The following is a 508,867-nucleotide window of genomic DNA, read 5'->3' on the forward strand; positions in this document are numbered from 1 at the left end:
ATATTTCATCTCTACTGGGGACAAAACATGCAGTACAAAGTAAGAGCAAAACAGGAGGGAAGAGAACTGTTTTCAATAGAACTAAGCTTGGAAAATAAAGAAAACATAAGAGGCTCCTATCTCAAGTAAAATTCAGTGCCTAATCCCGTGATGGTGAACCTATGGCACGCGTGCCAGAGGTGACATGCAAAGCCCTCTTTGTGGGCACGTGCGACATCGCCAGCTCATCTTCCAAGTTGTTGCGTGCAGGCACACCAACTGGCTGCTCTCTTCTGAGTTCTGGCATGCGCATAGACCAGCTGTCTGGCACGCATGCATGCAACGGAACCCAGAAGAGCAGTTGGCTGCTGCGTGCATGCGACATCACCAGCCAACTACTCTCTTCTGTGTTCTGATGTGCATGTGCATACACACGCGTTCCAGTTTCGGCACTTAGTTCCGAAAAGATTATCCATCACTGGCCTTATACAATCTATGCACTTTTTCTTGAACTTCTGGAAACCCCCCTGAAATTAACACATTGTTTACCACTTCCAAAGAAAAACATGAACATTATAGTGCAGCCTCAAGTTTGCAATGGTTAGATGAAAGAAGAGTCCTAAACTTCTACCTCCAACCTGGGAGGGAAGAGGGGGGAGAAAACTTTAGTTTGCTAGCCTATGTGATGTAGCCCTACTTACTTTTCAACACTTTTCACCCACTGCACCCTTAATCCCCCAATGTTCCACGTAGCTCCCACAATTGTCACCCGTACCCTGAGTCTATACACCACCAATGAGCCCAAAATATGTGTTGCTACTACTATGTTCATGTGGGAAGTGCCTAGCAAGGCTCTTTCGGGTTGAAAGGAGTAGCTGGTGACATCACCATTGTTCAGGGGATGCTCAAGAAAGCTTCTTTCATGTCCTCAGTATTTTCCCACCAAAGTGGTACCTATTTATCTACCTGTATTTGCATGCTTTCGAACTGCTAGGTGGGCCCAACAAATTGACGGGAGCTCATTCCATCACATGGCTAGCTCCCGGGTTTTGAACTGCTGAGCCTCCACTCTCAATGGTCTTCTGACTCTGTTCTAACAACATGGACCACTTCTGCACCTCTTTTTGTTGCTAGTGAGTTTTCTCTCATTTTATGACTTCTCTTGCCACAGTTGTTAAATTAACCTCTGCAGGTATTAAGTTAATAATATCGTGAAACTGATTTCCCAATGGATTTTGCTTGTCAGAAAGTTGCAAAAACTGGTCACGTGTCCCGAGGACAGGTCATCAGTCATAAATGCAGGCCAGCACCCAAATTTTAATCATGTGACCATGCTGCAACAACCGTGTGAAAAAAAATGGTCACGGGTCACTTTTTTTCAGTGCTGTTGTAATTCTGAATGGTCACTAAACAAATGATTGTCACTTCTACAGTTTCTAAGGAGGCACAGTAACGCCAGTCCATGAATGACGCAGCCTTAAGTTGTCCTATTGTGTGAATGTGTGTTTTGGGGTCAGTGTTAACTCCTGCAATTGCTGGTTCATTTCATTTCCTTGGCAAGGAAATCCCTTTTCAGAAGGGATTTGCCAGTGCCCCTTTCCTAAGACTGAGAGAGAAGGTCTGGCTCAAGATTATCCAGCTGGCTTTGTGCCCAAGCAGGACTAGAACTCACGGTCTCTGTTTTTTTGGCTTGGTGCGTTCACCACCACACCAAACAGACTAACTCAGTGGTTTCCAACATGGGGCAATTTGATTTTTAATGGGGGCAATTTGAACCTTATTTAAACCAAGTTAATGGCCTTTTAGGCTTCCTCCATGTGAGTAAAGTTCACTTTTTGACTAAAGTAAGAATTATACGTCATGGGGGGGGGGGGGGCATCAGGATTTTAAAGATGCTTGGTGGAGCATGGCCAAAAAAAGGTTGGAAACCACTAGACTAACTGCATCTTAGGAATTAAAAATGCTGCTGCAAGATACTTCCTTAGCAAGAGAGAGCCTTACCTTTTTGACCCCACCAAGGGTAAGATCTCGGGAGCGGATGGAGGGTAGGCGGCCTGCCGAGATTGGCGCGGGAGTCCTTCTCCCTATTAGCCCTCGAGCAGCAGGAAGTGAGGGCCGGGCACTCTCGGGATCGCCACTTGAAGTTCCTTCGGACATCTTGCAGGACCTGCCAAAGAGAAGAAGAGTTAGCTGGGGGGGAAAAAACCCTTCAAACAGGACAAACCTTCTCTGTTGCCCCCCACAGATGAGTAGGATGATGGGTCTCCATTCTCTGAAGCACCTTTCTGAGATGTGGGACCATTGCAGCCATCACTGGTACCCTGTGTGGACTGGGGATGATGGGGTTTGTAGTGGGGATGATGGGGTTTGTATTGGGGATGACAGGGTTTGTAGTGGGGATGGTGGGGCTTGTAGTCTTGGAACAGGTGGCCCCCCAACTGGACTGGCACCATTCTCAGGTGTGCAGCCAAGGCCCCACACATTTCCTTCAGACGCCCTGCCCTGCGCTCTTTCCCAGGGACTAAAGATCCCATCGTCCCAAACCTCCCCAGGGTAGCAATGGTCCCATTCCCACCCGCGTTAAGGGCGCTGCGGAGAATGGGACACATCGTTCCACGCATCCGGTTTGCGCCGAGGAAGTCCAGGTTCCTTTCCTGAGCTAAAGGAAGGACTGGAGGCCACCTGGAGAAGCACCAGGGATGCCACATACCCCCCCCCCCAATCATTGCGGGCTATCCGCAAGAGCTTCGGCAGTGTCTCCCTCCCCCCCCAAAAAAAAACCCCTCTTCCCGTTCACGCCGTTCTTACGGAAAGCGCCCCCTCGCCTCGTCTCCTCTCCCGGTCGACCCAAGACGGCTTCAGCCTCCCTTCAGGTTTCTCCGGCGGCCCTGAAAACTCGCTTCGTCTCTTCTCAGGGCGCATGCGCGCGCCGTTCAGCCGCCATCTTAGCCTACGCTCCACGTCTTACGCCTTACATGATTGTCCGCCATGTTTGTCGCGGGCATGGCTTCTTCTCCGCCCCGCCCCTCCCTTCTGGCAGCAGCAGGGCAATCAGCCATCTTGGTCGCGGGCGGATGGTGCGCTACGTTGCATTGAATGATCGAGAGTGTGATAGGAGGAAGGATGCGAAAGTACGAGCAAAGTCACATCATTAAAAAAAGCCATTGACTTTACGATTCACAGCACGCGTTTAGTACAGTCCTCTGCTACACCCAACCTGCTATGCGGATCTAATATTTGTGTTTATTTACTTATTTATTTAGAGAATTTAAATAAACTCAGTGACCCTAGGCGGCTTACTTTTTTTTTAAAAAAAAAAACCAATATACAAAGAGTTAACTCAATAACTCCCCACCCTCCTAATATTATTTTTGCATTTTATGTCCTATTTAATATAATAGGATGTACCTCCAAAGAAGCAATATGTTTTGTGTGATTAGGGGTTTGAATAAAGTCAGGTAAAGATAAAGGTAAAGGTTCCCCTTGCACATATGCGCTAGTTGTTCCCGACTCTAGGGGGCAGTGCTCATCTCCACTCCAAAGCCAAAGAGCCAGTGCTGTTGGAAGATGTCTGCGTGGTCATGTGGCCAGCATGACTAAACGCCAAAGGTGCAAGGAATGCTGTTGCCTTCCCACCAAAGGTGGTTCCTATTTTCCTACTTGCATTTTTTACATGCTTTCCAACAACTAGGTTGGCAGAAGATGGGACAAGTAACCGGAACTCACTCCGTTATGACACTAGGGATTCGAACCGCCGAACTGCTGACCTTTTTTTTTTCTTTTCTCTCTTTTTTAATGTAGCCAAGGAAACTGCCTTTATTCTGCAAGATTTAAACAAGAAGTGACTCGAAATTTTGGCAACACGTCCAGGAGTGCAGTTTGGCCTCTTCGGCCTCTTGTTTGTAAATGCAATTATATTCAACATATGAGAAATATTTTTGATGGTTCCTGAGGGTCTGGGCAGGGGAGGGGGATGGAAGTGAATATGGCACTTCTACAGCTTCTCTAAACAGTAACAAAGTCACAGACATGCATAGACTATGGAGGGCATGTTTCCATTAGAATAATAATAATAATAATAATAATAATAATAATAATAATAATAATAACAACAACAACAACAACAACAACAACAACAACAACAACAACTCCGCCATTGCCAGTCCCAAGCCCGGATGAGAAAGGAGGAAGGTTGGGGTCAGGTTGGCATCTGGTCCCGTAAAAAAAAAACCGCCAACCCATACAATATGGTGAAAAAAACAAATAAGAATTCCATACCGCATCGGTCGTCGCACGGGTTAACAAGGGCCGTGGCGGATGTTGGGGTCCCTGGACATCCGTCGACAGGTGGGCTACAAGTGGACCAGCCAACAAAACGACAAAAATATAGTGCAGATGAAAACCGTGCCATAATGGCCTGTTACTACAACTCAGAGCCAGAAAAAAGAGGCTATTTAAAGCGAATGTATGAATTATGGAAACAACAATATCCAGATTCAAATGTTAGTGAACAACGACTAGCAGATCAAAGGCGATTTATTATACGGAATAAAGTGTTTAGTGAAGTTGAACATGAGGAAATTCAGGCAAATTGCAAAACCCAAAAAACAATATCACAAGCGGAAATAACTGATATTCAAGACACAACTAAAGACATTATAGTAGAACTCCCAGAAGAAGCTCTCGGTGAGGAAATAACACCACCACCACTAGAACCAGTTATCACTGAACCAACTGATGAACTAACTCAAAAACAAAAAGAATTGAAGGATAAGATCATGGAGCATTTTCTGCTTAATGAGGAAAGGCAACGTTTACCATCACTAAAAACTGTGCCTAAGAAAATTTTGGCCCCTATCATGAAAATGGTTAATGCAGTGTTTTCAACAATTGAACCGGGATCCATCTTGGAAACAAACCAGTTAATGTACAGCGCAGCTGTAATAGTCACTAATGAACTAGGCATTAAAATTAAAGTACCTAGTCACACAACAGAAAAAGCATCAAAGCCAAAGTGGAAAATCCGTTTAGAACAAAAAATCAAAAAATTAAGGGCAGATGCTAGTAACTTAAAGAACATGCATGAGCAACGGCTTAAAAACAACAAAATCATAGATCGGCTAATCAGGAGATATAGATTGGATACAAGAAACATCAATGAAGCTGTAGAGATTGTAAAACAGCAGATAACAGCAACAGCTAGAAAAATTGAAAGATATGAGGCACGAATCATCCAATATAAACAAAATCAGCAATTTCGATCAGACCAACGGCGTTTTTATCAAAGTCTTAATGTAAATGGTGACACCAAAAGTGAAAAACCAGAAAAACAGGCCACAGTTGAATTCTGGAAAGAATTGTGGGAAAATGCAAAGGACTACAACAAGGAAGCAAAGTGGATACATGACTTTGAGAAAAGCATTGGCAACAAACAAATGCAAGTATTAGAAATAACAACTGAGATGGTCAAAAATCGAGTTAAAAAGGTAAAGAATTGGACATCACCTGGAAAGGACCAATTACATGGTTTCTGGCTCAAATATCTGACCAGTTTACATGCAATATTGGCCAGGCAACTGAATGAAATTTTACAAAAGGGCCAAATTGATGAATGGTTGACAACTGGAAATACTTGATTCAGAAAGATGCAACTAAAGGAACAACACCTGAAAACTACAGACCAATAACATGCTTGCCAACAACCTTCAAATTACTCACAGGCATTATTGCAGATAACATGATGGATTATTTGGAAACAAACAACATCTTGCCAGTAGAGCAAAAAGGCAACAAAAGAAGGAGCAGGGGCACAAAAGATCAGCTTCTAATTGATAAAATGATATTAGAAAATTGTAAGAACAGAAAAACGAACTTGAATATGGTCTGGATTGATTACAAAAAGGCATTTGACTCACTGCCACATAGTTGGATCATAAAATGCTTAGAAACAACTGGCATTAGCAAAAATATTACATCCTTTACTGAAAAGGCTATGAAACAATGGAGAACTGAGTTGGCAGTAGGGAATGAGATCTACGGAATGGTTAATATCAAGCGAGGAATTTTCCAGGGTGATTCACTTTCACCTCTTCTCTTCATCATCGCAATGATCCCACTATCAGTAATCTTTAAAAAAATGAAATTAGGCTACCAAACAGCCAAAGAAGCTGAAAAAATTTCACATTTACTATATATGGATGATTTGAAACTCTATGGAAAGTCAGAAATAGAAATCCAATCATTGACAAACACAGTCCGAGTATTCAGCACCGATATTTCAATGCAGTTTGGCATGGAAAAATGCGCCACTGTTTCCATAAAAAGAGGCAAAATCACTGCATGTGAGGGAATTGAAATGCCCAATGGCCAATTAATTAAATGCAAAGAAAATGAAGCCTACAAATACTTAGGCATTCTGCAGTTGGATAACATCAAGCATGGAGAAGTAAAAACTATTGTCAGGCGAGAGTACACTAACAGAGTTAGGAAAATTTTAAAATCTAAATTGAATGGTGGAAATACAATCAAGGCCATAAATACCTGGGCAATACCAGTTATAAGATACACAGCTGGTATAGTTAACTGGACACAAGCTGATTTGGACCTTTTGGACCGAAAAACCAGGAAACTAATGACAATGCACTACAGTTTACATCCACGTGGTGATACTGATAGACTATATCTGCCCCGAAAATCAGGTGGCAGAGGATTATTACAAGTGAAGCAAACAGTTGAAGAAGAAGAACATGCACTGGCTGATTATTTAAAAGAAAGTCAAGAACATCTATTAATCGAAGTAAAGAACAAAAATCTACTGAAGGCCCAACAGACGAAACAAGAATACAGAAAAGATGTGATAAAATCAAGAATGGAGAGTTGGCAGAACAAAGCACTGCATGGCCAATTTCTGGAAAAAATAAAAGATAAAGTGGACAGTGAACAAACTTGGTTATGGTTAACAACAGGTACATTAAAGAAAGAAACAGAGTCACTAATCCTGGCTGCGCAAGAACAAGCTATCCGCACAAATGCCATTAAGGCCAAAATCGAAAAATCCTCTGATGATGCCAAATGCAGACTTTGTAAAGAAGCTGATGAAACTGTTGATCACATACTCAGCTGCTGTAAAAAAATCGCGCAGACTGATTATAAATTGCGGCACAATTCAGTAGCACAAATGATCCATTGGAATTTGTGCAAAAATTATAATATTAAAACAGCAACAAACTGGTGGGAACATCAGCCTGAAAAAGTCACCGAAAATCAGATGGTCAAGATCTTGTGGGATTTCCGTATACAAACCGACAAAATACTGGCGCATAATACACCAGACATCACACTGGTTGAGAAAAATAAGGTCACAATCATAGACATCGCAATACCAGGTGATAGCAGGGTCGCCGAGAAGGAACATGAAAAAATCGCAAGATACCAGGACTTAAAAATCGAAATTCAACGACTATGGCACAAACCAGCAGTGATAATTCCAGTGGTAATTGGCACACTGGGTGCTATTCCAAAAGCACTGGAATTACATTTAAAACAGTTAAAAATTGACAAAATCACCATCAGTCAAATGCAAAAAGCCGCACTGCTTGGATCTGCACGCATATTACGAAAATACGTTACGACGTCCTAGGCCCCTGGGTGGGGCCCGACTAGTAACCAATGCCAAATCCGGCGAAACAACTGGCCGCTGTGATACAATTGTATAATAATAATAATAATAATAATAATAATAATAATAATAATAATAATAATAATAATAATAATAATAATAATATCTAATCCAGGCATTCTCTGATAAACAGACTCAATGCATGTGGGAAGGTTGAAATCAGGATGTGACATGTGATGTGCTATAAAAAATATTTGGGCGTTTTTTACTTGGAAATCAGCCTTTAATTCTCGGTAGGTGACTTGAGGATGTTTGCTTTGAAAAGAATGTAATAATTGAAGAATGTGAAGAATGCCATACAAGTTCACTCACAATGCACGTGTTCATTTAGTCACCTGCAGTATTATACAACCTTTTATTAATGAATGGTTGCATGAAGCTGCCAATTCCAGACCGTGTTCTCCACCTCACAATCAGAGGTTGAAGGAAGGCTAAAACCTCAGGCAAAAATCATCTCTTTCCTGTCAAAACGTGGCTTTCCAGCTGTTAGGAAATACTAGGGCTTCCTTGGCATTTTCCTTGGGCTGTCTGACAGCTAGGTTAATGCTTGAGGACAATTCTATATATATATAAAAGGCAAATACCACTCACTCATCATGAAATCTCCAGAACCATAAAGCTTACAAACTTCAAATTTGCCGCATATGTTCCTCTCGGCTTCTAGGTGCTTGCTAAGAAAGGATTTTTTGAAATGACCATCAAATCATTAGTAATTCTTATACAATAATTAACACACTCTGATGCTAAGGAGTTAGACATTCTACTCCCCCTTCCCTCCTGAAAAGAACTCTGTTTCAACTGCCAGTTGCCTCACATTCCGTTACCTCAGTTCAAACTGGCAGATGTTCCACTCCTTCACTCAGGAGCGGCCTGGGGCTCCTTACAGTACTAAACATTGGAACCTCACCAAAATGTCTACACCTTCCACCTATAAAACTGCTTCCGGACTCAAGGCGACGAGAGCAACATTCCCTTATGTGTTTCAATCACTGATCACCACTGAGCCAACAGATTCTGAACTGATTTCCTCCTGCATATCCCGATCACATAGTTTTGTCGCGAAGCACTGGCATCCAGCTATTAGTATACTATGAAGCAACTATTCTGTGGGACTAGGAAAAATGGTGGAAGATAAAGTTGCTTGTGACATAAAACCTTCCCTGGGCCACATCAGAAGTGGTATTCAGCCAGTTCTGACAGGTTCTGGAGAACCGGTAGCGAAAATTTTGAGGTGGGGGGGAATGAAAATTTTGCAGTATCCTTCCCCTGCCGTGTCCACAAAGCCATGGCCACAGAACCGGTAGTAAAAAAAAATTGAATCCCACCACTGGGCCACATACCTTGTCCTATAAGTCCTGTGAAGAATTTATCCCATCACCAGGATTGCTGTCAGCCACCATTCTAGATGTTGTATTTGGTGGCAACACCATTTTACCATGCAGCTTTTATAGCTGAAAATTTCAAGATATCTGTTCAAAAAGTGAATTAAAGTTTTAAAGTTGTTTTAAAGTTGTTTTAAAGTAGTTTTAAAATAGCTTTAAAGTCATTTTAAAGTCGCTTTAAAGTTTTAAAAGGTTAAGTAAAAAAGAAATAAAATAAAAATATACTTTCATGTTAGTCTAGAATTAAGAAATTGTTAAGGGCTGCCTGTTCAGGTAGTCCTTGATTTATGACCCACAACAGAGCACAACATTTCTGTTTATGAACAAGACAGTTGCTAAGTCAGTTTTGCCACATTTTACAACCTTTCTTGCCACAGTTGTTATGTGATTGCGCCTTCATAAGTACATGTCAGTTGCCAAATGTCCGAATTTTGAACATGTGACCATGGAGATGCTACAATGGTAGTTAAATGTGAAAAATGGTCCTGTCACTCTTTTCAGAGCTCTTATAACTTTGAACAGTCACTAAAGGAATTGTTGTAATTCAAGAGCTACCTGTTTTCCAAATACTACAACATAACTTGAAGATATAATTAAATGGATACCATATCATTTTAGGCGGAAAGTCTTGTGTGGAAGGCAAAAATATTGTCTGCAATCACACACTCTAAATTAAGGTTAAAGTTCACTTTGGCTAGTTTTTTTCATGGCTAACATCTTGTGTATACATAGCCAATATGAGTAATCTAGAAGAGTCATGTTAATCTATTAACAGTTCCAAATTGGGAGTCTGGTGCACCTTTCTTACTAATCCGTTTGATTAAAAGGCATAAACTTTTGTGAGTTGCAATTGGCTAGCCAATAAACAGTAGTTATCTTATAGTTCACAATGTTATCCAAATAGTGATGATTGGGTTAAAGCCACATTAAGATGAATTATTCATAGAATATTTAACGAATGCGTCCAGTGGTTGGTTGGTTTTTCATTTATTTTTAATTCTTCCAGGTAATTGACAAATTGCTCAAGCATTTTAAAAAATTGGTTTGTGCTACCACTAAGGTAAAGGTTCCCCTCGCACATATGTGCTAGTCGTTCCCGACTCCAGGGGGGTGGTGCTCATCTCCGTTTCAAAGTGAAGAGCCAGCGCTGTCTGAAGACGTGGTCATGTGGCCGGCATGACTAAACGCCAAAGGCGCACGGAACACTGTTCCCTTCCCACCAAAGGTGGGTCCTATTTTTCTACTTGCATTTTTTACATGCTTTTGAACTGCTAGGTTGGCAGAAGCTGGGATAAGAAACGGGGGCTCACTCCGTTATGCAGCACTAGGGATTCGAACTGCGGAACTGCCAACCTTCTGATTGACAAGCTTAACATCTTAGCCACTGAGCCGCTGCATCCCTGTGCTACCACTAGGTGATGCTAAATAAGTCCACACATTTTTTACTAGCTGCGTATGGAGAGAGAGGGGGGTGGAGGGAGGGAGGGAGGGAGGGAGGGAGAGAGAGAGAGAGAGAGAAGGAAATTGACTCTTTTCAGCTAATGGAACCCCCCCCCCCAAAATCAGGGCAAACAATTTTAACTTTCAAAAACTTTCAATCAGGCAAGATGTTGAGAAGATAAAGCCAGTAAATGTGGGAATTTTGAACCGCCAGAGTGTCTCCAGGCATGTAAATTAAGCCTTATCAAGGCAGAGCCAAGATTTGTTCTGGGCTCTCCCACAATTGCAAAGAAGAAACAAATAAAAAAGCTTTTTTTTGGTTCCTCATTTTTGGAAACACGTTCTACCTTTTTCTCGTCATCGCTATTTTCAGGCATTTCCTGACGATTAGCATTTTCCTGCTGCACAAGGAAATGTCAAGCAATTCTCTCCAGATTGCTCTTTGGAGGAATTCCAGAGATTGACTTGGGGACTCATGGGTTCTGGAGTATGTTGCTCTAGATCCTGATTTTTAACCTCGGGACTCAGATACGAATCATGCACGGGCCGAGGAATTCGAGAAAAATTTGGGTGAAATGTTTCCAGATATTTGTTCTTTTTCATCCAAGAAGCTCCAGCCAATTCTTGCTTGTTTCAGTGAAGGAGGGCTGCATGCAACATCCATATTCAGAACAATACCTGTGAAAAGATTATTCCTGGAAGAAAGCCAGAGGGGTGGGGTGGGGTATTCAGCCGGTTCACACTGGTTCCAGCAAAGCGGTAGTGGAGATCATCTGACCACCTGCCCCGACTCTATGCCGTCCTATTTAGCCACGTATTAAGGCCGGGTGCATGCGCCGAAGATGCCCGTGAGAGCAAAGTGCATGCATGGAAGGTTGGGTGCATGTGCGGACGGTGCAAGCAGGGTGAACCGGTGGTAGAAATGAGTGAACCCCACCGCTGAAATAGCCATGGCTTTCCCCTCTTACTTGTGGGCTTTCTCAAGGATTTTACTTGGGGATAAGAGTTACAGAAGAATGGGACAAACTATGGGAAAGAAATTATAAATTTACGACGGCAGTAGCTTGCAAAGAAAATCTCTATAAAATGTTTTATAGATGGCATTTGCCTTCAGCGAGATTGGCTAAAATGTACCCAAATTTATCCCCCAAATGTAGGAGATGCAGCCACAAGCCTAGAACATTCTTTTTTTAAAAAAAAAAACAATCCAATTTTTATTTGTTTTTGAACAAGGACAAACAAACATAAAAATAAAAAAACCATCTTCCATTACAAATTGTAGAAAGTGCGTCGGTTGGTTACAGTATTTCCATGCATCTCTTCCATAGTCACCACCTGATTTTCATATCATACCTAGATTTTTATGTCACCGTTATTACTTTATATGTAACTGTGAGGTGAGTTGGGAAGAGAGATGGAGGGAGGGAGGGAGAGGGGGAGGGAGGGGGAGAGGGAGGGGGAGAGAGAGGGGGAGAGAAAGAAAAAGCGGGAGGAGGGAGAGAGGGAAGGAGAGAGGGAGAGTTAGGAGAGAGGGAGGGAGTGGGAAGGAGGGAGAGAGAGGGAGAGAGAGAGGGAGAGCGGGAGAGAGGGGGAGAGAAAGAAAAAGCGGGAGGAGGGAGAGAGGGAAGGAGAGAGAGAGGGTTAGGAGAGAGGGAGGGAGTGGGAAGGAGGGAGAGGGAAGGAGAGAGAGGGAGAAGGGGGCGGGAAGGAGGGAGGGATTGAGGGAGAGAAACTCAAAGTCACCTAATCAGCTTTCAGGTCTAAGACAGGATTAGAACTCAGAGTCTTCTGGTTTCTAGCCTGATGCCTTAACCACTAGACCAAACTGGCTATTTTTATTCTTAATATTTTAATTATTTTATTTAACATTGTTAGATATTTGTGTTGTTGTTAGTTGCGAAGTTGTGTCTGGCCCATCTTGACCCCATGGACAACATTCCTCCAGGCCTTCCTGTCCTCGACTATCCTCTGGAGTCCATTTAAGCTCACAGCAACTGCTTCAGTGCCTCCATCCAGCCACCTCATTCTCTGCTGTCCCTTCTTCTTTTGCCCTCCATCGTTCCCAGCATGAGGCTCTTCTCCAGGGAGTCCTTCCTTCTAATTAGTTGGCCAAAGTCTTTGAGTTCCATCTTCAAGATCTGGTCTTCTAAAGAGCAGTCAAGGTTGATCTCCTCTAGGACTAACCGGTTGGATCGCCTTGCAGTCCAAGGGACTCGCAGGAGTCTTCTCCAGCACCAGAGTTCAGGGGCCTCCATGCTTTGGCGCTCAGCCTTCCTTATGGTCCAACCTTCATTGCAACTGGGAAAACCCTAGCCATAGATATTTGTAATACCTTTATTAAAGCACATCTTAGTTAAAACAAACCACAGTTTTGTGTGAGTTGTGAATCTAACTTGATCCAGAAAGGTTTTTTTTTTAAATCTCTATCAGTATCAACTCATGGCAATCCTGTCTGTCCGAAAAGTTTTGTGTGTGTGTGTTTGTGTGTGTGTGTGAGAGAGAGAGAGAAAGAGAGAGAGAGAGAGAGAGAGAGAGAGAGAGGGAGGGAGGGAGGGAGAGAGAGAGAGAGAGTGTTTCTTCAATTCCTAAGGGAGTGACAGAGAATCAATTCCAACAAGATCAGATAAGGCTTTGCAAATTCTTTGTCTGGCCTTCTGCCTTTCAATTCTGCAATGGCTGGCTAGGAAATATTGGGTCAAGTTCATAGACCTGGAGAGCTTCCCAGCTAGTGGAAGATGGCCTTAATCCCTTGCGTTGTGCATCACTCTGGGCAGTTCTGGTACAGGCATTAGGCTGATTTTCAGCATCCCGGAAAGGTAACAAACTTATTATCTCTTTTATGTGTCATTATCATATTATTACTATGGGGAGAAGGAAGAAACATGTGGAATTTTCTGCTTCAGGGGTCCAAATAACCTACTGGGCTTGGATTAGGGGTGAAATCCAGCAGGTTCTGACAGGTTCTGGAGAACTGGTAGTGGAAATTTTGAGTAGTTTGGAGAACCAGCAAATGCCACCTCTGGCTGGCCCCAGGATAGTGTGAGAATGGAGATTTTGCAGTATCCTTCTCCTGCCACACCTACACAGCTACGCCCACCAAGCCATACCGCACCCACCAAGCCATGGCCACAGAACCAATAGTAAAAAAAAATGAATTTTACCAATGCCTTGAATAGCCATTCATTCATTTACAGAAGAGTGAGAATAGTTGCCATTGTTGCTTTCTCTCTCTCCCGGTGCAGCGTTGTAGGTTAATTCTGTTCTGGTGGGAAGAAGATACTTCTTCAGCTGTCAAGAGCATCCTGGAAAAGTATCAGATACTGCAAAATCTGCCAAATTCAGTTTTCTCCTAATTATCAGTTTTGCAAAACTATGTTGGGGGTAAGGTCACATAAGATGACCTAGAAGTATAGAATGACAATCTTGCCATGTTCAAATTATGAATCAGCTCCCTAGAAATAATGTGACTATGGAAACCATCAGATCTGAGGCAGGCAGTGAATGTCCTAAGTGCATGTACATAGAACATAGAATCACAGGGCTGGAAGGGCCCTTGGGAGGTCTTCTAGTCCAACCCCCTGCCTTATACCATCCTGGACAAATAGTTATCCAATCGCTTCTTGAAAACCTTTGTCTTAAAACTCTTTCTTGCTCTATTGTGATGTTCAGCTTCTTTGCAGCATTTTTTCCCTTTGAAAACACTTTGAGAAGGGAAATGTTTGCAAGGAAAAACAAACGAACAAGAAAGTCCAGTTGCCTTTTGGAAATGCACTTTTGGGGCAATCATGACCTGGATGATGGAGAATCTCCACAGATGTCTTCCCTTTCCCACTTTCCCCTCCTTTTCTTTTCACTGCTTGTCTTGCTACAGGTGGCCTGAGAAATGGGAGAGAGAAGGTAAATGATTCCTTTGGTGCCGATCTTTAACCTTAGGGAATTCTTATTTCTTACTCCTTTCTTTCTCAAGAGTGTAGAGCCCTTATTTTTGTTGCTAAAGCAGAAGATGGGGAAGAAACGGAGGTAGTGACATATTTTATTTTCCTGGGCTCCAAGATCACCACAGATGGGGACTGCAGCCAAGAAATTAAAAGACGCTTGCTCCTGGGGAGGAAAGCCAGAGAGCATACTAAAAAACAGAGTCATTACCCTACCAACAAAAGTGTGCATAGTCAAGGCTATGGTTTTCCAGTTGCAATGTATGGCAGTGAAAGTTGGACCATAAGGAAGGCTGAGCACCAAAGAATTGAGGCCTTTGAACTGTGGTGCTGGAGAAGACTCCTGCAAGTCCCTTGGATTGCAAAACCATCCAACCAGTCAGTCAGTCCTGGAGAAGATCAACCCTATTCTTTAGAAGACCAGATCCTGAAGATGAAACTCAAGTACTTTGGCCACCTAATGAGAAGGAAGGACTCCCTGGAGAAGAGCCCAATGCTGGGAAATACTGAGGGCAAAAGAAGAAGGGGAAGACAGAGAAGGAGGTGGCTGGATGGAGTCACCAAAGCAGCCGGCGTGAGTTTAAATGGACTCCAGAGGATGATAGAGGACAGGAAGGCCTGGAGAAACATTGTCCATGGGGTCACAATGGGTCGGACACGACTTCGCAACTAACAACAACAAAGCAGAAGTGGGGTTTGGAAGCCTAGCCATAGCATATTTTCTCCTCCAGTGGGAGTTTCTATTTTCTGGCTGCCTAAGGAAGCAAGAAAAGCTACGCCACGAAAGGAGGGGATGTTTGTGTTGAGATATGTTTTGAAGTCGTGTGCTGAGTAGCAACTGAAGGCAGGAGAGGCAATCCTCGAGTTATGACCATAATAGAGCCTAACATTTATGTTGCTAAGGGAAGCATTGATTAAGCGCTCTGTTGTGCGACTTTCCTTGCAGCAGTTGTTCAGTGAATCATTGTAGTTAAATTAGTCACCCAGTTGTTAAGTGGACCTGGCTTCCCCATTGACTGGTCAGAAGGTTGCAAAAAATGATCCCGTGACCCCAATTGCACGACATTGCAATGGTCATAAATATGAGTCAGTGGCCAAGTGTGTGAATTTTGATCACTTGACCATGGAGATGCTGAAATAGCCAGGAGTCATTTTTTTCAGTGCCACTGTAACTTTGAACGATCAAGAACTATCTGTATGACGGTCAAGCATCATCACAAGACATGGTCCCTTCCCTCAGAAGGGAAGATTCCAAAGAGAGGACCACTGCCAAGACTAAATGTTTATTTCAAGGAACAGGAGCTAAACGGTTGCAGGAACTGGGCCTGACTAGTCTAGTGAAGAGAAGGACCAGGGGAGACAGGATAGCAGCCTTCCAATATTTGAGGGGCTGCCACAGAGAGGAGGGGGTCAAGCTATTTTACAAAGTCTTAAAACCTTAGTAAGACCATACCAGGGGTGGGTTCCTTCTGGCATTACATTTTGTGTGCACGTGCACATTTGCATCTAAAAAGGTCTGCGCATGGGCACAACATTAAAAAGGAAAACAATTTCATTTTTTCAATGAAGATTGTTTTGCGCATGTGCAGAACAGAAAATCAAGATGGTGGTCCCGAGGATGTCCGGCCGAGTTACTACCCACTTGGCTGAACTGGTCCAAACTGATAGGAACCCACTTCTGGATCAAACCTAGAGCACTGCATTCAGTTTTGGTCACCACACTATAAAAAAGATGTTGAGACTGTAGAAAGAGTGCAGAGAAGAGCAACCAGGAGGATTATGGGACTAGAGATTAATCTAGTGAAGAGAAGGACTAGGGGAGACATAATAGCAGTCTTCCAATATTTGAGGGGCTGCCACAGAGAGGGGATCCAGCTATTCTCCAAAGCACCCAAAGGCCAGACAAGGAATAATGGATGGAAACTGAGCACGGAGAGATTCAACTTGGAAATAAGGAGGAATTTTCTGACAGTGAGAACAACCAACCAATGGAATAGAAGTCACCTTCAGAAGTTGTGGGAGCTTCATCCCTGGAAGCTTTCAAGAAGAAACTGGACTGCCATCTATCAGAAATGGTGTAGGGTCTCCTGCTTGGGGGGAGGGGGGGTTGGACAAGATGATTGACAAGGTCCCTTCCAACTGTGTTAATCTGTATCTGACCCTGGGAAATTGCATTATTTGAGAGTAAGGATTGCATTTTGCAGAGATTTTGGAATCTTCATTGCATTAGTTAATGTCATTGGTTAATTTTAAGGTATCTTTTGAGAAATGTTGAAATTTTGGTAAAGTTGTGAGATTGCTTTTTCAGGGCTTCCTTTGCTGTTGCATTGAATGAGTTTCAGCGGGATGGGTGGGTGCAGTGTATATGTACGCCCGTGTGCAATAGATTGTGAAATGAGGAGGGAGGTCAGTCTAAATGATCTCTCTTGTATGTCTCCAATCCTGCATGTCTGGGGTTGTGAAAAAGAGATTGCAGGAATGGGCTAAACTGGTTATCCAAGTTTAACTTGCCACCCTCTAGATGTGGGCCTGGGAAGGCCACACCCCTTTAAGGAATGTTCTTGTAGACGAGGGGTAAGGAGCAATACAGGTGAGGAGCTACGGAACAGAGGTGAATCATCCTCCAATCCAGCTGCTGATAGGAAAGAGTGAGCTTAGAATTTGGAACTGAGGCAGGATTAGAAAAGTGCTGATCTTGGAAATCTATGAGCCTCCCTGATGGGGTACAGAGATGAAACTGCTGGGCTTTCAAACTCACATTTTATGTTCAGCCTGTAAAAAAATAAAGGCAAAGGTTTCCCTTGCACATATGTGCTAGTCGTTCCCGACTCTAGGGGGCAGTGCTCATCTCTGTTTCAAAGCTGAAGAGCCAGTGCTATCTGAAGATGTCTACGTGGTCATGTGGCTGGCATGACTAAATGCCAAAGGTGCACGGAATGCTGTTACCTTCCCACCAAAGGTGGTTCCTATTTTTCTACTTGCATTTTTAGGTGCTTTCAAACTGCTAGGTTGGCAGAAGCTGGGACAAGTAACGGGAACTCATTCAGTTACGCTGCACTAAGGATTAGAACTGCCAAACTGCTGACCTTTCTGATCGACAAGCTCAGCTTCTTAGCCATTGAGCCACTGCGTCCCTTATATTCAGTCTGTACAAGTAATCAATCCATCAATAATAGAGCTAGAAGGGACCTTGGAGGTTGTCTAGTCCAACTGTCAACCCTGAAGCTGACTTTGACTGAAGACATTTTGAGGCTTCAGGGCTGCCACAACTGGAGCTAAGAGGTAGGTGGGGGGGAGTAGAGATAGCTGGGTTTTTTAGCCAAAACAAAATACATTCTCTTGGGAACCAAGGACATTCCAGCAGGTGCTTGGAAGGAGGGGACTGAGGTCCCCTAGCAACTGGACTGTATCCTGATTGGACCATGTGACTGGTTGTTTTGGGAAAGTGAAAAACTTCTACTTTTCATTAGGTGAAAGCCGCAGGAACATTTAGAGTTGCTTTTCACCAGCCTGTGCCAATATGGCATGTCCAATAAAACTATTCTTTGAGGAATCTATTGGCCTCAGAGTTTTGTTTGTGGGGATATGTTATTTGGAACCCTGACACCAAACCTTTGCTCAAGCAGGAGAACTTTACCATCTCAGACAAGTGACTGTCCAGTCTCTTCTTAAAAACCCAACCTTTCGGACCACTAAATTTATAATTTTAAATCCCACAAACCCTTAATGTGATCTGCCTAATGACCAGCTGGGTGGGCGTGGCAAGGTGGTCATGTGACTGGGTGGGCATGGCCAACTCAATGTCACTCACATCAAGAGACGCCTTGGCGGCCTCTACTCACCCCTCCGCTCCCAACCTTGCCTACACACCCGGGCTCCTTAGGGTCCCAACAGGAAGCAGTTGTTGGAGCTAAGCAGCCACCATGAGAAAGAGTTGGCAAAAGAGCTCAGTTCAAATTGGATATGACCAAGAAGGAGGCTCAGCAGAAGCACCTCACTGAGGACTACGAGCATAGGCTTTCCAAGCAGAGGGAAGACCTGCGGGAGTGCAAGGCCAAGTACCGGCACCTAGAGGCTCAGCGGGCTGAGATGGTCAGCCAGTTCCAGGCCATGATGCAGTCCCACTGGAACAAGGCCCTCCGGCTCTTCGCCACCAGGGGCATTTCCCTCCAGCCTTCACCCAAAGACCCACACCAGGACGCCGAAGCAGCCCCAAGTCAGAATTTCTGCCTCCCTCTGACCCTCCTAAAGGGGAGACTTCTGCAGCAACACAAGTGTTCATTGCACATATCCGTCGCAGGAGCCATAGTTTCAGCACCCCTGATTTAGTGCAATATAAAAAATGCAAATAATTTTTCTGCGACAACCAAAATTTTCTCACGGACCACCAGTTGATGACTGCTGGACTAGAAGACCTCAAAGGTCCCTCCCAGCCCTGTTATTCTGTATTCTATTCTATTTGGGCATCAAACAGGAAAGACTCACATATTTGAGGAAGCCAATTTGAATATTGCTGCAAAAATTCAAACCCAGGAGTTCCACGCTGGTCTCTTGTTGGAAAGAAGCAAGGTAGCATTTTGGAAGACTAACCAGTTTTCCTTCCAGTTTTTCAATGTCAAGAATGTTGCCCATTTATCCTCTTGAATTGGCTACGGCTGTGCTTCTCCATTAATTGTGCTGACTGGCTCTGCTGCGATCTTTAATTGAAGCATCATTTTAACGAGGCACCCAAACTGGATTGCCTTCCTTCCTTTCTTCCACCGAACCCAGACGAGTGTGAAAACATAATGGGCCACTTCACACATGTAAATGCACCTTATATATTGGCACATGTCATTTGTGAACATGAATAATGAAGCGTGGAAATAGAGAGCAAATATTACATGAAGCTTGACTAGCCTAAGGGATGTGTTCTGACCGAGGCTTCCCAAGAGCATGAAGCAAAAACCCCTTTTATTCATTGACTGTGAATTCCGCTCATTCACATCCAGCAAAGTCTTTCAAAGGAGGATTTACAGTCACAGACCTTATCTGGCTTGGAGAGCTGCCATGCCGATATCTGCAAAACTTGGCAAGGAGTCTCGGAGAGTCACGAACCAATTAAACTAACTGTCTCCTGCAAACTCCACTCCCCCTTTGCTCCTCTTTTATTTCCTCTGGGAGGGGCCATTCACTGTGGCCTTACTCCCAAGTCGAACCCTGTTCTTTAGCTGTTCCCTTCGTCTAGCCACTCTCCGCAAGCGCACACTGGGAACAGGCTCCAGCTATTCATCTGCCTCACTGTTGTCTGACTCTGAAGGCAGTTGATAGCTGGCATACGGCTCTGGCCCCCTCTCTGTCTCCAACACAGAGCCCTTATCAGAGCCTTCCCCAGACTCCAGAACTGGCCCATGTTCCTCCCCAACCTCCTCACTGTTACGTTCAGTGGTTATGAAATGTTGGGTAACGTTTCAAGGGGGGAAACTAGAATCAATGTGTGCATGGTATTAATCAGAGGTGGTATTTTGCTGGTTCAGAGCGGTTCGGCTGAACCATTAGCGGAAATCGTGGGTGGCCCTACCCACCAGCCCCGGCTCTATGCTGTCCCATTTAGGCACATTTTAGCCAAAGCATATGCACATTTTTATACTTGCATTTTTAAGTGCTTTCCAACTGCAAGGTTGGCAGAAGCCGGGACAAGTAACTGGAGCTCACTCTGTTACGCGGCACCAGGGATTTGAACCATCGACCTGCCGACATTTCTGAGTGACAAGCTCAATGTCTTAGCCTCTGAGCCACCATGTCCCTTTCACCTCCATGTACTGAAGCTGAAAACCAAGTGAATTGCATGCATCTATTGATTTTAATTGAGTTATTGATCAGGAGGCTGTGAGTTCGATCCTAGGTAGATATTTCTCTCTTTGGGCACAAAGAGAATATATCTGCTGGAAAAAAAACCTCTGCATTGGTGACAGGAAGGGCATCTGGCCAGTAAACACTCAGGTCCAATCAGTTGCCCTGAGTCTATCCCCAAGGGATTACAGGAGTCATTAAAAGAATCTAAGATTGCCTTGATGAACCACTGGTGAGCCCTCCACATGCTTAACTCGGTCCTGGACTGTATCAGGAATTTTACATTTTAGATTCTTAATTTGGAGCTCTCCATATGTGCTCTACTTCCCAACCCTATTTGGTGAACATCAGCTTCAACCAGGAAGGTCCAAAGAAGAGCTCAAATTGTTTTTGTCTGATTTAAATGACAAGATGGTCTCTCCACCCTACGTCCATGCACTAATCATCCTCTTTTAACGGCCCCATAATCCCCTGCAGGCTGAAGTCTGGGCAACTGAATGGAACTGTGTTTACTGGCCAGATGCCTTTCCTGTCGCCAATACAGAGTTTTGTTCAGCAGATATTTTCTCATGATGCCCAGAGAGAGAAATATCTGCCTCTATCCAGGATCGAACTCACAGCCTCCTGACTGTGAGGCAAGAGCTCTACCTCTAGGCCACGGCATCAGTCCCAAACATAACAGTTGCATCTAAATGTCTGTTCTTGGTGGAACTCAATTCATGACTTCAATTCAGCAGCTGGTTTTTGCAGACATGTTGGAAGCATGCTGGCTTCGATCACCAGTGGGTCCCGCTCTTGTCCCTCTGCATCCCACATGATGCACTAAGCTTGTGATTCATTGTGATTCATTTGAGTAACCTGTCAGTAGCTACAATTGCACAATGGGAAGCCCTGGTGGCACAGCGGTTAAAGCACAGCATTGCCCACAGCCTGGAGTTTTGATCCCGACAGGGCTCAGAGTTGACTCAGGCTTCCCTGTCTGTAAAATGGGGGCATTATGCAAATAATGCTCATATTGCAAACCGACCAGAGTGCACTCCAACCTCGGCAATTTTAAGACTTGTGGACTTCTATATTCTGGAATATAGAAGAAGAAGAAGAAAAGGGAGAAAATTTGGCAGAAGTAATGATAGAAATTCTGGCGGAAGCATTGGTGATAATCAAAGGGAAGATGATGGAAGGAACAGATGAGGGGTTTTGAGTCTGTACAAGATATGCAGTGAAAAACAAGTTATATATATAAAGACTTGTGGACTTCAACTCCCAGAATTCCTCAGCCAGCTGGCTGAGGAATTCTGGGGGTTGAAGTCCACAAGTCTTAAAGTTGCCAAGGTTGGAGAGCCCTGCTGTAAAGCATTGTGGCACATCTACAAACGTTATTGCTATTGCAATCGACATCCCCAACATGTTAAGCTGCCAGGGTGGACTGACAAAAGCCCTAAGCCTGTGATGGCAAAGCTATGGCACGTGTGCCACAGATGGCATGTGGGCATGCCAGCCTTTGTCCCAGCCCAGATCTACCACGCATGTGCCTCCTGCTGGCCAGTTGGTTTTCATGTCTCTGCCATGCATGTGTGTGAGGTGGGGCGCATGCAGGGGACACTCACGCAGTTGTGGGGGGGGGAGCAGAGCTGGGGGCACTTGCATTGTATTTTGGGGGATTCCTGCACCAACTTGGAAGTCAAAATGGGGCGCGGGGGCACACTGTTTTGAGCCTGGAAATCCTTTTGCACCAATCTGGAAGCCAAAAATGGCTGAGGCGGGGCACATACTTGCACTGCATCTTAGGGTTCTGCGCATGTGCGCACTTTGGGCAATTGCGCATTTGTGTGGGCATGCACACAAGTGCTTTGGGCACTCGGCACCAAAAAGATTAGCCATCACTGCCCTATGCTAAAACCAACCCAACCCACCGCATCTATGCTTAGCCCAAATCAGGCCTCTGGATGAGTCCCCGAAAACCCATTTGGTGCAATCACAACGTCCTTTTCTGTCCGGCGCCCATCAGCTTCACATCCACCTGGATGAAGAATTCTGGCGGTCCAGAAAGGTGGCCTTCCCATATTAGTTGCCCTCTTTTTTTTTTTTTTTTTGTTCCTTGTCTTTAGGATACATGCTACCATAGCCAAATAGCTACCTTTTCCCCGCATCGGAGAGAGCAATTGGGTCTCCAAAGAGGAGGGGGTCAAGCTATTTTCCAAAGCACCCAAAGGCCAGGAAAAGAATAATGGATGGAAACTGATCAAGGAGAGATTCAACCTGAAAATAAGGAGGAATTTTCTGACAGGGAGAACAATCAACCAGTGGAACAGAAGTTGCCTTCGGAAGTTGTGGCAGCTTCATCACTGGAGGCATTCAAGAAGAGACTGGACTGCCATCAGTCAGAAATGGTGTAGAGTTTCCTGCGTGGGCAGAGGGGGGTTGGACTAGATGACCTCCAAGATCCCTTTGCACACTAATTGCCTTCTTTTGTCCCCTTTAGGATCCATGCTACCATAGCCAAGTAGCATGTCGGGGCTTAGGGGAAGGGGACCTTCCCAAATTACTCACCCTCTTTTTTTCCTCTTTACGATACGTGCTACTGTAGCCTGGTGGAATGATAATCGTGGAATGGAATCGCTATGTGGAGGTGGGCGATCTGCCGATGTGCGGCGCCACTCGGGGTTAGGGTTGGTTCCATTCCAGCAGCCGCCTGCCCTCGCGCATCCCCATGGGGCAGCTCTCTCCAGAAGTTGTGGGAGCTTCATCCCTGGAAGCTTTCAAGAAAAGACTGGACTATCATCTGTCAGAAATGGTGTAGGGACTCCTGCTCAGGTGGGAGGTTGGACTGAATGACCTACAAGGTCCTTTCCAATGGATGGGAACTGACCAAGGAGAGATTCAACCTAGAAATAAGGTGGAACTTTCTGACAGTGAGAGCAATCAACCCATGGAACAGATGTTGTCTTCAGAAGTTGTGGGAGCTTCATCCCTGGAAGCTTTCAAGAAGAAATTGGACTGCCATCTGTCAGAAATGGTGTAAGGGCTGCTGCTTGGGTGGGTGGGGGTTGGACTAGATAACCTACGAAGCCCCTTCCAATGAATGGAAACTGAACAAGGAGAGATTCAACCTAGAAATAAGGAGGAATTTTTTGACAGTGAGATCAATCAACCCATGGAACAGAAAAGTTGCATTCCGAAGTTGTGGGAGCTTCCACCCTGGAAGCTTTCAAGAAGAAATGTCAGAAATGGTCTAGGGTCTCCTACTTGGGGGGTTGGAGGTTGGACTAGATGATCTCCAAGGCCCCTTCCAACTCTGTTTAACCTGTTTAATCTGTATTCCTCCGAGCTGCGCGATCCCGGCCACCGGGAGCAGCAGAAGCGCAGCGACCGCAGCCTGGCGCACCAGAAGTGGTGTTGGTGTGGGCTTGAGAGAGAGAGAGAGAAGTGCGTTTGTATGTGTGTCTGTGTGCGTGTGTTAGGGTGTCAAACCTTGGCTCCGCCCCGATGCTGGGCAGGCCGGCCGGCGATTGGTCGAGGGGAAGTCGGGATCCTCTGCTTGCCCGCCCCGCCCTCCTCCTCCTCTCCGCATGCTGCGCGACGCCTGGCTTGCTTTTTGCAAGGTTTGCCGGCAAGGTTGCGCGGCTTTCCGAACCGGGATCCTGAGCGGCGCGGCGGCGCAGCGTGCGTCCCTAGCGGAGTCGAGCTAAAGCCGGGGGGCTTCTTCATCCTCCCCTGCGGGCTTCTGGCATGGGAAGCAGCAGCGGCAGCAGCTGCGACCGTCGCAAGGGCTCGCCGGGGTCGTGACTGCTTGCTTGCGCGCCTCTGGGGCGAGCGCTGCTCTTCGTCTCCCCGGGATCCGCCTGCCCGTCTCTGGCTCCCCCGCGCCGCCGCCGCCACGTTCACATCATCGCAGTGATCCGGCGCCTCCTGCGGAACCAGGTAAGGCGGCGTTGCGAAGCCCGAGCGAGCCCGGGACTCCTGCGCCAGAGGGAGGGGAGGGATCGCGATCGCGGCGAGACGAGGCGCGGTGCGCATTTCGAGCAACTCTCCTCCCTTCGGTGCCTTGGCCTGATACCCAAGCCCATCATCCCCAGCCAGGTCTCGAATTGCCCGCTTTAGAGGAGGGGGCATTGGATCGGCCCAATCCTCGGGTGACCTTGGGGAGGGTCGCCTCCAACCCCGAGACGGAGGATCTGCTTCATCCCCTGGGTGGTGGATGATGGGGTTGTCGGGGGGTGTGTGGAATCAGGGATTGGAGGAATTATTAGAGCGACCTTCCTCCCTTTCCTGACACCCAAGTCCATCATCCCCAGCAGGGTCTCAAACTGCCCAAGAGAACCCGCTTTAGAGGAGGGGCATTGGATCACCCCAATCCTCGTAGATGGACCTTGGGAAGGTCTTCAACACCAAGACAGGGGGACCTGCTTCATCCCCTGGGTGATGGATGATGGTGTTGGGGGGGGGGGAGCATCAGGGATTGGAGGAATTATTAGAGCGACCTTCCTCCCTTTCCTGACACTCAAGTCCATCATCCCCAGCCGGGTCTCAAACTGCCCACTTAGAGGAGGGGCACTGGATTGCCTCAAATCCTCAGGTGACCTTGGGTGGGTCGCCTTCAAACCCGAGATGGGGAACCTGCTTTGTCCCCTGGGTGGACGATGATGGTGCTGGGGGTCAGGGATTGGAGGAAGACCCTTGGGCTCCTGGCGTGTGGGTCAATCCACCTCACAGGATTGTTGTTGTTGTGGGCAAAGGCAATGAGGCAAAAGGGGTAAAGGAAATAAGATGGTTGGTTCTTTGAATGGTGTGTGTGTGAGAGAGAGAGAGAGAGGGAGGGAGGGAGGGAGGGAGAGAGGGAGGGAGGGAGGGAGAGAGAGAGAGAGAGAGAGAGAGAGAGAGAGGGAGGGAGGGAGGGAGGGAGGGAGGGAGAAACCAGCCTGGATGCGGGATAGAATAAATAGAAATAAGACCGGAGGCAAACGAGTTGAAATGTGCCATGAACAGACGAGGAAAAATGGGACAGCCAAAGGCGAGGATGGAAGCCTTCTCCCTATCCCAGCCCTTCCGCACAACCCCCCCCCCCCAACTTCTTTTCTTTGGGATCCGCTTCAAGAAATTTTGCAGTGGAGTTCTTTTTTTTTCCCCTTATCAGAAGGTGGAGCCACGTTTTCTCCTCCGGGATGGGTAGCATAAATGGTGCCACTGTGGAGAGGGCCAAAGGGAGGGAAGCGATTTGCTGCAGCGTAGATGGTCTTCTTCTCTGCCCATCCGACAGGAGGGATTGGGTGTCCGTCAGATTTTAAACCCAACTCCAGGAGGAGGGGTGTCCTATTTGGCCAGGTGCCTTTCCATCTTGACCACTTGGGAAATGGGTGGACTTCCAACTCCCAGAATTCTGGGAATTGAAATATGCCCGTCTTCAAGTTGCCAAGTTTGAATAACAAACAAACAAACAAACAAACACACACACACACACACAGACATGCACACACACTGAACTGACTGATTCCCTCTGTGCTTTACCAGCTGCTTAATGACAGCTATTATACCTGTCAGGTTGAATTGCTCATGACTCCAGGAAAGAGTCATCCTTCTGCCTTCCTGCACAAACACCGAGAGCTGCACCGGGAGGGCTTTGCCAAATTTGGACAGGAGTCCTGAAATCGTGGTGGCTCAGGGGCTAAGACACTGAGCTTATCGATCAGAAAGATCGACAGTTCAGCAGTTCAAATCCCTAGCGCTGCATAACTGAGTGAGCTCCCGTTACTTGTCCCAGCTTCTGCCAACCTAGCAGTTCGAAAGCATGTAAAAAATGCAAGTAGGAAAATAGGAACCATCTTTGGTGCGAAGTAACAGCGTTCCGTGCGCCTTTGGCATTTAGTCCTGCTGTCCACATGACCACGGAGAGGTCTTCGGACAGCGCTGGCCCTTCGGCTTTGCAACAGAGATGAGCACCGCCCCCTAGAGTTGGGAACAAGTACCACAAATGTGTGAGGGGAACCTACCTTTACTTACCTGAAATCAGGCCCTAAACAGTTATGTATGTGTCCTTTTTATAAACATGGAAGCGCAGATGTTTGCATGGACAGAATTTTGGCATGTGCAAAAGATGGGCACGTGAGCACATGTCTGTGGCCTAGGATGAGAGATCGGCAAGTAGCTCTGTGCATCTTTGTACCCGCATGTAAAGCATGTGTCATCACAAGTAGGGGAAAGAAAATTCTTCGCAGCACAGTCAGATTGCCACTGCGTGCCACATCGCTGTAGCTGTTTTATAACTGCGTGTTTTATGTGTGCGGTGGATTTAGAAGTCAAGACATTGTGGTTAGCGTTCAGAAGAGCTCGTGTCACGTCCTGAGTCGGCCAAGAAGCGTTCTGAGTGATTTTTGTTTTTCCTCAATGCTTATATCACAGTACGTTGTAAGGAAGGTTGCTTTGATTATTGGGGCCCAGCCTGTTGTGCGAAATGCTTTTATTGTAGTTTATCCAGCAAATCGTGGTCTGAAACACGTGGGTTTACATGTGCCTCTTTTCAGCTGAGCTAAGCCCGCTGGGGTGTTGAGCAAGGGAGCGAGTGAAGAGCAAACTTGTTTTGCTACTCTTAGCAACTTGTGAAAAAAAAAAAAGAATAATGTAATGCAGGTAATTGACTTGTTAGATGTAAGGTTTTCACAGATAGCTTGCCTGCAATTAATGATTGCATTTCCCTGCAGTTCAGCTATCTACGGGAGAATCTGGGTTCTATTGCTGTGGAAGCAGAGATGATGAGCAGGAAGACTGCAGATTAGATTAACAGAATTGAAAGGGACCTTGTAGGTCATCTAGTCCAAACTCCCACCCAAGCAGGAGACCCTACACCACTTCCGACAAATGGCAGTCCAGTCTCTTCTTGAAAGCCCCCAGGGATGAAGCTCCCACATCTTCTGAAGGCAACTTCTGTTCCATGGGTTGATTGCTCTCACTGTCAGAAAGTTCCTCTTTATTTCCAGGTTGAATTTTTCCTTGTTCAATTTCCATCCATTGTTCCTTGTCTGGCCTTTGGTTGCAATGGACAATAGGTTGACCCCCTCCTCTTGGGGAAGCCCCCCAAATATTTGAAAACTGTTTTCTTGTCTCCCCTGGTCCTTCTCTTCACTAGACTAGCCATGCCCAGTTCCTGCAACCGTTCATTGTATGTTTTAGCTTTCCAGTCCCCTAATCCTCCTTGCTTTTCTCTGCACTCTTTCTAGAGCCTCAACATCTTTTTTATAGTGTGGTGACCAAAATTGGATGCAGTACTCTAGGTGTGTCCTTACTAAGGTTTTATAGAGTGGTATTAGTACCTTCCTTGATCTTGATTGTATCCCTCTGTTGCGGGTTAGGTTCCTATCGGCATTACTGCCGATTCGGCGCACAAAAAAATTCTGATTGACAAGCTCAGCGTCTTAACCACTGAGGCACCATGTCCCCTTCAAAGCTTCACAGAGAGCCACAAAAGCAAATGTTCAAAAGACAAATAGAGAGAATTAAACATAAGTAAACCGAAATAGTTGCAGAAGAAATAACTCAACAAACCAAAAGGGTCGAAAAACAAAACTTTCTTTGAGAATGCAAAGTATTCATTTACTTATTTACCTGCTTCTGAGACTTAGAAGCTGTCCAACTTCCGAATGTCTCTGGGTGGCTGACATCAAGTAAAACAGGAAAGAAAACAATGGAAAACAGCAAGAAAATCCTGTGTGGCTGGACCAACTCACTTTCTTTAATAACAAACCCATCACCTATAGGGCTCTACAAACACCCCACCCCAGGGCCTGCAGAACTGATGAGTCTTTAAGATCTTCCATACCATCAGGATGAGGGCGACACAATTCCAGAAGGCAGATCCTGAGACCTAGAAGATAGTTGGTATGGTTTTTTTAACTGAAGGGATATGCTATGAAATGACTCTACCCAAGTCTTTCTGGTTAGGCTGAAACCATCAGAAATAGGCTAACAGAGTAGAATTCAGGAGGCATGGACTACCGAGGGTATAAAAGTTCAACTAAGAGTAAGATAAAGGTTCTCCTCGCACATGTGCTAGTCGTTCCCGACTCTAGGGGGCGGTGCTCATCTCCGTTTCTAAGCTGAAGAGCCAGCGCTGTCCGAAGACGTCTCCGTGGTCATGTGACCAGCATGACTCAATGCCGAAGGCGCACAGAACGCTGTTACCTTCCCACCAAAGGTGGTCCCTATTTTTATACTTGCATTTTTATGTGCTTTCGAATGGCTAGGTGGGCAGAAGCTGGGACAAGTAACAGGAGCTCACTCCATTACGCGGCGCTAGGGATTCGAACCCCCGAACTGCCGACCTTTCTGATCAAAAAGCTCAACGTCTTATTTTTATTGGCAACGGAGTGGAAGTGCTTGACTATTCCCTTCGTCTAGAACAGGGGTCGGTAAACTTAAACATTCAAAGAGCCATTTGGAACCGTTTCCCACAGGAAAGAAAACACCCAGAGCAACAAAGGTCCTAACCGGAAGCCCCCTGTTCAATTCCGTCTCCTGCCACAGCTACTACCGCTTCGCCTGATCCGGGCTGAACCGGGAGCAACGCACTTCTGGTTTGACTCTTTAGGGCCAATCTATAGAACAGGTTCACTCTCTAGATGGCTCGGTGCTGCCATCTAGATAGACACTGATGAATTGCAGGTTCAATATTTAAGATCTTATAATAAGTTAAAGGCAGCAAAAAGACATCCAAAGAACGTCAATTAGTGAAAAACTATATTATACGAGCCAGCAATGTGCAGTAGCAGCCAAAAAAGCTAATATAATTCAGGATTGTATAAACAGAGGCATAGAATCAAGATCACGTGAAGTATTAGTACCACTTTATAAAAGCCTAGTAAGACCCCACCTGGAATCCTGCCACCAATTTTGGACACTGTACTGCAAAAAAGATGTTGACACTTTGGAAAAAGTTCAGAGAAGAGCAACTAAGATGATCAAAGGCCTGGAGACTAAAACATATGAAGAACAGCTGCAGGTTTTGGGTCTGGCTAGTTTAGAGAAAAGAAGAATTAGGAGTGACATGATAGCAGCATTTCAGGATTTGAGGGGCTGCCACAAAAAAGAGCAGGTCAATTTATTTTCCAAAGCACCAGAGGGCAAGACAAGAAGAAAAGATTGGAAGCTGATCAAAGAGAGAAGCAACCTGGAATTAAGGAGAAACTTCCTAACAGGGAGGACTTCATGGGCACTGCATCACTGGAGGTTTTTAAGACGAGACTAGACCAGTGATGGCGAACCTATGGCATGCATGCCAGAGGAGGCATGCAGAGCCAATTCTGCTGGCACGCGCGCCATCGCCCCATATCAGATCTCCGTGGCATTTCTTTCATGAGCTTCTGTTTCCCTGCAAACGACAAAACAGAAGCTCACGAAGGAAAAAGATCTTATCTTTTGCTGCGCTGCAGGTGTTGGGATGCCCCACGTCCCACCGGCCAGTTGGTCTTCGGGTCCCTGCTGCACATGGGTGCATGTCCGTTCATGTATAGATGCATGTCCGCACATGTGCCCATTTCATGCATGTCCGTGTGCATGACTGCACATGCACACGGTCATGCATGTGCATGCTCCTTTCAGTTTGGACATGTGTACACATGCAGTTTGGGCACACGGTGCCTAAAAGGTTCGCCATGACTGGATTAGACAATCCATTATCTGAAGTAGTATAGGTTCTCCTGCTTGAGCAGGGGGCTGGACTAGAAGACCTCCAAGGTGTTGCTCTGCTCTACTCTGCTCTACACTCTCTACTCTTATTCCTCTTTGCTATTTGGAATGATGGACAAAGGCCAGCTCCTTTTCTTGCCAATCTGCCACTCAGAATAGTCACTTTTTCACCGTTTAATCGAGTTGCCTGCTGTACTAACAATCAGACGCGCAAGAATACAGTAAGTGGAACACCCAGATTGGCTCTGATGTTTGATCTCAGGCAAAGAACATACGAAGGAATATAGGTGCATGTGGCAAAAAATAGAAGGGCATTGGAGAGGATGAGACGGTTAGATAGTGTCATCGACACAACAAACATGGATTTGGACAAACTCCCAAAAACAGTGGAGGTTGGGGTGGGGGGCTGGCATGACCCTCATGGGGACATGAGGAGTCAGGCATGACTTTGTAACTGAATAACAACAGTGTGTGTGTGTGTGTGTGTGTGTGTGTGTGTGTGTGTGTGTGTGTAGTGCTCTGATCTAGGCTTTCCCAAAAAGCACAAAGCAGATTACTGGTCCCGACAAAACCCCTTTTATGAAACAAATGGGAATTCTACTCCTTCACATTCAGCAAAGGCCTGGTAAACAATCTTTCAAAGGAATATTTATGACCACAGACCTTATCTATCTTGGAAAGATGCCATGTAAATATTTCCCAAATGAGGTGCTGTGCAAGGAAAGACTTGGCACAAAGTCTCTGAGATTCATGGACAGATCTTCACACTCCTGAAACAAACAAAATAATGAATTGTTTCCTGCAAAAGCCCACTCCCCTTTCATTCCTCTTTTACTCCCTAAGGGAGGGGCCATTCACTGTTCACTTGTGGCTTTACTCCCTAGTTGAACCTTGTTCCTTAGCTGTTCTTTTCTTCTGGCAGCTGTGCGCATTCGCACACTGGGAACAGGCTCCGGCTGTTCCTCTGCCTCACTGCTGTCTAGCTCCAAAGGCAGCTGAGAACAATCCCCATCTCTGTCCCCATCTCTGTCCCCAATGCAGAGCCCTCTTCCATGCCTTCCCCAGCCTCCAGGACTGGCCCATGTTCCTCCCCAACCTCCTTACTGTCTAACACTGCTATCAGCTCCACTGGCCGCTGGCAGGTCACAACAATTGGTGAACTGGTAGGTGTCAAACATCTCCTTGTGTAAGCGTGAGCTTGGTAACCAAGGTGGGTTTCTTGACATGGAAGAAAACTATTCAGCAATGTGTGAATGCTGACAGGAACAATGAGCTGTCTCCTTTTCCCCAAAAACACATTGTGGGGGAAGTATAGGAGAACAGCAGGCAGAGGTGATGGCAGAGTTAAGTGTGTCATCAGCTTAGAGTCCTTAAGTTGACACAAATGGTCCAACTCCTCTTCCTTAGCTGTTCTTTTCTTCTGGCAGCTGTGCGCATGTGCACACTGGGAACAGGCTCCAACTGTTCCTCTGCCTCACTGCTGTCTAGCTCAGAAGGCAGCTGAGAACTGTCGGATGACCCTGGCCCCATCTCTGCCTTCAATGCAGAGCCCTCGCCCGATCCTTGCCCAGCCTCCAGGACTGGCCCAAGTTCCTCCCCAACCTCCTCATTGTCCGAATCTGCTGCCAGCTCTGCTGGATGCTGGCGGGCCACAATACTTAGGTTCAACGGTGGTTAAATGTTCACTTTTGAATACATTTCAGATTTCTTTTGGGTGTATTCCAAGAGCATCTGTCAGGCTGGCTTTTGTACTTTTGAATGTATATTTTATAGCATTGAGAAGACTTTGCCAGAAGAGATCCTGATGAGGATAATTTAGGGCAGCCAATTGTGTACAGTTTTGCTCCAGGGCTTATAATCCACAATTTGTTTCAGGAGAAAGAAGAGCGAGAAAGTGACAGGACCAACCTATTCTACAGTCCTTTGCATCTGGAACAGAAATACCTCCAGCTTCTCCCCCCCGCCCGCCCACGGGCATTCTTACTTTCACTTTAAACCAGTGGTCCCCAAACTTTCCACCCTTTTGTGTGGGTGGGTGTTATTGGCAGGCACACGCAGCTCCATTGGTGTAAGTGGTGGGCGTACACGCCCTCCTCTCTTGCGAGTGGAGCTTCGTGTGTGAGCAGAGAGTGCTTGTGCTTGCATGGAAAGCTCCACTCGCACCAGCAGAGAGTGCTCCTGCATGAAGTTCCTATGTCCTGAATGGAGTTTTGTGTGTGAGTGTCCTCTGTTCACGCAAGTGGAGCTTCACACGCTAGTGCAAGGGCGCACTGCTCACACGAGTAGAGCTTTGCTCAGGCTCGCTTTCTCATTGCTCACCAGGCCCAGTTTCAAACAGGCCCAGTAGTGGGTTGCACCCACGGGGCTCGGGACCCCTGCTTTAAACCATCGTGATTATTTAGTTGTGAAGTCATGTCCGACCCATCCTGACCCCATGGAAAACATTCCTGCAGGCCTTCTTGTCCTCTACCATCCTCTGGAGTCCATTGAAATTCACGCCTACTGCTTCAGTGACTCCACCCAGCCACCTCATTCTCTGCCGTCCCCTTCTTCTTTTGCCCTCCATCATTCCCAGCATTAGATTCTTCTCCAGTGAGTCCTTCCTTCTCATGAGGTGGCCAAAATATTTGAGCTTCCTCTTCAGGATCTGGCCTTCTAAAGAGCAGTCAGGGTGCATCTCCTCTAGGACTGACCGGTTTGATGATAATAATCATGATTATCACCTTTTTCTATTTTTTCTTTCTTGTTCTTCTACAATACATCATTGCCCTTCTATCTCTTTTGTCCTCTCACACATACGCCACTAACAAATAAATACACACTCCGTCCAACCATTGCAGTACACAAGCAGATATTATGGCTCATTATCAAAACATTTGATGGGTCTGCCCAAAACTGACACATGTCTGGGCAGAGAGGAATCTCACTGCAAGTCCTCCCAGCTCCATAGAATTCCTGGAATGTTTCTGCAATAGGGATCAGCAGCCCAGATTTAAAGCTTATCAAGAAAGATCCAATGTAGAACTAAGGAGCAATTTCCTGTCAGTCAAAACAATTAATCAGTGGAATGGTTTGCCTTCAGAAATTGTGGGTGCTCCATCACTGGAGGTTTTTAAGAAGAGATTGGATTGCCATTAGTCCAGAAGGGTGTAAGGTCTTTTGCTTGGGCAGGGGGTTGGACTAGAAGGCCTCCAGGGTCCCTCCCAATTCTGTTATTCTGTAATTCTGTAAATCTTTACACCAGCCTTCTCCAACTTGCCAACTTGGAGATGTGTTGGACTTAATTCATACAAATTATTGCCATTCTGTGTGGGACTCCTAGAAAGTGAAATTAGGGAATCCCTATGAACAGGTGATCTGCTTCTTTAAAAAAGGGGGGGTTTCTTAAACTGTCGCTTCTGAGAATGAGATCAGAACATTCAAATTGCATATGTAGGTGGACATGAAAAAGCGATCATTACACGAACCATGTTCTCTCCAGAAGGAAGAGAGAAATCTCTTTGATATTTCATATTTTGTATTTTTATCCCTTGTGTGTTTACGGAAATGTGATGTGAATGTGCCATATGAGAGAGAGGGAGGGATGGATGGATCAATAGATTGATAGATTGATAGTGAGCGAGAGAGGATGATAAATAGATTATAGATAGATGATAAGAAAGGAAGGAAGGAAGGAATGGAAAGGGGGATAGATAGATAGATAAGAGAGAAAGAAAGAAAGAAAGGTAAAGAAAGGGGATAGATAAATGATTAGAAAGAAAGAAAGAAAGAAAAAGGAAGGAAGGAAGGAAGAGAAAGGGGGATAGATAGATGATTAGAAAAAAAGAAAAGGAAAGGGGTATATATAGATGATAAGAAAGAAAGAAATATAGGGGAAAGGGGGGATAGATAGATAGATAGATAGATAGATAGATAGATAGATAGATAGATAGAGGATAGATATATAGATGATAAGAAAGAAAGAAAATGTAGGGAAAGGGGGATAGATAGATAGAAGATAAGAAAGAAAGAGAGAGAGAGAGAGAAAAAGAAAAATGTAGGGAAAGGGGGATAGATAGGTAGATATATAGATAGACAATAAGAAAGAAAGAAAGAAAAAGAAAGAAAGAAAGAAAAAGAAAAGAGAAAGAGAAAGAAAGAAAGAGAAAGAGAAAAAGAGAAAGAAAGAAAGAGAAAGAAAGAAAAATGAATGTAGGGAAAGGGGGATAGATAGGTGATATATAGATAGACGATAAGAAAGAAAGAGAAAGAAAGAAAGAAAGAAAGAGAAAGAAAGAAAGAGAAAGAAAGAAAAAGAAAGAAAAAGAAAGAAAAAGAAAGAAAAAGAAAGAAAAAGAAAGAAAAAGAAAGAAAAAGAAAGAAATCAATGTAGGGAAAGGGGGAATAGACAGATAGATAGATAGATAGATAGATAGATAGATAGATAGATAGATAGATAGATAGATAGATAGATAGATAGATAGATAGATAGATAGATAACAGATGGACGGACAAATTGATCCTCAACTGGGAGGCTCTGGGAAGAATGTGAGATTCTTGGAGGGGGGCAGAAGTGTGCCGATGTCCTGGTGTTGCACTCTGGTCTCACAAACAGCATTTGCAAAAGAGACTTTCTTGAAAGCTACCAAGTGTGTGTGGGAGGGAGGGAGTGGGGGAGAAACCCCCCAGGAGAGCCATTGGGCGATCCAGATGTTTCTGCTTGCGACTTGGGAGAAATCCCTTGAGGCCATCCGGACGAGCGCGCGCACACGTGTACGTGTGTGCGTGGGCATGCCTGCCTGGATTTTGATATCTAAAGGGAGGCCTGCCTGCCTGCCTTGGGGAGGTGGGGGCATTGTGCCACTCCACGTGTCAGGCAGGAATGTCGGTCTTTAAGGCCCACGTGAGCGAGTGGCAAGCAGGCGGCTGCGTGGGCTCGCTGGTGGGCTGCCTCCTGCCGAGGATCTGAATCAGTCTGTCTTTTTGGCAGCGTCTCTTGGCAGGGACATCTCAACCTGCTTTTCCTGACCGTCCAGGGAGGGGGGGGTATGGAATACAACAGCTTGCTGTGGCAGAAGCTTGCTTCTTTTGCTTCTGCCCCCCTCCCCCCCCACTTTGTACCTTTCTGGTTTGGCTCAGCACCCTGGCAAGGGAGCGGCTTCACTGCTGTGCAAACATGTTGGAGGGGAAGGGCAGGAATGTCATTCGGGAGGGGCCCTGGGCAGGACTCCAGTGACATGAGCAATATCCCACCCCCCCCCAAACAAAATAAAACAAAGGAGTTAAAAGGTCCGTCCATCAACCAGAGCTCCCTTTGCGTCCACATTCTTATTTTCTCACCTTGAGTTCCCTCTACAATAGCTCTCCGTGAATATTTCTTTTTTTAATATTTCCTCTTCAAACAGCCTTCCCCGCGTCTTCTGCTGATCCTCATGTTTGGCCTGTTAATTTGGGTCATCAATTTAGAATCCGATTGATGTTCTGGGAACGCAGGGGATGTCTCCGAGCTTGTTTGTCAAGCCACCAAAGAGGCCCAGGAAGCCCCAGAGATTGAATTACTTTGTTGTTGTTAGTTGTAAAGTCGTGTCTGACCCATCACGACTGCATGGACAACGTTCCTAAAGGCCTTCCTGTCCTCTACCATCCTCTGGAGTCCATTGAAACTCACACGACTGCTTCAGTGACTCCATCCAGCCACCTCATTCTCTGTTGTCTCCTATTTCTTTTGCCCTCTATCGTTCCCAGCATGAGGCTCTTCTCCAGGGAGTCCTTCCTTCTCCTTTGGTGGCCAAAGTATTTGAGTTCACTCTTCATCTCCTCTAGGACTGACCGGTTGGATGGCCTTGCAGTCCAAGGGACTCGCAGGAGTCTTTTCTAGCACCAGAGTTCAGAGGCCTCCATGCTTTGGCGCTCAGCCTTCCTTATGGTCCAACTTTCACAGCATACATTGCAACTGGGAAAACCAGTTAAATTGCTTTGCAGAACATCAATTCTGACCCAAGGTTTTCCTTCCAATATGTAGAACCAGAAAGTCTCAACATTCCCAGGCAGCATGGTTTTGGGGGCTAGGAGAGATGGATTTCAAAATCTGTGGAAGATATCCCACTGGGAAGGTTTTCCTGGGTGGAAAAGAGATGATGGACACACAATAGGTTTCAGAACATCTGAAAGATATCCAACTGGGACAATTTTCTGGGTGGAAATGAGGTGATGAAGAGGGACAGATACTAGAGGTTCCAGAACATCTGGAAGATATCCAATTTGGGAAGGTTTTCTGGATGGAAAAGAGGTCATGAAGTGGGGCACATGATAAGAGGTTTCAAAACATCTGGAAGATATCCAACTGGGACAGTTTTCTGAGTGGAAAAGAGATGACGAAGAGGGATATGTGATAGAGATGTCAAGAAAATATACACAGTAGAGAGGATCAAAAGTATGAGCTTTCCTCTCTGATAAAAATGAGTTTTGAAATTAAGAGGTTTGGGACACTGGATGATAACATGGCAAATCTATAGGCTTCCAAGTCTTCTCATCTTGCACTACTTTGAGTTGTTCTATGCTCGGGCTGATGTCAGCTTTGATGATATGGGACACCAAAAGGATCACACAAATATTTGGTAGCATTTGTTGCCATGGGTTTTGTGCATCCAAAGGAAAAAGATACAAAATTGTAATTTAAATCGATTCTGACTAACCATTAGGGAGAATTTTTCAAGGGTACACATCAGCTATTTGATTAGGGTGGGCTGATAAAGATGTGGCAGAAGTCAAAACATTCACAGTATCAGAAACCAAGAAGTATTGGAGCTGTAGAATGAGGTCAACTGAGGCTTTTGTGTTGTGGCCTGCCAGTGGCCAGCAGATCAGGCAGCAGACTCAGACAGTGAGGAGGTTGGAGAGGAACATGGGCCAGTCTTGGGAGTCTGGGGAAGGCTCTGATGAGTGCTCTGCATCAGAGGCAGAGAGGGGGCCAGGCCCGTCTGACTGTTATCAGCTGCCTTCGGAGTCAGACGTTAGTGGAGCAGAACAGCTGGAGCCTGTTCCCGATGCATGCATGCGCAGAGCTGCCAGGATAAGGGAACAGCTAAGGAACAAGGGCCGATTCTGGAGTAAAGTAACAGGTGGACGGTGAATGGCCCCTCCCATAGGTAATAAAGAGGAGCAAAAGGGGAGTGGAGTTTGCAGGAAACAATTAGTTCAATTCATTAGGGTGAAGATCTGTTCCTGACTTCTTGCCAAGTAATTGCTGCTACAGCATGGTGTTTGGAAGATAATGGCCTGGCTGCTCTCCAAGCCTGATGAAGGTCTGTAATTGTGAAACCTCATGAAAGATTGTTTTCTGGAGAGGAATTCCCTTTCAACTAAATAAAAGGGGTTTTATCGGGATGAGGAGTCGGCTTCGTGCTTTTGGGAAGCCCAGGTCAGAACAGTTTATCCCAGAAACTCTGGAGGTCCTACTCAAGTTCAGCTGATGTCCCTCAGGCAGGGTTACGCTGCTGCCCATTGGGAAGCACGAGTCTATTCTGCAGACCACTCTTGTTGAAGGTACTTCACCAAGCAACATAGAAGTCTCCACGCCTCCGCCTTCTGACGCTCAGTTCAGAGATGACTGTACTTTTATGGCCCATGGCAGTCACAGATCTAATTCCAAAGGTGCTTGGTCAGGGAAAGACAACTCCGCCAAAATCTCAGGGCTGGTTTCTGGGTGCCTCAGGATTGGCTTGGCTAGGTTTTTAAGTTCTCATTTAGCTTAATTAATTGCTTCTGAGGAACTTGTCTTTCAAAGGTGAGTCGTTGAGGGGGGCTTGTAAGCTAAAAACTGTAGCTCTGACACATTGGTGGGTTCTGGATCCTGTTGCAACCGGTATGGGATTAGGAAGTAAGTAGCTGAAAAAATCCCTCACCAATGCATGATCTTCTGTGCATAGATCCTTTCACCTAAGGATGGGTTTTATAAGCATTTAATCAATCAATCGATCAGAATAGAGTTGTGAAGGGGAATATTAATAAGGTTACAAACTTGTTGGTTTTAGTGGAAACATTTGTTTTCTGTAACACACATATATTATGCCTTGTATTTGTAACATATTAGGTTCTGTAAAGCAGTGTTTCTCAACCTTGGCAACTTGAAGATGTCTGGACTTCAACTCCCAGAATTCCCCAGCCAGCATTCGCTGGCTGGGGAATTCTGGGAGTTGAAGTCCGGACATCTTCAAGTTGCCAAGGTTGAGAAACACTGCTGTAAAGTATCTAGCAAATTTCAAAACGTGTGATCCTTGCCATTTGAACTCTTATCAATTTGCAATCGGTGGGCATAGAACTTATGGAATGGAGCTGTAAAACTCCTTTGATGTCCCATGAGAAGGGGATAATTAAGATACTCTATCCTGTCCAGAGGATAGAGGATAAACAAATCAAAGAAGCCAGGATTTTATTTTATGATGTTTCTAACTGTATAAAAAGGAGCTACACCATCTCTGAGGTGTAGTTCTTCTCCGCATATCCTTGGGGTATGTTGGGAACAACAGACCATCATGTCTTGAAACTTTGATCAAAGATTAAACGATGATTTCTTATTCAAGCCTCCTTTTAAGCCTCATGTTTGGCTCATTGTGAGTTGGATGTGTTCTCAAACTTCTATGGATCTCAACATATTCTCAAACCTTACAGTTGGAAGGGACCTTCGAGGTCTTCTAGTCCAACTCCCTGCTCAAGCAGGAGATTCCATGCCATTTCAGACAAGTGGTTGTCCAGTCTCCTCTTAAAAACCTCCAGTGATGAAGCACCCACAACGTCTGATGACAAGCTGTTTCACTGGTTGACTGTTCTCACTATTAGGAAGTTTCTCTTTAATTCCAAGTTTCTTCTCTCCTTGATTAGTTTCCATCCATCCGTTTAGTAACTTACCCAATACCCATGGTCATCATCCTAGCTGAATTGTCAGCTGCATATCCTCCAACCCTGCTTGTTAATTGGTTGTCGGGACGATTTAGCCGCTGCTGGTGGAATAGAAAAGCTTATCCTCATTTTCAGAATCTTCTCCATGCCATTGAATGAATGCCAGAACATATAACAATATCCGTCTGGAGTCAAATGTCAGGACATTGCATGCTGTTCTGTGGCATAGTCCACAGGAATGATGGAAGATCTCAAGCCAGCCTGAGGTGGCATATAAATGCTGCCGTGTTTTTGACGTCAAGGAAAAACATGATACCGCAAAGGTATCCCCCGTTCTTGTCTGCCTAGAATTCCCTCGGGGGCTGAGAAGCAATTGAGTCAGGAAGCCCATTTCTGGATCCTGCACCATGAGAAATATTACAAGACAGCTGTCAGCTTGACATTGAGTTGGATTCCCAGGATCTGAAAGTGCAATCTGGGAATAGTTCTATTTTTCCTTCAGCCAAATCTTGGGCTCAGAGATCAGAGCACATTGGATTTCTAACAGAACTGTTCTGACTCAGGCTTCCTTAAAAAGCAAGAAGCAAAGTCTTGGTTCCGGCAAAACCTCTTTTATTTACATGACTGTGAATTCCTTTCATTCACAGTCAGCAAGGCTTGACAAACAGTGTTTCAGAGGAATATTTATCAACATGGACCTTATCTTGCTTGGAGAGCTGCCAGATAACTAGTTCCCAGATGCAGGGAAGGCAAAACTTGGCACAGAGTGCCTTATACTCACAAACAGAACTTTCCACTCTTGAAACGACTGAAGGAACAAATTGTTTCCTGCAAAAGCCCACTCCACATTCGCTCCTCTTTTGTTTCCTATGGGAGGGGCCAATCACCTCCAAGGTGTGGCTTTACTTCCAAGTTGATCCTGCTTTCTTAGTTGTTCTTGTCTTCTGGTAGCTGTGTGCATGCACACACTGGGAACAGGCTCCAGCTATTCCTCTGTCTCACTGCTGTCTAGCTCCCTCCCTGCCTCGACACAGAGCCCTTGTCTAAGCTTTCCTCAGCCCCCGGGACTGGCCCATGTTCCTCCCCAACCTCCTCACTCTCCAACTCTGCTGCCAGCTCCATTGGCCACCAGCAGGCCACAAGAATTCTCTTCCTGGCTTTATTGAGTTTAGATTATAGAACTTTTTGTCAGGCTTAAATAACTATAACCATTTTTCAAATTGCAGCATAGAAGAGTTATTCAAACCTGGGTACAAGAATCTGGTCAATTAAGATTCAACACTAAATTGACACCAGATAAGGATCAACAGAATTCAGAAGGAGTTGGACCATTTGTGTCAACTTATTGACTCTAAGCTGATGACACACGTAACTCTGCCACCACCTCTGCCTGCTGTTCTCCTACATTTCCCCACAATGTGTTTTGGGGGGAAAGGAGACAGCTCATTGTTCTTGTCAGCATTCATACATTGCTGAACAGTTTTCTTCCATGTCAAGAAACCCACCTTGGTTACCAAGCTCACCTTTACACAAGGACATATTTGACACCTACCAGTTCACCAACTGTTGTGGCCTGCCAGCGGCCAGTGGAGCTGATAGCAGTGTCGGACAGTAAGAAGGTTGGGGAGGAACATGGGCCAGTCCTGGAGGCTGGGAAAGGCACAGAAGAGGGCTCTGCATCGGGGGCAGAGACGGGGACAAGGCTGTCTGATAGTTCTCAGCAGCCTTCGGAGCTAGATAACAGTGAGGCAGAGGAACAGCTGGAGCCTGTTCCCAGTGTGCGAATTCGCACAGCTGCCAGAAGAAAAGAACAGCTAAGGAACAAGGGTTAACTAAGGAGTAAAGCCACAAGTGAATGGTGAATGGCCCCTCCCTTAGGGAGTAAAAGAGGAGTGAAAGGGGAATGGGCTTTTGCAGGAAACAATTCCTTATTTTATTTGTTTCAGGAGTGTGAAGATCTGTCTGTGAATCTCAGGGACTCTGTGCCAAGTCTTTCCTTGCACAGCATTGCATTTGGAAAAAATTTACATGGCATCTTTCCAAGATAGATAAGGTCTGTGGTCATAAAATATTCCTTCCTCCACTGTTTCCGGGAGTTTGTCCAAATGCATGTTTGTTGTGTCGATGACACTATCTAACTGTCTCATCCTCTCCAATCCCAATCTATTTTTTGCCACATTCACCTATATTCCTTCGTATGTTCTTTGCCTGAGATCAAACATCAGAGCCAATCTGGGTGTTCCACTTACTGTATTCTTGCACGTCTGATTGTTAGTACAGCATGCAACATGATTAAACGGTGAAAAAGTGACTATTCTGAATGGCGGATTGGTCAGAACACCAACCATGCACTTGCTGTGCTCCTCTGAGTCAGACTGGAATCTGAAACATCTGTTGTACATGTGTATCAGCCCATCCACCTGCAACTGTCATTCTTGAAATGGGGAGTGTTTTAGGGCAGGGACTTGGTCAGGGTGGAATTTGGGGAGGGAGGCCACCAAAATTCTTCATCTGGTCATCTGGCCATTGCATCAGAAAACACTTCCTTTCTTATCTCATTGAGTGCGATTGCAGCTCCTAGCAGCTTGTTGGTTTTCACTTGTGAACATGAAATATTTATGCAGCCTGTGATAGTTTACCTAGATGTGCTGATTTAACACATTTTTGAAATGTGTTTTGTAGCATCATATTTTTTTCAGGAGTAATACCGTTATGCATTTTAGTTCAAAAAGAGATTCCTAGGAAACTTAGAGGTTATAGATTTAAAACCAGCTGCTATCCGACTTACGACCACATTTGGGACCTGAATTTTTGTCATATGTCATTGTGGTCACCAGTGGAGTCGGACCTAATTTTACATCAATATTTTTGGTGGTTGTTTGGTGAATAAGGTGGTTGTTAAACTAACCCAGCTTCCCTACCAAACGTTTCTTCCCAGAAGTGGGAGAAAAGGGATTAAGAGTTGTTAACCTAATTTTGCGAAGCTTCTTCTCCAGTAACATTGTACTGCAAACTAGGGCATACAAAACCTTTGCCAGACCAATTCTCGAATACAGCTCGTCTGCCTGGAATTCACACTGCATATCAGACATTAATACAATCGAGCAAGTCCAGAGGTATTTCACAAGAGTCCTCCACTCCTCTGCTCAACAATAGAATCCCTTATGGCACCAGGCTTGAAATTTTGGGCTTGGACAACCTGGAACTACGCCGCCTACGGTCTGACCTAAGCATAGTTCACAAAATTGTCTGATACGTCCTACCTGTCAATGACTACTTCAGCTTCAAACTCAATAATACAAGGGCAAACAATCGATACAAACCTAAGATAAACTGCCCCAAACTTGAGTGCAGAAAGTACTTCAGCAACAGAGTGGTCAATGCCTGGAATGCTCTACCCAACTCCGTTGTTACATCCTCAAACACCTACAGTTTCAACCTTCAACTGTCTACCATGGACCTCACCCCATTCCTAAGAGGTCCATAAAGGGGGCGTGCATAAGCGCACCAGTGTGTCTACCGTCCCTGTCCTACTGTCCCCATTTATTCGTACCCATTTCTTTTGTTCATATCCATGTTTATATTTATACCTGCTATCTTGTACATGTTTGACAAACAGATAAAATAAAATAAATAAATGAAAGATTGTAGATTTTGATCACTCAACCTCAAGGTTCTGCAACTAATCATAAATGTGATCTGGTTGCCAAGCACCCAGAGTGCAATCACGTCAAACACAGGGAAATACGCAAAAGAGAAGTTTTGGTTCTGAACATCTTTTTGTCTCACCTTCCAAAGATCCATGGATAGAAAGCTTGGTAGATCCAGATAAGAGACGAAAATCCTTAAATCCCAATCTGTTTACAGCTTCTAGGGCAGAAGCAACATGCCTTCCAATTACCCACTGGGCCTATGACAGGGGAATAACAAGGTGAACAAACATGCTTCTTGTTCCTACTCTTAGATGTAATGCTAAGAGCGGAGAATCCTTTTAGAATAGAATAGAATAACAAAGTTAGAAGGGACCTTGGAGATCTTCTAGTCCAACCCCCTGCTTAGGCAGGAAACCCTACACCACTTCAGACAAATGATTATCCAACATCTTCTTAAGAATTTCCAGTATTGGAGCATTCACAACTTCTGGAGGCAAGTTGTTCCACTGATTAATTGTTCTAGTTGTCAGGAAATGTCTCCTTAGTTGCCTTTCTCCTTGATTAGTTTCTACCCATTGCTTATTGTCCTGCCCTCAGCTGCTTTGGAGAATAGCTTCTTCTTTTTGGAAGCCCCTGAGATATTGGAACACTGCTATCATGTCACCGCTAGTCCTTCTTTTCATTAAACTAGATATAACCAGTTCCAGCAACCGTTCTTTATATATTTCAGCCTCCAGTCCCCTAATCATCTTTGTTGCTCTTCTCTGCACCCTTTCTAGAGTCTCCACCTCTTTTTTACATTGTGGTGACCAAAACTGGATGCAGGATTCCAAGTGTGGCCTTACCAAGGCCTTATAAAGTGGAATTAACACTCCCTGCAGTGTGGATTCTATCCCTCTGTTTATGCAGCCTAGAACTTTTTTAATAGTAGCCATTCAATTTTAGAATAGCCATTTGGAATTATCAAAAGCTTTTTTTTTCCACGCTGTCTTTCTGCGTAGCTGTGACAGCATGGTGCATATAAGTTCATTTAACCCAGTGCTGCGATTCAATTTTTTTTACTACCGGTTCTGTGGGCGTGGCTTTGTGGGCACGGCAGGAGGATACTGCAAAATCCCTATTTGTTTGTTTGTTTGTTTGTTTATTATATTTATATGCCGCCCTTTCCCCCCGAAGGGGACTCAGGGCGGCTCACAACTCAAACCAGGGAAAGGGGATACAGACAAAAAATTAAAAAAACGACACATAACAATGTATAATTTAAAACACACAACAGTCATACCATTCGAGACGTGGGCAACAGCTCTTTAGCCCCAGGCCTGTTGGAACAGCCAGGTTTTAAGGGCTTTGCGGAAGGCCTGGAGGGTGGTGAGGGTTCGAATCTCCACGGGGAGTTCGTTCCAGAGGGTCGGAGCAGCCACAGAGAAGGCTCTCCTCCAGGTAGTCGCCAGTCGACACTGGCCGGCTGATGGAATTCGGAGGAGGCCTAATCTGTGGGATCTAATCGGTCTAGTGGAGGTAGTTGGCAGCAGGCGGTCTCTCAAGTACCCAGGTCCAATACCATGAAGGGTATTCCCTCCCCACTCTCAAACTTTCCACTACTGATTCTCCAGAATTTGTCAAAACTGGCTGAATACCACCTCTGATTTAACCTCTGTGATATTTTTACAAATTCTTTAAATTGGTTGCTTTATTGTGCAGCATTTTATTTGAGTTGGAGGGATTTTAGAGTTGTTGTTTTTTTTTAAAATTCTCCACACAGTCAGGAACTATGCCTTGTCCGACAAAGTTTAGGAGTAATAAATAAATTTTTGGAAGCCCTATTGAAACACTGCTATTATGTTGCTTATGGACAAGCAACAATAGAAAGTCTAAGAAATATGAGATGGCAAGTATTTTTCGACAAGACATTGCAAGCAGCATGCTTGTGTTGGCATTCTGCTAGGCAGCCACAACCCTTTTCAAGTTATTCTGCTCCTCTTGTTTTTCTGCTTCCCCCTCAACAGATACTCAGGATTTAGTGTCCAGGAACACTATGTTCTCATTGAATATAATGTTTTTTCTTCTCTCTTACAATGATTATTTTTTTCCAGAAAGGTATGAGATTTGTTTTTGTTGTGTTTTGGGGGCAGGTACTTTTGTGCACTTGGGATAACCTGCAAACTTTCCAAAACTCTTTGGAATGACCTAATTCAAACCTTTACTAAAAATGCTCTTGGTTAAAGAGAGGGGGGGAGAGGGAGGGGGGAGAGAGGGCACCAAAAGGAAGGAAAGAGAAATATTGGTGGGCTCATGGCTTCATGAGATTTCTGGAGAGGAGGAGGAGGAAGAGGAAGATGACTGTTGGGATCCTTGGTGCTCCCTGATCTTGCTTGTTTTCTTGCAGATGTTTCATGACACAACTAGGTAACATCATCAGTGCTAGAAGGAGTGTGGTTTGTGGAGGAGGAAGGGGAAGATGACTGTTGGGATCCTTGGTGCTCGCTGATCTTGCTTGTTTTCTTTCAGACGTTTCACTACTCAAACTAGTTATATCATCAATGCTAGTAATGATAACGATGTTACCTAGTTTGGGTAATTAAACATCTGCAAGAAAACAACCAAGCCCAGGGAACACCAACGACCCTTCATTTCAACCCTGAGCTACAAAATTTTCTCTTTTAATGGAACCGGCTTGTATTTTAAACAGTTGGAGCATCCCAAATTCATGTGATTGCCATTTGCGACTCTCCCAGCTGGTTTCTGACTTGTATATCAATGGGGGAAGCCAGCATAATGAACCCAGTGTGATTCATTTAACATCTGCAGTGCTTTGCTTAACAACATGGCCAAAAAAGCAACAGAAATTCTAGCCCGCTTGTGATTGGAAGTCGAAGGTTGCCTGCATGGACGTTTGCTTTCTCCAGCTGCTATTTCCTTCTCTCCTTCCATTTGGCTCAAACAGTGAAATGGGGGGGGGGGGGGAGTTTCTCCTGCTAAGCTGCCCTCTTCATACCATACTATCAGCCAGCTAAGACAGAAGAGATGCCGACTCTAAGCTTTTGCTGAACCTGTGTTGGTTTCTTAGGCTGGTGCCTTGGACAACTTGTCAACAAACATTATGTAACACATTTTCGGGTGGAAAATACATAACTGGGCACTGAAGCATGTACTGAACAAAGCTTAGGGAATTCAAGCTTATTCTTACTTAAAAAAAATATTTCCAATGATTTACATGGTATTGTGCAGAGGTGATATTCAGCCAGTACTGACAGGTTCCGGAGAACCAGTAGCAGAAATTTTGAATAGTTCAGAGAACCGGCAAATACCACCTTTGGCTGGCCCCACCCCCATCTATTCACTGCCTCCCAAGTCCCAGCTGATCGGCAGGGTCTTCTTCTGTTGCCCTGCACAGGAGAACAGAGCTGGAAAGCAGCTTAGTGGGGTGGGGAGGGAAGGGGGATTTTGCAGTATCCTTCCCCTGCCACGCTCCCAAGCCACTTGATTGTGAGAACAATCAACCCATGGAACAGAGGTTGCCTTCAGAAGTTGTGGGAGCTTCATCACTGGAAGCTTTCAAGAAGATGCTGGATGGCCATGTGTCGAAGATGGTATAGTGATGGTGAACCTTTTTCTTATAGAGTACCAAAATTGTCTGCATGCAGGTTATCGCATGTGCCCACACCAATTCAATCCTCCCCGCCCACCTGCACATGAGCACATGACACCCCCCCATGCATGTGCGCACAATCCCTCCTCAGACTCCAGGAGCTTTCCTGAAGCCTGGGGTGGGTGAAAATGGCCTCCCCTTAGTTCCCCGGAGACCCTCCGGAAATGACTCGTTTACAAACTTCGGTTTGGCCCGTTGGGGCTGTTTTTTGCCCTCTATAGCCTCCAGAGGCTTTCCTAAAGCCTGGGGAGAGCAAAAATGGCCTCCCTGGCTCTCTGGAGGGTCGAAAATCAGCTGGCCAGCACAGCTAGGTTTTCTGTAGCTTGTGAATTATGTGAGCTAGAGGTTTGTTTGATTGTTGGATTTCACTTCTGCTTCCTTTGAGACAGAAGCAGGGAATTAGCATGGACTGGATATGAACTGGATGAATGTAGGTTTCAAATGCATTGATGAAGAAGCCCCTGAGCAGATGTTGCTATATGATCCTGCCTCCATGGGGTCTCCAGATGTGTTGAAGTCCCTCTCATAAATCCTACAAGCCCCTCAAAGCAATCTTTTTGCATTGCATTCTTCTTCTTCTAAAGTGACTTCCTCCTGGCTTTAGAGCAGGGGTGTCTAACCTTGGCAACTTTAAGACTTGTGGACTGCAACATTCTGGGAGTTGAAGCTCACAAGTCTTAAAAGTTTTGAAGATTGGACACTCCTGTTCTAGAGGATGGTCATAGGTAAGTCATCCAATCCAGAATTGCTTGGCTTCAGCAAGGTCTTAAAACCACATGGCTTCTTTTTAAATGTATTTTGAGATAAACAACAGGCACTTTCCATTTCCTTGTATATCCCTGATTTTTTTTTTATGATATGGATTTTCAACCTCTCCGTGTGGGACACAGTGGTGGCTCAGTGTCTAAGATGCTGAGATTGTCGATCAGAAAGGTCGGCAGTTCGAATCCCTAGTGCCGCATAATGGAATGAGCTCCCGTTACTTGTCCCAGCTTCTGCTAACCTAGTAGTTCGAAAGTAGAAAAAACAGGAGCCACCTTTGTTGGGAAGGTAACAGCGTTCCGTGCACCTTCGGCGTTGAGTCATGTCGGCCACATGACCACGGAGACATCTTTGGACAGCGCTGGCTCTTCGGCTTTGAAACGGAGATGAGCACCGCCCCCTAGAGTCGGGAACACCTAGCACATATGTGCGAGGGGAACCTTTTCCTTTAACCTCTCCGTGTTTCAACAGCTGTAGGGTTTGCTGCAGCTGGGAGGCTATGATTATGGAAGTTGCTGACAGATTATTATTGCTCTTTTGCTCCTCAAGCAATCCGTTTCTTGCTGATTATCTGATCCATCAAATTGTTCCATCCTTTTCTTTAGACACCCGGAGCTTTGGAATGTTTTTGTTTAAAGATGGGCCTGGAAGAGCCCAGATAAGACTTGGTTTGGCTCTCTGCTCAAGGCTGATGGTTTTCCTCTTTGCAGCTTAGCTGCTATCACAAAGGGAGAAATCCTCTGATGGATTTATTAGACTAGCGGAGGGTTAAGTTCCAATCAGCTGAATTCTCTCAGAAAAAATAAGCACGAGGCTGCCAGCAAGATAGCTATTAAATACAGGGTTTTTCTTTTCCATGAGCACAATAGGAGCCCTCAAAAGGAGAAAGCATTTGACAGGAAAGAGTTGTAATTCTCCTGCAAAAGCCGCTATTCATGAGAGAAGAAGAAAGGAGAGGAGAAAGTTGAAAGAGGAAAATGGAAACTTTATGGAAACAATGGGCGATGTTTTGACTCAGGAATATGAAAGACAAACACAATGAAGTTACAGAATCGTGGATGCAACTAGAGCCAAGATAGCAGTGGAACAATAGCTGAGGTGATGGTGGACCACGTCACTTTTGGGATCAGTCTTTTCAATGACTGTTTTCATTACCGCGTGAGGAGGGTAAAATTTAGGGTTCAAGCAAAGTGTGCTCTGGATTGGTGGAGGTTCTTTGGTGGATGGGTGATAATGGTCAGGAACTCTGGAGGAACATGGAGATGAACTTGAAAGAGGAGTTCTTAGGTAAATATCAACTTGGCTTTGAAAGGGAGGGTTAGAAAGAAACTCAAGACTGCCCTACCTTGATTCTCTTTGGTATAAAACACGGAGAGTAGGCCATGCATTAATAAAGAAGAGTTCCAGGAGTCTTTTTACTGACTTAGGTTATTTCAAAGTATTTTCCAGGAACAGAAGTAATGGTGTTGGCAGTGCCAATGACGATAGGACGCCGTCCTAATTTCCTTGTGAGTGTTCAGGGTGGGGAACAGAATAAAATTGTGGTCTATCAGTTACAGAATTCCAGAATAGCTGTGTTCACACAAAGAACTAGATCACAAACTAGCCAATGTTTTTCTAGGATATTGTAGAAGCTCGGCTCATGTGATTATTTTGTGGCTCAGTGTTTTGCACAAATCCAGGTAACTCAATTGATTGAAAAATCATACCTGAGCAAACCAAATTGCGTGAACAAAGCCAGTACATGTAGTCCTTGCCTTACAGCCATTTGTTTGGTGACCTTTCGAAGCTATAACAGCACTGAAAAAAGTGACTTATGACCTTAAGTGAGACTTAAATAAGTTTTGCCCTATTGTACGACCTTTCTTGCCATAGTTGCTAAGTGAATCACTACAGGTGTTAAGTGAACCTGGCTTCCCCACTAGCTTTGGTTGTCAGAAGGTTACAAAAAAGGATCATATGACCCCGGGACACTGCAACCGTCATAAATATGAGTCAGTTGCCAAGCATCTGAATTTCAATCTTGTAATCATGGGTATGCTGCAATGGTTAGAAATGTGAAAAATGGCCATAAGTCACTTTCTGATGCCATTGTAACTTTGAGCGGTCACTAAACAAACCATTGTAAGTCTGGGACCCCCTGTAATTGAGTGAGCAGGCTATGGCTCTTTCAGCAATAATAACCAACATCACAATCCAGTTATAATTTCTAGGATTCGTTTAGTGATAACAGACCTGAAATATTTGTGGGACTAGGGCATGTGGCTCTTTCCTCCCTCTGCTGCGGCTCTGTCACTGGTTGGCGCCACAATTTTGACAGGAGCTTCTGGTGGGCGAGGCGGGGAGGAGAGAAGCACAGTGCGCCAGGAGAAGACTCTATGGCAAGGGGAGGGTTTTCCAATTGTCTCCACAATTGGTTATAGTTATGATAGGTAGAGGAAAAAGTAGGCCGTGCTAGGAGGAGATTCTATGGTGGGGGAACTGAACTTCCGGTCAGTTCCAGAATTGAACAGGGGGCTTCTGGTTAGGACCTTTGTGGCTCCCGATGTTTTCTTTTCTGTGGGAAATGGGTCCAAATGGCTCTTTGAGTGTTTAATAGCAATAGCAATAGCAATAGCAATAGCAGTTCGACTTATATACCACTTCATAGGGCTTTCAGCCCTCTCTAAGCGGTTTACAGAGTCAGCATATTGCCCCCACAGTCTGGGTCCTCATTTTACCCACCTCGGAAGGATGGAAGGCTGAGTCAACCTTGAGCCGGTGAGATTTGAACCGCCGAACTGCAGTTAGCAGTCAGCTGAAGTGGCCTGCAGTAATGCACTCTAACCACTGCGCCACCTCGGCTCATAGGTGTCGACCCCTAGACTAGGGAAAAGACAATCCAGTTAGTGGGCTTTGGGTGTCTGACTGTAATTTTCCTTTCCTGTTCGCATCAAGTAAATTGTTTAGGACTGGATGCCAGGCATGTGGCCCAAGCTGCACTGCATCTACAACTACATAATTAAGCTAGAAAAGCAAAGAAAAGGAACAGGAACGTCATCCTGTGAAATTACTCACCGAAAGCCTCTCCCCTTAAAGGCAAGGGGGTGGACAGGCTTGTCTTCTTCAAAGGGGGGGCCACGCCCCATCAGAGCAGTCCCTCTGCTTGAAATAATGTTGTCTTTAAAGCCAGAGTAATCAAACAACCATCTTCCTGTTGGGATAGATGGTGACTGAGTGCTCCTTTCATTCAGGGGTGGGATTCCCATTGCATTTGAAACCAGCACTAAATCTTGCCTTTTCCTGCAGCTCCGGTGAGTAAAAAAGCTGAGATGCGACAATCAGCTCCGCCGCGCCTATCAGCTGGCCTTCACACAAAGGACATATAGGATGGAATAGAGCAGTGGTGGGTGGACGGGGCTAACTGATCACAGGAACTACCAATTTGTCTGAACCGGCTGAATCCCAGCCCTGCCTTCCCTGCTATAATTTTAATTTCGAAGTCACTTCGCTGAACTAGATGTGTCTCTTCCTTTCCTCTAACCCATAGCCTGGGCGCATGGCTTTAGTCACATTCAGCTGGAATGGAAAAGGCCTGCTCTGCCTTCATTTTTGTCAAAAAACAGGGGTACAATATTGAGTTTAAGTTTCCATTTCTTTAAAATCTCTGATCAGCACCAGAAGCTGCTCTGGGTCCATAAGACCATTATTTATTCCAGCACTAGCCGATAACCCAGCCTTGCCCATGTATTTATTTATAGGGGGGAAATGTCCAGACCAAACGTAATTTCTAATGTTGGATTTTCCTCCTTACCAGAGGGAGCCCCTTGTGGAGTACTGTGAAGCTGTTACCATGGCAGTACAGTAGAAGCCATTTTAAGGCACCACAGGCTGTATCTTAACAGAACACCCCCCGAGGGGTGTTAGGGGTGTCTTACCCCCACAGTATTTGTTTCCAGGGAGTAAATCATCTGTGTACCAAGTTTGATTGAAATTTCTCAAGGTGTTCCAGAGTTATGCTGGAAAACACACACACACACACATTCACACACACACACACACACACACAGAGTCAGTTCTGATTAGCAGTTGTCCAGGTTCTGTGATAGCCATAGAATCCAGCCTCATTCATCTGATATGAGCCATGGTGGCACAGTGGTTAGAGTGCAGTACTACTGACTGCTGGCTGCCAGCAGTTTGGCAGTTCAAATCTCACCAGGCTCAAGGTTGACTCAGCCTCCAATCCTTCCGAGGTGGGTAAAATGATGACCCAGATTGTTGATGGCAATATGCTGACTCTGTAAACCGCTTAGAGAGGGCTGTAAAAGCACTGTGAAGCGGTATATAAGTCTGAGTGCTGTTGCTGTCTAGCATGGTTTTCCTTGTTATGCAATATTTCTTCCAATACCTGAACTTCATATGAACATCCTACAAGTTCAGCCTGATCTTTAATTGACTGATCTGGTCCAGCCTCATACATTGGGCAACTAGATGTTTTAAGGAAGTCCATGTGACGACGTGACTTTGACGCCCCTGCTCTACTGGTTTTAAGCTCCAGGATGTCTCCCTCTTCCTTAAAAAAAAAAAGAAAATGAAATCTTCCCCTGCTCCTATGTTTGAAATAAATTCAGTCTAAATTAATGGAATAACAGAGTTTGGAGGGACTTTGGGGGTCCAGCTGCTTACTCAAGCAGGAGACCCTGTGCCATTTCAGACAAGTGGCTGTCCAGTCTCTTCTTGTAAACCTCCAGTGATGGAGCACCCAGAATTTCAGGAATGAAGCCATTCCACGGATTAATTGTTCTCACTGTCTCACCTTATTTTTGGGTTGGTTCTCTACTTGAGTAATTTCCACCTGTTGCTTCTTGTTCTGCCTTTAGTAGAATTCCACTCTCGTATCAGTAACGGCAGTGGTTTCAATAGGACAGGAGTCTTCACACTTGGCCACTTTAAGACTTATGGACTTCAAGTCCCAGAATTCCCTAGCCAGCATTGACATGATCTAGCAGGATTTTCCTTATTATGCAATATTTGTCCCAACACTTGAACTTCATATGAACATCCTACAAGTTCAGACTGATCTTTGATTGACTGATCATGTCCAGCATCAAACATTGGGCAACTAGATGATTAAGGAAGTCCATCAAGGCTAAGAGTTCTTCTCAGAATAGACTAGAACTAGGATGGCAAACCTATGGCACACATGCCACAAGTGGCACGCGGAGCTATTTGTCAGGGTTCTACGAGCAAACCAGAAGGCTCTGGAGGACTAAAAATGGCCCTACGGACAAACCGGAAGTGACTTCTGGCTTGCTCGTACAGTCGTTTTTTTCAGGGAAGCCTCCGAAAGGCCCCTGAAGGCTCCAGAGGGCTAAAACCGGCAGTACGAGCAAACCGGAAGTCAGTTCCTGAACTTCCGGTTTTCCTGTAGGGCTGTTTTCTGTGCTCCTGTGGATTCAGGGAAGCTCCTGAAGCCTCCAGAGGGCCTATGGGGGGGCAAGGAGGCTGTTTTTGCCCTCCTCAGGCCCCTATAAAGCCTCTGGAGCCTGGGGGGGGGCAAAAAAGCATGTAAAATGGGGAGGGGGTTGTGCTGGTCATGCGTGCATGTGCGCGGTGGTCGCAAGCCAAAAAAGGTTTGCCATCACTGGACGAGAATGAGCTGAAAGGGACCTTGAAGATTTTCTAGCCCAGCCCCCTGCTCAAGCAGGAGAACTATTTCAGATAAGTGACTAGAACCCTGATGGTGAATCTGTGGCATGCTAAGCACTCTCTATGGGCAGGCACACCATCACCAACTGGTCTTCTGATTTCCAGCTGGTCTTTGTGGGTGCTGGAGTGCTGGAAAATGGCCTGAAAATGCCCCCCAAAACAGGCATGCGTGAGCTGGCCAGCTGGTCTTTGGGTTTCCAGTGTTCCAGTGCCCACGAAGATCAGCTGGCCGATGCACATGTACATACTGGAAACCCAAAGACCAGCTGGCTGGTGCACATATGCACACTGGCCAGCTGGCCTTTGGGTTTTCTGATGCAAATATGCACACGCATGTACGCACTAAGAGCCGAGGTGGCGCAGTGGTTAAATGCAGCACTGCAGGCTACTTCAGCTGACTGCAGTTCTGCAGTTTGGCTGTTCAAATCTCACCGGCTCAGGGTTGACTCAGCCTTCCATCCTTCCGAGGTGGGTAAAATGAGGACCCGGATTGTTGTTGGGGGCAATATGTTGACTCTGTAAACCGCTTAGAGAGGGCTGAAAGCCCTATGAAGCGGTATATAAGTCTAACTGCTATTGCTATTGCTACTTTCCGGTTTGGGCACTCGGTGCCGAAAAGGTTCTCAATCACTGATCTAGACTCTTCTTAAAAACATCCAGTGATGGAGCGCCCATGATTTCTGAAGGCAAGCTGTTCCACTGGTTAATTGTCCTCACTTTTCGGAAGTGTCTCCTTAATTCCAGATTGCTTCTCTCTTTGATTAATAATGGTTGCAAACTAATCAAATAGAGGAGCAACCTGGAATTAAGGAGAAACTTCCTAACAGTCAGGACAATTAACCAGTGGAACAACCTCTTTAGCAGGGATTGTAATTGGGGTAAACTATGCATGAGTGTAAAGATTCTAATTATTATGACAGATCAGAATTGTCCTCTTAAGGCTTGCAAGACTCTGTTAATGTAGCTTTACAATAAATATAATTAGCTTATCTGGTTATGTTTCCTGTCTGGTCTACCCCGAAGGCTGAAATCAGTCTTGCAAGTTTGATTTCTATTACATTTTTCCCGCCATCTCCTATACAGGCCAAGGAACTAGGGAGGGTCCCTTTGGATTTCTTGCCCCACCCACTATCCTGCTGCAGGCTATGCTGTCTCTTATCTGTCAGTTCCCTAGGGAGCATCTCTTCACCCCATCTCCCAAGATCTTTCCCACATATAATTACAGCACAAAGAGGAAGAGTAGGAAAACAGTGGTTTCCACCCATCGCACTGGCTCATTGGGAAGATGTGCCGGGCAAGAACAAACAAGGTGTCAAACTGGGTCAGCGGAGGGTGTTCATACAAAGGCCCTCCCACCAGTGGTGGGATTCACTTACCTTCCCTACCGGTTCACAAATGTGAGCACATGCACGGAAGGTTGTGCATTATGTCGGGGAGGCTGGGCGGAGCCTCCTGCCGCCGCTGCTACCACTTCACCCGAACCGGAAAGAACCGCCTGAATACCACCTCTGCCTCCCACCAAAATTAACATGAAAGGCTCGTGGGAAGGGATGGGGAAGCAAGGAATTTACCAGTCGGCGATCACAGTCTGGAACCAACACCTGGTCCAACATTGTTGCCAAAGCTGAAGAATGGGTTGAAATCCAGACAGGGATTTTTTTGAGACGTTTCCTTCCAGTCAATTTCAACACAGGAGACTGGCTGTTTAAGGTGCTTTGTGAAAGAGCCCTTAATGCATAGATCCTCAAACTATGGCCCGCGGGCCGGATACGGCCCACCAATGCAAAGTATCTGCCCCGGAGAGTGGTGGGATTCAGCCTCATCTCCTTTGTCTCGCCCCTCACTGTGGGCCTTATCTTCCAGCCAGCATCCAATCCAGCTGAGCTTCTGGTGAGTTATTTCACCAGTTGTGCTGTACTTCTCATCCCTCCGCTGCTGCCGAAGATAAGGCCGAAGGGTGCGTGGGAGGGGAGATCTCGCCAGTGTAGACACCTGATCCAGGGCCGGAGGGAGGGGCTGCTGCTGGCTTGTCAAGTAGTGCTTTAAAAGTCTTTAAAAACGCTTTAAAAACAGCCTTTCAGGATGTTTTTCACAGCCATAGGATCCAGGGCCGGTGGGTGAGTAGGGGAGGGGCAAGTACAGCAAGGGCAAAGGCAAAATGGACTGCTAAATTGGCCATGCCCACCCAGTCACATGACCAGCTAGCCACGCCCACCCACCCAGTCTGCCCCCAACAGTCTGACGGACCGTGAATTGGCCCCGTTTAAAAAGTTTGAGGACCTCTGCCTTAATCAGTGTGCTGAATGACATCTTCACAAGTAACACGCCGGGGTGGGATCCTACGGGTTTAACAACCAGTTCATTGAGCGGGTGCAAGGTTGGAGACCCCTGCTTTAAAACACTGCTTCATTCTACTAAGGGCTCCTGAGCTCTTTGTTTCTAGAGAGCAAATAGGAGGTTTCTGTTGTTTACCTCGCTTTGGTAGCTTTTCACCTTTTAAGCCTGGCCTCCGGACTAATGAGATTACTTTGTTTATCATCTGTAGAGTATTCTGCGAGGAGGATTAACAGCTGTTGGCATGAAGGGTGCCTGGCCAGCCCAACAGGATTCCTGCGCCATTAGCAGCACTGCAACAGGCAGAAATTAGTTAGCGAAGCCAGCTAATCCGGCCATGAAAATTCAGTGGGTGAGAAATGCTGCCGTTAAAGGACTGTTAGGTTCCAAACTCCTCAGTTTGGTAGAACATAAAGATAAGGTTTCCCCGCACACGTATGTGTTAATTGTTCCTGACTCTAGGGGGTGGTGCTCATCTCTGTTTCAAAGCTGAAGAGCCAGCACTGCCCGAAGACGTCTCCGTGGTCATGTGGCTGGCATGATTAGACTCCAATGGTGCACGGAATGCTGTTACCTTCCCACCAAAGGTGGTTCCTATTTTTCTACTTGCATTTTTACGTGCTTTCGAACTGCTGGATTGGCAGAAGCTGGGACAAGTAACGGGAGCTCACTCCATTACAAGGCACTAAAGATTCGAACCTTTGAACTGCTGATCTTTGTGATCAATAAGCTCAGCACTGAGTGTCCCTTTTCCCAGAACATAGAAGTGGCTTTATAAAATTATTATTATTTGCAAAACCTGGAGGGGTATGGCTTGATTAGTCACATTATATAGCTCAACATACAGGCAGTCCCTCAACTTACAACAGTTCATTTGAAGTTATAATGGCACCAGGCATGGGTTCCAGCTGCTGCTTGTGCCAGTTCACTCAGGGATGTGCTATCTGCACTATGCAGCATGTGCAGTACTAAAAAAAACAAAAAAAACAAAAACCAGATGGTGGCACCGATGGCACGGCCAAGAGAACCGGTTCATGGGCGTGGCAGGCCGAATTACTACCTACTCGTCTGAACCAGTAGGAACACACCTCTGAATGGCGCTGAAAAAGTGACTTATGACAGTTTTTCACACTTATGACCGTTGAAGCATGCTCACATAATCAAAATTCAGGCATTTGGCAACTGGCTCATGTTTATGATGTTTGTGATATCCCAGGATCATGTGATCTCCCTTTGCGACTTTCTGACCAGCAAAGTGAATGGGAGAAGGCAGAATCACTTAACAACCATGTTACTAACTTAACAACTGCAGTGTTTCACTTAACAACTGTGGCCAGAAAAGCTGTAAAATGGGTCAAAACTCACTTAACAAGTGTCTTGCTTAGCAACAGAAATGTTGGGCTTGATTTTTGTCGTAAGTCAAGGACTGCATGGGTTGCATCTGAAAGATATTTTTGCCCATGGCTGCTTTGTGAACTTATCTGAATCCCAAGAGACAATATATATGCATGGAAAAAAACAACAATCTTCCACCATTCACAAATGCTGTGTTACATCCCCCTTAACTGGCTCTGCTGTACCCACCCATTTGGCAGGAATACCTCCTAAAATTTGCTGATTTGTCATGTTGCAATACAGAAATTTGGTTCGGTTCTGACCTAGGCTTCCCAAAAGCACGAAGCCGACTCCTCGTCCCGATAAAACCCCTTTTATTTAGGTTAAAGGGAATGCCTCTCCAGCAAAGTCCCAGGCAACAGTCTTTCAAAAGATTTCACCACTATAGGCCTTTATCAGGCTTGGAGAGCTGCCAGGCCGATATCTTCCAAACACCACGCTGTAGCAGCAATTACTTGACAAGCAGTCAGGAACAGATCTTCACCCTAATGGATTGAACTCATTGTCTCCTGCAAACTCCCCTCCCCTTTCACTCCTCTTTATTCCCTCTGGGAGGGGCCATTCACCGTCCACCTGTGCCTTTACTCCCGAGTCGACCCTTGTTCCTTAGCTGCTCCCTTCTCCTGGCAGCTCCTGGGAACAGGGTCCAGCTGTTCATCTGCCTCACTGATGTCTGACTCTGAAGGCAGCTGATAACTGCCAGATGGCCCTGGCCCCCTCTCTGCCTCTGACACAGGCCCTCATCAGAGCCTTCCCCAGACTCCAGGACTGGCCCCTGTTCCTCCCCAACTTCCTCACTGTCCGAATCTGCTGCCAGCTCCATTGGCCACTGGCAGGCCATAACAGGTTTATAGCAAACTGCTTATCAAAACGTTATCCAAGAATAGAACTCAAACTTACCCTTAAGGACAAAACTTGGATAGGATCCTATGATGAGTAGTCCTTGATTTATAACCATTCATTTAATGGCTGCTCAAAGTTACGGCAGCACTGAGAAAAAGTGGCTTACATCCAGTCCTCGCACTTAGGACATTGCAGAATCCCCATGGTCATGGGATCGAAATTCGGGTGCTTTGCAACCAAGCATGATTGGCAGGATCCCAAGGTCACGTGATCACCATTTTGTGACCTTCCTAACTGGCCTTTGACAAGGGAAGTTCCACAGTAAGATTCAAATTCTACATCTCTTCATCTTCTTGCTGATATTAGATATGTGTTAATTCGTGTTTGGATAATCGTCCGTGTCTGATTTTGGTCTTTTTGCTTCTGTGGCCTTAACTGTTGATTTGGGAGACTTTGCTTTTCCAGTCCTGTTACTCCTTTAAGATTGGCCAGACTTGGAAACCAAAGTTGTGGATACTAAAATTAATTTTATTTTGTTGGAAGAAATGTCCATCTGGGTTCAAGCCCAAGTGGGAAGAAAGACACTGGAAACCATGGAGACTGCTTGGAAAGATGGTTTTAACGATGGACAGGACCACATAGCTTGAGGGCTTTGAACTTGAGCTTTTATTCTGATTGGTTGTCAGACTCCCATGGGGCCATCTGTAGGCTGTCCTGACTCATAGGCTTGGTTGACACTTGCTGGGTGATGATATAATGAAAGTGCTTTGGGTTTCCTATTATGGCTCTGCCTGAAGGAGGTAGATCTTTGTTATGTAGAATAGTCTGACCCAGGCCTTAATGGCCCACTGAGAAATGTGGGGGGGGGGCAGTGGTGGGATTCAACATTTTTTACTACCAGTTCTGTGGGTGTGGCTTGGTGGGTATGGCAAGGGAAAGATACTGTAAAATCTTCATTCCCTCCCCACTCCAGGGGAAAGTTACTGCAAAATCCCCATTTCCTCCCAATCAGCTGAGAATCGGGAAGCAGAGAATAGATAGGGGGGTGGCCAGCCAGAGGTAGTATTTACCAGTTCTCCAAACTACTCAAAATTTCCACTACTGGTTTTCCAGAACTGATCAGAAACTGCTGAATACCAGCTCTGGTTGAGGTGGGGGGTGAGTTTCTGCCTCCCTTTTAGGGGAAATATTCTGCCCTTTTAATATTTCCTAAAATATTTCATTCTTCTAGGAGAGGGGTGGGTGCTAACTTCCTAGATAGTAAGGAAAAGAATTTTGCAAGTTTGAAAGCGCCTCCCCTCTACCTTCCTTTATCTACAGGAGAACTGGAGAGGGTTAAGTCTGCAACGCTTTCCCAAATTACATTTCTGCTCTTGGGATTAGATTTCCCTTATCTGACCATGGCCTTGCTTGTAGCTCTTCCCCCTGTTGCTCAAGATCAGGGGTCGGCCATCCTGCAGCTCTGGAGTTGCATGTGGCTCTTTCATCCCTCTGCTGTGGCTCCCTGTCGCTCAGAATATGTGTCACAACCACCAATGTGCGACACTCGTCAGCATGCGATTTATTGAGCTTTTCAAACCCCAGTAGGCCAACCATGGATAAATTCAATAAAAGAAAAGTTGCAAAAGAAAACAGAACGTTTAATTTAACTACATATGCTGGTTTGTGGCCACTCAGGAAATAAGTCAAGGAAGGGTTTTGTGGCTCCCGGTGTTTTCTTTTCTGTGGGAAACGGGTCCAAATGGCTCTTTGAGTGTTTAAGGTTGCCGACCCCTGCTCAAGATTATTCTTACAGGAATCTCTTACAAGAGTCACACATCTCTTTTAATAATTCTTAAAAGATTATTCTCCTGGGAATTCTCTGCCTCTATTCCATCTCCGCCATTTTTAAAAAAAATAGCAATAGCAATAGCAGTTAGATTTATATACCGCTTCATAGGGCTTTCAGCCCTCTCTAAGCGGTTTACAGAGTCAGCATATTGCCCCCAACAACAATCCGGGTCCTCATTTTACCCACCTCGGAAAGATGGAAGGCTGAGTCAACCCTGAGCCGGTGAGATTTGAACAGCCGAACTGCAGAACTGCAGTCAGCTGAAGTAGCCTGCAGTGCTGCATTTAACCACTGCGCCACCTCGGCTAAAGAAGAACAACCAACCGAACAAATCCCAAGTATGTCTGTGGGAAAGAGTTGCAAATGACATTATTTAAGAAGCAATACTGTCTGCATTTTCCTGCTTGCTTGGCAGTTGTGGCAGTCAATGTGTGACAGCATCAACTCTCCAAAGGTTAAAAGCTAGCTCTTTTTTGCTCCTTTTCCCCACCCCGAAAACAGCCTTACTAAGACTCCATTTCATTTGGCAAGGCTGGAAATGTGGGTGGACACGCAAACACAGCTCCATCCATACATGTTGCTAATCAAGTTCCACCCTTGGCAAGTGATTAAAATAAATCATAAAGCAATCCATTTGTAAGCACATAGAAGACAATTGGATAATTACAAGCAGCCAACAGAGATTACTTCAGGCAAATCACGCTCAACTCGATTTCCTTCTTTGAGAAGGCAGCTGGTTTGGTTGGTAATTAAACTGCAGGAGTTGCCTCTCTCTCTTTTTTGTTATAAAATCGTCAAAAGGCAGGGATTAAAAATAGAATATAAGCAATCAGGCTGTGTGGAATTACAGGTGTTTAGAACCATAAGGCCCTGTACAAGAAGCAAGGTAACAACAAAACTTTGAGAGGCTACGTAAAAACACAGATTCTACCAAAGACCTGGAAGTAGACTTCATCTTGAGAGCAAAAAATTAGAGGTCAAACTGTAAGTGTGCAGAGAGGAAATAATTCCAGAATTTAAATGCCTCTATGAAGAATAAACGTTAAAGATTTCCACTGTCTAGTTGTCTCTGATTCTAGGGCACCGGGCACTTCTCAGTTTCTTAGCCAAGGGAGCCAGCATTGTCCAAAGATATTTCTGTGATCATGTGGCCAACATCAGAGGTGGTATTCAGCAGGTTCTGACCAGTTCTGGAGAACTGGTAGTGGAAATTTTGAGTAGTTCGGAGAACCGATAAATACCACCTCTGCCTGGCCTCACCTCCATCTATTCTCTGTCTCCCAAGTCCCAACTGATCAGAAGGGAATGGGCATTTTACAGTTTCCTTCCCCTGGAGTGGGGAGGGAATGGAGATTTTGCAGAACCTTCCCCTGGACTGGGGAGGGAATGGAGATTTTGCAGTATCCTTCCCCTGCCACAACCATCAAGCCATGCTGACTAAACCACGCCCACTCACCAAGCCACACCCACAGAACCAGTAGTAAAAAAATTGAATCCCACCACTGGCCAACCTGACTATATGCCGAAGCATGGAACGCTAATATCTTCCCACTGAAGTGGTACCTATTTATCTACTTGCATTTGCATGCTTTAAAACTCCTAGGTGGGCAGGAGCTGGGTCAAGTAGTGGGAGCTCACCCTGTTGCACGGAGCTCGGGACTCAAACATAGGTCATCAGCTCTCCAACTGACCAGGTTTGTGTCTTTAATCACTGAACCATTGCACCCCTGTATGAAGAATACCCCTCCTTTAAATTGCTACTTTCTCAAACCCATTCTTGCCTGGGGAAAAGAGATAGGGGCTAGAACAGTTAGCTTTAAAATTAGACAGTGGGAAATGATACAGAGGGGAGAAAAAGTTAGATTGCATAGTCAGAATATAGACCTAGAAGTAGATGGAGTAAAAGATTTAAGAGAAGAATATGGGAGGCAAAAAAAAAAAAGATTAAAAGTTCTGATACGGGCAAGAGATGTTGGATAAAGTGGGGGGTGGGGAGAGAGAGTAAAAGATCTTCCATGAATATATCTCAATAAAACATGTGTATTAATATAGAATTATATAGGCTGGATAAATTATTTCGTATGTAGTGTGATAGACATTAGGATAATGGTATCAAACCCATCCTTGCCAAAAAGACCTCCTTACCAAGTTCTTGCCAAAAACAATAAAGATTAACATATAATAGCTTGTCTTGCACAAATGGTTACTAAATATTTAATCTGACTAACAGGTATAAATCATTGCAACAACCAAGTATGCAATGAGGTGAAGAGCAGAATGAACAACAGCAACAACAAAAAAGACTTCTATGCATGAAATAATCATTTGGCTAGTCCTTTTTTCATTTTGTTTTTGACTGAAAACACTGTTTAAGTCAACCCAAACTTAGATATTTCACCCTCAAGCCTTCAAATATCAAAACAAACATATTGATGTAGGCATGGCACTCTGGCAGCCTATGTGCGCCCTATAGTATGTTCTTGGCAGGCATTAATCATATGACTAAATCATTAATAATGCAATAAATACATTTTGCTCTGATGGCAACTTCCAAGTTGGCTTGAACAGTTCTGGTATTCACAATAACATCAAATGATCCCTGTCCAACCTCAGCTAGAGCAGTTTTCTAAGCCAAGTTGAAGACCATTCTTGGCTTCAGAGGCCCCATGTATCTGTGATGGATCTAGAAACATTTCCTTCTCCCACCATCTATCTATCCAACTACTTCTAGAAACTTTTGAGAACTAATAACCTTCCTGCTTGTTTAGAATAGCATAGCGTAGGGTAGGGTAGGGTAGGGTAGGGTAGGATAGGATAGAATAGAATAGAATAGAATTCTTTATTGGCCAAGTGTGATAGGACACACAAGGAATTTGCCTTTGATGCTCTCAGTGTACATAAGGAGAATAAAATACATTCATCAAGAATAAAAAGATACAACACTTAGTGACAGTCAAGGTTACTAATAAGCTATCAAATCATACTAGTAAACAATAAAAACAATATAAATTGAAAGATACAAGCAACATGATTATAGTCATAAATGGGGAGAGATAGATACCAGGAAGGAAGAGAAGAACAATAGTAATATATTCTTAGTAAATTATTGACAGTGTTGTAGGAATTAGTTGTTAAGCAGAGTGATGGCATTCAAGAAAAAACTGTCCTTGTGTCTAGTTGTTCTGGTGTGGAGTACGCAATAGCTTCATTTTGAGGGTAGAAGTTGAAACAATTGATGTCCAGGATGCGAGGGGTCAGTAGATATCTTTACAGCCCTCTTTTTGACTCGTGCAGTGTACAGGTCCTCAATGGAAGGCAGGTTGGTAGCCATTGTTTTTTCTGCAGTTCTAATTATCATCTGAAGTCCGTGTCTGTCTTGTTGGGTTGCAGAGCCAAACCAGACAGTTATGGAGGTGCAGATGACAGACTCAATCATTCCTCTGTAGAACAGAATCAATAGCTCTTTGGGCAGTTTGAGTTTTCTGAGTTGGCGCAGAAAGAACATTCTTTGTTGTGCTTTTTTTGATGTCATTTTTGATGTTAGGTGTCCATTTTAAGTCTTGAGATATGATAGAACCTAGAAACTTGAAGGTCTCTGCTGTTGATATTGTATTGTCTAGTATTGTAAGAGGGTTCTTCTAAAATCCACCACCATTTCTACAGTTTTGAGGATATTTAGTATCCTAGCAACAGCCTGGAGTAGCAACCACCACAGGGGTTCCTATCAATAGTGTTTTCATTTTATATTTTGTCCATATTATCTTGAGATTCAGAGCTAGGGTCTGACGGAGTAGCTCCTTTGAATACAGATAGTAGAGACACATGGAGTGAAAAGATGATTGGCTGAAGGTGAATTCTGGGGGGCCACAGGTCTTAGAGTTGCCAAGGTTGGACACCCCTGCTGTAGCACATAAAGAAGAGGAGGAACTTTGACAAATCATTGTTACCATCCTGATTTAACAGATTAACAGAGTTGGAAGGGATCTTGTGGGTCATCTAGTCCAATATCCCACTCAAGCAGGAGACCCTACACCATTTCTGAAAGATGACAATCCAGTCTCTTCTTGAAAGCTTGCAAGTGATGAAACTCCTACAACTTCTGAAGAGAACTTCTGTTCCATTGTTTGATTGTTATGTCAGAAAATTTCTCCTTATTTCTAGGTTGAATTTCTCCTTGATCAGTTTCCATTCATTATTCCTTGTCTGGTCTTCAGGTGCTTTGGAAAATAGCTTGACCCCTTCTTCTCTGTGGCAGCCCCTCGAATATTGGAAGACTGCTATCATGTCTCTCCTGATCCTTCTCTTCACTAGACTAGCTATGCCCAGTTCCTATAACCATTCTTCATATGTTTTAATCTCCAGTCCTCTCATCATCTAGGTTGCTCTTCTCTGCACATTTTCTAGAGTCTCAACATCTTTATAGAGTGGAATTAGTACCTCACTTTCTTCACCCTTAGATGCCTGTCATCTAAGTTTAGCAAATTCAAACTATCGACAGTTACTGTATGTTTTAGTATGGTTAGTTACTGCCAACCAGTTTTTCAGTGTTAATTATCTTCTTGCCATCAGTATCTTTTTGCCATCAGTATTGTAAGTCAAATTATTATAAGATGATGTCTTATATCATGCAAAGCTTTGGTGGGTATTAGATCTTCATGTTGGATCTGGACACATAGAAGGTACAAACACATCACTTTCACTCACTTCCATATATCTTTGCGGCAGGCATTACCATCTTCCAAATTAACGCCTTGCTTCTATTGTTTCACTCCCGTGCAATATGCATCAGTGAGATTTATTCCACCCAATCGTATAAATGTTATCTGCATGCCGACTGCAGTTTTGATAGGTACAACATTGTGGTTAGTTGTGAAGTCGTGTCCGACCCATTTGAACCCATGGACAATGTTCCTCCAGGCCTTCCTGTCCTCTACCATCCCCCGATGTCCATTTAAGCTCACACCGACTGCTTCAGTGACTCCATCCAGCCACCTCATTCTCTGTCATCCCCTTCTTCTTTTGCCCTCCATCGTTCCCAGCATTAGGCTCTTCTTCAGTGTATCCTTTCTTCTCATTAGGTGTTCAAAGTATTTGAGTTTCCTCTTCAGGATCTGGCCTTCTAAAGAGCAGTCAGGGTTGATCTCCTCTACGACTGACCGGTTTGATCGCCTTACATTCCAAGGGACTCACAGGAGTCTTCTCCAGCACCAGAGTTCAAAGACCTTAATTCTTTGGTGCTCAGCCTTTCATATGGTCCAACTTCCACAGCCATCCATTGCAACTGGGAAAACCATAGCCTTGACTAGACACACTTTTGTTGGCAGGGTAATGTCTCTGCTTTTTAGTCTGCTGTCTAGATTTAACCAAAGTTGTGGCCTCTGGCAAAATGATATTATTGTTGGTGTTTTTGCACAACGATAGCCGTCAAATTGCTATCTACGTGATAGAAATAGAGTTCCCATGTTTCATTCCTAAGAATGTTACACAAACCGGCTAATTCAGCCTTCACAGAAAACTAGATAGGATTCTGTAGCTTACTTCGCATGTTTTACATCCTTTGCTGCAAACCATCGCTTGATTATTTTGCCTAGACTTCCAACTGAAAATATTCCTCTTCCTGTAAAGCCTCTGTTTGCTGTCCATTGTTCTCAAAACATCTGCTCTGTTTGTGTGTGTGTGTGGGGGGGGCACCTGTTCTTCAGGTGGCTCTCAGAATGCATTGATTCAGCCCAGGAACAAACAAATAGCAGTTATGGACTGATATCATTGCAAAGCTGCCTTGGTGGATTACATTTGAATGTCTTCAGAAGCATTCTCCCAGAGAAACATAAGAAAGAGGATACTTATTTTATTATATATGTAACTAGAGAATTGCACTTGCTCAAAATTGGAAATTAAATAAGTTACCAACAGATGAAGAGGTAATAAAATGACCGTTGTCTTACCTGAACGGTCCTTCTATGGGTGCTGCGAAGGGAATCCAATCATGGGTTAACTTAGCCTTCTAGCCTTGAGACTGAGTATGCAAATATCAAAGTTACGCCTCCTCTGACTGGACTTCCGTTTCCTCCCCAGTTCTTATTACGAAGTCCACCGAAGAAGCATTATGTCAATCCTCAAACAAGCCGCAAGTCATCCGGCACTACGGAGTCAAGTCCAGTCAGTAACAAGTCAGAGAGTCACAGTCAAATGGAGCCCTGACCAGCCGAAGCTGCGGGCGGGTTTGGATTCCCTTCGCAGCACCCATAGAAGGACCGTTCAGGTAAGACAACGGTCATTCTCCTGTGTGCTGCTCCGGGAATCCAATCATGGGATATATCAAAGCAATGAACTCCCAGGGCGGGAGCTAGGCTGGTCAGGCTCCTCCGCAGACGGAAGGACCCTTTGCAACACTCTCCGCCCAAAGGACGCCTCGGCCGAGGCGAAGACATCAATCTTGTAGTGGCGAATAAAAGGCGAGGGGGATGCCCAAGTGGCCGCCCTGCAAATCTCTTCCACAGACGCTTGCGTCGCCCAGGCCGCTGTGGTGGCCGCACTCCTGGTGGAATGAGGAGTGATTCGCCTTGGAACCGGTCTGGAGTGGGTGTCATACGCCAACGCAATGCAAGCTTTCAACCATCGGCCGATGGTGTGGGAGGACACCTTCTGTCCCATTGAAGATGGCTGGAAGGAGACGAACAGGGCCTCCGATCTTCGGAACGACGCCGTGCGCTTCACATAGCGACGAAGAGCCCTGCGCACATCCAGATGGTGCCACTGACGTTCCCGCGGATGAGACGGGTGAGGACAAAAGTCCGGCAGGACAAGTTCTTGAGTTCTGTGAAACAACGAGTTTATCTTTGGAAGAAAGGTCGGATCCAAACGAAGCACTACCTTGTTCGGGTGGAAGATGCAAAGATCTGCACGAACCGAAAGGGCTGCTAGCTCCGACACCCTCCTGGCCGATGTTATGGCCACCAGGAAAGCCGTCTTGAGTGTCAGCAAGCGGAGGCTGATGGAATGTAGAGGCTCAAAGGGGGCAGCTGTAAGGGCCCTGAGAACCAAGGTCAAATCCCACGTGGGATAACGATGTACCGTCGGCGGTCGTAAGTTGGAAGCACCCTTAAGGAAGGTTCGAACTCGCAAGTGCTGGGATAAGGAGCGGCCTTGGCCACCCCCGACCACCGTTGACAAGGCTGTGACCTGCCGGCGAAGTGTGTTTGGTGCCAACCCCTTGTTGAGGCCGGACTGCAAGAAATCCAGAACCTGGGGCACCGAGGCCTTGATGGGATCGACCCCGGTGCGTCGGCACCAGCGGCAGAAGGCCTGCCAGGTAGCTTCGTAAATACGGGTAGTCGACGGGCGACGGGCCGCTTGAATTGTAGAGATGACTTCGTCTGAATAGTGGAGGGCCGCTAGCATCTCCCGCTCACGTGCCACACGGCTAACTGCAACAGCTGAGGGTCCGGGTGCCGGAGAGCCCCTTGGTGGAGCTGAATCTTGTCGTCCGGGATCCTCCAAGGACGCGAAACGGACAGATGGACGAGGTCTGCGTACCAGGGACGTCTGGGCCACATTGGAGCGACCAGCAGCACTTCCGCCTGTTCTGTCAAGATCTTCTGAATGACCGACGGAAGGATCGGGAGAGGAGGAAAGGCATAGAGAAGGCCGGCCGGCCAACGGCTGCGTAGAGCGTCTACCCCCTCCGCCCCCGGAGCCTGGTATCGGGAGTAAAACCGGGGAAGTTGTGCGTTGTGCGGGTGAGCGAACAGATCCACCTCGGGCAGGCCGAAGCGGCGAGAGAGCTCCTGGAAGAGAATGGGGTGGAGCTGCCACTCCCCCTGATCCACAGTCGCTCTGCTCAGCCAGTCCGCCTGAGTGTTGGCTTCGCCCGAGATGTGCTCCGCCCGAATCGATGAGAGCCTGGGCTCCGCCCAATGGAACAACCTTTCCGCTTCCAGCATCAGAGCTCTGGACTGCGTTCCCCCTTGGCGGTTGATGTGAGCCTTGGAGGCCACATTGTCGGTCAGGATTAACACATGGTGATGAGATACAATGTCCCGAAATTCCAGGAGAGCCAGACGGATGGCCCGCAACTCCAGCCAGTTTATGCTGTTCGCCAGCTCCTGATCCGACCATCGACCTTGGGCCACCTTGTCCAGGGCATGGGCCCCCCATCCGAATAAGCTGGCGTCCGTTGTAACTTGAACTCGGTCCGGCTCCTTGAATGGACATCCCCTGAGGAGCCTGGACGACATCCACCAATGCAGGGACCGCCTGGCCTTGCCCGGGAGCTGCACCTTGATGTGGGAATGACTGGTATGCGCTCTTTGGAAGGGCAGCAGGAACCACTGGAGAGGACGCGCATGGAACCTGGCCCAGGGCACCACGCTGATGCAGGAGATCATCTTCCCTAGCAGTTTGGAAAGCGACAGCAGCGGTACTCGCCGATGGGATAGCGCATGATGCGCTAGGCGGTATATGCTCTGCCTCCTTTCCGGGGACAGGAAAACCTCGCACGACATCGAGTTGATGGTGGTTCCCAGATGAAGGAGGGACGTGGTTGGGCGCAGGTGGCTCTTGGGCAGATTGAGGACAAAGCCATGGTCCCGCAATGCGTCCATCGTGACCTGTAGGTCTCGGAGGGCCTGATCTCGAGAGGACGACAGCACCAACACGTCGTCCAAATAACAATTGATGCGTATTGGAATTGAGCGAAGGGAGGCTGCCAATACTGCCAGAAGCTTGGTGAACGTGCGCGGGGCCGAGGAAAGGCCGAATGGCAAGGCCCGGTATTGATAATGACGGCCGTTGAAGTGAAACCGCAGGAACTTCCGATGTGCCGGATGAATGGGCACATGGAGGTACGCTTCTTTGATGTCTATGGAAGTCATCATGTCGCCTTGGCGGATGGAAGCCAATATGCTCTTCAGAGAGTGCATTTTGAATTTTTGGTATTTGATATACTGATTGAGCTGTTTCAAATCTAGGATTGCCCTCCATCCCCCGGAGTTCTTTGGTACTAGGAACAAGATGGAATAAAACCCTAGGCCTCCCTGCCCTTTGGGAACTTGTTCTATGGCCCTGATGGTGAGAAGATGAGATATCTCGGTGTCCATAAGGCGCCGCTTTGACGGGCACCTGGGCACAGGGCACCTGATGAACCTCCTCGGGGGGATGGATAGAAATTCTAGCGTGAGACCCAAACTCACTACTTGAAGGGCCCAGGCGTCTGACGTGAGCTCCGCCCACCGGTGGGCGAAGGCCAAGAGACGTCCTCCTATGGGCCCTACCTCCTGCGAGTCAGCGGTATCTGCGAAAGGATCGGTTGCCCGCTCCTCGGAATGACCGTCTACTCTGCGCCTGACTCTGCTGGCGCCCCCTGTCTCTGGCCCCGGCTCGGTCCTGGCCACGGTCCTGTGCCTGGGAGAACCCCCTGGTATAGTTGGGGACATAGGGGGCAGAGGTAAACCCCGAGTCCCCAGACCGAAAGGGCTGCCGTCTACCATAAGGCTGTGGCCTTCTGGCCACACGGGCACTTGTGGAGGGAAGCACCCTACGTCTGTCCCGAGTCTCAATGAGAATTGGATCCAGCACTGAACCAAACAAGGCCCCGCCCTTAAAGGGCGTGGATGCTAGACGCCACTTGGATTTGATATCAGCTTGCCAGTGGCGGAGCCAGAGCAAACGGCGAGAAGCCACATTGGAAGCCACGGCTCGGGAAGCAAACTTTGCCGCGCTAAGGGTGGCATCAGCAGAAAACTCTAGGGCCGCTATCAGTTTGGTGACATCCTGATGGAGGCGCAGTTCCTCCGGATCCAGCCTTTCCTGTAGCTGTCTCAGCCAAACTAAAGAAGTCCTATTAAAGAAGGAAGCTGCAGTGGCTGATCGCAAGGCCCACGCTGCTGCCTGATGAGTCTTGCGAAGGACCGATTCGGCCTTGCGGTCCTCGGCCTTCAATCCTTCCGAAATTTCAGAAGGAATTAACGCCGGTGAAGCAAGAGCAGCTATGGGAGCATCCACTGTGGGAAACTGCAGGAGGGCCTCCAACTCTGGGGAAGATGTGAAAAGCTTCCTATCACCAGACCCAGGGGGCTTAACCGCGGTCGGCTCATCCCACTGCTTTTGGATCAAATCAAGAAAAAGCTTGGGAGATGGGATAAAATCCTGCAGAGCCACCTGCTCAGCAAAGAGCCGCTCGGTGGCATCCAGGCCCACAGCAGCACTTTCTGCAGAAATTGCCTCCCCCATGTGGGTGGTAGTCTTGGCCTTATATAGCAGGGATTTGAAAAGAGTGTGCCTGAAAAGCCCAGGGGGCGGAGGCTGGTCCACAGGAAGGCCCTCGTCACCAGAGAGTTCCCTATCCTGGATTTCACCTTCCTCCACTAAAGGAGACTGTGCGCTAAACACAGAGTGTAAAGGGGAAGGAGGATCAGTTTGCAGAATGGAAGAATCCCCTTGTACTGCTTGGGGAGCCAGGCCTGAGTAGGCCAGAGTAGGCCTGGAGACCTGGGATCTACGTGCTAATTCCGCATCCACCCCTCTGGAAATAGCCTCTGAGATCATGCTGTAGAATTCAGCAGAAAGGCCCAAATCCTGGCCCTCCAGAGGCCTGAGGCCTGCAGCTGTGGGGGTGAACGTGGCAGAGGGCCCAGCGCGTGGAGGTGAACGAAGAGAAGCCCCACTAGCCTCCGAAATAATTGGGGGAGAACGAGGCCCGAAAGCCCCTACCTCAGGAATAGGGCCCTGGGGAAGCTGAATATCAGGAGACCAACCCTGCTCAACAACCCTCACCGGAGACACAGGCTGCTGAACCAAAACCGGAGGGGAAAAAATGGGAGCCCCAGATGCCTTGGGGGGAACTTTGGCCTTGTCCTTGCGCTTGTGCGACTTATCCCGAACAGTAGATGAGGCTCGAGGCCTACTAGTAGAGGCCCTGGTCGCGGCCCTGTTGGGCCCAGGGCTGGCCCCTCCCTCGCCAGGGGAGCGGGGCTCAGAAACTGGCCGGACAGTACCTTGCAATTGATCAGCCATGATATGAATTTGAAAGAGCTCAATCAGCGAGACAAAGGAATGCAATTGAAAGCACTTCGCCAAGAACGCCACGTGGAAGCAGAGACCAAGAGAAGCGACCTCCTCCCTGAGTCAGCAAACTCGAGTGAGGGAAAAGGGAGGGGCGGAAGCAGTGCGCAGACTCAAGCGCGCGAACAAAATCTGCCTTCTCATCCCAGGCGTTAGAGCGCATGCGTGAAAAGCGCTTCCAAATAAGGTCACCGGCTTCAAAGGCGCGAAATTCAAAGGAACCGCAGGGGAAATTCCCAAACAGCCGATCCGTGTAATCCTCCGGCAGCCGCTCCAGCGAGGGCACAAAGGAGGGAGGCGGGGAGGGGGGGAGACCCGCTCCGACAAGCCAAAGCCTTGGATCTGACCGCGCCCGCGGGCGGGTGCTATCCGGCAGGGGTGGCAGCGCTGGGAGACTCAGCTTCCTTGCGCGCTGATGATAAGGGAGGGCAGGCGGAGAACGCCCCACTCCAGCTGCAGCGATCCGATATCGCTTTAAGGGAAATAGCGAGGGAGGAATCTGCTGACAGCAATCTGCCGCTTTACCTCCAATCCAGTAAGAAATCCACAGTGAAAAACCAAGTAATTTCATCCTTAACCCTGAAATATTAGCAATTAATCAAGAGAGCGTTGAAAATAAGTCTCGTAGGCTTGACTGAGTAATAAGGACTGGGGAGGAAACGGAAGTCCAGTCAGAGGAGGCGTAACTTTGATATTTGCATACTCAGTCTCAAGGCTAGAAGGCTAAGTTAACCCATGATTGGATTCCCGGAGCAGCACACAGGAGAAAAAACTAGATTGTGCAGAGATGAATAGATTGACACTGAAAATAAAAGATAAAGAGGAATAGGTGTACTTCAAGTCATGGGGACAATTTTATAATTGGCGAGAGAAAGGAAGCTAGAAAAGAAAGTATGGAGAAGATACAGAATCCAGACGATGCAAATGAGAAAGGGAGGGGGGAAGAGGGGGAAAACAGAAAAGAAAATACTAAATATAGAAGTATATATTCAAAAGCAAGATATAAAGGGGGAAAATAACATAGGATAGATTAGCGAAGGTAAGGGAATAAGAAATGATACTAAACTATACTTGGGTTTGTGGACATACCATCCCAAGAAAACATAAACTGAGATTTGAAAGAGTCACCTATAACAACAGAAAAAGAAAGGGAGAGAGGAGGGGAGAATGAGAGGAAGAGGAGGGAAGGAAGAAAGAGGTAAGGAGAGGAGGATGGAAGGGAGAGGAAGAGAAAGAGAGTGTAGGAAGGGGAAGCGTAGAAGTAGGGGAGTGGTAAGGGAAGAAGGAAGGCGAAGGAGAGGAGGAAGGAAGGAAGTGGAGAAGGGAGGGAGGGAGAAAAGAAAGGGAAAATAAGGTGGGGTTATAACAGGCGGAAGGGATTGTAAATAAAGCAACCCAAACTGTATATTATAACCTATTAAATGGAACAACAAATGTGTAAGAATGACAAATGTAAAGAATAATAATAATTATGTGAATGTATGTAATAGAATAAGAAATAAAAAAAAACTTTGAGGGGAAAAAAGAAGAAGCAGTGGTTAAACTCCATGGATGCAGGATTACAGGCAGTTGTCTTTTCATATGTCTCCTACCTCCCCATTACTTAAACTTACAAGAACTGAATGCGCTGAGTTACTGTCTTTTTGAATTTAACTTCTTAACTGAATTGGGATTATCTTTCACATTCAACCCAAGAAAGTCTGCAGGTTCACCAGCCCCTATGAATTTTCCAGAAGAGAAAAACACTAATGTTGGAGAAAGGGTGCCCCATATGGTTATTCACCTCTGCACTATTCCCAAGATGCAGTGCAAATATGCATTGGGAATTATTATTTTTTATACAGTTTCCCATTTTCCTCTAGCCATTAACTCTTCTATGCAATAACTTTCAATGGAAAGCATTTAACCCCAAAAGAAAACAGATTGGGAAGGAGGAAGGAGAGAAGTATAAGAAGGAATAAGTTCCTTTCTTTATTTTAGTGGAGACATGAGTCAAGACCACCGCATGCAGACTTCCCCCCTCCCCATCCTTTTGATTTCAGAGTCTCCCCAAGAATGAGAAAAAGAAAAAAAAATGGTGCCAGGAATACTGTTTTCTTCACATAAATATGTGTGAACTTTCAGCATCCACTTGTCAAAAAGGATGTGTCAACTCTGCACCAAACCTGGCTGAAGCCAACTTCATAGTTGTGCCACACACTATGGGGAGAGGATGAGGGGGGAAAAGCTAGAACGTCTTGTAGACAAAATAAAGAGCTCTTCCATGGGAACCAAGGTTAACCTAACAGGTGACAGTTGGAGGAGCAGCAGAAGTGATCGAGGGAGCCCACCACCTGCTTTGATTGGACAATGTGACCTATCTGACACCTGGGGAGGGAAACCTTTGCTCTTTTAATTACATGGTAACTGCAGGAAATTTTTAGGTTTTCACTAGCTGTACCAATACAATGCATCCAATAAACATGTTCTTTGAGGAACGTTCTTTGCCCTGGGAGTTCTAATTTCTTTGAATACGTTACTCGGAATGCTGACAGGATGGTTTAGGCCTCGCATGTATTAATCCTCCAAAATCAACTTGATCCAGCATTGGTTGTTTTTTTCTGATCGCTTCCCCGCCTTGTCCTGGTTGTGTGATAAACTGCGCCTACCAAGGAGAGGAGATCAGATGGACCACAGTGAGGCAGGCATTTTCCCAGGACAGAAGGTGCACATTCCAGAGAGGGTGTGATAGATAAAAGGCGGAAGAGGTGTGATGGACTACAGTGAACTGGCCATTTTCCATTGCGTGGATAGGACAAGAGGTAGCACAACCTAGAGTTGGATTAGAGACAGAGGAAGAACAACTAAGATAATTAGAGGGCTGGAGGCTAAAGCAGATGATGAACGGTTACAGGAACTGGGCATGGCTAGTCTAGTGAAGAGAAGGACCAGGGGAGACATGATATCAGTGTTCTAATATTTGGGGGGCTGCCACAGAGAGGAGGTGATTTTCCAAAGCACCTGAAGGCTAGACAAGGAATCATGGATGGAAACTGACCAAGGAGAGATTCAACCTGGAAATAAGGAGGAATTTTCTGACAGGGAGAACAATCAACCCATGGAACAGAAGTTGCCTTTGAAAGTTGTGGGAGTTCATCCCTGGAGGCTTTCAAGAAGAGACTGGACTGTCATCTGTCAGAAATGGTGTACGGTCTCCTGCTTGGGTGGGGGTTTACGCTAGATGACGTACAAGGTCCCTCCCAACTCTTTTGCTCTGTTAAATACAATCTCCTGGTTTATAGGCCAGCATCTTCACCCTTATATCTATTATAGAGATTTAAGATAGCCAGTCCCTAAAATCTCTGGAGGTAGATCCATCAGGGATACAGTAGTATAGGTTTAATCTGGCAAGATCCTGTCTGTATGGTATGAACAAAGAAAGAACTGAACTTTGGCTCAATTGTTCTAGGCCAAACTTTGTGACCAAATTTCGTGACGGTTTCCCCCTACACGCAGCTGGAGTGGGCATGGCCTGCACATGATGCATCCAGCCTGCTGGTGGCCAATTTGATACCCCTGTAATCTAAGTCGTTCTTTGGCCTGGGACTGACAGGTTGATGCAAATCTTAACTGGATAACCCTTTCTTCACTGTGTCAACTGCAGGAGCCAAATTGGTTGGATCATGGAGCTGTTGTCCACCCCACACAGCATCGAGATCAACAATATCACCTGTGACTCCTTTCGAATTTCTTGGTCCATGGATGTTGGAGACCTGGATAGGGTTACCCACTACTTCATTGATTTGAACAAGAAGGAAAATAAAAGCTCCAACAAGTTCAAACACCGGGTGAGTCTCTAGAGTGGCATAAATGTTGGTGTGCGGAGTAGGGCAGAAATCATTATAACATCTTGTCTCTCCTTGAGCGTTCTTTTGCTTCATGATTATAATTTTTTTTTAAATTCCTGTTGGATCCTTCTTAGAAGCAATCCCCACCAGTTAGGATCCTTCCAACTTGGTCTCTGTTGGACTGCAACTCTGGTGGACGAAGCTGTCCCCATTTCCCTAAAATTGTCATTGTTGCATTTTCAGCACTACATGCATGCAACCTTCTCCTCCACAGCCCCATACAAAGGATAGCTGCCTTCATAATCTGACCAACATAGCCACAAGTTTATTTATTATTGTGATGTTCTGAAAAGGCTTTAAACTGTACACCCAAACATCTGAATAGCATTTGGATAAAGGGTAAGCAATGTAACCTACCTGTATTTTTCAGATTATAAGATGCACCTAAATTTACAGGAGGAAAACAAAAAAAATAGTTTTTGGCCTTCGCGCGTTTCATTTTTGCCCCCCCCCCCGGCCCCCAGATGCACTCTGCTGTGCTCCGCATGGCCTGTTTTCACCCAAAACACCTATTTTTGGACTGCAGTGTGCTTCTGGGTGCCTAGGTGGGCAAGAATGCAATGTGCAGAGGGCTTGGGAGCCCAAAACCGGGACCATTTTTGGCTAGAATGGGCCTTGAGGATCACTGCAGAGTGCTTCTGGAGGCAGGGGAGGGCGAAAATGTGACGTGTGGAGTGTTTGGGAGGCCAAAAACGCCCATATTCAGTCTATAAGACACACCTAAATTTTCACCCACTTTTAGGGGGAGAAAAGGTGCATAAGATGAACCTATGCTGCGAAAAATATGGTAATTCCTCTTTGGAAGCCCCTATGAGCATGTCTATACTATGTCCTTAAGGTGGTTATTATTAGCGATTCCTCCAGCCCAGGGAACCATGGGAATTGTAGTTTCTAAACCAAGCTAGAGTTTGATGAGATCGAATTCTCTCATTATTCGGGCTGATGGCAATTAGAATTCCACACCTGTATTGCGCAGCTTGCCTGAAAATAAATCTGGTAAAAAAAATCCTTTATAGTCCACAATGTTCTCTGGAAATTTGCCAGCAACTCTTAAAAAGCAGGGGGAGAGAAAAACAAGATCTGTTAAACTTTGATTTATTGGAAACTTGGGCTTGAAATCAGGCTGATTTCCAGAATTGTTCATTCAGTTCGGGAATGATAAGATCCAATCCGTCACCTGAACGACGTTTCCCAGAGTGTAGGGTGCTAGGAATTACAGTTGTACACTGTTTCGGAATTCCTAGATCTCTTACCCCGATTGGTCTCAGGCATAGCAGATCTCTTCCCCTGACTGAAGTTGGCTGATCCCGGAGGCTAACTTTGGTTACAGTACCTGCTGGAAAAGGAAACTTTCTCTGATCCTGAACAAAGATGTAGTCTTCAGATACAGGTAGTCCTTGACTTAATTCCTGTTCTGACCCAGCCTTAGCAAAAACAAGAAACAGGCTCCTTGTCATAAAAACCCCTCTTTATTTACCTCTTGTGAATTAATTGCATTCACCCACCGAAAGTCCAGGCAAAAGTCCTGCAAGGAGTTAACTGCAGCGACCTTATTAGTTCCTTGTGATAATTGCAAAACTGTGAGCTCCCAACAAAAGGCTGCAAATTAAGTTCTGGCAAGCAGTCTTTGTTGCACGAAACACAATGGGCAAAATCTCCAGAAACACGAACTGTTGTCTCCTACGACAACCACTCCCCTTTCCTTCTATTTATTCCACAGACAAGGAGGGGCCGTTCAGCATACATGTTTGCTGTGCTTCCTGAGTCGACTCCTTGTCCTCCGTTGTTCTCCTCTCCTAACTGCTCTGGGACCAGCTGTTCTTCCTCCTCACTCATCTCAGCCTCCAAAGGCAGGTGCCTCTCCGGTGGCTGAGAAATGTTGGATGGCCTTGGCTCTATCTCTGTGTCTGACGCTGAGCAGCCATCAGAGCATTCCCCAGGCTCCAGAACTGCCCCAAGTTCCTCCCCAAGTTCCTCATCATCCAAGTCTGCCATCAGCTCCTCTGGCAGCTGGCGGGCCACAACACCACCTTTCATTTAATAACTCTTTGAACTTATAAAGACACTCATAAAAGTGACCATAATTTGGGCACTTGGCAACCGGGATGTATTGATGATAGTTGAAACATTCTGGGATCAGGTGGCCACCATTTTTGACTTGAGCAAAGTCAAGGGGGGGGGGGAATCCAGCTTTGCTTAACGACTCTGTGTTTCACTTAACAATTGCAGCCATTTATTTTCCAACCATGACAAAACAGTCATAACTTTGGTTGCTTTACTGCCACCTTGTTCAGCGATGGAAATTCTCATCCCAATAATGGTCGTTAAGTCGAGGATGTCCTGTAAAAACAATTTCAAAACATAGCCAAAGGGCCAGTCAAATAGCTGGAAGATGGTAATATTCGGACCCATTAGAAATGTTGCTCACATTTTCTCCCTTCGAAATGGAGCCACTAATTTGGATGCTTCTGAGTATGGCTAGTTGCTATGGAAATGCAGTTTCGCATTTAACTATTTCCCCCCTCCCCTCCTGCAGTTAGATGGTTTCCTCTGGTTTTTCTTTCTGGGCTCCTTCTGTGTATGCTGTTGCCACAGAAACAATGCTGCAGAGGAATATTAAAACCCGTTGTTCTCTCTTAAAAGCAGTGTTCCCTCAAGTGTTCCTTCTCGTGTTTGATCTGCCCGCCCACTTCAGAAAAGTTCATTTTTTAAAAACAAATCATAGTAGAGCACGGGTGTCAAACTCAAGGCTTGTGGGCCAAATTCAGCCCACAGGGTGCTTAAATCTGGCCTGCAGTGCCTGGAAAATGCAAAGGACCGGCCCATGGTGCCTCTGACCACCAAAATGGGGCATGGAGGAAGGGGGGCTGCATGAGTCTTTCCCCATGCCCCATTTTAGGCCTGGATGGCTAAACCAGGGCACGGGCGTCAGGGTTCCGATGGATGCCCTAATGAAATCATGAGCCTCGAGCCAAGCTTCAAAAGAAATCCAGTTATTTATTAGCAGCTTCATGTTGGCACATTCCCAAGTAAAGCCAGCTCTGACCTCATGTAATTTAGGGCCCCAATCATGACCCTATTTCCCCCCCCTCCCCCCAGGATGTGTCACCAATTGCATTCACCAATGGGGCAATTTCTCAGTTGTAGAGATCACTCCCCTCCGGCCGCTTCAAGTAACCCTGGGATACAGCCTTGAGAGGGATAAGTATGGAATGTGCACCTGTCTTTTGCTGCCATGCAGTTTCATTGGTTTCCCATCACTCCTTTCCTAGGGCAACTCGAGAGCAAGACAGGAATGCTTTGCGAGTTGACAATGGCGGGGGGGGGGGCTTTGTGGGGATCTCCCCTGCCCCATTTTGGCATATACACACACATATATATATATATATATATATATATATATATATATGTATGTATGTATGTATGTATGTATGTATGTATGTATGTATGTATGTATGTATGTATGACAGGGGTGGGTTTCTTGCCCCGTTCCAACCAGTTCGGTTGGAACGGGGCCGGCGGTGTCCTCGTGCACGTGTGCGGCGCACACATGCGTACTAGCGTCTGTGCGATGCTCCAGCTGCTCCTGGAGGATCTCGCAGGCGCTGTATGCGTCCTGCGCATTCGTGGAAGCGCAGAACTCGTTAAAACCGGGTAAGGAGCACGGGCGGGTGGGTGGGCCCTTCGCCGTTCCCGGAAGTTACTTACTTCCGGGTTCGCCGACCAACCGGTTTGCAGGGACCGCCGTGAACCGGTTGAAACCAACCCCTGATATATGACTTCTAAGTGGAACCTTTCCCTTTGCTACTCTAGTTAACTGTTCGTAGGAATTTTCTTTTATTTTCTTTCGTATGGATGTGATTTAAACTTTGGCGGTAGAGATTTAGCTCTTCAGCAGAATTTATGGGATTTAGGTTAGATCCTGGGAACTGGCGAGGATGAAATAATGCATCAGTAAGAATTGGGGGATGGGCATTTGGAAGTTAATGATTTGAACAAATCACTGAATACAGCACTCATATGATAGCAATAGCAATAGCAATAGCAGTAGACTTATATACCGCTTCATAGGCCTTTCAGGCCTCTCTAAGCAGTTTACAGAGAGTCAGCATATTGCCCCCAACAATCTGGGTCCTCATTTTACCCACCTCGGAAGGATGGAAGGCTGAGTCAACCCTGAGCCGGTGAGATTTGAACCGCTGACCTGCTGATCTAGCAGTAGCCTGCAGTGCTGCATTTAACCACTGCGCCACCTTGGCTCCTATGTCAAATGTTCATGTTATCTTCTAATAGGGCACAATAAAAGGTGAACTTATCACTCATTTTTTAACCTTATCCAACCTGGTGGTAAGTGGGGCATAGAAAATATAATGCCATAAAAATATTTTATGGGAACATGTTATCTTATTCATGAAAAATAATTGATGGCAATAAATATTGCTCTGCTCGGCAGTCACAAATTTCACTTAGTAATATGGTAATCCTCCAATTCTTTTAATTTCTCCACTGCTTTCAGTCTGTGAGTAAGTCAAACAAAGGTCCCTGCTACCAATTCTCAAACAAAAACAATAATGTTCTACAGGTAGTACTCCACTTACAACAGTTCATTTAGTGACCATTCAAATTACAACGGCATTGAAAAAAGGGACTTATAACCATTTTTCCACACTTAACAACCGTTGCAACATCACGTGATTTATATTCAGATGCTTGACAACTGACTCACATTTATGATGATTTGCAATGTCCCGGGGTCACGTGATCCCCCTTTGCGACCTTCAGAGAAGCAAAGTCAGTGGGGAAGCCAGATTCACTTAATGACTGCGTTACTAATTTAACAACTTGCAGTGATTCACTTAACAAACATGGTGAGAAAAGTCGTAAAATGGGGCAAAACTCACTTAACAAATGTCTCACTTAGCAACATTGATTTTGGGCTCAGTTGTAGTCGTAAATTGAGGTCTACTTGTATTTACATCATGTGAGAGAGGCAGCTTCATCAGTGCAGTGAAGAAGGGACCAGTGTAGAGGATCAAGGAGCAACTCCAAAAAAATGTGAAAACCCTTTTTAAATTAAACTAGCTGATACCCCAACACTGCGCGGGTATTTATTTATCCCAGTCCTCCTTCCATGAATGAATGTCTAATTTCTAATGTTGGATTTTCCCTCTTACCAGAGGGAGCCCCCTTGTGGAGTACTGTGAAGCCATTACCATGGCAACTCCACAGCACTGTACAGTAGAAGCCATTTTAAGGCAGTACGGTAGAAGCCATTTTAAGGCACAACAGGCTGTATCTTAACCGAACAAATACCCTGAGGGGTGTTAGAGGTGTCCTACCCCCACAGTATTTGTTTCCAGAGAGTAAGTCATGTGTGTACCAAGTTTGATTGAAATTGCTCGTAGCGTTCCAGAGTTTTGCTGGAACATACACACACACACACACACACGCACACACACTGTGATAGATAGATAGATAGATAGATAGATAGATAGATAGATAGATAGATAGATAGATAGATAGATAGATAGATAGACAGACAGACAGACAGACAGACAGATAGATATAGATAGATAGAGATAGAGATAGAGAGATAGAGATAGAGATAGAGATAGAGATAGAGATAGAGATAGAGATAGAGATAGAGATAGAGATAGAGATAGAAATAGATATTTGCACCACCGAATACCTATACATATTTTTGGTTAATTTAGGACAGCAATTTCTAATTAATCTAGTTCTCTTAAATGTGTATCTTACTGACAATTATAGTAGCAGTAGATGCCAGATTAGAGACAATGAGTGAAGACACTTAACCAGTCAAAATAATCTACTAAAAGGATGCAAAACTGTTATAGTGTTTTCAGAAGGACTGACCCAAACAGGATGTTTTTCTTTCTGCCTCATCCAAAAAGAGGAAGATTTCAGGACAGTGCTTATTAAGTCCCACATCCATATAACCTTAAAAGCAAACTTTGCTTTTAGAGAAATTTAAGAGATGCTTAGATTGAACTGAAGGTAATGGAACTTGGCTTATGAGTCAGCTTCCTACTAAAAGGAATCTACTTTCAACCAACTAATTTTTAAGCATCCTTTGTATGACTAACCTTTTGCAACAACCCCCAATTGATGGATACTTCAAATGGAAGGTGTTTTTTTTTTAATGGAACAATTTGTCCAGGAGCAAAAAATAATAATGGAAAGGTATGGCATGGCATGTTGGTAAAAGCTGCATAAATATTTACAAAGGTATACATAATATAGGTGTTAGTCACAAAACAGAATGGGAGAACTTACTTTCTCCAGTATCTGGACACTCATTTTGTGGGGAGAGGACATTTCACTGAAATGTAAAAATGAGGTAAAATAAGATAGGAAACCTGGTTGGGTCCCTAAAACTATGTTTATGCATTGGGTATACATCAGGAACTCTAATTCTACAGTATAAAATGTGATTGGACACTGGATCCTTTTTTTGATAGGATTTTTTTAAAGTAGTAACCAAGAGTTCCTAACTAGATTCTTTCTAAACTAGACTCTTCAAAGCCATGATCTGTAGTAATTCAAATGATGATTTGCACTCATGCATGGAAGTCATCCGGACCCATAGAATGCAATGCCAACTGGTTCTAGAGTCCGACTTTTGCATTTAATTGTATCCAGCTGTGGGTTTCACATTTTGTTACCACTGTTTTGCCCTGTGCGTGCCCGCTTTACGGGTGCATGAACCCCTTCTGTCCATGTGCCCGGCCTTCTGCGCATGCGCTTTGCTCATGCTTGCACCTTCTGCACATGCACCCAGCCTCAAAAACATGCCTAAATGAGATAGCATAGAGCTGGGGTGAATGAGTGGGCCTACCCACAATTTCCGCTACTGTTTCAGGCGAACCGGTCCGAACTGGTTGAATACCACCTCTGATTGTATCCATTGCTCTTGGAGCCACCAAGTTCATTGCCATTTAGCTGAACGTTCCTCAAAATGACATCTGAATTAAGAAGAAGAGATTCTTTTTTGGACATTCTCTTCAACCAGTTTCCAAGTGCTCTTTAATCAATTGCAATTGCATGAACATATGCAAGCACCCAAGATTTATAACGGAGGATGAGTTTCTTTTTGTGTAAGGTAACACATTATTCATTCTAATGCACAACCCCTAAGGACAAGGGATGGAATGTGTGAGTGTAGTTTTGCTCAATCTATCAATTCTGTCACCTCTGAAGCTGGCCTGACTGAGGCCATCTTGGAGGCTTCAGTCTTGCCATAATGGTGCTGAGGGATGGGGAGGGGGGGATAGAGATAGCTGGAGTTTTGTAGCCAAAACAAAATAGTTTCCCCCTGAGAACCAAGGTCATTCCCACAGGAAGCTGGAAGGAGAAGACTATGGGTGTATTACTTGGAACCCTGACACCTGCATCTTCAGTTGTCTAGGGGAGGGGGGCACAAGGTAAGTGATAAACCTTTATATCTATAGATTTTATAGTAAATTGTAATCATCACAGAATGCCTATTAAATAAACAGGTATCCTTGGAAAAAGTGATTTTTTTTTGTTTCTATCATGGGATCCAGGTCACTCAACAAAGAGGGGATGCAAACCACAAGAGGTTGAAAATTGCTATTTTAGGTGACACTGTCAAGTTCGGGTGGCAAGTTTTCTCAATCTTCACATCTTTTAAGATGTGTGGCTGGTCAATTCTAGGAGTTGAAATCCACACATCATAAAGTTGCCAAGGTTGATAAACATTGCCCTGGAGTCTGTGGAGATTATCCGTGATTGGGGTCATAGTTTCAAAGGTGCTTTTTTCTTCAAAAGGTGGTGAGTGTTTTTTCAAAATTTATGGACTTAAAAATCCATCTCTGTTCGAATTGAATACCCCTCCCTCAACAGAGGGGCAGGAATAGGACACCCCTATCTCCATTCTATAACACAGTCCTTTCAGAGCCGTGGTGGCGCAATGGTTAGAGTGCAGTACTGCAGGCTACTTCTGCTGAGTGCCGACTGCCTGCAATTTGGCAGTTCAAATCTCACCAGGCTCAAGGTTGACTCAGCCTTTCGTCCTTCCGAGGTGGGTAAAATGAGGACCCAGATTGTTGGGGGCAGGAGGTCAACTCTGTAAGCCGCTTAGAGAGGGCTGTAAAACAATGTGAAGCGTTATATAAGTCTAAGTGCTATTGCTATTCAGCAGTACCAAGGAGGTTCCACAACCAATTGCATCCTGATTCAGGTGACTCCAAGGGCACAATAAAACCCCCATAGTGGCCTCAAGAGCTCTCATATAGTGAGACCACATGACTGCAAAGAAATACAATCTTTTCATTACCCCCCCTCCTCATTATATCAGAACCCATTTTTCCACCCACCCCCCATCCAATCCTCAACTGTCAGTCTTATCCTTCCATCCTCCTGCCATCAGAATGGATGAAGCTTCTTGGAAGGGAAGCGAAACGTTTTCTTCCTCCTCCTCAAATAAAACAACAACAGTTGGGTTGCCTTTTGAAGAAAAAAAACACCTTTGAGATACTGGCCTATAGGATGCTGAGGAGACCCACCAGGTATAACCACAGGTCTGCATTAACTAAGACTGCTCCAAGTAACATGGTTTGGAATGCTCTGAAATCTGGCCAACTGCATTGTCTAGAGTTTCCTTGAGAGAGAAGCAGATGGGGAAACGATCAAATCTTAAGAAATGGAATGATTTCTACAACGGTCATGTTGCTTTTTTCAGCGTGATGATAACTTCAAATGAACTGTTGTAAGTTGAGAGCTACCTGTATGTTGATCTATATAAAGTGAATAATCAAGCCATACCCCTCCAGATTTTGCAAATAATAATAATTTTACAAAGCCACTTCTATGTTCTAGGAAAAGGGACGCAGTGGCTCAGTGGCTAAGTCACTGAGCTTATCGATCAGAAATAGCGGCAGTTTGGTGGTTTGAATCCCTAGTGCCGCATAACGGAGTGAGGTCCAGTTACTTGTCCCAGCTTCTTCCAACCTAGCAGTTCAAAATCACTAAAAATGCAAGTAGAAAATTAGAAATCACATTTGGTGGGAAGGTAACAGCATTCTGTGCACCTTCGGTATTTAGTCATGCCGGCTACATAACCACGGAGACGTCTTCGGACAGCGCTGGCTCTTCAGCTTTGAAATAGAGATGAGCACTGCCCCCTAGAGTCAGGAATGACTAGCACATATGTGCGAGGGGAACCTTTATGTTTACCTTAGTGCAAGCTTCCTTTGGTTTCATGGTCCTAAAGGTTCAGCACAGCCTTTTTAATGTTTGCGACATTAATGTCACCCTCCTTCCAGTTTCATCCATTTCAATATCCTTCTAATATACTCTAGTTTCAAGGACATCTGCTTGGAGTAAAGTGCAAAGAGAAGGAGTAGCAGAACCTGGGGGTGGAGTTAAAAGAGGGATCAGCCTAGAATCCCTATGTGGTCACAAGTGGACTAAGTCCAATCACCATTAAATTATATTGACCCTTATCTAACTCCAAGCAGGTGTCAACTATGAACTGAGAACATCCCCTTGTATAGGCAAGAGTAGCAATAAATCAGTTAAATTGGACCTTCATGTATGGACCTGATCTTTCACCCCTGACAAAGAGGGAGCAAGTGAATGTCAGATTGTACAATCGTATATGATGCGAGTTATTTCATTCTGGTCACAAAGTGATGGTATCATGACATTTGCGATGTCATTGTGGTGTGTCACCGATATCTATGTCTGGTTTCTCTAGAACAGGGCAGGGGTGAGTTCCGGCAGTCACTACTGCTGGTTCGCTCATGGGCATGCCAGGCGCGCATGCACAGAGCACTACAAATTGCTCTGTGCATGCGCAGAAGCAAAAAACAAGATGGCAACAGGTTCAGGGGTGCGCCAGGCCTGGGTTGCTGCTGGTTCCAGCGACCCAGGTTGCCAAACTACTACTGTTCAGACAAACCAGGCCAAACCGGTAGGAACCCAGCACTGGAGCAGGGGTGTCAAACTCAAGGCCTGGGGCCTGGATCCAGCCTTTAGGGTTCTTAGATCTGGCTGGCGCAGCCGCCCCACAAACAGCAAAGGACCAGCCTGCGTGCAGCCCTTTTAAGCTCTGTTTTTGCTGGCAGAGGGTTGCAGGAGGCCATCGCAGCTGAAAACAAAGCTTGGGAACCGTTTTCGCTGGCAGAACACTCGGGCCACCACAGGCGACCCCAACATGAGTGACATTAAGCTGGCCACGCCCAACCTGGCCATGCCCACCCCAGCCCCAAGTCAAACACAACCCTGATACGGCCCTCAATGAAATCGAGTTTGACACCTCTCTAGAACCTCTTCTCCTTCTCTGTCAATGATCTGATGATGTTTTAACAGTCGTGGCCCAGCAATGTCCATGGCCCAAATGTAGTTGGCTTCACTGACACGGCTTGCCTCTTTTCTTTCTGCAGGATGTCCCTACCAAGCTGGTAGCTAAGGCAGTGGCCTTACCTATGACAGTGAGGGGCCACTGGTTTCTGAGTCCCAGGACAGAGTACAGCGTGGCAGTGCAGACTGCAGTGAAGCAAAGTGATGGAGAGTACCTTGTCTCTGGATGGAGTGAGACGGTCGAATTCTGCACAGGAGGTGAGTGGGCAAGAGAAAGGGTCAATGCAAAATGAGATTTCCATGCCTACCTGGTAGACATTCTGCATCACGTTCGGTGGCAGAATCATTCTACCCCACCAAGACCATCAATCCACTGTAAGGTGTTCTGATGAAACCATTGGCAGTTCCATACTATGGGAGATGACCAGGCTGAGCCCAAGGGAGAAGTCAAACGCATCATAAGTTGCGAGTCCCTCCACCCCACAAGAGATCTAAATCCAGCTCAGGTTTCAGGTTTCAGGTTTATTGGGATTTATATGCCGCCCTTTTCCCTGAGGGGACTCAGGGCGGCTTACAACCACAGGGGAGGGGAAGTGCAAGGTCAAAACAAACACTTTGTGAACAAAAGAAAAATAATAAAACACAACTTTCATTCAGCAATCAAACACTCGGGCGGGTAATTGGAAGCCTATCCCCAGGCCTGCTGGGAGAGCCAGATCTTGAGGGCTGCGCGGAAGGTCTGGATCGTGGTGAGGGTGCGGATCTCCATGGGGAGCTCGTTCCATAGGGTCGGGGCAGCAACAGAAAAGGCTCTCCTCCGTGTGGTCGCCAGTCGACATTGACTGGCAGATGGAATTCGGAGGAGGCCCAGTCTGTGCGATCTGATTGGTCGATTTAGGGAGGTAATCGGCAGAAGGCGGTCTCTCAAGTACCCAGATCCACTACCATGGAGTGCTTTAAAGATGGTCATCATTATCCTGAAGCTCACCTTGAATTCCTTTCTATTCTTATCTCCCGCTCATTTCCCTTAACCACCAGTGGGTCAGATTCTTGTAGAGAACTTAAGCTTGCAGTAAATCTTTATATTCATTTGAACTGCCTGAATCTCCTGATTTCCCGGGCGTTTGACACATACAGCCATCACCATCTGATAAGTTCCATGATGCATCCTAAATTGTTGAGGGTCTTTTTCTACTTATTTTTAAAAAGGAATTTCTACCTTTTGCTGGAGAAGTTTTAACCAGGCACACATGATGCTGTTTCCTACCAAAATCAGTTTGTTCCATCTTCTGGTCTTAATGCCAGTGAAGGCAACAGCTATGGAATTATTGGTGCACCACCAACACTTAATTCTGTATTTTAAAATAATTCATGTTTAATTTAGTGGATTAACATTACACATACATGCATTACATCTTGAGGGTTTTTCATTGCTTCCTCATTGACTTAGCTCCCTCCACCACTTTCCCTCTGGCTTCAGTCTCTTAATGGAGCCACAGAGAACTTGGTTTGGTTTTTCAGTAGCTTCCTGGCAGAGAAAGGGCTGCAGGATTGAATTTCTCTGCCCCACCCATCAATCCTATTTCCCTATTAACCATCTTGGCAAAAAATAAAGGCTATCATTCGTGCATCCTTTTGTGCAATTTCCAGTTTAAAGCCCTTACTGTTCTCTCTTTTTTAAAATTAATTTTTATCAAATCCTTTTTAAAAAGAAAGATAAAAATTAATGCACACTAGTATAAAGTGTACATAGCATAGGCTATGGTTTTCCCAGTTGCAATGTATGGCTGTGAAAGTTGGACCATAAGAAAGGCTGAGCACCAAAGAATTGAGGCCTTTGAACTATGGTGCTGGAGAAGATTCATGTGAGTCCCATGGACTGCAAGGCGATCCAACCGGTCAGTCCTAGCGGAGATCAACCCTGACTGCTCTTTAGAAGGCCAGATCCTGAAGAGGAAACTCACAGACTTTGGCCACCTAATGAGAAGGAAGGACTCCCTGGAGAAGAGCCTAATGCTGGGAACGATGGAGGGCAAAAGAAGAAGGGGACAGCAGAGAATGAGGTGGCTGGATGGAGTCACTGAAGCAGTAGGCATTGTCCATGGGGTTGTGATGGGTTGCAACTAACAACAATATAAAGTGAGACAAAGAAAAAAGAAACAAATCAAAGAGAAAGCTTAAAGTGCAAGGAAGGGAGAAAAAGTTCTTTGAACTGGCTGGGGAGACAAGGCCCAAGCGGATGGGAATTGGAACAGGCTGAGGGGTGCTGAAAAGTGGTAAATCCAGATTTTGCCATTCAGCAAGCCCTGCTGTGTAGGAGGAGAAGGGTGTGCCACCTAGGAGGGAGAAGTGATAGAGTGGCAGGAGAAAACCCCTCAAGGCAAAAAGAAGTAACGCGAAGGCAACATGTGGAACGGGAGCGGGGGGGAGAGGTTTGTCACAGAGAGGTGTCGCACAACAAACCTGCTTTAAAATATCTGAACCTCTGAACGTTTGTTCCTTGTAGACTATGCGAAAGAACATCTGGCCCAGCTGCAAGAGAAAGCTGAGCTCATCTCAGGGAGGATGCTGCGGTTCATGGTTTTCTATCGGAATCACACTAAAGAGTATTTCCAGTACGTCAGGTAAGCATTTGCAAACCGCCCCACCCCCCCACCCCAAAATCCATGTAGGCATATGAGAACCCAGATGTGGATGGGGGGGGGGAGTCAGCAACAATGACATCCAACAGCCATGTTTGCCAATCTCTTGTCTTCTTCATCCAAATTCTTTCCCTCCCGATCAGGAGTCTTCAACCTTGGCAACTTTTAAGAGTTGTGTGCTTCAATTCCCGGGATTCGCCAGCTAGCCAACCATGCTGAGTGAGTCAATTTCTGGGAGTTGAAATCCACAAGTCTTAAAAGTTGCCAAGTTTGGAGAGCACTGAGTTAGGGCATGGAAGGAAAGAGTGGTGTTTCTTAAAAGTTCAGCAGTTTTAAGATATCTGGACTTCAACTCCTCAAATTCTCCTGCCATCACAACTGGGAGTTAGAAGTCCAGATGTCTTAATGTTGCTGAAAGTGAGTGACACTGCTTTAGAGCAGGGATCCCCAACCTTGGCAACTTTAAGACTTGTGGACTTCAACTCCCAGAATTCCTCCCAGAGGTTGGCAACTTTGCTGACTGAGGAACTCTGGGAGTTGAAGTCCACAAGCCTTAAAGTTGCCAAGGTTGGAGACTCCTGCTGCTGATAGTTATGCTTAAAACATGGCTGGGAGGTAGAGATGAAGAGAAGTGACTTCATTAAATCAGCTAGATTTGGCCAAGGTGCTTTCAGTTGCCATTTCTGTAATCTACAATCTAGTGCTTGGTATCTTTCATCTTTCAAACGTGTGGATTTCAACTCTCAGAATTCCGCAGCCATGGGGAAAATGGGAGTTGAACTTCAAACATCTGAAAGATGCCAAGGTTGAGAATACCAGCTCAGATTATCACCTTCTGATGTCATGGCTTGGAGCAGGAAGAAGGAAACCTCTTTGAGAAAATGCTAATCATAGCCTCCATATTTTTATATTCCTCCATCGTCCTGTTTTTAAAAATGTACTAAAAGTCTCTTATCTTTTACAGTTAAAGCTTGTTTTAAATTCTCCCTGAGAAATGAACATGTAGTCATGCTGACATTCCTCATTGTTCCCATACTGATTCACAGATATTAGATGTTAGTTTGTCCTTCCAATGAATTAAGACACCCCATCTTCCGTCTTCCCCCTTCCCATGCTTCTTTCGTTTCACAACAACATCCTGCAGGTGTTCTTTTGAACGTCAGAGATTGAATTCATCCTTTCCTGATCCAGAAGTAGCAAATAACATGACCTCTCATAATTACTACACCAGAGGTTGGCAACCTTAAGCACTCAAAAAGCCACAACGGTCCTAACTGGAAGCCCCCCATTCAATTCTGGAGCAGACTGGAAGTCTGGTTCCCATATCATAGAGTCTCCTCCTAGCACGGCCTCCTTTTTCCTCCTCTACCTGTCCTAACTGAAAGCCCTATCAATTGTGGAGCCGACTGGCGACAGGGAGCCGCAGCAGAGGGATAAAAGAGCCACATGCAGCTCCAGAGACACAGATTGCTAACCCCTGCACTACACAATGTGATCGTAGTTTATCCTTCCTCCAAGACTTAAGTCATGGCAACTCTTGCCCCCTTGGGTCATCGTTTCAGGGATATTTCCTTACAAAAACCCTCCATGCTTTTAATGGTAGCAGAGTTTCTAATGGACTTGGAAAGTTCTTAACATTTCAGGGAGATATTCAGAGACTTATCTGAATGAGTTTGACACCCCTGTTCCAGTGGTGGGTTCCTATTGGTTCAGACTGGTTTGGTCGAACCAATACTGGTTTGGTGGCCTGGATTGCTGGAACCGACAGCAGCCCAGGCCTGCCACACCCCCAAACTTGTTCTCCCGGCACCACCATAGGTGCCAACATCTTGTTTTTTGCTTCTGCGCATGTGCAGAACAATTTTTATTGCACTGCCCATGCGCACATCAAGTGCGCATGCACAACATGCCCACGAGCGAACCGGCAGTAATGCCTGCCGGAACCCACCCCTGGTATCTGCTTTGAAAGTAGCCCGCATTCAACTCTATAGCACAGTCAAACATCAGCAGCCGTCACAGGCAATGATTTGTGACATTTTGTATTGTGTTGTACATTGTTGATGCTTTTATGTTATCAAAATGTTTTATTAAATTTGCCGAATTTCAATTCCAAGGAGTCATGGGACCTGGATTTTGGATGCATTCTGAAATTTAGTGTATTTGAGGTTCCTTGGTTGAAATCCTTTTGCTTTACATTGCACCAGTTTGTCCAATTAAAGGTTCCAGGTAGAGAGGAGAGTTTTAGTAGTGTTTGGCTAGATTCAAAAATGTTTTCTGTTTATCCTTGCAGCAAAGGTAAACTATGACATCGCTCCTGGCTGAGAGTCACCTAGCAAACTACGTGGCTGAGTTAGTGTTTAGATGCAGGTCTTCTAAATTTAAATTAATTCTTTAATTACCATGCTAACTCTGATTTCTCCTCTCCCAGCTAGGAAAATGGAGGATATCTGAGGCCATAAGCCACCTAACCTGCTCTTAGCCACTGTTTAATGAACAGTCTCTAGTGTTCATTTCCTGAAAATGGAAGGTCTCGGTGGATGCATAGCTATGAAGCCCTATCAACCTATCATAATGCCTACCTGGGTTTCCTCCCAAATGTAAGCTTGAGCTGAGTCCTAACTTCATCCCCTTTCCTAACTATCTGTGTCTCCCTTCTGGCCAGAACACACTGTGGAGACGTCATGAAGCCGTACTTGAAGGACAACAGTGGCAGCCACGGTTCGCCCACCAGTGGCATGCTCCATGGCATCTTTTTCAGCTGCAATACCGAGTTCAACAACGGCCAACCTCCCCAGGACTCCCCTTACGGCCGCTACCGTTTCCAGGTGCCCGCGCAGCGCCTTTTTGGTCCCAACACCAACCTCTACTTCGCGGATTTCTACTGTATGTACACTGCCTACCATTACGTCATTCTGGTGCTGGCACCCAAAGGTTCTGTCGGAGACATCTTTTGCCGGGAGCGACTGCCCCAGTTGGACATTTCCTGCAACAAGTTCCTGACCTGCAGCGTGGAGGACGGCGAGCTCATCTACCGCCACGCCCAGGATGTCATCCTGGAGATCATTTATACTGAGCCAGTTGACCTCAGTCTAGGAGTTCTGGGAGAGATCAGCGGCCATCAGCTCATGAGCCTCTCGACGGCCGATGCCAAAAAGGATCCGAGCTGCAAGACATGTAACATCAGCGTGGGGCGCTAGAGAGAGGGAAGGGGTGGGGGAAGGAGATGAATCAAACACCAATACGAGAGATCTTGGTGAACCCCACGGCCCTTCAATGTACGTGTGACGATCTGAGAACGGGGTCTACCTTGGTTGAAGGGGATGCTGGAGAAGGCCCCTTTTTGCTGTCCTCGCCTCCTTTCTCTCCCCCTCTCTCCTTGCATGTTTCCTTGCCATTGTAAATAAGATTTTGGACTTGGGAAATGAGAATGAGAGAGAGCATGCAAGCAGGTCAACGTTGAAGGATCTGCATTTCTAGGTTCACTTAGGATGGCACCCTCAATTTTTTGAGGTCTCTTCTCCAGAAAACTATCCCATTCTCTTCCGTTTCTCAACCCAAGCTCCAAACGGACATTTCACTTTTTCCCCACACAGCAGGGAGTCTGGCCAGTCTGATGAACACGTAGTTTCCTAAACCAACAATACTACCTAGAAGTGCTTCTCCATCTTGCAATCTGCTCCTTTTGGCCCATTTCTCCACACAATGTACAGTATTTCCACCTCCCACCCATGGATTCTCTTCATCCGTAGCATGATTTACTTTTTTTGAAGAAGTATGTTGAAGGTTGGAAGAAGATGTCTCCCCACCACCTTCATGAAAGGGTTCTGGGTTAAAAGATCAGCTGGCACAAAGACCTCCTCAACTAGGCTTAGTGGGTAGAACAAGCTTAAAGAAACCTGGGAGTCTTACCAAGAGATTCTTTCTTTCTTTTGCTCATTTCCACGGGGTGTGACACCTTATTATTTATGTCCTTTATTTATTTTGACTGAAGAAGGAGAAGAAGAAGGGAAGAGGGAGACAACAGGTTCAAACAGGTGTGCTAGAAACTGGAATGCTGATGGGGCGATGTTGCTATGCAAACATACCCAACTCGGCTTCCCTGTTTTCCATGATAACCGGTTACACATCTGGGCTGGCAAAGCTCCCACCCGCATCTTGATCTGGGTTGCAGGTTCTGAAGACGGGGAAGAAAGAAAATGGAGCTCCCTCCATGGTGCAGGCAGGAGAGTAAGGTGGAAAGACAAATCACTCGCGGTTGGATGCTTTTTTTGCCCCCCCTCTCCTGCTGTTGCGATTGCTTTTTCTTTCCAACAATGCAGAAGGACTCATAAGCTGATAGTTCCAGCTTTCGGACCTTAAGTTTGTAGCTCCCATTAAACTGGAATGTGATTTGGGATTCCATGGGTTGTATGAACCTAGCTGTTGTGGTTTGCAACCAGGGGTGAAATGCTACCGGTTCGGACCGGTTCACCAATAGTAAAAAAATGCTTCCGGTTCAGGCGAATTGGAATTTTTGATGATCAGATGTGACGCCCAATTTATATTAGCTAGAAAAACAGGATTTCCTGCTTTCTAGCAAATCTAAATCGTGTGGCACAACGTATTCCCCCCCCCCGCGCTCACTGTTCTACTTAACTTTGCAGGCACGCTCAGTAGCAGGCTCCGCCCACCTGCCTGGACGTCATCACATCCATTTTTGATGCTCTGAGCATGTGTGGAAGGTCCTGCGCATGCGTGGAGGTGGTGCGTGTGAGCGGAGCGTGCACGCGCGTACTCACATTTGCAAACAGGTAGTGAAGGTAAGTGGATTTCACCCCTGTTTGCAAACCATGGTTGATGTACCTAGAAATGATGACTCATCCCCAATAATGGCTTAGGAAAGAAAATCGTCTTAGCATCACACCTGAAATAAGTCACCAGCGTAATACAGGTGGTCTTTGACTTACAATCATTTGTTCAGCAACCCAGGGTCTCCCCTGCTCTGTGTAATGACTGCAATGGGGAGAACCAGGATTTCATGGGTGCCTTGCTTAAAAAACAACAGCAACAACTTAACGACCACAATTCTGGGCTCACTCATGGTCATAAATCGAGGAATACCTGTCTACCTACCTTACATAGCCTTGCCTCCTTCCCTTCAGTTTCCTTCTTTTTCCCACGCTAAAGAGACCACAGACTGAAAGCTCCTCCCATCCGCCCCGAGTCTTCCGAGAGTGGGCGGCATACAAGTTAATTAAATAAATTAAATAAATAAATCTTTGCTGCTACTACAGCCTGTTTTCCCCAAAATAAGACAGGGTCTTATTTTCTTTTGACCCCCCCTCCCAAAATAAGCACTTGGCCTTGTATTCAGGGAGGTCCTATTATTTTTGAGGTGCAGGAAGCAACAAACGTGGCCACCTCTTGGTTGCTGCTGTGGTGCAATATTTCCAGGGAGGGCTTATTTTTGGGGGAGGGCTTATTTTCAGAGAAATGGGGGGTAACTTCAGATTTTGATCTCAGCAGCCAGTAATTGCTGTAAACATTGGGACTCCCAAGGACAGTGATAGCTGCACAATTTAAACTTCTTAGAGTTTAAGAATAGAGACCTAATGTGCTGCTTCAGTGAGCCGAGCTTAAGGCTTGAAGCTCGTAACCCTGGCAAGCAGGTTGGGGCATCCTCCAGAAGGAAGGATCTCTTGGCCTGTAAGGAGAAAGATTCATTTGCTGCCACTCCCCACATCTCTGTGCAGTCTCAACGTGCCCTTGCCTTCAGCCCATCACCGGGAACCGGCTTCCTGGGACAGGCTAGACCTGCTCTTGACAGCTGCTCCTCACATCTGCCAGCCACCCTTCTTTGCGCTGAAGGCTTGGCCTCAGTTTTTGTTCCTATGGGTTTTTCTTGAGTTGCGTGAGTGATTGTTTTGCTTTATCAGGGCAAAGCTGCAGATAGCATCCTTCCTTTCTGCAGAGAACTTTGAGAAGGTTGTCCAACCTGAACGTCAAGAAATTCCGAGTCTTCCTTCTTTACTGGTCGGTTAAGATGTGGCTTGAGATCTTAAAGAGAATTCATTCTGTAGCAGCAAGTTAGAAGCCTGAGGCCTGGAAGGAAGCCAGCCTCACATTTAGAAGGCCTTTTCCATTCCAGAGGTGACTTGAAGGGAAAACACACACATAGAGCCAACTTTAACAGATTAACAGATTTGGAAGGGACCTTGTTGGTCATCTAGTCCAACACACCCACACCCATTTCTGACAGAGAGCAGTCCAATCTCTTCTTGAAAGTCTCAAGTGATGAAGCTCCCATAACTTCCGAAGGCAACCTCTGTTTCATGGGTTGATTGTTCCCACTGTCAGAAAAATTCTCCTTATTTCCAGGTTGAATCTCTCCTTGGTCAGTTTCCATCCATTATTCCTTGTCTGGCCTTCAGGTGCTTTGGAAATTAGCTTGACCCCCTCCTCTCTGTGGCATTCCCTCAAATATTGGAAAACTGCCATCATGTCTCCCCTGGTCCTTCTCTTCACTAGACTAGCCATGCCCAGTTCCTGCAACCATTCATTGTATGTTTTCACCTCCAGCCCTCTAATCTTCCTGGTTGCTCTTCTCTGCACTCTTTCTAGAGCCTCAACATCTTTTTCATAGTGTGGTGACCAAAACTGGGTGCTCAAAAGCTTCTGAGATCTAAGTGATTCCAAAGCAAAACGTGCAGTTGTGTTTGTGTGGGAAAATCAAACGCAGAAAGGGATTTTGATGGAAGAAGGTTGAACCTGTCACAGAAGGAATTCCACTGACAAGCTCGATAACAGAGCTTATGATTGTTTGATGAGGCTGGCTCCCTTCACCCCGTGTTAAATTACTGGCACATTCCCAGAATCCTAGCCTACCAAATTTGAAGTATATACCGTTGTTTCCCTGAAAATAAGACAGGGTCTTATTTTCTTTTCATCCCTCCCAAAATAAGTGCAAAATTGTTTTGGGGGAGGTCTTATTATTTTTGAGGTGCGGGAGGCGGCGAGCTTGGTCACCTCATGGCTGCTGCTGTGTTGCAATATTTTTGGGGAGGGCTTATTTTGGGGGGGAGGACTTATTTTAGCGCATGTGCTCAAAAGCCTGATAGGGCTTATTATCCAGGGAGGTCTTATTTTCAGGGAAACTTGGTAAGAACAATTAAGTCAGGTCTTCAGGTGAAGAAGCATTTCCATGGAGGTGGTGAGGAAACTTCAGGAGCCTGGGTGGTTTATTATTAATATTATTATTGGCACAACCTTTTGAACTTTCCAAGTGCCCAGCTGTGAGGCCAACTGTGTAGTATTTGCTGTGTGCTGTAGCAGTACTGTGCCACAAATGCTGCTAGCATTAATAATAAGGAGCTGGCTTTTTTCTCTGCTAGCTGTTTATTTTCCCCTTCTCCGTGTCTGCCCTGCCTATTGCAATTTTTGGCCAATTGTTAAGCGTCACTTGCTCCAGGAAATGCTGTCGGTATTTAGAGGCTGTTCTTAACTCTTCCCAGCTTTGTATGTGTACGCTTAGAAACCCTAACAATGCCATTTGAGGCTGGATTTGATTTCACACGCTTTCTCCAGCTGTGAGAACACGGCAGCAGGAGGAGTGGTGAGATTGTCATCAATTTATTTCAATCAGGAAAACATTTCTCCATTTCGTACCCAAAAGTGACAAGAGAAAAGTTCTGCTTCCTAAAAACAAAGAGGGTATGTGACAAGCTGGTAAAAGCTGCTACAACTTTCGCTGCAGTACTGCTACAAAAAGGTTACTGCTACAACTACAATAATAAAGGTGCAAAAATCCTGGAGAAAAATTACTTTTTTTCTGAACAGAGGCTGTGAAGTGTACCCCAATCAAGTGGCTCATAACATATTGAATGATTTGATTGTGCTATAAGCAGTGGTGGGTTCTAAAATGTTACGTTCTCTGCCCAGTTGCTGGGTGGGCGTGGCCAGGGTGGGCGTGGCCTACTCGGCCTCCTGCACCACATTGGGTAGGGAGTGTTTTCACCCTCTCCAGGCTCTGGAGGCTTCCACAAGTCTCCAGGAGGGCAAAAACGGCCTCCCCCAGGCTCCAGAGCCCTCCAGAAGCGGGAAACAGGTTCATTTTCAAGACTTCTGGAGGACCCAATTTTTGCCCTCCCAGATCCTCTACAGCACTTACTTGGCATCCAAAACGGGCTGTGTGGAGACTCCTGGGAGGGGCGGGTTGTTGTGGGCAGGGCCAGCAGGTCCTTCCAACTACTGGTTCGCCCGAAATGGTGCGAACTGGCTGAATCCCACCACTGGCTATAAATATTGGATGATGGGAATTCTCCACCAGTCAGTCCTCAACCCCATTCAGGAAGTCTATTCCTAGTGCAATTTTGTAATATTTATTCCAAACTAAAGCTTAGTTCCAGGGTGCTTATACTCAAATCAAAGGAATCTGGTCTGTGTCCCAACTTAAGGGAAAGGGACTGTTCACGATTAACTACCTAAAAAGAATCTATTTAATTTTATACAGCAAAGCTAGAGAGAAGCAGAGAATTTTGTTTTTAATCTTCTTTTTATTTTTCAGTATTGGAAATATAATACAAAAGGTCTTGTGTAATTGGGTCAAGGCGTTTTATTTGATGAGGCTAATCAGGTGATGGGTGAACATGGGCCAACTTTCATGAAAAAAAGGGAGGGGGAAAACATTTCAGGGAAGTTTTTTTTAACCATCTGGAGGAATGTGCTAACAGATGGACATGTTATGTCACCTCCTTGGCTGGCAGCTGTTCTCCAGCATTGTCAACAGCCATCTCCTCAATTTTTCTCCTAATTACATACAAATCAGGCGCTACCCTACAAATCTGAGAGTTCATTTTATTCATACTGATCCTTCGCCCATTCTCAAAAAGGAGCAGAACAACTTTGTTATGTGCCAAAACGCTTCTAAACCTCAACGTAACTCAACCGTTGTGATGGAGATACATAGTCTTTCTTTCAAAGGCATAAAACGGGAAAAGCTGCCCCAGTAAAGATCCTTAATACATGTGTATCACTGGAATTATTATTGCTGTGATGCGCATCTGGGACAACCAAACAGGGAATTTCTTTAGAATATATTAAACTGGGGTGGAGAACAGAAGCCCGGCATCCCCGGAGCCTACAAAGGTTTCCAAATATCAGCATATTGTAATTTTTTTGATATGAAGGTATAGGAAACCAGTTAAGTCCTTGATGGGAGAGTAAGCCCATTCATTATATTAAACTATACATTTAGATGGAGTTATATTAAGTGCAGGTTTTGGCACATCCTTGCTCCTGGTACAGGTAATCCTCAATTTAGAACCACAACTGAGTCCAATTATTTGTTGCTAAGCAAGACAGTTGTGAGCTTTGCGCCATTTGAGTGAGTTTTGCGCCTTGCCACAGTTGTTAGGTGAATCACTGCAGTTGTGCAGTGGGTTACACTGTTGTTAAGTGAATCTGGCTTCCCCTTTGGACTTTGCTTGTCCCAAAAGGTGATCGCATGAGCTCGGGATACTGCAGCCAGTTGCCTAGCGTCTAAGTTTTGATCATGCGACCTGTAACAGTTGTGTGAAAAAAGGGTCATAAGTCACTTTTTTCAATGCCGTTGTAACTTCGAAAGGTCACTAAATGAACTGTTGTACGCTGAGGACTACCTGTATATCCTTCTTGAGTTTTGACTCAAGAAAACAGTCAACTCTTCATATTGCGTTTTAGCCCCAGGACAGGTGAAAGGCCAATCCCTCTTAGAATAGGCTAGGACTGTGCAATACTTGGGAGCACATGGGGGTGGGGTTTGAGGTGGAGAAGGCAACTGTAGCACCCAAATGCCACTCCCCAAAACTGCTACCCCTTCCCCTAAGTTTGCTATGACAGCTGTTTGCAGCTGCAGCAAGTCTTGGAAAACTCATTTAAGAAGCTACTGACAGATTTCTTATTTGCCTTGCCAAGCACTTTTTTAAAACCATGGAATACAGAGTGGTGAACAACGCTGAAAAAAATGCCTGCCACGTGTGAAGCATTTTAAGACAATTTACTCTTTCTATTCAGAAGCAGGGGTGAAATCTAGCAGGTTCTGACAGGTTCTGGAGAACCGGTAGCGGAAATTTTGAGTGGGTCGGAGAACCAGTAACAGAAATTTTGAGTAGTTTGGAGAGCCAGAAAATGCTATCTCTGGCTGGCCCCAGAATGGGTGGTGGTGGTGGAGATTTTGCAGTATCCTTCCCCTGCCACACCCAGGTAGCCACGCCCATAGAACTGGAAGTAAAAAAAAATAGAATTTCACAACTGTTCAGAAGTATCCTCAATATTAAGTAAGGCGTGCAGACGTGGGAAAGTGGGTAGAAATACTCTTTTCAAAAACCTAGGGATAAAATAAAAATACTTTCCCTCCCACTGTTTTTTTTTAATTACGCCTTTTAATTTTACATCCCTTTCCCTCCAAATCTTCATAATGTGAATCTAAGATACATTACGCTCAATGACCCTCAAAGCACCCATTTAAAAGGGAAGACGACCTTGGTTTGTTGCAGAAGATCTTGGTTTGATTTTTGGCAACCTAGGAAGCAGCTGTCACAACTGCCTGTTTTCATGCTGGAGAATGACTGCTGAGCAAGGAAGGTTCTAAATCGGGGGCGGGGGGATCAAAACTTGATTTTACTGAGGGCCACTTCATGGTTGTGTTTGACCTCGAGGACCCAGGGTGGGCGTGGCCAGCTTGACATCTCTCGGAGGGGTGCCTGTGGTGGCCCGTACGCAGCCCTCCCAAGCTCCATTTTCACTAGCAGAGGCACTGCAGGCTCCTCCTTTGCTGTTTCTGGGCGAAGGACCGGAACATATGTTCTAAGCACCATGTGGGTGGAATCTGGCCAGCGGGCTTTGAGTTTGACATCTCTATGGTAGATGTCTTCTCTTGATGAATAGTGGTCTGATCCAAAACCAAGTTTGCTTATGTGGCTAACCCATATAGCAAAACTATGGAATGGCCTTCACCGAAGTGTGAGCTATTAAATAGGGGACCTCGAAACGACATCACTGATGTATCTCTTTCATAGTTTTCAAACTGTATGATCAGGGAGCTCTCAATAAGATCAATCTTTTCTGGTGGGCGTCTGCCCTAGTCCCATCATTTTTCCTACCGAATGCAAAGAAATGGGGAGAATGATCCCATATGAAATATAAGTAGGCCTTAAAACAAGGTCTCCAAACTTAGCAATTTTAAGACTTGTGGACTTCAACTCCCAGAATTCCTCAGCTAACCATCTGGGGAATTCTGGGAGTTGAAGTCCATAAATCTTAAAGTTGCCAAGTTTGGAGATCCCTGCTTTAAAACCTCTCAGGTTTTTGAGGCATATTTTGACTTCAGATGGCATCATCTGAAAACACATAGCTTCATATATGAGCTACATGTATGTCATGAAACATGCTCCAGATGGTTTGCCAACATGTTGAAGGTTTTTGGGTCTCATAGGCTCTGACTGTTCTGTGTAGGAACTTTACCCAAAGGCAGAAGACTTAGGAGTATCATGTTTTCTTCTGGTGTTAATAAATTATTTCCTTCTTTCTAAGGCAATTTGGGAAAATAGAAGTTTAATTAAGATTGCAAAACAGCAAAAAGAGCTAATTCCATCTCAAATATCAAAAGGCTAGTTTAGTGTCCTTTGAACTAAAAGTCTCTTGCTGTTGGCTATGTTGGCTGAGGACGATGGGAGTGGGTGTCCCAACCATCTGCAAGGAATGGAGCACCTGCTCCAGTCCTAATGACTTCAGAAATGTATTTGGGCATTTCAGGAATTGTCTGAGTCCTCAGCAGTTCCTGTTTTGTGTGGGACCCATCTAAGGCTCAAGATCTTTGGTGGCGTTCCAGGCAGAAAGCATCAAGTCTTAGGAGGAAATCTTTACCTTGACTTCCTGGTTGCGAAGCAGCCTCACAGGTTGGCCATTTGATGATCAATAGCCTCTTCCTCATCACCCTCCAAATCCTTGCATGTGGCTGAGAAAATTTCAGCATGGCAGTCACGCAGCAGCCCAAACTGGATTCAAAATGATGCTTTTCCAGACTGTATGTATGATGCACGCTGTAAAACTATACCTGAAGCAAAAAAACGTGCCGTGCTTACAGTGTGTACTAATAAACAAGAACCTGTGTTGAAACACCTCTTCTGTGGGCTTTATTTCTTTTTACTTGCCTTTCTTATCTATATTTTAAAAAGTCGTGTGTGTTAGGCTCTTCTCCAGTGACTCTGTCACAAGGCTATAAAACCCATGATGAAAAAATACCTACTTTAGAAGTTCCAGCCCAGGTTGGACAACTCTTCTTTCAACTCATAACCATTATGGATCCCACAAAACTTTGGGCACCTTTTAAAGTTCTCTCTTGCCTCACCTGGCTTGCTCACCTGACACTCTTAATTTGGGTGAAGGTATTCTGTTTAAAACATAGCATTCCATTTAAACACTTCCATTTAAGGTAAAGGTTCCCCTCACACATATATGCTAGTCATGCGTGACTCTACGGGGCAGTGCCCATCTCCATTTCAAAGCCGAAGAGCCAGTGCTGTACGAAGACATCTCCGAGGTCATGTGGCCAGCATGACTAAACGCCAAAGGTGCACGGAACGCTGTTACCTTCCCACCAAATGTGGTTCCTATTTTTCCACTTGCATTTTTACATGCTTTCAAACTGCTAGTTTGGCAGAAGCTGGGACAAGTAACAGGAGCTCATTCTGTTACGCATCACTAGGGATTCGAGCCGCTGAACTGCCGACCTTTCTGAGCGACAAGCTCAGCGTCTTAGTCCCTGAGCCACTGCATCCCAACACACACATTAGCTTATGCAATTTATACAAATATCTTCTTTTGTCCTTGGTTCCTAATGTGGAAAATGAAATGAAAGGAATGAAACCCAACTCCCAAACTCATGTATTTCTTGGTTTGGGCAGAAGGGTTATGAGGTGGATCAGTTGCTTTTGTGGTGTGGAGACAATAACTTGGTTCCTAACACCCATAAGACCAAGGAGCTTATAGTGGACTATAGAAGGAATAGATCAGACATCCAGCCCTTGCTTAACAATGGAGACCGAGTACAGCAAGTGGCCAGTTATACGTTTCTGGGTGTTATCATAAAAGAGGATCTGATTTGGGGTGCTCACATTGCAGCACTGGTCAAAAGGGCCCAGCAGAGATTATACTACCTGACGCTTCTCAGGAAACAACTGAATGAAAAAACTGCTGGTGACCTTCTACCGCTGCACCGTAGAGGGTATTTTAACTCTCTGTGTCTGGTTTGCCAATCACACTGTGGCAGATAAGGACAATGCTCCGGAGGGTCAACGTCATTGCCCAGAGGGTCATTGGTTGCCCTCTCCCCTCTTTGGAAGAGCTTTATGACTTCCACTGCCTTAAGAAGGTTCAAAGCATCCTTAAAAATCCATCTCATCCTAGGCACCCCTTTTTTTGAACTATTACCATCTGGCAGCCGGTACAGGATAATAAAAACAAGGACAAGTAGGCTGAATAACAGCTTCTATCCCAGAGCAGTAACTATACTGAATTCTACGATACAGTGCAATATTAATGCAATATCAGGGATTTTCAGTTCAATTAGATAGCATACGAAGGATGTGTGTTTGTGTTTTATTTTTATAGTTATAATGTACACTGAAGGTAGTATTTAATTTTGTTGTGCAATGTGCAATGACAATAAATAAACTAAACTAAACTAAAACTAAACTAAACTAAACTAAACTAAAGTACATATGAAACAGAGAGCCATCTCTCTGGAGACCCATGGGTAAACCAATACTAGTGCTAATCCTGACCCTCCAGCCACAAAAAAGTGTTGAAAATAATCCAGAAAATTACTTTTGGCCTCAACCGGTGGTCTATGGACCCCGGGGTGTGGGGCACAATGTTGTCACAGGAGATCCAAAAGGCTTGAAGAAATGTTATGATTTAAATCTTGAGTTAAGTCTTGGGGGGGGGGCATAAAAGGTATTCAAAAGGGGTCCATGGTGAATGAAAGGTTAAGAATCACTGGTCTACAACACTGAATGTTTTAAAATAGTCAGCTGCGGCTTTTCAAAAGTACTTGGGCAGCAGTTGCAAAAGTCCCAAACAACATGGTTCTTTCACAGAAGGATACCAGGATAGGTAAAGCTGAACAATCCTAGCCAGTGGTGGGATCCTGACAATTTAACAACCGGTTCGGTGATCACATGCTTTGCACACTGCACGTGTGTGCCAGGGATGGGTTGCTGTCGGCATTACTGCCAGTTCGATGTGCATGTGTATTTGCACATAAATAGGTCTCCGCATGTGCAAAACATTAAATGAAAAAAAAATAATGTGTGCAATGAAAATTGTTCTGTACATGCGCAGAACCAAAAATCAAGATGGCGCCGCCGTAGGGGAACCGGTTTGGGGTGTGGCAGGCCTGGGTCGCTAATGGTTCCAGAGACCCAAGCCACCAAACCACTATCGGTTCGGCCAAACCGGTCCAAACCGATCCAAATCGGTAGGAACCCACCACTGGTGTGTGTACAGGTTTACCAAATCTTACTTTCAACATTACTGCTTGGGGAGTAGAACAGCGGAGGTGCAGCAATCTACTCTGATGCGCTAATCAGCTGAGAGGATATAGGTAAATAAACATCTGATTGACGGTTTGCCCAAACCAATGATGGGTTACACCGGTACGCCCTGGTACAGGTGTACCGGTGCCTGCTGGGAGCACCAGGCACCGTTCCAGTACGGTGCTCCGGAGGGCCCACTCTCCCGCTCTCCTTGCCTGTATTTGACCCAACCGGGCCATTTGCACACATGCATGGAGAGTACGGCGCCTGCGCAATGGTCTACTGAGTAACTGGAGTGTCACAGACGGTAGGTATTCATGCACGCACATGCACATGGTGAATGCCTGGCCCCGTTGTAGCGTACCAGTGCAATGGGATCCGGAACCCACCACTGGCCCAAACCGGTCCGAACTGGCTGAATCCCACCCTTGATCTTAACCCTCCCGCCCTCCCTCCCTTCCCCACCCCTCCCCTAGAAATAGAAGGTGTCTATTTTCTATGAAGTTTGATTGCAAGAGAGTTGCTGTGATCTTGCGCTCGGTGGGAGAATGTCATGACAACCTATTTTTGACAGCACGGAGCTTAAAACAGCCTGTTGCTGTGCAAATTTGGATAGCAAGCAACAGGTTTCCAAGTTGTTTCACATTTTGTGATTTCTAGAACAGCAGGCCCGCCCATCCCAATTCAATCCATCCTTGACTGTCTCGGAAGCCCAATTGCTTGTCCATTCGTGACGATTGTTGTGGGTTTTTTTTTGAGAAGTCTGCAGTTGGTGAAGAAAATAATTCTAGGTTTTATCTCTTGGCAAAGCTTGACAGGAACATTTTAACAAAAACGCCTTAGCCATCTCCACTGGCACTAAGAATGGAGAACAGGTCATGACTTGGGAGTTGGCTAATCGAATCTGTTCAAATTTCTTTCTTTCTTCTTGTCCAGTAGAGATATCAGGGTAGGGCAGGCAGGCGTGTACTGGGACATGAAAAAATTGAAGTCCTGCCAAGTTGCTATATTTGAACTGTTTTTTTCCCCTCATAATTCCCTGTAATTATCCCTAATAGAAATACTGTATTTTTCAGAGTATACGATGCACCAAGATTTTGAAGAGGCAAATTTAAAAAAAGTGTTTGCACTCTGCAGACCTCCCAAAAATGGCCCTTTTTTTTTTTTTTAAAGGGCATGCATAACCTTTAGGAGGCTTGTAGAATGCTCCTGGGGGCTGGGAGGACCAAAAATGAGCAAAAAATGGGCCCGTTCTTTGTGAAAAAAAGGCATGCATAGCCTTTAGGAGGCTTATAGAGTGCTCCTGGGGGCTGAGGGGGGGAAATTGAGGAAAACCAGCTTATTTTTCAGTCATTTCTGACCTCCCCAGCCCCCAGGAGCACTCTGGAAGCCTCCTAAAGGCTATGCACAGCCATTTTGGTGAAGGGGGTGGGGTTTCAGGAGGCAAAAAACCGCTGGATTCAGTGTATAAGACGCACCCAGATTTTCACCCTCTTTTTTGAGGGAAAAAGGTGCGTCTTATACTCGGAAAAATACGGTAGTTCTGATTTTCATTCTATTGATTATATGGTTATCTCTTCCAGCCAGTTTTTTTATTCTTATCCAATATTTTTTTGCTGCCATACATGTCCTCCACTTATAATAAAATGTTTGTTGGGCCTGGCTGCATTTCCAGCACTCCGGTCAAAAGTTCAGAAACATTTTTGCTATTCTCGCTGGTGGTAGGTGCCATATGTAGACCATTTTGTACAGGTTTTCTCTGTATGCCGTTGCCATTGTTAGCTTGTAGTTTATTTCCCAGAGGTTATAATCCCTAATAATTGACCAAGATGCTCATGTTGTTGGAAACTGGAGACAGCTCTGCATTACCCATTTCTGAGACATTGGATAGGGTCCAAGGATCCTTAGGAATCCTTCTCTTAAAAAACCCATGATTTTAAAAAACTTTTTCTTTTTTATTTGATCTATTTCATGTACACCCCACTTCCCAGTCTGAGAAACCCACAAACAAGATTGCTCAAAATCAACTCTTCTACAAAGTTAAAGAAAAGATACTTGTTAGATCAGGTAAATGGATGAGACAGACTCGGGCTTCAGTGACAAACAAAAGCTTTTTATCAGACAACTACCATATTTTTCGTAGTATAAGACACACCGGAGTATAGGACACACCAAGATTTTGAAGAAGCAAACTTTAAAAAAAGTTTTTGCACTCTGCAGACCTCCCCAAAATGGCCCATTTTTTGCAAAAATGGGTCCATTTTTTGTCAAAAAAAAGGGCATGCATAGCCTTTAGGAGGCTTATAGAGTGCTACTGGGGGCTAGGAAGGCAAAAACGAGCAAACAACAGCTTGTTTTTTGCTCGTTTTTGCTCTCCCCAGTCCCCAGGAGCACTCTGGAAGCCTCCTAAAGGCTATTCACAGCCATTTTGGTGAAGGGGGCGGGATTTCAGGAGGCCAAAAAGGCTGTACGTACAAGACGCACCCAGATTTTCACCCTCTTTTTTGAGGGAAAAGAGTGCGTCATATACTCCAAAAATATGGTACTTACAAATCCAGCACCAGCCCATTTGACCGCCAGCCCTTTTATAGGGAACTGTCAAATGGCTCAGCCAATCAGCTTTCAGTATTTTCCCACTGGATCAAGAGGACCTTGGTGGAACCTACCATTAGGCTTGTTACATCAGTATGTAACAATACTAATATGTTAAATCAGCTGTAAAGCTCATAGCATAACGTTCCAGGACTATTGTGCAGATAAAACAGGATGTGGGATTTCCTTATACAGACTTGGGCTCCTTGGAAGAAAAGGTATCTCTGTGGGAAGTTATCATCCAGCCCTCTCCCAGAAAAATGAAATATCCTAGGAAATATTGAAAAGGCAGAATGTTTGTCTGGATGTGAAAAGAAGCATGTTTTAAAAGACAGAATAGTTGCCTGTAGCTTCCTGCCCACCCCCACTTTGTCAATAGGCCCATTAAGACTAGCCAGGCAAGCCCACTTTACATAATAAAGACTTCAGCAGCAGCTACAGAAAGGCATGATAATATTGGCCTTTTACACAACTCTCCACATGGCATCTGAGAACTCATACCTGGATTCAAAACAGCCTAGAGAGTAGCCCCCTGCATGGCACCATGGGAGTCTGACAACCAATCAGAATACATTTCTTACACAGGAACAGGAAACAGAGAGGTGGGACTAAACAGGGTATAAAAAGCCTAGCCAGCCCCTTCCTCAGCCCTTTTTCTCTTCTTCTTCATCAACACTGAAGCATGTGATCACCCTTTTCTGTTCAGAGCTCAAGCCATGTGGCCCTGTCCAACAATAAACCATGTTTCCAAGCAGCCTCCATGTTTCCAGTGTCTTCTTCCCCACTTGGAGCTGAACCCAGAAGGACATTTCTTTCAACATCTCAAAACTTGGTTCTTTGAGAAGAACCAAGAACAGATCTGTACAGTGGTGAAATTCAATTTTTTTTTACTACTGGTTCTGTGTGGCATGGCTTGGTGGATGAGGCAGGGGAAGGATACTGCAAAATCTCCATTCCCTACCCACTCCTGGGGGAAGGTTACTGCGAAATCTCCATTCCCTCCCCACTCCTGTGGGAAGGCTACTGCACAATCTCCATGCCCACCCCACTCTGGAGCCAGCCAGAGGTGGTATTTGCTGGTTCTCTGAACTACTCGAAATTTCTGCCACCAGTTCTCCAGAACCTGTCAGAACCCGCTGAAGTTCAACCCTGGATCTGTGGCAATTTTAAAAAGACTCCGGTTACCGGATGGATGGTTGAAGGACCTTCTTAGCAAGGAACCATTAAAAAGTGGAGTTAATCAATTTAGCTTTGAAGGACTTTGACACTCAGCTATTATTCGCTCATTGAAGTCAAGACTCCCCCAATTTATTTGGATTAAAGCACCCAGTCAATGTAGCCAGTGACCATACATGTGGCAAATGGAGGAATTTTATCTGCTGAACTGCACAACTGAAGGATGTTTGAGGCACATTGCTCTAAGCGCCTGGAGAAGTGTTTGTATAGGAAAAGGATGTTCCTTGAGATGCCAATGTAAAAGGATGCGCAGTTTGGAAGAACTGAATAGCTCCTTCCTTGCAAGTTTCAAGCAATTACTTGGGGGTAATTGTGTAAGAAGTACAATCATTACAGCATAGCTATTCATTTGTTTGATTATGTGCCATCAAGTTGTTGTTGTCTCCTACGCACCACATACAGTAGACAGATTTTTTCCATGATGAGCTCTCGGTAACCTGATCATTTAGGTCTTCCAATAGGGCACTCAAAGCGATGGGCCAATTCAGGTTGCTGCTGGTTCTTTCTTTCTTTCTTTCTTTCTTTCTTTCTTTCTTTCTTTCTTTCTTTCTTTCTTTTTCTTTCTTTCTTTCTTTCTTTCTTTTTTTTGTTTTCTTTCTTTTGTTTTCTTTTTCTTTCTTTCTTTCTTTCTTTCTCTATTTTTTTCTCTTTTTTCTTTTTTCTTTTTCTTTCTTTCTCTCCCTCTTTTTCTTCTTTCTTTTTCTCTTTCTCTATCTTTTTTCTTTCTTTCTTTCTCTCTCTTCTTTCTTTTTCTCTTTCTTTCTTTTTCCTTTTCTCTTTCTTTCTCTCTCTCTTTTTCTTTCTTTTTCTTTCTTTCTTTCTCGCTCTTTCTCTCTCTATCTTTCTTCTTTCTTTTTCTCTTTCTTTCTTTCTTTCTTTTTCTTTCTTTCTTTCTTTCTCTCTTTCTCTCCCTCTCTATTTCTTTTCTTTTTCTTCTTTCTCTCTCTCTCTCTCTTTCTCTCTCTCCCTTCCTTCCTTCCTTCCTTCCTTCCTTCCTTCCTTCCCCCCTCTTTCTCTCTTTCTCCATTCCCCATGTTAAACCCTTCTCCAATTCAGTTCAGAATAGAGCTGGAAGGGACCTTGGAGGTCTTCTAGTCCAACCAGTGATGGGTTCCTACCAGTTCGGACCGGTTTGGCTGAACCGGTAGTGGTTTGGCGGCCTGGGTCGCTGAAATTAACGTAGCCCTGAACTGGTTCCCTGGGCAGCGCCATAGGCGTCACGATCTTGTTTTTAGAACAATTTTAATTGGTCACTTGTTCGCAGTGTGCACACAAGCGAACTGGCAGTAGTGCCAGCTGGAACCCACCCCTGAATCCAACCCCCTGCTCAAGCAATGCAACCCAGTGCATGTAGTCCTCAACATACATGTACCGTAGAGCCCAAAACCTATGTGGCTAACTGAGAAATTTGTTAAGTGAGTTTCGCCCCACTTTATGACTTTCCTCACTACTTTTGTTAAGTGAATCACCACAGTTGTTAAATGAATGACTTGGTTGTTAAGTGAATCTGGCTTCTCCATTGACTTGGCTTGTCAAAAGGTCACAAAAAGGGACCATGGGGACACTGCAATAGTCATAAGTGTGAAAAATTGTCACAGGTCCTTTTTCTCAGTACCATTGTAACTTTGAATGATCACTAAGTGAACTGTTTTAACTTGAGGACTACCTGTACCATTCCAGACAAGTGGCTGTCCAGCATCTTCTTCAAAACCTCCACTGATGAAGCACCCACAACTTCTGGAGGCAAGCTGTTCTACTGGTTAATTCCACTGTTGGGAGGTTTCTCCTTAATTCCAGGTTGCTTCTCCCCTTGATTAGTTTCCATCCCTTGTTTCTTGTCCTGCCCTATGGTGATTTGGAGATAGTGACATGCGGTGAGGTTTATGGCTGGTGAGGCAGCAATTTTTTGGACTTGTGGACTTCAACTCCCAGAATTCCACAGCCAGGCCTGCTCAGTTCCGATTTAAAGCGACAGCATTTGTTTTTCTCCTTTGCTAAATAAGTTTCCTTCTTTCTTTTTCTTCTCCCTTCCCCTCCTTCCTCCCTCTCTCCCCCCCCTCAAACACACACACACACAAAGTTGCATCAAGATTCAGAAAATTTAGGTTTTCCTCCTCAGCCCATGTTAGCAATACCACTGGCAGCATTTTGGCTGGCAGCTTTTAAGTAGAAGTGGAAATTCATTCTACTGAAAACATTGCTTTTGCTTATGATTGGATAATTAAAATTTCAGAAGACCCAAAGGCAAAGTATTAGAGTGTTACATAGTGCATAAACTAAAGAACTGTCTCAATATGCTCCCTCCCCCTCTCTCAAACACAAAACACACACACACACACACAAACACACAAAGTTGCACCAGGAAGATGAAGTTTGAATTCCTCCCCCTCCCTCCGACCCACACGTACCTTTTCCAGCTGTTTCAACTCTGCTCTTGCCTGCCATCATGAAAAGAAAAAAAATGTAAAAGGAAAAAGGTGAGAGCTGAGGTCAGGCTGGGCTAGTTGCTGCCAGAGTCACCATGGATGACTCTGCTTAACTGTTTTAAAAAGCCTCTAAAAAAGCACTTTCTATAGGAGGAGGCAGGAGAACAACGTGCCTCATCTACATCAGGAATTTTTCGGCTTTTAACCCTTGCTTAACTCTCCTCGAGTGATCATAAAAAGTCAGACTAGATGAGGCACGTCGTTCTCCTGCCGCCTCCTGTAGAGGGCACTTTTTAAGAGGCTTTTTTAAAACAGTTAAGCACTAAGCAGAGTTATCCATGGTGACTCTGGCAGCAACTAGCTCAGCCTGACCTCAGCTCTTGCCTTTTTCCTTTTAATTTTTTTTCTTTTCATGATGACAGTGGTGGCGCTCTGCCTCCCCTGCCTCCCCTGACTGCAGATCCCTGTTTGGAGAATAGTTTGACTCTCTCCTCTCTGTGGCAGCCCCTCAAATACTGAAATACTGCTATCATGTCCACCCTACTCCTTCTTTTCTCTAGACGTGTAGCCTAGTCTTGATTCTCTAGAGTCTCAGGTCTTTGGGTAATGCGTCCCAAGTTGTAAATATAGCAATTAATATATTGTACTCTCTCTTTTGGCATCTTTTGAGAGAAGGTTCGTGTTTTGACTGGTAGTAGCATATGCTCTACCCTAGGAATTGCAGTTAGTGAAGAGCCAGAGAAGAACATGTGTTATGCAAACCACAACTTGACTTGTCCTTCCAGAAGGGAGGAGGAAGAAGTGGTCCAGCCAGTTCTTCATCGCTTGTTTTAAAATACGCAATGCTTAATATTTCTAATGAGATAATACCGGCATAGAGCATTTGGGGTAATTGCAGACTAATTGTCGTTTTGCCAGGATTTTGTTCCAAGTGAATTGTAAAGGGCATGTGTGTAGCACATAGCAACCACCACCAATGAATAAGAATAGAAAGAGTGGGTGGGTGATGTATACCTTGGAGGCTTAAAAAGGGACCAGGGATCTGTATTGCCCACGTTTCCAATTAGAACTCGGCAAAAGCACTGGAAGAGCCCACCTTCAGTTTTGCCCCATCTTTCACGCAGTTCACCCAGAGATATGTCCAAACAGTTGCCAAGCTTTGATGGGATAATTGGGTAACGCTGAAATGTAGTATTTCTGATGGTGAATCTCAAAAGGACTTTCTCGTTTCATGGCTAACTAACTTTGGGATCAGTTGAATTCTTAACAGCTTGAAAACACTGGGGATCATGAAATAACAATAACAACAACAACAACAACAACAACAATAGGAAAATTGGAAAAACAAAGCTATGCATAGCCAATACTTGAAAAGTATTGAAGGCAAAGCTGACCAAAAGCTAACTTGGAACTGGTTAAGATCAGGAGCACTGAAAAAAGAAACAGAAGGCTTTATTTTGGCAGCTCAAGAACAAGCCTTGGCCACAAACTGCATGACGACAAAAATTCAACATGTTACCACCAACAGCAAATGTTACCTCTGTAATGAGAAAGATGAGACAGTCGACCACTTGATCAGTGGGTGCAGCAGAATTTCACAAACTGACTACCTACAACGCCATGACCGCGTTGCTAAAATCATTCACTGGAAATTGTGCCAAAAGTTTGGATTTGAGTACAGCAAAAACCACTCGGAACATCAGGTTTAGAAGGTTTTAGAGAATGAGAAAGGCAAGATCTTGTGGGACTTCAGAATTCTGACTGACAGGCACTTGGCCCACAACACACCTGACATAACAATAGTTGAAAAGAAAAAAAGTATGGTTCATTGACATTGCAATACCTGGAGATGCACAAATTGAAGACAAACAGCAAGAAAAAATCAAGTAATGGGACCTGCAAATTGAAGTTGAGTGACTGTGGAAAAAGAAATCATGTGCTGTCCCGATTGTAATTGGAGCCCTTGGAGCAATACCTAAAGGGCTACCTCGCTATTTGGAAATTCTAAATTTACCTCACTTGAACATTCTGACTCTACAAAAAACCACCCTACTTGGAACAGCTTAAATCCTCCGATGTTACCTTAACAGTTCCTAGGTCCTTGGTTAGGACTCGAGCTGTTGAGCTACCAACCAGTCCCAAAGGCTGTGAATCTCACCAAAGATTAACCAAATAATAATAAATTAAAGGACTTTTACTGCTGTGTTCTCTCTAATAGACATGGGCCTAAACAGACTCTTAAGGTTGTGATGTTTTTCAGCTCTTGAGCTTCTGCTGTAATAGATGGGGATGTTAGAAAATCTGATGAAGAATGTAAAAAGAGTATTTCTTCTTTCTCTTGATAATATAAATCTTAATTCACTTGCATATTCTTCCATGTATAACCCACTGTAATTAACATTTTATGTTCTTTGGAATTACAGTGTCTAAATTCTAGAATGGTAAAATCTAAAAATGGTAACCATTATTATTATTTTTTAAATGATTAGAAGAGCAGTGGAAATGGATATGGTGATTAAAAACTGTGGTATTCAGTTGTAAGCTGAGAAACAGTACTTTTTCTATCTGAATAAGCTTTTTACCATCAGAAGTCCCAACTGCAGGACTCTTGAACTATATATTTATTTATGGTATTTTTCGGACTATAAGATGCACCAGTGTATAAGATTTCGAAGAGGTAAGTAAGAAAAAAGGTTTTTGTCCTTGCCGGCCCCCAGAAGCACTCTGCAGGCTTCAGCAGTGCTGGGGGAAAGCAAAAATGCCATTTTTGTCAAAAATGGGCGGAAAGTGGGCCATTTTTCACAAAAACAGGGGCACTTTTGCCTTCCCCCAGACCTGCTGAAGCCTGCAGAGTAATTCTGGGCACTGGGGGAAGGCAAAAACACCTCCGCTTTTGCAAGAAACAACCTGTTTTTCATAAAAATGGGATGCTGGGGTGGGGCTTCGGGAGGCCAAAAATGGCTGTATTTGGTGTATAAGATGCACCAACATTTCCACACTCTTTTAGGGGTGGGGAAAAGGTGTGTCTTGTACTCCAAAAAATACAGTATATATTCTTTCCCATATTTTTCCTACTGTTAAACAACCTGCTTTTAACGTCAATATAATTCAAGGACATGAATATTTAAAACTAGTTCTGATTCAAACATCAAGCAAATATTTCTAGCTCAGAGTTGAACTTGTGGGTCCTTGGTGCTCTCTGAACTTGATTAGCTTCTTGCAGAAATTTCATTACCCAAGTAGGTAATATCTTCAGTGCTAGGAGCGAAGTTGTTAGCTAGTTGGGTAATGAAAATGTTTGCCAAAAAAAATAAAAAAATCACTCAGAGAGTACAAGGCAGGGGTGAAATCCAGCAGGTTCTGACAAGTTCTAGATAACCGGTAACAGAAATTTTCAGTAGTTCGGAGAACCGGCAAATGCCACCTCTGGCTGGCCCCAGAGTAGGGTGGAAATGGAGATTTTGCAGTATCCTTCCCCTGGAGTGGGGTGGGAATGGATTTGCAGTATCCTTCCCCTGCCACACCCACCAAGCCACGCCCACAGAACCGGTAGTAAAAAAATGAATTTTACCATTGCTACAAGGACTCTATGTTTCAAATATATTATTGATTTTTTTGTAGCTTTCCTTTTCTCTTTTTTAGGGAGGGGAGAAGAGGGAAAGGGAGGGAGGGAGGGCTAGGATCAGGTGTCGAATTCAGCCGGTTCGGACCGGTTCAGCTGAACTGGTAGCTCCAATGATCAACTGAGATCTATTCTGGGAGCTGAAGTCTCCAAGTCTTAAAGATTCCAAGGTTGGAGACCCCTGTTCTAGTTGCTTTCAGGTTCATGGCATGCTGTTTTAATAATGTCCCGGCGGTAAAGGACACATCAAAGCTCCAACGAGTGAAAACATACAAAAGAATTGGAACTATAGATAATCCTCAACTTACGATCACCATTGACCCACAAATTTATGTTGCTAAATGAGAAATTAGTTCAGCGCATTTTACCCCATTTTATGACTTTTCTTGCCACCATTGTTACCTGAATCACTGCAGCTTAAGTTAGTGACACAGTTTTTAAGTGGATCTGGCTTTCCCCATTGATTTTGCATATCAGAAGTTAGCAAACGATCCATCTGTGATCCATGAATCACTGCAACCGTCACAAATATGAGTCAGTTGCCAAGCATCTGAATTTTGATCAGGTGTCCCGTGAGGATGCTGCAACTGTGGTTTGAAAAACGGTCACATCATTTTTTTCAGTGTCGTCGTAACTTTGAATGGTCACTAAACAAACTATTGTAAGTCAATATAATGATTTTTGGAACTGAAGTCTGAGAGGAACAGGCAGGTTCTTGGTCTAGGAATTACTTCCTATCCAATGTATCCAGTCCACAATCTTCTTCTCTGGTAACATTGTACTGCTAACTAGGGGATGCAAAACCTTTGCCAGACCAATTCTCGAATACAGCTCGTCCGCCTGGAATTCACACTGTATATCGGACATTAATATGATCGAGTGAGTCAAGAGGTATTTCACGAGAAGAGTATTCCATTCCTCTACTCACAATAAAACTCCCTATGCCACCAGGCTTGAAATTTTGGGCTTGGACAACCTGGAACTTGGCCGCCTATGGTCTGACCTAAGCATAGTACACAAAATTGTCTGCTAAAACATCCTACCTGTCAACGATTACTTCAGCTTCAACCTCAATAATACACGGGCAGACAATAGATACAAACTCAAGGTAAACCGCTCCAAACTCAATTGCAGAAAATACGACTTCAGCAGCAGAGTGGTCAATGCCTGGAATGCTCTACCTGACTCCGTTGTTACATCCTCAAACCCTCACAGCTTCAACCTCAAACTGTCTACCATGAACCTCACCCCATTCCTAAGAGGTCCGTAAAGAGGGCATCCATAAGCGCACCAGCGTGCCTAAAGTCCCTGTCCTACTGTCCCCATTTATCTATTCATTTCTTTCATTCATTTCCATGTTTATATTTATACCTGCTATCTTGTACATATTTGACAAACTAATAAATACAAATACAAAATACAAATTGTTAGGTAACTTTTGAACTGGAAGTTCAAGTCTCAACCATCTGACCTAATCTTTGGATTTCATCCCTTTGCCCCATTCTTTGCTTTCTGCAACAACTTCCCTCAAGCATAGTTCAAAGCATCAAAAGCTTGCCCATTATTTAATGTGCTTTTAGTTCCCCTTCTTAAAAGAATTATCTAGCGAAGGTGACACCATCTATCTAATGCTGACTGCTCTTGCAAAAACTAAGAAGAATAGGAATTGTATAGAAATTGGGTGGGGACATCCCAAGGCTGTAGACTAGTCTGGGTAGTTGCATAACAACTCGAGGAGAAAACAATGACACGACACTTTCCATATTGTTGTCAAGAGAACCACACAAACATGAAACCACCAGGAGTCAAAATGATTTGGAGAGAGATTATAATTTACAATAAAGGTATTACCAACCTACATGTGTGTTTGTGTGCAATGGATGGATGGGTGGATACATCTATGTCCAAGGCATTTTACATCGTGTTAATGAAATCTAGCACACACACAAAAAAAATCACACGTAAAATATATCAACCCGCTGGCATGAAACAGGCAAAACTCTTGCCAAAAGGAAAGGAATGTGCTTTTACCAATTAGAAAAACACAGCCAGACTGGGAATGAAGCCCACTGTGTTTCTTCACAGGTAGGACAGGTATAGTTCCGTGAGAAACCTCATCCTCATTCTCTGGGTATCAATCATTCTTTCAACTTCAATGTATCCAAGATGATTAGGTGACTGGAGGCTGAAACATATGAAGAACGGTTGCAGGAACTGGGTATGTCTAGTTCAATGAAAAGAAGGACTAGGGGAGACATGAGAGCAGTCTTCCAATATCTCAGGGGTTGCCACAAAGAAGAGGGAGTCACACTATTCTCCAAGGCACCTGAGGGTAGAACAAGAAGCAATGGGTGGAAACTAATCAAGGAGAGAAGCAACCTGGAATTAAGGATAATTTTTCTGACAGCTAGACAATTAATCGGTGGAACAATATGCCTCCAGAGGTTGTGGATGCTCCAACACTGGAAGTTTTAAAGAGGAGATTGGGCAACCATTTGTCTAAAATAAAATAGGGTCTCCTACTTGAACAGCAATTTGGACTAGAAGATCTCCAAGATCCCTTCCAACTCTGTTATTCTAAACCAGATCCAGAGATGTACAATGTGATTGTGTCTGGTTTCTTTCCAAGGTGATCAAATCCATTAGTGGAAATCTTACATAAAAGCATTTCCTACAACAACCATGAAAATGGCACTTTTATTGTCTCTTTGAGATCTTGGAAACAATCTACACAATGTTTTAATACACCCTTCTATTCTCATTGGCAAAACCCACATACATGATATCGTGTTTATAGAATGCCACCCAGTGGTGGATTCTGGATCCCGTCGCAACCGGTACACTGCGTCCACCTCGGGCATGTGCGCTGCTCTTGCATGCACACACCACAGCCCTGCGATGCCCCAGCTGCTCGGCGGAGGTCGCACAGCCGCTGTACACTGTGCGTGTGTGCCCAATTGGCCCGGTTGCCTTAAAAACAGGTAAGGAATGTGGATGGGCAGTTGTGCCCACTGAAACGCCATTCTGGTATGGTGGCCACTGCTCCCAGCTGATCTATTCCAACTCTGTTATTCTATTCTCATTCTCTCTCCCTCTCCCTCTCTCTCTCTCTCTCTCTCACACACACACACACACAAACACACACACACACAGAGTTTTCTCCTCTACAGTTTACCTCATAATGTGAAAAGGGAACTAGCAATCTCTTCAGAGGTCTTGAATTAAGTTCCCGTAAGATTTTATGAATGTTCCTCAACGCTTCCACTTGTCTGGAAGCATGCTTGTAATTCTAGTTGTTCTTGACTCTAGGGGGCAGTGCTCATCTCCGTTTCAAAGCCGAAGAAAAGCACTGTCCAAAGATGTCTCCTTGGTCATGTGGCCGGTATGACTCAACGTCGAAGGTGCACAGAATGCTGTTACCTTCCCACCATAGGTTGGTCCCTATTTTTCTACTTGCATTTTTACATGCTTTTGGACTGCTAGGTTGGCAGAAGCTGGGACAAGTAACGGGAGCTCACTCTGTTACGTGGCACTATGGATTCAAACTGCTGAACTGCCGACCTTCTGATCGACAAACTCAGCATCTTAGCCACTGAGCCACTATGTCCTTGTAACCAATTACACAACTCTAAATCATTAAATTTAACTCTAAGTTACTAAATTCCCTCTGCATTTTTGAAATTATTAAGAAGGACTTCTCCACATTCAAGAACTTGAATACCTAAACAGTTTCATAATCTTGCCTCTTTTTATGCACAGTAAATGTAAAATGGGAATGGTGGCCACTATCTTGACTTTTTGACCTCCTGAGCAAAGACCCTGAATGTGGTAGTAACCGTATGCTAACAAATATTCTCTGCAGATAATTTTTCCCCAGCTTCTAACAAACTTGCACTATCTCAATTGTTGTAGGTGACAATGTGCATAAACCTCCTGGCATTCGTAAGATTTCAATGGATTAAAAATAACAGAAAATTCCATCCATTCAACTTTGACCATGTGTCTGAATGGTCGTGCAATTGGCAACTCCAAATCTCGACTAATAAATGCTCTGTCCTACACATTGGCAAAAAATAAATATATCAGAACACCAAATACAAGTTGGGCAGAAATGTCCTTGTAGATGACCCTCACTCCGTCAAGGACCTAGGAGCACTCATCTCAAATGATCTAAACGAGACCACTGTAACAGCATTGCCAAAAAGGCATTAAGAGTTGTTAACCTAATTTTGCAAAGCTTCTTCTCCAGTAAAATTGAATTGCTAACTAGGGCATACAAAACCTTTGCCAGACCAATTCTCAAATACAGCTTGTCTGCCTGGAATCCACACTGTATATGATTGAGCGGGTCCAGAGGTATTTCACAAGAAGAGACCTCCACTCCTCTGCTCACAATAGAATCCTTTATGCCACCAGACTTGAAATTTTGGGCTTGGACAATCTGGAATTGCGCTGCTTGAGGTCCGATCTAAGCACAGTACACAAAATTGTCTGCTACAACATCCTACCTGTCAATGACTACTTCAGCTTCAACCCCAATAATACATGGGCAAACAATTGATACAAACTCAAGGTAAACTGCTACAAACGATTGCAGAAAATACGACTTCAGCAACAGAGTGGTCAACGCCTGGAATGCTCTACCTGACTCCGTTGCTACATCCTCAAACCCTCACAGCATCAACCTCAAACTGTCTACCGTAGACCTCACCTCATTCCTAAGAGGTCCATAAAGGGGGCGTGCATAAGCGTCCCAGTGTGCCTACCATCCCTGTCCTACTGTCCCCATCTATTTATACTCATTTCTTTTGTTCATATCCATGCTTATATTTATATACCTGCTATCTTGTACATATTTGACAAACTAATAAATACAAATTTGGAAGGAGAGAACAAAATACATTTTTCATTAAAAGCATTCCTTTGGTGAACCATTCTCCTCTACAGAGGAAAATCCTTGATTTTCAAATCTCTTGTCCTGTTTTGAAAGTCCTGCTAGGGCAGTTTTAAAACTGAAGAATCTTAAAAAGACATGTTTTGCTGCAGTCATGAATCACCTGGTCGCAAACTTTTCCCTGGGAGCCGAGATGCATCGTCTAAAAATTACAATAATCATTTTCCAAATTGCAGGCTGTATTTCTCAACCTTAGCAGCAAAGATGCACAGACCTCAGCTCCTAAAATTCTGGATTTCAAATCCTCACATCTTTATGTTGCCATGCTTGACAAACACCGCTTTATACAATTCAGCAACCTATTTCTAGGTGACACATGCTCTCTCTCCTTTTTTGGCAAAGCTAAATTGACTCTCACGATTTTATATCGACTCAGATGCTTTGAACAAGAGTTTCTTTGTGCTTCTGCCAGAGAACTGCAACACCTATGCTGAAATACAGTAGCGTAATTTCTGCCTAATTATTTAAACACAGCTTTAATTTTCCTCAAAATTGGATGATTTGCTGGAAGTGCAAGTCACTGCAAGTGTGAGATTTTCACCCAATACAATTTCTGACGTTCTGTACTGTTATTTTTTTTCTGCTGTGTATTCAAGGTAGCTTTTTAATTGAGGAGAGGAACAAACCACAGAAGGAACAAATGCTATCTTTTGTAACTTGGGAGGGATCTTGGAGTCTTAGTGGACAACCAGCTAAATATGAGCCAGCAGTGTGCAGTGGCAGTCAAAAAAGCCAATGCAATCCAAAGTTGCATTAACAGAGGGATACAATCAAGATCAAATGAGATACTAATACCACTCTATAAAGCCCTAGTAAGACCACACCTAGAGTCAGGGATGCAGTGGCTCAGTGGGTAAGATGCTGAGCTTGTCGATTAGAAAGGTTGGCAGTTCAGCGGTTCGAATCCCTAGTGCCATGTAACGGAGAGAGCTCACTGGTCCCGGTTTCTGCCAAGCTAGTATTTCGAAAGCATGCAAAAATGCAAGTAGAAGAATAGGGACCACCTATGATGGGAAGTAACAGCACCACATGTGCCTTCGGAGTTTAGTCATGCCAGCTACATGACCATGGAGACTTCAGATAGCGCTGGCTCTTTGGCTTTGAAATGGAGATGAGCACCTCCCCCTAGAGTTAGAAATGACTAGCAGATATTTGCAAGGGGCACCTTTACCTTTAGAGTTCTGCATCCAGTTTTGGTCACCACACTATAAAAAAGATGCTGAGACCCTAAAAAAAGTGCAGAGAAGAGCAATCAAGATGATTAGAGGACTGGAGACTAAAACATATGAAGAACAGTTACAGGAAGTGGGCATGGCTAGTCTAGAGAAGAGAAGGACCAGGGGAGACATGAGAACAGTCTTCCAATATCTCAGGGGCTGCCACAGAGAGGAAGGGGTCAAGCTATTCTCCAAAGTACCTGAAGGCCAGACAAGGAACAATGGATGGAAACTGAACAAGGAGAGATTCAACCTAGAAACAAGGAGGAACTTTCTGACAGTGAGAACAATCAACCCATGGAACAGAATTTGCCTTCGGAAGTTGTGGGGGCTTCAGAGACTTTCAAGAAGAGATTGGACTGCTATTTGTCAGAAATGGTGTAGGATCTCCTGATTGAGCAGGAGGTTGGACTGGATGACATACAAGGTGCCTTCCAACTCTGTTAATCTGTTAAAAAAAACTTTTACCAACTTTCAACAGAGAAAATGTAGGTACCATTTATAACAATCTTATTAACACCACCTTATTGCAAAGTATTGAAAAAGTATTATTTAAAAAAAAACACCAGGTAGCCTACCTTGCAACTGTTAAGCACAAAACCCCCAAGCCAATTTTCCTGCAAGGAGCTTCCATCTTTTAAGCCTCCTGCTGATCTTAAAAGCTCTCTTCCATTCACAGGTGTTATTCTTTAAGCTAAATGAACTTTTCCATAGAGGGGATAATCCTGCAAATACTATTTAGGAGACAATAATTTTCAGCAGGGGGTTTAGAACAGGTTGTAAGAAGTTAGCACCCACCCCTCTCCTAGAAAAATGAAATATTCTGGGAAAGATTTAAAAAGGCAGCATATTATATTTCCCTGGATGAGAAATGGAGAAACATGTTTTTTTTTAGGGCAGGAAGCACTCTTAATAGCCCCCACTCTCCTCAATAGCCCACAGCAGACGTCCACACAAAGATAAAGAGATAGCTAGGTCTATTCATAGGCAAATGCCCTCACCCAAGATCCAAGAAAGGTGGATGCAGGATTAACCCTCTACCCATCTCACCATATGGCACCTCGGAAGATTACATCACCCAGCAAGGCTCAACCAGGCCTGGGGCTCAGGCCAGCCTACAGAGTTGCCCCTGCATGGCCCCATGGGAGCCTGACAACCAATCAGAATACAAGCTCAAATTCAAAAACCCAGAGAGGGCATAAAACCCAAGCACTCTCCCTTCCTTCATCCAACATCTTCAAGGCATGTGATTCTGTCCACCATTAAAACCATCTTTCTAAGCAGCCACCATGTTTCCGGGGCCTTTCTCCCCACTTGGAACTGAACCCAGAAGGACATTTCTTCCAACAAGGCAAAATAAAATATCTAATTATTGTTAATGTAATAAAAGGTGGCAATGTGTGTGGGTGTGATTACCCAGAAGCTAAACATAAGAACAGGAGAATCTGATGGCCATATCAAGGAAAGAATGGATGTTCTGGCAAAATGGTACATATGACTTTGTTACAAAGCAAAGAATGTAAAAATTTGAGATGCAGAACAAAATAGAGGAACGTAACATTTGCAGAGAAAAGGCTGTATAAGGCACAGGGCTTCAGTAAAATCCTGGCAAGGTGGAATGTTAATAGATTATATGCCTCTAATTAGTTGAGGAGGGACGTGATGGCTCAGGGGCTAAGATGCTGAGCTTGTTGATGAAAAAGGTCGGCGGTTCGAATCCCTAGCACCGCATAATGGAGTGAGCTCCCATTACTTGTCTCAGCTTCTAATAACCTAGCAGTTGGAAAGCACATAAAAATGCAAGTAGAAAAATAGGGGCCACCTTTGGTGGGAAGGTAATAGCATTCTGTTTGTGCCTTCGGAGTTTAGTCATGCTGGCCACATGACCACGGAAATGTCTTCAGACAGTGCTGGCTCTTTGGCTTTGAAACAGAGATGAGCACCGCCCCCTAGAGTCGGGAACGACTGGCACATATGAGCAAGGGGAACCTTTACCTTTACCTTATGGCCATGATTTATGTTAAATTTACAGATTATAGAAATAAATCCCTTCATTAATTTGTGGGAATCTGCTGCTATCACCTATGCTGGTAGCACCAACCTCAATGTTGAACTTATGACGGTTGCAACATCCCGGGGTCATGTGATCCCCTTTTGCGACCTTCTGACAAGCAAAATCAATGGGGAAGACAGATTCACTTAACAACCTGATTATTTACTCAACAACTGCATTGATCCAATTACCAACGATGGAAAGAAAGGTTGTAAGATGGGGTGAAACTCATTTAACAACTGTCTCAATTACCAACATAAATGTTGCTACATACATTACTCCAACATAAATTAGTTGAGGAATATTTTGCTGTTGCGGGTGCTGTCATTTTATTGATTTAAACAAAGTTAAGGACCCTCTGAAAGTCTTAAGAGAATTGAACAGTACAGATAGTCCTTAACTTACAACCGTTCATTTAGTGACTGAAGCTGCAATGGCATTGAAAAAAAGGATTTATGATGGTTTTCACAGTTACAACTGTTGCAGGATCCCCATGGTCACTTCATCAAAATTGGCAACTGACTCATATTTATGACAGTTGTCGTATCCTGGAGTGACACGATCACCTTCTGAGCTCCTTCTGTTCGTGGATGAAGAAGCTTCTTTAGTTCAGAAGCTATAGAAACTGAAGAAACTTTTCCAGTTCAGTTCTCGGAGGAAGAAACTTGGACAAGAAACAAAATGTCTTCAAGGAAAAACAAAGTCCAGTTACTTTTTGAAAACTTTGGGATTGAATCTGAGACTTTCTGCTTTCAAAGCATTTGCTCTCCCTCTATTAAAAAAACCGTGGCACGACAAAACCGCGCTCCTCTAAAGCGCGCCCGATTAAACCGCGTCGCTGACGTCATCAGCAGGGCGACAACAGCGACTGCGGAGAAAAAAGGGCGCTTTAAATAGTGCTTTGAAAGCAAGCCGATTCAAGTTAAGGTAAGGGTTAGGTTTAGGGTTAGGTTAAGGGTTAGGGTTAGGTTAAGGGTTAGGATTAGGTTTAACGTTAGGTTAAGGGTTAGGTTTAGGGTTAGGGTTAGGGTTAGGTTAAGGGTTAGGTTTAGGTTTAGGATTAGGTTTAGGGGTTAATTTTAGCTTTAGCATTTACAGCATGCTTTTTTCTCCGCACTGTTGTCGCGCTGTGATGACGTCAGCTACGCGGTTTCGTCGAGCGCCCTTTAGTCGAACACGGTTTTGTGGTGGAACCAAAAAAACCACATTTGCCAGTGATAGTTAAACCTGATTACATCTCCAAATTTGGAGCTCTCATCTCCCCGCCCCCTTACACAAAATAAAACTATTGCAGAGGTAACATCTCAAGACAATATTTTAAGGAGGCTAACATTTATTTATGATAGAGGACAGAAGAGACTCCAATAAAATCATGCCTTCTTGGACCTTTTCCCACCATGAAGTCTGGCACTTGTCCCTGGCTGGCATCTCCTCGCAGCTCTCGTTCTTTTCTTCTGAACTGCAATCCTCAGAGGGGTTACATTGCTCCATCTCAACTTGTTCCTGGTCTTCCATTTCTTCTGTCCATTGATCTGGTGGATGTTGTGGATTTGGGCATTGTTCCTCTTCAAGATCACACTTGCCTCCTTTGTGTGAGATTGGCACTTGCACACCTATACTCTTGTTTTTCCATTTCTTGCACACTTGGACTTCCTTGCCTTCTATTTCTACTCCGTCATCGTCATCCAGATATATGTTTAGAGGCACGTCTAGGTGAATACCCAAAGGAATCATCCTTTTTTTCCGGCAAGCTTGCGTCAAGCAGCAGCATTTAAGGGCCTTCCCGTAAGTGGCCTTCGCTTTCTTTTTTTCCTGACATTTTGGTTTTTTCTGTCCTTTGGGGCATTTTGCCTTTTGGTAGGAAGTTGGCTTGTTTCTGTTTGGCTTACAAAAGTTGCTACATATCGAAATCTTACACTGGGAGTTGTCTTTGTTGCTTGCAAGGGAGCAGGAGGAATTCTTTTGGTATACTTCCTTTCTTTCGGTCCAAGCGCAGAGATTAGAAGAACATTCGTCGTCACTCAGTTCCTCTTTACAAATTTGTCTCTTTCTGACACAAGGGGTTGATGGTGCTGCAAAACCAGGGGCTTCTTCACATCCACTTTGGTTGCACATGCACTGGTTCTTCTTGGGGCATTTCCGCCCACGTGGAGTGGAACGAGGGCAAACTGGGCGTTGGGTTAGGACTGGCTTGCGGTAGCTCTGGGTGATAAACTCTGCCATAGAATAGGTGACCCCAATCTTCTTGGACAGCTGCCTTGGGGTCAGGCCTAATTCCCGCCACCTGGTTTTGTCAATGTTCATTCTTCTTCTGTTTACCATCTACCCCATCTTCATGTCACCTCCCTATGGCTTTTGCTCCCTTGGCTTGCTATGATCCACTAGGGCCAGAGGTTCTGTGACATCTGTAGCTGCAGAGTTGATGTCATAAGCATCACCACATTTAAGCTAGCCTCCTGTAGATCACATATTTGTGTCTTTTGGGATGAACCCAAGGTCCTGCTGGGAAAGATAGATCTTTTTTTTTAACAAGGTAACCCTGGATTCTTGTTCTAGGAGATCCCATCTCACATTTGTAAGAATGGACACACACATCAGGCATATTTTACCAGTTTAGGAAAGTCTTGCAATGATAACAACCCATTTAATCAAATGTATTTATATATTCCCAAGTGTTGGTGATTTCAAAGAGACTTCCTTAAGAGACACTATGACTTGCCATCACCCAGGCGAACATAAAAAGGGGAACTTTGTCTGACTCTGTTAGAGGTGGGGCACCACACCTCTGAACTAAATGTGACTCCAACTGCCCCTTATTCTAGCTCTTCAGAACTAAGAGAAGATGTAGGAGAAGAACAGATGGAGTCAAGAGGAATCAGCCTGGAGTCCTTACCTTCCCACAAACACCCTAATTCAATCCCCCCTGAATTCCATGAACTCTTATCTAGTGTGGATTTAGTGTTGACTGTTAGTTGACTAGATTCTTTTGTATAAAGTAAAGGTAAAGGTTCCCCTCCACATATATGCTAGTTGTTCCTGACTCTAGGGCGTGGTGCTCATCTCCGTTTCAAAGCTGAAGAGCCAGCGCTGTCCGAAGATGTTCTCCATGGTCATGTGGCCGGCATGACTGAATGCCAAAAGTGCACGGAACACTGTTCCCTTCCCACCAAAGGTGGTTCCTATTTTTCTACTTGCATTTTTATGTGCTTTCGAACTGCTAGGTTGGCAGAAACTGGGACAAGTAATGGGAGCTCACACACAGAGTTTTGCAGCTCTAGGGAATCGAACTGCCGAACTGCCAACCTTTCTGATTGACAAGCTCAGTGTCTTAGCCACTGAGCCACTGTGTTCCTCTTGTGTATAGACATGAGCAAGAAATTAGCTTAACTGGAATCTAATGTGCAGTTCTAATTTTTCACACCTGACAGAAGCCTAGTGTTTCTCCACTCATTGGATGAAGATCTTATGGCAACTGGCTTGCAAGTATTTGCACGTTGGTGTGTTTACACTAAGCCAAGTCATAGTGAAAAACTCAAAAGTAATATTACTCAACCTTAGCAACTTTTAAGTTCTGTGGACTTCAACACTCAGAATTCCCTAACCGTCCGGATTCAAAGTTCACACATCTTAAATTGTTAAGGTTGAGAAACATTGTTCAAAACATAATCTACCATTTTTAAAACTTGTTCTCCAACTTTGAGCTTTTGTATAAGCATTTAGGTTCTGCTTTTTGACCACACAATAGTGCTAGCTATATTTTACTACAGTTTTAATACAAGATGCTATGGCTTTCAGATTTCATTACAAATATCACACTGGCCTTTCCCCCCTCTCCTCTTCATTTAGAAGTAGAGTTTGTTTAATTTCATATTTCTCTCTTTCAACAGAGCAGTTGCTTTTAATTTATTCTGTTGCTTTGTATGCAATGTTGTTCTTTCTTTTTATTGTATTATTTCATAGCTATCTTGTTGGTTGCTCTGGAAACCAATTAATACTAATGGTGCATGATATAAAAGCAGTTCAACAGCAGTTCAATAGGATACAATCCACTTTCCAGCAACTTGCAAAATATTCGGCTGATATCAGTAAGGTTTAATGATAACTGTTTATATTGACAGCATATCAAGAGGCTGGTGTTCCAACTAGCATATAGTGACTCCATCATTGTGTGTTAAATTAGGGATCATCATGCCCATTACATTACATCATGCCCATTACAGCCAGTAAGAATAGGCAGATAAAGATGCTGGAGACCATTATCTGAATTGAACTGCAAGCTTCATTATCAGCGGAAAACACTTACTTCCTCCCCATATTATAAGTTAGGAAAAAACCTTTCCATTACACACAAAAGGTAAAGATAAAGGTTCCCCTCACACATGTGCGCTAGTTGTTCCCGACTCTAGGGGGCAGTGCTCATCTCTGTTTCAAAGCCAAAGAGCCAGCGCTATCCGAAGACATCTCTGTGGTCATGTGGCCGACATGACTAAATGCCAAAGGTGCACGGAACGCTGTTACCTTCCCACCAAAGGTGGTTCCTATTTTTTACTTGCATTTTTTATGTGCTTTCGAACTGCTAGGTTGGCAGAAGCTGGGACAAGTAACAGGAGCTCACTCCATTTTGCAGCTCTAGGGAATCGAACTGCCGAACTGCCAACCTTTCTGATTGACAAGCTCAGTGTCTTTGCCACTGAGCCACCATGTCCCTGAAATTACATGCAATCTTACATGCAATAAATTGGTTCCAAATGGGAAATAATTCAACACATTCCTGCATCTTCATTCCATCCATCTCAATAACTCTTGCTATGGAGTAATAAAGAATTACATTCATACTTAGAAAATAATCATCTTTTCATATTAGGCCAAATTGCTGCCTAGTCATTGGTTACAACCTACTGGATGTTACTTGGGAAAAAACTCAACTAAAATTAATGGGCACTGCCCCTGAGCATGCGGAAACGCCTGTTCCTTAGACTTGGATGATATCCTGTAGACCAGGGGTGTCAAATTCAAGGCCCATGGGCTGAATGCTTAGATCTGGCACCCTGGAAACAGTGAAGGACCAGCCCACGGTACCTCTGCCAGCGAACACGGAGCTCCATTTTTGGCTGCAATGGCCTCCTGCAGCCCTCTGCCAGTGAAAATGGAATCCTCCCGAGGTCCATTTTGATTGGCAGAGCACTCAGGCCATCACAAGTGACCCTGACACAGGTGACATCAAGCTGGCCACATCAGAGGTGGGTTGTGAATTTTTTTACTACCGGTTCGTGCACGCTCCCGCTTCTGCACACAAGCATCCAGGCGGGTGGGCAGAGCCTCACACCCCCGCTACTACCGGTTCACTTGATCCAGACCAAACTGGCAGCAACCCACCTCTGGGCCACACCCACCCTGGCCATGCCCACCTGGCCCCGTGAGGTAAAACATAACCCTGATGAGGCCCTCCATGAAATCGAGTTTCACACACCTGCTGTAGACTGTAATGTGCTGTGCCCTAGAAGTTAGCATTATAGGCTTCCACATAACACATATTTGAGATTTCAAATCGCTAGTAGTCAAAGTAGTAGTAGTTGTATTTCTTACAACCTGCAAAGGTTGTAAGAAATAGTTCCCAGCATAATGAGTGGAAATGAACATTGTTGGGCAGATCCCTTGGACAAAGAGGCTTTTGGGGGAGGAAAGCCAGTGCAGTCCTAGGCTGCATTAACAGAGGGATAGAATCAATGGGGCCACAGTTGAACTTTGCAATGAGAGAGCCCTTGGAGCGCATGGATGGGTTATGTTTGACCTTGGTTTTAAAGCAAGGCAATCCTGAGAAATGTTATATAAATTATAATGTACCATTATAAATCGTTAGTACCACTTTGCAATGCCTTGGTAAGACCACACTTGGAATATTGCATCCAGTTTTGGTTGCCATGATGTAAGAAAGATGTTGAGATTCTAGAGCAGAGGTCTTCAAACTTCGCAACTTTAAAGACTTGTGGACTTTTAACTCCCAGAGTTGAAGTCCACAAGTCTTCAAGTTGCTAGGTTTGGGGATCTCTGTTTTAGAGAGAGTACAGAAAAGAGCAAAAAAGATGATTAGGGAACCGGAGGATAAAACATATAAAGAACGGTTGTTGGGACTGGGTATGTCTAGTCTAGTGAAGAGAAGGAGTAGGGGTAACATGATAGCAGTCTTCCAATGTCTCAGGGGTTGCCGCAAAGAAGAGGGAGTCAAGCTATTCTCCAAAGCCCCTGAGGGCAGGACAAGAAGCAATGGGTGGAAACTAATCAAGGAGAGAAGCAAGTTAGAACTAAGGAGAAATTTCCTGGCAGTGAGAACAATTAATCAGTGGAACAACTTCCCTCCAGAAGTTGTGGATGCTCCTAACACTGAAAGTTTTAAAGAGGAGATTGGACAACCATTTGTCTAAAATAGTATAGGGTCTCCTGCTTGAGCAGCAATTTGGACTAGAAGACACCCCCCCCAAGGTCCCTTCCAACTCTGTTATTCTAAACCAGATCCAGAGATGGATGATGCGATTGTGTCTAGTTTCTTTCCATGGTATCACATCCAATAGTGGAAATCTTACATAAAAGCATTTCCTACAATGGCACTTTTATTGTCTCTTTGAAAACTTGGAAATAATTTACATGATGTTTTAATACACCCTTCTATTCTCATTGGCAAAACCCACATACATGATATCGTGCTTATAGAATGCCATGGCTATACATACAGTCTTCATTTAATGGCCATTCTTTCAGCGGCGTTCTGAAATTACAGTCAGAGGGGCACTAAACAAAAGGGACTTAACACCCCAGGCCTGAAGTTACAGCTGTTTCAGCACCTTTGTGGCTTGTGAATGCAATCTGGATGCTTGGCAACCAGTTTGCACTCACAATGTGTTGCCAAGCACCCTGTGATAATGTCAGTCCTACCTCTGTTCAAAACCAAAGAAAGAAAACAGCACCCAAAAAAGCCAACACAATCCTAAATTGCATTAACAGAAGGATACAATCAAGATCAAGGGAGGTACTAATACCACTCTATAAAGCCTTAGTAAAGTCACACCTAGAATACTGCATTCAGTTTTGGTCACCACACTATAAAAAAGATGTTGAGACTCTAGAAAGAGTGCAGAGAAGAGCAACAAAGATGATTAGGGGACTAAAACATACGATGAGGCTAAAACATACGATGAAAGGTTGCAGGAACTGGGCATGGCTGGTCTAGTGAAGAGAAGGACCAGGGGAGACATGATAGCAGTCTTCCAATATTTGAGGGGCTGCCACAGAGAAGAGGGTGTCAAGCTCTTTTCCAAAGCACCTGAAGGTCAGACAAGGAATAATGGATGGAAACGGATCAAGGAGAGATTCAACCTAGAAATAAGGACAGTGAGAGCAATCAACCAATGGAACAGAAGTTGCCTTTGGAAGTTGAGAGAGCTTCATCACTTGAGACTTTCAAGAAGGGACTGGACTGCCATTCGTCAGAAATGGTGTAGGGTCTCCTGTTTGAACCCGGGGGGGGGGTTGAACTAGATGGCGTACAAGGTCCCTTCCAACTCTATTAATCTGAGGTACTTTTACTGAAATGATAGCAGCGAAAGAAAAGCAAGATCTGAGCCAAAAGGCATAAAAGTTTCCCCAAATCCCTCCCCCCAGGGACTCAGCTGAATGTCCAGTCCACTTCCCACATAGTGTCATGTGGAGCACATCTTCAGGTGCTTTCCTCCATCTGGAGTTCTAGGACGGTTGGCCTTGACTGATAGATTGTGTGATCATCAGGTACAATCTTCTCTGTGGGCTTCCACAGAAAGTCAGCCAGCTTTCTGCAGCTAACCCCAGAAATGAAACCAACTCCTCTTGTAAATCCTCCATGGATGAAAATCCTGTTTGGATTTGGAGATGGAACTTTTTTGACCACTTCCAGGGGACTGGCTTAAAAAGATCCACTCAACTGCAGAGCACTTGCACCAGGTCTCCCAGTGTCTCCACCCTGCCCCTGAAGCATCTGATATGCCTTACCTGGAACCTTGTCCGCTTAACAACCTGTGAGATCACTTAATGACTGAAACTGAAAGGACTGAGATTGCGGTCATTGAGCAAACTGTTTAACTGTTTAACTGTTTAATAGCCAAGGTGGCGCGGTGGTTAAATGCAGCACTGCAGGCTGACTGCTAGATCAGCAGTTCAGCGGTTCAAATCTCACCGGCTCAGGGTTGACTCAGCCTTCCATCCTTCCGAGGTGGGTAAAATGAGGACCCGGATTGTTGTTGGGGGCAATATGCTGACTCTGTAAACCGCTTAGAGAGGGCTGAAAGCCCTATGAAGCGGTATATAAGTCTACTGTTATTATTGCTATTTAATAAATTTATAGGCCGCCCAATCCCGAAGGACTCCAGGCGGCTTACAGAAATACATTTCAAAAATAAAAAATTAAAATAGAAAGAATAAAAACAGATTAAAAGATCACTTCATACACTCAATCTAGGCGGGGCTGGACCTCGTACATGAGGTCAACAGCCCCAGGCCTGCCGGAATAGCCAGGATTTAGTAGCCTTTCGGAAGGCTGTGAGAGTGGGAAGGGTCTGGATCTCCGGGGGTAGATCGTTCCATAGGGCTGGAGCAGCTACAGAGAAGGCCTTCCCCCGGGGGGTCGCCAGACGACATTGTCCAGTCGATGGTATGCGGAGAAGTCCCACCCTGTGTGATCTTATCGGCCATTGGGAGGTATGCGGTAGAAGACGGTCTCGCAAACTGGTCACATGACAACGGGCAAGATGTGGGATGGTTGCCTAGCACACAAAATGCAGTCACATGATTCTGGCAGGGTAGGGGCAGATGTTGTACCTTCAGAATCTATTGTAAGTACCGTATTTTTCAGAGTACAAGACGCTCTGAAGTAGAAGACACACCTAGCTTTTGGGGAGGAAAACAAGGGAGAAAAATCTGCCTCCACCTCGGAGCAATTTGCCTCCTTTCAACAAACAGCAAACAGTACAGTACATATACACTGTTTGTGATGTTATGTTTCAGATTATTCTTGTACAGATGCAGATAAAATTGATGTGGATTTCTGGAAGTATAGTTATTCTCTGCTATTTAAAAGAAGATACAATAGCACTGGGCCTCTTCAGATCAAGCATTTATTTTAAAAAGCTTCTTCATTTTGTTGTCTAGAACAATAATAAAGCAGGTTTTTTTAGAAAAATAAGTAAAATAATTTGGACATTCTATAGGCATTTATAGTTATTGACTTACCTCCTTGCAGCAAACAGTCTGATTAGCAGAAAAAAAAAATCTGCCTCCCAGCAATTTCCCTGTGCAGCAAATAGCAAGTTTCACTTTCAATTTCAGCAGGGGTCTCCTGATCATCATCTGTTTCAGGCTGCAAGGATTGACATAGCCTATTGCAGCCGCCGCAAACCTCATTTTCCCTGTTTGCTGCAAGGAGGTAAATTGCTGGGAGGCAGAGGCCAAAGGGTGGGGGCCGGTGGGTGGGGCTACATTCAGTGTATAAGACGCACCCAAAGTTGCATCCTCTTTTAGGATGAAAAGATGGGAAAGGTATGTCTTATACTCCAAAAAATAAGGTAGCTTTTGGGTGATCCATCATAACTTTGAATAGTATGTAAGTGACTGGTTACCACCCTAATATTGGGACTTGTTTTATATACGAACCCACAATTACAAGCAAAATTGATATTGTTTGATGACTATGGCAGACATGTGAGGACTGAAATTAATTTGAATGAGACCAAGTCATCATGATACTAGGAATATAGTGAGCTGTGGGGGTGCAGTGGTTAGAATGCAGTACTGCAGGCTAATTCTGCCGCCTGCCTGCAGTTTGATTCTCACCGGCTCAAGGTTGACTCAGCTATTCATCCTTCCGAAGTTGGTAAAATGAGGGCCCTGATTGTTGGGGGCAATGTGCTGACTCTGTAAACTGCTTAGAGAGAGCGGTAAAGCACTGCGAAGTGGTATATAAGTCTAATTGGCATTGCTTGTTGTTGTTGTTAGTTGCAAAGTCATGTCTGACCCATCACGACCCCATTGGCAACGTTTCTCCAGGCCTTCCTGTCCTCTATCCTCTTCTGGAGTCCATTTAGGTTTACACCTATTGCTTCGGTGACTCCATCCAGCCACCTCATTCTCTTCCCTTCTTCTTTTGCCCTCAGTCATTCCCAGCATGAGGCTCTTCTCCAGGGAGTCCTTCCTTCTCCTTAGGTGGCCAAAGTATTTAAGTTTCATCTTCAGGATCTGGCCTTCTAAAGAGCAGTCAGGGTTGATCTCCTCTAGGACTGACCGGTTGGATCGCCTTGCAGTCCAAGGGACTTGAAAGTGCTATTGCTATATGTGCCAAAGGAAGCTTTCCCCCCCCCCTATCATTTCCTCACTCTTCCTTCTCCCCGAAATCTATTAAGGATAAAATCTATCTATCAATAGTTCTAAGGACGTGAAAGCATCTCAGAAAGCAGAAACCCAAGAACAGAAAGATTAAGTCTACAGAAATAATAGATTTGCACATTCTGCCTGCAGCCCTCATTCTTTTTTTTAGATAGGAGAAGCGGAAATGCACGTTTTGCTTTTGTTTCAATTCAAATTTTAATTTAAAAAAAGTTAGTGAAAGAAGGAGCAAGACATTTTTCAAGTTACATATTTTTTTTTCTTTTTCTTGGAGATGAAAGAATTTTTAAAGAAATCACAAATGGTAAAGATTGAAAGAGGCTGATGGGCATCTGCTTAGAAGTACAAGAAAGTGTATTTATTACATCGTTACAACAGACACAGCTTCCGCCAGCCTGCTAGCCTCTCCACTATTTGTATGTACCGACATTTCTGCCGGTAAACTTGCTTGGTGAAATTTGTAAAGGTGGAAAACTTGCTTGGTGGAATTTGTAAAACAATGGCTTTATTTTAAACCATACACCAGGGGTGTCGAACCTTAGCCACTTGAAGACTTGTGGACTTCAATTCCCAGAATTCCCCAGTGAACCATGAAGCCGTGCTGGCTGGGGAATTCTGGTAGTTGAAGTCCACAAGTCTTAAAATGGCCATGTTTGAACACCTCTGCCATAAAGCATCAGAATCGGGGGAGACAAAAGTCAGAGGGAAGCTGCAAAGTGGTTAGTCCTGGAGATACGCTGGTCAAAACAAGAAAAGAGACACAGGAATGGACGTCCTTTTTTTAAAAAAAAATCAAAGTGTTCCCCCAATAACCCTGAGCCTAGTCCACATAGGCCCCGAGCAGCTGACAGCACCTTTATTTCTGTGAGAGTGATTCACACTCTGAGGTGTACTGTGTATTTTCTCCTTCCAGTTTATGTGAATTTTCTCCATGGATATATTTCTTTTCTTTTCATTTTCTTTCTTTCTTTCTTTCTTTTTTGCAAATGGTGGAAACCTGTCCCTCAAGTAAGGGAAGACCGTTCTCACTTGAAGGGGTTTTGGGGAGCTGGGAGATTACTTTCGTGTGTGCAGCGTGTCCTGGAATTTGGTGCTGGTATACCGTAGATGGAAGCCCTTCTTGTTGATGGTGTCATCTGAGTGAAATCTTACCATCACAGAGTCACCCGCAGAGTAGACCTCTTCTGGAGGCTAGCAAAAAAAAAAAGAGCAGAAGATGGGAAAAAAGGTTAATGTTCTGACTGAGGCTTCCCAAGAGCATGAAGCAAACTCTTTGTCCTGACAAAAAACCCTTTTATTAATTGACTGTGAATTCTGCTCATTCACATCCAACAAAGTCTTTCAAGGGAGGATTTACGGTCACAGACCTTATCTGGCTTGGAGAGCTGCCAGGCCGATATCTGCAAAACTTGACAAGAAGCCTTGGAGAGTCACGAACCAATTAAGTGAAATAATTGTCTGAATATACGAATATATTGCCTCTGTTTTCAAACCACATGATATCGTGTTTCCCCCAAAATAAGACCAAACCAGAAAATCAAAGCTGGGTTACTAATTTTTTTTACTACTGATTTGGGCGTGCTCCTGCGTGCTTGCAATGCTTCTGTGCATGTGCAGAATCATCCAGGTGGGTGGGCGGAGCCTCCCACCACCGTTACTACTGGTTCGGCTGATCCGGGCCAATCTGGCAGCAACCCATCTCTGCAGAAAATAAGCCCTAATGGGTCTTTTAGAGAAAAATATAAATATAAGACCTGGTCTTATTTTAGGGAAAACACAATGCCAATGTTTCAAGCTACGTATGAGATTCTAAATTTTTAAAAAGAACATTGCTGACCATCAACAATTTTGGCAGCAAACTTAATTCCAATCACCAAGAGGCTATCAATGGCTATCCAACATCTTTAAGAAGATGCTGGATAGCCATTTGTCTGAAACGGTGTAGGGTTTCCTGCCTAGGCAGGGGGTTAGACTAGAAGACCTCCAAGGTCCCTTCCAACTCTGCTATTGTATTGTATTGTATTGTATTGTATTGTATTGTATTGTATTGTATTGTATTGTATTGTATTGTATAGTATAACAATTCCTCCTAGCAAATTACACCAGGACTTAATATTTTCATGTATTCTGCTCCCATTTCTCCAAAGAGCAGGTGAATGTTGTCATCACCTTGTGCTGTGCCATGTGTATAGCTTTTGATGCAAAAGCATGGGGAGAGAACTACGCAATACAGAATGTCTTACCCCAGAGCCACAGTAACGTCCAAGACGTGGAGCTGTTCCATCGTAGCCATCAAATAGCTCCATGTAGTCATAGCCGCAGTCGGCCTCTTCCTCAATCTCAAACGTTTGGAAGATGAGTTCAACCCCATAGCCTTCTTCAGCCACAATCACCCATTCACAGTCTGAACCCCCAGGATAGTTGTTGTCTCCAAATTGCGCGTGGGAATAAAGATCCTTGGTTTTCACCTCAGCTCGCACCTGGCCCCCGCATTCTGGAAACAACAAAATACACCAACATAAATTAGGAAGCTTGGCTAACCCAGAATTGGGTTAGAGGGAAGGGACAAAAAGTCTGGACAACAAGGAAGAAGAAGGTCCCGGTGGTCGCGTTGCATTTATGGTCTTCACGCATCATGTTTTTGGCCTCCGCACGTTGCATTTTTGGCTGGTTCCAGGTGGCGGGGATCCCCGCCACCGATCTCTGCCACCGACAACGGGCCAAAAATGCGATGCATGGAGACCAAAAAGGGGTTGTGCGGAGGCCGAAAACGCAATGCGTAGAGGTGGCAATCAGCGGCGATGTGCTGTGGTGATCCTAGCAGCCCGGAACAGGTCTAAAATGGAGTGTGCGGAGGTTGAAACATGATGTGCGGAGGTGGCGATGGGCCGTGGCGATCCTCGCAGCCTGGAATAGCTGATTGGCAGTATTCTGGGAGGCCGATACAACTGCTCATGCTGAGTCAGGCTGCGATAACGTGCTGAAGCTAACCAGGCTGTTTGCTGTTTGCTTCAAGGACTCTACCCAGATGAATACCAATGGATGCCGGTAAGCAGAGGCAGAATTTTTTTCTTGTTTTCCTCCGCAAAAACTAATGTGCATCTTATACTCCGAAAAATACAGTATTATGGGGAAGGATGAAGGGTGGCAGTCTTGACTTACCAACAACTTTGAGCTGCGATGATGGCAACATTGGAGATCTCTTATCAGCTTTAAAAGTCTTTTCCTCACTACTATTCAGGTGGAGTCCTGCCACAATATAATAACGAGCCAGCACGGGGGATTACCTGATGTGTAGGTCGCCTCAAAGCCTTTCTTTTGAATAGAGTTGTCTGAAAAAAATTTGAGGAACATCCTGTTGCTTGTAGAGAAGATAGGATCTGGTTCTTTAGAGCCACAAAATCGTCCCAGGACAGAAGCTTTTGCATCTCTGCCGTTGTAAACCTCTACATGATCATATGTGCATTCCTGGTGGAGTTCAATATCCAGCTCTCTGAAGGTCTGAAAAAGAATTGCTGTTTAAAAAAAAAAAGGAGACAGTGCATGTACAATACTTTTGAGCCCTAGCCAACAAAATGAAATTTAATGTAGAGAAAAGACAGGCGTGTCACTTAGGCAGGAAAAACCAAATGTACAAGTACAGATTTTGGGGGAAACCTGCTTGGCTCAAAAACAGTAACTGGGAGAGGGATCTTGGAGTCCTAGTGGATGATCATTTAAATATGTGACAGCAGTGTGTGGCAGCTGCCAAAAAAGCTAATACGATCCTTGATTGCATAAACAGAGGCATAGAATTAAGATTACATGAAGTATTATTATTGGTCCCAAAGGTGCTTTTTTCAACAGGCAAGTGTACTTTCTGGGTGTCAGGGTTCCAAATAGCATCCAAAATTAAATCAGAGTACAAGGCAAAGCATTCCTCAAAGTTCCAATTTGGCACATCTGGGAAAACCCGAATCTGAAAGCTTTCGGGTTTTCCCCACTCAGTTGAAAGTTCAAGATCTTGCCTGCACACCCACAAGTCCATCACATGGTCCAATCTTCCACTGCCATGCTGACAGTTCCACCCATCCAGTTCCAGTCCGGTGCAGAAGTGGAAAGACAAAGAATGACCTTGGCTTTCTAGAAAGAATTTTGTTATGGCTACATAGCATCTAACTCTGTACAATCCCCCCTCCCATTTTCCTACAATAGAAAATGCATTGTAGAATAATAGAAAGTGTGGCAGACCAAAGATCTAAAAGAAAAGATGGCTGCAGGCCTGACACTGGGTTTTCTTTGAAGATGTTTTGCTTCTCATACAAGAATCTTCTTCAGTTCTGACAGGATAGTGGGGAATGGAAGGATTTAGAGTCAGCTGCCTGCAAGGAGTATAAATCCTTCCACTCTCTACTATCCTATCAGAGCTGAAGAAGATTCTTGGATGAGAGGCAGTGTCTTCAAAGAAAAACAAGGCAGTCCAGTTGCCTCTTGAAAAAGCACCTTTGGGACAACCATGACCTGGATGACTGAAAATCTCCATGGACATATTAATACTGGTTTTCTAAAATTTTCATAAGGCCACACCAGGGGTGGGTTCCTGCCAGTTCTAACCTCTTCTATAGAAGAGGTTCCACAAATCTACTGTGCCATTTAGAACTGGTTCCAGCTCCCTCCCCCTGCCCGCTGCTCACTGATTGGCTGGCTCACCAATCGTCCCGCCCATCTCTAAGAGTCCTATCTAAACCTTAAAGTCTTAAAGCTGTCAAGTTTGAACATCCCTGGGTTTTTTTTCCTAAAGGGTTAGGGGTGCAAGGGTCTTGTAACTTGACAGCTTTAAGATTTGCATGCTTCAAATGCCAGAGTTTCTGAGCCAACATTTTGGTTGTTAAGCAAGAGCGTTGTTAAGTAAGTTTCACCACATTTTACAAGTTGGCCATGCCCACCCAGTCACATGACTTCCAAGCCACTCCCACTCAGTCACATGGTCGGCAAGCCACTCCCACAAAGCAGGACACACCTACAGAAGAGGTTCTAAAAAATTTTGAAACCCACCACTGGGCCACACCTGGAATACTTCATTTTGGTCACCACATTAGAAAAAAGATGTTGAAACTGAAAACAAAAATGCAGAAGAGCAGCAACAAAGATGATTAAGGGCCTGGAGACTAAAACATATGAGGAACATTTGCAGGATATGGCTTGTCTAAAGAAAAGAAGGACTAGCGGGGACATGATAGCAGTGTTCCAGTATTTGAGGGTCTGCCTCAAAGAAGAGGGAGTCAAACTATTCTCCAAGGCACCTGAGGACGGGATAAGAAACAATGGGTGGAAACTAGTCAAGGAGAGAAGCAACTCAGAACTGAGGAGAAACTTCCTAACAATGAAAATAATTAACCAGTGGAACAATTGCCTCCAGATGTTGTGGGTTGTTCATCACTGGAGGCTTTTAAAAAGAGGCTGGGCAACCAGTTGTCTGAAATGGTGTAGGGTCCTGCATGAGCAGGAGGTTGGACTAGAAGACCTTCAAGGCCCCTTCCAGCTCTATTCTATATTCCAGTGTTTCTCAACCTTGGCAACTTGAAGATGTCCGGACTTCAACTCCCAGAATTCCCCAGCCAACGAATGCTGGCTGGGGAATTCTGGGAGTTGAAGTCCGGACATCTTCAAGTTGCCAAGGTTGAGAAACACTGCTATATTCTATTCTATTGTCAGCAACTAATGTTAATGGAGAATTACTTGGAACTGCTCACAGTATGCTGCAGGACATCACTTATGAAATGAAATAGCTGACCATCCTACATTTTCGGAATAATTTCATCTTGCCACTGGAGGTTTGTGTTCCCTAAGAACGTCAGAAGTGACCCACACCATGGAATGCAAGTACATTTTCAATGCTTTGGACTTTAACTTCCTCATAAAAAAGATAAAGGTTCCCCTTGCACATATGTGCTAGTCGTTTCCGACTCTAGTGGGTGATGCTCATCTCTGTTTCAAAGCCAAAGAGCCAGAGCTGTCTGAAGACGTCTCCGTGGTCATGTGGCCAGCATGACTAAATGCCAAAGGCCCAGGGAACCCTGTTACCTTCCCACCAAAGGTGGTTCCTATTTTTTCTACTTGCATTTTTTACATGCTTTTGAACTGCTAGGTTGGCAGAAGCTGGGACAAGTAACGGGAGCTCACTCTGTTTTGCAGCTCTAGGGAATCGAACTGCCGAACTGCCAACCTTTCTGATTGACAAGCTCAGTGTCTTTGCCACTGAGCCACCTCACGCTTCCCTAGATATACTATTGACTGGTTCTATGTTGTGATGGGAAATGAATCATGATGCCTCTGGTTGACATGATTGTGGGAAGAACAGCATCCTGACATCTTCACACATTTGGATGTCACTATCATATTTGAAATCGTGTAATCCGCAGAAGCAGTGTGGGCAGGAGTTTTCTGGATTAATGAAGTCATGTGTGGGAGGACTGCAGATGCTAACAAGGAGGCACGTTGTTCAGATAATGCTTAAATTAAGATTTTGCTTCCTTAATAGTTTTATTCTCTCCTTTTATAGTCAAGGAAAGGACTTTAGTTTCTTTGATGCCCAGCATGGAATAATACTCCACTATGGGAATAAGAGGGATGCAGTGGCTCAGTGGCTAAAATGCTGAGCTTGTCGATCAGAAAGGTAGGCAGTTCAGTGTTTCGAATCCCCAGTGCTACGTAATAGAGTGAGCTCCCGTTACTTGTCCCAGCTTCTGCCAACCTAGCAATTCAAAAGCACGTTAAAAATGCAAGTAGAAAATATGGAACCACCTTTGGTGGGAAGGGAACAGCATTCTGTGTGCCTTTAGCGTTGAGTTATGCCGGCCACATGACCACGGAGACATCTTCGGACAGCGCTGGCTCTTCGGCTTTGAAAAGGAGATGAGCATCTCCCCCTAGAGTCAGGAACGACTAGCACATATGCGGGAGGGGAACCTTTTCCTTTACCTTCTGGGAATAAGACCAGAATCTATTAATATTTGCATCTACGGTTCTCTTAATATCTTCTTCGTGGTACTTTACCAGTTTGATACGGTGTCCTGGTGTAGTTGTTATTGCCCAGGTACATTCCTTCTTGCTTGGGTATTTATCAGGCCAGTTTGGGCTGATGATGGTTCCAGTGATGGATGTCATCTTGTGATCACAGCCAGCTAGAATTAAAAAATAAGTTCATAAATAGACAAGTTCCAAAAGCAATAAGCAATAAGACTTCTATAGCGCTTCAAATTGGGCTGTGGGGGGGACTGAGTGCTGCAGGAGACCATGGAGGCTGAAAACGAGGCACGGGGGTGTGTGTGCATGCAACTCCCCAGTGTCCCGTTTTGGCCAGCAGGATGCTGCAGGAAGCGTCTGTCCTGTCTCCCCGCACTTCCAGCCCATGGAGGAGAACTACAATGTTGATCCGCCCTCAAAGAAATCCAGTTTGACACCCCTGCACTTGACCAAAATGAAATGCATGAATGAATGAATGCAACGCAATGCAAACATGTTGCCATGTTGGATATGGAGAGTATCAGGGGTGGTATTTACTTACTGTCCCTACCAGTTTGCAAATGTGAGTGTAATCATGCTGCAATGATGGGTTGCAGGCGGTACGCCTTGGCACGGGTGTACCAGAGCCTGCCCAGAGCACCGGATACTGTTCCGGTATGGTGCTCTGGAGGGGCGCTCCCACCCACCTGAGCTCCTTACCGGTCTTTTAAGTCTTCAGCGCTTCTGCGCATGTGCACGGAGCATACAGCACCTGCACGATGCTCCGCTGAGCAGCTGGAGCATCGCGGAGGCTCACAGAGGCACTAAGATGCATGGGCACGCTGCGCGTGTCCATGTGGACACCGCTGGGCCCATTCCAACTGTACCGGTTGGAACGGAATCCGGAACCCACCACTGACGTGCTGGCACATGCTAAGCCTCCTGCGCATGCGCTTTTTGCTTAAAAAGGGCCTAAATGGGATGCCATAGGGATGGGATGGGTGGGTGGGGCTACTCCCAATTTCTGCTACCTGTTCGGGCGATCTGGTTCAAACCTGTAGAATACCATCTCTGGAGAGCATCCATATAAGTAGACAACTTGACCCAAATAACCTTTTTTGCATATGGAATTTAGTGAAACATGATGACAAATTGGCTTTGGAGACTCCCAGTGGGAGCCCTTTTGACAAAGAAAATAAGGTGCCATACCTTCTTTGCAGTCATGCTTGTTGTCATGTAGCACAAAGCCACTGCGGCACTGGCACTGATAGCTGCCAAAAGTGTTTTCACAATCATGCTGGCATCCCCCATTATCCTTCGAACATTCGTCTTTGTCTAGGAAAGAAGCGTCAATCGCTTAGCAAGCTGCCCTATAAGGAGTCACATGATCACAGCGGGCCACTCAACTCTACCCACATCAGTTCGGAAATGAAAAGAACAAGACAATTTCCCCTTATCTGAATTCCTTTCTTAAGATCTATTTCTTACCACCTTCTCTGCAGCCTCTTTAGTACGAGAGTGGAACTCAGGGGAACATGGAGGTAGTTTATTCATTAAGCAGAATAAAATAAGTTGTTTTTATCTTTTATTAGTCTAGGTGTATTATGCGCTTGAATTTCCCCAGTGCATTTACAAATTATTTGCAGATAATAATCAAATTGTCAAGAAGTCTTCAGCCTAACCTTCTCCCTGGCCCTCGAGTCTGATAGTGCTATAAAGTGAGTTTCTCTTATTGCTGTTTGTGTCTCTTCATCTTAGTGTGCATCATTTCCAAAATAAACAGTGGTTACTATTCTTAGGCTGCGTCTCCGGAACTGCTGCGGTTGCACTGGCCCAAATTTGACTTTTCGATGCAAAAGTAAGCTACAAAACTCACAGGCATCTCACACGCTTAGCCAACCATGAGGCTGATCTGGAAATGAATCTATAACCAGCAACGTCCGTATTCAGCCAAAAGAGGAGAACGTTTAAGAGAAAGCCGAACCACCCCCAACAATTCGAGCCAACGAACAGCCGAAGTCGCATTTAAATCTAGAATGGGCATAACCATTACCTGCTTACTGAACACAGAGGACTGAGTTTAAAAACAGACACAGCGACAACAAGGAGATGCAGAAAAGGGGACAGGACATGGCATTCTTCTTTACTTAGCAACAGTAAAATGTCACAGACACAATAAAAATGCAACATGAAATCAGCTGGTCTCATGAAAAAAAAAACCCAGAGAAATTAAAACGCATCAGGGCATTAATTAATTAATTATTTTAAAAATAACTATCAGTTCAGTCAAGTAAGACTTTGAGGAGCGCTGGCAGAGAGTGTGGAACATGCTGGCCCCTTCTCTCGATCGTAAACGTTCCACGCTTTTAACATGGAACAAAGAGAAGGAGGCGCTCGCTGTGCGTGGGGGGAGAAGGAGGAGGAACGCCGGCAATTTGGTTCCTCTGGAGTTCCTGAGAAACAAACAGAAGGGGAGCCAAGTTCATTCTTAGGATTTTGTGCGCTTCTTCAGGCGATATTTCAAGCCAGGAGGACGCATTCTGGCTGGCTGAACTTTTTCTGAAATGAGACAGGGAAGGGAAAAAATTAAAAAGATAAGAGAGAACACTCATTAAAAAAAAAGAATAAAGTTATTCTTAAATAATCCATTGGCGGGACATGCAGGAAAGAGGCCATACTCTTACAACAGCTATCAGAAACAGCCAAATGAAGAAGAAGCTAAGGTACAGGTTGGCATACCGTTATGGGAAGAAGACTGCCAGAAGGAACAGCATTAAAATCTAGTAGAAGCCAGAGAGGAACGTATCAGGTGATTCAAGATAAACCATCGTTCTAACTAGTGGTGGGATCCTGGTGATTGAACAACTGGTTCGATGACTGCGTGCTTTCCGTGCGTCAGCACTTTTAACAAAACTTACCTTCCACATTACTTCTGGGGAGTAACACAGCTGAGGCGTGGCAATCTTCTCTGCCATGCGAATCAGCTGAGAGGATATAGGTAAATTAAGGGCAGGGGCAGGTAGACGGACCAACCTGATCGTCGGAGCAAACTGATTCACTCCCCAGCTGATTGTTGGAGCTACCGGTTCGCCCGATCTGGTATGAACTGGCTGAATCCCACCCCCTGGTTCTAACACTTCTGGATAATCTTCAAAAGATGGCTGACTGAGGAGGACAATTTTGCTATGGGTGATGAGAATAGAGAGAGGGTTGGGATCCAGGAAGAAGGTGCCTCAAATGCCAAGAATTCTTGGATGATGAAAAGATCACTCCATCTCATCAGACCAGCAAATTGATCTGACCTGATTGGGGATCTCTTTTGATTGGGGATGAAATGCAAGAGGTTAGCTTTGAGAAGGGATCTCAAGAGTACAGACTTGTGAGTTCCAACTAAGGCATCAGACCAAATACTTCTAGTTTGCTTTCTAGGAACCACCAGCAGAAGGCGAGGAGGACCAAGGGACAAAAACTATTTCGGAAGCCATTTTGTTGAACCAAAATGATGAATTATCATGGTTTTCCCAACTGGCAGGTAGGACTAAAGTTGTACATGATCCCAAGTGAAGCAGGACTATTAACCACTTTAAGCTTCCAGCAGCTGTTTTGAAACTGGCCACTCTTAGTACAGCAACTCAATCTCTGAAGATATCATTGATCTGACTTGCATTTCTGTTTTCTGTGGCACTGCATAACTTTCACTAAAATTCGGGAACAACAAATCGTTTCCTGCCGGCCTTCATTTCTGCAGGCATCTGAGTTTTCTCCCCTACCCTTAAGAAGACTCTGTGACTCTTCATTTGCTGGACTGAAGGTAGACGTTTATTGCTGGAGCATCCAGTAGAAATCACGCAAATAAACTCTTAATTGCCTCCCATTCTCTACACAACTTCAAAGTAACCCTCAAGGGTTTCCAGACCAGGATTTTTATTACAAAAATCATCCAGGGTTTCTTCATAGCATTTGATACAAGGAATCCAGACATTAACATTCATCCTTTGGCTCATTATCATTATCATTCATGATAACTTATGATACCATGACCTTGTGGCTTTTCCCATAACTTTCTCCATATTTAGGAAGAGAAAAGTAAAACGGCTGCACAATCTTCATTGATAGGAGCATGGTGGCTCATGTGGTTAGGATGCTGGCTTGACAAGCAGCAAGTTCATGTTCGAGACCCGAGTACTGATGTGAGATGGGGCGAGCTCCTGTCCTTTGCTCCAGCTCTTGCTGTAGGATAGGGGTGTCAAACCCGATTTCATTGAGGGCCGCATCCGGGTTGTGTTTTGACCTTGGGAGGTGTGGGGGGGGCGGGCATGGCCAGGGTGGGTGTGGCCAGCTCAACATCACTCATATCAGGGGTGCCTGTGGTGGCCAGAGCACTCTGCCAGAGAAAACGGGCTCCCGAGCTCCGTTTTCAGCTGCGACAGCCTCCTGCAATCCTCTGCCAGTGAAAACTGAGCTTGGGAGAGCTGCACATGGCCCTCCCGAGCTCTGTTTTCACTGGCAGAGGCACTGGGGGCCGGTCCTTCACTGTTTCCAGGCCAGTCCTATGGGCCAGATCTAAGCAACCCATAAGCCAGATCCGGCCTGCAGGCCTTGAGTTTGACATCCCTGCTGTAGGACATGAAAGGAGCCTCCAGTGGGCATCCTCCAGGCAACGATGATGTCACTGGATAACCCTTTCAAACCGGAAGTGCCTTGGTGTCTCTGACATGAGTGCAATGCGAATGTCCACAGTGAGGGCTCCCCACCCAAAACCCCATGGTTGAGTAGTTTGGATGCATCCGAATTCAGAAGATGGGCTCTTTCCAAATGAAACTGCAATCCTGGCTCTTCTCAGCCAGAATATGGAAAGTTCCTTGTCTAAAGAATTCAATTTTTCAAAACTAAGAATGTCAATGTTCATTGAGGAAGTGGCTCAAATTGAACCAGCTTTTCACTGCACATATCAGAAAAACAGCTTATGACAGGGATGGCAAACCCATGACGCGAGTCTCAAAGGTGTCACATTACAACATTTTGTGTGACACGCCAGTGCTCACCAACACCCAACTATTCTCAAAACCACACCGTGTTCTTGTGTGATTTTTTGGAGGCTGTGGAGATTGTGTGAGGATGGGGTGGCTCTCGTGTGTCCTCCAGAAAACATGGGAGAGGGCCATGCTCTCGTGCAACCTCCAGACCAAAATCATGTGAGCATGGCGTTCTCACATGGTTTTCAGAGACTGGGGAAACTACAGAACAGCTCTCTGTGAAGCTGCTTCAAGAAGGAATGGCCTGTGTGACTCAGAGCTATCAACAGAAAGAGGGTTCTTCCTTTAGGTAAGTGGCGTGTGGCAGATCACATGCATGATGTGAGAATCTGGGGATCACACACGACTGGACTGAATTTTTAAAAATAAATGACAGTGCAAAGCATTGTTTCTCTTTTGTTTGAGTATGCATCTGTGAGTGTGAGAGAGACGCACACCCCAGCAGAGCTAAATTCGGCATATTCTGAATTTTCAATACTTCAAGCCCAAATGATTTCCCATTACTTATGCAAACATGTGCTTTTTGCTACTACTAATCACCGTGGCCCATTATGAGACTTCGATCTTGAAATGACACTAACCAAGTACTATTTCAGGCTCTGATATACACACCCACAGCACAAGGAAAACACATACGCTACTCACTTCCGCTGCGTGTGCAAATCGAAGCATAGAGGCTCACAAGAGGGAAGGTGTGTGAATCACAGACAAGGATAAACACTGATAGGCAAATCCAGTGAATCACAAGCCAACATAGACAAAACGTAAACAAAAGGCCAAACCCCACTTGAAGCCGTATTATACCAAGCCAACTGGAACAGCCTTTCATCTCCAAAATATGCTGGGAAGCTTGCTGATAAATGCCATAGTTTTTACAATCATCTCAAGATTATTTCAGATGGAAACAGTCACGTAAACAGAGATCTTACCTGAATTCCAAATTTGCGAGCCAGCAAGTTGGTGGAGAGGCTTTCTTGAATGAATCACCAGAGAAACACCAGATGTTTGTAGAATTTTCAAACTTATTTCTTGTTTAGCAGGTTGCCTTGCTTACCAGCTCCTCTTAGAATTTTGGCCACTTCCCGTTTTGCTCCGTGGGAGTTTCATCCTATACAATATTCCCACAAGTGGACTCCATTTCCTTACCACCCAACAGCTCTTTCCTTATTACAGGTAGTCCTTGACTTCCGACCACAATGGAGTGGCCAAATTTCCATTGTTAACTGAGACACTTGTTAAGTGAATCTTGTCCTATTATGCGACCTCTTCTTGCCACAGTGGTTATGTGTGGTCATGCGATGTTTTGCTTAACTGCTTCACTTGATTAAAAAGGTAAAGGTTCCCCTTGCACATATGTGCTAGTCATTCCCGACTCTAAGGGGCAGTGCTCATCTCCATTTCAAAGCTGAAGAGCCAGCGCTGTCCAAAGACGTCTCCGTGGTCATGTGGCTGGCATGACTAAATGCCGAAGGCGCATGGAACGTTGTTACCTTCCCACCAAAGGTGGTTCCTATTTTTCTACTTGCATTTTTACCTCCTTTTGAACTGCAAGTTTGGCAGAAGCTGAGACAAATAATGGGAGCTCACTCCATTATGCAACACTAGGGATTCAAACTGCTGAACTGCCGAACTTTTGATTGTCAAGCTCAGCGGCTTAGCCACTGAGCCACCGCATCCCTTTCACTTGATTAAGTGAAGATAAATGTATTATGATGGAGTTGCTCGTCCCAGTTAGGATTGTTAAGCAAGAACTACCTGTAAAAGGATGTCCTTTTAGCCTGCAAGTATTGGAACTCTTTGTACAAAAGTACTTCTAAACTCTTCTATTTTCTGTTCTATTTTCCTTCCAACTAGAGTAAGAAAACCTGACAACTCTTACAGGAGTTATCTGAGGAGCCAAAGCTCAGAAGGTGGGAACGAAGGTGAGGCAACCCTTCTGAAGGGAGAATGAGCCACCTGCAACGCTCCACATTTTCAAAAATGGAGATAAGGTAACTCCCTCTCCTGCTCTCCCCTTGACAATGTGGGTTACATTGCAGGTTATCCAGAAATGAATTAAGCTATTTTTCCAAACTCAACAATCTTGTGAGATGACAGAGGTGTGGAGGGCCTTTTTATAATTGGAACATACCATATTTTTCAGAGTATAAGATGCACCAAGATTTTGAAAAAGCAAATTAAAAAAAAGTTTTTGCACTCTGTAGACCTCCCCAAAACAGACCGTTTTTTGCAAAAATGCCCCCCTTTTTCCCCCCCAAAAAAGGGCATGAATAGCCTTTAGGAGGCTTGTAGAGTGCTCCTGGGGGCTGGGGTGGGGCCAGAAATGAGCAAAAATGGTCTGTTTTTTGCAAAAACTAGCCCATTTTTTGTCAAAAAAGGGCATGCATAGCCTTTAGGAGGCTTATAGAGTACTCCTGTGGGCTGGGGAGGCAAAACTGAGCAAAAAGCAGCCCGCCATGCACAGCAATATTGGTGAAGGGGGTGGGATTTTGGGAGCCCAAAAATGCTGTATTCAGTGTATAAGATGCACCCAGATTTTCAGCCTCTTTTTTGAGGGAAAAAGGTGCGTCTTATACTCTGAAAAATATGGTAATCTCCAGGTCAAAGTGCCTTTAGAATTACTCTTCAAATTGCTTAGGAAAAATAAACAAGTATGAAATTGGAGCGAACCCAACGTTGGCTTCATCATTTCACTGGCGGTCAACACCAACCCTATATGAAAAGAGACAAAAGGGAAGGAAATGGTTTGTGGGTTCCTGTTTTCAATACCTGCCAAGACAAATGACGTTTCATTGATTTACATAAGTCAATCTTACTGAATCCACTACCATCTAGATATGTTGAGACTACAATTCCCATTACCCTCAATGTCCAGCAGATGGAGAAAGTTGATAGGATCCTACTTATTCATCATGAATGTATACCACTGGTAGATACCAGTATCATGGAATAGAGAGATATACCGTATTTTTTGGAGTATAAGACATACTGGAGTATAAGATGCAGCAAGATTTTGAAGAGGAAAATTAAAAATTTGCAAACCTCCCAAAAATGGCCTGTTTTTTTTTCTTCAAAAAAAGGTCATGAATAGCCTTTAGGAGGCTTGTAGATTGCTCGGGGGGCGGGGGGGCAAAATGAGCAAAAAATGGTCCATTTTTTGTAAAAATGGGCCCATTTTTTGTCAAAAAAAGGGCATGGATAGACGTTAGGAAGCTTATAGAATGCTGCTGGGGGCTAGTGGGGGCAGAAATGGGCAGTTTGTATCTCATTTCCACCCTCCCCAGATCCCAGGAGCTGTCTGAAAGCCTCCTAAAAGCTATGCATGACCATTTTGGTGAAGGGCGCGGAGTTTTGGGAGGCAAAAAATGCTATGTTCAGTTTAGAATACACACCCAGATTTTCAACTTCTGTTTTGAGGGGAAAAGGTGTGTCTTATACTTTGAAAAATACGGTACATGTCATTACCAGTGGTGGGTTCCTATCGGTTTGGACTGGTTCGGGCAAACCAGTAGTGATATGGCAGCCTGGGTCACTAGAACCAGTTCCCTGGTCTCTTCTGCCATCACTAGCATGTTTCTGCGCATGTGCAGAACAGTTTTCAGTCAACTGCACATGTGCAGCAACACGGGGTGGGTGTGTGTGTGAGTAAAACAAGCAGCCCGTGCGAAAAACGCCCTCTCAGCAAACTGGTAGTAAACTAGACAGGAACTCACCACTACACAGTATAATACATTCAGGGGCTTATTATCAACTTCTCATACCTGAAGAATAATCTACATTTAGCAAAATTTAAGTCGAATGTGTGGAATAAGGACTTTGTTTTCCATTCTGGATACATTTTCTTTCCTCTTTTTAAAAACGAAAGAAAAAAAGGGGATAGGGCCGTCAATTTCATCCATTATGAGTCTGTTGGCATTGATCTCAGGAGGAGTGGCGACACAGTGGTTAAAATGCAGTATTGCCGCTAACTCTGCCCACTGCCAGCAGTTCGATTCTGACTGGCTCAAAGTTGACTCAGAGGTCAGTAAAATGAGGACCCAGATTGTTGGGGGCGAGAGGCCAACTCTGTAAACTGCTCAAAGGGGGCTGTGAAGCACTGTAAAGCGGTATATAAGTCTAAGTGCTATTAGTGCCCTTTGCTAATCCACAAGGAAACAGAAAATTATCTGATTTAATTTTGGATGCTATTTGGAACCCCGACACAGCACTCCCCACGAAAGAGAGCACACGAAGAATGTGTATATTTCTGCAAAATGGTTGTACAAATAAACTAACCAATTAAATAAACCCAGTACAGATCCAGTGGGGTGAACTCACTTTCCCTGGGGATCTGTTGACTATGAGAGGTAAGCCGCCTTCTTACAGAGCATCGTTATTTTTGCCCTCCTTTGCAACTATAGGAAGAGGAGGAGGAGGGTAGAAAAGGCGAGGGGTACATAAGCCCCTTCCCAAAACCCAGCCCAGGGATGATGACCTTAAACTAGGGCAAAGAAAAAGAGAGTGAGATACTCACCCTGCTGCTATTGGCATCCTCTCGGCTGATTGGATTCAAGGAATCTTCTGGCTTCTTGATTGCTGGAGGAATCTTTGCAAGTGTTACAGGACCTTGTGTTTATTTTCAAAAAACCAAATCATGTCCCAATTCTAACTGGATCATTTTTGGGTCTAGCTCCGTGATGGAGAACCTATGGCACATGCCAGAGGTGGCACACAAAGGCCTCTCTGTGGGCACATGCGCCATCGCCAGATGCTCTACTGCTTTCTGGCATGCACCATGCGCGCCGGCCAGCTGGTCTTTGGGTTTCTGGCACATGCATGTGTGCTGGTCAGCTGGTCTTTGCACATGCTGGAGTGTCAAAAACCCAAAGACCAGATGTCCAGTGTGCATATGCGCATCAGAAACTCAAAGACCAGGAGGCTGGCACCGGTGCGCATGCACCCATAGACCATATGACATGCGCGCACATGTGTGTTCCTGTTTGGCCACTCGGGGTCAAAAATGTTTGCCATCTCTGGCCTAGCTGAAAGTTCCCCAGTGAGCAGTGTAGGTAGTCCTCAACTTATGATTACAATAGAGATGGGAACACTTGTCATTCAGAGGAATGGTCAATAAATGAGGCAGTTGAGGGTGATCTTTTTTTAATCATGGCCATTAAACAAATCACTATGCTTGCTGAGACATCCTGTGGCCACCATGACTTCAGACTTTCTGCTGGCTTTCCCATTATTTTTGCTTTTTGAAAGCTGCCTGGGAAAGTCATAAATGGCCCTCACTGCAACTCTTGTAAATGTGTAACAATTGGCAAGCACCCAAATCACAGTTATATCACCATTACGGATGCTCTGATGGTCATAGGTACAAGGATCAGTCACAAGTCACAAGTCAGTGACTTGTCAGTGCTATCGTAACTTCAACTGAATTGCAATTATGTGACCATGGGGATGCTGCAATGGTTGTAAGTGTGAAAAATGGCCATAAGCAACCTTTTTCAGGGGTGCTGTAACGTCCGTCACTAAACAGACTGTTATAAGTTGAGGACTATCTGTACTGCTCAGAATTTAGGCCTTAGCAGCCATTAGGTAAATATTAAGGTTCCCCTCGAACATATGTGCTAGTCGTTTCCGATTCTAGGGGGCGGTGCTCATCTCCATTTCAAAGCCAAAGAGCCAGCACTGTGTGAAGACGTCTCTGTGGTCATGTGGCCGGCATGACCCAATGGCGAAGGTGCATGGAACGCTGTTGCCTTCCCACCAAAGGTGGTTCCTCTTTTTCTACCTGCATTTTTACGTGCTTTCGAACTGCTAGGTTGGCAGAAGCTGGGACAAGTAACGGGAGCTCACTCCGTTTCACGGCGCTAGGGATTCAAACTGCTGAATTGCCGATCTTTCTGATCGACAAGCTCAGAGTCCTAGCCACTGAGTCACCTCAATGGCTAACCTCAGTCCCTCCTAGCAGCCATTACCTAGTCTTTAAACGTTGTTGGCATGGCATGTATTTCCGTAAAGACAGGAATCATCAATTTTTTACTTGGCATTTCAGCAATTTCTGTGGTATGAATTCCAGCCACTTATTTTATAGCTGGATCAATCTGCAGGGAATTCTGCTTAGATAAAAGTTTCTCCCAAAGCGACGGTGCTTCGTTGCAGTGACACAAAAATAACACCACATTGAAACACAAGACAACATAAGCAGGTAATGGTTTCCCAACATCCTTTTTCTCAGATCCCAGCAAGCATTAAAATAGCCTGGCTGCACATGGTTGTAAGCAAGGAGGAGAAGGGGTGAGGGATGAAATCTTGCTCCTTCTTATGTCCCACACACATAATACACAAAATACATTGGTCAAAGAAATCATTTTGGAATATATATTAGTAAGGTAGTAATGTAATGTCTATTATTATTAGAATTATACAGGTTGAAAAATAGTTTGTAAATTAGAAACACAGAATTTGTAGAAGGGTATTATTAAACACCGTATTTTTCGGACTATAAGATGCACCGGTGTATAAGATGCACCATGATTTCGAAAAGGTAAGTAAGAAAAAAAAGGTTTTGTCCTCTCCAGCCCCCAGCCCTGCTGAAGCCTGCAGAGTGCTTCTGGGGGCTGGGGGAAGGCAAAAATGCCTCAGTTTTTGCAGAAAATGGCCCATTTCTCACCTGTTTTTTCCAAAAATGGTGTGTGTGTGTGTGAGTGTGTGTGTGTGTGGGGGGGGGCCTTCGGGAGGCCAAAAATGGTTGTATTCGATGTACCAACATTTCCACGCTCTTTTAGGGGGGGGGGGAAAGATGCATCTTATACTCCAAAAAATACGGTATGTATAAAAAATGTGATTAACAGTGAAAAGCTAGGATTAAGTAATTTGAGATTAGACAAAGAAAGAACATATTTCAATGAAAACAAGTGTATTACTATCAGAATCATAAGGATTGTAGGGTTTGGAAAATATTAAATATGTAACAAATGTGATTAACAATGAATATACATTGCTTGAAAGATCGTGAGTGATACTAGAAGTGCACACTGAATAATGAATAATGAAAAAAGAGGAAGGATCACGTCTTTGAATATTAGAATGACAGGGAAAGGGGGGAAAGGACTAAAATAGAGGTAGAAATAAGAGGGGGGAAATAGTAAAAACAAATGTTAAGTTGATACAACACATGGCAGAAGTACGAGAAGGTTTAGAAGATAGTAGAGGTTATTATACCTTAGTAAAACTAAAAATGAAAATGAAATGTAATTATTAGGAATAATACTGTTATGTTTATTTGTATTGAACAGTATGACACCCAGGAATCAAACCATTCATGCAATGAGATGTATAAAAATAAAAAACTTTATAAATTAAAAAATAAACACATCGGTCATTTTTGCAAGAAGACAAACCAGCCTTCAAAATCGTTCCATCTAAAAGAAAAGAATTGGGTGCTTCCTTATCAGCTAGCCTACATCGAAGTTGGTCAAGGCAAGCAGAGAGTTGGGGAAGGTCCTATTGACCTGCAGTTGGACTCTGGGGAGGGGAACGAAAGACATCATGAGACCAAGCCAAGGATTGGACAGAGGCAAGGGCAACTAGGACCATAACAGAAGCAGAAGCTGCAGTCCATCCATGGGGTTTAAAGCCTTGGTAAGTGAGCTAGCGAGATTTAAATAACATGGAGCCAGAGGATGCAGTGCCTTAAGAAAGAGAGGTTAGGTGGCTTGTAACTGACAGTGTTGGGGGTTTTCAATGCTTAAAATGGGCTTTTCGGGTTTTGAACTTGCACTGGTACCAACTGTAGCACTGAGCTTCCATTATAAATGGGGCTTATAATGGAAGGGAAGGGAGTAGAGTAGAGTAGAGTAGAGTAGAGTAGAGTAGAGTAGAAGAGAAGAGAAGAGAAGAGAAGAGAAGAGAAGAGAAGAGAAGAGAAGAGAAGAGAAACACAGAATAACAGAGTTGGACAGTACCTTGGAGATGTTCTAGTCCAACCCCTTGCTCAAGCAGAGTTCCTATGCTAATCTCTTCTGAAAAGCCTCCAATGATGGAGAACCAGGAGGAGCAGGAGCAGCAGGAGGAGGAGGGATGAGAAGGAGAAGGAGAAAAAGAAGGAGGAGGAGGAGAAGGAGGAGAAGAAGGAAGAGGAGAAAAAGGAAAAGGAGAAGGAGGAGGAGGAGGAGGAGGAGGAGGAGGAGGAGGAGGAGGAGGAGGAGGAGGAGGAGGAGGAGGAGGAGGAGGAGGAGGAGGAGGAAAAGAAGCTGCCTTTGAGCTGGATGCTATGGTGCAAACCTGCTGGGACAAGGAACATAATGGAGTAGCCTTACTTTGCCCATTGATGTCTTTCCCAATGTGCAATCACAACTGTTTCCTCCTGGGGTTATGCCAAGAAAACTAAGGCCGGAATTCCTGGTCTAAGAATGTGACATCTTCCATTTGGAGGAATCAGGCATTGCATCCTCTACACTTAGAAATACTCCATCGTTTCAAAAAGGGAAGGTTAGTTTGCAGGAGTGGAAAGAAGCGGGAGACAGACAGGCATGCTTTCAAGAGAACAGGTGGCTCTACCTGAGAAGAACTGAGCTCGGAAGCCTTTCTTGGATACGGTGTTGTCAGACTTGAATTCAATGCGCATGTTGTTGTACTGGGAGGTGATTACCTCGGGTTTCTCAGCTCCACAAAACTTCCCATGGAGCTTGGCTTCAGAAGTGAGGCCGCTGCGCACTTCTACAAAGTCATACTTGCACACCTAAAGGGAAAGGCAAGAGGAAATAATTCCCAGGTTCGGAAAAAGGAGAAGGTGGTGGGAATGAGTGGCCACAGCCATCAGTGGGTTTCACATTTTGTTATCCCTGGTTTGACCCGTGCATGCCCGCTCGCTTCACTTCCTTTAGCACATGCCCCCGGCCTTCCATGCATGTGCTTTGCTCACATGTGCCCCTTCAGCGCATGTGCCCAGCCTAAAAAACATGCCTAAGTAGAATGGCATAGAGCCAGGGCAGTGGGGCGGTTGGGCAGTCCCACCCATTTCCAGGCAAACCAGTCTGAACCGGCTGAAATCAAGAGTTTGTTCTGCATTCTACATGGGAACATATCTTCTGTTTTGATACCTGAGACCATCTTCCCACAAACCTTTGGGAGTCTTAAACAGCACTGCTATTGGTTTCATTCATTCAGAACTAATTTTCTAATTAGATCAACGGTGGGCAACTATAGACACTTTACGACCTGTGGACTTCAACTCCCAGAATTCCTGAGCCAGCCATTTAAATCCACAGCTGTGGATGATGGTGAATGATTTTATTTTATTTTTAAAAAAATACTATCTTTCTAGGCCAACATGACACCTAATGGCCCCATCTCAACTCACTTCATTAATTCTTCTAAATTTTCTTCCAAATAGAATAGAGTTGGAAGGGACCTTGAAGGTCTTCTAGTCCAACCCCCTGCTTAGGCAGGAAACCCTACATCACTTCACACAAATGGTTATCCAACATCTTCTTAAAAACTTCCAGTGTTGGAGCACTTACAACTTCTGGAGGCAAGTTGTTCCACTGATTAATTGTTCTAAGTGTCAGGAAATTTCTCCTTAGTTCTAGGTTGCTTCTCTCCTTCATTAGTTTCCACCCATTGCTTCTTGTCCTGCCCTCAGGTGCTTTGGAGAATAGGTTGATCTCCTCTTCTTTGGGGCAGCCCCTGAGATATTGGAACACTGCTATCATGTCTCCTCTGGTCCGTCTTTTCATTAAACTAGACACACCGAATTCCAGCAACTGTTATTTATATTTAGCGTCCAGTCCTCTAATCATCTTTGTTGCTTTTCTCTGCACTCTTTCCAGAGTCTCACCATCTTTTTTACATCATGATGACCAAAACTGGATGCAGCATTCCAAGTGTGGCCTTACCAAGGCCTTATAAAGTGGTATTAACCCTTCACGTGATCATGATTCTCTCCCTCTGTTTATGCAGCCTAGAACTGTGTTGGCTTTTTATGGCAGCTGCTGCACACAGCTGGCTCATATTTAAATAATTGTCCAAAATCAATTATTCCAACAGCTAATCAGTCATAATGCAGAAACATAGATCTACGGCATGGAAGTTAAGCCGGGTCTGTCCTGCTATTGCAGAATAATCTTGTTCATAAATTTTCCTTCTTCCTTCCCAAAAGCAGTATAAAACCCTGGAGCACTACATCTTCCTTATTGTTTATTTAATGGGCATCCCATCCTCCATCAATGAAAATCCGCAGCAGCTCAAGAGTTCCAAGACAACCATATGTGCCAGGGGTGGGTTCTGGCAGGGGTTCCACCACAAAACCGCGGTAGACTAAAGCGCGCTCGACAAAAGCGTGTACCTGACGTCATCACAGCGCGACGAAAACATCACGCTGTGAGCGGTAAAGTTAAAATTAACGCGAAAACCTTACCCTAACCCCCCCAAACCTAACCCTAAACCTAACCCTAAACCTAACCCTTAACCTAACCCTAACCCTAACCCTAACCCTAACCCTTAACCTAACGCTAAACCTAACGCTAACCCTTAACCTAACCCTAACGCTTAACGTAACCCTAACCCTAACCCTAACCCTAACCCTAACCCTAACCCTAACCCTAACCCTAACCCTAACCCTTACCTTTACGTGAATCGGCTTGTTTAAAAGCGCTTTTAAAAGTGCCCTTTTTTCTCCGCGGTCGTATTTGTTGCGCTGCTGATGACGTCAGGTACGCGCTTTAATCGGGCGCGCTTTAGTGGACCGTGGTTTTGTCGTGCCACGCTGGCAGGCACTACCACCGGTTCACTTGTGTGTGCTTTGCGCATGCAGAAGCAGAAAACAAAATGGCGGCTCCTATGGCGCTGCCTGGGGAACTGGTTTGGGGGCGTGACAGGCCTGGGTAGCTGCCGGTTCCAGCAACCCAGGCCACCAAACCACTACCGGTTCGGAACAGGTTGGAACCCACTACTGATCTGTGCTAACACAGGGTCTTCTTTCGAAAGGAAAAACACTCACATCATTGCCTTCTGTCTCAAAGAAGTCAAACAGCAGGGATATACGATACTGAGTGGGTGCCACCAGCTGCCAGATACAGTTCTTGTTGGGTGGATATTCCTTTGGCCAGCCAGGGCTTGTGATGGAGCCGTTGAGTTTGGTGAGGAATCCGCCGCAGGCAGCTGCAAGATACAAAAACCAAACATGGAGACTGAATCAATGCCTGGAAGGTTGTCCTTAGTTGTGGATTTCTAATTCTAGGAGAAAATGAAGGCAATCAGATTTCTTCAGGGGGCATCACCAAACTGCCTTCTTTTAGAGCAGTGGTCCCCAAACTCGGGAAACTTTAAAGCCTTGTGGGCTTCAACTCCCAGAATTCCCCAGCCAGGACTTCAACTCCCAGAATTCCCCAGTCTTAAAGTTGCCAAGTTTGGAGGCTCCCTGTTCTGACCTAGGCTTCACCAAATTACGAAGCAGACTCCTTGTCACAACAACACCCCTTTTTATGAAGCTAATGTGAATTCCTCTCATTCACCTCCAGCAAAGTCCCGGCAAACAGTCTTTCAAGGGTGAATTTACAACCACAGACCTCCTCAGGCTTGGAGAGCTGCCAGGCTGATATCTTCCTAACGCAAAGCTGTACAAGGAAACACTTGGCAAGGAATCTCTGAGGGTCACGAATAAATCTTCACACTAATTAAGTGAACTAATTGCCTCCTGGAAACTCCACTTCCCTTTTGCTCCTCTTTATTCCCTATGGGAGGGGCCACTCACTGTCCACCTGTGGCTTTACTCCCAAGTCAGCCCTTGTTCCTTAGCTGTTCCCTTCTCCTGGCAGCTCTGTGCATGCGCACACTGGGAACAGGCTCCAGCTGTTCTTCTGCCCCACTGATATCCGACTCCGAAGACAGCTGATAACTGTTGGACGGCTCTGGCCCCATCTCTGCCTCCGACACAGAGCCCTCATCAGAGCCTTTCCCAGACTCCAGGACTGGCCCATCTTCCTCCCCAACCTCCTCACTGTCCGAGTCTGCCAACAGCTCCGCTGGCCGCTGGTGGGCCACAACATTCCCATTCTAGAACAATTCTTTGTTTGCTGGCTGAAGAATTCTGGGACTTGAAGTTCACAAGTCTTAAAGTTGCCAAGGTTGGAGACTCTTGTTCTAGAGCAGTGTTTCTCAACCTTGGCAACTTGAAGATGTCCGGACTTCAACTCCCAGAATTCCCCAGCCAGCATCCGCTGGCTGGGGAATTCTAGGAATTGAAGTCCGGACATCTTCAAGTTGCCAAGGTTGAGAAACACTGTTCTAGAGGTTCCTTTTCATATTCAGTGGAGTTTGGTGAGCTTTTTCAGGAGGTTGAGCTTTGAAATCAGGTGATGCCAGTTTTCAGATTTTACTCTAAAACAGGTTCTTTATTAGAAGGTCAATGTAAACATCTTTCTAGATCACGTTGCCATCTTCCTTTATGGAACTGAATTCACACTGCTATACTACAAAGCCCTTTTTTTTTTTTTAAACTGGCCTCAGTCTGCCTAATGCTGTCTCTGAAAAGGTTTGTCAATGCTCAACACCAGGTTTCACGAACCTTCCCTTCTAGGGCTGAGTCTGTCTTTGTGTGGTGGGTATAACCGAATCACACTTCCCCATTCTGCTGTGTTGTCCATTGTACCATAACACAATGCTCTGAATCGATTCACAGGCTTCCTTGTTAATCACTCCAATTGTGTTGGGAAAGAAATGCATCCTTTTCATTAGCTAATGAATCCTCAGAAATGTTTTTAAAAGGTGGCAAATATTGCTCAATTATCATCCCCAATCAGGAAACCTGGGGTATAAATTGAGTTTTGTTGTGCTGCCCCATCTTAAAAGGAATTAGCTTTCTTCTTCTTTCCCTATACTTTTAGTTCGCAGGTTTTTGTCTGTTTGATATATAAGTATCAAAGTATATATGTATATACAAAAGAATTTCAGCAATGGGTTCTCTGCCCAGTTGCTGGGTGGGCGTGGCCATGGTGGCCACCTGCACCATGGCAGGGAGTGGGCGTTTTCACCTGCCCCAGGCTCCGGAAGCTTTCTATGAGCCTCTGGGAGGGCGATAACTTCCTCCCCCGGGCTCCGGCGCTTCCAGGAAGGACGTTTTCCTCCTCCCCAAGCCTCTGCAAAGGCTGTGCACTTACCTCTCATCCGAAACAGTCCACGTGGAGACTCCTGGGAGGTGTGGGGTGGGGTGGGAGGGGCCAGCCAGAGGTGGGATTTGGAGGTTCCCCAAACCAGCCATAACATTAGCTACAGGTTCTCCCAAACCTGGGCGAACCTGTAGCAGCCCACCCCTGCAGGTAGGTATGTGTATGTAAATATATGTGTGTATCTGTCTCTTGGCATCTATGTGTATATTTGTCTGTCAGTCCGTCCGTCCATCCATCCATCCATCCATCCATCCATCCATCCATCCATCCATCCATCCATCCATCCATGATATTTATCTGTATTATTCATCTGTATCTATCCATCTATATTTGTATCCATCCATCCATCCATCTACCTACCTACCTACTACCTACCTATCCATCCCTAATTCGAACCCTGTAGGTTAGATCAGACTATACTGATATAACTTAACATAAACTATTCTAATAAGAGATAAAAGTTTTTACCAACATAGCCAGGATTGATATTTGAGGCTAAGGCAAGTTGATACACTATTCTGTTAGTTTTTAGATTCATAATGGTTTATCTCATATTCTCCCGAGCTTTAATTGTATTATCAGCTGTTCTGGGCTGAATTTGATGTCCCAAATAGATGTACACATAACCCACAACTTATGACCAGAATTAAGATCACCATTTCCACTGAGTCTCGTCTGATTTCTTTCTTTTTGCAGCTCCACCACAACCCTGCCTCACCCCATGGCCATGGTACCGCGAGCAACCAAACAGAATGTAAAGTCGGCGGACTGCACAGACTCTTAAGTAGGGCTTATTTTGGGAGTTTGGCCAGTGGTGGGATTCAACTGGTATAACAATCGGTTCGCTTCGTGTGTGCTTTGCTGTTAGCTGTGTGTACGCACATTGCATTTGAAAATCAGCACTAAATCATTCCTTTTCCAGCAGCCCTGATGAATAAAACAGCTGAGATGGGACTATCCGTTCTGCCGCACCGATCAGCTGGGCTTCAAACAAAGGAAATATAGGACGGAATAAAGCAAGGGTGGGTGGCCGGGGCCAACAGATCACCGGAACTCCCGGTTCACCCAAACCAGTCCGATCTGGCTGAATCCTACCCCTGGGTATGGCTTTTATTAGGCGCACAGGTATAAAACATGCTAGGGCTTATTTTTGGGATAGGTGTTATTTTCAGGGGAACAGGATATATACATTCTTGGAACCAGAGAGATGCTTTCTAAGATGCTCACCTTCACACTTGCGTTTGTCAGGAGCCAACTCATAGCCAGGTTCACAGGCACACTTGTAGCTACCCAGGGTATTCACACAACGCTGCTCGCATCCGCCATTGTTTGGTCGTGAGCACTCATCCACTTCTGGAATGACAAAAGCAGTGGAGTTTCAATCTATTTCTTTTTTTGGTCTATGCCGCAGGCTAAGACTGCGTGGCATCTCTCTAACGCTAAAGTGTTCTGCTTCCAACCGCGGCAGGAAGAATCTACTTCTCTTGCGTTCCATCCCCGTGAGCTCAAGAGGGGGCTATTTTGATGAAGAGAGAAAGAGAAAAAGGAGAGAAAGAGAAGAAGGATCAAATCCCCACGGTCTAGAAAGAAAGATGTATTGTGATTATATGGCCAGCTGTGCAAAACAAGAATCTGTTCTGGAAACAGGAAAAAAAGCTGGCTTGAGGAAGTGCAGTAAAAGGGTGGTGTATCCAGCACAGTCGGGAGAAAAACTACACTTTTTCCCGGGTTAAGTCTGCCCCCCAGTGGCCCAATACAAATAGTCCTGCATATAGAAATATTTGCCTGTTTGTCTACTCCTGCTTTTAACAGAATAGAGGAGTTGGAAGGGACCTTGGAGATCTTTTAATAGTTCAACACCCTCCTCAAGTTGGAAGCCCTATAGCATTTCAGATAAATGGCTGTCCAATCTCTTCTTAAAAACTTCCAGTGCTGAAGCATTCACAACTTCTAGAGAAGTGATGGCTAAACCTTTTTGCCATCGTGTGCCAATAGTGTGGGGAGCGCAGGGGGGGTCATGCGCGGGCATGCCCACACCCATAATTCTATGTGTGCGACTCCCACCCATGCATGCGCGTGCGACCCCTGCCCTGCCCCCGCTTTTGGCGTGCAATGGACCCATTTTTCGCCCTCCCCAAAGGCTTTCTAGGAGCTTGGGGAGGGCAAAAACAGCCTCCCCTGCCCAATGGAAACCCTCCAGAGACTTCAGGAGGCTTCCCTGAACATCAGGAGGGTGAAAAATGGCCCTACAGACAACCCGGAAGTCCAGTCAGAGAGGCACTGCGGGCCGGACCTTCACTGTTTCCAGGGCATGATTATCCTTCTAGTTTTCATTAATCATTTCAAGACAAAGCTGGAATCTTTTTCGGATTGGCTTGGCTTTCCTAGGCCTGAAGCTCACCCCCACATCCACCAATAGGAATGCAAACTTTGTCCCCTGCTAAGAGTTGTTGTTGCTGATTTTTGTTTTGTTTTGTCCACTCTTCCCGTTGCTTTGGGGCTACTGCCAAGCCCTACAACAAGATATTAATTTCCCACAGGGTCTAAAGCAGGGGAGTCAAACTCAAGGCTCGGGGGCCAGATCTGGCCCACGGGGTACTTAGATCTAGTCCTTGGGGCCACTCTGGAAACAGCAAACAACCAGCCCATGGTGCTTCTGCCCATGAAAATGGGCTCCTGAGCTTCATATTCACTGGCAGAGGGTTGCAGGAGGCCGTGGCAACCGAAAATGGAGCTCAGGAGATTGTTTTCGCTGGCAGAGCACTTGGGCCACCACAGGTGCCCCCAACATGAGTGAGATCAAGCTGGCCACACCACCCTGGCCCCCCGAGGTCAAATACAATTCTGATGAAGCCCTCAATGAAATTGAGTTTGACGCCCCTGTTTTAGAGCAACAAAATATAATATCCCACCTTCTCCTCTTATCACCCTGGGGGGAGGGGAATATCAGAAGATTTGAACACAACTTCTCTATGATACGGTCCTCTACTTTGCATCAACCCTTTGTCAGATAGCGTTGCCCTCTCCCCAATTGTAAAGCTGTAAAGGGTGGGTGCTGCACATCCAAAGATTATCCAACCCTGCTTTGAATAATTCAAGCGCTATATTCCCTACCTTTGAAGTAGTTGATCGCAAAGCCAGCCTTGTTGATGGACCCATCGGACACAAACCTCATCCACAGCTTGTTGGAGGTGCTCTTAATATCATCGGGCCTGTCATAACCACAATACCTTCCAATCACAGGGTCTGACTCTGAACTGCCATCCCGAATCTCCAGATAGTCGTAAGCACAGCTGTCGTGGCGCTCGATCTGTGGAGATATGGGGAAAAAAGGGAGGAGGACATGGACATCTCGACAGACTGCTGAGTTTTCTTTTTAAAAATGTCTACCAGCTCTTGGTGGCACCTTAATCTATATTAAGCCACGGTGGTGCAATGGTTAGAATGCAGTAATGCAGACTGCTACTTCTGCCGACTGCCGGCTGCCTGCAATTTGGCAATTCAAATCTCACCAGGCTCAAGGTTGACTCAGCCTTCCATCCTTCCGAGGTGGGTAAAATGAAGACCCAGATTGTTGGGGGCAAGAGGCTGACTCTGTAAATCATTTGGAGAGGGCTGTAAAGCAGTATATAAGTCTATGTGCTATTGCTATTGTCCTTCCTTCCTTCCCTCTGCCCATTGCCAGCAGTTCGATCCTGACTGGCTCAAGGTTGACTCAGCCTTCCATCCTTCCGAGGTTGGTAAAAGGAGAACCCAGATTGTTGGGGGCAATAGGCTAACTTTGTAAACCGCTTAGAGAAGGCTGTAAAGCACTGTGAAGCAGTATGTAAGTCTAAGTGCTGTTGCCAATAGATGGACAAAGCAGAAAAGGAAAAGGCAGTTGACGAACAGATTCTACTAGGGTTAAATAGTTCCAAGAAGGTTATCCTTCATATTTTATGGCACTAACCTAACATTTAGGTATCTGATCTCTAAAAGATCAGATAAATAAAATTCTATATCAACTTAAGACTTATGGAGTTCAAGTTCCAGAATTCCCCAGTCAGCACGGGTGGCTGAGGAATTCTGGGAGTTGAAATCCACAAGTCTTAACACTGCCTGTTCTAGATCCTAGATTCCACACTGTTGACTAATTCAGAAAACAGAGGTCCCATTCAGGTGTTACAATCTGTTCTGAACTAGGCTTCCTGAGAGCATAAAACAAACTCCTTTTCCCGGCAAAAAACTCTTTTATTAATTTACAGTGAATTCTGATCATTCACAGCCAGCAAAGTTTTTCAAGGGAGGATTTACAGTCACAGACCTTATCTGGCTTGGAGAGTTGCCAGGTAGATATCAGCAAAACATGGAAAGGAGTCTTGGAGAGTAAGGAACCAATTAAGCGAACTAATCGTCTCCTGCAAACTCCACTCCCTTTTCACTCATCTTTTATTCCCTATGGGAGGGGCCATTCATCGTCCACCTGTGGCCTTACTCCCAAGTCGACCCCTGTTCTTCAACTGTTCCCTTCGTCTGGCAACTCTGCGCACACTGGGAACAGGCTGCAGCTGTTCGTCTGTCTCACTGATGTCTGACTCTGAAGGCAGCTGATAACTGGCATTTGGCTCTGGCCCATTCCCTGCCTCCCACACAGAGCCCTCATCTGAGCCTTCCCCAGACTCCAGGACTGGCCCAGGTTCCTCCCCAACCTCCTCACTGTCTGACTCTGCTGGCTGCTGGTGGGCCATAACACAATTGAAGCAACCATATTAAAAGGTTTAGGGACAATCAAGAATGGATGGAGGACCAACCATGATGTGATGCTAAATGGAGCACCATATTTAAATGTGAGCAGGAATCATGGCTCTCAGTTCAGACAGGAGCTTAGAGAAGCCATTTTTAACTGGATGGGCCTAGAGCTCAGAGGGTAGAGCCTTCCACTTCAGCTGAAAGTACCACTGTCCTACCTGGCTGAAAAGGACCACGAGGGTAGCATCCTATGTTTCTGTCCACCTCTGCCTCCTCCTTGCGGGTAGTCCTCAACATACCCCACTTCATTTAGTGACTGTTTGTGGTACTGAAAAAAGTGACTTATGACCGTTTTTCACACTTACAACCCTTGCAGCACCCCCATAGTCATGTGATCAAAATTCAAGTGCTTGACAACTGGCTCATATTTATAACGATTAGATTCCCCTCGCACATTAGTGCATATGCTAAAACGCTGTGGGAATTCCTTCTGATACCTCAAAGGACAGGAAAGTGAGGCCGACGTGGAATCCTTCCGAAACTGTAATCTTCCAAGTACACAACTTATTGGGTCGATAGTCATCAGGGTAGTTGGGAGACTGGATGTGCCCATTGTCTTTCTTCATGTCTCCTCCACAGATGGCTGGAAGAAGAATATTTATTGCATTGAGAGCTTTTTCAGCGAGAGCTGAAGGAAAATTACACCAAGTGGGGAGTCTTTCCTTATTTCATTCCCACAAAATTGGCTCCTTTAGGCAGGTTGGGCTAAAAAGAAACTGAGTGAAGGACCAAAGACACCAAAGTCATCTAGGGCAGGGGTCTCCAACCTTGGCAATTTTAAGACTTGTGGACTTCAACTCCCAGAATTCCTCAGCCAGCTTTGGGTGCTTAAGACTTGTAGACACCCAGAATTCTGGGTGTTGAAGTCTACAAGGCTTAAAGTTGCCAAGGTTGGAGACCCCTGATCTAGGGAGCATCACAATTAGGTGGAAGTTGAATCTAAGTCTTCCTGGTCCAAGTCCAACCCTTTAGTCACATAGACCAGGGGTCACCAGCCTTTTGGACCTCAGGGACCACTACATTCATAATTTTAAATCCGGTGGACCACAAGTAGAATTAGTGATGGGACAGGGTCCTTCAGGCACTTAGCTTGGCCACCTGTTAGTAGAGAGAAGCACCTGGGGTCAACCCTAGCTTTGCTGTCCAATGCAGCTAGGAATCTCAAATATGGCCAGGAGCTTTTCAGTCTTTCCAGGAGCTTGGCTGAACTTTTACACACCGCTCACTGAAGCACCTGTACTCCCAGGGAGTGAAGGGGAGAAGGACTGGAGCTACTAAAAAGGTAGCCAAACTAAGTGCCTGAAGGACCCCATCCCATCAGTGAGCGGGATTAATTGCTTCGGTGGGCCATATCCAGCCCAGGGCTGCAGTTTGAGAATCCCCGATTTAGTGCAATATAAAAAAATGCAAAGATTTTTCCGCGGACCCCCCAAATTTTCTTATGGACCACCAGGCTACTGGTTGGGTCCATGGACCACTAGTTTGTGACAGCTGGCATGGACCATATGAACAACCATAGAGACATGAGAAATGTGTCTCTGACTTCTCCGCAGCCCTACATAGAAAAGACTTGCCACCAGCTACCCCAGATGTCCATCTGGCTGCCTTCATGAAATCCCTACTTGGAATGTCACATTAGATGTGTTGAATTGAGAGGCATCTGATATGGCCTGTTTTTCACTGAGCTGGCGAAAACAGTGAAATTCAGTTTATGAACTGAAGAAGCTTCCTGGAAGAAAACTGAAACATTTTCAAAGAAAAAAAAAATCATATTGTCTCTTCAAAAGCACCTTTGGGACACCAAGCTCAGCGCACCAAGGAGCTCACATTCCAACCCCGAGTTGAAAATATTCTCCTCTACTGGTAAGGTAAAGGGTCCCCTCGCACATATGTGCTAATCGTTCCCAACTCTAGGGGATAGTGCTCATCTCCATTTCAAAGCCGAAGAGCCAGTGTTGTCCAAAGACGTCTCCGTAGTCATGTGGCTGGCATGACTAAACACCAAAGGCGTACGGAACACTGTTACCTTCCCACAAAAGGTAGTTCCTATTTTTCTACTTGCATTTTTATGTGCTTTTGAACTGCTAGGTTGGCAGAAGCTGGAACAAGTAACAGAAGCTCACTCCATTACGCGGCACTAGGGATTCAAACCGCCAAACTTTGGATCTACAAGCTCAGCGTCTTAGCCAATGAGCCACCTCCTCTACTGGTACCATTAAAGAAATTCAGGGAGTCAAAAGCTCAGATCTGGAATAACAGAATAACAGAGTTGGAAGGGACCTTGGAGGTCTTCAAATCCAACCTGATGCTCAAGCAGGAAACTCTATATTATTTCAGGCAAATCCTTGTCCAATCACTTCTTAAAAACCCCCAGTGTTGGAGCACCCACAACTTATGGAGCCAAGCCATAGATTGGTGGATTGGAAATTCTGGACTGATGGCAAGTTTAAGGAAAGCATCAACACTTTGGAGAACAGTACCAAGCAATGGCTGAATGGGTAGCAACGTTTCTTTTAGACCAGGGGTGTGAACTCAAGGCCCAGGGGCTGGATTCGGTCCGCAGGGCACTTAGATGTGGCCCGCGGGGCCGCCCTGGAAACAGCAAAGGACCGGCCTGCGGTGCTTCTGCCAGCAAAATGATCTTCTGAATTCTGTTTTTGGCTGCCAGAGGCTCCGCATGGAGCCCTCCCAAGCTCCATTTTCCTTGATGGAGGGTTGCAGGAGGCCCTGGGAGCCAAAAACGGAGCTCAGGAGCCCGTTTTTGCTGGCAGAACCCTTGGGGTACCACAGGGGCCCCCAACAGGATTGACGTCAAACTGGCCAGACAGAAGATCTGGCTGAGAAAAGGCTGTTACATCCTAAAGATGTTACCCATCAATAAACATACGATCTGGAAATGGCCTTAGAGACGGGAGACGTTTAATACAATTTGTTTACGGTTTTTTCTGGCACTGTACGCTCTTTAGAAATGAATTCATGATGCTACCACATTATTCATGTTTTAATCATTTTTTTATCGCTTAACTAGGAAGTGCTGCATTGTAAAAGAAAAAAATGAAAAGAGAAACAACCGCACGTTGCAATGTCATCACGCATGCACCCGCCCTTTGAAAAGTTTGTTTTCTCACCCAGGCTTCCTTAAAAAGCATGAAGCAGAGTCTTGGTCCTGGCAAAACCTCTTTTATTTATACAACTGTAAATTCCTTTCATTCACAGTCAGCAAAGCTTGGCATACAGCCTTTCAGAGGAATATTTATCAACACGAACCTTATCTCGCTTGGAGAACTGCCAGATAACTAGTTTCCAAATGCAGGGCAAGGCAACACTTGGCACAGATTCTCTTATAGTCACAAACAGAACTTTCCACTCTTGAAAAGACCGAAGGGACAAATTGTTTCTTGCAAAAGCCCCCTTCCCGTTTGCTCCTCTTTTGTTTCCTCTGGGAGGGGCCAATCACCTCCAAGGTGTGGCTTTACTTCCAAGTCGACCCTGCTTTCTTAGTTGTTCTTGTCTTTTGGTAGCTCTGCGCATGTGCACACTGGGAACAGGCTCCAGCTGTTCCTCTGCCTCACTTCTGTCTCCGACGCAGAGCCCTCGTCTGAGCTTCCCTCAGCCCCCAGGACTGGCCCATGTTCCTCCCCAACATCCTCACTTTCTGACTCTGCTGCCAGCTCCACTGGCTGCCAGCAGACCACAACACTTTGTTACTTCCCTCCTGGAAATAAATTGGTAATGCAAAAGGCTTATTCTCAGATAGGGGTATTCCTTCGCTTACAACCATTTATTTAGCAATTGTTCCGAATTACTTAAACAGTTCGTTTAGTGACCACTCAAAGTTACAACGGCACTGAAACAAGTGACAGGATTGTTTTTCTCACTTACAACTGTTGCAGCATCCCCATGGTCATGTGACCAATTTTGGGCACTTGGCAACTGGCATGTACTTATGACGGTTGCAGTGTCCTGGAGTCATGTAATCCCCTTTTGCAACTTTCTGATAAGCAAAATCAATGGGGAAGCCAGATTCAATTAACAACCTCATTATTTACTCAATGACTATAAACGTGTGATCAAAATTCAGATGTTTAGCAACGGGTTCATATTTATGACGGTTGTGCTGTCCTGGGGTCATGTGATCCACTTTTACGACCTTCAGAGAAACAAACTTATCGGGGAAGCCAGATTCACTTCACTTACTCTCTTAACCATTGCAGTGATTCACTTAATGACTGTGGCATGAAAGGTAAAATGGGGCCAGTTGTCTCGCTTAGCAACAGAAATGTTGGGCTCAATTGTGGTCGTATGTCAAGGAACTATCTGTGTCATGGTAATGATGATTTAATAGCTGACCAGCTGCTGTAAGGCTGTAAACCGAGATGATGACATGAGGATGAGTCGATTACCTCCCTTAGAGCGATCGGATCTCACAGGTTAGGTCTCATCCAGATTCCATCCGCCAGCCAATGTCGGCTGGTGACTCCCCGGGGGAGAGCCTTCTCTGTTGCAGCTCCAGCCCTCTGGAATGACCTCCCCGTGGAGATCCGGACCCTTACTACCCTCCCGGCCTTCCGCAAAGCCACCAAGTCCTGGCTGCTCCAGCAGGCCGGGGGGCTTGTGAAACATCCAGCCCCACGGAAACTGTGAAAACTGTGTTGTCTTTGTCTATTTATCCCCCTTTCCCTTGTCTATTGTGAGCCGCCCGGAGTCCTTCGGGAGTGGACGGCATACAAGACAGACAAATAAATAAATAAATAAATAAATAAATAAATAAATAAATAAATAAATAAATAAATAAATAAATAAATAATAAATAAATAAATAAATGAATGAGTCGGCAGGGTTACTGCCACTTTAAGAAGCTGTGTATATAAGGGAGGCCATGTGAGGGCGTGGCTCTCTCCTCTTGTATCTCTCTCCTTGTGTTCTATCTATATTGCAGTTCTCCGTGTAGAGTTGAAGCTTGATTGCTTGTCTGACACATTTATGTGTGTATATAGAAGTCTTGTATATAAACCACTATTGAAAGACAAAACCTCGGTGTCCCGTATTTTGCTCCTGGGTTGTCTCAAAATAGTAGTCCTGCTGTGCGCACTTTGACAATCTATTTATTTCAATCTACGAAATAAATAACACCTAAATATGTTATTCTTTCAGCTTTGTTTCTGTTTTCGGTGCCCCCAATTGCTTTGCCTGGACTAAAAAAGGAAAATATTTTACCTTCATAGACTGCAAAGAAGCCTTTGCCAACCCAGTTGCTGCTGCTGCGGAATTCGATCCAAAGGCGGCTGTCGGTGGAAAGAATCGAGTCTGGGAGTTTATTTCCACAGAATCTACCTAGAGAAGAAACATACACACACATCACTAATGTGGCTTTATTATTACAATTTATTATTTCATGGCAAAGCATGGATTGAAGAATGGAACCTATTTGTATTCTGATCAGCTGTCTAACCTCTTCTTCCTCCCCTGATAATGTTTCCTACAAGCAGAATCTTGGAAGCAGGATCATCTCCCCAAAATAGAATAGAATAAGAGAGTTGGAAGGGACCTTGGAGATCTTCTAGTCCAACCCCCTGCTTAGCCAAGAAACCCTACCCCACTTCAGACAAATGCTTATCTAACATCTTAAAAACTTCCAGTTTTGGAGCATTCACAATTTCTGGAGGTAAGTTGTTCCACTGATTAATTGTTCTAACTGTCAGGACATTTCTCCTTAGTTCTAGGTTGTTTCTTTCCTCAATTAGTTTCCACACATTGCTTCTTGTCCTGCCTTCAGGTGCTTTGGAGAATAGTTTCCCTCTTCTTTGTGACAACCCCTGAGATATTGGAACACTGCTATCATATCTCCCCTAGTCCTTCTTTTCATTAAACTAGACATACCCAGTTCCTGCAACCGTTCTTCATATGTTTTAGCCTCCAGTCCCTTAATCATCTTTGTTTGTAAATTTAAAGGATATTTGCAAACCTGTTTGAATATTAGTATCTCGGGTGGTAGTTAGCCTTCTGGTTTGAGCACCGAGCTTGGCATTTGGTTGTAAATGTGTTGTCACCATTCAAGGAGGCGTCGTCAGCGCATTTTAATTCAAAGCACACTGATGACATCTCCTTGAATGATGACGAAGTGTTTGCAACCAAATTACCAGGCTTGGAGCTCAAACCAAGAGCCTAAATATTTGCCAACTTTATGTGCTTTAATTTGTAAAGACAAAACAAAACCGCCAGAATGTCCCAAAGATGCTTTTTTTCAAGAGGCAACTGGACTTTCTTGTTTTTCTTTGAAGATGCCAAAGAAGCTTCTTGGAGGTTTTTCTTCAAAGAAAAACCAGAAAGTCCAATTGCCTTTTGAAAAAAGCACCTTTGGGACAACCATGACCTGGATGTCTGAGGATCTCCATGGACACGACTCCAGAATGATGTTGACGATGTTGCCCATAAGGACTTGGACAAATTAAAAAATGAAGACAGGAAAAAGCAACTGTCTTGATGAAGCATCATGAAAAGATGGTTTGGTTGTCCAAACTATACTGTCAGGTGTGCCTCCATCAATAACCAAGAAAGAAAATTCTCAACTCCATTGTTCATGGAATTAAAATACTTTTACTGGTTATGAAAAGATAGCAGCGAAAGTAAAGCAAGATCTGAGCCAGAAAGGCGCGAACAAGTACATATCAAATGATAACCCAGCCCCCTCCCTCCAATGACCCCACCCCAGTGTCCAATCTGCAATTCCCTTAGGTGTCATGTGGATTGCATCTCCAAAAGGCATCATCAGTTTGGTATGCAGGATGGTTGGCCTTGTCCAGGACCAAACACCGGCCACCAGCATGCGCAGAAGATGGTGAGAAGAAAACTCCCTTTTCCATATCACCTCCTGTACCATTTATTCCCATCCCAAATACCATGCCCCCACCCTCCCCATTTCTATGGCAGCCAATAACAAGTAAGCGTAGCAGAGGCTGACATCTACCAATTGATAATGCAAGTATGATACAATTTAGAACAGTGGTCTCCAACCATTTTGGCTTGGCGGACAGGAGGAGGTGGTGGCGGTGAGGGCATAGTTTCGTGCGTGCATGAGCCACTTTCACACGTGCAGCTTTGTGCATGCATGTGTGTGCTCAGCCCTTTCTCAGCCCAGTTCCAAATAGGCTGTGGCCCAGCACTGGGTCATAGATCAGGAGTTGGGGACCCCTAGTTTAGAGCAACAGTTAAGGCTCAGCAAAAAAAAAACAACGCAACCAAGTTAAAGGGACAAATCTAGATTAAATGCAGTTTTCAGATCAAGAGGGAATTGCATTTGAATGAGGCACTGAATCCTTCTTAGCTCATTTAGTATATGAGTCATTCAATCTTATCTTATTTAGGTTATCTCAGTCCAGATGACTGTAAAGGAAGCCGTCTTAACGGTCAAAAGTGGAAATAATGAGTATTTAGGGAATGATCCAGTACAGAGATGGGTAAACATCTTGGAGTAGATTTACCTACTTTTATTTATCTATTTATTTTGTCTTTTAATGACTCCACAATCCCTTGCGGGGTGGAGTTGGGGGCAACTGAATGGAGCAGAGTGTTTACTGGCCGGATGCCCTTCCTGTCACAGTTGATATTTACTCAATGTTCCCAAAGAGAGAAATATCTGCTGCTACCTAGGATTGAACTCCCACCCTCTTGATTGTGAGGCAAGAGCGCCACCTCGAGGCGACTGCACCACATTGACCTAAATTTATTACTACAGTATATTTCAACAAATGAGGAAATACTTAATGCCTCAAATCCCTCCTGCTCCCCAAAACTTTTGTAAGCCGTGAAATAAACAAAACAAAACAAAACAAAACACACACACACATACATCACAACTGGGTTCTGCAAAGTGGAAGGAAGTCAATCAATGAGCATGGGAAATGTTTCGATTGTTAAATATGTTCCTCAATGAGATATGGCCACATGCATGACCACCAATGTTCTCACTGATTACCTCGCAGGGGAGCTTTCCTCCAGAATCCATCTCTCACCTCCACGTAGTCATACCAACATAGCCGGCTGCGGTATAGATCCAGGGACGTAAAATTCAGAATTATCTGGAAAGTAAGCAGAGGTCACACCACCCTGAGTAGATCCTAAACATTACTTTGTCATTCGTATTTTCTATTTCTTTCCTGAGTTACCATTTTGAGGGACGTGTCACCTTCTGTCAAGTGCCAGAGAAATCACGAGATCCAGATAGTTCAAATGGGTACAAAGATTTATCGCAAGCTTAAGCCATCTACAAGAATCTGAACTACTAACAGCCAGAGCAATTTGGCGGCAGATAAGGAATTCAAGGGGGAACAGACTCCAATTTCTTGTGGATGTAAAGGGAACCTAACTAATGATACATTTGACGCCTTCTTCGGGCTCAGCCTGGTTCATCTCGTACACCTTTAACAATCTGCTTTCTAAAGTCCGAAATAGTATTCCTCTTCTATGCCAAAATGTAGTAAGTACAAACAGTCCTTTAACTTACAACCGTAATGGAGTCTTCCCATCACAGATCTAAGTCATGATGACACACTTAACAACTGTGTTACTAACTGAACAATTGCAGCAATTCACTTAAAAACTGTGGCCAGAAGAATTGTAAAATGGGGCAAGATTCTCGCTTAGCAACAGAGATGTTGGGCTCAATTGTGGTCGTTGAGTCAAGGACTACCCTTATGTTATTTTGTTATGTGTGGAAAACAAGTTGACTGGAGACATTCCTGAGCCAGACAGTTAAACTGTGCCAAACTAGCAGTTAATTTAGAGTCCATAATCTAAAAAATGGTCCCAAATCTCTAGGCTTGATTTAGAATTTGAATCAGACATGAAGATTTGGATGCTTTTCCAGGAAGAATATTCTTTCTCAAGCCAGAGAAAACAGAGATAATCCCATTGAATTACATTACAGCATCGCATGGGATAGTAAATATGGCAAAAGAGTCTACGCAGAGAAAATGTTAGTTACTATCTGCTATCTTCATAAAGTACACAATATATTATTTCTTCCCCTTATTTGAAGTTTGAAAGGATGATGTACACATCTTTGCAATGATGTGGAGGAGAAAAACAACCCTACGAAATACCTAATGTAGATTTGAACCCTTCTTCCAATGGCAAACGGCTTCCCAATATTACAATAGGTTTATATTCCAGGATGATGAACTGCCTCCAGCTGTTTCTCTGCTTTTTTCTGTGTTCTCAAAATAAGATGAGGAAATGTGATACCAGAAGCAATATTAAAAATGGATTAAGAGAGGAAGGGACTGGGATTAAGGGAGCCTGATGTCCTCCATATGTTTTGGACAACTCCCATCATTCCTCGCTGTTTGCCATCCTGACTGGGGCTTATGGGAATTGAAGTGCAAAACATCTGCAGTACATTAGAATAATGTTATCTGCAGCAGCTTTTTTTGGGGGGGGGGGTAAGAGGAGAGTAGACGTCTGAATTGACAGACCCAGTTTAAACTGTGGTTAGGTGATCTTAGGTTATGTTGGTTCATCTTTTAGATGGCTTAACTTCGATGAATGAGGCTCTCATCCCACAACTAAACTTTAATGTGTTTTTTCAAAGTGCTTCGTAACCATACTTTTGTTACTAGCTCACCTATGATTTCTTTTTTCTTTAATTAAAGTTTTTTTATTAGATAAACATTAAAAACGTTGGACATAGTGCGACATTTCCGACATAAACATTTCCATATAATGATTAGATCTTACAACAATTACATTTTATATCCATAGGTGTATGTAGTCAGTCACATTACCTGTCTGTTGATTCTTTCTTTTGTATAATTACTAATCATACAAATACATACCCAATTCCTACATATCACACATTCTTAATACCATATTTTCCGATTCTTAACTTTTCTGTGTTTTTCTGTCCCGGCCTTTTCCCCTCATTTCTAAACATTGGTTAGAAATAAGGAGACTCCCTCTGAACAAGAAATAATAAATAAGATACTGATGTGCACAGAGATGGACAGACCGATTCTAGAGCTCAAAGACAAGGGTGGGGCAGAATATCATGAAATCTGGAACAAATGGTACCAATGGTTAGAAACCTCTGATTTCTTACTGCTATTTTTTTCTTACTAGAAAAATAATCTATTAGGGAGGAAAACGTAGAATAAGTTACATAATTTAGCTTTTACAGGTAAGTCTCAATGTACAACCATTCTTTTAGTGATTGTTCGAAATCACAATGCTACTGAAAAAAGTGACTGATAACCATTTTTCACACTTATGACCTCTGTAGCATCATGTGATCAAAATTCAAATGCTTGGCAACTGACTTGAACTTATGATGGTTGCAGTGTCCCAGGGTCATGTGATCTCCTTTTGCGATCTTCTGACAAGCAAAGTTAATGGGGAAGCCAGATTCAATTAACAACCGTGTTATTAACAACTGCAGTGACTCACTTAACAACTCTGGAGAGAAATGGGGCAAAACTCACTTAACAACTGTGTCACTTAGCGACAGAAATGTGGAAATGAATTGGGGGTCATAAGAAAAATACTACCTGTATGGCTTGGCATAATCTGGTTGGATGCATTCACAGCGTCCACTGAAGGCAATAATTCCCAAGAGAAAACATTATTGGCAAAGAAGAATAAAAGAGCCAGCATTTTGTAAGATGGTTCGGATGATTCCATTAAAAAAGGGGGAGGGGGAACTAAACCAGCATTTACCTTTTCCCCTGGAGTGACTGATATTCTCCAGATACAGTGCTTGTGTGAAGAATATCCATTGGGGAAGTCAGGTGAGGAGAAATTCCCTTGACTGTCTTGCAGTGTTTCTCCACAAGCTGCAGGAGAAGAAAAAAAAGAAACACAAACATAAATATACATAAATAAAAAGAGTAAGAAAAACAGGACACTGCCTGAATTTAGGATGCTGTCAACCGCCGGCCCCTCCTGCAGCCAAATCAGAGGAGGAGAGGGGGGCGTGGGAGGCAAGGTCAGCATCAAGGCAACCCGAGAGCTCCGAGCGGGGAGAGGGAATGGAGAGAGAGAGGGAGAGAGAGAGAGAGAGAGAGAGAGAGAACGAGAGAGAGAGAGAACGAGAGAGAACGAAAGAACTTATTATTAAAGTTTTTTTAAAATATAAACATTCCATCCTTCCTTAAACAGTGTGTTGTCTGAATACAAATACCTCTGTGCAAGAACCATCAAAATTTACAACATCATTCCCATTGATACTAATTCTCTAATTTAAGAATCTGAACATAGTAAACCTGTTCATTTTTCCCTCTTAACATATCTTCTGGTAAAAATGTGCTAACTGTTGTGGCCCGCCAGCAGCCAGCAGAACTGGCAGCAGATTTGGACAGCGCGGAGGTTGGGGAAGAACATGGGCCAGTCCCGGAGCCTGGGAAGGCTCGGATGAGGGCTCTGCATCAGAGGCAGAGAGGGAACCAAGGCCATCTGGTAGTTATTTGCTGCCTCCGGAATCTGACATCAGCGAGGCGGAAGAACAATGGGAGCCTGTTCCCAGTGTGCGCATGCACAGAGCTGCCAGAAGGAAAGAACAATTAAGAAAACAGGGTTGACTCGGGAGTAAGGCTTGGAGATGATTGACTCCTCCCATAAGACATAAAAGAGGAGCGACCTTTTGCAGGAAGCAATTAGTTCATCTGGTAGGTTCAAACTTTGGAAAGTTCTGTGCTAAGTTTGGCCTTACTCTGCATTTGGCAATTAGGTCTCTGGCAGCATTCCCAGGGAGATAATGGGGGTGTTTTTCAACATTCCCCTGAAAGACTATGGCAACTCGAGCAGACATCTGTCGGAATCTTCACATACTGTTTGTTGAGCCTTGTGGACTGTTAATGACTGATAATTTACAGCCGTATAAATAAAAGAACGTTTTTGGGACTAATATTGTGATTTATTCTGTCTCAGAAAGCCTAGGTCAGAACACTAATAACATTAAATATAATAATACTTATCATCATAATACTAACAATTATCATATTATTTATATCTCTATCTTAACATATTTTCTGCTCTTCCTTAATCTCCTTTTATTTCCAACTTTCTTTTCTGTTCTCTAACCATTGATAAAATAATTCCCATATTAAATAATATTCAGTTTGTTCTTTCTCTTTAACTGCTAGCATTAATCAGTTCATTTCTGCACATTCTAATAGTTTCCTAATAAACGAATTATGGCCAGCTCTCCTGTCCCTCCTGTCCTCTAATTTCTGAGATTTGCCCAGGCATAGGTGACTTTAATTTCCATCCTATCTTTGCCATTGTGCACTGAAAAAGAAGAGCACGTATTTTCACAACACTGGTTCCTACATCATCCTATTTCAGGTACCTGCATAGAGGAGGGATTACAGAATCACCCTATTCTTCTTCCAACGAACTGCATCCGCTACTTAGTATTTCTTATCTCTTGTTTGGCTCCTGAAATTGGCTCCCATTTGAGATAAGCCCCCTCCCTTAATCCGCCCCCAAAGTATCCACAGCTTGTTCTGCAGCTGTAAAAGTAACTATGGAAACCAAGCGGATGCCATGTTGCCACAGTGACAGAAGTTGGGACTTGAACATGGTCAATGCCAATCTTACAAGACTTTTCATGTTCTCTTCTGTTGCTGCGTTCTTCCTTTTACAGCAAAGCACCAGGGGGTCCAGATTCTTCTGAGAAATAGACCCTCTTTCTCCCCTCTTTTTTTGCAGACATGCTAGACATGTCCTACCCTGATTTTTAAGGGTGCTACATAGCATAAATGCCATGGTCCGTGATGGCGCCAATCAAAACTCCCTGTCAGGCCTGCAGTCATATTCCTTTTAGGATCTTTGGCCTGCCACATTAATATTCTTTTCTACTATGCTTTTCATTAGTGGGGAATTGGGAGGGGGAATAGTAAGGAATAGAATGTGTTGTTGAAAAAATAAAATTCCTTTCTAGAAACCAAGGTCATCTTTTGTTCTCTACACCTCTGAGCCCGACCGGAACTGGATGGGTGGAACTGTCAGCGTGGCAGTGGAAGATTGGACCATGTGATGGACTTGTGGATGTGGGGGCAAGATCATGAACTTTCAACTGGGTGGGAAAATCGGGAAGCTTTCAGATTCGGGTTTCCATAGATGTGCCAACATGTCTCTCTTAATAAATTGGAACTTTGAGGAAAGTTCTGCCTTGGACTCTGATTTAATTTTGGAGTCAATTCCTTGAATGTTAATGTGCTTTAATTCTAATGAATTTTAATGTGGAGAAAAGCAAAGCTTTGCATTTGGGCAGGAAAAACCAAAGGTAAGTACAGTTTAGGCGAGACCTGGCTCAAAAACAGTAACTGTCAGGGTTCCAAATAACACCCCCAAACGAAAGAAGACTCCAAAGCTTGAGGTTCCTCAAAGTTCCATTTTATTAGAGATGCCATATTGGCACATCTGGGAAACGCCGAATCTGAAAGCTTCCAGGTTTTCCCTATCCAAAGGAAAGTCAAAGTCCTGCCCACATGTCCATCACATGGTCCAATCGGGCACCAACCCAACTGGAGATGCCTCCCAGTCACGCCATTCCATGTGCAGGGCAAGATGTCCTTGACTCTCTGAGAAAGGAATGTTATTTAGACTATATATCTCCCACACTCCATATAATCCCCACTCCCATTTTCCCACAGGAGAAAATGTGGCAGGCCTGAAGGCCCAATGTAAAAGATGACTTCTGTGAGAGGGACCTTGGAGTTTTAGTGGATGATCACTTGAATATGAGCCAATAGTGTGCAGCAGCAGCCAAAAAAGCTACCGCATTTTCTGGCATATAAGATGACTTTTTAACCCCAAAAAATTATTTCAAAAATCGGGGGTCATATTATACGCCGGGTATAAGAGAGGCCATACCAAAAAACCAAAACAAAAGAAAAAGCAACACCACCACCAGCGCAGGCGCCGACCTTTCAATCGATAACCTCAGCACTCCTCACCTGGGCACATGGATGGATGAGTGCTGGGATGGCTTAGTAAGGTCTGGCGGGAGGTGTGGAGGAGGAAGGCGCTGAGCTCAAACTACAAAAGCCCGGCAGCGCGGAGGCCTTAAACTGGCTTGCAGGCACCTGAAAATAGGGGGTCGTCTTATATGCCCAGTCGCCTTATACGGCGGAATATACGATAATACAATCCTGGGTTAAATAAACAGAGGCATAGAATCAAGATCACCATAGAATCAAGATCACATGAAGTATTAGTGCCAATTTACAAAACACTAGTAAGACCACGCCTGGAATACCGCAAGCAATTTTGGTCACAATACTACAAAAAAGATGTTGAGACCTTGGAAAAAGTTCAGAGAAGAGCAACTAAGATGATCAAAGGCCTGGAGACTAAAACATATGAACGGCTGCAGGTTTTGGGTCTGGCTAGTCTAAAGAAAAGAAGAATTAGAGATGACATGATAGCAATATTCCAATATTTGAAAGGCTGCCACAAAGAAGAGGGGATCAGCTTATTCTTCAAAGCACCAGAGGGCAGGACAAGAAACAAAAGATGGAAATTAATCAAGGAAGGAAGCAACCTGGAATTAAGGAGACACTTCCTAACAGTGAGGACAATTAACCAGTGGAACAGCTTGCCACCAGAAACTGTGACGCTCCATCACTTGAGGTTTTTAAGAAGAGACTAGACAGTCACTCATTTGAAATGGTATAAGTTCTCCTGCTTGAGCAGGGGGTAGACTAGAAGACCTCCAAGGTCCCTTCCAGCCTTATTCTATTCTAATTCCTTTCACCTCCTATCATCTCATTATTAGGTTCAAAATGTTATCAGTTTATCCAAGTATAAAATAGAAAAATATAAAGAAAAAATGAAAATAAAGATAAAATGGAGGGTGGAGGAAAAAGGGAAGAAAAAGGCATTAAATTCCAACTTCTTTTGATCGAGTAGAATAAGGTAATCACATGAAACTGCCTTTTCTAGACTGATTTATGATTTCCATTGAATTACTGTTACATGGAATTTTAAATGCTGGTTGCTTAGGAAAACATGTTTCACATTATATCTTGATCTATGACTGATCTTTGGACAAGATATTTTTTTAATTGCCTTTGTAAGTGTAATATGCCCAGGCCACTAGAGAATATCTGGGAATTCAGGAGAAATTTATGTTAATTCTCACAAATGAGCTTGTTTCTAAGAGAAACAAGTATTTGACTCATGCCTCTGACCACATTTCCATGACAAATGGCATATGGGCATGGATATACATTCTTGGACTTTAAACTAAGATGTGGAAGTTTAAAACAATGGACTATGAGTTATTCATATCTCACTCTGACATGTTAAAACCAACCACATTTTCTGAATCAAGGCCAATCAAGGTCAGCAAAGATTCCCAAACGTCAAATGGTCATTTATGTTAGCTAAAACAGGGGTCTCCAACCTTGGCAACTGTAAGCCTGGAGAACTTCAACTCCCAGAATTCCCCAGCTGGGGGAATTCAGTTGCCAAGGTCAGAGACCCCTGGGCTAGAGCATAACAGCAAAAAAGTGATAGATTTTGTAATCAATAAAGCTTAACATCTCCATTTCATAGCTACAGAGCTGGCTCCATGCATCTCAAAGAACAAATGATTATTTTAATTTGTAAAAAGAAAAGGAATCTCTTTCCAAGCCTCTGCATTAAAATGACTTTTTAGATCCGCATCCAAATAACACTGAATTATATCGGACAAAAGCTGGATAAAATGTCTGGCCATTCTTATGATAGACCAAAGAAACCATATTATTTCAAAACCCTTCTTTGTTTAAATATATGGCCATGATTAGGGATGCAGTGGCTCTGTGGCTAAGACGCTGAGCTTGTCGGTCAGAGAGGTCAGCAGTTCAGCGGTTCGAATCCCTGGTGCAGTAATGGGAGTGAGCTCCCGTTACTTTGTCCCAGCTTTTGCCAACCTAGCAGTTCGAAAGCAGGTAAAAAGGCAAGTAGAAAAATAGGAACCACCTTTAGTGGGAAGGTAACAGCCTTCCGTGCACCTTTGGTGTTTAGTCATGCTGGCCACATGATCACAGACAGGCAGAGGTGGGGCCAAGGCTGTCTGGCAGTTCTCAGCTGCCTTCAGAGCTAGACAGCAGTGAGGCAGAGGAACAGCTAGAGCCTGTTCCCAGTGTGCGCATGCACAGAGCTGCCAGAAGTAAAGAACAACTCAGAAATCAGGATAGACTTGGGAGTAAAGTCACAGAGGAGTGAAAGGAGCATGGGCTTTTGCAGGAAACAATTCATTTGTTCGGTGATTCATTTCAGAAGTGTGAAGATCTGTCCGTGAATCTCAGAGACTCTGTGCCCAGTCTTTTCTTGCATAGCACCTCATTTGGAAAATATTTATATGGCAGCTTTCCAAGCTAGATAAGGTCTGTGGTCATAAATATTCCTTTGAAAGGCCTTTGCTGAATGGAAATGAGATGAATTCACATTCATTGAATAAAAGGGGTTTTGTCGGGACCAGGACTCTGCCTCGTGCTTTTTGGGGAAGCCTAGGTCAGAACAGTGTCAATGCTTTAATAGCCCCAACTCTCCTTCTTTCACCTGCAGTTCTGTTTCTCCCTAATAATTTCCCTGCACAGGTCCCATCTCCTTCCCTATGTTTCTTCCCTCTTCTTGGTACTAGCTCAATCACCCATGCAAAGAATTTCCTGCAGGAAACGCTGCATTCCTTACTAGCAAAACAACTCCTTTCTGTTTGTAAACGTCAATCCTCTCCACGGAAACAGACACCCAGCAGGGGATGGGATGGATGCTGGAAAACTCCAAGCCAGATCAGGTCTTGGGAATCAGGCAGGAAGCAAGAGTTTCACACACCCCTCTGCCTTTGGCTCCCGATTCCTTGCCTTCTGTTCTGACATCTGTTCGGTTTCCAGAGCCAAAACTGGCGTGGATTGGACAGTCTCCAAAGACTGGGTGACGGTCGGAGACATCCATTCCGCTCCAAAGCCCTGCATTATGTCATGCTTGTATCCATTTGAAAAGGGAGAGGTAAGATTGGAGCCTGGAGTGAAACCTTTGGGGGATTGTAAGATACAGCAGAAGGATGGAAACATTCTGGGTTTAACTAGTGACACATAGGCTGACATCAACAATCTAAAGGAAACAAACCTTCTACCATGGTAACTCTCCAAAGAGCAGATAGGACACTGTGGTGTTGAAGTCAATGGCTTAGTCCGGGGGTCAGCAACCTGCGGCTCTGGAGCCACATGTGGCTCTTTCATCCCTTGGCTGCAGCTCACTGTCACCAGTCAATGCCACTGTTGATAGGGCTTTCAGTTAGGACAGGTAGAGGAAAAAGGATGCCGCGCTAGGAGGAGACTCTATGATGGGGAAACTGGACTTCTGGTCAGCTCCAGAATTCAATGGGGGGGGGCTTCCATTTAGGACTTTGTGGCTCTTGAGTAAGGTTGCCAATTCCTGGTTTAGTCTAAAGAAGAGAGGGCTGTGGGGAGACATGAAGGCAGACTTCTAAGGACTCTTACCAGTGGGCACGATGACTCAATGGTTAAAGATACTGAGCTTTTGTCTGCTAGAACACAGACAGCTCTGGTTCAAGACCCAAGCACCACCTAATGGGATGAGCTCCCACTTCCGTTCCTGCTGCAGCTCCTTCCCACCTAGCTGTTCGAATGCATGCAAATGCAAGTATTTTTTGATTTTTGATTTTGATTTTATTGAGTATTTATATGCCGCCCTTTTCCCTGAGGGGACTCAGGGCGGCTCACAACAATCAGGGAAAGGGAGTGCAAAACAAGACTTAAAAAGAAAAAGAATCGTGAATAAAAGAAAGTAGATAAAAAGTACCACTTTGGTGGAAAGGTTACAGTGTTCCATGCACCTCAGCATATAGTCATGCTTGCGACATGACTGCGGACGCATCTTCGGATTACGCTGGCTCCGTTGGCTAAGAAACAGAGATGAGCACCACTTCCTAGAGCAGGGATGTCAAACCTGATTTCATTGAGGACCACATCAGGGTTGTGTTTGATGTCGGAGGGCTGGAGGGCTGGAGGGAGGCGTGGCCATGATGGACATGGCCAGCTAAACGTCACTTATATTGGGGGCACCTGTGATGGCCAAGTGATAAGGCAGGACTTCCCTGAGACCCTCCTCACTCTCATTATACTCTCCTTCCTTCCTTCCTTCCCTCCCTCCTTCCTTCCTTCCCTCCTTCCTTCCTTTCTTCTTCCCTCTTCATTCTCCTTTCTTCTTCCTTCATATCTTATTTTTCTTTGTCTTTCCTCTTTCCCTTTCTCCTTTTCTGTCCCTTTTTGCATACTCAAAGGCAAAAGGGGAAACATTTTATTTTTAGTTTGTTTTGTTAACCCTTTTGCTAGCCCTGAGCAACCCACTGAGCTCCATTTTCACTGGCAGAGGCATCGGAGTGTCCTTTGCTGTTTCCAAGCCGGATCTAAGCACCCCGCGGTCCAGATCCGGCCTGCGGGCTTTGTATCTGACACCCCTGCCCAAGAGTCAGACACAACTGGGCAGAGGAAACTTTTACCTTTACTTTTAAAGGCTGTCAAGGAAAGAAGTATGGATTTAGTTTCTCCAACACTCAACGAGAAGACAAAAACCACTGGGTTTAAGCTTTACAGAGATCTCCAAACTAAGGGCTGCTCCAATGGTGGGTTCCGGATCCCATTGCAACTGGCATGGTGCAACGGGGCCCGTTGTCCCCCACATGCATGCATACATCCTTACCTCCGTGACGCGTCCATGATGCCTCTGTGATGATCCAGCTGCTCAGCAGAGCATCACACAGGCACCGTATGCTCTGTGCTCATGTGCGGACACGCTGAAGAGCTCAAATACAGGTAAGGAGCTCGGGCGGGTGAGTGGGCCCTCCACAGCACCATACTGGAATGGTACTCAGTGGTCCTGGCAGGCAATGGTACAACCATACTGGGGCGTACCACCTGCAAACCACCACTGGGCTGCTCCATCACGGAAGGTTTTCAAACAAGGGTTGGAGAGCAGTGGTGAAATTCAAATTTTTTTACTACTGGTTCTGTGAGTGTTGCTTGGTGCTGGAGTCCTGTGACTGAGTGGGTGTGGCCAACATGATGTCACTCATGGTCATGCCCACTCAGTCACATGCCCACCACCACCAAGCCACGCCCACAGAAACCGATAGGAAAAATGTGTGTATGAGTCCATTCAAAGCAGAGCTGCTGCTCCCTTTATGGTCCTTCCCCTGCCCCCCTCCCTTTCTTAATGGGACAGGCTGCAGCAGCTCTGCTGTGAATGGATGAAGAAATGTTTGGACTGTCTCTGTGCATTTAACGTTGAATTCTGTGTCAGAGGCAATCTGAACGTTTCCCCCTCCATTCACAGCAGAGCTGCTGCTCCCTTTATGGTCCCGCACCCCCTCCTTCCCTGGGTCTACCTTAAAGGAACAGGCTGCAGCACCTCTGCTGTGAACGGAGGGAGAAACATTCAGATTGGGTGGGCAGGTTGAGCGTTCGGAAGAGGTGAGCGGTGATAGTGTGACCAAGTGGATGTGGGCAGGGCCACCAAGGATTTTTGCCACTGGTTTGAAGAACCGATGCCAGTCGTCCCCACCGGTTCAGCTGAACCAGGCCGAACCGGGAGGATTTCACCCCTGTTGGAGAGCCATATGTGTGGGATGGTCTGAGGAACACCGCCAAGGACATAAGGTTGGAATAGATGACCACCAAGATCCCTTCCAAAGTTACAATTTTATGAGCGATTATAAGTATTTGGATAAATGTTTGAAGTGGATAAAAGTACAGCATGAAATGCAGTATTGACCAAGATGAAATTTAACTATAAGATTCAATGGTGTTACCATTAGAAACGTAAACCTTATGTTTCAGTCAAGCTGACTAGCACGAGGATGCTGAATGGAAGTTTTATCTTTGCCAAACGTCCCACTGGGGCAATACTAAATTTTAAGATGATTGGGGTCAAATTGGATTGTTTTGTAGGTTCAAGGCCTAACTAGATACTCTTATTCTATAGAGGGAGTTTAGCAATAGCACTTAGACTTATTACCGCTTTATAGTGCTTTACAGCCCTCTCTAAAGCGGTTTACAGAGCCAGCCTATGGTCCCCAACTTTACCCACCTCGGAAGGATGGAAGGCTGAGTCAACCTTCAGCCTAGTGAAAATGGAACCCCTGGCTGTGGGCAGAGTTAGCCTGCAATGCTGCATTCTGATCTGGGAAGGAAAGAAGGGAGGGCAATAGCACTTAGACTGATATACCGCTTCACAGTGCTTTACAGCCCTTTCTAAGCTGTTTATAGAATCAGCCTCTTGCCCCAAAAATCTGGGTCCTCATTTTACCCACCTCGGAAGGATGGAAGGCTGAGTCAACCTTCAGCCTAGTTGAGATTCGATTTGAGCCTGGCGAGATTTGAACTGCCAAATTGCAGGCAGCCGGCAGTCAGCAGAAGTAGCCTGCAGTACTGCACTCTAACCACTGTGCCACCTTGGCTCATATAACCACTTAATTTCCCCTTTGCTACCTTATTTTCTAAGAAAAATAAAACAGAGAAGGACTAGAGAGATCTCTTGCAATGAAACTTAAAATCAGTTCAACAGAAACTTAAAATTAAAAATGACAAGACTTCACCAAAAAGGACTTCTATAGAATCCTCTTTTGTAAGATGCAACCAACAATGCTTACCAGGGCATTTATACAGTTTGCGTGCCTGGGCAATATCTCCTTTACTCAGCCGGGTTCTCTGTCCAATCGAGGGCTGCATCCCATTCACATTATATTTGGGAAGAATGGTGTCCAGGAAGATCCCCCTGAAAAGACACAAAGGAGAACATTCTCAGCTTTGAGCTGGCTTGCACAGACATAACCAAAAACCTTAGTTCATAAAGTAATTGGTGACTGGGAGCCTGGGAAAAAAGAGATTGGCCATTTTACAGAAGAGAAAGTAACTGTGATGATAGCTGTCACAAACTTAAGCTTGCTTTTTTACTTATCCCTTTTTCCAGAGAATCCGTATCCTTTGAACTGGTGTGAGTTTAGACTGGAAAGTTATTCATGGTTTGCTTTAGAGAAACCCCACATGAGCTTTGGACACTATTTAACAAAATGAAATTCAATGGTGAAAAGAGTAAGGTTCTACATTTAGGCAAGAAAAATGAAATGCACAGGTACAATATACATGGTACCTGGCTCATTAGTAGTAACTGGGAGAGGGATCTTGGAGTCCTAGTGGACAACCATTTAAATATGAGCCAGCAGTGTGCAGCAGCTGCCAAAAAACCCCACACAGTTCTAGCCTGCATAAACAGAGGGATAGAATCAAGATCACGTGAAGTGTTAATACCACTTTATAAGGCCTTGGTAAGGCCACACGTGGAATACTGCATTCAGTTTTGGTTGCCACGATGTAAAAAAAGATGTGCAGACTCTAGAAAGAGTGCAGAGAAGAGCAACAAAGATGATTAGGACAATGGAGGTTAAAACATATGATGAACAGTTGCAAGAATTGTGTATGTCTAGTTTAATGAAAAAAAGGACTAGGGGAGACATGATAGCAGTCTTCCAATATCTCAGGGGATGCCACAAAGAAGAGTGAGTCAATCTATTCTCCAAAGCACCTGAGGGCAGGACAAGAAGCAATGGGTGGAAACTAATCAAGGAGAGAAGCAATCTAGAACTGAGGAGAAATTTCCTGACAGTTAGAACAATTAACTGACAGTGGAACAACTTGCCTCCAGAAGTTGTGAATGTTCCAACGCTGGATGTTTTTAAGAAGATGTTGGATAATCATTTATCTGAAGTGGTATAGGGTTTTCTGCCTAAGCAGGGGGTTGGACTAGAAGATCTCTGAGGTCCCTTTCAACACTGTTATTCTATTTTCTTGTTATTATTCCTCTATAGGCATTAACATTGATGGAAGGTGGAGTTATATCAAACTTTTACTCTCAGGGATTTCCAAAGGATTTTGAAATAAGAAAGCTAAAGAATGCTTAAGGAAATATAAAGATTTTAGCCCAAGTATTTCTGGTTATGTACAAGTTGTCTTGAAACTGGAACAATTACCCCCCAAAATCCTAGTATGTAGGCCATCATGTCCAATATCTTTCTAATGACCTGCTTTCTGTCTAGATTGACTCTGATGGGTTTCATTCATTATTATTGTCTCTCCGAGTGGCAAGAGGAACAGAAATTTTGTCAATCACAGAAATATTAGTAGATCCTTTACTTATAGATTATAGAGCACTCGGATTTGCAATTGCGTTATTAGCAGGGCATCAAATCTTTTATATTGCTGTGATTGCCACTTTTCCATAGATGGAGATGGGAGCTGAAATGGAAACTAACAGAAAAGATGGATGGTGGGACCATCATTAGCTATTTCAGGAGTGGATCAATTCCAAGTTGGGTGCATCAAAATGTTGTGGGCATCCCTGACTTAGGTCTTGATTCCTCCTCTTGGCCACATCGCACTCACTTCATTCCTTCTCCCAAGTTTCCATGTAATTCTTAAACCTCTTGCCCTTATGAAGGATTCCAACTTGGCTGCAAGAACATAGGATGAGTTACTAAAAATAGACATGGGTGCCCTTGTAATTAGAAAAGCACAAGGGCGTAAATCCAGGAACTTCACCACAGGAAAGGAATTGCCCACGCGAAACCTTGCAAGCAGTAGTTCTAAAGTAGTTCCAGACTCATTTGACCTCACAGGACTAGCTGGTTTAATCCAAGAAGATCTGGTTATGCACAAGTTGACTTGAAATCGGAACAATTTTTCTTTCCCTTGCAACCTGTAGCTTCTGGATGGACTATTTCCTATTGATATTGATTACCTACTCTGCTTTTTTGAAGTCAAGGAGACTACTAACCTTCTGTTCCTATGTATAGGCAATCCTTGCTTAAAAAACACTTTTGGGACTTCATACTCCATTGTGGAGGGTTGTAACCATTAAACGAGACTCATGTGACCACAACAGAGCTACGATCTCTCACAGTTAAGCAAATCTCCTGTGGTTGTTAAGCACATTTAGTCTCATACTGTGAATGGTGGTAACACTGCGCCACATCTACACAATGCACTGGGCTCTGACTTGAAGGCTTAGGAGACTGAAAATATGTAGAAAAAGGAGGCGAAACATCCAATCAAAAGCACACATTCTCCAAGGAATGGAAGGTTAAAGCTTTCTATTTCATAAGCCAACGTGAAAAACATTTTGCTTCTTCTGCCTCCTAGTTGGATTTCTCTATTAAAATTGTGCTTATGCTTGACACTTTTGGCAGTCTGAATCAGAATGTTTGTTGCCGAATTGCCTGGATTCTTTGGTTGGGCCAACTCAATATGGGACAATTTAACACAGTATTCATCGTTTCATTGAGTTACTTTTATTATTGGTGGCCACGTGTTTGTTTTTTTATTGTAACACATATATTTCTAAATTGACTTTCTTTATTTTATTCTTACTGGCTATGGTTCCATTGAACTTAATGGAACTTTTGTATTTTTTTTTATTGTCCTGCGGCTAACTGGCCATGGCAAGGTTTAAGGTTTTTTAAGGTTTTATTGGGATTTATATGCCGCCCTTTTCCCTGAGGGGACTCAGGGCGGCTTACAACCACAGGGGAGGGGGGTGCAAGGTCAAAAACAAAACAATATGTGCACAAAGAAAAAATAATAAAACACAACTTTCATTCAGCGATCAAACACTCGGGCGGGTAATTGGAAACCTATCCCCAGGCCTGCTGGGAGAGCCAGATCTTGAGGGCTGCGCGGAAGGTCTGGATAGTGGTGAGGGTACGGATCTCCATGGGGAGCTCGTTCCACAGGGTCGGGGCGGCAACAGAAAAGGCTCTCCTCCGTGTGGTCGCCAGTCGACATTGACTGGCAGATGGAATTCGGAGGAGGCCCAGTCTGTGCGATCTAATTGGTCGATTTAGGGAGGTAATCGGCAGAAGGCGGTCTCTCAAGTACCCAGACCCGCTACCATGGAGTGCTTTAAAGATGGTCATCAGTATCCTGAAGCGCACCCGGAGACCAACAGGCAGCCAATGCAGCTCGCGGAGGACAGGTGTAACGTGGGCGAACCGCGGTGCAAGTTGTCCAATGGCAAGTTGGCTGTGATGAGTTGGCCATGGTGAGTTCCATCTTTTGTCCTAGTCCCTATCTTGCAAACCTAAAGATCCACAGTTGTTTTTCCCAACTTACTCCACAAAAACTGCATACGCTCTGCATATGCTGAACAAAAAAATATTTCAATTTCTACCCTCAAAACGACACTATAGGGCATTGCACACTAGAACCACTAGACACAAGGACTGTTCCCCCCTCGTCCCATCCCTCTGCTAAACAACTAATTCCAACAACATTGTCAAAATGTTTACTAAGACTGCATTACTAGTCCTCTTCTCATCCTTCCTATTACCTATTTCCTTTTCTACTTATGACTATAACTTTGTTGCCTGTATCTTTACTATTTATATTTTTTATTTAGTGTCCTAGTATGATTTATGTTGATTGCTTATTTAGTATCCTATGACTATCATTAAGTGTTGTAGCTCATAATTCATGATGAATGTATTTATGATGACTATGATAATGATTTAATCACTTATATCTTTTGTGCACGCTGAGAGCTTATGTACTGAAGACAAATTCCTTGTGTGTCTAATCACACTTCTATACTTTGAATTATATAATTTTGCTGAATTTGCAGGTGACATTTTTATCAACCAGAATCCATCTTCTTGATCGTGGCGACATTAACACACTCCGTTTCTTTACAACAGGTCAGACAGTGGGAGTCTCAACAATCAGTATCAGGCTGACGTTGTTCTTCTGGAAAGATCAAACTAGAAAGTAGAGGGTTTTTTTTTTTTTTTTTTGAGAAATCCTGGATTTCTTACTATGTGAAGTCAACCATTTTGAAAGTTGTGACAATTTTCTCCTAGAGCTAAAATAGTACAGAACTCCTCAAGAAATTTACCTGAGTAAAGGATAATTTGAATCACAACAGAAGCCATTAGTGGTGGAAAAACTAACAGCTGCTGGTATCAACCTTTGTGTTGAGAACAATTAGGAACAAAGGGAAAGCTGTGATAATAGCAGTAATTTCCTACATATGTCTTTACTGAAGCACTTAATAGATGCCTGAACCTTTTCCGAAATCTCTCTTATAGACCTGCAGTAAATATGACCCCTGGTAAAGTTGGGACTAGAGATTTGCAGATTCCTTCTCTTAAGCGGCCAAAAGAAAAAAAATGGGTCAGCTGGTCTAGAGACTAAAGAGTCAAAGCTTAAAGATTTAGTTTGCAGAAACAGCAGGGGAAGGTTTAGGCTATAATTTCATGGAACTTAAAATTGTGAAAAATAATGCAAGGAAATACATAAAAAAAACAACCTTTAACACAGAAACAGTGTTGTGATTAGCAATAATATAAAAGCATAAATCATTGTCTAGTTTTGTATGAGGGTGAGGAGCAGGGGTGGTATTCATTTATCTTCCCTACCGGTTCGCAAATGTGAGCATTATGCTTGCACACGCCCCATCTGTCCATGTGCTCAAACCTCTGCGCATGCGCTTTGGCTAAAAAAGATGCCTAAGTGGGATGCAATAGAGCCGGGGAGGGGGAGGGGGCACTCGCGATTTCTGCTACTGGTTCAGGTGAACTGGTCCAAATACCAGTAGAATACCAGCTCTGGTAGGGAGTGACATGAAATGGGAGTAGAACAGGACCAAAGATGGATACCTCATGCTAGACTGGCCTGAGGAAATGGATAGAAATTAGGAAGAAAAAGGAAGCTTCAAAGAAATAAGATGAGGTGAGATGAGGTGAGGTAGGATAGGATAGGACAGGGGTCGGCAAACTGCAGATTGTTAGCCGCCCTGAGTCTCTCGGGAATAGGGCGGCATACAAATTAAATAAAACCTTAAACACTCAAAGAGCCATTTGGACCCGTTTCCCACAGAAAAGAAAACACCGGGAGCCACAAAGGTCCTAACCGGAAGCCCCCTGTTCAATTCTGGAGCTGACCGGAAGTTCAGTTTCCCCACCATAGAGTCTCCTTCTAGCATGGCCTACTTTTTCCTCTACCTGTCATAACCGAAAGCCCTATCAATTGTGGAGACAACTGGAAAACCCTCCCCTTGCCATAGAGTTTTCTCCTGGCGCACTGTGCTTCTCTCCCCCGCCCCACCAAAAGCTCCTCTCAAAATTGTGGCACCGACCAGTGACAGAGCCACAGCAGAGGGAGGAAAGAGCCACATATAGCTCAAGGGCCACAGTTTGCTGACCCCTGGGATAGCATGAAGTAAGGTAAGACAGGATAGGACAAGATGAAATAAGATCAGATAATTTTTGTTGTTACTTTTTTCTGTGAACACACTGGCACTTATTAAAAAATGAAATTGAGGGTAAGCTAACACAATTAAGGAAAAGAAAGAAACTGAATATTTTTTGACCTGGCGCTTATTTTATCAATGGTTCAATGCTGACAAAAACATAAGCTAGAAACAGGGAAATATATGGCAGGATTAGTGATATGAAGAAGATATGTTAACTTGGTTATACAAACCTTATGAATATTATTAATATTAATATAATTGATACTAGTACAATGAATATTGTTGAATATGCCTTGATTATTTCCTAAATGATTTGTACCCAGGGTTATCTTGGGTACAAATCATTTTAGGAAATAATAGGTATATTCAAAAGTTTCCATTTCAATTAAACTGTGTGTTGTACACTGTTTAATTGAAATGGAAACTTTTGTATGCTATAAAACAAAATAAAAAAACTTATTACAAAAAAATATGAAATTCTGATGCCTGCTCTCAAAAGACAATAAATATATAAACACACACACACACACACACACACACACACACACCTCTCACAGTCCATTTTTAATATATAGCATGAAAAAAGAGTCTTGAAAGTTACCAAGGTTGATACTATATGATATAAAGCTATTACAGCAGAGATTGGTTCCTACCAGTTTGGCCCAGTTCAGCCGAGTAGGTAGTAACTTGGCTGCCCATGCCTCCGAACTGAAGCTATCAGTGGCGGTGTGGGCGGTGCCATCTTGTTTTTTCACTACTGCGCATGCGCTCAAAGCGCATCCCTGAGCGAACCGAAAGTAAAAGAATCTGGAAACACACACACCCCACCCTGTATTACAGATTCCACAAAGTCAAGAATTTGTCTTTTCTGAAAAAAGGCCTCCTGAATCTGATGGGACCGTACAAATTTATTCTTTTTAATGATAACTGTCCAGTTGATTCCTGAAACAGATGTGTTGTTTCATCTCGTCATAGAATAAACTCAGGATATATCTCTGATTTATTATCTATCCTCTGCCCCAAGAATATATAAAACAATGTTTTGCTTGTCTCTTGTAGATGTAGGATCTATGACGACCAACCCATTACCACAGTTTAGCCTAATCAAGGAGCAGTTGAAAAGCGTGGTTTAAAATATAAAAATGGACCTAATAATACTAGAAAAAGGGGAACTTTATAATAGTAATGTGTGATTAAGTTCTAAGGCCTATGAAGGATTTCCAGCAACTAGGTCGAGATTACCACTGAGAAGAAAGAAATGAAGATACATTCCTGAGCGTTGTGTACCTCTTTCTTAACCAATGCATAAAGTCTCCTTACTTAATCAATGGAATCTTTGTCCCAAAGATGCTTTTTCAGGAGGCAACTGGACTTCCTTGTTTTCTATTTTGAAGACATTTTGCTTCTCATCCAAGAAGCTTCTTCAGCTCTGACAGGATAGTGGGTCAACGCTGAAAGAAGCTTCTTGGATGAGAAGTGAAATGTCTTCAAAAGAAAAAAGCAAGAAAGTCCAGTTGCCTCCTGAAAAAGCACCGTTGGGACAACCAGGACCTGGATGACAGAGAATCACTACAGACTTTTAGCTATACAATTTGCGATGGACACCCTTCAAAAGGTGTGGAGTGGATTTCCAGAGGGGAAAAAATGCAGAGTACAGGAACCAGAAGCACCACTTAGGTGACCCTGAGGGCACAGATAAACTTCCAAGTGGCCTCAATGACCCTCTAAAAGGATGCAGATGACCAGCTGTCTGCAAGGAGTATAAATCCTTCCCTTCCATTCAGTCAGAGCTGAAGAAGCTTCTTGGATGAGAAGTGAAACGTCTTCAAAAGAAAAAAGCAAGAAAGTCCAGTTGCCTCCTGAAAAAGCACCTTTGGGACAACCATGACCTGGAGGATAGAGAATCTCTACATACAATGAAATCTTTGTTGTCCACTGTTCCCAATTTACAGTGGAATGAAGAAGAAAGATTATTTAGGCTGTATTCTCTGGTGCCAACAGTTTTGATCCTTGTGCTGTGAATGATTTTTCAGGATTTTTTTCCCTGGCCTGGCATAGTTATTGTTACCCTTTCCTCTATTTGGCAAAGAATCTAAACAAGCAACTCAAACCGATCAGTTGAAGCACTGAAATTCCCTAGAGGTAGAAAGGAAAGTCTGATGAAGGGAGGTTACCTCAACATCACCCAAAATGTTGTGCGTCATCCTGGATAAAACATATTTCTTCTTCCTGCTCTTCTCTAAATAAACTGACTAGCAAACGCAACGATAGCATCTTAGAGAGGTAATGTCATCAGCAAACAGAAACAGGCACGAAAGCTTCCTGTGAAACTTGGAAATCGGAGCCATGAAACAGCTACGTGTCTGTTTGCAAAACTGACAGCTGGGCTTTTAATTTCCTAAGCAAGTTTAAAAACTGCCAGGCTTGTTCTTGGAAGATGCCTCCTAAAACTGGTGGGGTTGAGTAACGCTCTTCAGAGAAACACTGGAAGATCTGGGAACAGAGAGACACATATTCTCTAAACAATGCAACTTGCTGTTGACTCAACTGTCAAAAAAATGGATTTGTGATTAGTGGAAATGGGAAGACAGACAGAGAAAGTGAGGGAGAGGGGAAGGTAATAAATCACTCCATGTCATGATGGCAAATCTCCACGTCCATTTTGCATCTTCAGCTGAAGGTGTTCCAAGGCTGTGGAAGAGGGATAGAGAAGAGAACTTCCAGGGAACCAATGATGGACCTAAGATGGCCCCACAGAGAGCAGATCCAATAATATCCAATTAATATAATCTTTAGGTTAACCAATCCGATTTTCCTCTTTTAGCATTTGTATCTTCAAATTATCCAAATAGTTCAGGTTTCTTATTCAGGTCTATTTTGGGAATAGAATAGAAGAGAAGAGAAGAGAAGAGAAGAGAAGAGAAGAGAAGATGGAATAGAAGAGAAGAGAAGAGAAGAGAAGATGCAATAGAAGAGAAGATGGAATAGAAAATAGAATAGAACAGAATAGAATAGAATAACGAAATTAATAGACTAGAATAGAATAAAAACTTTAGTGTCACTTTAAATGTACACTAATTAGCATACATTAAAATGAAATTCCATTGCATTCAGCTCTCAAAAGATAATTATTATGCATATACTCACATACACACATATATGACACAAAGGAACATCACAGTCTAGTTTGAATGTATACATATACATGGCGGCGGGGGGAAAAAGAATCCTGCGAATTTACAAGATGGATGGCATAAGGAACAATGCTGTTACAGAACTGAGTAGTCCTGTTAGAAATACTTCAACCCCCCCATAGGGGAGCAACAGAAACAGATCATGAATTGGATGTGTGGGATCTCTAACAATACTTTGAGCTTTAAGCACATAGTGCTTGTAAGTAGCATCCTGAATAACGGGAAGCGAGGTTCCTATAATATTCTTGGTTGTCCTCACCACTCTCTGTATGGGCTTTCTATCTGAGGCGCTGCTGTCACCAAACCAAACTGTGATGCAGTTTGTTAAAACGCTCTCAATTGTGCCTCTATAAAAAGTGGCCAGGACAGAAGGAGAAAAATGTGCTCTCCTCATCTGATGCAGGAAATGCAAACAAAATGCAAATGCTTTTTTTGAAAAAGCACCCTTCTGTACATATGTTGCAATACTAAATGATACCAGAGTAGCTCAAAAAGTACCAGAAAAAATTTGTATAATATCAGGATTTAACAGGTTATGGAAGATATTGGCAAAAAGATTTCCTGTAATGATTGGATCCATAACAAGGGAATTCTCAAAACAAAGGGCAGTATTACTTCATTTCACACCATTTCAGCTCAACCACATATATATTATGGCAGTGTTTACATGGTTCCTATGCTTTGGAATAAAGCTTAAATTACCAGGAGTTGCTAAATAGTCTTCAGCAGAGATTACACAACAACAACAACAGCAAGAACGGTTGGTGCCCGAAGGTCATTAATTGCAGTAGCTAAATGAAACGTTGTCTCCCAACCCAGATTCCTGAAAACCAATTGCTAAAACTTGAGTTAGGGAAAGGTTTTCGAATGGAAGGGCATTAAAGAAACGATCTGACAACTGGGTCACAAATTCCTGAACCAGATTCATGTCACTTTGAAAGTTCAATCCCTCCTTGTTACTCAGAGAATGCTGCAACTTCCATTAGACACACCAACTATCTTAGGTGGCTCACTGCCTGGTTCCCAATTCATAGTCTGGAGCAGAGTGTCAAACTCAAGGCCTGGGGGCCAGATCTGGCATGCAGGGTACTTAGATCTGCCCCATGGGGCTGCCCTGAAAGTAGCAGAGAAAGTAGCATGGTGCCTTTGTCAGCGAAAACGTAGCCCTCTTGATCTCTATTTTTGCTGGCAGAGGGTTGCAGGAGGTCATTCCAGCTGAAAACAGAACTCTCGGGAGCCTGTTTTCGTTGGCAGAGTGCTTGGGCAACAGACACCCTCAATACAAAGTGATATCAAACTGGCCACACACACTCTGTCACACACACAGTCCCCCTGAGGTCAAACACAATCCTGATGTGGCCCTCAATGAAATTGAGTTTGACACAGGGGTGAAATCCAGCAGGTTCTGATAGGTTCCGGAGAACCGGTGGTGGAAATTTTGAGTAGTTCAGAGAACCAGCAAATGCCACCTCCGGCTGGCCCTACAGTGGGGAGGAAATGGATATTTTGCAGTATCCTTCCCCTAGAGTGGGGAGGGAATGGATATTTTGCAGTATCCTTCCCCTGGAGTGGGGAGGGAATGGATATTTTGCAGTATCCTTCCCCTGGAGTGGGGAGGGAATGGATATTTTGCAGTATCCTTCCCCTGGAGTGGGGAGGGAATGGAGATTTTGCAGTATCCTTCCCCTGGAGTGGGGAGGGAATGGAGATTTTGCAGTATCCTTCCCCTGGAGTGGGGAGGGAATGGATATTTTGCAGTATCCTTCCCCTGGAGTGGGGAGGGAATGGAGATTTTGCAGTATCCTTCCCCTGGAGTGGGGAGGGAATGGAGATATTACAGTACCCTTCCCCTGGAGTGGGGAGGGAATGGAGATTTTGCAGTATCCTTCCCCCGGAGTGGGGAGGGAATGGAGATTTTGCAGTATCCTTCCCCTGGAGTGGGGAGGGAATGGAGATTTTGCAGTATCCTTCCCCTGGAGTGGGGAGGGAATGGAGATTTTGCAGTATCCTTCCCCTGGAGTGGGGAGGAAATGGATATTTTGCAGTATCCTTCCCCTGGAGTGGGGATGGAATGGAGATATTACAGTATCCTTCCCCTGGAGTGGGGAGGGAAAGGAGATTTTGCAGTATCCTTCCCCTGCCACACCCACCAAGCCACGGCCACAGAACCGGTAGTAAAAAGTTGATTTCACCATTGGTTTGATACGCCTAGTCTGGAGTTTCTGAAAGCTGGTACATCAAAGTGAGCAAAACAGCATGGCTAAATTGTGTCATTAAACTGCATTTGTGCAACAGCGGTTGTAGGTAACTGTAAAGGCAAAGATGCGGAAGACAAGGTAGTTCTCCAGGAAAAGAGCTAACAGGATTGATAAGCAGATCTTCCTCTGTTTACAAGGTGAAGCTTTGGCATAAAAAAATATCCATCTGGAAGAGTCTGTGTTAATTTTTCTGAGGAGACACCCAGAGGCATATCCTCCATATCCAGGATAACGCAGACCATACCAGCCCAAACCTGCTGAGATGCAGAAAATTGCTGAGCAAGAATGAACATTGAGTGGGCCACACCTTCCCAGCCTGTGGCCATTAATGCTCACACATAACATTGCTTGCAAATCCAGCCTCCTTACGGAGCAAGGTTGAACAGCCACAAAAAGAAAAGGCGAGTCCAGAGAGAAGAGGCCTAGGAAGCAACAGTGCGGCTTAACAACAAGCAAAGGCATGTGAGAAAGGGTGGTCTAATGGAGGCAAGATCAGTTTGAGGAGTTGCGCTCAATTCCATTGGCTTTCTTCCCCGAGTTGATTTATTTATCGATAAGATTACCAGCTTGTCTCTCTTCCAAACTTCCATGGGGATCTCCCTTTATTTTATCCCTACTACAACAACTTGATGAGGTAGGTTGGATCTACAGAGAATATCTGGCTTAAAATCATTTGGGGATTTCCATGGCTGAGCACAGATTGGAATATGGCTTTCCCTACTCCTATTCTGTTTATTCCTGAGGAGGAAAGCTATGCCCAATCTAGACAGCAGACTAAAAAGCAGAGACATCACTCTGCCAACAAAACTGTGTCTAGCCAAGGCGATGGTTTTCCCAGCTGCAATGGATGGCTGTGAAAGTTGGACCATAAGGAAGGCTGAGTACCAAAGAATGGAGGCCTTTGAACTCTGGTGCTGGAGAAGACTCCTGTGAGTCCCCTGGACTGCAAGGCGATCCAACGGTCAGTCCTAGAGGAGATCAACCCTAACTGCTCTTTAGAAGGCCAGATCCTGAAGAGGAAACTCAAATACTTTGGCCACCTAATGAGAAGGAAGGACTCACTGGAGAAGAGCCAAATGCTGGGAAAGAAGAGGGCAAAAGAAGAAAGGGACGACAGAGAATGAGGTGGCTGGATGGAGTCACTGAAGCAGTCGGCGTGAGCTTAAATGGACTCCAGAGGATGGTAGAGGACAGGAAGGCCTGGAGGAACATTGTCCATGGGGTCGTGATGGGTCGGACATGACTTTACTACTAACAACAACAACAACTTCTATTTCAGCTCCAACCCCACTAGAGTAGACTGTCTGAACTGTCTGTTCAGGGACAGGGATTGGCTCAGTCACCCAGATACTCCCATGGCTGAGGATCTGGAACCTGGGTCTCCTAAATCCTAGTCCAACACCTTAGTTCTCCTACCACACTGGAGGTCAGATGCAATGTGACAATAATTAGTCAATTACATCCACAAACTCTTGACATCCCAATGACAATACAGGTAGTCCTCGAATGATGTTCACAATTAAGCCTCAAATTTCTGTTGATAAATGAAATGCCCCATATTATAACATTTTTTGCTACAGTTAAGTGAATCACTGTAGTTGTTAAGTTAGTGACATGATTGGGAAGTGAATCTGGCAGGATCTCATTGATTTTGCTCATCACAAGGTCGCAAAAGGGGATCATGTGACCCTGGGACACCACAACCGTTATAAATATGAAACAATGGTCAAATGTCTGAATTTTGATCACACGACCACAAGGATGTTGCAACAGTTGTCATTGTGAAAAACGGTCACAAGTCACTTTTTCGCCAATGCCTTTGTAACTTTGAATAATCGCTAAGTGAACAATTGCAACCTGGGGAGTAGCTGTAATGAACTACAAGGAGACAACTGACAGTAAGAACAATCGATCCGTGCAACAGACGTTGCCTTCGGACGTTGTGGGAGCTTCATCACTGGAAGCTTTCAAGAAGAGATTGGACTGTTGTCTGTCAGAAATGGTGTAGGGTCTCCTGCTTGGGTGGGGGGTTGGACTAGATCAGGGGCCACCAATCTTTTGGACCCCAAGGATCACTAAATTCATAATTTTAAATCCTACGGACCCCTAATATGACCTGCCTAATGATTGGCTGTGTGGCCGTGGCTAGGTGGTCATGTGACTGAGTGGGCATGGCCAACTCGATGTCATTCACATTATGGGGTGCCTCGCCCGCCTCTACTCACCCCTCTCCTGCCAGCCACTCCTCCCCTCCCCTCCCGGGCTCCTTAGGCCCCCAGTAGGAAGCAGTTTTTGGAGCTAAGCAGCCACCGTGAGAAAGAGTTGGCAAAAGAGCTCAGTTCAAATTGCAGAAGCACCTCACTGAGGACTAGGAGCATAGGCTTGCCAAGCAGAGGGAAGCCTGCGGAAGTGCAAGGCCAGGTACCAGCACCTGGAGGCTCTGCGGCCTGAGATGGTCAGCCAGTTCCAGGCCATGATGCAGTCCTACTGGAACGAGGCCCTCCGGCTCTTTGCCGCCAGTGGTGCTTCCCTCCACCATCTGGCCTTCACCCAAAGCCTCTCACCAGGAGGCTGAAGCAGACCCCAAGTCGGAATTTCTGCCCCACTCCAACCTGCACAAAAAGACCCCAAAGGGGGAGACTCTCTGCAGCAACATAAATGTTCACTGCATGCATCCATACCAGGGGCCGTAGTTTGAGGAGCCCTGATGTAGTGCAACATAAGAAATGCAAATAATTTTTCTGCGGACCACCAAAATTTTCTCGCGGACCACCAGTTGGTGACTGCTGGACTAGATGACCTAGACGGTCCCTTCCAACTCTGTTAATCTGTACCTGTAACTCACGGCCTATGCATTCAGAATATTAAATGGTTTACATTTTGCAAAGAGTGGAAGGGTTTGATCTCAGACGGGGAGAAGGCCAGCAGATGGAACAAAACAACAGGCTGAAACTAAACTATAGCTTTTATCAGGTTCTCAAGGAAAGGGTTAACATTGCAGATATAAAATTACTGACATTCAAGCTCTGGAGATTATTTTCTGGAGAACAATCCTCTCTATTGACTCTGGGGAGGGAAAGGGCTACCACAGCAGGAAATGCCAGATATGTTTATGATCCTTCCTTTCCACTGGGATTCCACATATAATCTCTCCACTCATCCATCAAACTTCGTTCTGTGGAATTAGGTAATCTGGCTGAAAAGATGTGAACTTAATTTGGTTCGGGGTGGGAAATGGTTGACGGGGTCACGGGAAGTTGCAATCCTTTCCATTTTGACTTTCCAGACTCCGTTGTTACATCCTCAAATCCCCACAGCTTCAATCTCAAACTGTCTACCGTAGACCTCACCCCATTCCTAAGAGGTCCGTAAAGCGCACCAGCGTGCCTACCGTCCCTATCCTACCGTCCCCATTTATTTGTACTCATTTCCTTTGTTCATGTCCATGTTTAGGAAGAACTTCCTTTTTCTTTTTTGGGAGCTGAACTAGAATATTTGAATCCGATTAGAATTGGAAAATAAGAAGAAAATACAAAGAAACTGTGGACTTTAAACTGTAACGAACTGAGATAAATTTTAAAAGAGAAACTGTAAATTGTAAGACGTGTACTATGGAGAGTTAGGAGTTTGAAGAATTTTGTGAGATTACAAAAAATATGCATGAATCACTAAAGTTACCATATTTTTGGAGTATAAGATGTACCATTTTTCCTCAAAAAAGCAGCTGAAAATCTGGGTGCATCTTATACACTGAATACAGCATTTTTTGCCTCCTGAAGCCCCACCCCTTCACCAAAATGGCCGTGCATAGCCTTTAGGAGGCTTCCAGAGAGCTCCTGGGGGCTGGGGAGGGCAGACATGAGTGAAAAATGGGCTGTTTTTTGCTCAATTTCCCCTCTCCGCCCCCCCCCCCCAGGGGCACTCTATAAGCCCCCTAAAGGCTATGCATGCACTTTTTGTGACCAAAAACGGGCCCACTTTTGCAAAAAATTGGCCATTTTTACTCATATTGGCCCCACCACCCAGGAGCACTCTACAAGCCTCCTAAAAGCTATTCATGCCATTTTTTGAAAAAAAAAAAAAAGGCCCGTTTTCGCGAAAAATGGGTCATTTTTGGGAGGTCTGCAGAATGCAAAAACTTTTTTTATTTTCCTCTTCAAAATCTTGGTGCGTCATACTCTGAAAAATACGGTAAACAAAGTTGTTAAGCTAGACAGTAAGGAAGAAGGAAAAGAAAGCGGAACTATAGAAAAGGTTATAGAAGCAAAGGAAAATAAAAATAAAAAACACGTCAATGATTACACTGGGAAGGACAGTGACACTGGGGAAATTAAAAAGGGGGAGTGAGTTCCAACAAAGAAAGGAAAGGGGATTAAGGAAGAAAGGAAATTAAACGATTGGACAGGCATAGAGCAGGAAGAAGGGAGGCAGCATACGACAAAGAAAACGCACTACAATAAAAGAAAAGGGGGAAATAAGGTGAGGAGACAAAAGAAAACACGAATGGGGGCATACCAAATGGCACAGCAAAGGGCAATAAAAAAGAATTGGAAGAAAGAAAAGAAAGAAAAAGAAGAACAACATGGAACTTGGCTTTGTGGTCCAAATGGAGGGAGAGAGGGATGATTCCAAGGAAGCTGCGGACATGAGAGCCGGCCATTCACATGCTCCTCATGCAAATGTAGCTGTGCGGGCATTCATGTGCTTGCCCATCACTTCTGCAGCCCAGTCCCGAATGGGCCATGGCCCTGTATTGAGCCATGTCCCAGGGGTCAGGGACCCATATCTGAAAGGGTCGATATCTAGAAAAGCCATAGTTGTGTTCTCACTTGCGATGCGGAGACAGTTAGCTTTTATTTTGTTTTCGAGCAAGACGAGTTATGGAAGGATGCTCTTTGGTTTATTATGAGTAAGGGAATGAGGCAAACATGGGTGTTTCCTCCTAGTTTTGGTAGAGATTGATTTAAATTCTGCTGGGACTATTTCAAGATGGGATGGTTGTGTTAATTTTGAGCCATCACGCAATGTGTTTTTCTCTCTGGAAAAGTGTGTGCAGTTGCCATCACAAAATGATCCTCCAGCACAGGGGTCTCCAACCGTGGCAACTTTAAGACTTGTTGACTTCAATTTCCAGAGTTCCTCAGCCAGCAAAGCAAATAATTTTTCCGCGGACCACCAAAACTTTCTCATGGACCACCAGTTGGTGATTACAGTTTTAGTGGACTATCCCAACTCTGTAACACTTCAGAACAGGAAAAGAGATTCAATAATATTTCCTTTTTGTTGCCCCTAACAGGCATTTTCTCTCACCCCCCTACCCTTCCCTTGTTCCCCAAGTCCTCATGCCTTCTGGCGCCGGCGCATCCACTGCCATGTGGGTGAGGCAACTGCTTTTTTCACTCCCAAGCTCAGGCATTCATCAAAGCCCACCCACCCACCCACTCCTTCTGCACACAACAGGGATGCAGAAGGGAAGTTACACAGCAGAAACTGGCTATTTTCTGCACCTGGAGAAGAAGCAGCCATCCAAGTAGATAAACATATGCTATCCTGGTCTGGAAGTTTTATCTGCTCAAAGTATGGGGTAGCAATGACCACAAGACATAGATAGCTGACCTATCCAGAGGTATTGATCAGGAAAGGCAACTTTCTCAGATTGATTCCTTCCTTCCTTCCTTCCTTCCTTCCTTCCTTCCTTCCTTCCTTCCTTCCTTCCTTCCTTCCCCACCTTTAATATTTTTACAAATAATTCAAGGTGGCAAACGCATCTAACTCACCTTCCTCCTCCTATTTTCCTCACCCCTATGAGGTGAGTTGGGCTGAGAAAGAGAGAGACTGGCCCAAAGCCAGAGAGAGAGAGAGAGGGAGAGGGAGAGGGAGACAGACAGAGACAGAGACAGAGAGAGACACACACACAGAGAGACACAGAGAGACAGAGAGACAGAGATACATATAGAGATGAGAGAGACGGGGGGGGGGGTAAATACATGTATATTTACCTCAGGTGTGTCATTTAGCTGAAGAAAAATAAGCTAAATATGCATAGGCTAAGCAAACATGTAAAACAAGACAACTTGGGAATCTCACTTGGAAAAGGTGTTTCTGGCGTAGTGCATGATGCTGTCAAAATCGTATGTTTCGCCTAAGGACTCCACCTCTTCAGGTTCCATCTTCAGGAAGTTGTACTCCTGCCCTGCAGAAGGACCAAGAGGAAGAAGCATGAAAATTGCAAGGTAGCTTAGAGCAGGGGTGTCAAACTCAAGGCCTGGGGGCAGGATCCAGCCTGCGGGGTGCTTAGATCTGGCCTGCAGGGCTGCCCTGGAAATAGCAAAGGACTCGCCTGCGGTGCCTCTGCCAGCAAAAACAGAGCTCTGGTAGAGGGTTGCAAGAGGCCATCTCAGCCAAAAACAGAGCTCGAAAGGGCCACAGGCAGCTCTCCCAAGCTCCGTTTTCACTGGCAGAGGGTTGCAGGAAGCCACCGCAGCTGAAAACGGAGCTCGGGAGTCCGTCTTCGCTGGCAGAGTGCCTGGGCCACCAAAGGCGCCCTCGACACGAGTGACATTGAGTTGGCAACACCCAAACTGGCCACATTCACCCTGCCCCCCCAAAGGGAAACACAACCTTGACGTGGCCCTCAATGAAATTGAGTTTGACACCCTGGGCTTAGATGGTCTGGAGCAAATATCGTCTCCCAAGGGTTAGCAGATTTGGTGTTTTCCCTTGCACACACTGCTTATTAATGGCAGCCTCTGATTTCTCCTGTGTGACCCCAAAAAAAACACAAAACCATTATCTGAGCCCATAATCCTACATGGATTAGGGACCAGTTTTACCTACAGAACTGTCTTCGTCCCATTAACTAACTTACTGCACCCAATTGCACAGTGGCAGATAGGACAGCGCTCCAGAGGGTCAACGTCATTGCCCAGAGGATCATTGATTGTCCTCTCCCCTCCTTGGAAGAGCTTTATAGCTCCCACTGCCTTAAGAAAGTTCAAAACATCCTTAGAGATCCATCTCATCCTGGGCACCACTTTTTTTTTTAAACTATTACCATCTGGCAGACGGTACAGGATAATAAAAACAAGGACAAGTAGGCTGAAGAACAGCTTCTTTCCCAGAGCAGTAACCATATTCAATTCTATGGTATAGTGCAATATTGAGTTTTCAATTTCAATTATATAGAATGTAAAGGATGTATCTTTGTGTTTTTATTTTTATAATTGTAATGTACACCGAAGATGGCATTTAATTTCATTGTACCATGTGCAATGACAATAAAGTAAACTAAAAACTAAATCAACCCCTCCCATCCGGTCAGGAAGGGGAGGTGTGTGATGGACTCTGTCAGTCAAAGAATTACCACCGGTGGGGTCCTTCTCTGCTGTTGCCTCTACTATGGGGGACATTCTTCCCTCCACCGGAGAGAAGGGGTTCCCATTCTCTGGCCTTCAACATGGCTCTGCAACCTTTCTTGGGGTGCACAGAGGAGCATGCAGCCATTGGACTGGTTGACCCCCTGAAAATCCGTCCTCTGCCTTTCATTTTAACATTGCTCTTGCCTCTTTTTACATTTTATATACAGTAGTGCCCCAAATTGTGGAAACCTTTAGGGAAAAGTGTATTTTTGAGGTTTGATGGCTAATAACACCACTTTTTTTTAGTAGTACCATAAAATTATATATCAATGGAAAGATAATTTAATCAAGAATGCAGTACAATAACTTTTATGAAGGATTTGCTATTAGAATATCAGTTATAAAGAAGAAAAGTGAATCACATAGAAAAAAATGAGATATACAAAAGTTATCACCATGTCAGTTAATCCTTAGTTGGGTAACCTTTAGCATGAATTATGGCCTTACAACGTCTTCCCATGAAGTGAACCAAGTCTTTTAGTTCTGCAGTTAATGTGAAACCAAGATTGAATGATTGCTTCTATTCATTGGGTTTTATTGCTGACAACTTTTTATAGAATACAGATAATTGAACAAACTTTGTTGCATTGCATTCTTGATTAAATCATCTTCTCATTGATATGTAATTCTATGGTACTACTCAAAACAAAAGTGGTGCTATTAGCCATCAAATCTCAAAAATACACTTTCCCCAAAAGGTTTCCACAATTTGGGCCACTAGTGTACAGGCAACCCTTGACTTTGTTTAGTCTTTGTATGAAGTTACAACATCACTGAAAAATACCAACTTAAAAACATAAGTCACAACTTAAGTGGTTTTCACACTTACGACCACTTGGCAAGTGGCATATATTTATGACAGTTGCGGTGTCCCGGCATCATGTGATCACTTTTTGCAAACCCCTGACGAAGCCCACTTAACAACCATGTTACTAACTTAACAACTGCAGTGATTCACTTAACTGCTGTGGCCAAAAAGGGGCATCATAAAATGGGGCATAACTCACTTAACAGCTGCCTTGCTTAGGAACAGAAATGCTGGGTTCAATTGTGGTTATAAATTGAGGAGTACCTCAATTTCAATACTGAGGATTAGTATCAAGCAGGATGCAAGACATCTGGGAAGAATATGTAAATCCCAGAAACGTGGATATGCTTGTATTGTTTTTAATCTTTTCTTTGTGCAGCATCCGAGTCCCTCTGGGAGCGAAAATTTGATAAATAAAGAAATGCTGAGTCAGCTCTGGGTGCTTGTGGGTCAGCGTAACTAAATAAGCAAACTCAGCTGACACTTGGCCAGTCATGGGATTCTTTCCAACTGTGAAAGTCTGCCTTAATTCTTCTCAATATAGAGAATTGTTGGAAGAAATATTCATCTGGCTCAGTTCCAAGCTGGGAGAAAGACCCTGGAAACTTGGGAGACTGATTGGAATGAGGGTTTCATCGTGAACAGGAGCACCAAGCACATGGAGTTGAGAGTGAAGGATAGTGTTATGTCAAAGCACTTGGTATGGCCAAATATGGGAGGGAGCATACTGCTTCCCCTTTGCCTTTCCAGTCTGAAAGTCACCTAGGAGCCTTCCAGCAGGAAACCATTTTTGTGTTACATTTGTGCTGATAAATAAATAAAGGGAGACTAGTATAGAGCTATTTCAAGCTACTTAGCTCTCATCAGCTAGCCATATCCTTACTGGGATTCAAACCTGGGCTGTATGCTCCCTCCCATATTTGGCCATACCAAGTGTTTTGACATGACACTTAATCATTTCCTTGGTTCAGCTGATAAGGGAGGACAGCTTGTGGCTTATTGGCTAATATAACTGCCTAGCATGTAAAAACAGCCCAGGTTCGAATCCCAGTAAGGGTATGGCTAGCTGATGAGAGCTAAATAGTTTGAAATAGATCTATACTAGTCTCCCTTTATTTATTTATAAGCACAAATGCAATACACACACACATACACACACCTTCTCTTGGGCTTTGCACTTGAGCTTCCTGTTCCTGTGCAAGAACATGTATTCTAATGGCTGTTGTAGGGGTCATAGCTAACTTTGTAGATTTCTGAGCTCCCAGGTTTGGTTGAAGTTTGCTGGGTGATAAAATCTCCACAGTGATTCTGCCATGTAGTGAGGTCTGCTGCTAGATGGGTTAATCCTATAATGTCCTGGAGGGACATTATCTGCTGTCTTAATCTGCTGTCTTAATTCCATCACCCTGGAGCTGGAGGTGTTTTGCTTTGTAGACAAGCTGGCCCAGTCTTTCTTAATGGACAACAAATATCTGCTGGGAGCAGGGAGCTGGTTTCTGTCTTTAGATTTCTCCTTTAGGGAAATATAACATTCTGCCTTTTTAAATATTTCTCAAAATATTTCATTCACCTAGGAGGGGTGATTTTCCTCAGAATCAAGCAGGATGCAAGATCTCTTGGAAGAATATGTCAACCCCAGAAACATGGATATGCATTTGGAGAAAAAAGCAGTGAGGGTGGAATAAGCTAGTAAGAAAGGGAAGTACAGGTAGTCCTTGATTTATCGATTGAGCCCCAAATTTCTGTGGCTAAGCGAGACATTTCTTAAGTGAGTTTTGCTCCATTTTACGGCCTTTCCTGCCAAACGAATAATTGCAGTTGTAACACAGTCTTTAAGTGAATCTTAGCATTGTCAGAAGGTTGCAAAATATGATCACATGACCCTGGGACACTGCGATCATTGTAAATATGAAATACTAGATGGATACCCGTGCTTCACAAATAAACTATGTGATCGGGGTATGCAGGAGAAATTCAGTTCACAATTCATTGGCTCTGTGGTGGTTGATGATTGAAACACATAAGGGAATATCACTCCTGCCACTTTGAATCCGGAAGCAGTTCCATAGGGGGAAGGCGTAGACATTTTGGTGAGATACCAATGTTTTGTACTGTAAGGAGCCCCAGGCCGCTCCTGAGTGAAGGAGTGGAACGTCTGCCAGTTTGAACTGAGGTAACAGAATGTGAGGCAACTGGCAATTGGAACAGAGTTCTTTTCAGGTGGGGGAGTGGGAGTAGAACTCCTTAGCATCAGAGCGTGTTTATTACTGTATAAAAAATACTAATGATCTGATGGTCATTTCAAAAAAATCATTTTTTAGCAAACACCTAGAAGCCAAGAGGAACATACGTGCCAACTTTCAAGTTTGTGGGCTTTACGGTTCTGCAGATTTTGTGATGTGAGTTGCATTTGCCATATATATATATATATATATATATATATATATATATGTGTGTGTGTGTGTGTGTGTGTGTGTGTGTGTGTGTGTGTGTGTGTGTGTGTGTGTGTGTGTATGTATGTATGTATGTATATATGTGTGTGTGTGTGTGTGTGTGTGTTTTCTGAGGTTTTCGCGGGTGTTAGTATGTAGGTCTCTAGTTATTCAGGTTTTCTCCCGCGTAGAATTGGAGATGTCTTGGCGACGTTTCGATGAAGTCTCATTCGTCATCTTCAGGCTACTTCAGGTTACTTCAGGCTTGGTGTTTCCAGGAGTAATGTGAGATCTCGGCTGTTTCTTCCTTTTAACTGCCAGTGGGGGGTTGAACTGATTGGGTGGGGGCTTGGCTGTGTCCTGATTGGGTGGAGGTGTGTCCTGATTGGGTGGAGGTGTGTTCTGTTCTGATTGTTTGGGGGGTTGTGTTTCACGTAAGGGTAAGAGGGGTTTTAAAGAGGCTAATTGTGCATTTGCAAGCCAAGCCCCCACCCAATCAGTTCAAACCCCCACTGGCAGTTAAAAGGAAGAAACAGCCGAGATCTCACATTACTCCTGGAAACACCAAGCCTGAAGTAACCTGAAGTATATATATATATATATATATATATATATATATATATATATATATATATATATATATATATATATATATATATATATATATATATATATATATATATATATATATATATATATATATATATATATATATATATATATATATATATATATATGAGTTGCCAAGCATCTGAATTTTGACCACATGACCATAGGGATGCGGCAACGGTCGTAAATGTGAAAATGGTCATAAGTCACTTTTCAGTGCTTTGAACTTTGAACAGTCACTAAAGGAACCTTTGTAACTTGACTACTACCTGTAAAGGGAATGGATGCAGGTGCAAGGAGATTTAACAAAGGCAGGGGATGGAGAGAATAATTTTCATGCTCTCCAAAATATGGAGCATGTCAGCCTGCAGTCATATTCCTTTTGGGATCTTTGGCCTGCCACACACTCTCTACTATGCTGTTTCATTAGTGGGGTAATTGGGAGGGAAGAAGAGGAAGATTGGACCATGTGATGGACTTGTGGGTGTGGGGACAAGATCATGAACTTTCAACTGGGTGGAAAACCCAGGAAGCTTTCAGATTCGGGTTTCCCACAGATGTACCAACATGTCTCTCTTATTAAATTGGAACTTTGAGGAAAGTTCTGCCTTGGACTCTGATTTAATTCTGGGTGATATTTGGAAGGCTGGCATAGCGTTTGTCTGGTTTTCATGATTCACTTAGAATGCAAAGAAGAAGAAGAGAAAACTGTTTACCTGGCTGAATATTTTCACGAAAGATGGAGACATGGGCATCCCGGTCTGGGCGTGTGTGTTCATGCCAAAACCCAATGACGTGGCCCAGCTCATGCACCACAATGCCAAATTTGTCACAGTTTTTCCCAATAGATATGGCCTGGGGGCCTCCCCCTCTGCGCCCCACATAGGAACAGCACCTGTATGGGACACAAATGATCATTAGGTTGAATGCATGATTTGTAGGAAGGCCATGGAAGTTATGGAAGTTCAAAACATGGAAGAAACTTTAGGGTTTTTTCCCAATTCTAAAAAGTAAACTTTTTGGAACATAGAATAACAGAGTTGGAAGGGACTTTGGAGGTCATTTAGTCCAGGGGTCAGCAAACTGTGGTTTTGGAGCCGCATGTGTCTCTTTCCTCCCTCTGCTGCGGCTCCGTCACCGGTTGGTGCCACAATTTTGAGAGGAGCTTCTGGTGGTGGTGGGGGAAACATGGTGTGCCAGGAGAAGACTCTATGGCAAGGGGAGGGTTTTCCAGTTGTCTCCACAATTGATAGGGCTTTCGGTTATGACAGGTAGAGGAAAAAGTATGCTCCGCTAGGAGGAGACTCTATGGTGGGGGAACTGAACTTCCGGTCAGCTCCAGAATTGAACAGGGGGCTTCCGGTTAGGACCTTTGTGGCTCCTGGTGTTTTCTTTTCTGTGGGAAATGGGTCCAAATGGCTCTTTGAGTGTTTAAGTTTGCCGGCCCCTGGTCTAGTCTAATCCCCTGCTCAAGGAAGAGAGTCTATACCATTTCAGACAAATAGCTGTCCAGTCTCTTCTTGAAGGATTCCAGTGATGGAGCACCCACAACTTCTGAAGGCAAACCATTCCACTGATTGATTATTCTCACTGTTAGGAAATTTTTCCTTAGTTCTCACCTTGGTTAGTTTCCATCCTTTCTCCTTGGCTTGTCTTCTGCTCTTTTGCCCCCCTCATCTTTATGGTAGCCCCTCAACTGCTATCGTATCTTCTTTTTACTAGACTAGACATACCCAGTTCCTGCAACTGTTCCTCATATGTTTTAGCCTTCAGTCCCTTAATCATCTTTGTTGCTCTTCTCTGCACTCTTTCCAGTTTCAACATCATTTTTATAGTGTGATGACTAAAACTAGACACAGTTTTGAAACATTCTCCTTTCCCATATTCTTTTCCCCAAGAGAAGTGATCTAAATGAAGATAAATACAAATATATCTGTAAAGGTAAAGGTTCCCCCGCACATGCGTGCTAGTTGTTCCCGACTCTAGGGGGCGGTGCTCATCTCCATTTCAAAGCCGAAGAGCAGCACTATCCGAAGACGTCTCCATGGTCATGTGACTGGCATGACTAGATGCTGAAGGTACACAGAACGCTGTTACCTTCCCACCAAAGGTGGTTCCTCTGCTAGGTTGGCAGAAGCTGGGACAAGTAATGGGAGATCAGTCCTTTACACGGCACTAGGGATTCAAACCACCAAGCTGTCTTAGCCACTGAGCCACGGCATCCCAATATATATGTATGTGAGCATTAAAAAGCATAATCCCTGACATCTGGTCCTTCCGACGCACCCTAAAAAGTTGGCTTTTCCAGCAAGCCGGCCTGGCTTGAATAGAATAAAATATAGGATTAATTTGGTTGTTAATTTTAATTTAATTTTTAAAATTTTATTGTAAATATCAATTGGGTTTTTCGGATACTTTATTTAATGTCCCTGTTAATTTTTGTAATATGTGTTTTCTTTTGTGTTGTACGCTGCCCTGAGTCCTTGGGAGAAGGGCAGCATATAAATCCAATAAACCTCAAACCTCAACCTAAAAGTAATTTAAATAATGTTATTGATGACTCCTAAAGTCTTTGAACCTGTGCTAGGAAAAGAAAGCAAAATAGTTTTGTAAATTTAGTGCTACCACATATCTAAGTTCAATTATCATGCATGGAGCATTTTAGTGGACCCAGATGTTTGGGGGCAATATGCTGATTCTGCATATTGCTTAGAGAGTGCTGTAAAGCACTATGAAGTGGTATATAAGTCTAAGTAAAAATAGTAATAGCACTTAAACTATACCACTTCACAGTGCTTTACAGCATTCTCTAAGCGGTTTACAGAGTCAGCCTATTGCCCCCAACAATCTGGGTCCTCATTTTACCCACCTTGGAAGGATGGAAGGAATGAGTCAACCTTGAGCTGGTCAGGACCAAACTGAAAATTGCAGGCAGCAGGCAGTCAGCAGAAGTAGCCTGCAGTACTGCACTCTAACCACTGCGCCACCGAGGCTCTTGTTATTGCTACTCTTGAAGAAGGAAGGAAGGAAGAAAGGGGACTGGAATCTGAGGCTTGCTTCAAGTATGCTTCTATTTCTAATGATAGTGTCATGTTCTACCTGTTCTAGAGATACTTGCAACTAGTTCTTACGGTGCCATGGAGAACTCAAGGTAATTGTCCTTTTTTAAAGTCAATATCAGAGTTAAGAGACCACCAAGAGCAAAATTAAAAACTGGTTAAGTTATTCCTCCTGGGATTCTGCTTCTTGGTTTCAAATCATTCCGGTCTCTGATTCAGTTCATTTCTCCCAAATGTTCTTCCAGAAATTCTGATGGCATAAACATGACTACACAACAGACACTGGATGAGCAATCAACTGACCTTTGATTGAGCAATCAATTGACCTTTGATCCAATGTATTAAGCACTTGGCAATGCTCTATATTCCTTGGCTTGTCTTTGAAACTTGAGAGTATTAAGGTTTCCTCCTCTGTACTAGAGGAAGACTATGCAATTGAGCAGATGACAGAGTCTTCCTGTTGCTTACCCGCATGGCCTGTGTGTAAACACAATGTAGCTGTCCTCATCGCTTCGTTCCAAGAAGGTCACGCAAGTATACTTCTCCCAATGGCGCATGGCCTGCCGAAAAATAGCTCGCTGAATGCCTGTAAGAAACAGAAAGAGTCCCAAAAGTGGTTGGAGACAGAAAAAGACCTCCATCCATTGTTTCACATATGCAGTCTACAGTTCAGAAGAACATAATGAAGAACTCTGCAACCAAACAAGACAGACACAGACTTCAACGGATAATTAGAACTGCAGAAAAAACAATTGCTACCAACCTGCCTTCCATTGAAGACAACAAAACTGCATATAGTCAAGGATGCGTTTTTTCCCCAGTTGCAATGTATGGCTATAAAGTTGGACCCTAAGGAAGGCTGAGGGCCAAAAAATTGAGGCCTTTGAACTTTCCAACCTGTCAGTCCTAGAGGAGATCAACCCTGACTGCTCTTTAGAAGGCCAGATCCTGAAGAGGAAACTCAAATACTTTGGCCACCTAATGAGAAGGAAGGACTTACTGGAGAAGAGCCCAATGCTGGGAACAATTGAAGGGCAAAAGAAGAATGGGATGACAGAGAATGAGGTAGCTGGATGGAGTCACCGAAGAAGCAGTAGGCGTGAGCATGAATGGACTCCAGAGGATGGTAGAGGACAGGAAGGCCTGGAGGAACATTGTCTATGGGGTTGCGATGGGTTGAACACGAGTTTGCAATTAACAACAACAAATACTGCATGAGTCAAAAAGAGGGCTGTGAAAATATCTATGGACCCTTCACATCCTGGACATAAATTGTTTCAATTTCTATCCTCAAAACAGCACTAATGCCATCACTCTACTTAACAACTAATTCCCACAACACTGTCAAACTATTTAGTAAGGCTGTATTACTATTATTCTTCTCATCTTTTCCTATTACCTATCTCCTTCTCTACTTATGACTATAACTTTGTTGCTTGCATTTTATGATTTCCAGTATTTTATTTAGTTTCCTAGTATGCTTTGTGTTGATTGCTTATTTAATACCCTATGACCACCACTAAGCATTGTATCTCATGATTTATGATGAATGTATTTTTTAGGAGGACTATGATCATGATTGATCACTTGTAGCTTTTATGTACACTGAGAGCTTATGCACCAAAGACAAATTCCTTGTGTGTCCAATCACATTTGGCCAATAAAGAATCCTATTTTCTATCAAACAATGAGGTGGATTCTTAGGAAGAAGAGATGGGCCTCTCCACTAAAGGGATCAAAACTAGGCATCATCCATTAGCAGATAACTCCAACTGAGGCAGCAAAGATGTTAGCCAGATGAATAGTGATGGATGCTTCTGGGAAAGAGGCAGAAAGGTTTTTTTTCCTGATTTCCTCTCCAAAAATTAAGGTACGTCTTATACTCTGAAAAATACGGTATGTTACTAAGTGAGACACTTGTTGAATTTTGCTCCATTTTACTTTCCTTGCTACAGTTGTTAAATGAATCACTGCACCTGTTAACTTAGTTACATGGTTGTTAAGTGAATCTGGCTTTCCCATTGACTTTACTTGTCAGAAGGACGCAAAAGGTGATCACATGACTCTGGGACATTGCAATTGTCATAAAGAGCCAAGGTGGCGCAGTGGTTAAATGCAGCACTGCAGGCTACTGCTAGATCAGCAGGTCAGCGGTTCAAATCTCACCGGCTCAGGGTTGACTCAGCCTTCCATCCTTCCGAGGTGGGTAAAATGAGGACCCAGATTGTTGGGGGCAATATGCTGACTCTCTGTAAACCGCTTAGAGAGGCCTGAAAGGCCTATGAAGCGGTATATAAGTCTACTGCTATTGCTATTGCTATATTGCTAATATGAGTCATTCATTGGCCAAGAATCTGCATTTTGGTCTTGTGATCACTGTTGTAAATATAAAAAATGGTCATAAGCAGTGGCGGGATTCAAATAATTTAACAACTGGTTCTCTGCCCTAAGGACCAGCTGGGTAGGTGGGGCTCAGTGGTTATGTAACCGGGTGGGAGAGGCCAACTCAACATCGTTGACGTTGATGGGCGCTTCGTCCTAACTGTTACAATGTAATAAGGGTCAACAGGAGAGGCAGTTTCTGTAAGCAGGGCAATAAAGATTAGGCTAGAAACAACAGCAGAATGTTTCCTTCCTGCCTTCCTTACAGGATTAACCCTGTAAAGTGGAGAAAAACCAAAGGAGATTTCTTCCAACAACTGGTTATCCCAACTGCTTAGAAAGTTAACAACCGGTTCTCCCGAATAGATGCGAACTAACTGAATACCACCACTGGTCATAAGTCACTTTTTTTAGTGTTGTAACTTTGAATGGTCACTAAACAAGCTGTTATAAGTCAAGAACTACTTGTATACTAGTCCTTATACAAGGAATCTAGACAGACCCTTACATACATGCAGGTTGGCCTGGGGACCAAATGGGGGGAGGGGTCTCCCACACTGGAGGTGCTTGCTAGATTGATGGTAGACTTTCCTTCCCTCTTCCTGCTCTCCACCCATCCATTTTTATTGATGTAGTTATTCTTGCTGTGTTCCTTGGTCATTGTTTATTCTATTTGTTCTATTATTTTACTTCTGTTCTCTTTTATACTCCTTTCATTTTTCTTCCTTTACTTTATTGCAAGCCAACTAGATGAGAGAGGCAGCAAATTAATTTGTTTGGGGGAAAAGAATCCAGAATAAGGACTGTGATTTCTATTTCATGCTACTATGAAGCCAAGGTGGCGCAGTGGTTAAATGCAGCACTGCAGGCTACTGCTAGATCAGCAGTTCAGCGGTTCAAATCCCACCGGCTCAGGGTTGACTCAGCCTTCCATCCTTCCGAGGTGGGTAAAATGAGGACCCAGATTGTTGGGGGCAATATGCTGACTCTCTGTAAACCGCTTAGAGAGGGCTGAAAGCCCTATGAAGCGGTATATAAGTCTACTGCTATTGCTATTGCTATTCTCGGGGCAAGGACTTGAAAATAAGTTCTCCAGTCCTCCAGTTCCGTGGTACCATTTGTACGATGCATTGTACGATTACTTAGGACTGAAACTTCATTAATAGTAATTTATTTGGATTTGTTTCAGTAACTATGTTCTTAATTCTTTTTAGACTCCACTATATTGTTTTTTTCACATATACAGATACTGTACATATGCATAGATCAGTGTTGGTGAACCTTTTTCTATCATCTATCATCTATGCCAGGGGTGAGTTTCAACCGGTTTGCGGCGGTCCCTGCGAACTGGTTGGTCGGCGAACCCGGAAGTAAGTAACTTCCGGGAACGGCAAAGGGCGCACCCGCCCGCCCGCGGTCCTTACCCGGTTTTGATGAGTTCTGCGCTTCCACGCATGCGCAGGACGCATATAGCGCCTGCACGATCCTTCAGGAGCAGCTGGACCATCGCACAGACGCTAGTACGCATGCGTGCACTGCGCGCGTGCACGAGGACGCCGCCGGCCCCGTTCCAACCGAACCGGTTGGAACGGGGCGAGAAACCCACCCCTGATCTATGCCCATGACGTGAGCCTATGGCATGTGTGCTAGAAGTGGAATGCAGAGCCATCTCTTCGGGCACCCCAGCCATTGCCCATTCCTCTTCTGGGTTCTGGCGTGCACATGTGCGCCAAACAGCTGGTCTTTGCACACGGGGAAGTGCCGAAAACTGGAAGAGCAGCTTCCCAGCATGCATGTACAGGAGCACCGGAAAACGGAAGAGCACTTTCCTGGTCCGCATGCACACGCCAGAAAGCTGAGCTTCCTGTTTCTGGCATGCAAATGCGCATTAGTCACCTGCTCTTCTGCTTTCTGGTGCATATGCACATGCGAAGACCAGCATGCGTGCCAGGGAGCTGCTCTTCAGGTTTCCAACACTCCCGTGCAGCCAAAGACCAGCTGGTTGGTGCGCATGTGCACACCGGAACCCAGTAGAGAAACAGGCGATGGCTGGAGTGCCTAGAGAGATGGCTCAGTGTGCCACTCCTGGCATGCTTGCCATAGGTTCATCCTCATGGGCATAGATGATAGAGATAGAGAGATAGATGACAGACAGACAGATAGGTATAACTTTTATTCAATGTTTTGTTTGTATCTAGCCTTAAGACTAAAGTTGAATTGTAGCGTGGCACGACAAAACCGCGCTCGTCAAAATCGCGGTGATAAAATCGCAGCGCTAAAGCTGCGACGTCATCACCGCGCGTCATCACCGCCACGACAACAGCGCAGCAACAGAAGGGCGCTTTAAAACGGCACCGCAGCAGAAAGCCGACTTCAATTAAGGTAAGCGTTAGGATTAGGGGTTTGTTTTAGGGTTTGTTTTAGGGTTTGTTTTAGGTTTAGGTTTAGGGTTAGGTTTAGGGTACTGAGTGCTTGGGAATGCGCGAATTTGCCCTCCGCGATTATGTCATCGCGGTAGGGTCGCGTTTTTCCTTAGCGCTTAGAACGGCACGAATTAGTCTTCACGCTTATGTCTCCGCAGATAAGGGCTTCGCGGATTTGTGGTGGAACCGAATTGTAGAAGTGGATCAGAAAGAGGCAGCGTACAACAATCTCTACCTCATTGTGCATTGTGAGCAGGTACACACAAGGCTAGATTACAAAGCACAATAGATCCTTCACAGACTCATGAACAAATGTCCCTCAAGCTTCCATTCCATCTAGTAAAATACAGCTGTATGCCAAAGAATGGAAGAGACAGCAGTTGCCGATTCTGGCCAGAATAAGAGAAATTTCTAACCCCAATGTTCCGTTTGGAGCAGCTGCATAAAGCTTTCATTTCATTTCAGCCTTTCTTTGCCTGCTTCCTCTTTTCAATAGCTCCTCCAGAGAAGATCAAATTGTGATTCAAGGATTTCTAAATTGCTACGAGAAAGGGAATGAAGAGAAAGGGAAACGAGGAAGGCCCAGCTGCAAACACTCCACTATATTATGCATCGGCATTATGAATATTAATTTTCAGGGAGTAACAATGCATCTGTCAAACACTACCAGAGGAAAAGACATTTGCAGTTATTTTGCCATTTTCTTTTATAACGACTCTCCCTCTTTGCACAAAGAGGGAAGAACAGCAGCAGGAAAAAGCCAGAATAGTCACTAAGAGAAGATAATGATGTTAAAATCGTACTAACAAAATTGGATTGCGCAATTAAAAGCCATCTCTTGGAAACATGCCAAGTGTCTTACAACACCCAATAAATACCGTATTTTTGGGGAGGTCTGCAGAGTGCAAAAACCTTTTTTTTTAAAAAAAATTGCCTCTTCAAAATCTTGGTGTGTCTTATAATCCGGTGCCTCTTATACGCCGAAAAATATGGTACCCACGAAGTATAGAGAAGCAAAGAGTTGGGTCAAAACAGAAGCTGTCACGAAGGAACATTTCAAACTCCTCTTCAAATTCCAAACTCACCAGTGAAGTTTCCGCTGATCGCGTATGGAATTACGCCATCTGGCCACACCCTCTCGGGGCGGGAAGTGGCAGCCCGCCGACTTCGAGGCCGTCCCCAGCCCTGTTTCCATCGTCTCCTCTGCTGCCTTCTAGGTCTGATGCTGGTGCTGTTTGCGTCTTTCCCTGTGATGATAATAATAATAATAATTTATTTGTCAGTGCACAACATATGTACAATGAGGTTGGTTGAGCCCCCTCATTGATACAATAAGTGAGGATGCTTTCTATTGTGGACTGGTAAAAGGGGCTCATCAGTTGTTGTTCCACCTTGTCTGTGTGCAAGACCCTAAGGAAATGAGACAACAATCTAAATCAGGGGTGTCCAACACAAGGCGCATGGGCCGAATCCAGCCTGCGGGAAATATAAGGGGCCAGCCTGCGTCCCTTCGGCCCAGTCTACCCAATGTGAAGATGAAACATGGGGCCAGCTTGGCTTTGGCCAGGTCTACCCAGTGCGAAGAGAAAACATGCCAGCAGTTTGGGGAGTGTCGTTAAGCTGGCCACACCCACCCAGTTGGCTACACCCATCCAGTCAGCCATGCCCCCCCCTTTGAGGTCAACCACACCCCTTATGCAGCCCTCAATGAAATTGAGTTTGACATCCCTGATTTGTGAGCACCGCTTCTTCCCCAGGTCACAACCTGTGGCATGAACCCTTTGCATAACCACAAGTATACCATTACATCTGAACATATTTTTTTTATATTGTCCATTCTTATATAAATCCCTCAACCCAGAACAGCTATTTGCTCTTCTGCTTTCAATACACCATATTATACCCTATTTCACCGCCGTCCGATCTCCTCTCCCTCTCTCCTCCTCCCTACCTCCTTTGTTCCCTCCGCCATCCCTCTCTTCTCTACTTCCTCTCCTTCTCCTCTCTCCTCTTTCCACTCCTTCTTTTTCTCCTACATCTCCTCTCCCTTCTACTTCCCTCTCTCCTGTCTTCTCTCTTTCGCCTTACCTCTACTTTTCTTTTCCACTCTCCCTAATTAATTTGCATGGTGTATTTCAGCATCTGAGCACACTTCATTTAATATTTGCTGGTATTGATAATTACATCCCAATAAACATATTTCATGTTTATAATTTGGCACACATCCTCTTTTTAGTGGTATGCATATTTCAAAATTCCATTTTTTGATCCCTTGATTTGTGAGCACCATGTCAACTTGTAAGGTTGCCCTTCTTCTCCACGGCATAACCTGTTGCACGAACCCAAATCTGCTAAAAATACATCTGTGTTGATCTTGCAAAGGTCATTGGATGATCAACTTGTGCTGGTGAGGTTTAGAAAGCAGGGCCTTCTTCCCCTAAGTCCAAACTTCAATACACTGGATCTCATCATTCTTTTACTCTCTGTTGAAACTAGAAATTCCAGTTGCCTCTTGAAAAAGCACTTTTGGGACATCTTGAATGAACTGACACCACTTGCTAGAGAGATGTGCCCTGAGGATGGACTCCAGCACGAATACCAAAACTTGGAAGATTAAACTTCTGGTCCCAATGACCCACCCAGATTGAATTCTGCTTGCAATTTATTTATTTAATGCCAACTTGTCTACAACTCTGGTTGGGCTTACACAGGTTTGAGAAAATCAGTTAAGGCTCTTCCTTGTGTCTACTTCCCTTTAAAATCCCATGATCTTTTTTTTAAAACAAATGGGTGAAATTATCCTGCCTTATATTGTCTCAATTTTTCCGCTAGCTCTACAGACTAAGAGATTCTCAAGAGCTTGTAAAATATTCTGAACCCTCCTGTGTCATGGGGATGTCAATCCACTGCAGCCTCCTGAAACAGACAATTGAGCCAGCTACTGCCAAGGGATTTCACTTTCTCTGTCACCCTCGTGCCAAATTGAAATGGTTTCTAAGATAGACAGTAAATTGGATGTCTTAGGCTAGGCAGATTGGTTAACCCCCAACTTGCACAAATCATAATTGGCTTATTTAACCAAAGATACAGTTAAGAGTTTTGTTCTGCAGGCTCAAAACCAGTTTAAAAGAATTTAAGTATTTGTTCTGGGATGCGGTGGCTCAGTGGCTAAGACGCTGAACTTGTCGATCAGAAAGGTCGGCAATTCGAATCCCTAGTGCCGCATAATGGAGTGAGCTCCCGTTACGTTTCCCAGCTTCTGTCAACCTAGCAGTTCAAAAGCATGTAAAAAATGCAAGTAGAAAAATAGGAACCACCTTTGGTGGGAAGGGAACAGCATTCCGTACACCTTTGGTGTTTAGTCATGCCGGCCACATGACCACAGAGACGTCTTCGGACAGTGCTGGCTCTTTGGTTTTGAAACACAAATGAGCACCGCCCCCTAGAGTCGGGAATGTCTAGCGCATATGTGCGAGGGGAACCTTTACCTTTACTTCTGATAGTAAGGTTTGGAAAACCAGAAGATGGGAGATAGATTTGAATTGGTTGTCTGGATGTAACTGAAATGGGAAGACCTGTCTGCTCTTATGAAATTAGCAAATACAAGTAGTCCCTTACGACCACAACCGAGCCCAACATTTCTGTTGTTAAATGAGATATTTGTTAAAGAGAGTTTTGCTTCATTTTATGACCTTTCTTGCCTCAGTTGTCAAGTGAATCACCGCAGTTGGTAAGTTACTAGCCCAGTTGTTAAGTGAATCTGCTTTCCCCACTGACTTTGCATATCGGAAGTTCAAAAAAAGGGATCATATGACCTTTGGGACATAAGTATGAACCAGTTGCCAAGCATCTAAATTTTGATAACATGATCTCAGGGATTCCTCAAAGGTTGTAACTGTGAAAAAGGGTCATAAGTCACTTTTTTCATTGCCGTTGTAACTTTGAAGAGTCAACTAGTAGCCTCATTTAAGGGGATCTCCTGGGGGAGGAGAACTCAGAGGTCATCCTGCAAGACCAGGCTGAGAAATCATCTCACTTTTTATCTTTTGGGTCACAGAGGGTCCTCGAACTTCCAACAGTTTGTTTAGGGACTGTTTGAAGTTACAATGGCTCTGAAAAATGGGTCTTATGATGATTTTTCACATGATTGTTGCAGGCTCCCCAGGATCATGCAACCAAAAGTCTGTAAAGTTATATTTGAATATATGGCATGAACCATGCTGCTTAAATCTTATTGGAAGGGATCATGAGGTTTAGGAAGGGAACGGGAGAGTCTACAGAAGATCGGGGTAAATAGCAAAGAAGTAAGAGACGAGAATAAAATATAGATAGAATGATTTATACTATTTAAGCATAGATAAAGATGGGGGGCTGAGATCAACACAAAGAGTGGTTTCTTTTTTTCTTTTTTCTCTTTTCTCTTTTCTTTTTTTCCTTTTTTTTTCTTTCTCTGCTTTTCTTTTTCTTTTGATATATTACTTTTATTTTTCAATCCATATGTATACAAGATATTTTAGATAGAAGGTAGTGCCAGGTGTGGGCCCTGGGAAGCCGGGAGGATTAGGGATGGGGATTGTGGGGGGTGGGGTGGGGGGGTGTTAACATAGTCTTAATAAGAACAAGAATGTATTTATATACGGTGGTTCTTTTTTTTTTTAATTATTATTATTATTATTATTATTATTTTTTCCTTGGTTCACTTTACTTTTATTAGATCAAACAACACTCGAATAAAGGCATACACCAAGGAGGGAGGTAGAGGGAAGGAAGAGGGAGGAGTAAGGAAGGAGTAAGGGGAATGTAAGGAGTATGTAAGGAGGGTGTCTGGGGAGTAAGGGGAGAAGGAAGGTTTGAGGGGAAAGGGAAGTAGGAGCGGAGTGTTAGAGGGAGAAAGGAAAGTTGGAGGGGGTAGATGGGGTGTATGGAGGATGCAAGGGTTAGGTGGGGTTGTGAATGATGAGTTGTGTTTCCTTTTTATTTGTTCGTTTTATTCCTTTTTTCTTTTTTTTTCTTCTTTGCTTATAGTAAATACCCTGTGTATAAATGATTGCAAATGGAATGTGAAAATTGAAAAATTGAATAAAATATTGTTAAACAAAAGTCAAACGCTTGGGGATTGGTCCAGGGGGTTGCCAGGAGTCAAGAAGGACCCCAAAGTGCCCATACCGGATTATAAGATGTACCTGACTATAAGACGCACCTAAATTTAGGAAAACAACAACAAAAATGGGTTTTGACCTTTGTGAGCCTCATTTTCAGCCCTTTTTAGGGCCCTTTTTCAGCCTCTTTCCAGACTTTTTTCTACCCATTTTTGAGCTTTTTGGCCCATTTTGAGGGCTTTTTGGCTCATTTTGGGGGCTTTTCTTGCCTGTTTGGGGGGCTTTTCTTGACCCTTCCCTTATTTTTTGAATGATAAAATGCACCTGACTATAAGACGCACCTAAATTTAGAAGAGGGAAACAATAACAAAAACGGTTTTTGACACATGTGCGCCTCATTTTCAGCCCTTTTTGTGGCCTTTTTTTGGCCCTTTTCCAGCCTTTTTTCTACCCATTTTCAAGCCTTTTTTTGGCCCATTTTTGAGGCTTTTCATGCTTTTGGGGCCCAAGAAAAGCCTCAAAAACAGACCAAGAAAAGCCTCCAAAATGGGCCGGAAAAAAGGCCTGAAAAAGGGACGTGCAGAGGCCAAAAAATGGCTGGCGGGTCATTATATACCATATTTTTCAGTCTATAAGATACATGACTATTTTCACCCCCTTTTGGGAGACAAAAAAGTGCATCATATAGTCAAAAAAATAGGGTATATATTTTTCTTGCTGACATTACTCTACAGTTGGGCAAATGTCAATGGCAGGGAGATTTCTTGAGTCGGGAAAAAATCCTTCACATAATTGTCCTAAATTCTACTTTAAAAAACCCCACAGCCGCTCACTTGCCCCTCCTCAAAGATGGTCGGTATCTTTGCTACTTTTGTCTTTTTTTTCCTGGTGACCCAGGATCCTGCCAATGTTATCAGTGGACGTGTGCCAGGGTAACTGCGCCCCGCTTTCAAATCTCAGCAGGAACAGCAGCTGAGCTAACAGTAGTATGGCAAATGTCTGATTTTCTGTTCACAGCAACATGATGGATGCAACACTCTGCTTTCACACTCTGTTTGTTGTTCCTGCAGTGACTTTTCCCATCTCTTTCGTCATCTTTGGTTAAGCCCCCGGGAAAGGCCTTCTCTGCAAAAGGTAGTCCTCGACATACGACCCCAATTGACTCCAACATGTCTGTTGTTAAGTGAAACATTTATGGTGAGCTTTGCCCCCGGGTTTTGAGCTTTCTTGCCACAGTTATTAAGTGAATCGCTGCAGTTGATAAGTTAGTAGCCTGGTTGTTAAGTGAATCTGGCTTCCCTCATCAGAAGGTCCAGACGATTTTGGGATACAGCAACGGTCATAAATATGAACCAATTGGCAAGCGTCTGAATTTGATCATGGGGACACTGCGAATGTCGTAACTGTGAAAAACGATCACAAGTTCAGTGTTGTTGTAACTTTGAACGATCTCTAAACGAACTTTTGTAAGTCGAGGATTTACATTGAAGGGTAAGGATGATTTAGAAGTGCCTTATCCAAATCTATTATATCTCCCTAGGAGCTTTGCATTCTTCTAGAAAAAAGTTTTCAGTCCTTTTTATTATATGAAGACTGAGGCAGCTATAATCCCTGCTTACAAAAAGCTAAACAAGTCCAAAGTTATCTAAAGGCAGAGAACCAAAGGTGCTTTTTCAAGAGGCAAACTGTTCTGACCGAGGCTTCCCAAGAGCATGAAGTAAACTCCTGGTACCGACAAAACCCCCTTTTATTCATTGACTGTGAATTCTGCTCATTCCCATCCAGCAAAGTCTTTCAAGGGAGGATTTACAATCACAGACCTTATCTGGCTTGGAGAGCTGCCATGCCGATCTCTGCAAAACCTGGCAAGGAGTCGGAGAGTCATGAACCAATGAAGCGAACTCATGGTCTCCTGCAAACTCCACTCCCCTTTTGCTTCTCTTTTATTTCCTCTGAGAAGGGCCATTCATCATCCACCTGTGGCTTTACTCCCAAGTTCTCCCCTGTTCTTTAGCTGTTCCCTTCGTCTGGCAACTCTGCACATGTGCACACTGGGAACAGGCTCCAACTGTTTGTCTGTCTCACTGATGTCTGACTCTGAAGGCAGCTGATAACTGGCATACGGCTCTGGCACCCTCTCTGCCTCCGACACAGAGCCCTCATCAGAGCCTTCCCCAGGCTCCAGAACTGGCCCATGTTCCTCCCCAACCTCCTCACTGTCCAAATCTGCTGCCAGCTCTGGTGGCCGCTGGCGGGCCACAACAACGGCAATCCACAAAAGGGGTCTTTAATTGGGCAGCCTGAATGTGGCAAATAGAATACGGGAGACAAACAGTGTCACAATGGTGAAGAGGTGGGACCCTTGTGGCTGACTATGTTCGCCCTTTCTTAAGGAAGTAACACATTTGTCTTTTTGGTGTTGCTTGCCAATAACTGAGGCAGATGGATTGGACCATCTCTGTCCAGTATGAACCAAGAAAAGGTACCTTCTCTGCAGGTGCTGTAGATGTTGAAAAAAAGCTGATACTTTAATAAAATAGTTGGTCCCGGCTCTGTTCAATATGGAATTCGACATTAAATTTTAGGAGATGGAAAAACTGATTGTCTAGAACAAGGGTGTCAAACTTAATTTCATTGAGGGCCACATCAGGGTTGTGTTTGACCTCAGGGGGGTGGGTGGGCGTGGCCAGGGGATGTGGCCAGCCCGACGTCACTCACTTGTGTCAGGGGCGCCTATAGTGGCCCGAGTGCTCTGCCAGCAAAAACGGTGTTTGTGTGGCCCTCCCAAGCTCCATTTTCACTGGCAGAGGGCTGCAAGAGGCGGTTGCAGCCTAAAAGTGAGCTTGGGAGGGCTGCGCTCAGCTCTGTTTTCACTGGCAGAGGCACCACGGGCCAGTTTATAAGAATACACCTCAAGTATTCTGACCTAGGCTTCACCAAATCACGAAACAGACTCCTTGTCCCGAAAAAAATCCTTTTTATTTGGCTAATATTATTTCCTATTTATTCCCTATGGGAGGGGCCATTCAGCGTCCTGAGTCGATTGCTGTTCCTTAATTGCTCCCTTCTCCTGACAGCTCTGCGCATGCGCACATCAGGAACAGGCTCCACCTGTTCTTCTGCCCCACTTATATCCGACTCTGAAGGTAGCTGATAACTGTCGGACCGCCCTGGCTCTATCTCTGCCACCGATGGAGAGCCCTCATCAGAGCCTTCCCCAGACCCCAGGACTGGCCCATGTTGCTCCCCAACTTCCTCACTGTCTGAGTCTGCCGCCAGGTCCACTGGCCGCTGGTGGGCCACAGCACCACAGGCCAGATCTAAGCATCCCACAGGCCAAATCCAGCCCACAGGCTTTTAGTTTGACACCCCTAGTCTAGAAGTACCATAAACAAACTCTTAAAACTCTTAATGAGCCGAGGTGGCACAGTGGTTAGGATGCAGTACTGCAGGCCACTCCAGCTGACTGTGATCTGCAGTTCAGCGGTTCAAATCTCACCGGCTCAAGGTCGACTCAGCCTTCCATCCTTCCGAGGTGGGTGAAATGAGGACCCAGACTGTGGGGGCAAGTTGCTGACTCAATTTGCTAAAAAAAAATTGTAAACCGCTTAGAGAGGGCTGAAAGCCCTATTAAGCGGTATAGAAGTCTAATAAATAAATAAATAAAATAAATAAATAAATACAAACACTAGCGTAGTCCTACATATTTTAATTGGGTAGCCATTCCACAATGTTCAGCAACTGTTTTAAATTATTAAGTCTGGGACTGAAGTCTTAATAATGCAAGTTGTGGTTGGCAGCGAAGAATAAATGTAAAAGTTAATTTTATCGACAACTCAATTAAAGGGATTTATGGGTGGTGAGAGAGGCAAATGTTAACATAACTTCATTTCTACTAGAAAAGCAAACAGCCTGTAGATTTACTGTACACAGACTTGGTTTTAAAATTAATAGATGCTATTAAGATTAACAGATTAGCAGAGTTGGAAGGGACATTGTAGGTCTTCTAGTCCAAACTCCCACCCAAGCAGGAAATCCTACATCATTTCTGACAGATGGCAGTCCAGTCTCTTCTTGAAAGCCTCCAGGGATGAAGCTCCCACAAAGTGACAACAGCGTTGAAAAATGTGACTTATGACTGGTTTTCACACGTACGAACTGACTCGTATTTATGATGGTTGCAGTGTCCCGGGGTCATGTGATCTTCTTTTGACCTTTTGACAATCAAGGTCAATGGGGAAGCCAGATTCCCTTAACAGCCATGTTGCTCACTTAACAACTGCAGTGATTCACTTAACAACTGTGGCAAGAAAGGTCGCAAAACGGGGCAAAACTCACTTAACAAATGTCTCACCTAACAGCAGAAAATTTGGGCTCAATTTTGCTCATGACTCAAGGACTACCTGTATCTTCATCTCTAACATTGGGAAGGTTAGCAGCCCTACCTGAAGTATTTGTAGCAGTTCTTTCAATTTTATGCCGTGTGAGGTCCACAATTCTGTCCACCTGGAACATCTTCAGGTCCTCTTCATCCAAGGCGATATCTCCTATAAAGGCAGCTGGAAAACAGAAGGAGAAAAAGGGACTTACATTTTCAAACTGAATGGATTTAGAGAGCAGTCTTTTTTAAAAAATTAGTCTTATTTTTAGACACAAATAATACAAACAGTATATATACAACTGAATACAAAAAAAGAAAGACAGAAGAAAAAGGGAAAAAACATATTACAGTACACTCTCCCCGAGACCCTGTTTCCCCCCACCTTATATTTCATCGTCAATAACAACTAAAAGATATACAGTATATTCCAACTGTGCCTTCATCCCCTCCAAAACAACATATATTCTTGAGTAGGTTTATTCCCTTTGCCTTTCACCAACCCTGATTTTATAAAATCCCCCCATATTTCATCCTAATTATTTACTTTAATCATCCCTTTTTAAAGTTTAATTTCCATTGTTAATTTATCATGTGTTGCCATACTCCAAATTTCATTATACCACTCATTTCTTTGAATATCCCAATTTCGTCCCCAATATTTAGCTATCACTAATCTAGCTCCCATCATCAAATTTACAATCAATTCCTTTTTGGTTTCATTTATATCCCCAGCAACAATAATGCAATCCTTGGTGACATGTCTAAATTTACATTCAACAGTACTCTAATTTTTCTTAAACATCCATATTTTTTGTGCACTGTCACAATTCCACCACATATGTTTGTATGTTCCATCCTCTTTCTTGCACCTCCAACAAATATTTGTATATTTACCACCCATTTGATTTAATTTACTTGGTCTTAGGTAGCATCTCCATATCACTTTATATCCATTTTCCTTAACTCTAACTGACATATTCAAGTACAGTAGAAAGTACAATCTTTACAGTACAACGTATGCATTATCATTCGTCAAACTGCACAGATTGGGGCACAAAGAAGGCATTTAAAGACCCCCTTTTAAATCCAATTTACTCTTAAGCATCTGTAAATTTGTGCTGGGGGTGGGGGCTTAAGGGTTGCATAAGAATGAATCTGGAGCAGTGTTTCTTAACCTTGGCAACTTGAAGATGTCCGGACTTCAACTCCCAGAATTCCCCAGCCAGCGAATGCTGGCTGGGGAATTCTGGGAGTTGAAGTCCGGACATCTTCAAGTTGCCAAGGTTGAGAAACACTGATCTGGAGGATTTTCTCTTTGGAACTTGATGTGCTTTTGTATATTTACATTCCCCACCCACCCCATATTAAAGCAGTAAAAAGTGTCTTTAAAGAAGGACTTCAAAGAAATGACTCAACTGACACAAAAAAAGAAATTCAATGTTTTATGAACAACTAGCCAATAACCTGGCATTGCCTAGATATTGATTTATAGGGGGAAAATGTCCAGACCAAACATAATTTCAAATGTTGGATTTTCCCCCTTGCCAGAGGGAGCCCCCCTTGTGGAGTACTGTGCCATTACCATGGCAACTCCACTGCGCTGTACAGTAGAATCCATTTTACGGCAGTATGGTAGAATCCAAATTAAGGCACAACAGGCTGTATCTTAACAGAACACACACACATACCCGAGTGGGGTTAGGGGTGTCTTACCCCCACAGTATTTGTTTCCAGAGAGTAAGTCCTCTGTGTACCAAGTTTGGTTGAAGTTGCTCAAGGCATTCCAGAGTTATGTTGGAACACACACACACACACACATACACACACAGCCATTTATATATATATATAGAAGAAAGAAAGAAGAAGAAGAAGATAGAGATAGAAGATAGAAGGAGGAGGAGCTAAGAATTCCTCTTCAACCAGAGAAGGCAAAGAGATATCCATGGCCAACCCTACATTTAAAAAAATATTTTTAGATATAATGTTAAAGAGATACTGAATCAAGGTGGCCCAACTCCTCCAGCTGGTTTTTTTTCCACTTAAGGAAGGATAGAACTGACAGTCTCCCATTTTCTAATCCAGTACTTTAAGCACTACACCAAACTGCCTCTTGGTGTTAGGGACAAGAATTCAATCATTGCCCCAATTCATTCTCCAAAGTTATTTGTCCTGTATGATACCATCTAGGTCCATGATGACGAACCTATGGCATGTGTGCCAGAGGTGGCATGTAGAGTCCTCTCTGTGGGCAGGCGCATTATGGCCAGCTGCTCTTCCGGTTTTTGGCACGCACATGCACACCGACCAGCTGGTCTTCATGGGTGCTGGAGCACTAGAAAACCACCTGAAAAACAGCTGTTTTGGGGGCCATTTTCCAGGCCATTTTTTAGGCCAAAAATGGCCCTGAAAATGGCTTGAAAATGGCCTAAAAATAAGGTGACCAGATTTTCAGATTGGAAAAGAGGGACACCCTTTACCGGGGGGGGGGGGGGGGGGGGGGGGGCTTGATTAAAAAAAATTTTTTTTTGTCAAAAGGTCACCCCAGGACACTGAAACCAGCATAAATACGAATCTGTTGCCAAACAAAATTTTGATCACGTGACCATGAGGATGCTGCAACGGTCGCTAAGTGTGAAAAATGGTCGCAACGGTCGCTAAGTGTGAAAAATGGTCGCAACGGTCGCTAAGTGTGAAAAATGGTCATCAGTCACTTTTTTCAATGCCATTGTAACTTTGGTCACTAAATGTTTTCCCCCTCCTCGAGACTCCTCACTTCTTCCTTCATTCCTCTTGCTGATCTACCTTCACCTTATCTGTCTTCTGCTCTTTCCCTCTCTTCCTTCCTTCCTCCCTCCTTCCATCCTCTTCTTTCCTCACTCACTCCCTTCCTCCTTTTTTCTCTTCCTTCCTCCTTCCATTCTTTATACGATATAAAATTCAATGAGGGTGAAACACACCAAATCTGGCAAAGCTGCCTTGCACCAACCTGGCCTGCCCATAGAATAGCAGCCACTTTGAGACACATAAACCTGGTCTGAACATATTGCATCACAAAGATTTGCAAAGATCACATTTGCAAAAAGGAACATTTCTTGTAGTAAATACATTTTATAAACAATTTAAAAGTAAAAATCCCCCCAAAATAATAAAAAAGGTATTCTATAAATAAAAGAAATCCTTAAAAACCATTGTTAAGTATTACACCAGCAATAATTTATACTGTCACCATTTCAAACTATCATCAGAAATACGAATCTGTTGCCAAACATCAACATTTTGATCGCGTAACCATGAGGATGCCACAACGGTCGCTAAGTGTGAAAATGGTCGCTAAGTGTGAAAAATGGTCATCAGTCACTTTTTTCAATGCCATTGTAACTTTGGTCACTAAATGTTTTCCCCCTCCTCGAGACTCCTCACTTCTTCCTTCATTCCTCTTGCTGATCTACCTTCACCTTATCTGTCTTCTGCTCTTTCCCTCTCTTCCTTCCTTTCTCCTTCCATCCTCTCTTCTTTCCTCACTCACTCCCTTCCTCTTTTTTTCTCTTCCTTCCTCCTTCCATTCTTTCAGCTTCATTTCTTTTGCCTATCTACCTTCTCTGTCTTTCTGCTCTTTCCATTTCTTCGCTTCTGTTCCTTCCTTCTTCCCTCCTTTCCTATTTCTTCCTTCTTCCTTCCTTCTGCCTATCTACCTTCACCTTCTCTGTCTTTCTACTCTTTCCCTGTCTTACCCTTTCCTCCCTCCCTCCCTTCTTTGCTTTCTAGTTCCATCTTTTCTTCTTTCCTCTCTCCCTCTTTTTCTTTTTTCCTTCCTTCCTCCTTCCTCTTGCCTATCAACTTTTTTTTATTTTTTTTTTGTTACATAGACGACACATACCCACAACAATAAAAACAAAACAAAAAGAAAAAAACCCATCATCACATATAGCATGTCATTTGGTTACAAGTGTTTTAACATTTATCATTCTTATACATTTATTATTTCATTTAATAGGTTATAATATACAGTTTGGGTTGCTTTGTTTACCATCCCTTCCTCCTGTTATAACACCACCTTATTTTCCCTTTCTTTTCTCCCTTCCTCCCTTCTCTACTTTCTTCCTTCCTGCTCTCCTTTCCCTTCCTTCTTCCCTTACCTTTCTCCTACTCCTGCTCTTCCTCTTCCCCTTTCTACCCTCTCTCCTCCTCTTTCTCTCTTTTCCATCCTCCTCTCCTTACCTCTTTCTTCTTTCCATCATCCTTTCATTCTCTCCTCCTTTCTCCCTTTCTCCCAACTCCCTTTCTGGGAGTTGAAGTCCACACACTTTCAAGTCTCCAAGGTGGAGAAAGACTGATCTATCTAATTAATATAATTATTTCTCCCTCTCTTTTTCACTCTCTTTCCAGCGCACACACGCAAATGCATAGGGCAGCCCACCTCACACACAGGTAACTCCGGGCGGCTTGCTTGCGGGAAGAGGACAGCCTACCACTCACCCACGCGGGGGGGGGGGCAGGATTTCACCAAGAAAAGTTAACTTTCCTGCAAAAGGGGCCGGCAGCCTCTCAGCTCTTCCCGGCTGGGAAGACCTCCCCCCACTTCCACTCCTGCGACCTCCTCCCGCCTCCTCGGAGCTTCAAGCAAGCTAACTGGGAAGGCTGGGAAAGAAGAAGAAACGGAGGCGCGAGGTCAGCGGTCCTTGGGGGCGCGGCGGAAGCCCTTCAAAAGCGCCCATTTCCCGGCTCGGCTGCCGTTGCTGCTGCTCATGGCAGAAGGGGAGGAGGAGGAGGAGGAAGAGAAAGCAGCGGGGCGGTCCCTACAGCCGCCGACGCGGGAAAGGTGCGCTTTGACAGGGCTCCCACAGCCCTGCCAAAGCGCCCATTTCCCGGCTCGGCTGCCATTGCTGCTGCTCATGGCAGAAGGGGAGGAGGAGGAGGAGGAAGAGAAAGCAGCGGGGCGGTCCCTACAGCCGCCGACGCGGGAAAGGTGCGCTTTGACAGGGCTCCCACAGCCCTGCCAAAGCGCCCATTTCCCGGCTCGGCTGCCATTGCTGCTGCTCATGGCAGAAGGGGAGGAGGAGGAGGAGGAAGAGAAAGCAGCGGGGCGGTCCCTACAGCCGCCGACGCGGGAAAGGTGCGCTTTGACAGGGCTCCCACAGCCCTGCCAAAGCGCCCATTTCCCGGCTCGGCTGCCGTTGCTGCTGCTCATGGCAGAAGGGGAAGAGGAGGAGGAGGAAGAGAAAGCAGCGGGGCGGTCCCTACAGCCGCCGACGCGGGAAAGGTGCGCTTTGACAGGGCTCCCACAGCCCTGCCAAAGCGCCCATTTCCCGGCTCGGCTGCCGTTGCTGCTGCTCATGGCAGAAGGGGAAGAGGAGGAGGAGGAAGAGAAAGCAGCGGGGCGGTCCCTACAGCCGCCGACGCGGGAAAGGTGCGCTTTGACAGGGCTCCCACAGCCCTGCCAAAGCGCCCATTTCCCGGCTCGGCTGCCGTTGCTGCTGCTCATGGCAGAAGGGGAGGAGGAGGAGGAGGAAGAGAAAGCAGCGGGGCGGTCCCTACAGCCGCCGACGCGGGAAAGGTGCGCTTTGACAGGGCTCCCACAGCCCTGCCAAAGCGCCCATTTCCCGGCTCGGCTGCCGTTGCTGCTGCTCATGGCAGAAGGGGAGGAGGAGGAGGAGGAAGAGAAAGCAGCGGGGCGGTCCCTACAGCCGCCGACACGGGAAAGGTGCGCTTTGACAGGGCTCCCACAGCCCTGCCAAAGCGCCCATTTCCCGGCTCGGCTGCCGTTGCTGCTGCTCATGGCAGAAGGGGAGGAGGAGGAGGAGGAAGAGAAAGCAGCGGGGCGGTCCCTACAGCCGCCGACGCGGGAAAGGTGCGCTTTGACAGGGCTCCCACAGCCCTGCCAAAGCGCCCATTTCCCGGCTCGGCTGCCGTTGCTGCTGCTCATGGCAGAAGGGGAGGAGGAGGAGGAGGAAGAGAAAGCAGCGGGGCGGTCCCTACAGCCGCCGACGCGGGAAAGGTGCGCTTTGACAGGGCTCCCACAGCCCTGCCAAAGCGCCCATTTCCCGGCTCGGCTGCCGTTGCTGCTGCTCATGGCAGAAGGGGAGGAGGAGGAGGAGGAAGAGAAAGCAGCGGGGCGGTCCCTACAGCCGCCGACGCGGGAAAGGTGCGCTTTGACAGGGCTCCCACAGCCCTGCCAAAGCGCCCATTTCCCGGCTCGGCTGCCGTTGCTGCTGCTCATGGCAGAAGGGGAGGAGGAGGAGGAGGAAGAGAAAGCAGCGGGGCGGTCCCTACAGCCGCCGACGCGGGAAAGGTGCGCTTTGACAGGGCTCCCACAGCCCTGCCAAAGCGCCCATTTCCCGGCTCGGCTGCCGTTGCTGCTGCTCATGGCAGAAGGGGAGGAGGAGGAGGAGGAAGAGAAAGCAGCGGGGCGGTCCCTACAGCCGCCGACGCGGGAAAGGTGCGCTTTGACAGGGCTCCCACAGCCCTGCCAAAGCGCCCATTTCCCGGCTCGGCTGCCATTGCTGCTGCTCATGGCAGAAGGGGAAGAGGAGGAGGAGGAAGAGAAAGCAGCGGGGCGGTCCCTATGATACAGCATGGGTTGCACAGGTAAACCCACCAGTGGCTGGCCAGGTTAGGTGGTCTTAATAGAATGGACCTTATAGATTCATTTTACGATGGGACTGGGCTCCACCTCCTGGGGAAAGGGAAGATGACCGCCCTAGGATGCCAAAGGGATCCCCCCTACCATCTACACCCCCCATGCTCTTCGAGCTGTCCTAGACCAGAAAGGTCATTTGTGGCTTACCAATCCACGAATGTTGAAGTATCAGGGGCTTATTACACATAACCCCCTCATCAAGTTTGTCCAATCTATGCTTTGAATCCAGCAACCTTGTGGCCTGAAACAGACTCTGAAATTACTCATGATTGTTTGCAAACTATTGGAGAGACCTATGCCAGTCACCCAGATTTGAAGGATAAACCCCCATCACACAAAGATGCAACTCTTTGTACAGATGGAACCAGCTTTCTACATGAGGGCGTGCGAAAAGCAGCTTATGCTGTAGTCACCCTTGATGATGTGTGGGACGCCACACCAGAAACCAGTGTCCACTTGGCAGAACTACATGCCCTCACAAGGCTTTGGAATTGGCACGAGATCTACGAGTCAACATTTGCACAGACTCCAAATAGGCCTTCCTGACCGTCCGAGTCCATGGAGCTTTAGGAAAAAGCTCTTCACAGGAAGAAGGCCTCATCACAGCTGGAGGAAAGGACATCAGATGTGACCCCAAATTATGCGTTTGTTGGACAGTGTGTGGGCCCCCAAACAAGTTGCCATTATGCATGTATGGTGTCATCAGAAAGGGGTTTCAACAACTGAAAGAGGAAACAACAAAGTTGATCAAGTTGCCAGAGCAGCAGCCTTGGATCCCCCTTCTTTACAAGCCACATGCCTCACTCAGCCCCAGGAAGAACAACCCCCATCGTATAGTCACTCAGGAACCCAGCGAGCTGAAGCGATAGGGGTGGAACTACTAGATGGGTGGTGGGTTCTGCCGGACAAAGAGGTGTTTGTTTCCCAGCAGTTGGCATGGGATGCTGTCTCCTCCCTGCATAAGCATTTGCACTTAGGAAAGACGGCTTTGAAAAAAAAAAGCCTTGGCTCAGGGAGGTCTATATCAACAATTTGTCTAGCCTGGCAGCTGCTGTTTGCTCTCAATGTCAGGTATGTGCTGCTAATACCCTCCGTCAAGGCCCAGTTCAGGTGGGAGGGTCAAGAGGGCAGATCACACCATAGAGGATAAGTTGGCCAAAATTTGTCAGGAAACCCATCTCAAATGGCCGGATGATGCCCACAGCATGGCGTTGCTGGCAAAGAGGTGCACTCTCACCGAGGAGTTGGGTGTCTCGCCATTTGAATTGTTGTATGGGAGGGTTCCTAATTTGCGTGGCCCACAGGTGTTGCCCAACCCCAAGTTACAGACATGGTGAAGCTCAAACAGTTGCCAGCCCTGAATGCCATAGTCCACAAATTGCAAAAATATGTTCTGTCTTGTCGTTCTCATGGAAATGTAACTCCAGTCCACAACTTCCACCCAGGACAAGAAGTCTGGGTAAAGGACTGGTAGAAGGAACTATTGGGCCCCAAATGGTGGGGGCCGTATGCTGTTGTTGTTTTTTCTCCCCTTGTTGTTAAGGTAACTGAAATTAGACCTTGGATTCACTGGACCCGTTTGAAGTTGGCTGCGAAAGCTTACTGGAAGGCCTCCAGTGACCCTGCCAAGCCTCTATACCTCACGTTTCGGAAACACCAGGAGGAACGCCACCTCTTCTGCGGACACACGGGAGGCTGTCGCTCTACGAACAGGTGGTGAAGAACCAACGCCCTCTGCAGGTGTCGCTCCAGGTGCCGTCGACACCCATCGCACAGGCAACGTATCGCATCTACCATGGACACTCCGCCCCGTCCAATGCCCAGGCACAACCATGAAGACTGACTAGCGCCTACGCCGAGCTGTGTGCATTAGGAGAGGCCTGATGCCGGCAGTTCTGATCGTGGTTTTTCTCCTATTCATTTCTATTCTCATTGACTCTCTTTATCTCTATCAGGCAATCTTGGCCAGAGCAAAGGGTGAGGCCCATTGGTGGTGTGGGAAGTTCCGAATGATTACGAGGACCCCCGCTCCATCCTTTCCTATAGGGGGGAATGAGGATAATGAGGGTACTTCCCAACAAACGGAAGCTAGGCCCCTCACCTCCATAAATGACTCCCCTGCACAGGTAACTTCTGAGCCAATGCTAGAAGAAATGGGTTCAGGGCCTTTCCCCCTTTGCAAAGACTGCTTTTATCAGGGTGAACAGGGACTGCATTTTGTGTATAATGAACGCTGGTTAGTAAATTGCCATCCGGAGGAGGGGCCATCCCCCTGTTCAGAGGAGACAGGGAACTATTTTGGCAGTGTCGAATGAACCCCAATGTCACAACTTGGGCACCAAACAAACGATACAATTCAACCATTAGGTGCCATCGAAGAAGCCCATTCAGAGACCCTTCCCAGACCCCTTTCCAGAAAGGACAAGGGCTCAGGTGAAGTGGGCCCCCCTTGATTTCAGTCTGAAAATGGAATATGACATAACTTATGACCAGATTCCCATAATAGTGAAGATAACTTGTCAGCTTATTGGGGATATAGGGAATCAGTGGTTTCTACAATGGTAGTCAGAGGATGAAAATCTGTCAAGCGTGGATGCACAAGACCTGAGTAAGTACTGGCGCATAGGTGTAACGTGCAACACTAGTGCTAAAGCCAGTTGCCTGGAGGTCTGGATAACCCAATCCAACTACTTGGAAACATATCAATGCCATGCGGGGACACTTGACAAGAACCTCAGCAGAACAGCTATAGCCACCCTAAACACACAGGGAAAGGGAATGGTGGTTCTGGAGCCACTCCTACAACAGGGTAGGAACCCCCATCCCAGATGGACCCCTCAGGAGGGTGGGAGGGGCAGCCCCAAGGGAAGGAAAAGGGAGCCCCAAGGGAACCCAGGGCCACAAGGGAGGCGATTACCCCCTCTCCATTGGAATGCACTCAATGCCTGCAGGATCCACAGAAGGACAAAAGGGAAAAAAGCCACAAAAACCCCATCTAGCACTTGGGAAGCCCCGGAGAACATGTATTGGATTCGTGGCACATGGGCCTACGAAGTCCTCCCTGTGTTCTTGGATGGATAAAACATTCGTTCTTTCTATTGCCCATCCAATCACGACAGGTGCTAGGGGTCCTGGTGTAAAACTCAGTAGGCCCCATCCATCAGAAGAGGGAGGTGGGCACAGCCTTCTCTAACTTTCCTTGTAAGGAACTGGCTGAATATGAGAAATTCGACATGTGGAGCTCAAAGAGAATCGTATGCACCTATGGGAGGGCCACTAGGGCAGAGGATGGGTCTTGGGGTTACCGCACCCCCATTTACATGATCAATCAATCATGCATTTGCAGGCAGTATTGGACTTGGCTGGGGAGAGGATTGATAAATCTTTGAATATCCTCTCCAGTGCCACTGGCAAACTCTGTACTGCAGTGTACCAAAATCGATTGGCTCTTGATTACCTCCACGCAAGGGAAGGAGGGTCTGTGGGAAGTTCAACTTGTTTAATTGCTGCCTTCACATTGATGAGACTGAACGTGTCATTAAGCAGCTCACCACAGAAATAAGGCAACTCACTCATGTCCCAGGGCAGGAATGGAAAGGTTTTGATTTAACCTCCACTTCTAACTCCTGGTTCCCGAAATTGCCAGGGTTTCACCCCTCTTGATGGAGAAATGGGCCACTGAAAAGGTCCTGGCCCTGGTGGGATGCTCAGAAGAAGGACGCTCGAGCAAATATATTGGGCTCATGCTTCATGGAGAGGAACCTGCCATTTATGAAACTACACAGTAATCTTAGGATTGGGTGAAGTTTCAATAGGGGGGAATGATACAGCATGGGTTGCACAGGTAAACCCACCAGTGGCTGGCCAGGTTAGGTGGTCTTAATAGAATGGACCTTATAGATTCATTTTAGTTTGGCCTTTTACTCCAGTGCCCTGGAGTCCCAAAGTTGACTTTTAACTTCCTCATATTACAAATAGGGCTGACAGTGTGGCAAGACTCTGTAAAGGAGGGGCACAGGAAGCCAGGCGTGGGGGGAGAGATAGTACAGAGAAGTTGCAGAAAACTGTTGGTATGAATATCTGCTTTTGTAGTTTTCCAAGATGTACTTCCCTGTTCTGAACAGGGTTTTTACGTTTTGTATGAATACGCCTCTTTAAACGCCCTCTGATTGACGAAGTTTGATTAAAGGTATAAAATCACTGCCCTGGACATAGCCAGGCAGTTCAGATGTTGGTGTGTGAACACGCTGAACTCGATGCATCCAATAAACCTGTTTCTCTTCCTTCGTGGTCTCAAGTCCTGATCTTTCGTAAGTAGATTACAAACCACAATCTGCTGCAACACCTACAGCCGCCGACACGGGAAAGGTGCACTTTGACAGGGCTCCCACAGCCCTGCCAAAGCGCCCATTTCCCGGCTCGGCTGCCGTTGCTGCTGCTCATGGCAGAAGGGGAAGAGGAGGAGGAGGAAGAGAAAGCAGCGGGGCGGTCCCTACAGCCGCCGACGCGGGAAAGGTGCGCTTTGACAGGGCTCCCACAGTCTGCTAAAACGCCCCTTTCCCAGCTCAGCTGCCGTTGCTGCTGCTCATGGCAGAAGGGGAAGAGGAGGGAGACCTCCCCCCACTTCCACTCCTGCGACCCTCCTCCCGCCTCCTCGGAGCTTCAAGCAAGCTAACTGGGAAGGCCGGGGAAGAAGAAATAGCGGCGGTGCGGGGGCGTGGCGGAAGCCCGGCTGCCGTTTCTCTTGCTGAGGGCGGAAGGGGAGGAGGAGGAGGAGAAAGTTAAAGTGGGGGCCCGATCCCTTCAGCAGCCGAGGCTAATTCTCTGCACGAACGAGAGCGTGGGGGCAGCGGCAGCCGCCCGCACAGAACTTCCACGCGCTTCAGTGGCTTCTGCCGGGCGGCGGGAGCCCCGGAAGTGAGAGGAAGTTCTCTGCGGGTGGCTGCTGCTGCCCCCACCCTCTCCTCCTGCCGCGGCCAGCGGAAAATTCTCTGATTAGATTCATTAGAATTAGATTAGATTACTCACCAACAAGCGCAGCTGCAACCCCAAAAGACGAAAGGAAAATGGAGACTCACGCAGGAGTCCTCAGGGTAAGGAGTCCAGCCAATCAGTGAGCTGGTTGGGATGGAAAATTTTCCATCCCAGCCAGCTCACTGATTGGCTGGACTCCTGGCCAATTAAATCACTGAGCGGCAGGCTGGGCTGGCTTAAATTTGTAGGTAGCAGATAGAACAGAACGATGAGCCAGCCCAGCAAGCTAGCAGCTGATGGGCGGGAGCTGCGAGCGCCAAAAAAAGCGTGCTTTTTAAAAAAGCGTGCGGGACGCGGGAAAATGCATTAAAAAGCGGGGGTGTCCCGCCAAAAGCGGGACGTCTGGTCACCTTACCTAAAAATGGCCTAAAAATGGCCCAAACTGCCCAAAAAACAGACATACACATGTTAGCCAGCTAGTGTTTGGGTTTCTGGTGCTCCGGTGAACACACATCCATGCACGCACGTTCTGGTTTGGGCACTCAGTGCTGGAAAGGTTTGCCATCACTGATCTAGGTTTACCATCAAGGCTCTAGGATCTGGCCAGTCTTAAAAATAACCATCTTCATGGACTATCCATTTTCCTCATGGAAGCTGGATCACACTGTACTTCAAAAATGTCATTAGTTCTCCACCTGCTTTCAGGAAGTTCATATGGATGTTTGCAGAAGTGTGAAGAAAAAAAATAATCCTAAAAACAGCCACCATGGAATTTTACTAAAGGCAGTTTTTGTTTAACACTGCTGACTGGGACTGGAAACTCCATCATTAAGCAATGTGGGTGTAAACTGAAAAACCATATGGCTGTGCCACTTAGCGATGGTCATCCCGGATGCCCTGCTTGACACCCTTAAGTAAGGATTGAGCAAGTCATTTAAATGAGGATCTTTCATAACCTGAAACTTTTGACTTCCTGCTGGCTTCCCCGTTGACTTTGCTTGTGGGAAGCCAGCAGATTTCCCATAACTGACTGGGGAATTCTGGGAGTTGAAGTCCACAAGTTGCCAAGTTTGGAGACCTCTGGTATAGAGGAAAAATGACTACTATGATGAACGGTTCCTCCTGGCCTCTCCTTCTTCCATCATCTCAGCTGGCAACTATAATGTTTAAACATCTGGTCTCCATAAAGTCTGCTGCATGTGCTAGAGATTCTTTAAAAAAATATTATTACATAAATTGTTTTAATCTCAAGCTTCTTTTGAAAGTTCTCTTTCTAGTACACTCTCTGTCTCTCTCTCTCGGCGCACAGATTTTGCCAAACCAATTGGAGCTCGTATAATCTAAGGGGTACTCAAATAACCTCCCATTTGTCTGCCATATAAAGAATCAAAATCATATGGTTCAGCTGAACGGAACGGGTAACAATGTGCAGCTCCTTTGCGCCAGACTGGATTTATTTCTTTTTCAGTTCAGTTCCTAGCAAATTCGAGATCCTGTTCCCATTCTGAGATCACAATGCCAAAGGACCAATACATTTTGGCCATGCATCTACAATTCCACTTTTTTACAGCCAGCAACCCTGAAAACTGTAATTAAAACCAAACCAATTTTCAGAAAATCCTTAGTTTTGCATTTTCTATGGCATTTAAAGCCATAACCAAATCTATAGGAGTCCAGGCAGAAGAAGGGGAACTGATTCTTCCAACAAAGGCATTGGACTGGCTAGTCCAAGGATTGCAGATCCTTCCTAAATCAAGAATGACCATTTATGCATTATAAAAAGTATTGCTCAGCTCTCTAGGATGCAAATATTTGAATGCTCGTCAAGAAAACAGAAACACAACACATGCTGTAAAAACATCATCTTCACCTGACAAGGTGCTAATATTTAAGGGACAGCTAATATTTGCTCTAGGGCTCAGTGGCTAAGACACTGAGCTTGGCGATCAGAAAGGTCGGCAGTTCAGCGGTTCGAATTCCTAGTGCCACATAACAGAGTGAGCTCCCGTTACTTGTCCCAGCTTCTGCCAACCTAGTAGTTCGAAAGCATGTAAAAATACAAGTAGAAAAATAGGGACCACTTTGGTGGGAAGATAACAGCGTTCTGTGCGCCTTTGGTGTTTAGTCATGCCAGCCACATGACCATAGAGACATCTTCGGACAGCCCTGGCTCTTTGACTTTGAAACAGAGATGAGCACTGCCCCCTAGAGTCAGGAACAACTAGCACATATGTGCGAGGGGAACCTTTACCCTTACCTTAATATTTGCTCTGACTCTTTGCTGCAAAATATTGTGAAATTAAATTGCTAGCTTACCCATTGTGTCTTAATTTGCTTTGCTATTATAAACTGCCTTGAAGGGGAAAATACTCAAGAGAACGCCAAATCTTTGCACAGTAAGGAACACACAAGGGAAGGAAGGGCAACGTAGCCCTTCCTGGAATGCAACTTGTAAGAATTTCTGGAACATGAAATGGAAAGAGCTACGGTGAGTGAGTGAAAGCAAGCAAAGCATAGCTTTTGGGTACCTAGATTCCAAGAAGCTCCTGGACATCCTGTGTAATCAACTTCTCTTGGAAGCAGTAGAGTTGACATTCTCTTCCATCCTACTCCCTTCCCTGCTTCCTTTTTAACTAGTTACACATGCATTTATTCATCCGTATTCATTCAACTCGTAGGGCTGCTTAGCTCAGCAAGCGACTCTGGATAATGAGGAGTCTTCAAATAAATTAAAGACAAATTCCCAGAAATTGTAATACAGGTTAAAAAGATAAAGATTTCTCCTGTCCAATCACATCTGAACCTAGGTGCTAATCTCAATTACCTAGCTGAGGGAGCCAGCACTGTCCGAACACACTTCCGTGGTCACATGGCTGACGTGACTATATGCTAAGGTGCACAGAACACTGTTATCTTCCCACCAAAGTGGTACCTATTTATCTACTTGCATTTGCAAGATTTCGAGCTGCTAGGTGGGCAGGGGCTGAGGTGGGAATGGGAGCTCACCCTGTCACATGGTACTTGGGTTTTGAACCTTTCAGTCAACAAGTCTAGTGTCTTAACTGGAAAAGTTAAGAAACTGATCAAAGAGAGAAACAACCTGGAAATAAGGAGAAATTTCCTAACAGTAAGGACAGTTAACCAGTGAAACAGCTTCCCTCCAGAAATTGTGGGCGCTCAATCACTGCAGCTTTTTAAGAAGAGACTGGGCAGACACTTGTCTGAGAGCACTTGAGCAAGGGGCTGGACTAGAAGACCTCCAAGATAGAGTTTTATTCTATTCTAAAAGGTAAAGGTTCTCCTCGCACATATGTGCTAGTCATTCTCGACTCTAGCGGGCTCATCTCCATTTCAAAGCCAAAGAGCCAGTGGGGTCTGAAGACATCTCTCTGGTCATGTGGCTGGCATGTCTAAAAGCTGAAGGTGCACGGAATGCTGTTATCTTCCCACCAAAGGTGGTTCCTATTTTTCTACTTGCATTTTTATGTGCTTCTGAACTGCTAGGTTGGCAGAAGCTGGGAGAAGTAACGAGAGTTCACTCCGTTATGCGGCACTAAGGATTCGAACCGTTGAACTGCCGACCTTTCTGATCAACAAGTTCAGCGTCTTAGCCACAGAGCCACCGCATCCCCTATTTTCTATTTTATTCTATTCTATCCCATTCCATCCCATCCCATCTCTTATGCCACTGCACCCCAGAAATAGTAATAGTTAATACCGGTAGTAAATAAGAATAATGAAGAAGAATATTAATGAATAATTATAATAATGGTTGCTTTGGGTGCAATCCCTAAACAACTGGAGCACCACCTGAATACCACCAGCATTAATAACATCACCATCAGTCAACTGAAGGAACTGAGATATGTCTTGATATATTGGGTAGAAGTATTCTTTGACTTGATTCTTAATCAATCGGAAGGTTCCAAAATACCCAAGTATTTGTAACCTTCTCTTGATGTTGCTTCCTTTGTCAAATTTTCATTGTTGGCTGCATTCTGTTGTCTTCAAGAATTTAGCCTGCCTTTATGCTATGATGATTATCATTACTTTTAAACCAGGAGTCGGCAACCTTAAACACTCAAAGAGCCACAAAGCTCCTAACCGGAAGCCCCCACCCTTCAATTCTGGAGCCGACCGGAGGTCTGGTTTCCCCACCATAGAGTCTTCTCCTAGCACGGTATCCTTTTTCCTCTGCCTGTCCTAACCGAAAGCCCTATCAATTGTGCCCGCCCTTTGCCATAGAGTCTCCTCCTGGCTTCCCCCTCCTAACCGGAAGCTCCTCTCAAAATTGTGGTGCCGACTGGTGACAGGGAGCCGCAGCCCAGGGATGAAAGAGTCACATGTGGCTCCAGAGCTGCAGGTTGCTGACCCTTGCTTTAAACTAAGGGACTGGAATAAAGAGCATCAAACTCTCACAATATTTTCGATGGAGGATGCCAAAATATTAGGAGGTCCTGTGTTATCATTACATGTTGGCCACACAAACACCCCCCCCCAATTTCCATGCCCTGAGGGATCCTCAGCACCCTTCAGTGCAAAGATTGGGACCCACTACTCTATAATTCAAGCCACAGATTTAGCTTTTAGTTCCACCAGTTAAACTCAAAATATCTACTCTTGAAATGTCACAGAGACACCCACAACTTTAGCCCAACTTTGATAGTGAGCCTAGAAACATTTCCAAAGAGCCTAGCTGGCAGAGCTGCTGCATGTGTGAACTAGCCCCTTGTTTCAGAGACTTCAAAGCCTTCGCAAACACAGTAAAGAAATAACGTTAAATTGAAGAGACTCGCTTGCGAGAACTGTCTGTTCCCGACAGAAGCAATATGAAAAAAGTGCAATTACAAAGCCATCCCTATGTGGAGAAAGAATGTAGAGATTCACAGAAAGCCGGTGGATACAGCTGGGCAATAAATTGACTGCTTAATCATCGGAGTTGATGCCAGCAACAGACTGAGCTTTCAAAGGCTGAGGAGAAGAACGACCGAGATACCTCTCATCTCTTCTTAAGCATCTCAATCCAACTGGTATGTTAAGACTGAGGACCTTGGGCTTTTTAATAGGGAAAAAACCCGGTAACTTTAGATCGAGGCCGCCAGGAGTCTGACTCTAACAATAGATACTTCTCTTTGTTCCCGGTGAAACTGCTGATTCTTCTGATGTTAGTTTATGTATTATTTAGCAATCATCTCCCTCTTAGAGGGCCAGAGATATGTCAGAATCAGTCTCATCTCTTTGCAATCGCTCATTGTAATTTCCTGTAGCCCCAGAAATATACTCAAGCCATGAAAATGGTGGATTTGGATAAAGTAAAGAGATTGGTTTCTGTTGTGGCCCACCAGTGGCCAGCAGAGCTGGAAGCAGAGTTGGACAGTGAGGAGGTTGGGGAGGAACATGGGCCAATCCTGGAGGCTGGGGAAGGCTCGGACCAGAGGCAGAGATGGGGCCAAGGCTGTCTGGCAGTTCTCAGCTGCCTTCAGAGCTAGACAGAAGTGAGGTAGGGGAACAGCTGGAACCTGTTCCCAGTGTGCGCATGCACAGAGCTGCCAGAAGAAAAGAACAACTCAGAAATCAGGGTTGACTTGGGAGCAAAGTCACAGGTGGACAGTGAATGGCCCCTCCCAGAGGAAATAAAAGAGTAACAAAAGGGGAGTAGGCTTTTGTAGGAAACAATTTGTTAGATTCATTTCAGGAGTGTGAAGATCTGTCCATGAATCTCAGAGACTCTGTGCCCAGTCTTTCCTTGCACAGCACTCCGTTTGGAAAATATTTACATAGCAGCTGCATAAGGTCTGTGGTCATAACTTCACATTTGAAAGACTGTTGGCCAGGCCTTTGCTGAATGTGAAGGAGAGGAATTCCCATTCGTTTAATAAAAGGGGTTTTGTCGGGACCAGGAATCTGCTTCGTGCTTTTGGGGGAAACCTAAGTCAGGACAGTTTCAAAGGGCTCTTTCATTCTTCTGAAAAAGAACGCAGAAGAAATAGATCCAGTTGACTGTTCCTTGTCATGGAAGATAGCAATAGGAAACTGGTGAAGGAATTGATGGGACATGGCGGAGTAAAAGAAAGACTTGGAAGGATCCAGACTGATCTGTTGGTTGCAGAAGATGGGATGAAGGGACGTGGGGTTGAAAGAAATAGAATGGGTTCCTTCCTGAGCAGAGTGATCCTAGAAGAAACAAAAATGATAGAATGGACGGCATTTGCTGGGAATGTAAGTGTTCAAATATGTACAAGATTTGGTGGTGGTCATGGTAAGTTATGACTGTAAAGAAGTAAGCAGCCATTTCAAAAGGGTAGAATTCTTTGTGCTCTAGAAAATATGCAGCAAAGATTGTCAGAGTTAGTTGCAGAAAAATCAAACCCAGAAAGCACATACAGATAATTGATTCAGTAGGATTCATTAACTTCTTTATATGCATAATACACATGAATAAATGTACAATGCCAACAGCAGATTCTTCCAACGTGGTAGAGATGAGAGATTGGTTCCCAGTTTCAATTCAAAGTGCCCTCTCAATGAACCAGTAGTAAACCTGTTAAGAGCCCACCACTGCATTGCGCCACCTCAGCTCTTATAATTATAAATAATTGAAAATCAAACTAGCGTCACTGCAGTTAACCCCAAAATGTTGTTAGCATCGCTCGTGAGCCAAACCAGCTGATTCACCAGCAAACACCAACATCTGCGCACAATTTCCACCCACATTCAAGAAGCAGCAACGGGCATGCATGATATTTGTAGCTTTTCAAAATAACCCAAAGTGGTCAACCGGAGAAGACGCTACCATATTAATACGTACTGTCCCCTGTTTGATTTCCAGCTGCATTAGCAAACACGTGAAGCTTCGACACAGGGATGAAACCAGAATTCCAAGCAATGGAAAAAGGTTTGCCACAAGTTCCACTAAGCTCCAGCTGTAGGAGATGACTAGGCTGAACCGGAGGGAAGGGTCAAGGATGTCATCAGTTTAGAGTCCCTTTGGCCCCAAAAGAGATCTAAGTCCAACTCTCTTGAATTCTGTTGATTCTTTATCATTATCATCATCATCTCCTTTTAATGATCCCATAAACCCTTGTAGGGTAGAGTCTGGGCAACTGAATGTAGCAGAGTGTTTACTAGCCATATGCCCTTCCTGTCACCAATGTGGAATTTTATTCAGCAGATAAATTCTCATTGTGCCCAGAGAAAAACATCTGTCTCTATCTAGGATCAAACTCACAGCCTCTTGATTTTGAGGCGAGAGCTCTAGGCCACCGCATCACTAATTCCGTTGACTCTTATCTACCACCAATATGCCTTGACCATTACTAGTTCTGATTCTTGTAGACAACTAGCAGGGAATAAGCTTGTACTCATTTGAACAACTTTGGTTCTTCTTTTCTTGCAGCTTTTCTAGCAAAAACTGAATTAAAGTGGCTCCTTTTGCACTAGATGAGCCAGAAATGAACTACCATATTTTTTGGAGTATATAACACATTGGAATATAAATGCACCTTAGTTTTGGGGGAAGAAAATAGGGGAAAAAATCTGCCTACCAGGTATTCATCTGGCTAGTATCTGTAGTCTGGTCAGCTACAGGACATAGGTTTGTTGGTTTTGAGAGTGTGTGCATACACACTTTTTATCCTTTGGTTGGAGATAAAAAACAGCTTCTAAAGCACAGCTGATCGTTGGAGAGAGAAGCAATGAGAAAAGCAGGCAAAGCATGGAAGATCACTTCACTTGCTAGCACAGCTGATCGTTGGAGGGAGCAGCAATGAGAAAAGCAGGCAAAGCACAGAAGATAGCTTCACTCATTAGCATTTCATTAGGAGTGAAAAAAAGCTTCGAAAAAGCTACATTCGGAGTAAAAGAAGCACCCAAATTTTCAGCCTCTTTTAGAGAGGGAAGTGAGTCTTATACTCCAAAATATATGGTACTTCAGATGGGGTCAACAGGTTCCTTATCCTTCATGGTGGCCCAGACAAGAAGTACAATCATGAAGACTAGGTCTGTCTTTATTGTAAGTTTGCATGGACAGAATCCTGCAAGCCCATCTCCTCCTCTTGCCTTTACTTTCCAAGAAGCTAGGGAGGAAATGTTTCCCACGCCCCCTTTCTGCTTCTGTGGTCTGAGATAGTTTTTGCATGATGGCTGTCTAGTCTATGATTCTTCCTCCTGTCTCCAAGGACATTCGCACATACCATTACAACAGAAGTGGCCGTGTGAAATCACAGAGGGTGTGGAAGTGCCGATGGGGATTTTGAGACATGATTAACAGTAACAGAGGGATTTAATAAAACAGTCTTTTGTTAATATATTTTTATTGTTTTATATCACAAATTCCATTTCTATATTGAATAGTATGTTTTCTAGGTGTCCAACATGTTATAATATAAACATCATCATAATCATGTACATATAGACATATGTGATATCATTGTTATTGAAAAGTATACTATCTTCCATTATAATATCAATTATATAACTATCAATATATTTACTAATCGGTTTTCTTCTTTCTCGTGTAATCCATATTTCATGTAAACCCACTTATCTAACCTCTGTATCTGTCAGCTAACTATTTGCAGAAAGGTTCCCCTGTGACAAAATATTGTGAATCTTCTTTTTCTTTGATTTTTAAGGTTAATGCATCCATTTCTGCACACTCCAGAATTGTTTTGATCATATCATCACCTGTAAGGGTTTCTACTTTTTTCCAGTATTGTGGGTATACAGTCCTGGCTGCTGTTAGAATATGTAAAATGACCGTATTTTTTGGAGTATAAGATGCACCGGAGTATAAGACGCACCAAGATTTTGAAGAGGAATTTTTTTAAAGAAAGTTTTTGCACTCTTCCCCCCCCAAAAAAGGGCATGAATAGCCTTTAGGAGGCATTCACAGTGCTCCTGGGGGGCATTGGGGGATATTTCCACCCTCCCCAGCCCCCAGGAGCACTTTGAAAGCCTCCTAAAGGCTATTCATGGCCATTTTGGTGAAGGGGCGTGGGGCTTCAGGAGGCAAACAATACTGTATTCAGTGTATAAGATGCACCCAGATTTTCAGCCTTTTTTTTGCTATGCTTGTTTGGCAACTGTACAGATACGTGGATTTGAGAAGGCTTGCAAAGATGCCACAATATGTAAGCACACATTGTCATTTCGCTACTGTTGTGAATCACCACTATGCTTACTCTGCGTACACAATACTGACGGCGCTGTGTATTTGCTAGAACAGACGGCACTGTGTGTTTGCTAGAACAGACAAAAGAAAATCATTTCCACCAAACGGATAGATAATGTGAGAATAAAGGATTTGTGTGGCATGCATAATTTCACTGCTCTGGAATAATCTAGCTCTTTGCTGCAATATTCTTGCATCGCAGGGGAAGGGACAACAGAGAAGATATCAGCAGCACAAAGCTCCGAAGTTGAAATGGTTTCAGAGAAGTCAATGCAATTACAGGGAGTCCTCGACTTATGACCAAAATTGAGCCCAACAATTCTGTTGTTACGCGATACATGTATTAAGTGAGTTTTGCCCCATTTTGCAACTTTTCTTGCCACAGTTGTTGAGTGAATCACTGCAGTTGATAAGTTGGTAACCTGGTTGTTAAATGAATCTGGCTTTCCCCATCAACAGAAGGTCTCAAAAGGGGATCACATGAGCCTGGGACACTGCAGCCATCATAAATATGAGTCAGTTGCCAAGCATCTGAATTTTGTTGGCATGATCATGGGGATGCAGCAAAAGTCACAACTATGAAAAACAGTTATGTGTCACATTTTACAGTGCTGTTGTAAGTTTGAACGGTCACTAAACAAAGTGTCATAAGTCAAACTTGCTACATGGCTACATGGGGCAGCCCTTGAAGAGTATTCAGAGACTTCAACTCGTCCAGAACGCAGCCGCGCGAGCAATTGTGGGTGCACCTCGGTACACCCACGTTACACCTATCCTCCGCGAGCTGCACTGGTTACCGATCAGTCTCCGGATACGCTTCAAGGTGCTAGTCGTAACTTATAAAGCCCTTCATGGTATTGGATCTGGGTACTTGAGAGACCACCTGCTGCCAATTACCTCCCACAGACCCATTAGATCTCACAGGGTTGGCCTCCTCCGGGTGCCATCTACCAGCCAATGCCACCTGGCTATTACCCGGGGGAGGGCCTTCTCTGTGGCAGCTCCGGCCCTCTGGAATGAACTCCCCGCAGGGATTCGGACCCTCACCTCTCTCCAGGCCTTCCGAAAAACCGTCAAAACCTGGCTTTGCCGGCAGGCCTGGGGGTGATGAGTTCCCTCCCCTCTCGACATGTATGGCTGTGCGACTGTTGTCTACTTTTATTATTTGTATTTTGTCTTTTATGTTCCCCTTTTTTCCCCCCTTGAATTGTTCGCCGCCCTGAGTCCTCCCGAAGAAGGGCGGCATACAAATAATAAAATACAAAATACAAATACAAAATACTAGTATAAACATATCACCATCTGCAACTTGGAAGAAAAACATCTGTAGCAATGTCCTTATAACAGGCAGCAAGAGAAATCTATACATTTTTAGCAATTTATTTTGTTCCATAGAATAGAATAGAATAGAATAGAATAGAATAGAATAGAATAGAATAGAATAGAATAGAATAGAATAGAATGGACTAGAGTAGAGTAGAGTAGAATATATAGACTGGAATGGAATAGAATGGAATGGAATAGAATAGAATAGAATCTGGAAGAGACCTTGGAGATCTTCTAGTCCAGCCCTGTGCTCAAGCAGGAGAACCTATACCAGTGATGGTGAACCTTTTCGGCCCTGAGCACTTGGGAGCACTTTGTGCATGCTTAACTGGTCCGCAACCAGGAAGAGGAGCTGCCCAGGGTGTATGCATGTGCCAGAAAATGAACTTCCGGTTTTTGGGGAGCACATATTCACCTGCCAGCAAGTCTTCTGGTTACTGCCGCGCATGTGCACGGACCGATTGTTGGCTGGCATGCATGCACACACCGGAAAATGGAAGACCAACTCTTTGGGTTTCTGAGACTGCCACACGCACAAAGGCCAGCTGATCACTGCATGCGCGCCAGAAACCTGGAAGAGGAACGGGCAACGACACACGGGCCAGGCGACATGGCCCCATATGCCACTTCAGGAACGTGTGCCATAGGTTCGCTATCACGGACTTCCAGCATCTCAGACAAATGACAGTCCAGTCTCCTCTTAAAAACCTCCAGTGATATAGTATTGTGATCGTCAAAGCTGGCAGCCTGAAATAATTCGTCCTAAGGCCCATTAAAGATACATGTGAGAATCTAAAGTTTTGTCCTCTCAAGAATGAAAAAAATGCAACATCTCAATGCTTTTTTCTCTCCCACAGTCATGTTTATCCAAGTATATTTTATTTCTTCCCTCAAACTTTAGAAATAATTTAGGTGTGGAAAGAATCAATCTCGCTCGTTCAAAATGAGAAAGGATTTCGATCTGTAAAATGTTGTTTGATTACAGAATGGGCACATTTTATGAGGAATATAGTAAGGTATAAAATAAGGAATCATTGTATTTCTTGATCCCTAGGGTTCTTGGACTTAGAAAAGTATCTGACTTAAGGGACAATGGTTTAACTCTATTAACCCAAAAAAATTGCTGGAGATGCTGGTAGTTGTCCGAAATGCTGGTAACACTTTATTCTAAATAGAGAATACTTTGGTCAGTTGTTTTGCAATGCTCCTAGGATACATGCACAAACCCAGAGTTAATTTTTAAAGAGTTATGTTTACCCTATCAAGCTACTGGAGTTCAAATTTACTTTTTTGTTGTTGTTAGTTGCGAAGCCGTGTCAGACCCATGGACAACGTTCCTCCAAGCCTTCCAGTCCTCTACCATCCTCTGGACCCCTTTTAAACTCACGCTGACTGCTTCAGTGACTCCATCCAGCCACCTCATTCTCTGTCGTCCTTTTCTTCTTTTGCCCTCCATCATTCCCAGCATGAGGCTCTTCTCCAGGAAGTCCTTTCTTCTCATTAGGTGGCCAAAGTATTTGAGTTTCCTCTTCAGGATCTGGCCTTCTAAAGAGCAGTTAGGGTTGATCTCCTCTAGGACTGACCGGTTTGATTGCCTTGCAGTCCAAGAGTCTTCTCCAGCACGATAGTTCAAAGGCCTCAATTCTTTGATGCTCTGCCTTTCCAATGGTCCAACTTTCACAGCAATTTACTTCAACCAATGCTAAAAATTTACTTTAATGAGTAACAATTTACTTCTACCAATGCTATAAAAGAGTTCATTCAGTTAACTTCTCAAGATAGGAAAGATAACCTTTTATCTACATGATGACAAATTCACCCACGGGGGTGGGGGATTTATGCCACTATTATTATTTATTTGAATTTATCAATCACCCAATTCCAATGGATTCTTAATTTAAAAAAAACCCAAATGTTAACATTTTCCTGTTCAAAAAAGATTAATATGTGTACAGAAAATCCTGAGTAAGAATCGGTGAGTCCACTGAATCACCATTATGGTAATAGTTTTCCCTACAGGATTTATTCTTTTCTATCTTAGCTTTATCTTGACACGGCATTTTATTTTCATTGTGCAAATATAAAACATTGCCTTCTTATCTGTGGTTTTTTTTTGGGGTGGGAGGGAAGCTCTATTAAAACTATTGAGGTATACTGACCTTTTGCAGGATTTATGTTGGACAAATGTTTATTTTTTAAAAAAATTCTCCTGTTTTTCTATGTATATTATGATGACTGCTAAGCTTGACAACATTTTGGTGTGGTACCAATTATAGAGAATATTGTGGCCTGTCAGCAAATTCGGACAGAGATGAGGTTGGGGAGGAACATGGGCCAGTCCTGGAGTCTGGGGAAGGCTCTGATGATGGCTCTGTGTCGGAGGCAGAGAGGGGGCCAGGGCCGTCTGACAGTTATCAGCTGCCTTCGGAGTGGGATATCAGTGGGGCAGAAGAACAGCTGGAGCCTGTTCCCAGTGTGCACATGCGCAGAGCTGCCAGGAGAAGGTCACAGGTGAACAATGAATGGCTCTTCCCATAGGGAATAAAGTGGAGCAAAAGGGGAGGGGAGTTTGCAGGAGGCAATTAGTTCACTTAATTAGTGTGAAGATTTGTTCGTGATTCTCGGAGACTTCTTGCCAAGTATTTTCTCCTTCAGCGTTGTGTTTGGAAGATATCAGCCTGGCAGCTCTCCAAGCCTGATAAGGTCTGTGGTTGCAAATTCATCCTCAAAAGACTGTTTGCCTGGACTTTGCTGGATGTGAATGAGAGGCATTCACATTAGCTTCATAAAAAAGGGGTTTTGTTGTGACAAGGAGTCTGCTTCGTGATCGACTGCCTGGCCAGTTATCACCTGCCTTTGGAGTCCGACATCAGTGAGGCAGACAAACAGCTGGAGCCTGTTCCCAGTTTGCACATGCGCAGAGTTGCCAGATGAAGGGAACAGCTAAAGAAGAGGGGTCGACTTGAGAGTAAGGCCACAGGTGGATGGTGAATGGCCCCTCCCAGAGGAAATAAAAGAGGAGCGAAAGGGGAGTGGAGTTTGCAGGAGGCAGTTTGCTTAATTGGTTTGTGACTCTCCGAGACGCCTTGCCAAGTTTTGTAGATCTTGGCCTGGCAGCTCTCCAAGCCAAATAAGGTCTCTGAGTGTAAATCCTCCCTTGAAAGACTTTGCTGGATGTGAATGAGCAGAATTCACAGTCAATGAATAAAAGGGTTTTTTCTCGGGACAAACAGTTTGCTTCATACTCTTGGGAAGCCTCGGTCAGAACAGAGATGATAGAAGGCCAACTCTGCTGGCATGGACACATCCAGAGAGTAGCACCTTCCACTGTGCCCAAGACTGCCTACAACTAGAAGTCAATGGCTGGCAACCTCGTGGGCGCCCAAAACACAGGTGGCAAGATACTATCAAAAAAGACACGAAAGCCGCAGGTCTGTGCCCTGGAGACAGAGCTGACTGTGCAAAGTGGCATTCAATTGGGATGAAATCCAGCAGATTCTGACAGGTTCTAGAGAACCGGTAGTGGAAATTTTGAGTAGTTGGAGAACCGGCAATTACCACCTCTGGCTGGCCCCAGAGTGGGGTGGGAATGGAGATTTTGCAGTATCCTTCCCCTGCCACGCCCACCAAGCCACACCATGCCCACCAAGCCATGCCCACAGAACCAGTAGTGAAAACATTTGAATTTCACCACTGCATTCAATGATCTGAAAAGCGGACTCTTCACCTGTAGAAGAAGATTCTGATGATTTCTGAGCTATATGTTTCATCTAACCTTGTTGAAGAAAATGAAAACTGATCTGAAATAATTTTCTAGATCCTACCAGTCTAATTACACTTGTAAATAGCTTCAATTAACCAACTATGAGAGGTTTATACAGGTGGTCCTTGATTTACAACTTTGTTGAATGGTTGTTCAAAGTTACGACGGCACTGAAAAAATTGACTCATGTTCATTTTTCATAAGTATGACTGCTGTAGCATCCCCACGGTCACAGGATCAAAATTTGGTTGCTTGGCAACTAGCAGGTATTGATGACAGCGTCCCGGGGTGACGCGATTCCGTTTCACGACCGTCGGACAAGCAGAGCCAATGGGGAAGCCAGATTCACTTAACAACCGTGTTACGAACTTTGCAACGGCAGCGATTCACTTAGCAATGGTGACAAGAAAGGTTGTCAAATGGGCCCAAACTCACTTCACAACTGTCTCACTTAGCAACAGGAATTTTGGGTCCGTAAATCGAGGACTACGTGAAATACTGTAATTCATAGACAAGATTGAAACAGCGGAAGTATCCAAACAATAAACAATATTTTATTCCCATGCCCAGGAATCATGAAACCCGTAGAATTGTATGTTTCTGCAAAGGAGAAACTTTCTGCTTAGACACACCATATGTAGTAATAGCACTAATAATCTTAAACTTACCCATATTTTTCAGAGTATAAGACGCAACAAGGTTTTGAAGAGGAAAATTTAAAAAAAAAGGTTTTGCACTCTGCAGACCTCCCCCAAAAGGCCCTTTTTTTGTGAAAGCGGGCCCGTTTTTTTTAAAGGCATGAATAGCGTTTAGGAGGCTTGTAGAGTGCCCCGGGGGGGGGGGTTGCCCCCCCAATGAGCAAAAAACTACTGCCTACCCCACTACTGCTGGTTTGCTCATTTGCGAGCCCTGCATGCATGCTTGATGCATGCTGCATGCACATGCATAGTGCAATTAAAATTGTTCTGGGCATGCACAGAACCAAAAACTAAGATGGCGGTGCCTATGATGCATGCTGCCTGGAGAACTGGTTCAGAGGGTGTGGCAGGCCTAGGTCGCTGCCGGTTCCAGAAACCCAGACCACCAAACCACTACCTGTTTGGTAGGAACCCACCACTGGGGCTGTGTCTTTTTTGCAATAGGCTGCATGCAAGGACACCGAGATCTTCCAAGCAGGAAAAGAAAGCTGGTGAAAAGCACCACCATGGAAAGTATCTGTCTCATGCATCCCAGCTCTTCTCTTTCAATTTTTGATTCCCCTCCCAAGCAGCTGGTGCTTCTCGGTTAGTTACGACCAAGGAAGACTGGCAAGTCACTCGTTCAACCGTGCGAAGGGAGGTGTAGAACAATACACAGTGCCATGTAGATGGGGATAATTGCCAACAGCAGCCAGGCTTCCCACCCGGCTTCTCTTGAGTGAGTGGCAGCTGGATTGGGTGGCCCTGTGGACTTGTCTTCATCATCTGGTGACGATTTGGGTGAATATGAACTTTCTGAGCAGTGTAGCCTGAATTACCAGTGCCAATTCTGTGCTTCTCGGAAAGTTATGTTAACCAAGTTAGTTGGCTTCCGAAGTCATTTTTGAATGCAATGAACTTTAAATTTGAGCTCACTAACTTAATATTTGCAGAATGCTGACGGATACTGATGAGAAGTTAATTCATATTTTCTAGATACATGTGGTCTCTTTGGTTGGCATAACCAGGCAGCCAAATTTTTCATCTCTTCCTTGGCAACGTGCAGGCTCCCGGGATAAATAATCATTTTTGTTGCGGCTGTTTTCCAGCCTGGGCATTTGCTTGTGGCTGTAGAGACAGTTCATGATGGCATTCAACCAGAGGTGGGCTTCAAAAAAATTAGCAAGGAGTTCTCTGCCCAGTTCTTGGGTGGGCGTGGCCTAGTCGGCCTCCTGCACTATGGTGGGAGAGTGGTTTTGCTCTCCCCAGGCACCAGAGGCTTTCTGGATGCTGGAAATGGGCCCATTTCTGGCCTCCCCGAACTTCCGGTAGGCCCTTTTTTCAGTCTCCCTGAGCCTTTGTGTGCACCCTGCATCCAAAACAGGCCGTGTGGGGACTCCTGGGAGGGGAGGGGTGGGCGAGGCCAGCCAGCAGTGGGATTTGGGGGTTCTCTGAAATGCATAGAATCTTAGCTAGAGATTCTCCCAAACCCCTGCGAACCCCCAGCAGCCCACATAAAAGAGGTCCATGACAGTAACTATGCAAAATTGTGACATATTGGACCAAAGCTATCGTCTCACTTCTATCCAATACCGTATTTTCTCCTCACCCTAACTCCCTCTTATTGATACCACAATGTGCTCCTAAGCATTTTTACCTGAATAGGATGAGATCTGCACTGATTGAAGATTTAAAAAGCTCCCTGCTTAGAGTCTTTGGAACGAGGCAGTTTATAAATCTAATAGATAAATTTGCAAATCAAACCATGTCACCTCAAGACAGACAAAGCGAGACAAGTTTAGATTTAAGGGCTTATTTTAACGTGTTTCAGAATGATTTACATTTTTCTTTACATTATTCCAGTAGGTAACACGCAGTGCAAATTCCTCTCCCTACTTCTGTGATGACAGAGAAGACTTAAATTCGATTACCTCACCTGGCGTTGATGGCCAGGTGGCCTCTAGCAGCCTAGACAGAAGCTATGTCGTTCAGCAAGGGCTGAATTATATATACACTTTCATTCTATCCTATAACATACTAATATTACAGTATTCTTTAGTTTGCATCAATAGCAGGGGTTCCAAACCAATTTAGACTGGTTTTGAAGATAAACATAGCTATCGTTGTCCAGCAAATGACTTAATCAATGCAAGATCAATTTGGTAACATTACGTCTTTGTAACGGGTGGAACTTGAAGAAGTCTTCACTGACTTCTGGCTTGGTCAATGAAGAAATATCACAAAGATCGGTTTTGCAAGTTTTCCTTTTGAGTTATGGGGAGGTTACTGTTCTGACTTAGGCTTCCCGAGAAAGCATAAATCACAATCTTAGTCCCAAAAATCCTCTTTTATTTATATGGCTGTGAATTATGGTCATTCACAGCCCGCAAGGCTTCCCAAACAGTCTGTGAAGATTCTGACAGATGTCTGCTGGAGTTGCCACAGTCTTTCAGGAGAATGTGGATAAACACCTTTATCTCCCTTAAAATGCTGCCTAATTGCCAAATTAGCTTTGCAAGGCCAAACTGAGCAGTCTCAAACAGAACTTCTCAAAACCTGAACCGACCAGATGAACGAATTGTTTCCTGCAAAGGCTCACGTCCTGTAGGCATTTTTGCTTAAATTTTTAAACTTCATTTTATTAAAAAAAAACTTTTTTCAGTATTTTTCATAGTCAAAAGAAATATAGAAAGCCCACTGAAACAGCTGAAAGGTTAATAAGTCTTGTGCCTCAAAACAAAATATAGTTAGTTGTGTTCAGACCAGGGTAGATTTGATTTAAATCAACCCGATTTCAATCATGATTTCAATCACTAGTAAAAAGGCTTGATTTAAATCAACTTGATTTAAAGTTGCATGCTATAGGTTTGCCATCACAGCCTTATAGATTGTTTATATATATATATATATATATATTTTAATGATAAATAATACTTGGTTAATCATGGTGCGGGCAAAACTGTAAGGACTGGCATAGGAGGAAAAAGTGATTTTTTAAAAATGAAGAATGGAATGGAATGGAACAGGGAATAGAAAAGAATAGAATAATAGAATAGAATTCAGAATAGAAGAGAAGATGGAATAGAGGAGAAGAGAAGAGAATATAGAAGAGATGGAATAGAATAGAATGGAATAGAATAGAATAGAATAGAAGATGGAATAGAAGAGAAGAGAATATAGAAGAGAAGAGAATATGTAATAGAGTAGAGCAGAATAGAATAGAATAGAATAGAAGATGGAATAGAAGAGAAGAGAAGAAAAGAGAAGAAAAGATGGAATAGAATAGAATAGAATAGAATTCAGAATAGAAGAAAATAGAAGATGGAATAGAATAGAAGATAATAGAAGATGGAATAGAATAAAATAGAATAGAAGATGGAAGAGAAGAGAAGAGAATATAGAAGAGAATAGAAGATAGAATAGAAGAGAAGATGGAATAGAATAAAATAGAATAATAGAATAGAATATAGAAGAAAAGAGAAGATAAAATGGAATAGGAATAGAATAGAATAGAAGATGAATAGAATAGAATAGATATGGGATAGGATGGGATAGGATGGAATAGAACAGAATAGAATACTATACTATACTATACTAATTGCCATACATTAAAATGAAATTTTGCTGTATTTAGCTTTCAAAATATAACCATTATGCATATACCCACATACACACACACATACTGTATATGACAGAGAAACATCACAGTCTTTCCTCAATTTGATACCCTGTGGATTTGCTAACTCAACATTGGTCATCCTGGCTAAAACTTGGGAGACTTAAAATCCTACCGCATCGGGAGGACAGAAGCTTAAAAAGGGCAGTCCTAGATCTCCAGGAAGAGCAAAGCAATTACTGCCAACAACCTCTGAAGAAATTCAGTGTGGAAAATGCAGAGAGAGAGAGAGAGAGAGAGAGATTTACAGCAGTGAAAGATATTAACCAAATTAGCTGCCAAACAGATTGGCACGATGCGAATCCAAACTAAGTGTCATTTTAAAAGATGGGCTTGGTCTTGCCAAATACTGCTGTAAATTAAATGCAACTGCTTGGCAGGGGGTGCCTACTCAGAAGCCAAGGAAAGAAAGGCAGGGAGCAGCTAAAGCCACCTTTTCCAGTCTAACTTTGATTGGCACAAAGAAATGCCTCTCTCCATACAGATGGATGCTAGGGGAGGCAAACAACTTAGACTGAACCAGGTTTTCCCAGTGATAGAGCCCACAAATGGGCTGAATCAATCATTATTTAATCACAGGGCTTATCAGTCAGAAGGTTGGGAGTTCAAGACCCAGGCTCCATATGACGGGGGTGAGGTCTTGTTACTTGCCCCAGCAACTTCCCACCTACATCCAAATGCAAGTAGATAAATAGGTACTTCTCACTTCGGTGGGAAGGCAAGAGCATTCCATGGATCTCAGTCTATAGTCATGCTGGCCACATGAGTATAGAAGCACCTTCGGACAATACCGGCTCCCTCAGCTAAGAAATGGAGATGACAGTGCAAAAATATATATTTAAGATTCAAATGTTAATGAAACCTGGAACTTTTCTTTTAGGTATGATTGGGACAAGCCCATTTAAAAACAATTTGGGATGCTTTCTATGAGCTAAATATAATAACAGATCAATAATAGAGGGATTTGAAAATTAGTGTAACGTTTAGCTCAACCTGTTGATTGCTTTTTCTTCTTTTTTTCATAGAGAGAGAGGGTGGAGGGAGGGAGAGAGAGAGAGATGATAGATAGATAGATAGATAGATAGATAGATAGATAGATAGATAGATAGCAATAGCAATAGCAGTAGACTTATATACCGCTTCATAGGGCTTTCAGCCCTCTCTAAGCGGTTTACAGAGAGTCAGCATATTGCCCCCAACAATCTGGGTCCTCATTTTACCCACCTCGGAAGGATGGTAGGCTGAGTCAACCCTGAGCCGGTGAGATTTGAACCGCTGAACTGCTGATCTAGCAGTAGCCTGCAGTGCTGCATTTAACCACTGCGCCACCTTGGCTCTATCTATAGATAGATAGATAGATAGATAGATAGATAGATAGATAGATAGATAGATAGATAGATAGATAGATAGATAGATAGATATTGATGGGTGGATGGATGGATGGATGGATGGATGGATGGATAGATACAAATACAGATACAGCGATAGATAGATAGATGGATAGATAGATAGATAGATAGATAGATAGATAGATAGATGATAGATAGATAGATAGATAGATAGATAGATAGATAGATAGATAGATAGATAGATAGATAGATATGGATGGATACAGATACAGATGGATAGATACAGATAAAGGTATGGATGGATGGATGGATGGATGGATGGATGGATGGATGGATGGATGGATGGATAGATAGATAGATAGATAGATAGATAGATAGATAGATAGATAGATAGATGATAGATGGATGGATGGATGGATGGATGGATAGATAGATAGATAGATAGATAGATAGATAGATAGATAGGGAGAATTTATTACTTTTTCTTGTCTTTCAACATTCAGCTAGGATAGATCCTACTTGTTAAATGTTAAATTTAATTGACCACTTTTTCCTCGTTTTTTTGTACAGTATTTTTGTTGTTGATGTTAGAGTTGAATGTATACTTTAGTTTTGTTTGTTTTATTGTATTGTATTTTATTCTCTATGATAAAACAATGCATTTATATTTTTTGAAAGAAAGAAAGAAAAAAAAAGAAAGAAAGAAAAAAAGAAAAAAAGAAATGGAAATGAGCACCTGCCCTACAGAGTCAGACACACCTGGACAGGGAAACCTTTGCTGTTGTTTAAAAAAAACTAGAATAGAGACCTCAGAGTTGCCCTAAGCCTGAGATTAAACAAAATTAGGATTTGACACAACCTGATATAGATGGTCCTTGACTTATAGCCATTCGTTTAGCAACAATACAAAGATATGATGGCACTGAAAAAGTGACTTAGAAGCGGTCCCTGCACTTACAACCGATCATGTGATCAAATTTTGGATGCTTGCATGTATTTACAGATTTGCAGCATCCAAGATCATGTGATTTCCCCATTCGTGATCTCCCCAGCCAGCTTAGGACAAGCAAAATCAATGAGGGAAGCCAGATTTCTTTTAACAACTTCTGTGACTCACTTAACTGCCGTGATTTGCACAGCAATGGTGGGAAAAGGTCATAAAATTGGGTGTGACTCACTTAACAATTGTCCTGCTTGGGAATGGAACCTATGACCCCCAATTGTATTTGTTAGTTGGCCAACTATCTGTACTACCTACCATATTTTTTGGAGTATAAGACACACCTTTCCTCCCCAAAAAAGAGGGTGAAAATCTGGGTGCATCTTATACACCGAATACAGCATTTTTGACCTCCTGAAACCCTGCCCCCTTTGCAAAAATGGATGTTCAGAGGGTTTGGGAGGCCTGAAAAGTGCTCCTGGTGGCTGGGGATGGCAAAAACGAACAAAAAGCGGCCTGCCCGTAGGAGCACTCTACAAGCCTCCCAAATCCTATGCATGCCCTGGTTTTTGCAAAAAACAGGCCATTTTTTGCTCATTTTTGCCCCAGCACCAGCCTCCAGGATCACTTTGCAGGCTTCTTAAACTCTCTGCATGCCCCATTTTTCATAAAAAAAAAACAAGGGATGCAGAGGATTTGGGAGGGCTGCAGAGGGCAAAAACGTTTTTTAAAATTTACCTCTTCTGGTGCATCTTATACTCTGGTGCATCTTATACTCTTATAAATGTGGTATCTCTTGGAAGAGAGACAAAACTATAGTTAGCCCACCAACAATGCAACAATGGCTGGTAGTCCATAACTGTAACAAGTAACGTCAGCAAACAAATGTTTCTTAGGATGGAGATAAGAGGTGGGTTGCTCCCAGATCAGCCCAGATTGGCCGAACTGGTAGTGGCGGTGGTGGTGGTAGGTTCCTCCCACCCACCTGGAAGCTTCTGCGCATGCGCAGAAGTGTTGCGTACACGAGCACACACGAGCAAACCAGTAGCGCCGGGATTTGAAACCCACCTCTGGTGGAGATTCTGTCCTACCTCCCAAGATGTTGGACTGAACACATAAGACACATTCTCACAGCTGTCCCCCTCAAACAGCAAATGGAGGCTATAAAACAAGTAACTTTCTGCATAGGATTTTTTTTATATACTACAACCGGAATTTCTGCAGTAACAAAAAATACAGTGATTTTCTCTCGTTGCCAACTATTACCCTGTACAAAGGTGCAATTAGAAATGCAGTCAACGTTTGTGCTGCCAAATGCTAATTGTACAAGAAGCTGGTAATCTCTTTTTATTAGCCCCCTTTTGCAAGAAGGCTTATCCAACCACGTAAAGAGCTGGCCAAATACCAAATATACACAAAAGATTCTTAGATAGGGTTTGCCAAGTCTTAAAGACTGCCGGTACATCAGACGATTCTAGATAGTTATTTGGGTAGGTGTTAAGAAAAGGACCAAGAACAGAATGGGCTGCAAGGAAACTCCCATTGCAAAGAGGCAAACGATCTTAAGAGGAGATGGTTAGTCTAGTTCAGGAGTCAGCAAACTTAAACACTCAAAGAGTTACACCAGGAGCCACAAAGGTCCTAACCGGAAGCCCCCTGTTCAATTCTGGAGCTGACCGGAAGTTCAGTTCTCCCACCATAATGTCTCCTTTTAGCACGGCGTACTTTTTCCTCTACCTGTCATAACTGAAAGCCCTGTCAATTGTGGGGACAACTGGAAAACCCTCCCCTTGTCATAGAGTCTTCTCCTGGCACACTGTGCTTCTCTCCACCCCCCACCGGAAGCTCCTCTCAAAATTGTGGCTGACCGGTGACGGAGCCGCAGCAGAGAGAGGAAAGAGCCACATGCGGCTCCAGAGCTGCAGTTTGCTGACCCCTGGTCTAGTTCCAGGATGGCAAACCTGTGGCACACAGAGCCCTCTCTGCAGGCACGCCAGCTGTCATCCCAGCCCAGCTCTACCACCCGCCAGCCAGCTGGTCTTCGGGTCTCTGCTGTGCATGTGTGGGGAGCAGGACCTTCTCAGATCTCTGCAGATTCCCCCAGTGCGCCCTATCATTCTACTCCATTTCTGCTGCCCACACTAACCTAGAAGCCAAAACCAGGCATGGGGGTGCTGCATTAGGCTCCCCGCACTCCATTTTGGGCCTGGAAAGCTTCCTGCAGCAACTTGGAAGCCAAAAAGGGGTGTGATGCAGCAGGGCATATGCATGGGGGACAGGCATATATTGCATTTTGGGCATTGGCGCATGCACACCTGCATTTGCGTGTGCACGCGCATACTTTGGACACTCAGCACCAAAAAGGTTAACTATCACTGGTCTAGTGGTTATATCACCACTGGGCTAGAAAGTGGAAGACCATGAGTTCAAATCTCGGCTTAGCCAAGAACATCAGTGGATGACTTTGGGCAAGCTCCTCTCTCTCAGCCCAGCCACCTCGCAGGGTTATTGTGGGCAAAATAGGAGGAGGAAGGTGTCTCAGATATTTTGGCCACCCTGAATTATTTACAAAAAATAAATAAACAAAATAAAATAAACATGCCATTTTAACCCAAGACTTCCAGATCCTCTTGGTTACCTTGTTGTTTGTATGTATACTTGTTTGTATGTACGTGTTGTTTGTATGTACACCGTCTGTATATACAATGAGAGCTTCTGCACCGGAGATAAATACATGAGAGGTGGATTCCTACCAGTAAAGACCGGTGTGGACGAGTAGCTAGTAACTTGGCGTGCCATTCCCCTGAACTGGTTTTCTCTGTGGCACCGTAGGTGCCATCTCGTTTTTTTTTTAGTACTGCGTTTGCGCGCATCAAGTGCAATAGTGCGCGGTACATCCCTGAGCAAACCGGCAGTAGCAGTAGCCGGAACCCACCCCTGAAATACGTGTCTAATCAACTTGGCTAAATAAAGTACTAATTGTCAGGGAATCCTTTACCTTTTTTATAAAAACCTTTATTCTATATTCTATAATCCATTTCTCTCCTCTCCTCACCTCTTCTCCCTATTCTCTCCTCTCCTCTTCTCCCTATTCTCTCTTCTCCTCTTCTCCCTATTCTCTCCTATTCTCTCCTCTTCTCCCCATTCTCTCCTCACCTCTTTTCCCTATTCTCTCCTCATCTCCCAATTCTCTCCTCTCCTTTTCTCCCTATTCTCTCCTCTCCTCTTCTCCCTATTCTCTCCTCACCTCTTCTCCCCATTCTCTCTTCACCTCTTTTCCCTGTTCTCTCCTCTTCTCCCTATTCTCTCCTCTTCTCCCTATTCTCTCCTCTCCTCCCCATTCTCTGCTCACCTCTTTTCCCTATTCTCTCCTCACCTCTTCTCCCTATTCTCTCCTCTTCTCCCTATTCTCTCCTCTTCTCCCCATTCTCTCCTCACCTCTTTTCCCTATTCTCTCCTCTCCTCCCTATTCTCTCCTCTCCTCTTCTCCCTATTCTCTCCTCTCCTCCCTATTCTCTAGTCTAGTCAAGTCAATTCTAGTCTAGTCTTTACTTCCATCAGACACTGATACTATCTAATAAAAAATAAAAAAAATTTAAAAAGGGGGGAGGACAGTTTGCTCAAGGTGATCAAACCTAAGAAGGCCTCTTTTTGGGTAAAGAGTGTGACGGTTCTTTATTCTCCTTCCCTTCGATCTGGCCAACGGTGCCATCCCCTCTTGGCCCACAGTCAGCCCTTCAAAAATTAAGCAACTAATTGAGCAACTTGAACAAAGGAAAACCCCGGGGAAATGGTTTTATTCCAGCTGAACTAATTAAGACCAACATAGTTTGATGCGTTCCAATCTTCACCTCTCTGTTTTCTTCATCGTATCTGTGGGCATTCCTGTGGCTATCATTGTGTCCTTCTTTTAAAAAGGTGGGATGGAATTCCCCTCACATACCCTGAATTATAGAGTTTATCTATTCTAAATATAATCAGTAAACTGCATGCAAAGCATCTATGCAGAAAACTGGGCAATTGGTTAGAGCAGCTGAGTGATAAAATAGACAGGTCAGGAGAGTAGAGTAGAGTAAAGTAGAGTAGAGTAGAATAGAATAGAATCTGGAAGGGACCTTCGAGATCTTCTAGTCCTACCCCCTGCTTAGGTTGGATGAAGAGAGAAGGGCTTTGGGAAAGGGAAATTGCTGCTTTCTCAGCAACAACTAGCTCATAAGCATATATGTACAAATGAATTGCACATATATGCAAAAGCCCATTCCCCTTATACTCCTCTTTTATTTCCTATGGGAAGGGCCATTCACTGTCTACCTGTGGCTTTACTCCCAAGTCGACCCTGATTTCTTAGCTGTTCTTTTCTTTTGGCAGCTCTGTGCATGCGCACTCTGGAAACAGGGTCCAGCTCTTTGTCTGCCCCACTGATGTCTGACTCTGAAGGCAGCTGATAACAGGCATACGGCTCTGGCCCCCTCTCTGCCTCTGACGCAGAGCCCTCATCAGAGCCTTCCCCAGACTCCAGGACTGGCCTGTGTTCCTCCCCGATCTCCTCACTGTCTGACTCTGCTGCCACCTCTGCTGGCCACTGGCGGGCCACAACAGATTTCAACTTCCAGAATTCCCTAGCCAGCGAAGCGTTGAAATTTTCACATCTTAAATTGGCCAGGGTTGAGAAAGACTCTGATATTCTATTTCCCTGCCAATTAGCCTGACTCTATTGTATAGCATGAGGCACTGAATGGGGAGATTATTACCTTGCTTGTTGACATTCTTGCTTGTCTGGATCATCATAAACTTTCACATGCCTTCAGTGTTCCAACCTGACGTATCCTGTGGATTTGTTTGCCTGCTTTAATGTCTTAAACATAGACGTAGAAATGTTACATTTTTTATGGATTACTCTTTCATGCTTTCACCTAATTCCATCAACTGCTCTGAGTTGTTTTGACAACTCCAGCCAAAAAAAACCAAACAGAACTCACATTAATAAATGCCAATCCTTTTTCTTCTCTTCATCTTCTTCTACTACTACTACTACTACTACTACTACTACTACTACTACTACTACAGGGGTGGGTTTCAACCGGTTCACGGCGGTCCCTGCGAACCGGTTGGTCGCCGAACCCGGAAGTAAGTAACTTCTGGGAACGGCGAAGGGCGGGTGCGCCCGCCCGCCCGCCCGCGGTCCTTACCCGGTTTTGACGAGTTCTGCGCTTCCACGCATGCGCAGGACACATACAGTGCCTGCGCAATCGTCCAGGAGCAGCTGGAGCGTCGCGCAGACGCTAGTATGCATGCGTGCACCGCGTGCGTGCACGAGGACGCCGCCGGCCCCGTTCCAACCGAACTGGTTGGAACGGAGCGAGAAACCCACCCCTGTACTACTACCACCACCACCACCACCACCACCACCACCACCTCCTCCTCTAGAGTGTGTGGGGTCCAAGCATGAATTTATTCCTCCTGAGAAAATCCTCTTGAATCACAGCATACTAGCATGCCTGAGCCAGCGGTGGGTTCTGGCAGGCACTACTGCCGTTTTGCTCATGTGCATGCTGCATGCACGCTTGATGCATGCTGTGCATGCATGCATAGTGCAATTAAAATTGCTGGTGTTATTGCAGGAAGCTGCAATTTCTTTATGTGTTTTGTAAAATTCTTGGACATGGTACCAAGTGCCCCGATAACAATGGGTATCACTGTTGCATGTTTCATCCATAGCCATGTAGTTTCGATGATGAAATTATTGATTAATCTTTGGTGAGATTCACAGCCTTTGGAGCTGGTTGGTAGCTCAACAGCTCGAGTCCTAACCAAGGACCTAGGAATTGTTAAGGTCAGAGGATATAAGCTGTTCCAAGTAGGGCGGTGTTTTGTAGAATCAGAATGTTCAAGTCCGATAAATTTAGAATTTCCAAATAGTGATGTAGTCCTTTAGGTGTTGTTGTTGTTGTTGTTGTTGTTGTTGTTATTGTTGTTGTTGTTATATACTTTATTCATTAAACATGAATCTCAGCCAACTGAAAATTCAAAAATGCATCACAAATACCAGTAAATACCAGTAACTGGTGCTAATGGTTGATACGGTTTGCTGCCAGCGTCCTAAGTATCAACCAAGGACCTTCTTAAAATATAAGATGTTCCGAGTAGCGCAGTTTTTTGCAGTTCTGCTGGTGTTATTGCAGGAAGCTGAAACTTGTTGCTGTATCTTGTAAAATTCTTGGACATGGTGCCAAATGCCCCAACACACTGTTTATTAGACAATGAAATTCTTTATATAGCAAAAGAATTTTAAAAATTGAAAAATTAAAATAAAATCACTTGTAATCATAATTTTCTACTTCTATAGGAATCCAATGCCAGCGATAAATGTATGCCAATCTCACAATCGATACAAAACCTACAAGTGATGCAAAGAACCATGAAAAATACATGCTTATCATCACAAGAGAAGATGGAAAGAGCTGCACATGGATTAGAGAACAAACGGAAGTCTACGGTGCCATCAAGAGTGTAAAATAATTGCAATGGTCAGACAGCAAGAACTGATGGCTGGTGGACCAAGGCAGTCATAGAATGTATCCCACTTGATAAAAAGCATTCATGAAAGAGATCTAAAACAAGATAGAGAGGCAACATCAGCAAGTATTGTGGGCCCAATTGGCAAAAAATGCTCAGGACCATATTGGTTGGAAACATGCAGAACAGGTCTCAATCATGCAGTAGATAGACAATGGCTAGAACGAATGAATGAATGAATGAATGAATGAATGAATGAATGAATGAATGAATGAATGAATGAACAAACAAACAAACAAACAAACGAAATGAGGAATCCAATTCATGTTACTGGGTGATGAGTGAGTGAGCAAGTGGAGGATAAGAGAAAAGAAAATTCCATTTTTTCCCCCAGATGTATGGAGGAATCAATTTCCAAAATGATATTTGTGAATGCAGTTAGGATCAGAGGAAGCTGGTTGACTTAGGATGCATTTTCCAGAGTTTCTTTAATTTAGCATTGTCAGTATTTACAAGCAAGAACCTTGTTCAACTCTTAGACATTAGATGGAAGACTTGTGCACACCATAAACATAACCTTTCCACGAAATAGTGCTTTCCAAGTTAAAATTATATAGCAACACTTAAATGCACACTTAATGATGCTTTGGAATCTCTCAAAATCAACCACTATATTTAAATAACCTGGTGAGCTTCTAGCCCTTATAAGGACATTTTAATGGGAATCCCAAATTTTTCGTATGCATCTATTTATGTATATAAATCCAGATCAAGTCACCATCAAATTGGGAAACAAAATGCAAGTTTAAAACTACGAAGCGTTACACTGTAATTAAAAATAGGAACATAGACTTGGAGAATATTCAGCAGTAGCAAAACTAACAGCAAAAATGAACAGAAGTTTAACCAAGCAAGAATTGGCTCCTTAAGAAATTCAGTTTAAGCAGGGATGTTTCCCATTTCCTGTATTTCTAATATTTTATCTAAACAATAGAATGCTAGTAATTTTAATTAATATTGTACACATTTCATGATATCAAAAAAACATACAATACATTATGATTTATAGCAATATAAATAAAAAAGAGGAGAAAGGGGCTTAAATATAGAAAGACTCACATTAGTCGTATACTGAACTTGGTGAATTTGATAATAGAGAGCCAACTTAATAGTGTTTTTTTAAAAAAAAGAATAATTAAAGGGGCAATTAAGGAGAATAGAAAGTTCTGTCCCTAATAAGAATTAGTGTAGCTGATTTTCAAAGGAAAACAAACAAGAATCTCTACTCTTGCTGAAAATCTATCCACCCCAATCTTAATTGCAACATATTTTTGACTTGCTAGTCAAGACGATTTCCAAGGAATTCATCTTATTGTAGGAAGTTAGCACCCACCCCTCACCTAGAAAAATAAAATATCCTGGGAAATACTGAAAAGGCAGAATATTATATTTCCCTGGATAAGAAATGGAGAAACATGTTTTTAGGCAGGAAACAGACTGACTCTTAATAGCCCCCACCTTTGTCAATGGGCCATTTAAATGCCTGAGCCAGTCTATTCTACATTACAAAGATCTCCCCCCTTCAGCTCCAGGGTGATGGGATTAAGGCATGATAGTATTAGCCTTTTCCCCATCTCACCACAGGGCACTTGGAAAGAAGCAATGCTCAACCAAGCTTGGGACTCAAAAGAAACACAACCTACAAAATTAGCTAAGCCCCCACCCCCACCCCTGGGATTCTGACAACCAATCAGAATACATTTCTTACACAGGAACAGAAAGTATAAAACTAGGAACTTTTAGCATCTTGCTCTCTTTTCTTCTTCACCCAACATCTGGAAGCATGTGATTTCCCCCTTTTCTGTTCAGAACTCAAGCCACGTGATCCTGTCCACCATTAAACCATCTTTCCAAGCAGCCTCCAAGTTTCCAGTGTCTTTTTCCCCACTTGGAACTGAACCCAGAAGGACATTTCTTCCAACACTATATTAACTTGGTGAAGTTTCCGAGTAGACAAGCCTTATTTCAATCAAGTACACTCCCCCCCCACCCCCTAGTTTGGCCAGCTGGAAACAGACCAGCCATGTGCCTGTTGTTTCCATTCAAGGTATTCCTTTTCTTATTCTACATTTCAAATTAGAAGCATGCAGAAGAGTGAGCTGCTCGTGCAAGCAACATATGGTTGGGATGAACTGTGGCTTTTGCCAAAAGTGGGATGCGTTGTATTTTTTTGGTCCTTGTGTAGACACAGATTCGGGAGTCAAACGGGCAGCAGGAAAAGTTGGGGGAAAGTAGGTGTATCTATGCTCCGAAATGATAGAGGACGAAATACAGAATCCGCTCTGAAATTTAGTAGAAATGGTGGTCTTTTTTATGGCAAAAAAAAAATACTTCCAACTGGCCTATTAATGGCCAAAAGAGGAGCACAAAAATGGACCCAGACATTAGTGGTCAGCTGCAGGGAAATGACTCATTTAACTTACTCCTCAAATAAATAGAATTAAATCAATTCCAGGCCTCAGGTGGCATTTCTCTATTAATGAAGCTGCTAGCTCTCCTGTTGGAATGAGGTAGGAATGTGGTTGTACCAGAGGTAGTATTCAGCAGGTTCTGACCAGTTCTGGAGAACCGGTAGCGGACGTTTGAGTAGTTCAGAGAACCGACAAATACCACCTCTGATTGTTCCCGCCCGCATCTATTCTTTGTCTCCAGTCCCAGTTGATCGGGAGGAAATGGAGATTTTACAGTATCCTTCCCCTGGAGTGGGGAAGGAATGGAGATTTTACAGTATTCTTCCCATGGAATGGGGAGGGAATGGAGATTTTTACAGTATCTTTCCCCTGGAGTGGGATGGGAATGGAGATTTTACAGTATCCTTCCCTGGAGTGGGGAGGGAATGGAGATTTTACAGTATCCTTCCCCTGGAATGGGGAGGGAATGGAGATTTTTACAGTATCTTTCCCCTGCAGTGGGGAGGGAATGGAGATTTTGCAGTATCCTTCCCCTGGACTGGGGAGGGAATGGAGATTTTACAGTATCCTTCCCATGGAGTGGGGAGGGAATGGAGATTTTACAGTATCCTTCCCTGGAGTGGGGAGGGAATGGAGATTTTGCAGTATCCTTCCCCTGGAGTGGGGACGGAATGGAGATTTTACAGTATCCATTCCCTGGAGTGGGGAGGGAATGGGGACTTTGCAGTATCCTTCCCCTGGAGTGGGGAGGGAATGGAGATTTTGCAGTATCCTTCCCCTGGAGTGGGGACGGAATGGAGATTTTACAGTATCCATTCCCTGGAGTGGGGAGGGAATGGGGACTTTGCAGTATCCTTCCCCTGGAGTGGGGAGGGAATGGAGATTTTGCAGTATCCTTCCCCTGGAGTGGGGACGGAATGGAGATTTTACAGTATCCATTCCCTGGAGTGGGGAGGGAATGGGGACTTTGCAGTATCCTTCCCCTGGAGTGGGGAGGGAATGGAGATTTTGCAGTATCCTTTCCCTGCCACGTTCACCAAGCCACACCACGCCCACCAAGTCATGCCCACAGAACTGGTAGTAAAAATGTTTGAATTCCATCACTGGGCTGTACATGCATCTCAGTCTACATTGGCGACAATCCACTTCCCCAGTGGCATTTCCAGCTTCCTAATAAAAGTTGCCCATTGGCACCAAAATTTGCAGCTGCCATATGGGGATATTGTGGGACTGTAGAAGGAGAAGGAATGGTAGAAGCTGATGAGGTGGAATTAAAAGAGGGATCAGTCTAGAATCCCTACTTAGCCACCAGCTCCCTTGAATTCTGTGGAGGCTTATCTACCGTATTTTTCAGAGTATAAGATGCACTTTTCCCCTCCAAAAAGAGGCTGAAAATCTGGGTGTGTCTTATGCACTGAATACAGCATTTTTGGCCTCCTGAAACCCCGCCCCATTTGCCAAAATGGATGTGTAGAGCCTCTAGGAGGCTTTCAGAGTGCCCCCAGCCCCAAGGAGCACTTTATAAGCCTCCTAAAAGCTATTCATACACTTTTTTTAAAAAATAAACGGGACCATTTTCATGAAAAACGGGCTGTTTTGGGAGGTCTGCAGAGTGCAAAAACTTTTTTTAAATTTGCCTCTTCAAAATCTTGGTGCGTCTTTTACTCCAAAAAATATGGTAATTCCAAGCGTGTGCTGACCATAAGTTGAGAAGAGTCCTATACATAGCCATGAGTAGCAGTAAATTAGTTTGACCTTCAGGTGTAGATCTGATCTTTTATGCCTGACAGGGACCAACCCAAAGTTCAGCATCCAGTGTTAGCATCAATGGATCAACAGAATTCTTAATTAACGAAGCCAGGTATTCATAAGAGCCGAGGTGGCGCAGTGGTTAGAGTGCTGTACTGCAGCCACTTCAGCTGACTGTTATCTGCAGTTCGGCGGTTCAAATCTCACCGGCTCAGGGTTGACTCAGCCTTCCATCCTTCCGAGGTGGGTAAAATGAGGACCCAGACTGTGGGGGCGATATGCTGACTCTGTAAACCGCTTAGAGAGGGCTGAAAGCCCTATGAAGCGGTATATAAGTCGAACTGCTATTGCTATAAGTATTTTTGTTTCCACATGGAAACCACTTCTGAACTTCATGCTTGATGTGGAAAAGAATAAAATTCTGACTTTGGGTTTTACCAATTAGATTGATAGATCTTTATAGAAATGACTTGTTCATACTATTATGGAATAGCAAAAAGCTGTGATGTTAATGCGTTATTTTACTGTAACAGAGGGAGTCGGAAGTCAATGCTTCTTTTTCTCCCCTCCCATCTTTCCTCCCTTTTCTTCCCCCTTTCCTCTCCTCCCTCACTGCTCTTCTATTTACTTTTGTAATTTGTTTTTTATAATAAAGGTAAAGGTTCCCCTTACACATATGTGCTAGTCGTTCCTGACTCTAGGGGGCGGTGCTCATCTCCGTTTCAAAGCCAAAGAGTCAGTGCTGTCCGAAGACAAGTAACAGGAGCTCACTCTGTTACATGACTCTTTGGATTCGAACCACTGAACTGTCAAGCTTTCTGATGGACAAGCTCAGCGTCTTGGCCCTGAGCCACCACATCCCTATGCATTTTATAATACTCTATAACCATTAGAAAATGTTTTGAAAAACAAAAACAAAGCCAGATCTTCTAACCTTGAGTTTTTAAATGGGGATCCAAAGAATAAAAAGCAAATTCAACCTTTTCTGGATCGATTCTGCTGTACAGTCTTAATGTTGAGGATTCCACCCATCTCAAAACTACGTTCTGCTATCCAATCAGAAAAACAAACAAGTAAAGAAAGAAAATTACTAAATATGAATCCCAAGTCATATTAAAAGCTGTACCAAGTTGTGGGACTCCTGCATTAAGATCCCAGGTATCCAAATCACTTCATTTATAACACTGGATTTAATGAATATTGATTATTCAAAACGCTTTGGTTCAGAATCCTGTTGCACATGAGCCTGTGCGCACGCAAACACACATAAGTAATTTTTATTTTTAACTTATCATCTTCCATTAAAGTGTGCCATCTGGGTACAAATCTCTCTGTGCTATTACAATCAAAATTTACAGTATTCATTACATTGATAATGATTTTTCTAATCTTACAATAATAATAATAATCAGCATTATCACTCTATTCATTTTCCCTCTTAACATGTCTTCTAATGAAAATGCAATATTATATTAGGTATAATAGTCTTAACAATCATATTAATCATCATCATCATATTGTTTACATCTCTATCTTAACATATATTCTTTATTTCACTGATCTCCACTTATTTCTCACTTCTGCTTTTATTCTCCAACCATCCATAAAATAGCTCCTGTGTCATATAATATTCAGTTTGTTCTTTCTCCTTTATAGCAAGTGTTAATCTGTTCATTTCTGCAACATTCTAATATTTTCCTAATCACATTCTCATCCGTAGGGATCTCATCACTTTTCCAATTTTGAGCAAATACAATTCTAGCTGCAGTTAATACATATATAATTAAATATGCATTTCCTTTACTGTAAATTTCGGGTATTAGCGCTTTTATTCTGATTATTAAAAATGCACAGGACCGACGGCCTTCAAAAGCGCTTCATCATTCACAACCCAACAAAAGAATTCAAAGAGCTGGTCCTTCCTTGCAGCTTGCTTGGAAAATGGTCCTCAATGCCAAACATTCTTTTCCTGCCTGCCAGGCCCTTATTAATCAGAGCTGCTTTTGGCTCAGTTAATTGGCAGCCCGGGTAAAAGAAGGGAGGGGGTTGATTGGACCCCATATAGGCAGAATGAAGGATGGAGTGCCAATGGCCTGGACCGAGAGCATCGCTGGGTTTTTCTTTCAGATGAAATGAGATACCGATTGCAGATGCATCAGCAAATGTCATCACGGCACCCCAGATGTTTAATTTCTTCCTCTCTGGAGGAATGAAGGAACCTTTTGGGACTAAGGCAGTGTTTCTCAACCTTGGCAACTTGAAGATGTCTGGACTTCAACTCCCAGAATTCCCCAGCCAGCATTCGCTGGCTGGGGAATTCTGGGAGTTGAAGTCCAGACATCTTCAAGTAGCCAAGGTTGAGAAACAATGGACTAAGGGTTGACCTACGTCTCTGATAATCTAATCTGAACCAGTTTAAAGGTAAAGGTAAAAGTTCCCCTTGCACATATGTGCTAGTCATTCCCGACTCTAGGGAGCGGAGCTCATCAGCTCATTTCAAAGCTAAAGAGCCAGCGCTGTCCGAAGACATCTCCGTGGTCATGTGACCGGCGTGACTAAACACCAAAGGCGCACGGAACGCTGTTCCCTTCCCACCAAAGGTGGGTCCTATTTTTCTACTTGCATTTTTACATGCTTTTGAACTGCTAGGTTGGCAGAAGCTGGGACAAGTAACAGGAGCTCACTCCCTTATGCGGCGCTATGGGTTCGAACCACTGAACTGTTAACCTTTCTTATCAACAAGCTCAGCATGGCTAAAACACTGAGCTTGGCAATCAGAAAGGTCGGCAGTTCGAATTCCTAGTACAGGTCTCCTGCGTGAGCAGGGGGTTGGTTTAGATGACCTCCAAGGTTTCTTCCAACTCTGTTACTGTTTACTGTTTATGTCTTAGCCACTTAACCACCGTGTCCCATTTAGGCTGAGCCAAAATGCTGTTTTCTCTTATTAAAAACAAAGCGAAGCAAAACAAAACATACACATGGAGCAAGATATCTTGGGAAATGGCTGGGGCACATTGACCTGATAAAGCAAGAGGCCAGATGTCATTGTTCTTCTGCTAATTGTGAGAAAGGAGAGGACATTTGGTACAGCAAGGTCAAAGACAGAACAAGGCTATCTTGTGCTTAACATTCTGGGTATTGTTTTTCTTTCTTTTCCTGTTTACTGTTTTTCTATCTAACGCAGGATTTCCTAACCTCAGCTGCTTTTTAAGAGGTGTGAAGGTCAATGCTTAGAATTCCCCAGCCACCACTGATTTGATAAAGAGACAAATTAGATAAATGCAAATGTAATTTGGATTTCCACCCCTCTTTTTTATTGTTTTCATTGTTTTGTTACATGTTTCTCTGTCTGACTACAAAAGAACATCCCTAGAATTCAATGATAAAAACAAAACAATTCATAAATATTCTATGCTGCAGGTGCACTGATGCTGAGAGAGGTTACCAAACATTGGCAGTTCGAATCTCACCAGGCTCAAGGATGACCCAGATTGTTGGGATCAATAGGCTGACTCTATAAACTACTTAGAGAGGGCTGCAAAGCATTGTAAAGTGGTATATAAGTGTATTTCTATCCTTCCTTTTTTCCTTCCTTCCTTCCTTCCTCTCCTCCCTTCCTTCCTCTCCTCCCTTACTCCCTTTCTCCTTCTCCTTCCTGGTGTCATAGTGGTTAGAATGCAGTATTGCAGGCTGACTCTGCCCACAGCCAGCAGTTTGATCCTCACCGGCTCAAGGTTGACTCAGCCTTCCGTCCTTCCGAGGTTGGTAAAATGAGGACCTAGATTGTTGGGGGCAAGTGGCTGACTCTGTAAAACCCCTTAGAGAGGGTTGTAAAAGCACTGTAAAGCGGTATATAAGTCTAAGTGCTATTGCTATTAAACAATTTACACACAAACTTTTCATCTATGGCTTATTCTGTACAGGGAGCAAGGGTCCCAATTATTATCTACAAAAGACTTGAGTCCATACATTGTGTTAAGCGGGTTTGTTGAGCAAGTCTTAGTAACCTGGTTCACCCAGAAGATTAAACCAAATCAAATCTTTCCCGGTTGTCTCCAACTTATGACGACAATTGAATCCAAAATGTATGTTGCTAAGCAAGACAGCTGTTACGAGAGCTTGCTCACCACGGTTGATAAGTGAATCACTGCAGTTCACCTTTTTATGAACTGGTTTGTCACAGTTGTTAAGAGAATCACTGCAGTTGTTAAGTTGGTAACGTGGTTGTAAAGCGAATCTGACTTTGCCTGGCAGAAGGTCACAAAAGGGAATCACGTGACTCCAGAACATTCCAACCATCATAACTATGAGTCACTTGACAAGCATCCGGATTTTGACCCTGTAACCCATGGAGATGCTATAATGGTTGTAAGTGTTGTGGCCTGCCAGCAGAGCTGGCGGCAGACTCTGACGATGAGGAACTTGGGGAGGAACTTGGGCCAGTTCTGGAGTCTGGGGAAGGCTCTGATGAGGGCTCTGTGTCGGAAGCAGAGATAGAGCCAGGGTGGTCCAACATTTCCCAGCCACTGGAGAGGCAGCTGCCTTTTGAGGCTGATATGAGTGAGGAGGAAGAACAGCTGGGGCCTGTTCCAGATGCACGTATGCACAGAGCTGCTAGGAGAGGGGAATAATGGAGGACAAGGAGTCAACTCAGGAAGCAAGGCACACATGGATGGTGAATGGCCCCTCTCTAACTGGGGAATAAATAGAAGGAAAGGGGAGTGGTTGTTGTAGGAGACAACAGTTCGTATTTTTTTAAGATTTTGCTCATTGTGTTTTGTGCCACAAAGACTGCTTGCCAGAACTTAATTTGCAGCCTTTTGGCTGGGAGGAACTGATGAGGTCTGTTATTGCAGTTAACTCCTTGAAGGACTATTGCCTGGACTTTTCAATGTGTGAATGCAATTAATTCACAAGAGGTAAATAAAGAGGGTTTTTGGGGACAAGGAGTCTTGTTTTCTGCTTCTGCTAAGGCTGGGTCAGAACAGCAAGTATGAAAAATAATCCCAAGTCACTTTTTTCAGTGTTATTTTAACTTTGAATGGTCACTAAAAATGGTTGTAATTCGAAAACTACCTGTATTATGATCATAGAGCAGCACAGAAGATTAAGCCATCATTCATCTAACTTTTGACATCACCAGTCGGACAAATCACTCAATACTGTAGGCCAGTGTTTCTCAACCTTGGCAACTTGAAGCTGTCCGGACTTCAACTCCCAGAATTCCCCAGCCAGCATTCGCTGGCTGGGGAATTCTAGGAGTTGAAGTCCGGACAGCTTCAAGTTGCCAAGGTTGAAAAACACTGCTGTAGGCAACCCCTGTTTCCCAACCAGCATAAATTTTATGAGGTTTCCCAAGACAGGAGCCCAAGAGAGTTCCTGCAATAGGGATATTTCTCCTAATGAATCACTAGAAAGCTGCTGTGACAAAAACCTCAGGGAATTCTTTCTGAGCCGTAACAAACTAAGTGTTTTGACCCAGCTCTCCAAACACGACAAATCCTCTAAAGTTAACTCAAAGATTCCTTTATTAGGAGCGTCAGTAGTTCGGGCAAAAAGTTTCTCTCACAACGCAGGCTAACAAGTCTGTCTGGCAGGGAGATGAAGAGTTGTCTGCCACATCGTATTCATCTCCGCCCCCTGCCTTTTATCCCCAGAGCTAGAGTGGGGCTTTGCTAGCAGTGGTGGCTCTTCCTTCCCAAGGACTGGCCCATAGAGTTCCACTGTTCTCCTCTCCTCTGCCTTCTGCATATCAGTGCTTCAAGCACTGGGCCCAGCTGTTACTCCTCTTTCTTATCAGCCACCTCCAGACCTTGGGGCTGTTGACTCTCCATCTGAGGTCTGACAGATGGCCCAGGCTCCATCCATCTCTCTCTCTCTCCTCCTCCTCCTCCTCTGATTCAGCTGCTGGAGGGACGGGTGGCAGACAGGCCACAACACTTGACCAACTTTTCCCAGTGGTTGGAAGAAAGCTTAATCCTTAGTTGATCCTTTATTCTGCTTTTGAAAATATTCTTCCAATGATGATGTCATTTCAGGTCTTCCGTCAATGCAAACAATGCTTTTATTAGGACAGAGACCAGTCTCAAAAGCACCTAATCCCAATGGAGAAAACAGACTTACACTCTTCAGTAAACACTCTAGCCATCCCTTTTGTCTAACACAGCGTTTCTCAACCTTAACAACTTTAAGTGTTGAGGATTTCAACTCCCAGAATTCCCCAGCCAGTCATGTTGGCTGGGGAATTCTGGAAGTTGAAGTTCACAGGTCTTAAAGTTGCCAAGATTGAGAAACACTGGTCTAACAGCTATTTCAGATGCTTTTGTCGGCACAATTTTCTTCTGCCTTTGAGATCATTTCTGTGGCTTAAGGACAGAAATGACCTCAAAGGAAGAAGACGTACTTTTCTGACGAAAGGAATTGTTTGGCTTTACACTGTAATTTTAAAAGCCACTGCAGGACCTCAAAGAGATTCGAGAGGCCCAGGATGGGTGGATTGCAGAAAAGATTTAAGAAAAGTTAAGTTGGATTTAAGAAGCCTTGAAAAACTAAAGGTGGAATGCTTTATCATGCAACCACATTCGGTTTCTGGCAATAGAAAGTCTAGGATTAAGGAGGACCACTCTGTGCTATTGTCCAAGATCCACGATCCAACAGATTGTTGAGAAGACAAGATAAGAAACAAATAGAACAGTCTCATTTGAGGACATTAAAACATTGAGTAGTGACAGGGTATCAGCTTTTCCTGATTCCTGGGTATCAGGAAAAGTGAACATTCAACATTCCTGTTGAACCTAAGGGAAATGAACCAACCACTTACACATAATGTCAAACAAAGCCACTGAGGGTGAGTTGGCCGGGGATATAAATTTTCTTAACTAAGAATTTTTTAAAAAAATGCACTAGAAATTACGTAAAGGTAAAGGTTTCCCTTGCACATATGTGCTAGTTGTTCCCGACTTTAGGGGGCAGTGCTCATCTCTGTTTCAAAGTCGAAGAGCCAGCGCTGTCCGAAGATGTCTCCATGGTCATGTGGCCGGCATGACTAAACACCGAAAACACACGTAAAGCTGTGGTTCCTATTTTTCTACTTGCATTTTTAATGTGCTTTCGAACTGCTAGGTTGGCAGAAGCTGGGACAAGGAAAGGGAGCTCACTCCGTTATGCGGCACTAGAGACTCGAACCCCCAAACTGCCGACTTTTTTGATCTACAAGCTCAGCGTCTTAGCCACTGAGCCATTGCGTCTCTAGAGTAAATATTAGCCGTCCCTTAAATATTAGCATCTTGTCAGGTGAAGATGATGTTTTTTTACAGCATGTGTTGTATTTCTGTGACAAGCATTCAAATATTTGCATCCTAGAGAGCTGAGCAATAATTTTTCTGATCACCAAACGCAGCATCTTAGCCACTGAGCCACTGCAAAATTGTGAGTTCTAGGCCTGCCTTAGCGGGACTTAGCAAGGAGGAAGATGTATAGGATGTGTTTGCCACCGTCTGGAGTTATTTGTAAAAATAATAAAGACAAGATATAAATAAAAAAATACAAAGATATGCATCTTTGCTTCTAAAGAACCTCTATCTTTAGAAATCCTACTTGTTTTGCCCCATATCATGCACTCTGCATCCGTTTAGGAGATTTTACTAAGCATAAACTACTGGGCAACTTTTTTCTCCCCTAAGACAGAGGTGGGATTTCCTGAATTTCACACCCAACATTAAGCCAGCTTGCACAGCAGACACCGAACCTGAGTCTGCTGTGCAGAAACCCACATCATTTTGGTTAATTCCAAGCAAGCCATGAGAGAGAGCAAGACATCTTATGACAGAAGTGCATGGCCAAAGTAAAAGATTGGAATAAGGAAACTATGTCAAATGTGAAAAGCAGAGTTATATGTGTCTGGCTCTGTCAAGATTAAAATACGAGCCTGTCCCGGCGTTTATGATTCACAACAAGCCAAAGCCCACCATTTCTGAATTGAATAGGTCTTCAATACAGCTTTGTCCAAATAAATGCAAAGGATTAAAAAAGTTTGAAAATACAAGCTTTATGTCTCCCCTCCCCTTATGACAAGAGATCACCAAATGTACAAATTGTTCCTTCCTTCCTTTCTTCTCCCTTCCTTCTTTCCTTCTTCCACCCCTTTTCTTTCTTCTCTCTTCCTTCCTTTTCCTCCCTCCCTTCCTTTCCATCCTTCCTCCATCACTTTACATCCTCCATCACCTTCCTTCCTTCCCTCCCTCTTCCTTCCTTTTCCTTCCTTCCTTCCCTTCCTTTTCCTTCCTCCCTCCTTCCCTTTCCTTTCATTCTCCATCACCTTCCTTCCATCTTCCATCGCCTTCCTTCCTTCCCTCTTCCTTCCTTCCTTTTCCTTCCTTCCTTCCTTCTTCCATCCCCTTCCTTCCAAGGTGGCGCAGTGGTTAAATGCAGTTCTGCAGTTCGGCTGTTCAAATCTCACCGGCTCAGGGTTGACTCAGCCTTCCATCCTTCCGAGGTGGATAAAATGAGGACCTGGATTTTTGTTGGGGGCAATATGCTGACTCTGTAAACCGCTTAGAGAGGGCTGAAAGCCCTATAAAGCGGTATATAAGTCTAACTGCTATTGCTATTGCTATTCCTTCTCTTCTTTCCTTTTCCTCCCTCGCTTTCCTTCCTTTCTCCATCGCCTTCCTTCCCTCTCCCTTCATCTTCCTTCCTTTTCCTCCTTCCCTCCCTTCTTCCTTTCCTCCATTGCCTCCCTCCCACCCTTCTAAAATCAAGCATGACTCATTTAACAACAGCCTTGCTTAGCTATGGAGATTCCATCATAAGCCAAGGACTACCTGTAAGACAAGCAGTGTGTGACTAGGGCAGTGGCAGACTTGAATCTGGAACCCCTTCAGTCCTAGGCCAGCACCTTAATCACTGTGCATCTTTTAATGATTAAAAGTGAAGATTAAAAATTATCTACGCATTTCCTTCTTTGGTCCCGTCAATATTAAATTTGGCAGCCACCTTATGGGAGCTGACTTCAGGGTTAAAACCCCCGCATTCCTAAGATTAAAAAATAGGAATCCTTGTCAATGCAAACGTGATTCAAATGTTCTCTCCAGCATTAGGATAATCACTACAAAAACAGAAAGAAACATAAATAAAGTGGGTGAGGTCGGACAAAACTAATTTAGAGAGATACTAAGTTTGTCCTGTGTATTTAAGGTTGTTAGTTGGACTGGTACAGGAAGATTTGAGAGACAATCTCTGCAACCGCAGGTCTCATTGGCTTATATTTATTTTCTGTCTGGGATGATGGCACATGATTCACATCTTAATAAGCGACTACCTTTTCAGAGTCGGTTGAGTAACTAATACAAAAAGCACCAAAGCAGTTCTTACAGGAGAGAGACGGTTTTAAAATTCAGAAAATAACAAACTCTAGCTAAACAAATTCTTACCCTCAAAACGACATGCTATAGAGCTCTGCACACCAGAAAAACTAGACCAGAGGTTCCCAATGTGGGAGCTCATGTTGATTTTTAATGGGGGCAATTTGAACCTTGTTTAAACCAAGTTAATGGCCTTTTAGGCTCCCTCCGTGTGAGTAGAACTCACTTTTTGAGTAAAGTAAAAATTATATGTTGGGGGTGGGTGGGTGGGAATCAGGATTTTAAAAATGCTTAGGTGGAGCATGGCCAGAAAAAGGTTGGGAACCACTGAACTAGACACAACGACAGTTTTTCCCCGAATGCCATCACTCTGCTAAACAAATAATTCCTTCAACACTGTCAAACTATTTACTAAGTTTGCACTACTATTAATCTTCTCATCATTTCTATCACCCATCTCTTCCCAATTATGACTGTATGACTGTAACTTTGTTGCTTTTATCCCTAATATGATTTGATTGCTTATTTGTACTCTATGATTATCATTAAGTGTTGTACATTATGATTCAGGACGAATGTATCTTTTCTTTTATGTATACTGAGAGCATCTGCACCAAAGACAAATTCCTTGTGTGTCCAATCACACTTGGCCAATAAAGAATTCTATTCTATTCAATTTTCTATTCTATTCTGTTCTGTTCTATTATTCTACTCTATTCCATCTCCTATTCTATTCTATTCTGTGCTATTCTACTCTACTACTCTATTCTATTTCATCTTCTATTCTATTCTATTCTACTCTACTCTATTTCATCTCCTATTCTATTCTAGTCTATACTCTATTCTATTCCATCTCCTATTCTATTCTATTCCATCTCCTATTCTACTCTATTCCATCTCCTATTCTATTCTATTCTACTCTATTCTATTCCATCTCCTATTCTAGAAGGAAAGAAATCTTTGTAAATTGTGAATTTATTTTAGTTGAAGACAATTGCCACCATCAATTCTAAAGTGGAGTAAATCTATTGCCACCAATTTCATTAAAGGTAAGTTACCGGTCAACTTTGAAAGTTAGTCTAAATTCATGTGAGTTCTCATTTCTGGAAAGCCTTAGTAGCCTTCAAGGAATTGAGTAACATCTTGTGGGGTTTGGCATCAGAGAGCAGAGACAGAATTTGCTTTTTGAAACAATAAAAAGGCCTCTGGATTTCTGGCAATTTTAGATTAATTGTGTCTTCCTCCTTGATTGATTAAGTGTCATCACAATAATGGTGATGCTAGCAACCTCTTGGTTAGGCTCTCTGCAGAATAATCTGTCCAATGCGGCTTTTAAATAATATGCAACCATGTATGAATTGCTGTGAGAATGGAATCCACCCACTGGCTGCAAATAGTCTTCCTCTTCTTCTTTCAAATGTTACAAAGATAGCAATAGCAATAGCAGTAGACTTATATACCGCTTCATAGGCCTTTCAGGCCTCTCTAAGCGGTTTACAGAGAGTCAGCATATTGCCCCCAACAATCTGGGTCCTCATTTTACCCACCTCGGAAGGATGGAAGGCTGAGTCAACCCTGAGCCGGTGAGATCATAGGCTTCTTAAGAAAGGCCAATCCATATGTGTCCAAAATGTTATATTTTAACCCTGGCCATTAGTGCTTCAAGTGAGAATTCCAGCTTGATTTATTCTATGATCTGTTTGTTTGTTTGTTTCCCTGGATGTCCTAGTCTCTTCTCCAACATCAAGAACAAATATCTCAATACTCTTTTCTGTCCTGTTCTTCTAAATCAGACTTCTGTATCCACTGAGTGTTATAAGAAGAGCTACTGCCTGAACAGGTTTAAAGGTTAGGCAGTGTTCTGAACTAGGCTTCCCAAAAGCACGAAGCCGACTCCTCGTCCCGATAAAACCCCTTTTATTTAGGTTAAAGGGAATTCCTCTCCAGCAAAGTCCCGGGCAACAGTCTTTCATGAGATTTCACAACTACAGACCTTTATCAGGCTTGGAGAGCTGCCCGGCTGATATCTTCCAAACACCATGCTGTAGCAGCAATTACTTGGCAAGAGGTCAGGAACAGATTTTCACCCTCATGAATTGAACTAATTGTCTTCTGCAAACGCCCCTCCCCTTTCGCTCCTCTTTATTTCCTATGGGAGGGGCCATTCACCATCCACATGTGCCTTTACTATGGAGTCAGCCCTTGTTTCTTAGCTGTTCCCTTCTCCTGGCAGCTCTGCACATGTGCACATCGGGAATAGGATCCAGCTGTTCTTCTGCCCCACTGATGTCTGACTCTGAAGGTGGCTGATAACCGGCATACAGATCTGCCCCTCCCCAACACAGGGCCCCCATCCAGAGCCTTCCCCAGACTCCAGGACTGGCCCACGTTCCTCCCCAACCTCCTCACTGTCTGAATCTGCTGCCAGATCTGCTGGCTGCTGGCAGCCCACAACAAGCAGATCACAACATACAAACACTGTCTCCGAGGCTGTCACTACAGCCCTACAAAATACTAGACTGCTGGATTTCTTATTGCTAGATCCTTTGCAGCTGACGATCAGTCCTAAAAGACAGAACAATCTTTCTTGCAGTTTTCTAAAAATGCAGCTTATGAGGACGAAGGTTTGTTCTCCAAGGTTATGGGTTGGTTTCTGAACGTTTCATTACAGAGGCTAGGTAACATCATCAGGGGAGTTTAGGGGAAAATTCCACTGAAGATGTTACCCAGTTTTGTGAAAGCTAGCCAATCAGAATGCAAGCTCAAATTCAAAAACCCAGAGAGGGTATAAAACCCAGGCACTCTCCGCATCTCTTCCCTTTCTTGCCCAGGATCTCAGGCCATGTGATCCTGTCCATCAATAAACCTTCTTTCCAAGCAACTTCCATGAATCCAGTGTTTTTTCCCCCACTTGGAACTGAACCCAGATGGACATTTCTTCCAACCATATGATCAGAGAAGCACTCACACCTGCAGTACAAGAAAAAGCCATTTGGCAAAGACAGAAAAGAAAGCACTGAATTGCCTGCCGTATTTCCATACAAGTGGATGTTACTTGCTGGGACAGGAGCCTAGAAAAAAAATCCTTCTCCTTGACATGTCAAACTCTTGTCAGCAGCCGTTGTTATCATCCAATCTAAGATATTTATAAGAGATTTGCCACAGACTGAGCTGGGACTTTCTGCAGGCAACTCAGAGGTTTCTATCCCTGCAATGTTGTCCTTCTACATAAGTTTAAAACTACGGCCTGTGATAGTTGAGAAAGTTAGCCCACCACTCTATCCAAGAAGAAATATTTTGAGAAATATTTAAAAAAGGCAGAATATTATATTATATTTATTATTAATATTATAAATAATATATTTCCCTAAAAGAGAAACATGTTTTTAAAGAGAGAAAGCAGCCACCAAGTCTTTCTTAATAGCTTCCAGCTGATATTTTGTACCTATTAAAAAAGTTTGGGCAAGCCTATTTACAGAACAAGGGACCTTCAGCTTCAGGGTGATGGGATTAAGACATGATCCTTCAGGACATAATAGGATTAACCTACTACCATTTGAAGGGACACAGTTTGGTGGTTCGAATTCCTAGCGCTGCGTAACAGAGTGAGCTCCTATTACTTGTCCCAGCTCCTGCCAACCTAGCAGTTCTAAAGCATGTTAAAAAATGCAAGTAGAAAAATAGGAACCACCTCTGGTGGGAAGGTAACAGTGTTCTGTGAGCCTTTGGCATTGAGTCATGACGACCACATGACCCCCGAGACGTCTTCAGACAGTGCTGGCTCTTCGGCTTTGAAACGGAGATGAGCACCGCCCCCTAGAGTTGGGAACAATTAGCACATATGTGCAAGGGGAACTTTTACCTTTACCTTACTACCATATAGCAGAAGACATAGAGCTCACTACATTGCACAATCTCCTAAGGATGGCATCCCCCTCCAAACTGCAACCCAACTCAGCTCACTTAGGATTTGTACTTTGCCTATAGAGCCAGCTATGACCCCTACATGGCCCCATGGGAGTCTGACAACAGCCAATAGAATATATGTTCTTCCACAGGAACAGGAAGCTCAAGTGCAAAGCCCAAGAGAAAGTATAAAACCCACCCACTCTCAACTCCATGTGGTCGGCTGCCCAGAATCCATTTGGTTCTGCTTCATCATTAAAACCTCTTTCCAATCAGCCTCCATGTTTCCAGTGCTTTTCTCCCAGCTTGGAACTGAACCAGATGGACATTTCTTCCAACAATTGGAACTCAGCACAGCCACAGACTCCTATCTTATGCCTATATTCCCAAAAGGAAAACACAGCCATAATTTGAGCGAGGAGCAGTATGTAAAGTCAGCTGCTTTTGAAAAGGAACATAAACTTCCAAACTGAACTGAGGTCAGGAGCAAACCGTACTTATCATTTCCAGGAAAAGTCAATTATGCAAAGCTGAGATTATTTTAACGGGCAGCAAGTCAGGAAACCACTTTCTTTCCCACTCCTCCATAGGGAGGTACAGAATGCTAACTAACCGGCCCTCATAGGCGATCTTAAAGCCACTTTCCCACCACATAGTGTTAAACTAAAACAAAGTTGCTTTTAAAAAAAGGTACTAAATAAATGTCAAAAAATGAATAATACAGTAGTATATTGTTTAAATAAAAAGTTGGCACAGACTTTTAATACCACTTTATAAGGCCTCGGTAAGGCCACACTTGGAACACTGCATTCAGTTTTGGTTACCACGATGTAAAAAAGATGTTGAGACTCTAGAAAAAGTGCAGAGAAGAGCAAGCAGGATAGTGAGGGGACTGGAAGCTAAAACAAATGAAGAACGGTTGCAGGAACTTGGTATGTTTGGTTCAATGAAAAGAAGAACTAGGGGTGACATGATAGCAGTGTTCCAATATCTCAGGGACTGCTCCAAAGAAGAGGGAGTCAGGCTATTCTCCAAAGCACCTGAGAGTAGAACAAGAAGCAATGGATGGAAACTAATCAAGGAGAGAAGCAATTTAGAACTAAGGAGAAATTTCCTGACAGTTAGAACAATTAATCAGTGGAACAACTTGCCTGCAGAAGTTGTAAATGCTCCAACACTGAAAGTTTTAAAGAAGAGATTATATAACCATTTGTCTGAAGTGTCTGAAGTTTCCTGCCTGAACAGGAGGTTGGACTAGAAGATCTCCAAGGTCCCTTTCAACTCTGCTATTCTATTTTATTCTATTCATCTGAACCACAGGAAGAAGCTGAGAGTTCCTACTGAAGATAGATGTATGCATCTAAAGAGCTACAACATACTAAAATAACACATTACTTTAAAATTGTTTCACTCACACATGCAAAGAAAGGAAATGTGGCACAAGAATCTTGGGCAGAGTTTATACAGGTAGAGTTTAAAGTAGCCATCAGCTAAGTTATCGCATACAAATACCAACCAGTAAGGCGATCGTTTTTGAAAAAGAAAAATACGCAATACTTTTTGGAAAAACAAATCACTTGCAATCAGTTCAGATGATTTTAATTCTGTTAGACCTGGGGTGTCAAACTGGATTTCTTCTAGGGCCAATCAGCACTGTACTTCTCTGCCACAGGCTGGCTGGGGGGAGAGATTGGACGGATGCCTCCTGCAGCAACCTGCCAGACAAAATGGGGTGTGTGTGTGCATGTCCCCCTGCCTCGGCCTGGATGGCCTCCTGCAGCACCCTGCTGGCTAAAATAGGGTGTGGGGGCACATGTGCCCCCACGCCCCATTTTGGCCAGGAGAGTGGTGCAGGTGGCTGTCCATATGAAAATTGTGCCCTGTTTTGGTTGCTAAAAGTAAAAGTTCCCTTCGCATATATGTGCTAGTCATTCCCGACTCTAGGGGGCGGTGCTCATCTGCGTTTCAAAGCCAAAGAGCCAGTGTTGTCCATAGATGTCTCTGTGGTCATGTGGCCAGCATGACTAAACGCTGAAGGCGCAGGGAACGCTGTTACCTTCCCACCAAAGGTGGTCCCTATTTTTCTACTTGCTTTCGAACTGCTAGGTTGGCAGAAGCTGGGACAAGTAATGGGAGCTCACTCCATTATGCGGCGTAAGGATTTGAACCATCAAACTCCCGACCTTTCTGATCGACAAGCTCAGCGTCTTAGCCACCGTGTCCCTTTTTGACTGCTGGCCCTTTGCTATTTCCAGGCTGGTCCCGCAGGCCAGATTTAAGCACTTCAGGGGCTGGATCCGGCCTGCGGACCTTAAGTTTGATACCTCTGTGCTAGAGAGAGAGAGAGATACAAATAAGCAAAAAATCCACCAGCAACAGCTCTCAACACTCGGCTTTGGATGAGCAAATGGTATTCTGAAAACTATCTAAAGAGAAAGAAGGAAGTTTGAAGACCAGGATTGCCTAAAACATATTATAATTGGTTGTGTATCTATGAAGTTGGGTCCCATGATTCCTTCTGGAGCTTAGCAGATCTGTTTAGTAAAAAATGACATTCCTGCTCGCTTCTTAACTGGCAAAAAGTAATAACCACAAGTCAGCAGATATCACCGGCTTCCTGAAGGAGTTAAATATGTTAGGAATGCTCCTTCCACATGGCTCATGGGCAGCCCGAGTGCCAATATAGAACCTATCCGTGCTTCTAGCTATGAAGAATTAATAGAAATAAAGAGCAGAGGCTTATCAAGGCCAAGAAACAGACGGCTTACTTCAGGATAGGTTAATGTTTGATCCAAGAGAATCCAAATGACATGGAGGCTCCCGAATGGAGAAGAAGGCTGGACACTTCAACAATAATTCATTGTTCCACAAGTATGGTGGAAGAAAAGACTTAAAGGTAAAGATTCCCCCACACATGTGTGCTAGCCATTCCCGACTCTAGGGGATGGTACTCATCTCCGTTTCAAAGCTGAAGAGCCAGCGCTGTCCGAAGATGTTCTCCATGGTCATGTGGCCGGCATGACTAAATGCCGAAGGTGCATAGAACGCTCTTACCTTCCCACCAGAGGTGGTTCCTATTTTTCTACTTGCATTTTTACGTGCCTTCAAACTGCTAGGTTGGTAGAAGCTGGAACAAGTAACTGGAGCTCACTCCATTACGTGGCGCTAGGGATTCGAACCGTCGATCTTTCTGATCGACAAGTGCAGCGTCTTAGCCATTGAGCCACTGCGTCCCTCCCAGAAAAGGCTTACATCCCTGTTATTGCCAATTCGAGCAAAGAGACAAATAATGGGGAAAACATCTCAGCCCCTTAGACGTGTTCTTGGCAGGGACATGTTGGAAGGAGCTGCTCTGCGTAACCAGATGTTTGGGTCCTGCTGTTGACTCTGCTTGAGAAGGAAAGTGCCCAGCTGTCTCACAACTTGGCTTTTACAGTGGAGGATGCTGACTCCCCCACCTATAGATTGCAGACAGTGAGTGGGATGGAAATTAGCAGATCCACTGGGAATGGCTCGTCAGACCAATGAGTTGAGGTTGGCCGGCCACTGAGGAAATGTAAGGTTCTTGCCAAGTTCAGATGACAGTCTTGGACCAGACCGATGTTTTTCAACCTTGGCACCTCTAAGATGTGTGGACTTCAGCTCTTTGCTGGTTGGGTACCGTATTTTTTGGAGTATAAGATGCACCTATCTCTCCCTAAAAGAGGGTGAAAATATATGTGCGTCTTATACACTGAATGTACTGCACCCACCCATCAGCACCCACCCATTGGCCTCTGCCTCCCAGCAATTTACCTCCTTGCGAAACAGGGAAAATGGGGCTTGCAGAGGCTGCAATAGGTTATAGCAATCCATGCAGTCTGAAACAGCTGATGATCGGGACACCCCTGCTGAAATTGAAAGTGAAACTTGCTTTTTGCTCCAGGAGGCAAATTGCTGGGAGGAAGAGGCAGATTTTTTTTTCTTGTACTAATCAGGCCATTTGCTGTTTGCTGCAAGGAGGTAAGTAAATAACTATAAATGCCTATAGAATGTTCACATTATTAGACTTATTTTTTAAAGACTGCTTTATGATTGTTCTAGACAACTCAACAAAATGATGAAGCTTGATCTGAAGAGGCCCAGTGCTATTGTATCTTCTTTTAATTAGCAGAGAATAACTGTACATCAATTTTAACAGCATCTGTACAAGTATAGTCTGAAATGTAACATTACAAACAGTGTATATCGTCTGTGCTGTTTGCTGTTTGGTGCAAGGAGGCAAATTGCTGGGAGGCAGAAGCAGATCCCCCCCCCTTTGTTTTCCTCTCCAAAAGCTAGGTGCATCTTATATTCTAAGAAATACGGTAATTCTGGGAAGTGAAGTTCACACATTTTAAAGATGCCAGGTTAAGAAATACACAACTGGATGGATCAAGGTTTAAAACATCATGTTTCGTTGTTCTTGTGGGCTTTCAGTGGCTTGCAAAATCCCAACGTGTGAATAGGGACTTCCCATGGTGTCTTCAGCCACTCAGGATGGTGAGTCACATTTTGTTCTTTAAAAAAAAAATCACGTTAGGGTTATACTACAAAGAAGGAATGGTGCCATAATATCCTTTGGCTTTGCCTGAACAAACTCAAAGCAAAGGCCCAGATGGAATTTCAGGCCTAATTCTGTTTGCTTCCAGATGTTTATTAAACTGGGTATTTTACTAGGTGATAGTAAGCGGTTAAACCGACGGAGTCACAAAATAGAGCTGTGATGTTTTAAGTGATACCTGAGAAATCACTCTATACAGACCTCCTGACCAATTAGCAGGATGCTAATTATACTATCAGCACATTGCCTTAAATTAATAGTTCCACTGTCACAGGATAAAGCACCGTTGCTGCTTCTACATATGCTGGCAGGCGTGTGATTAAATACAGCTGTGGGGATTGTGATTTTAAAACCACCTTTTGAAAATAAGACAGAAGGAAGAAGAAGGAATTTCAACAAGAGCACAGTGCAAGGTTTCAGTTTGGTTACCCCAAATCATTTCTGTCACTACTCTTGATTTCTGTATTGCATTCTTGCAAATGAGTTATTCATGGAAAGGTTTATTTATTTATCATTTATTTATTTGGATCGCTGCCAATCTCACAAAGTGATTCTGGGCGGGGAATCCTGTTTTCCTCAAAGAAATCACATACCACGTGCAACACATATCATACAATTTCTCCTCTTTATGAGTCCTTCCAGAAATCGGCTTAAGCCACATACACACAACTCATTGAAACATTTGTTTGATGAAGCTGCATTTGAAAAGGAAATTGATACAAATAAAGGAAGCTACGAGATATAACTACATGAAGGACTTGATTTAATAGGAGCCGCGGTGGCACAGTGGCTAGAGTGCAGTACTGCAGGCTACTTCTGCTGACTGCCAGCTGCCAGCAGTTTGACAGTTCAATTCCCTTCTCTCCCAGTGTATACACACCAATTTCTAATTCATCAAAGGTTGAACCTTGCAATAGCTGCTTTGCAAATCAACTATATTTGTTTATTGTTATTCTATCCAGTTGGATGTCAAAGGAAGTGATTAAAAGCTATTTCAGGGGTGCTCTTCGTTATCTATTATGATTCGAAATGGAAGAAGAAGTAGTGAAAGAGACCATGATAACGTGGGCTACAAAATGGGAAAGACTCTGGGGAATAAATTACAAGTTAACAATGACAACAGCATACAGGAAAAACCTATACAAAATGTTCTACATATGGCACCTACCACCAGCAAGAATAGCAAGAATGCTTCCGGATTGTTCACTTTAATGCTGGAAATGTAACCCAGCACACAGAACTTTTATCATATGTGGTGGATGTGTACAACTGCAAAAAAATATTGGATAAAAATAAAAAAAACTAGCTGGAAGAGATAATTACACAACCAATAGAATTAAAACCGGAACTATTCTTATTAGGAATCATCACAGGGAACTATGAGAAAAAAAATCAAATATCTTATACTACATGTAATATCCGCAGCAAGAATGACATACACACAAATCTGGAAAAACAAAAATACACCAGCAGAAGAAAACATGATAAAAAAAGTACTAGAATAGGCCAAAATGTTCACACTCACAAAGGAAATAAAAGACAAAAAAGAATCCGAGTTCTATTCAGTATGGAATTTATGGTACAAATGGCTAGAGGAAAGATGCAAAGAATAAGAAAGCAATAAAGGGAGGAAAAAAGATTAAGCGATCAGAAAATAAACACAAAACCGCAGAATTAACAAGAGGGGGACGGAATGTAAGATAGATTGTATATTAAATAGTACAGAGTAAGAAATATAAGAGAAATATATGTATATAGAAGAATACATGAAAGATATGTAAAAATGGACATGCATATAAAGGTATATATGTACGGATAAAAGGAGTATAGTGGATATGTAAAGATTTAGAAATGTTGCAAAGATGACATGAATGTTTATTAAAAATAAAAAAAATTGTGGGGGAAAAAAGCTGTTTCAGTAAAAAAGAAAGTTAAGGGAGTTGATGTATTTTGACCACAGAAGAAACTTAGGTCGCTAATCGATCTTCCAAGTTCTTCATTGCTAAACTACCAAGACCTTGGTGCTTTCTGATCTTGGTTTTCTTCCTGGTAACTGAGCACTGATATTCTTATCTAGTTTAGGTAACAAAACATCTGCAAGAAAACAGCCAAACTCAGAGAGCATTAAGGACCCCCCCCCCTCATTTCAATTCTGAGCTACAAATATTCCCCTTTATCAGATTACCAAGACCCAGTCTACGGTATCTTTATTGATTGCTGGTTCCTTTATTGTTGATATTGTTGTCAATCCTAAGAGGCAGAAGCCATCCATTACTCCACCGTATTGTCAATTCAATTCTAATACCCATTTTTCATTGTGAGCCTTTATTTTCATTAAGGAGGCTTCCAGATCATTTACATTTTCTGTTATCGGAATAATGTCACCAGCACGGCGCACGTTATTGATGTTTCTTCCTCCAGTTTTGAAATCATAGTTATCTTCTTCCAATGCAGCCTCCATCAATAAGATATTCAAGCATGTAGTCTGAATAAATAAGGCAAGTGTAGTACTCAATCTTGCCTCTTCTCCTTTGTCAATCTACAACCAGAGTTTTTTTTCCCCTTTTTCCTCTGAATTGGCTTCTTTTCTAATGAAGACTTTGAGATGTTCTAAGTCCGTGATGGCAAATCTGTAGCATGCGTGCCACAGGTGGCATGTGGAGCCATCTCTGCGGTTGTTGCCCCAGGTCAGCTCCAGCATGCTTGCGCCAGCCACACTGCCCCTCCCCTCCCAGGAGTCTCCACGCAGCCCGTTTTGGATGCCAGGTAAATACAGGGCTTGCACGGAGGCTCTGGGAGGGCGAAAAACAGGCCTCCCGGAAGTCCGGAAATGAGCCGTTTCTGGCCTCCGGAGGCTTCAGGGAGGCCTGCTAGGCCCAAAACAGAGCAATGGGGGGGGGGGGCGTCGTGTGTGCATGCATGGGGGGGTGGGGGATGTGTGTGTGGGGGCCACATGCGCATAAGCAGGGGGATGGGGCAGCGTGGGGGGCATCATGCGTGCATGTGCGGAGGCGGGGCATGGGGGGGGCTTTGCATTATGTATGTGGGCACACGGACATGCTTTCAGCACCCGAGGGGAAAAAGTTAGCCATCACTGTTCTCAGGTTTCCATCTTCTTTAAGATGTTCCACAGCTTCAGAGGGTTGACACAATAAAGGCCATCAACATAAACAATGAAGGAATTTGAAGTGCTTGTTATTATTATCAGGGGGGAAATACTTTTTTTTTATGGTGAAAAAGAGAAATCTACTCTTAGAATTGAAGAAGAGCTGAAGAAACTTCTTGGATGAGAAGAGAGATGTCTTCGAAAGGAAAAACAAGGAAGTCCAGTTGTATCCTGACAAAGCACCTTTGGGACTATTCTTAAAATTATTAGGCAATGATATATCTCTACTCTTAGGGACACGGTGGCTCAGCAGCTAAGACACTGAGCTTGTCAATCAGAAAGATCGGCGGTTCGAATTCCTAGTGTTGCGTAATGGAGTGGGCTCCCAATACTTGTCCCAGCTTCTACCAACTTAGCAGTTCGAAAGCATGTAAAAAAGCAAGTAGAAAAATAGGAACCTTTGGTGGGAAGGTAACAGCATTCCGTGCGCCTTCAGCATTGAGTCATGAGTCATTGAGATGTCTTCGGACAACGTTGGCTCTTTGGCTTTGAAACAGAGATGAACAACGCCCCCTAGAGTCAGGAACCACTAGTACATATGTGTGAGGGGAACCTTTACCTTTACCTTATTTTATAGAGTAAATAGCTTAATGCTGGAAAATGTAAAGATGATTCCTTCGCAGAAGTCTCTTAAATATATCCCAAGTAGAATAGAGCTGGAAGGAACCTTGGAGGTCTTCTAGTCCAGACCCCTGTTCAAGCTGGAGAACCTATACCATTTCAGATAAGTGATTGTCTAGTCTCTTCTTAAGAACCTCCAGTGATGAAGCACCCATAAATTCTGAAGGCAAAACTCTTCCACTGGTTAATTGTCCTCACTTTAAGGAAGTTTCTCCTTAATTTCAGGTTGCTTCTCTCTTTGGTTAATTTCCAACCATTCTTTCTTGTTCTGCCCTCTGGTGCTTTGGAGAATAATTTGACCCCCTCTTCTTTGTGGCAGCTGCTGAAATACTGCAATATTGATACATGTATGTTAAAGAATATTAACCATGATACCAATGGCCAGATACCAAGAGGGGTATATCGTCTTCCTGCCCAACAGTTTCTACTGAAAACAATACAATACAATAGCAGAGTTGGAAGGGACCTTGGAGGTCTTCTAGTCCAACCCTCTGCTTAGGCAGGAAACCCTACACCACTTCAGACAAATGGTTATCTAATCCCTTCTTAAAGACTTCCAGTGTTGGAGCATTCACAACTTCTGAAGGCAGGTTATTCCACTGATTAATTGTACTAACTGTCAAGAAATTTCTCCCCAGTTCTAAGTTGCATCTCTCCTTCATCAGTTTCTACCCGTTGCTTCTTGTTCTGCCCTCAGGTGCAACATTATGGACATCCAAGCAATTCAGCCAAAAGAACCTCTGACTACCACTTACTTTGAATGGACAAGTTGCAAAGCCCAGCATATAAAAAGGTAAAGGTGCATATGTGCTAGTCCTTCCCGACTCTAGGGGGCGGTGCTCATCTCGGTTTCAAAGCCGAAGAGCCAGGTCTTGTCTGAAGACATCTCCATGGTCATGTGGCTGGCATCACTAAATGCTGAAGGTGCACAGAACCCTGTTACCTTCCCACCAAAGGTGGTTCTTATTTTTCTACTTGCATTTTTTACGTGCTTTCGAACTGCTAGGTTGGCAGAAGCTGGGACAAGCAACGGGAGCTCACTCCATTACACGGCCCTAAGGATTCGAACCGCCAAACTGCCTACCTTTCTGATCGACAAGCTCAGCGTCTTAGCCGCTTCTACTACACCATCTACTTTGAATGGGCAAGTTGCAAAGCCCAGCATGTACATCTATTTAAAAGGAAAAACCAGCTTCACTCAATCCATCACGGAAGGCAACTGAGGTCCATGTGCCACCGTGAAAAATGCAGCTGTACTGTTGCTGCACCGGAAGAGGACAAAGCATGGAAACCGTGATCAGCCAAAGATCACGGCCCTTCAACCTACCTTTCCGCAACCCTATTATCATAGAGAAAGATTTTCTGTGTAATACAAGGGTGAAATTTTTCCAAATTCATTTTAGGTCTGCAAGGGTGAAGGAGCAGGAGTAACAAAGTCTTCTATTAAAGGCCTCTTGGATAGTAGCACACTCAAAGATTCCAGGGCTTGCTGTGGCTGGTTACCTAGCAGCCACCTCCGTCGTTGGTCAAAGTTATTATTTTTTTTTTTCACTTCTCTGTGGGATGCCTGATCTCTCAGTGTTTGCACAAGCAAGCTCCAGTTTTCGATGTTTGCTTGGCAGCAGCTTTGGCTTTGTGAAGAGACTGAGAATAGCAACAAGGCTTGGACACTTAAAGCAAGATTCTGGAAAGAAACTCTTTTTCTTCTTGCTTCAAGATGGTTGATTACATACCCAGGGGCTTCACTCAGCGGGAGAACCAATGTACTTGGGGGGGAAAGGGACAGCATGAGCCAAAAGGCCCGTGGTTCAGGTTCTCAGCCTTAGTTCCCCTGTGTGTACATTATTGATGGAAACATCAACGTGAAACATTTCAACTTTGCAAAGAAACTTTGCAAGCATGGAGCGCGGTTCAACAGAAGGCTTTTAAAAGAAGCTGGAATAAAGTTAGAGAAACAGATCTATTGCCCGCAGGGTGGAGGCAGACTCGTGTCTTCACCTCAAAGGTCCAAAATAGCATGACCATTTAATTTCCCCTGGGAAGGAGTGCTACAAATTGGAAGCTCTTCCTGAATGTTCCTGTCCCAACTTTCCTGCCATCATTCCTTGCTTGGCACAAGAAACCCAGAATCAAATCTGACTCTTTGGATATGATTAGACGAAAGTGTATTGTTGTTAGTTGCAGAGTCGTGTCCGACCATCGTGACCCCATGGACAACGTTCCTCCAGGCCTTCCTCTCCTCTACCATCCTCTGGAGTCCATTTAAGCTCACGCTGACTGCTTCCATGACTCCATCCAGCCACCTCATTCTCTGTCGTCCCCTTCTTCTTTTGTCCTCCATCGTTCCCAGGATTAGACTCTTCTCCAGGGAGTCCTTCTTCCTTCTCATTAGGTGGCCAAAGTACTTGGTTTCCATTCAGGATCTGGCCTTCTAAAGAGCAGTCAGGGTTGATCTCCTCTAGGACTGACCGGTTGGATCCTCTCCTCCAGCACCAGAGTTCCAAGGCCTCCATTCTTTGGTGCTCAGCCTTCCTTAGAGTCCAACCTTCACAGCCATCCATTTCAACAGGGAAAACCATAGCCTTGACTGTATGGAAATGTATTAGAGATGTGTTTTATCTGGTGAGACCAGTCTATCAGGGCAACCTGGCCTCCCCAAATGTGGGATGGAGCATACTACTTCCACTTTTCGCCTTTCAGCCCCAATCCAGGAGCCTTTGCAGGCAGTCGCTTTCGCGACAAACTATTTTTGTGTTGAATTTATATTTACTGACAAAGAAATAAAGGGAGGCTAGTATAGATCTATTTCAAGCTATTTAGCTCTCAACAGCTAGCCCTACCCTTATGGGATTCAAACCTGGGCAACTTACATATTAGGTAGATGTATTAACCTTTAAGCCACGGGCTCTCCTCACTTTGTCAGTTATACCAGGGGAGAGATTAAGCAGTCGCTTCCGCGACAAACAATTTTTGTGTTGAATTTTCAAATAGCCCGGGTTCAAGTCCCAGAAGGGTAGGGCTAACTGATGAGAGCCTCATAGCTTGAAATTGATCTATACTAGCCTCCCTTTATTTCTTTGTTGGTAAATATAAATTTAACATTAGAGAGGATGAATAATTTCATTCTATTTCAGACTTCCCAGCCTAACTGCACTACCTGGGTTCATGCACACCCTGTAAGGTGTGCACTGCACGCTTTTCTCACTTTTGATGAGGCAGTTCTAGGCTCAGCTATGCATGCAAAGTACCTTACAGAAAAATTGCAGGCAAAAATGTGTGTTTTATGAAAATGTAAAATACAAATATATTTTCTAGGAGGAAATGAAAGAAAATGAAAGAAATGAAAGAAAAAGAAAAGGAAGAAAAAAGTTTAAATTCAATGCAAAATCACCTAAACACATTTTGTAGTTGCAAGTACTATTAGTCTTCTTATCGTTCCTATCACCCATCTCCTCCCACTTATGACTCCAGGACCGTAACTTTGTTGCTTGTATCCTTATGATTTATATTGATATTGATTGTTTCCTGATTGCTTGTTTGTACTCTATGACTATCATTAAGTGCTGTACTTTATGATCCTGACGAATGTATCTTTTCTTTCATGTACACTGAGAGCATATGCACCAAAGACAAATTCCTTGTGCATCCAATCACACGTGTCCAATAAAGAATTCTATTCTATTCTATTCTATTCTATTCAGAAAGTGGGTGAAACTTTTCTGTGTGTGAAACCAGATCAATCTCCCCCATACTCTACATACACAAAGTACAGTGAGTGCTCTAAAGCACTAAATAAATATTAGCTGTTTAGTAATAGTGTGTTATGGATCGTTCATGATCCTTAAAAACAACAGGACTTTGTGAGCATGTTAGGTGCATAAAGAAAAGGTCTACCACACAAGGTCCTTCAAATTTTAGTTGGCTTAGAGAGAGGATTGTTATGTTTACTGTGCTGAACACACTGTTTGATCAGGACGTCAGAATCTGTGCAGGTGCATAGATATTGTCACAATAGCAATGAGCTTTCCCAACAAAATGTTATCCTTTGTTGTGTGCTCTCTGGTACCAGATGAAACTAAAACATTGAAAGCCGGACAAGTCAATGATCATCAGAATTTCCCAGGGTGGATTTGATTTAAATCAAGTCAATTTAAATCATGATTTAAATCACTAATAAAAAAGGCTTGATTTAAATCAACTCAATTTAAATCACCATTGTCAACTGTTTTCCGCATTGGCTCCTCCTCTGACTGTTGACTCACAGACCGTCCCATTCATTTTAATGGGACAGCTGGTGATGCGGCAGTGACACAACAAGGTGAGGCAGACAGCATGTGAGTGGATGCCAACTAATAGGCACTGCCAGGCTCTAAAACAATGGTTCTCAACCTGTGGGTCGGGACCCCTTTGGGGGTCGAACAACCTTTTCACAGAGGTCGTCTAAGACCATTGGAAAACACATGTTTGAAAAAATACAGAAAACATAAAATAATTTTTAGGAGGAGCCGAGGTGGCGAGGTGGCGCAGTGGTTAAATGCAGCACTGCAGGCTACTTCAGCTGACTGCAGTTCTGCAGTTCAGCTGTTCAAATCTCACTGGCTCAGGGTTGACTCAGCCTTCCATCCTTCCGAGGTGGGTAAAATGAAGACCCAGATTGTTGTTGGGGGCAATATGCTGACTCTGTAAACCGCTTAGAGAGGGCTGAAAGCCCTATGAAGCGGTATATAAGTCTAACTGCTATTGCTATTGCTACTAACTGCTAATTTTATGGTTGGGGGTCACCACAACATGAGGAACTGTATTAAAGGTCGCAGCATTAGGAAAGTTGAGACCCACTGCTCTAAAATAACAGGTACTCTTTAATATTATATTTATAAGCTGCTTAGAAGGTTTCATTTTCACTGCTTGCCCTTCCTCCTCACCCTTAGAGCCTGGTGGCACAGATGCATTTCTCTTCAAACAATCATACAGTTTGTAGTGTACATAGATTTGAAAAACAATGGGATAAGGGAATATCCCTGAACTTCGTTATATGATTTATCTCATGGTTACTGTGAAATTGCAGTGCGTGTTATCTCAGCTTGCAGAGCTTGGATTCTTTGAATGAGTTTATCAAAAATGTAAATATTGCAGAATACACAGCCTCTTGCTACGTAACTAAGCTCCGTTTCATGCTGAATAAATTAAATGATGAATGTATCTTATATAGAAAACTATCTTTAGATATATATTTTACTCCAAAAGCATTTTATTACAATAATGTGGATTTAAAAAAAAACGATTTAAATCAAAACAATCCTTTTTAATTTTTTTTTAAATCATCGATTTTTGTTCACCCTGAAATTTCCTCATTACCTTCTAAGATAAGTGCAGCACTTATAAACTTTCCATATATATGTCAAGGCTGCTTTTAAATGGGGGACAAAGGATGAATCCAATCAACCAAACAAATTTCAGACCATCAAGGATGGAAGGTCTGCTATGATAAACGTCAAGGAAAGATTTTGGTCTCTGACTTCCTAGATTCCAACTGAAGTTCTTTTCTTTATTGGATTTTATTAGGTTGCTCATTTACGCAGTTGATCGCCTGCTGAGCAGTGCTGTTGACTAATTCAGTTGCTGATATCTATTAACCCATTTTTTTAAATCTGAAACCTCAATACATACGTCACTGAAAAAGATAGAGCTTTTCCCAAAACTGTTCCAGAATCATTCACTATACAGGAATTGGGGGACAACTGATTAAATCAAAATGAGGGTAGAGACTTAGATGTACATGAACTGTTCATGACTTCTTTATAGGATGTTGTGAAGATCAACAGGGAACCAGGAATGGTTTAGGGTTAGGGTGGCCAAAAATGGGCCAGTTTTTAGCCTGCAAGGTGCTTCTGGATGCCAGGGAGGACAAAAAGAAGACGCACGGAGGGCCCAAAACTATTTTTTCCTTGTTTTCCTTCTCTAAACCTAGGTGCATCTTATAGTCTGAAAAATACAGTACTTTGCAGAAAATGGGTCTGTTCGGTATTGAGCATCAAATACCCATACTCATATTTAGATTATTCTTAACCTCAAGATGTTTAAGATGTGTGGATTTCAACTCCCAAAATTCCCAAATGCTAGCTGGGGAATTCTGGGAGTTGAAGTCCATACATCTTAAAACATCTTGAGGTTGAGAAACACTACTCTAAATTCTCTTAGAATGCAAAAATGACCATTTGAAAGCACAATAACTAGTTGTTTGGAAAATAAAGAACTTTAATACAAGGAGCATAATGGCCAAGATAAGAACCACAATTCTTTAAAAAAAATGATGCCCAGTTGGCTGTTGTTGTGGCCCACAAGAGCTGGCAGTAGATTCGGAGAGTGGGGAGGTTGGAGAGGAACATGGGCCAGTCCTGGAGTCTGGGGAAGGCTCTGATGAGGGTTCTGTGTCGGAGGCAGAGAGGGGGCCAGAGCCGTATGCCAGTTATCAGCTGCCTTCAGAATCAGACATCAGTGAGGCAGATGAATAACTGGAACCTGTGCGCATGTGCAGAGTTACCAGACAAAAGGAACAGCTAAGGGACAAGGGTCCACTTGGGAGTAAGGCCACGGGTGGATGATGAATGGCCCTTCCCAGAGGAAATAAAAGAGGAACAAAAGGGGAGTGGAGTTTGCAGGAGACAATTAGTTCGCTTAATTGGTTTGTGATTCTCTGAAACTCCTTGCCAAGTTTTGCAGATATCGGCCTGTCATCTCTCCAAGCCAGATAAGGTCTGTGACTGTAAATCCTCCCTTGAAAGACTTTGTTGGATGTGAATGAGCAGAATTCACAGGAAATTAATAAAAGTTTTTTCTTTGTTGGGACAAGGAGTTTGCTGCATGCTCTTGGAAAGCCTAGGTCAGAACAGCTGTAAATCTGTCAGCTTTACATAAAACTGACCAGATGGCCACTGCTGGATCATTCCTTAATTACTCGGCGACTTCCTTTCAAGCATTTGACACTGGCTGCTCTTAGAAGCAGGAAATTGGATCAGATGCGCCGACAGGATAAATCCAGTACAGCAATAACTACCTGGGAACAATCTAATGCAGGGGTGTCAAACTCAATTTCATTGAGGGCTGCATCAGGGTCGTGTTTGATCTTGAGGGGATGGGGAGGGCGTGGACAGGGTGGGTGTGGCCAGATCAATGTCACTTGTATTGGGAGTGCCTGTGGTGGCCCAAGCGCTCTGACAACGAAGACAGGCTCCCAAGCTCTGTTTCCAACTGTAACCGTCTCCTGCAACCTTTTGCCAGCGAAAATGGAGCTCGGGAGGGCCGCACACAGCTTTCCTTAGCTCTGTTTTCGCTGGCAGAGGCATTGCGGGCCGGTCTTTCGCTTGCTCTGGGTGGCTCCACTGGTTAGATCAGTGTTTCTCAACCTTGGCAACTTGAAGATGTCGGGACTTCAACTCCCAGAATTCCCCAGCCAGCATTCGCTGGCTGGGGAATTCTGGGAGTTGAAGTCCGGACATCTTCAAATTGCCAAGGTTGAGAAACACTGGGTTAGATCTAAGCACCCTGCAGGCCGGATCCAGCTCCTAGGCCTTGAGTTTCACTCCCCTGATTTAATGGATTCATCTTCTATTATTCCCTGGAATTTGCAGATCCTTCTACCCTGAATAAGAAAATGGCCTGATCATTGCAGAGAAAAACTTGAACAAAACATCCACCCATCCATCCTTTCATTCAATTTCTATAGCTGCCCAGCTCAGTCAATAACTCTGGGCAGCTTAATAAATAATATACATTGTTCTCATAGGTATATTATATATTGAGGGGTGGGCTTCAAAACTTTTAGCAAGGGGTTCTCTACCCAGCTGCTGGGTGGCCACGGCCATGGTGGGCATAGCCTAGTCAGCCTCCTGCACGCCGGCGGGGACGTGGGCCATTTTTGACTCCCTGGGCTCTGGAGGTTTTCTTTGAGCCTCCGGGAGGGTGAAAATGGCCTCCCCAGACTCTGGAGACCTTCTAACTTGTGGTAGGTCTGTTTTTTCAGTAGGCCCATTTTCCACCCTTCCCGAGCTTCTGCACGCACCCTGCACTTCCCTGCATCCAAAATGGGCCGTCTGGGGACTCGTGGGAGGGGCAGGAGGGGCCAGCTAGGAATGGGATTTGGGGGTTCTCCGAACTGCACAGAATCTTAGCTAGAGATTCTTCTGAACCCCTGCGAAGCACCAGCAGCCCACTCTTGTATATGTCACAATAACCATTTGAGATAACCATCACAACAATTATGACAATTATTAGGATGATTACTAAAGCTTTTTGAACTGGCACAACAATATACTCTACTGTTTGGTTACACTATCAACTGGAAAAAGTTTTAAGTTGCTGCAATATCTACTCATGTAAGAAATTAGGATTTGTGTCTGCATAGATTCCATAAAACAATTGGGTTTATATTTTTCTCTGGAATATTTCACGATACATTAAATAAAATGTACAGATGCAACTTTAGTAGATATAACTCAAGGGCAAAAAAAGGCCATTAAGTCTCTGGAGTTAGACAGATGAGTTTAAAATGTGTATTACATTAACATATATTTAAAGAGGAACCGCAACATTACTTTCTATCAGGTATATTAGACAATTTAATGAGACCAATTCCAAAATCAAACATCTTTGATTAATTTGATGTTAACGCTTAGGATAAAGGCAGCTTCAACCTACCAGAATTTCAACTGTACTATTAGATTTCCCTTTTAACATCTGTTTCAGTGATGACTGACCTTTTTATTGTCATGTGCTGAAAGTGTGCCATGCACATGCACACACCCATAATGCAATGTGTGTGCAAACTCCTGTATGCTCCGCCCCGATGCATGCCCCCACCCCCTGCGCATGCGCATGACACACATGAGCGCACTACCCCCTGTGCTCCCCCATACCATGCGCAAGAACGCATGACCCCCATGGATGCATCCTGACCCCACATGCAAGAGACCCCCATGCTTGCACACATATACCCCGCATGGGTGTGTGACCACTAGCACTCACCCACCCACACACATGCATGTGTGACACCCCATCCCCCTATCGCACGTGTGTCTCCCACATGCCCTCCGCGCATGAACACAAAAACCAGCTGGTTGGTGGGAAGCGTGTGCACCTGTGCCATGGAGCTGAGTAAGGGGCAATGGCTCGCATGCCCAGAGAACCTGTGGCAAGTGTGCTATAGGTTCATCATCATGGATCTATATTCTTCCGGAATAGAAATGTCATTGAATATTGATATTTGAGACTTCACTAGAACAAGTATCTAACTCTAACCCCTTTGGAACTTCAGCAAATCTTAACAAATTTTAAGGTCCAGGTCAGTGGTGGGATTCAAATTTTTTTAGTACCATTTCTGTGGGCATGGCTTGGTGGGTGTGGCAGAGGAAGGATACTGCAAAATCCCCATTCCCTCCCGATCAGCTGGGACTTGGGAGGCAGAGACTAGATGGGGGCGGGGCCAGCCAGAGGTGGTATTTACCGGCTCTCCGAACTACTCAAAATTTCCACTACTGGTTCTCCAGAACTGGTCAGAATACCACCTCTGGTACAGGTATGTTAAACAGGAATCTACCTTGAAAACTGTCTATGGAGATTCTCAATCATCTAGGTCATGATTATCCCAAAGTTTCTTTTCTAAAAAAACAACAGGACTTTCTTGGGTGTTTTTCTTTTCTTTTCTTGAAAATGTTTTCTTTAAAAGCTTCTTGGATGAGAAGTGAAATGTTTTCAAGTGGGGGAAAAAAACCCAAGGAAGTCCAGTTGCCTTTTGGAAAAGAAACTTGGGACACCTTGAAGACTGTTAAGACATATTCGGCCCTTAATAGATGAGTGGTTATATTTTGATCCTGATTCACACAACATGCTGTAACTTGAAGATAGTAGCGAAGATGTTTTATTAGACTAACTGGGTCCAAGAAGGGATAAATGCCTTAAAGCGGCTGATTTATAATTGTTGCTTTTTCTATCTATAACATCCCCTTGGCAATATATGTACAACATAAACATGCACTCAACATTTTGGCCAGATGTTTCAGCAGCCTCAAAGGTCCTGGTTGTCTTTAAGAGATGGAACATTGGAAGCAAATCCAACAATAAGGATAAGGAATTAAAACCAGAATGAAAATACTGAGTTTTCATTAAAGATTTAATTAATTTAAAGATTAAATTAATTCTGTATTAATACTAATCGGTAGTCTTTTTTGCTAATCTATATCAATATATGTAAATTCACCACAAATCTAATACAGGTACCGGTAGTCCTCGACTTATGACCACAATGGAGCCCAAAATTTCTGTTGTTAAGTGAGACAGTTGTTTAGTGAATTTTGCCCCATTTTGTTGAATGGTCACTAAATGAACTGTTATAAGTCAAGGAATAGCTGAACTGTATTTTCTTCTTTTGATATTGTAGCTGATTTTTACTATTAATTTAAAAATTGAAATAAATACACTTATATAATATCCTTAATTCTTACTTCCACTTGAAAATGGTTGACAGAATCTAATGTAATGGGTAATGTTATAGGATTTGTTATCTTAATATATACCTTGCTCTGTGGGGAGTCAGTGGCAAGGAAAGCATGGCCATCATCAATTAATTCCACAAATTGTATGTTTCCACCATAACCAGTCACTCTGTTCTAATTGAGGCTTCCCAAGAGCATGAAAAAAAACCCTTTTCCCCAACAAAAAACCCTTTTATTAATTTACTGTGAATTCTGCTCATTCATAGCCAGCAAACTCTTTCAAGAGAGGATTTATAGTCACAGACCTTATCTGGCTTAGAAAGCTGTCAGCCAATATCTGCAGAACTTGGCAAGAATCCTCGGAGAGTCACGGACCAATTAAGCAAACTAATTGTCTCTTGCAAACTCCACTCCCCTTTCGCTCCTCTTTTATTTTATCTGGGAGAGGCCATTCATCACCCACCTGGGCCTTACCCCCAGGTCAACCCCTGTTCTTTAGCTGTTCCCTTCGTCTGGCAACTCTGCACATGTGCACACTGGGAACAGGAGGAGAGCCTTTTCAGTAGTAGCTCCGACCCTATGGAACGATCTCCCCGTGGAGATTCGTACCCTCACCACCCTCCAGACCTTCCGCGCAGCCCTCAAGACCTGGCTATCCCGTCAGGCCTGGGGATAAAGATCGTAATCTCTCCCCACCCGAATGATGAATGTTGTGTTTTATTTTTTACTTGCACTGTTTTCATGTTTAGTGTTTTATTGTCTTGTATCCCCTTCCCTATAAATTGTAAGCCGCCCTGAGTCCCCTCAGGGAAAAGGGCGGCCTATAAATAATAAACTCATAAACTCATAAACAGGCTCCAGCTGTTTGTCTGCCTCACTGATGTCTGACTTTGAAGGCAGCTGAGAACTGTCAGAAGATTCTGGTCCCCACTCTGCCTCCAACACAGACCCCTCATCAGAGCCTTCCATAGTCTCCATGATTGGCTCATGTTCCTCCCCAACCTCCTCACTGACTGAATCTGCTGCCAGCTCCGGTGATGGAGCTGGCAGCAGATGGATCCACAATACATTCTACCAAAATGGAGAAAATCAAAACACCAGCATTTTCATAACAAGAATTACCACTTTTTTTTCCTTTTCCCTTTCTATATTCATTGGGTTTCTATCATGAAGTTTAAGCTTAAGAACAAGTATGTCTCTTTTATTCATACATTATCAGCAAAAGCGTAGGACAGGAATCCTTTCGACTCATCTATCTGTATATATCACACATTAGCATTCCCACTAAATTCCTGTGAAGGGATGTGGTCTCATACGGTCTAAACTAATACTGTATGACTGTAACTATCATATTTATTTAAAAAAAATGCAGGACTTTGATCCCGAAATTTGCCTGTCTTGGCACACAGAGAAAGAAGAGGAAACCTAGATGGTATTTCTTGGATCTGATCTGCAAGTTCAAACCAAGTATAGGAACAAACTTCGAGCCAAAATCTCTTCCGGGTTCCGGCGTTTCGTCATGTGCGCTCTCTCTCTCTCCAGTTTTGGCACTTGGTGCTGAAAAGGTTAACCATCACTGCTCTAGAAAGTATGTTGCCTCTAAGGTCCCTAATAACCCTGTGTTTCTCAACCTTGGCGACTTTAAATCCTGTGGACTTCAACTGGGGGATTCTGGGAGTTGAAGTCCACAGGATTTAAAGTCGCCAAGGTTGAGAAACACTGCTAATAACCTATGCATCAGGAATTTATGGCAAGAAAAGTCGTAAAGTGACTTATCAAAACTCATTTAATAACTGTCTCATTTAGCAATGAGAATTTGAAGCTCAATTTTGGTCATATGTCAAGGATTACTTCTGCTCCCTATGTGAGCTTATGTTAGCTCCTACTTCCTTTTTCTCTGAGGAGCCTTGACAAATGGTTTGCAGCTGAACAAGCGCTCACATTTTCACTTTGGAATTACAGTTATTATTGGAAATATCTATGGAAAAGGCAGGTAATGTTTAGTCCAGGCAAATATACTGCAGCATCCATCTTTCTGTTTAAATTCTGCTAACTTTGAAAGATTTCTTCTTGCTTTTATTCCACACAACCACAGAGGGGAGAACCTTCAACTAACCATGAAAAGTGCTCTCCTTCCACTAGATTTTTTTCCATCTACACTTTTTCAGTGGCTAAGATGTTAAACTTGTCGATCAGAAAGGTTGGCGGTTCGAATCCCTAGTGCCGTGTAATGGAGTGAGCTCCCGTTACTTGTCCCAGTTTATCCCAACCTAGCAGTTCGAAAGCACATAAAACTGCAAGTAGAAAAATAGGGACCACCTTTGGTGGGAAGGTAACAGCCTTCATTAGAGCCTTCCCCAGATTCCAGGACTGGCCCATATTCCTCCCCAACCTCCTCACTGTCCGAATCTACTGCCAGCTCTGCTGGCTGCTGGCGGGCCACAACAAGAAGTCACTTTTTTCAGTCCTATTGAAACTTTGAAAATAAAACAAATTAGGGATCAAAGTCAAATGCATATAAAAAGGTTATATAACGTTCTAATAGAAATGGATTCTGAAACAGAATTAGTTAAAGACTGTATGATAAAGTGGGCACAAAATTTTGAAGAACCAATAATGCTGGATACATGGGAAAAGATATGGGTAAGAAATGTAAAATTCACGCAAGCCCAAAACCTGAAAGAGAACTTTTACAAGATGTTTTATAGATGGCACTTAGATCCTAAAAAATTGGCTTGCATGTATCCGAATTTACAACCTAAATGTTGGAGATGTGATTATGTTGATGCTACGTATTACCATATATGGTGGACTTGTAAAAAGGTTAAAGCATTTTGGATAAAAATATGGTGGATTATACAAAATATTTTTAAAAAGAGGATAAAGTTTACCCCTCAGTTATTCTTGTTAGGTATAACTACTGATTGTACTGTTATAGAGACTAATTTGATTTTGAACCTAACAACGGCAGCAATACTGGAAGAAGGAAGATTTGCCTACTATTCAAGAATGGAAATTAAAAGTAACAAACTTAGCAGAGATGGCTAAAATATCAGATTATCTTAAGGAACAGTCAGATGAGAAATATAAACTGGAGTGGAGAAGATGGATTGATTATATTCAAAATAAATATGGGACTAAGAAATTCCATATAGCTTATGACTGAAAAAGCAAGGAATGACATAATTTGTTTCGAGCTATCTTAACAAAAGAGGAGTTAAAGTACAAGTGAAAGAGAGCCAAGGTGGCGCAGTGGGTAGAGTGCAGTACTGCAGGCCACTTCAGCTGACTGCTATCTGCAGTTCAGCGGTTCAAATCTCACCGACTCAGGGTTGACTCAGCCTTCCATCCTTCCGAGGTGAGTAAAATGAGGACCCAGACTGTGGGGGCAATATGCTGACTCTGTAAACCGCTTAGAGAGGGCTGGAAGCCCTATGAAGCGGTATATAAGTCTAACTGCTATTGCTATTGCTAAAGGTTTTTTTAGTTTATTTTAGAATATGATTGTTAAAGATTTATACCCTGTATTTGCTCTGGGAAGTCGGAGGGGGGGGATGGAGGTTGGGGGGATGGAGGTTGGGGGGCAGATGGGTTCGGGTGGGGTGGGTGGGGGAGGGAAGGTAAATATTTGTAAAAGCTTTTTAAATCTTCAATAAAAAAGCAAAAAAAAAGAAAAGAAACTTTGAACGGTCACTGAATGAACTGTTGTTAAGTCAAGGACTACCTGTATTTGAAACAGGTACACTCCAGAGATCATCGCCACCTTAACAAGACCAAGAACAAGGCTCTGTTTTAGGCTGAGTACTCTTCAACATCTTCATCAATGATTTGGATGAGGGAATAAATGGGGAACTCATCAAATTTGCAGATGACACCCAGCTGGCAGGAATGTCCAACATTCCAGGAGACAGGCTTAAGAGACAGAAGGATCTTGACAAACGTGAACATTGGGCACTATATAATAAAATGAAATTCAATGGTGAAAAGAGTAAGGTTCTACATTTAGGTAAGAAAAACAAAATGCAAAGGTACAGTACTATAGGTGGTACCTTGCTCAACAGTAGTAAGTGTGAAAGGGATCTTGGAGTCCTAGTGGACAACCATTTAAATATGAGCCAGCAATGTACAGCAGCTGCCAAAAAAGCCAACACAGTTCTAGGCTACATAAACAGAGGGATAGAATCAAGATCACATGAAGTGTTAATACCACTTTATAAGGCATTGGTAAGGGCACACTTGGAATACTATATTCAGTTTTGGTCGCCACAATGTAGAAAAAATGCTGAGATTCTAGAAAGAGCGCAGAAAAGAGCAACAAAGAAGATTAGGGGACTGGAGACTAAAACATATGAAGAACGGTTGCAGGAACTGGGTATGTCTAGTTTAATGAAAAGAAGCACTAGGGGAGACATGATAGTAGTCTTCCAATATCTCAGGGGTTGCCCCAAAGAAGAGGGAGTCAAACTATTTCCCAAGGCACCTGAGGGCAGAACAAGAAGCAATGGGTGGAAACTAATCAAGGACAGAAGCAACTTAGAACTAAGGAGAAATTTCCTGACAGTTAGAACAATTAATCAGTGGAACAGAAGTTGCCTCCAGAAGTTGTGAATGCCTCAACACTGGAAGTCTTTAAGAAGATGTTGGGTAGCCATTTGTCTGGAACGGTATAGGGTTTCCTGCCAAGGCAGGGGGTTGGACTAGAAGACCTCCAAAGTCCCTTCCAACTCTGCTATTGTATTGTATTCTATTGTAAGACCAGGGAAAAAGTGCCTTATCATTCCCAGAGTTTGGAAGGAAGCCCAGGTGAGCTGTCTCATTCTAATGCTGGCATGCAGGAGCCTTGTTATTCAGGCATGCTGTTGGCATGAAACCGCTCTGCTAAAATGGGCTTTAACTTGTCAAGTCCTGTGGGTTACCTTTCCTTATCTCTTTTAATGACATTTTAATTGATTTGTAAGGTATTTTAAATTCCATTCTGGCTTGCTTTAATGGTATCCTTGCTAAATGCCCTAAGGCAGCCTTTCTGAGAAACAAATGGGATTACAAAACAAATGAATGAACATGCAAAAACTGAGGGTTGGGTGCTCATTCAGGTAATGCAAACTGGGTGTCATGCTTGAGCCAGGTTTGTTCCTTTGCCACGTCAGGCCCCCTGGTCATTTCACTTTCAACGTGAACCCAAATTGAACTACTAGCCTGCCATGACGGGCTTCGTTTTGTAAACATGGCTGAGATAATGTGATACTCAACAGTCAAGGAATTATATCAATGATATGAACCACAGCCACTCTAAGGGAAGGAAGTTACCTCTTCTTCGGGCATTTCAATCACCTCTTGTTAAAATCGTAGCACTTTGGCTTTCTAATAGCAATAGCAATAGCAGTAGACTTATATACCGCTTCATAGGCCTTCAGGCCTCTCTAAGCGGTTTACAGAGAGTCAGCATATTGCCCCCAACAATCTGGGTCCTCATTTTACCCACCTCGGAAGGATGGAAGGCTGAGTCAACCCTGAGCCGGTGAGATTTGAACCGCTGACCTGCTGATCTAGCAGTAGCCTGCAGTGCTGCTCTTAACCACTGCGCCACCTTGGCTCTGCGCCACCTTGGCTCTGGTTCCCAACATTTGGGGTACCAGGGACCGGTTCTGTGGAGAGAGGTTTCTCCACCGACTGGAGGGGCCACGGTTTCACATGCTGCCTGCATCCCATGGACGGGGCTCTTCTTGTTTGCGCAGTCCTGCTGTGGCCTGTCGGCCACCGGTCCCTTCACAACGAAATCAGAGGAGGAGGAGGAGGCGTGAGAAGCAGGGTCAGCAACAAGACAACCTGAGAGCTCGGAGGGGGAAGAAGGAATGGAGCTGGCAGAGAGAGATAGAGGTGGAGCCTCTACTGTCCGTCAGCCCTCAGATAGAGAGTCAACAACCCCCAGGTCTGCAGGTAATTGATGAAGATGAGGAGGAACAGCTGGGTACAATGCCTGATGCGTGGCTGTGCAGAAGGCAGAGGAGAGGAGAACAGTGGAAATCTATGGGCTGGTCCTAGGCAAGGAAGAGCCACCGCTGCTAGAGGAGCCCCACCTTATGGGAATATTTTATCTGGGGATAAAAGGCAGTGGGTGGAGATGAATAGATGTGGCCGACAATTATTCATCTTCCAGCCAACCAGATTTGTTAGCCTGAGAGAGAGAAACTTTTTGGCCAGGGCTGCTGGCACTCCTAATAAAGGCATCTTTTGAGTTCGCTGCAGAGGGTTTGCCATGTTTGAGGAGCTGGGTCGGAACAGGTCCTGTTTCTGGCATGCCACAGTCCAGTGCCAGTCCACAGAACCTGGGGTTAGGGAGCTCTGATCTAATGAACTGGAAAGAACAACCTCAAGCACTGCTTCTGGAACGAGGGCCTTATTCTCTAGAAAAGGTGATGTCAGTGGAAGCTCCATGCTGCGACCTTGAAGAGTGCCATGCTGAATTTAAAGATCGAAACAGCTTCCTCTTCTGATAAGCTAGTTTCCTTCCATCTACTGAGAATTATCATGCAACACATTTGAAATACTCCACGAACCAATCTTCAGGGAACTCTGAATCACTCCAACAGTGAGATGGGCAGCATATAAATTTAATAACAACTATATAAAACGTCTTCTTCACATCTCATCCCTTTCTAAACAGAGGTGGTATTCAGCTGGCTCTGATCGGTTCTGGCAAACAGGTAGCAGGAATTTTGAGTAGTTCGGACAACTGGTAAATACCACCTCTGGCTGGCCACGTCCCCATCTATTTTCTGCCTCCCAAGTCCCAGCTGATTGGCTGGGTCTTCTTTTGTTACCCTGCACAGGAGAATGGAGCTGGAAATCAGGTTAATGGGGCGGGGTGGGAATGGAAATTTTGCAGTATCCTTCCCCTGCCACGCCCACCAAGCCACACCCACCAAGCTATGGCCACAGAACCAGTAGTAATTTTTTTATAAATAAACAATTGTTTTATAAATAAACAATAACAAACAATTTATTATTACAGTCAGACCAGCGGCCAGAACAAATAAAATCACTCAGTGTACACACACACACACACACACACACACACACACACCTTTTGCTCCCCAGCTGATCATCAGAATGAATCAATTTGCTCCCCAGTTGATCATCAGAGTGAACCTATTTGCTCCCCAGCTGATTGTCAGTGAACCGGTTTGCTCCCCAGCTAATCATCGGAATGAACCAGTTCGCTCCCCAGCTGATAGTTGGAGTGAACCAGTTTGCTCCCCAGCTGATCATCGGAATGAACCAGTTCGCTCCCCAGCTGATAGTTGGAGTGTACTGGTTTGCTCCCCAGCTGATCATCGGAATGAACCAGTTCACTCCCAGCTGATCATCAGAGCAACCAGTTTGCCAAACTGTCCCAAACCGGCTGAATCCCACCCCTGGTTATAAGTTGACAACTATCTGTGCAAGCGCCAATGTTCCAGCAGCAAACATTGGTCAGGACTGAGTAGCATTTTGCACATTGGAAGTTCTCTATAAATACCGGCTATGTTTTCCTTCCAGCAGATAGAAGGTAAGAGTTCCAGAATGCTCACAGACAGAGCCAAACCTCAGTTCTCAGTCCTGGAAGCAGAAGGGCCCTGAAGCCAATCAGGAAACAAAATCACTCACTTGAACATTCTATTTCTGCAAGCAGTATAACATCTAACATATAATTCAGGGTAGCTTAGGGAGAAATCAAGAAGAACATTGGCTCAAACATTGACTCGGGACTTTTACTGTCTACGTATTAATTAGAAAAATATGAGAAGTAAGCAATATTTCAATAACAAGTTGGGTTTGTTATATAAATGGTTGGACAGGGACAGCAGAGAACCTGGTGGGATAACAGAATAACAGAGTTGGAAGGGACCTTGGAGGTCTTCTAGCCCAACATCCAACTCAAGCAGTAAACTCTATACCATTTTAGACAAATGGTTATCCAACATCTTCCTAAAAACCTCCAGTATTGGAGCATCCACAACTTCTGTAGGCAAGTTGTTAAACTGCTTAATTGCTTTCACTGTCAGGAAATTTCTCCTTAGTTCTAGGTTGCTTCTCTCCTTGATTAATTTCCATCCATTGCTTCCTGTCCTGCTGGAGGCATGGTGTGCAGTGGTTAGAATGCAGTATTGCAGGCTAATTCAACTCAATGCCAGGAGTTTGATTGTCACCGGCTCAAGGTTGACTCAACCTTCCGAGGTGGGTAAAATGAGGACCCCAGATTGTTGGGGGCAATATGCTGACTCTGTAAACTGCTTAGAGAGGGCTGTAAAGCACTATGAAGCGGTATATAAGTCTAAGTGCTGTTGCTATTGCTATTTGGAATAGAACAGAATAGAATTCTTTTATTGAATTAACCAATTTCGTTGTATTTATTTTGTACAATGGCAATAAAGACTACACTACTATTGGCCAAGTGTGATTGGACACACAAGCAATTTATCTTTGGTGCATATGCTCTCAGTGTACATAAAAAGACAAGATATGAATCATAAGGTACCTCACTTAATGATAGTCATAGGGTACAAATAAGCAATCAGGAAACAATCAATATCAATATAAATCCTAAGGATACAAGCAATAAAGTTACAGTCCTGCAGTCATAAGTGGGAGGAGATGGGTGATAGGAACAATGGGAAGACTAATAGTAGTGCCGCCTTAGTGAATGGTTTGACAGTGTTGAGGGGATTATTTGTTTACATGCTTTGGAAAATAGGTTGAGCCCTATAGAGAGGATATTTCTCATGATGATAAGTAGAACCAGTTCAAAAGGAAGACAACTGATACAACGGGAGAAGAAGTGGCATTTTATATTTGAAAAATCTAAACAAAAATCCAAGTGGATAAATTTGGTGCAGTCTCAAGAAAGAATGAAAGCAGTATTGTTGTTGATGTCCACTATTGACCAACCAACCAAGGACAGCATGGGAATAATGCCACGCTTTCCAAAATCAAATTATAGATCCTTCAAAGAGCGTAAAGCAGTGATCATGGGGACTTAATTACCTCAACATCTGGTGGAAGGCAAACTCTGCCAAGCATGTCCTTTCCAGGAAATTCCTGATCTATTTTGCTAACTTTATTTTATTTTATTTTTATTTATTTATTTTTTGCAAATAGAGGAAGGCATAAGATCAGCTGGATGGGGAGGATTTAACAGACAGCATCAATGGGATTTTTTGAAGAAAAGGAGATATTGAAAGCACATTGACAGTCAGGAACTAAATATCCCAAACGGCAGAATTGGCTAACGGGCTGCACAAAAAAACTAAATAAAGATTTGAAAGGATGGTCATAATGGAAGAGGATGTACAGCAGAGGTAGGTTGTTTCAGGCGTGCCTCAATCAACATCCAAGAAAGGAAACCCTCAACTCCATTTATTTAGAGAAAAGGTACTTTGACTGGACATAAAATGAAAACCGCGAAAAGTGTGAATGTGTACACATCAAACGTTTACACAAATCCCTCCCCCCAGTTATCCAGACCCAACGTCCAATCTCCAACCCCCAAGGGTGTCATGCAGGGTGCATCTTCAGGTGGCCTCATTCAGCTGATATGCAGAGACTGTTGGCCTTGACCAAACCCAAATACGAGCCTTCAGCATGTGCAGATGGTGAGCACAAAACTCCCTTTTTTGAGATGTCTCCACCAGCACGATTCCCCTTCAAAATAACATTAGCCCCCTCCCTCCCCGTTACTATGGCAGCCGACAGCAAGCAAGCAATACAGAGGCTGACAGATTCCTACAGGTTCACACCAGTTCAGTGGAACCGGTAGTGGAAATGATGACTGTGTCACCGAACCGGTAAGGACGGCATGCTCGCCACGCCCCCAAACTGGTTCCCCGGTTGCCACAACATCTTTTTTGGACATTTTTAATGTTCTGTGCATGCAGAGATCTATTTACAAGTAACTGTGCACATATGTGGAGCAAATTGCATGCACACCGAACCAGTAGTAATGCTGGTGGAAATCTACCCCTGATGTACAGAGAGCTTGGATTTCTAGAGATGGTTCAGAGAAAACGTAAAGCTGAGAATAAATTAAGATTAGTGGTGGATGCTAGGAACAAAAGCATGATTTCAAGTATGTTGAAAACAGAAGGAAAAGGAACTGTGTCCTGATTGCTCAATAAAAGCGTCAAGGATGAGAGATAACAACCAAACAAAGGAAAAGGAAGATGACCTGTCTCCCACTGGATAATTCTGAAGAAGGGATGCATGAAGAGAGATTCCAAGTTGATAGAGCTCACGGTCAAGGCTCTTCTTGCCCTAAACAAATCCAGATCTCCAGGGCCAAATGGAATGGCAACTTAGAGCAATTAAGGAAGCTTCAGGTGGTCTGGCCAAAGCACTCGAGATTTTGAGAAATCCTTGGGAACAGATGAAGTGCCAGCTAAATAGAAGAGAAGAGAAGAAGGAATAGAATAGAATAGAATAGAATAGAAGATGGAATAGAATAGAATAGAAGATGGAATAGAATAGAAGATGGAATAGAATAGAAGATGGAATAGAATAGAAGATGAGATGGAATAGAATAGAATAGAATAGAAGATGGAATAGAATAGAATAGAAGATGGAATAGAATAAAATATGGAATAGAATAGAAGATGGAATAGAATAGAAGATGGAATAGAATAGAAGATGGAATAGAATAGAATTGAATAACAGAGTTGGAAGGGCTCTAGGAGGTCTTCTAGTCCAACCCCCTGGTTAGGCAGGAAACCTTAGAGCATTTCAGACAAATGGTTGTCCAACCTCTTCTTAAAAACCTCTATATATTAACTTCTATATATCAATCAATTGGCGCAGTGGTTAAATGCAGCACTGCAGGCCACTTCAGCTGACTGTTATCTGCAGTTCAGCGGTTCTAATCTCACTGGCTCAAGGTTGACTCAGCCTTCCATCCTTCCGAGGTAGGTGAAATGTGGACCCAGACTGTGGGGGCGATATGCTGACTCTGTAAACTGCTTAGAGAGGGCTGAAAGCCCTATGAAGCGGTATATAAGTCTAACTGCTATTGCTATAACCATTCATCTAGGGACTGCTTGAAATTCCAGTGGGTCTGAAAAAGTGACCCAAGACTGGCACTTGAACTTAGGACTATTGCAATATTCCCATTGTCCCATAAACAAAATTTGGGTGCTTTGCAACCAGCATGTATACATGTAGTCATCCACTTACAACCCCCATTGAGCCCTACATTTCTATGGCTAAGTGAAGCACTTGTTCGGTGAATTTTGCCCTATTTTACGACTTTTCTTGCCACGGTTGCTAAGCGAACCACTGTAGTTGTTAAGTTAGTAGCAGGGCTGTTGCATGAATAGGGCTTCCGCACTGCTTGTTGGAAGAAACCATGTTATCTCTATCTTCAGCAAAAGAGAAATATAGTAGTCAAGGAACTATAGTCAAACTAGAGCAGTGTTTCTCAACCTTGGCGACTTGAAGTCCTGTGGACTTCAACTCCCAGAATCCCCCAGCCAGCTGGCTGGGGAATTCTGGGAGCTGAAGTCCATAGGACTTCAAGTCGCCAAGGTTGAAAAACACTGAACTAGAGTAATCTTGAAAACAATATAATAATTGCTAGAAGTCAGTGAAGGCTTGCAATACTAAGTTTTGTCTATTGGTTAATGGCCTTAGCAGATTGTGGATACGCCATGGATGTAATATATCTTGATTTTACCAAGGGATTTGACAAAGTATCCTGGGACATTCTGACCTTCTTACTCCTGTTCTTCCTGGATGGATTTTTACAACCTGGACTGAGCTGTCATTTGTAAGATAAGCTACAAACAAATTCCTTTGCCATCTGTTGACTGTTTATATCTGGTTTTCCTCCTGTTCCTTTCTCAGCTGGCTCACACCATCTCACAACTGGTTTTGATTTTACGTTTCAGCCCCCGATACATTAGCAGCATATAAAACTTTGGCGTTACTCTCGGCAATTAAAGGTGGGTGAGGGTTCAAAAACGGCACTCCTTTCGGTAAACAAAGGATATTGTTAAGAATCGGGAGGTAAAGAATATTCTCATTTTAAGAAAAGGTAAAGAGTTTTTTTAAAAAAATATGAAATGTGGTTTTTTTTTTATTTTCCCGTTTTTGGTTTAATCTCCAAAACGTTATTAGTAATATTTTAGATTTTATGAAGTTTTTATTTATTTATTTATAAAAATGTAAAATCAATGTGTGAAAATGCGGCACCTGGGCGTTATACATTCAAACACAAATGAAACTGCTCAAATTAAACATAATTATTACGTTCAATCAACATGTATTTCTAATAACAATACACATTTATATTAGTTTGCAGTCTATCATTATTCAATTTATTCCACATTTTCTCATTATTACTTTCATTTTATAAAATAAAAATGTATACATTAATAATCCCCTTATTTCTATCACTTATTTTAGCTTTTAATTATGTCACCCTTTATTAAGAAACTTTTTCTTTCTTTCTTGTCTAACTTCCAATCATCTCAACGGCTTGAAATAAAAAGAAATAAAAAGAATAGAGAGAGCTAGAGAGGGAAAAGCAACTCAAAACAACAACAGAAAAAAAAGAAAAGAAATCATCCACATCATCTCCTGCCTGCTTTATACCTTAATTCAGTGTTTCTCAACCTTGGCAACTTGTTGAAGTCCAGACATCTTCAAGTTGCCAATGTTGAGAAACACTGCCTTAATTGCTATGCTTTAAAAGAGAGGAAAGAAGGAAAAGAGAATCAAAACAACAATAAACAATAAAATCATCTATCCATCCTTTTTTGCCCGCTTCAATACTTTAATTGCTTTGCTTTTTGCCTCCCAAATTCCTCTCTTAAATCTCTGTATTTGTTTATTTCTTGGATGTCCAATCTTGGTGTTCCTCCCATCTCTACTCTCTTCCAGTGCCTAGTTTTTAAAATTTCAACTCAGGCCCAGCGGTGGGTTGCTCCAGGTGGTAGAAGCGGTGGTTGGAGGCCCCGCCCACCTGCTTCTGCGCATGCACAATAAAAATATTTGCAACCCACCACTGCTCAGCAAAAAAAAAGATGGCGGAGCCGTAGAGAGAACAGGTTTGGGGACATGGCAGGCCAAGTTACTACCTATTTGGCCGAAAAGGGCCGAACCGGTAGGAAGCCACCTCTGTTGCACGCTCATCTGCTACTTCCATGGCCCACGTCCGAAAGGCTCAACCCCCAGTAGTGGGCTACAGTCCTGAGGGTTGTGGACCCCTGATTTAAACTATGGCTGAGTTTGATTTGAATGAGATCACTGCAAATCAGTTCCTCTGTGCGCTTCACCTCCCAGAGGTGCTGTGTGAAGATGAATGGACAATACCTTACACATTGCCTTTAATTATATAATGGAATGACAGAAAATAAATGTAATACATGAACAAAGTGTTCCTTATCAGAAGCAGGATGAGAGAGACATAGGTAGCTTCTTTGAAAACTTTAAAGGCAACAATTTCATTCAATGCCACCTTTGAAGAAGCAGATCACATTAGCACGAGTTTGAAGAACCTGTTGGCTCCATTGTTTGTATCCTACACACCAGGAAGTTGGTTCTGTGCATTTGTGCCTGTATATAATAATGACACCATTCTAATCTTGGTAGGTAAGCTGAGACCCATTTGACCCAAGGAAAAGGGACACATCCTTTTTATATGCCTTTTCACAAACTTTGTAATGAATCCTACAGAGTGAACAAGAAAAAAACATCTAAGAGCACTTAGGTATTGTACGACAGTGGTCTCCCATTTTTCCAGCTTGGTGGTCAGGCTATGAGTGGCTGGTGTGCATGCTCACATCTCCATTTGTGTGACCAGCATGCGCGAGCAGCTAACATGCGCCCTCCACTTACGTGAATGGAGCTTCTGTATCAGTGATGGTGAACCTATGGCATGCGTGCCACAGATGGCATGCAGAGTGCTCTCGGTGGGCACGCCAGCCATCGGCCCAGCCCAGCTCCACCGCGCATCTGCGTGCCTCTCATGCGCAGGGGGCGGAATGCATGCGAGGATGCATGCAGGGTGGGCTGCATGCATGGGAGCACTCAGGTTGCATTTTGGGGGTTCCTGATGCATGTGCGTCGTCCCCCCCCATGCCCCATTTTGGCCTGGAAGGCCTCCTGCACCAACCAGGAAGACAAAAGTGGGTGAGGGGGCGGGGTGCATGTGAAGGGGGGGGAAGGTCACCGTTTTTCTACTTGCATTTTTAATGTGCTTTAGAACTGCTAGGTTGGCAGAAGCTGGGACAAGAAACGGGAACTCACTCCTTTACAGGTGCTAAGGATTCGAACTGCTGAACTGCCGACCTTTCTGATAGACAAGTTCAGCATCTTAGCCACTAAGACACTGCGTCCTTATTTTATTTTATTTTTTGCAGGCCTATATCAACTTAATTCCCGCCCCCCTCCTTTCCTTGTTTTTAAGTAGGGAATGCACATGGCCAGGATTGTGAAATTTCACAATCTGCACTGTATTTCTGGAAGTGGGAGTGGGGAGTCTATTTCCACTCTAGCAACAGATTTCAGATCTGAGATAAGAGGCTATGGAGAAAGGGGGCATAAAAAAATCTTATGATCAAGACTGTGAGCAACTTATGTTCAAAGAAATGGACTCGTGTTTGGGATTCACAGTACCCTGTTTCCCCGACAATAAGACCTCCCCGGAAAATAAGCCCAATCAGGCTTTTGAGCACATGCACTAAAACAAGGCCTCCCCTGAATATAAGCCCTCCCTGAAAATATTGCAACACAGCAGCAGCCATGGGGTGATCCCGCTCGCTGCCTCCTGCACCTCAATAATAATAAGACCTCCCCAAAAATAAGGCCAAGTGCTTAAGACTTATCTTATTTTCGGGGAAACACGATAGTAACAGCCTATTCATGTAAAGAGGTAAACACACCTTCCACGGGAAAACATTTTTTTTAGAAAGAATGAAATAGGTGTCCTTTTAGCTTTTTGACTGGCTAGTCTGTTCAAAAGAAAATGGTTTGACACATTGGTGGGTTGCAGGCAGTATGCTCCGGTACGGGTGTACCGGAGCCTGCCCGGAGCACCAAATACTGTTCCAGTATGGTGCTCCAGAGGGCCCACCCATCCTCCCGAGCTCCTTACCAGTCTTTTAAGTCTTTGCCGTTTCCACGCATCTGCATGGGGCTTACAGCTCCTGTGTGACCCTCTGCTGAGCAGCTGGAGTGTCGCAGAGGTGCTAAGATGCATGCACGTGCTGCACATGTGTGCGCATGTACTACACGCATCCATGTGGATGTCGCCGGGCCCATTCCAACCATACCAGTTGGAACGGGATCCAGAACCCACCACTGGTTCGACATCTTTCAAAGGAAACAACTAAAGGAATTTTTTAAAAGACTGGTCATCTCCTCTAGAAGCCGATACTCATAAAAGCAAGGTTTAACACCAGACAAACAATCAAGCAGAAAACAAGGTCCTAATCAAACCACAACTCTATGGAAACTGGCAGGGCAGACTACCACCGTATATACCACCACACTCACTCCCACTGATGGCATTTCCTAGTTGGGAAATGAAATGTCTATAAGCAAACCAAGGTAAGAGGGCACCAAGGACTCCACTGTTTAACCTTGACTTACATATCTTTTCTTCTATTATTCTCTTAAATGCAGATAGAACATAACTTTTTTGTATACATTTGGCCAGAATAGTTACCAGTTTTCCCACTGAAATTCACTTTCAGATCAACTGTTTCATCTTCTTTAAAATGTCAATAGGGTGGATCCACTTTGGGATCAAACAGTTCCTGTCCTATTTGCTATGTTCTCCCTTCTCCATGACTTCATCGAGGTACAAAGAATCTTATGGATGATTAAACCAGTGGTGGGATTCAAATAATTGAACAACCAGTTCTCCGTAGACATTTAGCTATGCACTTTGGACAGAACTGAAGAAGCTTCTTGAGTGAGAGGCAAAAAGTCTTCAAAAATAAACAAGAAAAGTCCAGTTGCCTCTTGAACAAGCACTTTTGGGACTTACCAGGACATCTTAGTTGGCAAGTCATTGGTAGGGAAATCCTATAGGATTTTATGTGTGCAGGTGGTCCCTGAGTTACAACAGTTCATTTAGTGACGATAGCCCTGAAAAAGTGATTTAAGACCATTTTTCACACTTACGACCGTTGCAGCAACATGTGATCAAAATTCAGATGCTCATCAGCTGACTCATATTTATGACGGTTGCAATGTCCTGGGGTCATGCGATCCCCTTTTGACAAACAAATTGGGGAGGCCAGATTTGCTTAACAATCATGTTACTAACTTAATAGCGGCAGTGATTCACTTAGCAACAGGAAAAGTCATAAAATGGGACAGAACTCACCTAACAAATGTCTCACTTAGCAACATAATTTGGGGGCTCAATTGTGGTCATAAGTCAAGGACTACCTGCAATTATATGGGTACCATGAACTCAGAAGAGCCGCGGTGGCACAGTGGTTAGAGTGCAGTAGTGCAAGCGACTTCTGCTGACTGATGGCTGCCAGCAGTTTGGCAGATCGAATCTCACCAGGATCAAGATTGACTCAGCCTAAGTGCTATGGCTATTGCTCTTCCTTCTTTCCTTCCTTCCCTCCTTCTGTGCACTGCCAGCAGTTCGAGCCTGACTGGCTCAAGGTTGACTCAGCCTTCCATCCTTCCGAGGTTGGTAAATGAGGACCCAGATTGTTGGGGGCAAGAGGCTGACTCTGTAAACCACTTAGAGAGGGCTGTAAAAGCAGTGTAATGCAGTATATAAGTCTACTGCTATTGTGCTCCCCCCTCTCTCGTATGTCTATGTCTATGTCTGTCTGTCTGTCTGTCTGTCTATCTATATCTATCTATCTATCTATCTATCTATCTATCTATCTATCTATCTATCTATCATCTATCTATCTATCTATCTATCTATCTATCTATCTATCTATCTATCTATCTAAGATCGACTCAGCCTTCCATCCTTCCGAGGTTGGTAAAACGAGGACCTAGGTTGCTGGGGACAATATGCCGAGTGTGTAAACCGCTTAGAGAGGCTGTAAAAGCACTGTGAAGCGGTATATAAGTCTAAGTGTTATTGCTATCGCTAAAAGCAAACCGACAGGCAGTGATGCCATGCCACCAGAGCTGGGATAACTTGTTTTATAGTATAACCATTTTTTTGCACAAACTAGCTGTGGCATTTTGCACCAGCTGCAACCTCTAGAGTCAACCTCTGGATAGCCCTGTGTACAACATATGGTACCCATCTATCTAGTCTTGGATCCCTTCCAGCCATGTTATCCTTTCAAGGACTGGCCACAATCAGAAAAAGGCCTTCCATCCCACCACAAGCCTGAATTCAAGAGAGGAGATTCAAGCAACACTCACAATGAAACAATGGCTTCTTCAGAAGGAAGCTTAAGTTTATCCACATCCAAAGTGAGACCCCGAAGGAGGGAATTCTGGCACTCCTGGCTTGTCAACACCTACTTTCATCATTTGAACGGGTTGTGGTTTTTTTATAACCCAATCCTATGATTTTGGCTAGGACTGGGACTCCGTTTGCAATCTCTTGCCAGAGTTGCAAGTCACGTCTACCAGCCTCTCTTTAGACCCAGAGAGAAGAAAAGCAGGTAGCAGTGCAAGTTATTTAAATATCTAATAATGTACGTTCTGTTGGCAATGTTCTCACACATCGTAATGGCACGGCTTACCTTGAAGCACAAAAGAATTGCGGGCAGCAGAACAGCACAAAGCATACTTTGGTTTAGAATATGTGAACAAATGTCTTAAGCCTCAGCCAGAATCTCAACGTGGTTCTCCCCATGTAGTATTTACTGCTACATGAATGAATTGACTCCTTTTAGGAATACCCAGGTATAGACTGTGACAGTCGTTTGTGGGAAAGAAATGAGGAAGCCACCCGACCATAACATGGAGTGCTAAGAAGAAATAGATTGAGGGCAGATACATATTTTATTGCATCTGCGTTTCTGTGTTATTCACCACCTAAGGTTTGAGAGAAAGAGTGAGGGGATAGAGGTACCAAGCCTTCCCCCCTAACAATACAGATCTAAGTTCAGGAGGGATGGAGGAAGGAAGGGGAAGGGGGAAGGGAGAAGGAAGGGGAAGGGGGGAGAAGAAGGAAGGAAGGAAGGAAGGAAGGAAGGAAGGAAGGAAGGAAGGAAGGAAGGAAGGAAGGAAGGAAGAAAGAAAGAAAGAAGGGGGTAGAAGGAAGAGACGAAGGAAGGACGGAGAGAAGAAGGAGAAAGGGAAGAAAGGAAGGGGGAGGAAGAAGGAAGGAGAAGAAGGAAGGAAAGAAAGAATGAAAGAAGGAAGTGGAAGGGGCAAGGGGCAAGAAAGGAAGGGGCAAAGGAGAAGGAAGGAAAGAATGAAGGAAAGAGGGAAAGAAGGAAGAGGAAGGTGCAAAGGAGAAGAAGGAAGGAAGGAAAGAAAGAATGAAAGAGGGAAAGGGAGGGGTCAAAAGAGAAGAAGAAAAGAAGGAAGGAAAGAATGAATGAAGAAAGAAAGAAGGAAGGAAGGGCTTTCAAGATTGCTTGCTGGAAACTAGTTAAACAGCAAAGAGTAGGCTGAGACACAGATAAGGGATAAGCAATTTGAAAATGGTATGAAGATATCAAGTCTACCTTTCTTCCTTATTGAGATGGGAAATAAGGTTAGAGGGTCTTAGGAGGCATGCAGAGATAATTAGCACACCACCCACTGTGACTGATAACCAGCTCAATTATCTGCTAGGCTTCCTCTCCTCACTTTCCTTTGCGGGCCAGAGAAGATGACATTCTACTTGTCATCTCACAGATCAACAATTGCTGCAGGCTGGACTTGTTATCCATTTGTCATGCAGAAAGCAGGGGGGGAATGCCATCTCCTTCCCCCCCTCCTATTTATCATGTGCCAATCAAATAGGTAATTATCTGGCAGAGATAATTAAGTTGCTTCTGGGAAAATCCTTCTTCTAGATTTGAACAGTTAACAATTCTACAAGGGGAGATAAAGGAATGTTCCATACTTGGCTTATCTGATCATTTTATTTAGCTTCAAAAGTGAGGAGTCTTTTTTTGTGCTCCCTTTTGTGCCTCCTGGGAATTCAGAAAACTGGTTTGGGGAAAACCCCAAATGGCAAGCAAGGTGGACAGCAGGATAAGGAAGCCAATTTGATCAGAACAAGCTGCTGGAGGTCATCAATTTTTCTTCAGAAAGCTAAAGCTACACTGGGATGTAAGATAAAAGTAAGGTTCTACATTTAGGCAAGTAAAACAAAACGTGCAGTTACAATATATATGTGGTACCTTGCTCAATAGTAGTAACTGTGAGAGGGATCTTGGAGTCCTAGTGGACAACCATTTAAATAGGAGCCAGCCGTGTGCAGCAGCTGCCAAAAAAGCCAACACAGTTCTAGGCTACATAAACAGAGGGATAGAATCAAGATCACGTGAAGTGTTAATCCCACTTTATAAGGCCTTGGTAAGGCCACACTTGGAATACTGCATCCAGTTTTGTTGTAATGATGTAAAAAAGATGTTGAGACTCTGGAAAGAGTGCAGAGAAGACCAACCAAGATGATTAGGAGATGGGAGACTAAAACATATGAAGAACGCTTGCAGGAACTGGGTATGTCTAGTTTAATGAAAAGAAGGACTAGGGGAGACATGATAGCAGTGTTCCAATATCTCAGGGGCTGCCACAAAGAAGAGGGAGTCAAACTATTCTCCAAGGTACCTGAGGGCTGGACAAGAAGCAATGGGTGGAAACTAATCAAGGAGAGAAGCAACTTAGAACTAAGGAGAAATTTCCTGACAGTTAGAACAATTAACCAGTGGAACAACTTGCCTCCAGAAGTTGTGAATGCTCCAACGCTGGAAGTTTTTAAGAAGAGATTGGATAACCATTTGTCTGAAGTGGTGTAAGGTTTCCTGCCTAAGCAGGGGGTTGGACTAGAAGACCTCCAAGGTCCCTTCCAAATCTCTCATTCTATTCTATTCTATAAGATGTGGTGTCATAACATCCAGCACTTAAACTGATGTTGCAAGGTCCAATCCGGCTCGGTCCCCAGGACCAAAAGGTTGAGTCATCCAAGTTTTCGGACTTATGCTGCAGCCCATCCTTAGGGAACTTCTGTCCTTCAGAAGAGAGAGAGAGGTTCTGGAGAAAGACACGTTCCCTGAAGATGGGTTCCAGAATGACTCCAAAAGCTCAGAAGACTAAACCTCTTGTCCTGGGGACTGACCCAAATTGAATTCTGCAATATTATCCTGGCTCATGTATATTAGTCTTCACTCATTAAAATAATGTGATGGATATCTTTAAAAATGGCAAGACGCTGTTCTAACCTAGGCTCTCCAAAAGCAGAAGCCGATTCCTTGTTCCCAATAAAACACCTTTTATTTAGGTTAAACGGAATTCCTCTCCAGCAAAGTCCCAGCCAACAATCTTTCAAAAGATTTCACCACTAAAGACCTTTATTAGGCTTGGAGAGCTGCCAGGCCGATATCTTCCAAACACCACGCTGTAGCAGCAAGTACTTGGCCAGCAGTCAGGAACAGATCTTCCCCCTAATGAATTGAACTAATTGTCTCCTGCAAACTCCACTCCCCTTTCGCTCCTCTTTATTCCCTGTGGGAGGGGCCATTCACTGTCCAACTGTGCCGTTACTCTGGAGTCAGCCCTTGTTCCTTAGCTGTTTCCTACTCCTGGCAGCTTTGCACATGAGCACATAGGGAACAGGCTCCAGCTGCTCTTCTGCCCCACTGATCTCCGACTCCGAAGGCAGCTGATAACTGTTGGATGGCCCTGGCCCTATCTCTGCGTCCAACGCAGAGCCTTTCCTAGACTCCAGGACTGGCCCATGTTTCTCTCCAACCTCCTCACTGTCTGAGTCTGCTCCACTAGTGGGCCACAAAAGACTCCTATGGTAATACGTTAATAGGGTCAGGCTATCATAAACACCCAATGTCAGTTATAGCTAATCCTTCAGTAATTTTTAAATAAATAAATGCAGGTAGTCCTCAACTTAAACCATTTGTTTAGTGAGAGTTCACAATTAGAACAGCACTGAAAAAAAGTGACTTATGACTGTTTTCCACACGTACACCAATTAGGTAGGAGTCATGGTGGCGCAGTGGTTAGAATGCAGTATTGCAGGCTAATTCTGCCAACTGCAGCAGTTCGATCATGACTGACTCAAGGTTGACAGCCTTCCATCCTTTCAATTTCTGTAAAATGAGGACCCAGATTGTTGGGGAGGCAAGAGGCTTAGAGAGGGCTGTAAAGCACGGTGAAGCGGTATATAAGTCTAAGTGCTATAGCTGTCTCCATTACAATCATTGCAACATCACCATGGTGACGCGATCAAAATTTGGATGCTTGTTAACTGGTTCATATTTATGATGGTTGCAGTGTCCCAGGGTTGTGAGATCACATTTTGCGACCTTCTGACAAGCAAAATCAATGGAGGAAGCCCGATTCACTTAATGACCACATGATTCACTTAACAACCTCAGCGATTCGCTTAACAACTGTGGTTAAAAAGGTCATAAAATGAGGCAAAACTCATTTAACCTATGTCTTGCAAAACAATGGAAATTTTAGGCTCAAGTGGTCGTAAGTTGAGGACTCTCTCTAAACATAACATTGCTGTGATGGAAATCTGAAAGCTTCCGAAGGAGTAGGATGTGCGAGCTAAGAATAAATTGTATTCTTTATACAGCCCTTGTGCTCTGCTCAGACCTTCCAAAAATATAAAATACACTGATTCAGAAAGCTTACTGCTAGTTGTACAACCAGGGTGAAACATTATGACAGGTGACATGATATCAGTGTTCCAATATTTGAGGTGAGTGTTCCATTATTGGAGATTTTAAAGAAGAGATTGGACAACCATTTGTCTGAAATGGTATAGAGTTTCCTGTCTGAGCATGGGGTTGAACTAGAAAACCTCCAAGGTCCCTTCCAACTCTGTTATTCTGGTACTAGCTGGATACCCGTACTCTGCTACGAACTACTTAGCATCAGAGTGTTTTTCAGGTGGGGAGGGGGAGTAGAATGTCTAAACTCCCAGACTGCAGGCCGGATGACTCACGCACTGGCCACGCTCACACCCAAGTGGCAGTTGGAACAGAGTTCTTTTTAGTGGGGAGGGGAAGTAGAACATCTAACTCCTTAGCATCAGAGCGTGTTAATATTAATATAAGAAATGCATATATTCTACAATTCTATTATTGTTTTGTTTTAAAAAGAAGGATGGCTATCTTTTTATTGTACTTCATTACCTCTTATAACATGGCATAAATATTCTAGCACTTCTAATAATTTCTTCTCACCAGATTGGAATCCAGACACTTCAGCAAATATGTGTTCAAGTACAAGAAAAAACAATTCATTCCGATGGCCTGACAGTCCAAACAGGATTTCTCAACCCTTGGCCACTTTAAACGGTGTGTGGACTTCAAATCCCCGAATTCCCTAGCCAGCCCCAGGACAATTGGTCTATAAGCATGGATCAAGCAGTTTAAGCAGAAATAAAACTCTTTTTTTGAAGATTTTTTTTATTTTTTAAATGAACACAAACAGACAAAAACAAAAAACACAAAGCCAGCTTCCATTACAAATTGTAGAAAGCGTGACGGTTGGTTACAAAAACTTCGGTGCGTCCCTTCTACAGTCATCACCTATAATTCATATCGAATCACATAGTATTAAATCAAGTATGCAGTATTTATATACATTGCTTTCATCATACCTCAGCCTTCATTTGACTGTAACTGTTTTTACATCCTTTTATATGAAATATTCCAATTTAGAGCAAAACCACATAACGGCATTCCATTAACTCCTCCCAACATCCTACAATAAAATGGCATCTTTATAACATGTTCTAAATAAAAAAATTGACTATGTTTAATTTCTAAACTTCCTTTCATAGTCTCCATTTGCTATTTATATAAAATTTCCTCTTAACAAACCTATACATATACATGCATTATTATCACTATCAATCATTTATTTAACTATAACCATTATCACTTCATTTTATACATAATACTCTAAATTTAACTAAATTTTACTTAATTTTTATTATCAGCTTTCATTACATCAACCTGTGTCTTTCCAGTAATAGTGCAGTCTTATGTCTCTTGCCATAAGCATTAGCATTCTGATTAATTTCTTGGTAAGTCTTATATAGACTTCTCTTCGCAAGTTATTGTTCATTTCATTTCTTATGTAAACTCTTAAATGCTTTTGTATTTACATAACTTAGTCAAGGCTATGGTCTTCCCAATTGCAATGCATGGCTGTGAAAGTTGGGACCATAAGGAAGGATGAATGCCAAAGAATGGAGGCCTTTGAACAAGGGTGCTGGAGAAGACTCCTTCAAGTCCCTTAGATTGCAAGGCGATCCAACCGGTCAGTCCTAGAGGAGATCAACCCTGACTGTTCTTTAGAAGGCCAGATCTTGAAGATGGAACTCAAATACTTTGGCCACCTAATGAGAAGGAAGGACTCCCTGGGAAGAGCCTCATGCTGGGAAAGATGGAGAGCAAAAGAAGAAGGGGACGACAGAGAATGAGGTGGCTGGATGGAGTCACTGAAGCAGTAGGCGTGAATTTCAATGGACTCCAGAGGATGGTGGAGGACAAGAAGGCCTGCAGGAATGTTGTTCATGGGGTCAGGATGGGTCCGACATGATTTTGCAACTAACAACAACAAACTTAGAAAACTCAGGTCTCCTCTGACTCTTCCCAGAATATCATGGCCCAGGGAAAATTTCACTTCCCAAAGGAATGCTTTGAATGCCGTCAAATCTGCATATGTGAGCTCATTTGTATGTAAATAGACAGTAGTTCTCGGACTGACTGAAGAGCCATAAATCAGGATATTAATGAACTACACAAATGAGGATTTCTGAATGCTTTTTGATAAGATATTGTTTTCCACTATAGGGAATTAACAAACCCCCGTTTCATTTAAATGCCATATCTTTGGGCACATTAACATTGGCCTCATTGAGAGGATCTGCACAAGTTGCTGTCCTGCGTGCAGACAATTGCTGGATTTTTTTTAAAAAATGTCCATTTAAGGTTATCACTGGATGTCTCTTCAGTACCCCAACTTATTTCCATAAAACCTGCTAAGGTTTCACTGACATTTGCATAAAACATTAGTGCGCACTGTTTTAAAAAGCCTGGACTATTGTTAAGTGTTAAAAACAATAATAGGTGCTCACCCAATTAAAAGTAACAGAACAGAATTACAGAATTGGAAGGGATCTTGGAGGTCTTCTAGTCCAACCCCCTGCTCAAACAGAAAACCCTGTAACATTTCAGACAACCAGTTGTCCAATCTCTTCTTAAAAACATCCAGTGCTGGAGAATTCATAACTTCTGGAGGCAAGCTGCTCCACTGATTAATTGTTCTCACTGTCAGGAAATTTCTCCTCAGTTCTAAGTTGCTTCTCTCTTTGTTTAGTTTCCACCCATTGCTTCTTGTCCTGCCCTCAGGTGCCTTGGAGAATAGCTTGACTCTCTCTTCTTTGTGGCAGCCCCTGAGATATTGGAAGACTGCTATCATGTCTCCCCTAGTCCTTCTTTTCATTAAACTAGACATACCCAATTCCAGCAACAGTTCTTCATATGTTTTAACCTCCCATCTCCTACTCATCTTTGTTGGTCTTCTCTGCACTCTTTCTAGAGCCTCAACATGCCTATCACAATACAGTTAACTTTTGGAAACGCCAGTCCTGCTCCAGAAGCAAACAGCTTCTTGTTCGCATTGGATGCTGTCTTCCAGTAAGAAATGTTACTGGCCCAATTTATACAAGGCTAAATCCTAATTCGGATCCTTCAAATCAGCGATTTTGCTTTAAAAGAGTGGAGTTAGATTTGGAAATCACTTCTGGATTTTGTGTTTGTGATGGGGGGGAAATGAAACTTTGATTTTTTGCTGATTAGATAGCTTTGTTGTTCTAGAAATGGCTAGTCTAGATTATTGTGTAAAAGTAAAACCTTGAGGCTGCAATGTTATTATCTTCTACTGTGTTAAAGAGAGTCATTGCTTCTCCTTCTACCCACACTTTCTTCTTTCCCCCTTTTCCTCTCCTAGTTTCCCACAGTTTTCTTTTTCTGTGTATTAATTCAATTAATTAAAAAAATGTTAAACACCAAACAAAAGAATGGAGATATAAGTCCGATCCCATACAACGTCTTTCACAAGTTTCAGATCCGGAAACAAACAAATCATATTGTTTTTAACTACTGAGGCTAGAAATTCCATAGGAGATAAAACCCAGAGAGGTTGTTATTAAATAATAAGTTCTAACTGAAGATTGCATGACACATAAATTGTTCTAAATTCCCAGACTGCAATCTTAAGCACGCATAAATGGGAGTAGCCACCAAACATGACTAGGAATTCATGTGGCCTGCAGGCAGTGAATTATGCGCTTCAGTTCAGCAGAGATGAAATACAGAAAATAAACTTTTTCTCAAAGGGTGTCTTCAGATTACAGGTAACTCCTTAATTTATGACCACAACTGAGCCCCAACTTTCTGTCGCTAAGTGAGACCTTTGTTAAGTGAGCTTTGCCCAATTTTATAACCTTCCTTGCCACAGATGTTAAGCGAATCACCGCAGTTGTTCCGTAACAAAAGTTGGACTTTGCAAGTCAGAAAGTCACAAAAGACCCCAGGACATTACAGCCATCATAAATATGAGTCAGTTGCCAAGCATCTGAACTTTGGTCACATGACCGTAATGGTGTTAAGTGTGAAAAATTCTGGGAGCTGAAGTCCGGACATCTTCAAGTTGACAAGCTTGAGAAACACTGATCTAGACTTAAAAGGCCAACACTGAATATATCTATTTGGAAATAAATCACAGCAATTTCAGTGCACTTCGCTTTCAGGGGATGAAAAAATAATCAAAGTTACAACATATTATCTGATTATTTATGTTTTGGAATCAGGAGAAAGCCTTCAGAGTATTGATTTCTTTGAAATCATTAGGGCTTATATCAGAATCCTAGGACAGAACAGGATCTGCATACACTTTGTAAATCTAGTAAAAGGATGAGGATATATGCCCTGTATGTCTATAACTGCTTATCACTCTGTAGGTTTCTTTGAATTTTTGTATGGGAAGGTAAAAATATAAAATATCAGTGTGTCCTAAGTCTACACGGAAATTGGTGTTCTCACTGCCCCAAAGTCTGCATCCATTTGGAGGCCTTCACCAAGTGAGACAAGATGCTGCTTGCACGCACTGTAACTGTGGGTAAACAGGTAAATGTAATTACTTTATGCATTACTTAGGGACGCAGTGGCTCAGTAGCGAAGACGCTGAGCTTGTCCATTAGAAAGGTGGGCAGTTCGAATCCATAGCACCGTGTAACGGAGTGAGCGCCACGTAACGGAGTGAGCTCCTGTTACTTGTCCCTTCTGCCAACCTCACAGTTCGAAAGCATGTAAAAATTCAAGTAGAAAAACAGGGACCACCTTTAGTGGGAAGGTAACAATGTTCTGTGCACCTTCGGCATTTAGAGATGTCAGCCACATGACCACAGAGATGTCTTTGGACAGCGCTGGCTCTTTGGCTTCGAAACGGACATGAACACCGCCCCCTGGAGTTGGGAATGACTAGCATATATGTGCGAGGGGAACCTTTACCTTTACTTTAATTATTTTTAAGCATTACTTATATAGACTACAGCTTTCTTCTGGCGCCTTAATGAATAATAGAACTTATATTTTTTTTATACTGCTTTTTTTTTCTGTTCAACCAGGTCTGGTTTTTTTAGAGACTGCCTAGATAGGTCCCTGCAGTTTTCTGGGAAGATTTCACAAGAGGTTTGCCATTGCCTTCTTCCTAGGGCTGAGAGAAGGTGACTGGCCCAAGGTCTCTCAGCTGGCTTTATGCTCAAAGGCAGGACTAGAACTCACAGTAGTCACCTGGTTTCTAGTCCCATGCCTTAACCACTACACCAGACTGCCTCTATGCTGCTTAGGTACATTTTTTAAAAAAGGCATTCCAAGATCATCTGAGAACAAATTCACAAATTCACTGCATTTTAGTATTTTTCTCCATCAGGAGCAAAATATCATTATCGCTGGCAGAGTAAGTGATTGGGGCTTGTAATTTTCTGCATGAATCCATTTAATTTAAATGTCCATTTAACTTGAAAGTTTTTCTTTTAAAAACTGACCTCCTGTCTCCCATATTTCTCTTTAGGGTACTACAGTTAATCCTCGACTTACAACAGTTCATTTAGTGACCATTCAAAGTTACAACAACTCTGAAAAAAGTAACTTATGACCATTTTTCACACTTACAGCCGTTGCAGTATCCCCACATTCAGGGGATCAAAATACAGACAGTAGGCACCTGACTCACCTTTATGACCATTGCAGTGTCCGGGAATCAGGTGATCCCCTTTTACGACCGTCTGACAAGCAAAGTCAATGGGGGAAGCCAGATTCACTTAAGAACTGTGCTATTTAACAACTGCAGTGATTCACTTAAGAACTGTGGCAAGAAAAGTTGTAAAATGGGGCAAAGCTCACTTAATAAAGATCTCACTTAGCAACATAAATTTTGGGCTACAATTGTGGCCGTACGTCGAGGACTCTCTGTCTTATTCAACCTCACCGACTCATTTCCATACTTGGACGGCTGTTTAATTTTGAGATGACTTGACACTTGCATGCATGTGAGTCTCTTCTTGGTACATCGCCTGCCAAGTTGGCCCTGTCAAAAGCCATTGAGGCTCTACCACTGATTGGCAGGATTAAACATGCGGTCCCACCGAGGTCAATTTCAACAGAATGAGATCAGTGAAGAAGATCTAGACAGAGCCTTCGTTTGCGAAAGGGTCTCCAAAGTTATGAAACCGGATATGCCGCTCCAGAAATGTTGGCCTCAGCCTCGCGCACTACGGGATGCTGCAATTATGGGTCACAGGTCCAACGAATATTAGTGCAGATATCTGATTAGCCCAGCCAAAACAGCCCTCTTTTTCAGATTTAGAGTGGCTGTATGAGCCACGCTACATGAGGGGGGACAAAGAATCAGGAAAATTGCCGTTTAGATAAATTTTAAAAAGCACGAACACGGTGACTAAATACTTAAATCTTACAGGGGTTACTCTGCGGGCAATTACAGATTAGGTGGTCTCTGAGAAATCCTCCTGAAATTAAGAAACTGTTTTCTTTTGACAGCTACCTCTCTGCCAGGCCCTGTAAATCATTTGGCTGGGAAAGAGAAAATAAACTGAGAATCGGGGCAATTCCATCCCACAAACCTTCACTTTCTGAGCCCCGAACAGATGCACAATTGAAAGAAGATTCTGGCAACCGCTTCCCTTGCATTCCTGTTATATAGCATCCCTTGGCTTCCCCATCCACTATAAACATTCCCCCTTACAAAATAAGAGAGGTGGCCTCATTCCACAGCCCCAGGCACAAAGAGTCTCAAAACACACACACACACAAACACACACACACACTTTTGTTTTAAAAATTTAAAAACCAGACGGGAGGAAAAGAAGCCAGAGAAACAACAACAATATGAGAAACAACGACAATCAGACAATCAGTACGCAGAGGGGAAGGTGTGGGGAGGAGGGGGGTTGCAAACACAACTTCTTGACAACTGTGGAGAGAAGAGTGGGATCCCAAGAGCCAACATACTTCTTAAAGGGCTGGAGTTTGGGAAGTCAAACCTTCTCCATCCAACTTTGAAATGAGTTCCTTTACAAGGCCAGAGCGGAGATGGAGGGGGGGGGGGAGAAAGACTCTCCTCTTTTCTTTTGTCTGCAGGCTACCCTGCCAACCAGGCAGTGTGCATGACCCGGGTTCAAACAGAACCCCCCCCCCCTCTTGTCCTTTCAGAGCCTCCGAGTGGCTGCTAGAGACACACAAAAGAGCACTGGCTCCCCCTTTTCGCCCACCTACCCCCCCCCCAGTCATAAAAAACAAACAAACACACACATTTGCACAAGGAGGTGGCCACAAGAGAAGGAATGGCAGTGCTGGCAGTGCTCACTCGCTCACACACAGACACACTGCCCCCCCCCCACACCCCACTTTTCTTTCCCTCCAGCCTACCAGCTTTGCAGGGGTCTTTATACTCAATTGCCTCCGTCTCCTCTTCTTCCTCTTCCAACACATCGCTGTAATCTTTAAAATCCAGGGCTTGTCCCAGGACCAGCACCAGGAAAGAAAGCAAAAGTAGCCCCCCTTTGAATGCCGACATGCTGGCAGGTCCCGGGAAATGCTCCACGGAACTGGAAACGGGAGGGGGGGAAAGAGAGAGAGGAAACAGGAGTGGGAAAGGGGAGGAGGAGGAGGAAGGGGGGGAGAGAAATGGAAAGAGATGGGGAGGTTCCCCCCCTCCTTTCTTTTCTTTTTCCTCCTTTCTTTCTTTCTCTCTCTCTCTCTCTCTCTCTCTCTCCTTCTCTCTCTTTCGCTCCCCCTCACTTTTTATTCTTTTTTTTCTTTTAGGGAAATGAGATCTGGTGGAGGCGGGTTCAAGAACCGGAGCTCAGCCCCCTCTCCAAGCTGGAGGGTTTGATCACAGTACAACCCTGGGAACTGGGCCAGCCCCGGGGTTGGGGATGGGGGGGAGGAGATGAAAAAGGGGGAGAGAGAGAAAGAAAGAGAGAGAAAAGCTTTGGAGCTTCAGGGAGATGCTGCTGCCACTCATCCCCCCCCCCAACGCAGCACTTTGCCCGGCGCGGTCCAGCTTTCGGGGCTCGCCACAGCACGAGCGTCCGCGGAGGGAAGGTCGCGAGTGGGTGGGTGGGCGTGGAAGGCAGGAGAGGACACCCACCCACGCACCCACCCCCTTGCAAACTTTTTCCCCCCCTCCCGTCCCCGGGCTTTCTGTGGAAAGCAAGCTTGGGGGAGGGGAATCGCGGAGGGACCCCCTCAACCCCCCCACCCTTCCTCCTCACCCCCCCAACCGCCGCTCCCGTGTTTCTTACCTAGAGGGGAGACCCCTTTGCAAAAACTCCGCAAAAGTCGGGGGGAGCGAGGGCATCTTAGGACAGAGCGGAAGAGTTTGGCGGAGCCTGGATCCTTTCCAAGGGGGGGGAAGAGAAATATGGGCCGGGGGGTGGGTGGAAGGAGGAAGGAAAGCCTCGTGTCCCCCCCTCACTCAGCAGCATCCCCCCCCTTTCCAAATCCCGCCGTTTCCACGGAAAGAGGGGATGGAACCGAGGCCGGGCGCTTCCTGGGAAGGTAAGGAACACATGGGTCGTTTCTATGGCCGGCCTGGGTCTCCCTGGGAGACCCCCCCCCAAAAAAGCTGGCCAGGAGGGGAAATTGTCCTCCCGGCTGGGGAGCCCCCCAACCACGCCTGCTTTTCTCGCCTTCCGAGGACGGGGGTCTTGCGGGAAGCTTCCCCCGGGGGCCGCCAGAGGGAGAAGACCCCTCCTCCCTCCCGGGCAAAAGGAAGTTGAAAGGACCCCTGGCCGTATGGAAGGGCTTTCTGTGCCTCCCCTCCTCCCCGAGGGTCAGAAGCATCCCATCCACCCCCTCCGCGGAGCCGGCCCTGGGCATCGCCCTTCCCCAGCCTGGTGCCACGTGGACCGGAGCGGAGGGAACGCCTGGCCTCCTGTGGGTCCTGGTGGGCCCTTGGCTTCAGGGGGAAAGAGTTGGGTCCTTATGGGGCTTTGAAAGAGGGCTAGCTGGCTTTGAAACGCCAGCAAGAAGATCCTGTCTTGCTTGCTTTAATTCTGTCTGTCTGTACCTATCTATCTATCTATCTATCTATCTATCTATCTATCTATCTATCTATCTATCTATCTATCTATCTATCTATCTATCTATCTATCTATCTCTACCTACCTACCTACCTACCTACCTACCTATCTCTACCTACCTACCTACCTACTTTCTATATCTATCTGTCTGTCTTTCTGTCTGTCTACTTACCTACCTACTCATTTATTCATTCATTTCTTTCTTTCTTTCTTTCTTCTTCTTTTTTCTTCTTCCTTCCTTCCTTCCTTCCTTCCTTCCTTCCTTCCTTCCTTCCTTCCTTCCTTCCTTCCTTCTTTCTTTCTTTCTTTCTTTCCTGCCCGTTTGGGCATAGGCACGCATTTGACTCAAGGTGGCTTAAAGGTAAAGGTACCTCTGCCACATACTGTATGCGCTAGTTGTTTCAGACCCTAGGGGGCGGTGCTCATCTCCGTTTCAAAGCCAAAGAGCCAGCGCTATCCAAAGATGTCTCTGTGGCCATGTGGTTAAACGCCAGAGGTGCACGGAACGCTGTTACCTTCTCACCAAAGGGGGTCCCTGTTTTTCTACTTGCATTTTCACCTGTTTTCAAACTGCTAGCAGAAGCTGGGACAAGTAATGGGAGCCCACTCTATTATCCGGCACTTTACAGCCCTCTAAGCAGTTTACAGAGTCAGCATATTGCCACCCCCCCACCAACAATCTGGGTCCCCATTTTACCGACCTTGGAAGGACGGAAGGCTGAGTCAATCTTGAGCCTGGTGAAATTTGAACTGCCAAATTGTAGTCAGGTGGCAGTCAGGAGAAGTATCCTTCAGAACTGCACTTTAACCACTGCGACACCGTGGCTCATCATAAAAGAAAATAATCAAATAATAATTAATAAAATCGTACAATAGCCACCCCACCCCTCACCCTGGTGACAACACATGACACGGGCCACTGAATGGGCTCCATCCTGCTCTGGGTTCCCCAAGCCTGTTGGCAGAACCAACCCTTCAGCATCTTCCGTAAGAGTGTCAGATGGGGGCCATTCTAATCTGGGGGAATGATGTGAGAGGGAGCCACCACGGAGAAGGCTCTCCTTCTGTGTCCCACCAGGTGTCTCTGGAACCAGCAACATTCCTTCCCTCCCCAGTCTAGTGGGTCGGATGGATGTGACCGGCAAGAGATGCTCCCTCAGATAACCGGGTCCCAAGGCATGGAGGACTTTAAAGGTGACAACCGGCACCTTAAATTGCACCCGAAAGCAAAGCGGCAGCCAACGCAGCTTCCGCAGGAGAGGCGATACGTGCATCCCGAGGTGTGCACAAAACCATGCAGGCCGCTGCATTTTCCACCAACTGTCTACTGTAGATCTTGTGCGTTTCTTAAGAGGTCCGTAAAGGGGGCGTGCATAAGCGCAACAGCATGTCTACTGTCTCTGTCCTACTGTCCCCATTTATATGTACTCATTTGATGTCTTTATGGCTATACATCCATTTATTTGTGCCATTTGTTCATGTGTCCATGTCTTATGTCTATACTGATACTTGTTTAATTGTACTTGTGGGCAATCAATCAATCGATCAATCAAATAATAATATAAAATAATAAAATAATAAAAAATAATAAAATAAAAAATAATAAAATAAAAAATAATAAAATAAAAAATAATAAAATATAAAATAAAACAATAAAACAAAATAACAAAATTAATAAAATAACAAAAAATTAATAAAATAATAAAATAACAAAAAATAATAAAATAACAAAAAATAATAAAATAACAAAAAATAATAAAATAACAAAAAATAATAAAATAACAAAAAATAATAAAATAACAAAAAATAATAAAATAACAAAAAATAATAAAATAACAAAAAATAATAAAATAACAAAAAATAATAAAATAACAAAAAATAATAAAATAACAAAAAATAATAAAATAACAAAAAATAATAAAATAACAAAAAATAATAAAATAACAAAAAATAATAAAATAACAAAAATAATAAAATAACAAAAAATAATAAAATAACAAAAAATAATAAAATAACAAAAAATAATAAAATAACAAAAAATAATAAAATAAAATAAAATAAACTGGAACTTCCGGATGTTCTTCAAAGGCAGCCCCATGTACAGCGTGTTGCATTAATCAACACAGGAAGTGACCGGCAATAACGGCAAGTTTTTTAGGCACTAAGTGCCCGAACCGGAATGCTCGCATGCATGTGCACATTGGAGCGCTGGAAACCCAAAGGCTAGCTGGCCAGTGCGCATATGCGCACCGGCCATTTGATCTTCGGGTTTCCAGCGCTCCGTCATGCACGAAGACCAGCTGACTGGTGCCCATGTGTGTGCTGCAAACCCAAAGAGCAACTGGCGACGGTGCCTGTGCCCATAGAGAGGGTTCTGTGTGCCATCTCTGGCACGCGTGCGATAGATTTGCCATCTCAGGACTAGGGCATAAGTGACTGTAAGTCACTAATGTTGGAAGATAAATAAGAAAAGACCAGCCAAGAGAAGGGGTGTGTATTCCTTTATTTGCATGGAAGCATCGAAGAGCTCAAATACCGGTAAGGAGCACAGGCGGGCGGGTGGTCCCTCCAGAGCTGGAACGGTACCTGGTGCTCCCGGCAGGCACCGGGCGTACTGGATGTAAACCACCACTGACACACACGGTATATAAATAAAACTAGGCCCTGATATTGCTATCTAGGTGGGCAGCGAAACCTCTGCATGCAAACAGCCAAGGTTACATGTTCAGCTTTTGTGACTTTTTCACAAACAAAGTCAATGGGGAAGCCAGGTGCACTGAACCATGGTGTTATTAACGTAACAACTGCAATCATTCACTTCTGGTTTGCTCGTAGGGCCAGTTTTAGCTCTCTGGAGCCTTCAGGAGCTTCCCTGAAGGCTCCGGAGGGCTAAAACCGGCCCTACGAGCAACCCAGAAGTATGTTCCTGAACTTCTGATTTGCCTGTAGGGCCGGTTTTCCCGCTCTGGAGGCTTCAAGCCTCCGGAAGATGAAAAATGGCCTCAGAAGGCGGCCAAAGTCAGCTGGCCAGCACGCACATGCACACTGGCCAGCTGACAGGACGCCTCACGTGCCCTGAGAAATGGCTCCGTGTGCCACCTGTGGCACACGTGCCATAAGTTTGCCATCACGGTTCTAGTCTCTTCAAGTGACTTTCTGTCACAGACCCTAACTCATTAATTTTCCCCAACTCTTTATTTTAACCTCAGATCTTCTCATAACATTTTTTGTTTTAATGTCACCTTTATTCACCGTTCTCCATCACTAAAACATCCCTCATTATTCTACTTGGAATGTTGTTTCAGAAACGGCTGTTTCCATTTTCTCTCGAGTAAGTTCACAACCCAACCAGAAATCGTGGGCTAGTGTTGTTTCTTACTAGCTGATAACACGACTTTGCCCAGGTATTTATTTACTTATAGGGGGAAGATGTCCGGACTAAGCATAATTTCTAATGTTGGATTCTCCCCCTTAGCAGAAGGAGCCCCCTTGTGGAGTCCTGTGAAGCCGTTACTATGGCAACTCTGCTGCGCTGTACAGTAAAGCCATTTTACGACTGTACAGTAGAAACCGTTTTAAGGCACAACAGGTTGTATCTTAACAGAACATACACCCCGAGGGGTGTTAGGGGTGTCTTACCCTCACAATATTTTTTCCAGAGAGTAAGTCCTCTGTGTACCAAGTTTGGTTGAAATTGATCAAGGCATTCCAGAGCTACGCTGGAATACACACATACACAGCCATTTAGATAGATAGATGATAGATAGATAGATAGATAGATAGATAGATAGATAGATAACAGACAGACAGACAGACAGACAGAAATAGATGAGTGAAGTCTTCTCCATCTTCTCCTCAAGATGAGACTTGTTCTCTCATTTCAAATCCCTGAAGTGCTGGTTCCCCGCTTGGCATGCAAATTCACAAATAAGACTCTCGATTTTGCAGCTGCATTCAAAAGCTTTTGCAAGCCCCACAGGCAACAATAACACAAATTTGGACACTTTAGTAGGTGGGATTTCCCCATGCTTTACAAAGTATCGGAAGCCCTCAACTTAAAACCACAATTGGGACAAGAATTTCTATTGCTAAGTGAGGCAGTTAAGTGAGTCGCACCAGATTGTATGATCCCAGGTTAAGGGAATTGTACAGTCATTAAATGAATCTGGCTTCCCGTATTAACTTTGCTTATCAGAGGCTGGTTGGAAAGGTCACAGATGCTGATGACATCCTAAATACAATGCTGCAACCATCATAAATATATGAGAATTGCCAAGTGTCTGAATTTTGATCATAGGAACATTCATAAGGGTAAGTATAGTTAGAAGTCATTTTTTCAGTGTTGCTGCAACTGAGCAGTCCCTAAGCAAATTATTGAGGATTACCTATTCTACAAAAATGAATCTTTTTGTACTGATCCTCGACATACAAAATTCCTGATGCAATGAAGGAAATTATGGCATTTTTATTCCCCAAAATTGGCTCCATTCATAACTCCCAATGTGCTTGACAAAAGCAGGAATATATTTAGTTCGATTAAGTTTTCTAAAGTTATTTTGCAGAATTTCCTTCATGCCCAAGGGGATGGTGAAGAAAAATAAAATGTGACCACATTTTTAATTGGAACATTCAGAACAATTTATTGAAGTCAATCTCAAGCAAAAAGATTTAATCAGTGGAATGTCATTTTAAAAACCTTTCCAAATTAATGTTCACGGAAGCAAACACACATCTGAATTCCAAAGTATTTGTAAAATAAAAAAAGGCAACATCTCCGTAAATATAATGTACAAAAATTATATGTTCCTACCATCACTCACATTCAGTAAGAAGCTAAAATATTACAGGCAATTCTAGATACACTTTGACTAGTAAACAATGAACTATCTATATACAAGTTAACCAAGCTTTATAGATGTCACACTATGCAAGAGAACATAGGCTAAACAACAAAAAAAACCCTCCAAAATGTTGTTATGTCTCAAAGTCTATGTAGCAACATCAAGTCATAATACAGTAATAATCCCCATGGATCACCCCCCAGGGAAACTTAACACTACTCCTTAGTGTTGAAATCTTCTATCTGGGTTTGAGAAATTCCTAAAGATATTGATTTTTTTTTAAAGTGAATATCAATGATTCTGCTATTAAAGACTCTGGTGATTTTTGTTAAAATAACATCTCACAGAATCTACAAAGTTTGGTACATAGTAACAAGATCTACAGAAATAACGATTCTACAAAGTCATTGTTACAGATAAAGAGTTACACAGGAATGGTGACAATCTGTTGTTGTTGGTGTCTGTTGTGCAATATCACGTTGTGGGGATACAAATGGATTTTGTCCTTTTTTCTGTTTTGTTTTTTCCCCAAACCTTCTCTAGCAAACTCAGAATAATAAGCACATACCCTTAATAAACAAACGAAGACACATTCTGGTTGCTAGCCCATCATAATAGCTATTTCATCAACTTGGTTTTCAATGGCAACACAAGTTTCATTGCTTCGTGGGGGGAAACAGGGCAGTGAAGAAATGACATTGACCAGATTAACATGAAAGAACCTAAAACAGACATAAAGCTTTTCTCCAGTTAGTTCTTATTGAGAATCGGGTGCTAACAGGGTGGGCCAGGTGTTCAGGAGAACATATAATACATGACCTAAACCAGGGATCTCCAAACTTGGCAACTTTTAAGACTGGAGGACTTCAATTCCCAGAATTCCCTAGCCAGCATGATTGGCTAGGGCAGGGGTCAGCAACCCATGGGTCTGGAGCCACATGTGGCTCTTTCATCCCTCTGCTGCGGCTCCCTGTTGCCAGTCGGCTCCACAATTGATAGGGCTTTTGGTTAGGACAGGTAGAGGAAAAAGGATGCCGTGCTAGGAGGAGACTCTATGGTGTGGGAACTGGACTTCCGGTTGGCTTCCGGTTAGGACCTTTGTGGTTCTTTGAGTATTTAAGTTGCCTGGGCTAAGGAATTCTGGAAAATGAAATCCACAAATCTTAAAAGTTGTCAAGTTCAGAACATTGGCCTGATCTAAAAAGAAGCATAGCCCATTCTTGTGTGCAGAGGGACTATTATGATCCCTATAATGGGAAGCAGTGAACAAACAGCTTTGGCAAACTGGCAATTTAAGGGTATAGGCAGAGTCGATGCTGGGCAGACACACCATTCCTTGATTTATGCATGACACTGCAGTTGAAAACAAAAAACCAGCCCGGTTCTTTTCCTCCCAACCTCTCCAGAAAGGAGTGCCCCTTACCCAATTATATTTGCATCCAAGCTTGGTGCACCCAGGCACCTGAATACCAATTTGCTCAAGCCCACCTCCCAGAGTTATCTCCATTATCTCCTAGGAGTGATAGGATAAGTGCATTATTTATTTATTTTCGTCTGAAATCTCTGATGCGGAGAGCAAAAAAATAAACAACAACCCAGAAAGGCTCTTTTAGTGTTAGAAGTACAAAAAATACTGGAAAGTTCCTAATGCTGCTCCTACCTCAGGCAACGGCTCTTAACAGCGTCAAGAAAAGGAGTGGGGTTTACTTTCCAAGTGTTTCCTAAACGCTGCAAATTCATATCGTGCAAACAGAAGCGGAAATCTCTTTCGGGCTCCACATTTCGGGCGGGGCGAGACTCGTAATACAAACAGGAAAATGAATAAATAAAATACAAACTGTAAAATAAGCATGGAAAAATAGTTTTCAAGTACTTTAAACCCTGAATTCAATGAGGCAGAAGATAACAATGTTAAAGTGACTATATTCGTACCAGCGGCTGACTTTCCCCACCTCCCAACCCTACCCATAACATCTCCATATATATATATATGTATATATACAGTCAATGGGTTTTCAGTTCATTGGCAATGATATTGTAATAATTACATCTCTTAAATGCCACCGGGGTATGTGAAAGGGCACCAAGCGTAAAGCTAGAGGTGCCCCTTTCCCCCCCCTTCATTACAAGTTCCACAGAACCGTTTGCCACGCGGCATTTTTAAGAACGCAAATATGCACTTAAGGGCTGCTAACACGCAATGTAGAAAGTAGATGCATTGTATGTCCTGGAGCAAAGGAAAAAAAAAACACCATGAACAACAAACGAAATACTTTGCTTTAGACATAGAACTTGGTATTGGGGGTGGGGAGGCTGCCCAGAACTTTTGAGATCAAACCACAGCAACAGGCGCATGATTTTATATAGGAAAGGCTAAAATCACACAGGTGAAAGAAACGGAGTGGGGGAAACATTGTCCAAAAATACTGTGCAGGTGGCTGCTTGCTAGAGCAGAATATTCCTTCCTTTATTTCTTATTTCATTCCTCAAAGCCCTAACCAGAAAAATGGCAGAAATGTTTCTTGATATTTTTTCCCATATTTCTTGGATGAATTGCAACCCTTGGAGGGTTTGATGAAGCAGTTGTAGGTCTAAAGATATGCAGACATGCCTCTCCCACCTGTGTATCCCCAGGTATCTCCCGAACACACGAGACACCTGTTTGAAAGCTAAGTGTCAAAACATTGCTCTTTAAACTATTCACCTAGCCAGATGTTTTCAGGCTGCTTTTTTATTTGCCTGCAGACAAGCACATATTTCCTTGAGGCACAGATTTAAACCAAGGCCGCAATGCAAAAGCATTCCAGAGTCTCGAGTCAAAGAGTCATGACAATACAGCCCAAAGATTTCTGCATTCTACAGGATGCAGTTCCAAAGCTCAAAGCATCTCCACAATTGCAAGAACACAAAACGGCAGTCTTCTAGCGGAGCAAGTCAACTTTCCATTCCTGATTAAAGTGCGTGACCTATGCGACAAAGCAAAAATTTAACTGTTCTTTTTTCTACGGAACCCCTATTGTGGCTTGCACATACAAACGACAATGCTAGGTGTCTGCCCACTCAGAAATTATCCTTCACTGAATTCACAGCAGGCTACTATGCGTGTCCGTTATCCACTCGCAAGAAGTACTGCTGTGTTCAATTGGTTTGTCCCACAGATATGTGCAGAGCAAAACACGTATCTCAGGGAAACTTAAAATCTATTCTAAATGCGTACAAGATAATCAGCAGCGGTTACCCATTGGTATGAGCTGCTTGTAAAGAAAAGGAAAAAACCCTTCACATCCTACCCTCATGCATTCATTAGGAAAAGATGGAGGGAGTGGGGCACATTTTATAAGTCAAACACACAAAGTAGGATGGTAAGAAACTCCTGACTGCAGGTATGTATTTAGAGAAGAAAGTCAGTCTTTGTTTGGCCCAACTTCCATTTCTCGTGGCAATACTTCAACCCCGTTTTTGCAGAGGGCAAAGAGACCAAATTCTACATTTAGAATTTTATAGAACAGAACAAAAGTTCTTTGCTTATCACAGAATATTTTTCTATGTTCTGAATAATTAGAATTGGAGAGAAAGGAGGGAAGAAAATTCAGGAACCTTTAATATTTCTGTTGCTCACAACCCCCCCCTATATTCATAATCAATATTTCTGTTCCTTAAGGATGTTATATGGTTTAAGGTAGGACTGCATTTTCAACGAAAACCTCCCCGTTCTACTTCTTCAAATAAATCAAACCAAACCAGAGCTGAGGACTCAGTCTAGAACAATAGACAAACATTGAAAATGTAGTCGTGAATGAGCCAGCGAAAGTTTGAAACATCTTAATGAAGAAACTTTATGGGGTTCAAAAGATATATTCTAACAAAAAATATCACCCACATCAAATGGATGCTTTCTTCACTTTTTGCATCCATTAGTGGAGAAAATTGGAAACAATAATTTAAATTGACGTGATAGCAGAGTGGCCTATTCTTCTGAGGATTCGGCTACTTCAGGGGTGGCCTAAGGAAGGTTTGCTCTGAATTCCGACCATCCATCAATGATTCTTCTACTTAGCAACAGGTTTGGCCACTTTCCCTTGCAGAATTGCACTTGAGGTGACATCCAAGTTCTAATCATGGTGCTCGATCCTCCACTATTAAGGACAAAAGATCTCACCAACCGTATGACACAAGTTTCTTCAAAGCACAATGGAAAAGATAAAAGAACCACAACGGAACAAGGCAGTTGAGAGAGAGGGGGGGAGGGAGGGAGGGAGGGAAGGAGGGAGGGAGAAGGGGAGGGGAGATGCGACCAAAGAGAAAGGAGAACATGATTTGGAGAACATGATCGGGTCCAAGGGGCTAATGCGTTGCCCAAGCTTTAATGCCATTCATTGATTGGAGTTACAATATTTCCAAACTTCACCTTAACTTCAGTGACATCTGTTCCCTAATTGTATATTTGCCTTCTCAAGGTGCGCTGCCACAAAATCTGGGCATCCTGTAGGCCATTCCCCATCTGTCAAGGAATAATGGAGTGTATGAAAGAAAACAAAGACGAGAGAATTCTGAATTTAGGATTCCTAGATTAGGAGAAAATCCTCGCAGAAAAAAATTCTTCCTCCATGACCTTGTTTTTTTCCTATCCCCCCCTTCCGCCCCCCCCAAATCAAATACGTAACAAAATAATCCTAAAATCTAAACCTAAATATACATAAATAAATTGTAGTGTTCTCAAAAATTACTTTAAACGTTCATTAGTGTTATCAAATATGTATCATCCTCTTTTAGGGCTTCACATTTCACTAGTCCACATGATTCTGAAGCTTATACAATGCGAGAAAACGAAGTCGGTGACCTGTAAAGGAATTTGCCAACTGAATGAAAACCGAAGAGACATCTCAGGTGCTTTAAAGGAATGTTAGTGTGCTGCCTTATTTTCACGCCTAGGCAGATAAGGAAAATAGAAGCTGTATTTGCTTTTCCTTTATAGGCTTTTCAACTAATTAAAAAACTAATTAAAAAAACCTAAGAAAAGAGTCACCGGCATCATAAAATACTGTCTATTTCCTGGAATTGCCTAATCTGTTATGGTCATATAAATTAACGTGCAGTCATTACTGAACTAAGCATTCCTAAATAAAGACAAGTATTTCAGGAGATACTTGGAATACCCAACGGGAAAAACAAGTGATGTAGTTTTTCAGTGCCGGCTCTTTAAGAAAGATTAACAAACTAGTCTTTATGAAATCACACACATGGCTTTTGTAAGATAAGACCATTCCTATCCAGCGATGGGATTCCTTTGGGATTCCTTTGAGTAACCTTATGTCAAAATCGGAGGAGACAAGAACCAAACTGGCCATATAAAAACACATTAACGGCTGGTAGCCAAATTCTGCCTTTCAGATTCAAAAGATAAAATCTTCATCAGCATCTATCACCATGGAAACCGCGCAAGAGGACAGGTTCTGCATGGTAGAAGATTCATAAAAGAAGAAACCAACTCAAGGCCTTGCAAAAGAAGAGCCTAAACTTCCAACTCGGGAAGGCGAGGAGGAAGTCCGTGCCAGTTTCCCATAAGGTAGAGAGAGTTACGATGGTTAAGAAAAGCACAGTTCCAGAAAAGCCCAGGTCTCCTTCGGATGAAACTGGATTCCGGGGCCAAAAGAGAAATATTCCCCAGGCTCCTGACCATCCGTCCTGCCCCCCCCCCCCCCCGATTTTTATAGGCACAACCTACCAGACTCTTCTTCACAAACCCTTTAGAGGGGAAAAAAGCAAAACCGCAAACACCATGCACGTTAAGACGCTGCCAGAGTGCATTCTTCCAAAGTGGCCGACAACATCACGTCAAGAATGCTCTTCCAAAATCATGGGAGTCCTAATTTATTTTTATTTTTTTGTGGGTGAACGTATCGCGATTATCGTTTACTCACTCAAAAAGGAAAGAGGGAGTGGGCCATCTCAAAAAAAAATTAATCTCTTGCCATCATTATGAAGTTACTGGAATTATCTCGCTTTGAAACTGCCCGATAAGATTTAATCTGATGTTTTTACCCCATAATTGTAAAACCAGACAGGAAAAAAAAAATTAATAATAATAAAAAAAGGACACATAAGAGAAATAGATACCAGGCTGGTGCGGCTTACTCTTTTGTCAGACACACTGATTGTATTAGAACCAGAAATCCTCAAAAAAGTCCATTAAAAATTAAATAAATAAATATTCTTGCTATGTTTCTTTTCTTTTTTTTCTACACGCAGAGAACATACTTTTAAATTCAAGGTCCTTTTGTGTGTTTGTTTTGCAAACCCTTTTCTCCTCTTTTTAGCCAAAAAACAAAACAAAAACGGATGCCAACTGGCTTCTTCCTGATCTTCCGAGAGACGCGAAAGACACATTCGCAGGGGGGGGGGGAAACGGATCTAATCAGCTGCGCAGGCTCCTAACTGCCCTTTCCCAGATCCGGCGATCCTAATTCGAGTCCCCTGGAGGCAGCTCTAAAAAGATTTGAGGAGGCTTCCCCTGGCACTGTATCTAGATTCACGAGGATTTGCCACCCAGAACGTGAAACAAGTGTTGGGGAGTTGCGTTTTCGTGAAAAGGGCCTCTTCACTCCTTCGAGGCTTCCTCCGGATTTTGCTGTTCCAGCCGACGCTTGATCTTGCCCCAGTACTCGGGGGCCACATGGGCCTTGGGGTTGTGTTCAGAGCAGCAAAGGCGTCCGTCCAAGGCTGAGGAGACCAGAGCGCCCTTTTCGTGATCTTTGCAGTAAGAGTGAGGGCAGAACTCGCAAAACGAAGCCGCTGGGTTGCCGCAGATGGCGCACTGGTGCCAGGGGCATTCCCACTTCCCTGCAAAGAAAACAAGAGAGAGATCAGATAGGCATCAGCCCAGGAGTAGGAAGGAAATACCCAGCCCCTTTTCACTGTGCAAACTAGAACTGCTTCATAACACGGTTTGGCTTTGTGAATATAGAACGGAATAAAATAACACAGCTGGAGGGGACCTTGGAGGTCTTCTAGTCCCGTGATGGCAAACATATGTCACGCAGAGCCCTCTATGCGGGCATACGAGCTGTCGCCCAGCTCAGCTTCGCTGCGCATGCACGTGCGCCTCCCGCCGGCCAGCTAATTTTTGGGTCTCTGCAGTGCATGCGCAGGGGATGGGGAATGCGTGGAGGGAGGGTGTCACCCCCCCATGGCCCGTTCTTTGGTCCTAGGAGGCTTCAGGGAGGCCTGCTAGGGTCAAAATACGATGCGGAGGGGGGGGTCACACATGCACGCACATGGGGAAGGGCTAGGGGGAGCGCAGGGGTATGTGTCGCACATGCATTCACAGAGGGTGGGATGCGTGGGGGGGGGCATGTTGCACGCACATCACATTATGGGTGTGGGCATACGCGTGCACGCTTTTGGAACACAAGGACAAAAAGTTTAGCCATCACTATTCCAGTCCAATCCCCTGCCTAGGCAGGAAACCCCATACCAGCGGTGGCGAACCTTTTTTGGCTCGCGTGCCATACGTGGGGGGAGCACATGGGGGTTGTGTGCGGGATGCCGCACCCATAATGCAATGCGTGACCCCCCCCCCCAGTGCACATGCGTGCACTACAGGTACTGTCACCATTTTTTGCATGCTTTTTTCGTCCTCCCCAGGCTTCAGAGGCTTTATATGAGCCTGGGGAGAGCGAAAACAGCCTCTCCTGGCCCCCCTGGAAGCTTCAGGGACCTTCAGGAAGCCTCCGTTCCCAAACTTCTGGTTTGCCCATAGGGCCGTTTTTTTGCACTCCGGAGGCTTTAGAAAAGCTCCTGAAGCCTCCAGAAGGCCTCCCGGGGGGGGGGGGGAGGAGAGAGGGGCTCTTTTTGCCTTCCCCAGGCTCCTATAAAGCCTCTGGAGCCTGGGTATGGCGAAAAATGGCTTTAAAAAAGGGTGAACTCAGCTGACAGGGCAGCGCCTCGCATGCCCTGATAAATGGCTCCGTGTGCCACCTGTGGCACGCGTGCCATAGGTTCACCATCCCAGCCCTATACCATTTTAGTCAACTGGTCATCCAATCTCTTCTTAAAGAATTCCAGTGTTGCGGCATTCACAACTTCTGGAGGCAAGCTGTTCCACTAATTAATTGTTCTAACTGTCAGGAAATTCCTCCTCAGTTTTAGGCTGCTTCTCTCCTTGATTAATTTTTGCCCATTGCTTCTTTGGTCTTGTTATATTCGGGTCTCTTCCTTGTGTAAGATTGAGATTGTCTTGGCAATGTTTCGGCGAGGTCACTTGCATAAGCATGAAGCTGAAAACACCAGCCTGAAGATGGTGAGTGGGACCTCGCTGAAACGTTGCCAAGACAATCTCAATCTTACATGGGAAAAGATCCGAATACTACAAGCTCTCCTCCCTTATCAGCTAAGCCAAGGAAATAATTAAGTGTTATGTCAAAGCACCTGATATGCCCAAATATGGGAGGAAGCATACTGCCAGCAACTGCCTAACATATAAAAACAAACAACCCAGGTTTGAATCTCAGTAAGGGTATATATATATATATATATATACCTCAATTTTCAACCATTCATTTAGTGACCATTCGAAATTATGATGGGGCTGAAAAAGAAACTTACAACTGATTCTTGAACTTAGGACTGTTGCAACATTCCCAGGGTCACATAAACAAAATTTGGGTGCTTTCCAACCAGCATGTATACAGGTAGTCCTCCACTTACGACCACAATGGAGCCCAAAATTTTTGCGCCTAAGTGAAGCATTTGTTTGGTGAATTTTACTCTATTTTACAACTTTTCTTGCCATATTCTTAAGCAAACCACTGTGGTTGTTAATTTAGTACACAGGGTTATCACACGAATCGGGCTCCCCACTGACTTTGCTTGTGTGAAGGTTGCAAAATGGGATCCCATGACCTCTGGACACTGCAACTATCATAAATAGGAATCAGTATCTGAATTCTGATCATGTGGATGCCACAAAGGTTGTAAAACGTTCATTGAGTCATTTTTCCCCCAATGATGTTGCAAATTTGAATGGTCACGAAATGAAGCTTCTTGGATGAGGAGTGAAATGTCTTCAAAGAAAAACCCAGAAACTCCAACTGCCTCTTGAAAAAGGAACTTTGGGACAACCATGACCTGGATCAGGGGTCTCCAACCTTACTTTGAGCCTGACGGACTTCAACTCCCAGAATTCCCCAGCCGGCAAAGCAATTTTAAACCTGGCAGACTTCAACTCCCAGATTTCAACTCTCAGCTTTGCTGGGGAATTCTGGGAGTTGAAGTCCACCAAGCTTAAAAGTTGCCACGGTTGGAGACCCCTGATCTGGATGACTGAGAATCTGCATAGACATTCTGAGATATCTACTGCAACCTCAGCTTGATAGATTAATTATAGGAATTAGCAGGGCAAACATGTTTCTGTTCCCAGATGTGCCCGAAAAACAAACCTACCAACCAAATAAAATTCAAGGTAAACAGAAAGCAAGATAAAGTCCAGTAAGCACAGCTGTTCCCTCTGACTTTCCTAACCTTGACAGAGAACAACTAACTTGATCTTGTATTTTCAAGCCAAAAAAATACTGGCAGAGCCGATCCTGTGGAAAGATTGGCTTCAAAGGGTCATTTCAGGATTTGAGGAAGGATTCCTGGGAAAAAGTAAAAACTGAGGGGAAGCAAGAAAAACGCCAAACGTCCCAAATTTCTTCATGATTGCAGAATGCTGACAAACTGACTGGACTGTGGAAACTTCGCACAAGTATCTTGGAAGGGGACATAGTCCTTGCTGCTCCATTGTGCGACCAGTATGTTGGCTTCCTAGAGTCCTCCCTAGTTAATTTCTTCACAACTACACTAATGAAAGAGAGCAACAATAGCAATAGCACTTAGACTTATATACAGACTTATATACTGCTTCACAGTGCTTTCCAGCCCTCTCTAAGCGGTTTACAGAGTCAGCCTCTTGGCCCCCAACAATTTGGGTCCTCATTTTACCAGCCTCGGAAGATTGGAAGGCCGAGTCAACCTTGAGCCAGTCAGAATCAAACTTCCTGGCTATGGGCAGAGTTAGTCTGCAATACAGCACTCTAACCACTGCACCAATATGACTTGCTTGCTTGCTTCCTTCTTTCCCAAGCAATAGCACTTAAAGTCTTATATACCGCTTCACATGCTTTACAGCACACTCTAAACAGTTTACAGAGTCAGCATATTGCCCCCAACAATCTGTCCTCTCATTTTACCTATCTCGGAAGGATTGAAGCCTGAGTCAACCCTGAGCTGGTCAGGATTGAACTTCCTGGCTGTGGGCAGAGTTAGTCTGCAATACAGCACTCTAAACACTGCACCAATACGGCTGGCTGGCTGGCTGGCTGGCTGGCTGGCTGGCTGGCTGGCTGGCTGGCTGGCTGGCTGGCTGGCTGGCTGGCTGGCTGGCTTGCTTGCTTGCTTGCTTGCTTCCTTCCTTCCTTCCTTCCCAAGCAATAACATTTAGACTTATATACTGCTTCATGGTGCTTTACAGCCCTCTCTAAACACTTTACAGAGTCAGCCTATTGCCCCCACCAATCTGGGTCCTCATTTAACCAACCTTGGATGGATGAAAGCCTGAGTCAACCTTGAGCCCATGAGAATCGAACTGCTGGCAGTGAGCAGAGTTAGCCTGCAATACCACCTTTCTAACCACTGCACCACCACAACTCCCAGCTTAAACGGTCAGATGATTTTTGCAAACATATTTTTATGTGCCCCCCTTCAAAAAAAAAAAAAGGCCTGTTTACAGCTGCGACAAAATCGCAGGCACCTACCAAAGGGTGGCTGTGTCAAGTTAAGGCAGAGGAGGTGGTATGCTTTGGGACAGTCTTTTTTGTCACACATGACAAGTTCACCCCCATCTCCACACTGAAAGCAGTTGTCTTCGTGCATCTGCTTCTGCTCCGTTTTTATCTTCCGTTTCTTCTGCTTCAGCTTTGCGTTCTTGGCCTTCTCTTCGTTTGCTGTTGCGCACGCCGTCTGAATGGGTAGAGGGAAAAAGCCAGGAAGAATATTAACCAAGTACAAAGGAGTCCTGGCTGTCTTATGACAGCCGTACAGGGTAGACCAGGCTAAGAAACCAACACCATATAGGGCAGGATTACTTTCACTGTGTCATCTACACAGGGGTGAGGAACTATGTAGCTCCTTTATGACCTGTGGACTTCAACTCCCAGAATTCTTGTGGCTCAGGAATTCTGGGAGTTGAAGTCCACATATCATAAAGGGGCCATAGTTCCCCACCCCTGATCTACAGTAACACAGCCTTGCTGTCAGGGTTCCAAGTAACATACCCATAACAAATAAAAGTCTGTGTCAGGGTTCCAAATAGCATCCTCAATCAAAAAAGACTCCAAGGCTAGAGATTCCTCAAAGTTCAAATTTATTAGAGAAGTCATGTTGGCACATCTGGGAAAACCAAAATCTGTAAGTGTCCAGGTTTTCCCCACACAGTTGAAAGTTCAAGCCCCTGCCCAGCACCCACATGTCCATCCCATGGCCCAATCAGCCACTGTCACGAAGGAAGATTCCTCCCATTCACGTTAGTCCAGGTGCAGGGACAAAACGACCTTGACTCTCTGAGAAGGAATGTTATTATGGCTACATATCTCCCATGCTCCACACAATCCCCTCCCAGTTTTCCATAGTAGAATATATTTGAATATGTGGCAGGCTTGAGGCCCAATACAAAGATGGCTTCCTGAGACGTTCTCTTAAATTTATTTCTTGGAATGGACCCTGGACATCACCTTGGTAGCGGGTCTTCCTCCTGTTTCAAGGCCATTCCCTTGTCCTTCTAAGCCTTCTGCTGTTCCAATCCCTGACATCTGAAAACAAAAGCTTCCAGCCCCCCAAAATATTGAGTTCAGTTGAATACCCAACAGTTGCCATCCTCCCTAAATGAAGCGGGGAATACTATACAGGCAGTCCTCAACTTAGGACGTCAATTCAGCCCCAAATTTCTGTTGCTAAGCGAGGTGGTGGTTAAGTGAGTTTTGCCTCATTTTATAACCTTTCTTGTCACAGTTGTTAAGTGAATCTCTGCCGTTGTTAAGTGAATCCAGCTTCCCTGTTGCCTTTGCTCATCGCAAAAGATGATCATGTAGACCCCGGGACACTGCAACCGTCATAAATGTGAGTCAGTTGTCAAGTGTCTGAACTCTGCTCATGTGATGCTGCAACAGTCTGTAGCAATAGCCATAGCACTTATATACCGCTTCACAGTGTTTTCCAGCCCTCTTTAAGCGGTTTACAGAGTCAGCCTCTTGCCCCCAACAACCTGGGTCCTCATTTTACCCACTTCGGAAGGATGGAAGGCTGAATCAACTTTGAGCCGGTCATGACTGAACTCCTGGCAGTGGGCAAAGTCAGTTTGAAATTCTGCATTCTAACTATTGTGCTACCATGACTTCCTTCCTTCCTTCCTTCCTTCCTTCCTTCCTTCCTTCCTTCCTTCCTTCCTTCCTTCCTTCCTTCCTTCCTTCCTTCCTTCCTTCCTTCCTTCCTTTCCTTCCCAAGCAATAGCAGACTTATATATCACTTCATGATGCTTTATAGCCCTCTCTAAGTGGTTTACAGAGTCAGCCTCTTGCCCCCAACAATCTGGGTCCTCATTTTACCCACCTCGCAAGGATGGAAGGCTGAGTCAACCATGAGCCTGTGAGATTCGAATTGTTGAACTGCAGCTAGCAGTCAGCCGAAGTAGCCTGCAGTACCGCACTCTAAGCACTGTGCCACCTTGGCTCTATGAGGTGTGTGTGACTGTAAGTGTGAAAACGGCCATACAGTGCCGTTGTAACTTTGGTCACTAAACAAACTGCTGTAAGTCGAGGACTACCTGTAATGAAAGAGATCAGGAGGAAAGCCCTCGTTTGGACTTCGTTCTGAGCGGTGAGCACAAGCTGACTGAGACCGTGGACGTGTATGTGCATGTGATAGTCCATCTATCCGTAGTTTTTGTCCCAGCGGGCTTCCCTCTCTTGTGTGACTAACCTTTGGCCGCACTCCTAGGAATCCACTGCAGTTTTCTGCTCCACAGTGGCACTCAGTTCTGCCATTGCCCAGACAATCCAAATTATAGTTAAATGTTAACTCCATCCCTGCAAGTTCAAGAGAGTTAAGTTTAATACTTGGCAAAGAATGTAAGAATCCTTTTTTTTTTTTGCTTCAGAAAAGAGTGATATATGCCAGCTTAGATGAAATCTTAATCAAAATATTAAAAATGCAATTGCTATCTTCATCGCCAGTGAAAAGTCTTGTCCTTATAAAAATGACACGGTGGCTTGCAGAATTAATAAGGAATGTATTGCTCCTTTTTAAGCATCTCTTTCTCTGGTTTTTCCATGCTTCCACTGTCACTAGCTATCGGAGACATCCCTTATGATCAAAAGACTTAAATCAGCATCATTTGGTTGTCCAGGGTGTTTCCTGCAACCTGAAAATGCAAGACTTTACTTGTCTCTGAAATTATGTTTTGCCTGTGTTGACAATAGTAAGCATCTAATAGAATGGAATGGAATAGAATAGAACAAAATGAATATGGAATAGAACAGAACAGAATAGAATGGAACAGAATAGAAAAGATAGAATAGAATAGAATCTAATCTAATTTTACAACAGTACAGAATAGTATAGAATATGGAATGGAATAGAATTCAGAATAGACTAGAATGCTTTATTGGCCAAGTGTGATTAGATACACAAGGAATTTGTCTTCGGTGCATAAGCTCTCATTGTACACAAAAGTATGTGATAAATGATCACAGTCATCATAAAAATACATTCATCATAATGTATGATGAACACTGCACACTAGAACAACTAGACACAAGGACAGTTTTTCCCCAAATGCCATCACTCTTCTAAACAATTACCGTATTTTTCGGAGTATAAGATGCACCCTTTTGCCTCAAAAAAGAGGCTGAAAATCTGGGTGCGTCTTATACACTGAATACAACATTTTTTGCCTGCCAAAGCCCCGCCCCCTTCACCAAAATGGCCGTGCATAACTTTATGGAGGCTTTCAGAGAGCTTCTGGGGACTGGGGAGGATAGAAATGAGTGAAAAATGCCCCCCCCCAGCAGCACTCTATAAGCCTCCCTAAGGCTATGCATGCAATTTTTTTGACAAAAAATGGGCCCGTTTTCACGAAAAACAGGCCGTTTTTTGCTCCTTTCCCCTGCTTCAGGAGCACTCTGCAACACTCCCCCCCCCCCAGGCTATTCATGCCTTTTTTTAAAAAAAACAAGGCCATTTTTGGGAGGTTTTCAGAGTGAAAAAACTTTTTTTTTCCTTTTGGAAAGCTCTTTTACTGATTGATAAGAATTACATTGATCAAGGTCTGTGCCAGCAGAAAGAAAGTCTTAGGTGCTGCAGATTGTCAGCGATTTCCTTCTCCAGACCATGGATAAATACATCTGGAAACATCTGGTTTATGGTTTATTAAACTTGTATGCCGCCCTATTCCCCGGGGGACTCAGGGCGGCTAACAAACTCATAGGGGAGGGGGTAATACAAAAAACAAACAAGACAAAACAATTACAGAAAAACAGATTACCTACCTACCTACTCTCTCTTTCTCTCTCTCTCTATTCCTCTACTTACCAACCTACCTACTCTCTCTCTCTTTCTCTCTCTCTCTTTTCCTCTACCTACCAACCTACCTACTCTCTCTCTCTCCCTACCTACCTACTGTATTTCTCTCTCTATTTCTCTCTCTCCCCCTCCCTCCCTCCCTACCGTATTTCTCTCTCTCCCTACCTACCTACTGTATTTCTCCCTCTTTCTCTCCCTCTCTATCCCTCTATCTACCTACCTACTTAAAAAAAAATTGTCTCTTCAAAACCTTGGTGCTTCTTATACTCCGGTGCGTCTTATACTCTGAAAAATTCCCACAACACTGTCAAATAATTTACTAAGACTGTATTACTATTCTTCTTCTCTTCCTTCCTAGTATCTATCTCTCCCCACTTATGACTATAACCGTGTTGCTTCTATCTTTCAATTTACATTGTTTTATTTGTTTCCTAGTATGATTTGATAGTTTATAAGTAACCTTGACTATCACTAAGTGTTGTATCTTTTTATTCTTGATGAACGTATTTTATTCTCCTTATGTACACTGAGAGCATATGCACCAAAGTCAAACCGCTTGTGTGTCTGACACTTGGCCAATAAAGAATAAAGAATTCTATTACCCAAACTAGGACTGATACATGCTAATTTGGATAGGGAAAGAATGAATTTGGGGCTCCAAACAAATAAGCAAGCTCAGAGAGCACCAAAACCCCCTCACTGTTATCATTCTTTTTTTTAAAGTTAAAAATAGGATTTTTTTCCCTATTAAAATATTTTTTGAGAGTTTTTTATTTTAATTTCATACATATAACCACAAGTATACCATTACATCTGAACAGAATTTTTTAATATTGTCCATTATATCATTCCCTCAACCCAGAACAGCTGTCATTCGCTCTTTTGTTTTCAATACACCATATTATACCTGTTTCACTGCCATCCTATTTCCTCTCCCTCACTCCTCCTCCCTACCTCCTTTCTTCCTTTAGGATTTAGGATTTTTAGGATTTTATTTATGATTTATAGGCCGCCCTTTTCCCTGAGGGGACTCAGGGCGGCTTACAATACATGGGAAGGGGGTGCAAAACAAAAACATAAGACAGTGCATAAATAAAAAATAAAACAATAAAACGCAACTTTCATTCAACATTCGGGTGGGGCGAATTAGAATCTTATCCCCAGGCCTGACCGGATAGCCAGATCCTAAGGGCTGTGCGGAAGGTCTGGACGGTGGTGAGGGTGCGAATCTCCACGGGGAGGTCGTTCCAAAGGGTCGGAGCTGCTACTGAGAAGGCTCTCCTCCGCGTAGTCGCCAGTCGGCACTGACTGGCGGATGGAACTCGGAGGAGGCCTAATCTGTGCAATCTAATCGGTCGAAGGGAGGTAATCGGCAGGAGGCGGTCTCTTCCTTCTGCCATCCCTCTCTTCCCTACTTCCCCTTCCTCTCTCCTTCTCCTCTCTCCTCTTTCCACTTCTTCTTTATCTCCTACTTCTCCTCTCCCTTCTACTTTCCCTCTCTCCTGTCTCCTCTCTTTCTCCTTACCGCTACCTTTCCTTTCCACTCTCTCCAATTAATTTACGTGGGGTATTTTAGCATCTGAGCACACTTCATTTAATATTTGCTGGTATTGATAATTACATCCCAATAAACATCTTTCATATTTATGATTTAACATACATCCTCTTTTTCCATTAAAATATTTTATTTGTGTCATAATCTAATGGGGTTAATTTGGTTTGATGATTCATTCAATAAATGTTCTACAAATGTGTCTGTTTCAATTTTTAATATGGTAAATATTAATCAATGTAACCTAAACAAATGGTTCTTGGAGGGGAGGGGAAGAAACTTCCATCATTTTTTAAAAGTGGAAAGTGTTCCTGAGGGGAAAAAAAACATCAGTTATGAGACACAGATTTAGGAAGAAAATCGTCACGGCCCCCACCCTTCTGAGAAGTGAAGGGAAGCAAAAGCAGGAAGTACTATTTCTCCATGGTGACATCAATGCACTGCAACAATTTCCCAGGGGAGACCAGTTCAGTTTCTTTGCTTGTTGGTTTTCAGAAAGCGGTTTAAAATGAAACTGCTGTATTGTGGAGAGTGTTTTTAACTGAATTTGTGCCACTGCTTGTTCTTTTTTATTCTTTTTTGTTTTGGGCTTGGTATTTTGTTTTTTTGGTTATATTGTGTTTTTTTCCATGTGGAGTCTTATGACTGTTACTTGATTAGGTTTGTTGGGCTGGCGGAAGATTTCTGGGATTTGAAGTCCGCAAGTCATAAAGTTGCCAAGTTTGGAGAGTCCTGATCTAAGCCACTTTTAGGAGGAGGAGGAAGACGAAGAGGGAAAAAAGATGATGAAGAGGAGGAGGAGGAGGAAGAGGAGGAGGAGGAGGAAGGGGAAAAAGGAGGAGGAGGAGGAAAAAGAAGATGAAGAAGAATAGAAGGAGAGGAAGAGAAGAAGAAAGAAAGAAAACCTCGAGAAGATAGGGATGAAACTGTTACATTCTTTCCTTCCTCATGACATTAATAAAGTTGTTTTCATTACATGCAGTAGGGTTGGGTGCATAGGATTTTCTCTTTATTGTTTTCTATTCTTTAGCTGTAAGCCATCCAGATCTGTTTTGAATCTAAATAATAATGACAATAATCCTCCTTGGGTTATTATTATATCCCCGGAGACATCAAAAAAGAAGAGAGAGAACTGGAGAAAATATAAAAACCTGGAAACAGAAGTAGAGCAACTGTGGCAAAAGAAAGGGAAGATATTACCAATAGAAATAGGGGCCTTGGGTGCAATCCCAAAACATCTGGAGCACCATTAGAACATCATCAACAATGGGAATGTTAACGTCAGTCAATTGCAAAAGGCAGCTTTTACTTGGAATAACTCATATTCTGTGACACCACCTTTGACATCATCAAACCACCACATCTGTCTAACCCAAGTCCTTGGGAATGGCTTGATTGATGGATCAAAATGCCAAATCCAATCTAAACATATGGCTGGCTGTGCAACAAACCATAATACCCAGATGTAATCCTATTGGGAGAGGTCATGGTCAATCTCCCTCAGCATTTCAAAACAGGAAAACATTTTGTGCAATAAAAGCTGGCAAGTATAAATCTTTCGATCTGACTATTCATTTCAATTTGGTTTTGCTTCTACAAACAAGCATACTTATGCCAGAGGAAGAAAAATTTGAGCTGCCTCCTGCATCTGGCCAAAACTGTCACAGATGAAGAACTTTTCATACGTAAGCACATTGCTTATCACCTCAAGAGCTTTCCATTTGAGGCCATCATTGAATTGAGCCTTTGAATGGAGGGCTGGACTAGAAGACCTCCAAGGTCCCTTCTCACCTGATTATTCTATGTGTTTGCTTTCTCTTTCAGAAGGAATAGAATCTCTTTGCACTTCTACCATCAGGCAGAAGGTATCAAAGTATAGCCAGCAGAACAAACAGGTTTAAAGATAGTTTCTATCCTTGGGCTGTGAGACTTTTAAATACAACCACAATCACTCCATGCACACGCTAGTTTTTTTTCTTTTTCTTTATTTTTTTTGTTTCTGTTATAATTTTGCACCAGTGAGGTTAAAACCAATTTTGTTGTATTTAAGTACAATGACAATAAAGATTATACTAGAATAGAATACTAGATGGAATGGAGTAGAATAGAACAGAACAGAAGAGACTAGGGTAGGATAGGAGATGGAATAGAATAGAATAGAATAGAATAGAATAGAATAGAATAGGGGATAGGATAAGATAGGATAAGAAATGGAATAGAAGAAAAGAGAAGAATTGAATAGACAGAACAGAACAGACTAGGATAGGGTAGGAGATGGAATGGAATAGAATAGAAAAGAAGAATTGAATAGAACAGAACAGAATAGGATATGGAATAGAAGAGAAGAGAATAGGGGATAGGATAAGATAGGATAGGATATGGAATAGAAGAGAAGAATAGAATAGAATAGAATAGAATAGAACAGAACAGACTAGGATAGGATTGTATAGGAGATGGAATAGAATAGTATAGAATAAAATAGAACATAACAATAGAACAGAACATGAGATGGAATAGAATAGAATAGGGCCGGGATGGCGAACATATGGCACGCGGGCCACAGGTGGCACGCGGAGCCATTTGTCAGGGCACATGAGGCGCTGCCCTGTCAACTGAGTTCACCCTTTTTTAAAGCCATTTTTCGCCATACCCAGGCTCCGGAGGCTTCATGAGCTTCCCTGTGCAAAAAACTGGCCCTATGGGCAAACTGGAAGTTCAGGAACCGACTTCCGCTTTGCTCAGAGGGTCATTTTAAGTGCTCCAGAGGCTTCAGGGAAGCCTCCTGAAGGTCCCTGAAGCCTTCGGAGGACTAAAAACCACCCTACGAGCAAACCGGAAGTGACTTCCGGTTTGCTCAGAGGGTCATTTTGACTGCTCTGGAGGCTTCAGCGAAGCCTCCTGAAGCCTCCGGAGGGCCTCCAGAGGGGCAGGGGAGGCTGTTTTCACCCTACCCAGGCTCCTATAGAGCCTCTGGACCCTGGGGAGGGCGAAAAAAGCATGCAAAAAATGGGAGGTCGCACATGGGGTGTGTGTCACACATTGCATTATGGGTGCAGAATGCCTGCACACGACCCCCCCTGTGCTCCCCCCACTTATGGCACGTGAGCCAAAAAATGTTTGTCATCGCTGGAATATGGGGTAGGATAAGATAGGGTAGGATAGGATAGGAGATGGAATAGAATAGAATAGAACAAAACAGAATACGAGATGGAACAGAAGAGAACAGAACAGACTAGGATAGGATAGGATAGGAGATAGGATAAGATAGGATAGGATAGGACAGCGATGGTGAACCTTTTTTGGCTCGCATGTCATAAGGGGGAGAGCGCAGGGGGATTGTGCATGGGCATGCCGTACCCATAATGCAACGCACGACACACATCCCAGTGCGCATGCGCGCATGAGAAGTGCTCCCCCCCCATTTTTATATGCTTTTTTTGCCCTCCCCAGGGTCCAGAGGCTTTATAGCAGCCTGGGGAGGGCGAAAACAGCCCTTCCCCCACCCCTCCGGAGGCTTCAGGGACCTGAAGCTTCCGGAGGACTAAAAAGGACCCTACGAACAAACCGGAAGTCACTTCCGGTTTGCTCGCAGGGTCGGTTTCACCCTTAAGTGACTTCTGGTAGGGTTCTTTTTAGTCCTCAGGAGGCTTAAAAGCCTCCTGAAGGTCCCTGAAGTCTCCGGAGGGCTTAAACCAACCCTACGAGCAAACTGGAAGTCCGTTCCTGAACTTCCAGTTTGGTCATAGGGCCGTTTTTTTGCGTTCCGGAGGCTTCAGGGAAGCTCCTGAAACCTCTGAAGGGCCTTCAGTGTGGGAGAAGGCTCTTTTCGCCCTCCCCAGGCTCCTATAAAGCCTCTGGAGTCTGGGGAGGCTGAAAAATGGCTTTTAAAAAAGCTGAAGTCAGCTGGCCAGCAAGTACATGCGCGCTGGCTAGCTGATAGGCAACACCTTGTGTGCCCTGACAAATGGCTCCACGTGCCACCTGTGGCTTGCGTGCCATAGGTTCGCCATCCCGGGGATAGGAGATGCAATAGAAGAGGATAGAATAGACAGAACAGAACACGAGATGGAATAGAATAGAATAAAATAGAATAGAATAACAGAGTTGGAAGGGACCTTGGAGTTCTTCTACTCCAACCCCCTGCTCAAGCAGGAAACCCCACACTACTTCAGACAAATGGTTATCCAACATCTTCTTAAAAACGTCCAGCGTTGGACCATTCACACCTTCTGGAGAAAAGTCGTTCCACTGATTAATTGTTCTCACTGTCAGGAAATTTCTCCTTAGTGAATTATTTCTGCAAATACAAGCTTTTCCCGTTTGCTTGATTTGCCCTGGGAAACAGTTCCGTTTTTTTCCATCCAGTCCCAGGGGCAGAGTCAGTATGGACAAAAAGACAGAGGCCTGAACTATGTACAGAGATGTTTTTCAAAATGTTCGGAGAACATGTTTATCAAGAGGCTGTGAATGAGCAACAACAACAACAACAACAGCAGCAGCAAAAAGAACTAAGAGGCAGCGTAAAGCCTGAAAACAGAAGACTTCAGAGAATATCCCTATCCAGGTCAAATTGAGGAAAAAGAACTGGAAGGAATCCAGGAGCACCAAGCGTGGAAACGACAACTAGGCCACATGCTGCCTGCATTCCTGGGCAGGAGGAGAAGGGAGGAGACAATGCAGAGATTGATAGTAGCATTATGAGAGTTATACAAAACAAAGGACTGTCCCCCAAAAAGTGCTTTTTCAAAAGGCAACTGGACTTTGTGTTTTTTCCCTTGAAGACGTTTCGCTTCTCATCCAAGAAGCTTCTTCAGCTCTGAGAGCTAAAGAAGCTTCTTGGATGAGAAGCGAAACGTCTTCACGGAAAGGCAAAAGCGGAAGAAGAATGCTCCACCTCATATTTGGGTAGATTCCCCTGATAGACCAGTCTCATCGGAAAAACACTTAATCTCTCTTCAGCCGACAAAGCGAGGGGAGTCTGTGGCCTTGAGGTCAATACATCTGCTTAATATGCAAGCGGCCAGGGTTCGAATCCCAGAAGGGTATGGCTACCTGATGAGAGCTAAACTGCTTGAAATAGCTATACTAGTCTCCCTTCCTTTTGTTGTCAGTACGATTTGAAATTTCACATAAAAAAAGATTGTCACGGAAGCGACTGCCAGTGGTGGGGGCTGCTGGGGGTTCGCAGGGGTTTGGGAGAACCTCTAACGAAGATTCTATGCAGTTTGGAGAACCACGAAATCCCACTCCTGGCTGGCCCCGCCCACCCTGCCCCGCCCCTCCTAGGAGTCCCCAGGTGGCCCATTTTGGATGCAGGTAAGTGCAGGGCATGCGTGGAGGCTTGGGAAGGGCAAAAAAACAGATGTTCAGGAAGAGCCTCCGGAGCCTGGAGCGGCCATTTTCGCTCTCCCGGAGGCTCGAGGAAAGCCTCCGGAGTCCTCCCCCCCCACACACTGTGGTGCAGGAGGCCAACTAGGCCATGCCAACCATGGCTATGCCCACCCAGCAACCTGGCAGAGAACCCCTTGCTAAAATTTTTGAAGCCCACCCCTGCTCCTGGATTACAGCTGAAAGGCGAAAGCGGAAGCAGTATGCTCCATCCCATATTTGGATAGACCAGGTTGCCCTGATAGACTGGTCTCACCGGAAGAACACGCTTTCAAGGGGAAAACAAAGTCCAGTTGCCTTCTGAAAAAGCACTTTTGGGACAACCATGACCTGGATGACTGGGAATCTCCATAGACAAAAAACAAAACAAAGGCCTCTTAGATTTAAAAAAAAAAAAAAAAAGGCAACGCAGAGGTCAAAATAGCCACCCTCACTTCCAAAGGCAAAGGGGAATGTTCAGAAGACAATTTACCTGCAGGAATATCACATAAAGCAAAGAGTCCCACCCGGACGTCTCCATTCACTGTCCACTTCTGGGTTTCACAGTTGGGGTTGCAGCTGTGGTTCATGAAGCGAGAGTAGTTTCCCTTTGGTCCAGCATCTATTATGCGGTCCTTGGAGAAGACAAAGGATGCAGTAATTAACACCATGCCTCTTAAAGAATAAACTAGGATAGAGTAGAGTAGAGTAGAATAAAATAGGAAATATACAATAGAATATAGAATAGAATAGAATAAGAGTTGGAAGGGACCTTGGATGTCTTCTAGTCCAGTCCCCTGCTTAGACAGGAAACCCAAATGTTTGTCCAATCTCTTCTTAAAAACTTCCAGTGTTGGAGCCTTCACAACCTCTGGAGGCAAGTTGTTCCATTGATTAATTGTTCTGTCAGGAAATTTCTCCTTAAGTTCTAGCTTGCTTCTCTCCTTGATTAGTTTCCACCCATTGCTTCTTGTCCTGCACTCAGGTACTTTGCATAATAGCTTGACTCCCTCTTCTTTGTGGCAACCCCTGAGATATCGGAATACTGCTATCATGTCTGTCTATGTTGATGCTTCTGCTGCAAAAATGAACATTGATACAGGAGCAGAAATTCAGCTTCTGACATTGCAGCCTCAGTCACAAAAATTGGCAAGCCAAAACATTCTGCGGAAATAGGGGAGTTAAAAACTCCTGTTTTGTCTGGTTAGCGAGTTAGGTAGGAGTGGCACAAAGCAATTGCTACTACTGTTCCATATATTATTAGTAAAGTCTGGCTTACATTAAAGACATCCCAGGCACCCAAAAGAGAGAAGAGGAAAGACAGAATAATGCCCACCTGGTGATAAGAATTTTATTTCAGGTTAAAAAAAAACACTAGTTTTTGTTTTCACCCCATGCACATATTTTGACTCCCTAGACTTGAAGGGTGATGCACTGTCAACCTGGCCTGGAATTGGGGAAAAGATGAACAAACTGTTAAGGAAGCAGTTTCCAAAATATCTCAGGGGGAAAAGAAAACATGAGAAAAAAACCTTTATCTTGACTTTGTTTGATCTAAGATGGGCTACAGAGACAGACTTTCAAGGTTTAGTTCAACCAGTTAGCCTGCCGGTGGCCTTCTTTCTTGACCTTGCCTGCCTCTAAGGGGTGAGCCAAAATTTAGGACATTGCTGAACCATCGTTCATCATTGGTTCAAGACAGAATTCGGGCAGGGGTGGGATTGAAAAATGTTAGCAACCAATTCTCTGTCCTGGTTGCTGGGTAGGCATGGTCATGGAGGGCGTGGTCATGGCCTACTCAGCCTCCTGCACCATAGCGGAGGTTTTCCTCGACTGGAAAGGTGAAAATGGCTTCCCCCTGGCTCCGGAGGCCTGAAACGAGTCCATTTCCAGACTTCCGGGAAGCCCATTTTTCACCCTCTTAGAGCCTCCATGCAGGTTCTGCACTTATCTGGCATGATGAACAGGCCATTTGGTCCTTGCAACAACCGGTTCGGCAAACCGGATGCAAAATTAACATCCGGTTTACTCGAACCAGTCCGAATTGGCTGAATCCCACCCCTGGATTCGGGCTGAAAAGAGGCAACATTCCCTTTAGCATGGGGCTCTCCAAACTTGGTAAAATATAAGACTTGTGAACTTCAACTCCCAGAATCCTTTAATTTAAATTTGTCAAGTCTGGAGACCCCTGCTTTAGCCTGAAGCCTAATAACTGGTAGTTTTAAGGAAATGGAGAGAAGGATTGGGATCCATTCATTTGCTGAGGCCTATTTTCTCCTGTTTCAACTCTTCCCTCCCCCAGTTACATTTTGTGCAATGCAGAAACCACTCTTACAACTCAGTCTGAACGAAGAGTCTCTTGAAACATTCTTGGTTTTTATTTCCATGTGGTTCTCATATCTAAAAAAACTAGAAATAAGGAGAGCCGTGACAGCAATCAACCAATGGAACAGCTTGCCTCCAGAAGTTGTGGGTGCTCCATCACTGGAGGCTTTTTTAAAAAAAGAGACTGGATAGCCATTTATCTCAAATGGTATCAGATCATCTGCTCAAGTAGGGGGTTGGACTAGAAGACCTCTAAGGCCCCTTCCAACTCTAATATTCTATGTTCTAAACCCCATTTCTGTTTTTATAATCCCTGCAGGAAGGTTATAGAGTGACCAGCTGCTTTCATTTGAAACTCTTGATAATCTAACTCAGGTTTTGCTGGTGGATTTCTCATGCAGAAATGTGACTGTCATTTTCACAGGTGTCAAAACTAGAATAGCTCTGATGCAAGAATGACATAAAACACATACATACACACACAGCATCCTTTTACCTTTGTAACAGTTAACATATAAAAATTGGTCACGCTGTTCTCATGGGCACGCTTAATTCGCAATCTGCACTCTTCCTCGTCAATTAATTCACCAACATATTCATTGACAAATTCACCCTAAAAGAAGAAAAAAAAATCAAAACAGAGAAATGGACTTGTAAACGGGGAGCATTATACTATAGAGCTGTATTTCTCAACCTGGGATACTTTAAGATGTGTGGACTTTCAACTACCAGAATTCTCCAACTAGCCGTGACTTGGGAATTCTCAGAATTGAAGTCTGCCCATCTTAAAGTGGTCCAGACTGAGACACACTATTATAGAACAGAGTTCCCCAACATTTTCAGCTTTGTGGACCGGTGGAGGGGGCGGGAGAGAGGGGACGGTTCTGTGCGGGTGCACGGTGAGTAGTTTGGAGAACTGGCAAATAGGCTGGCCCCACCCCCGCTCCCTCCCAGCTGTTCTTCTTTTATTGCCCTGAACAGGAGAACGGAGCTGGAAAACAGGTTAGTGGGGTGGAGAGGGAATGGGGATTTTGCAGTATCCTACTCCTGCCATGCCCACCAAGCCACACCCACAGAACCGGTAGTAAAAAGTTTTGAATTCCACCACTGCCTCTGACCCTCGGGACTAAAGAAAATATGAAATATGCAATAATAGTACAAACATGCAATTAGATAACAGAGAAATTGTGAGGGAAACTCACTTGGAAACAAAAATTGTGCATAAATTGGTAAGCAATTGCTTTTTTCGAGAAACCAAATTAAGTGTATGTTGTCATGGAAATATTTTAAGTAGTTAAAAACATATGTATACATTAAGAAATGAAATCACTGGAATTCCTTTGTTTCGGTTAGTCGTCAGCCTTCACATTAGAAAACAGAGTCTGCCACTACAAGACTATGAGAAGAAGGAATTTCATAAGATTTTATTTTGTGTTGATAGTTCAAGCAACTTTTGTGCGGTGGCTTGACTGTTTTTAACAATAAAATTTTTGGTGAAACAAGTCACCTCCTTACTAGAATATAGGGAAGGGGGGAGAATTAAAGTGTACATATACCTTCAGGCTTTTTTCAGTTTTATTGTCATGTTTTACTTGAATCATTATTTTTAAAGAATAACCTAATAATCGTTGGTCATCATTCTAAAGCCACACAAAGAATTGATTGCATATAGATCTTTTAAAGTTAATAATAAAAGAATTCCAGATTCTAAGAACCTAGCTAAACTTTATCAGTGATGCTTAGCTGTGTGTGTTTATATTATTTTACATTTGTGTAAAAAATGAGAAATGTCATAAAGCAGCATTTTTTTCTCCCCTTTCATTCTGTCTTGCTTTTTAATCTTCCTGCCTTCATTTGATTTTTAAAGAATATAAAGGAATAGGTAACCCATTCAAAAACCAAGCAAGCTTATATATTCGAGAGAGAGATATAAAGGGGGGGGGGGAAACATAGTTAGGATAGATCAGCGAAGGAAAAGGATTAAGAAATGACACTAAATTATATTTGGGTTTGCGTAAATACCATCCCAAGGAACATAAACTGAGATTTGAAAGAGACACCTATAATAACAGAAAAAGAAAGGGAGAGAGGAGGAGAGAACGAGAGGAAGATGGAGGAAAGAAGAAAGAGGTAAGGAGAGGCGGATGGAAGGGAGAGAAAGAGAGGGTAGGAAGGGGAAGAGGAAGAGTAGGAGTAGGGGAAAGGGAAGGGAAGAAGGAAGTGGCAGGAGAGGAGGAAGGAAGAAAGAAGTAGAGAAGGGAGGGAGGGAGAAAAGAAAGGGAAAATAAGGTGATGTTATAACAGGCAGAAGGGATGGTAAATAAAGCAACCCAAACTGTATATTATAACCTATTAAATGAAATAACAAATGTACAAGAATGACAAATGTAAAGAAGAATAACAATTATGTGATTGTATACTTAAAAAGGTATGTAAGAGAATAAAAAATATATTTTTTTAAAAAAATCAAAAACTAAACAAGCTTCTGGCTACCTTTTTAATGTTCCGTTTAGTCCGTAGACCCCATCCCCGTCGGTCCGTTTTTATGATTTCCGCTTCTGGATAGAGTCTTTTGGTAAAGCACTGGTTTTGGCAGCGTTCTCCCGCGGGGCAAACCTGAGGGTGACATTCGTACTGCAGCATCCGATTTAAGCACTCCGACTCCAGGCCACAAGGATTCTCGTCTGCTGGCTTACAGTTACACCGTGGGATTTCGGACAGGTCTGCCACTTGGATCTGGACTTTTCCGACCACTTTGTTGGACTGTAGGATGCAGAACGAAAGGCACAGGCAGAGCATTAGTTCACCATAAAGGAGAATCTCCGTGGCTGAGGGTTGAAAGGAGGGCTCCATGCTGCTCTCTGAGCTTTCTTGCAGATGTTTCAGGACCCAACTAGGTAACATCATCAGTGCTAGTAAGGGAGTGCTGTTTGCTGTCTGTTAACCTCAGACCAACAATCAAATATACCATACCCCAATCAACAAACTGCCAAAGAGTCGTCAGTAAACAGCCCAACCAAAGAATCTCTAAGCCACCCCCACTCACACAGACAGTAAAGACTATAAACTGAATGAAGGACACAGATAGAACATTAGTTCACAATAAAGAAGAATATTCATGGCTCAGGGTTGAAAGGAAGGTTCCTTGCTGCTCTCTGAGCTTGTTTGTTTTCTTGCAGATGTTTCATGACCCAACTAGGTAACATCATCAGTGCTAGTGCTGTTTGCTGTCTGTCAACTTCAGGCCAAAAATCAAGTAAACCATATCCCAATCAAGAAAGTGCCAAAGAGCCATCAGTAAACAGCCCAACCAAATAATCTCTAAGAGGGTCCCCACCCACACAGACAGGCAAGATATCTGTCAATCCTGAAGTGAACCTGGCTGAAGCCTTCCTGGAGGTTTCAGTGGCCGGCCAGCAGAGCTGGCAGCTGATTCGGACAGTGAAGAGTTTGGGGAGGAACGTGGGCCAGTCCTGGAGTCTGGGGAAGGCTCTGATGAGGGCTCTGTGTCAGAGGCAGAGAGGAGGCCAGGGCTGTATGCCAGTTAGTAGCTGCCTTCAGAGTCAGACATAAGTGAGGCAGAAGAACAGCTGGAGCCTGTTCCCAGTGTGCGCATGTGCAGAGTTGCCAGGCAAAGGGAACAGCTAAAGAACAAGGGAGAACTTGGGAGTAAAGCCACAGGTGGACGATGAATGGCCCTTCTCAGAGGAAATAAAAGAGGAAAGAAAGGGGAGTGGAGTTTGCAGGAGACCATGAGTTCCCTTAATTGGTTCGTGACTCTCCAAGACTCCTTGCCAAGTTTTGCAGATATCGGCCTGTCATCTCTCCAAGCCAGAGACGGTCTGTGACTGTAAATCCTCCCTGGAAAGACTTTGCTGGATGTGAATGAGCAGAATTCACGGTAAATTAATAAAAGGGGGTTTCTTTTTCATGACAAGGAGTTTGCTTCATTCTCTTGGGAAGCCTAGGTTGGAACAGGTAATGAAACATCTGCAAGAAAACAAGCAAACTCAGAAAGTACCAAGATCCCTCACATTAATGGTTAATGTGGTTAATAATAATATTTACCATTTGATAACAAATTTTGTGAGCAGAATCAAAGATCTTATGAGAGTAGAGGACTCTGTGATGAGTCTTAAGCTCAGAAAAAGGAATCTCAATACACTACTCTCCAGTTTCAAAGCAGATCCAGATTTTTTCAAAACAAACAGGCTAAAAGTCGATACGTACAGAAAAATAAAATATCCTCACATTTAAGAAGCAACACACTTAAAATCCATCTATATGCTTTGCACACAAAACATGCACACAGCCGCACAATACAAGGGACTCACTTTAATGTGTTTATAGGGAGGCGGTTTTCTGGAATTCCTCTCAATCTCAAGTGCTTCTTTACTTTCTCTTTGTGCTTTTAGTTCCTGGAAGCGTTTTGCAGCTTCTTCAAGTGCTGTATGAGTTTTTCCCCAAAGCAGAAAAAAAAAATCTAGCATTAGCAACTGTATTCAGAGATCCACAAAGACCAAAACTCATTTAAACAATTACCATATTTTTCAGAGTATAAGACGTACCTTTTTCCCTCAAAAAAGAGGCTGAAAATCTGGGTGCGTCTTATACACTGAATACAGCATTTTTTGCCTCCTGAAACGTCACCCCCTTCACCAAAATGGCCGTGCAGAGCCTTTAGGAGGCTTCCAGAGTGCTCCTGGGAGGGCAGAAATGAGCGGAAAATGGGTGATTTTTGCTCAAATTTGCCCCCACCCCCCAGGAGCACTCTACAAGCCTCCTAAAGGCTACTCATGTCCATTGGGGGGGGGGGACGGGACGGGCCCATTTTTGTGGAAAACAGGCTGTTTTGGGGAGGTCTGCAGAGTGCAAAAACTTTTTTTAAAACATTTGCCTCTTCAAAATCTTGGTGCGTCTTATACTCTGAAAAATATGGTAGTAAGCGTCTAGCCCTGGCCTCTACTTAAAAGCAATGAATTTAGGGACACATTTGTAATGGAATGTATGGATGACCTGGAATGGAGACAGGAGGAAATGCTGCCTAGGAAACAATCAGATAAAACAGGCAGGAGCCTGCAATCACTTAATGGTCAGAAGAAGAAACCTAGGGAAGCCCCAATGGACTGAGTTCTTACAAGTGGAGGTGGGAGATTTGTGCCTTCAGGCTTGCAAGATTTATAGTAGAATTAGAGTTGGAAGGGACCTTGGAGGTCTTCTAGTCCAACCCCATGTTCGGACAGGAAACCCTACACCACTTCAGACAAATGGTTATCCAACATCTTCTTAAAAACTTCCAGTTTTGGAACATTCACAACTTCTGGAGGCAAGTTGTTCCACTGATTAATTCTTCTAACTGTCAGGAAATTCCTCCTCAGTTCTAAGTTGCTTCTCTCCTTCATTAGTTTCCACCCATTGCTTCTTGTCCTACTCTCAGGTGCTTTGGAGAATAGCTTTGCTCCCTCTTCTTTGGGGCAACCCCTGAGATATCGGAACACTGCTATCATGTCTCCCCTAGTCCTTCTTTTCATTTGATGTTATTCCTTCCAGGTACACCAGGTAGGAAGCACAAGATGAACTAATTCACATACATACATACATACATACATACATGTATATATGATGATGATGAACTAATTCCAAAGTAACTAATCTCCAAAGCACCCGAGGACAGGCAAGAAGCAATGGGTGGAAACTAATCAAGGAGAAAAGCAACTTAGAACTAAGAACTTTCCTGACAGTGAGAACAATTAATCAGTGGAACAACTTGCCTCCAGAAGTTGTGAATGCTCCAACACTGGAAGTTTTTAAGAAGAGATTGGAAAACCATTTGTCTGAAGTGGTGTAGGGTTCCAAGGTCCCTTCCAACTATTCTATTCTCTATATTCTATTAATTCTATTTTGTTGTAAGACTGAGGGGGGTCCTTGGTGCTCTCTGAGTGTGGCTGTTTTCTTGCAGACGTTTCATTACCCAAACTAGGTAACATCATCAGCGTTATTGGGAGGCTACATTGGCAAAATCCTGTCAGTCTGAAGGCACAAACTTCCTGTTCCACTTTTAATTACTTGATTCATTAGTGTGGGCCTTTCCTAATTTTTTTCCTCTGCTCATTAAGTGACTGCAGGCTCCTGCCTTCCTTGCCTTGATTGTTTCTTGGGCAGCATCTCCTCCTTTCTTTCCCCAAGGTCATTCATACATTCCATTACAAAATTTAGGCCTTGTCATCTTGATTTCCCACATTATCTTTTGAGAGGTGGATTATTCATTTATAAGGCATTAAAATTTCTCCTCAAAAATTTCTGGGCCTATAAGAGATCCCGAGACTCTTCTTCTGTTAGTTTGCCACAGACTAAATGTGCCTCAGTGGAAAATGCATAGTATTTATTCTTAATCTTATATCAGATTTAGGTTTTAATTAAATTCAATAGTCCGACATAACACTGTGCTCATAAGCTTGTTTTAAAAGGAAAGGATATTTGTCTTTCACATAAAACAGCATGCAGATAAAAGAAGGATGAATGGCATTTCTACAAATTATATCTATCACACACATTTTCCTCAGTGGGGCCCTTAAAAAAAATCAACAACCTTTATTCTTTAAACCAATGCTTGAATAATCATTTTGTTTCTTTCAAATGAAATAGAAAATCCTTGCAGAAATGATATTATGTACAGTTCCGATATGCAGAATAGAAGCATTTTACATGGAATTAAAGGTAAAGATAAAGGTTCTCCTCGCACATTTGTACTAGTTGTTCCCGACTCTGGGGGGGGGGGGGGTTTGCTCATCTCCGTTTCAAAGCCGAAGAGCCAGCACTGTCCGAAGACGTCTCTGGGGTTATTTGGCCAGCATGACTAAGTGCCAAAGGTGCACAGAACGCTGTTACCTTCCCACCAAAGGTGATTCCTATTTTTCTACTTGCATTTTTACATACTTTCGAACTGCTAGGTTGGCAGAAGCTGGGACAAGTAATGGGACCTCACTCCGTTACGCAGCGCTAGGGATTCAAACCGCTGAACTGCTGACCTTTTTGATCAACAAGCTCAGTGTCTTAGCCACTGAGGTACCGCGTCCTATACGTTAATTCCATACATGGAATTAAATGGAGTTTAATTAACTAAAACCTCTTAATTTCAAGGCACCATTTCCCTATTCAGGGACAATGGAGATCCCAAAACGTGGAGCCTTAGCCGGTAGAAATAATTTCAATTTACCTTTTTTGAAAGTCTTGTTAATATTAGTCTGCCCTTCAGCAAAGCTTTTATCTCCTTCAACGTAGAGGAAGACTCTCCCCTGATGCACCCAGTAGTAATCATGTGAACCAAAGAAAAATACCGGAAAGTCCCCAACATCATGTTTGAGGCCTTGGATGTTGAGAGGAACAGATCTGGGATTGCATATCTCAGCTGGCCACCACCTAGGAGAAAGAGGGATGGGTAGATGTAAGGGCAGGAGGAGAGAACAATTGGAAAAGTAAGCAGTTAGCTTAGATTTCAGTTGTCAAGCCAACTCCCTTAGATTAGTTCTGGGGTCCCCAACCTTTCGGACCTCAGGGACCACTAAATTCATAATTTTAAATCATTAGGCAGATGATCGGCTGAGTGGGCGTGGCTAGGTGGTCATGTGACTGGGTGGGCATGGCCAACTCAATGTCACTCATGTAAGGGGTGCCTCGCCAGCCTATACTCGCCACTCCTCGCCTGCCCAGGCTCCTTAGGGCCCCAACAGGAAGCAGTTGTTGGAGCTAAGCAACCACCAGGAGAAAGGGTTGGCAAAAGAGCTCAGTTCAAATTGGATCTGGCTGAGGAGGCGGCTCCGCTGAATCACCTCACTGAGGACTATGAGCATAGGCTTTCCAAGCAGAGGGAAGACCTGCTGGAGTGCAAAGCCAGGTATTGGCACCTAAGGCTCAGCTGGCTGAGATGGTCAGCCAGTTCCAGGCCATGATGCAGTCCCACTGGAATGAGGCCCTCTGGCTCTTCCTTCCAGCCTTTGCCCAAAGCCCCAGGAGGCTGAAGCAGACCCCAACTCGGAATTTTTGCCCCCCTCCAACCTGCACAAGTAGACCCCAAAGAGGGAGACTCTCTGCAGCAACACAAGCATTCATTGCACGTATCTGCCCCAGAAGCCGTAGTTTGAGGACCCCTGATTTAGTGCAATATAAAACATGCAAATAATTTTTCTGCGGATCACCAAAATTTTCTCATGGACCACTGGTTGGTGACTGCTGGATTAGTTTACTTCAATACAGTCTTATACAGCAGAGCAGTACGATGGACTAGAGGTGGAGCTGCCGCCTCACAATCAGGAGGCTGTGAATTCAATCCTAGGTAGAGGCACATATTTCTTTCTTTGGGCACAATGAGAATATATCTGCTGAGCAAAGCTCCGCATTGACGACAGGAATGGCATCCGGCCAGTAAACACTCAGCTGCATTCAGTTACCCAGACTCCACCCTGCAAGCGATTATGGGGGTTGTTAAATCATGATGAATACAGTCTTACACCATTATTCCCCCATCAGTTATGAGGTTGAATATATGAAACTCTGTGTCAAGTTAGCTCTACTGACATCCTCATTCAAATGATTGGACCTAAAATAAGTGAACAAAACAAACTTTACTAATAAGTTAAAAGAAGCAAACTGACCCACAAGACGCCTTTTTTACGTCAACCTCAAAGGCTGTATGTTCGTGGTTCATGTGATAAAAGTTAAATGATCAAAATTAAGGTCAGAAGTGAGCCTCTGAAAAATAAATAAATAAGTCTAATGGCAAGGTCTCTGAAATCAAGGATCTGGGGTCACTATACTTTGTAACACCCGTATGATGCACAGGTGATATTCTGCAGGTTCTGACCAGTTCTGGATCACCGGTAGCGGAAATTTTGAGTAGTTTAGAGCAGTGGTCTCCAACCTTGGCAACTTTAAGACTTGTGGACTTCAACTCTGGGAGTACTTGAGAGACCGCCTCCTGCCAATTGCCTCCCACAGACCCATTAGATCCCACAGATTAGGCCTCCTCCGAATTCCATCTGCCGGCCAATGCCGGCTGTCGACCACCCGGAGGAGAGCCTTCTCTGTGGCTGCTCCGGCCCTTTGGAACGAGCTCCCCGTGGAGATTCGGACCCTCGCCACCCTTCAGGCCTTCTGGACAGCCGTTAAGACCTGGCTGTCCCAGCAAGCCTGGGGTTGAGTCCCCCCCCCTACTCGAACTTGTTGTGCTTGCTGTGTTTTTAAATTGTTGTATCACTGTCCTGTTTGTCTTACTTTTTGTATTTGTTCCCCTTCCCTTGGTTTTTGTTCAGCCACCCTGAGTCCCTTTGGGGAATAGGGCGGCCTACAAATCGAATAAATACCAATACCAATGGTTTAGAGAACCGGTAAATACCACCTGTGACTGGCCCCGCCCGTATCTATTGTCTGCCTCCCGAGTTCCAGCTGAATGGGAGGCAATGTTCTGACCTAGGCTTCCTGAGACAGTAAAAAGCACACACTTAGTCCCCAAACCCCCCTTTTTATTTCAAAGGCTGTGAATTATGTTCATTCACAGCCCGTAATGAGCCCCAAATAGTTTGTAGAGAGTCCGACAGAAGTCTGTCACCATCCTTCATGATAAGGCTGATAAACACCCACATTTATCTCCCTTGAAACGCTGGCAAAGACCTAATTGCCAATTAGCTTTGCAAGGCCATACGGAGCACAGAGTCAAAACAGAGCTTCAGAATTTAAACCAACCAGAACAAACAAAGTTGCTTCCTGCAAAGGCTCGTGTGCCTTTGCTCCTCCTTTATGTCTTATGGGAGGGGCCAATCATCTCCAAGCCTTACTCTCGAATCGTCCCTTTTGTCTTAACTGTTCTTGCCTTCTGGCAGCTCTGCGCATGCGTGCACTGGGAATAGACTCCCCCTGTTCCTCTGCCTCACTGATGTCCAACACCAGAGGCTCCAGAGGCAGCACACAACTCCCAGATAGCCCTGGCCTCCCTCTCTGTCTCCGATGCAGAGCCCTTGTCTGAGCCTTCCCCAGACTCCTATCCCATGCTCCTCCCCAACCTCCTCACTGTCCGACTCTGCTGCCAGCTGCCAGTGGACCACAACAGGAAATGGAGATTTTACAGTATCCTTCCCCTGCCACGCCCACCAAGCCACACCACATCCACAGAACCAGTAGTAAAAATTTGAATCCCACCACTGGTATGACGATGAAAATAATTATTGTTCATTGGCTTTAAGGTACCTGTAATTTCCAAGCTTGACCCAAACAATCTGCTTGTATCGCAACTTCTTGCCGGATTTGCAATCGTTGCAGTTCCAGGAGCCGCCTGGCATCTCTATGTTAAGACATTCCGGGTGGAAGGATGCGGGACAAGATTCACAGCACAACAGCTTCCCACCTTTAAGGCAACAACAGAGCTCACTTTATAGTTAAAGGAAACAAGTGGTGCACACATCTCTGATTTTTTTTCTTTTAAAAAAATGCATTAGGCATTGGGGTTTGCCATGTCATCCAATATGAATGGTAAAATATGAAAGGATTAGGTCAGAATTACAATGCCAGGATTTAAAGCACTTGTTTTGTTGGTATTAAAATCAATCAGACCAACTTGCTAGATGGAGAACTTAAATGGATAGATCTCATTCTGTTTTGTCAATTTGGGTAATACAGTTAGACGGGTGTGTCTTTTCCAAATGCTGGTATTTTAAATATGACAAACTGTTCAGGGAGTTAATTATCCCCAACAGTCTAGACCTACATTTTGTTTTAAATCTGCATTGTCATGACCTGATCCCTTAGCAATCAGTTAGTGCATGTAAAATCAGCCTATAGGTTGATCAATATTGTTCTGTTTTTTAAAAAAATAGCGTATTAGCAAAACAAATCCAAAATTTTTAGAATTCCAAATCATTCTTGTCCCTTCAAAATGAAGCATTATAAATATTATATATATAGTCTCAGCTGATAAAAGCATCACCAATCTTTTAAACTATGAGGTTATGTATTTCCTTCCTGGCATATACAATACTGGTGCATCTGCATCAATTTGTACATTTAAGTATTTTAGGTATTTTACTTCTGTGCTAAGTTCAAAAAACTTTTGAAGCAAGAAAAGAATTTCACTTGTTAAAAGGCTGAAAACTAAGAAATAGTTTCTTAGGCTATCTATTGATTTTCTTTCAGTCTTTGATGTCATTAAATCTAAAAATGTAGAGGATTTACACTTGAAGGGAATCCTCACAATAATTTAGAAGGCAGCATTTAAACTTTTTTTTAACGAATCAGAGAAATGTAGATTATTTTCTACAAATCGGTCAGAAAATTTTGTCCACCTATAGACTTCAAAATCTGTAATTTGCACTGATTGTTACAAAGCTTTATAGGTTACTTAAAACAACAACATTGTTGCTATATTTCCTCTGCCATGAAATGCGACTGAGTCGAAATGTTCGGATTGCAAGGGTCATTCCAAAAAAATCCCCAAATCAATTTTAAAAGTATGCAAGTTATTTCAGAGGAAATACAGCCCCAGTCATCCAAACGATACCCAAACAGCAGAATGCCAAAAGATATGAAAATCAAGCAAAACAAATAAAACCACACAGATTTTTTTCAATGCTAAGCAAGGAAACTTGGTGGCTTTGACAATGCATTAGTAAGATTTTCTGCACCTATGAAAGAGGGCTCAAAATAATTGATCGTCTCTTGCCTCTTGCTGAGAGAGAGAGAGATTCTTCAAAATATGCCAGCATGGTGAGTCACATGCTTTATAAAACATTCAAGAGTCAATAAAATCTTCCCAAACTTGGCAGACCGTAAAAAACCCTTCGATTGGGTCAAGGCTCCCAGAGTAGGCTGTCAATATGGAGCTGCAGGAGCAGGGCCACTACCCATTTTGACAGGGGATGTCATATTATGTATGCTATCTGCATGCATGAAGTAGAAGGGAAGACAAATAGGTCAAATGGATACAAGAAGCACACACTCCCACTATCCATAGGTTTTACATACATAGAACTTGTCCAAGCAGTTCCAAAACTATGCTATATCCTGTTGTGTGTGGTCATGTTATGAAAAAGAAATCCTGGCCAGAATCAGGTAGCTTGTTACTTTGGGTGGACCCTGAAATATCGGGCATCCCCTTCCCAATTGTGTATCTCTACAGATTACCGTATTTTTTAGAGTATAAGCCGCACCTTAGTTTTTGGGGAGGAAAACAAGAAAAAAAATTCTGCCTCTGCCTACCAGCATCCATCGGTATTCATCTGGCTAGCATCCTTGCAGCAAATAGCAAACAGTCAGGTCAGCTTCAGCACATTATTACACCTGATTCAGCACGAGCAGCTGATTGGCGGGTGGGTAGGCCTCCCAGAACACCCCCAATCAGCTGTTCCAGGCATGGAGGTGGTGATGGTCTGTGGCAGTCTCTGCAACCTGGAACAGGTCTAAATTCAACGCGCAGTGGCTGAAAATGGCCGAAGGATGGGGGCTGGCGGGTGGGCAGGGCTACATTCAATGTATAAGATGCACCCAAATTTTCACCTTCTTTTAGGGGGGGCAAAGTGTGTCTTATACTCCAAAAAATATGGTAATATGAAAACTTGCAATACATAACAGTCAATCCCTCACACACACGATTCTATAGTATTAGCCAATGATACTATGGGACCACATTAATTTAAGCCTTCTTCCCATTAGTAGCTATCGCTCGATACTTGAAGCATTACCTAAAGGCTCCCAAAGAATTGCAAATAAAAACATGGCTCTTCAGGAGTTATTCTATTGCTGGCTGGTGGTGCAGCTACTCAGCTCTATGTGATTATTTTGCTGGTTTGTTCTCATTGACTTTAACTCTATATTATTCTGTCTGTTCTAAGATGCTCAGAGCCTTTGGCAGCTGAGGGACAGATAAACAAAAATAAGCCACATAAATAAGCGGTTTAGGAATACCCCTGTAGGAAGTACACTTCCAGGGAATGATGGAAGAGGGGAAATAGTTTATGTCTATGTTATTCCATTAGATGAAAATGTAGGAGGGTATAACTACCAGCCAAAAGCAATCCAGCTACTTAAATTACAATAAAGCAGGGGTCTCAAAACATGGCCAAGCTTTAAGACTTGTGGATATCACCTTCCAGAATTCTCCAGTCACCAAGAAGTCTTAAAGTGACCAAGTTGAGAGACCCCTACAATAATGTGTTTAAAGGCCTTTTATGCAGGGGTGAAATGCTACCGGTTTGGACAGGTTCGACCAAGCTGGTAATAAAAAATGCTACCGGTTTGGGAGAACTAGTAGCTCCAACGATCAGCTGTGCAACAATCAGCTGTGTTGTGCGATTAGAAATCGTGCAGCACAGCTGATGGTTGCACAGCTGATCTTTGTAACTACCGGTTTGCCCGAATGGGTAACATTTTTTTACTACTGGTTCGGGTGAACAGCGTGCCTGCGTGCATGAAGCGAACTGGTAGCAGACTTCAGAGCATTTCACCCCTGCTTTTATGCCTAGAAGAGGCAGAATATGTTACATACTGACCTAAGGTCAATCTTCCTTCTGCAATGAAAGCCCACCGATAAATGAGAAAGCTATTCAGTCAACAGCTAGCTATAAACTGGCATGCCAAGGCTGGGCAATTAGTCTGGGGTCACCGGCTCACACATCTGGAAGTTCCAGGCAGTCTACTCTTAAGCTGTAAAGGAATCTGAATAAGACCCAAAATGGACAATAACTCCTTTAGTGTGGTTAATAGACATGATTGATCTAAACAACAAAATAGACCCTTATAGTATCCCTCCAGGTTCTACAATTTTGCCTCAGGATTTAGGAAAGTTTGCTGGATTGGCTAATCATGCACAAGTCTATGCTTGAGTGGGATTCGGTAATTATTTTAAGCCCCTTTAGAAGATTTCGGCCAACATGAATACACGTTCAAAATAAGCAATGAGAGAGGTTTACAAAGTGCAACGAGGAAGTGCCAGATGAGCATACAAAGCTTTGGTTTTAGTTTAAAAGGAAAAAATAAAAAGAAAGCAAACGAAAAGAAAGGGAAAGCAGGAAAGGTGAAAGAAAATTAAAAGCACGCAAGAGAGAGAGAGAGCAAGAGAGCGAGAGAGAGAGAGAAGCTATTTTGGTTACCTTTCTCACATTTCTTTTTGGAAGCTGACGAAGAAGGAGGAATCATAGGTAATTTCATCAACTCAGCACGATTTGATTCATTCAGCAGATAGTGAGATTTATTGGCATATGAACTGAACAGGGGCTCTGAATGATCCTGCACTACCAGCCCTATACAAAACAAACAGAAATAAAATGAGTTGCAATGAAACTACCCATGATTCCATAAGGAGGAAAAACGAAATAAAATAAACCAAATGGATAACCTATTATGCATATTTTCACTGGTGCTTTTTATAAGTAAGGAAAAGGAAAAGGTGATGCGATGAAGGAAAAGAAAAGGTGAAAGAAAAAAAAATATTTTTTTCTATCTCTAAGAGGCCGTCACACTGAAGGAGGTAGCGTCCAAGCCCGAGTACAAAAGAGTGAAAGTTAAGTACAGGTAGTCCTCAACGTACGGCCATTGATGTTGTTAAGTGAGAAATGTGTTAAGTGAGCCTTACCCCATTTTACAACTTGGGCGAATCACTGCAGTTGTTAAATTAGCCACAGGGTTGTTAAGTGGATCTGTGCTTGTCAGGAGGTTACAGAAGGGGAATCACATGACACACACACACACACCCCGGGGACACTGCAACCGTCATAAATGTGAATCCGTGGTCAACCATCCAAATGTAAATCCTGTGAACATGGGGATGCTGCAACCGTTGTGTGAAAAATGGTCCTAAGTCACTTTTTTCAGTGCCGTTGTATCTTCGATCACTAAGCAACCCATTGTAAATTGAGGACTACCTGTACTAGGTCTGAAATTGAATTTTACCTGTGCTCCTTTTTAAATCTTCAATTAAAGAAAAGCCCCTATGAGTCTATCTCTACTTTTGTCTTCCCCCACCCCCGCCCCAAATATTAAAGTTAGCTGTGAAATTGGTAGTTAAGATCCACACTAGGGACTAGAAACTTAAAAAAAATAACATGCTGGCTGTTGGCTGAGCTATAAAAATGTTAAAATATTACTTAGGCAAGTTTTGCCAGTGGATCTTATTACCTGCAGCTCATTTATCCCTTTTGTTGTATGAATCACTGACATAACCGTGTATTATTTACTTTGGAGAAATATCAGTTTGGTAAGATTCATGGATTTTCTTGCACTTTAAGAGGGAAAGGTTTATTTTAACATATTGGAAAGGGAGGATTGGCTGGTTGTAACATCAGGAAGATAACAAGTTCTGATAAATACAGTAGAAATGAAATCGGAAATGTTCTTCCCATGTGGCATCCAAAAACCATCTTACCTTAGACTGTCGTCAGGTTAAGAATTCTCTCCATTAAATTAATACTAGAATGTCCCACGTTTTCTTGCAATCAATTTTGTATTAATTTCTGGGGACCATTAGGGAAGGCCCTCACAATACAGAAGGGATTTGTCTTTTGTTCTAACACAACTTTTCACACCTAACAATAAGTTACAGTCAATAGTCTGAGTTATTTTAACTCCCTGTTTCTCCAAAACTTTTCTTTCTTTCTTTCTTTCTTTCTTTCTTTCTTTCTTTCTTTCTTTCTTTCTTTCTTTCTTTTCTTTCTTTCTCTTTCTTTCTTTCCCTTCCTTCTTTCCTTCTGTCAACTTCCTTCCTTCCTTAAAATACAAAATATAATTAAATGAAATGTCCAGATGCCTGGCCCAGCAGAGAATCATGATGCCTGAGAGCACTTTCTTGCATTTCTTCAAAACCAACAATCTACTTGCTGAAATACTAAGCTCCCAAAAACCCAAAATTCTGAACAGAAGAACTGATTGGGCAGTAATGCTGATATAACTTTCAGCCTATCTATGGAGATTCTCGGTAATCCAGGTCACGGTTGTTCCAAAGGTGCTTTTTTCAAGAGGCAACTGGATTTTCTGGTTTTTCTTTGAAGACGTTTCATTTCTCATCCAAGAAGCTTCTTCAGCAGAGCTGAAACGAAACGTCTTCAAAGAAAAACCAGAAAATCCAGTTGCCTCTTGAAAAAAGCACCTTTGGGACAATCTTCAGCATATTCTTCTAACAATATCTGCCAACCACCACTAACATAATCCTTTCCTCCTAGTCCTCTATGGTTTCCCAGTGGAAATGAAATGTAAAATCAAGTTCCTTTATATAAAAAAAAAACCTGCATTCCGCTTATAATTGCAGAGTAGAAATGAGAATTCTAAATCTAATCTATATTATTTTTGAGCAAAGTCAAACTTTTGGAGGAACTATAGATAGGAAACAAAATAAATTGGCCATAGAAGAATTAAAATCAAATCTGGTACATTTAGAACATTTCTTCCCTGCTGCTTTTTCATAAACATAGTAAGTATCGGCCTTCTTCAGCTCGATGTCTTCCAAACGAGCTGAGATTTTATCGTCCCAATTAGCCAACCTAAATGAGAAATTTGGAAAAAAGAAATATCCCAATGTATCCAGAGGGTGGCAGGATAGGAAAGGCAGATACAAACCATGCAGTTCCATCGACTCAAAAGAATCCACCTGGTGATTGCTAGCTCATTTGTACACAAGCTCTGTTTGTGTCTGTGCATTAAGAAAGGAGAGGGAGAGTATATGACTGTGGGTCAGGAAGGGTGGTTATGGGCACGCATGCATGTGAATGAGAAAAGAACACAACATGGAGGAAAGGGGAAGAGATCATTAGTACACAGAGTTATCACTCCAATCTTGTTTCCATCAGTCGAAGCCTTCCTTGTTTATTTGCCCACCACTGTAATGCTGCAATGCCTTGTCCAGAAAGCTTTCCAAGATAGTATTGAGTTTTGCAGTGGGAAATTCTTGGCTGCTGAGTTCAAAAGATATATATGGCTGTTGAATTTTAAAAGAACTTACATTTAAATATATCTGAAGTGTGTGATCTTTAGACTTGTTTTTATTTTTAAAGCTATCTATGTGTGAATGTAGACTCCCAAGTCCACAAGCAGTTGGGAACACCTTGCTCCATGAGCAGGGGGGAGGATTCAAAAATTTCAGCAACCGGTTCTCTGCCCAATTGCTGGGTGGGTGTGGCCATGGTGGGCGTGGCCTACTCAGCTTCCTGCACCACAGCAGGTGGAGGGGGTATTTTCACCCTCCCCAGGCTCCCGAGGCTTTTCTCGAGCCTCCGGGAGGGCGAAAATAGCCTCCCCTGGGCTCCCGAAACGGAGGCATGTTTTTCAGGAGGCATGTTTTTCACCTGTCCAGAGCCTCCGTGTGGGCCCTGCACTTACCTGGCACGCAAAACAGGCTGTGTGGAGAGTCCTGAGAGGGGTGGGCCAGCCTGTCCTTGAAACTACTGGCTCGGTGAACCAGATGTAAAATTAGCACCCGGTTCGCTCAAACCAGTCCTAACCGGCTGACTCCCACCCCTGTCCATGAGGGAATTTCATCAGTGACTCAAGTAGGTTGTCCAGAGCAAAAAAATTCTATATCCTGTTTTGGGTTGCCTTTGGAGGTTTAGTGTTAGGTTGTCAGAACACCTAACAAAATAAAACAAAACCCAAACCAGATTTTTTTGAATACAATTTTATATTTTGTTTAAAAAGAAAACAACTTTTTAAATTATTAATTTAGATACAATCCATGCTGAGTGAAATTATGTGAACTTCTGGCATGGCATGGGCTGTATCTAGTATTTTAAAAAGTTGTTTTCTTTTTCTAAAAGAGTAATAAGGTAAAGGATCCCCCACACATGTGTGCTAGTCGTTTCCAACTCTAGGGGGCGGTGCTCATCTCCATTTCAAAGCCGAAGAGCCAGCGCTATCCGAAGACGTCTCCATGGCCATGTGGCTGGGATTACTCAACACCGAAGGCGCACAGAACGCTGTTACCTTCCCACCAAAGGTGGTCCCTATTGGTCTACTTGCATTTTTTACGTGCTTTCAAACTGCTAGGTTGGCAGAAGCTGGAACAAGTAACGGGAGGTCACTCCATTACGTGGCGCTAGGGATTCGAACCCCAGAATTGCCCACCTTTCTGACAGACAAGCTCAGTGTCTTAGCCCCTGAGCCACTGTGTCCCTATAAAAAAGTAATACTGGTCCTCAAAAAATGCAGAACTATATTGGTGAGATCAAATTACAAGGAAATACCATTTCCACTGTAACACATATATCAAGGCTATGCAGTGCATAATACCATTTTTTGAACCAATTTTTTTTTGAAAAAATCCCATTTTAATTTGTCTTCCTCTTTCTCCATGTGTTTTTAAGTTGACTTATTTTAATATTTTTAAACAATTTGGAAAATACTTTTAAGGCTCAGAACAAAAGAAATGATAGGCACCACTAATATACTTTCCCTCGTGTGCATTTTTACAGAACATCTTAAACAAAATGCTGGACAAAATGCTTCTCTGTAAAGAAAAAAAAATCCCCGGTGCAATTTGAGAAGCCAATGATGGGTTCTTTGTGTTTGCAGGGTGGACAAGACCCCGAGCACGTTATGATCTCCCCTTTGAATGACCATACTGGTATTCCATGTTGCCATAGCAACCAGACTTCCTGCTGCTGCGCAGATTAATACTTTTCCATTCCAAAACAAAAAACAACTTTTCAAAAGTAGCTGGTGAGCATCATGACACCTGCAAAATGTTTTCAGACAACAGGTGGAAATCTGCAAGCTTTATCTTTCTGACACCAGTATAGCAGCAAAACTAATTTTAAAAACTTGGGGTTGATGAGGAAGAAGAGGAACAGCTGGGTCCAGTGCCTGATGCACAGATGCACAGAAGGCAGAGGAGAGGAGAGCAATGGAAATTCATAGGCCAGTCCTTCAGATGGAAGAGCCACTGCTGCTAGCAAAGCCCCACCCTAGCTCTGGAGATAAAAAGCAGGGAGCGGAGAGAGGGGGGGGGGAGAGAGAGAGGGGGGGACAGAGGGAGCCTAGACCGTCTGTCAGCCCTCAGGTGGAGAGTCAACAGCCCCAGATGTGGAGGTGGCTGATGAGGAAGAGGAGGAACAGCTGGGTCCAGTGCCTGATGTGTGGATGAGCAGAAGGCACAGGAGAGGAGAACAATGGAAATCCATGGGCTGGTCCTTGGGACGGAAGAGCCACCACTGCTAGTAAGGCTTCACCCTAGTTCTGAGGATAAAAGGCAGGGGGCGGAGATGAATAGATGTGGCAGACAACTACTCATCTCCCTGCCAGACAGACTTGTTAGCCTGCGGTGAGAGAGAAACTTTTTGCCGGGGCTGTGGCATTCCTAATAAAGGAATCTTTTAAATTCATGTCAGAGGGTTTGCTGTCTTTGGGGAGCTGGGTCTGAAAATAAACAAAACACTGACCCTGACATCTGCTGAAGATGTTATTTAGCCTGGTAACAAAACATTTGGAAACCAACCCACAACCTTGGAGAACAAACCTTTACCCTCAAGACAGATTGTTTTTGGGGGTGGCGGGGGGTGGGGGGGGGAAGGTTGCTAGCTTGCTGTCTCCACATCAAAGGCCAATGGACATGCAGGAATCTCTCCATGCAGGGTGATGAGTTCATCATCATCATATAAGTTGCTTGGCCGCATTATGAACCAGGATGCAAAGCAGTGGTGGGTTCCAGATCCCGTTCCAACCGGTATGGTGGAACGGGCCCAGTGTCACCCAAATGGACGCATGCGCATATGCACATGTGTTGTAGCTGCCAGTGATGCTTCTGCAAACCTCCGCGACACTCCAGCTGCTCGTCGGAGCATCGCACAGGCGTTATATGCACCATTCGCGTGCGCGGAAGCACCAAAGGCTTTAAAGGGCAGGTAAGGACCGGGGCATACCGCCTGCAACCAACCACTGATGCAAAGATTATTGCTACAAAATAGCATTAGCAAAAAACCAGAAATGTGTGTGCAAGTAGTCCTTAATTTATGACCACAGTCTGGATCAGAACATCCATCGCTAAACAATGGGGGTTACTAAGTGACTTGTACCTGATTTCATGACCTTCTTTGGCAGGGTTAATCCCATGGTTATTCAGCAAACTTAGTTTACTGTATTAACTTTGCTTGTTGGAAGGCCACACAGGGCTATCACGTGACCCAGAGGTATTGCCAGTTGCCAAATGTCTAACTTTTGATCATGTAATCATAAGAATGCTGTGATGGTTGTAAGTTTGAGGACTTTTGTTAGTCACTTTTTCCAGCACTGGTATAATTTGATCATAGCACTAGCAATAGCAATTGAGACTTATATAACGCTTCATAGTGCTTTTACAGCCGCTTCTCCAAGTGGTTTTGCAGAGTCAGCCTCTTGCCCCCAACAATCTGGCTCCTCATTTTACCCACCTCGGTAGGATGGAAGGCTGAGTCAACCTTGAACCGGTCAGGATTGAATTGCCAAATTGCTGGCAGTCAGCAGAATTAGTCTTCAATATTGCATTCTAACCACTGCGCCACCATGACTGCTAAACCAATGGTCATAAATCAAGGACTGTTTTGGCCTTTAGCTAATGAAGGTATTGCTTGCAGAAATCTATTCTAGATGTGCATAATCTTGAATAGATTTCAGAATTTTCATTCTCCGTGAGCAAAAGCATCAGAACCATCTGGCCTAAGCATGAAAAAATCAAAATTAAAAATATAATCTAAAGCACTTTCACAAGACAGTAGCTTTCTCTGGATTTCAGGAATAATTACCAAGCCAAGGCTACAGCAATAATTCAGTTGTACTTCTATACACAATGTTGGGGAATCCAAATTTCACTGACTCTAACGGAAACGAAGGTTTCAAATGGTAAAATAACTGCAACTCCAACATTATTGAATACTTAAAACTAGTGTAGTAACTTCTTAAAAGGTTTAATTTATGTATTCATTTTCTTCACTAAATTTAATCTTAGTAGGTCTGACCCATTTTTCTATAATCCCTAAAATTAAAAAAAAATCTATTTCCAAATATAAAACTGAAATCATTATTAATGTGGGAAGGAAAAGCATCTAGAAGCAAACTAAACTCTGGACAATAAGAAGCACTAAAAGCACATAATCCCTAGATTTCTACCTAGGTAAGTGAAGGATTCGAATGACAATAATACTGGTTTAAAAACCTATGTCAGAGCCTTGAAAGAAATATAAATTGATTGATTGATTATGTGCCATCAAGTCACTGTCATCAAGACTACATATACACTGCTAAACAACTAATTTCCACAACCCTGTTAAATTATCTACTAAGACTGTATTACTATTATTATTCTCATCCTTACTAGTACCTATCTCTTCCTACTTATGGCTATATCCATGTTGCTTGTATCTTTACAACATATTGTTTTTATTGTTTCCTAGTATGATTTGATTGCTTATTAGTAACTTATGACCATCATTAAGTGTTGTATCTTATGATTCTTGACGAATGTATTTTTTTATGTCCACTGAGATCATATGCACCAGAGACAAATTCCTTGTGTGTCCAATCACACTTGGTCAATAAAGAATTCTATTCTATTCCATTCCATTCTCTTCTCTTCTATTCTATGTTTCTACTTGAGACATAAAAAAAATCAACAGACTATCCTTTCTAAATGATGCTTTCATATAATTCGGATTCAGCACTCTAAAATTTCCTTTCTCTAACCTTTTAGACATTCTTCTACAAGGCATTTATTTAATGCAACAAGAACTCTGTCTACTGGTTTCTGCCTGAAACTGCAACTGCTATATTTCTACTCATGTATCTGGTAACAACCCCCTGCCCCAATATATTTTTATCCTCCACATACATTTTTTCTTTGAACTATCTTTCCTGTGCTGCACACATGATGGTCCAAAGTAATTTTAATGTTCCTGTTGCTCTTACTGAAGATGATTGAATGTAACAAGTGCAAATCCCCTGAAACCCTGTAGTTGCCTACAATTTTATTTCAATAGGATAAATAGGTTTGTCTTGAATTAAATGTAGGGAGTGTAATTTCTGTTTTATTTTAATACCAAATTCATTCCCTTTAACTGAAAATAACTAGAGGTTTTATCACTCAGTTATCATCATTCTTCAGCCATGTTTTCTCAAAACATACACGTGAAGTTTGCTATCACATTGTCCTTACATGAGAATGAATTCAACTTAAATATCTTTTATACTTGCGCTACTCATAGGTGAATTTCTGTAATGGAGGTAAGCTTTGCTTCACTAAAGCTACCAACTTAAAAATACTCTTATACCTTAAAATTAGGAGGATTAGGTGCGGCAGATAACGAAATTAGAGGACATAATTCTAACTGATAATTTTTAGAGTCACACAGAAAATTGCTTCATATAAAACATTTTAATTGAAACTATGGGGAACAAGAGTTCCTTCCTGATCTAGGAGCCACACAACCATTCATCTTCAAGATGACTCATCAGTTTACATGGGATATTCATGCTCTTTTAAAAAAAAAAAATGATTATGGAAGTCAATTCACTTTCTCAGAATTTGAGTCACTGTTGTCAGCCTATTTCCCCTCTTCCATCCCCCAAACTAGCAAAAGAAGATAGTCCCTCCTTGTCTCATTTTTAAAAGGGGCAGAGAGAACAGGAGGGTTAAGAGAAAACCCAGCAGTGGTCATTAGAAGCTGTTCTTCCCAAATAGCCCATCAGGAATTCTTGATCAACAGTAATTCCTTGGGCTGACATCTGTGTCTGTCTATGGAAATGCACATCGGAAGTATGTGTGAGGGTGTGCGAATTGGGGGTGGGTGGGTATAACAGTTCATTTTTTTAAAAAAAAAACAAAGACTCAACATCAAAGAGATCGACAAAAGGAAGGCAAAAAACAGAGCTCACCTCTTGCACAAACGAAACAAAAGCCTACATTTACAGCTGATGAGGAGTGATTGCTTCTTTTGGAATGGTTACTACAGATGAGGATGTGGGATGACACAAACAAGCTTCCTGCAGCAATACAGCCATCTCCTGAGTGATAGGCAATGGGGCATCTCAAACATCTCACCATACGACCTGTTTAATATAAAATGCACCAGATAACATTCTGTTTAGAACACACTTCCAAACCTCAATCAAGTTTGGCTTTAGCTTATTTTCCCCCCCATTTTTTTATGGCCCAGTAATCCCTGGAGTCGGGTGTGTGTGAATGAATGGAGCTGAGCCTTTATTGGCTGGATGCCCTTCCTGACGCCTACATAGAGTTCACAGCAGATATTTTCTCTTTGCACCCTCATAGAGAAACACTGCCTAGGATTGAACTCTCAACCTTCCGAGTGGGAGGCCAGCATCTTCATCCCTAGGTCAGTGCACCACTCTGGCTTAAGCTTGATATATTCAATTAAAGTTTCCTGTATCCAATCGAAGGTGTTACAGTTTTTTTTACAAAGCAAGGACAGTTTTGCATTCTTAATGGGGCAATTCCTCCTGGCTTCCAGAGCGAGCAACTTAGATAGCAAGGTCAATGTACATATATGGGGATTATTCCACTGAATGGCAACGAAGGTCCAGAAGATGCTATCCAGCATAGAAGCCAGTTTTTGATAGTTTTTAAAGAAAGAGAGAGAAAATAAACAATGAGAAAGAAAGAAAAACCCCTTAGCACCAGTCATGCTGAGATCATATTGGTACTCAAATAATATTAGCTCCGAGGGTGGGGGTTCGCACGGGTTTGGGCGATCCTCTAGCTAGGATTCTGCCCAGTTCGGCAAACCCCCAAATGCCCCCCTGTCTGGCCACACCCACCTCACCCCTCCCAGGAGTCTCCACACAGCCCGTTCATCATACCAGTTAAGTGCAGGGTCCGCACGGAGACTCGGGGAGGGGGGGAAAACGGGCCTACCAGAGGTTCGGGATGTCCAGACTCCGGAGCCCGCAGGAAGCAGTTTTCGCCCTCCCAGAGGCCCGAGGAATGCCTCTGAAGCCTGGGGAGGGTGAAACACTCCCCCCCCCAAATTGGGTGCAGGAGGCTGACTAGGCCACACCCACTATGGCCACATCCACCTAGCAACGGGACAGCAAACCCATTGCTGCAATGTTTGAAGCCCACCGCTGATTAGCTCCCCCTTGCCCCAGAGGTTATGAATGGAGCAATGGTGGGTTGCAGGCGGTATGCCCCAGTAGGGGCGTACTGGAGCCTGCCGGAGCACTGGATACCATTCCGGTACGGTGCTCCGTAGGGTCCACCCGTCCGCCTGAGCTCCTTACCTGTCTTTTAAGGCTTCCATGCTTCTGTGCATGCGCAGGGCACATACAGCGCCTGCGTGATATTTCACGGAGCAGTTGGGAATGTTGTGGAGGCGCTAAGATGCATGCGCTTGCTGCATGCGTGTGCACAAGCGCTATGCACATGCATGTGGATGCTGCCAGGCCTGTTCCAACTGTACTGGTTGGAACAGGATCCGGAAGCCACCACTGGAGTGGAGCAAATTAGTTGTCTTGCATCCCTCCCCTTCAGTCTCTCCGATGGTTGGGAAAACCCCAATGGATTATGCCAAAGTGCTTTGAAAATGGAATACGGCAACTTTTATGCAGATTTAAAACACAGGGCAGAAATACCCCAGTATCTCCTGAAGGACAAGTTGATGAAGCACAAGCCAAACATCTCAGAAAAAGAGTTAAGCCAGTTTGTATTTGGCTAAAGTAGGAAGAGGCAGCCTGGGCGGTAAGATGCCCAAGAGCCATTGACAACACCTGCAATATTTTTTCCACAGAATTGCTTTAACAGTCATAGTGAAAGCAATTTTTTCTACTTTCTCCATTGCAAGGAAACCCATCATCACCCTTTACTAGACCGGCTAACCTAACATATTACGACATCTATATTTGTTTGCTCCCTCACAATTTCAGAGAATGCAACTGGCCCAAATATGTGAGAGGCTAATTTCACTTCTGAGAATTCTAAGCACACAGCTAGTTCCCTGATTGTTTATCTCCATAGTGTTCTGGTCATGGTGAACTTCGTTCAATCATGGTTTCTAGGAAGCTTCAATAAATGTTTTTGAAGCAAACCCTCTGCTGTTTATCTGCTTTAGGAAGCCACTAGTTATACCCACACTTCGGCATATTTCAAGCCAGCAACTTTTTTCTTTTCTTTTTCAGATATAGTAAGAAACATAGTCTTGCAAGATGCACGGTCCGATGTTATGCATATTTTCATTCCCTTTCTCTTACAGTTTTTTTTTACAAGAGCTGTCAGAATGATAAATACATGCCATCTTCCTTTAAACACAGATCAGAGAGCTACAAATGTTATATCTAGTCCTTCCTTTCCCTTTCCCTCTCATCCATCCATCCATCCATCCATCCATCCATCCATCCATCCATACATACATACATACATCTCTCTCTCTCTCTACCTATCTTCTATCTCTAGCTATCATCCATCTCTACCTATCTACCATCCATCCATCCATCTATCTTCTACCTACCTACCTACCTACCTACCTACCTACCTACCTACCTACCTCATCCATCCATCCATCCATCCATCCATCCATCCATCCATCCATCATCTATCTATCTCTATCCATCTCTCTCTCTACCTATCTTCTATCTCTATATCATCCATCCATCTCTACCTATCTACCATCCATCCCTCTATCTTCTCTCCACCTACCTACCTACCTACCTACCTACCTACCTACCTACCTACCTACCTACCTACCTACCTACCTACCTACCTCATCTATCTATCTATCTATCTATCTATCTATCTATCTATCTATCTATCTATCTATCATCTATCTATCTATCTATCTATCTATCTATCTATCTATCTATCTATCCATCCATCTATCCATCCATCCAATATCCATTCATCTTCGATCTTTACCTCTCTTTATCCAACATCTATCATCTATCTCTATTATCCATCTATCATCCATCCATGTCTGTCTGTCTCATCCATCCATCCATCTCTGTGTGTGTGTGTATGTGTGTATGTATGTATATGTATGTATACACACACACACACACACACACACACACACATCATCTATCCTCTCTATCATCCATCCATCCCTGTCTGTCTGTCTATCTACCTACCTACCTACCATCCATCCATCCATCCATCCATCCCCGTCTGTCTGTCTTTCTACCTACCTACCTACCTGCCTTCCTTCCTTCCTTCCTTCCTTCCTTCCTTCCATCCATCCATCCATCCATCCATCCATCCATCCATCCGAAGGAAATTATCTAACTTGCAAAGGCCTGCAACTCACATCTAATGCAACAGAATGAAATCAATCACACAGTATCTACCAAAGGATGGAAGAAATTTGTTTTTGTTTTTGGGTTGTCTTGATCTTTTTCATAGCAAATATTAGCAAAATAAAAATCTTTAGGGTTAGGTTCCATTCCTTGCAGTGTGCAAATAAAGTAGACGTATTTTTACACACATGGGCACAGATGTACACTGCTACAAACCTTGCTATGTATTGAAGAATTAAGATTGGGTGTGAATACACACCCCATTCCCTAACTAATTCAGAATGGAGGCTCATTTAGGTTGATATAAAGGCTTCCATTCTCTCTTCTCCTGCACAGAATATAAATTTCACATAAACCAACAGCCCAGAGAAATTTTGTTTTGTCAAGGTTTGTTGGTTCCTGGCAAATAATTCTCCCAACACAAAACAATTGCAGAAATGTGAAGACTTTTCTTTCTCCATAGAAACAATGGCAAAATAGCAATCATATTCGACCTGTGTGTTGCCTCCACCTATTCAGGCTGACCTGGAATGCCTCCCTTTTAAATAAATATCTGAGAACAAACTACATTGAAATCATAGGAAATACTTGTAGCTCGGGTTTTAGATTTTGGCAGGGGTTCCCCCGCCAAGTTTCTTTCAATTTAGTTTCTGAACGTTTTGTTACCAGGCTAGGTAACATCTTCAGCAGGATTTTCTTGTCCTGTTCCTCTTTAGCTTATAAATGTCTTGTGTGTAATTACACAACCAACTGACCACAGCCATACAAGACAAGACAAAATCCTGCTGCTGCTGTTATCTACCCGTATTTTTTGGCGTATAAGATGCAACTTTTTCCCTCAAAAAAGAGGCTGAAAATCTGGGTGCATCTTATACACTGAATACAGCATTTTTTTGCTCAATTTTGCCTCCCCAGCCCCCAGGAGCCTCCTAAAGGTTATGCATGCCCTTGGGTTTTTTTTGACAAAAAACGGACCCGTTTTTGCAACAAACAGGCTGTCTTTTGCTTGAATTCCCCCCCCCCATCCCCAGGAGCACTCTAGAAGCCTCCTAAAGGCTATTCATGCCATTTTTTTGAAAAAAAAAGGGCCGTTTTTGGGAGGTCTGCAGAGTGCAAAAACTTTTTTTTTATTTGCCTCTTCAAAATCTTGGTGCAAAAAATACGGTAGTCTGGTAATGAAACGTTCAGAAACTAAATGGAAACAAGCTTGGAAAGCAAACCATTGCCAAAAACAAATTACATTTTCTACCTAGATTGCCGCGGTTTCTGGACTTTCCTTTCCCGGCTCTTAGCAAAAATTCCACCGCAAAGGTAAGTGAAACACACAGAAATTATTTGGAGCTTTCATGATGATGCCTTTGCAGCAGGAAGTATGACCCTGCTTTTTTTCTTACCTTTGCTTGCTTTATGAATATCCTTGTCCATAGAGCAGGCAGTGCAGCAATGCTGAGGGCAACGGAATCCTCGGGATTCAAAAACAGCGGTAGTAAACTTGCGGACACAGGCCTCGTGGTAGAATTTGCCACATGCGTTGACCGAGCAGCGCTTCACGTCTTTGCCGGGAAGTTTGCAGGAAAAGCAGATATGCTGCCCTTTGAAGAGGAGAAACATAAAAGGTTTAGCTGGAACGCAGAGACATTCTTTCAGGCCGTCGCAAAATATTACAGTATTTTGTGATTAGAATGCAATACTTTAGGCTACTTCTGCTGACTGCTGGCTGTCGGCAGTTCGATTCCCACTGACTCAGGCTTCCATCCTTCTGAGGTCGGTAAAATGAGGACCCGGATTGTTGGGGGCAAGAGGCTGACACTGTAAAGCGTTTAGAGCTATTGCTATCGATCTCTCTCTCTAAGTCTATCTCTCTGTCTTTCACTGTTTCTGTCTGTCTGTTTATCATCTATGTATTAATGTCTGTCTGTCCGTCAGTCAGTCCATCTATTCATCCATCTATCAGAATGCAGCGTTGCAGGCTAATTTAGCACACTACTAGGAGTTTGATTTTGACCAGCTCAAGGTTGACTCAGTCTTCCATTCTTCCAAGGTGAGTAAAATGAGGACGCAGATTGTTGGGGGCAAGAGGCTGACTCTGTAAACCGTTTAGAGCTATTGCTATCAATATCTTATCTATATGTCTACCTCTCTGTCTTTCACTGTTTCTGTCTGTCTGTCTATCATCTATATATTAATGTCTGTCTGTCCATCCATCCACCCATCCACCCACCCACCCATTCATCCATGCAGTATTGCAGGCTAATTTAATTCATTGCTAGGAGTTCGATTCTAACCAGCTCAAGGTCGACTCAGCCTTCCATCCTTCCGAGGCCCATAAAATGTGGACCCATATTGTTGGGGGACAATATGCTGACTCTGTAAACCGCTTAGAGAGGGCTGTAAAGCACTGCAAAGCAGTATATAAGTGCTATGGCTACGATGGGGCAGGGACTGAGCAACAAACCTTCCCTGGCAAGCAGAAGTCAACACATAACATGGCTGTTGTGCGAACTCCATTGGTTACTAGTTTGCTTCTGGTATCCAATTCAAGATACATTGTCCAATTCAAGATGGTATTGTCTTTAAATCCCTGTATGGCATGGGTCCAAGGCTGCCTCAGGTAGAGAGCATCGCAAGGAGCCAAACCATGAGATGCTTAGTGACTGTCTAAAGCAGTGTTTTTCAACCTTGGCAACTTGAAGATGTCCGGACTTCAACTCCCAGAATTCCCCAGCCAGCATTCGCTGGCTGGGGAATTCTGGGAGTTGAAGTCCAGACATCTTCAAGTTGCCAAGGTTGAAAAACACTGGTCTAAAGGGCCTCCTGAAATATACAATTGGGTATCAACAACATACTGCTTAAAGTCTATGGAGAACCTCAGTCATCCAGGTCATGGTTGTCCCAAAGGTGCTTTTTTGAGAAGCAACAGGACTTTCTGGTTTTTCTTTGAAGACATTTCCTTTCTCATCCAAGAACCTTCTTCAGCTCTGACGGGATGGTGGGAATCTTCCTTCCCCACCATCCAATCACAGCTGAAGAAGCTTCTTGAAAAAGGACCTTTGGGACATACTGCTTGAAGGTTAAAACAAATCACACTTCCAATATTCTGCAATTTAATCTTTCTTTTCTATCTATCTAAAAAGAATATGAAAATCCAGCTTTCCTCGTGGATGCTGAACTTAGAACTGTGACAGTATCTCATGGATGATATTTTCAGACGTGGGTGACAGTGAGAGGATGCAACAGTATATTCCTCTCAGCTTTCCAGAGGCTAAAAAAACCTAGGCTATTATGCCATTTTCTTTAGCTATCCAATGTGAAGGAAAACAAAGAGGAATCAACAGGAAAAATAGGTATCAAGTCAGTGCTAAAATACAAACGACTTCAACTGCCATTCTGCAGAATGTGGGTTAGGCTTGAAATCTTAAATTTCAATCCATTTTGAAAGAGAAAGCAAGAAATAATTCGTTGAGCAGGCATTCAAAAGCCCCGAACTCATCCTTGTTTAGTAGCGCTCAGAGCTTTTGGCGTTCTAGCCACTTTCTCGAGGAAAAAAAAAAAAGAATGAGCGCATTTACCATTTTTGCACTCCAGGCAGATAAATTTCCCATCCGGCTGTGAGCTCAATCCTAGGCATTCTGTATGGAATACCCTGTAGCAGTCACCTTCGCAGGAGACTAGAGACTCCCCGGTGCTTTCACAAATCTTAAAAAGAAAAAAAAAGGAGAGAAAAAAGAAAATCCAAATAAAGTCATCGAGTTTCTAATTCAATCGGGTCGAAAAGCTAAATGCTCTCATGCTGGATTACCATACCATTTTCAAGGTTCCTCTACTATAGAAATACTTTTCAGAGACACGAACATCACACAGTATAATAAAGGACAAGATACACTGAAGGAAAGACATCAGCTGTGGAACAAAAGCTGGGCTAGCTTCCTCATTGTGACCCACGGATGTTGGTATGTGCTGTATTTTTCTCACTATAAGATGCAGGTTGCCCGCCCCCCTTCAAAAGTGGATGGAAATATGTGTCTTACAGAATGAATATTGCAGCGGGGATGGGGGGGATGTAGCACTGCCGTTTGCCGCCACCACTGCGGAATGCTGAAGCCTTCACTGCTAAGCAGCTGATTGGCAGTTGGATCTGCCTCCTGGCCCACCACTGTTTGCTGCCACCATTGGCCAATAGGCGGCGACTGGTGATCTCCGCCATCTAGAACAGCTGATCGGCGATACTCCAGGAGGGAAATCCATCCAACGATCAGCTGCTCAGCAGTGAAGGCTCCAGTGTTTCCTGGCAGTGGCAGCAGCTCAGCTCAGTTAACCGGCGGTGGGCGCAAGGGAGCCGAGCCCTGACACGCCACATGCTGCGGCTGCGATAACATGCTGAAGCTGACCAGTTTGCTGTTTGCTGCAAGGACGCTAGCCAGAAGAATGCAGTATGGATGCTGGGTGGCAGAGGCAGATTTTTTTCTTCTTCTTTTCTACCTATAAAGCTATTGTGCGTCTTATGGTCTGGGGCATCTCATAGTGTGAAAAATATGATATTTCCTCATTGCTATTTCCCATTAGATGGCATCCCAAAATTGATCATGTGACTGTGAGGATGCTGCTACGGTCATAAGAGTGAAAGATGGCCATAAGTCACTTTTTTTCAGTACTGTTGTAACTTTGAACTGTCACTAAAGGAACTTTTGTAAATGGAGGACTAACCGTATAGTCCTGGCTCATACGGATGTGAAAAATTAGGAAAGAAATAAACAGTTATTACAGTTATGTTCACCTTACAAAAGGGTTTCAGATGTAGACCTTTGATGACTCCCCTGCCTGTTATGTGAAAAATGAACTGGAAGGAGGAACTGACCATCTGCACCTTACTTTTTTTGTTTTATTCACCATATTTATGTTTAAACTCAGCTGAATGAGACGACTCTGAAAATCTTTTCTTTTTCTGTTTGCAAACTCATTTTTTTTAAAAAAAAAGTTCTGCAGTACTGGTTAACTTGCAGAAGTCATTGCTCACGTATTCTAAGAAAAGAATTGATCCTCTTTGAGTGGGTGAATGAGGAAGCTCTAATGTGGTGGGGAATGAAAACCTGTCACTAGATGGCAGCAGATAATTCACACACACACAAACACACAGATACAGAGAAATAGGGAGGGGAGAGAGAAAGAAATGGGGAGGGGGAGAAAGAGGGAGGGAGAGAGAAATAGGGAGGAGGGGAGAGAGAAAGAGAAATAGGGAGGGGGAGAGAGAGGGAGGGAAATAGGGAGGAGGGGAGAAAGAGAAATGGGGAGGGGAGAGAGAGGGAGGGAGGGAAAGAGAAATAGGGAGGACGGGAGAAAGAGAAATAGGGAGGGGGAGAGAGAGGGAGGAGAGAGAGGGAGGGAGGGAGGGACTGGAGAAAGAGAAATAGGGAGGGGAGAGGGAGGGAGAAATAGGGAGGGGGGAGAGAGGGAGGGGAGCAGAGAGGGAGGGAGAGGGAGAAAGGAAGGGGGAGAGAGGGAGGGAAAGAAAGAGGGATAGGGAGAAAGGGAGAGGAGCAGAGAGGGAGGGAGAGGTGGAGAGGAAGAGGGGCAGAGGGAGGGAGGGAGAGAGATAGGGAGGGGGAGAGAGAGGGAGGGAGAGAGATAGGGAGGGGGAGAGAGATGGAGGGACAGAAAGAGGGAGGGGATAGAGAGGGAGGGAGGAAGGGAGAAATAGGGAGGGGGAGAGAGATGGAGAGGGGGAGGGGGAGAGGAAGAGGGGTAGAGAGGGAGGGAGAGGGGGAGGGATTGAGAGGAGGAGAGGGAGGGAGAGAAAGGGGGATAGGGAGGCAGAGGGGCAGAGAGGGAGAGGGAAAAGGAGAGGGGGGAGAGAGAAAGAGAGAACTATCGGTGTGGCAAACCTCTGGAAAAACTGAGCAGTATTAAATGATGATCTGAACAATCTGGATGTGGCTGATAACCACTGAGTGAAACAATGTGTGAAATCTGAGAGACTGCGCTCCATCCATCCATCCATCCATCCATCCATCCATCCATCCATCCATCCATCTTCCCACTCTTCCAAATCCATAAGGACTTCCAAGGTATATCCTCTGTTGTTGTGAAGGATGGCTTTCTGGGTTAGTCAGAACCAGCCTGAGGGAGGAGACATCCAAGACAAAGCAGCGGATATTCCCTGAGGGGAAACAGCATCCTAAACATCCTGAAAACATCTGAGGAACATTTCATGGGGAGCTTTTCAAAAGAGCTGGAGGTTAAGAAATTAGAAGCAGAGAGTCAGAAGGGATGTCAGTCTTTGCTGTTATGGTCAGTTTCCCTCTCTTGAACTTAAGGGAGCAATCATTCTTCACGATGGTGCCATCTAAGGCATTCCCCTTATTTGTGGGTCAGTTTAATAAAGGTGATGGAATCTGTTTTCTTGCAGAAGGCATTTTAAAACTAACAAGTGAAAAAAAAAAACTAATTTTCTTTTCCACTGAAGCAAGCAAGCAAGAAGAAATAAATGTGAAATATGAGTAGGGACACAGAGAAAGGAGCTGTACAAATCAGGTGGAGAAGAAAATAAAACCAAGAAATACAATCAAACGTATCTCTGAGAAGACCTGAATGTGATTAGTCTATAAAATCAACGAAGAACCCTTAATGAGAAAAATTATATGGATAACCTGTAAATGCACTTTAAACTACTGTGTTTTCCCCAAAAATAAGACAGGGTTGTTTAAAGTGCATTTACAGGTTATCCATATAATTTTTTTCATTGGTTTCTTCGTTTAAGACAGGGTCTTATTTTCTTTTGACCCCCGAAATAGGTGCTTGGCCTTATTTTCTGTGAGGTCTTATTATCTCTGAGGCGTAGGAGGCGGTGAGCGAGGTCACCTCATGGCTGCCACTGGGTTGCAATATTTTCAGGGAGGGCTTATTTTCAGCGCAAGCGCTCAAAAGCCCAATTGGGCTTATTATCTGGGAAGGTCTTATTTTCAGAGAAACAGGGTAAGGTTTTTAAGGAGACGAATGCATATTAAATCAACCTACAGGTACAGACTTCAACTTACAACAATTCGGTTCATGACGGTTCAAAGTTACAACGGCACCAAAAAAAAGTCACATGATCATTTTTCACTTAAGCATCCCCATGGTCATGCGATTTACATTTGGATGCTTGAAAATTGACTCACATGTATGATGCTTTGCAGTGTCTTGTTGGGGGGGGGGGGTGTTCATGTGATCTCCTTTTGCAACTTTCTGACAAGCAGAGTTAACAACCGGGTTACTAATTTAACACCTGCAGTACTGCACTTAACGAATGTGGCAAGTAAAATCGCAAAGCGGGGGCAAAACTCACTTAACAAATTTCTCGCTTAAAATGTTGGGCTCATTTGTGGTCGTAAGTCAAGGGCTGTTTTGTTTTTTGTTTTGTTATTTGTTATTATTTGATCTTTTGGTATTTCTTATTATTTGACCATTTGGTAAAGGTGATTCAGCAGAAATGAAATACCGTATTTTTCCCGTTCTATAAGACGCCCCCATGTATTAAACATCCCCATGTATCATGTAGTTTCTTGTAGTAAGCACACTACAAGCCAATGTTGTGCAGAAACCATCTTTTGTTAGAGTGAATTAATACAACAAGAATAGGAAATGCATCACAGGAATGACAGAGGAATGGTAGAGCTGCATATAAGAAAGAGGCTCATCCGGCATGTGTGGCCTTCTCCTCTCCATCTCCTGTGTATAAGACACCCCTCCATTTTCAAGTAAACATTTTAAAGAAAAAGTAGCATCTTATACACAGAAAAATACAGTAACCGACCAGGATTACAGCCATAATTTATTCCCAGATTTGCACTTTTCATTTACCTGGCAAACAGTGTCTCTCTTACTTGTCCCTGAACCTCTTCTTGACAAGCTCGAATCGACCGACTGGACATCAGAAACATCAGCATCTGCTGTAGCCAATGGGCTGTCTGACTGCTTTCCAAAACTACCCTAAAATAAAGCAGGCGCAGTTGTTTTCATATTTTTTTAAAGAAGAGAGCTCTATAAATAAGGATCAGTGTAAATCCAGTTCATTAAAAGGAAAACCAAAGCAAACAGCTAACTATTCCCATAAATTCTTTGAGCTTTGACTTTAGGTCAATTAAAATGCCACCCTTGGTGTAATCTCATCTACCTAAGGGAGGAAATTTGCAGAAGGATCAATATATTGGCCGGATGAGAAAACTTAATTCTGTTTAAACAAACACAACTCCTTGCAAAAATTCATTCTACCAAATTTGGAAGGGAGAGCATATGGGGAAAATATTAACTATAGCTCCCCATATCAAAACAACTTACCTTATGCATGGCCAGAATCTGAAAATAACATTTAACACAGCATACTGTGTTTCCCCCAAAATAAGACAGGAGTCTTACTTTCTTTTGACCCCTGAAATAAGTGCTTGGCCTTATTTTTGGGGAAGTCTTATTATTTTTGAGGTGCAGGAGGCGGTGAGCATGGTCACCTCATGGCTGCTGCTGTGTTGCAATATTTTCAGGGGAGGACTTATTTTAGCGCATGCACTTAAAAGCCCGATTGGTCTTATTACCCTGGGAGGTAAGCTGATGCAGAGTGCATTGGGTAGATCAATCCCCACCTCGCGGCAGTGGCATTGGCCCACCGCGCAGCCTCCTGGCCCACCACGAACAAGCGGGCCTTCTGTACACTGGGGTGGGAAGATACCCTCCGAAAATAAGTCCTAGTGTTTATTTTGGGACCCAAAAGAAAATAAGACTCGGTCTTATTTTCGGGGAAACATGGGTAGATAGTATTCTAAGGTAGTGATGGCTAACCTTTTTGTCATCGCATACCAAAAGCGCACCCACACTCATAATGCAATGCACATGTGATCCCCCATGCACCCCCCCTGTGTATGCCTGTGTGACCCTGTGTGTGCCCCTCCCCCACGCATGCAACCTCCCATGTATCCCTCCCCCCCCCAATTTTCGGCTTCCAGGTTGGTGCAAGAGGTTTTCGAGGCCCAATCCTGAAAATAAAATAGCCCTAAGATTTCTCTGATTTGAATCTTTCTTGACTATTTCCCATCACGTAGAAATCAAAAATTGACATGTAGAACAGAATTTTAAACAATGCAGAGAAAAGCAATGTTTCAGCCCTAACCCAACCGCCATCATCAAGCTAGTGCTAACAATGATAGGTAAACTGTTCTGCTTAGTGCTCTGGGCTAACTCTCTTCCATTTTGTTTGTTTAAAAGCTGTAATTTTCATGTTTGTGCCCAGCCTTGACTGCAGCAGCGTTTTATGTAATTCCACTTTTTTTCGATATTTTTCTTTTCAATGCAGAGAAAAAACTACCAAACAATAACACTCAAGAATACAGAATTCAATAGATTTTAAGGAAAGAGCAAATGTAACCTAACTGCACTTAAGTCAACGTTGTTTTACACTTGCCTGATGTCAGAAATCTGTTTGTTGTCAAACTGGGATGTTTTTGTACATCGTTTACAATTGTGTTTGCAAATGAAGCATATTCAAAGAAGATTCGCAGGCACAAACAGTTCACTCTCAAGGTTGTTTTTTTTAAAAAAACCCATAAAGCAATCTGTGAAACGGATTTATCAAAATACTTGTCAGCTTCAAAGCTGGGGCCGAATAAATACCTGTAAATCATTAAGTCCTCTTGAATCAGAATCGGAGGTATCTCTGTAAGCGGAGTTAGCCAATTCTACATCTGTGGAGGCTCGGCTTCTTTTCTTCAGAGGTTTACAAGAATCGGAAATCTCACTGGCACCTTAACACAACACACTGGAATTAATTCTAAAAGACCTCTCAGATATGGGTGCTACTGAAAGAGAAAGTAAGAACACCACCACCACCAAGAAAACTAGCCAAATTGCACACTTCATTTAAAAGCTTTTCAAATTTACAACTCTTCTTCTTTTTTTATTTTTTTGTAATAGGAAACTAATCCAGGATTTTAAAAGCAGGGCTTTTCCAATGCAACAATGCTATTAACTGTTGGATAGGGAATACACAGCAGATCTTTTGTTCATTTATACCTTATCTCCCATATTATAATCCTCCCGAGGCAGCTCACAATATAAGGACTAAAAGCTATCACACAATGAAGAACACATTGGGATGAGAACTGTTTCAAAAACAGAGTGGAAAGTCAAAATCGGAACAATATTTGCTTAATGATAAAGTCGTTTTTCTAGTAATTTTTTTTTCAAAGGCTGAAGAGTCAGAAGTACCCTGATTTGTGTCTGGTTTGGGTATTTTATTTTGACAACACTTAAGGCGCCTTACCCCTTTCCTGTACATAAAATGCAATCTCAGAAGCAATTAGCACTGAATATAGATGATCAAACTAACATGAAATCAAACATCTTTCTATACCTCGATCTGAATGGTATTCATTACATTAGAATAGAATAACAGAGTTGGAAGGGACCTTGGAGGTCTTCTAGTCCAAACCCCTGCCTAGGCAGGAAACCCTACACCACTTCAGACAAATGGTTATCCAACATCTTCTTAAAAACTTCCAGTGTTGGGGCATTCACAACTTCTGGAGGGAAGTTGTTCCACTGATTAATTGTTCTAAATGTCAGGAAATTTCTCCTTAGTTCTAAATTGCTTCTCTCCTGGATTAGTTTCCACCCATTGCTTCTTGTTCTGCCCTCAGGTGCTTTGGAGAATAGTTTGACTCCCTCTTCTTTGTGTATTCTGTACATCTCCCCTAGTCCTTGTTTTCATTAGACCACATACCCAGTTCCTGCAATCATTCTTCATATGTTTTAGCCTACCCTAATCATCTTTGTTGCTCTTCTCTTCTTTCCAGAGTCTCAACATCTTTTTTACATCGTGGTGATCAAAACTGCATGCAGTATTCTAAGTGTGGCCTTCCCAAGGCATTATAAAGTGGTATTAACACTTCACGTGATCTTGCTTCTCTCCCTGTTTATGCAGCCTAGAACTGTGTTGGCTTTTTTTTGGCACTGCTGGCTCATATTTAAATGGCTGTCCACTAGAACTCCAAGATCCCTCTCACAGTTACCAATATGGAGCAAGGTACTACATATACTGCACCTGTGCATTTTGTTTTTAAGGAGCCTTATCCCTTCCCGTATGTGAAATGCAATCTCAGAGGAAATTAGCACTGAATATTCATGATCAAACTAACATGAAATCAAACATCCCTCTATACCTAGATCTGAATGGTATTCATTACATTACAATGCCTTGGAGGAAGCAGAAATGTTTGGTGTCAGTGATGGCAGAAATTTGGAGGAAGGAGTCTGAAGAAATGAACTCTGATATACAACAAAACCACTTGTTCCACACCCAAGACAAGAACTCACTCCAGTAATTGTTCTTGTTGGGAGATTTATGAAAGGGTGTTTGTGCTTTCATTTTGCGAATGTTCAAGCCTGCTTTCCCAGAGATTCTGTTTCACTGCCTTTTGACACGACCTGGTTACGGAGGGGTTAGCGTGATCGTAAACTACATTTATTCGGCAACATACAAAGTATGTTAATTCATAAGTCTGTCAAAAAGCTTTAGAAAAGACAAGACAAACCACAAGAAATAAAAGTCACACTAACCTTTTTGTAATCCAGTCTTCACTGCTGCCTGTGGGGCTGTTTCTACCTGTTTAGACAGGAAAATGAGTGGTTAGTAGAGACATTTCTTGTTCCCTAGTACAAAGGAGGAAATGTAAATTCAATGCAAGCAGTTAGTATATAAGGAATCACATTTAAGGGTTTTCCCCCCTCCAGAAATAAAAAATGAATATTTCTTCTTGTGGATTTAATTAATACTGCCTTCCCTAAACAACATAAAACAGGTCTCTGTTTGCTTCAAAATCATTCAATATGTGCGTGAAGTGTCAGGAAGGCTTTTATTTTTTGTCCGGGAACCAGTTAAGGGGTGAGGGGGTAGGGCAAGCTACCAAGCCTTGAGCTAGGGGAAAGGGGGAAAAATAAATAAATAATGATAGCTAACGTGTTTTCCCCAAAATAAGATAGGGTCTTATTTTCTTTTGACCCCCTCCCCCGAAATAAGCACTTGGCCTTATTTTCAGGGAGGCCTTATTATTTTTGAGGTGCAGGAGGCGGTGAGCGTGGTCACCTCATGGCTGCTGCTGTGTTGCAATATTTTTAGGGGGAGTGCTTATTTTCAGGGGAGGGCTTATTTTTTAGCGCATGCGCTTTTCAAAAGCCCTGATTGGCTTATTATCCGGAGAGGTCTTATTTTAAGGGAAACAAGGTATGAAAAGAGAGAAAAGCAAGACCCACAAGTTCCAAATGAGGTTTTAACTTACGGCCCCGTTTTGAAGCCAGGGCTTCTGAGGACAGAAAGGGGGGGGGGGAGCCATGCAAATGCACTACAGGTCTCTATACAGCTGAAAGCAACGTTGACACAGTGCATGGAGATAGGCAGGTGGGTGAACTTGTGAAATCCCTTGCAGGTTTTTTGCATTTCTGTGCCTCGGATCCTACATAAGAGGTTGGTTTTTGGCCAGGAAATACCCAGTTTTGTGAATTTGGTAGTGGCAAGCAGCTCCTCGGCTAAAAGGTCTCGCTTTTATTTTAAAGGCTAAAAATCATTAATTTGAAAATAAAAAGAAAATAAAAAGAAAATAAAAGTTCTCCATAAGGTGATTTACAATAGGCAGGTTAAGAAACGCATCTCGAAGTATTTATTAAGGATTGTCCTATAATGTTTGAAAAATATTTTATTTTGTTGTACAATTGATAAAAACATACAATAGAAGGATTTGTATAAGATACAATTGAATAATACAAATATAAAATCTAGACAATCACTTGTATTTTGCTATCACTCAATTGCAACAGAATTAACATTTGTCTTTCTCAGTTGAAATTAATATTCCAGTTGTCATCTTAAAATTTGAAAGGACGCAGAATTAATTTGGAAAGTCGCTGATATGAACAAATATGGTTGCTGATTCCTAAAATATCAGTATGCCTTTCTGAACATATTACATATTCAAGCTTATGCAATACAGTGCTTCTCTGATAGTTAAGCTTTCCTATGTTTTTCCTGAAAACACCAGTACAATATACTATGTCGATTTAATTAGTTCCATAGTATAAGGCAAGCGAAGATTATTTAGCGAATGAGGGTTTATTTTTTTATTTTTTAAAAAAAACCTGTGTTGAAATTTTCTTTCTTTAAAGTCACCTATTTTAGAAATCCAACCTAGGAAAAGTATTTGCTGGGACAGCAAAGCCAAAGTTAAAATAATAAACTGGTATTTTAAACAGAAGGTGTTTAACTTCATAGCGAGCAAAAAATCATAAGACTAAAATACCATGTATAACATTTATTAGAAGTTGCCGTCTTGGAACTTTTTCAAATGATTTGGGCTGTTAGGGAAAGTGTGTTATGCTTGATATGCCAAAATAAATTTCCTTTGAATTAAAAAAATAATGGAGCATACCCAAATGGTCGAGAAAACCCAAAATGCAATAAACCTTCTTGAAACATGCAGAATCCACAGACAGCATGAGGGGCCCAATGAAGCAACTTGCACATCACTTGCAACTGGCTATTTCCAAAAGCAATATATACCTTTGAGGCTCATCCCCCCCAAAGAAATACCCTGTGTGCAGGTTGGTTCTTCTTACAAGAAAAAAAAGGCAACCCAGAATTATTCCAAAGGTGCTTTCCCTTCCCCCCCTCCCCCCCCCCCCCCGAGGCAACTGGACTTTCCTGGTTTTTCTTTGCAGACATTTTGCTTCTCATCCAAGAAGCTTCTTCAGCTTGGTGGGGAATGGAAGGATTTATATTCCTTGCAGACAGATCCTTTTAGTGAGTCCTTAAGGTCACCTGGAGGTTTATCTGTGTCCTCAGGGTCGCCTGAGTGGTGCAAATGGGTGTGGAGCCTTCTTGAAACTGCTGAAAGGACTGTGTTGTAGAATGGAGATAGATGATGTCGTGTCCCTCTGGCTCGGTTGAGAGAGGGCTGTTCAATTTTGACATAGATGGCCTCTTTGACCCCACTTTCAAACCAGCAATCCTCTCTGACCAAGCTTTTTGGATGAGAAGCGAAAATCTTCCCAGAAAAAACAGAAATGTTCTGACCTAGGCTTCCTTAACAAGCAAGAAACGGAGTCTTGGTCCCGGCAAAACCCCTTTTATTTATACGATTGTGAATTCCTTTCATTCGCAGTCAGCAAGGCTTAGCAAACAGTCTTTCAGGGGGTTGTTTATCAAATATGAACCTTATCTCATTTGGCGAGCTGCCAAATAACTAGTTCCAAATGCAGGGCAAGGCAAAACTTGGCACAGAGTCTCTTTTAGTTACAAACAGAGTTTATTTCTCTTGACACCACCAAATGAACTTATTGTTTCCTGCAAAAGCCCCCTCCCCATTCGCTCCTCTTTTATTTCCTATGGGAGGGGCCAATCACCTCCAAGGTGTGGCTTTACTCCCAAGTCGACCCTGCTTTGTCTTGTCTTCTGGCAGCTCTGGCGCATGCGCACACTGGGAAGAGGCTCCAGCTGCTCTTCTGGCTTGCTGCTCTCTAACTCCCACTTTGCTTCTGATGCAGAGCCCTCATCTGAGCTTTCCTCAGACCCCAAGACTGGCCCATGTTCCTCCCCAAACTCCTCACTGTCCGACTCTGCTGCCAGCTCCCCTGGCCATCGGCAGGCCACAATAAGAAACTCCAGTTGCCTCTTGAAAAAAAAAAGCACCTTTGGGACAATCATGACCTGGATGGTGGAGAATCTCTACAGAAACCCAGAATTATGTTCCTTCCTGCTTGCTATCAGCATGGCCTTCAAGCAAAGACCATGCTTAGAACCACCACCACCCCACCTTTCAAGAGGGGCTTTCTAATCCATCCTACTTTCTTGGAAAGAGAAAAAAGGCAACAAAAACAAAACCACGAGTGTTGGCCTCAATATACTCCAGCGACTATACTAAGATGAGAATAAAGCAGAGCGCAATCCAGAGGACTCACTGAGACATTTAAAAAATAATAAATCACACAGCTTGTAACAAAAAACAAATATTGCATTCGTGAGAAGCTCTATTTTCTCAGGTCTCCAAAAGTATGGATGATGCTGTCAGTGGAAAATTTAAATGACCAGCAGAGTTTGGATCTCAAGGAGAGCCCCCCACCAAAAAAAAAAGGGGGCGGAAAGATTGGGAAAAATATATAGAGAGGGTAGGTGGGGTTTAAATAAAAAAGGCATCAATATAAAAAGTGACAACAGGTATGACTACGATATTTTTTTTTAACTCTCTACATGGAGGAAGCCAACCTGCTCCTTTTTGATCTTCTTCTTTGGCACAACCTCAGTGGATTTCTCAGACTCTGAGCGAGTTCGTATTGATCTCCTCTGTTGCTTCTTTTCTACAGAACCTGAGGGAAGAGAATGGTTTCCATTACAGGAGTCTCTCTTTCTCTCTCTGTCTCTTTCCTCAATGAGAGATGGCGTTCAATAGCAAAGTCCTGATTTCTCTATATTCTTCTTTGAGGGCATAGACTTTAATCTGCCAGCTGACGTTTTGGCTGCAGGCAATACATCTCAGTGCTTCAGGCAGAGTCCTGAGTTCGGGAAAAGACCAGCTTTAATACGAAGATAAAGGGGAGTTCTAGAATTCAAATTATTAGGGAAGGGGGGAGGCTAACTTTCCAAACCAACTATACCATCAAGGGTGTGTTAATATGTTTCTTAATTTCATCTGAAAACTAACTGCCTGCCCAGGAGGCATACCTTTAGGTAATCTCAACAGCCAGTTCACTCTCTAAGGGTTCTTACACACTTCTTACCATCTTAACTTATATTAAAAACTTTGCGGGAAATAAGAGGGCATGCTATGTGCTATAATCATGGACAATGCTTCGTTTCCAGCATCAGGAAAATCAAGTTCAAACTGTCAGAATATTCATGAACTAAAACAGGGCATAGTAACAAGGTCAGTCAATGAATAGGCATAGCAAGTAAGTCAGCCAATGAAAGCTGTTTGGAAACTGAAAACAGACTGGAGTCTGGGTGTGGCTATAGCTCTGAGTTTGTGCTAAGAAACGAAACTAGTCTGGACTTGTCAGCTGATCTGAACTGAACTGAAACTCTGCTTGTACTTGCTACCATGTTGGAAGAATCTGCTGTTGGTATTGTAAATTTACTTCATGTGTTATTATGTATATAAAGAAGTTAATGAATTCTGCTGCATCAGTTATCTGTGTGTGTGCTTTCTGGTTTTGATTTTTGCAACAAACTCCGACACAAATGTATGCCTCTAATGTACTTCAGGCCAAATGTCTACTTCACACAACACAGGTGCAGATGTCATTGTGAAAATGAGAATCTTTTAGGGCAGGGGTCCCCAACCTCCGGTCCGTGGACTGGCACCATGGGTCATGGCATGCCAGAAACTGGACCGCACAAACAGTGAAGGCCCATCTGTGGGATGTAGGCAGCATGTGAAACCATGCCCCCTCTGGTTCATGGAAAAACTTCCCTCCGTGGCACCGGTCCCTGGTGCTCAAAGGGTTGGGGGCCGCTGCTTAAAGGGATTCTGATCAATTGGAGAATTTTCTGATCTGCAAACCTATTCCTCAGATAGTGGTCCAGTCCATCTATTATGAAGGTGGGGGAGACTGGATCTAGGAAGAAAGGTGGAGGGTGCTACAATGCAGCCACAATTCTTTCTTCTAAAAGAATATGCCTCCTACACAACATTAAATGCGTGGACCACAGGATGGTGACAAGTCGTGAAAAACTATACCTTGCAAATTGATTAATTATTTCATTCCAAACACAATAGAATGTTGTCAACACTCCTAACCCATTCTTGGTACATCAAAGGTTTCTTCCTCCCACCCTCCAAAAATCAGTGTCACAAAAGAGACGCCCAGTTAATTGCCTCTCTCTCTCTCTCTCTCCCCCTTGCATTACTCAACGATGAACAACTAGAAGTGTCTTCAGAATGCAGCCGAGTTCCCTTGAACAACTCCCGTTCATCTAAGAAAATGCTAGTCTGGGTAGGCTGCCGATAAATAACCTTCAGATGAGTCTTTCTCATCTAAAATTTGAGATAAAGACTAGATCCATTCACTTCAAAGGAAAGAGAGAGAGGGGGAAGATGAGACAGATGGCCACATGGGACTTCAAGGGAGTTCTTCCCTTGGTGAGCCCACCTTGGCTTCTTCCATTAGTCCACCTGTTATTTCAGGCAATGTCTGTCTCCTCTGGATGGATGCAGAGATGGGCTGCTAGGGCTTTGTAGGGGTTTCGGGAGAACCTCTAGCTAAGATTTTGTGCATTTCGGAGAACCCCATTTTGGATGCAGGTAAATGCAGGGCATGCGCGGAGGCTCGGGGAGGGCGGAAATGGGCCCATTTCCAGCCTCCAGAGCCTGGGGGTGTGTGTTTTCACCCTCCCGGAGGCTCAAAAAAAACCTCCGGAACTCTGGGAGGGAAAAATGACCATCCCCCACCGTGATGCAGGAGGCCATCTAGGCCATGCCCATCATTGCCATGCCCATCCAGCAACAGGACAGAGATCCCCTTACTAAAATTTTTGAAGCCCACCCCTGGCATGGATGGCTGGATATGCAGCAGCTTTCAGAAACACTGCTGGTACAGATAGTCCTCGACTTACAGCCACAATTGAGTCCAAAATTCCACTGCTAAGTGAGACATTTATTAAGGGAGTTTTGCCTCACTTTACGACCTTTGTTGCTGCAGTTGTTAACTGAATCGCCGCAGTTCTTAAGTTAGTACCCCAACTGCTAAGTGAATCTGCCTTTCCTCATTGACTTTACTTGTCAGAAGGTCATAAAAGGGGGAACGCGTGACCATCATAAATATGAGCTGGTTGCGAAGCGTCAGAATTTTGATCATGTGACCATGGGGATGCTGTAATGGTTGCAAGTGTGTGAGGGGGGAAAGGACATACTGTATTTTTCAGAGTATAAGACACACCTTTCCCCCCCCCCCAAATAGGGTGAAAATCTGGGTGCATCTTATACACTGAATACAGCAGTTTTTGCCTTCCGAAACCCCGCTCCCTTCGCCAAAATGGCCATGCATAGCTTTTAGGAGGCTTTCAGAGAACTTCTGGAGGCTGGGGAGGGCTGTTTTTTGCTCAGTTCCCCGCCTCCAGGAGCACTCTATAAGCTTCCTAAAGGCTATCCATGTCCTTTTTTGTTCATTTTGCCCCCCCCTTCCCGGGAGCACTTTACAAGCCTCCTAATTCATGCCCTGTTTTTTTGGGGGGGGGGGGAAGGCCTGTTTTCTTGAAAAACGGGCCATTTTGGGGAGGTTTGCAGAGTGCAAAAACTTTTTTTTAAAAAAATTGCCTCTTCAAAACCTTGTTGCGTCTTATACTGCGGTGCATCTTATACTCTGAAAAATACAGTAAGACGTTGTAACTTCAAACCGTCACTAAACAAATGGCTGGAAATCAAGGACCACCTGTAGTTTTCCCTAGTTAGGAAACGGTCGGATACAATAAATTTCAGTTCCCAGGAATGACTCACATTCTTAGCATTTTGAGTTCCAAAGTGGGGCCGATTATCAACAAATAATCAAAATACAGGAGATAATCGCCATCAAGCTATTTTAGTATGAATTTTTCTAATTGCTGCTTTCCTTTTATGTTTCAATAGCTGCAGCTCTAAATGAAGAGGTACTTAAAAAATAAAGGACTGGAGTCTCAAAAGTGCCCTATATCAAAAGGGAGGAGAAAATTCATTATTGTGCAAGGGTTGGTTTTTTTTGTCAATATGGAAACCATTCACCAAATTGCACTTCGAACAAAAGCTCACAGTGTAATAAAGGCGATAGTTTAAGGTGTTGTACGATTTCATAATTTTCCTGTTATAGCAGCATTCCTGGAAACTTGCTACTTCACAGGACTATTGTCCCAGGTTCTTTGAAGGAAGTCTAATGATATACTGTATTTTTTGGAGTATATGACAAGATTTTGAAGAGGAAAATTAAAAAAAAGTTTTTGCACTTTGCAAACCTCCCAAAAACTACCCTCCCCCTTTTAAAGGGCATGAATAGTCCTTAAGAGGCTTGTGGAGTGTTCTGGGGAGGGGGCAGCAAAAAATGCCCCTTTTTTTTTTTGAGAAAATGGGCCCATTTTTGTCAAAAAAAGGGCATGGATAGCCTTTAGGAGGCTTATAGAGTGCTCCTGGGAGCTGGAGGGGGGGGGGAATGGGCCTTTTTTGCTTATTTCTGCCCTCCCCAGCCCCCAGGAGCTCTCTGAGAGCCTTCTAAAAGCTATGCACGGCCATTTTGGTGAAGGGGGAAGAGTTTCGGGAGGTAAAAAATGTTGTATTCAGTGTATAAGATGCACTCAGATTTTCAGGCTCTTTTTTGAGGGAAAAGGGTGCATCTTATACTCCGAGAAATATGGTAATTCTGCAAACTTTTAAAATATGCATTCCGTCTTTGACTACAGTTTAAAGCATTGGCTAAAATGAATACCTCAATGCTTTAAACTGTGACCACAGAGTAAATTGGAAAGTCTACTGCCCCTTCTCTCTGCTGTTGACATGAGCTCTATTGCAATGTGGTGCTCTCAAAGGTCAACACTCATTCCAGTTCAACTCAACTACCAGTAACTATATGGACCACTGTAGAGAATTGATTAGCCAAGGCCTTCTTCAGTCTACCCTTTGCCTCTGGGTTCTCTGATGGTCTTCTAAGCTCGTATCAACCCGCTTAGCAATCACTGAAGGTCAGTTGGAGCCAGAGGTGGGTTGCTACCGGTTTGGGCGAACTGGTAGTGGAAATTGGGATTGGGTCACTGAACTGAACCGCGAAGCGAACCGACAGCAATGCCGGCAGAACCTACCCCTGGTTGGAGACCTTTCCTTTGGTCTCCACCTAATATTTTACCCTTGGAAAGACATCTCATTCATTTGGCCTTAAACCAGGAGCCACAAAATTTACCTACTTGCCAACCCAGAAGACGTTTCTGGAGAGGGTGCACTTTGTGTCGAGGCTCTCTCCGTTCGCGGGATGGAGACGGAAGTGACTTTGTCGTGCCCTTTGATGATGATCTCTGGTTTGTTTCCTATGCCCTATTACAAATTAAAAGGAGGAGCTTTAAGTATTTCTGAATTAGGGTCTCTGTAAGAAATACTTTTTTTCAAATATTTAGCACAACACACACACACACACAAACACACACACACACCCATACACCAGTGGTGGGTTCTGGATCCTGTTGCAACTGATACGGTTGCAACGGGGCGGGGCATCATCCGCACAAATGCGCCCATGCATCTTACCATCCAGCGACGCCTCCAAAAGCCTCCGCGACGCTCCAGCTGCTTGGCGGAGCATCACACAGGCGCTGTACGCGCCATGCACGTGCATGGAAGCGCCAAAGGGTTTAAAGACAGGAAAGGAGCGCTGGCAGGTGGGTAGGCCCTCCGGAACACCGTACCGGAATGGTAACCAGTGCTCTGGGCAGGCTCTGGTAATCCCATACCGGGGCGTACCGCCTGCAACCCACCACTGACACACACACGCTCACATCTCTCCTAACTTTCCAACATTCTAGATGCATTAGTTTTAGTTCTAGAAAACGTGAGGGGACTCCTCACACACACATATATACACACACGCACACATTCAGAAAGGTGTGAATAAAACAAGGACATCCACAAAATGTGAGAACACTTAAACTAACTCGAAGAGAGGAGATTCTTGAGGTAGAGATCAACATTGAAAAGGAAATGCTCAAGACCTTTCCCTTAAATTTTTGGGCAGGTGGTTGCAAGCAATTCTCTCCCCCACCCCACTGCATTCCAAACAATGCTGTTATAATGATACTACATTATGAGCAATCTCCTTGCCCAGCTTCCTGGTCTGAAATTTCATGGCTGTTCTAAGAGAAATAACTCCTGGAACTTGGAATACCAAGATTAAAAAAAAAAAGAAGTAATACAAATAAAACAAAGATGGCGACAAGGAGGATGAAAAATAAATAAAACATTGTTAACTGCAAAAAACCCCAAAGGTGCTTTTTTCAAAAGGTGACTGGACTTTGTTTTTCCTTGAAGATGTTTCGCTTCTCATCCAAGAACCTTCTTCGGTTCTGACTGAATGGTGGACAACACTAACAGCAAGATGGACTGCAAGGAATAGAAATCCTTCCATTCTCCACCGTTCAGTCAGAGCTGAAGAACCTTCTTAGATGAGAAAGGAAACGTCTTCAAGGAAAACCAAAGTCCAGTCACCATTTGAAAAAGCGCCTTTGGGACAACCATGACTTGGATGACGTAGATCAGGAGTCGGCAACCGGTGGCTCTGGAGCCGCATGTGGCTCTTTCATCCCTCTGCTGCGGCTCCCTGTTGCTGGTCGGCTCCACAATTGATAGGGGTTTCGGTTAGAACAGGTAGAGGAAAAAGGACGCCGCGCTAGGAGGAGACTCTATGGTGGGGGAACCGGACTTCCAGTCGGCTTCAGAATTGAACAGGGGGCTTACGGTTAGGACCTTTGTGGCTCTTTGAGTGTTTAAGCTTGTTGACATAGATGTTAAGTGCAAATGAACAAAGGGATTTAAGCCTCAGCGCAGAGTGAATGAACCCATAAGCCTGAGACTGGGAAAGAGGAAGAGACACTCCACCCACTGAAAAAATATAAGCCCAGTCATTACAGGAAATTGCGTGGCTTTTTTTGTGTGTTTGCTGAAAAGACAGCAGTGATGGTAGCTAGAATAGCCCCATGAATGTGCATGTATACAACGGGAACCATGTGGGGAAACGCATATTTATGATCTTACAAAACAGCAGAACGGGTGGATTTAAGCATAATGGTTGTGATTCAATATTAGAGAAGCGAACTTAAATTCTCCTTAAATTTTGCAAATTACTCTTTTGAAGTTGGAATGTATTGGCGGATTTGTCAAAGATAGCAGGTAGACAATTCCGCTCTAATTATCACATTTTTTTCCCCAGTGAATAACTGTTTACTCAAAAGCAGAGAATTACAATATCTGGAAAACAATTAAAGAGGATGCAGGGACATCTCTGGATGTGATCTAATAACTCACATCCAACACTGGCCAATTTCACATGACAATATTATTCCTGGAAGTAAGCGCCCTACATATAGGACGAGGGACTATTAATTCTTGACATTTTAAGCCAGGGGTGTCCAAACTTGGGAACCAAGTTTTAAGGTCAAACCAATTCACGCCAACATTTTATACCACTTGCAATCTGACAGCGCATAAGGAAGCCGTTCACCTCACAATGAATTCTTCTGAACTCAGTGGAACTTACTTCCAAGTAGTTCTTAGGAGGAAGGACTGCAATGTAAAATCTTTTTTTTAATATTGGTTTGCACAAATATTCCTTTATAAAAGAGAGAGTGGTGTTTTCTTTACCTTTGCCGAGTAAACAAACTGATCAATGAACTTTCCGTTCCCAGCGGCATTCTGAAGAGCAAAAACTTGTTCAATTTTAACAACCGGAGACATATTACATTTCTGAAGGTCCAGAGTTCCCTTGTGCATGGTTATGGACGCTGGGAGGGATTTTCTAGCTGCGGCAGTTTTCCACTGAATTTTCACAGGAGGGGATTCTTTATCGGCACTGGACTGTCTCCTCTGACTATACCTCCGGACCTCCGTTTTGGGTGGGGAAGGTGCGGCCAAATCGTCATCAATCTCTTCTGGCGGAGAGCTTGGCGGGGATTTGATTTTGCGGATCTTTTTAGCCTCAATCTTAGGCATGACAATCCGTTTGGCTTTGGACGACACCTCTTCTGGCTCTTTATCTACGTAGATGAAGGTGTACTGCTCTATCCTCTCTTCCAGGCTCATTTTTAGCGCTTTCTCGGCATGGGCAATACCAATATCCCACTGTGCCCGTTCTCTCTGTGGCCTCGGTTTGCGAATCTTAGAAGAGAGAGAGAAAAAAAAAAAGATGCAGCATTTATTCAGCCCCCAATTACAAAATGTGCCCAAATGAAAAGTTTTGGCTTCGGTTGCCGTGTCAAAATATTTCCAGAGAGATGGCCCTGTTATGCAACCAATTCCGTTGTAGACATGATGTACAATAACAATAAAGTCTATACTACTACTGTCACATGCCGTCTGTAGCAAAATGAATGAGTTAGTAATCTGTCACCTTAGAGCAGATTCTTATTTAAAGCATCCCTCTCGCCTTAAGGTTTGACCAGGCTACAGATTCTGAAGTTCTGCTGACTGTCAACAAAGTCAGACTACCATATTTTTTGGAATATAAGATGCACCGGAGTATAAGTCGCAGCAAGGTTTTGAAGAGGAAAATAAAAAAAAACTTTTGCACTCTGCAAACTTCCCAAAAACGGCCCATTTTTCACAAAAACGGCCCGTTTTTCACAAAAACGGCCCTGTCCCCCCCCCCCCCAAAGGCATGAACAGCCTTTAGGGAGCTTGCAGAGTGCTTCTGGAGGCTAGGGGGCCTTTTTCTGCTCATTTCTGTCCTCCCCAGCCCCCAGGAGCTCTCTAAAAGCTTCCTAGAGGCTATGCATGACTATTTTAGTGAAGGGGGCGGGGTTTTGGGAGGCTAAAATTGCCCCTTTGTGCTCCCCCCCGCCACCCGTTTTCGGCCTCCCTGGCTACCAGCAATATTCTGCAGGCCAAAAACGGGCGGTGCAGAGGCCTCACCGTGGCCCGTTTTTGGCCAGCAGTGTATTGCTGGAGGCCATGGAAGGTGAAAACGAGGTGCGGGGGGGGGGGAACTATACACCCCTCCCCGTACTCTATTTTGGCCAGCAGGGTGCTGCATCCACCTTGTCATCTGTCTTGTCTCCCCTGCCCCACAGAGAAGAACTAAAATACTGATCCAGCCCTCGATAAAATCTAGTTTGACACCCCTGTGCTAAGGCTACCTGAAGTTTATTGTGCTTCCTTATAGTACTTGACAATTCAAATGATCTGAACAATTACATAATTCATCTTTGATAATAACTACAGTGTCAGGCCTGCAGCCGGTTCCTTTTAGGATCTTTGGCCTGCCACACACTCTCTCTTTCTTTATTATGCTGTTTCATTAGTGGGGAATTGGGAGGGGGAATAGTAAGGTGTAGAATGTGTTGTTTTCAAAATAAAAAAAACCTTTCTAGAAATCAAGATCATTCTTTATCTCTGCACCTCTGCACCTGGCCGGAAGTGGATGGGTGGAAATGCCAGTGTGGCAGAGAAAGATTGGACCATGTGATGGGATTGTGGGTGTAGAGGCAAGATCATGAACTTTCAACTGGGTGGGAAACTCAGGAAGCTTTCAGATTCGGGTTTCCCACAGATGTACCAATATGTCTCTTAATAAATTGGAACTTTGAGGAAAGCTCTGCCTTGGACTCTGATTTAATTCTGGGTGATATTTGGAATGCTGACATACAGTAGACATGAATAACTATAAAGACCCATTATTTAAGAGAAACACAATCAGCAGTGTGGATGAATAAGTAAGTAGCCTAAATTTTCAAACAATTTTTTTTGGCCTTCAGCATTTTCCTCCATGCTATTGAAGAAGACATATTGTATTTTTTTAAATGTGAAGCCTATCAAAACCTGACTACAGTTTTCCCATAGAGGATATGCCATCATTGTTCATTAGCTTTCAAATTATAGCAGCCTAATTCTACGTGTTCTACAGAAGCTACGAGCTGCTCACTTCTGCTCCAGACTCAAGCATGTACTTTTCAACAAGCTCATAATAAAAGCAGAAAGATTAGGCCAGTTGTACATCTAATCTAGCATTCTATTTCACACATATACATCTTCCAACATCGGGAAAAATGGACAATCGGCAGCACAGATCTTCCTAATCCTCATTGGTGGCCTTTACCACTTCTAATGGCTAAGGCCCACATTTTAACTATGAATTAAGTAAATTCATCGTAAACTCACACACTGCATGTGTGTGTACACTTTGAAGAAATCTTCACTTCCGGGTTTCCATGGAGGAGTAACACAGCTGATTTGCACAGCAATCTGGTCTGCTGCACGAATCAGATGAGAAGATAAAGGTAAGAAAATAGCACCAGCAAGCAGGTGGGCCCATCTGATTTTCTGGGCAAACTGGTTCGCTCCCAGTGTTTAGAGTTTAGAGTTTTATTTCATTTGTATGCCGCCCTTTTCCCTAAGAGGACTCAGGGCGGCTCACAACTCAAACAAGGGAAGGGGGAATACAGACTGTTGACAACAACACAAAAATACATAATTAAAAAACGCAACAATCATACCATTTGAGATAGGGGCAACGATTCTTTAGCCCCAGGCCTGTCGGAGCAGCCAGGTTTTAAGGGCTATGAGGAAGGCCTGGAGGGTGGTGAGGGTGCGAATCTCCACGGGGAGTTCGTTCCAGAAGGTCGGAGCAGCAACAGAGAAGGCTCTCCTCCGGGTAGTCGCCAGTCGACACTGGCCGGCGGATGGAATTCAGAGGAGGCCTAGTCTGTGCGATCTAATCGGTCTGGTGGAGGTAATTGGTGGATCGATGGAGCTACTGGTTGGCCCGAATAGGTCCGAACTGGTTGAATCCACCCATTGGTTTTATTTAATGTTGTAAACTGCCCAGAATTACATTGCATCGAGATGGGTGGCAAACAAATTTAATAATAAATAAAATTTAAAAATATCTGGGTTTGTGGGCACAGCTGTTCTTCTACCTGCTGCTAAAACAAGCAAACATTTCAGACTGTACATACCTTTTGTTTCTCAGAATGGTTGGCCTGCTTAGCAGCCTCTGCCACCAGCTGGTCATACTGTTTACGTCCTTTATATTCTCGTACCCGCTTTTCATGTACCCAAGCCCTTTCCGGTTGGTTGCTAAAGAATTGAACATGATATTCTCGTGCACCTGGGAAGAAAAGGAAAAAAAGAAAAAGAAAGAAAACATTTGGCTAAGAAATTCTACCACACAATTTTTTTTCATTCGGAGAAGTATACTCTCACACCTGCGTGAAGTACACAGGCAAACTGAAAAAAAATCCACTTTTAACAAAATAAAAAAAATGCAAAAACATTAACTTTCATTTCAACAGTGATCTTTAAAATTTCATCAGGCGAAAGTATGCAGATGGAGGCTGGTGTATACATATGAAAAAACAATGTAAGGAATCCCAAATGCTATTGTTTTAGACTGTCTACATCATGAGCCACGGTGGCGCAGTGGTTAGAGTGCAGTACTGCGGGCTACTTCTGCTTACTGCCGGCTGCCTGCAATTCGGCAGTTCAAATCTTACCAGGCTCAAGGTCGACTCAGCCTTCCATCCTTCCGAGGTGGTTAAAATGAGGACCCAGATTGTTGGGGGCAGGAGGCTGACTCTGTAAACCGCTTAGAAAGGGCTGTAAAGCCCTGTGAAGCGGTATATAAGTCTAATGCTAAGTAAGTCATTGCAGTCATAGGTCAAGTTGGATCCAATCTTATGACCATTATTTTTATGACAATTGCTAAGTAAATCCCCATGGTTTAAGTGCAAACCCATTGTTCTGAATGGGTGCTTTTGCCAGAAGCTCGAAAAAAAGATCAAAAGCTACAATCATGTGGTATACCACATGTGCAGTGGTTAGAATGCAGTACTGCAGGCAAATTCTGCCCACAGTCCAGAGTTCAATAGTGACTCAAGGTCGACTCAGCCTTCCATCCTTCTGAGGTGGGTAAAATGGGGACCCAGATTGTTGGGAAAAAGAGGCTGACTTTGTAAACTGCTTAGAGAGGGCTGTAAAGTACTGTGAAGCAGTATATAAGTCTAAGTGCTATGGCTATCCCTTGGTTTTAATGTAATCAGATTATTGATGTAATCTGCTCATTTTGCATTATGAGATAGTAATAGGATAGTTCATCGGGTTAGCTATCCAGAAAGTTTCTGAAATAATAGCTCAGGCATTTTTCTTTACTGACCTCTTGTGTTAATTTTAGTATGAACTTCGAGTTGAGGATCTCTTGAAACCATACAGGGCCACCACGGATACGTCCCCACTTTGGACCAGACAAGATCTCCCACCTCAAACTTGCAATCACTTGCCTCTTGAATGGAAAGGGAAGCAGCAACCTGTTGTGCCTATATGAGAATCACACACACACACACAAATACATCACATGAAAGTGAAAAGGTGTTATTACAAATCAGATATTCTGATGCAGAGCATAATGTGGCACAGGTTATTGAATGTATGAATGAATGCATAGATGAATTAGTCCATATCCTGCACATGGCATATTATATAAAAATAGATGAAGTTTTTGTTTCTTGTAATTTTTTGCTTGTCCTCCATCTGCCAAGGCAGCTAGGATGCTTCTTACAAGAGTCTCCTCCTAAATATTTTGATCCAACAGTCTCTCAATAATTCTGATAATAAAATTCTATAGAATATAATAGAAATTGGAACAGAATATAGAATAGAGCATAATATAGAATATAGAATAGAATAGAATATAGAATAGAATAAACAGAGTTGGAAGGGACTTTGGAGGTCTTCTAGTCCTATCCTCTGCTTAGGCAGGAAACCCTACACCACTTCTGACAAATGGTTATCCAACATCTTCTTTAAAATTTCCAGTGTTGGGGCATTTACAACATCTGGAGGCAAGTTGTTCCACCGATTAATTGTTCTAACCATCAGGAAAAAATTTCCTTAGTTCTAGGTTGCTTCTTTCCTTGATTGGTTTCCGTCCATTGCTTCTTGTCCTGCCCTCAGGTGCTTTGGAGAGTAGCTTGACTCCCTCTTCTTTGTGGCAACCCCTGATATATTGGAAGACTGCTATCATGGCTTGAGGCATACTTGTTTAATGCCATGTACAATTAAAAAGAGAGAGTACTAACCGGTGTTTCATCCAGTGTTGCCATTTCTTCCCTTGGTTTTTCAGACTGGATGCTAAGCCTTTCATTTGGTCTCTGTAAATTAAAAAAAAAATGAAAGAAATGCAGGAAGGAATGATTACAAGAGAATAGCAAAAGGTCTAGGCAGGAACTAAATCTTTCACTTAAAAAAACAGCAATTTAAAGCAGTGCAAACAAAATCTATACCACAAAACCTCTACCACAGTACAACAATGCAGAAAACAGAAACTCATAGCACACCAATGCAGGAAACAGAAAAAGAAACTTAATATAGAGATCCCTCCAATCCTCCCCCTTCCCACCAGAATGCCAGAGTCCCGATAGAAATATATGGGATCTGACATGCCCCCCCCACCTCCCTAGTAAAATGGGAAGTCCACTTGAAAGAAAATGAAAAAAGGGAAGCGGAGACATAAAATCAAGTAACGTTTGTCCGGGTACACTTGATTATATATATATATATATGTGTGTGTGTGTGTGTGTGTGTGTTTATTTATTTAAAGTCACAACCCCTGGTATGCCCAAATATGGGAGGAAGTTCACACTTCCATTCTCTGTCCATCGGCTCGTCATAAGAGACCATCCAGACAGAAACCCAAATTTTTTTACAAATACAACATATAAATATATTTTCTGAGGTTTTCGCGGGTGTTAGTATGTAGGTCTTTGGTTATTCGGATTTTCTCCCGCGTAAAATTGGAAGTATCTTGGCGACGTTTCAACAAAGTCTCATTCGTCATCTTCAGGCTTGTTTGCTCCACTTGGTGCTGCACCAAGCCGAGCAAACAAGCCTGAAGATGACGAATGAGACTTCGTCGAAACGTCGCCAAGACACTTCCAATTTTACGTGGGAGAAAACCCGAATAAACAAAGACCTACATATATGTATGTATGTGTGTGTGTGTGTGTGTGTGTGTGTATGTATATACATACATACATACATACATACATACATACATATATATATATATATATACACACACACACACACACACACACACATACACACACACACACATATAAATTTAGGGGCACGCACATGTTTTTTGTGAACCCATTCATTGTATGAGAAGGGGAGGGGTTTCCAAGTCACCAGTACTGAGTGGCTCCACAGAATTTCCTAGAGTTTAGAATTTCTTGACCTTCGAAATGTTGTTTGCCCTCTACCATAATAGGGAGTAGAACAGGGGTAGTAGCCGGATGAAGGTCAGAGGTGACTGCAGGCTTCAGCAAGCTACAATGGAAAATGGGGTGGGCTTGCCATAATGTCTTAGGGAGTTGCAATTCCACCGTAACAGGGTTAATAATATGAACGATGGGGAAAGACCCAATGTATTTAAGGCCCAGCTTTTAGATTGCTGCAAAGATTTTAGAAACCTAGTGGAAAAGTAAACTTTGTTCCCCACCTTTGTAAGGTCTAGGTTCGATTAGTTTCTAGTCTGCTTGTGCTTTATAGGCAGCCTTGGCTTCATCCAAGGCTTTGCAGACCACTGGCCAAATGATTTGCAAATGACAGATCCACTGTTTCAATTAGGGGATTTCTGGTTCATGTGAGGGTAACTCAGGCAAAGCATTGAATTCATGCCCTGTGGCCACTCTGAATGGGGTAAAATCTGTGCTAGCGTGAACTGCATGATTATAGGCCACTTCTGCAAAAGGCAATAGCTCGGTCCAGTTGTCCTGCATATGAGCATGTACGTGACAGTAAGATGACCTTCCGGGTTCCTGCATGCACATGCACACCGGCCAGCTGGTCTTCATGCAGGTATGGGCACCATGTGGCCTGCATGCACGTGTGTGCCAGAAACTGGAAGATCATCTTCAGGGCGCACGCATGCGAACCCGATGGCTGCTCTTCCAGTTTCCGGCACATGTGCACGCTCCCATTTTGGCACTTGGTGCCAAAAAGATTTGCCAACACTACAATAGAACCACAGGACAAAAAGGACTGATTTTCACAAAAGTCAGAGTCAGGTCTGGTTAATTGTTTAGTTGGAAGACCATCAAAACTGTGGACCACACTGGGATGCCCCCACCCCACCCCAAAACCCATTACACTACAGTATAGGAGAAGGCAATGCTTCTATCTAGCTGCCATGAAAACTGGACAGACTATGAAATTATCTAAAACAGTGGTCCCTAATGTTTATGACCTGGTGGCCCAGCGAGGGGGGGGGGAAGAGGAGAACTGACAGGCTGCTCACACAAACTGAGCTTCGTGCTCCTGTGTTACAGCCTGCCACTCGCGCAAGTCAAGCTGCACATGCACATTTACCGGCCAGCCGTTTGTACGGCCCAGTTCTGAATAGGCCATGGCCTGGTAGTGGGCCGCAGCCTGGGGGTTGGGGACCCCTGATCTAAAGTCAAGATCAACTTTTCCAGAATTAATCACAAATTACCCTTTGAAGTTCTGAAAACTGTTACTATTGTTGTAGGAGTCCTCTTGCAATATCTCTCCTTCCTAATATGATAGGCAAGCTGATTCATGCCTTCAACCCTGTTTTTCCCAATAAAGAAACAGAATACATAACCCAGTGAATTACAACCTTCATCGCTGATTCTAAACATATGAGCAGAATCCAGGCAGGGAGCCAATTGTGACTGAATTAGAACAAGACCATTTTAAGATGTTTGTTGCATTTGTAGTATAGAATGAAGGCAGAAGCAGATAAGAATTATTTAACTGTAACAGCAAAGGAGGATATAAATTTAGAACCTATGAATAAGTAATTTAAATGTACAAATCATTCTGGGGATGGGAAGGCACATTGCCAGCTTTTAAATGTATTTCATTTATGGACAGATAATTTTGTGGAAACTTCTGTCGCTTTCTTTCTGAAGGGCTGTTCCACAATGGGCCAGTTTTTATTCAGGGGACACTCGTTTCTTTCCTTCCATTTACTGGTGAAGTTGAGTCACCCATATCATTTTGAGAGGGAGAAAAAGGTGAGTGGATTATCACCATCAAAGCATTAATAGTTCCAAATGTGCATTTCTCAATATCTTCTTCATTAGCCCTATAAAATAGATCCCAATTACAGTCTTCACAGAGCCACTGCCGAGACACAAGCAACTTGCCAAGGCCATCTTTTGAAAGCCGGCTCAGGAATTCTGGGAGTTGAAGTCGTAAAAAGAGCCATCGTTCCTGACCTCTGTCCTAGATTTTGTTGTGGTCCGCCAGCAGAGCTGGCAGCAGATTCGGACAGTGAGGCGGTTGGGGAGGAACATGGGCCAGTCCTGGAGTCTGGGGAAGGCTCTGATGAGGGCTCTGTGTCAGAGGCAGAGAGGGGGCCAGAGCCGTCTGACAGTTATCAGCTGCCTTCAGAGACGGACATCAGTGAGGCAGACGAACAGCTGGAGCCTGTTCCCTGTGTGCATGCACAGTGTTGCCAGATGAAGGAAACAGTTAAAGAACAGGGGTCAACTTGGGAGTAAGGCCACAGGTGGATGGTGAATGGCCCTTCCCATAGGGAATAAAAGAGGAGCGAAAGGGGAGGGGAGTTTGCAGGAGGCAATTAGTTCATTCCTGCATTCTTGCCAAGTATTGCGGTGTCTGAAAGATATTGGCCTGGCCACTCTCCAAGCCTGATAAAGGTCGGTAATTGTGTACTATCTTGAAAGACTCTAGGCCAGGACTTTGCTGGAGAAGAATTCACTGTAAATTAAATAAAAGGGGTTTATCGAGACGAGGACTTGGCTTTGTGCTGCTGGGGGAAGCTTAGGTCAGAATAGTCTTACAGACATGATCTAATGATCATCCAAAGTGACAATGACGCTAAAAAAAAGTGACTCACAACATTTGCACTTACAAATGTCACCGCATCTCCACGGTCATATGATCAAAATTTAGGCACTCGGCAACTGGCACTGCAACAGTGGCCGTGTCCTGGATCTTAGGATCACTATTTGCAACCTTCTGAGTTGACTTCTAACAAGCGAAGTGAACAGGGGCAGTCGGATTCGTTGTAACGATTGATTCAATCAAATGCAGAGATTCTCTTAACAACTATTACAAAAAAGTTATAAACTCCGGCGCAGGTCACTTAACAATCATCTTGCTTAGCAACAGGGATAGTCACCCAAATTGTGGTCACAACTCAAGGACTACCTGTATTGTCACGAGCTGATATACGATCTAGGTGTTAGTCAATAATTCCTCTTTTAATATTTTTAATGTTTTAAGTAAGGAACTTATACACTATTCAAAAAAGGCCTTTTACTGATCTCTTTTTATTTAATGGTAACGATGGATGAAGAGATATCTTCCTCACAAGCTGCCACAACTTTGCTAACCGGAAGTGAGTTTTGTTTCTCTGCACTATCTGGTTTTCACAGAAGCTTTAGAAGTGAGCATATATGAAGGGAAGAAACTTCACAGTTCAGGTTCCTTGCTAGAAACAAAACCTTGGTAAGTTACATCTCCATTTTGTTTGTGAAATCATAAAGGCCAAACCCAGGACTTCTTTCCTGTTAATAAATTATGTGAGTTCACTAAAAGGTTTATAAGGCCTTATAATCCAGTTGCAACACTGGTTTGCAAGAGGCTTAGTTGAAATATAGCAAGGTAGTAGAGAATACTGACATATTGCCGTTGGCCGGTTTTGTTCTAACAGTGATTTTTATGGACAAATCTCTATTTTAATATAATTATTTTGATGCAGTATATGCATCAAGTGTCACCTGAATTTTAGTTCAAGTATATAATTGATTTTGAAGCTCATTGATTCCTCTATAGCAGTGGTTTCCAAACTTGGCAACTTTAAGAGCTGGCTGGAGAATTCTGGGAGTTGAAGTCCACAAGTCTTAAACTTGCCAAGTTTGGGAACCACTGCTCTATAGTTCCGACCACTGGCTGGGCCTGCCCATCCGCCCCAGCACTATCCAGTTCTATATACCTCAATCTCTGGCTCGCTTGACCCATCCACACACCCAGCTGATTTCCGCACCTCGCCTGCTCTATTCACCGTGGCTGCCCAAGAAGGTGTGCTGGAAGCTGCACGCAGGAAATGTTTTTGCAGCCGTGCGCAAGCACAGAAGGTGCACTTGCTCACATTTTCGGTTCTGCAACCGTTTGTTAAATTATACGAAGCCCACCTCTGCTTACATCTCAGAAACAAGAATTTGGTGCATTAAAAGGTTTCAAGATTAGCAAACAGAACACAAAGATACATATATTTAATATCTGACATGTGACAAAGTCAAGAAATATTGGAGTAAGTTTCATATCTTAATACAGAAGATTCTCGAAGTGAATCTAAAGATAAAAGCAGAAACTTTTCTTTTGGGTTTAATGGAAAAAGACTTTTTTGGGAACTTTGATATTATACATGTTGACGGCAGCAAGATTATTTTATGCACAAAAATGGAAGGATGCTTTGATTCCCATAATGGACAAGTGGTAGCAAAAACTGATGGAGTTGGCAGAGATAGCTAAATTAACTGTTTTGATTAAAGAGAAAATACAACTATTTTTGTTTCTACTTGGAAACCACTTCTGGACTTTGTGCTCGAGGTGGAGGAAAAATGAAACTTTGATTTGGGGTTTTACTGATTAGATAGGTTTGTTGTTATAGAAATGGCTAGTTTATACTATTACCGGTATGTAAAAGTTAAAAAGTTAAAAAGTTGAGATTTGAAGTTAATATCTTATTCTACTGCCCCAAAGGGAGTCGGAAGTCAATAACTTTTTTTTCTTTTCCCCTTTTTCTTACACCTTTCCCTTCCCTATCTTTCCTACTATTTTCTTTTGTATTTTTGTATATTATATAATATTAATGTATAAACTACATCACACACACACACACACACACACACACACACACACACACACACACACACACACCATCTATCAGTCTTAGAATTTTCTTTCAACACTAACATTCAACTGAAATTACTTTTCAAATGGAGTGAAAATTTAATTTGGGAGATGGCATGGGACTATTCAGTCATACAGCATTACTTGCTAAGACTGTTTTTTAATAACTTGCTTAACTCCATTTAAAAAAAAATGTTGGGTGGCCACCAACATTACGCCACATTTCCTCATAGTTTAACCGCACCTTCTAAGACCGTTTATAGTGTATTCTATCGTGGTATGAGTCAATCGTTCAGCTAGTCTACTGAAATCTGGACCAATGAAGAGTGGGGTTTTTTTTTGTTTTTTTTTGCAGAAACAAAGCAAATCTCTGTGCATCATTATTTCATGAGTATGCCTCTTAAAAGATTTAATAGGTTTATAGAATACTCTACGACTGATTGAAAGAGTCATCTCACAACTTTGTGTACCAAAAGCAAAGGTCTAAAGACAGAACTATGAGACCAATTCCACAAAACAAGTCGTTTAGTCAATGGAATCATCACAAATGAAATGATGCCCAAATATGATCTTCTGTGTACATGCGACAACATAATTATCAGACAAACCAGTGTGGTCTGGTGGTTAAGGTGCTGGTTTAGAGACCAGAAGACTAGGAGTTCTAGTCCCGCTTTAGGCATGAAAACCAGCTGGGAGCTTTTGGGCTGGTCACTTTCTCTTAGCTCACCTCACAGGGCTGTTGTTGTGAGGGGGGGGATAGGAGGAGGAAGGAGTATAGTGTATGTGCTGCCTAGAGTTACTTATAAAGTGTTGGATAAAAGTCCAAAAAAACCAAACAAATAAATGTTGCAATTACATACTTATGGCGAGCTTCAGCTACAAGTACTAAGTCAGTGTGTTTGTGTAATGTCATCATATGTCTTTCCTCTTTACCCTTCTGTAGATGTCCATGCATTTAGTGGTTAACGCTTCAGTGTGAGAATAATGGAAGCCAAAAGAAGGGCCTTCTCCGTGGTGGCCCTCCCTCTCTGGAACATCATTTCCCCCTCAGATTAGAATGGCCCCCACTCTTAACGCTCTTCTGGAAGGCACTGAAGACTTGGTTCTGCCAGTGAGCCTGGGGAACCCAGAGAGGGATCGAGGCCCTTAAACCGCTCGTGCGATCTGCTGTCCCCGGAGAGGGGGTGGGTGGGAGGTGGGGGTTGATTTTGCTATATTGTACTATATTAATTTATTTGATTCTTTTTGTTAGTTTTTATTGTTTTAAATGTGGTTTTATATTCTGTAAGCCGCCTTGAGTCGCCATGGGCAAATAAGCGGCAAAATCAAATAAATAAATAATCAAATAAATAAATAAATAATCAATCAAATAAATAAACAAACAATCAAATAAATAACTAAATAAATAAATAAATAATCAAATAAGCAATCAAATAAATAAATAACAAAATAAATAACAAAATAAATAAATAATCAAATAATTAATAAAATGAATAAAGAAATAAAATAATCCCCATTGAACAAGGAACGTTTTGAATACGTATGGATCATTGGTAAAATTCTTTTTTTTTTATTACCGGTTCTGTGGGCATGGTTTGGTGGGTGTGGCAGGTGAAGGATACTGCAAAATCTCCATTCCCACCCCACTCCAGGGGAAGGATACCACAAAATCTCCCTTTTCCAGAATGGGAGGAGGGAATGGTCACACGTGGGTTTTATCACAACCTGATTGGTCCAAGGCTGAGAGGAAATCTATAAATACCGGTGCCTGTCCATTGCTAGCCCAGATTCTCTCAGCCTGGTCCAAAGCTGTAGAGTAGTTGGATAGGTTCTGTTTGTTTTCTCCTTTTGGGTGAGTTCTATTCAGTCTGATTCCTATTTGGCTAATTGGGCACTTTAAATTTAAATTCTAAATTGATCTGCTGCGGCCCCAAGGGACAGATCTCTGCCTCGGGCGGCTGGGGGAGGGCCCAGTGGGGCACTAGTCTCCCCCCCGCAGGCCAGGAACCTTTGCCCGTCCCCGGGTGCGGGGGTGCGGTTCCATTCAAACTGCTTCGTTCAAACTACTTGAAGGGGCTGTTTTTTTGCAGCATTCAAACTGCTTCGTTCAAACTACTTGAAGAGGCTGTTTTTTTGCAGCATTCAAACTGCTTCGTTCAAACTACTTGAAGAGGCTGTGTTTTTGCAGCAGGAAAGTGAAAGAGAAACTTTAAGCCTCGAGGCTCCAGCGTGCCGATCGCTCCGGAGGGGGCCCCTCGCTGCAGGCTTCCTTTGTTTGTGTTGCCGGGGAGACAGAGCAGGGGGGGAGAGCGGCTCTCCCTGCTCAATTTAAAGTGAAGCCGGCTAGAAGCCTGGCTGGGCTGCTGGTGATTATTTCCAGCCCTTTTCTCCCGCGCACGGAGTTCCGGTGGCCATTTTGGAGGCTGCCACGTGCGTGAGGCCTTGCCTTTATTGACGGGCCTAGTGCGGCCTAGTGAGAGGCCTTGAGCCTAGGTCTCCCCACAGGCTTCAGGCCCTGGTCTCAGGTGGGACTTTGGAGGCCGATTCCTGCTCCTTTCATCGGACACGTGAGTGGGGCATGGACGAGGGAGCGGAGATTCCCCAGGGGCAAGGGGCAGGCCCTACTGGGAGTGAGGAGGCCTTGGATCAGGAGGTGGGGAGGGGGGCTCCCCCTCAGAGATCCCTTTCTTCAAGGCGCCCCTCCAGTTCTGTTTCTAGGGATGAGGCAGCTCGCCATAGGGCGCTGGAAAGGACCTTTGCCAGGGCAGAAAGGCAGGCCCAGTCCTCCAAGCCTTTATCTAGGGACAGATCCAGGTCCCCTGTTAGGCCCATTTCAGAAAGGTCTCTACTTAGGGGTTTTAGCCCGGCTTCTTCATGCAGCTCCCCTGGTAGGTCGCAGGCCTTCTCCAGGAGGGGGCGTTCTCCATCCCCCATAGATGATCCTCTGGAGGGCACGTCCAGAGGCCCCTGTTCCCCCCAAAGGTTGGCTCCTCAGGGCCCTGCTTCTACTTATGGGGATGTGGAGGATCTGGATAATCTCCCTGAAGGGATTAAGAGGCTTATTTCTGCAGCCATCACTCGGGGCATTGCCCAGCGGGACAAAGGCTCCCTTTACTCTAGGCATGGGGGGCTGAACAGGGCTCAGTTTCGGGCTTCCTCCCCTTCCATGATCAGTGAGGCTTCCTTCCTGGGTGGGGGGGAGTTACCCCAGGAGATGGGATTCTCAGATGATGAGAATACCACTGTTTCGGAGGAACCTTCTTCTAAGGTCCTATTTATGCCCGCCTTGTTTAAAGTTCTCTTGGATAAGGCGAGGCACACCACCAAGGTCGGAACTGGGGATCCCTCTGTGCCCCCCCCAAGGGATCCCGACATGGTCATGTTCTCTGCCACGGCCACCAACAAGGAAGAGATCCCTGCCCCTCCCTTGTTCCTAGAGGTTCTGACCGACCAGTGGGCTAAACCTTCCACTTTCTCTTCTCCAGGTAGTACCGACCGTCGGCATTATAACATGGAGCAAACCTTTGCTCAGGCCATTCAGCTCCCGACGGTTGACACCCCTGTGGCCGCATTGGTGTCCTCCTCCCCGGTGGTGTCGGGCGATGCGGCAGATAAGATGAAGCCGGAGGATAAGCGCGCAGAGCTTACGTTGCGGAAGAACTTCAACGCCACAGCGTGGGCCATTAAGGCGGCGGCCTCGGCTTCCTACTTTAATCGTGCCACGGTCATGTGGCTCAAGAAGCTGCAGGCACGCATTCCCATACAGGAGGACCGGATCCATCAGGATCTGGTCAAGATTCTGGCGGCGTGTCAGTTCTCAGCTGACGCGACCTTGGACACGGTCAAGTTTGCTTCTAGCGCCCTGGCCACCTCGGTCACCTCCCGTAGGCTCCTGTGGTTGCGCCATTGGCAAATGGACAACAAAGCCAAATGGGATTTGGCGGCTGCCCCCTTCAAGGGGCCCGATCTCTTCGGGGAGGCCCTTACTCGCATCCTCGTGGAGGATAAGGACAAGAAGAAGGTCCTACCCTCCACGGCTAAGAAGGCCGAGAACAAGTCACGTCCCTTCCGTAGGCAACGGTATAGGGCCCCTAACTTCGGCTATAACCAGCGCTTCTCTTCTTTCTCTTCTGACAGGCATTTCTTGGGGCAGCCCTTCCAGGACAGGAGCCGTTTCCAGGCCCAGGCTCGGCGGCCCTTTCGGGGGGGAGGCGGCCGTCCCTTCCGCAGGGGGAAGTGACTCGAACCCGAGTCATCCCATCGGCGGCCGCCTCGCTCTTTATGCGGACCGGTGGGACGACATCACGTCGGACGCCTGGGTTCGAGCCACGGTTCGTTACGGGCTCAGGTTAGAATTTCTCTCCACTCCTCCAAATCTCTTTCGGTCGTTCCCTCCATCCCGGAGTCGAGAGCGCTGCCGCCTGATGAGTCAGGCGATCGCCCACCTCCTCGAAATCCATGCGGTGGAGGCGGTTCCCGCAGGGGAACGGGGCCGGGGCCACTACTCAAATCTCTTCGTGGTCCCGAAGAGCACGGGGGGTTGGAGAGCAATTCTAGACCTCAAGCGCCTGAACAGGTTTCTGGTCTACAGGCGGTTCAAAATGTCATCGCTCAAGTCCATCCTTCAGGGCATCAGGAAAGGCGATTTCCTGGCCTCCGTGGATCTCACGGAGGCCTATCTTCATGTCCCCATCCTGCCCGCTCATCGCCGGTTCTTGAGGTTCTCCCACGGGCCCCACCATTACCAGTACAGGGCTCTTCCCTTCGGCCTGGCCTCGGCCCCGAGAACCTTCACAAAGGTCCTGGCGGCTCTGGCGGCCCATCTGAGATCGGTCCCGGTCCGCCTCCAATGTTATTTAGACGATGTCTTGCTTCAGGCGGGCTCCCTGTCTCAGACCGTTTCAGATCTTCAGATTACCATTCGAAGCCTCCAGGCCCTGGGGTTCTCGGTAAACTTCGAAAAGAGCCATCTCACTCCCTCCACTCGCATTCTGCATCTGGGGACGGTCATAGATTCCAAGTTGGGGGAGGTGCGTCTGTCTCAGGAGAGGCAGGTCAGCCTTCGTCGGCTGGCAGAGAGCGTTCGCACAAAGCGCTCCGTTTCCATCCTCTCTCTGTCGCAGTTATTGGGCAAGATGGTCTCTTGCATAGGGATTGTCCCGTGGGCCAGACTCCATCTTCGGCCCCTTCAATGGGAGCTTATCCCCTATCAGAGGGGACGAATGAGCAATTCCCTTCGGACTCTCCGCATCTCGACGGGGGTCCGTGCATCCCTGGTGTGGTGGCTCTCCCCGGCCATCCAGCGGGGGTGTCTGTTCTGGGAGCCGAACAGGGTGACCGTCACCACGGACGCGAGTCTGTTCGGGTGGGGGGCCCTGGTGGGCTCTCGGATGGCTCAGGGCAGATGGACGGCCTCGGACCTCCGTCACAACATCAATTGGCTGGAACTGAAGGCCGCGCGTCTGGCTCTGAGTCACTTTCGCTCCTCGGTGGAAGGGAGCCACGTTCTCCTCCTGACGGACAATGTGGCCACCAAGGCGCACATCAATCGTCAGGGCGGGACCCACTCGAGAGCCCTCTGGCTGGAGGCTCTGCGATTGGGGTCGTGGGCGGAGAAACACTTACAGTCCCTGGTGGCGGAGCACATCTCGGGACTCTCCAACGTCCAGGCGGACTGGCTCAGTCGGGCAACTCTGGACAACGGCGAGTGGCAACTCCACCCGTCGCTGTTCCGGGAGATCTGTCGTCGGTTCGGGTCCCCCCGGGTGGACCTGTTTGCGTCTCCCGAGAACACACAACTCCCGCGTTTCTTCACCCGTTTCCAATCCAGCTCGGCGGAGGGCACGGATGCCCTCAGGAGCCGGTGGCCCCCGGGCCTTCTCTATGCCTTTCCCCCCATTCCACTCATCCCGGGGACAGTCAGGAAGGTGGTGACGGAAAGGGCCCTGGTCATTCTGGTGGCCCCGTTTTGGCCCAGGAGACCCTGGTTTGCGGACCTGGTTCAGCTGTCAGTGACTTCCCCGTGGAGGATTCCGCAGGGGGAGGTGGTCTTACGGCAGGGGGCCCTGATTCACCCAGAGCCTCAGTGGCTTCAGCTGGCCGTTTGGCTCTTGAACGGCGGCTTTTAAGGGGGGCTCATCTGTCTTCCGGGGTCATTCGCACCATCGAGGCGGCCCGTCGTCCCTCAACGACCCGCATTTATAACTCCACCTGGGCAGCGTTCGTCCGCTGGTGCTCCCCCAAGGGCATCTCTCCCGACAGAGCCACCATCCCCAACGTCTTGGATTTCCTTCAGAAGGGCCTGGAGGACGGGCTCTCGCAAAACACCTTGCGTCGCCAAGTGGCGGCTCTGTCCTCGGTCTTGGGGGGGGCGGGATCTTCTTCTCTTTCCCAGTCTCCTCTGGTCAAGCTGTTCCTCAAGGGGGCGGCAAATCTCAGGCCTCCCCCCGTTCATAGATTCCCCACGTGGGATCTTCCGCTTGTCCTCAAGGCCTTAACGGGAGCTCCGTTTGAACCTCTCCGCTCGGTGCACTTGCGCTTCTTATCACTGAAGGTGGTCTTCCTGGTGGCCATCACTTCCGCCCGGCGTATATCCGAGCTGGGCGCCCTGTCTTGTAAGGACGACCTCTGTCATTTTCACCAGGACAGAGTGGTCCTTCGCCTTGACCCGGCATTCGTCCCCAAAGTAAATACCCCCTTTCACAGGGCTCAGGAGATCGTCCTGCCTGACTTCTGCCCGAGTCCGTCCACTGACAGGGAGCGTCTTTGGCATCGTCTGGATGTCCGCCGTGCCTTGCGGATCTACCTCCGGCGGACCAAGGATTTCCGCAAGTCGGAGGCCTTGTTCGTCTCCTTCCTACCTGGGGCTCTGGGTTCGAGGGTGTCCTCGGCTACCATCGGCCGTTGGCTGCGTCAGGCCATCTCGGAGGCCTACGTGGCCTCAGGGCGGCCGGTTCCATCAGGCGTCACGGCGCACTCTACAAGGAGCGCGGCAACCTCGGCAGCGTGGGCCACAAGGGCCCCGTTTGAAGACATCTGCCGGGCGGCTACCTGGGCCACTCCGACCTCGTTCATCCGGCATTATCGTCTGGATGCTTTCGCGTCGGCGGACGCATCTTTCGGTCGTAGGGTCCTACAGGGGGTGGCAGCTGAGGCTCCCCTTGGTTCCTAGAGTTCCTGTTCTCCCTCCCTGGGACTTTAGCTTGGGTATGTCCCACGTGTGACCATTCCCTCCTCCCATTCTGGAAAAAGGACGTTGGTCTTACCTGAACGTCTATTTTCTGATGGGAGGAGGGAATGGTCACAACCCGCCCTGAGTTCTGTCTGTTGGGGCCAAGGGGAGGGCCCGGGGGGTGTTTCCCGGGGTTTGTTGTGTTGTTTCTTGTTTTTCAGTTGTACCGTTCATGTTCGAGAATCTGGGCTAGCAATGGACAGGCACCGGTATTTATAGATTTCCTCTCAGCCTTGGACCAATCAGGTTGTGATAAAACCCACGTGTGACCATTCCCTCCTCCCATCAGAAAATAGACGTTCAGGTAAGACCAACGTCCTTTCCCACCCCACTCCAGGGGAAGGATACTACAAAATCTCCATTCCCACCCCACTCCAGGGGAAGGATACCGCAAAATCTCCCTTCCCTCCCCACTCCAGGGGAAGGATACTGCAAAATCTCCCTTCCCACCCCACTCCAGGGGAAGGATACTGCAAAATCTCCATTCCCACCCCACTCCAGGGGAAGGATACCGCAAAATCTCCCTTCCCTCCCCATTCCAGGGGAAGGATACTGCAAAATCTCCATTCCCACCCCACTCCAGAGGAAGGATACTGCAAATTCTCCCTTCCCTCCCCACTCCAGGGGAAGAAAACTGCAAAATCTCCATCCCCCCCTCACTCCAAGGGAAGGTTACTGTAAAATCTCAATTCCCACCCCACTCTGTTGGTTCTCCGAATTACTCAAAATTTCCGCTACCGGTTCTCCAGAACCTGTCAGAACCTGCTGGATTTCAACCCTGGTACGGATACTACTGGATTACATTGAAGAAAAAATTTGAAATTTCAAAATTACTTATCTAAAATAGTATTTTTACACCTTCAGGCAGATGATCTGATTAGCCAATATTGCCTGAAAATCAGAAATTATCCCATGAAGCTAAATAAAGTATAGCCTGTTTTATATGAATTGTTCTTGGCATTAAAAGAGATATCTGCACGAAACAATTACCCTATTCACACAGGGAGGTTTATAATTTAATACAGAAAGAAAAAGAAAAAAAAATGGTCAGAAAATGCAAAAAGACCAGAAATTGTTGTTAACATAAAATGTACTGCATATGATTTTCAGTCTCTCTCCCTAATTATACCCCAAAATGAAGCACTGTACAACTTTAATAGCCGTCATGTCACTCAGCTGTAATAAAATTACTGAGATAATATTCACCCATCAATAGTATTGTACAATTTGACTCTAGAAGAATCTAAAGTTCTTTATAAATTATTCTGACAATTTGCATAGTTGGTTGCAAAAGATGGTTTGGGTTTTTTCCCCCCTGCGGTAGAGAAAAATCTACAATTTTTATTTTTATTTTTTTAATGTAAAATGCATTTATACAAACAAACAGACCAGTACGGAATGCTACTAAGCAATCTTTGGGCACTGATTGGCAATATTCCATAAAAGCCAAGCTGACAAGCAAGATGAAAAAAACATTAAGGAAAAGACTCAGAAAAGCAATGCTTTGCATGAAAAATAAGGAAGAGGCAGCGGAGGAGGAGAAAAAGAAGAAGGAGCAGGAGAAGGAGAAGGAGAAAAAGAAAGAGGAGGAGGAAGAGGAGAAGAAAAGGAGGAGGAGGAGGAGGAAAAGGAGGTGGAGGAGAAGGAGAAAAGGAGGAGGAAGAAAAGAAGAAGAAGGAGAAGAAACTGAATTATTATTATTATTATTTTACTCCAACTTACATTTTGCTCCTCCGGCTCGAGCTTGGGAATCTTACGTGACTTGCGCTCTTCCGAATGGGCAGCGTCATGCTTGCTACTTTTTTTCCGCTTCTCCTTCCTCCCTTCGTGTTTGGACTTCGCAAACTCGCTCGCTTGCACTTCGTTTAAAAGGTCCCCACACAGTGAGGACTCAAACAATTCCCTGCCGTTCTGGATAGTTTTGGTTATTTTCAGTTTAATTTCTGGTGAGCCTGTCTTCTTTGGAATCACCGTTTGGGAGACCGAGGGAGGAGGGGGCTGGGGAGGGGAGGGCTTCTCCAGAAGGTCTTGTGGCCTTAGGTTAGAGTTCTCCATCTGATAATACTCCGGTGGGCTAAAGTTTCTAACGGTGCCAAAGCCGTTGGCAGAGCCATTGGGATACTGGCTGAAGGACTGGAATTTGGTCTGGGGCTCGTACATGCCAATTTGGGGAAATCCATTAATGAGGGGCGGGAGGTCCTCGGCCGTTGGCGTGGGATACTGAAAACCTTGCTGCAGAGCGAGGGCAGCTTCATAGGGTGTCTGCCGACCATCTTCTGTGATGTCACTGTGGGCATCGAAAGCATCCTCTTGGCGGTTGTTCGCCGAATCAATGAGTTGAGGTGGTTGCTGAATTGTGTTTCCCATGATCCCTTGCATGAAAGAGAAGGAGAAATCCATTGTTCTGCTCCAGCATCCTTAGCTTTCCCTTTTTCTCATAGGGCCTAAAATGAGAGAAGGGAAAGAAAGAAAAAAAGATGTAATTCTATGGCAGTGATGGCCAACCTTTTTCTCCTTGCGTGCTGTTTTTCTACAAACACCCCCCTCCCCCGGCAGCCCATTTTCCCCTTTCTGCTAACAAGGTTTCCAAGGCTAGTAAGTTTACTACAGCATAAACTCTAGTGTGTAGAGTAAACATTTTTATTTGATACACAAAAGACTTTCCTTCATTATTGTAAGGCACAAAAGATCAGGTCCAAGTCAAGGTCTAATTAAACTGACTTATTGCTAATCATGCGTATGCACAGGAATCTTCTCAACTAACGGTTAACACCTGCTTGTAGTTAGATAAGAGTTAACGGAATTCAAGGGTGGCTGGATTACTTAGCTTGTGGCTATGTAGGGATTCTAAGGCTGATGTCTTTTTTAACTCCACCCCCGAGTTCGGCCACTCCTTTTCCTCATCAGTGGTTTATGCGAAGGATGCAGGCATAGAGCACAAAAGTACACTTGGACACTTCTAAAAATCGAACAGTACACCCTCCAGCAACACTTGTTTGTGAGATGGGCAGTTATATAAATTTGATATATAAATAAATAAAATCAAAGGATTTGGATAAGCCCCTCCAGGCAATTTTTCTTTCTTTCCTTCCTTCGTTCCTTCTTTCTCTCTCTCTCTTTCTTTTTTCTTTTTCTTTTATTTCTTCCTTTTCTTTCTTTCTTTCTTTCTTTCTTTCTTTTTTTCTTTCTTTCTAGTTTTGTCTTTCTTTCTCTCCTTCCTTCCTTCCTTCCTTCCTTCCTTCCTTCCTTCCTCATACATACATACATACATACATACATACATACATACATACATACATGGGTGGGTTCCGGCAGGCACTACTGCCAGTTCGCTCATGTGTGTGCATGCACAGTGCAATTACAATTATTCTGTGCATGCGCAGAATCGAAAGACAAGATGGCAGCCCCTACAGAGCTGCCTGGAGAACCGGTTCAGGGGCGTGGCAGGCCTAGATCGCTGCCAGTTCCAGCAACCCAGGCTGCCAAACCACTACCAGTGACCCAGGCTGCCAAACCACTACCAGTTCAGTTGAACGGTTCCAAATCAATAGAAACTCACCACTGCATGCAAGCATACCAGTGGTGGGTTTCAACTCCTCATGGACGCAGTGCACACATACATTCTATCGCCTCTGCGATGCTCTGCGACGCTCCAGCTGCTCTGTGGAGCATCGTGCAGGCACTGTATGTGCCATGAGCAGCAGCACAGAAGCTTTAAAACAAAGGTAAGGAGAAAGGATGGGCGGGTGGGCCCTCCGGAGTCACATCCTTCTCTAACAAAACCAAGCCAAGTTCTATAAATGAGAAAGCATCACAGACCCTTATTTTGCCCATTAATATACTTCTTTAAAAAACCCACCAACCATATGGGATGATGAAGCTCTTCGTAGAATCCATACATTTAACCTCAGCTTGGACTTTTCTCTCAATGGTTTGCCACCACGAATTCCCTATTCCCAGGGATGGCTAATCTTTTTGTGGTCGCATGCCAAAAGTGCATCCATAACCAGAAGCATTCTTATTAGGACTACTAGATCAAAAATGGATAAACAATCAGAATACATAATCATATACATACTCACTGCAGCCAGGATTGCTTTCGCACAAAAAAAATCAATATACCCTCAGATGAAACTATAATCAGGAAAATACTCAAATGCGCAGAAATGGATAAAATGACAATAGAACTAAAAGAAAGAGAAGAATCGGACTTCTATAAAGTATGGAATAAAATTTATAAGTGTCTAGAAATCAGAAGCCAAAACAGAAAATAGGGAATATAAATATATGGTGATACAATAATGAATATTATTATAAGTGTTAATACTACGTTTGCTACATTATAGGACAAGGTTAAAGCAATAGGAAGGCAATGCAGAAGAGAAAACTATAAAAGCTAAGCAGGAAATCTCATATAGAAAGCTGTAAAACTGTATATTATTATGTATGTTCTGTGTTTTGTTTTGTTGTTGTGTCTTCTTTACTGTTTTTAAAGATTAAAACATTCAATAAATATTTAAAAAAACAAAAGTGCATCCATAATGCAATGTGTGTGTGCCCCACCTGCGCGCCTCATCTTCTGTGCATGTGCACATGACCCCCCCCACGCTCTCCCTTCCCCCATGCATGCGTGTGTGACTCCCCTCTGCCTCGTTTTGGGTTTGGTAGCAAAAATGGGCCGCGGGGGGGGGGCACTGCAATCCCCATCCCCTGCACATGCACACTTGACTCCCCCTGTGCATGCATGACAGAGATCCGAAAATAAGCTGGTTGGTGGGAGGCGTGAGCACATGCGTAGTAGAGCTGAGCTGGAGCAACAGCTTGCGTGCCGGCAGAGAGGGCTCTGGGTGTCATCTGTGGCACATGTGCCATAATTTCGCCATCATGGTCCTACCCCCAACCCAAGCTTCAAAGTATTTGTGCATTTTAAAATGCTCAGATACCATGTTTTCCCGAATATAAGACAGGGTCCTATACCCCCCCCCAGAATAAGCACTTGGCCTTATTTTCGGGGATGTCTTATTAATTTTGAGGTGCAGGAGGCGGTGACCGTAGTCAAAAATAATTCCAGTCCCTTAAAATATTTTTAAAACACAAGGAAAAAGTAAATACAGGAAGCCATTTCTTTTCACTTCTCGAACCACCAAATTTGGGAGTAACTTCAATAATGCTAATTTCAGCAGCAGTCATAATGACTTCTGAGGCGAGGCAAGAGGCTATGGGTGGTTCAGAAACCTGTAAGTGATAAACCACGATCTGTACAGACAGCTGCACCGTTTGTCTCTTTTATACTTTTCTCGGCAGAAAAGAACTTTCTGTAGATATCCTGAAATATTAATACATTATATAGCGCATTCATCTAGATTGGTAGCACTGGAGGTGTGACCAAGTTGTAATGTTCACAAGAACAATTAAAGAAATTTCAGGCAAGTACCATAAACACAAGGATAAAAAAGGCACATGGTGGCTCCGTGGCTAAGATGCTGAGCTTGTCGATCAGAAGGTCGCCAGTTCAGCGGTTTGAATCCCTAGTGCCATGTAACGGAGTGAGCTCCCATTACTTGTTCCAGCTTCTGCCAACCTAGCAGTTCAAAAGCACATAAAAATGCAAATAGAAAAATTGGGACCACCTTTGGTGGTAAGGGAACAGTGTTCTGTCTAGTCATGCTGGCCACATGACCACGGAGACGTCTTCGGACAGTGCTGGCTCTTCAGCTTTGAAACAGAGATGAGCACCGCCCCCTAGAGTCAGGAACGACTAGCACATATGTGTGAGGGGAACCTTTACCATAAACACAATATTGGAAGAGGTCCCACTGAAGGATGCAATCTAGTTGCAATTTTTTATGTTCATGAGAATGGGCAGACTCAGTTAATTCATGGTTTATGTCTTTGGCTCCTACATTTTATATTGTTTTTGCATAGCCTACTTGACAATACAGGTAGTTCTCAATTTACAACAGTTTGTTTAGTGACCGTTCAATATGGCTTCATATTTATGATGGTTGCGCTGATCCCCTTTTGTGACCTTCTGACAAGCAAAGTCAATGGGGAAACCAGATTCACTTAATAACCGAGTTACTAACTTAAAAGCTTCAGTGATTCACTTAACAACTGTGAGGAGGGAGCTTGTAAAATGGGGCAAAACTCACTTAACAAATAGCTCGCTTAGCAACAGAAACTTTGGACTCAATTATCATAAGTTGAGGACATACCTTTATGTAATAAACATTTTTCCCTACCTACAATGGACCTTTCTGTAGACAAATGTTCCCATGGGGCTACATCCCTCTCTCTATTTCTATTCTAAATGGGGAAAGGACCATTCCAAGAGGCTGAAATTGTCCACATGGCCAATTCTTAATTTGGAGAAACTGAAACTTATCGAAGAAGGTTTAATAGCCTCACCTTAGAGTAAGGTTGACACTTTAGTAGCCATAAAACATCCTAATTCAAAGGTCAAATTCTCAATAAGGAGGAAAACCTAGGTTGACTGGATGGCTGCATACAAATTTAAACTTTTTTTTTCCCTTGTAAAAATCCCCTCAACAGCTGGTACTCTAAACCTGGTATGTAAACATTCTTCTGGGAATATATGTAAAGAAATTTAAAAAGCCATTTTATTACGGTTTCCAAACCAAAATATTTTCCTTATTAACCACATGGTGATACATTCGGCTCTCTTCATTTTCAATTATCAGCCCAGTGCTGGGGTTTGTCTTTTTTTAAATATATATATATAGCTAGCTGATGAGAGCTAAATACCTTGAAATAGATCTATACTAGTCTCCCTTTATTTATTTATCAGCACAAATACAACATAAAATGTAACAAAGGCAACAGTAAAATATTGGGCTTTCTGTCTGGATGGTCTCTTGTGACGAGCCGATGGACAGAGAATGGAAGCAGTTAGCTTCCTCCCATAATTGGGGCATACCAGGGGTGTGACACTAAATATATACCTACCTCCCTGGACTCAGCTGATAAGGAGGAGGACCTGTGGCTTAATGGTTAAGACGTTTGCCTAAGATGTAATACAGCACAGGTTCGAATCCCAGTAAGAGTATGGCTAGCTGATGAGAGCTAAATAGCTTGAAATAGATCTATACTAGTCTCCCTTTATTTATTTATCAGCACAAATAAAACACACACACACACACACACACACACACATATATACACACACACACACACACACACACACACACACACACACACACACACATATAGCTCTTTAATCCTATAGAAGATTTTAAATACCTGAATCTTCAATAACAAATTACCTGTCCTAACTGCATATGAAATATGGAATGGAATCAATGTAATATTTGTCCTAACCTAGGCTGCCACAAAAAGAACGAGGAAGAGTCCTGGTCCTGACAAAACCGCTTTTGTTAAACGAATGTGAATTCCTCTCATTCACATTCAGCAAGGCCTGGCAAACAGACTTTCAAAGGAATATTTAGGACCACAGACCTTATCTATCTTGGAAAGCTGTCATGTAAATGTTTTCCAAATGACGTGCCGTGCAAGGAAAGACTGGGCACAAAGTCTCTGAGATTCATGGACAGATCTTCACACTCCTGAAACGAATATAACAACCAAACGAACGAATTGTTTCCTACAAAAGCCCACTCCCCTTTTGGTCCTCTTTTATTTCCTATGGGAGGGGCCAATCACCTTCCACCTGTGACTTAATTCCCAAGTCTACCCTGATTTCTGAAAATAACTGCTCTGCGCATGCGCACACTGGGAACAGGCTCCAGCTGTTCCTCTGCCTCACTGCTGTCTAGCTCCGTAGGCACATGATCACTGCCAGACGGCCCCGACCCCATCTCTGCCTTTGATGCAGAACCCTCATCCAAGCCTTTCCCAGCCTCCAGGACTGGCCCATGCTCCTTCCCAACCTCCTCACTGTCCGACTCTGCTGCCAGCTCCATTGGCAGGACACAACAATATTGTACTTTAAAATGTGTGGTTTTGAAATTGTAATTACCGCTGATGGGACTGCTCAACATGCAGTTCAGTGGCCTTATGACTTATTTGGGCTTCTGATTGACATCTTATCTTGCCTTTTTGTTTTTCAGGCAATAGCAGTAGATAGCAATAGCAGTAGACTTATATACCGCTTCATAGGCCTTTCAGGCCTCTCTAAGCGGTTTACAGAGAGTCAGCATATTGCCCCCAACAATCTGGGTCCTCATTTTACCCACCTCGGAAGGATGGAAGGCTGAGTCAACCCTGAGCCGGTGAGATTTGAACCGCTGACCTGCTGATCTAGCAGTAGCCTGCAGTGCTGCATTTAACCACTGCGCCACCTTGGCTCTTAGCACTTTCTCCTTCAATTTTCCCCCAACCAATAACTCTCATCATAGGTTAGTTTATGGAATTGTCACTGACCCAGAGGTACATTTGAAAAATCAGCACAAGGGTAGCACCTTGTGGCCAGCTTCCCATCTAGTTAATGAATCTTTTAAAACCCAAGTTAGTCACAGCAAAGATAATAATGGAGACCAGGATGTGCAAAACACCGCAGTTTCAAAGCAGGAAGATTTCACGGCGCCCACAAACAGCAAGAATTCAGCACAGAGGACGGAGCTCTGTCCTCCTGTGTCTGAAAGGTACTGTGACGTCAACCGGTGCTCCAAGACCACCTAGTCACAGAAAGCAGCATTTTATAATCAGAATAACAACCAATGACAAGGTTAGCGTTTGTTAAGAATAGAAGGAGCAAAAAATGTTTCTTTCATCTTCAAATCTGTTCCATACTAGGATATTAGAAAAAAGGAATGAAGCCACTGCCATAAACCACTTAACCTTTCCCTCTACAAAAACAACACAAAAGCAGAAGCAACAGAGTTGGTTGTTATGGGTCTTGATATTCCTGTGCATCAAACGAAGGAAAAGAGGAAGAAGACATGTCCTGATTACGACTGAAAGAAGACATTGAAGTCTGGACAGGCTTGTGCAACTTGAAGTGAGCCAGTATTCGGAGAAACAGAATAGACTTTCTGAGATATAATTGATTTAATCGCAAAATATACTTTAGAATGCGGCCACAATCCCATCATGCCTTCTTACAACACTTGAAGCATACAAATGAGGTTATTCACAGGCTCTGCTGTTAAACCTTCTATTTTAATGAGGCCATTTCTTTCTAACACTTATTGTTATTAGTTGAGCCGAAAGAAAAGGGCTCGGCCTTACTGGAATGTAACAGGACTCCCCAGTTCGTGAACTAATTATGCAAAACATGAATAAACAGCTTAGTTTAGCAATTAGTCACCCATTGTAGCCGGGCTAACAGGTGAAGATAAAACATAGTCACTTACTGGTTTGGGTGTAAGAATACTAACTTGTAGCCTGACCTGTTCTTCAATAAGCAGCGCGAAGAATAGGTTTTGTATGTTGCTGAGCCCAGTCTGTTAGCTGTTAACACTTCAAAGTTATGACACAGGATGAGCAATTTTTTTTAAAAAAAGGAGCAATATGTAAGCAGGATTTCCATATCTTAAGTTTTGTTTTTCATCTTCTGTAGGTGTGGCTTGATGGCTGGTTAGAATAAAAAAATAGTTTCCCCCTTTCCTATATATAGATATCAACTGGGGCAACGTGGCCTTTCCCCCCCCCCCCCGGTTGGCTTAAATTAGAGATGAATAATTTGCAGGGTACACCTGGACTCAGACATCCTGCCCATGAAATTCAGAATCACAATAGCACATCTTTTGTGGTTAGTTACGACCCCATGGACAATGTTCCTCAAGGCCTTCCTGTCCTCTACCATCCTCTGGAGCCCATTTAAGCTCACACCTACTGTTTCGGTGACTCCATCCAGCCACTTCATTCTCTGTCGTCCCGTTCTTCTTTTGCCCTCCATCGTTCCCAGCAATAGGCTCTTCTCCAGGGAGTCCTTCCTTCTCATTAGGTGGCCAAAGGATTTGAGTTTCATCTTCTAAACAGTAGTCAGGGTTGATCTACTCTAGGACTGAATGGTTTGATCACCTTGCAGTCCAAGGGACTTGCAGGAGACTTTTCCAGCACCAGAGTTCAAAGGCCTTCATTCTTTGGCGCTCAGCCTTCCTTATGATCCAACCTTCACAGACATCCATTGCAACTGGGAAAACCATAGCCTTGACTAGATGCACTTTTGTTGGCATGGTGATGTCTCTGCTTTTTAGTATGCTGTCTAGATTTGCCATAGCTTTCCTCCCCAAGAGTAAGAGTCTTTTAATTTCTTTAATTTAATTTAATTTAGCCCATCTTTATGCTACATTTTTTTTATGACCACAAGGCTGGGGAGGGGAGCAAGAGGCTTCAAGGAGGCAAACTGTTCTTACTTCTAGCTTTAAAATCCCCCAACTCCAGCATAATAACTTGAAATATATATCTTGTTTCAAAATTCCATAACAGATTTCAAATATTTGGGACATTTCAAAGGATGAAAATGGGGCCATCTATCTACTAGAAATCACTAACCCCCGTTCCCACTCTCAATAGAAAAAAAAAAGCAAAATTTTGATTTCATTCTTTTTGGGTGGCCACTGTGCTTCAGACAATATCATCTTCATTCTCCAGCTCAGTGTTGCCATTTGTAACACAAAGAAAACCATACTGCAAATAAACAAACAAATGCTCAGGAATTGCTGGTATTCTAACCAAAAGTAAGTCTAGCAGCAGTCAATTTCCTACCGTTTTCACTGTGCTGAGACACTAAGTTTTTAATAGTAAATTAAAAATGGAAACATTACAGCATCACTATTCCTGACCGTCTGCTGTTGTCTATGATTTCTTCGAGCCTGCACAAACATTTTTTTTACAAATCTCTGATACAGCAACTGTATCTATCGAGACAGAAATAGGGGAAAGCTTTCTCACTGGCCAGGAGGAAACAGACTGCTGGGTTCCTGTTGCATTAGAGGCAGGAAGCAAAATAATCGGATTCTACTAGCCAACCAACTAACCAACAACCAATCAGATCACTTAATTAGTAGGCACAGATTGCTTAATTTCCCACTGCTAATAGCTCCCTTGGGAGGCAAAAGAGAAAGTAGTATGTATGCATGAATGTTTCTTTTTATAAATATAAAGGGAATGTTATAGGGATATGAATGACAAACTTGTCATCTTATCCTTCTCATCTTTCCCACTACCTTCTCCTATTGGTATCTTGTGCGTTATGATTACATTACTTTGTTGTTTGTATGCACATTGAAACCGTCTGCATTGGAGAGATATTCCTTTTGTGTCCAACACATTTGGCCAATGAAGAACTATTCCATTCTATTCTATTCTTATTCCTATTCTGTTCTTTACTGTTCTATTCTATATTCCATTCTATATTCTATTCCATTCCATTCCTTTTCCATATTTCATTCCAATTCCATATTCTATTCTATTCCATATTCTATTCCATTCCATTCTGTATTTTCTCTATTTGTTCTGTATTCTCTATTTGTTCTGTATTCTCTATTCTATTCTGTATTCTCTATTCTATTCTGTATTTTCTATTACATTCTCCATTCCATATCCCATTCCATTCTATATTCCATTCCATATTCTATCCTATCCTACCCTTCCCTATATTCTATTTTCTCTATTTGTTCTGTATTCTCTATTTGTTCTGTATTCTCTATTATATTCTCCATTCCATTCCATATTCCATTCCATTCCACTCTAAACTTTCCCTTGTAATGGAAAACTGTGACCTTAGGGATGAAACGCTTGCCAACTTTGGTTTAAGGCATATTCCAGATAAACAGTTTCGACTTTTGGATGCCACGTTTAGAATAACTAAAAACAGGGGGCTGAAAACAAACACACCCCTCCCTGAAATTAACAAAGAATGCTAGCCTTCTTGAAGGCAACCTTCTGCAGCTTTTAATCTCCTTGACACATGCACACTTCATTGCTTAAAGAAGCAGAACACGACAGATGTCGAGAGTTTTCTTTTTGGTAGCGCATTTTCTAAATGTTCAGTAAAATGACAGCGTACTTCTGCTTTACTCATAAGGGAGTTATGTCAATATGTGAGGAAACAGAAAGACGGGCATCAGCAAAAATGCAGTCATAAGGGAAATCTTGAGTAAGTTTGCTTTCACCCACCTCCCTAGGTTTTTCTCTGTGTTTATTAACTTTCAGGCCCAAAACAACCTTAGGCATTTTTCAGGGTGGATTTGATTTAAATCAAGTCGATTTAAATCATTGAGTAAAAAGGCTTGATTCAAATCAACTCGATTTACCGTGGGGTGCTGAGATCTGGAACCAGCAAAGGAGCGACGAGCGGTGCCTCTGCCAGCGAAAATAGAGCTCAGTTTTCGCTGGCAGAGGGCTAGCAAAACAAACTAAAAACAAAAGGAGAAATGTTTCCCCTTTTGCATTTGACCATCCAAGGAGGGGCAGGAAACGAGAAAGGGAAAGAGGAACAATGAAGAAAAAGAAGGGAAGATGGGCAAGGAGGGAAATATAAGGAAAGAGGAGAAGGAAGAAGAATGAAGAGAAGGGAAGGAAGGAAGGTTATAATGAGAATGAGGGAGGGTCTCAGGGAAGTACTTCCTTATCTCTTGGCCAACATGAGTCCTGTGTCACACCCACCATGGCCACGCCCCCGGACCCTCTGAGATCAAACACAATCCTGATGTGGCCCTCAATTAAATTGATTTTGACACCCCTGGACTATATGCAAATTATTCTTTTAGCAAATGACACCCCTTTATACTCCTGTTCTGACAACATGACCTGATCATTTCTATACATCTTTTCTTTCTGCACCAATTCATTTAACTTCCAGTTTTACCAGGAATTGGGGAAAATAACAGAAGAGATGATGCAATGAGGGATCTTGGAGTCTTAGTGGGCAATCACTTAAATATGAGCCAGCCATGTGGTGCAGCTGCCAAAAAAGCCAATACAGTCCTAGGCTGCATTAACAGAGGAATAGAATCAAGATCAGATGAAGGGTTAATACTACTTTATAAGGCCTTGGTAAAGCCACACCTGCAACACTGTGTCCAGTTTTGGTCATCACAAAGATGTGGAGACTCTAGAAAGAGTGCAGAGAAGAGCAACAAAGATGATTAGGGGACTAGAGACTAAAACATATGAAGAACAATTGCAGGAACTGGGTATGTCTAGTTTAATGAAAAGAAGGACTAGGGGAGATATGATAGCAGTGTTCCAATATCTCAGGGGTTGCCCCAAAGAAGAGGGAGTCAAACTATTCTCCAGGGCACCTGAGGGCAGAACAAGAAGCAATGGGTGGAAACTAATGAAGGAGAGAAGCAGCTTAGAACTAAGGAGAAATTTCCTGACAGTTAGAACAATTAACCAGTGGAACAACTTGCTTGCAGAAGTTGTGAATGCTTCAACACTGGAAGTCTTTAAGAAGATGTTGGATAGCCATTTGTCTGAAACAGTATAGGGTTCCCTGCCCAGGCAGGAGGTTGGACTAGAAGACCTCCAAAGTCCCTTCCAACTCTGCTATTTTATTGTATTGTATTATCTCCAAGGTCCCTTCCAAATCTGTTATATATCTATGTTCATTTCTAGACACAAAAAGAGACTCATGTTTACTTTGATTGGAGGAATATCAGTAACAAAATAAGATGATGAATTTTTAATCCTGTAACTACGTCCCACTATGTAGCCAAACGTTAAGTATGTTTATTTTCCTTGCTATCTTAACTCTTCTATAAACAGTGTGGTTTGAAAAGTTCTTAGGTTGTAGTGCGGCCTTCGTTCTAACAACAACAACATGCTTCAAGTAAAGTACAACAACAGTATCAAAACAATACTTACCTTCTAATGTAAACTGTGCTTGGAGAAGCAATACAGATTTGGGAATGGAAAGAAATGGCTCCCGAGCCTCAGAAAGGTGCAAGAGGGAGGAGTTTCTTATCTTTATCCATTTACCTTTGGTGAAATGGGTGCTTTGCTGGGCTGCCTATAATATAATTCTGTATCTATAGATTGAAGTCAGCCTCTGCCCTCTTCACAGCTTCCTGAGGAAGGTCTGTGGTTTTTTTTTGCTGTTGTAACAGGCCAAATACAGCAGACATTTTGTGGTGACATTTCCTCAGGTTTCCACATTTGCCTTCAAGGCCAAAAAGATCAGGCAGCCCAGATGTTCTCTGCGAGGCAGCCACGAGCACGTAGGGAGAGCTGGGTTGGATCAAGCCAAAGGTCAAGATAGCTCAGGATTTTTCTCCACAGGAAAGAGAACTTTCCCAAGGCTGCGCCATCCAGCAATTACTTGGGGGGATTTCTGTTACTGAGATGGAAGATAACAAGGAGCAATCTTTGTGGTGTTTGTTTAAAAATTCTGTTTTTAACACCAGTAAATAAAGGGATGTTGTTGGGTTGGATCGATGCCAGGAAAATTGCTTCATTTTTTTAAAGGAACTGTGATATTTCAGTGCAGAACAGTTCTAGCTATACCACGGGGTTAGCAACCCGTGGCTCTGAAGCCGCATGTGGTTCTTTCATCCCTCTGCTGTGGCTCCCTGTCGCCAGTCCGCACCACAATTTTGAGAGGCGCTTCCGGTTATGGGAGGGGGAAAATAGGGTGCGCCAAGAGGAGACTCTATGGCAAGGGAACGGATTTCCAGTCAATTCGACAATTGATAGGGCTTTCGGTTAGGACAGGTAGAGGAAAAAGGATGCCCGGGCTAGGAGGAGACTCTATGGTGTGGGAACCGGACTTCCGATTGGCTCCAGAATTGAACAGTGGGCCTCCAGTTAGGATCTTTGTGGCTCTTTGAGTGTTTAAGTTTGGTGACCCCTGAGCTATGCTTCTTCTTCTTAAATGAATGTGAGGGTGCACACAATAGACAGGCACATGTGTCCACTACCACTCTTATAATTTTTTTCCTGGCAAACACGTTTTTTTAAAAAAATTTGGAGGCCTTCAAAACAATTTGTGGACTATTAATTTAGAGATCTGTACAACATAGGAACTTTCACCCTTCCCACTCAATTTATACGTTTGGTAATTAAAGCCTTCCTTTGCCCATATTTGGATGACTCTGATATCCTGCTGTCCTACCTTGGACATTTGGCTCTTTCCTTAGACTTGATTCTAGGGTAGGAGGGGAGTTCCATTTGTGAGGGGTTTTACAGATTTTTAGTGGCTTTCCCCCTCCCCCACTAGAAGGACCATTCCTCTTTTCTGTTTTCACAATGTTACTCATATACAGTAGGATGAGAACTAATAACATATAGATAGCAATAATCAGCAACAGCTATGGGAGAAGATCTTATGGCTGAGCATTCAATAATAAGCAATAGGGTTTAAATTCTGTTGAACTTAATGGCATCCCCTTCCACATGTGCCTTGCCACATCATAACCCCACTTGCACATACACAATCTGGATTCCAACTACTTTTCTCCTATACATGCATTTATTCTTCATTCAACAAAGCCTGGGCAAATTTCCTCTTATCAGACTAAAATATGTAAATAAAAACTACACACACACAAACACACACACACCTGAGACTGCTTTGCTATTGGCTTTTAAAATATCAGAAAGCACTTATTTCTCAAACTGATTTTAGCCTTTGAAAGCTAAATACAAAATAATATACAATCTCACTTGGCTGATATTTCTTGCTCCAACACCACAATCTGTTCATGTGTCATGTTTTCCAATCATACAGAAATCTAGTGTTTGCCTTAAACTGTAGAACTGTACTCCAGTTTTTTTACCATCATACAATGTGATGAGTCATTTTCAGCTTTACATACATGTAGCACTAAAGTCACAACAAATAATTCATTTTGGGGAGAAAATGCATTACTATTCCTGGAAAGCATTTTGCTATATAAATTCCCCTTTTCTCAGCTTATATTTATTATGTTCATTAGCATTTATTCTGTCACAGAAACCAAATATTATCGCTGTAAGCTGTTCAGGCACACCTTCTGTCATCCACTGATCATCTTTTACTATGACCCACTTAAAGAAAAATAGAAACCAGAAAGAATGGCTCCATTGCTAGACACACTGCTGAGCCCAACATGAGGATGTTCTGAAATATTAATGAAATACTACTATGATAACTACATCCTTGAATCAATCAACAGCAATAATAATATTTTATCAGCTGATAAGTTTTTAAAAGGCAAAAACAGAACCACTGGGAATATATATATATATATTTGGGTTCAAAAACCGAACGACACAGGATCAAACAATATAAAGTACATCCAAACCTACTAATAGGTTGTGCCTTATTTACAAGATATTCACACATAATGCTCCAATTGTCCAAACATCATATTAATACAGGAGAAACAGAATTAGCATATCAAAGATAGTAAAGATATATTCAGTATATGGAGCTTTTCCCTACTGCACTAGGAAACTGAAAAATACTTTCAAACATTATACAAATATACCTACTTCTCACTAATTAGATACCTGAACAGCAATTTGTCTCACATCTCTGTTGTCTGATGTACAGGAAATGCAAAGAACACCACTTGCCCAATTCAGTGATGATTAAAATAGATTAAAATGATCACTATCAACATAAAACAGACAAGGATGGATATGCCTCAGAGAAAATCCTTGCCAGTATTAAATTTAAAACATAAATAAGTTTTAGCTAGCTGTGCACAAGAAACAAGTGTGCCTTTTGTCAGTAGCTGTGGGGAATGCAATTTCCTTGTTTACTTAGAGAAATTGTAGAAGACATTTCGGCTCCTTTTGCCATGTATGAGAGAGGCAGCCCTTCTACCTATTTCTGTTTAATTCTTCATGAAAATGGAGAGGGGGGAAAAAAGAAAATCAGAATAACCCTGCTGCAGATTTGTACTGAAAAGGGTTAATTCCTGCACCGCAGTCTCTGGCAGTCCCGGCTGCAGAAAAGAAGGGAAGAAAGATGTCGCTTCCCCGGTTTATTTATGATAAATCTAAAACAGTGTAATGGTAAGCAGGGAGTAAGAATCCCGGAGAAAGAACTGAACCCCATTTGTTAACCCAAAACAGGGCTGGTTTCTTTTGGAAGGCAGGCTGGGGGGTGGAGTAGGGAAGAGATTTACACTGCAGTATCTGGCAGCAAACATGGCTGCCTCTGCCCCTTTAAATCTAAGTGGCCCTCCTCTTCCTCCTCCATCACACAAAACTATTATCTAGTCTCTCCACAATTATCCTTCTCCCGTTTTCCGAGAGAGCCAGAGATGCTCCCCCCACCCCACCCCAAAGAGAATATTTTAAATTCTAAGTTCAACACCCCTCCCCCCCCCGATGTTTGTGCATATTGATATCTGTAGAACACTGCAAGCACACATACACAAAAGGCTGTTTCATTACCAGGTCAGCCTAAGACTTCCCAACTCCAAGAATGTCGCTGTCTCATGACTCTTCTTCATGCCTTCCCACGCAAAATGTCACGCAAGAGCAATTAACACCGGGCTGTGTAATCCATTCAAAATCCACAGTTCAGACTTCACACCTCTTCAGCACAGATTCTCTCTTTCTCTCTCTCTCTTTCTGCTCTCACACATGCTTCTTCTATGATGGTTACCAATGTACAGATCACACAACATCACAGATTCCTTCGTAATGTCACTCATTCCACTACACACACACACACACACTTTTCCATAAGCGATCTCTTTCATTCCTTAAACTATCAGGGTTGAAGTTTAAAATAGAGAAACCATTTAAAATGATTTCAGCAGCCCTGCTTTGAATCAAGTTCATATGCTGACTATAACCCTCCACTGCTAATTGATCCGAATCTGATGGCTCACTTGATTTTTTTTGACAAGAAGTCTTCAGAGGCTGGGTGGTTCTCTCAGGAAAGGTTTTTAGTAGATCCTACCCTGTGTTTGGAGTAGATGACTGCTACAGTGACTTCCATCACAATGATCAATGGAGCCTGTGCTTTCCTTCAGAATTCTTAACAATTTCACTTAATCTTACCCAGCATATCCTCTTCAGTTTGAAAAAGTTTGATGCCCATTTCTGCACACTAATCTCTTCCTCTTTATTGTGTCTCATTTCACTATCATATCACTAGTTCTCTAACAGACAGACAGACAGACAGAAATAGATATATATTCCCTATTCCTCTTCCCACCACAACTTAACCAGGAATTAGCAGGGATTGAGCTGTAGTGGAGTAACGTTTAACATTTTAATACCTGAATATTTTAAATTGCTTATTACAGGTGAGTGCTTTTGCTCACCAGCAACCAAACACACCAATGACGGTGCTTCTCAAAATCTTTCTCAAAAAGCCATCCTTCCACCATAACCACCCAGCTCGCCTTTCTCCCAAATTAATCCTCCAGGATGTGGAGGAGTTCGATTACATCCTCTTCACATTCTAGCACACAACTATTCTTCTGGTCATAATAGGGGCTGCAATTTAATGCATCTGAAAGGCAGCAGGATGGAGGAGGCTGAACCCAAGAAACCCAACTCCAAATTTAAAATCATAATTGATTTCAGGTAATCTACCCTTTCATCCAGTACCCAGGTACGAATGTCATGTTATAGGGATCATCTGTCATGCTTGTGTGTTACCCTGCCTCTAAAAAACTCAAAATATCATAGATCTATTTCTTTCCATTTAATTTTTACACCGTTGCCAAGAAGATAGATTTAGACAAGCTGAGATTGCTAGATAAACAAGAATATTGGAGCTGATGTTTCCCAGGACTCTTGACTTCACATCACCCAGTCCATTACCAAATGTTACTTACTTATTAGGCATTGTTGACATAAATGGATACTTTGAAACACTGTGATTTGCACCAGACAAATTTCTTGTGTGTCCCATCACACTTGGCCAATAATATTCTATTCTATTTCTATTCTATTCCATCTTCTATTATATTCTATCTCCTATTCTATTCTATTCCATCTCCTATTCTATTCTATTCCATCTCCTATTCTATTCTAATGGATACACACTGAAACATTGTATAAATGCAATATAAACACACCACTTATAAATGGTACCTCTAACATAGGATACTTATACAGCGTAGCAAGTTGCACAAGCTTCCTCCTTTTCAGCAACCAAGTTATTATTATTATTTTGTTGCTGTTGAAAAGAAAAGGAAAAGGGGCCAATGCAAAGGGGGGGAAGGGGGGATGGAAGAAAGGGGAGAAAAAGCCCAAATTTCTAAGCCTGGCATCCCTTCCAGATCTGCAATTTCAAAAATTCCAAGAGACACTTGCAACTTATTATATCCAAAGAAAAACACGGGATTTTTTTCCCTTCCAAACTAAGCATCCGTCCAGCACATTGAAACAAGAAGCAATGGGTGGACACTAAACAAGGAGAGAAGCAACATAGAACTAAGGAGAAATTTCCTGACAGTTAGAACAATTAATCAGTGGAACAGCTTGCCTCCAGAAGTTGTGAATGCCCCAACACTGGAAGTCTTTAAGAAGCTGTTGGATAGCCATTTGTCTGAAGTGGTGTAGGGTTTCCTGCCTATGCAGGGGGTTGGACTTGAAGACCTCCAAGGTCCCTTCCAACTCTGTTCTATTCTATTCACTTGCAAAGAGGACTACTTGAGGACTAGCAACTTGAGCTGTATTGTTAGCAGTGCCCGCCTGGCTAGCCAGGGTTCTGGTTCCGCCCCCTCCTCCCCAAGCCCCGCCCCCTCCCTCTCTCCCTCCTCACCTTCAGTCAGTTCCATTCTAACTCCCCCCGCCGTATCCGACCGCTCGTCGCCGAGAGACAAACCGCAGGAGTCGCGCCGGGGAAGCCCCGAGCCAGACCGGCCCGGGAGGGGCCGAGCCCCGCGATAGGCCGCGTTCGATCCCCGGCCTCAATTTCTGAGAGCTTCCCGCTTCTCCGGCTTCGGTTCCCGCCTCTTTTTTTTTCCTTTTCCTCCCTTCGCCCCCCTCCCCCCAACGCCGCTTCCCCTCCGGGTCGCCGCCGTCCCCGGGCGGCCGAGGGAGCCGCAGGGCCTCGAGAGAGCGAGTGAGAGAGCCGCCGAGGGCGCGGGAAGGGGGGCGGCACCGAGTCGGGGGGAAAGGAAGGGGGCGCTGGCGCTCCGCTCGTCCTCGGCGTCCCGGTCTTCGGCCCTGCTCGTTCCCGCTCCCTCCGCCTCCTCTCTTTCCCTTCACGCACACAAAAGCTCCACGCACAGGCGGCGCCGGGGAAAAAAGGCACGCTCCCATTGGCCGGCGCCGAATTACGCGCCCCGGGGCTTCTTGGGAATTGTAGTTTATCTCCCCCCCGGTTCTTGAGGCCTTGACCAAATGGGGGCGGGCGGGGGTCTTCGCTGCTCGCTTGCTTGCGTCTTAGTGGCCAGTCAATGGGTGGGTGGGGGGCCTTGGCAGGCGGAAAGTAATTGGCCGGCAGGGCCGGGTTTATTTTATTTCATTTTAATTTACCTCTCCCAGATGCGGTGATAGTTGTCATCAGAGTTGTACCCCCAAGCATCATCCAGTTTGTCCAGCATAAGGCAAGCCATTCAATGCATAAAACATTGTAGCTTTTTGAAATAATGCATATAATTCCCAAAACACTAAATTAGTAAATCAAAAATTTATTAGGAATGTGTTACTATTATTCCTCTCTTCCTTCCTAGTATCTATCGCTGCCCACTTATGACTAACCATGTTGCTTGTATCTTTACAAGCAACAATTTATATTGTTTTTATTTGTTTCCTAGTACTATTTATTAGTAACCTTGACTATCACTAAGTGTTGTATCTTTTGATTCTTGATGAATGTATTTTATTCTCTTTATGTCCATTGAGAGCTTATGCACCAAAGACAAATTCCTTGTGTGTCCAATCACACATAGCCAATAAAGGATTCTATTCTATTCCTATTCCTATTCCCATTCCTATTTCTAGTCTATCCCATCCCTTCCCTTTCCTTTCCTTGAATCTTATTATTGCAGGATTGCTTATCGGTCCTACAGAGACTTGGGTCTCTTACCGTAGTAAAATTAAAAGCAACCCCTTAGAGGGGTTGATTAGATACCGGTAGAATTTAGCATTTCTAGAGAAGGCAAGATGGTTTTTGTGGACTATCACTCTATAATAAATCGCAGTTGTCCAACCTTTTGGCTTGCCTGGACTGCACTAAGTGAAGAGGGATTGTCTTGGGCCACATATCAAATATATACCCTGTTTCCCTGAAAATAAGCCCTCCCCAAAAATATTGCAACACAGCAGCTATGAGGTGACCATGCTCGCTGCCTCCTGCATCTCAAAAATAATAAGACCTCCCAAAAAAATAAAACCAAGTGCTTATTTTGGGGGTCAAAAGAAAATAAGACTGTCTTATTTTGGGGAAAACATGGCACTATAATTAATGTATATATTAAACTTCCTTTATTTAATATTTTTTTATTAATGTGGGGCCACAAGACTAGGTGTCCATGTGGCCCATATGCTGTGGGTTGGACAAACCTGTTTTAGATGGTTGGCTTGCCCTTGGAAAATTTGGGACTGCAAAATGATAAATAGCTTTCTTTTAACTGAGACAGCAACTGAATGCACAAATACCTCCGAAGAAGGTATGGAATGAGACCTTTAAGGAGATGTACAATCTTACTTTTGCTTTGAATTTCTTTATTCCTGAATTCAATTGAATGTTTTTGATCCTACACCACTTTTCTGATAACAGATCTGCTCCTATGGACTCTGAGTAAATATGAGGTATCAAACAACTAAGAGCTCTGCATGTTTCCAAACAGCATCCATTACATCTCAAAAGTATTTTGTGCAGGGAAGGAGCAAATGAACAAGGAGATGCCACTTTTTGTGTCATTTTACGGCAGTACAGAAATTGGATAGAAGGAAATTTTGGACATCACAGGTGAATTTTGAAACATAAGGTTAAGTTATAGCAATATAGTTCCAGCTTAATTCTTGAGTAATTTAAATATGTTCCCTAAAAGAACAAATCAGGGAAATTTATAGCTTTTTAATATAACAACAACTAGTTGTAAATAATCAAGTATTATTATTGCTTTCTGGGGTTTTGAGATTCACACTTTAGCAAGACCAATGCGATTTAAAGAGTGCTGTGCCGTCTTACTCCACTCTTCTTACAGCTAAGGTAAAAGTTCCCCTCACACAAGCGTGCTAGTCATTCCCGATTCTAGGGGGTGGTGCTCATCTCTGTTTCAAAGCCGAAGAGCCAGTGCTGTCCGAAGACATTTCTCTGGTCATGTGGCCGGCATGACTAAATGCCAAAGGGGCACGGAATGCTGTTACCTTCCCACCAAAGGTGATCCCCATTTTTCTACTTGCATTTTTAATGTGCTTTTGAACTGTTGGCAGAAGCTGGGACAAGCAAGAGGAGCTCACTCAGTTACGCGGTACTAGGGATTTGAACCACCGAATTGCCAACCTTTTTAATCAACAAGCTTAGTGTCTTAGCCACTGAGCCACTGCGTCCCTTACAGCTAGATTGATTCAATTCCTTCAAAGTTTTTTCAGAACACTCATTTTCCATATTTTGACTGATTCTACTGCCTTCCCTGCCCAACTTACTGCCTAACGTATCTTGTTGAAAAGAGTGGCAATCAGGGTTTGAAAACAGAACTCCAGGGGAAGTCTGGCTAGAGGGATTACAGTGGAACAATTATTTGTAGTGGCTTGGAAGCTCGTTCTGGTGTCTACCTTGGCATGAATCAAGTTGCAGATTTCATCTAGATATAGAATTTAACAGTCCATGGGTCACCAATCTTTCGGACCTCAGGGACCACTAAATTAATAATTTTAAATCCCGTGGACCACTAATATGATATGCCTATTGACTGGGTGGGCGTGCATGGCTAGGTGGTCATGTGACTGAGTGGGCATGGCCAACTCAATGTCACTCATGTTGAGGGACGCCTCACCAGCCTCTACTCGCCATTTCTCGCCTGCTCACCCGGGCTCCTTAGACCCCCAATAGGAAGCAGTTGTTGGAGTTAGGCAGCCACCAGGAGAAAGAGTTGGCAAAACAGCTCAGTTCAAATTGCATCTGACCGAGAAGGAGGCTCAGCAGAAGCACCTCACTGAGGACTAGGAGCATAGGCTTTCCAAGCAGAGGGAAGACCTGCGGGAGTGCAAGGCCAGGTACCAGCGCTTGGAGGCTCAGCAGGCTGGGATGGTCAGCCAGTTCCAGGCCATGATGCAGTCCCACTGGAACAAGGCCCTCCAGCTCTTCGCCACCAGCAGCACTTCCCTCCAGCTTTTGCCCAAAGCCCAGGAGGCTGAAGCAGACCCCAAGTCAGAATTTATGCCCCCCTCCGACCCGCATAAAAAGACCCCGAAGGGGAAGACACTCTGCAGCAACACAAGCATTCATTGCACGTATCCATCCCAGGGGCCGTAGTTTGAGGACACCTGATTTAGTGCAATATAAAAAATGGCAAATAATTTTTCTGCGGACCACCAGAATTTTCTCGCAGACCACCAGTTGGTGACTCTGTAACACACCATCCTAAAACCTCATTTGTCCTTGACTTGCAAATATTGATGGATGGCTTGAAAGCATCTGGCCTGTTTGTGGCATTCCCTACTGAACACTGGCAATGGAATAAAAGACAGGAAATTCAAGCAGGTGCCAACTTCAAATGTGTGTCACTGTGCATGCATGTCTGAATGTAGGCAGCTCATTGGTTGGGCAAAAATATTTAGCACGGCTCTCATGTGGTTATTTATTACTGACAGAGAGATATTTTTTTTTTACATATGGCATAGAAAAGAATAATGCTGTAATTTTTTCCCTATTCTGGAATCACTTTAAGAAGCTCTTTGTTATCAGCTATGAGGTTTTACAAGGACACCACATGTGAATTTAGACCAAGGAGAGATAAAATACAAAAAGAAAAAAAAAGGTTTTATAGTGGAGGTAAAGGCTGGAATGGAAGAAATAACAACAACAAAATATGTTGCCTTCTCATAACATTAGTTTTTTTTTTAATATATTGTCTTTATTCTAACTTACTTAAAGGCCTGGACCTGAGAAATACAAAATGAGCTGAACAAAACATTCATGAGTAATGCTCCATGCATATTATTTTAAAACAGAGATGCAAATGGCTGAAGGTATGAATCAGAGTTTTTAATCGTTTCTTTTGTAAGTACCCACCTACTGTAAAATAGAGAAGGACACAGATAGTCTTATCTGTTTATATTCCATTTAATTTCCTATACAGAGTACACATAACAATAAGATATAAAAAGATATCTTTCATTACAAATTAGTTGCATTCACAGCCTTTACATTGCTCAAAAGCAAGCATAAAAAGTCTACTATTTCTCTTGGTTTCTGCTTTTACCTGCTGTGGCTTAGCACTTGGACAAGATCAGTTTTGTATGGAGAAATGCATAAGTAAATGTTGGGGGGATTCAAATCAGTTGCATCAGAGCCAAAATAAAAATGAAAATAAAAAAATGAAAGCCAGAAACAGCAATAATTCAATAAATAAATAAATGTGATATAAGTTTGAAGGAGATGTGAAAGCAATCCTAATCAGCTAATGATGCAAAAGTAGCAGGAAGTGAAATAATTTTATCTGTTGTCAAACAGTAGCTGAATGTGGATATTTCATTTCCCCCATGCCTTCTACTGATCAGCCACTAGGATATTTTTTATCTCTCTAAAATTTGTGGTGAAAGCAAACTCTTCCAAGATGCATCTTAAAGCAGTACTTCTATTAAAATTAACTATTTAATCTATGGAGAAGGAAGTTATGATGTTCTGGGGGGAATAACTTTGTTTGATCTCTCCACTTTTTCGGAATTGTCAAAATGTTTTTGCTGAGTAAGTGGATGAACTAATTTGAAGGGAGGGGATTGTGAAAACCGTTTCATTTTATGTTTGAGGAGTCAGTCTAATTGAATGTAAATTGAATTTAACTTCTCATTAAACCTGCATCAATTGCAGGAACATTTTCCAAGTGTATTTTTTTTCTGGTTATATTTTCAAAATTCATTATATCACATACTACATAATGTGGGACCTAGTGGCTCCTTGTTTGAGAGATGCTTCCTTAACCAGATTTCTCAGTGCCTTTACAACAAGAGCAGAGCTTCTAAGGTACTTGAAAAGTTCTGAAAAATCCAGAGAGGTAGCTGTTTTGAAAGTAGCTCGTGCTGAACTGTATAGCACAAACATCAAAAACTGACAACTGGAAATGTTTTAATGCATATTTTGCATTATTTCATCAAATGTTTTATGATGTTTTATGAACAATTTCAGGTCCAAAAATGACACTTAAAATTGGCCAAATTTCAATGACAGATAATCCTCGACTTAGAACAGTCCACTTAGTGTCCATTCAAAGTTACAACGGCACTGGAAAAAGTGACTTATGACTGTTTTTCACACTTACAACCATCACAGCATCCCCACGGTCACATGATCAAAATTCTGCCGCTTGGCAACCGACTCATATTTGTGATGGCTGCCGTATCCCAGAGTCATCTGATCCCCTTTTGCGACCTTCTGAGAAGCAAAATCAATGGCGAAACCAGATTCAATTAATAACTGTGTTGCTAACTTAACCACTGCAGCGATTAACTTAACAACACTGGCAAAAAAGGTCCTAAAATGGAGCAAAACTCACTTAACAAATATCTCACTTAGCAACAGATATTTTGGGCTCAATTATGGTCGTAATTTGAGGATTATCTGTACACTAGAATCCTGGATCCCAGATTCTGGGTGCATTCTGGAAGTCAGCCCATTTGAGATCCCTTGGTTGAAAAAAAAATTATTCTAGGATTCCTTGTTTTGCAGTTTAGACATTGCAGACCCAAGAGTTTTAGCAGCATGTAGATGATACTATAAATGTGCGTGGACGAATGCAGGTGTGGGAATATATTCATCAGATTAATTTTATAGCGCAATTCGCTTTTCTTCCCAGATGACTAGGAAGCTCTTATTTAAAATACTAATCATATTCAAATAGTATGTAAAATTTATATATGCATTATGTTCAATATAAAATACATTTTATGTAAAACATGAACAATCAAATAGTAACACATGCAGCAACAATGTATCCCATAGCTTTTAGAATGTTTATTTTAGGTACATACATATTAATTTGTTAATAGTTTTCAGTGCCTGCACTGTGATCTTAAACATTTCAGCTATGGTTAGAAAAATCTATCCCATTTGATTATTCTATTTTAAACCACCTTCTTTTATTCTATTCTATTCTACTCTACCCTATCCTATCCTAATTCTATCTATAAAAATGGCTCTGTGTGTGTGTGTATGTGTGTGTGTGTGTGTGTGTGTATATGTTTGTTCCAGCATAACTCTGGAATGCCTCAAGCAATTTCAACCAAACGTGGTACACAGATGACTTACTCTCTGGAAACAAATACTGTGGAGTAAGACACCCCTAACACCCCTCAGGGTGTGTGTTCTGTTAGGATACAGCCTGTTGTGCCTTAAAATGACTTCTGCTGTACTGCCGTAAAATGGCTTCTACTGTAAAGCACAGTGGAGTTGCCATGTAACAGCTTCACAGTACTCCACAAGGGTAAGGGAGAAAATCCAACATTAGAAATTACGTTTGATCCAGACATTTCCCCCCCCCCCCCTATAAATAAATATCCAGGCAACCCCAGGTTATTGGCTAGTTTAGAATAATTTCCAAACAAAGGGCTGTAATTGCATTCTACCACATCAGCTGTGATTTACAGATTCTGCCCTCCCCCTCAGATGCTTCAGTTGACACTTATCAGAGGGAACAGAGAGGGACTTTAGAGAGATTTATGAATTCATAAAAATTAAAATGATGAGTTTATAGTCTCCTTTGTATAAAGGTTAAACTAATAACAGTGATCCAGTTCAATGTGTTTCTCAGCTGAATGAATTTACAATTATGCACTCCAAGCAATTTGTAAATACGCATAGTCCTTGATTTATGATAGCTGAGCACAAATTTTCTGTTGTTACGTGAGACATTTCTAAAAGTGAGGTTTTCCTCCTTTTACGACCTTTCTTGCCAGTTGTTAAGTGAATCACTGCAGCTGATAAATTATCAACCCGGTTGTTAAGTGAAACTGGCTTCCCCATTGACTTCGCTTGTCAGGAGGTCGCAAAAGGAGATCACAGACCCCTGGGGCACTGCAACCGTCATAAATATGAGTCAGTTGCCAAGCATCTGAATTTTGATCCCATGACCACGGGGATGCTACAACGGTAGTGAAGTGTGAAAACTGGTCATAAGTCCCTTTTTCAGTGCCGTCATAACTTTGAATGATCACTAAACAAATTGTCATAAGTCGAGGACTACCTGTATATCATTTAGTAAGAATTAATAAAAGCCAAAGCAATCGTATTTGCGTAAGCCCTGCTGATCGTTTTTAAAATAGACAGAATTTAACGGTCAGTCTGTTCTCCCTTCCTAGAATTTCAATTATCATTCTAAAAAAAGATACCAAGAAATGCACAATTCTTACGTTTATCCCACTTCCTATTTATGTGTAATCATCAGCCCATCAGCAAAAGGTAAAAAGCAAGTTAACTATAAGCCAAGGGGAAAACAAATTGAACAGTCATTGCCAGAAGGCATTTACTTCTCAATTCATATGTCTTTAAATGGCATGACTGGTCAAAACGTATGATGAGATCACTGCTGCCTTTCAAATGCATATTAGCGATTCTTTTAAAGTTTTCAATTCAAATGTTTCAATATTACATACTTTAAAAGTCAAAATAAAAACAAACACAATGCATTGCACTAAAGTTTTTGCATATCATTATCTTCTATATATATAAAAATGGCTGTGTGTGTGTGTGTGTGTGTGTGTGTGTGTGTGTGTGTGTGTGTGTGTGTGTTCAAGCATAACCCTGGAACGCCTCAAGCAATTTTAATGAAACTTGCTACACAGATTATTTACTCTCTGGAAACAAAAACTGTGGGAGTAATACACCCATGGGGGGGAGGGGTGTTTGGTTAAGATACAGCCTGTTGTGCCTTAAAATGGCTTCTACCGTGCTGCTGTAAAATGGATTCTACTGTACAGCACAGTGGAGTTGCCATGGTAACAGCTTCACAGGACTCCACAAAGGGGAAAAATCCAGCATTAGAAATTATGTTTGGTCCACACATTTTTAACAACATTACGGATTTTCCTGTCTAATAAAGAATTAGGATAAATAAATACCCGGGCAATGCCAGATTATCAGCTAGTACAGTACTAAAAATCACTGTATAGTAGCTAATGAAAAAAATTCAGAAGAAAAATTAGTGTATGATTATAATTAATTACGGCAGATATATTATTAGCCAGGTGCGCGCATTTTCCTGAGCCATGTTTTCAGGGTACCAGAGTGGATTAGAGTGCTTGGGGAGAAAAAGAAGTGAAACTCTCAGTCAGCAGAAGTGTTTTAAGCTAGCATCAGATTCCTAGTAACAGTTTCTCGGTTTCTCCGTTACAAATACCTCGCAACTGCAAACAGCCAACTTGGCTGTGTTTCATTTTGCATATTAGCAGAAGAGCATCACTTTCCCAAGCTTTGATGTGTAATACATCACAGATGATATGAAAGGATTTTCAGAGAGGGGGGGGGAAATGTTGATTTTTAAAGATCTTAGCCACTGGTTGCTTGATTTTACATGGCAATCAGACTACAGAACACCACCAGTCAATGGATGGAAACTAATGGATGGAATGGAAACAGTGGATGGAAACTAATCAAGGAGAGAAGCAACCTGGAATTAAGGAGAAACTTCTTAAGAGTGAGGACAATCAGTGGAACAACTTGTTTTCAGAAGTTGTGGCTGCTTCTTCATGGGAGGTTTTTAAGAAGAGACTGGACAGTCATTTGTTTGAAATGGTATATAGGGTTTCCTGCTTGAGCAGGGGGCTGGACTAGAAGACCTCCAAGGTCCCTTCCAGTTCTATTTTAACCAGTTTGCATCTCCAGGAAACCTAGAGCAAAATTTAGGCAAAAACGAAGTGTTAAGAAAGGGCAACCAAACAAACCAGATTTCTTCAAAATCTGTTTGTTCCAGGACTTTATTGGAAATTTCTTTCTTAACAGCACAATTTCAGATCGTAGGGAACTACTGCATGGATATCTAGTCAGATGTTGTTTTACAACATTGCTTCCTTTTTTGAACCCACTGTTGTTTATTTATTAAAAAGTAAAGGTTCCCCTCGCACAGATCTGCTAGTCGTTCCCGACTCTAGGGGGCGGTGCTCATCTCCATTTCAAAGCTGAAGAGCCAGCGCTGTCCAAAGACATATCCGTGGTCATGTGGACAGCATGACTCAACACCTAAGGCGCACAGAACGCTGTTACCTTCCCACCAAATGTTCCTATTTTTCAACTTGCATTTTTACATGCTTTCAAACTGCTAGGTTGGCAGAAGCTGGGACAAGTAAGGGGAGCTCACTCCATTATGCAGTGCTAGGGATTCGAACCGCTGAAGTGCTGAGCTTCTGGTCGACAAGCTACTGAGCCACCAAGTTCCTTCTTGTTTGTTTATTGGCCATATTTAAAAAGACATGTACACTTTTGGGGTACACTTACATGAAGTATTCTCCTAGAAACATTCAACCATAATCTAAAAATATGAAAAGACCTTTCCAGCAAAGGTGCTAACTCTTTCCAAGATAGCAGAATAGAATAGAATAGGAATAGAAAAGAAAATATAGAATAGAATAAAAACAGAACAGAACAGAAATAGAATAGAAATATAGAATAGAAATAAAAATAGGAATAGAAGAATAAAATAGAATAGAATAGAATAGAACAGAATAATTTACTGGCCAAGTGTGATTGGACACACAAGGAATTTGTCTTTGGTGCAGATGCTCTCAGGTAGATAAAAAGAAAAGATGCATTTATCAAGAACCATAAGATACAACACTTAATGATAGTCATAGGGTACAAATAAGCAATCAGGAAACAATATCAGTATAAATCGTAAGGATACAAGCAACAAAGTTACCATCCTGCAATCATAAGTAAGAGGAGGTGGGTGATAGGAACGATGAGAAGACTAATAGTAATAGTAATGCAGCCTTAGTGAATAGTTTGACAGTGTTGAGGGAATTATTTGTTTAGCAGAGTGATGGCATTTGGGGAAAAAACTGTCCTTGTGTCTAGTTGTCTTGGTGTGCTTTTGTCTTATTTTATATTATATAGTTGTCTTATTTTATTCTCATCTCGATTCCTTGCCATACATATTGAGGCAAATGTATGAATTTCCTTTCAAGATTCTCTCCAGCTTTTATGTAACAAAGATAAAGTTAGTCCTTGACCTATGACCACAAGGGAGCCCAGAATTGACAAATCTGTTAAGTGAGTTTTGTCCCATTTTACGATTTTTCTTGTCGCGTTTGTTAAGTGAATCACTGCAGTTGTTAAATCAGTAAGGGGGTTGTTAAGCGAATCCCCATTGACTTTGCTTGTCAGAAGGTCACAAAAAATGGCCACATGACAGGCTACTGCAACTGTCATACATATCAATCACTTGGCAAGAGTCCGAATTTTGATCACATGACCATGGAGATGCTACAACGGTCATAAGAGTGAAAAAAGGCCAGGAGTCACTTTTTTCAGTGCTGTTGTAACTTCGAATTGTCACTAATGAACTGTAGTACATCAAAGGACTGTATAGAGTCATCACCGTGAGATGTTCAATAAAGCGAAGTTACCATATTTTTCGGAGTATAAGACGCACCCTTTCCCCCCTAAAAGAGTGTGGAAATGTTGGTGTGTCTTATACACTGAAATACAGCCATTGTTGGCCTCCTGAAATGGGCTGGGTTGTTTTTTTTTGCAAAAACGTGGACTTATTTGTCTTCCCTCAGCCCCCAGCAGCCCTCTGCAGGCTTCAGCAGGACTGGGGCAAGGCAGAAATGGGAGCATTTTTGCCTTGTTTCAGCCCTGCTGAAGCCTGCAGAGGGCTCCTAGGGGCCAGGGAATACAAAAACTTTTTTTTTCTTACTTACCTTTTCGAAATCTTGGTGTGTCTTATACACCGGTGCATCTTATAATCCAAAAAATACGGTAAATAAATATTGCATATGTGCGAGACATAATTTTCTAATTACTTATGCATGCACAATTTCACAGGCTCAGGTTTTGTGAATAGCATCTTACACTTCACTGAGTTTTTTTTTTTTAAAGCACACAAAAGGCACCACTGGAATATTTTAAAAAGGCTTCTTACTTTATTTCCACAAAAGAAAACATCGTAGAGAGGAACGCATGTGCCGACAAATTAAAAAGAAATGGCTATTGGACGCTGAAGGGACAGTTGTAAATTGTATACATTAAACTACAGGAGGTCCTCACTCTACGACCATTCATCTAAGGACCCTTTATAGCAAGACTGACTAACACTTTCACCAGAGGTGGTATTTAGACAGTTTGGACCGGTTCGCCCGAACCTGTAGCGGAAATCACGGGTGGGCCTGCCCACTTGCCCCACCTCTATGTAGTCCTATTTAGGCATGTTTTTGAGGCTGGGCGCATGTATGGAAGGGGCATGCATGCATGTGAATTGAGCGGGCGTGCCCAGGACGAACCACTGGTAACAATATATGAAACCCACCGCTTACTTTCACCTACTGGGAGGGAGATGGATGGAATGCAACAGCACTGGCTCTTGGGCTTTGAAACGGAGATGAGCACCGCCCCCTAGAGTCGGGAACATATGTGCGAGGGGAACCTTTACCTTTTTACAGGAGTATTAGAGCTGCAACTAATCAACAATTCAAGGAATATTTACACCTTTAACTTCTGAAAAATGGGTTAAGCAGCACCCTGCTTCTTCATTGCAATTGGAATCCTTACGATCCTTCCCGTAGATCAGGCAGGGTTCCCAAGCTTGGCAAGTTTAAGGCACGTGGACTTCAACTCCCAGAATCCCCCTGCCATAGACAAGTCAACCACATTTTAGCCTGAGGTGAACCCAGCCAGCCCGTGGGGTTAGACTGTGGCCCAGCAATCTTCTCAAAACTGAATTCACTGAGTAAACTCCCATTTTGGTTAATCATAGGCAAGTCTCTCCTTTCTGTCTCAGCCTTTCTCAGTTATCCTGAGAAATTATATCCTGATTGCAGAATCCAACTCTTTGCCCACATTCCTATTTTTGCAGGAATGGCATCATTTGGGAGATGGCATAGTGCAATGATGGCGAAGCATAGGCACACATACTCGACGGGGCACGCGTGCTGTCACCAACTGCACTTCCGGGCTCCGGCGTACGCACTCCAGTTTTGGCACTTGGTGCCTAAAAGGTTAACCATCCCTGGCAGAGAGGAATAGCTGATTGAATCTGTAGGTTGCAATCTGAGGCTACCAACAAAACCTAGAGTTTTACTGACCTAGCTGGAAGGCGAGCTGCATACTCTAATTTCTTTCCAAGATCTCCAAGGCAACCTACATTGTACCATGGCAAACAAATGGGAGCATCACCGCATCAAAGGGCATTACTCCCCTCTAGAGACAAGACCGTGCCATCTTCCTTCCCTATAAATGTCAAGCATTGTTTCAAGGCAAATTGCAAAATTGTGTTAACCTCTTGCAGCAAAAACAAATTAATAAAAGGGAGAAAGACAGAAGGGGGAAAAAACACTGATTCCCATAACACGTTTAACCTAGTCGGAGCTCTAATTCTAGCCAAAACTACATTCCTGGGCCAAAAACAGCCATGTTAGCAATGGAGAGTCAGGAAATGATTGACAGTACTGGTGAAACTTCTTTATAACAGGTGTCACCAACCTTTCAGACCTCAGGGACCACTAAATTCATAATTTTAAATCCCACGGACCACTAATATGATGTACCTAATGACCGGCTGAATGGGCATGGCCAGGTGGTCATGTGACTGGTTGGGCGTGGCCAACTCAATGTCACTCACATTGAGGGGCACCTTGCCAACCTCTATCACCCCTCCCCTCCCAGCCACTCCTTGCCTGCCTGCCCAGGCTCCTTAGGGTCCCATCAGGAAGCAGTTGTTGGAGTTAGGCAGCCACCATGAGAAAGAGTTGGCAAAAGGGCTCAGTTCAAATTGCATCTGACCGAGAAGGAAGCTCAGCAGAAGCACCTCACTGAGGACTACGAGCATAGGCTTTCCAAGCAGAGGGAAGACCTGCGGGAGTGCAAGGCCAAGTATTGGCACCTGTAGACTCAGCGAGCTGAGATGATCAGCCAGTTCCAGGCCATGATGCAGTCCCACTGGAACGAGGCCCTCCGGCTCTTCGCCATCAGCGGCATTTCCCTCCAGCCTTCATAGAAAGCCCCCTCCCCCTGGAGGCCAAAGTAGACCCCAAATCAGAATTTCTGCCCCCCTCAGACCCGCACAAAAAGACCCCAAAGAGGGAGACTCTCTGCAGTAACACAAACATTCATTTCACGTATCCGTCCTAGGGGCCCTAGTTTGTGCAATATAAAAAATGCAAATAATTTTTCTATGGACCACCAACATTTTCTTGTGTTTCCAGTGGTCCACAGATCACCAGTTGGTGACCGCTGCTTTATGTCATTGTTTCTTTTTTACATTTTTATCACTGCCACAGTCAAAAGACTCTCAGCAGTGTGCAACACAACTGACAACAATCCGGAGCACACATGGCAATTAGTAAAACCAACCACAGCCAGGAAAAAAAGCATCTGGAGCCACATACAAAGGAATCAATCTAACGGGAGCATCAATCTGCTAATTAAGAGTTTTTTCATCATTCTCTGGAAGGTAATTTGGGGCAATTTGCCTCTGCAGAGCACAGGGGACAGAAAGACAATGACTTCTCAGAAGCAACAACCACAACCAACTTTTCATACCCATGTGAGCCAGGATAATTCTAGTCAAGGAGGGCAATCAAGCAATTATCTCAGCTCCAAGACCTCCTGCCCTGCTCCGATTAGCTAGGCTGGCAAAGACCAACTGCTCCACGCAGTGTTTGGTTAGCTGAGTTCTATCTCCAGAGGTTGTGGGGTGCTCCAGCACTGCGGGCCAAAATTTTCTCACCGATCACCAGTGGTCCACGAACCACCAGTTGGTGACCACTGCTATAGGATCTCCTCATTGAGCAGGGGGTTGGATTAGACGACCTCCAAGGTCCCTTCCAACTCTGTTATTCTGGTAAGGCCAATTTGGATCAAAATCCAGGAGCAATCCTTGGCCAAAACAGAAGAAAAGATACTGAGGGGCAAGGCTGAGAGTGTTGGCGCTGCTTCTAGTAAGTAGAAAAATTTAAAAAATAAAATAGGGACACTCCATATTCCTCCGTTTTATCTTCTATCAATCTTGGCTCTGTTCCTCCTAAAATATGACTCCTAAACACAGTTGAATCTCTGTATCCCCCCTTCCCTTTTTAAAGTTTTTTATTTATTTTCCATTCTAAAAAAATTATAAACACTTCACCTCTCCTTAAGCCGTGTGTCGTCTGGGTAGAAATATTTCTGTGCTACATCATTCCACAAATAATATACATTGAATAATTAATTATACAACATGTCACTTTTCATTTCCTTCATAACATACCTTCTAATAAAAATACAATAATAACATTAGCCTCATCATACTCATGTTACCAGTTGTCATTTTACTCTTATCTCTATCTTAATGTATTTGCTATTCTTCTTGTTGTCTTCTCCTTTATTTCCAATTTCCCTTTTTTATTCTCTAACCATTGATAAAATGCTTCCCAGATCAGATAATAATCAGTTGAACCTTTGTATCCCCTTGTTGGTTGGCCATTCTCTCTCAAGTACATCACACAAGGAGGCCTGAACAGAGGCAATATTAATGAAATGCTGTACAAATTTTGGAAATGGTGTAGACTGTCTACCTTTATTCTGCATTAGCATAATAGCTGCCAAGCTTAAAGCAGTCTTTTTTAAATGTTAAAAAAGGATTGTTGTATGAACATTTGATCGTCTTTTATGAATAAAAACTAGAGAAACTGTCAAAAAAAAAGTACAACAGGCAAGGGTTCTTTTTTTTAAAAAAAAACCTTTTAACTTTGAGCATACTGGAACAAGCATAAACATAATGCATTTATCAAAAGCCAGTCAAAAGGCAAAAAGTGTTCTTGATGGCCCTTCATCTTAAGTGACTACCCCACAACAGGTTGAATTGATGAGATCACAATAATCTCAGTCTGGCCAAAGGACAAGAACAAACTTCTGCATTTTAACATTGATGTTGGGTTGACTTGGGAGTTCAGTCTAAACTGAATTCCCATCTCTGGGACCTGCAGTATTAACGGGTGGGGTGGGGGACATTGCAAAGCCGCTACTCACCTCTCTGTCGTTAGAACAGCCTCCAATCGGAAGGTGAAAGAGAGTTTTACTTGGCAAAAGTAAATCACCTTTTTAGAGCTGGGTGTATCTATAGGCATCCCCCTGCCTGCACCCAAGCCTCTGAAATTAGACTAGTGCAATGCTAGTGCAGCCTTGAAAGCCCATGCATAACAAAGGTGCACACAGGGTCGTTCGAGATAATATTTATTTTTTTACTCCCCCACCCCAAAAAAGTCCTGCAAAAAAGCCCCTCTATATATATATCAATGTAGCTTTCATTTAATAAAGCATTCAAGGACCGCCCCGCCCCTCTCCTGTCGCTCCAACTCGAATCCCCGCCCCCTTTCTCCTCCCCTACGCTTTTATTGGCTACCAGCAAAAGGAGGGCGGCCCAATCGGCGCGTAGAGAGAAGGGTGGGAGAGGGAGGGGGAGAGAGAGAGAGAGAGAGAGAGAGAGAGAGAGAGACTCGTTGGCTAGAGCGGCTTGTCGGTTGCACTTCCGGTGAGCCGCGGGGCTGACGGGAATCCCCGACTATCATCCCGGAAGCAGGTGGAGCCGTAGCGGCCCGGTTAGCGGGGGTGGGGGAGGGGAGGGGAGGGGCGGGGGAAGCTGAATTCAGGGCAGCAGGTGAGGACCAAAAAAAAAAAAGACAAAAATCAAGCAACTTTGCAATGTTTACAACGTGCATCTAAACAAGTAGGACGTAGGTTACACCTGGTGGACAGGTTGCATAAACGGATGGGTTGCAAATGGGCACCGATCTTGCGGGTGGATGGGGGTGAGGGAGCGAGGGAGGAGGGAGGAGGGAGAGGGGCTGGCAAGAGGTGAAGGAGACTCTCGGGGACTGGAGAAGACCCTCTTGGGGAAGAGAGAGGGGAGGGGGTCCTCAGGGGGAGAGAGAGGGGATGGCTGTCACTTTACAGGGGGTTGTAAGTAACGCACAGGAGCACTGCGGCTGGTAGATCCAAGCTCTCCTTGACTGATCCCATCTGGAAAAACAACAACAACATCATTATTTAAGGATGATCCTAGTCAGTATGGTGATGGGAGTTCTGGGGACGCCAGGCTAGGCTGGGAATTGGATGGGTGGGAGGGGAGGAATCCACCCCAGAAGCCACCAAAGGCAAATAGGGGAGCAATAAAAAAACCCAAAACAATATGGGTGTGTAGGTTTTTGGAAATTGAGCTTGACAACTGGCAGTTGGGGGAACTGAGTTTTGGAGGTGCCAAGATAGAGTGAGCATGAGTGGTGGGGTGTTTTTTTTTGCATTATTATTATACTTTATTCATTAAATTATTATTATTATTATTATTATTATTATTATTATTATTATTATTACGTGATACTCAGTCAGCTGAACATTTAAAAATGTATCACAATTATATTATTATTATGTGGTTAATCTTTGATGAGATTCACAGCCTTTGGGTTTGGTTGGTAGCTTAACAGCTCGAGTCCTAACCAAGGACCTAAGAACTGTTAAGTTGTTGTTGTTGTTGTTGTTAACTTTATTCATTGAACATGAAACCTGCCAACTGAATATTCAAAAATGCATCACAAATACTGGTACTGATGGTTGATATGGGTTGCTGCCAGCGTCCTAGATATCAACCAAGTATCTTCTTAAAATATATGATGTTCCAAGTAGCACAGTTTTTTGCAGTGCCACTGGTGTATTTATTGCAGGAAGCTGCAATTTATTGATGTTTTTTTTAAAATTCTTGGACATGGTACCAAGTGCCCTGATGACAATGGGTATCACTGTTACATGCTTCATCCATAGCCGTGTAGTTTCGATGGCCAGGTCATTGATGATGATGATGATGATGATGATGATGATGATGATGATAATGATGATGATTATTTTACACCCTTGGGACAGTGTTTACTCCTGGCAACTTGCCTGGACAGGTCCTTGCAGGTTTTTTTTTAGCAAGATGTCAGAAATAGTTTGCCATTGCTGGTTCGTCCTCGGACCAGGGGAAGAGGGAGAGGGGAACTGGGAGAGGGGGATTGGGAGAGGGGGACTGGCCCAAGGTCATCACTCAGCTGGCTTTGTGTCTTAAGGAGGGGGATAATGCTCACAGCCTCTCAGTTTCTAGCCTAACTGCTACACCAAACCAACTCTCATATTATTTTGCTAATAAATATGCTGATAGTATTTTGCTAATAAATAAATAATAAATATTTCTGTAACAGCGTTGTCCCCTATGCCATCCATCTGGTAAATCTGCAAGATTCATTTTTCTCGCCACGTAATTTATATATCTGAACTAGACTATGTTGTTTCTCTGTCATAATATATGTGGGTATATGCTTTATTATTTATTTATTTATTTTATTTATCTGTCATTTTTATGTAGTATATACCAGAGGTGATGAACCTTTGAGAATTGTATGCAACGAAATTTCATTTTAATGTATGTCAATTAGTGTACATTTGATGCAGTGGTGGGTTCCGAATCCCGTTCCAACTGGTACACTTGGAACGGGCCCAGCAGCATCCACATGGATGCGCGCATGCGTCTTAGTGCCTCTGCGAGCCTCCACAATGCTCCAGCTGCTCAGCGGAGCGTCGCACAGGCGCTGTACGTGCTGTGCGCAGAAGACTTAAAAGACCGGTAAGGTGCTTGGGCAGGCGGGTGAGCCCTCCGGAGCACTGTACCGGAACGGTATCTGGTGTTCTGGGCTGGCTCCGGTACACCTGTACCGGGGCATACCACTTGCAACCCACCACTGATTTGAAGTGACAATAAAGTCTAAGTGAATAAGCGGTTACTTTACTTGCATTCCAATTCTATATATTTCGTAATGAAGACTTGATCCATATAGCAGGACTCCATCGCTTGGAATCCAATTCTTCATGAATCTAATTCTGTTATTAAACATTTCCCCTCACAGGGTCTGAGCTACAATATTGTAGCTAGATTTGTATTCCATTAATTATAGCATGTTGAATAAATCATCATTGGTTAGGGTTTTTTTTTACTAACCCAAAACTCAAACTACCATATACGTCTTAGTTGACAATACAGAAAAGGGTCTATAGAATTTTATGCTGGAAAAAAGTAATTGTCCACTTTCTTATTTAGTGACAAGGGGAAATGGTGGTAATAAGAATATTAAAACTATGTGCTTAGAGTAATTACTTAAACAGCTTTTGGCTCATATACAAAACATCCATATTTCATTTTCTTTTGGGGTACTTAATTACAAGAATTGACTGAATGTTTACGTAAGATATTTAGTAGTATGTAATTTTTGCCACACAAGCTTCAAGAATCAGGACTGGGAGTTTAGAATGATTTTATTATATTAATTTATTTGATTCTTTTTTATTATTTCATAGTTTTAAATGAGGTTTTATAGTATGTAAGCCACCTTGAGTGGCTATGTGCAAATAGGTGGCAGTATAAATTCAATAAATAAATAAATAAATGTGACTGAGATAAAGAATGGACATTTTTGTTATATAATACATCTGAATCCCATATGTATGACTAAAGATTTATAATGGATAGAAGTTGCATTTACTAATACTTACTAGATGACAGTATCTGTAGTGAAACATTTCAAAATCATTTCTTTATTTAACTGGCATATGTCTACATTTTTTACTGGTATATTAGATTTCATCCGGCCACAGATGAAATAAATAGATCCCAGACAAAGCATGGCTATCAACAGCTGTAACATATTCCTTGCAGTAGCTAGGAACAGGTAAGAAATGAAATCTTGGTGTATGTGAAATCATTATTTTAGATCTTTGAATGTCATCCAAAAAACAATATTGATGTTGTTAGTATAAATTTTCTATCATGAAGGAAGTTCATTGGTTTTTATTTGATTACTAGATTCAGTCAAAATGACATGGCCTTGTATTAAACATTCTGTAGACAGTGTAAAACAGTTGTATTGATTTCAGTTTAATAGGGAAAAAAAAGAAATATCAGGATTCTTTTTGTTCACCATTGGGTGCACCGATAGCATTCACCTATGTAGTTTTTCTTTTTGTGAAATATAAAAAATGGGATCTGGACTAAATAAACATAAGATCCTATGTTAGATTGTCTGGTTTGAATAATAAAAAATCCATAATTTCCTCAGTCATCCAGAGCTGAGAAATTATAACTTGTGTCCAGTTGCAAGCATGGTAAATATAGTAGCTGTGACTGGGGTTAAGAAATGCAGTCCTTAAACCTAGAATATCTCCCATGTAACCGACATCTGCTTAACTGCTTTGTTTTCCCTTCCCTTCCCCACCCCGTTCCCCTACCACCCAGTTTTCAATCTTACATCAGTTTAGCTGGGTAATTCTCAAGCTTAGTAACTTTTAAGATGGGTTCAACTCCCTTCTGGCTGTGGAATTCTGGGAATTGAAGCCCACACATCTTACAGTTGCCAAGGTTGCAAAACACTTCGATGCTTCTAATGATAGAAGCTGCAGGTCATAATGTGAATATAGGTAGTCCTCGACAAGTCTGTTTAGTGACTCTGTCAATCCTGAAGCTGAACTGACCAGAGCCATATTGGAGTTTCAGTGTTGTCACACAGGAGTTTAGAGAAAGGGAGGTGGGGTGTTCTGAGCTAGGCCTCCCCAAAAAGCACAAGGCAGAGTCCTGGTCCTGGCAAAAACCCTTTTATTAAATGAATGTGAATTCCTCTCATTCACATTCAGCAAGGGCTGGCAAACAGTCTTTCAAAGGAATATTTATGACCACTGACATTATCTATCTTGGAAAGCTGCCATGTAAACGTTTTCCAAACACAGTGCTGTGCCAAGAAAACTGGGCACAGAGTTTCTGAGATTCACACTCCTGAAATGATTCTTAACAAACCAATTGTTTCCTGCAAAAGCCCACTCCCCTTTTGTTCCTCTTTTATTTCCTATGGGAAGGGCCAATCATCTTCCACCTGTGACTTTACTCTCAAGTCTACCCTGATTTCTGAGTTGTTCTTTTCTTCTGGCAGCTCTGCCATGCGCACACTGGGAACAGGCTCCAGCTGTTCCTCTGCCTCACTGCTGTCTAGCTCCGTAGGCACCTGATCACTGCCAGACAGCCTTGGCCCCGTCTCTGCCTCCAACACAGAGCTCTCGTCCGAGCCTCCCCCACCCTCCAGGACTGGCCCATGCTCTTCCCCAACCTCTTCACTGTCCAACTCTCCTGCTAACTCCGCTAGCTGCTAACAAGGGGATTAGAGATAGGGGGGTTTGCGTAGCCAAAACAAAATACTTTCTCTTGAGAACCAAGGACATTCTCACACCTGGACTGGAGAAGGAGGAGTGAGGTCTCCAGATAACCAAACCATGTGACTGACTGTTTGGGGTTGTGGGAAAACTTTCTCTTTTAACCGGGTGAAAACCGCAGGAACCTTTAGAGTTGGTTTTCACCAGATATGTGCCAATATGACATTCCCAATAAAACTATCCTTTGAGGAATCTGCCTGCCTCGGAGTTTTGCTTGCTGTGGATCTATTACTTGGAACCCTGACAGACTGTTCAGAATTACAACGGCACTGGCAAAAGTGACTTATGACCCTTTTTTCACACTTAACAACCATTGCAGCATCCCCATGGTCATGTGATCAAAATTCAGACAACTTGGCAACTGACTCTTATTTATGACAGTTGCCGTGTCCCGGGGTCTCGTGATTCCCCCTTTGCTACCATCTGACATGCAAAGTCAACGGGGCGGCCAGTTTCACTTAACAACTGCAGTGATTCATTTAAGAACTGAGGCAAGAAAGATTGTAAAATGGGACAAAGCTCACTTAACAAATGTTTTGCTTAATGACAGAAACTTTGGGCTTCTTTGCAGTCATATGTCGAGGACTACCTATAAAATGTCTTAAGTCTTTGGCGGCATTACTAGACCGCTCTGGATTTCAACCATCAGGGCTTCTGATCAGCGCCTTGTGAAATGTATCTCTTACCAGCCATAACCCAAACCTTGGATTGCAGCAATGATTTAGACGAGGGGTGTCAAATTCAAGGCCCATGGGCTAGATCGGGCCCATGGGGATGCTTAGATCTGGCCCATGGGGCCACCCTGGAAACAGCAAAGGAGCAGCCCATGGTGTCTCTCCCAGCAAAAATGGGCTCCCAATCTCCGTTTTCAGCTGGGACAGCCTCCTGCAACCCTCTGCCAGGGAAAACAGAGGTCAGGAGGGCCGCACGCCTCACTGGCAGAGGGTTGCAGGAGGCTGTCCCAGCTGAAAACGGAGCTCGAGAGCCTGTTTTCTCCGGCAGAGACACTGCGGGCCATCCCCGACACTAGTGACGTCAAGCTGGCCATGCCCCGCTCCCTAGGTCAAACACAACCCTGATGCGGCCCTCCATGAAATCAAATCTGAACCCCCCTTGATTTAGACTCTTTCTCTTCCAGAGGCTCATGCCTGCTCGTACACTCCTGTTGCTCCCTGTTCTCCTCGTCAGCTGCCCTGGCTCAACTGTTGGATTCCCACCACAATGGAACGTTCCCGAAGGACTCCGAAAGCCACCAGCTCCTCTCCAGTTCACCGCAGGGCAGCGCTTGGCCTCACTTGCTCATCGGACCGATGCGGATGCTTCGCACGTCAGCTTCCTGGCATCAGGACAAACCTCCCCCTGAGCCAAGTACTGTAAAAACCGACCCCACTCCGGCTGGCCTTCCAGACAAAGTCGCAGGGACTGCCAAGCGGTCTCTCTGGCAGAGGATTGTAGACGAACTGAGACATTATTACAATGGATTCCACTTGCTTTGGATTGACACGAAAGTCGCTGTTCGGATGGTCTGGAGACTGTTACACGGGCAAATCCTCACCAGGCGGGAGAGGCGAAGGGTGAGCATTGGCTGGCTTTGGGGGCGCTGCCAGCAAACTAGCCCCCTGCCCATGGCTGATTGCTTCCTCTTGAATGGACGGCATTCAGCAGCGGATTCTTAATTCGCTGGACGAAGCAAAACAAATCTGACATAAGGTGACTTAATCCCTCAGTCGATCAATGGGCTGAATAAGGGAGAGGCAGGCATTTTGCTTTGGCTGTTTCTACATTCTTGTTCATTTCCCCCATGAGAGCCACAGTGGCCCAGTGGTTAGAGTGCAGTCCTGCAGGCTACTTCTGCTGCCTGCCGGCTGCCTGCAGTTCGAATCTCACCAGGCTCAAGGTTGACTCAGCCTTCCGTCCTTCCGAGGTGGGTAAAATGGGGACCCAGATAGTTAGGGGAACGATATGTTGACTCTGTAAACCACTTAGGGCTGTAAAGCACTCTGAAGCAGTATATAAGTCCTAAGTGCTATTGCTATAAGAGCAATTGCTGGATTAGAGCATCAGGCCTGGAAGACGGTTTCCCAGGTAATTTCCCCTGTGATTCTTGAGCAAAGTTTCAGGTTGCTTCTCAACCTGAATGCTGATTCCTTGGTGCCGTACCGGCAGTCCTCAAATTGCAGTCAAAGTTATAATGGACACCATTCTACTGACAATCTGGTTTTGAAGTTCTTATGTCATCCCCTCTTCCAGTCATGTCACCACATTTTGCCCATTCGGCAACTCATATTTACAACTAATTGCATTGGCCCGCAATCATGTGACTGCAATTTATGATGGTTTTTGCTGGAGATTGACATTTATTTCTTGTCTCGGGCCAAACCCACTCCATAGAGGACAGGGAGTTCACTTACCGACTGTGGTGTTCGCTTAATGACTGCTGAGAAAAAGATCATAAAATCACGTCCAGTTACATGGCATCTTGCTTTATAGCTTTCACGACTTACGACCAGAAGCTGGAAAAAGTCACGGGAGCTCCCTCCATTACGCGGCACTAGGGATTGAAACTGCCGAACATTCTGATCAACAAGCTCAGCGTCTTAGCCACTGAGCCACCACGTCCCTTGAGCCACTGCGTTACCAACACCCCTATCAACAAATAAAAAGCCACACACAACCAGGCACCACATAAATACTACGCATAGAATAACCCAAAACAAACACTCCGCTAGAGAGGCGTTCTCAGAGGATGGGCTCCAGCACCAGTCCGAAAGCTCGGAGAATGAAACCTCTGGTCCCGGTAACGGACCCAGATTGGATCCTGCAACATTGCCCTGGGACACACATATATTTGCCTTCCCCCCCAAAGGTTCGGTTGCACATAATGGTAAGACCTGCACCCTGAACCCACCTTCTCATACAAAGCAGAAAAGTTGTTGGCTAAAACGGCTTTGACTTATTTCTTAAAAACAAGCAGGGATGCGGCCAGCATTTCTGCAGATAAAATGTTGGCACCCTGAAATTAATTTGACAAAGTGCTTTCTTGGAGCAGGGCTTCTCCCTGGTCTTTTTAGTGGAAAGGAGAGAGATTCAGGGAGGGTCATAAGCCAATATTTAGTTTACTTGGTTTTGGTGTCAGCCTTCCAAATATCATCCAGAATTAAATCAGAGTCCAAGGCAGAACTTTCCTCAAAGTTCCAATTTATTAAGAAAGACATATTGGTACATCTGTGGGAAACCTGAATCTGAAAGCTTCCTGGGGTTCCCATCCAGTTGAAAGTTCATGATCTTGTCCCCACACCCACAAGTCCATCACATGGTCTTCCATTACCACACTGGCATCTTCACCCATCCACTTCCGGTCAGGTGCAGAGGTGACCTTGGGCTTCTGGAAAGGAATGTTTTATTTTGACGACAACACATTCTACAATTCTACTCCTTACTATTCCCCCTCCCAATTACCCCACTAATGAAACAGCCTAGTAAAATAATAGGGTCTGTGGCAGGCCAAAGATCCTAAAAAGAATATGACTGCAGGCCTGACATTTGGTTTGAGTAATGTTCCATGATTCCAGTATTGTGGCTTATTGAAACATATTTACGATTACCCATGTCTTAGGGCAGCGATGGTTAACCTTTTTGGTGCCGATTGCCCAAGGTGTATGCGTGTGCATGCAAAAAACACAGGTGTGCCCCAAGCACTCCGCGCATGTACCCTGCCCCCCCCCCCCCCGTTTTGGCTTATCAGGCCCAAAATGAAGCACGGGAAGTGGGGGCTCGCAATCTCTGCAGTTTCTCCCCAGCGTGCCCAGGCTCTCACCTCCATTCATGCCACAGAAGAGGCACCTGCGGAGATCGGGGAAGGCACGGGGAGCAGGAATGCAGGAGAAAGCTAGGGCGCGCTGGGGGAAAACCACGGAGATTGGTGAAGACCCCGTGCATGTGCGGCAGAGACCCAAAGACCAGCTGGCCGACGGGAGGCGCGCACGCACAGTGGAGCTGGGCTTGGGCGACGGCGGAAATGCCCACAGAGAGGGCTCTGTGTGCCACCTGTGGACCTGAGGGCAATGTGTGAACAACTTCATGTTTTGGCTTGTGTTTCTTTTTCTGCAGCTGATGAGAACATCAGCGGATCTTTTCCGGCTGGTTCCTTTCTTGGTGTTCATCATCGTACCTTTCATGGAATTCCTGTTACCTGTATTTCTTAAACTCTTTCCCGAGATGTTGCCTTCAACCTTTGAAACGCAATCGAAAAAGGTCAGTTTGTCAATATTTTGGGGGGGAAAAACACCTCGATCTTTGTATGCCTATGTCTCAGGAACCCTTTGCCTCCAGCACAATATAAATCTACCGGGCTAGAAAAATTAATCTCCGCAAGAAGTGGAGGAGGACAAGAACCTAGGATGACGTTTGTTCAAATCCTCACCAAGATACAAAGCTCTTGAATAAGTTTGATGGAATTTTTCTCCTGCTCAGACGGAGAGGATTCAAGGCACATCATAATGCACCCTCCTCCCGCAGGCGGCAGGGCGGAAGCGTGAAATGAAAGGACTAATAAAATAGGCATTATGGGCTAGCATGGTCAAGAGACTAGCATACAGCAGAATTATCTTGCTCTGCCATTTGTAAAGATTTGCCTGAGACATTCTTCTCTCTTCTCATTTTTCCTACTACTTTCTCCTATTGGTATCTTATGATTTATCGGTTCCACCACAAAACCACGGAGGAATAAAGCGCGCTTGACGAAAGTGCGTACGTGACGTCATCACAGCGCGACGAAAACATCGCGCTGTGAGTGGTAAATTTAAAATTAAAGCAAAAACCTTACCCTAACCCCCCCAAACCTAACCCTAAACCTAACCCTAACCCTAAACCTAACCCTTAACCTAACCCTTAACCTAACCCTAAACCTAACCCTTAACCTAACGCTAAACCTAACCCTTAACCTAACCCTAAACCTAACCCTTAACCTAACCCTAAACCTAACCCTTAACCTAACCCTTAACCTAACCCTTAACCTAACCCTTAACTTAACCCTAACGTGTAACGTAACCCTAAACCTAACCCTAACCCTAACCCTTACCTTTATGTGAATCGGCTTGCTTTAATTTAATTTTGAATTTATTTTTAATTTTTTTCGTCGCGCTGCTGATGACGTCACGTACGTGCTTTCGTCGGGCGCGCTTTATTCCTCCGCGGTTTTGACGGGTCACGGATTTATCACTTGTTTATTATTTACGAGGGGCTGCCACAAAGAAGAGGGGGTGGGGAAGAGGTCAACCTGTTCTCCAAAACGTCCAGAGGGCAGGACAAGAAATAATGGATGGAAACTAATCAAAGAGAGAAGCAATTTGGGTAATCAAAGAGAGAAGCAACCTGGAATTAAGGAGAAACTTCCTGACAGTGAGGACAATTAACCAGTGGGAGAGCTTGCCTCCAGAAATTGTGGGCACACCATCACTGGAGGTTTTTAAGAAGAGACTGGACAGCCACTTGTCTGAAATAGCCCCCAATTTTGTTGTGTTTATTTTGTACAATGACAATAAAGGTTATACTATACTAAATGGTATAGGGTCTCCTGCTAGAGCCAAGGTGGCGCAGTGGTTAAATGCAGCACTGCAGGCTACTTCAGCTGACTGCAGTTCTGCAGTTCGGCTGTTCAAATCTCACCGGCTCAGGGTTGACTCAGCCTTCCATCCTTCTGAGGTGGGTAAAATGAGGACCCGGATTGTTGTTGGGGGCAATATGCTGACTCTGTAAACTGCTTAGAGAGGGCTGAAAGCCCTATGAAGCGGTATATAAGTCTAACTGCTATTGCTATTGCTATTGCTTGAACAGAGGGCTGGACTAGAAGACCCTTAAGGTCCCTTCCAGCTCATTCCATTCCATATTGGTTCTGTTCTGTTCTACTCTACTCTACTCTATTCTGATTTATGATCTATGATTTATCACTTGTGTAAATGTTGTTGGTATGTACACTGAGAGCTTGTGCATGGGAGACAAATTCCTTGTGTGTCCAATCACACTTGGCCAATAAAAAATTCTCTTTTCTATTCTCTCTTCCTATTCTATTCTAAAATCCCAGAGATAATTTAGAATTAGAATGTACCACAATGGCATATACTGTACCCTCCAGAAGAGCTAGGAAGTGTATGACAACACTGGCATATGCAGGTAATCCTCAACTTACAACCATTCCTTTAGTGACCATTCAAAGTTACAACAGAACTGGACAAAGTGGCTTATGGCCGTTTTTCACGCTTACAACTGTTGCAGCCTCCCTGTAATCGCGTAATCAAAATGGATACGCTTGGCAACTGGCATGTACTTATGACGGTTTCGGTGTCTCCAGGGGTGATGGCATCCCCTTTTGCAAACTTCTGACAAGCCAAGTCAACGGAGAAGCCCGATTCGCTTAACAACCGTGTTAACCAAACTCACAACTGCAGTGATTCACTTGACAACTGGCAAGAAAGGTTTGTAAAATGGGGCAGGTCACTTAACTGTCTTGCTTAGCAACGGAAATTTTGGTTGTAAGTTGAGGACTACTTGTACTGCTGCAAAGAGGACTCAAAAGAGTTTTAAACGTCTTTAAAGCTTTTGGGAGGGGGTAATATAAAAATACACATTGCCTTAAAGCTATACTGTTTGCGTCTGTCTATGGAGGGGTTTGAAGTGCAGAATAGGTAGCAGTATATATTAAAAAACCATTGTTGGCTCTTTGGCTCTTCCTTTATCTTTTTTGATACTTTTCTCTCTCTCTCTCCCTTTAGATTATCCTTTTTTCCCCCCTTCATTCCCAGCAAAGTGGTCCAATGAAAAGAAAATAGAGCTTTCCTTTTGCCAAGAGCAGCAAAGTAGCTCATTTGCTCTGTGAGAGAGTCCCTTAAGTTTAAGTTTAAGTTTTATTTTATTTATATGCCGCCTTATTCCCAAAAGGGACTCAGGGCGGCGAACAACTTAAACGGGCAAGGGAAACATACAAGTACAAAATAGACATTTAAAATGACCAACAACCACACCTGTCGAGAGGGGAAGGGAACTCCTCAGCCCCAGGCCTGCCGACACAGCCAGGTTTTAACAGCTTTTCGGAAAGCAGGGAGAGAGGTGAGGGTCCAAATCTCCTCGTGGAGTTCGTTCCAAAGGGCCGGAGCTGCAACAGAGAAGGCCCTCCCCCGGGTCGTAGCCAGATGGCATTGGCTAGTGGATGGAACCCGGAGGAGGCCGACCCTGTGCGATCTAATGGGTCTTTGGGAGGTAATTGGCAGCAGGCGGTCTCTCAAGTACCCAGGTCCAATACCATGAAGGGCTTTATAAGTGATAACTAGCACTAACTAACCTTTCTCATTATTCTTTGCACCAAGGAAGAAAAGCAGAGGAAGAAGCTGAGTGCGAAGTTGGAGCTAGCCAAATTCTTGCAGGAGACAATCACAGAGTTGGCCCGAAGAAACAAAGCCAGCACAGGGGCAGCTACCCAGCTGTTCTCTTCCTATGTTCAGAAGGTAAGCATCCCTCAGTGCATAGAAAAGCTGGAGTCCTGGAGCTTTATGCTTCATTGAAAAATTGTTGATAAGCTTCAAAAATCTCTCATAAGACAGAACTGTTTACCATATTTTTTTGTATAAGATGCATCTCCCCCCCCCAAAAAAAAGAGGGTGAAAATCTGGGTGCGTCTTATACACTGAATACAACATTTTTGGCCTCCTAAAACCCTGTCCCATGCATCCCATTTTTTGCAAAAATGGACGCGCAGAGGCCTGCAGAGTGCTCCTGGGGGCTGGGAAGGGCAAAAACGAGCTAAAAATAGGGCCGTTTTTCACAAAATCCAAGCTGTTTTTGCCCTCCCAAGCCCCCAGAAGCACTTTGCGGGCCTTCCAGACTTTCTGCACACCCCGTTTTTTGCAAAAAAAAAAAAATGAACTGTTTTTGCTCATTTTGTGCCCTCCCCAGTCCCCAGGAGCACTTTACAGGCCTCTCAAACTCTCTGCATGCCCCTTTTTCTCAAAAAAACAAAGCGTGCAGAGGGTTTGGGAGGCCTGCAGAGTGCAAAAATGTTTTTTATAAAAATTTATCTCTTCAAAATCTTGGTGCATCTTATAGTCTGAAAAATACGGTAAATCAAAACCGTTCAACCTTGGCAACTCTAAGACTTTTTGGACTTGAACTCTCAGAACTCCCCAGCCAGCATGCAGCCCACGTGTCTTAAAGTTCCCAAGGTTGTACACCCCTGAGTTATATAAACAAACATTTCAAACATCAAAAATAACCCTCTTAAGAGTTTGATGCAGCCTCAATCAACACATTGCTTCTGAAGAAGCTTCTTGGATGAGAAGCGAAACTTCTTCAAAGAAAAAAACCAAAAAGTCCAGTTGCCTCTTGAAAAAGCACCTTTGGGGCAACCACGACCTGGATGACTGAGAATCTCCCTAGATATTTGTTCAAAAGTCAGATAGCAATAGCAATAGCAATAGCAGTTAGACTTATATACCGCTTCATAGGGCTTTCAGCCCTCTCTAAGCGGTTTACAGAGTCAGCATATTGCCCCCAACAACAATCCGGGTCCTCATTTTACCCACCTCGGAAGGATGGAAGGCTGAGTCAACCCTGAGCCGGTGAGATTTGAACCGCTGAACTGCTGATCTAGCAGTCAGCCTGCAGTGCTGCATTTAACCACCGCGCCACCTTGGCTCGATGGGTTTCCTTGCTTTTTTTTTTCCTTTGAAAATGTTTCGCTTCTCATCCAAGAAGCTCCTTCAATTCTGAAGAACATTTTCAAAGGAAAAAAAACCCCAAGAAAGTCCAGTTGTCTTTTGAACAATACTTTTGGGACAATCTATAAGCTTACAGCTGAAGGGAAGGGAAGTATTATGCGGTTTTAATTCTCATTTTGATGTTAAAAGTATTATTGTAAGTTTGTCTCCTGTAATTTCATACCACTCTGAGGGGCTTCTAATGATTTTAGAAACGGCGTCTTCGTTTAAGATAGCTCCCTTGTCCAATTTTCTGAACAAAAATGAATAATTACAGTAGATCCAAATAATGAAAATATTTCTTGCTGCCAACAGCCTTAGATTTTCTACAACTGTAGTAAAACCAGGAAAATGAAAAAATATTGAAAAACATTGTCAAAAAGGGGAAAAATATGAAATATTAAAGACTGCCAAATATGTATCATTAAAATCAGTGGCGGACAAAAAACATTTTGCTCTCTGTATTGAGGTAAAAAAGGTTGTACCAAACTTTTCTTTTTGCGAGGGAAAAGTCTTTAATTTGGGCGCCTTTATTATTATAAAGAAAACTAGCGATGGGTTTGGGGAGACCTAATTCAGGAGTGAACACTGAGCTTGTCGATCAGAAAGGTCGGCGGTTCGAATCACTAGCACCTCGTAAATGGAGTGAGCTCCTGTTACTTCTCCCAGCTTCAGCCAACCTAACAGTTCAAAAGCACGTGAAAATGCAAGTAGAAAAATAGGAACCACCTTTAGTGGGAAGGTAAGAGTGTTCCGTGCGCCTTCGGCATTGAGTCATGCGGCCACATATCCACAGAGACGTCTTCGGACAGCGCTGGCTCTTCGGCGTTGAAACGGAAATGAGCACCTTCCCTGCGAGGGGAACCTTTATCTTTAATTCTGGAGTCCTCATTTATTGTCATGTGTAGGTTCGACATAGCGGCCAACAACCCAGCACCCAGGAAATTGTGAAGTTTTCCAAACTGTTTGAGGATGAGCTGACGCTGGAACACTTGGAGCGGTCCCAGCTGGTCATCCTTTGCAAACTGCTGGAGTTACAGCCCATTGGCACCAACAACCTCCTCCGCTTCCAGCTTTTGATGAAGCTCAGATCCATCAAGGCTGACGACGAGGTAAGGAGATGCCTCCGGCTTTCGCCAAGAGTTTGGGAAAATTGCTCCTTCAGTATTGAATTATTGAATGTGCTTGTAACTGTTCTCAGCGAGTTTAAGAATCTTTCCTCATGTTAACCCATGATAACTGGTAGGTTAGTCCGAGAAACCATGATTGGCCCGGAGCCCCCTGATCAGTGCAGAATTGAACCAGGGTCTCTAGCTCTAGTGCCAAGTTTGAAAACCTTTGTGTCCAAATACTGAAAATTAATACTTTAACCACAGATGGATATTGCAGCTGTAGGTTGAGATCTGCAGACAGTTCTTGCTCTGTCCTAGGCTTCCCAAGAGCATGAAGCAAACTTGGTCCCAACAAAAGCCCTTTTATTAATTTACTATGAATTCTGCTCATTCACACCTAGCAAAGTCTTTCAAGGGAGGATTTACGGTCACAGACCTTATCTGGCTTGGAATAGCTGCCAGGCCGATCTCTGCAAAACTTGGCAAGGAGTCTTGGAGAGTCACCAACCAATTAAGGGAACTGATTGTCTCCTGCAAACTCCACTCCTCTTTTGCTCCTCTTTTGTTTCCTTTGGAAGGGGCCATTCATCATTCATCTGTGGCCTTACTCCAAGGCAACCCCTTAGCTGTTCTCTTCATCTGGCAACTCTGCGCATGTGCACACTGGGAACAGGCTATAGCTGTTTGTCTGCCTCACTGATGTCTGACTCTGAAGGCAGCTGATAACTGTCAGACGGCTCTGGCCCCCTCTCTGCCTCTGACACAAAGCTCTTATCAGAGCCTTCCCCAGGCTCCAGGACTGGCCCATGTTCCTCCCCAACCTTCTCACTGTCTGAATCTGCTACCAGCCCCGCTGGCGGCCCACAACAGTTATTTGAGATAGGAATGATATAACAAGGCAGGAATACCCAATCCCCAGGCTGCAGCCCAGCTCCGGGCTATGGGCCGTTTGGATCCAGGACGCCCAAGTGGTGGGTGAGCGCATGCGTTCAGCTCCACCTGCGCGACTGGGGGGCATTCATGCTCACGTGTGAAGCTCCATTTGTGTGACCAAAGGGCACGCCTGCTGCTCACACAGAACCATCCTCCCTCTCTCTCTCTCTCTCTCTCTCTCTCTCTCTCTCTCTCTCTCTCTCTCTCTCTCTCTCTCTCTCTCTCTCTCTCTCTCTCTCTCTCTCTCTCTCTCTCTCTCTCTCTCTCACACACACACACACACACACACACACACACACACACAAACACACACATACGGTCTGGCCACCAAGCCGGAAAGATTGGGGATTGCTGGATTAAGGTGTTTAAGGCGTTGATTACTGATGCTTTGGAAAGAGACCATGAAGATGATCTGGTCTGACTTTCTGTAAGTGCAAGAAAAAAACCAAATAAACCCTCCATGAGTCCAACTTCTTCTGAGATAGCCTCTCAAGTTTAGTGAGAACTTGACCGCAAATGGGGAAAAAAATTACTTTGGTATGTCTACACTTACTTTAAATATCAGGAAATTGATTAGTATTCTCATCTTTCACAAAGAGTCCATTTGTAACAACAAATTTCAACTTTGTTTCAACTCCTACCCTCAAAATAATGCTATAGAACACGCACACTAAGACAACTAGACACAAGAACAGGTTTTTCCCGAATGCCATCACTCTGCTAAACAAATCATTCCCTCCCCACTGTCAAACCATCCACTAAGGCTGCATTACTATTACTATTAGTCTTCTCATCGCTCCTCTCACCCATCTCCTCCCACTTATGATTGCAGGACTGTAACTTTGTTGCTTGTGTCCTTGCAATTTATATTGATATTGATTGTTTCCTGATTGCTTATTTGTACCCTATGACTATCATTAAGTGTTGTACCCAGTGGTGTACATCCATTCCCTCCTCACTCCAGGGGAAGGATACTGCAAAATCTCCATGTCCACCCCACTCTGGGGCCAGCCAGAGGTAGTATTTACCACTTCTCCGAACTATTCAAAATTTCTGCTATCAGTTCTCCAGAACCTGTCAGAACCTGCTGAATTTCAACCCTGGTTGCACCTTATGATTCTTTTTTTTTAAAGTAATCTTTATTAGTTATACATTTTTTTAAGAGTAAAACATACAAATACAAATACAATTTTAAACATACAACCCCCCTCCCACCCCCCACCCCCGCGGTGACAGTCATTCACAGCCCAACTTTTTTCTTTCCTTCCGCATTGTTAGGTCTCTAAGTCACCTCTTCTCATTACTATATATATATAGTATATATATATATACTATATATATATATATATATACTATATATATATTACTATATATATATAGTAATATAGTAATTACTATATATATATAGTAATGAGAAGAGGTGATATATATTGTAATGAGAAGAGGTGACTTTTAGAGACCTAACAATGAGGTCCAATGAGGTATATATTTCCTCCCATAATTGGGGCTCACCAGGGGTTGTAAAAAATCTAATAGATACCTTTCACCCTGGCTTCGCTGATAAACGGATAAGAGCCTGTGGCCTAATTGCTAAGATCTCTGCCTAGTATGCCTAGTGTGCAATATAGCCCAGGTTCAAATCCCAGTAAGGGTATGGCTAGCTGATGAGAGCTAAATAGCTTGAAATAGATCTATACTAGTCTCCCTTTATTTATTTATCAGCACAAATAAAAAAACACACACATATATGTATATATGTATATATGTGTGTGTGTGTGTGTGTGTATATATATATATATATATGTATATATATGTATATAATATATATATATGTATGTATATGTATGTATGTATGTATGTGTATGTGTATATATATGTGTATATATGTATATATATATATATATATATATACGTATATGTATATACATACATATACATACATACATACATACATACGTACGTACGTACGTACGTACGTACGTACGTACGTACGTACGTACGTACATATATATATATATATATATATATATATATATATATATATATATATATATATCAAATCTTAAACTGAAAAGGCCTCTGCCTTTAAAAAATCGATCTTAGGTCCTAAACTGAAAACAGTGCAGTTGCTGAGATTTCTTCGATCTTATTCCATTCCTGTTCAAAAATATTGTTAAAGAAAACTCCACGAAAACCCCATTTTCACTTGTAGTTGGGCGCCAAGATCATAAGCCATCTTCTCTGGTTCTAGAATTCAGTGGTGCTAATTGCAAGAAGGGGACATGAAAAGTACTAAATGGGAAATTTGCTTAACAGATGATACAAAGAAATAAGGTGGGAGAAAGAAGTTTTAATATCAAGGCAGATATCGCAAGAGGGAAAATAAAGGCTTTCAAGCTAATTAATTAGCCTTTCTAAAGATTCTCTGAGATTGATTTAGTATTGTTAAGATGAATCAGCCAGCGAATTTTGATTGCGTTTCCTCCCTTGTCATCTTTGACCATCAATTGCGGTTTATAAATATTCATTAATTTATTTAATGGGCTTATCTTGAGATGATTGAAACTAGGCTCATAACTAAGCAGGATGTTGTTAATCCGTTACCTGCCTTTTAACCAGTTGATTGCTTACAACACGTACTGGACCAAAATATCAGCATGTATGGCTACAGATATGCAGATTTAAAGAAGCAAAGCTATATTTTAAAATCTTTGTTCTTAAAAAGAAAGCTATCTTTAAATTCTGGGCAAGCTGGCCAAAAGAATGAGGTTGGCTAAATTTTGCATGTTATTGGCAAGAACAGGTTATTTTGTCATTAGTTGTGAAGTGGTGTCCAACCCATCGTGACCCCATGGACAATGTTCCTCCAGGCTTTCCTGTCCTCTACCATCCTCTGTAGTCCATTTAAGCTCATGCCTACTGCTTCAGTGACTCCATCCAGCCACCTCATTCTCTGTCATCTCCTTCTTCTTTTTCCTTCCATCGTTCCCAGCATTAGGCTCTTCTCCAGTAAGTCCTTCCTTCTCCTTTGATGGCCAGAGTATTTGAGTTTCCTCTTCAGGATCTGGCCTTCTAAAGAGCAGTCAGGGTTGATCTCCTCTAGGACTGACCGGTTTGATCGCCTTGCAGTCCAAGGGACTCACAGGAGTCTTCTCCAGCACCAGAGTTCAAAGGCCTCCATTCTTTGGCGCTCAGCCTTCCTTATGGTCCAACTTTCACAGCCATCCATTGCAACTGAGAAAACCATAGCCTTGACTATATATACCTTTGTTGGCAGGGTGATGTCTCTGCTTTTTAGTCTGCTGTCTAGATTTGCCATCGCTTTCCCCCCTAAGACCAATTTCTTGGCTGCGGTCCCCATCTGCCGTGATCTTGTAGCCCAGGAAAATAAAATGTGTCACTACGTACATTTCTTCCCCATCTATTCGCCAGGAATTGAGAGAGTCGGATGCCATGATCTTAGTTTTCTTAACGTTGAGTTTCAAGCCAACCTTTGCACTCTCCTTCTTCACGAGGCTCTTTAGTTCCTTTTCACTTTCTGCCAGGTTATTTAGTTTCCCTTCTAAAATGGCAGTAGCCTGGGAGGAGCCTTCATTTTGATACATGATCTACGTGATAGCACTGGCAATAGCATTTAGACGTATATACCGCTTTACAGTGCTTTACAGCCCTCTCCAAGCCTATTAACAGAGTCAGCCTATTGCCTCCAATCTGGGCCCTCATTTTACTGACCTCAGAAGGATGGAAGACTGAGCCAACCTTGACAGAATCGAACTCCATTGACAGTGAGCAGAATTAGACTGCAATACTGCATTCTAACTACTGCGGCGCCAGGAAAGAGAAAGGGAATAAGAGAAAGGAAGAGAAGAAGGGAGGAATAGCAACAGCACTTAGATTTATATAGCGCTTCACAGTGATTTTACAACTCTCTTTAAGTGGTTTGCAGAGTCAGCCCCTTGGCCCCAACAATCTAGGATCTCATTTTACCCACCTTGGAAGGCTGAGTCAACCTTGAATCTGGTGAGATTTGAACTGCCAAATTGCAGTCAGCCGGCAGTCAGCAGAAGGAACCTGCCGTACTGCACTCTAACTACTGCGCCACCATGGCTCCTAACCATATGATGCTAATTCTTGCTCTTTCTTGCCTGTAGATGATAGCCAAGGAAGGCGTTAATGGCTTGAGCGTGTCTGAGCTCCAGAGTGCATGCAGAGCAAGAGGAATGAGGTCGTTGGGCCTTACAGAGGACCAGCTCAAAGAGCAACTGAACCAGGTACGTTAGGGATGAGGGAGGGAAGGGAACTGAGTCCAAGAAGAATATCCAAAGGTATCTGGCTGCTTCATTGTCTTGTCTGAATGTCACAGGTGATCTCTCCCTCCGAGCATCTGTTTGGGATGTTAGAATGGGCCAGGCCAACCTTTTTATTTTTTGCAAAAGGCCCATGTGGTATTTTAACTGACCTCTGTTACTGTCCCAAGTATTTGAAATCTGTTGCTAAATTTTGAAACAAGATATATATTTTAAGTTATTATGCTGGAGTTGGAGGATTTTAAAGCTAGAAATAAGAATGGTTTGCCTCCTGGAAGCCTCTTGCTCCCATCCCCAGCCTTAAAGGTAAAGGTAAAGGTTCTCCTCGCACATATGTGCTAGTCATTCCCAACTCTAGGGGGCGGTGCTCATCTCCGTTTCAAAACCGAAGAGCCAGCGCTGTCCAAAGACGTCTCCGTGGCCATGTGGCCGGCATGACTAAATGCTGACGGCACACGGAATGCTGTTACCTTCCCACCACAGGTGTCCCTATTTTCCTACTTGCATTTTTACCTGCTTTCGAACTGCTAGGTTGGCAGAAGCTGGGATGAGTAACGGGAGCTCACTCCGTTATAGGGATTTGAACCGCTGAACTGCTGACTTTTCTGATCGACAAGCTCAGCATCTTAGCCATTGAGCCACCATTTCTGTTGCTTTACCGATAGGCAATAACTTCTTATTCCAAACCAACATCTGCAAAAATGGGAGATGTTCACTGATTCTCAAGAGCATCACATTGGAAAAGGTTGCTATAAAAGATGGCAGGTCTAGGATATTATCCAAGATGGAACTTATTTTATCAGTGGAAAAAAGGGGTGAAGAGTAAGAATGGAATCTGTATTGCTAAGCAAATTAAATACCCAGACAATATGATGTTTATAAAGCACTAAGGAATGTAATTGATACAAAATTAATAATACAGTATGGTATAGCCTTGTATGCAGCAAAATTGGCTTTAGCCTCACTGTTGCAATCCATGACAAAAAATACAAACAACATAAATAGCATAACGAATAATCCCTATGTAAGTCATTATGGGAAAAGAAAAAGAAAAACTAGGCATACGTTTTCGCATGTGCATGGAGTGATTGTGGTTGTGTTTAAGAGTGACAGCCCAAGGATAGAAACTATTTTTAAATCTATTTGCTCAGATGGCTATGCTTCAATGTCTTCTGCCCGATGGTAGAAGTGCGAAGAGACACTGACCAGGAATCATCCCTAAGTATCTTCCTTACTCTGCTAAAGCAGCGAGACTTGGCGAATATTTTTTATTTTTTAAGAGAGATGGAAAGTCTAAATTTGAGGCCAGCTCTTTAGTTGGCTGATTGGTTCAGAACGGGATTAGAAAGTATTTCAATTTAATTTTACAGACCTAAGCAGTTGTTCCAGCTGAGCTAAGGACCCAAATGGAGCAGATGGGAATGAGGGACTGCTTAAGTAGGCGTCCTTAGTGGCGCTCAGCAGGTTCTGAAAGCAGCTGCTTAGGATGGAGGGCTGGGCTGCAGGAAGCTACCTTTCCATTCTGAGCCGTTAAAATCTCAAAGAGGGTAGCTCAGGCTTGGCAGCCAGAAGCTTTAGAGTCAGATATGGTCTCGCTACACATGGAAGCCAATTCAATCTTTCAGCAAGGGTATGTTGGTATCTTCCGGGTTTTAACTCCTTTAGCATACTTTATGGTTGGAGTTCTTGCAACCTAAAAGGTAAAGGTAGAAGTTTTCCCTGTCCAGTCATGTCCGTCTCTAGAGGGTGGGACTCATTTCTGAATCCTAGCCAAGGGAGCCAGCTGTCAGGGTTCTGACAAATGCCCTAATTAAATCATGAGCCTCGAGCCAGGCTTCAAAAGAAATCCAGTTATTTATTAGGAGCTTCATGTCCGCACGTTCCCAAGTGAAGCCAGCTCTGACCCCACATAATTTACAGCCCCAATCATGACCCTCTCCCCCCCCCCCAGGGTATGTCATCAATCACATTCGCTAACGGGGCAATTTCACAGGGTAGAGAGGTCACTCCCCTCCGGGCTGCTGTAAGTAACCCTGGGATACATCGTTGAGAGAGCTAAGTCTGGAATGCGCCTCTGTCTTTTGCTGCCATTCCGTTTCATCGGTTTCCCATCCCCCCTTTCCTAGGCAACTTGAGAGCAGGCCAGGGATGCTTTGCGAGTTGACATTTGGGTCCCCTCACTTTCAGCATTATCTGAAGACATTTATGTGGCCATGTAGCCAGCACGACTATAGACACAGATGCACAGAACACTCTTACTTTCCCACCGGAGTGGTACCTATTTATCTACTTGCATACTTTTGAACTTCTAAGTGGATAGGAGCCGAGGCAAATGATGGGAGCTCACCCCATTGCGTAGCACTCGGGTCTCGAATCCAAGCTGACAATCTCAGCATCTTTAACCACTGAGCCATCGCGCCTCCTTGCAATTTATAACGCCACCAATTTCAGTCTGGGAAGACTCCATTCACCTTGATTGTTTTGTTTCCAAAGCACCTTTGGGAAGGACCATGAGAACAAAGCATAATCTGCTTTCCAATTTCAGTGTGTCAGGAATTTTCTGGTCTCGCAGGGTGGTCAGAGAGCCAAATTGGTGCAAAATATAAAGGAAGATTCTTGCTAGAGCAAAATGAGGGGGTTTCCTCCCTAATCCTCTTATGTTAAAGCTTCAGATTTGCAAAAGTTTAATTTCCCAGAAAATTGCTGTGAACAATTTTTTTCCTCGTCCCTGCTGTACAGTGGCTGGATTTGAATCTGAAGGAAAAAGTCCCTCCTTCTTTGCTGCTGCTTTCTCGTGCCTTGTACTTGACAGACCTGAGTCCCAAACCGATGATGGTGAACAACACTAAGGTGAGCAGGTTTTGTAGCAATGACTGTCAAACGAACTTGGTCTGTTTCCTGACGGGAAAGCAAAACTAGGAAGGAAGGGTTAGCAGCTTCTCCTTGCTTGGCCTCAGAGGAGCTGGGTGGTGCAGTGGTTAGAATGCAGTATTGCAGGCGGACTCTGCCCACTGCCAGGAGTTCGATTCTGACCAATTCAAGGTTGACTCAGCCTTCCCTCCTTCCGAGGTGAGTAAAATGATGACCCAGATTGATGGGGGCAAGAGGCTGACTCTGTAAACTGCTTAGAGGGGGCTGTAAAGCACTGGGAAGCGGTCTATAAGTCTAAGTGCTATTGTTTGGCATCTTCCAGATGTGTTTATTGTAGTCAGATGGAGGGTGCATTCACTGCACTGCAGTGGGTTTCAGAAGAAAGGGGGGAGGGGAATCTCTTAGAGTAACAGATTTCCTTCCTTTACTTTAAACCAGCATTATATTTCAACCAACTTACATGTAGTACAACAGTACAACACAGTACAACAAATCCCATGAGGCTTTTATGTTACCATCAGCATGGCGGAAGGTAAATCCAGAAATTTATCCCCCATAAAAGGCTTTGCGCCCTTGGGCTGTGATGGCGAACCTTGAGCAGGCAGAGCCCTCTCTGCGGGCACATGAGCTGTTGCCCCTGCTCAGCTTCAACGGGTCTCTCCCGCATATGCAGGGGGGGCACATGTGGGACATACCCATGCATGCATGGGGGGAGGCAGAGGGTCATGCGTGCATGCGCGTGGAGGAGGGGAAGTGCCCCCCCGGCCCATTTTTGGTGCCCAAAATGGGGTGTGGGGTAGTTTTGTGTGGGGTGTGGGAGTACTGGGCGGGGGGGACACACTCACAGGCATGCGCAGGAGAGCGGGGCACAGGGGTATGTCCGTGTGATTCCCCAAAGGTTATCCATCACTGCCCTTGGGGGCAAAAGGGGGATATGGAATCATAGGCTCAGGTTTTGTTCTATTGTAACTTTAACTGAGATAATCGTCATCAGTTACTGATACCTTTTTGAAAACCCTTTTCTTGAGGCTAAAAGAATTCTTGTTCTTGCTAAATGTTTAATTGCAGCATCTGCAATTTGAGCTTTGTTGATAACTTAAGTAGACTAAAGAAAACCACAAGGCTTTCTAACCACATATGTGTTATATTGTGCTTTTAGAATAGAATAACAGAGGGAAGGGAGCTTGGAGGTCTTCTAGTCCAACCCCCTGCTTAGGCAGTGAACCCTATACCACAGTGTTTCTCAACCGTGGCAACGTGAAGATGTCCGGACTTCAAAGCGAATGCTGGCTGGGGAATTCTGGGAGTTGAAGTCCGGACATCTTCAAGTTGCCAAGGTTGAGAAACACTGCTGTACCACTTCAGACAAATGGTTCTCCAACATTGTCTTTAAAACTTTTGTGTTATCTAGGTGTGTCTTAACCCAGGCCTTTCATTTATTCTTTAGCCTCTGAAGAGTGAGGATGCCGAAATGGATGATGATGATGATGATGATGATGATGATGATGAAGTAGAAGAACAGGAGACCTTGTTGGATTCTGCCCCCAAAGTGCAGGAAAGGAAGGTGAGAATTGGGGTGTATGTTTTCAGCTGTGCCTATTTTGGAGTTCTTGGTGTTCTCTGAGCTTGGTTGTTTGCTGGAGACATTTCATTATCCATCTAAGTAGCATCATCAGTTCTAGAGAATGTGGTGTTTGTTCCCTATTTATAATAGCTTACCCTGCCAGTGTTGGTGGGGGTGTGATCCTTGATTGGCAGGGCCTAAGAGCCAAGAAAAACACATCACACTGCTTCTCGGTTTCATTGTTGTCCCTCACCTATAGACAGAAATCTTGCCAGACTAAAACAACTATTTGCATCACCCTGGGAACAGTTAGGGAGGAGCCGTCTTAACCCTCTTTCTCCCAACCGTACTTTCCATGCTTCATTGACTCTTTGCCCTCCTGAACGCAGCCCCTCCCTCCAGGGAATCCAGACTACATTTCACTTCGATTATGGTATTGTTTTCTCCTTGATAGTTTGTCTCCTTCGTAGTTTCCTTAAAAGATATTGTTTTCTGCTTGATTGTTTGTCTGGTGTTATTCCCTGCTTATCTGGGTGTTGGTAGATATAGAGGATATGTTCTCGTCTTTTGGTTTCCTCCTCAGCTTTTGTCTCTTTTGAAGGGTGTATAAATATAGTTTATCTCTATGTTTCTGCTATGGAAGAATGTGGTCCAGCAAGAATTAGCTCCTATCCCATAATTCTTCTACCAAATCCAGATTGTAATAGAAATTAATAGCCAAGTTCTGAGGGGTCCTTGCTGCTCTCTTTTGTCTTTGAAGACACTTCAAAGTGCTATTGGTACCACACGATAGCCAAGCTCTTTCTGATAGCAGAGGAAAGTTGATAGCATCCTTACTCTTAAGAATGTGGGAATTTGGAGCATGGAATAATTCTGTCAGTTGGTTCTGATTCTGGAATAGCATTCTATGGAGTTTGGTTGACTTCATTTCCTCTTTCTCTCTTCTTTGAAGAATGAAGAATTTATATTGCCTCCAAAAGACAAATTACCAGTTTCTGAAATGTCAGTCAAGCCTCCTGTGGGAGAGGTGAGTTTTACTTTTGGACTCATAGTGTGCAAAAACAAGAAACCTGGCAAAGGGTCCATGGGTGTGGAGAATCTACATCCCTTTCTACCTACTCGAATGCCTTTTGGTCTGGAGAGCAAGCAAATGCCGCAGTGTTGCATTCTGTAATAGAACATTCATTTAGTGGCCAAGTGGAAGTGACTTGTGATGGTTTTCACACGTCCACTGCAGCATCCTCATGGTCACGTGACCAGAATCCAGGTGCTTGGCAAGTGGCATGTATTTATGACCATTGCAGTGTCCTGGGTTCATGTGATCACCATGTGTGACTAACCCACGTGTCAGAGTTCTGACGGATACCCTATTTAACTCATGAACCTCAAGCCAAGTTTCAAAAGAAATCCAGTTATTTATTAGGAGCAACATGTCGGCATGAAACCCAAATGAAGCCAGCTCTGATCCCACGTAATTTACGGTTCAACTAGGACCCTGTTTTCCGTCTCCTCCCAGGGTGTGTCATAAATCACATTCTCCAACAAAGCACTTCGAGGGCTGTAAAAACATGCCTCTCAGGTTGGCTCTGGTAACCTGAGATCCAACCTTGAGAAAGGTATGCGTGGAATGTACTTCTGATCGTGGCTGCTGAGCTGCTAGTTCTCCCCCCTCCTGCCAATGGCAACTCGAGAGCAGGCCAGGAATGCTTTATGAGTTGACAACTGCTTTCTGACCAGCAAAATCAGTGGGGGAAGCCAGATTTATTTAACAACTGAATGATTCACTTAACAATTGTGGCAGTGAAGGTCGTACAGTGGGACACAACTCACTTAACCGTCTTGCTTAGCCACAGAAATTTTGGGCGCAGTTGTGGCCGTAAGTCGAGGACAACCTGTACAGTGGCCTTGTCGAGTGAGGTGTCCTAAGTGGCAAGATAGCGCAAGAAAGTGAAACTTTTATGCTTCAAGAGCTGACGCACTTGCCCCATAAGCGTGTGTGAACCTTCGCACTTCGTTAAACCCTTTTGTTTTTTAACAGCAAGAGACAAATCTGAACTCTGCTGCTAGAAATTTGGAAACGCTTGTAGTTCAGTAGTGCCAAGTGTGAATAATTTTCTGCTCCTATTATAAAGTTCTCCTTTGCTTAGAACAGGGGTCAGCAACCCGCGGCTCTGGAGCCGCATGTGGCTCCTTCATCCCTCTGCTGTGGCTCCCTGTCGCTGGTCAGCAACTCAATTTTGAGATGAGCTTCCAGTTGGAGGGGGAAGCACGGCGCACCAGGAGGAGACTGGTTTTCTGGTTGGCTCCACAATTGATAGGGCTTTCGTTTAGGACAGGTAGAGGAAAACGGATGCTGCGCTAGGAGGAGACTCTGGTATTGGAGCTGGACTTCCAGTCAGCTCCAGAATTGGACCGGGAGTGCAGGGGAGGCTTCCAGTTAGGACCTTTGTGGCTCTTTTGAGTGTTTCAGGTTGCCTGGGTTAGAAGGACATAAAGATCCTACTAGATCTGAAGCCTATCTTGTCCATATCCTGTTTCCAATTCAGGTTCCAGTAAAAAAGGGGGCAGGATGGCTCAGTGGTTAAAGACACTGAGCTTGTCAGCCAGAGAGCTGACAAGCCCAGGTTCGAGATCTGAGCTTCACACTACGGGGTGAGCTCCCATTACTTGCCTCAGCTCCCCCCCATCTAGCAGTTCGGAAGCATGCGAATGCGAGTAGATTAATAGGTACCACTTCGATGGGAAAGCTCCTCGCGCCTTTGGCGTATATAGCCATGTTGGCCACATGACCCACAGTAGTGTCTTCAGACAATGCTGGCTCCCTCGGCCAAGAAACAGAGAGGAGCATCTAGAGCCAGATACAACTGATTTTAAAAGGAAGATGTGAGGCAGCCTAAGTTGTTGGCATACCGAAACTTGTGACCATGAACATTACCGTATTTTTCGGACTATAAGACGCACCATAATTTTGAAGAGGTAAATTTTTTAAAAACGTTTTTGTACTGTACATGCCACCGAAAGCCTCTGCACATCCATTTTTGCAAAGGGAGCGGGGTTTCAGTAGGCCAAAAATGCTGTATTCAGTGTATAAGATGCACCCAGATTTTCACCTTCTTTTGAGTGGGGGGGAAAGTGCAGCTTATACTCCGAAAAATATGGTATTTGGAAGACTTCCTTACTCTTGTTTCCCCTAAATTTCCTCATGGTTTTAGTATTAGTACTGTGGGAGGGATTGCTACTTCATGACTACTCCCCCTAAGACTGGGTCATGCCAATAATTGTTAGTACACAGGAAATAGCAGTAGTACTTAGGCTGATATACCTTCTCAGTAGGCCTTGAGCAGCAACACTTGTGCAATGTGCCACATGGCTTCTGGCCGCAACCGCAGAGGTGGTCCTAAGGTAAGCAGATAAGACATCCCCCGAATATAAGATCCGGTGCTTATTTGGGGGCTGAAAAGAAAATAAGACCAGGTCTTATTTTCGGGGAAACACAGGTACATATGAAAAAAATTAAAATGCAATAATTGTCTCCTTTTACCTTCGTTACTCATATTTGCTCATTGTTCCTTTCTTTTAAAAGACTAAAATAGAAGCACCCCGGAGCACCAAAGCAAGTGCAAACGGCGTCTAACCGCTTTCCCACAAAAGAACTGGACCCTCAGGGAGAACACAGACACAAACGCTACCCTTGTAACTTGCAAAATGTCGGCAGCTTTCATCGTCCATCTCCTTCGCAGACCCAGCCCTGCAAATTCCGTTTCTCCAGACTCGATGGCCGTCTATCTCAACCAGGCGAAAAACTCACTTCGTATCCCAGGGCAAAGATTTGCATTCGTGAGACATCCGTCTAACTTATTTTGTTTTGTAAATATGTACATAATCCCACAGACTAGACCAGTTGTAAACTTAATGCAAAACGGTTCCCGCGTAGGGTGTGTCATTCCTTAAGACTTCTTTTGTGATTAATTTAAATTTTGTAAGAAGGAGATTCCTTGCTACCCTGAGCCTTTTTTGCTATGAGAAATTGTAAGGAGTTGGGTTTCCCTCCCCTCAGCTGTCAAGGCCTGAATTGATTTACAGCCCGGTTCTTAAAAAAATCTTACTTTAAAAGTAGGTCACGGAGATAGCCCTTTCCAATTGATCTTGCATAAAAATTGCACTCCCTTCTCAAACTCAAACGAGAAGAATGGAAGATGGACATCATTTTCCTCTTACTATACGCAAATAAAATGGAAACCCTCCATGGCCCATCTGGTTTCCTCCTGTCACACGTATACAGCATTATTACCGATTGGTGAAAAGACTGCACACTCCAGTGTGTTTTCCTGTTGTTTCAAAAGGAGCAAATGTTACACAAAACACACAGAATTGGGACCATAAACTTATTTAAATAGAGTAACGAGCAATTAAAGTATGGATTTAAGTTATCTACAACTCGCTCAGGCAGATGCTGCCAATTAATTAATTTATTAATCCGATTATTTGTAATTGTATTGTCTTTGTTAATTAAATTGTGGATGTTGAATTAACCTGTAACCAGTGTCTGTCTGAATTGGGGTTCTAAAAAGAAGATTGTGGAAGATTATGAAAATGTCTGCAGTTTTTCTGCCAGGTTTGCCTTAAACACAAGATACTAAGATACTATGACAAAAAAAAGGACAATCTTACCATCCTTTGCTAATGCTCTGCATAATATTAGCAGCGAGGCAGCTTCTAGCTAAGAAATAAGTGACTTGAGGATTGCATTCATCACACAAGATGCACTTGTGTCAGATATATCCTCCCAACAGAGAATCATTTTAATCTTAACTTCATACATTTGTCCCCGAAATACACATTTCTTATCGATTTACAGGTGGTCCTCAACTTACAACAGATCATTTACAACAGCACTGAAAAAAGTGATTTATGACCGTTTTTCTCACTTGCAGCCATTACAGCTTCCCCACAGTCACATGATCAAAATTCAGATGCTTGGCAACTGACTCAATTTTATGACGGTTGCAGTCTCCTCTGTGTGTGTGTGTGTGTGTGTGTGTGTGTGTGTGTGTGTGTGTGTGAGAGAGAGAGAGAGAGAGAGAGAGAGAGAGAGAGAGAGAGAGAGAGACAGGATCCCCTTTTTGTGACCACCTGAGTAGCAAAGTCGACGGGGAAGGTAGATTCACTTAACCCTGTTACTGGCTTAACAACTACAGTGGATTCATTTAACAACTGTGGCAAGGAAGGTTGTAAAGTGGGACAAAATGCATTTAACAACTGTCTCGTTTAGCAATGGAAATTTTGGGGTGCAGTTGTGGTCGTACATCAAGGTACTACCTGTCTAAACATCTTTTGGGAAAAATCAAAGCTAACTTTTGCCCTTTTCCCAGTCTCTAAAAAAATTTGTTGTTTGGACTGACAGTACCAGAATTTCTTTAAAAACATTCTGAAAAAATTTACTGCAAGATCTGTTTCAACCAGTGGTGGGTTCTGGGAGGTACGGCCCGTTACGGGCGTACCGGTGGTAGACGGGATCAGTGGTCACGGTACCGGAACGGTGGGTTGTTTGGCCCACCTGCGTTCCTTACTGCTTTTTGATGCAAACAGGCCAATACCGCATGTGCACACAGTGTGCGGCGCCTGCGCAACCTCCGAGTGTCGCTGGGTGGTGGCGTGCGCATGCGTGCCCTCCAAAGACGCCCGGCCCTGTCACAGTGTACCGGTTATGACAGGATCCAGAACCCACTACTGGTTTCAACCAAGTGGAGTCTGATACGTCAGCTATATGTGTGTGTGTGCGCACACATACATAAACATTACTGAAATGAATGCTGGGATAAAGGAGCCACCGGAGACAGCTTTGAGGAACGAAGCTCAAGGTTTCCACGCAGCTAAGCTTCTATCTTAACGTTAATTCATGGCTTATTTAAACTGCGTAAAAATCCCAACGGTGGAGTTCCTACAACAGGCTGAGCCAAAACAAACAGATGTCGTTTAACACAAAATAGAAGCCCAGGCGTCAGCTAATGGGAGAAAAACGATCTGCAAATGAGGGAAATCTACAGTGTAAAGAAATAAATGTTAACAGAAAAACACAGATTCAATATTAAAAAGCCTAGAGATGAAAGGAACAGGAGCGATGGGAATAGAACGATGTACTGTTTCCTTGAAAGCCCCCGGTTTATTTATTTTTATTTCATACTATCTGATAACCCAGCATTGCCCAAGTATTTATTTATAGGGAGAAAATGTCCAGACCAAACGTAATTTCTAATGTTGGATTGTCCCCCTTACCAGAGGGAGCCCCCTTGTGGAGTACTGTGAAGCCGTTACCATGGCAACTCCACTGCGCTGTACAGTAGAAGCCATTTTACAGCAGTACAGTAGAAGCTGTAAGGTACAATAGGCTGTTTCTTAACAGAACACCCCCCAAGGGGTTTTAGGGGGTGTCTTCCCCCCCCCCCATAGTATTTGTTTCCCGAGAATAAGTCATATGTGTACCAATTTTGGTTGAAATTGCTCGAGGCGCTCTAGAGTTATGCTGGAACACACATGCACACAAACATAGTGATAGATGATAGATAGATAGATAGATAGATAGATAGATAGATAGATAGATAGATAGATAGATAGATAGATAGATAGATAGATAGATTTCTTAATTTCCCATCTCCCTCAGAGAGGGTCTCTGGGCGACATACAATATAATAAATGGTTGCTTATCTAATGTTACAGACTTTCTAAACGAGGCCCAGCATCCTAGTTCACCTCAAAACGGAGCTTCGTAGCCTCCATTGCATTTGTGGCAGGCTGGGCCCTTGGGGTTCTCTCCAGGGTCCTCCAGGCAAGTCCCGCCTATTGATGGAGCTGTCAGATGCCGTACTTGGCTTTTGACAAACAAGGCCCAGCTCTCCCCGACTCCCCTAGCAATCAATAGCTGACATAACTCTTATTGTGGAACAAGTGTTTTCCAGCACTACATGTGGTGTGTGTGTGTGTGTGTGTGTGTGTGTGTGTGTGTGTGCGCGCGCGGTGTTAAGCCCAGCCTGTGCAGTTTTGATCACTGTTAATTCTTTTGGAAATTTCTGTCAAAACCCACTTCACCAAGCTTTCCAGTTATGGCACAGAATCCTGGCAGTATGTTTTTTTTTTTTTTACATCTATTCAAAATAAGACCCTGCTGTTTGTTTTAGCGTACAAATTTTTCTAACATGGAACACTTGAATGCTTCTTAACCATTGCCTGGAGCAGGGGTTGGCAACCTTAAACACTCAAAGAGCCATTTGGACCCGTTCCCCACAGAAAAGAAAACACCAGGAGCCACAAAACCCTTCCCACGCCTGACCATTCCTTGAGTGGCCACAAAACTAGTATATGTAGTTGAATTAAACTTTTCTTGGATTTATCCATGGTTGGCCTACTGGGGGTGAAAAAAGCTCAATAAATCGCGTGCTGGCGGGTGTCGCCCATTGGCGGTTGTAAGGCCTATTTTGAGCAACAGGGAGCCGCAGCAGAGGCACATGCGGCTCCAGAGCCACAGGTGGCTGACCCCTGTCCTGGAGGAAGACTTGCTGGAAAGTGAAGCTAAATGTCTAGAAACATGTACGACCCACCCCCCCCACCCCCGGATCAATGATTTGGCACTGATCTGAAGCCTGGAGAACTCAACTATTAAGTGTTCATTTTAACAATAACAACAACAACAACAATGCTCACCCAAGTGGAGAAGCAAACTTTCCATTCCCTGTTGTTAAAAGTCTGTCCATCAGAAACATTTGCTGATTCCCTGAACCCTGCAAAGATCCTTCAGTGGGATTAAAGTCATGGTTGTCCCAAAGGTGTTTTTTCAGGAGGCCATTGGACTTGTTTTTTCTTTTGAAGGCATTTCGCTTCTCATCCAAGAAGCTTCTTCAGCTCTGACAGGATAGTGGGGAATGGAAGGATTTATATTCCTTGCAGACAGCTGGTCATTTGAGCACTACGGTGACTCTGAGGAACACAGATAAACGTCCAAGTGCTTCAAGGACTCTCTAAAAGGATGCAAATGACCAGCTGTCTGGTCTTAAACAATATAGGTAGACTCATCTATGGAAGGAAGGCTTCAGAAGATTAGAAACTTGTTTTCTTTAATCTAGTCTCTTCCAGATGTGTTGGGCTGTGCTACGTGTCACCCCCACTGAGCTCAGTCATCGGGCTTCTTGGCTGGGCTTGGATGTCTCATTCCAATGATTTCAGTGAAAAAGAAGATAAACACATTTTGTGTTTGTACGTATAAAGACAAACAACAGTACCAGAATGTCAGGAAAATAAATACACACACATACACACGAATTTGAAAAGCAATTTAATTAATCAAACTCCATGCATCCGTGGCTCTGCTTGTTTATTGATTTATAACATTCTTCTGCTAACTAGGGCATATACAAAACCTTTGCCAGACCAATTCTCAAATACAGTTCGTCTGCCTGGAATCCACACTATTTATTGGACATTAATACTATTGAGCAGGACCAGTAGTATTTCACGAGAAGAGTCCTCCACTCCTCTGCTCACAATAGAATTCCTTATGCCACCAGGCTGGAAATTTGGGGCTTGGACAACCTGAAACTACGCCGCCTATGGTCTGACCTAAGCATAGCACACAAAATTATCTGCTACAACGTCCTACCTGTCAATGACTACTTCAGCTTCAACCTCAATAATACACGGGCAAACAATCAATACAAACTCAAGGTAAACTGCTCCAAACTCGATTGCAGAAAATACGACTTTAGCAACAGAGTGGTCAATGCACTTCATGACTCCATTATTATATCCTCTAACCCCCACAGCTTCAAACTTAAAGTGTTTACGTGGATCTCACCCCACTCCTAAGAGATCCATTAAAGGGGGCGTGCATAATTGCACCAGCATGCCTACCGTCCCTGTCCTACTGTCCCATCTATTTGTACTCATTTCCCTTGTTCATGTCCATGTTTATACTTATAACTGCTATCTTGTACATGTTTGACTAAACAAACAAACAAACAAATAAATAAATCTAATCATTGCAGAAAGTTCAGAAAGCTGTTTCAGCTACTGTTCCTAAAAGTACCACCAGGGGGCAGCAGAAGCCCAGCAGCCGAGTCTAAGATAAATGGAAATAGGTGCAATTTTTTTCTTTTTTTTAACTTGATGTGAAGATTTGCAACGTGTCACTGGTAGAAGTCAGGGGAGGGATACTCAGTCCAAAACAAGACAAGATGATGAAAATACTTTGTAGCTCATAGGCTCAGCTTATGGATGATGCACGTCACATTTGTGTACTTAAGACAACTTTTTCATGCACTGGTACCTTAACTGGTACCTTAAAAGAGCCAGTGTGACTCTTTTTTTTTTTTAAATGTTCTGCTTTCTCTCGTTCAAACAACTTCATTTGGACTCTTACTAGAAACATCTGGCTGGATTTACTTGGCTCTTAAGAATTCAGCCACTTTTCTGGCCAAAGCAGCTGCGATGCAAATGTAAACTTCGCTCCTTTTGAAATCCAATTGCAAAATGTTATTGATGCAACTGGACATCAAAATGGCTGTTTTTAGCACAGGGCTGAACCAGAAATAAACTGTAGGAAGTTAGCACCCACCTCTCTCCTAGGAAAATGAAATACTTTAGGAAATGTTAAAAGGGCAGAATATTTCCCCTAATAGGGAGGCAGAAACTCTCTCACACACTCCTTTGTCAATGGGCCATTAAGGCCTGTGCCAGACTATTCTACATAACAAAGATCTACCTCCTTCAGGCGGAGCCATAATAGAAATCCTAAAGTCCTTTCATTATATTATCACCCAGCAAGGCTGAACCAAGCCTAGGACTCAGGACAGCCCACAGAGTTGCCCCTGCATGGTCCCATGGGAGTCTGACAACCAATCAGAATACAAGCTCAAATTCAAAAGCCCAGAGAGGACATAAAACTCCAGGCATTCTCAGCATCTCTTCCCTTTTTTGCCCAGGACCTCAAACCATGGGATCCACCAATAAACCATCTTTCCAAGCAGTCTTCATGTTTCCAGCATCTTTCTTTCCACTTGGAACTGAACCCAGAGGGACATTTTCTTCCAACATGACCAAACACATTGTTAACTTTGCTGTTAGGCCAATCCAGTCTGCGTGGACAATTTTTGATGCACCTCCCAACAACCCCAGAAAGTTAAGTAAACTATGGTTCTCAACCATAGGCAAGCTGTCTTGCGAACGCAGCTAATACCTAAAATGTTTTTTTTCAGTTTACCCCTATTTCATCAGTATATTTTAAGTTCTGTGCTTATATGTGTCTGCAAAAGTTTCAAAGCTCAGCTGAATTCATCATTATTTACTTGTCCACACTATTAAATAGCAGTGTTGCATCATCTTATTTGATGCAGCCTGTTGCAAGTGAAGACTCTCTCTAACAAAGATTTAATATGACAACTATTAAAAAGCAAACAGAATATTTTGTATAAATGAATAGCGAACCCAAAATAAATTGCCAGTCTTCCTTGAGGGAAAAGGTTGTCCTGGAATGTAACCAGGGATGGGATTCAGTCATTTTGGACTGGTTTGAGCAAACTGGATGCTAAGTTTAGATCTGGTTCACAGAACTGGTTCACAGAACCTCCGAATTCCATCAGCCGCCCAATGTCGACTGGCGACTACCTGGAGGAGGGCCTTCTCTGTGGTTGCTCCGACCCTGTGGAACGAACTCCCCGTGGAGATTCGTACCCTCACCACCCTCCAGGCCTTCCGCATAGCCCTTAAAACCTGGCTGTTCCGACAGGCCTGGGACTAAAGACTTGCAGCCCCACTCTGAATGGTATGATTGTTGTGTTTCTTAACTGTGTATGTCTTTATATTTTGTAATTTTGTTGTTTTCCCCTTCCTTCAATTGTGAGCCGCCCTGAGTCCCTTCAGGGAAAAGGGCGGCATACAAATAAAGTAAAAAAAACAAAACTGATAGTTGCAAGGACTGACTGGCCCCACCCTCCCCTCCCAGGAGTCTCCACGCAGCCCATTTTGGTAAGTTCGGGACCCATGCAGAGGCACTGGAAGGGCAAAAAACAGGCCTCCTGGAAGTTCCGGAAGTCTGGAAACGGGCATGTTTCCGGCCTCTGGAGGACTTCCAGATCCCAAGGGAGGCCGTTTTCGCCCTCCCGGAGGCTTGAAAAAAACCTCCAAAACCTGGGGAGGATGAAAATGCCCTCCCTCGCCATGGTGCAGGAGGCTGAGTAGGCCACAGCCACCATGGCCACGCCCACCCAGCAACTAGGCAGAGAACTCTTTGCTTAAAATTTTGAATCCCACCCCTGCGTGTAACCTCTGTCTCAGCAACGCAACACAAGCTCCATGGAGGCATCCTCCAACAACATGGCAGTGAAGATGAGGAGCAACACAGCTCAGGCGATAAGCAAGGACTGCCTCTTCCTGATCCTCGCGCAAGAAGAGTGGAGAGGAGGTGGGAACAGAGCAGGCTGACCCAACGACTTGGGAGGAGAGTGTCCCGCACCTCTTCACAAGGCACACCTGGGAACTGAGACTTTAAGGAGATGTAGGGAAGGGAATTTGTCGGGAACCAATGATGAATTCATGGAGTTTTGTGTGCCGTTATGTGATGTCTGGAGTTCGCTGGACTTCTTACAATACAATAGCGGAGTTGGAAGGGACCTCGGAGGTCTTCTAGTCCAACCTCCTGCCTAGGCAGATAACCCTATACCATTTCAGACAAATGTCTATCCAACATCTTCTTAAAGACTTCCAGTGTTGGGGCATTCACAACTTCTGGAGGCAACTTCTGTTCCACTGATTAATTGTTCTAAAAAAGTTTTGAAACCCACCACTGCTCCGGGGCACCACAACAATCATTAATACATGCCAGTTGCCAAATGTCTTCACATCATCACAGGATGATGGGGACGCTGTAATGATTGTAAGTGTGAAAACCGGTCCTACGTCACTTTTTTCACTGCCATTGTAACTGAACAAAAAAAAATTATTGCATTTTTTAAAATTCTTATACATACATTCACAAATATACAATCTCATAACTATTATTAATAATGTGTTATCTTTTAATATTTATGACATTTTTTCCTCCCCTAAAGTTAAAAATATAATCAAGATTGCTTTTCTACCATCCCATACACCCATCTTAATTTACAACAACTATGCTTCTTCCTTCCTTCCTTCCTTCCCTCCCTTCTTCTCTCCTTCTCTCCTTTCTTCTTTCCTCCTCTCCTTTCCCTCCTCTCCTTCCCCTTCCTCTCCCCCGCTCCTCCCCTCTTCTTCCCTTTCCTACCCTCTCCTACTCTTACTTCCCCTCCATTTCATCCTCTCCTTTTCCCTTTCTCCTTTCCCTCTCCTTTCTCCTCTCCTCTTCCTATCTTTCCCTCTGCCCCTCTCTCCATTCCCTCTTTCCGTTGTTGTGTTTACGTATTTTCCTCTTCAATCTGGTGTATTTTCGGGATGGCCTTTTAGCAAACCCAGATAACTTTGAGCAAAAAATTAATAGTTCTAAGTCGAGGGCTATGTAAAATTCCCACAACTTGGTAAGGCAATGTCTAGATTCCAAATGCCTAACTGGAAAAGCAACTACATCTCCCAGTTTACTCCCCTCTAGTACAATATGTTAGTGAAATGAGGAAGCCAACCCACAAACTTGCTGAACTCCCTGCGTTTGGCTTCCAACCTACTTGGCAGTTTTTTTTTGAGACAATGCTGGAAAACCAAGTTAGCAGACAGAGGCGAAACTCGGCATTTCCAACATCAACAAATAACAATTACAATGTTTTTTGCATGTGGGCTGAGAATGTGAAGAGGTGACCGCAAAAGAAAGCCAACGGAGCATGGCAAAGGAAGTACAGAGGGAGCGAATGCCACCGCTTCTGCCCACACAATGGAAAATGTGATCTTTTTCCAAGGTTCTGGGAAGAAACGAATCCCAACCAACGATTGTCTGGGGGTGTTCTGCTCCTAGCAAAAATCTGTGTAGAAAACAAGTATCTCAATTCAGCGTTTGTCAACAGCAGAAAATCACAGCGCGAGGTCTAGAGCAGGGGTCTCCAACCTTGGCAACTTTAAGACTTGTGGACTTCAACTCCCAGAATTCCTCAGCCAGCGAAAGAATTCTGGGAGTTGAAGTCCACAAGTTTTAAAGTTGCCAAGGTTGGAGACCCCTGCTTTTAGAGCAGGAGTGTACAACCTGCGGACAACGGGCCACATGTGGCCTTGGACAGCTAGCAATAACACAAGATTGTAAACTTTTAGGATCGTTCTCTGCATTTATATAGATTATACCAATGTTTCTGTAACTCGGCAACTTTTTTTTTTCCTTGTTAAAATATTTTTATTTTCCATTTTTCATTTTCATACAATCACATATATACTGTGGATAACTGGGACCATACAACATTAAACAATAATCACAGCAGTTCCTCTTGTCAATAATACCCCCAGAAATATAAATAAAATAAAACTCAAACTGAAACTCAAATAGAAACCCAATATACCTCTTCCGCTCTCCATACACCTCTTTCATCCGCCCCCCTCCAACTTACTATCTTCCCTCCATCATTCCCCTCTACCCTACTTCCCCTCCCCCTCTACCACTCCTCTCTCCCAGTCCACTCCCTCCCTTCCTTCTCACCCTCCCTCCCATCCTCTCTCCCGCCCTCTCTACCCCTCTTCCTTCTATCCCACTCCTCCTCCCCTTGGTGTATTTCTACTATATGTCAATGTATTCAGCTTGTCCTATTTTTATGGAGAAATTAGAGAGAGACAGTATACATGTGAAATCGCATTACGTTGAAATCTAACTCGGCAACTTGAAGCTAGGTGGACTTCAACTCCCTGGGTATTACAACCGTTCATAAATAACCATCAAGAAGTGGAGTGTTAATACCACTTTTTAAGGCCTTGGTAAGGCCACACTTGGAATACTGCATCCAGTTTTGGTCGCCACGATGTAAAAACACGTGGAGACTCTAGAAAGAGGGCAGAGAAGAGCAACAAAGAGGATCAGGGAACTGGAGGATGAAACATATGAAGAACGGTTGCAGGAATTGGGTATTTCTAGTTTAATGAAAAGAAGGACTAGGGGAGACATGATAGCAGTGTTCCAATATCTCAGGGGCTGCCACAAAGAAGAGGGAGTCAAACTATTCTCCAAAGCACCTGAGGGCAGGACAAGAAGCAATGGGTGGAAACTAATCAAGGAGAGAAGCAACCTTGAACTAAGGAGAAATTTCTAAACAATTAACCAATGGAACAACTTGCCTCCAGAAGCTGTGAATGCTCCATCACTGGGAGTTTTTAAGAAGAGATTGGACAATTATTTGTCTGAAGTGGTGTAGGGTTTCCTGCCTGAGCAGGGGGTTGGACTAGAAGACCTCCAAGGTCCCTTCAACTCTGTTATTCTGCAGATTCTATATAATATAGAAATATGAGCCAGTTGCCATGTATCCAAATTTCAATCCTTTGACCATGGGGATACTGCAATGGTCATAAGCCAGTTTTTTCTGTGCTGTTTAACTTCAATGACTAAACAAATGATTGTATGTTAAGTATTAACTAGATGATGCATATAAATGCACATAACAGTCTTAAAAGTTTACAATCTTGTGTATTACTATCTGTCCAGGGTTGTGTGTGGCCTCTGTCCTGTTGCCTCTTAAAAAACACCTTTGGGGCAACCGTGAGCTGGATGACTGAGAATCTCCATAGACATTTATCCAAGCGTGTGTCGAATGCAAGAACTTAAATGGACAGAATCCAGTACAACAGGCTTAGCCGTCATTCATAGGTTGTGCATCACAGTGTCGCAGTTCACAGAGCCCGTTGAACCAGGCAGTTTGGCTCAGTGTTTCTGAAGCTTGACAACTGGAAGAACATGTGGATTTCGACTTTCAGAATTCCCCAACCAGCAATGCGAGCTGGGAAATTCTGAGAGTTGAAGTCCACACGTTTTTAAATTGCCAAGGAATACGAGAAACATTGGTTTAGCACAGTGGTTCCCAACCTTGGCAACTTTAAGACTTGTGGACTTCAACTCTCAGAATTCTCCAGCCAGCAGAGCTGGCTGGAGAATTCTGAGAGTTGAAGTCCACAAGTCTTAAAGCTGCCAAGTTTGGGAACCACTGGTTTAGCATATTGTAAGGACTTGGCCTCTCTTATTTTGCAACGCCGGCTCTTGAGAATTGGTCTTATTGGTGTTGGAAGCAGAGATGTTGAAAGACGGGTTTTATGAATGGGGAAAATAACCAAGAACGGATTCTGAATGAACAGGTCAATTTGGCCAGCTATGTCATTGTGACAACCCATTTGGATGAGATTGGCACGCTGTATCTTTCCCACCTCCGAATGCCCGGTTGCCTCTTCCTTTTTTCTAAAAAAAAATAGTTTTTATTGAACGTTTTAATCTTTAAGAACAGAAAGAAAAACACAACAAGAAAAAACAAAACACAAAACACAAAACATACACAACAATATAAAGTAATTATACTGCCTTCTGTATCGGCTTTCCTGTTTAGCCTTTATAGTTCGCCATTCTGCATTGCCTTCCTATTGCTTTTACCTCGTCCTATAATATAACAACAGCAGGACTAACACTTATAATAATATTAATTACTTATATCACCATTATATTTACATTCTCTATTTTCTGTTTTGGCTTCTGTTTTCTAGCCACTTATAAATTCTATTCCATATTTTATAGAAATCCGATTCTTCTCTTTCTTTTAGTTCTATTGTCATTTTGTCCATCTCTGCACATTCAAGTACTTTTCTAATTATTGCTTCATCTGCGGGTGTATTTTTCCCCAGTTTTGTGCGAAAGCAATCCTAACTGCAGTGAGTATGTGTATTATTATGTATTGTGATTGTTTATCCATTTTTTGGTTTAAAAGTCCTAATAAGAATGCTTCTGGTTTCAGTTCTATTTTTTGCTCCGTAATTTCTTCCAACCATTTCCGAATTTTGCACCAGTATTTCCTTGTTGATGGGGCACGTCCACCACTGGTTGCCTCTTCCATTTCCCTCGGCTAAGCAATCAGGAAGACTAGAGTAAAATCCTGGCGGTCTGCACATTCCCAGACACCCAAGGGTGCATTTTACACCAGCAGCCCATTTCAATGTGCATCTCTGCAACCTCTTTCCTCCGCCAGGTTGTTTTTCCGAAAAGTCTTGCTGGCAGATCAAGCAGGGGATTTGCTGTTCAAGCTCTGTTAATTTCTATTTGGCTGGACCATGTCTGGAATGGCGCAGGCTCGTGGTCCAAGCTTTGAAGCTTTCGGCTTAGGCCTCCGATACAGAGGGAGGAGAAACGTTTGAAGTTTTGCTGGGGCAGAAAACATTTCATTATGGTGCCCACTAATGATCAGCTTAGTTTTGCAGATTTGAATTCTTGAGCGTGATTCCGTTCCAGGGGGTGGGGGGAGCGGTAGGTGGGTGGGATAAAGTTTTGGATGTCGCGTTTAAATAGTTGCTCAATGAAATGTGTTTCTTTTTTTCCTTTTAATTGAGAACAGTTTTACTCTTGTTTATACTTAAAAGAGTTGCTGATTATAATTAGGGATTTGGTATTTTTAAGGCTGGCAGGTTCCCTAAGATTATCCTCAAATCTCATCTATTGACCTTATTTCCAAAGTTGCTTCTTTCAGATATATTCATAGAACGTGGAATAATAGGGTTGGAAGGGACCTTGGTGGTCTTCTAGTCCAACCCCTAGCTCAAGCAGAAGAGCCTATATTAATCTGGACAAATAACTGTCCAATCTCTTCTTGAAAGCCTCCAGTGATGAAATACCCACAACTTCCAAAGGAGAGCCCTTCCACTGATTAATCCTTCTCGCTGTCAGGAAATTTCTCCTTATTTCTAGGTTGGATCTCTTTTTAATGGTCTTTCACACTGTTGTTCTTCTTGTCCTGCCCTTTGAAGCAGGGATCACCAACCTTTCGGACCTCAGGGACCACTAAATTCATAATTTTAAATACTGTGGACCACTAATATGATCTGCCTAATGACCGGATGGGTGGGTGTAGCTAGATGATCATGTGACTGGGTGGGTGTGGTCAATACGATGTCACTCATGTCAAGGGGTGCCTTGCCAGCCTCTACTCACCCCTCCCCTCCCAGCCACTCCTCGCCTGCCTGCTCGGGCTCCTTTGGGCCCCAACAGGAAGCAGTTGTTGGAGCTAAGCAGCCACCTTGAGAAAGAGTTGGCAAAACAGCTCAGTTCAAATTGGATCTGACTGAGAAGGAGGTTCAGAAGAAGCACCTCACTGAGGACTATGAGCACAGGCTTTTCAAGCAGAGGGACGACCTGCGGGACTGCAAGGCCAGGTACTGGTGCCTAGAGGCTCAGTGGGCTGAGATGATCAGCCAGTTCCAGGCCATGATGCAGTCCCACTGGAACAAGATTCCTCTGGCTCTTCGCCACCAGCGGCACCAGCCTTCGCCTCCAGCCTTCGCCCAAAGCCCCCCACCAGGAGGCTGAAGCAGACCCCAAGTCAGAATTTCTGCCTCCCTCCGACCCACACAGAAAGACCCCAAAGGGGGAGATTCTCTGCAGCAACACAAGCGTTCATTGCACGTATCCATCCCAAGGGCCATAGTTTGAGGACCCCTGATTTAGTGCAATATAAAAAATGCAAATAATTTTTCTGCAGACCACCGAACTTTCTCTCTTTCCCCCACTCTCGGTCATCCTGCCCCCGTTCTTCCCCATTGGCAAGCTGTCCCAGGCTCATAAGACAACCTGTAATGCTGTACATTAAAAGCCTAAACATTACATACTTTGTAAACACTACAAATGGTATTTGCATTTTGTTAAGATTAACTTAGGTTTGAGTGAATTATATCAGAGGTGGGTTGTTCCTGGTTCGGCCCGGATTGGGCGAACCAGTAGTAGCAGTGGTGGGAGGCTCCGCCCACCCACCTGGGTGCTTCTGCACATGTGCAAAAACTTCTGCGCATGTGCAGAAGTGTCATGCGCAAGAGCACCTGAACCGATAGTAAAATAATTGAAAACCCATTACTGAATTATATGAACCCAGCCAAGAGACATTTTCCTCTAGTGGTTAAGGCACCAGTCTAAAAATTGGGAGATCATGAGTTCTAGTCCCACCTTAGGCATCAAAGCAAGCCAGGCGACCTTGGTCCAGTCCCTCCTCTCAGCCCAACCCACCTCACAAGATTGTTGTTGAGCAACAGTTTTAATTTTCCTACTGTGACGGCGGTAATAAATCCACATTGACATTTTTTAGATTGGTGGGATTTTGAGACCATGTTAGCCAGCATTCATGGGATTCAGAGTCTACCGTTGTGAAGTACACCAACTTGCAGGAGAACATATCTAGACCTTTAGATCTAGAACATATCTACCGTGTTTCCCCGAGAATAAGATAGGGTCTTATTTTCTTTTGATGCCCGAAATAATCGCTTGGCCTTATTTTCGGGGTGGTCTTATTATTTTTTGGGTGCAGGAGGCAGCGAGCGTGGTCACCTCATGGCTGCTGCTGTGTTGCAATATTTCTGGGGAGAGGGCTTATTTTAGCACATGCGCTCAAAAGCCTGATTTTTATGTAAATATGGAACAGGGTTTCCTTGAATTCCACCCTGAAAATCCATCAGAGTAAAGAAGAAAATAAGTAAATACAACAACGGAAGGAGAGAGAAAGGAGAGGGAAAGAAGAAAGGGAAAAGGAGGGGAAGTAAGGGAGGGGTAGTAAGAGTAGGAGAGAGGGTAGGAAGGGGAAGAAGAGAGGACTGGGGGGAGGGAGGGGAAGAAGAAAAGAGGAAGGAGAGGAGGAAAGAAGAAGGCAGAGAAGGGAGGTTGGGATAAAATAAGATGGCAAGAAAGCGACCCCAATAATATTTTAAATTTTTCAAATAAATTGTGATGAATGTTAAAGGATAACATATAAACATCAATAGTACTTATGAGAATATATATATTTGTGAATGTATATATGAGAAAGGAAAATAAAACCTTTTTTTAAAAAGCCTGATTGGGCTTATTATCCGTGGAGTTCTTATTTTCAGGGAAATTGGGTAGATTTTTAACAACCCACCAAAAGCATGGTCTACGAAGGCAGCTCCAAAGACCAAGTTCCCCTGGACACATGCATATGCAAAAATAATGAGCAATGGTTCAAGCTTTCTAGATTTAAGCCTCCTATCAAGGAAACAACTGGAAAAAAATCTGCTCATTCAAAAATCAGGAAATGTTCTACAACAAAACAGCCCCCCCCCCCCAAAAAAAAAAAAAAAAAAACCCCTAGAGTTTGATGGTTTGGCCTCAGCCTGGCTGGGACAAAATACTCTTGCTGGATTTTACACAAAGCTGAAAAAACACTTATTTGGTTTAAATAACAATAACAACAACACCACAAACCTCTCTCCAATCCAAGAGCAATTATGAAAGAGCTTTGAAGCTTCATTTGAGGGGCCAAAACACAAACGTTGAATGTTTATCTAGCAATTCTGTTCTCTTCCATTATCCTGTATTAAAAAGGCTAAGATGTTCTCTTAAGATAGCCTTTAAAAAAAATCTCTAGGGGAGAAGTTTTCAGGGGAACCTTATCCCTGTGCAGGAATTAAGGATATTATCTCAGTAATTTTCTCCTGTTGTAAAGACACACTTGAAAAACAAGTCCAGGTGGTCTGAAATTTAAATCCCAGTTCTCTGGTATTCTTAAAATATTATTTTTTAAAAAAGAAATATCCGAATAACATTACCCTTATTCAATTGAAGCCCACAGCTCCCTAAATAGATCTCTCCCAGATGGGAATTGGTTGCAAAGTAGCTACTGTATTGTGTGACAAAGTGGGGACTGGAAGGTCTAAAATCATGACACTTCTTTCTTTTTTTCGAAGAATTTTTTTTTATTCTCTTACATACCCTTTTAAGTATACATTCACATAATTGTTATTCTTCTTTACATTTATCATTCTTATACTTCTGTTATTCCATTTAATAGGTTACAATATACAGTTTGGTTGCTTAAATAAAACAACCTAAACTGTATATTATAACCTATTATTAATATAACCTTATAGGTTATATTATAACCTATAATCATCCTTTCCTCCTTTTGTAACACCACCTTGTTTTCCCTTTCTTTTCTCCCTCCGTCACTTCTCTACTTTCTTCCTTCCTCCTCTCCTTCCCCTTCCTTCTTCCCTTCCCTTTCTCCTACTCCTGCACCTCCTCTTCCCCTTCCTACCTTCTCTCCTTCTCTTCCTCTCCCTTCCATCCTCCTTTCCTTACCTCTTTCTTCTTTCCTCCCATCTTCCTTTCAGAAATCATGACACTTCTACATGATGAGAAATTCACAGTCACTTCTTTATCAGTCCTATAGTTTGAGCTTCTCTTTTATTGGCAAAAAAGATTTTTGTAGATTTTTAAATTCCTTGTATCTCCCACCCTCCTTATGTTGATCTTTGACTGTAATAAAAATCAATCTGATTTTTCTATATGTTTCTAAACTTCACAGCCATGTACCTGTAGGAAGTTAGCGCCCACCAGGGATAGGTTGCTGCCAGCATTACTGCCGGTTTGCCACACAATTTTTTTTGCGACAATGCGCCATAGCCAACTCACCAGAGGTGGTATTCAGCAGGTTCTGACCAGTTCTGGAGAACTGGTAGCAGAAATTTTGAGTAGTTGGGAGAACCAGTAAATATCACCTTTGACTGGTCCCACCCCCATCTATTCTCTGCCTCCTGAGTCCCAGCTGATCTGGAGGGAATGGGGATTTTGCAATATCCTTCCCCTGCCACACTCACCAAGCCACACCCACCAAGCCATGCCATGCCCACCATGCCACACCCACAGAACCGGTAGTAAAAAAATTTGAATCCCACCACTGCAACTCACTATGGCCAACTCGCCACAGCCAACTTGCCATAGGACAAGAATTACACTAATATTGAAGAAATAGTTAGATAAAATCATTAAGGATGCCAAAGGAGGGACAAAATAAAATGTGAATAAAATGTTTTTTTTAATTATTAATTTTTTTTTTGTTGAATTGTCCCTCAGTGAGTTGTGCCATGATGAGTTGGCCATGGCACGTTGACTGTTGAATTGGCCATGGTGAGTTGGCCCCATTCTGTTCCTAGACCAATCACTTAACAAGATACCCCATTGGGAATTGAGACAATCATTCTTTTTTAACAAATGTAACTCAGGTCTTCTGTTGTTCATAACTGAATTAAGTAATAACATTTCTGGACAGTTCAGCCATGTAATATTTGCAGATTCTAGATTAATAATTATATTCTGTAAGCCGCCTTGAGTCATCATGGGCAAATAGGCAGCAATATAAATTCAATAAATAATAATAAATAAATAAGCCTATTTCAGTATTTGAATGAATTTGTAAATGGTTCCATTAAGAGTCTTTGTTGTACCATGTTAATTGAAATGCACTTTACAAATTTGAGTCAGAGCTAATGTATTGGACTTGATTTTGGAACAATATTTGGTAATTGGTAAAGGTTCCCCTCGCATATACGTGATAGCCATTTCTGACTCTAGGGGGCGGTGCTCATCTCCATTTCAAAGCCAGCATTGTCCCAAGACGTCTCCGTGGTCATGTGGCCAACATGAATAAATGCTGAAGGCGCACAGAAATGTATTTAATTAGTTCCAAAAGGGATGCGGTGGCTCAGTGACTAAGACGCTGAGCTTATCTATCAGAAAGATTGGCAGGTCAGCGGTTCAAATCCCTAACGCCACGTAACAGAGTGAGCTCCCAGTACTTGTCTCAGCTTCTGTCAACCTAGCAGTTCAAAAGCATGTAAAAATGCAAGTAGAAATATAGGAACTATCTTTGGTGGGAAGGTAACTGCATTCTATCTGAAACAAGCAAAACTTCAACAATTTTAAGGATTCTGTTCAGGCATTATTGAATGTCTCAGTGCAAGGTATTTTCACTCGTCCTTTAGCAAACTGGTCTTAATGGTTATTAAAAACCATTAGTAATAGTAGAGAACTCATTTCATTTCAAGTCATACATAATATTCTAGAAGTGGCTAATTGGCCAAGAAACATATTTTTTAAATGTTCTCAAAGTTCTCTAAGCTGTTCAGCACAATTTTGAATAACACTTTCTAATTAACAGGGAAAGGAGCCAGAATCCTGACTTTAAGTAGAACAGAATTTTGAGATCAAAAGGATCTAACTTCCTTTCTTTGGGGTTTTACCCAAGCAAGGAGACAAAGCAAATTAGATTCTTTTGATCTCAAAAAATTCTCTTCTTACAGAGAATTTTCGTTCTAAAATTATACTCTATTAGGAACACAAGCTGAGTTTTTCCTCTTAATTAATTAGGTCAGATTATGCAACCTAATGACTGGAGACTGACTCTTTTGAAACTATGGCCTCTGTGTAAGTCCCATTGGGGTCTCTGAAGGAAATCTTTCTGATCCCATAGTTGATACATTATCTTCTTAGTGCAATAGAAATTTGGAACATCCTACTATCATGTCATCCCTAGTCCTGCTTTTCATTAAACTAAGGTAAAGGTTCCCTCGCACATATGTGCTAGTCATTCCCCACTCTAGAGGGGAAGTGCACATCTCAGTTTCAAAGCCGAAGAGCCAGTGCTGTCCAAAGATGTCTCCCTGGTCATGTGGCTGGCATGACTCAATGCCGAAGGGCCACGAAATGCTGTTACCTTCCCACCAAAGGTGGTTCCTATTTTTCAACTTGCATTTTTACATGCTTTTGAACTGCTAGGTTGGCAGAAGCTGGGACAAGTAACGGGAGCTCACTCTGTTACATGGCACTAGGGATTCAAACCGCTGAACTGCCAATCTTTCTGATCTACAAGCTCAGTGTCTTAACCATTGAACCACTTTAAACTAGACATTTAAGATAGTTATTAAACTAGACATACTCAATTCTACCAATCAGTTTAGCCCCTCTGTTTTACTCTATGGGCATAGCAAAGGCAGCAGTCATTATCCTTCTTCCTTCCTTATATTTCCCCAGATTTAAAATAGAATAAACAGAGTTGGAAGGGACCTTGTAGCTCACCTAGTCCAAATCTCCCACCCAACCAGGAGACCCTACACCATTTCTGACAGATGGCAGTCCAGTCTCTTCTTGAAAGTCTCAAGTGATGAAGCTCCCACAACTTCTGAAGGCAACTTCTGTTCCATTGGTTGATTGCTCTCACTGTCGGAAAATTCCTTCTTATTTCTAGGTTGAACCTCTCCTGGATCAGTTTCCATCCATTATTATTCCTTGTCCGGCCTTCAGGTGCTTTGGGAAATAGCTTGACCCCCTCCTCCTCTCTGTGGCAGCCCCTCAAATATTGGAAGACTGCTATCATGTCTCCCCTGGTCCTTCTCTTCACTAGACTAGCCAGGCCCAGTTCCTGCAACTGTTCATTGTATGTTTTAGCCTCCAGTCCCCTAATCATCTTCACTGCTCTTCTCTGCATTTTTTTTTAGAGTTTCAACATCTTTTTTAGAGTGGGGTGACCAAAACTGGATGCAGTACTCTAGGTGTGGCCTTACTAAGGCTTTATAGGGTAGTCTTAGTACCTCTCAATTTGCTCAGCTGCTGCAAAAAGCCAGGACCGAAGAGTAAAAGGCATTTCTATAAATCAGGCAGGATGAATCATCTCTCCAGTTTTGCATAGAGCCATTCATCTTTGGCAGCAGCCCTGTGTGGATCACCCAGAGCAACCGAGCCCGCCTGAAGAATTCCCCTCAGATTTGATCTGAATGCGGCTAATCAACCTACAGGCTAATATTGATTTTATTGATGTTCCCAGTGGCAAGAGAGACACGACTTCTGTTCTGGTGACTCCATAAACCTGTGAGTTATTATCTCACAGGCTGTAATTTGCAACGATCTGTGTCACCATTCCCTATTGTTTTCTAACAGAAGGAGGAGAAACTGTCATTGACCCCAGATTTTTCTAGTCCATCTTCAGCGAAGCCATTCACTACATTACGCCCTCAAAATGCCGGATGCAGGGCGAAATCCAGCAGGTTCTGACAGGTTCTAGAGAACAGGCAGTGGATATTTTGAGTAGTTCAGAGAACCAGCAACCGCTACCTCTGGCTGGCCCCAGAGATAGGAGGGAATGGAGATTTTGCAGTAACTTTCCCATGGAGTGCAGAGGGAATAGAGATTTTGCAGTATCCTTCCCCTGGAGTGGGGAGGGAATGGAAATTTTGCAGTAACCTTCCCCTGGAGTGGGGTGGGAATGGGGATTTTGCAGTAACCTTCTCCTGGAGTGGGGAGGGAATGGGAATTTTGCAGTATCCTTCCCCTGGAATGGGGAGGGAATGGAGCTTTTGCAGTATCCTTCCCCTGGAGTGGGGTAGGAGTGGAGATTTTGCAGTATCCTTCCCCTGGAGTGGGGAGGGAATGGAAATTTTGCAGTAACCTTCCCCTGGAGTGGGGAGGGAATGGAAATTTTGCAGTATCCTTCTCCTGGAGTGGGGTGGGAATGGAGATTTGCAGTATCTTTTCCCTGCCATGCCCACTAAGCCACACCCACCAAGCCACACCACATCCACCAAACCATGCTCACAGAACCGGCAGTAAAAAAAATTGAATTTCACCGCTGGCCAGGTGTGTTTCAAAGCATTGTTAAGATTTAAAATTCCTGTCTGAGGAGGGAAAGGTAAGATCATGAACCCAAACAGATAAAGCCATCTAGATGAATCTACTTAAGGCTTTGTTTCAGTAATGGATGAAGATTATGGGATTTTCCAACAGACAATCTTCCTTTTGAAGAATACTACTATTCTGATCTTCATTCAGAAATAAAGTTATAGATAAGTGACATATGCCTTTTTTTTAAAAAAAGGAAAGCACATTGGAAAAATCTTGGTGAGCAATATATGGGAGACAAAAAGATTCAGAATCTCCAGTTTGTCCTATCCAGATGGAAGTCCTGGAGAAGTTGGTGTCAAAACTTAAGAAAATGATGGGGATTCAATGGGCCCTTTTTCTCTCGAGTGTCAAAGAAATCACCTCACAAAGATGGTTAGGAAGGCAGTTCCAGGCATAAAAGGAAAAGGATTTAAAAACAGTTACTGGAACAATCTGGAACTAAATATGCTCAAAACTATAGAAATGGTGGTGGACTTTAGGAGAAACCCTCCCATAATATTACCTCATACAATACCAGACAACACAGTATCAACAGTAGAGTCCTTCAAGTTTCTAGGTTCTACCGTCTCTCAAGACCTAAAATGGACATCTAACATCAAAAACAACATCAAAAAAGCACAACAAAGAATGTTCTTTCTGTGCCAACTCAGGAAGCTGAAACTGCCCAAAGAGCTGTTGATTCAGTTCTACCTGCCTTCCATTGAGGACAGAGTGGGTTCCAGCAGGCACTACTGCCAGTTCATTCGTGGGCACACTGCACACACTTGATGTGCACTGCGCATGGATGCGCAGTGCAATAAAAATTGTTCTGCAAGAGGAAAAAACAAGATGGCGTCTCCTACGGTGCCACACACGGAGAACTGGTTCGAGGGCGTGGCAGGCCTGGGTTGCTGCTGGTTCCAATGAACCAAGCCATCAAACCACTAGTAGTTCGGCTGAACCGGTCCAAACCAATAGGAGTCCACCACTGATTGAGGACCTGTACACATCTTGAATTATAAGATCATGTTTATGGCGTAGTATGTTTTGGAAGCCAAATCATGTTTGGTGAGCTAGAGTTTATATTGATAATGTTACGTGAACCCAGATCCATAGTGTCCCTGGGAAAGGCACCTGACTGTGCAAACAGACGCCCTGTTATGAGTATATCAAGAGAGCTCTGCAATAGCACCTTCCTTCAAATGTTGGGCTTGATTTAGTGAGTAGTAAAAAATCAAGATAATGTCTTTAACTACACAATTGACTTGTCATCAGTTCTACAGAGGAATGATTGAGTCTGTCATCTGCACCTCTGTAACTGTCTGGTTTGCATCTGCAACCAAACAAGACAGAAACAGACTTCAGAGGATAATTAGAACTGCAGAAAAAAACAAATGCTACCAACCTGCCTTCCATGGAGGACCTGTACGCTGCACAAGGCAAAAAGAGGGATGTGAAAATATATACAGACCCCTCCCATCCTGGATATAAATGGTTTCACGTCCTACCCTCAAAACGACACTATAGGGCACTGCATGGCAGAACAACTGGACACAAGGACAGTTTTCCCCCCATGCCATCACTCTGCTAAACAAATAATTCCCTCAACACTGTCAAACTATTCACTAAGGCTGCATTACTATTACTATTAGTCTTCTCATCGTTCCTATCACCCATCTCCTCCCACTTATGACTGTAACTTTGTTGTTTGTATCCTTACTATTTATATTGATTCTTTCCTATTATTTGATTGCTTATTTGTACCCTGTGGCTATTATTAAGTGTTGTACCTTATGATTCTTGGCGAATGTACCTTTTCTTTTATGTACACTGAGAGCATCTGCACCAAAGACAAATTTCTTGTGTTTCCAAGACACAACTTGGCCAATAAAGAATTCCATTCCATTCCATTCCATTCTATTCTATTCTATTCTATTCTATTCTATTCTATTCTATTCTATTCTATTCTATTCTATTCTATTCTATTCTATTCTATTCTATTCTATTCCATTCCATTCCATTCTTTTCTATTTTCTATTCTATTCTA

General features: G+C 43.8%; 5 protein-coding genes and 1 long non-coding RNA gene across 13 annotated transcripts in view; 3 read left to right on the forward strand and 3 right to left on the reverse strand.

Annotated features, from left to right (window-relative positions):
• Nucleotides 1–2,920, reverse strand: part of POLR3D (RNA polymerase III subunit D) — a 16,819-nt gene extending 13,899 nt beyond the window's left edge. The window contains exons 1-2 of the mRNA XM_087706148.1: nt 2,788–2,920; nt 1,981–2,146 (exon numbers count right to left, since the gene is read on the reverse strand). Coding sequence (XP_087562274.1) covers nt 1,981–2,136 — 156 coding nt within the window. The 5' untranslated portion in view covers nt 2,137–2,146; nt 2,788–2,920. The remainder of the gene's footprint in view (nt 1–1,980; nt 2,147–2,787) is intronic.
• A 20,867-nt stretch (nt 2,921–23,787) lies between these two features.
• PHYHIP (phytanoyl-CoA 2-hydroxylase interacting protein) lies at nt 23,788–99,022 on the forward strand. The gene is made up of 5 exons (XM_014061323.2): nt 23,788–24,167; nt 73,658–73,841; nt 84,332–84,506; nt 86,755–86,872; nt 89,553–99,022. Exons 2-5 carry the CDS (start codon nt 73,677–73,679, stop codon nt 90,085–90,087), a joined length of 993 nt encoding a protein of 330 aa, XP_013916798.1. The 5' UTR covers nt 23,788–24,167; nt 73,658–73,676; the 3' UTR covers nt 90,088–99,022.
• Nucleotides 99,023–130,282: 31,260 nt separating this feature from the next.
• On the reverse strand, nt 130,283–325,123 carry BMP1 (bone morphogenetic protein 1). The gene is made up of 20 exons (XM_087706149.1): nt 324,767–325,123; nt 220,343–220,456; nt 211,884–212,045; nt 206,462–206,579; nt 203,651–203,829; nt 197,755–197,860; nt 180,565–180,689; nt 170,619–170,734; nt 167,884–167,986; nt 165,126–165,242; nt 160,346–160,491; nt 158,235–158,430; nt 156,348–156,473; nt 152,954–153,114; nt 150,514–150,694; nt 138,140–138,265; nt 136,982–137,109; nt 133,234–133,447; nt 132,190–132,440; nt 130,283–131,137 (listed from the first exon to the last, which is right to left on the reverse strand). The coding sequence occupies exons 1-20, from the start codon at nt 324,912–324,914 to the stop codon at nt 131,003–131,005; spliced, it is 2,952 nt and encodes a 983-aa protein (XP_087562275.1). The 5' UTR covers nt 324,915–325,123; the 3' UTR covers nt 130,283–131,002.
• Nucleotides 325,124–331,037: 5,914 nt separating this feature from the next.
• NSD3 (nuclear receptor binding SET domain protein 3) lies at nt 331,038–457,560 on the reverse strand. Of its 7 annotated transcripts, none has more exons than XM_087706153.1 (24): nt 457,427–457,560; nt 423,940–424,661; nt 409,154–409,225; nt 408,232–408,391; nt 407,036–407,187; nt 403,728–404,240; nt 401,285–401,411; nt 396,632–396,732; nt 392,938–392,983; nt 390,994–391,124; nt 389,194–389,322; nt 384,927–385,053; nt 382,752–382,949; nt 377,989–378,162; nt 369,255–369,404; nt 365,362–365,518; nt 362,339–362,541; nt 359,457–359,569; nt 357,616–357,885; nt 355,619–355,735; nt 353,291–353,432; nt 344,277–344,383; nt 342,059–342,263; nt 331,038–338,105 (listed from the first exon to the last, which is right to left on the reverse strand). In XM_087706153.1, exons 2-24 carry the CDS (start codon nt 424,615–424,617, stop codon nt 337,864–337,866), a joined length of 4,314 nt encoding a protein of 1,437 aa, XP_087562279.1. In that variant the 5' UTR covers nt 424,618–424,661; nt 457,427–457,560; the 3' UTR covers nt 331,038–337,863. The 7 variants fall into 7 exon arrangements, with proteins under 7 accessions (XP_087562279.1, XP_087562282.1, XP_087562281.1 ...); XM_087706156.1 differs by lacking the exon at nt 457,427–457,560 and adding an exon at nt 441,863–442,293 and having other exon boundaries at nt 369,255–369,278; XM_087706155.1 differs by lacking the exon at nt 457,427–457,560 and adding an exon at nt 441,863–442,292 and having other exon boundaries at nt 369,264–369,404.
• LOC148048940 (uncharacterized) lies at nt 443,975–454,743 on the forward strand. The gene is made up of 2 exons (XR_015695365.1): nt 443,975–444,019; nt 454,278–454,743. It is a non-coding gene; the product is annotated as an uncharacterized LOC148048940 (long non-coding RNA).
• A 429-nt stretch (nt 457,561–457,989) lies between the features above and the next one.
• LETM2 (leucine zipper and EF-hand containing transmembrane protein 2) lies at nt 457,990–486,749 on the forward strand. 2 transcript variants are annotated; one of them, XM_087706158.1, is made up of 11 exons: nt 457,999–458,054; nt 461,058–461,148; nt 463,815–464,250; nt 466,787–466,930; nt 470,038–470,175; nt 472,332–472,535; nt 477,620–477,739; nt 480,515–480,625; nt 482,094–482,210; nt 483,163–483,237; nt 485,794–486,749. In XM_087706158.1, exons 2-11 carry the CDS (start codon nt 461,102–461,104, stop codon nt 485,842–485,844), a joined length of 1,443 nt encoding a protein of 480 aa, XP_087562284.1. In that variant the 5' UTR covers nt 457,999–458,054; nt 461,058–461,101; the 3' UTR covers nt 485,845–486,749. The 2 variants fall into 2 exon arrangements, with proteins under 2 accessions (XP_087562285.1, XP_087562284.1); XM_087706159.1 differs by lacking the exon at nt 483,163–483,237 and having other exon boundaries at nt 457,990–458,054.
• The last annotated feature ends 22,118 nt before the right edge of the window (nt 486,750–508,867 follow it).

The sequence above is a fragment of the Thamnophis sirtalis genome, unplaced genomic scaffold (assembly GCF_051295495.1).
Source record: "Thamnophis sirtalis isolate CommonGarterSnake01/CBP01778 unplaced genomic scaffold, rThaSir2_p1.2 scaffold_2, whole genome shotgun sequence".
In the NCBI taxonomy this organism is placed as follows: Eukaryota; Metazoa; Chordata; class Lepidosauria; order Squamata; family Natricidae; genus Thamnophis; species Thamnophis sirtalis.

Excerpts from the sequence above, each read along its gene's own strand:
- PHYHIP (XM_014061323.2), top strand. The coding sequence starts at position 73,677 with ATGGAGCTGTTGTCCACCCCACACAGCATCGAGATCAACAATATCACC. Across the intron at positions 73,842-84,331 it reads CCAACAAGTTCAAACACCGG|GATGTCCCTACCAAGCTGGT; the intron begins GTGAGTCTCTAG and ends TTCTTTCTGCAG. Across the intron at positions 86,873-89,552 it reads GAGTATTTCCAGTACGTCAG|AACACACTGTGGAGACGTCA; the intron begins GTAAGCATTTGC and ends CCTTCTGGCCAG.
- BMP1 (XM_087706149.1), bottom strand. The coding sequence starts at position 324,914 with ATGTCGGCATTCAAAGGGGGGCTACTTTTGCTTTCTTTCCTGGTGCTG. Across the intron at positions 220,457-324,766 it reads TAAAGACCCCTGCAAAGCTG|CTGCCTTTATAGGAGATATC; the intron begins GTAGGCTGGAGG and ends TCTGTTTTCCAG. Across the intron at positions 150,695-152,953 it reads TTGAGACAGAAGGCAATGAT|GTGTGCAAGTATGACTTTGT; the intron begins GTGAGTGTTTTT and ends CTTTCCCTTTAG.
- NSD3 (XM_087706153.1), bottom strand. The coding sequence starts at position 424,617 with ATGGATTTCTCCTTCTCTTTCATGCAAGGGATCATGGGAAACACAATT. Across the intron at positions 359,570-362,338 it reads TAACAAGACTTTCAAAAAAG|CACTTGAAGAAGCTGCAAAA; the intron begins GTAAATTGAAAT and ends AAACTCATACAG. Across the intron at positions 344,384-353,290 it reads TTTATGTGATATTCCTGCAG|GGATGGAGTTAACATTTAAC; the intron begins GTAAATTGTCTT and ends TTGAACTTGCAG.
- LETM2 (XM_087706158.1), top strand. The coding sequence starts at position 461,102 with ATGGCTATCAACAGCTGTAACATATTCCTTGCAGTAGCTAGGAACAG. Across the intron at positions 477,740-480,514 it reads TCAAAGAGCAACTGAACCAG|TGGCTGGATTTGAATCTGAA; the intron begins GTACGTTAGGGA and ends CCTGCTGTACAG. Across the intron at positions 480,626-482,093 it reads TGATGGTGAACAACACTAAG|CCTCTGAAGAGTGAGGATGC; the intron begins GTGAGCAGGTTT and ends TTTATTCTTTAG.